This window comes from Chiloscyllium punctatum, chromosome X (assembly GCF_047496795.1).
Source record: "Chiloscyllium punctatum isolate Juve2018m chromosome X, sChiPun1.3, whole genome shotgun sequence".
Lineage (NCBI taxonomy): Eukaryota > Metazoa > Chordata > Chondrichthyes > Orectolobiformes > Hemiscylliidae > Chiloscyllium > Chiloscyllium punctatum.
Window position 1 is genome coordinate 24873589 of NC_092791.1, and position 576716 is coordinate 25450304.

The 576716-nt window shown below is 42.9% G+C and overlaps 4 protein-coding genes across 25 annotated transcripts; all 4 read right to left on the reverse strand.

The window, feature by feature from the left end:
- Nucleotides 1-2019: 2019 nt before the first annotated feature.
- On the reverse strand, nucleotides 2020-63186 carry LOC140471327 (5'-AMP-activated protein kinase subunit gamma-1). 2 transcript variants are annotated; one of them, XM_072567332.1, is made up of 13 exons: nucleotides 63010-63186; nucleotides 36804-36852; nucleotides 29350-29456; nucleotides 22014-22095; nucleotides 19822-19880; nucleotides 18960-19005; nucleotides 16159-16213; nucleotides 14237-14363; nucleotides 9649-9814; nucleotides 8979-9016; nucleotides 8745-8891; nucleotides 6897-6990; nucleotides 2020-5965 (listed from the first exon to the last, which is right to left on the reverse strand). In XM_072567332.1, exons 1-13 carry the CDS (start codon nucleotides 63055-63057, stop codon nucleotides 5940-5942), a joined length of 1044 nt encoding a protein of 347 aa, XP_072423433.1. In that variant the 5' UTR covers nucleotides 63058-63186; the 3' UTR covers nucleotides 2020-5939. The 2 variants fall into 2 exon arrangements, with proteins under 2 accessions (XP_072423433.1, XP_072423434.1); XM_072567333.1 differs by lacking the exon at nucleotides 36804-36852 and having other exon boundaries at nucleotides 63010-63183.
- Nucleotides 63187-76887: 13701 nt separating this feature from the next.
- On the reverse strand, nucleotides 76888-324354 carry kmt2d (lysine (K)-specific methyltransferase 2D). Of its 19 annotated transcripts, none has more exons than XM_072566979.1 (58): nucleotides 324157-324354; nucleotides 318340-318403; nucleotides 260170-260258; nucleotides 251408-251543; nucleotides 249891-250141; nucleotides 246633-246742; nucleotides 245234-245396; nucleotides 235196-235367; nucleotides 234664-234778; nucleotides 232854-233041; nucleotides 231972-232123; nucleotides 229680-229784; nucleotides 226290-227416; nucleotides 221846-221959; nucleotides 220479-220586; nucleotides 217528-217632; nucleotides 216604-216785; nucleotides 214166-214330; nucleotides 213462-213571; nucleotides 213039-213089; nucleotides 212725-212937; nucleotides 210914-211057; nucleotides 210578-210697; nucleotides 208775-208908; nucleotides 199594-199765; nucleotides 197840-197938; nucleotides 189767-189814; nucleotides 186000-186137; nucleotides 182187-182375; nucleotides 179044-179155; nucleotides 172713-172963; nucleotides 172437-172510; nucleotides 165141-165191; nucleotides 162606-164540; nucleotides 161171-161350; nucleotides 160257-160414; nucleotides 151381-153761; nucleotides 139609-139732; nucleotides 139271-139358; nucleotides 135030-135093; nucleotides 132334-132566; nucleotides 125727-131732; nucleotides 124171-124323; nucleotides 118680-118844; nucleotides 117177-117315; nucleotides 114167-114248; nucleotides 113400-113578; nucleotides 106274-106416; nucleotides 105183-105324; nucleotides 103360-103493; nucleotides 101377-102472; nucleotides 97282-97418; nucleotides 94151-94281; nucleotides 93447-93615; nucleotides 91818-91934; nucleotides 82541-82614; nucleotides 81811-81919; nucleotides 76888-79766 (listed from the first exon to the last, which is right to left on the reverse strand). In XM_072566979.1, the coding sequence occupies exons 2-58, from the start codon at nucleotides 318375-318377 to the stop codon at nucleotides 79674-79676; spliced, it is 19458 nt and encodes a 6485-aa protein (XP_072423080.1). In that variant the 5' UTR covers nucleotides 318378-318403; nucleotides 324157-324354; the 3' UTR covers nucleotides 76888-79673. The 19 variants fall into 19 exon arrangements, with proteins under 19 accessions (XP_072423080.1, XP_072423079.1, XP_072423070.1 ...); XM_072566978.1 differs by having other exon boundaries at nucleotides 113400-113575; nucleotides 135030-135096; XM_072566969.1 differs by having other exon boundaries at nucleotides 117177-117318; nucleotides 135030-135096; nucleotides 151372-153761.
- A 13834-nt stretch (nucleotides 324355-338188) lies between these two features.
- On the reverse strand, nucleotides 338189-369140 carry LOC140471238 (GTP-binding protein Rheb-like). Of its 3 annotated transcripts, XR_011956930.1 has the most exons (10): nucleotides 368882-369140; nucleotides 366721-366792; nucleotides 365346-365413; nucleotides 359282-359364; nucleotides 356319-356375; nucleotides 351033-351095; nucleotides 349220-349267; nucleotides 343847-343928; nucleotides 340668-341530; nucleotides 338189-339303 (listed from the first exon to the last, which is right to left on the reverse strand). XR_011956930.1 is itself a non-coding variant. In XM_072567193.1 (9 exons), the coding sequence occupies exons 1-9, from the start codon at nucleotides 368931-368933 to the stop codon at nucleotides 341444-341446; spliced, it is 612 nt and encodes a 203-aa protein (XP_072423294.1). In that variant the 5' UTR covers nucleotides 368934-369140; the 3' UTR covers nucleotides 339484-341443. The 3 variants fall into 3 exon arrangements, 2 of the variants coding, with proteins under 2 accessions (XP_072423294.1, XP_072423295.1); XM_072567193.1 differs by lacking the exon at nucleotides 338189-339303 and having other exon boundaries at nucleotides 339484-341530; XM_072567194.1 differs by lacking the exons at nucleotides 338189-339303; nucleotides 349220-349267; nucleotides 351033-351095 and having other exon boundaries at nucleotides 339484-341530.
- Nucleotides 369141-401323: 32183 nt separating this feature from the next.
- Nucleotides 401324-503855, reverse strand: LOC140471237 (sonic hedgehog protein-like). The gene is made up of 3 exons (XM_072567192.1): nucleotides 503432-503855; nucleotides 427583-427844; nucleotides 401324-402382 (listed from the first exon to the last, which is right to left on the reverse strand). The coding sequence occupies exons 1-3, from the start codon at nucleotides 503729-503731 to the stop codon at nucleotides 401712-401714; spliced, it is 1233 nt and encodes a 410-aa protein (XP_072423293.1). The 5' UTR covers nucleotides 503732-503855; the 3' UTR covers nucleotides 401324-401711.
- Between the last annotated feature and the right edge of the window lie 72861 nt (nucleotides 503856-576716).

The window sequence follows — 576716 nt, forward strand, 5'->3', positions numbered from 1 at the left end:
TGGGTGGGGGGTTTATTTGATTGAAGTTTAAAAAGTCCTGAATGATCTTGACAAGCTGGATTTGGAAAGGATTTTCCCTCTCGGGAAAATTAGGAGCCACCCTATTGGGACAGAGATCAGGGAATTTGAAAATTTCTGAGGGTTGAGACACTTTGGAACTCCGCTTTGGAAAATGCTGCAAGGGTCATTGAATATTTTTAAGATGGCGGTTGATTCTACTGCCTAACAAGAATTTAAGGTTTTGGGGATTGGTGGGACAGTGAAATCTGGAACACAAACAGTAGCCAATGTTACTCAATGGCAGACCAGACTTGAAGGGCCAAATAAGACCATAAGACATCGGAGCAGAAATCAGGCCATTCAGCCCACTGAGTCTGCTCTGCCATTCAATCATGGCTGATAAGTTTCTCAACCCCATTCTCCTGCCTTCTCCCTGTAACCCTGGATTCCCATGGCAATCAAGAAACTATCTAGCTCTGTCTTAAATATACCCTCAATGACCTGGCCTCTACAGCCTTCTGTGGCAATGAATTCCATATACTGTATTCACCACTCTGGCTGAAGAGGTTTCTCCTTATCTCTGTTCTAAAAGACATCTACTCTGTCCAGGCCATTCAGTATTCTGTATGTTTCAATTAGCTACCTCCTCATCCTTCTAAACTCCATACAGTATAAACCCAGAGTCCTCAAACCTTCCTCATTTGTTAAACTTCTCATTCCTGGGACCATTCACATGAGCCTCCTGTGAGCATGCTTCAGGGCCAGTACTTCATTCCTGAAACATGGGGCCCTAAAACTGCACACAATACTCCAAATGGCCTACTTCTGGCTCCTAGTTAATATATTATGTAAAAAGCACATTTAATATACCTCAAGATGCTTCACAGAAGGAGCTATTAAGTCAGATAATTAAAGTTTAGTCAAAGTAGGTTTTAAGAAGGGTCTTAAAGGAAGAAAGTGAGGTAGAAGCAGAGAGGCGTAGGGACAGTATCTCAGAGCTTGAGGCCTAGGCAATCAAAGGAATGATCCCAATCAGGGATGTTCAAGAGGCCAGAATGGGAGGATTGCAGAGATCTTGGAGAACTGAAGGGCTGGAAGACAGTAGCGATGGGAAGGGCAAAGCTGTGGAAGGATTTGAAGAACCGCTTACCTTGGAGCCAATGTCAGCCAACAAGCACTGCGGCAGTGGGTAAATAAGATTTGCTGTGAGATTAGGATAGGGGCTGCAGAGCATTAAATTATGTCAAGCTTACAGAAGCTAGAATGTGGAAGGGTCAGCCCAGAGTGCATTGGAATTTAAACAAGACAAGACATCTGGTATGAAAACTGTGTCGACAGTACTTCACTGAGAGCACAAAAATACTCCGGCTGTACCATGACCTATGTTTATTTGCTGTTTCATGGTATTAGATTGCATTCCATTTTTAATAAAAAGATATTGATGATGCTGGGAATAAAAAAAAAGCGCTGGAAAAAACTGAGATCTGGCAGCATCTGTGGAGGGAGAGGGGGAAGCGAAGTTAACATTGAGTCCAGTATAACACTCCTTCGGAGTGCAAGAGTCATATTGGATTCAAACATTAACCCAGTTTCTCTCTCCATAGATACTGCCAGATCTGAGGAGTTCCTACAGCACAGTGTGTTAGTTGGAGGTGGAATTGTCAAACCCAAGTGCAGAAACAAAAACAAGGAAGATACTTAGCACAACGTTCAGTGCAGTTTAACAGTTCAACCCAATGCAGCACTTGAAACAACATTACACATTCATAATACAACCCCCCCCCCTCCCAACTACCACCACACACACCACTCAAGAATCAGTCACATTTATGGCATTCAGAAATAAACAAAATAAAAGATGCTTCAATTTCCTCCAAACTTCAGATAGCAGTCTTAAGAGTGATATTGTTTTAATTAACTTGCATTGGTATCTCTATCATAACAAAGACATCAAGCAAAATGAACCACATCATGAACTGAAGGGAATGTGGGTAAGTTAAAATCCTGAAAATAAGTGACCCATGTTTTGAAGCATTTTATTTTAGTTTTGATGATACTACAATCAATACTTCTTTCAGTGAGATTTCAAATTTTTACAAGGAAATGCAAAAAGAGTGCAAAGACTATTCTACTAGAGAAGTGTGTGGACTATGATCGGGGTAAATACCATTTAGACTCCATGAAGAAATAACCACAGCACTTTTAAGTTCACATTGATTCCATTGCAATTATCTTTTTTAAAATGCAACTCAGTTGTATTACATTAATGAACAAACCACATTCAGCAAAATATGAAACCATTTAACAAAACACAGAATGGTTTAAAAACAGAATTCAGATAATCTACAAAGCAATGCATGAGTGGCACAGGATTGGCAAGTTTATTTCAGGAAACAGATGTTGCAAGGATGGGAGGGAGTTTCCTTTGCATATTAAGAAAAAGATTTTCCTCCCCCTTCCAATACTCAAAACATGTTAAATGGACTCTTCTGCTCAACTTTGGTACTCTCTTGCTGTCCCTTCCGACTCCACACTGAATGGAACTTGAAAACATTTACAATTATTCATCAATAGCATCACTGTTGGTTTAGACCCAAAGACTGATGAGCTTGTTCATCTTGCCCAACAGGTCAGCTGGAGGCCCGTGCAAGAATCGCTGTGGCAACAGGAAGCAGCAGCAACACAAGGCCAGAAGAGAGGGAGGAAATGAAGAGGAACAAATTACAAAAAGAGGACAGAAATTCTTTTAACCTAGAAATGTCGATTTTTGCCACTAATTTCCCATTTTATTTCTGATCTGCAATTACCATCAGGAGTTCAAACGTTTTGGTATCTAAGGAATAAGATGTCCTACAACAGGAACAGATCAGCATGGAAACTTAGCAAATCCTCAATGGCTGGCATGGGCCTCTATCTAGGTTATGTTATAACTAATACGTCAAAAGTACTTAAGTATTCGTAAAGCACTTTGAGATCTCCTGTGGTCAGAAAAGGCCTTCCTTCTTTAGTGACATCATCACAATGACATAACAGTTAAATACGGCATGAAATGCTGCCAGCTTAAGTCGTGTCCCAATGATTACATGTAATCAGTCATTTGTAAACCCAACACTGATTATTTTCATGATTGTTTGCAGAACTGCTGCTGGTGATTGTCCACCCCAGTGGGTTTCAGCAATCGTGAACAACTTCCTTTGGAGAAGCCTTGCTGTGTAGACTTTCCAGAATTAAGCAGTCAAAACTGGAATATCTGCATGGGGTGTCGTTGAAAAAGACTATATTCTTTCCAAAGATACATTTCTCTTGTGCCACAAATGGGCCATATTATAAACTTTAAAATTTATGAATCAAACAGTCAAGCTTTGTTAAAATCCAGCAGGATGCTATACACTTTGGATAGGAAAGGGGAAAAATTCACCCTGAATTTTTCTTTTAAAATTTGTACATGGGATGTGGCTGTCACTAGCTACAGCATTTACTGCCAGTCCCAGATTATTCTGGAGAAAGTGGTAGTGAGCTGTCTTCTTGAACCTTCACAGTGCTTGGGGGTGAAGAGACATCCAGAGCGCTGTCCAGGCAGGGACAAGAATGGCTTTGGCTGTGAAAAGCCCACCACACTAGCTCGCACATGAAGAACAGTCACTTGGGTAAAGGCAGCGAGCACCACACTCTAGAAAGAGGCGACATCTTCAGGAGTTGGGAGTAGAAAGCAGGGAAATAATTGGGAAGAAATAATAATCATGTGGTTGCCTTGACAAGATCTGAGAGGCTTGGGGCTTTTTGAAGTCTAAAGGTTACACCAAAAGCTGGTTTTACAAAATTTGTTCTACTTCACTTTTGATACTTACAGTATAATCGCCTCAACAAAGTAGATTCAAAATTCATGCTGTACGTTTACAGTAATTTATTGCTGTGTAAGGACAATATAACCGTGTCAGGAAAATGACTGGAATCAACATTACTCAACCTACATTTGTACCTTCAGCATAGAAAATACCCATAATTTTTTCCTATTAATTACAATCAACTTATAATTGTGAAGTTAACTTTGTACAATTAACCTCATGACAAGATTGTGTCTCATTCCAGCAGAGTGCTTGGTGGAGTGAATCCATATTGCTTAATGTTTTTTTTGGGGGGGTGGGGGCGGGGGCGGTGTAGTGGTGGTGCATGGTGGTGTTTGACGGTAATAGAAAACGACACATCATGCATCAAGTATGTACAGCTGTAAGAATTAGGTTCCCTTGCACCTTCAGCACAGACTAATCTGGTATTTAGCTGATTCACAACTGCAGCTATGATGATATCAGATTTCAGTCTAATCAATTTGGGCTTCTGCCTTTGTCTTACATCAGAATTCCTGACTCTCTCCGCTTAGGCATTGTCTTACCAAAATACATGACTAAAAGAAACTCAAGTACCCAACTACATTGGAACATCTGCATTGCCATTTCGGAATGTCCAAAATTCCAGCCACAACCACCAACTTGCAAACTACCACCTAATCAAAAGAGAAAAAAATCAGCACAGAATACTACCATACACACTGCACACAACTGGATCAAAGCTACATCTCATAAGTGGTGTAGTGTGAGGCTTACACATGTGTGCACTCTGGGTCCAACTATAATTCAAGGTAATAAAAGAAACCATTTTCCCAACTGATGTTCCAATGATCAGCAACACTTCCAACCCGGTGCAACAATATTCCAGGAGTCTGACATCAAAAATCAATAAATCAATCTTCATTCAGATTTGGTTTTGTTTGTAGAAATGAAAAATAAACCAGTTTCTGACACTCAAATCCACAAGCAATAAAATGATATGGAAAAAATCTGTGACAAAAATGACTCCAGCCCAGAATTAAAGCATGTATAATCACCATTTTCCAAGGAATGAAGAAATACAATTTATTTGTTTAAGTATCATGACAACCAATTTGATATTTGCTTTTGTCTTCAGACTTTTGAGGTGTTAGGCTGAACATTCTTCCCAGTGGTTGTAGCTTTGAAAAGCCAAACTCCATTTGGTCTATTAGGTCCACTTCAGAACAGGACCATCTGAAATTAAAAACTGCCTTAAATAGCAAGGGATTTTAAGACGTGATATCACTGCAGAAACTTTCAATGGAATTCCACTGTTTGAAGGAATACTTGAAATTGAAATGCAGTCTCTTAACTGGATTTGAAGGGAGGGGCTCCAGGAAGGAGAGGCACAGATCCTTAAAATTGTTTTAGCCAGAAGTGCAAAAATAATCTAACCGTGCAAATCAAACCGTTAAGATAACCACTTGCAATCTTTTGGTGTGAATGCAAAGGATAAAAGAATACATCAAAAACAGGTTTTTTTTAAAATTAGGTACTGAACTTGTCCAACACCTCAGTCAAAAAGACAATTACACAGTATTTCTGTAACCTGTTTTTCGGTAATTATGTCTGTATTGCTCAGAATTTTAAACACATTTGAGTAAAAGCAGTGAATAACAGGAGTAGTGTCACTGTATCAAGCTGTTCTGGTTACATAAATTGGATAATATCGAGCATAGAACAGATAATCAAACTTAAATCAAAGTACAAAAAAAAATCATGCTCAGAAAATGAAATAATCAGTCCTATTAATAGACTTCTCATAGCTATCCACCTGAGGTAGGATGGGATAATAAGAACGAAAGATTCAGTTCCTTTGACCTGACCTGCAGTATCATTTTAGTGGGCACAGAAGTCAATGGCTTTATGCAGAAAGGTGCAGAAACATTTCAAATTTCAATCAAAATGGCAATACTGAGCAGTAGCCAGGGTCCTTCTCTGTTTTATGAAACAGCACTGCGCTGGTGAAAAACCATTGTGCCACCATGGGTGCATATCCTTGGACAAAAGATTTCCAGGCCGGTGAGGTCTCAATGTGGGGTCGATCTTACAGGCAGATTTTATGTACATCTTTCACTGTCCAAGCTTGGAAGAATTACCTGAGGAGAAAATTAGGAAAACACTTCATGTTTTGTCATTTTGGAGTATCTTATTGGTTAAACACTCAGCATATTAAGAGCCACTAAGTCTTAATTAAAACTTTACCAAAGTGAGGCAGTGAAACGAAGTACCAATGTTATGTAGGGCAGGTACATTGGTTCACATTCCAAGAAAGAACACGAGGAAGTGTTTCAATAGCCAGCTAATCACAGCAATGGAATAAAATCTCAGTGGATGAAGATGAGACAGACCTTTCTTTTGTACAAGTCCGTTAATGTAACTTAAGACAGCAATAACTATTTAGACATCAACGTTATACCATGGCAGCAAAGACTTCAATATCAATATGCTCCTCGATAAAATTCAATAAAACAATAATTTATCACACCAGAATGTGACCCATCTGGAGATTTCTTTGTGAACCCTTCCTTTCTTCTAACACCATGAATTACCACTGCCACCACAGTTATGTTGCGCTCGCTCTCTCTCACGCACACACAAAACAAGATCAGGGCTTAACAATTATCTCATTAAATTCAAAATAATATGAACCAAAATGAATGTGCCTTTTGACGACTCTTACAAAAGTGAAACCCTGATCCACCTCTTGATTTATCTTGTGCCACGCAGTGAGAAAGACATTCAGTTTATCTTAAACCCAATGCAAACGATGTTTCTTCTGAAAGAAATTACCCAAGGCAATTAATACCTGGGTGAGCAGGGTTTGCCATACTCCTCAATAAGAGGAATGAGGGGAGCATTTGGAGTGGTTTCAGTATGGGTTAGTCGGTCTCTAACAGGGTGGAATACACACTCTATATGATCGAGCAGAGGTTGATATTACATGATATGTTCAAAGGAATAGAGATCGAGAGCCACAATTGCATCTTTACTTGCTTTTAACAACTGGATTGTAGAGTATATACTTGCCTCCTCCAGTCAGCACCAGTGCCTGTAGAATATCAGAGAGTGAGACAATCCCCTTTACCACATCATGATCATCAACTACCACTAACCGATGAACCTACAAATAGGAAAGGACCTGATCAGTAACAAGTAGCTATTACGAAGAATCTATGAAATGGTTAATTTCATGACAAATTAATGCTTTTTAGCATTAGTTTACTAGTTCTTTTCATTCAACTAAAAACAAAAGCTGGTTTCACACATCTTGGCAGTTTAATTTCTATTCCCTCCCTCCATCAAGATAGTGACGCATTGCAGTGCTCTGAAGGAGGCATATTCATGCCTCCACAGTGCAGAAGATACTGGGCAGATATTAGATTTTCAAGGAGAAAAACAACAGATTGGAACTGGGAGGAACAAACATGGCTAAGCTTGAGAGCTGCCAAGTTGCTTTGTTATTTTTTTCAGTTCATCTGTATTGTAAAGGATGCGTTTCCTGGCTAGTTGTAATATCCCATGGATACTTCCGTATAAGGCAGTATCACAAATTTTCAAAGATAAAGAAATTGCTGTCATGCTGGGGCCTTGAAATGAGATTTTACCACTTGCTGCTCAATGAATTGAAAGATACCCATGCACAAGTTTTAACTACAGTTATTAATGAGGTATTCCTTCTGCTATGCTGCTGGAATGTCTGTTCTGTTAAAGTCTCCAACAAAATCAACAATGTTCTCTATTGGTATGTCAAACCCTAAGAAATTCAAAAATTTAACCTGAAATTTCATGGAAAGGAAAATGAAATAAATAGAAATCAAAAAAATCTCACTTCAATCACAACAGAATTTGGAAAAGAGACTGTAATGTCTATTCCAAATACTAAGGTGGAGGGAGTATTCGATTTTTAATCAGCAGCGTTTTAAACAGTAATGTATTTTCTACCTCTGGTGCTGTCTTGTGTAGGGATCCCTTTTGTCACAAAAGTTATTAATGGAATCCAGAGGATGGGTTGCTCCTGTGCTCAGGTGTATGGGAGGGTAAAATGAGATTGAGACACCAGCTAAACAGTTTCAGTTTCTCACTGACCCAAATTAAAATTGGGGAAGTTTGATTTCCTATGAATCCACTAAAAATTGCTGAATACACAAGGAAATGCAATCACGGAAGCCAACTACTTTGTGCACTAGGCACTTCCTTTCAGAGAAGGGAAAAAAAACCAACTGCAAAACACAACAGCTTGCATTTACATAGCACCTTTAAGAGGAGAAAACATCTCAATGTACTTCACAGGAATGTCAAAATTTGATAAGAAGCCACCCAAGGAGATACAAGGGCCAAAAGACTAAAAGCCTGGTGAAGTGTGTGACATTTTAAGGTGTGTGTTAAAGGCAGGTAACACGACAAAAATACACAGTAAAACCAAACAACTGCAAAAAACATGCAGGCAACAGAGCTGTTCAGGAAGTGGTGTGCACTATTTAAAATTCTCTGCACCACTTAAGGGGATATTGCAATGGTTCAGTGCTTGGCAGTGAATCAAACCTGGCTAAGTTGCCAGTTTGCACTGTGGGAGGTGGGAGTGACCAACTTTGCTCTCAGTGCTTCCAGATTTTGGGGGGGGGGGGGGGGGGTGCGCGGTGGTGGATGGTGGAGTGAGAAATAAGCCAGGGTTTCCACTCCAATCCACTGTCGAGAGTCACACAGGAAGAGTAATGAAGTGTCCAGCAGTTGCAGGACTATATTAGCATTTTCTGGGGAGGAGGCAAGTGGGTGAATGAAAAAGACAATTTAGAACAGTTCTGACATGCCACCGATCCATAATTTTAAGCAATAACTGGTCTATTAGTTGTCCTTTTAAACCTCCTTTTCCTGTACCTCTGCCTCCACAAGCCGATTGATAATCGTTTCAAGGGTTTCATGCTTGTAACACTTCAATACTCCTTCAAAGTACTGAGAGCGGTGCAGTAGTGCTTTTGTTACAGTAATATCCAGGTTGTTGTAGGTCTTCTCTGCAGCAAGATTCTAAAGTACAAACATTTAATTAGAGAATGGTTTCAGAGCAATAAGAAAAATTATTTGAGTAGATATATGCTGCTACAAGATACTTACAATGACATCAAACTTAGAGTAGATATCTCCGACTCGCCCTACATAGGGAAAGACAGGAACACAGTTAACATAACACAGGAAGTACTTCTCAGGTCAGAACAACACTGGAAATAGAATATTTAGGAGCAATTAAATTGAATAGAGCAAATAATTTATCTGGTCTTCTCTACTCACTGGCACAATAGCAAGCAAGTGAATTTCTCTGAATTCGGACTGTCTTCACTATTTAATTCAAGCGGTGTAATGTAGATTTTCCATAATGACCAAGTAAAGCTACTGTTCATGTGACTTATTCATTTAGGCTAGATTTGTTTAAACCAGAAGAGAAAGATAAACTTGACTGAATTGCAGTCAAATGGATTGGAACTATCCAGTCTATTTTCAGCTTTTGGCTAATAATCCATACTGCTGCAGATTTTACTATCCTGACCAGCCAACCTCAACAGAGTGATGTTTAACCTGTGTAAATCAAGTATTTATAAAGAAAAGTTAAAATTGCATTGAAACCAAATTTCACTACATTAGTAAAAACTGCTTGGTTATTATTGAGAAATTGTGGTATTGATCAACAGTTACAGCTAACCTTTGATGTGATCTGCTTTACTTGTGTGAACTAGCGGCACAACCAAATGTGCTGAGATGGCCAATAAACATAAGAGTTTAATTTTACCAGATTCATCCACAACAGGCAACGCAGATACTCTTTTTTCCACAAAGATTCCCAAAGCCACATAAATGGGAGTATTTTTGTTCACCACTGCAATGTTCTTGTATGTTCCAATGTTCAACTCTTCCAGCGTTTCAGACATAAAATCTGGTTTGGGCATCTCTGAGATCTACGATAATAGGTTAAGAAACACAGCAAACATTTATACAACATCAAAGAATCAAATCAAATGGATTTAGGTCAACTGATGAAAAGGATAAAATTGCAAATGATTTTGAATTAGGTTTTTAAAATGTACTTTTCTAAAGTAACACAATAAAACTTATGTGTCTTTCTAATCCTCAATCTGGAATAAGTCTCTTTCTTCCTCCCCTCTGCCCACCAAACAGCAAAGAACTTCTTAAATCTACCACTGTGGCTCAGTAGCAGGCTTTTTAGTCACAAGATTCTGGTTTTCAGCCCCAACCCAGGGCTTGAACACCAAAATCAAGTCCAGTACAGTATGTGTTGACATCACCTTAAGTTGCTCAGTGCACATTACCCTGCCAGTACTGCAGTGACAATATTTTGTCCAGTTCATTGATAGCTGCTGTGCTGACTTGGTTGTCACCATTAACTGATTCACAAAGGGTGCATGCAAACAATCTTGCTGGGCTGTAAGGACATAGCCTGGTATTTATTTAGCCATGATTTTTATTGCCTCATCATACTCCGCCCTTCACTTGAAACCTATCAGATTATCTCTCTTCTAGCCTGATGAGTGTTATTTGGTCCCAATGTATGCTCGGAATAAATCTAATCTTTATCCTGTTTATATCACATTTCAGCAATATGACTACTAGCTTTTGGCAACAATCATGGTCTATGAAGAGTAGAGGTAAATATTTTCATTTACTTCTAGATATTTATCAAAAATTATTCTTGGATTAAATATTCCCTATGCTGCTCCTAAACCAGGTCTATATCCAGAGTGTGTTTCACCAATTTCTGCTTCAAATGTGTTAATATTTCTTTTGGTTATGATTTTCAAGATCATTTTAGAAAGATAACAAAGTTTACTGCTCTAAAATGATTACCATTGCTTTAAGGTTCTTAGATATTTTAACAAATAATGAATATGTCAAGTCACTTGGAATATATCTTTCGGTACCTAATTGACCACAAATTTCCAAAGGTTCTCAAATGCTCTGCTGTTTTTCTTTTCATCTGTGCCTGGATATTTTCTTGCATTCAGTTTAAAAGTGCACTTTACCTCAGGTATCAGTTTAAAAGTGCACTATACCTCAGGTATCTTAAAGGTTTAGCTCATTGTTTGCTTCTATCTTTAAAAGGTCTTCCTTGGTTTGGATCATTGCACAATTCATTTCTATATTCTGTCCATCTTTTTGCTGCTCCATTCCTTTCAAACAATATTTTCATCACCTTTGTTCTCCAATGACCCACAACTGTTATTCTTATAGCCTGTTAAAGATTTTAACTGTAGTGTAAAACTCTCATTTTAGGATTTCTTTCTGACTTTAATGTTTTGTCACACATCGCATTATATCATTTCAATTTAGTCTGCCAACATGTATTCTTGACAGTTTCAACATTGAGAAGAAACTCTGGTGTCTTTCTTTTCTTTCTCCTTCCAATCTTTGCTAGTATCTCAACTGTTATCCATTGCTTGTCTCTTATTTTTCTGTTGGTAACATTTCCTTTGCAGCATGTTGTATACTCATTCATACTTCCCATTTGCTTTCTATGTCTTGTTCTGGGAATTCTGTTTGTTCAATCCACAATCCTGAAATATTCGCTCTTCGTTTTAACTTGAAGGGCAAACACCTCTGACATTGTCAACCTTCAAGATGTTAAAATCTAGATGGTTGTACATCATTTTCATTTTTGGTGTTGTAAGTTTTGCTACAAGGAGACAGTGATCTGAATTAATATCTGTATCAAATACATACAAATGTTCTTTATACTGCTTCTAAAATGTTGTTTCACAGACACATAATCTGTTTCATTTCTAACATTCAGAGAATCAGATAAACATCCAGGATAAAAATTGGAGACAAGAACAAACTTGTGATATACTGATCACATAGCACTATTTGCAGAACCAGGAGAGGCCCTACAAAATATCATATGTCAGGTAAAATTTAGAAGCTTGGAATCTTTTTTATTTTTGTCTGTTTGGTGTTCATACTTAACGGGAGTTAGAAGGAATACATGGGAAGAAAGTAGATGAGAGATTGAGGCGAATGGTATCACACTGGAACAAGTAGATACCCTTTATCCTAACTGGACAAACCGAACAGAACTGGCACACGCGATACAGAAAGTTAGGACAAGAAGAGATATGATGTAAAACTCAAGCTTGAAACAAGGAAGAAAAAACTTAAGATGCTACATTCAATCCACTTTGCCATTGACCATAGAAACCTGACAATAAAATTAGATCTATGGAAGACAGTAGAAATCTATGAAATGTGGATGTTAAGACGTGCTAAAAATTCTATGTACAAACAATAAGTTAAAAGAGGAGGTATTTGAAATCACAAGAGGAAAATAACTCTTAAAAAATGACATCCTGAAAACAAAATGTTAGTATTTTGGTTGTTGATCAGAGCTGAAAAGCTACAGAGATCTCTTCCAAAGGGGAAAGTGAAGGGGAACAGAAAGACGGGCTGACTTAAACACAGTAGGACGAAGATGTCACAGAGCAGTTGCAGACGAGCTACAATTGATAAGTGAGGATGGTGCAAGACAGACAAGTGCGAAATCACAGCAGGAGTGGACACGTGCGGCAACTGATAGAGTCTGAATAATGGAAGAAAATAAGTTAATAGATGGATTGATGTCCTCTTCCCATCACTCAAGCCCACCTCCTGGCTGATATACCCATGGAAAAGTCAGTGGTCTAGACCATTTTTGCTGAAGATAAAATGGAGCGGGGTGGGGGGGGGGGGGGGGGGCAAGGTAGACATGGATATAGATTGTGGCTAGTGGAGCATCACTCATTGGTGGTACTCACGTTTTCCCACCTGTCTCAGCAGCAAGTTAAGATCAGCAATATCAGAATTTTATTCCATACCAAAGTCATACAGGATGAAAACAGGTCCTTGGGTTAGAGTCCACGCCGATCACGTTCCCAAACTAAACCAATCCCACTTGCCTGCATTTGGCTCATAACCTTCCAATACTTTCCTATTCATGTACTTATCCAAAATGTTTTACATGTTATAGGTCTGAGCAATGAAAGCAAGCATGTTAAACACCTTAACTATCCTATCTACCTGTGACACAAATTTCAACAAATTACATATCTGAACCCAAGCCAATCTCATTTAAACCAAATTGTGAAATATGGGTAATCTCTCACTATTTAAACTCAACTACACAAGCACCAACTTCCAGAAGCAGACTATATCCCATATGAACTGAATACCACAGCCTCATGTATAACATGAATGGAACTGTGGGGTACAGGACTTATAAATGTTGTCAGTGGGCATTTACATCAGTGATTACTAAGGCTGCTGAAATGTCCACTTAATATCAAATTGCAGCGTACAGGTTCAAATTCATTTACATGAGAGATAGCGATACAGAAGGTCCATGGCAAGTGAAGTGGTACAACCCTTCAGCTGTTGCAAAATCAAGGAGCTCTAAATTCACCAAGTATATCACAGAACATTGCACAAACGTTAACCATTTTTGTCACCTCACATGAGATAGGCAGTATAAAGCATGGGAATCGACATTTCAGGCATAAGCCATTCATCTGAAAGTGCTTATGCTCGAAATATCAATTCTCCTGCTCCTCGGAAGCTGCCTGACCTGCTGTGCTTTTCCATCACCACACTCTCAACTCTAATCTCCAGCACCTGCAGTCCTCATTTTCTCCAGTATAAAGCATAGAACTGAAGATCAGAGGAACATCTGTCCTGTGACCCTAAAGATATATTTCCCAATGAGTTAAAACAGATTTCTAACAGCAACAAAGGCAGTAGTTAGATGAGAAGAATGCAATTATTTGACCCCAACCTCCAGAGAAGCTATTCAGAATATCTGATGTGAACTTGCACAGTTGCAAAAATTGCATGCTACTTTACTTCCCCAGCAACAAGACAAAATACTTTATCCCAACCACAGCTAACTGACCTTACTACTGGGCTGTTTTATCTAAAGCTAGAGGGAAATAATACAGCACAAATGTTTCTGAATACAACTTGGGAGCCTGGCTTTCATTACAGTATGAGTTCTCTTGATAGCTCATCGCTTCAAGGTTAGAAGAGATTTTGCTCAGTGATGTAAACTTACCTTAAATAACGAGAGAACACAAATGCAATGACACAATTTCAACTGTGTTGTTTAATTCCTTAGGTGACAAAATCAGATCTCTGACGCAACATGGCCATATCAGAATAACCTCAGTGAAAAATGGTTCAAATTTCAAAGTTACTTCGGCTCTAAGTTAAAAACTGCCACCAAAAAAAGATGACACCCAAAACTTTTAACGTGTGACTTCTGACATTTTACAAGTCAGCATGTGCGCGCTTGTGGAGGTGACTGAATTCACCTCACGTTACTAGTCTGAGATACTTACAAAGAGTTTGAGAAACTTTAGGATGCGCTTGTGTGTGAGAATGTAGAGTGTGTTCCCTGTCAACGGATCGACAACTGGAAGACGGTGAATTTTGTTCTTGATTAGTGATGAAACTGCATCGTACAAGCTGCAATAATGGAAAAGATTGAGAAGTTGACATGTTAGCATCACATGACACAAGGATTCATTTAAGTTCAGAATGGTCATTGCAATTTTTAAAAAATGCACAAATGAAAATCAAACAAAAGGATTTCTCAACAAGGATAAATAACATTGTAATCAAATAGAATTAGGATAGGAGTCCCAGGCCTATGACACAGTGACAGTTAAAGATCAGCGATATAGTTCCATGTCAGAGTGAAGAGAGACTTGGAGGGAACTTGCAGGTGGTTTCACTCCCATGCATCTACTGCACTTGTCCTTGAAGGTGGTAGTGGTCGCAGGTTTGGACGATGCTGTCTGAGGAGCATTAGCAATTTGCTGCAGTGAGTCATTTGGTGATATGCACTGCTGCCACTGTGCGTCAACAATGGAGAGGCTGAATATTTAAGATGGCAAATGGTGTGCCACACATCCATACTATCAGACATTTTCTTCAATATATAGAAATGAAAATACAACCTAAAGCCAAAATACCTTACACAGATCCAGTCCAATTAAATTTTGATAGATAAACTCAAATACAAATCTTAAAAGAGCTTTCATGTTTCAAGTTACCTTACACTCTGCTTTGAATTGTTTTTTCTTCCACATATTCCTAAAACACAACCGAGACACCAAGATCCCTCCCATCCTGCATTCTTTGTCTCCCTCCCCACTCCATTCAATCCCCGGCCTCCCTGCTTGCTTTAACCCCTTTCATCCCCTCCATTTCCCATCCCACCATATCCTTAACATTCCCTTGCGACCCAATCCCTCTCCCTCTTCATACTCCCCCAATCTCTCTCCATCTTCACACTCCCCTACCCCACACCCACCCATCCCCATCCCCTGTTCTGGCTGCTCTCCCAACCTTTCCTCACCCCTTTCCCCACTCCAGCCTCCCTCCCCAACTCCCTCTCTACCCCATTCCACTCTGCCCCAGCTCCCCTCAACCCCAGACCCTCCATCCTTACCCCTCCCCCCTCCCTAACCCTCCCCCCCCTCCCCACCCCATCACCCCATCCTACCCCATCCCACCCCGCCCCCGCCCAACCTCCCTAACCCACCCCCGGCCTCCTTCCTGACCCCACCCCACCCCATCCCCTGCCTCTCTCCCGACTCCATCCCCACTCCCTCCCATCTCAGGCCTGCCTCCCCAATCCCTTCCATCCCACATCCCCAGCCAGACTGTGTCGTCAGCTGGCTCTGTCCCAACCCCATCACCGCCCAACACTTCCCCGTGGCTCTGCCCTCCGGCTTCTGCCCTCTCGCCACACCATTCTCCTCCCTCCTGCGCCCTGGTTTCCCTTGCCGACTCGGCTTCCCTCCCTGCTCCATTCCCTTCCTGCGTCAAGGCCCTAGTCTCCCTCTTCGCAGCCTCCATATTCTCCCACATCCTTTTCTGCCTGCGTCTATTTCTAGTACCCTGATGTCCTTCTCTCCCCCCACTAGGCCCACCCATCATACGCCTGCCTCTTTCGTCAGCTCTCATGGTTGTTTGGAACCTGAAAATTTCATGCAAAACTTCAATCCCCAAACCCCAAAAGTATTTGTCTTATCCAACAAAATGTTCTGCTGGCAACTGGATGAACAAAACTGCCAACTGAACTCTTACAAGAGGTCATAAAGGACCTCTTACATAAGAGTCCTTTCACAATTCAGAACCTTTTGACCAAATAACTGCAGGTTCTACAGAAAGATGACCAAATAATCAGGTGGAATGCATGTTGTCAAGCCAGATTAAAGCACACTGCCACACAAGATTAGCACATTTTAGTTACCTGGCATTTGGGGAGATGCTCACCAAGGGTTTAAATGAATCCTGCAAGTAAACCTCTGATGAGACAAAGAGGAAAAAAGTAAAAGTCAATGAGTGGCAATACTAAATAGATGTCATAAGAAACCACAATAAACAAAAAGGATCTTTTATAATCAGATAGCTAGATCATTTAGAGCATTACAGGACAATGGCAAGACTACACCTGGAACACTGTGTACAGTTCTGGCCTCCTTAAGGAAACAGTGCAGAGAAAGTTCATTTAGCTGATTTCTGGATGAAGGGTTTATCTTATGAGGAAACTTTGAGCAGATTGGGCCTATACTCAGTGGAGTTTAGAAGAATGAGAGGTGATATTATTGAAAAAGAAGACCCTGTGAGGGCTTCACAAGGTGGATGCTAAGAGGATGTCTTTTGAGGGGACATAGTTTAAAAGTAAGGGGAGAAATTTCTTCTCTCAGAGGACTCTTAGTCTGGAATTCTTCTCCAGAAAGCAGTGGAGACTGGCTCATTGAATGTATTCAAGGCTGAATGATTTCTGATTGGCAAGCATGTCAAGAGTTATGGGAAGAGGCAGCAGACAGGAAAGTAGAGTTGAGATCACAATCAGATCAACCATGATATTATTGAATAACAGAGCAGGTTCAAGGGCTGAATGGTTGCCTCTTGCTGCTGACTTGAATGTTGTTACTGCCACAATAATAAAATCCTTGCATATCCCCAGACAAAGAAACCAGAATTCAAGTACAACCTATAAGGCATTCTCTTCCATTATCACTACTTGAGCTCTAAATAAATCAAAAGCAAAACACTAAATGCTGGAAATTGGAATGATCAACAGCAAATGCTAGAAACGTGCAGAAGACAGGCTGCACCTGGAGCAAGGAACAGTGTCAATGCTGCTACTTGAAATGTCATTGGTCTGAATTGTCAACTCTTTCTCTTAAAATAAGCCAATTGTAAAGGAGTTTAACTTACATTTCTAAAATCAAAGAGCAAAAATGTTAAATCACAAATTACTTAGCACCAGAGCCTGACTGAGATCAGTTCACTCAGCACTGATTAGGGCTGCAATCTTAGACCTCACCAGTTTATAAAGTACCTTTAACCACTGAGTGAGCATTGACCCACCTCCCTCCCCATCACACAAGCTCCTTACATATTTCCAGGTTAATCTTGTTTAGTACAGAGTTCAATACAACCAGGAGCTGCCAGCAATCCAAACTAATATATTGTTTAAAAAGGCACTTATCATACTATATTCAAGGAAATAGTGATTCTGCTTGTGGTGCTGAGGGGTGGGAGGAGAAGAGCATTCCAGGCATGTTTACAATGCCTTTTTCTTTGCACAACTGAAACATGATTGAGGAAAAAAAGACTGGAAATGGCTATTTGAAAGCAAATTAATGGCAAAGCAGTGAAGAAGCATTCAAAGAGGGTGACAGTGATGGCAAGAAAGAAAACATGACACAAACACAATGGCCCGAATGGTCTGCTTTAGTTGTGTAACTTTTTAAGGACTCTGTCGTGGGGAAAATCACCAGCCTTGGATTCAGAGTCGGGGTTCAATGACAGAGTTTATTGTACAAGGAAATACTGGAGCTCCGGGGGGAGAGAAAGACACCAACAGCACAGTGGTCAGCTGTGAGTCTTCTCTCTACCCGGAGCACATGTCAAGAAACTTTTATCCCTCTTGTGATACAATAGGTCAGTGATGAGATTATTGTCTTTGTAACATGATTTGTTTATGGTAAACATTACAGAATCGTTAATAGTTTCAGTGCAGTCATCGTCAGTTTCAGCATAGACATTGTCAGTTTCAATGTCTGCGCGGAAGTCCATTGCTCTAGTAATGGACGCTAATCGCTCTTCCTGAGAAGGACGACTACTGCAGCCCTGGCTACTAGTACTCTGCATTGAGTCTGTATCAGACTGTTAGCATTTCTATCAAAGGTGTTGGCTCGACCCAGACACTTCGGCGGGCAGTGTACGTTACTCATGTGTATTCTCTCCCCCACCCGCCTTAAACTAATCAACTAAGTTGTGACTGCATTGTGTTTGCATTCTGCTGGCCCCAGGCATTGTCTGTGTTTGCTCTGCTGTCTCTCTCCATACTGTGGTCCAGTGGCCATCTTGTGTATCAAGTGGCCAACGTATGGCTCAGCGGCCATCTTGTGTGTCTGCGTGCCTAGTGTCACCCTGCCCCTTGCCATCTCCCACTTCAACTCCAATTGCAGATGATGGCTGATAAATGCAAGGGACACTTCAAGAACAGCACTGGCATTTGTTTTCAAAAAAGGAAAAGTCGATTCTGATTAACTTTTTACATACTGAAGTTTTCCAAGATGTGTGCGCACATTAACAACAGTGTAACCTGTTTAATTTTTCAGCACTTTGATTCTTTAAAGTGCACCCTTCTCTTTATTCCTTAAAAATATACCCTTCAATGTGCCTTGACAATGACAGGATCCGCAAACTATGAAGCAATGGAACTATCCAAGTAGAAGGCAACCACCAGCAGACAACAAAAGCTCCTTCAGCTGGCTTACCGCTTAACAAGCATAACCTACTTTCTGGTGAAGTCCAAGATCCCTTTGGCAAAATAAATTAATCAAACTGACTTCAAGGTCCAACAACAGATCTTCACAACTTCATACCAGTCTCTTCCTTTTCTGCAATGCACAGATAGTAGGACTCAACTTTCCACTCTGCTCTACGACATCCTTATTATAACCCATTGCCTTGCCCGTCACAACTTTAAAATTCTGCGGGTCAACACTCACTCTCTCTGTTATCTTACTTTACCTCGCCACGTTTCTATTTTGTGTTCCTCCAGTTCATAAATCTGAACCTGTGTGGGCAAGGGAAAAAAAAGAATTTGAAATTAGCCACAATCCCCAGAAGCAGATTGGTAAGCTGCTGCTATCCCACCAGCCACTTCTGTGCACTCTCCCCCACATCTTAATGCACCTGAAACAATGGGAACCTTCACACAAAGTACTTCTATAATTGAATAGCAGATTCATTGGAACTAACTAAAAACATGCATTTTTGTAGCACCTTCTGTGACGTGCATTGCAAGCTCCCACAAACAGCAATGTGACGTTGACTAGATCAGGGTTTCACCGATGCTGGCTGAGGGCTAAATGTTGACCAAGACACTGGGGAGAACTCCCCCCGATCTTCTTCAAAATACTGCCATGGGATCTTTTACATTCCCCAGAAAGGGTTAAATGCAGGTCGGTCTCCCCTTTGTCTTCAGTATTGAAGGAAAAACCATGGGACCAAGGAAATTCAAAGTAGGATGCCTGTAAGATACCTTATCTTAGCAAAACCAGTAGAAGGGCAGCTACAATTAGGGATAAGGGGTGGGACCATAGCTGGGACCATGTGGTGAAGGTATCAATGGGTGGGAACTGCTTATAGAAGTGCACCACAGCACAAGAACTGTTCAAGGCAGGTGAAATGAAAACTTGGGGATGTGCAGCTGAAAATAGATCTCCACTGAGTTGGAGGTAAGGCAGGCTATGACTCTCGTTTAGCATCAGCTTACCACAAAACAAATGCGCACTTCAATCACGAAAAATCCTTCTTAATACCAGAGTATTTAAGATTAACTGCAGTCCCAGCTTACTTACACACACACACACACACACACCAAACGTACCAGCGGCGACTTGTAGTATCGGTGTAAAATGTTAATGAAATCTGTGATCGTGAGCATGCCTGCAATAGAAGAGCAGTCAAAAAGAAAATATTATTTCTTTCCAATACATATTATTATTAACTTTAATTTGCAAGCCCTACATTAAAAAGGGACTTGTTAAACAATGAAAGCAATGTCTTGCCCAGCACTGTGGATGAACAGAAATGAACAACCATCAGTTTGTTTCAATGGCATTTTACAACTGATTTACAGATAAATAAAATTGCAATCCAGGTAACTCTAACTGTTCAGAGCCTAGTGGCACATCATTGTGTAGTATAGTGACCCCACTTCTTGTACTTCAGTCCTATGAGCAAGCCATCTCATAAAGAGCAACAGCCCTGCTGCTTTAATTCAACATATTTGGGCTCTTCCTGAGTGCTGTATGTAATGGGAAAGTACAAATTCCTACATTGCCAGCAAAAGTCACCTGAAAAGTGTGACATTACAAAACCCTGGCAAATCAAACCGGTTTCTAATGTCTGAATAACAGTAATCTGTGGCAGCACTATTTACTTTCTAATGACCAAAAAGCAGCAGCTATCTCAACCCCTCTTTAATCATTGTACGTGTGTTGGCAATTAGCAGCACTTTGCTTCACACAGGCACAGCTGAAAGCTTGGATTTACAACAATGAAAAAGGCACTGAAATCATAACTGCCCTCTTGTATTGCTGCGAAAACAGAACAGATCTTTCTCTCATTCAGACAGTAAGAAAGGTGGCACTGAAAACCCGTCTTCGCAATCCACTCACCTGAGGGAACAAGGAGGACCATCACCTCACTCCACAGGAGAGCAAGCAAATAATGTTATGGCTTTTGTGCAATTTAAACATCCCACATATAGTTTGAATCAAAGAATTCACTTACCAGCTTCGGAGCTGGAAATCAGGAGGTCAGTTAACTCAGTATAGACGATTGCAGCTGAAATCCAAGACATTCCTGACCTACTTGCTGAATCATTTTGGAAGCAAAACTACAAAGGCTTAGCATAGCACACCCCCTGTTTATGAAACTGACATTTGGTGAGTCATATCCTAGCAAAGCACAAGCCAGAAATGGTGCAGCAGCTCAAACACAATCCTCACTGCCAACCGTGCCAATAGCAAGCCATTGACATCATCTGGCAAGGTAAAACGGAGTAGGAAAATCATCACTATGATATTTGAATCCAGGAATGCAATGAATAAACTATTGATTTTAAACTTATGAGTCACTGCTCATCAGTCTCTAGGACAAATTCCCTGTTTAACTAAAAACTCCTAGTTTTGCACAATTTAATTGACTTATCTCAACAATTTAATCACTTTCTAACCACATGCTCAAGGCATAGCCTTTCAAAAATAATTAGTTTTGCTCCGAGATCCTACATAGTGTGTCACTATTTAATCTTCACATTTAGCCTCAATTGTTTATCAGTACAGGTGGTTTACAAAGAACGTCATGTAGACAGAAACTGGCCATTCAGCACAACCAGTCCATACTATCTGTGTACATTACTACATTTTAAAGGGGACAATGTTTTTCTTTAACAGGAATAAATCAGTAGTTCTGCAGTTACTGCATACGTTTTGCCACAGAATCCAGACAGAAGAAAAAAAATGTGTACAATCATAACAACGACACAGAAGGTATCCATGTTCAAAACTACAGAATGGCATTCAGCATTATTGGGTGACAAGACAATTTGCTAGCCACTTCTGACCTTTGAAGGGAGCTTTGGGTGTGTATGGTGACTACCAACTCATGGAAGGGCTTTTACAAAAGGGGCTGTAGATGGAGTTCCATGATAAGTACATACATCATTCACTTGTGATAGCTATTTCACAGATGCTTCACCTCCATTCTTCTCATGAGGAGCGTAATGCTTTCTGGAACCAAAGAGTAGCATATCTTGCAGCTGACACTTAACAGACATATGCCAGCTTGCCCAGATCATTTGCCAACTTGCCCAGATCATTTGCCAACAGGCATCAAAGTCTGTAGTGATTGAGAGGTTTGTCAATTTTGAACCAGCAACACAATTACTACAAAATTCACTATTTGTAATAGATGGTTGCTATAATTTGGGTAGTTTCTTCTTAATTATTTCCACAGAAAAGCCTCCTTAAAATTAATTGGGAAAGAATGCTCTGCAGGATCAATAGAACTTACCCACAAAGCTTTGTGTTTTGCTATCCCAGAGTGGGGCAGCACGGACACCATTTGAAACCAGAGCAAAGAAAGCCTTCTTCACCTGCATGAGAAGAGAAAGAAAGTAAGGACTGAAATTTTTGATAGCTCTGAAGATTACAATTCTGGGGTGTCGCACAGGCACCAAGAACTCAATCCTTTCGAAAAGAACCCAGTGTTTAAATCTAGCCTAGATTATTTCACCCTATAGACCTGTGGGCAAATGTAGTTTGATAGGGAATGGCTCTGCCTTACTGGTTCAAAATAAGCAAATGAATAACCTGTTTAGTCATTTAATAAATACTATAAATACCCATTTTGGATACGAGAACCAGAAAATAATCCTGGGAACTGTTCAGGCAGAACCACTGCAGTGTACACACAGATGCAATTCCTACGGAGTCATTTTGTGCTCAGTTTCCTTTAACAATTGCTTTCATTCAAGACAATCTTAAGCGTTCCTACTTGAAGAAGTTGAAATGCCACATTAATGAAGTGCAAAATGATGCTCGAACATTGGATGTTGAGGTTCGAACATGCTGTTAGTGCACAGAGAGCTCTCATCTGCCCCAAAGCCAAAGCCTAATTAGAAGAGTATAAAGAAAGTAGGAGTATACTCAAGTGGGAAATCAGGAGGGCAAAACAGGGACATGAGATAGCTTTGGCAAATAGAATTAAGGAGAATCCAAAGGGTTTTTACAAATATATTAAGGATAAAAGGGTAACGAGGGACAGAATAGGGCCCCTCAAAGATCAGCAAGGCGGCCTTTGTGTGGAGCCACAGAAAATGGGAGAGATACTAAATGAATATTTTGCATCAGTATTTACTGTGGAAAAGGATATAGAAGATATAGACTGTAGGGAAATAGATGGTAACATCTTGCAAAATGTCCAGATTACAGAGGATGAAGTGCTGGATGGCTTGAAACGGTTAAAAGTAGATAAATCCCCAGGACCTGATCAGGTGTACCCAAGAACTCTGTGGGAAGCTAGAGAAGTGATTGCTGGGCCTCTTGCTGAGATATTTGTATCATCGATAGTCACAGGTGAGGTGCTGGAAGACTGAAGGTTGGTAAACGTGGTGCCACTGTTTAAGAAAGGCGGGAAAGACAAGCCAGGGAACTATAGACCAGTGAGCCTCACCTCGGTGGTGGGCAAGTTGTTGGAGGGAATCCTGAGGGACAGGATGTACATGTATTTGGAAAGGCAAGGACTGATTAGGGATAGTCAACATGGTTTTGGGCGTGGGAAATCGTGTCTCACAAACTTGATTGAGTTTTTTGAAGTAGTAACAAAAAGGATTGATGAGGGCAGAGCAGTAGATGTGATCTATATGGACTTCAGTAAGGTGTTTGACAAGGTTCCCCATGGGAGACTGATTAGCAAGGTTAGATCTCATGGAATACAGGGAGAACTAGCCATTTGGATACAGAACTGGCTCAAAGATAGAAGACAGAGGGTGGTGGTGGAGGGTTGTTTTTTCGACTGGAGGCCTGTGACCAGTGGAGTGCTAAAAGGATCGGTGCTGGGCCCTCTACTTTTTGTCATTTACATAAATGATTTGGATGCGAGCATAAGAGGTACAGTTAGTGAGTTTGCAGATGATACCAAAATTGGAGGTGTAGTGGACAGCGAAGAGGGTTACTTCAGATTACAACAGGATTTGGACCAAATGGGCCAATGGGCTGAGAAGTGGCAAATGGAGTTTAATTCAGATAAATGCAAGGTGCTGCATTTTGGGAAAGCAAATCTTAGCAGGACTTATACACTTAATAGTAAGGTCCTTGGGAGTGTTGCTGAACAAAGAGACCTTGGAGTGCAGGTTCATAGCTCCTCGAAAGTGGAATCGCAGGTAGATAGGATAGTGAAGAAGGCGTTTGGTATGCTTTCCTTTATTGGTCAGAGTATTGAGTACAGGAGTTGGGAGGTCATGTTGCGGTTGTGCAGGACATTGGTTAGACCACTTTTGGAATATTGCGTGCAATTCTGGTCTCCTTCCTATTGGAAAGATGTTGTGAAACTTGAAAAGGTTCACAAAAGATCTACAAGGATGTTGCCAGGGTTGGAGGGTCTGAGCTACAGGGAGAGGTTGAACAGGCTGGGGCTGTTTTCCCTGGAGCATCGGAGGCTGAGGGGTGACCTTATAGAGGTTTACAAAATTATGAGGGGAATGGATAGGATAAATAGACAAAGTCTTTTCCTTGGGGTCGGGGAGTCCAGAACTAGAAGGCATAGGTTTAGGGTTAGAGGGGAAAGATATAAAAGAGACCTAAGGGGCAACATTTTCACGCAGAGGGTGGTACTTGCATGGAATGAGGTGCCAGAGGATGTTGAGGAGGCTGGTACAATTGCAACATTTAAGAGGCATTTGGATGGATATACAAATAGGAAGGGTTTGGAGGGATATGGGCCGGGTGCTGGCAGGTGGAACTAGATTGGGTTGGGATGTCTGGTCGGCATGGATGGGTCTGACCGAAGGGTCTGTTTCAATGCTGTACATCTCTATGACTCTAAGGCTTAACATGAGCATCAAATTCAGTAAGTTGGCAAATTTCCAATTCTAGAGTCAAACTTCTTCATTTCTGGGGCAAATTCTACACTTCACATTTTGACTTAGTGTGCCATACAAAGGTGAACGCTCCAATTTAAACTAGGAGAGAACTGAAAGTTGAAAAGAGACCCCCATCATAACTGAACTGCCTACCAACACCTTTTTGGGGCTCATACTTGAAACATCCCCATATTTTTCCCACATTAATCATCATGAATAGGAAGCTCCACACAATGCAGAAATGAGCCATCTTCTGAAACGCACATCTGATGGACAATTATACATAAGCTTGAGAGATTCAGGGTGTGAGATTTATAGAAATTATTTTAGAGTTTAGATTTTGAAATCATGGTATATGAAATTTGTTATATGTGTATGAAAAGATTTAATAATTAGCTTGTCAGTCTTCCTGGAGCACTGATTTTAAACCACTTTGTGTCAAAGAGCAGGTAACTGAGGCCTTCTGGATTGATAATACATTTTGCACTGAGAGGTTTACAATCAGAGATAGTAAAGGCATCAGCTTCCTTTTGAACTAGGAGAATCAAGACTTGATTTCCGCTTTGGGAAAACCCAGCTTGGAAAGCTTTCAGTTTTCTGTTCACAGAAGGACTGCTGGGGTGAGATTCCAAAACAGTTCCGGCTGGAGAAAGGAATTAGTGGAGAAAAGTTCAGAAATAGGTTACCTCAATGTCAGGGTTTCAGTTTGAAAATTCCAGTTCAGAAACGTTTCATTAGAAACCAGAGTGGAACCTGAAGGCTGGGGCTTTTTTCCCTGGAGTGTCAGAGGCTGAAGGGTGGCCTTATAGAGGTTTATAAAATTATGAGGGGTACAGATAGGGTGAATAGACACAGTCTTTTTCCCAGGGTAGGGGAGTCTAAAACTTAGAGGGCATAGGTTTAAGGTGAGAGAGGACAGATTTAAAAGGACGCAAGCAGTACCTTTTTCACACAGAGGGTGGTGTGCGTATGGAATGAACTGCTTGAGGAAGTGGTGGAGGCTGGTACAATTACAGCGTTTAAAAGGCATCTGGATGGGGACATGAATAGGAAGGGTTGAGAGAGACATGGGCCAAATGCTGGCAAATGGGACTAGATTAATTTAGGATATCTGGTCAGCATGGATGAGTTGGACCGAAAGGTCTGTTTCTGTGCTGTACCTCTCTATGACTCTACAGTTTAAGCATGATTGCATTAAAATCAAATCGGTAGCATTGCATGCATATACTTCAATGAAGGACAACCACATTAAATTTACAAAGAAAAACTATCAAGCCAGTCTGGAGTCTGGGATCAGAATCATCCATTAATAGCGTCAGCTGGGATCATAACATCAGACGTTTACATCCTAGGAGTAAAACTTTCAAGAGAGAGACTGCAATACATTTCTTGTTTTAAAATGTGACTTTGGGCTTTCTTGGCAGTCCTTGGAGGTTCTGTGTTTGATACCTCAAACCAACGGGATAAGCTGAAATCACCTGCAAGTATGCAACTCAACACAACATGTTCAGGAGGATAGGGATTTCTTTAATCAAAAAAGAAAACCAGGTAAGGCTTTTCCTCCTGATTTAGTCAGATGACTACAGCAGAGAAAAAGGCTTTTTGGTACATTCAGTCTGCGCTGGTCAAAAACAGCCTAACTATTCCAATCCCGTTTTCTAACACCAACTCATAGCCTTGTATGTGTTGGCATTTTAAAAGTACACATCTAAATATTGATCCCAGGATTAATGTGGATTTTACCAGTTTCCCCATTTCCACTCCCTCACCTTACTCCAATTCCAACCTTCCAACTCTGCAACGCCCTCTTGAACAGTCCTACCAGTCCATCTTCCTTCCTACCTTTCTGCTCCACCGTCCTCTCCGACCTATCACTCACCCCCACCTTCATCTACCTATTGCATTCCAGCCACCTTCCCCCCAACCCCAACCCCCTCCCATTTATCTCTCAGCCTCCCTGGCCCACAAGCCTCATTCCCGATGAAGGGCTTATATGCCCGAAACATAGATTCTCCTGCTCCTCAGATGCTGCCTGACCGGTTGTGCTTTTCCAGTACCATATTCTTCGACTCTGATCTCCAGCATTTGCAGTCCTCACTTTCGCCTACCCCCTGCAGTGCTATCACATCCCTCCCATAGTGTGGATTCCAGAACTGTACACAATAGTCCAGTGTAGCATAACCAAAACATTTTATACAACTCCAGCAGCATCTTCCTATTCTTAAACTCTGTGCCTTGATGAACAAAGGCAAGTGTCCCATATGCCTTAAGCACTTTATCAACCTGTCTGGCTACCTTACGGAACCAGCTGACATGCACTAGGTCCCTCTGAGCTTCAGTGCTTCCCCGGGTCCTACTGTTCATGTATTTCCTTACCTTGTCTGTCCTGCCCAAGTGACCTCACAATGATCCAGATTGAATTTTATTTGCCACTGATCAGTCCATCTGACTAGCTTGTCAATATCCTCTTGTAATCTATGGCTATCCTCATCACTATTTTCCACCTCACTAACTTTTGCTATAATTTGTAAGCTTACTGACCAACCCTCTTATGTTCAAGTAGGAATCATTTATATAAACCAAAAACTGCAATGGCCATAACACTGATCCCTGTGTGACACCGCTGGACACAGACTTCCAATCACAAAAACATCCTCAAAATCACCGTCTGCTTCCTGTCCCTCAGCCAATTCTGGATCTAATTAGCCAAATTTCTTTATTGCACTCTCCTTATTTCTTTCTTAAATGCATCCCACTATTCTGACACAGATTTACCTAAATGTATCTGCTCCTAGTCCACTCTGACCAAACCATACCCCAATTTTATTAAAATTGGTCTTGCCCACTTTAAGCAGTTTGAATTCAGGCCCATCCTGGTCATTTTCCATAATCTTGAATCTGCAAAATGATCCCTCATTGATACTTCCACCATTTGCCCAACTTCTATCCATCAACCTTTGCTCAAAGTATTATTGTATAGATGTTAGGCAAAAACAGAAGTATTGAACTGGCCTGTGATCTCTCCTCTTCTCCCCTCTCCCCACTAAATGTGGGGCATAATATAAATGACAAATGACCACAAAGGACAATGTACAGGAGGCCAGCAAGAGTCACTGGCTTCTGAAGTGCAGTACTATTCATAAAGAAACTATGAATGCCACATTATTAAAATGATTATTTAAAGAGTTGGTATGACCTATTATGATGATGAATAGTTAATCCATTTGGATGAAATCTAACCATTGGCTCCACATTGACATTCCAACAATGTCAACTAGTTAAAAAGCAATTTTGCAGCAACACTGTAATCCATGGCTCTCAGGGTAGGCAGTCAGTTAGGCAATCAAGCATTTTTTTTGACAAATATTAACAGTGAACATTTATGCCTACACAAGACTACCAGGCTAATTATTACTTCCCCACTCCAGTTGAATCCAATTTTATTTGCCATAAAGATAAAATGAAAATGTTTCACTGAAGAATTTAATATTCATAAAGGAGAAAATGAAGGTATGGATGAAAGGCCTATCATGTGAAAATTGCCTTTAATAATTAAAATTTTCCCGTCACTTCGAACGTCATCAAATGCGAATTCAGCTCTTTCAGAACTTTTACTGAACCATTTACTCAGCTAAATCGAGAAACCAATTTCTATAGCTTTGTCTACCTCAAATCTGATTTGGAGAGATGCTTCTAACTAAAGGAGATAAACTGATCCTCCTAGCTATTTACCTATCTGTGGTACAAGCTAGTCATGCACCAAATGTATTCAGTTGCTTTGACATTTTTTAAGGCACATTTTGAGCTTTAAACAATAACTGATGAGTGTTATATCTTGTTCCAGCTTCATTCAGTAGACAGCACTCCCAACTTTCAGTCACAGATTCAAGTCGCACTCAAGAATTTGAGTGCATAACTTTGGACTCTAAGCATCCAGTCTGCAACCATAGCACAAGCAGTTCCCAAATTCTGGCAATCCAGCCAAGATCTAATCACATCAGCAACTTAATGCATATGAATAGAAATCAAGGTATTGGTTTAACTTTTACATGCACTCCAGAAGCACCATGTTATGTCTCTAACAAAAGCTTGATACCTTTAATTTAAGCTGATGCTTCAGTGCAGTGCTGAGACAGCACTTGCTAGGGTGCCATTGTCCACTCAACCTGCCTGACTGGTTGAAGTGGGTTTCAGGATCCAATGAAAGAGCAGGGAATTTTCCTGCCATCCTGTTCAACACTATCAAAAATAACGTAACTAATCGTTCATTTCCTGCAGTAAGTGGTATCTCTTTCTAGGCATAAGTGGTTTACCTACCTCAAAGTAATTAATTCCAGGCAAACTAACAAAAACACTGACGTAATTCCTAGAGGCCTGGCATTCAAACTGGAACTCCATCAACAAACACATGGAATTGGACCCCATTTACCACCCTCTCAGAAAACGAACTGGAAGTGATATCACCCACCACAACGGACCAAGACACACAAATAGAAAGTGGGACAGTGCATGAGTGCTTCAATGGAGGCTCACTGATGCTACCTAGCATGGTGACGAAACATCTGAGAACAAACCTTCCAGCTCAGCGAGCAAACTTACAACCTGCAGGCAAAGTATTTGGAAACAATGGGAATGTGATGAGAAAGATATCCTTAAGGCATTGCATATAATCTATCATCATTTTGAGTTTAGGATTAACATATGTACACATGCTCTATGGAGTTGGAATAGCCTCAATAGTAGCAGAATTCCACATCCCTACATTACCTGCAGGGAAGTATCAAATACCACAAGTTTGGAACTGGTGGGAACAAGATCATAGCATCTGTGCGACTTCATAAAGCGAGTGTAGACCTCATTGTTGGAGTCGTTCACTGCAATTAAAGAAAGAGTGTTAGTAATTCCAGCTCCTTCAGGTGACATTATTTCAGTCAAATATGTAGAACTGGCTGGAATCTCAACCAGGAAAATTTTCAGGAATCATGGCATAAACAGTTATAATAGACAAAATCTCCTGCAACAAATTACATTTAAAAAACACTTTTTAAAAAGTATCACAACTTCACTTTTCCCCACTTTGACTCGGAATATTTTTGGAGTATCTGCCTTTATGCAACGGATTCTTTGGCTCAGAGAGTGAAAAGATTAGCTGCTTCTAGATTTCTGCCAATGGGCTTGGACGACTGATTACCACATATGGACAATGGGAGACAGCAGACTTGGACTTGCTTGTAATTTAACACCTAGCCTTCTCAGTAGAACCAGAAATTCCTTTCTCTAAAAGAAAGTGTTAAAAGTAAATACTGTACCTGTTTTTTTAAGAAAAAACTAGCCATCACCATCTCTATTTACACTAAGGCTATTGTATAGAATGGGTCAGAAAGTATGAAGAAAGGCTATTTGGATTCACAACTTGCAGTGACACCATGATAGCACAGAAAATATATCTTAAGGCAGTGAAACAAGTCAATAACTGTGGTCACAGAAGCAAGTTGAATGAATTAGTATGGATCTTCCTTTCATTTGATTGCTAGAATTTTGACTTTGTTCAGCGTGCAGCTGAGAAGAAATAATTACTGAGGTTTAAAAAGTGAGTACAATTTGACATATGAACCAGAAAAATTCTGGCATTACACTAGGAGCTTGACTTTGGTTGTGGGTCTTTGAAATTCTGTCCCAGAGGAGGTAGGCTCATTGAATAGTTTTAAGGTTGAAGTAGATTGATTCTTGATTACTAAGAAAATCAAAGGTTATTGGAGGTAGATAGGCATAAAAATTTGAGGCCACAATCTCACCAGCTGTGATCTTATTGAATGGTGGAGCAGGCTAGAGGGCCGAATGGCATATTCATGCTCCTAACATATGTTTGTATAGATATTAGCAGGTAGAAGGTGGTTTGGCTATAAAATAGAAGTGCTGACTCACAGAATGGTCTTCACCCAAAAATGTACATTGGGTGGCTATTACAACACAGTTTACTGTAAATAAAACTTTCATTTTCAAAAGTTTACCATTTTCTTCATTTAAATTATTAAACAGTTTCTGTTACAGATTTTATGCCGTGTGTAGCTAATTTTAAAATGGGAACTTCATAGTATTAATTGTTAAGTTAATTTTTACAGCTACAAGTGTGTCTTCAGCATTTTCCATTATCTCTGGTTCCTTTCAGCAAGTTCCAAGTCTGATGATAGAATCGCCAAGTGAGGGAAGTCATTTGGCCCATCCAGCTATACTTTCCATAGAAACTTCCACAGCATCTAACTACCTTTTGAATGACTCCTGTTTTTTCCTCCGGTATTTTCACTTCAATAAGTGCTTCCTGACCTCAGTCCTGAACTTGTTTCCTTAAAACGCATTCTTTTTTCCGTAGAATTCCTACATTGTGGAAACAGGCTATTTGGCCCAAAACGTCTACACCGACCCTCCGAACAGTATCGGACTCAGACCCATTTCCCTAACCTATTACTGTCATTTCCTCTAACCTACACAGCCCTGAACATTATGGGCAATTCGCCCTAACCTGCACATCTTTGGACTATGGGAAGACATAAGGAGAATGCGCAAACTCTACACAGTCACCCAAGGCTGGAATCGAGCCCCGGCCCCTGGTGCTGTGAGGCAGCAGTGCTAACCACTGAGCCACCATGCTGCCTTTGTATTTCTTCTTGTATCCCAGTCAGCGTAATTTTAAATAATACATACACCTTTATTCCTCTCATTATCCTCCTTTCAATGAGAAACCCAGGATTTTCTATGCTCAGACAGTAATTCAGTTCTCCAACATCAGTAATGTCCCCGTTCCCAATGCTTCCCAGGTTTGTCTCTTGGTGAAATGAGCTTGAAGACTGCAGCCTAATCACTCACTGTAACAAAGTGCCGCAGGCAATGCCAGATCTGTATTTGACTGATTTGCCAATTTAGCTCAGTTTTATATGTTCATTACTGCTTTGCAATGACTGAACATGGCCGGCATCCAGATCTCTCTCAGCCTCTTCCCTCAGCAAGGTGAACTGTTTTTATAACATCTCTCACTCTCAGCATATCTTGTATTTATTGGAACTGAATTTTTTATGCCCGCTTGCAAGTTTTGTCTAGAACTTTAAGGAGTTCTTTGGTTGCCTGATTGGTCATTACCATTCCACCTAATTTCACTTGTCTATTGATCGAATTAACTTCTGTTGAGTTTCTAAATTCAAGGCATTTTCGCAAGCTTTGGTGTGTCTCTCATCATGACTCGGAATTTTCCGTATTTGAATAGCATTTGGCAATATAAAACAAAGTTAAAAAGGGCTCTGTTTTGTGAACACAGTGAAGTGTTTACTGCAATGACCAGCTGACTACACTCCATACATACTTAAAGAAGACAGGCCCCTGGAAGATACATTCCACAAAGCGGTCACCTTGCTGACAGAAGCAGTGATCTGAGGTGACTGCTTGCTGACTGGAGAATTCAGAACAAGAAAACACAGCAGTGTGGGATGGTCCAAGAGCTGTACAGTTTGTTTTAACATAAAAAAGCTGAGGACAAGTACAGGCTAGAGGGAGCGATAATCATTTGTATCACCACACCACAGTGAAGCAAGAGATTATCGGTAGGGAAAGGAATGCCACCATCCATGAAAACCATTGGAGTCAGGTGTCCCAGGATGAGGAATATAGTCTGTCTCTTTTCCACCTCTGACCAGCAGTCCTGAATGCAGTGTAGGATCAACACGACCCAGACAGGGACAACATACAGGTCAAGGAACTTTTTTAAAAGGGAGGAAAATAACCAGAAGCTGCAGCTCACAAATCTAATGACAAGAAAGAACAAGAAAGTCCTGCAAAACAATGTGAGGAGTTACAATATTTTCCAAGCTACGTGTTAACTTTGAGGGCTCTCAGCTTGACGCAGGTGGATAACTTTGGCTTTTGTCAGAAGGTTGTGGGTCAAGCAAATACTCCCATAGCAGGTCTGACAGACTATTACATTGGCAGAGGTGATACCTTTTGAATAAGACATTGAACAGAGGTCCTACCTACCCAGTTAGGTGAATATAAACTATCCCAGGACCTATTTAAGAGAGCTTTTGTAGCACCCTGATCAATATTGCTCCCTCCACCAACACACATAACAGACAGTAAACTGATCAGACACTTCATTTGCTGCTTGCGAAAATTGCTGTGCATAAAATTTGCATGCATTGGCGCACGTGATTGCATTTTAAACGCAATTAATTAATTGCGAGGCACTTCCAAGCAACTGGAGAATATTACAAGGTGTTAAAATAAACCTGCGACCTCTCTTTCAGGGCTGTTCTTACTGTAATGTGCTGGGCCAGTAAAACCAAACAGATTTAGATGTGCAGCCCAGAGAAAAGTGGAGAATTGACAGTTTTAGATTCCCTTGACAGATTGTTAATGAGGTAGGACTTGCCATTCTGATACTAATGTTCTTACAAAGAGAACATACAGGTTAGTGGACAAGAACTTAAATGGCAAGGAAGGACAAAGAAACTAGGCCAAATAAGAACATTTTAAAAATCAATTAAATAAAGGAGGAATGCTGTGAAAGATGCTCTTATCTGATTACGGTTTATATGTTTTTGTGGTTCTGTTCACCGAGCTGGGAATTTGTGTTGCAGACATTTCGTCCCCTGTCTAGGTAACATCGTCTGCAACACAAATTCCCAGCTCGGCGAACATAACCACAACAACGAGCACCCGAGCTACAAATCTTCTCTCAAACTTTGAACACCTACGGGTTTATATGTGTATAAACATTAAAAACATACAAAATAAAAAGTATTGGAACCTGAAGCTGTTGTGGCAATTGGGAGTTTTAATGTAGTAATATCTTCGAAGTATGGTTAATGCTCAATGGTGCGAAGGTGGAGGAGCTCTCAGACATCAGACTCATCGACATGTATTCAGCATTCGGAAAGTATAGGGTGCAAACAGAACAAGGATATTTCTCAGGATTGGTTATAAACTGCTGGGTCAAAATAAACAGGAGAGAATGCTGAGAGAAAAGGTAAGGGTGGGGAAAAAAAAAGTTACTCCGGTGAGGGATTTTAACCAACTAAGCTGATTAAACTAATATTGCAAACTAGTACTCAACTTGTACAATTCCATGGCAATGAAAGATTATTTTGTTACTTATATGATTGCTCGAGAGGGGCTTAAGAGGGTACAATAAATTCTCATGAACAGGTCAGGAATGAAATCTACAATGGGCTGTCAGTCAGTCATTATAAAAGACATAGGAATGGGCCCACTGGATATGAAATCAACTAACCTCAGTTACGTTTAAGGCAGGCAATGGGACAAGCTCAGGCAACAATAGAGCTGCAGTCCAGCATCAACAACAAGTAACATAATAGAACTGATTGGGAGCAAACCTTAACATCGCTTCGGTTTTAAGAAGGGGCTGATCTAATATGTCCAACTGTTAAGGGAGTGACATTCCAACTGAAAATTTAAAAGTCCTGCGATCTAGTATCGGTGTGATCAGGAAACAAGTCCCAGAGCCTAGGTGCTCCCATACTCCCAGGCAGCTCAATGCAATTTGCGCTGATTATTTGCTTCCAGTTTTCCCATTTGAATTTTGAGATTACTGAGGCTTAGAAAGTACTGTCTTTAGTGCTCCTACCTTATGAACAGATCACTTGTAAACCAGAAAAATGTTAGTGTGAAGCATATGGAAATTAATGGGAATATGGACATAGACTTTACTTGCCACCCAAGGCTTCTTGGCATACATTCATGTAGCCAATAAAATCAAGAAGCATCAGCACCCTATACAGTATACCAACACTTCCAGAAATTCCAAGAGAAAAACTGCTTCACAAACACAAGGTAGTAGATGTCTAAACAAGCAGCACAAGGTCGGGCTGTGGAAATGTACTGAGAGATGCATCACAGGGATTGGTGCTGGAACTTTTTGTTTCTGATCTGCAAAAGTGACTAGAATTCAGGAACACAGATGATACCAATTCAAGGGTGGGAGATTTGAGTCTGACAAAAGAGCCAAGGAGATCCAGAGACAATATGAGCTTGTGTGCAGAACTGTTAAAAAAGAAATTCGATACAGATACAAGTGCAAGATGATGCGCAGCAGATGGAAAACATGCCATAAAAATCATTGTGAACTAGACAGAAAAGAGACCAAAAGTCAATGGGGAATGATAGAAGTCTTAGTGCAGACTGCAACCAGTCAAAACTAATGAACAAAAAGCAAGCACAAAGCACAGTGGCAAATCAAAAGCCTTGGTAAGGGATAACATCATCAGTGAGCCTCCGGATGAAGTGCTGGTGGCAATGGCCCACTCTCTATTTGTGTGTTTAGATTTCCTTGGGTTGGTGATGTCATTTCCTGTTCTTTTTGTCAGGGGGTCGTAAATGGGATCCAAGTCAACAAACACATTGACTTCGATCCCATTTACCACCTTCTGAGAAAAAGAATAGGAAATGATATCACCATAGAAAATGACATTACCAACCCAAGGAAATCTAAACACACAAATAGAAAGCGGGCCATACCACCAGTGCTTCATCTGGAGGCTCACTGACGTTACACAGTATGGTGACGAAACGTCTAAAAATGAACCTTCCAGCTCAGCAAGCAAACCTATCCAGGAAGGATATTATTAAACTGGAGAAGGTTCAGAAAAGATTTACCAGGATGTTGCTGGAAATGTAGGATTTCAATTATAAGAATAGGCTAGGACTTTCCTCACTTGAGCAGAGGAGGTCGAGGGGTTGACCTTGTAGAGGTTTATAAAATCTTGAGAGGTGTAGATAAGGTCAATCGCAAAGGTCTTTTCTTTAAAGGGCGGGGGGGGGGGGGGAGGAATTCAAAACTAGGGGGCAAATTTTAAGGTCAGAGGAGAAAAATTTTAAAAAGGACATGACTGGCAACTTTTTTTTTCTTTAGTGGTTAGTGTGTGGAAGGGACTGGCAGGGGAAATTGTAGATGCAGGTTCAATTACAACATTTAAAAGGCATTTGGATAGGTACACGAATAGGAAAGGTTTAGAGGGATATGGGCCAAATGCAAACAGGTGGGACTAGTTTAGTTTGGGAAACCTGGCTGGCACAGACTGGTTGGACCAAAGGGTCTGTTTGAACACTGCAAAACATGAAAAGATTGAAAAGACTAAGTCCAGAAAATGCAAATTCAAAAACTAGATGGCCATATAAATGTCCTTTGAATGACTAATTGCCTGATCAAAAGCACAGTCCCTCAGTGGTCAGGCTTCAAAATACTATTGTCAGGATTTGGAATATGTATGGCAATTGTGGTCTTAAAAAGATAAATTAAAGGTTCAAACCACCGAGAACCCTGTGCTCTCCAATTTGTTAACAGTTTATGTAACAATTCAATTCACAGATGTTAAAGAATTGAACATTGGCAATTATTTAACACGAATTGATGAAGTTATATAAATGACAAGTATAATATGACATACAGGGGAGTTTCTCTCACATGCTAAATAACAGCCATGCTTCATTGCAGGGTTAAGCAGCTAATCACAATACATTTTACAGTTCCATGATTATTTGAATGAAACAACATTGGTTTGGCTGTGAATAAACCTGCCCCAGTGGTATGGCCACATCATGGTTATGGACATTGCACAAAACCTAAACATGGATATTCGAGAGATAGGAAAATTCCTGGGATGTAAAAGCAGGATTTCTGTCCAACCCATTTACAAAGATTGGATTCTTGGGTTTGAAAGAAGACTGTACAACATTCCTAATACCTTGAGCACTATTTCACGTCAAACTATGACTTCAGGGCAAGATGTCAAAGGTACTAACCAATAAGTACAGAAATGTTAGGAAAGCACCCCCCTCACAAAGAGGGATTGGTACCTGGCTCTGGGTAGGGTAACAAAGATAAAAATTCTGGAGTCATTCAAGGAACAGTTAGCTGCTGCGGATCAACTAAATAGCCTCCCTCATCTGTGATCTCGTCCAGAAACACTGGAGGTCCCAGCACCAATCCTGGGGGCACTCTACTCAGTCCATCATTCCAACTGCCTTAACTGCCCACTGTCTTCCCCCTCAGCTAACTTAACATCCAAGTTTTACTGTGCTACTCAAACTAGTACTGAAAATAACTTGAGTACTTCCTTTATTAAAATCACAAATCTACTGAACAGTGCCCAAAGGGTGGTGTTGCTGATATGGGGTGCAAGGAAACCTTAGAATAAAATGGCTTTAAATTAATATACCATCTCCAGTAGGATTCAATTTCTCCGAGTCTTCAAAGACAGCAATAGCCTGTGGGTAAAGGAAAGACAAATAATGAAACTATATGAATAGCTGAAACACCAAGCTCTCAGAAATCTGAATACTTCAAAAAGGGTGACATTATCCTGGAGTTGTGACAACTCTCTACTGGGATAACCAAGGGTTTATGAATATTTACTCAAACTCCCATTTGGGCACAAATACCTCTTTATCAATTCCAAGCTGAGAGACAAACTCCACCTGCAAACTGGTACAAGGATGCAGTGCACTGAGCTCACCACATAAATCTAACCAGTTTGGCAGAGAATGTTTTTAGCCAAGGCGAGCAACTTCAGTCTCAACCAAATTGACTTGCACAGGCAGGGTAATAACAAGCAACAGAGCGCAAAGCGTTCTGTGTCACATCCTCAAATTGTTGCCAAGTACGTGAAACACAGACTTGAAGCACATCCCAGAAACGCCAATATCTGGCCATTGATATTAACAGAGATTGAAAGATGGGTAAAAAAAAAATGCGGAACAGGAAAAGGAAAGAGTACTCAAGTAACAACATAACAAGGATAACCAGTGCCCCAGAGCTGGACTTTCACTTGAGGGAGCCAAAACACTAGTACCAAGACAAAAACAAAATAACTTTGACGCATAGATTGCTCATTAAACATGACTTGTCGCAGGAAAGTTAGTCACGCAACAACACAACAGTTTCTAGGAAATGGATCAGTAATACATTCTCACAAACATGGTCAGCTGAGCCATGCATAACAATGGCAATGCTTCAACAGATGCATAGCAACACCAGATTTGCCACTGGATTTACCGATGTTACTTTTGTACTGATCTTCATCAGCAGGTGACCAGGTGAAAAGCAACATAGATGGATTTGGTGAGATTGGCAGCCTGGGAATGTCATCTTGCACTGTGCTTCATGCCCATTATTTGCAAATGTAGCAACATGATTTTCATGAACTTTCGTGTGCTAGTATACCTCATTGACATTGCTTATGGAATGCATTTTACCCAAGTGGAGAGGACACTCAGTTGAGTACATACCTCTGCCATGCTGTTAACTGACTGATGCTCAGTAATTACAAAGCTGAAAAGATCTTGTTATTAAAAGTATCCACCTCATTGAGGCAACTTCACGCTAACCCACATCCAACAATTGCTCTGAAAACTCTGCTCATATTTTGATAGCTGGGAAGGACTGGAATGTACTTCATAATGTCAGGCATCCAATGGGAGTTCCACATCTTGATTACAGAAGAGAGAAACAAAATAAAAACAGAAACATACAACAACTCAGATTGCCGTCAAAATTGAAAATCGTCTGAGTGTGGCTGGTTGGTACCAAATCACGGAAAAGCCCTGATCCAATCCACAAAATAAGTGGTCAACGGTATTTTTACGCACAAGATCATTTTTTTAAAAAATTGATGTGCAACCCAGGATCTACTCTGGAGAAAATATAGAGTAAACAGTTTACTTTTAGTGATATACAAATCTAAAACCAAGTACAATATCTATAATTATTTACTGCTCGCAAAAAGAACAACTTTCAATAGTAGAAGTCCACCAAAACCTTAAATACAACAGAAAGTGAACTTGATTTGATGGCCTTTGACCGCGAAGGGGAGTGAGCCACATTGCTGCAGAATTAATCCCACCTTGGCTGAAAGTGATTTATAGTGATGACTCAGGAATTAAACACTCAGGAAAAGGAGAAAGCATCACACTTCAGGAGTGGGTTAGAACATTGGAGTCATACTTAAATCATACTTAAGTCATAAAAACTATATAATTGGACTTTACAGGTTCAAGTGCAGTCACAGGGAAAAATCTCCAATCTATTAATAACTAGCTACGAATTGTACTGCTGGATAGTGTATTAGGGCTGCACTGTAAACCGTAGATTTGCATTTATAGTGTCTTATTAACTCACATTCTGGGAATCTGGCATTCATAAGACATCCCCCACTGTTAGTGCTGTTAAATCTGGATTCTATATGGTGTCACAATATTCTGACCCACAAAAACTGGTTCTACAAATTTGCAATTGCTCGACAATTAACACACTTCATTGCTTCCAACTGGGGAACTGGCTGCAGGAATCTGAATTGAAAAATACGAGATAAAAATAGCTAAGATTTCCAAACAGTTGACTCATTTAAAATGGTAGATTAACAGTCATCACAAGGTCACAGCTTGACGTACTACCCTCTGAGCACCCAGCCTACATTCTCAACATTCCCTTCTACAGATTATACAAATTGGAATCACCCAACTCGTCCTGACTTGGTTTCAAGAGTTTAATCATCCTGAAAGGCCTTTCTAATTGAATTCAGAAACCATGTCGATGCTCAGAGAAAGGAGTGTTGGCTCAAGAAAAAAAAATTTAGTCACTTGGAACCACACCCAACGTTTCGAAGAAGGTGCCAAGCTTTGATTGCCAGGCTGTACTGAGTCAGACAATTTCAGTTAGGGCAGGAGAAATTCAATTGGGTTCAAGGCCCTTGCCCAGTGCCAGCCAAGCTTCCCAGCTGGTGATTGCTACTCAGGTGCTGCCAGCTGCTAAGTGTGTGAATACGACTATCCAGCAAGAACAGATGTGGACTCGGACATGACTCCCCCCACAGTTGAATAGACCAAGCCTACCAATTCTCTCTCAGGCTGCGGGTACATCTCTTGGTCTTGTCTTCTTATTTGAAAAAGATATAATTGCATGAAGAGCAGTTCAGAGAAGATTCATTTGACTCATTCCTGGGATCTTATGAAGATAAATCTTCACTGCAGAGGATTCAAGGAACATCCCCGAAGCAGTGACAAATCAGGAAATGGGAGGGAGGGAGCAAGACCGGAAAATCACAACCACTAGGAAGTGATTCAAGGATTTGGCAAGAAGTGACAAGTGAGATAGTTGGTGCGCTTATTTTCATTTTCCAAAACACTCTGATTTGGGGAAACCTACCAATAGGTTGGGAGATAACAAATGTACCTGATTTATTCAAAAAGGGAGACAGCAGCAGTGAACCACAGGCTAGTTAGCTCAAAATCTATCATAGGGAAAATATCAGAAGCAATTATGAGAGAGGTTAAAGCAGGACACTTGGCTAAGTTTAAGGTCATCAGGCTGACATCAAAGTGGTTTGATGAAAGGGAAATCGTGCTTAACCAATCTACTGGAGTTCTTCTAGGAGGTAGCAAATGTTGTGGGTAAAAGAGAACTGGTGAGTGTGGTCGGTGCAACATCGAGGGCCGAATGGCCTGTACTGCACTGTAACGTTCTATGCTCTATACTGTACTTAGATTTCCAGAAGACATTTCAGAAGGTGCCACAAAGTTTATTACAGAAAATAGAAGAGTAAGAGGTAACTTGAATGAAACATGCTATATTTTTATGAGCCTTGACAGGTTAGATGAGGAGAGAATAGTTCCTCTTATGACAGAATCTAGAACTAAGGGTCACTGTTTAACAATTATGAGTTGCAAACTTAAAACAGATGGGGTGAATTTTTCTCTGTCAGGGTTCAGAGTCTTTGGAACTCTCTTCCTAAAAGGGAAGCAGTCTTTGAATATTTAAAAGGCAGCAGTGGATAGATTCTTGCTAAGCAAGGGGTTGAAATGTTTTCAGGGTAAGTGGGAATGTGGATTTGAGGTTGCAATCAGATCAACCTTGATATTATTGAATGGTAAAGCAGACTTCACTAGATTAGATTAGATTAGATTCCCTACAGTGTGGAAACAGGCCATTCGGTCCAACAAGTCCACACCGACCCTCCAAAGAGTAACCCACCCAGACCAATTCCCCATATTTACCCCTGACTAATGCACCTAACACTATGGGCAATTTAGCATGACCAATTCACCTAACTTGCACATCTTTGGATTGTGGGAGGAAACTGGAGCACCCAGAGGAAATCCACGCAGACATGGGGAGAATGTGCAAACTCCACACACAGTCGCTCGAGGCCTGAATTGAACCCGGCTCCCTGGCGTTGTGAGGCAGCAGTGTGAACCATTGAGCCACCATGCTGCTCCAAAGCAGCTGAGTGGTTGAAGTCTGCTCCTAATATGCATGTTTGCAAGAAGGGTTGATCAGGTTGGGTTTAGAAGAATGAGAGGAAAAATATACAAGATCCTGAGTGGACTTGAAAAGGGTGGATACGTGGAATCAGTTTCCTCTTGTGCAAGAGACTACAGTGAGGTGACATAGGCTGAGAATAAGAGGTCTGTCTCCCTTTTCAGGCTGAGATGAGAAGAAATGTTTTCTCTCAGAATGTCATTAGTCAGTTGAATTCCCGTCCCTTGAAATTAGTGGAGGCAGGATTCTTGAATATATTAAAAACCAAGTTAGATTGATTTTTGAGAACCCCAAGGTTTAAGGCTGTGGGGCAGACAGGAAAGTGCAATTGAGACCACAGCCAAATCAGCCATGATCTTGTCAAATGATAGGGCAGGCTCGGAGGGCTTATTCCAGTTTCTAGGTCATATGCTCCTTGTGCTAGACAGAAGGAAAAATTTGGTTTTGTTTGGGGGGGTGGTGGAAAGCAGGCAAGGGAGCAGGCTCGGAAAATAAAAAACGTATAAAGCATTACATTTGTCTCCACCACTTTTAGGGTTCAAGTTGGTCTTGAAGTTGTTTAACCAGAATACACAATGGCCAACAAAACAAAGTATGTGAGCAAGGTATTTTATAATTAAAACACAAAATGATATTGTGGCTACTTTTTGTCATGGTCAATGAATACACATGTAGTCTCACAACTAAGATAACCACACTATAATGGAGATTCAAATGACCCATTGAGATGGGCTGAAGGCTGGATTTTGCTTGAAATCAGCACAATTGTTCAAGCTGATAAGTACCTAACAAATTGCCCAAAATAGTCAGGCTGCTGGACAGTTTAAAAGCTTGGGCTCTTGTGGAGCAGTGGCTGTGTCCCTACCTTTGGGATAGAGGTTTTAGGTTCAAGTCCCATCTGAGTTATAACACACATCGGAATAGGTTGATTAAAAATACTTTTTAAGTGCTGCTTTTGTAACTGGTTCTTATCACAGTGAACGGTTAGTCTCATTAGTCCTTGATAAGAGTGGACAGTCTAAATGCTGGTAACTACACAACAAGAAACAGAAGGATATTCTCATCCACTGCTGCATTCTTCCTAACAAACAGAAATGGGCACTTCGACCTTAGCAGGAAGTATGCACAGCAGCAGCAGCTGCTGGTGATGCTGGCAAGAAATTGGAGTTCATGGGAAAATGTAACTTAAGTCATAAAACATCCGCAATGTGAACATTCACAAAAAATAGAAATATTCAAATGTTTTTGCAGTCCCTATAGATCAGTCTGGGAAAAGGCTAAGTGAACAAAGTCCAATACAAATCAAACCTTTGTGCACAGCATCTGTCTGTCCTCTTTCATTCACTGAGAATATGGTCAATATAGAACGGAGAGGATGGATCTTCCTTTTATTTCTGGGCACTATTGATTATTCTAGTTTCAAGGTTGGTTCGAAAAGACAGGACCTTGGTTTCCAATTCAAGCCAGATGGATGGAAGAGCCTGAATGGTCTTTAGCTAAACGAATGTGAGCTGTGCCAAACCAGTATCCAACAGCAACAAATCCACAGCACAACACTAGCATAATGTATTGCTATCACTCTCATTCAATACATCCATATGGCTGGTTTGGCATAGTAAGACAGTCAGTCCAAGGATGATGCGTGGTTGACGTAGTATTGCCCAAGATCTAACCTCGCGCTATACCAGACTTGGAAGCACTGCAATTTGGACAGTGAACAAATAGAAACTATCCCATTCTCAAAAATGTAATCCCCAAGGTGAGTTATGACCAATATTCACTAAATGTGTGAAAAAAAGCAGGTGGCAGCAAGCCACTTGAATCAAGGCAGAACTAAAACACTTAATAGGAAGGTCCTCGGCATTGTTGCTGAACAAAGAGATCTTGGAGTGCAGGTTCATAGTTGTTTGAGAGTGGAGTCCAAGGTAGATAGGATAGTGGAGACGGTGTTTGGTACACTTGCCTTTGTTGGTCAATGCATCGAGTACAGGAGTTGGGAGGTCATGTTACGGCTGTACAGCACGTTGGTTAGGCCACTTTTGGAATACTGTGCACAATTTTGGTCTCCCTGCTATAAGAATGTTGGGCAACTTGAAAGGGCTCAGAAAAGATTTACAAGGACGTTGCCAAGGTTGGAGAGTTTAAGCTATCGGGAGAGGTTCAATAGGCTGGGGCTGTTTTCCCTCGAGTGTAGCAGGCCGAGGGGTGACCTAAAAGAGGTTTATAAAATCATGAAGGGCATGAATAGGGTAAATAGACAAGCTCTTTTCCGGGGGGGGGGGGGGAGGTCCAAAACTAGAGGGAATAGGTTTAGGGTGAGAGGGAAAAGATTTAAAAGGGACCAAAGGGGCAACTTCTTCACACAGTGTGTGTTTGGAATGAGCTGCCAGAGGAAGTGGAGGAGGCCGGTACAATTACATCATTTCAAAAGGCATCTGGATGGATATATGAATAGGAAGGGTTTAAGAGGGATCTGGGCCAAGTGCTGGCAGGTTGGGCTAGATTGGGTTGGGATATCTGGTAGGTACGGACAAGTTGGACTGAAGAGTCTATTTCCGTGCTGTACCGCTCTATGACTGCACAGATTCACACAGACAATGTGTACTCAGAGAAACTGAACTGCCCATTACCATAAAAGATTTTAATAGCTTCAGCTATCCAAAACTATCCACTGAAGGGTCCTGCTCTCCTAACATGAATGGCACTGAGCAAAGTCAAAAACTGCACAATCATACCCATAAAGTTACACAATTCATAAGTTTATTAACAGTAAAAATGGATTTAATTTGCTTGATAACTTTTGCTACAACACATGGCAGAATGTCAAGTCAAACCATGGTCAAAATATTTTGATTTGAAAGTTACAGGGAGTCCAATAAAATTCAACTTGTGTCCATGCAGTATGCTCCATTTGCAGATGTCTCAAGAAAATTATAATACTCCTAACATTTACAATCTACCTTCCACATCAGGTATAAACCCCAAGGGCGAAACTAAAGGATACACAGAAGCAGTTCATGGATGATTTTTGTTCCTTTAGTTAAGGGGTGACTGGCTTGTCTCATACCCTTCCCACAGCAAATGTAACCAAGATTGGGAATTTCATAAGTAACAGGGAATGAAACCTCATATTTGAAATGCTTGCATATCGACGAATTTCACATTTAGGAATGTTTGAAACAGGCTCTATTGCCTGCGGCTATGTTGAATGGCCCACTGGGTGGTTACCACCCATAAAGATTGCTGCATTTGACTCTGTTTAATTGAACCATCTTGTTTGATATTGACATGACTGGAAAAGTATGATGCTACTAACACAGCAAAATTTCTGGGCTGACAGCTTGGGTATTACATCTCACTGGTCTCACTCATTTACAGGACAAATAAAAGCATCTGACAATCAGCTCACAGGAATAATGCATGGCTCCTGCGAGTATCTGCAACAGCCTCAAATATTAGTTGCTTCCCGCAGTGCTGCTCATGAGAAATCCAAGCCTACACTGTTTTACAACTGGAGGAATGCATAATACGTCAAGTATAGGAATGCATAATACGTCAAGTATAATGGATCTCCTGTGGTTCTGCTCCCAGGCTAAACAATTAGGAAAATACCACATCTCTGTCTGCCTCTGATCATATCCCTCTTTGCCTCTTGCACGTTATCTTGCTCGCTCCTTTTTGCTCCAAGGGCAAGGAGTCAAACTTCTGCCAGCTACAGGAATCATGTCGCTTGTGCATCTCTGGGATTGGAGCAGGAGCTGTTGGAGTGTGGATGGGAGAGCTGGGGACTGAGTGGGAAGAGAGCAGGAAGCACTGGGAGACACAGGCTCTGGCTGCATTAATAATATTGTTACTGTGCACCCCACTTTCCACTGGGCTGGTTCTATTACTGCTGCTGCATTCGGTTTTATCATGCATTGATTTTACTTCCATTTGCATTGCAGCCTGACAAAGGTAAGCCCAGGACCTTGGGTGACCAGTGTTGGGCCTGGAAGCCAGACAACTAGTGCATGGCTCAAAAACAGAAGGTTACAAGGTTACCACAATGGCCAGAAGGCAGGAGGTTTGCAGGGGATGCTAATTAACTTGGAAACTGGGGCATGATATTTTTACTTTTGGTACAGAGATTAATTTAGCAGCACAGTTGTTTCTCAGCAAGTACACGCGCGATTCCCAGCAAAGCCCATTCTCGCTTCAATCCAGAACTCTCCACAGATAAAGGTCCCCTCAATACAGGACTCATGTCGGTAGGCTAAACTGAACACATTCATTTGGGTAATGGATGTCACTGGCTGGGCCAGCATTTATTCTCATCCCTGGATGCCCTTGAGAAGGTGGTAGTGAGATGCCTTCCTGAACTGCTGCAGCCAATTTAGTGTAGGTAGACTCAAGATGCTGTTAGGGAGGGAGACTTAGGAGTTTGACCCAGTGACAGGGAAGAAACAGTGACATATACAGTCATAGAAATGTGCAGCACAGAAGCAGAACCTTCACTCCAACTTGTCCATGTTGACCAGATATCCTAGCCTAATCAAGTCCCATTTACCAGCACTTAGTCCACTTAGTGGGCAGCACGGTGGCACAGTGGTTAGCATTGCTGCCTCACAGCGCCAGAGACCTGGGTTCAATTCCCGACTCAGGCGACTGACTGTGTGGAGTTTACATGTTCTCCCCGTGTCTGCGTGGGTTTCCTCCAGATGCTCCGGTTTCCTCCCACAGTCCAAAGATGTGCAGGTCAGGTGAGTTGGCCATGCTAAATTGCCCGTAGTGTTAGGTGAAGGGGTAAATGTAGGGGAATGGGTGGGTTGCACTTCGGCGGGTCGGTATGAAGGGCCTGTTTCCACACTGTATCTAATCTAATCTAATCTAATCCCTCTGAATCTTTCCTATTCATATACCCATCCAGATGTCTTTTAAATGTTATAATTGTATCAGCCTCCACCACTTCCTCTGGCAGCTCATTCCATACACGCACCACCCCCTGCATGAAAAAGTTGCCCCTTAGGTCCCTTTTAAATCTTTCCCCTCTCACCCTAACCTTTGCCCTCTAGTTCTGGACTCCCCCACCCCAGGGAAGAGACTTTGTCTGTTTAACCTATCCATGCCCCTCATGATTTTATAACTCTATAAGGTCACCCCTCAGCCTCTGACAGTCCAGGGGAAACAGCCTCAGCCTATTCAGCCTCTCCCTATAGCTCAAATCCTCCAACCCTGGCAACATCCTTGCAAATCTTTTCTGAATCCTTTCAAATTTCATAACATCATTCCTATAGGAAGGAGACTAGAACTGAACACAATATTCCAAAAGTGGCCTCACTAATATATCCAAGACTGGATTGTGCGAGACTTCAAGTGGAACTTGCAGCTGGGGGGAATCAGCTACCTTGGTCCTTCTAAACATGGTAGCAGTCATTGGTTCAGATGCCACTATCTAAGAAATCCTGGTGAATTTCTGACAGTTCATTTTTCCAGAACAAAGCCTCACTTTTGACAGACTGTGTGCGAGACACACAGACAGACAGAGACAGAGATAGTGAGTCAACACAGAGGATAGTTGTTATAGGGCTAAGGTACAACCAAGATATTTGGTTGAGAGTTTTATTTTGTGGTTATTATTTGTTAATGCAATAGTCAGTAGTTCCAAACACAGCATGAGAATCATATACAATATTGTTTAAATAATTTGATTGTTTGGTTTTATGGCACTATGTAAATAGTACTTATTGCTGGCAGCAGAGAAGATCAGTGGTACAATTCAGTGATTTGTAGCTATTTTTGAGTAAAGTGGTTACATTTGCAACTTAGCTGTTGAATAAAGCTGTTTTTGACTGGCACTCTTAACTAACAATAGACTGAGATCTTCGAGGTGCAGATTTGCTGACACACGAGAAAGTTTTTTTAATTTCATGAATAAGAGAAGCTGCATTTACAGCATCTGATCTTGTGAACTGTTTCCTTGTTGCTCAGAAAAGTAAATTTAATAAAGTTTTGCACAAGTTTTGGTATTCTAAGAAAAAAGAAATGCTGGCGTGCTGCACTCTATTCTGGCATTGTTTTTAGAGCTAAGTAGACAGCATTACAAAAATAAAATGCTTTAAACACCCTTTGCAAGTAACTTTCACCATAATGCAAGTGGTTTAGTTTTTTTGAATGCTTGTGTGTAGTCACTCAATAGATCATAAACTACAGTTAGGCTACAGTTTTCATATTTTACAATCTAGGATTCTTCCTGCAGAGCTGAAAACCCTCCCTCTATCTCAAGTTCTGCATTTTTCTTAAAATATCAGGCCTGCCCTTTGCATCTCAGCAGTTCTTGACAAGACCGATCGTGACCCATTCAAGTGAACTCATGATGCAATGTTAGGTGGGTCAGGGTTAGTGCTGAGGAGGATGCAAAGAGGCTGCAGTGTTACAGGCAGGTCGGGTGAGTGGACAAGAACATGGCAGACTGCACGTGATGTGGCAGTGTGATGCTACACATTTTGATCGACTTTCTCAAAAATCTGGATGCCAGGAGTGGGACATATGTGCATTCAAAGGGACCTGGATGTTTCCACGAATGAATTGCACAAAGTAAACATGCAAGGATAGCTAAATGTTAGGAAGGCAAATGGTCTATTAGGTTTTGTACCAAAGGGATTGGAAGATAAGAAATCTTATTGTAATTAAGCAGGCATTGGTGAGGTGACACTAGAAGTGGGATTACTGTGTACAGTGCTACCCAAGAAAGAATTTACTTGCCCTTGAAAGAGTGCAAGATTCACTAAACTGGTTCCTGGGATGAAGGGATTGTCCTATGATAGGAGGTTGAGACAACCAGGCATATATTGTCTGGAGTTTAGAAGAACGAGAGCGAATCTCAAATATATAAAATTTATGACGTGTGGGAGGGTCGATGCTGACAGCTCCTTTCTCCTGGCTGGCGAGGAGCCGGGCCATTTAGGACTTGACGAGGAGAAACCTCTTCATTCAGAAGGTTTGTGAATCTTTGGAATTCACTAGCCCAGAGGGTTGTGAATGCTCAGTTGTTGAGTATGTTCAAGACAGCAACTGGCAGATATTTGGATACTTCAGGAATTAAAGGATATGGGGATAATGCAGAGGTTGGAGTAGACTAGCTGTAATCTAATTGATAGGGAAGCACAAAGATTAGATTCCTTAGTGTGGAAACAGGCCCTTTGACCCAACAAGTCCACACCGACCCTTCAAAGAGCAACCCACCCAGACCCATTCCCCTACATTTACCCCTGACTAATGCACCCAACACTAAGGGCAATTTAGCATGGCCAATTCACCTGACCTGCACATCTTTGGACTGTGGGAGGAAGCCGGAGCACCCAGAGGAAACCCACGCAGACACGGGGAGAAAGTGCAAACTCCACACAGACAGTTGCCCGAGGTCCCTGGCACTGTGAGGCAGCAGTGCTAACCACCGAGCCACCCCAAGAAAGGTCAGATTGCTTAATCCTGCTTCTACTCAGGAAAAACTGCCTTTTAGAGGAGTTCATCTCAAGTTTAAAAGATGTGGGGAAATGCATTGAATATGGACATCTTGGATGAGGTATGGCAGTCTAAGTGCTGAGCAGATCTAATGATATTCGAGAGGGTTAACTGAAGACTGAAACGACAGCACATCAAGCTGCCTGCATTACTGGTTAGCTAAAATAATGAGGACCACTGGGGAAGATGCAGTCAGGTCAGCTCCATATCCACATTCAGCCCTGCTGCCCTTTGAACTGGCAATACTAAAAGATAAGAAATAATACTGTGGCAAGGAATCCACTCAATTCAAGTGTGCTCTGTTGTATCTGAATCCATCTGTGTAAATTCCCATTGATTCCTGTGGGAAGCATCTCATTGTTCAGTTTGAGATGAACACTGCTGCCAGACACTGCCTTGATGCACTGTCTGGGAACAAGAGCGAACAAGAGGGGTCACCTATTCTGAAAGGCAACGTGAACCAGGTTCACAGAAGGGAAGGTCAACAAGACACACATGATTACACATTACACACATGATTCATGGAACAGACTGTCTCGAGATGCAGGGGATCTGACATTTCAAAGCCCTTTCAATCATACCTCAGCTGAAATTAGAGAAAAAGATTCAGTTTCTGTTGCGTTTGCAGGTTCCCCAGGCCTTTAGGGTGAGAGGGGAAAGATATAAAAGAAACCTCAGGGGTAACTTTTTCACACAGAGGGTGGTACGTGTATGGAATGAGCTGCCAGAGGAAGTGGTGGAGGCAAGTACAATTGCAACATTTAAGAGGCATTTGGATGGGTATATGAATAGGAAAGGTTTGGAGGGACATGGGCTGGGTGCTGGCAGGTGGGACTAGATAGGGTTAGGATATCTGGTTGGCATGGACGGGTTGGACCGAAGGGTCTGTTTCCGTGCTGTTCACCTCTATGACTCCAAGAAGCCAAACAAGATCAAAATATTTGTGACTATAGCTCGAAATGTCAAACATCAAACAAAATGGAAGCTAAAGCGCAGGCTATAAGGAAATTAACTTCTTTTGTTCAGTTTCAGAAGATTCACTGAACCTTCCGAGAGGGTTTTTGTTTAATAAAAAGTGTTGCAACAGCCCCGACAGAGTCATTGCAAAGGAGATGGGTGCAGCTTTATTCCTTGAAGACAATTACTGCTTTGACAGATCTAGTGTTATTTATTGAGGAGTGGCCAGGAGTGAGAGGAAGCCTTTTTGAATTGAAATACAGTCTCATGATACAAGAGAGAGACAGTGGTCACTTTTGCTTACAGATAACACAGGTCTCTCTCACAGTCAAAGCAGCAACTGTAGGCTCCTCTGCCAATGATGAATCCGATACAAAAGGGCAGACAGCAATTCCTGTTCTTTCTGTTGGAGGTACTTTACAATGCAACAAGATCCAAATATTAACAAATTCTCCTTATCATCTGTATACTTGCAATGACATCAATGCACAATGCCTTTGGATATAACACAGACTCATGCAAGCTCTGACCAAAGCAACACTTCTCTGTAAACATGATCAAGATCTGAAGAAAGCTAGAATAAGCTAGAAAGCTCCTGCAACAATGCAGCTCAGAGAATGTTTAAAGTAATTCCCTAAACACAGCATTAGATCAAATAATGTGGGTGTAGAATTTGCTTTAAATGCTGGTAATAAGTGGCACAGAGTTCAGCTGTGCAATACCAACATGCCAAACTGCATGGAATAGGGCAAGGCCAATATAAAGAATGCAACTGCTAAGATTTCTTTGAGAAAGATAAGACAGAGGCTCAAAGTGCAAGATGATTGCGTGATATCAGTATTACCAAAGGAAAGTAAATCATTCACGGCACATTGTAATACTTTCAATTTATAGTGGTATAGGGCAGCGCAGGACTTTAGTGCATTAATGTATAAACAGTTCTTCAGAATCCCATGGGACTGAATAGAATATGAAATTGGATCTTTAGAATCTCTTTTTAGATTCATTTTAGTTAGCAGCATTGAGACATGCAAATGCACTACAATGAGTTCAATAATCAAAAGACCATGCTGGGTTACTACTGTCATGAAATCCCTTGAACATTCGAGACATGTATAAAAACAGTTTAGTCACAGCTCTATTTCCTCTAATTAGTGGGGTCATTGTTAAACTGGAGAGCTCAGCTCAGTGAAGGGATATTCAAGGACCTTCTTTTGAAGTACTTAAAATTACAATCGCTTCAAGCAGCAGTTTATAGGAATCAGAAGAAAAGGAGAAACATTCCAACTTTTATATCGAAACTACATTTTTGTCATGCCTTATACATCTCTCAAATAGCTAAAAGATCATTTGCAATCATTTCTAATTTTCAGTCACTGCAATGTAGACAAATATGCCAGCTGACATATGCTTCGAAGAGTGCCACAGATGGCAAATGAAGTATGACCAACTCAAAAAAAAAAGATGATGTTGGATTTACACAGCAGCTCAGGCAGCATGTGTGGTGAGAGGACAGTGAGAGTGAGTTAGTGTTGCAATAGAACAGTTCGAATGACTGGAACACAAGTGGAGAAAGACTTTGATTACGACAACCTTGAAATGAGGTGAACAAGAGGGTATTTCTACAAGTCTAGAATCATCATAAAAAGGGGCCTCACATGCTGCTACACCATTCAATGGCTGATCTTGTATATAAACTGGACTTTTCCTACATTCCTCGATTCCCTTGCTGCCCAAGAACCTATTGATTCCAGTCTTCAATATACCCAGTGACTCAGTCCCCACAGTTTCCTCAGTGAGAGAGAGCTCGAAAGATTCACCAGCCTCAGAGTGAAGACGTTTGTCACGTCAATACAAAACAGATGATACCTTATCCTGAGAACATGTCCCCACGTTCTAGATTCTTCTCCTGGGGGAAACGTCTTCCCGTATTTACCCTTTTGAGGCCTCAGAACTTTCTGTGGCTTGAAAGGGCAAAGCTGAGCACTGATTCAAGGCAAGACAACAGGTACAAACTGGGACAAACACACTCCTGTAAAACAGAGTACCACAGAACTGACAACAATTTCCAGATGAGATCAAAGGATTCATTCAATGACAAAAAGTTGGTTGTGTGCTGAGTAATACTCAAGGTACTTGACACATTTGAAGACCAGTAGTGGTATCACTGCCAACCCACCAGATTCACACAACTCAGTTTAGAGGATATGAGCCAAATGAGACAAGATTAATTTTGGATATCTGGTCAGCATGGAGTGAGACTGAAGGGTCTGTTTCCATGCTGTATAGCTTTATGACTTTGTCGAAATCCTGATGAAGGGTTTACATCCAAAACATCAACTCTCCTACTCCTCAGATGCTGCCTGACCTGCTGTGCTTTTCCAGCGCCACACTTTTAGACTGACTCTCCAGCATCTGCAGTCCTCATGTTGTCTTAGCTCTATAACTTTGTTCTCTAGGAAAGCCCAGGTAAAAAGCAAGACATGACTACCAACAGCTCTTCAGGTGTTAACTGGCTGCTCAAGATCCAGGCATAAGCAGCTGGCAGAGCTGGCACAGATCTGAGTATCAAATACAACTCTAAGTAGCAGCTCAGTGCCAGTCACAGCTGGATCACACAAGATCATAAACTGCAATGACAAACAGATACATACTGAAAAGAACGACATGATGTAACCTGCAGCTGTTTAAGCCACACAATAACTGTTCGAGATCTGAACAACACAGACAAGAACGTTTCTTCCCAGCATGAATAATTAAATGGAAGTGAAGTAGTTGTAAGTTGCACATCACTAGGTGCAATTCATATGACTCATTTAAACATTGTATTCATTTTAATACAAGTACCATAAAGTTATTTTAGTTTGAACAGTTAATGCTTACAACAGAATATCGAACTGACCTACCAATAGAACATAACATACCAGAACACAGAATAGTCATCTGAACAGCAACACAATGTGAGCTTGAAGCACAGAAGCTAATGTAACTGATTTAGTTCTTTAAAATAAAAATGTATTTCCTGCAGTACTAGTTAACCAGATTTCTCCAGAGTAAGTAGTAATATCTGGATGACTCCTGGTGCTATGAGTGAATGAGGGTAGGAATAGGTAGAGCAGATGAATGCATGGCTGAGGAGCTGGTGTATGGGCGAAGGATTCACATTTTTGGATCATTGGAATCTCTTTTAGGATAGAGGTTACCTGTACAAGAAAGATGGATTGCACCTAAATTGGAAGGGGACTAACATACTGGCAGGGAGATTTGCTAGAGCTCCTCGGGAGGATTTAAACTAACAAGGTGGGGGGGACCCAGGGAGATAGTGAGGAAAGAGATCAATCTGAGACTGGTACAGTTGTGAAAAGAAGCAAGTCAAACAGTCAGGGCAGGCAGGGACAAAGCAGAGAACAAGGTAGCACTGATAAATTAAACTGCATTTATTTCAATGCAAGGGGCCTAACAGGGAAGGCAGATGAACTCAGGGCATGGTTAGGAACATGGAACTGGGATATCACAGCAATTACAGAAACATGGCTCAGGGATAGACAGGACTGGCAGCTTAATGTTCCAGGATACAAATGCTACAGGAAGGATAGAAAGGGAGGCAAGAGAGGAGGGGGGAGTGGTGTTTTTGATAAGGGATAGCATTACAGCTGTACTGAGGGAGGATATTCCCGGAAATACATCCAGGGAAATTATTTGGGTGGAACTGAGAAATCAGAAAGGGATGATCACCTTATTGGGATTGTATTATAGACCCCCTAATAGTCAGAGGGAAATTGAGAAATAAATTTGTATGGAGATCTCAGCTATTTGTAAGAATAATAGGGTGGTTATGGTCGGGAATTTTAAGTTTCCAAACAGACTGAGACTGCAACAGTGTTAAGGGTTTAGATGGAGAGGAATTTGTTGAGTGCGTACAAGACAATTTTCTGATTCAGTATGTGGATATACCTACTGGAGAAGGTGCAAAATTTGACCTACTCTTGGGAAATAAGACAAGGCAGGTGACTGAGGCGTCAGTGGGGGAGCACTTGGGGGTCAGCGACCATAATTCTGTTAGTTTTAAAACAGTGATGGAAAAAGATAGACCAGATCTAAAAGTTGAAGTTCTAAACTGGAGGAAGGTCAATTTCGACTGTATTAGGCAAGAACTTTCAAAAGCTGATTGGGGGCAGATGTTTTCAGGTAAAGGGACAGCTGAAAAATGGGAAGTCTTCAGAAATGAGATAACAAGAGTCCAGAGACAGTATGTTCCTGTCAGGGTGAAAGGAAAGGCTGGTAGGTATAGAGAATGCCGGATAATGATAAGAAGAAGAAGGAAGCATATGTCAGGTGTAGACAGGATAGATCGAGTGAATCCTTAGAAGAGTATAAAGGAAGTAAGAGTATACTTAAAAGGGAAATCAAGAGGGCAAAAAGGGGACATGAGATAGCTTTGCCAAATAGAGTTAAGGAGAATCCAAAAGGTTTTTACAAATACATTAAAGGACAAAAGGGTAACTAGAGAGAGAATAGGGCCCCTCAAAGATCAGCAAGACAGCCTTTGTGTGGAGCTGCAGGAAATGGGGGAGATACTAAATGAATATTTTACATCAGTATTTAGTGTGGAAAAGGATATGGAAGATATAGACTTTAGGGACAACTTGAATAATTTCCATATTACAGAGGAGGCTGGTGGATGTCTTGAAACCGGGAAAGGTGGATAAATCCCCAGGACCTGATCAGGTGTACCCGAGAACTCTGTGGGAAGCTAGAGAAGTGATTGCTGGGCCTCTTGCTGAGATTGAGTCACAGGTGAGGTGCCGGAAGACTGGGGGTAGGCTAACGTGGTGCTACTGTTTAAGAAGAGTGGTAAGGACAAGCCAGGGAACTATGGACCAGTGAGTCTGACATCAGTGGTGGGCAAGTTGTTGGAGGGAATCCTGAGGGACAGGACGGACATGTATTTGGAAAGGCAAGGACTGATTAGGGATAGTCAACATGGCTTTGTGCCTGGGAAATCATGTCTCACAAACTTGATTGAGTTTTTTGAAGTAACAAAGAGGACTGATGAGGGCAGAGCAGAAGATGTGATCTCTATGGACTTCAGTCAGGCGTTCGACAAGATTCCCCATGGGAGACTGATTAACAAGATTAGATCTCATGGAATACAGGGAAAACTAGTCATTTGGATACAGAACTGGCTCAAAGGTAGAAGACAGAGGGTGGTGGTGAAGGGTTGTTTTTCAGACTGGAGGCCTGTGACCAGTGGAGTGCCACAACGATCGGTGCTGGGCCCTCTAACTTTCGTTATTTACATAAATGATTTGGATGCGAGCATAAGAGGTACAATTAGTAAGTTTGCAGATGACACCAAAATTGGAGGTGCAATAGACAGCGAAGAAGGTTACCTCGGATTGCTACGGGATCTTCACCAGATGGGCCAATGGGCTGAGGAGTGGCAAATGGAGTTTAATTCAGATAAATGCGAGGTGCTGCATTTTGGGAAGGCAAATCTTAGCAGGACTTATACACTTAATGGTAAGGTCCTAGGGAGTGTTGCTGAACAAAGACTTTGGAGTGCAGGTTCATAGCTCCTTGAAAGTGGAGTCGCAGGTAGATAGGATAGTGAAGGCGGCGTTTGGTATGCTTTCCTTTATTGGTCAGAGTATTGAGTACAGGAGTTGGGAGGTCATGTTGCGGCTGTACAGGACATTGGTTAGGCCACTTTTGGAATATTGCTTGCAAATCTGGTCTCCTTCCCGTTGGAAGGATGTTGTGAAACTTGAAAGGGTTCAGAAAAGATTTACAAGGACGTTGCCAGGGTTGGAGGATCTGAGCTACAGGGAGAGGTTGAACAGGCTGGGGCTGTTTTCTCTGGAGTGTTGGAGGCTGAGGGGTGACCTTATAGAGCTTTATAAAATCTAGAGAGGCATGGATAGGGTAAACAGACAAGGTCTTTTCCATAGGGTGGGGAGTCCAGAACTAGAAGGCATAGGTTTAGGGTGAGAGGGGAAAGATATAAAAGAGACCTAAGGGGGCAACTTTTCCACGCAGAGGGTGATAAGTGTATGGAATGAGCTGCCAGAGGAAGTGGTGGAGGCTGGTACAATTGCAACATTTAAAAGGCATTTGGATGGGTATATGAATAGGAAGGGTTTGGAGGGATATGCTGACAGGTGGTACTAGATTAGGTGGAGATATCCGGTTGGCACGGAAGGGTCTATTTCCGTGCTGGATTAGTGGTGCTGGAAGAGCACAGCAGTTCAGGCAGCATCCAACGAGCAGCGAAATCGACGTTTCGGGCAAAAGCCCTTCTTCATTCCTGATGAAGGGCTTTTGCCCGAAACGTCGATTTCACTGCTCGTTGGATGCTGCCTGAACTGCTGTGCTCTTCCAGCACCACTAATCCAGTATTTGGTTTTCAGCATCTGCAGTCTTTGTTTTTACCTCTATTTCCGTGCTATACATCTCTATGACTCTAAGTATCACTGCTTCAAAGATGAAAGCTCATCAGGACTGACACAGTACAAAGCTACTGTTAATGAGAACTGCAGTTTCAGACAGGAAATTACAAAGCAATTATTGTGATATGCACAGATGGGGAAATATGTAGCAGCATATTAGACACTATCAGCATTGATTGAAAGTATGGATGTTCACAATCAGGGACGAAAATTACTAGCTGTCTGCCTGTTTCTCAAGTCATGGACTTTGGCTCAGGAATTCTGTAATAGTATTTATGTATATTCCATGGATTTGTGGGCTGACTACTCTGTGTTATTTGATGAGATTACTTACAGTGTGGAAACAGGCCCTTCGGCCCAACAAGTCCACACCGACCCGCCAAAGCACAACCCACCCAAACCCATTCCCCTACATTTACCCCTTACCTAACACTATGGGCAATTTAGCATGGCCAATTCACCTAACCTGCACATCTTTGGACTGTGGGAGGAAACCGAAGCACCCGGAGGAAACCCACGCAGACAAGGGGAGGATTGTAATAATCCTAATTGTAGGATTATTGTAGGATAGTACTTGGCATTTTCAACAGAAATGGCACTTTTATTTTAAAAATTGAGCAACCAATGTCTTTAGAAAACAGCGATGCATGTGGGGTCCCTGCTGTTGTGCCGATAACTGTGGCAGAATAAGATTTGGCAGAATGGCTTTAAAGGTCACACTCATATGCAATAGCCCCACTGGAGCCCTCCAGAGAGGGTTAATCATTGTGTACACACTAACAATCCAGTGATGAAAATCCAGAGTTTTAACAAGACTGATCATCTAAAAAAGGACAAAAGCTGGCAAAATTAATAGCAAATAGTGAGCTGTATTGAAAACTGGCAGAGACCAAACAGTGCTGATGAATAAAGAGGAAAAAAAATTTGCATTTTTAATTGCACTTTGCATGGGTGCCCAATTAAGTGCTTTTTGACATGTTGTGAGCTCCCACAAATAGCAAAGTAATTAGGATTGGCTCACTGGTTTTCCATGATGTTGACTGAGGAATGAATATTGGCCTGAACTCTCCAGTTCTTCTTTGAAATAGTGGGATCTCTCCCATCTCTCAGTTCACTGCTCCCTTCAAAAAGACAACGCTGCCAACACTACAGCACTCCCTCAGTACTGCCACTCCAGTGTCAACTTGGACTTTTCTGCACAAGCCCTGGTGTGGGACTTGAGATTCAGAAATGAGTCAGCCACAGCTGACAAGAGTCTCCGTTGATGTTGGGAGAAGTTGCTGGAGTTGACAAGGATTTGGTCTGGGCGAGCTGCTACAAAGAACATTTATAAACAAAACTGGAGAGGATACTTGGATCGTGTATCATGAAATCTGGAAATGACCGCAAGCTCTGCTGGCCAGCTGGCAGCATTAGGGGAAATTGATACTGTTCAAGATGGAATTTAGTATGATAAAAATGCACACCAGAACCAAAAATATGACACCCGTGATAAATGGTTGCCCATTTATAAACATGGAAAATGACTGCCCATTATCAACCTTCACAAAGCACTGACTGTATGCAACTGTTGTCATATTGCTGAGCATGCGCTGTGGATGCATCAGAAGAGTTTCTGAACATTAGTTAGAATAGACTAGTTTAACCCTGTACAACCCACTAAATCAAAGAAAACAAATCAAAAATACTGCAGATGCAGAAATTAGAAGGAAAAAAAAATATTAACACCAATCAGGCAGGAATCACCTGCAGAGGAGAGGAAGAAACTTAAGGTTAATGTTTCAGATCTATGACCTTTCCATTTGCATTATCTTTAGCTTTTCTGTCATTCAACTGTATGGAGTAGTAGGCATTACCTGCAAAAGTTCAGGGCTCTCAGATGTATTTCGTGCATTCAGGGTCCCACTTGAACTGCATGCTCTGCCTAAACACTATTGTTGCCCAGCACTGGCACAAACAGAGACCAAAGCTGCCAAGGTGGCTGCATGGACAAGGTGGCTTTAACACTGTACACTGGTTACAATACAATTGCACTTTGGTGCTCTGATGCATCATCAAGCAGTTTCCCTGAATAGCTGACTCCTCGTCCATCTGTACTCATGAGAGATGTGAGGATAAGGCACCTTGAATCAGTACTCCATGTGAGGCTTTCAGTAAGTAGCCTCAATCTTCCCTGCTCAATGGCAACATAGGAATCAAACACAAGGGCAGCCTCCACACTCTCAATGCTGAAATGTTCAAGTAGTACTGCATTTGAGGTTTTCCTTTTTTGGATAAGGTAGAGTAGGTGAAGACAGAACTTCCACCTCTCCTTGCAAGTTTTACCCATAATTACTCACCTTTCTGGAGATTAAATAAGTTCTGGAAAACGCAAATGAAGTGTGTGGGGTAAATGAAATGGGTGTAAACAATTTATATTCATATTTTTTAGTATCAAACAACAGGGAAAAGATCAGAATAACCACTGCAGTTCCTAAATTGTGATTACTGGCAGTAACAACTTTAGACATGGAGACAAATGCAGTCACGTACTTCTTCACTTTTGCAACAAGACATCTTCTCCAAATAAACCAATGCTTATTGCAACACATTCTATCCTAATAAAGTCAATAACACAAGAGCAACAGTAGGCCATTCAGCCCATCCAGTCTGTTCTGTCATTCAATGAGATCATGGCTGATCTGACAATACTCACCTTCATTTTTCCCCATAACCCTTGATTCCTTCCTGATTAACATTCAGCCATGAATATTCCTGATAACCCAGCCTTGACAGCCCTCTGGGGTGGAGAATTCTATAGACTCTCACTCCTCAAAAGAAATTCCTCCTCATCTCTGCTTTAAATATTCTGAGATTATGCCCTCTGGTCCAAGACTCGCACAACTTTTCCGCATCTCCCCTATCAAATCCTTTTCGGGTCTTGTATGTTTCAATACGGCCACCTCTCATTCTTCAATATTCCACCAGGCACAAGCCCAATCTACTCAATCTCTCCTCATAAGACAGTGCTTCCATAGATGGTATCAACCTAGAGATCTTTCTCTGGACTGCCTCCAATTACAGCATATATTTCCTTAGATAAAGGGTCCAAACCCCTTCACACTATTCCAGCTGCGGCCTGAGTAGTGCATTGTATAGATTTAGCAAAATGTCCAGTCAAGACAAGTTTGGTACAAGCCCTTCATGGTTTCACACATTAACTGCAGAGGAACCTCGGTTATCCGAATGACACAGGCAGGGAGTATTTTGTTCGGATAATCGAATGTTTGGATAACAGAGTTTAGGATCAGGATCTTGCGATCTTGCTGGATAATCGAATGCCAGATAATTAAGGTTCCTCTGTATTTGTTGTAGAACCATGTGCAGTGAAATTAGGGGGTGGCTCTCATCACAATTAAAACACAGCATTGTACCCCAGCCCGGACGGAATTTCACATTGGCCCCAAAGTCCCGTACTTCCCCCGGGATCCTGTGCCCCACAACCTGAGCCGCCTCCGGAATTTTAGTTTTGTCCCTTTTAAAGGGCATAAAACGACGGGCCCTGTATCGGCTGCTGCTGCACACCATCCACCTCTTCTCCCTCATCCACCACCCGGACACACCTTGGCGTGCCCATTTGCCACCGGTCATTGGGGATCCCCAGTGGAGGGCTCTCTACGTGGGAGTCCTCCCCTCTTTCTCTCGGGGATCTGGGGTGGAGGGTGCGGCACGCAGTGATCCCCCTCAACCTTAGATTGCGGTGGTTCACAGACTCCCAGCCCAACTGCTTGTTCTGTGGAGTCCGTGGACCATATATATATTGGGTGCGGCCATTTGCACTTCCTTTTTGATTTTCTTAAAAACATTCTTCTCTGTTTTTGGTTGCACTTCAGTCCCACGCTCCTGATCTTTGGGCACCCGGTACGGAGGAGGGAGGGCAGGTCTGAAGACCTCCTCGTGGGTCTCCTCCTGGGCATGGCCAAACTGGCCATCAACAGGTCCCGGCAGCGGGCCATGGAGGGAGTCGTTAGGGCCGACTGCCTGCCCTTCTTCCGCAGTTACGTTAGAGCCCGGGTGTCCTTGGAGAAGGAGCACGCGGTGTCCATCAACACCCTGGAGTTGTTCATGGAGAGGTGGGCGCCGCAGGGAGTGGAGTGCATTATTTCCCTCTCCAACTCTATTTTGATTTGATCCCTGCCCTCCCCTTCACTGTTTGATCACACAGTACTGCCCTTTGATGTGAAGGGCAGTGCTTGTCACTGGCCACTTGGGTGTTTCTTTCCTTCCTGGTGGTGGAAATTGAATAAAGATTTGTGCACATTGTGTTTTTCACTGTGTCTCACACCTGCACACACACACACAACATGGGTGGGGTTGGGGGGGGGGGTGGAATAAGCACTACTGCAGTTAGGCGGTAGTGTGGGGGTTAAAGAAAAATTTTTTTAAAAAGATACAACACTCTCTTCAACCAATCCTTAGAAGTGCGTCATCCCCTACAATGCCCTTCACAGCTGACAAAAATATTCACACATCATTAGCTACTGATGACTGTATCAAAACAGCCACAAGTAACACTGAAAAACAGTCAGATTCAGAATCGCTACCCTGTTGCAGCAGAAACAATGTTCCACAAATATCAAATGCTGTGAGATGTTCTCATAAACATTAGCTTCTCATGAGTAACTAACAAATGGGCTCAAGTTGAGGGATTCTTTGGAACTGGTACAACTTGTCAACCAAATGAATTGAAGGTACTCAGACTTTTGTGCTGTTGCTACATTTGCATGAACTTTTTAAAAAAAAATACTGTCAGACGGATTAATTTTCATTAGGAAGTGATTGAATTATTCAGTACTACTCAAAGTTTCATTGCAGCCAGCTTCATGTGCCCATGTGTCATGTGAAAGGGGTAAACCAATATTTTTATCGCTGTCATAAAATCTTTCCAACCAGGAAATCTGTCCCATTTTATGCTATAAAACTAATGCAAGTTAATATTTACAATTCTGAACTTTATTCTTTACACTCAATTTTCAATGACAGAAGATGCACCATTTATGGCATATCATCACTAAATAAAATCCATAAGTCTCTTCAGAAGTGTGGTCAGTAACAAATCCAAATAGTGAATTTGGCAGAAACTTGTTTACATGAAGAGTGGTCAATAAATGAAACCATAAGGTGATTTTTTTAAGGTAATAGCAATGAATGACACAGGGCTAGATTAACTCAAGGTAGAAAGGAATAGAACATTATACTTATAGGTTCAGACAAAGTAGACTGGGAAGAGGCCACAAATCCATCCATTAAGCCAGTGGGCCTCAGATCAGTTCCAGTTTAAAATGTTTGGTGAAGGTGCTGAACAAATTGAAAAGTGCTTTGAAAATTTCAAGTATATCAGAAGCACAGAAGATTTCAAGATGACATTTCAGTAAAACATGTCTGGGTTGCTATATCTAATGCTAATGTTGATGTTGATCTTGCTTTGCGCACCTCCTGTACCATGCAACCTGTATGCCTTGCTCTGTCTGAGCACCCTTTCATCTCTATACCCTTACTTGCTATGATCTGCCTGTACTACTTACGACTTTTCACTGCACCTAGGTACATGTGACTACAATAAATCAAATCAAAAATCTGCATACGCTGGACGTACTAAGATCTTGTGGCACATCTTTTGGCTCTAGGCCAAAAGATCTGGGTTCAACTCGCATCTGCCCTGGGAGTGTGTCATAACATGTCTGAGCAGGTTGATTAAAATAACTAAACTAAATGCATGAGATGTGAGACACACAGATCTGGTAGGACCGTATTAAGATAAATTTCTAGTTGGTTGTGATTTCCAACATAATACCTCATGCTGGTCTCAAATCTCATTTCAACAAGAAATGCCAGGATTAAACAAGGATGGCAGTCACAAACTGGAATGATAACCTATTATGTTCAAAAGAACCTCTCATTACAAGAAAATGGAAGTCAGCAACTGCAACACAAGGTAATTAAAGAAGGCTTGCAACAGTGAGGCACAAAAATGCAAGATTAAGAAACAATTTTGTAAATAAAAAAATGTTGACGGCCTCTGCCAGCAGGTTGGATTTGAAGTTCATAGTCTTCCCAGAGCCATCATATTCCAGTCAATACAGTAACAACTCTCAAAGTTCAGCACTGGAGAGATATTGAACAAATCTCTCTGCCTGCAATCTTTCATGTGGTTGCTGGAAAGATACACACAACCTGGATATTGACAGAGCCTATTAATGCTTTCTGTTTATATCCATGGCCTCTGGAGAATTACTCCAGTCCCCAAGGTAATCAACAATTTGCTTTTGGTAAAGAATAATTTGTTCAGCATTGGGGGAAAATTTTAAAAATTCCATAGTCAAGATATTGGTTACATCAAGGCTACATTGTGGCAAAGAAAGCAGTGCACAATGCCAACTTTGTAGTAGACTCAGTTTGTTGTAACTACCTTTGAATACTTTATATCAATTGCTTAGAATTTAGACGGAACATGAAAACAGCAATTAATCATATATGTTCAACAAACAAACATGTTATACAAATATAATAGGTAAGGATAACAGTCATGTTTCAGGAACCAGAAAAAAAATGCTTCACTCTCTCGGAGGTCTTTCTCAAATCTAACCGGGGACTATATGCCGTCCCACTTTGTAACAGTTGCTCCAAATAAGCAGGAACTGGGAGGCGGGTAGTTTTGCTGGGTGGCGAGGAGCAAGCCCTGAAAGGTTACCCCAACAATTCCGTCCCTTCCACAATGTCTTCTCTTACAGACTCAATTGGATACAGTACATATAAACGCAAATGGGAGGCTTTTGCAACGCTTTCCTTTTACCCTTGCACTCCCCATTCCCAAATAAAAACTAAATACACTACCATATTCAACCTTCCTTTTTTTGACATGACGTTTTTCAGTAGATCGACCATTTATGGCTCTCGACACCAATCTGGATAACCTACCTTCCGACTGAGATACCCCCTCTACCCAGTTCTTATTAAACCCAAAAACAAAATTAGTCTCAAAGAGTAGAACTGGAGCAGGAAGAATTAAATAACCCAATATTATCAATGATTTTGGATGCAGGTGGATGATTCAGATCGGATTCATCTCATAAACTTGAGCAGTTCAAAGCATTGATGCTGCGGAAGTAGGTGGCGCCCACTACCCAGCTCTTCACCGGGGGGTTCAGCCGCTTTCTCACTTACCGAATCCATTGCTCCACTGATCGTTGTCCCCTCCTCTTCGGTTTTCATTCACTCTGTTTCTACCCACACCGGACTTTCACCTCCGATTCTCCGTCCCCATCCACACAGCACCGCTTCCGTTCCGCGCCTGCTCACCAACAAGTCGAGACCAGCAAGATGGGCCGCCTTTGCTGCTCGGCACCATCGCAGCTGTGCGCACCGACCCGCTGGCGCCCCCTGCAGGCTCCAGCAGGCACGTCGAGAGACAACGCAGGGAAACAAGCAGGCTGGAACCTGGGGTGGATGGGGGAGGGGGAGATGTTATAGAGTCATAGAGATGTACAGCATGGAAACAGACCCTTTGGTCCAACCTGTCCATGCCGACCAGATATCGCAACTCAATCTAGTCCCAGCACCCGGCCCATATCCCTCCAAACCCTTCCTAGTCATATACCCATCCAAATGCCTTTTAAATGTTGCAATTGTACCAGCCTCCATCACTTCCTCTGGCAGCTCATTCTATACCCGTCCCACCTTCTGCGTGAAAAAGTTGCGCCTTCGGTCTCTTTTATATCTTTCCCCTCTTGCCCTAAACCTATGCCCTCTAGTTCTGGACTCCCTGACTCCAGGGAAAAGACTTTGTCTGTTTATCCTGTACATTCCCCTCATAATTTTGTAAACCTCCATGAGGTCACCCCTCAGCATCCGACGCTCCAGGGAAAACAGCCCCAGCCTGTTCAGGCTCTCCCCATAGCTCAAATCCTCCAACTCTGGCAACATCCTTGTAAATCTTTTCTGAACCCTTTCAAGTTTCACAACATCTTTCCGATAGGAAGGAGACCAGAATTGCACGCAATATTCCAACAGTGGCCTAACCAACGTCCTGTACAGCCGCAACGTGACCTCCCAACTCCTGTACTCAATACTCTGACCAATAAAAGAAAGCATACCAAACACCTTCTTCACTATCCTATCTACCTGCGACTCCACTTTCAAGGAGCTATGAACCTGCACTCCAAGGTCTCTTTGCTCAGCAACGCTCCCTAGGATCTTACCACTAAGTGTATAAGTCCTGTTAAGATTTGCTTTCCCAAAATGCAGCACCTCGCATTTATCTGAATTAAACTCCATCTGCCACTTCTCGGCCCATTGGCCCATCTGGTCAAGATCCTGTTGTAATCTGAGGTAACCTTCTTCGTTATCCAATCCACCTCCAATTTTGGAGTCATCTGCAAACTTACTAACTGTACCTCTTTATGCTCATATCCAAATCGCTTATGTAAATGACAAAAAGTTATGAACGGTGTGATAGTAGAATATGATCTTGGGCAAAGGAATGTGATGGAGGTTGGGGGGATGTCATTTGGGGCAGGTGAGTACCATGGTGGGGGGAGGGGTGGATGTGATATTGGGTTGAGGGGAATGTCATAGGGGGTAACCTGATGGGCGGGTAGGGGGAAATGTTATGGGTGAGGAAACATTATGGAGGAGTGGGGGGATTTTGGGTGCTGTGATGGGGTGATGTGATCTGGGGGGTGGTGAAGAGGGAGGGAGGGTATGAACATTGGGGGATGAACAGGGAAGGGGGTTCTGGGAGGATGAAGAGCAAGGGAGGATGAAGAAAGGGGGAGGGAGGGAAGGGAGATGAAGAGGTGGATAGAGGGAGGGGTATAAAAAGAAGGGGACATGTGAAGAGGGAAGGGGATGAATGCAGGATTGGGACAGATGAAGAGGGAGGGATGGGAGCAAGGATTGGGGGAGTGGATGGTGGCGTGAGTTGGGGAATTGGGAGGGAGTGGTGAAGTTGGTGGGCAGGGGTATGATGATTGTTGGTAAGGGGATATTGGGGTGGGGAAGAGGGTGACATCACTATGGTGGAAGGAACACAGAGTTATATGCTCCCCAAATTCCAGGGAGTTTAGAAAGACTGAAGGCTTGAAGATATTCGTGTTCTTTGCAAAACAAAGGCCCATGTGAATGAATAAATTCTTGTTTGTTGCACTGGCTAATGAAAATTCTGCTGGGAGCAGGCTGCAGGTTTGCTTACCAGTTATGTTGGACACATAGTTCCACTATAACGCGTGTTTCGTTAACACGAATACACTATAATGCGATCGACGGGAGCACTATTTCTATACCGCGAACCTTTAAATGTGTGTTGGCTGTAATGTGATTACATCACCAACACTTTAAGCACTGTTTCTAAAGCTCGATTTTTCTTTAACAATGGGTTGCCCAAGAATGGAACCATGTCATAGGAGAACTATCTAGAGGGATCCTTAAATCCAAAGTTTAGAGCTTTACTTAGATAAAGCAAAATGTTTAGAATGGGTGATTTTCATTTTCACAAATTTGGAGAAGAATAGCCCGAGTCATAAACAGGATTCTCCCAATATATTCAAGACAGATTTCTGGAACCAAATGTTGTTGAAGAACGAAAAAGGCCTTTCTAGATTTAATGCTAATATGCCAAAATTAGTTATGATCTGACAGGAAATGAACATCTCACAAACAATAAACATGACATGATTGATTGTGATGCTAAAGTTGAGTGGCAGAAGGAGAATCTCAAACCAGGTTTTAAACTCCAGCAAATTTACTGTTAAAAGAATAAATACAAACTGACACAATAAATTATGCTAATTTGTTAACAAGTATATTTATGGAAGGTATTTAAAGTAGCAGTGCAAGACAAGACAATGCTTATCTCTAAAAAGCAAAAGCTCCCACTTGTGGAATTAGGTAATGAGTTCACAAATCAGACAGGATACAGTCAAAAATTAACGGGCCTTCCATGAATGAAATGTAAAAAGCTGGCAGACTGTGAAAACAATCTTAAAAATTATACAGTGAAAGTGTTAATTGCAAAGCAAAATGCCAGCTAAACAAAATACTGCAAAATGTTTCCGTATTGCTGATAAAACGATATTTTGTCAAAATTATCATCTTGCACTCATCAAGACAATTTGCAAAAAAAAACTAAGTTAAACAGAATTTATACTGAATGAGAACAGTGTGTTGATTAGTTGGCAAGTGGACTCTGATTAGTAGAGATGTTGCCATGGAGAATACATATTACTGATGGCTGACAAGTAAGTGCCAAGTTTTGTTTACATTTTAAACCAGGCTGGTTGACCCTGATTGGTCAGGGCTTTGTCTTCAGAAACAATGGCTGTCATCTATTTTCTTGAGTTGAAATGCCAATAAATCAGCGCTTTCCTCACATACCACATAAATGTTATTTTCCTTTTACTTAGATATTTCTTGTGAATTGTCCTATGAGTATAACACAAAAAGCTTCAATAAAATTCTGCACCAATGAAAGAATGTAGAATATTTCATGGAAAAACATTTGGATCTTTCAAGAGAGACTGCAAAGCAATAATTTAATCTAAAGATTGAAATGAGTTAAACACCTAGATGCTTCACTAGTTTGTAACATCTATAAACATCAAGATTCAATTACTGCCTTGTAGATTATCAGATCTGTGTCACCAACTGCAGTTTGGAGAATACAGTATATGCTTAATATAAAATAATTCTCACCTTTAAAGATGCAATGCACCATGAATATAGTTCCTCTCTTTAGGCATTAACCACAGGAAAAATGTATGTTCTTATGTATGTGAAACGGATTTTGAAGTAATGGTATGTGGGTTTTGTTTAATGATTAATTTATCAGTATTACTAGAGATATAGTTTTTGTTTAAAAATTAATAAAAGTATGTATTCCTGGAGCGTTAGTAGAAATTTGTTTGCATTTGGGAGAGTTGAATGAGCAGAGTGAACACTGAAACACATTAACAACAAAATTAGAAATTGCTGGAAAAACTCAGGAGGCCTGGTAGCATCTGTGGAGAGAAAGCACAGTTAACGGTTCAGGTCCAGTGACACTTCTTCAGAACTCCAGATGTTGCCAGACGTGTTAAATTGTTGCAGCAATTTCTGACTTTGTTTCTGATTTCCAGCATCCACAATTCTTTGGTTTTATAGACTCGCATTAGCCTGCTTTCATTAAGATGGATCAGACATTTTGGGTTTTTTTGCTTAGGGGAATACTCATAACTTAGAAACCTTTTGTTTTCAGTTCGTAGAAGTCCTGATTGAAGCAAGGTATGTAAACAGTTTCTCCTGAAGTAAATAATTCAGAATAGTTAGGAAATAGTATAAAGGTTTTAGTTTGAAATTTCCAGACAAGAAGTGTTTGGGTAGAACCCTGAAGGGTTTTTTGAAGCTGAGAAAATCTAAACTGAATTGTGTGAATTACTGAGGAGGATCTATCAGACTCTCAAGAGCAGGAATTTAAAGTACCAGCTATGTCAAACCTATAGATGTGATAGTGAAGGGAATTTTCTGTGGTGGGGGTAGATGGAAATTGTATTTTTACTGCATTTCAATTTTTTTTTTCAAATTGCTTTATACATAAATACCCTTGTTTATTCCATTTTACCTCATTTCCTTCTGCATAATAAACCTTTTCTTTACCGATAAAACCAGATTTGCAATGTTATGTGCTTGTTTCAATGAAAGACCATTTCATCAAATGAATCAAAATATGATCTATCAAGCCAGAATTCAATCCAGGATTTGACTTATCCAGCCCAGATCATAACTAGATTTAGTAAGAGAGCTGGTTAAATGGTAATAAGTTTAGGCATAAATTGCAGTTTTAATTTATCATTGGCTTCATGATAAAATCTTGTGTTTTTATGTCGTGCCTTTCTCATCCTCTGATTGTTCCAAAGTACAGTCAGTACTTTGCTATAAGCAACTGACAAACACTTGGCACAAGAAGTTTAGCTTTACATTTTAGCAAGCTATCTTATGCAAAAATAACATTCAGTCTTAAACAGTTAAAGCAATCTCAATCAGGTGAAGGAGTTGCCTCTCGCTGAGTTGTGGTTGTTGTCTTATGGCTCAGGAGGTTATGAACATGGTACATGCTGGGTCTTTTCTTCAGTCACAATGATACATGCTGGATGTTGTGCCCTGTTGCCACACACATTTAGGTAAATAAAAAGTCAAGTTCCAAGCTCCTCAGAGGGGCTCAGACCTCAGATTGTAAAAAAAAAATTCAAATGGGGACATACAGCAAAGTATAATAATTCTCACGTAATTTGCTTATGTTGTAAACCTTATTTCCAAGGCAAAGTAACCCAGCTTGAGAGAGTTTAAGATGGTGCAAATGTTATTTTTAAAGAGACTTCATGAGTTCACAGTTTGTTGATAACTTTTATTGAATACAGATTATGGTTTAGTTACTTTCATGCATTATTAGTAGTTTTCTTTTGAAAGGTTACCTGCGTACTTTTCCTGCATTCAATTATGTTATTGTGACACCAACAGCAAGACAAGATTTCTAACATCTGCATTTAAATATACAGATGATGACCTGTGGTGCAACTTACAGTAAATCAGATGATGTGTTATTTTATAAGGAAAGCATATTGAGTACATATATCAACATACCCAACATTGTTTTATCACTGCTACCAGAAAAATGAGTACTTTAGAAACTAGGCCAAAGCTTCAGTTTGAATTCTGTTTGACTCTTCCCAGTTTGTTTTTCTGGTGTTTTATGGGGCTTGCCTTTCAAGATTATTTATACATCAGGGAATTATGCAAGTTGGTGAATTAAGTTTACTTTCTTGTCCCTTGTTTGGTCATCATAACCCCACAATCTTAGTGTGCAACTCACGTCACTGACACAAATGAAGACATCTGTGGCGTAAAGCCACCCTTATTTTCGTAACTCTAAGCTGACAGAGAAGTAATGAAACTGGAATTTGTGTTCCGTTAATGATATTGGAACTCATTTCTAATAGTTTATTTGAGAATTTTACTACTGCCGCATCTTATTTGTGGTATATTTTCTCCCTGTTCAGTTCCAATTAGTTGCAGCTTCCTGGTTATGAAACGTAAACAAGATATGATGCTCATCAGATGGAAAAGTGTGTCAGATGTATTTTTCTTTATATTACCAATGATAGCATTACTCAAAAGCTGCAGTTTTAAAATCATTTACAAATATAATCTCTATTTTGAAACTAGTGGTGTGTCTCTCAGTTACATTTCTTGCAGTTGATTTACCAACTGGTAAATTTGAAACTGTCAGCTGCAAGAAATTTGGATGCATGATAGCACGTCCAGCATACATTTCCTACTTACATAATATCACTTAACACAAATAAGTCAAAATCATTGAATTCCCTTCGTAACAACTCTGTGGGAGTACCTACACCACCTTTGATCCAGAGTATTTGCAAATGTTTCAAGGTTTGTGGAATCTGCCATTTTCAAACATTATTAAAACAATTGCTTAAGAGCTTGAATCAACTGTAAAGGGATCAATTAAAATTTTATTGGGTAAGAAGAAAATTGGCTTAAGATCTGGTGACATGTAAGCCTTGTTGGTCGTGCTTCTAAGTCAAGAACAACCATGTGACTAGCAGACACAAAGGGAAGCTACAAAGAGACATCGGAGAGGGAAGGCAATCAGTGCACAAATGCAGGCAGAGAAGATCGACAAATATGCTGCTGAATAAAATTCAAGAGCTGGAGGGAGAAGGTGATCAGCCCACTGATACAGTCACAGAGAAAGTCGGCATAGAAAGAGGAACATACCAAATTATTGCAAGAAGCAAACCTATCTCAGAAAGAAGTCAGTTTTTTTTCTCTGTTGAGCAGTTCTTTGAAATATTGAGACCTGGCTAAAAAGGTCTTGAACCTGTCAAGTCATGTGAATACCTTGGAGATGCCAGAGCTGGGTGTTCCCAGAAATGAGGTAACTGGGAACCAAAGTGTTATTGTTTGGTCAGTTGGAAAGGACAATTGAAAACTGATGGAGAGAGGGCTCATAAGAGTCTGCTTTCTTTATCACACTCATTCTTGTTGACTAAAGTTGACAAGATGGCCACCTGGGACTTTTTTAAGCTGACACAAGATGGCCGAAAGGGGTTGGCAGATATCACAGCCAGGTTTGTGGTCCCCATATAGAGATACTGGATAAGATTCTTCGTAGGAATAAACATTAGGGAAGTTAACCAGGTTTCTGTAAACAGACAGTTCTAAACATAAGCATTTTAACAAGGAACATTTTTGAAAGATCTTATTAAGCCACAATCCCACATTTGTTATTTAGTAAAAAGTAGAAGGAAAAATCTTGACTGTACAATATTCTGAACTTATTTGGTAATTGTAAAGTTAGAAATGCAACAACAAATTAGTGTGAAAAGATTAGTTGCATTCCTTGACCAAATGTTTGTCGACAGTAAAACGACCCAGTACATTAGTAGTGAAGATAAAGCAATAAATGGTGTAAACAGACAACCACTAAGAGAGCATAAGAGGTTGTAAAACATGGAGAGATAAACAATTGCAGGTTCTTACATCCAAAGATGAAGGGAAGATTGACAGATTACAAAATACAGCGCAAAGCTGTGCTTATGTGCCCTAGTTATTTGTGGAATCTAAACAAATTTCATTGACTGACTTGGTAAAGTTGTAAAGTGATTGAATTTCACCTCATCAGTGGAATTTGAATAGATGTTTTCTAAGGAAAGAAAATTATTATTAGAAAATGTTTACAGTAGAAACAATAAAAGATTCAAGAAATAAACTGGTTTAAAATTCATTTACAGCATGTAAATAGCAGGAGTCGTAAACTGCAGCTGTAAGTTCAGACAACTGTTTGACCTCAGGCTGAAGAAAGAGAGGGGCTGTCCCAATCTGTGTGTCACAGAGTTGTAGTAACTTTATATTAGAGTTGATTTTAAAGACTGTATAACAATTGGTAGAAATTAATATCCTTCCTAATCCTCCATACTAAAGTTAGTAGAGAATTTGGCAGATTTCTATGTGATAAACAAGTATTTAGGTTACTGACAAATAATAGTGCAGCTAGCAAAAGTTTGGAAAGGAGTATAACTGTCAGAAGCATTTCAAGATCCCAAAGACAGATGATGGTGGTATCTGGTAGACATCATGGGATTATGGGAGGACCTAGAGCTGTTCATTATTGATCATGTGTTTACTGGATTAGATGTATAGTTTCGGGGGATATAGCTAACAATGACATCAATGTTGCATGTAATTATTGTAATGCAAAAGGTATAAAATGTTGTATTCAGCTGGGGAAAGTTAAAGTGTCATTGACCTCTTCTCTGATCTGAGCTGTGATTAAGAGGACAGCTGAGCCCCACATGAAAGCCAGATTCAGAGCAGGCTCTACCTTCTCCTTCACGCAGTAGTATAACTCTGAATAAAGATTGCTTGTATTGCTGAGCACAGAACTCAAGACTCCTCTTTGATATTGCACCCTACAACTATACTTGAGAAAGCTGTTGTTGGGTATAAATCTTGACTCACTAAAAGTAAAGAACAGCATATTGTGGAACTGTATACCTACAATGTTCTAGTTTTGTCTGACAGGTGCTGCAAACACTTGACAAGACATATCATTTTGCATTCACTATTCAAATAGGAATTTTCCTTTCTATTTGAAGTATCATTGTTGATTTGTAATGTCTTCGTTCTGTTTAGTTAAAAGTAAAATCTACAAAAAATGGAATGTTGTTGGCAATTTCTTGATTGGCGGGGTGATGTCATTCAGTAAATTTGGTTGACATATGATCCATGAGGATTGTAACAGGCTACAGTGGTTCAAGAACACATCTCACCAGAGCCTGCTCAAGTGCATAGAGATGGACAGTAAATGCTGGCCTTGCCTGTAACACACATTTCTAGAACAAAAAAAAGGAGCTAAGGTGAAGCAGCATACCTTGAAGGGCACAAAATCTAACCGCTATTCACAAAATACTTGATGAGAGGTAATTGTGCCTGAAAATGCAATCAAATATTTTTTAAATGAGGTTGGGCAAATTCAGTCAGAAGCCAAGAAAATGTCAAACCATTTTTATTACAAAAATGTGAAAACACTGTGTAAGCAGTTTGGTAAATCAAATGGTAAGTTTACCGGCACAGTCATGATGGGCCAAAGGCATGCCTCCTGTTCTGTAAAAACTCTTGACTCTAAAATGTACGATAAAGCTAGTGATAGGGAGTGGGCATCTAGCAACTTTGCCAAAGCACAAAATCTCTAAATGTCACCTTGACAGTAACATTCCCTCTCCGAACCCAAAACATAAAAATGTAGGATAATAGGATGTAGGTTTGCTCGCTGAGCTGGAAAGTTCATTTCCAGACATTTTGTCACCTTACTAGGTAACATCTTCACTGGGCCTCCAGGCGAAGCACTGTTGATAATTCCTGCTTTCTATTTATATGTAGGGTAACACTTTATTGTAGCCTTGAAGGATTGTTATACTAGTTTGCTGCTTAAGTGTACATACATGACTCTAAGGCTGGATACGGAATTCCACCTGTGGGAAGTCTGTTAAGAATTTGTAAAAAGTGTGATCACTTTAATGTGTGCCTAGAATGTTATCCTGTACATTCCAAATAATTATTTTCAAAACAGTTTTTGATACATTAAAACACCGTCTGGGTTTAGTGAACACTGTAGGTACACAAAAGACCTTAGCAACAGCTACATTTGTGTACAAAAGGCTTTGTAGTAAGCTAATGTGTGCTAACTTGCATATTCCTACAAATCCTTATTCTCAGACTCTATATTCTTTACTGTGAATTTTAGTTCTTCATTTATCACGGTGGCACAGTGGTTAGCACTGCTGCCTCACAGCACCAGAGACCCGGGTTCAATTCCCGCCTCAGGCGACTGACTGTGTGGAGTTTGCACGTTCTCCCCGTGTCTGCGTGGGTTTCCTCCGGGTGCTCCGGTTTCCTCCCACAGTCCAAAGATGTGCAGGTCAGGTGAATTGGCCATGCTAAATTGCCCGTAGTGTTAGGGTAGATGTAGGGGTATGGGTGGATTACGCTTCGGCGGGGCGGTGTGGACTTGTTGGGCCGAAGGGCCTGTTTCCACACTGTAAGTAATCTAATCTAATCTAATCTATTTTGATTCCTCCCTCAAAGGAAAAGATTCAAAGGTTTATATTGCATTTACATTTGTAGCCATTTGCTGTCTGTCTTAATTAGTAGCAAGTCCCATTCCCCTCCTACTGACTGACATTGGGTCCCAGTCAAGCAACATTGTGACATTTGATTTCTCAAGCCGTGTTTCTCAGTGCTTATGTGGTCTTGACCCTCCCTCTGAATGCTCTCCAGCTCCACAACCCTTCAAGACATCAACACCCCTAAATTCTGGCATATTCTGCATTGCAATTTATAATCAATCCACCTCTGGTCCCATGCCTTCGGTTATCTTGGCCCCAATTTCCCTTCCTCCTAATCAATGGTAAACCTAGCCCTCCTGCAAAATCCTTCTTAACAACATCTGGGGCTTGTATCCAAACTGTCAGAGATTTCCCCATAGTCATATTCACAGAATTATACCTTACAGCCGATGTCTCAGATACCATCACTACCTCAAGGTATAGCCTGCTTCAACAACAACAGATCGAAGAGAGATGGTAGCACTGTGGTGTATAGGGAGTAGGGAGTACGTCCTGGGAACCCTCAACATCAACTCTCGAGCCCAAGAAGTCTCATGGCATCAGGCCCAACACTGGGAAAGAAATATCCTTCTGAGAACCACATTCCTTTACCCAACACTGGCTCATGAATCAGTACTACTCCAGGTTGAACACCACTTGGAAGGAGCATTGAGGGTAGCAAAAATACAGAATTAAGTTCCACCATCCAGAGTACAATGTACATCACCAAGAATGGCTCAGTAGTACCATCATTGACCAAGTCCTAAAGGATACGGCTGCTAGACGGAGTCTGCAGCAAGTGGTGTCAGAACCAGAGAGAAAAACCTACTTGACCTCATCCTCACCAATCTACCGGTTGCAGGCACATCTGCCGATGACAGTATGGGCATACAGACCACATGACCATCATGGAGATGAGGTCCCATCTTCACACAGAGGATACACTCCGTAGTGTTTTGCCACTATCACTATGCTAAATGCACAGACATTGATCAGATCTAGCAAGTCAAAACTGGGCATTCATGAGATGCTGTGGGCCATCAATAGAATTGTAGCTAACTGCCATCTGCAACCTCATACCCTGGGATATACCAGGGGAAATCAACACTGGTTCAAAGAACAGAGTAGGAGGGCACTCAGTTAAGTAGCTTAAGTAATTCGAAAGGACAATAGAGCTTCATTGTCATTAGAGAGACTATTTGTGATTTAACCTGAGGGTCACCACAGCAATGAAGCAGTGAGGTTGAGGCGTAAAGTCCTTTATGGAAACCTCAGCCAGCGCAGGAATTGAACCCACACTGTTGGCAGCATCTCAAACCAGCTGTCCAGCTAACTGAGGTAACCAATCATCCTATTTTCAAGATTAGCACCAGGCATATTAATCTGGTGAGACAACACAGGGTCATTTGCATATCAAAGAATGCAAATGGTCCCACAACCAATAGATTAGATCTAAGCTCAGCAGTCCTGCCACATTCAGTCACCGAGTTTGACAGAATACTTCACAAATATCTGCATCCTCAAAACGATACTAAGAAACAGTTGGAAGCACCTGCATATGGGAATGGCTACGGACCCTGACAACATTCTGACAATAGTACTGAAGACTTGTGTTCCAGAACTGGCCATGTCCCTAGCCAATTTGTTTCAGTACAGTTACAACATTGACATCTATCCAACAACATGGAAAATTACCTGGGTATGACCTGTATACAAAAAGCAGGACAAATTCAATCCCTCCAAATTACTGCCCCAGTCTACTCCTTAATCATCAGTGAAATGATGGAAGGGGTATTTGACAATGTTATTAAGTGGCACTTGCTCTGTAACACAATGTTTTTTTTTAAGAAACTGTACAGGAGGCCATTCAACCCATACTGTCTGCACTGGCTCCCAAAAGAGTTCTCCAGCCAGTCCCACTCTCCAGCTCTATCTTCATAGGCCTCTAAATTCATCCCTTTCAAATATATATCCAGCTCTTTTGAAACCTCTGATGAAATCTGCCTCCACCGCTGCCAGGCAGCACACTCCAATCCTAACAACTCTGGGTAAAGTTCCTTTTCACCGCACTCCTTGCTGGCCATTCTGAAATTGTGACCCCCAAGTTACTGACAAAGCAACTAGTAGAAACAGAATATCCTTTTCTTTACCATATTAAAATTATTCATAATTTTGAGCACCTCAATAAGGTCACCTCTTAATCTTCTCTGCTCCAAGGATAATAAGCACTGAAAATGTGTTGCTGGAAAAGCGCAGCAGGTCAGGCAGCATCCAAGGAACAGGAGAATCGACGTTTCGGGCATCAGCCCTTCTTTGGGCTGATGCCCGAAACGTCGATTCTCCTGTTCCTTGGATGCTGCCTGACCTGCTGCGCTTTTCCAGCAACATATTTTCAGCTCTGATCTCCAGCATCTGCAGTCCTCACTTTCTCCTCCAAGGATAATAAGCCTGATTTCTCTCATCTTTCATTGTATCTAAAATACCTCTTTCTTGGTATCTGTTGGAGCCTGTAAATATTGTGAGATTAATGTTACTCAGATTAGGTTCCACCAAGGCTACTCATTTCCTGACCTCATTACAGCCTTAGGCCAAACATGGGCAAAAGAGCTGAACTCCAGAGGTGAGTGGCAATTATAGGAAGGTGGGGGGGGGGGGGGGGGGGTGGAAAAGAGTCTCAGATACAGTCACATAGCTAGGTTAACTCCAGGAAAGGTAAGGGAGGTAGGCACCAAGTGCAGGAGTCTTTTGTGGATATACCCATTTCAAACAGGTATGCTATTTTGGAAAATGTAGGGGGTGATGGATTCTCAGGGGAAACGTAGCACGAACAGCCAAGTTTCTGGAATTGAGACTGGCTCTAATGCGAGTGGTACGTCGACTTCCAAGAGATCAATTGTGTTAGGGGATTCTGTAGTCCGAGGTACAGACAGACGTTTCTGTGGCCAGTAGCAAAAAAGCAGAATGGTGCGTTGATTCCCTGGTGCCAGGATCAAGGATGTCTCAGAGAGGGTGCAGAATGTTCTCATGAGACCTAAGGGGCAACTCTTTCACACAGAGGGTGGTATGGGTATGGAATGAGCTGCCAGAGGAAGCGGTGGAGGCCGGCACAATTGCAACATTTAAGAGGCATTTGGATGGGTATATGAATAGGAAGGGTTTGGAGGGATATGGGCTGGGTGCTGGCAGGTGGGTCTAGATTGGGTTGGGATATTAGGTCGGTATGGATGGGTTGGACCGAAGGGTCTGTTTCCATGCTGCACATCTCTATGACTCTGAGTGAGAATGACCCTTGACATCAGGACCACATTTGACTGAGTACGGCATCAAGGAGCCCTGGCAAGATTGGAATCAATTGAAATCAGGAGGGAAAACTCTCCATTAGTTGGGGTTATAATTGTAGAAAGGAAGATGGTTGTTAGAGGTCAGTCATCTCTGTTCCAGGACATCTCTGCAGGGTCGCATTCTGGGCCCAACCATCTTCAGCTGCTTCATCAATGACTTTCCCTCCATCACAAGGTCAGAAGTGGAGATGTTCACTGATGACTGCACCATGTCCAGTATCATTCACAACTCCTCAGGTAGGTGAAGCAGCTCAAGTCCACATGCAGCAAGTCCATTTGTAATAACTGGAGGCTAATCAATGAGGTTTTTAAAATACATAAGTTTTGCATTACCTCCTTACTTTTGCGTCCAAAGCTCTTATGTCAGAAGCCATGAATCCTGCAAGTCTCTTCTAAAACCTTGCCATACTTTGAAGATTTAGCTAAAGCCCCAAAATCCCTGCTGCTGACTATGATAAAACTTGATTATATTCATCCTCCTAAAATGTATTCAAGGGTTGGTTTTTCTACTTTTAACCACAAATCAATAAACAGAGTCCAAAATGTGATTTTATTTCAAACAGTTTTAATGCAGTAAATTCACCTCTGTAGGAACAGATGTCCTTATTTATCATACAGTAATGCAAAGATGCTACATTTGTATTTAAAAAAGGTTTGTACAATCTAGCCAACATGATCATAAACGGTCTCTACATGTACCAGGGATGTACAGAATAAGCTTATTCCTGCAGGAGATTTAATACATAGAGCATCTTGGCTCTTTGACATAAATTATATACAATTCAACTTATGTTCAGTACAAAAAAAAACATGCCACATACAATAAAAAAGGATAATTTTAATTCATTACCAGTGACAACATTTGCTGTACAGAATGCACACAACACAAACAAAAAAACTTTCATATTCTGGAACTTTATCATTAAAAAATACTCAAGAAATCTCTGCTTCTGTTTTTGCCCCAATTGCAAGGATAAAATGCACCACAAAATACCTAGCTCAGAGTGTAAACAGTATGAACAAGGCTTTACTGCAAATAGGACATCTTCATTTGTTAACTGAGCAACTTCCAACAATACATTACGTGACTGCAACCTCCCTAACTGTGTCAGTCAGGGAAGTGGGATCCCACAATGCATCAGGGCTCTGTGGACATCTTCAGTTAACATGAAAAAAAGTCCCATTTTTAAATTAGAATCTTCCATTAAAAGATGCCCCTGCTCCTGTCATTTTAAGAGAGGGCTGAAATCAGCTTTAATTATAAAAACAGTAAAACACTGTAAGCTTAAATTTATCTAACATGATCTACATTACCTAGAATCTTCTCATTGCATGCTAATATCTTCCCTGCTTCAATCCAACCAGCAGCTATTTTATATTACCAATACCAACCGTTCATTTGTACGAATGAGAATCTGATCCAGTGGTTTCTGCTTTGGAGATTTCTACAAGTCTTATATTTACATTTTTACAGTTGCAGTGTGGAGAAGATGCAGTGGGGGCAGCAGCTTTCATGAATCACGCCAATAAAAAAAATCTCCCCCATCCAGACCTATCCTACTGTTCCGAATAAAATTCACACTTTCATATATATATTACAGGAACAAAACTACAGTAAAATGACTTGTGGAATCAAGTAGGTGAGAAATCCTTCAGTGCAAGTCTCCTCTGCAAGAGATTTCAGAGAGAGTCCGTTTGTGCGTTGAACCAAATGCCCTAGCCACTCGCCTGTCGATACTGACTGAATAGGATCAAGGTGGCCCCAGACCAAAGTCTTCAAGTACCACCCTCTTTTTCACTGTGTTTTATGCTGTTGATCAGCAACTGAAGACTTACAGTTTAACTTATAGGTCCTGATCGTCCAAATTAGATAGCTATTTATGACTGGCATGTTGTTACTTCCATTTTTGAAACAATATAAATTATATTGGATAAAAATGTCACCAATCATGGAAATGTGTTGTCAGGTCGACAGCTTAAAAGGGATCCTCCAGATTCCAGTTGGGAGCTGGTCAATTTAAACTCAGTTACAACCAGATCTCATCACCAACAGTATGAGAATTGTCTGTGCCAGCCCCAGAGTCTCTTTTTATTATGTTCTTTCCAATAAACTCCCAACACAGAACCATTCAACTGGTCCTAGTGAGCTCTTAATGTGGATTGTCTTTCAAAAATATCTTTCGCATATTACTTTTGAGTCATAATATGTAAAAGATCTACATTTCCCAGATAGTCACTCAAGTTTTACACAAGGTGACCAGCATGGATGGAGGTTTTACTCTTCTCAGTTTCTACCAAGCTAATGATGATTTCCTTTCTTCTATATTTTAGTTAATTATGGAATTAACCTCCCTTGAAATAAACTACAATCTGATGATAGTAATAAACACACAAAATGAGTCTATTGTTTGAAAAGTTAACATTATTGATTCTGGTGAAGCAATCAAAAACCTTCCAAACAAGAAATCCCACACCGGTTCTCCAGCATACAATTAGGGCAAATAGCATGGGAAATCCAAATCTTCGAATGCATTCAAATTTATCACACCCAATGGACACCATCTCTTTAAAACTCTAGTGTTTTTAGGAGTGCTACTTTTTAAAATCACTGCCTTGGTTTCAAATCACTCGCCTTCTATTAAAAATAAACATGCGTTGATTTTACTTATACCAGCAATGTTCAAATAGTCTTGTATTTTTCAAAATAAAAAATCTTGTCAGAGAAACCCCCATTTCCTTTCTCCTGGAGACGTACCACACCTGTCGAAAATCAGAGACCCAGCAGAGTTAAAAAAAAGCTGGTGACTCTTCCTTCCTTTGATTGGACTTAATTAGAATAGAAATTAAATCAGTCCTTCAGGTTGAGGCCCTTCAGAAAAGGTCTGCACAATGAGAGGATCTCATTATCTGTCTGTCTCTCTCTCTTGTGGGGACTACAGACAAAAAAAATCATAGATTACATTCAGAACCAACCCACAGGCCTGGCAGGAAATGCAGTCATTGGCTGTAGATCTTAATATCTCTGTGCACCTGCTCAGTCCATTTGTTTCAGTATCTTATTGTTCACTAAATGTTGTTAAAAGGCTGTGCACATCTGAGTAACAATATCACTACACTCTCTCTCAACTACAGATATTTTTCAACATGAAATTTGGTAAATAATTCTTTGTAAACTAGTGAGTTTTTCCCATCTTCATAGTTTTGCTGCTGAGACACTCCATGTCGCAATATCTGTCAGTATGATTTCTCTGAGTGTACCAGATACAAAGTCCAGAATTCTGAACGATTTGAAATTGTAAATTCTGACTCAGCTAAAATTGCTTTAAATGTTTTAATTCATCCACTTTCTGCAGTTGAGTGCTCCACAGTGACATGGAATCTTGTGCTGATCATCTTCAAAATCAAACTTATAGTCATAAGTCAGCTAAAGGAAGGGGGAAAAAGAAAACGTTAGGACAGAAATTGTTTAGTGAACAGTCAGCATCGAGTTATCGGATATATTTTTGAACCACCATAAACATGGCCAGATAAATGAATTTTCCATAACCTTAACACAGCGGAAAACATACCTTTGGAATTTTAGACAAAACAGGCAACTGTCGATCTTACTCATACTTACATCATTCCACACTGAAGTCTATTAGCTGAAATACAGATCATGCCCATTGGGTGTCAAAATAATTGCCTTTTCCTGAGGGCTCTGAGATATTCTTGATTGTTGCTACTTAAAAATTTTCAGAGATGCCTTCATTCTCATGAACTCCTTTACTGGATTATGCAGTCACAGTGGCATTAGTGTGTATTTGTAATAAATATTTTGGGAGTTTTCTACTTCAGAATAAGATGATAGTACAAATTCCAAGGACCGTACAAAAGAATCATTATTAAAGCTTTTAAATTGGAATCTATAAATAAAGACATTCCAGATAGTTTAGGTTAAATAAGTCTTCCATATTTCATTTCCAAAATTTCAGGACAGCCAGTGATCTTTCACAGAAATATTGCCAATAATCAGAAGATCCCTTGGTTTGGGGTCAGCAATATTTTTCTTGAATTACTTGATGCTTACTGAAGGTTTGTTCAGTTCATACCCGTGATGGTTCAATACTTTTTTGAAGCGGTGTGCAGTACCAGTATTTGAGACTTTCAAACATGACCAAACATCCTGTCTAGTGCTGTAAAACTATCTTCTAAAGCAAATTTGAATTCTTATTTATCCAAGTTACATTCGAGCTTGGCATTCTTTAAAACACAGAGACATGCAAGACTTGGTTCTTTATATGTAGATCTAGATATCATTTTAAAAAAAAACTTTACAGATCCTTTATCGGGGCAATATAGCTACCAGTTGGAATCAGCCTCCTTCCCCATTGGCTAACACTCAGGCTATACAAACTATTTTAAAATCAAAGCTTCTACAAGATACCTAATCAATGCATCACATTTCAGTGTGACAATTCAAATGTAATTATTTGATCTTATGTTTATTGAAGAGTAACACTAAACTAGGGTTTTAAACAGGTGGTGAGGATTACGGCACAAAATAAACCACAGAAAAGTTTCAGCACAGTAATCGGCTCACTGTGTCTGTGCTGGCTGGATGAACTAACTGCTCATTCCAATCCCACTTACTAGCACCTAGTCTGTAAACTTGGCAGGTTATGGTGCTTCGGGTGCGCATGCAGGTTCCTTTTAAATGAGTCTCGAGTTTTTGCCTCAACCACTGTGAATACAAATTGGCTGTGTTTGGCTGTGAATACCAAACACTCGCCAGCCTTCTGACAGAAAATGTTTTCATTTCCTCTCTAACCTTTCTACCAATCACCCTAAATCTTTGGGAAGTGACCTCTCTGCGAATAGCAGCTTCTACTTCCTTTGAACACCTTTGGGTTTCTTGGTCTCTCACCTCCTCCTTCCTCCACCTCGCGATTTGGGGATTTCAGAGATTATCTTCCTCACCACCCCGTATATTTTGAGCAGTGATGTCTATGCTATTTTCTACTTCGAAGGAATGGGATACTTAACACCATGCAATCACACATTAAGTTAATTGAATAATTATTTTTAATTGTTATGTGGATACCTTTTTGGCACAAGAACAGTAGCAGAGTACTGGCAGTGATCAGAAATTACCCAGAAGCCCAGATTAGAAATTCTTTCAATAAAATATTATTGGAACTCAGATAGTTCTGCTTTGACATCTTTATGCAGAGTTGAGCACATTGTTGGGACAAGGAATCTAACAATGCAAGCACTAAACAGATTTTCTGAAAGTGATAATATACATCTGATTCTCCATTATGGAAAATTTGGTGTTGGGCTTCCAGCAAATAGAAGAGAATGAAGAAATATATCAGTTAATATTTGGATTTTCTGCAACTCAGATTAGCATTGGGGCATGACACTGCATTCCTTGTATTCATTTTCAGCCAAATATTAAATAACTTACTTTTCAGTTTTCTACTCACCTCCTCTCCTTTTGGAATTCGCCTGCTTGAGATAATAATTATTTTGTCCTCCTTGTCAAAGGTCACAACCTCTGCGACACAGTTGGGGGCACAAGAATGATTGATATATCTGCACAGGAGAAAACAATTACGTGTTTTCTTTGTTAGAAAAACAGCAAGTTAACAGTATAAATATATAATCAAAAGAGCACAACATACTTTATAATGCAGTCAAGTTTGGGATTTCACAATACAACAAATTGTAAAATTACAAAATCAGGAATCCAACAATGTCACTGTGAGTAAGGTGCAACCATGTGCAGATAGGCCCAGGTATAATAAATTCAATATTACTATTGCAATAATTATCAGAACATATAATGCGTAGGAGTTGATTCCCAAATGCACTCAATTTATGTAACACCTTGCTGAAGGTAAAGGGAAAACATGAAGTGATAGCCCAATGTCACTACAGTTTAAAATCATGCCATCACCATTCTAGTGAGACTGCTGATAGCCTGGAAGTAGGTTACCCCCAACTCTGTTCATTTGGATTCAAAGACTGTGCAAGATTGCAAAGAAAGGGTCTACAGACTGGCAAAGGGAGATAAATGTCACACTCTGAGAAGATACAGAAAATTTAGAAACCTTATTCACCAGTCAATTCCTGGGATCATGACTATATAAAATTACTTCAACTCAATTCAAAATCATCATTGCCAATGCTATCACAACAGAAATTGTCACTTACCTGGCTGGACCTCCAGTTAAAGTAGCATCAATCACATGCTCATTATTGATTCGAAACATATAAACACCTCGATTCTGAAAGAAGTCACAAACACATTTATTTTTCGATCCTGTACTTCTCTTGCCACATAGTCCTTTCATAGAAATAAAGAGTACCAAAAGTTTCAGTACTGATGAAACTCCATTTTTCAATTAAAAGCTTAATGTCCTCACCTCGTCTGGTCTACATGAGACCCCAGACCCATTGCAATGTGGTTTAGTTTTAATTGCCCTCTAAAATAGTTAGCAAGCCACTCAAGTCAGGGACAGTTTAGGATGGGGAACAAATGCTGGCCTTGCCAGCAACATCCAACTCCTATACTAGAATTTAAGAAGTCTTTTGCAGTGGCAACTGGCATATATTATTTATTATCATATTTGAATATTGTTAGGCAAGAGAAAATGTTATAGTTTAAGGAGTTACTCGAAATAGTTTTTTTCTGTTTAATGTCTCAGACCACTCCATTGACTTAGATCTCAAGGCAAAGTCAATCATAAGAACATAAACCTAAGAGCAGGAGGCCATCTGGCTCTTCATGGCAGCTCCTCCATTCATGATGATCATGGCTGATCTTTTCATGGACTCAGATACATTTATCCACCCCCTCATCATAACTCTTAATTCCTTTACTGTTCAAAATATTAGCTTTAAAAGTATTTATTGAGGAAGCTTCAACTACTTCACTGGGCAGAAGATTCCACAGGTTCACATAACTCAAGGTGAAGAAATTCCTCCTCAATTTGGTCCGAAATCTGCTCCCCTAATCTTGAGGCTGTGCCCCTTGTCCTAGTTTCATCCACCAGTGAAAACATCCTCTGTACTTTTATCTTATTTATTCCCTTTATAATTTTGTGTATCTGTAAGATCTCACCTCATTCTTCTAAATTCCAATAGAGTCATAGAGATGTACAGCACGGAAACAAACTCTTGGGTCCAACTCGTCCATGCCGACCAGATATCCCAACCCAATCTAGTCCCACCTGCCAGCACCCGGCCCATATCCCTCCAAACCCTTCCTATTCAGATACCCATCCAAATGCCTCTTAAATGTTGCAATTATACCAGCCTCCACCACATCCTCTGGCAGCTCATTCCATACACGTACCACCCTCTGCGTGAAAATGTTGCCCCTCTCACCCTAGACGTATGCCCTCTAGTTCTGGACTCCCCCACCCCAGGAAAGAGACTTTGTCTATTTATCCTATCCATGCCTCTCATGATTTTATAAAACTCTAAGATCACCCCTCAACCTCCGACACTCCAGAAAAACAGCCCCAGCCTATCCAACCTCTCCCGATAGCACAAATCCTGGCAATATCCTTGTAAATCCTTTCAAGTTTCACAACATCTTTCCGACAGGAAGGAGACCAGAATTGCACTCAATATTCCAACAGTGGCCTACCCAATGTCCTACACAGCCGCAACATGACCTCCCAACTCCCTGCACTCAATACTGTGACCAACAAAGGAAAGCATACCAAATGCCTTCTTCACTATCCTATCTACCTGCGACTCCACTTTCAAGGAGCTATGAACCTGCACTCCAAGGTCTCTTCGTTCAGCAACACTCCATAAGACCTTACCATTAAGTGCACAAGTCCTGCTAAGATTTGCTTTCCCAAAACGCAGCACCACATATTTATCCAAATTAAACTCCACCTGCCACTCCTCAGGCCATTGGCCCATCTGATCAAGATCCCGCTGTACTCTGAGGTAACCTTCTTTGCTGTCCACTACACCTCCAAATTTGGTGTCATCTGCAAACTTAGTAGTTATACCTCTGAAGCTCACATCCAAATCATTTCTATAAATGACGAAAAGTAGTGGACCCAGCACCGATCCTTGTGGCACTCCACTGGTCACAGGCCTCCAGCCTGAAAAACAACCCTCCACCGCCACCCTCTGTCTTCTACCTTTGAGCCAGTTCTGTATCCAAATGGCTAGTTCTCCCTGTATTCCATGTGCTCTAACCTTACGAACCAGTCTCCCATGGGGAACCTTGTTGAATGCCTTTCTGAAGTCCATATAGATCACATCTACCGCTCTGCCCTCATCAATCCTCTTTGTTACTTATTCAAAAAAACTCAATCAAGTTTGTGAGACATGATTTCCCATGCACAAAGCCATGTTGGTTATCCCTAATCAAGTCCTTGCCTGTCCTAACATATGTGCATCCTGTCTCTCAGGATTCCCTCCAACAACCTGCCCACCACCAATGTCAGGCTCACTCGTCTATAGTACCCTGGCTTGTCCTTACCACCTTCCTTAAACAGTGGCACATTAGCCAACCTCCAGTCTTCCGGCACCTCACCTGTGACTATCGATGATACAAATATCTCAGCAAGAGGTCCAGCAATCACTTCTCTAGCTTCCCACAGAGTCCTAGAGTACACCTGATCTATTCCTCAACGTTCTAGATCTTCCATGTCCTTTTCCACAGTAAACACTGATGCAAAAAAAAATCTCCTGTGGCTCCACACAAAGACCGCCTTTTTGCCCTCCTGATTTCCCTCTTAAGTATACTCCTATTGCCTTTATACTCTAAGGATTCGCTTGATCTATCCTGTCTATACCTGACATACGCTTCTTTCTTTGTCGTAATCAAATCCTCAATTTCTTCAGCCATCCAGCATTCCCTACACCTACCAGCCTTTCCTTTCACCCTGACAGGAACATACTATGTCTGGACTCTCGTTATCTCATTTCTGAAGGCTTCCCATTTTCCAGCCGTCCCTTTACCTGCGAACATTTGTCCCCAATCAGCTTTTGAAAGTTCTTGCCTAATACCGCCAAAATTGGCCTTCCTCCAATTTAGAACTTCAACTTTTAGATCTGGTCTATCCTTTTCCATCACTATTTTAAAACTAATAGAATTACGGTCACTGGCCACAAAGTGTTATCCTACTGACACCTCAGTCACCTCCCTGCCTTCTTTCCCAAGATTTGGAGATGCCGGTGTTGGACCGGGGTGTACAAAGTTAAAAATCACACAACACCAGGTTATAGTCCAACAGGTTTAATTGGAAGTACACTAGCTTTCAGAGTGTCACCCCTTCATCAGGTGATAGTGGACGGCTCAATCCTAACAGAATTTATAGCAAAAATTTACAGGTGTGATGTAGCTGAAATTATACATTGAAAAATTGATTGTCTGTTAAGTCTTTCATCTGTTTGAATACCATGATAGTTTCACTTCTTTCATGTGAAAGTCACAAAACCTTTTTTAAAGAAGGTTGCATTCTCAGGTTAGCTGTTAACAATGGTGATAGCTAGACAATATGTTGAAGGTGTTAGCCCCGTGTTTTCTGTCTATGCCATGATGCTTAGATTGATTCTAATCTAAAAAGTAAGATAACTGAGTTCTACATGAATTCATGCAGTTTTTGAACAAAGTACAAATTCACCCCACAAAATGTGCGTGTGCATGTGGGTCTTTGCCTGTCTGGGTTGGGGGTTGTGTGTGTGAGAAAGTGTGTGCGTGTAGTGAGTCTTACGTCTGAGGGGGTGCATGTGGGAGTGTGTGTGTCTGTAAGAGTGTATGTGGGAGTCTGTGTGTCCGTGTGTGTGTATAGTGCAACGGTGGTCACCTGTAATGTGACATGAACCCAAGGTCCCAGTTGAGGCCCTCCCTATGGTTACCGAACTTGGCTATTGGCCGGAACTTGGCTATCGGCCTCTGCTCGGCCACTTCTGGCTGCTGCCTGACCCGAAGTCCGCCTTGGAGGATGGTCACTTGAAGGTCGAATGTCCTGGACCACTGAAGTGTTCCCCAACTGGGAGGCAACACTCCTGTCTATTGATTGTTGTGCGGTGCCCATTCATCCGTTGTCGTAGCCTTTGCTCGGTTTCCCCAATGTACCATGCCTCTGGGAATCCTTGCCTGCAACGTATAAGATAGACAATGTTGGCTGAGTCACATGAGTACCTGCCATGTACAAGGTGGGAGGTGTCCCCACGCGTAATGGTGGTATCTATGTCCACACTCTGACATGTCTTGCAGCGCCTATCGTGACAGGGTTGTATGGAGTTGTCCGGAGAGCAAGCTGCCCAGCTCTCAGGACAACTCCATACAACCCTGTCACGATAGGCGCTGCAAGACATGTCAGAGTGTGGACATAGATACCACCATTACGCGTGGGGACACCTCCCACCTTGTACATGGCAGGTACTCATGCGACTCAGCCAACATTGTCTATCTTATACGTTGCAGGCAAGGATGCCCTGAGGCATGGTACATTGGGGAAACCGAGCAAAGGCTACGACAACGGATGAATGGGCACCGCACAACAATCATCAGACAGGAGTGTTCCCTTCCAGTTGGGGAACACTTCAGTGGTCCAGGACATTCGACCTCGGACCATCGGGTGACCATCCCCCAAGGCAGACTTCGGGACAGGCAGCAGCCAGAAGTGGCCGAGCAGAGGCCGATAGCCAAGTTCCGGCCAATAGCCAAGTTCGGTAACCATAGGGAGGGCCTCAACTGGGACCTTGGGTTCATGACACATGACAGGTGATCACCATTGCACTATACACACACACACACACACCCCCTCACAGACTTAAGACACTCTACACACATACACACGCACACACTCACAACCCGCAACCCAGACAGACACACAGACAAAGACCCACATGCACACATATTTTGTGGGGTGAATTTGTACTTGCAGGGTTACATTGTACTTTGCTCAAAAACTGCATACATTCATGTAGAACTCAGTTATCTCACTTTTTAGATTAGAATCAATCTAAACATCATGGCAGAGACAGAGAACACAGGGGGGCTAACACCTTCAACATATTCTCTAGCTATCACCATTGTTAACAGCTAACCTGAGAATGCAACTTTTTAAAAAAAGGTTTTGTGACTTACACATGAAAGAAGAAGTGAAACTATCACTGTATTCAAACAGATGAAAGACTTAACAGACAATCAATTTTTCAATGTATAATTTCAGTTACATCACACTAAATTTTTGCTATAAATTCTGTGTGTTAGGATTGAGCCCTCCACTATCACCTGAAGGAGTGACCCTCCGAAAACTAGTGTGCTTCCAATTAAACCTGTTGGACTATAACCTGGTGTTGTGTGATTTTAAACTTTTTTCCCCAAGAGTAGGTCAAGTTTTGCACCTTCTCTAGTAGGTACATCTGCATACTGAATCAGAAAATTTTCTTGCACACATTTAACAAATTCCTCTCCATCTAAACCCTTAACACTATAGCAGTCCCAGTCTATGTATAGAAAATTAAATCCCTTTCAATAACCACCCTATTATTCTTACAGGCAACTGAAATCTGACAAATTTGTTTCTCAATTTCCCTCTGACGATTAGAGGGTCTATAATGCAATCCCAATAAGGTGATCATCCCTTTTTTATTTCTCAGTTCCACCCAAATAACATCCCTGGATGTATTTCTGGAATATCTTCCCTTAGTACAGCTGTAATGTTATCCCTTATCAAAAACACCACTCCCCCTCCTCGCTTGCCTCCCTTTCTGTCCTTCCTGTAGCATTTGTATCCTGGAACATTAAGCTGCCAGTCCTGTCCATCTTCTCAATCTCTCTTCATAAGCCAACCCCTTCAACTCTGGAATCAACCTAGGGAACCTCCTCTGCACTCCCTCTCGTGCCAGTACATCCTTTCTCAAGTCAGGAGACCAAAACTGCACATAGTACTGTGTGGCCTCACCAGCACCCTATACAGCTGCAACATAATCTCCCTGCTTTTAAACTCAATTTTGGTAGCAATGAAGGACAAAATTCCATTTGCTGCCTTAATTATATGTTGCATATACAGACTAACCTTCTGTGATTCATGAACAAGAACATACAGGTCCCTCTGCACAGCAGCGTGCTTCAATTTTTAATATTCAACTAATCGTCCTTTTTACTGGTATTCCTACCAAAATGGATGACTTCACATTTATTACATTGTATTTCATCTGCCAGACCTTTGCTCACTCACTTAAACTGTGTCCTTCTACAAAGTTCCACAATCCTCTGCACACTTTGCTCTACCACTCATCTTAGTGTCGTCCGCAAACTTGCCCCCAACTCCAAATCATCTACGTAAATTGTGAATAATTGCGGTCCCAAGACTGATCCCTGAGGCACACCACTAGTCACTGATTGCCAACCAGGAAAGCATTCATTTATCCCCAGACTTTGCTTCCTGTTAGTCAACCAATCCTCTATCCATGCTAACACATTACCCATAATGCCCCGCATCTTTATCTTATGCAGCAGCCTTTTGTGTGGCACCTTGTTGAATGCCTTTTGAAAATCTAGATACACATCTGCTGGGTCCCCGTTATCCACCATGCTCATATTAATAGTTCTTGTATGTTAAGATCTCAAACCAGGCTATAAATTAGCGAACAACAAAGGGAAGTGAATAGATATAATGACACACTGTAGATTTACAGGGCACATTTATTCTAGTATGTTCAAGTAGCAGTCACATTTGCTTTGCTAAATTGCAATGAAAGCTGAATTGAACCAGTCCCTGATGGACATTAACCATTATGTACTGTCCAGAGTGTCTCTAGATTAAATATACGGTGACATTCAACAACATGGTTTTGTGTATTAACATTGAAAAACACTTTCAGAAAGATGAATGTGACCAATACAACAAAAATGTTAATGTGCGCCCTGAGCTCAAAGAACACCTTATCAAACATCCATGTGAATAAAATCCACAAGACTCTTATATGTAATTTAAGGGATGCTGCAAATCATACAAAAAAGCAATAAGCTGAAATTTCCTTTTGTTGTTTTGCTTTCAGCTCTATATACAGAAACCAACATTTAATTTTCACCAAACTCAACAATATTCCTACTGCCAGGCCTCAAGCGGGGTAGTGCTCTGATAATCAAGCCTCACTATCCCTGGAGTCATCACAAAAGTTAAAGATTTCATCAAATTACGCAAAATTCTCCAGTTTACCTGTCTGATGACCCAGATTAACAGGGTCCTGTACTTAACAAAACCACTACTATTTGCCATAAATAAATTCTGACTTTGAATTGTCAATGGATAACTCTTCCAGTTAAAACTCTAATCCCTTTCTAAAACTCCCTTACACACATCAAACAAAAAGACTTTGGTATTTTGAGTGCTAGAAAAAAAAAACTGGCAAAGCAGATCTAAGGCTCTGAGATGATCTTAGTATTTGCCAGGATTTTTGGTTCTTTGATCTCTCTTCTCCATGTTCTTTCCACATTTTTTCCACATTTTTGCAGGAGACACAGGTGATTGGTACATTAACTGCAAAGTCTCTTAGTTTCTGGTTACAGGCTGCTTCATATATCAATTGGTAGAAGGAAATCAAACTGTGTTTCCTTCAGATATTTTATTGCAGACAAAAACCCATGTCCTTTGGAGGTCCAAAGGCTTCTGCCAGATTCATTTACAGCCAAACATTGTTGAGAACCCAGGAGTCAGATAGTTGTCGTCAGGCCACTCCACAAACAGCAATTTATTGCCAACTGAATCTCACTTTGTACACACCTGTTGGTGCTAGTCCATTGACAAAAAGTCTTGCCCACTGCTTCAAGAGTGTAAAGACGACTGACAATGAGATTCAATAACTTGGTTTTAAAAAAATGCAGCAATTTGTTTTATAATCGTTGGTTTTAAAACAATTGTTTTCCCATTTCAGTCTACATTCACATATACAGAAAAAGAAAAGGTGTAGTCTTTTCACCATACAGCATAGGATCACAGAACACCAACAATTTTTTTTAAAATTGAGGTTATAGCATATTTTTGCCTTCACACCAAGGAACTTGAGACGATGCACACTTAAGCCCTGAATTAAAGGGTAGTTTTGCAATCTTGTTTATTTTTACTTCACCCGCCCCCCACATGTAATGCTTCATACCCGTTTTTCTTTTATAGTCTTTCCCCTCCTTTTTGGTTTTCATTATTGCATACATGCACAATTTAAGCATCAGAGTAGATTTATGTTTTAAAACAAATACTGTGAGCAGAGAGAAAATGCTGGAAATACATGTCAGTCAGCCCCTTTGTGTAAAGGTCAATATTCCAGTGCAAGACCAGAGTCTTGAAGGAATGCCTTGCACATTAACCTGTGTATCCTTTAGACAAGCTGATTGATGTTTACTTTCAATAATTCTAATTACTATAGTATCTTATTCACTTTATTTTCTAGGTTCTCAGAGCTTTTTATCAGTTCAAATCTAAATCAGATTAGACACCAGGAAATGGAACTGACACTCAGGATTATCTGTAGGGTAATCCAAGACAGATCAGAATGACCACAATTATGGCAATGAGGCAACCATTCAGTGTACATCTGGGTGATATGCAAGCTTGAACAAGTTTGATCATACAGCGCACAACCTAACATGTAGAGATTATATGACACTGATTTAACTTAGCACCTGTACTAACTGATGCTTATATCACACATCATACACCAGCATACAGTTTAAGCACTAGTTCAGCACTTATTATTACATCTAAAGGACAAGACGTCATCATTCTGTCATAACATTGGGGTAGCTGTCTGACTTAGAGACCTGACTTTGATTAATTCAAGTTAGTAACATACCACTTAGTAAAAGCATAGAATCCAACAACATAGGAGTCTGTCAATGAACCCATCTGCTTGTGAGATCTCTGAAGGGGTAATTTCACTTATGCTCATTTGGTTACCGACACAAATTTAAATGCCTAACTTCCAAATATTTATGCATTTCCATTTTGAAAGTAATGGACAGAAACAAAACAATGTTACCATTCACAAAATCTTGTTGAAATTTTCCTGTACCAAATCTACTTCTCACTAAGAATAGTCAACCTGTTTCCAAGGTTGTTCTGAAATTGGTTGCTGACTGTGACGGAAAACAAAGTCAAAGATGATGACCACGTTTCCCCAGTCGGCAGGTATCCAAGTTCTACATGGAACTTGCCATAGGAATATGGCTGAAATTGAGAATTCAGTATCCAAGAGGATTGCAGTCATAAACCCATGATTTGGCAACGAAATATGCAAATTGGGTAGCCACTTGAATTTTGTGGGGCATTAGGAACTCATGGTATTGAATTTCAATCCAAAATTTAAATCTTGGATAATTGCAAAACAAGACTAGCACCTGAAGATTGCAATGACTCAAAAATCAAAGGCATTAATTTCACTGATATTCACGTTCATTAAGGTTGTAATATGTAATATTGTGCACAGTGACATGGTTAATCCATACCTGAGTCTCGTACAATTTCTCTCTGCGGTTTGCAACCTCATTGCGAATGATTGTCCCTATGTATTCAATTACCATTGTGTGCTTCTCAAGGTCTTTGGCTGCATACAGACCCAGACCCTATGGAGCAGAAAAATAACCAAAGGTAGAAGAAACATTGAAATTAATTCTAAAACAGCCCTTAGAATTCAACAACTCCTGTCCAGGTTCCATTACTCATGACAGAGTATCATAGGGTTTAACCTGTGGATACACCATAATTTTTCAGTGAGGAGATCTCAAGTCCCAGGATATCCAAGCAGATAGATGTTATGCTGGCACATCTCAAAAATATTAAAATATTCAGTGTAGCACATCCCTCATTCAAGTGTAATTTAAGCTCCATGTACTTGTGCCATGGGTCATCAAGTGAACAAGCTAAATAGATGTGATCATTCTCAAATTTCATTCTAGATATCAAGTCATACATTTCTTTTACTACATGAAAACTTTACACACGTAGCAGTCCATAGTCAGTTTTGTTTGGTTGACAGAAACAGCTGACAATTTAGACTAGTTTCAGATAGAGTCTCATCTTTTTATTGCAATCAAGATCTCTCTCTCTTTGAAAATAACTTGAGCTCAAATGGCTCTACATTAAACTGGTTCTAGCCAATTTATGACAGCCATTTTATCTACCTTTTTTTTTAAATGTGACAGAGCTACCCCACAGGTTGAGGATTGCTATCCTTGCCGTTTGAAGGAAACCATGTCTGATTTTAAATTGACACTCATGTCCAGAGGTAACAGAAGCTGAAGAATTATAAAATTACTGATGGCAAAGGCCACAGGACAATATTTCATCTTCAATCTAGCCAAATCAACCAGCAAGGAATAATGCCCCAGAAGTTTCTCTATGCCAGGATCATCCTTGAAAACATTCTCTTTCGCCAATTGCTTTGGATATTTACATTGACAAACGTGGGTATCATGCAAAAAATTGTGTACAAGAATTGAGATTAGATATATTTGGCAATTTTTCTGCAGACCAAAGAATCGTTTTGCTGACTTTGGACAGGGTTTAAGACTCTGAAATTAAAAGTGGGTCAAAAAAATGCAGGTATCATGGATATTGGCTGCAGAGAATAATTAATAACAGTTAATACACATCCTGAAGCCAGGAGGCCACTTCAAATAGAAATAAAATGGCCAAGATAGAAGCATGAATGAGCCAAGATCAAAATACCAAAAACAAGGTGCACTACTGGTTGAGAAGGTGACAGAGAACTTTCAACCTATGACTAGAACTAATTAAAGCCACTCTAAGCTACAAAGCACTACTATCTTAGAGACAAAACAGAAAAATTCCAAAGGAAGTGCTTTCCCTGTAGATTTCAATATAACACAAGCATCGGCACAAGCAGAAAAGCTGAGAATGTGATGAATGAATGAAATCTATTAATAAGTGAGGTTATTAGAAAACGGAATATCTTGAAATGACGTTCCTAGCAAATTGAATTTCAGTCTTCCCTTCACCTACCAATGCTAAGCTGGAGGATGGCAAATAAATTTAAAAAAAGCAACTAATTTGATTTCAGAGTACAAAATCTGTTATAATTAGTGACATTTCACATTTTGCTGATAGTGACTCACCTGTATTCGAGATCGAGCCAGGTAAACATTATTTTTCCACTCTGTTTTCAGTCGGCGGTACTGAGAAGATTTGGAGTGAACAAACTGCTTGCTGTAGGGAGTGTTAATTTCTCCAGTTACTGTACTCTGAAATGCTTTTGATGTGCTGGTGCTGTTCAAGGTGTGCGGCCTGTTAAGTACGTCGGAGAAAAAGATTAATATCTGTACTCAGATCAAAATTGAAAAGGCTCCCCAGAACCAAGCCCGTTATGATTGTCATTACTTGATCTAAAGACTTAAAATATGCTTGAGGTATTAGTGCTTTCTATCTAGACCTTTATATAGGCTGGCAAAAAATGATAAAGCTACAGTTGAATGATAAAGTTATATTGCATCACTTAGTGTTTCAAGTTAGGCTTTTTTTTGACCTCTTAGCTCTTTGCAGTAAATCTACAAGTTTAAAATATTCAGTCTTGGCTTTCTGAACTTGCCAGCTACCATGGAATATTTCTCCAAAGCAGTTTTCTATCTGTCGATCAGTGTTCCTCAGCAGGAATCAAAATATCACATTTTACATAAAAGGCACGATATTATATTCAAATATAAAAGGCAGTTAAATTCATAGTTTAAATCTTGTGACAGAGATCACTTGATAATAAAATGCCTTTAAAAAAATTTATAAGGTTAAAGTTATCACAAGTCACTTTCATTTTTCCTGTACCCACCGTTTGTAGTGAGTCATAATTTTCGGCTCAGATCGGGCACAGCCTGTTGGATTGACAGCTAGCGGGAGTTCCATAAGCGGGTGCCGACCATACCTGAATATATAGTTCTGACAACTCTCCACACCTGGCAACTGGAGAGAAATCAGAATTAATTCACAAAACAAATTTCTAAAATGTATTTTAACTAAAAAGGTGATTAAAAATAGTGGGAGATGATGGCTTAGTGGTGTTATCGCTTAATTAAAAGATCCAGATATTGTTCTGGGAATCCAGGTTCAAATCCTGCCATGCCAGATGATGGAATTTGAATTTAGTAATAAAAAAAGTCTAACTATGACCATGAATTCATTGTTGATTGCCAGAAAAACCCATCTGGTTCACTCATGTCCTTTAGGGAAGGAAACGGCCATCCTCACTTGGTCTGGCCTACATGTGACTCCAGACCCACAGCAATGTGGTTGACTCTTAACTGCTCTCTGAAAAATTAGAATGGGCAGTAAATGCCAGAGACACCCTCACCCTGTGAATGAGTGAAGAAACCCCCACCATAAAATAATTGGGAAAATGCCTTTCTTCCCCCGAACTTGCAGACAGCAAATTTCAAAATTTATTTATAATTCTTGCGCCACAGCTGTCACCATGCTACCCATTGCCTAGCTGACTGATCGTGGATGAGCCAAAGTTTCTTGCAACTCACTATGGGCTAAATGAATACTTCCTGCTCAGCCTTCGAGCAGATAATTCACGCCATAGTCTTCAATCCCACACCTATCTCAGAACGCCCACTCGAGCTCAATTCAATAGGTCACAACTTTGAAGCCTGGTTCATCCAGAGTGTGCAGGAATAGATCAGCCGTTAGGAACATCACTGTACAACTCAGAGAAAGCCACCCAGAGTACAGCACTATAGGCTCAATGGCTAGTGACAGCAAATGAAAATCTGAATCCTCATTCCATTGCTTTGTTGACACCAATTGCCCATTTTAGGACTATTCCCAAATTACACATCATTTTCACCAAGCAGTGGACAACTTTTGCATCATCTATTACCTTTCATCTATACAACAAATCCCATCAGTTCTGCACATCCCTTTACTTGTCTCAATAATCCAGAGCAGCTACTGAGCTCTTGACAATTTCATGCCTATCCACAATTTATTTTGCTGTGCTTTTGACACATTTGTATCTATTTATGAAACTTAAACCTATTATGTAGCACCTTGTTGTTCATGCAAATAGTTTAGATACACCGTGAGGTCTCAGCTCACTAACCAACAGGCTAATTTCTGGCCCCCTCTACTTTTCACTCCCATTTCAGCAAATCATACTCTTACAAAATTTACCTTGCCATCACTCCAAACTCTGTTCTTGAGCAACCGAGTCTAACCATCTTGAGACTAAATCAGAACACTTGAAACCTTGGCATTATATCTGATCCAATGTGTTTCCTGACCAAATATTTGCAGCATCACTGAGACTGCTCGCTCCCACAACAACTTTGCCCTTACCTCTGCTCATCTGTGGCTCCTCTTGTCTTAACTCAAACCTTTCACCAATCATACTGGTGCTTCCTGACGAATACCAGCTCCCAGTGCAGCAATAACATAATTTCAAAATTCCCACACCCCCACATCTCTCTGAGTCCTCAAATTCCACAACCCCCCAAAAATACCTCTTTGACCAAGCTTTTGGTCATTTATCTCCTTGTGGCTCAATGCCATATCATGTTTTACAATGCTCACATGAGAGGAGTTGGATGATGGTACAGGTGCGATGTATATAAGCGTATTACTGATGGTATGTTGAGATTAATCACTAAGTTTGGAAAATAAATCAACCTTTATTTTATAAATCTTCAAGCGAAGATGATTGTAAACACAGTTTGCCCCACTCGGTCACCTGACCATATTAACGAGTTTTGAGAAGATTTGTAGCTCAGGTTGAAGTTTCGGATGTAGGTTTGCTCGCTGAGCTGGAAGGTTCATTTCCAGACGTTTCGTTACCCTACTAGGTAACATCTTCAGTGGGCCTCAGGCGAAGCAATGCTGAAAATTCCTGCTTTCTAATTTATACATTTGGGTTGGTGATGTCATTTCCTGTGGTGAAGTCAGTTCCTGTTCCTTTTCTCAGGGGGTGGTAGATGGGGTCTAACTCAATGTCTTTGTTGTGTGTGTTCCGGTTGGAATGCCATGCTTCTAGGAATTCCCGTGCGTGTCTTTGTTTGGCTTGTCCTAGGATGGATGTGTTGTCCCAGTTGAAGTGGTGTCCTTCCTCATCTGTATCTAAGGATATTAGTGAGAGACGTTGATGTCATTTTGTGGCTAGTTGGTGTTCATGTATCCTGGTGGCTAGTTTTCTGCCTGTTTGTCCAATGTAGTGTTTGTCACTGCCAGACTACTCAGACCCCTTGGCATCATGGTAGCCCACAAACCCACCAACACACTAAAACAGCAGCTAATGAACTTGAAAGATCCTATACAGATGAGCAAAACTAACGTCATTTACAAAATACCATGCAAGGACTGTAACAAACACTACATTGGACAAAGAGGCAGAAAACTAGCCACCAGGATACATGAACACCAACTAGCCACAAAAAGACATCAACCTCTCTCACTAGTATCCTTAGATACAGATGAGGAAGGACACCACTTTGACTGGGACAACACATCCATCCTAGGACAAGCCAAACAAAGACACGCATGGGAATTCCTAGAAGCATGGCATTTCAACCGGAACACACTTAACAAAGACATTGAGTTAGACCCCATTTACCACCTCCTGAAAAAAGGAACAGGAAGTGACTTCACCACAGGAAATGACATCACTAATCCAAAGAAACCCAAACGTATAAATAGAAAGCAGCAATTTTCAGCATTGCTTCGCCTGAGGCCCAATGAAGATGTTACCTAGTAGGATAACGAAACGTCTGGAAATGAACCTTCCAGCTCAGCGAGCAAACCTACATGATGGGGGGTAGCCGCACAGCCATTCATCAAAATATTTCTGAATTTAAATCTTACATCAAGTTACAGGTTGGACATGGCTTAAGTATGTACATTTTAAAACCTGTAATCTATTAATTTCATTTTTTTTGCAAGTATTTCTCTCCTTGGAGCCTTTCTTCTTACCGACTCTGCAATCCTTAGAACAGCATGAATAGTGAGTCCAAACATGTCCTCTCCTTTAATGTAATCAGGAAAAAGTCGTAACATTTCCGCTTCTTTCCGCAGTTGCACAATTGGTTCAAGAATTCGGTTCCAAACACCTGAGAAATATAGGGAATAAATGGAAAACATAGCTTGGATGCTTGTATGGCGGGGGTCTGCAGAAATATTAGAATTACAAAACACCAAACATAGCGTGCTTATGTATCTCCTCAACCATTCCCTGCCAAAACAAGGTCAAGCTATTTACTCCTACTGTGTGGTGAACACACCAACTCTTGATGTGTAGAAATAGCAACCAACTAGTTCCTAAGTCTCTGCTAAGGTTGCTCTTAAGTGAGTCATTTGGAGGTATATGAGCATAACAAGTTCCAGGGAAGCACACAATGTGCCATTGTCCAGAGATCAGTAACACAATGGACTGAAAGATTGTGGGATAAACTTTCGCTGTACTGACAAAGTGTCATCTACATAAAGCATCACTAACTTGTCTACAAAGTCATAAGCACAAGCTCCAAGGCCACAACTTGGACAAATCAATTTGTCTTGACAGAGTGAGTTTGTTTTTAAATGTTCTGCGAGACTATTGAAGACTCACAAGGAGGAAATATAAAATCACTGGTTAAGTCTGAGCGTAACAATACTATGGTTTTAAGGTGTATTTTGCATTTTTTTTTAAAAATGAAGAAAGGTTGAGACAGAGGTACCGAGCAGCCTACTCAAGCCAATAAACAGCTCGAGAGGCCTTGGTGTTTTTAAAAAACATTAGAATAATAGAAGCAACCTAAATGGGTAGTGTCAAGCTACCGCAGAACCAGGATTTTTAGTTTAGGCTTTCTGCTGTTGCTAGGGTCTTGAAGCTGGATGTGGAAGCTCGTATTCCTCTCTGTTACAGCTAAAAGCTGGGGTTCTCTTCAATCTGTTTTACTAAATTTGCCTTTACGAAGGGTGTGTTTATGGGACGTTACTATAAAGGAACAGTTAATTAGTAGGCGTCAATATATCTATTATTTTGTTAAGAATTTCAGAAGAGTTACAGTTAAGCCAATTCTTTTATTTTTATTTTGTCTGTATTTTAACTGTTGTGCAAAAATAAAGTGTCTTGCATAACGTCAAATAGTTTGATCAACTGAATTGCATCTGGAATGGAATGCCTTACACTTTTCTTTGAAATAAGAAAAAAGTAAGGTCTACATTATCTTAATATATTTCGGAGGGGGTTTAGTCTGGTCTATAACACCAGAGATCATCTTTATGCTTTGAATAATGTTTAACTACACAGTTAGGTTTCTGACATCCAAGGGAAACCTCTGAAACATATTATCATTAAGAACTCAGCACGATAAAAAAGCTCTGCCTATCCCTTTGGATAAGTGCTTAGCTTTGGAATTCCATTGAAAGAGAGGTTACAAGCAGTAAATAATGAAGACCTAACATTTTGCCAAACCTTGGATAATGGGATAAGTAACCTCAAACACATTTGACCAAATTAAGATATAGTTTGCCAAAGCTCAAGATAGCTTTGGTGACTTGTCAAGAGCAAAAAATCCATTTAAGTTTTGCTTCAATAGTAATTAGTCAGCAAGACTTCAGTTTAAGACAAAAGCAAATCATAAATGACAATTTAGACTTTCTGTATAAACTGTCAACGATATGAGGAACAGGACTAATAGTGTAGTCTAAAATAAAACTGTATTGTGAAGCATAGAGATGTATGAAGAGATCATCTGACTATTCAGGGTAATGACTGAAACTACTAGTTTAATTTCCATAAACAACTAAAGAGGAAGAATAATATTTCCAAATTACCAGAACAATAATTAGCTCGCAACATTAAAATCATAGAACAGCACGAGAGGCAGCCATTCAGTTAGAGTCATAGAAATGGACAGTATAGAAACAGACCCTTCAGTTCAACTTGTCCATGTCGAGCAGATATTCTAGATTAACGTCGTCCCATTTGCCAGCACTTCCCCCATATACCTCTAAACCCTTCCTATTCACAAACCCATCCAGATGCCTTTTAAATGTTGTAATTGTACCAACCTCCACCACTGCCTCTGGCAGCTCATTCCATACATGCACCACCCTCTGTGTGAAGTTGCCCCTTAGGTCCCTTTTAAACCCTCTCACCGCCCCCCCCCCCTTAAACCTACGCCCTCTAGTTTTTGACTTCCCCAGTGCTCTGGGGAAAAGACCTTGTCAATTTACTCTATCCATGCCCTTCATGAATTTCTCACATCCAAATAATTTATATAAATGTCAAAAAGCACTAGACTCAGCATCGATCCTTTGGTACACCACTGGTCAATAGTCTTCAGTGTGAAAAGCAACCATCATCACCCTGTCTTCTACCTTCGAACCAGTTCTATATCTAAATGGCAAGTTCTCCCTGTATTCCATGTAATCTAACCTTGCTGACCAGTCTACCATGAGGAACCTTAATGAACGTCTTACTGAAGTCCATATAGTGTGGAGGTGCCAGTCTTGGACTGGGGTAGACAAAGTTAAAAATTTTTTAAACGAAGTCCATATAGATCACGTCTACTGCTCTGCCCTCCTCTTTGTTACTTCTGCAAAAAATTCAATCAAGTTAGTGAGACACAACTTTCCATGCACAAAGCCATGCTGACTATCCTTAATCAGTCCTTGCCTTTCCAAATACACGTAAATCCTTTCCCTCATGATTCTCCCCAACAACTCAGATGTCAGGTTCACCGGTTTATAGTTCCCTGGCTTTTCCTTACCACCTTCCTTAAATAGTGGCACCATGGTAGCCAACCTCCAAGTCTTACAGCACCTCACCTGTGACTACTGATGATACAAATATCTCAGCAAGGGACCCAGCAATCATTTCCCTAGCGTTCCACAAAGTTCCAAGGTATACCTGATCAGATTCCAGGTATTTATCCACTTTTATGCATTTTAAGCTGTCCAGCACCACCTCCTCTGTAATATGGACATTTTTCAAGATGTCTATCTATTTCCCCACATTCTGTATTTTCAATGTCCTTCTCCACAGTTAACCCTGATGCAAAATACCCATGTAGGATCTTCCCCATCTCTTGTGATTCCATATATAGGTGGACTTGCTGATCTTCGAGGGGCTCTATTCTCTCCCGAGTTACTCTTTTGTCCTTAATGTACGAACCAAATCCCTTTAGATTCTCCTTTACCTAGTTTGCTAAGGCTATCTAGTGTCCCTTTTTGCCCTCCTGATTTCCCTCAAGTATACTCCTATTGCCTTTATACTCTGAGGATTTGCTCAACGTGTGCTGTCTATAATCTGACATATGCTTACTTCTTTTTCTTGACCAAACCCTCAATTTCTTGAGTCATCCAGCCTTGCCCTTCACCCGAACAGGAACACACTGTCCCTGGACTCTCTTTATCTCATTTTTAAAGGCTTCCCATTTTTCAGCTGTCCCTTTACCTGCAAACATCTGTCCCCAATCAACTTTTGAAAGTTCTTGCCTAATATCGTCAAAAATCGAGCTTCCTCCAATTTACAACTTTAACTTTTAGATCTGATCTATCCTGTTCCATCACTACTCTAAAACTAGTAGAATTATGGTCGCTGGTCCCAAAGTACTCCCCCACTGACACCTCAGTCACCTGCTCTGCCTTATTTCCCAAGAGTAGGTCAAGTTTTGCACCTTCTCTAGTAGGTACATCCACATACTGAATCAGAAATGTTTCTTGTACACACTTAAGTTCCTCTCCGTCCAAGCCTTTAACACAATGGCAGTCCTAGTCTGTTTGGAAAATTAAAATCCCCCACCATAACCACCCTATTATTCTGACAGTTAATTGAGATCTCCTCAAGTTTAGTTTCTCAATTTCCTACTGACTACTGGGACGGCAGTGGTGGTGGTTGGGGTGGGAGCGGTGGGGTGTCCATAGTACTTAGTCTACATAAAGTTCAATATTATATTAGAAGTACAAAGCAACAGCATTACCTATGTGAAATTTACACAGAATTACAAAGTGTTGAAAATAATTATAATTCTATTGTCCAGTGAAAAAAAACTTACCCTGACAAGCACAAACTGCTCTTACCTTGTGGGGTCCAATCAGTAACAATCAGATCCTCATGCCCTTGCTCAATAACCTGGATGCCAAACTCCGGTTTCCCATTTGTATCATTGATGGTGCAGTGGTAGCAGCAACGCTTGTTAGTGTATCGCATGCTCCAATAAATCCGTGTTGCTTCATATCCAATGGGATAAAGAGCTGTCACACTGTGGAATTCCTGCATCTGATGGGGCAGCAACTGACCAATGGTATGGAAAATCAGTCCACCAACCCTAAACATGTGACTGCGCTTGCCACGCTGTACAATGCTAGCGATCTGCTTCACTTCATCTCGCTGAATGTAGACACGGCGGTAAACAGCAAAACATCTAATTTCCTGCTCATTCGCTCCCTTCAGTTTATGTTGACTGCAAAGCATTGTCTTGTCCTTAAAAAACATACAACGGGCACGAATAGCACAAGCAAAATGATAGGTGTTTGGGCATCGCACCCGATGACAACCAGTAGTGGCTCCAGTCTTCTGACAAAAAGCACACTTCGTGGTGAGTCCTCGGTGAAAAGCCACTTCCACATTTATCAGTGCCCCTGCCTGAGTCTCATAGACTTCAGAGGACCACAATGCACAGTTTAGGTGGACCCACAAATCCAAATCAAGGTTCAAGAGTCTTGCAGGCCCATCTGTCATTCCATCACCTTCTTCATGACAGAAGCAGCATCTCCTAGTGTCCTTGGGCAGGGGGTCTGGTTTTAATGATGTTCCCAGTTTCTGAATAAGTTCTTCAATTTCATGCTGAAACACATGCTTAAACTTCCCCTTGTGAAATAAGACTTTAAACTCCAAACGTTTCCAACGGATTCCCCTCCACCTCTTCATTTGTGGCGGAGGTTCCTCAAACTGCTTTTCATCCAGTGGAAGAGAATGTTTGATTTTTGGTGACTCGACTGGTGGATCAGGTTTATTTGACTCTGCTGGAGTCCCAGGTGACGATACACTGGGGGACGAGAGTGGAGAGCTCTCTGGTTGTAATATGGGAAGCTGGTGAACATCTAGGACAGACATATTGTTACTATAATGATGCACTACAATTCTTTCCTTTATTGGACAGTCCGAGGAAACTTCCTGAAAAGATAAAGAAAAAATGGCCATTATAATATATGGACTCAAAAGCATTACTTATCAATAAATTCTTCCAAATGATTGTCAAAACAATAATCAAGTCCTCTACAAAAAAAAACTTTGCAAATTGCATCATCTAAAACTCCATCACTCTCACCTTACTGCACATCCAAAACACTATCCCAATCAATCTTGTATGGACCAGCTTCCAATTCCTAGTGCACTGCTTTCAAATTCTTGATCTTGCCTGCAATGCCTGGTCTTTCCATTTCCCTGCCACCATCTTCACCTGTGTGTTTCAGCATGCACCCTCAGTTCTTCCAACTCTGGCCTAATTTCCCTACCTGATCCCCTCTGCTCTTTCCTTGGTAACACAGCATTGAGCCTATACTTCAATACTCTCCTTAATCCTTTCTGTGTTGCTGTTCTCCTTCCGACAGAAGGATCTGTAAAACCCACCTGTTGCTTATGACTCCTATTGCCACTCACATGATTTGGTACTCCAGGTCTTTTCCATTTCAGAGGATAATTCTGGATTTAGAACAATAAATTGACCCAAAGTCAAGCTGTTATAACCTATCGTAGCTATCTAAGCTCACGAAGAATTAAAGATAAGTAAAACCATAAAGCCCATTAATGGTTGTTCTATTGATCAGATATTATGTACCAGACTCCCTACTAGCCTCCTAATGTCAACTCTTGGGGGAAGACTAAAAAAAAAATTAACCACTGTTCCCAATTTTAAGAAAACTGGGAAATTCTTTATTGTTTCTCTAATGAGGACAAGCAAGCTCCAAGAGATGATGGATATCAATGATGCATCACTAGACTTACTTAATTTCCCTTTCCCCAAAGTAACGGGAGCACCATGACCAAGAATACATACATACCGGCGTGACAGTTGCAAGCTCTTTTCCTGATGCTTTAACAGTAGAGCCTGGTAATGAGACATCATACTGTTTGAACCAATTATGTTTTTCCAGCACTAGTTTCTCCAGATCCATTGGTTCTTCTTTGGAACCCACTACAAGAAATCCAGAAAGTAGTAATGACCAACTAACATCCCAAACTGGTTGAAAATGTTGGCAAGTCTTTTTTTTCAAAAAGTTCTATCCTCGACCCCACAAAAAGACAGCAATTGGGACACTGTACTACACAACACTAACAGCCAATGTTCCTTCTAATTATTCTTTGTCTGTGTGGCATACAGCATTAGATTGCTGCAGAGTGAGGCATGCAGATATCTGGTCAGCATGGACTGGTTGGATCAAAGGGTCTGTTTCCATGCTGTACATCTCTATGACTCTATGTATCTTAAAGGGAATGGTGGCCCTATGGAATAATTGTTGGACTGCATATTCTTGTGGCTCTTTCTTTTGTTTGGGGGGGGGGGGGGGGGGAGCTGCTGTTGTTGCTGCTATGTCATGTGGCCTTGCACCAGCTCTCATTCATGTACGAGCTTTATTTTGAAAGAAGGGTCACAGGAACAAAAATGTTAACTCTGCTTTCTCTCCACAGATGCTGCCAGACGTGTTTTTCCAGCAATTTGTGATTTTGTTTTTGATTTCCAGCAGAGTTCTTCTGTTTAAATGTTGAAATTCAGTTAAGAATTAAAATTACAATCACAGCTTTGGGCAAGCATGTTCTTCCTCATTTATCTCATTTCCACCTTGAAAGAATTTGCGAAAAGCACAGTTGAGGGCACTCACTTACTTGGGTCAGCAGATTAGCCAATGTTTTGAAAAAAATATGTATTAGTTTGTAGACTTGACGATACAAATATCAGTAAAAGGAATCAGTTGCACACTGGCACACAATATAGTCACCACACATATGGAATTAACAACTTTCACAAGGATATAATCCCTGAAAGAGAACAAATTTAATAGGTGACATGGACAAATGGGGATTGAGCAAGCATGTGGGTTTCAGGCTACTGTTTACATGGAGGATAACAGCAACAAAGACTAGCTGGGCTTAAAGGTCTGTTTCAGTGCTGCAACTTCTATTTTTTTTAAAATGCTGAATTCTGAAATAAATATTTGTTTCACCATCTTTTTGGATGTGGAAAGCTTGGGAAAATATTCTCCACAATTTTCTTTTGAGGGCACTGAGGTCAAATGCATAATCGGTAAGATTTGTATGCTGCCTGCGAAGATGCAAATAGCATTTTTTCATGAATTTGTGAGAGAATACTTGCAGACGGACAAAGTGCTACAAGATGGCAATTTCATTTGAATCCCGAGGCATAATAAGATCCAATCTTAGTGAAAATATAGAATGGAAAGGGCAAATTTGTATATATTAGCACTTCAACTTACAAGGTGCTGGTGCAAAATCAGGGAAAAACCTAATAAGAACATTGATCATGTCCTTGGACCATTACTTTTGACTTATAGGCAAGTTAGATCTCATACCGTCCAAAGACAGTATCTCAATCTGAAATAAAAGCTCAAAACCTGAAGTCAAAACAAAAAATGTTGATGTAAGGCCATTGACTTAAACATTAACTTTGTTTCTCTCTTCACGGATGCTGCCTCACCTGAGTATTGCTAGCACTTCATTTTTATCTCATTCTTAAAAGGTTGAGTGCTGTATTCAAGATAGTCTGTAAGGAACACCATTCTGAAAGGGCACATCAACCTATTTTAAACCGATTCCTGGTGACTGGTATAGATGACTTCCTCCAAGAAAGGCACAACCTTTCACTTACCTTGATCAGGAGCATCCAAGATGGGTTTTTTCCCATCAGGTAAAAAAGAATGTGGACTGTCAGAAACAGATGTAACCTCATAAGAACTTGGGATTTTCATCTGAAGCAACTGAGCAAAAGTTGTCATCATTCTGTTTATGTCCTATATAAAAAAAAACACAGTAGAAATGCATTGTTATTGAAAACAAGCTCATTAGTTTTTGTACTGATCAGGATTGTTTAAGGATAGTCAGCATGACTTTGTGTGTGGGAAATCATGTTGCACAAATTTGGAGTGTTTTGAAGAGGTGACCAAGACAACAGATGGAGGCAGAGCGGGAGACATTGTCTACATGCAATTTCGCAAGGCCTTCGACAAAGTTGTGCATGGTAGACTGGTTAGTAAGGTTAGGTCACATGGGATTTAAGGAGAGCTTGCCAACTGGATACAAAACTGGCTTGGTGGTATGAGACAGAGGTGGTAGGAGAGAGTTTGTTTTAGATTAGATTAGATTACTTACAGCGTGGAAACAGGCCCTTCGGCCCAACAAGTCCACACCGCCCCGCCGAAGCACAACCCACCCATACCCCTACATCTACCCCTTACCTAACACTACGGGCAATTTAGCACGGCCAATTCACCTGACTTGCACATCTTTGGACTGTGGGAGGAAACCGGAGCACCCGGAGGAAACCCACGCAGACACGGGGAAAATGTGCAAACTCCACACAGAGAGTCGCCTGAGGCAGGAATTGAACCCAGGTCTCTGGCACTGTGAGGCAGCAGTGCTAACCACTGTGCCACCGTGCCGCCCCAGTTGTTCAGACTGAAGGCCTGTGACCAGCGATGTGCTGCATCCACTGTTGGTCATCACTTCTATAAATAATTTGGATGAGAATATTGGAGGCATGGTCAGCAAATTTGCAGATGACACTAAAATTGATTGCACATTGGACAGTGAAGGAGGTTATCTCAGAGTACAACGGATCTTGATCACCTGGGCCAGTGGGCCGAAGAATGGAAGATGGGAGTTTCATTGAGATAAATGAGAGGTGTTATATTTTGGAAAGACAAACCAGGGCAGGACTTTCACAGTATATGATATAGCTACCTTGGCAGCTGCTCCTGAGACATCCAGTGTGACTGCAACTTGGTTTCCTTTACCACTCTTCCATGGCTCAGGCAAAGACACACCCTTCTCAGTATTTTCCACAAGTGGCTCTATATTTACAAATGGCTTTGCATCCGGAAATACTAAGGAAAAAAACAATGAATAAAAAGTGCAAATTAGAAATTCAAACTAACTCAAGAGTGTACGGATCAAATAACATGGCTTGTTTTGTTAATTTGTAAAAGATTACTCCATTCACAAGGTTATATTTATTTATTTGAACAGAGATGCACTCCACGTCTTCAAAAAAATTCATTCATGGAATGAGCATTACGAGCTGGGCCAGCATTTATTACCCATCCCTTGTTACCCTCAAGTGGATGGTGGCAAGCTGCTTTCTTAAACTGCAACAGTCCATTTGCTTTAGGTAGCTGCATAATGCCACGAAGGAGGGAGTAACAGGATCTGGGAAATGCTATACATTTCCAAGTCAGGATGGTGAATGGCTTGGAGGGCAACTTGATAGCGTTCCCATATATTGGCTGCCCTTGACCTAGATGTGAGTGGCTGTGGGTTTAGAAGCTGCTGTCTAAGGAGACTTTGTGAATTCTTATAGTGCATCTTATAGAGTGAATACACTGCTGCTACTGTGCGTGCATGGGTGGTGGAGAGAATGAATACTTGCAGACAAGGTGGCAATCAAGTGGGATGCTTTATCAAGCTTCCTGAATGTTATTGGAGTGGCACTCATCCAGGCAAGTGGGGTGAATTCCACCACATTCCTGACTTGTACCTTGTAGATGGCAGGCATGCTTTGGGGAATCAGAAAGCAAAGCACTCGCTTCAAAATTCTCAGCCTCTGACCTGCTCTTATAGTCATAGTATTTATATAGATAGACCAGTTCAGTTTCTGGTCAATGTTGACCCCCCAGGATTTTGATTGTGGGGGTTTCAGTGATGGTATTGCCATCGAGTATCAAGATGCAATGGTGAGATTCTCTTGTTGGAGACTGGCAACCCATGCACTTGTGTGGCGCAAATACTACTTGGCAGTCCAAACCTGGATATTGTTCAGGTCTTGCTGCATTTGGGCATGGACTGCTTCAGTACATGAGAAGTCACAAATGGTGAACATTGTCTACTCATCAGCAAACATTCCCACTTCTGACCTTATGATGGAAGGAACATCATTGATGAAGCAGTTGAGGATGACTGGTCTGAGCACACTTCCCTGAGGAACATCAGAGATGTCCTGCAGCTGAGATGACTGACCTCCAACAGCCACAACTATGTTCCTCTGTGCTGTCATGATTCCAACCAGCAAAATAATTTTCCACCCAATTCCCACTGATTCTAGTTTTGATAGGGGCCCTTGATGACACATGTAAACAAATGCTAATTTGATGTCAAGGAAAGTACTCTCACCACCTCTGGAGGTCAGCTCTTTCGTACATGTTTGAACCAAGGCTGTAATCAGGTCAAAAGCAGAGTAGTCCTTGCAGAACCCAAACCAAGCCATTGGCAGGTTATTGTTAAATGCTGCTTGATAATACTGTTGATGACCCCTTTCATCAATTTACTGACTACCGAGAGTAGATAGATTGGGCAACACCTGGCCACACTGGATTTGTCTACTTTTGAACAGGGCATAACTGGGCAATTTTCCACTTTACCTGCTAGGTGCCAATGTTGTCGCTATGCTGGTAACAGCTTGGTTAAGGGCTAGGGCGCAGAAGGCTTGGGAGAACACATCTTCAGTATCATTGCCAGAATGCTGTCAGGGCCCACAGCCTTTGCAGAACTCTGACACCAGCTGCTTCTTAATTTCATGTGGAGTGAATCAAGTTGGCAAAAAATTGTGATAAACACTTCAGCCTCATCTTTTACTGATGTGCTGGACTTCCCAATCATGGAAGATGGGGATGTTTGTAGTGTGTACTCTTCCGGTGATTTGTTTAATTCTGCACCATCAGCCATTGTTGAATTTGGCAGGACTGCAGAACACCAATGTTATCCATTGGTTGTGGAATAAAAACGCAATAAAACTGGAGCAGCAGCAGGCCACTTGGCTCTTTAAGCCTGTTCTGTCATTCATGATGATCATGGTTGATCATCCATTCTGTACCCTGTTCCTGCTTTCACCCCATCTCCTTTAGCCCAAAAAATGATATCTAGCTCTTGAACACTTTCAATAACTTGACCTCAGCCACTTTCTGTAACAGAATTCCACAAGCTCACCACTCTCTGGGTGAGGACATTTCTCCTCAACTCAATCCTAAATAGCCTACTCATTATTCTTGGACCGTGCCCCCAGTTTTGGAGTTCCCAGTCAAAGGGAACATCCTTCCTGCATTTACCCTGTCTAGTCTCATTAGACTTTTATAGCTTTCAATGAGATCCCCTCTCATTCTTCTAAATTCCAGTCCTAACTGATCCAGTCTCTCTTCAACCATCAGTCATATTACCCCAGGAATCAGTCTGGTAAATCGTCATTCACTCCCTCCATAGCCAGATTGCCTATCTTCTTCCTAAGGAGACCAAAACTGCACACAATATGATAGGCGTGGTCTCAGCAAGGCCCTGCACAATTGCAGCAAGACACCCCTACTCCTGTACATGAATCTGTTCGCTATGAAGGCCAACATACACTTGCCCTCTTCACCACCTGTTGTACTTACATGTTTACCTTCAGCGACTGGTGTACAAGGATATTCAGGTCTTGATGCACCTCCCCCTTTCCCAATCTGTCACCATTTGGATAATAACCTGCCTTCCTAATTTTGCGACCAAAGTGGATAACCTCATATTTATCCACATTATATGTTATCTACTTTGCATTTACCCACTCAACTTGTCCAATTCACACTGAAGCATCTCTGCATCCTCCTCACAGCTCACCCTCCCACTCAACTTTGTGTCATCTGCAAAAATGCAGACACTACATTTAGTTCCCTCATCTAAATCATTAATATATTTTGTGAATAGCTAGGGTCCAAGTATTGATCCTTGTGGTACTTACTACTCACTGCCTGCCACTTGGAAAAAGACACATTTATTTCTATTCGGTTTGCTGTCTGCTGCTAGTTCTCTATCCATGTCAGTATACTACTCCCACTCCCATGTGCTTATATTTTACATGCTAATCTCGGATGTGGGACATCATTGAAAGTGTTCTGAAATTCCAAGTAAACCACATCCACTGGCTCCCCCTGATCAACTCTAGACACATTTTTGAAAAATTCCAGAAGGTGTGTCAAGCATGATTTCCCTTTTGTAAATCCATGCTGACTGTCTAATCCTGTCACTGTTTTCCAAGTGCTCTACTATTAAATCTTTTACAATGAATTCCAGCATTTTCCCCACTACTGATGTCAGGTTAACCGGTCTACAATTCCTTATTTTCTTTCTACCTCCTTTTTAAAATAGTGGGTTTAAACTAGCTACCCTCCATTCCATAGGTTCCAGAGTTCCACAGAACTTCCACATCCTGTCTATCACTTGCCGCTAATGCTATTGGCACAAATTGCAGTCTTGTTTTGTAGCTTTACCAGGTTGAGACCTCATTTTCAGGTACCCCTGGTGCCCTTCCTGGCATGCCCTTCGGCATTCTTCATTATCATAAGTGCAAGACCAAACTTAAGATGTGTTGATCGGACATTGTTACGTTGCTCAGATGTGACCTACAAGACATTCTTTTCCTACACAGTAGAGGTACTTTTGCTGGGCAACAACAACATTTTTATCTCAGACCAAGGAACAAGACTAATTATGGTAATCCCCGAAAGGGGGCCTAGCTTGGTGATGACTTGTGTGAAGGAAGGCCAGAGCTCAAGAAAAATCCACCACACAGTGGTCATTATATCATTGCTATAGTATAATTTAAATTCAAATTAAATTGTGAGAATCGGGATGGGTTTGGTCATTCAGGCGTCAACTTCAATAGGTATTTAAAATGTAGCCTATAATTCAGTTCTGGTCATTCAACAACTCTTCTGACTGCTATGAGGATGATCATAAGAATAGTAGTGGAACCCTTGCTGATTTTTTTCCATTGTTTTTAGTGTTTTTTTTCATTTTTGGTTTGGAGCTGTGAACTGGGAACTGTGAGCTAAACATGACTTTTAAGACACTGGGTAACAGCTTCTATGGAAAAGGAAAACAATCAAATTGGCTTTTATTCATTCATGAGGCAAGGCCTGGAAGTTAATTGCAGGCTGGTTCCTAACCAAAAGGTTCTGGAGATGCTTCGTCACTGGGGAAGAACATTATATTTAAACAGATAGCAGAAGTCGGCTATTCACAAGATCAGTAGCTGGGAAATGCTTCCAGCATGTCTGGAAAAGACTTCATGCTCAAGTAGATAGCAAATGTTGAATGCTAACTGGGACCTCATGGAAGAGACGGTCAGTCTGTCAGGGAGTGGTCAGAGTTTGAATTGAGCTTTGGACTGTTTTCTGTGGAAAAAAGGAATCTGTTGGTGCTACAGCATGAAGATTTGAAAGCTCCCTGTCTAACCTCTCATGAGCAGCTCTTGGAAGCTCAGTAGAAAACTAATTATTACCGCCTTTATCTGAGTGAACTGAAAAGATGATCCTGATTGACAGCTTCAGAAATTCAACCAAGAAACCATCATCTATGCCCATGGAACAACACGTCGTGAAACCCACTTAAATAATCTGGCCAGTTTTGTTATTTTCTTCTATTTATCTCTTAACTGTGTTTGTCTGTTTGTCCTGTGTCAGAATGTGACTGAAAAGTAAGGCTGTTGGGTTTAAAGCACAGATCTATTAGATTATTTTTCTTCCTACTAAAGTTACTGTATTACTAATAAATTGTTCAGTACTGTGTTTAAACTACAGAACTGGTGGCTAGAATTGATTACTTCAGAGTCTGGGATTAGTTATTTAAAAGTCTGGTTAGGAACCATGGAGTCAATTTTGAGGGTCTTTGAAGGTTTTATTTTTACTGTATTGAGAATACAGAGGTGGAAAGGCTGATTTGATTTGGCTGTCTGTCTGTGTCGTAATAGTAGTACATGCAATAAATTCCAAGAGAAGGACAAAGGTTCAAACAGAGTGCAAATAAATTTAACACTAAATTTAGACCACAAAGAAAAACGTGACCTTCAAACAAGTAGGATTAGACTCTCAACTTTGTTGCAGAAAAACCTGAAACATAAAAATGGTCGTGATAAAGAGTTAAGATGAAAAAATGCTGTAGAAATTTATTTTGCACTAGGGTGCTCCCAATGACCAACTCTCCCTTTGTGGAACATGAAAGTCCAACCAATTTAACTGGTCATCTCCTTGATCCTACCACTTTTCTTTATCGCAATTACATACAAGTTCATCCCTGACAACGTGCCCATATCCTTCAACAGTCACATATCGCAGTTCCTCATTCCAAACCCACCTAATCCTCAAAGTTTGTGAGAAGATTTGTAGCTCAGGTGCTCGTTGTTGTGGTTCTGTTCGCCGAGCTGGGAATTTGTGTTGCAGACGTTTTGTTCCCCGTCTGTGAAGCGCTTCACAGGAGGCTCCCAAGCACTGAGGATGTCACCTAGACAGGGGACGACACGTCTGCAACACAAATTCCCAGCTCGGCGAACACAACCACAACCACCTAATCCTTGTATGAGTGACAAACATCATGACCCTCTGCTTGGCTGCCTCTACCACACCTCTCCCAATGTATACTCCTCCAAGTTAACAATTCCATTTCCTTTGCTCTTCACACACATCCTTCTTTAAATTTCTCTCTTCCCCCAAAGCCTCTCCAGTGCCATCTTTTCTACGAGAGCCATCTCCTGCTTTTTTGACCTTATCCTCCTGAAACTGCTGACCACCCAAGTGCCATTCTGGCACGTGCATCGTCAACCTGAAACTGTACTTGGCCAGTCAAATAAGAACTGTGACTACAAAAGCAGGTCAGAGGCTAGGAATCCTGCAGCATGCAACACACCTCTTGTCTCCCCAAATCCCATCCACCATGTACAAGGCACAAATCAGGAGAATGATGGAATACCCACCGCTTGCCTGGATGAGTGAAGCTTCAACAATACAAGCAGCTGCTTGACTAGCACCACATCCACAAACATTCGCTCCCTCAACCACCAGCACTACAAGATGCAGTGCAGAAATTCACAAGGCACCTGAGACAGTACCTTCCAAACCCATGACCAGTACCATCAAGAAGGACGAGGGCTGTAGACATATGGGAATACAACATCTGAAAGCTCTTCTCCAAGCCACACACTTTTCTGAGTTGGAAATATATCCCAGTTCCTTCACTGTTGCTAGGCACAATGCTGGAACTCCTTTCCTATTAGCATCGTGGGTGTCCCTACAGCAAATCGACTACAGTGGTTCAAAGCAGCAGCTCATCATTTATCACTGAAATTCCAGATGGGCTACAAATGTTGGCCCAGACAGCAAAGTCAACATTTCATGGAATAAATAAGAGCTTCAAAAAGTCCACCTTAGACTTCTGTCTTTTGACACTACTAGCCCATCACCACTATCCTTGTCACTTCATGTGCCCCATCTTTCTCTGATCATATTTGACAACTGTCTGCTCCTGCCACAACACAGATGCCTCAGGTCAAAAATCACTATGTCCATGGTGCATTATCGCTCAGCTCTTGCAAATGTCTGCAACCTCTGACACAATTAACTACACCACCCTGCATCCAGCACATCTGGTCCACCTGTCCAGCTGAGTGGACTGCCCTTGCATGGTTCACTCTCTCTCTCTCCAGTCGAAGCCACGGACTCTCATGAAATGGCTTTTCATTGCAATCTTGCGCTAATACATCCAAGCTTTCCATCTTTGGCCCTCTCATCTCTCATCTCCATGTTGCCCCTTATTAACACTAACCAAACATATGTACACTGACAGCAAACTTTGTCTCTTTACCACCTCTCTTGAATCCGCCATCATTTGTACATCACCAGCCTTGCTTGTTTAAACATTTAGTCTGGATGACATGCAACTTCCTTGAATTAAACATTATAAAGAGCAAAATTGGAATCTAAACCCCTCTGATTACAATCCATCACTTTCACCAAGCACTGCTTTACACGAGTGAGCCTTTCTTGAATGGTAATTATTAATTCCTTGCACTAACCTGGAATACAAGCTCCTGGAATTATGGGAATCACAGGAGAAAGGGCACGGTCCATTGACTCTTCCTTAATTTCAGTCAGCAAGGGAAACCTGGATGTTTCTTGCCCAAACACACTTTCCGGTGAGGATGCCAGCACAATGCTGTCCGGTGTGTGTCGGTCCTCTTCTATCTCTGCTCTACTGTTGAGAAAGAAATTACAACTTAATTTTTTTTTGGGAGGATTTAAAACTGCTGTAATATTCTGGGTTGTAAGCAGCAATGTTATAATGCGATTTCTTTTTAAACTAGATCCTGTCTCTGAACTTATTTTTCAATTTCAGTCCATCTTCACATTCATTAAAGATCAGTGTGTTCTGGCTGTTTCACAGTGAACTTTAAAGTTTAACAATCTAACTTGTTTTGATTCAAATTTGAAAACAAAACAAAAATAGAAGATTTAAAAGCTGTTTTCATTTTTAAATAAGCAATCTCTACTCAGGTAAAAACAATGGAAACTGAAAACTTACAAAAGCAGCATTTTCCAACTGTCACCTTATTGTTGATATTTACTCAAAAATAATTTAGGGGTCTATTACGGGTAATAAAAGTGAAATGCCTTTATTAGGACCATACTGACAGTTATGTCTTCCACCTTCTATTGTGTTGAAATAGTGTAATTTTTATGTGCCAGGCAGTAAAATGTCACACTTGAGAAGAAGTCCCCCAAACGCAGGGCAGGGTTTTCAGGAAAATAGTTGAAAGAACAAGTGAAAGTTGTGAATAAAAACCTTAGCTCCTCATTTTGGTTGTGCGGTGGTGTGGGCAAGGAAGCCAACATATCCATATTCTTCAATTCTGTTGTTAGTAGATCTGTGATGAAGTACAGCAAAAACAGCATTACCTTGCATTGTACTATAAAGCAAGTACATGACATTTAACTGTTTCTCAAGTTAAATCAGTGATCCATATATTATGTCACTTGCAGGTTAGAAATTAAATTTAACATGACAATATGATACATTCCATTAAATGTCAACTTTAAAATGTAGCCGAAAAAAAAACCAGTTATTAATTCAATTATGGTCATTTAACAATATTTCTGACTGATACTAGGATGGTCATTAGAACCTTACTTAAAAAAAATCATTTTATTCTGCAATTAAGCACAATCCTGTCCAAAGAGATTTCAGTTTCATTGCAACTGGACTCAAACGGTACATTTACCATGTATTACATTCCCATTTTAAATATTAACCTTTTTGAAGTAGAATTTCAGTCAGGGCAATTTCTAATAGAAAATATTACATATTAATAAACCAAACCAGTGTTTGGAAAAAGTAACTCTGCACTCTAGTTTCACAGCTTAAAAGACAAAATACTAGGGGAGCATTCCTTGCATGTCATTAAGTTCTCAAAACAGACAATCTCCCACTGAAAGAACTCCATTAATCCACCATAGCCAATTCAGGCAAGGTGACACAATCTATTGATTAAATCTTCTGGATGCTTTTCTGTTTACCATAGTCCAAAGATGTGCAGGCTAAGGTGGATTGGCCATGCTAAGTTGCCCATAGCATCCAGGGATATACAGGTTAGCCGTGGGGTGGGGAGGTCGGGGTGAGAGAGAGAGAGAGAGAGAGAGAGAGTGAGAGAGTGAGAGAGTGAGAGAGTGAGAGAGTGAGAGAGTGAGAGAGTGAGTGTGTGTGTGTGTGCACGCGTGCGCCTGTGTGGGAGTGCATGTATGTATGCGGGGGGGTGGGGGGGTGCATGGATCTGGATGGGATGCTCTTCAGGTGGTCTGTGTGGACTCAATTGGCTGAATGGCCTCTTTTCACGTTGTTGGGATTCTACACAAAAGAAAAAGTAACTTGCTCCTGTTTGTACAATGACAGGCTTTTCAGGAGCCAAGACTCTTACAATTATTAAATTTCTTCATCTTTGATTATAGGTCAACCGGAACTTGGAAACAAGAACTACTGCAGGGTGCTCAGCAGTAGTTACCTGTCTCAAGCATAACTATGTTGTTTGCAACAATGGCTGATTAGTTTTTCAAATTTGAGATTTCTGCAGGGATGGTAATGATCTGACCAGGGTGCCACCACTGCTTTTGGCCAGACTTTCAGAGGCATTGCCTCACGTGTGCACTGCAGTAACTGTCATATGCACTTGACATTGTGATCTAATCATTTACCTGCTGCAGCAATTAGAATGCAAATAGGAAATCCTCGATTCAAATGTACAAAATTAGAAGAGAGCCACTGGAGAGATTAACTCTTGTTATTTCAGGTTTGAGCCAGTACAGAATGCAACTGGCACCTCATTTTGATTCAGGCTGATTTTGTGCAAATGGTTGAACATGCACCTGTAACATCTCATGGTGGAATATCCAAACTACCTTTCCTTCATTAAAGTTTTGCATATTAGCACTAAGACCTAAGAACAGAAGAATTAGGAGCAGGAGTAGGCCATTCAGCCAATATTTCAAAAATCTCCCAAGTCTCTAAATACTTTCAGTGATCTAGCCCGTATAACTCTCTGGGAGAAAATTCCAGACATTCAGTAGTTTCAAGAAATTCCTTCATATCTCAGTTTTGTATCTCTCTCCACATTCTGTAACTACATCCTCTAGTTTGAGATTCCCCAACTACTGGGAACATCTTCTCAACGTCTACTCTGTCAAGCCCCTTCAGAATCTTATGTTTCAATAAGATCTCTGCTAATACTTCTAAGCTCCAATAACTAAAGACATAAGTTGTTTAGCCGTTCTTCGTAAGTCAAACCCTTCATCCTTTCTCAAATATGGGGACTTGCATTTCATTAAAGGGAAGAGCTCTAACTACTTCTTCAAAATTAGATTTACAATATTTTAAACAAAATAAGCTGCAAGTTTTATTTTTTTGAAAAATGAGTACAATTCTCGGGCTTTTTAATCCCAGAATTCTGCTGTCACATCTCCTCGAGGTTATACCTGCTGGTATTTCACTGTAACAAAAGACTCTGATAATTTTAGATCAGTGGCAGTATAGCACATCTTAAAGGGGAGAATGGGTATGGACCATTCAGCCTATCAAGAATTTTTATAATATTAGATCATGGCTGATTTGCATCTTGAGTTACCTACCTTGGTTCCATACTCATTAATACTCTCAACTAACAAAACTTTATCTGTCTTGAAATTTTCCATTGACAGAGCCTCCCAGCATCCTTTTTTCCCCCATGGAGCTCTCTACTTCCACTACCTTTCATGTGCAAAACTGTTTCCTGATATCCAAATTAGAGCTAGGCTCATCACAGAAAGAGGATGCACTTTGTATAGCTCCACCAGATTAAATGGTAAATGTCCAACAATTTTATCAACTGCTTTGACCATTTTCAGCATCTCAATTTGATTACTTTGTAATCTTCTCTGCTAAAGATAATACAAGTTGAACCTATGAAACCTCTTTTCATGAATTTTACACTTTGAGCCCTGGTATTATTCGGATGGATCTGTTCTGCACCCTGCTGACTGAGATGCAGTACTCTAAATGGAACTATTTTTTTCAGCTGCAGTCTAAGCAGAATTCTACTGAACTGTTGCATCATCACTTGTTAAAGGGCAAGTAATTGATAATTGTTCATAGCTGGGATGCAAATGTTTTAAAACTAATTGTGTTCCTTTCCAATAATTGTATGCATTCAGGATACACACTTACAAGTTTCAATCAGGTTAGGCATTGACCTAAATCCAAGAATTCCAGATTGCATCAAGTCATATATATTGTACCAAACAATTAAAACTCCAACAAATTCTTTTACCTTTTTGACCTTCAAGTTCTTTCTGCCCTTCTGTCAGCTCCTCAGAAGAGGCCAATCCATTCACAAGTTTCTGCTGGACAGAGGGAGGAGGGGTAGGAGGCAATGAGGAAGGCGGGGTCGGTGGATTACTCAGATTGTTCTGCTAAAGAATGGTAGAAAATTAATCCATTGAATTGAGTATTAAGGGAAAAAACCTACATAAAGTAATTAACTCAATCGCAGGTATAATTTTTTAAATTGACAGATATAAAGCAGCAAATCTCTGCAAAATTCTCTTTGGCATGGTGGCTCAGTGGTTAGCACTGCTGCCTCACTGCACCAGGGATCTGGGATTGATTACAGCTTTGGGCAACTGTGTGAAATTTGCACATTCTCCCAGTGTCTGCTCCGGTTTCCTCCCACAGCCCAAAGATGTGCAGGTGAGGTGGACTGGCCATGCTACATTGCCCATAGTGTTCAGGGATGTGTAGGGGTTAGGTGCATTAATCGGGGGTAAATGTAAATAATAGGGTAGGGGAATGGGTCTGGGTGGGTTCTGTTCGGAGGGTCAGTGTGGACTTCTTGGGCTGAAAGGCCTGTTTCCACACTGTAGGGATTCTAGAATACAAGAATGTACAGAACAACAAAATGATTACGTTGTGACCACCTGGTCTGAAAAAACTGCATTTCTTTCAAATACCCACCAACTTGCATTTTCATTTGTCCAGATATTAACAAATTAGTAGCATACAAAGGGATTAAACAGAGAATTATGCTCATTCTTTTGGTTTACTGGTTTTGTCAGATTCTCACATATATGATTGTTTTGCTTAATTTTGGAAGACAGCAAATTGTACCATACTAGGCAGAAAGAATGTTTACACTTGTGGGAAATAACAGAACTAGAGGCCATTACACAAGAAAGCCCCCAAGAAAACTAATTTGGGAAATTAAAAAAAACTTATTTACCCCAAGAGTAACAATAGTATGGAATCTGCTCCCACAGGGGCATGGTTGAAAAGAATGGTATAGTTACATTTAAAGGGAAACTAGACCAGCAGAAGATAGAAAAAGGACTAGATGGTTATGATTATTGAGTAAGAGCATAAACAACAAAGGACTGGTTGGGCTGAATGGTAGGTTTCTGTGCTTTTAACCTTTGTAATCCTATATAATATTAAGTAAATAGCTCTTCCCCTTTCTCAACATCCAATGAAGATTTCTAGCTCATCACTCTTTGAAGCATCATAGACAACCAAAATTTAATACCAAGATCTTAAAGTTACTTCCTGGAAAGTGAACAGAACCAAATATTTGAACAAATCTCAAGACATTTGTTTGTGAATTCACTGGCTTTCCTTCGAGACAATCCAGTTAAAATCTAACATTTTAAATCTGAATAAATAAGAACATGATTTTCTGTGTATAAATCTCATTGTTAATTCCTTATAATACCATGACATAACTGAAAGGCAAGACCATGTAGAACCCAGACACATGCTTCACACTTTAGTTACATTTTACCTTGTAGAGAAGCTGAGAGTAGTAATCTGGTGCATTGTCTAGCACAGCATTCCCAAATGACCCTTTCAGCTGATTTTTGCTGTTGAATGGACTGCTCCCAAATGGAGGAAAGAGACCAAAGTTCACTTCAATGGTAGGTTCCACCAAAGGAAGAAGGGAGAGTTGCTAAAACAAAAAAAAGACAATAAAACAATGGTCACTTCACAGAAATACATACACAATTTTCCAGGCTAAGGTCTCAGGATAAAGGATGTTCCTTTTAGGGACTAAGAGGCAAGGTTTAACCCAAGTCATTCTCACTGTCGAACAAAAAAAAAATGTATTTATTGGTTAATTCATTTATGAATTTTGGAATTGGAAAAAAAAATCAATTTTGCTTTCAATTTTCATCCTTCTTTCACCATTATCTGGTCATAGAGACATACAGCACAGAAACAGAACCTCTGGTCCAAGCAATCCATGCCAACCATAATTCCAGACTAAACTCACCCCATTTGCTGCCACTTGGTCCATATCCCTACAAACCTTTCCTATTCATGTACTTATCCAAATGTCTTTTAAACATTGTAACTATACCTGCATCCATTACTTCCTTTGGAAGTTCATTCCACACACGAACCACCCTCTGTGTAAAAAACGTTGCTCATGCCCTTTTAAAATCTTTCTCCTCTCATCTTAAAAATATGCCCCCTACTCTTGAAATCCTCCACCCTAGGGAAAGGATACTTGCCATTCACCTTACTTATACCTCTAATGATTTTAAAAAGCTCTTCAAAATCAGCCCTCAACAGTTTCCGTTCCAATGAAAAAAGTCCCAGTCTATCCCTATATCTTGAACCTTCCATTCCCAGCAACATCCTGGTAAAATCCTTCTAAACCCTCTCCAGCTTGTTCATGCCCTTCCCATAACAGGGCGACAAGAACTGGACACAGTATTGCAGAAGATATCCTGTACACCCTCAACATGATGTCCCAATTCCTATACTCAAAAGGGCAGAGCAATGAAGGCAAGCGTGCTAAATGCCTTTTTAGCTACTGTCTACATGTGACGCACTATCCAGTACCCCACCATTAATTGTATAAGTCTTGCAATTGTCTGTTTTACCAAATGCAATACCTCTCATTTATCCAAATTAAACTCCATTTGCCATTCCACTGACCCAAACGATCACGATCTCTTTGTAATCTTAACCTTCTTCACCGTCCACCGTACCAATTGGTGTCACCCACAAACTTACTAACCATGCCTTCTATATACTCATCTAAATCATTTATATAAATGACAACATTGCAAGAACTTTTTTCTGATGAAATGTTGAGACTGTTTTTTTGCCTTCCACTGATTGTGTTTGACATCCTGATTATTATCAGCTCTCAACATTGAACTGTTTTCATCTGAATTTCTTGTTCCTCTCTGATTCTTCCCATCCTTAATTTTTCTGTCCCCATTCCTGGAGATACACTGTCCAGCAATATCCATTACAAACCTATAGTTATCTTCATGACACTACTTCACAACCTCCTCCCTGCAGGCTTCCATTCCATTTTCCCAGTCTCTGTTGCATCTTTTGCAATGACAACTCCTTCCACCGGGGTGCTTTGGACATGTCCTTTATCCTCAAATAGAGTGGCACGGTGGCTCAGTGGTTAGCACTGCTGCCTCACAGCGCCAGGGAATCAGGTTCGATTCTAGCCTCAGTTGACTGTCTGTGTGGAGTTTGCACAATCTCCCAGTGTCTGCATGGGTTTCCTCCAGGTGCTCCATTGTCCTCCCACAGTTCAAACATGTGCAGGTTAGGTGAACTGGCCATGCTAAATTGCCCATAGTGTAGGTTATTAATCAGGGGTAAATATAGGGAAGGGGAATGGGTTTGGGTAGGTTACTCTTTGGAGGGTCGGTGTGGACTTGTTGGGACAAAGGGCCTGTTTCCAAACTGTAGGGATTCTAATTCTAATATGGGAACGTGCCTCCCCAACCTGCAACCAAGGTTGGCAGGACCCTGAGCCATGTCCAACCTATTTTGTGCATTTCTGTCCTCATACCTTGCCATCCTTCCCAGACAATTGGGTTCCCCTTGTCCTCACTTTGCACCCCATCACTATCCATCAGTTCTGCCCCTTTCGCAGAATATCACCAAATGAACCATCCTCTCCACTGTCAAAATCCACAGGGACTGCTCCCTCCGTGACACCCTGGTCTATTCCTTCATCACTTGGAACACTTCTTTATCTCCTCATGGGACCTTCCCATGCAATTGTAGGTGTAACATTTGCCCTTTCACACTCTCGCTATTCAAGATCCCAAACACACCTTATAGGTGAAGCAATGGTTTCCTTGTACTACTTTAAATTTAGTCTACTGTATTCACTACTCTCAACGCACTGTTAAACTGGTGAGAGCAAATGTAGACTGAGTGACTGCTTTGTTTGTAGGAAACACCCGAACATTACAGTTGCATACCATTATAATTAACCATCTTGCCCTCAAGCTTACATTTCCACTCCGGGCCTGCTGCAGTGTTTCACTGAAACTCAATACAAAATAGAGGACCATCACCTCATTTTCAGCTTAGACACGAGACAGCTTCTAGGATTCAAAATGGAGTTTAACAACTTACTAACTCAAAGCTTATGCTTTGTTGACTTTGCTCTCAGCAAAGAGGACCCATTTTCTCATTTCCTTACCCATCATTTCCCACTTATTTTATATCTCTATTTCTGTTTTCCCAGCTTAATACTGCCCTCATTTTCTCCTCTGGGTACCCTTACCTCCACTCACTTTTCCTTCCCCCTCTGTCAACACCATAAATACCACCATTGCCCAGCCCCTTTCAGTTCTGAAGTTATATCAGACTTGAAAGTTAACACTATTGCTCTCTCCACAAATGCTACCCAACCCAAGTTTCTTCAACATGCTTTATTTTTATTATACATTTATAGTGCCTTTAATATAGTCAAAAAGCCACAAGATCCATTGCAACAGTGTTCCAAATAAAATTTGTAGTATTATGGAATCAATCTCTCTTATTTTCTAGCATTAATGATCCTATACAAAATGACTAATGCAACTCTCAATCCTGTTAATAATGGGCATGAACACACATCCATAATTAGCACACTCCTCAGTCCAACTCGTCCATGCTAACCAGATATCCTAAATTAATCTAGTCCCATTTGCTAGCATCTGGCCTATATCCCTCTAAACCCCTCCTCTTCACGTATCCACCCAGGTGCCTTTTAAATGTTGCAATTGTACTAGCCTCCACCACTACCTCTGGCAGCTCATTCCAAACACGCACCTCCCTCTGCATGAAAAGCTGCCTCTTTGGACCATTTTAAGTCTTTCCCCTCTCACCCTAAACCTATGCCCTCTAGTTCTGGATTTCCCCCACCCTGGGGGAAAGACCTCGACTATTTACCCTATCCATGCCCCTCATGACTTTATAAAACTCTCTAAGGTCACCCTTCAGCCCCCAACGCTCCAGAGAAATAGTCCCAGCCTAATTAGTCATTCCCTACACTTCTTATTTGGTAATCATTCATAGAAACATATACAGGTAAGGCTGCAGAATTTTTTTTGTTAACAAACAAAAAAGTTGGAGTTCTGCCAGAGCCACTCAGCTCCTGGCCTCATTATAGTTTTGATCCAAACATCAACAAAAGAATTGAATTCCAGAAGGGAGGAGAGAGCGACTGTTCTTGACATTGAGGCTACATTCAACAACATATGACATCAAGGAGTCCCAACAATTTCAATGAGAATCATGGGAAAATGCTGCTGTTTGGAGCAATACCCAGCATGAAAGATAGTTGTGATCGTTGGATGTCAGTCATCTCTGCAGAAGTTCCTCAGGTAGATTTTTAAAAAATTAACCTGGTCAGATGTGTTATTTATACCCAGAGTTCCTCAGGATAGTGTCCTTGACGTAACCATCTTCAGCTGCTTCATTACTAACCTTCCCTCCATTCTAAGGTCAGAGGTAGGGATGTTCACTGATGATTGCACAATGTCAGCACCATTTGAGACTTCAGATTCTTAAGCAGTCCATGTCACATGCAGCAAGACCAGTATAATATCCAGGTTTGGGCTGACAAGTGGCAAATGATATTCAAGTCACACAAGTGCCAGGCAATGATCACCTCCAACAAGAGACAATTTAACCTTCACCCCTTGACATTTAATAGAATCACCATCGCAGAAAACTGCATTATCAAAATTCTGAGGATTGTTATGGACTAGAAACCGAACTATATAAGCCATATGAATACTGTGGCTACAAGAATAAATCAAAGACCAGAAATACTACAGTGAATAACTCACCTCCTGACTCCCTAATGTCTGCACCCTATCGACAAGACATAAGCCAGAAATGTGACAGACTACTCTGCACTTGCCTGGATGTGTGCAGCTTCAACAGTACTCAAGAGGCTTGATACCATCCAAGACAAAGTTGCTATTTGATTGACATCACATCCATTAACATTCACTCTCTCCACCACTGATGCATAGAGGCAACAGTGTGTATTATCTACAGAGTCACTGGACAAGGCTCCTTCCAAAGACCGATACCATCTAGAAGGACAAGGGGAGTAGATACATGATAACACGACCATTTGCAAGTTGCTCTCTAAGCCACTCACCGCCCTGTCTTTGCAATATATTGATACTCCTGGGTCATCCTGAAGCTCCCTCCCCAAAAGTAAGATGATGTACCTACACCAAATGATCGCAGGGGTTGAAGAGGTCAGCTTACCACCATCTTCTCATGGGCAACACATGTTGGCCCAGCCAGTGATGCACACATTCCATGAATGAATTTTAATAAAATGAAAACAAAGGCTCATTTATTCCCAACACCATAATATTTCAGTGACCCAAATCTGAAGAAATTACCCTCCTACAATTTTTTTAAGTTTGATCCAACTTCTTCTCTCTAGTTTTGTCCTATGAACTAGGAAGTCTTACATGAATGAAAGTGCAAGTTTAGACTCTCGGTCTTTTAAAGATCTGCCAATTTCTAACCAAACACTCTTGGGTCTGGAAGTTTCAAAAGCTAAACCTTGATATTAGGTTTTTCTGAACTGTCTTTTACGCTTTTCTAGGTGAGAAACTATATTTACTTCTGACTCTAGTCAGGTCTGCTCCAAAACTGCCATAAAAGCATTCAATTTCTGGGAATTCTGAGCTAAAATCAGTACTCGATTATTCCAAACCAAAAGCAAGTTAATGCCTTCAATATTTACACTCCCTGTTGATATCATGGGATTTATTTCAACATTTCATTAACACTTTAGGTGATTTGCAGTCGCCTGCTCTCTGACAGAAGAATCAAGTCATTTTTCTGGAAAGGACCTGTTGCCCTTGTTCCCCCTTTCATCACATTTCACGCAAATATCAGAAAATATCCTGAATGCGATTCTACAATATAATCTCAGTTCTAAGTTTCTAATTTCTGTCGCGATTTATTCAAAACAAAATGCACACTGGTACCTGTTGTAACTGCTTCATTAGGGCATCAGTAGTTTTTATTCCTTCATCCTTTTTATTCTTCTTTCGAGAGTTGGTGCCTCTATCAGTTGATTTTTGTGTCCGTTTTGTTTTTGGGCCCAAGTTTTTCTTGCTAATTTCCTGAAATTCCTTTATCTTGTTAAAAAAAAGATGAAATTCAAAGGGTTTGGCACATGTAATTTACCAGCATGGTCCCTTTAGTATTTTTGTTTGCTTGGCTATGCGCATGTGATATATGTGCATGAGGAACTTTAGATTGCTGTGCATCCTGGAGGAACATTGATCAACACAATGTGGTCACAATCGGAGCTTTATTGTTCCTAGCAAACCACAAAGAGCCTATAAACATTGATGTGACCATTCTATTGGGCTAACATTTCTTACAAAACCACAGGAATCCTGGGAGGCATAATCTCATTTAGAAGTTAAACTGAATTGAAGTTTGGAGAGAAGAAAAATCACCTGCAGAATGCATATGGCTTTAATTAAAAATAATAAGACATTTACAGCTCGTTACACAAGTCCTATGGATTCCACTCCTCCCAGGTAATGAACACTGAAGGCTCAACCAGATAGGCACTTTCTTCTGTCTGACTTCCCCACATCCAAGTATTAGCATAGCAGGTCAGCATACTAAATAAAATGCCACAAATGCCTTTGTGACCACTTCAGACCCCCTCTATTGACTGCTACGTACAGGCTTGCACACTTTTGCTCTAAGTAAAACAGATTCCAATTGTTACAAGAATCGTCCTCCACTAAATGTGGACTTCTTACATATCTGGTTTGAAATGTTAAATTTCCACCCAAGCTGGTCATCCCACATTTGGGAAGGCGATGGCCTAGTGGTATTATTGCTGGACTATTAATCCAGAGACCCAGGTCATGTTCTGGGGACTCGGGTTTGAATCCTGCCATGGCAGATGTTGGAATTTGAATTCAACAAAAAAAATCTGGAATTAAGGGTCTAATGATGACCATAAATCCATTGTCAATTGTTGGAAAAACCCCATCTGATTCACTAATATCCTTTAGGGAAGGAAACTGCCATCCTTACCTGGTCTGGCCTACATTTGATTCAAGACCCACAGCAATGTGCTTGACTCTTAAATGCCCGCTGAGCAATTAGGGATGGGCAATAAATGCTGTCCTAGCCAACGATGCTCTCATCCCATGAATGAATAAAAAAAATTGTTTCTACCATCTCCTGCTTATAATTCCATAAGATGTACGAACACAAAATTTTTCAAATAACTGTACGAAATACTTAAGAATATGAAAATATCACATTAATCTGCATTTAAGTATTTTTCTTGTGTCCCAATAGTATAATTGGTTCTAAAGTCAGCAAAAACTCTGGGTTTGTAATTACATTTAAAATAGAAGTCAGGAAGCAGGATTGGACTAGCATAATTCCATTAAGCAATTAAACTTAAAGCAAGCGTTTGCCTATGGATATTATTATACAACTCATGTAAAGTCTGATCTTTTCTACACAAAGACTGAGATAACGCTGTAAACCATGTCTTTTAACTAACCTCTGAATTTGTAGTTGCACCTTGTAGTTTTCGATCAATCATCACAGCTTTGCTTTCAATGTGACTTTTCACAGTCAAGTGTGTTCCATCTCCAGAGCGCTGTGCAACAAGCTGCAAGTTCTTAGTGCGTAACAATTTCTGAAGCAGCAGCTGTCCAGCCTCAGACCTTGGAGCAAGAAAAGAATGATCCCCTGCATTCAAAGCACTGATACAGTCGGTATTTGACTCTCGCTTCACAGTTCCTTCTGGAAATCCACAGCGAACTGCATCAATGCTTTCCTGTTTCACTGTGTGACCTTTACCCCCTGTGTTGGTGTTCTTAGCAACACATTCCTGTAATTTAGAACAATTGTCTTGCTTTCCTGTGACTTTCTGTACATATTCCTCTTGCCCATTGGTTTGATTCAATAGCGATGATTCTGATCTTAGTCCAGCACATTCCTCTTTTGCTGCATGGCTTTGGGGCGATATTGGGAAGTCAAATGTACAAGTGGTCTTCAAGTCACTTTGTTCATGGATCTCAACATTAATACTGGTTTGCACCTCAGTACCTGAGCTTGCTTTTCCAATAATCCCATGTGGTTTTACTGCTGACGTAGCAGAGTTTGAATCAGGTACCTTTTGAGGCATAATTGCTACTGGATCTGTCACGCAAACACTACTTTCTTCAGACTCATTGTCTTTAAGCAATTCTGGTTGCAGCTGTATTACTGTTTCCAAAGTTTCACCTTGTGGAGGTACATCTCCCAAATTAGTTTGATTTAATTCTGGACGTGACATTTGCGAATGATTGGAATGAGCTTGGCCAGACACTAATTCACTTCCTGATCCCACATTCTGCCTTGCGCGCTTGCTTTGAAGTAGGTGAGCCATCTCTTGTGGCTTCCCGCCATGTTCTGCTTTAACCTGCTGAACATAGACCATGCCTGGACGAAAATGGCCTAAACCAATCTGCTGACCAGTTATATGAACTGAACGCAGACCTGCATGCTGTTGCTGAAATGACTGTGATGTTACGATGTTTTGTACCCCATGTCTTGGATCTCCCAAAGTTCCATGCTGCTGAGATGTTGTGACTCGCACCAATCCTTGCAAACTGAGACCATTGTTTTGTTGTAGACCTGCTACAGTTTGTTGTTGCACACGTCTCATTAATTGACCATGCTGACTCACAAGTCGCGGCTGCCCTGCAACACCTTGCTGCGTTGGTTGCTGCACTGATGTCACTGCTCGTGTTTGCAAATTCTGATATATCATACCCTGAGTGTGCACAAGTCCTGCTGCATTCTTGGATAGCTGTTGCTGCCTCACCATATTCTGAGTTGATGGCTGGTTACGGTCCTGCCCCATTATGCACTGGGAAGGCAGCAAAGGCTCTTGTTCCATTACAATTTTGCCTTGCTGTTGCCCTTGCCTCACTGTGCTTGTGGTTTGTTGTTCCTGCTCTTTCTCCTGCCCCATCATACCGGAAGCCTGGAGGGATTGCTGCCCGCCAACTGTAACTAAGCTCTGCATGCGCTGTCCCTGTCCCATAGTACTTGGTGACTGCCTCTGTCCTATCAGATTCTGCAATTGTTGCTGTCCCTGACCCTGCACCAAAATATTCTGTGGACATGGCTGTTGCTGTCCCTGCTCTTGACCTATTAAGCTCTGTGGCAACTGCCCTTGCCCTATCAGGCTTTGTGGTTGCCCCTGCCGAATTCCAGCCTGAGGCTGAAGTTGCCACTGCCCCATCAGGCCCTGCAGCAGTTGTTGCTGCTGTCCTTGTCTCATCCCAATCAAACCTCGAGGCTGTTGCTTTACCGGCCCCATCTGACCCTCAGGCTGAGATTGCTGTCCAATCCCCACTGTGCCCCGAAGCTGGGGATGTCCCATCCCCATTGTGCCCTGAGGCTGAGGCTGCTGCTGAACAATGCCTGTCATGCCTGGAGGCTGGCGTTGTTGACCCACTATGCCCTGGGATGACTGCTGTTGCTGTCCCATTCCTATCGCACCCTGAGGCTGGGCCTGTTGCTGTCCCATCCCCACCGTGCCCGGAGGCTGGGTTTGTTGCTGCCCCATTCCCACCGTGCCCTGAGACTGGACCTGTTGCTGTCCCATTCCTATTGTACCCTGAGGCTGTGTCTGCTGCTGTTCCATCCCCACTGTGCCTTGAAGCTGAGGCTGTTGCTGCCCCATTCCCAGTGCATCCTGGGATAAGTGCTGCTGCTGCCCCACCCCCAACGTACCCGGAGGCTGTCCCAGCCCCACTGTATTCTGGGACGATTGTTGTTGGTGTCCCATTCCAAGTGTGACCTGAGATTGGGCTTGTTGCTGCTCTAACCCCACTGCACCCTGATAATGGGCTTGTTGCTGTCCCAGTCCCACCGTGCTCAGAGGCTGGGCCTGCTGCTGCCCCAATCCCAGTGTGCCCTGATGATGAGCTTGTTGCTGTCCCATTCCAAGTGTGCCCTGAGACTGGGCCTGTTGCTGTCCCATCCCCACAGTGCCCAGAGGCTGGGCCTGCACCTGCTCCATCCCCACTGTGCCCTGAGACTGGGCCTGTTGCTGTCCCATCCCCACAGTACCCTGAAGCTGGGTCTGCACCTGCTCCATCCCCAGTGTTCCCAGAGGCTGGGCCTGGTGCTGTCCCATCCCCAATGTGCCACGAGGCTGGGGCTGTTGACGTCCCATTCCCACTGCGGCCTGCAACTGCATCTGTTGCTGTTCCATCCCCACTGTACTGGGGGGCTGGGCCTGTTGCTGTCCCATTTCCACTGCACCCTGAGGCTGGGGCTGTTGCTGCCCCATTCCCACCCCGCCCTGAGGCTGGGCCTGCTGCTGTCCCATGCCCACCCCGCCCTGAGGCTGGGCCTGCTGCTGTCCCATCCCCACCCCGCCCTGAGGCTGGGCCTGCTGCTGTCCCATCCCCACCCCGCCCTGAGGCTGGGTCTGCTGCTGTCCCATCCCCACCCCGCCCTGAGGCTGGGCCTGCTGCTGTCCCATTCCCACTGCGCCCTGAGGCTGGGCCTGCTGCTGTCCCATGCCCACCCCGCCCTGAGGCTGGGCCTGCTGCTGTCCCATCCCCACCCCGCCCTGAGGCTGGGCCTGCTGCTGTCCCGTCCCCACCCCGCCCTGAGGCTGGGCTTGTTGCTGTCCTGTCCCCACCATGCTCTGAGACTGAGCCTGTTGCTGTCCCATCCCCACTGCGCCGTGAGGCTGACACTGTTGCTGTCCCATCCCCACTGCGCTGAGAGGCCGGGTCTGTTGCTGTCCCATCCCCAATGTGACCGGAGGCCGGGCCTGTTGCTGTCCCATGCCCACCGCGCCCTGAGGCTGGGCCTGTTGCTGTCCCATCCCCACCGCACCCTGAGGCTGGGCCTGTTGCTGTCCCATCCCCACCGCGCCCTGAGGCTGGGCCTGTTGCTGTCCCATCCCCACCGCGCCCTGAGGCTGGGCCTGTTGCTGTCCCATCCCCACAGCGCCCTGAGGCTGGGCCTGTTGCTGTCCCATCCCCACAGCGCCCTGAGGCTGGGCCTGTTGCTGTCCCATCCCCACAGCGCCCTGAGGCTGGGCCTGTTGCTGTCCCATCCCCACCGTGCCCTGAGGCTGGGCCTGTTGCTGTCCCATGCCCATCCCGCCCTGAGGCTGGGCCTGTTGCTGTCCCAGGCCCATCCCGCCCGGAGGCTGGGCCTGTTGCTGTCCCAGGCCCATCCCGCCCTGAGGCTGGGCCTGTTGTTGTCCCATGTCCAGCCCGCCCTGAGGCTGGGCCTGTTGTTGTCCCATCCCCGCCCCGCCCTGAGGCTGGGCCTGTTGCTGTCCCATCCCCACTGCACCCTGAGGTTGGGCTTGCTGCTGCCCTATTCCAGAGGCCTGAGGCTGGGCCTGTTGCTGACCCATACTAGAGGAGAGGGGCTGGGCCTGTTGCTGCCCCATTCCCACCGAGATCTGAGGCTGGGTCTGTTGCTGCCCCATTCCCACTGAGGGCTGAGGCTGGGCATGTTGCTGCACCATTCCCACTGAGGCCTGAGGCTGGGCTTGTTGCTGTCCCATTCCCACCGCGCCCTGAGGCTGGGCCTGTTGCTGCCCCATTCTCACCACACCCTGAGGATGGGCCTGTTGCTGTCCCATGCCCACTGAGCCCTGAGGCTGGGCTTGTTGCTGCCCCATGCCCACCCCACCCTGAGGCTGGGCGTGTTGCTGTCCCACCACCATTGCAGCCTGATGGTGGGGCTGCTGCTTTCCCATCCCCATTGTGACCTGAGGCTGCGTTTGCTGCTGTCCCAGCCCCACTGTAATCTGGGGTGACTGCTGTTGCTGTCCCATCCCCACTGTCCCTTGGGACGACTGTTGTTGTGGCATTCCTTGCCCTAGTGGACCCTGAGGAGGCTGCTGACCCATTGAGTTCTGCTGTCCAACTCCTTGCTCCACCATGCCTTGGGGCTGGGATAGTGGCTGTGACTGCTGCCCTATCCTTCCCTGGGTTTGAAGAGGTTGCTGCTGCTGCTCCATCCCCATTGTTCCCTGCGGCTGGAGTGAAGGCTGTGGTTGTTGTCCGATTCCCAAAACAGCATGGGGCTGATTTTCCTGTCCCTGTCCAATTGTGCTCTGGGGCTGATGCTGCTGTCCCTGTCCCATTGTTCCTGGAGGCTGCTGTCCTTGCTCCACTGAGACCTGGGGGGGATGCTGCTGCCTCATGCCCTGCCCTATCATGCCTGGCAATTGGTGCCTGATGACTTGCAGAGGAGTCTGCTGTCCCATTATGCTTTGTGTTGCAAGATGCTGACCCAAAACATCCGGAGATTGCTGCCTCATTATACCCTGCATTCGAGCTTGATGCCCCATTGTGCTTTGCTGTTGGAAGGATGTGGAAAGTCTCAGGATATTGTTTGGTCTGATAACACTTTGTGGATGGAGTTGTCCTGATACAGCCTGAAGGTGATGCTGCTGTAGTGGTATTGTTCCCAATTGCTGATTCTGGGATACAGCTCCTTGTTGATGCCCTATGAGCCCTTGCTGTTGCAAAGGAGCATTGGATGTCTGCTGCTGTAAAACCAGATTCTGTTGCTGCTGCTGAGAAGTGAGCACTTGTTGTTGAACTGCAAGACCTTGCTGATGCGTCAACTGTTGAGCCATAAGACCTTGCTGGGGCCGTTGAGGTTTTGGATGACTTGCAAGACCCTGTTGGTGGGATTGCTGATGCACAAGGAGGCCTTGCTGTTGACTCAGCAACCTCAAATGCTGCTGTTGAGGTGCCAGACTCTGTTGGTGCTGTGTTGCTGACTGTTGCTGTGTTTGACCAATGTTATTGTGCTGTTGTGGTAGCTGCTGCCCTGCAAGAACTTGCTGCTGCTGAGCAGGTTGATGTTGTGACTGGACAACAATCCCTTGCTGTTGGCCAATGAAGGCTTGCTGCTGTTGACCCATGATACCCTGCTGTGATGGTTTGTTACCCACAATACTTTGTTGCGTTGTTGGCTGAAGCTGCCCAATGATACCTTGCTGCTGTAACTTCCCCATGATGCTTTGCTGCTGAGATGGCCCAACAAGTCCTTGCTGTTGAATAAGTTGCATTCTTTGTTGCAGTTGAAGCTGTCTCTCCTGCAGGAGTCTGCTTTCATTTGTAAGCGTTTGAGCAGCAGAATTTCCAGAAAAATAACTGGTCGAAGGAGCAGAAGATACAGTTCCTGAGGAAGGGGGATATTCTGGTTGCTGGCTCACAGCTGAAGTTAAGAATGCTGGGCCCTGCTGCAGTGGTACTGTAGCCCCAATTTGTGGCACTCTTAGATTTCCTGTGTGCCCTATTAGTGTACTTGGTTGTTGAGCTATTGCTGGAGATCCAAGGATTGCGCCTCCTTGCTGGGCTAATGCTGCTGATAACATGGGTGTTGAAAGTTTGGGCATTACTCTCGGATTCTGGGATGAGGTTGTTGGCATCATCCCCGAAGGAGATAAAGAGCATTTCTGTTGCTGTTTATTCCGATATTCTGTCATCAGATTTGTATGCTCCTTTTGTTGTTTACGGACCTGAAACAAAATATGAAACTTCGAACTAAAAATCATGAAACTTAATTAGCCAGCACAATTTCATAACAAGCCATGTGAACAGAACACAACATTGACACGACTCATTCTAAACCAAGTTTAGTCAATTTGTCTCGTCAGAAAGGCAGTTTTAGAAACAGGGACTTTCTTTTTGTGCAGCCAAAACTGTTTTAGCAGTCCAATAAGTTGGAAAAATAAGTTTTTAATATATTCAGAAGTGCAACCAAGAGGTATGCAGAATTCATCAGTAAAGGTTAAACTGAAAGTAAAAAGGAAACCCAGACAACATTCCTTCAGAAAGCTGGAGGTTGATTCATTTCTTGGAAAGAATATTTTTGAAACACCTCAAAGAGGCAAGTTCCTGGCTTCCAAACATACATGCAAACAAATGCATAGAGCTGTATTATTAGACACAACAGGGATAATTGGATGGCTAAGTCCAGAATCCTATTTGTAATATATTACCATGTTTGTGGCACTGCTGCCCAAGATTATTTTAAAAATCAAGGTGAGAAGTGGTTTCATTAGTCAAAACCCAACAAGCTTCGGTTTCGAAATTCAAGATTTATTCTATAATTCCTACCTGATCAAGTTGTTTCTGGATTTTACTTTGTTGCTCTGTCACCCGTTTAAGTTTTTCTGCATCTGCTTCGGGGAACTCACGCCCTGCCTTCTTAGCAGTTCGTTGCTTGGCACATAATGCTTTCCTGGACTTCCTATGGACACCAATTTGTTCTTCTAAAAACTTCAGCTGCATTTGAAGCAGCTGCTGTGTATGGAGCAGCCATTCTTCATATTGACGGTGCTCTGCCTCATCTACAATACAAGAACCAAACACGAACTGGCAAATAATTCAATTGATTTATCCAAGAGACTAAAATTATCTAGAGTGCAATTTTATGACAACGTCTTGAAAGTAATTCTACAAGACAGAGGTTTAGTTCTTTACACATTTACAAAAGTTGAAAATTTGTTCATAGCCTTTTAAAAAAAAGTAAACCAGAAGTCACAGTGGAGGCTGAAACACGCAAACATCTACTTGGCTGCTTAATTTAAGAGTGTCAAAATTCTGTTAAAATGTAAATTACTTTTAATGTGCTATGCATCAACATATAAATGAGATTGACATGAAAAATGGAACAACATTTCTGCAATTTTTTTCCTCTTTGTACTTAAAAATAAATGGTCCTTTTGTAATTTTGTGAATAAATCCTACAACCAGGATGTCAAACACATGGTCTCGATAAAACTCGCACCTCTTGAGCATTTAACCATGTAAATTAATCATTTTTCTAATGCAGCTTCCCTTTGGATATGGACATTACTGGTTGGGCCAGCCTGTATTGCCCAGCCCGGATTGCTCTTGAATTAAGTGGCTTACGTGTGCCTGGAATCGCATGTCAGCCAGACCAAATAAGGGTGGCAGATTTCCTTCCTTAAAGGACGTTAGTGAACCAGAAGGCTATTTATAACAAACAGCAATTTTTACATGCTGGTATTAGACTTTTACTTGATTGAAATTTCATCAGACTCTTGATGATAGCAGAGTGGAGGGATTAATCCCATAATTTTGGACTGAATACGAACCCAGAAAAGCAAGGCAGTTTGCCTACTCACTGTGCCACCTAGTAGAATTAAAATTTATTAAAGCACACTACTGCACATTTAATCCAGATGAAAATGGAGTGGGAATTTTCTTGGCTATTTACATAGATTTAACTTTCACAGTCTAAGTGTTATTACCACAATCTAAAGAAAATGTAATCAGTTTGCATGTAGACAGCCCAAAAGGAAAATCAAACTAAGATTACATTTATCCCAGCACAAAATAACTCACTGAACAAAAGACAGCAATGGTGAGAAGTCATAGCCAATTTGGCAAACAAATTTCAGCTTTGTCTGAAAATTTGCTGCATTTGCCGAGTAAGCATACCATAAAATCGAACAAACTCCCATGCTGAAATGATTAGTAATCTTTGGGCAATGACCAAAGACCTATGCCATGAAATCAACAGCAAACACTTGCCAATGAATTACCAATTAGCTCAACTGATAGTCTGCAGAACTTCTCAACTTGGGGTTACTACTGAACACACCTATGAATAAAAGCTCTAAAAAGATTTAACTTCATTGACTTTTATATAAGGACAGTTCGCAACTTATATAGATGCTGGGAAGAAACCTTCAGCAAAGAGAGTGTTTTTTTCTCTAGTATGACAGATTTCGTCACAATACAATTTAAAAAAGTAACATCACTTAAAGTCCTTGATTCCAGTCTCAATGCTGCAAAGATGGCTCAAACTGACATTTGGACTTTAGTCTAAAAAAAAGCAATCCAGTGTGATTAATCCAACCACGTCGATGACAAGCATTAGTTTTGATCTGGCTATCAGTTAAAAATCTACAACTATTGAAGAAACACATTTGTGTTCAAATGGCATTCAGTAAAATAAGGTTGACAGAAGGGGTTTAGAACCCTTACGAGTTAAGTCAAAAGGGTTCAGCTTCCACAATTGCAACAATTACAAGAATTGCTGTGTAGGTGTAACATATATTTAAAAGAATAATAATTTAGTACAGAGAAGTTCAGAAAAACTTACCAAAGTAGTATGTTTTTGAAACTAGCCAAAGTTAATGCACAGGTTTTTAACAAATGAAACTTAAACTTGTGGAAAAAGTTAGAAGAATGTGCAATAGTTATAACAGGCTTAAAGCAATAAACAAAGTAGAAAAACTGCAACTGAGTCAAAAATATATGGTGTATTATAGAATAACAGAATCCCTACAGTGTGGAAAAAAAGCCATTCGGCCCAACAAGTCCACAATGAGCCTGAGGAGTAACCCACCTGGACCCATTCCCCTACCCTACTACTCTTAAATTTCCCATGTCTAATGCATCCAACCTACATATCCCCAAACACTATGGGCAATTTAGCATGGCCAATTCACCTAACCTGCACACCTTTAGACTGTGACAGGAAACCAGAGCACTCCGAGGAAGCCTATGCAGACATGGGGAGGACGTGCAAACTCCACACACAGTCGCCTGAGGCTGAAATCGAACCCGGGTCCCTGATACAGTGAGGCAGCAATGTTAACCGCTGAGGATCAGGTCCTCAAATATGGGGCTCCAACGCTTCTTGCAAAGCTATCAGTTTCCAAATGAAAATGCTTATTCATACAGTATTGCATTGACATTAAATCCAGATTTTAAAAGTCTGAACAACAAAACCTGCAATTATCACAGTCAGTTCACAAATAAAGAAGCTGAAGACTCACTGATAAACCCTTGGACAAAGGTTGGTGGATTTGGCCGAGCCTGCATTTGGTCACTATTAGCCTCCTGCTGGCAAATGGAAAACATTACAATCACAAATGAATTCAGACTGATGTGAAAAGTTCACAAGCAAGCATAAAGAGTCATAGAGATGTACAGCACGGAAACAGACCCTTTGGTCCAACTTGTCCATGACGACCAGATATCCCAAACGAATCTATTCCCATTTGCCAGCACCCAGCCCATATCCCTCCAAACCCTTCCTATTCATATACCCACCCGAATACCTTTTAAATGTTGCAATTGTACCAGCCTCCACCACTTCCTCTGGCAGCTCATTCCATACACGCACCACCCTCTGCGCGAAAAAGTTGCCTCTTGGGTCCCTTTTAAATTTTTCCTTTCTCACCCTAAACCTATGCTCTCTAGTTTTGGAATCCCCTACTCTGGGGAAAAGACCTTGTCCATTTATCCTATCCATGCCCCTCATGATTTTGTAAACCTCTATAAGGTCACCCCCTCAGCCTCCGACGCTCCAGGGAAAACAGCCCCAGCCTATTCAACCCCTCCCTATGGCTCAAATCCCCCAACCCTGGCAACATCCTTGTAAATCATTTCTGAACCCTTTCACGTTTCACAACATCTTTCCGATGGGAAGGAGACCAGAATTGCATGCAATATTCCAACAGTGGCCTAACCAATGTCCTGTACAGCCGCAACATGACCTCCCAACTCCTGTACTCAATACTCTGACCAATAAAGCATACCAAACGCCTTCTTCACTATCCTATCTACCCGCGACTATGAACCTGTACTCCAAGGTCTCTTCGTTCAGCAACACTCCCTAGGACCTTACCATTAAGTGTACAAGTCCTGCTAAGATTTGCTTTCCCAAAATGCAGCACCTCTCATTTATCTGAATTTAAAATCCACCTGCCACTTCTCAGCCCATTGGCCCATCTTGTCAAGATCTCATTGTAATCTGAGGAAACCTTCTTCGCTGTCCACTACACCTCCAATTTTGGCGTCATCTGCAAAGTTACTAGCTACACCTCTTATGCTCACAACCAAATCATTTATAAAAATGACAAATAGTGGTGGACCCAGCACCGATCCTTGTGGCACTCCACTGGTCGTAGGCCTCCAATCTGAAAAACAATTCTCCACTGTATCCACATGGCTAGTTCTCCCTACATTCCATGAGATCAAACCTTGCTAACCAGTCTCCCATGAGGAACCTTGTCGAATGCCTTACTGAAGTCCATACAGATCACATCTACCGCTCTGTCCTCATCAATCCTCTTTGTTACTTCTTCAAAAAACTCAAATTCGTGACACATGATTTCCCACGCACAAAGCCATGTTGACTATCCCTAATCAGTCCTTGCCTTTCCAAATACACATACATCCTGTCACTCCGGATTCCCTCCAACAACTTGCCCAGGCTCACTGGTCTATAGTTCCCTGGCTTGTCCTCACCACCTTTCTTAAATATTGGCACCACGTTAGTCAACCTCCAGTCTTCCGGTACATCACCTTGTGACTATCGATGATACAAATATCTCAGCAAGAGGCCCAGCAATCTCTTCCCTAGCTTCCCACAGAGCTCTAGGATACACCTGATCAGGTCCTGGGGATTTATCCACTTTGATGCGTTTCAAGACATTCAGCACTTCTTCCTCTGTAATATGGACATTTTTCAAGATGTCATCATCTATTTCCCTACAGTCTATATCTGCCATATCCTTTTCCACAGTAAATACTGATACAAAATACTTGTTTAGCATCTCCACGGAAAGGCCACCGTGCTGATCTTTGACGGGCCCTATTCTCTCCCTAGTTACCCTTTGTCCTTAATGTATTTGTAAAAAACCCTTTGGATTCTCCTTAACTCTACTTGCCAAAGCTATCTCATGTCCCCTTTTTCCCTTCCTGATTTCCCTCTTAAGTATACTCCTACTACCTTTATACTCTAAGGATTCATTTGATCTATCCTGTCTATACCTGATGTATGCTTCTTTCTTTTTCTTAACCAAACCCTAAATTTCCTCAGTCATCCAGCATTCTCTAAATCTATCACCCTTTCCTTTCATCCTGTCAGGATGATACTGTCTCTGCACTCACGTTATCTCATTGCTGAAGGCTTCACATTTTCCAGCCGTCCCTTTACCTGCGAACATCTACCCCCAATCAATCAGTCTTTGGAAGTTCTTGCCTAATACCGTCAAAATTGCCCTTTCTCCAATTTAGAACTTCAACTTTTAGATCTGTTCTATCCTTTTCCATCACGATTTTAAAACTAATAGAATTATGGTCGCTGGCCCCAAAGTGCTCCCCCAACTGACACCTCAGTCACCCGCCCTGCCTTATTTCTCAAGAGTAGGTCAAGTTTTGCACTTTCTCTAGTAGGTACATCCACAAACTGAATCAGCAAATTTTCTTGTTACGCAGAAATAAAATCAATAAAACCTTGCTGTAGTATATCAAGGATTTGCTCTATGCAGTTCTTTCATTCTCTTTGCTTAGCACTACCTTCACCTTCCTTCCCTTTCTCTCTGTGACTGACTATACTGATTTTAAAAAAATGTTATGCTGCTTTTTGACTGTTCTATCAATAATGTCTTGTCAAAGTCCTGAATTTGTTTTAAATTGACATATTCGACATCCATTAAAACCACGTTTTTCCCTTTTAAATAGAAAAAGGGTCAGGGGACGTTGGAATATGCGAAGTAACACTTGAAGATTGGACTGGGGATGAAGAGACGTTGTGGGAGAGGTACTGCATGACGGGTTGTTGAGAGAGAATGCAGAGGAGAGGGGCAGGCAAGGGGGTAGACAGACATGCACTGCAGTATGAAGGAATATAGATACTGAGAATGGATAATGAAAGGGAACAGGTGAACTGTGGTCTAATAGCAAGCATAACAATGAATGAGCCTTCAAAGAAATAAGGACTTAAAGGTCAAGAGAATGAAGTCTTGGAATCGATGTGATTCTGAATGGAAGTGTGAGTGTCCTGGAGCATGAGACAATTCAAGGAATGACAATGGTGATTGCAGTCAAAAAGGGAGAGTCTGAAGAATGGGAAAGTTCAGGAAGGGAGATGACACACACACAACAGACTAAAAGGCCTCCTTCTGTGAAGCCACTATGAAGCTGGGTGAGGAAAACAGTGGACAATGGAGTAGGTAGTTTAGGAGAGCAAGCAAAGACCTGAATTGGGAAACAGAACCAGTCCAGTAGGCTGGCATGGGGAGGTCTGGAGGTATGTACGCTGGAACAGAACTGGTTGTGGGAGCACTTACTGAGGAAACGGAAAGTTGGAGCACCGATGCAGAAAAATGGATGTTGAAAATTGACCAGGGCCACTTGGTAAACTACACACACACACACACACACTAAACCAGATCTTGGCAAGGCAAGACATTTTAATTCAGTCAGGGCATTAACCATTCCAAGCAGCCCACAAAGAATACAGTTGTGTAGGTTGGAAAAATGCTTTTCAATGATGACAGAAGTTCAGGAGGGGAGACAATACCATTAAGAACTCTTGCATATCCTACAAGAAGCTGCTGCTGCTGGAAACACTCCACTAGCTGAATGAATCCCCTGGAAGCTCTGCAGCAAAATATTTTTCAGTCTGATGTATCATTCCAGTCTTCCATTCCCCAAACCACAGCTTGCCTCTCTCCCACCCTTTTGTCAGTCTGTGCAGTCTTTTGCCCTCTAAACCTGCCTCTTTTCTCACCTGCTACTGTTGCTCTCGCTTGTACCATTGCCCACCTCTTCCAAACCCCGTGCTTTATTTTCTTCCCTTTGTTCACCTTCATCCTGAATTGTCACTGTCAAAGGTCCTTCCTCAACAATGTTTTATCATGAGCTGTTAGTTGTGGCTCTTCAAACTGCATGTGGCATATAGTTAGAAAATATATGAAAGAGAAACAGCAGCTTAAACATCTGTTGTTGGAAGAACTTGAGTAATTTGAAGATGTTTTGTGAACTGATGACAGATGGGTTGGGGCAGGCTGAACTGCTATACTCTGGGTGGGATGGAACTGCCAATGAAAGGAATGGTCTCGGTCAGTAGAACTTACCAAAAGCATAAGAATAAGACCCTCAAGCCCTTCTAAACAGTTCCAAGGCTCAGAGGTCAGTGCTGCTCCAGAAATAACATTCCAGAATACTTATTCTTTGTAAACACGTGAGCTATCACCTTACTTCAGTTTTAAAGAGTTTAAAGTACCTGACTGTTTCCAGTTGTCAATTTTGTCTGTGTCTCGTTTGTTCCTGGAGCCCCAGCCAACCTCTGTGCCAACAATGAAACCTGCTGCCTAAAAATTCATTTTAAAAAAACATTAATCATGAACATCTATCAAGCAACTTTTCATTTGCTATAATTGTAAATTTTAAAATTAAAAATGCAAAATGTTTTCAAGTTTAAACCTGATTTTCACCAACTCAACTCCCATTTTGGGTCGTGGATATTTTCATTTGTCCTTATTACTTCTACCAAAGGTTTTTTTTGACAAATACAAATCATTCTGCATGAAATCAATAAAAACAAATGACAGTAAAATCTACCTATTCATGCCTGGTGCTACAGTGATGTTTCCTTGTGCCATGACTTTTTTAATTCCCTTCAAAGCCACCATTTTTGCCTTGGCAATAGGGTCCATGATATCATCAGCTGCAAATTTATCCAAATCTACAAAGAAAAAGAATCTGGTAAAACTGTTCAAAATGCTGCATTTTAGAACTCTTGATTACAAAACTGAGCATTTTAAATGAGAAACAACCCTTAAAAACAGGTACAAAATTGTAGATGTTGTGTTGTGAAACTTGGTGTTTTGCACAATTTGCAGAATCTCAAAAGGAATACCTACCACAAGAGGAGAGGGCTGGGGATGGAGGGGAGAATCAAAGTACCGTGAAAGTATAATATTGTTGAACTCTGGCCTGGAGTTTCAACTTACTCAGGTGAAAAGCAGATTTGAAATTGGTATATTTGTTTTTTTATGGTTGAAAAGCCTTTTAAGATAATAGACCCTTTTAAAAAAAGGCTCAACAACAGAATTCTCACTCTGGATATTAATTCTGACAGAAATCAACCAATTTTAGTAGTCAAAATAGTTTTACATGCAAAATGAGTCCTTTAAAAAGGAAACCAGCCAAAGCACAGAGGCAGAGAGGGGAAAATAGTGGTCAAGATCAAGACATATTACCTCCCTGGTCAGTTCACCATTAAAAAATGTTCATCCTTCACATCTCATAGGAGCATAGCTTACCTCGATAAGTTCTGAGGAAATGACATTCTGAACAATCATGTGAAAATGCTGTTATAATATTGTAGATAGGTGATGCTGCAGGCTACCTCTTAATTCCATAAAACACGAAGGCTTGCACAACTTCAATTAATTTAAACATGAAGCCAAATTTTTAAAAAACTGTAACTTCCCTCCCATCACCAAATATAATTTTGCCTGAGGGCTTGGAACTCAATTCACATGAGGATATGTAAAAAAATAAAGGCGGCCCGATCAGACGAACAATCCATCTTCCTCATTGCACTCATCCACTCTCCAAATGTTACCACAGTGCAAGTGATTTAGGATAAGGGTAGCCCCTGCAAAAGGGCCAGAATACCAGCTGGGATATAGCATCAATCTGTCAAAAGGTGCTGCCACGCCAGGGAGTTGAACATTGAATATCACTGGACCTTAAATGTTATCTGCTTTCTTCCCACAGATGCTGCCAGACCAGCTGAGTGTCCCCAGTAATTTGTTTTTGCTACAAATAATAGCCTTGCACGTGCATAATTTGAAAATTGAGAAATAAACAGAAAGCAACTATAAACCGGAGAAAATGGCATTTAACCAGCCCAATGATGTTCTTTCTGGCAAAATAACTTGTATTTACACTGTGCTTTGTCAAGTCTCTCAAACCTCCCAAACATTTTCAAGTAAAATAAACTAAGAATGTCTATGAGAAATGACAGAACTATTTTGCACCAATCAACACAAATAAATTGTTATTCTGCTTTAAGTGGTGCTGATTAAGGGAGGAATGCTGCTAAGGTATCAGAGGATTCCTTACTCTTTGTAGGACCTTTTGACGTTCATCTCAACCACCAGATGTTCCCTTAATGGACTGTAGGTTGGCTAGTGTCTGTCAAAATAGTCTAAGTTGTATGAGATCTACTTTGCGTTTGTAAGCAGATGTATGATTGGAGACGATATTTCGCTCTGACTCACAGCAACAAATAAAACTATTAGACAAAAGTGGAAAGCGATTGCAGAAGAAATACCATCCTGCCTTAATGTAAAATCATATTACAACTGATCCAAAATTAGCCTTGCAGTTCACCAATTAAACTGACAAGATCACGAGTGCTGCTTTTCATGTAAGAAACTTAAAATCAAGCCAGTAAACTTATACTGCACTCTCTCATCTTGCTTCTTTATACTCTTCATACGGGAAGCCTAAATCTGTGCGCGGGGGCAAGGGCGTGTCGGTCGTGGGGGTTGAGGGCGCGCGCGAGCGACGGCGAGACACAATGAGGGGCGAGGTCGGGAGGGTGACAGCGAGCCCGCGCCGGGGGGGGGCGGGGGAGTGGGGAGAAGAGAAAGAGAGAGAGAGCACGTGCGCGAGTGAAGGAGCAACACGAGCATGTTTTTTTGAATGCCACGAAACCACAAACTGTCTTTATCCTTAGATGTATTCATAGAATACTATAAAAAGTATTGTGGATGCTGGGGATGGGAAATAAGAATTGTCCTGGAAAAACTAAACTAGCCTGGTAGCATTTGCGGAAAGAACATCCAGCCTGAAATGTTAACTGTTTCTCTACAGATGCTCCCAGACTTGAGCTTTTTCAACATTTTTTATTTTTATTTCTGTCAAGGCTAAGTTGCCTTTTAGAAATTTATGCTGACTGGCCCAAGTTAACTCTTTCTCCCCCACCCCCCATGTGCTTAGTAAAATCATGTGATAAAATTGACTTTTGGACGAAATGCTAACGGAATCAGAAGCGTCCCTTGTTTTCTTACCACCAATCTGAAGCATTCGTCTCTACAGACACTCTGACCTGATATTTCCAGTATTTCTTTTTATTTCAAATGTACAGCACCTGCAGCATTCTACATTCATGTTCTTAGTGTGTGCTTTTCCAAATACTCACTTCAAAAAATCCTCACTGGTAATCCAGGTTTTTTTCCCTTCCACTTGATCACGGATAAATTTACATATTCATCATATTATAATTTGCTATTTTCCAGTCAAGAATATCTTTCCTTGGTTTTTCTTACATTGAGTAATATTGCAGTTATTGTTTTCTAAACATAGGAGAAAGTGAGAACTGCAGATGCTGGAGATCAGAGTCCAAAAGTGCAGTACTGGAAAAGCACAGCTGGTCAAACAGCATCTAAGGAGCAGGACAGCCATTTCGGGCATAAGCCCTTCATCAGAAATTTACCACATTTTCTAAACCCTGCCTACACTTAAACTAACTTGATCTATTTCATGACCTAAAACCAGGACAAACTGGAGTCATATCACGTATGGAAAAATTAATTCTTTGAATCTGCAATTTTACCTCCTTTCCATCTCTTAAATTCTTTTACTCAAATCCTGCTGTTTCAACCAGTCTCTTTTTTTAAAAGCTCTTCTACTTTCTCTTCAGCTTAGGTTTGATTTCCCTTGCAAACACAGATTGCTCCCAAGCTTTTCCTTTAAAGTTTACACCAACCACAGTTCGAGCTAATCACAAAATATTGGTCTAGGCCTCTAATGGTCTGCCAGAACAGATCACTTCACTCTTACAATTTGAACACGCCCCCTCCTGCAAAATGCCTTCCACCAATATACTTTTTTTTTCTTTCTTTCTTCTCCCCACACTACCGCCTAACAGCAGTAGTGCTTATCCACCAATATACTCTGCCCTCATCTATCTTTTCCAAAAGAGACTAGCTCATAACACCGTTAGCAATTCTGATATTGCTTACAAGTTAGAAGCTATCCTGGAATAGCACCCATGCTGTCAACTTTTGCTATTATACATATTCCAGTATATCTTCTACGAACAACTCAAAAATCATGACTGTAATGTGTACTGCAGTTACTATAATTAATGGAAATGTCATCAAATGGGATGTGCCAGTCTGTGGAGCAATTAATCAAAGTCATAAATTTTGCTGTTGAGACAGGGCAGATTACCACCTCTCTGTGGCCCACATTTTGTCTCAATCAGGTGCAGTGGACATAAAAATGCTGTGTGTCTTATCTCAAGAGATTGTGGACAGCTACAAAGTTAGATTTAGTCCAACGGGCATAGCTGTATGTCCTCCTAATCGAATTCGATCCATGTCGATAAATTTGCTTTCATGGCCAAATCTGTTATGATCCTACAAAATGGGCCCCAAGAGCTAGTAGATGCCTCGGTCCCCACTTTCCAAGATTCCCTAGATTCAAGGAAGGTTCCATTAGATGAAAAACTTAGCAATTTAACTCCTTTATTCACAAAGGGAGACAGAAAGCAAAAACTATAGGCCTATTATCTTAACATCTAGCACAGGGAAAATGTGAGAAAGCATAATTAAAGATGTTATAGCAGGACACTTGGACAAGTTTGAGGTAATCAGATATAGTCAATATAGTTTTGTGAAACGGAAATCATGTTGAACCAAATTATTGCAGTTGTTGAGAAAGTACCAAATGCTGTGGAAATAGGGGAAATTGGTTAATGTATTATACTTGGATTTCTCAAAAGCATGTCAAAGATTATTGTAGAAAAAAAGGCTCTTGGTGTAGGGGTTACCATGTCGGCATGAAGAGAAGATTGGCAAGCTAACAGAAGATATTCAGTGAGTAATTTTCTGGTTGGTAAGGTGCAACAAATCATATGGTACAGGGATCAGTGTGGGGGCCTCAACTCCTTACAACTTACATAAATGATGGATGAAGAGGTGGAAGGCATGGTTGCTAAATTTGCTGATGACAAAGATAAGTAGAAAAGCACAAGACTACAAAGGGATGCAGCTAAGTGAGTGGGAAAAGATCTAGCAAATACAGTACCATAAAGGAAAATGGGAAAACGTCCATTTTGGCAGGAAGAATAAAAAGAAGCATATTATCTAAATGGTGAGATTTCAGAATTCTGTGAACGCACAGGGTCCTGGGTTTCCAAGTGCATGAATTTCAAATGGTCAGCCTGCAGGTACAAGTAATTATGAAAGCTATCAGCATGTTATAATTTGCAGTGAGGGGAATTGAATACCAAAATATGGACATTATGTTTTGGATGTAGGTTTGCTCACTGAGCTGGAAGGTTCATTTTCTGACGTGTCATCACCATACTAGGTAACGCTTCGGTGAGCCTTTCACACTTTTGGGCCAGTTTTAGTGTATTGTGCCCATAGGTGTTTGCGAGTTTTGAGATGATTTGTAGCTCAGGTTGAAGTTCTAGATGTAGGTTTGCTCGCTGAGCTGCAAGGTTCGTTTTCAGATGTTTCACCACCATACTAGGTAACATCGTCAGTGAGCCTTCAGGCTCAGGAAACATAATGGACATTAGGTTTCAGTTAAACAGGGTGGTGAGACAATATTGGTCACCTGGTGTAAGAAAGAATGCAATGCATTGGAAGCAGGTCAGAGACTGTTTACTAGACTAATAGCTGGAAGAGGCAGGTTGTTTTAGGAGGAAAAGTTTGACAGACTAGACTTGTAGCTGGAGTTTAGGAGAATACAATGTATCTTGACTGAAGCATACAAGATCATGAGGAGTTTTGACAGGGTGATTATGAAAAGGATGGTTCCTTTTGTGGGAAGACCTAGAACTGAGGGGAGGGGAGAGGGGGGGAAAGGAGCAGTAAGCACTGCTTTAAATTAAGGGGTCATCAGTTTAGGATAGTTGAGAACTACTTCTTCCCTCAGAAATTTGAGTACCTTTGGTAGAGGTGGGTGGATTCTTGATAAATAAGGGAATGAAAGATTAATGAGGACAGGCAAGTATGTGAAGCAATCTGATCACCCATTGATTTGCAGAACAGGTTTGAGGGGCTGAATGGCTTGTTCTTGCTCCTCCTTCAGATATACTCCATAAGAATACAGCCAAGAAGAATTCATGGTAAGGTTGACATGAGATCCAGAGGAAAGCTTCCAATGCTGGGTCAAGTTGCCTGGAGCTAGTACACACCATCATTAGACAACTTAGTGAATACCACTGTTTTTATGATGGTCTGGCCCAAAGTATCCAAATGATGTCATCTTCCATGTCTTAAAATCAATATTTCTAGTTGCCAGTAGATCAAGAGTCTGCCTTCTTATGGCAACTCATTGAATGGCTTATTTAAATAGTTAAACTAGTAATGCTGCATGGTCCAATTCCCTAGTATACTGCCTCCAGAATATGCCATATACACCGTCAAACCAACCTTTGCCAAGAATTTGTATGTGTCTCAAAGAAAAAAAAAAGTGAAAATAGTGGAATCATAGAACATGTCATACAAATATAGGAGCGCCAATACAGAATATCTTTATTTTATATAAATTAAGTGTTTTGCCCATTATTGCAAATATACCGCTGATGCCAATGATCTCTGGACTGATAAATGAAAGACCCTTATCGCCATTTTTGATTAGGTTTTCCAATTTTAACATGTTGTTCTGAGTAATGAGAAATATTGTTTTTTTTAATAGGAGTAATTTCTGCAGATTTGACACATTATCCTCCCTATTTTACTGGCGTACCCAGCACTCTGTTTGCATAGTCTGCAAAACAATTTAGAGTAAACAGACAGCAAAAGATTGCATTTCTATTAATACTGCATGGTCAACGAGAGGAATGCAACAGCAGTAGTAGTATACTCAAGGGAAATCAGGAGTGAAAAAAGGGCACAGGAGATAGCTTTGGCAAATAGGGTTAAGAAAAATCCAAAGTGATTCCACAAATACATTAGGGACAAAAGAGTGACTAGGGAGAGAATAGGGCTCCTTAAAGATCAAAAGGGCAGCCTGTGTATGGAACTGCAGATGGGTGAGATACTAAATAAGTATTTCACATCAATATTTACTGTGGAGAAGGATATAAAAGCTAGAGAACTTGGAGAAATAAATAGTGATGTCATGAAAATCCTCCATATTAGAAGTGGTGGTAGTGATACTGAATGTCTTAAAATACGAAGGTGGATAAATCCCCAGGACCTGATCAGTTGTACCAGAGAACTCCGAGAAGCTAGGGAAGTGATTGCTGGGCTCTTTGCTGAGATATTTGGACCATCTCCACCCGCAGGTGAGGTGCCGGAAGACTGGGGATTGGCTGACGTGTGCTATTATAAAAGAAAAGTCAGGGAACTATAGACTGGTGAATCTGACAGCATTGGTGGACAAGTTGTCGGAGGAGATTCTGAGAAACAGGATTCACATGCATTTGGAAAGGAAAGGCCTGATTAGGATAGTCAGTATGGCTGTGCGCGCGCAAAGTAGGGTCTCACTAACTTGAGTTTTTTTAAAGTGACAAAGACTGAAGAAATTAGAGCAGTGGACGTTGCCTACATAGGCTTCAGCAAGGCGAACAACAAGGTTCCACATGGTTAGCAGGGTTAGATCACATGGAAATCAGGGAGACCTAGCCATCTGGATGCAAAATTGGCTTGAAGGTAAGAGACAGAGGATGACTGGAAGCCGGTGACCAGTGATGTGCCACAAGGATCAGTGCTGGGTCCACTGCTTTTTCTAATTTATGTACATGATTTGGATGTCAAGATAGAAGTATGGCTAGTAAGCTTGGAGATGACACCAAAATTGGAGGTGTAGTGGACAGCAAAGAAAGTTACGTCAGAGAACAATGGGACCTTCATTAGATGGGCCATTGGGCCGTGGAGTGACAGGTGGAGTTTAATTTAGATAAATGTGAGATGCATTTTGGAAAGGCAAATCAGGGCAGAAAGTATACACTTAAATGGTAAGGCCCTAGGGAGTGTTACTGAACAAGAGACCTTGGGGTACAGGTTCATAGTTCCTTGAAAGTGGTGTCACAGGTAGATAGAGTAGTGAAGGCAACATTTGGTATACTTCCCTTTATTCATCAGGATATTGAGTTTAGGAGTTGGAACTTCACTTGTGGCTGTACAGAACATTGGTTAGGCCACGTTTGGAGTATATTATGCGAATCTAGTCTCCCTCCTGAAGGATGTTGTGAAACTTGAAAGGGTTCAGAAAAGATTTACAAGGATGTTGACAGGAGTGGAGAGCTTGAGCTACAGGGAGAGATTGAATAGGCTAGGGCTGTTTTCCCTGGAGTGTCAGAAGCTGAGGGGGTGACCTTATAGAGATTTATAAAATCATGACAGGCATGGATAGGGGAAATAGACAAGGTATTTTTCCCAGGATAGGAGAGTCCAAAACCTAGAGGACATTGGTGTAAGGTGACACAAAGATTTAAAAGGACCTGAAGGGCAACATTTTCACACAGAGGATGATGTGTGTCAAGAATAAGTTGCCAGAGGAAGTGGTAGAGGCGGTTACAATTACAACATTTAAAAGGCATCTGGATGGGTACATGAATAGGAAGGGTTTAGAGGTCATATGGGCCAAATGCTGGCAAATGAGACAAGATTAATTTAGGATATCTGGTTGCATGGACAAGTTGGACCGAAGGGTCGGTTTCTGTGCTGCACAACTCAATCCAAACAGCTTGTACCCACATTGACAACAGTCAAGTCTTAGGAATTTCCAAATCTAAGCAGGAACATATTTGGACCTCAGTCAGTCAAAATCTTTCAACCTACCAGCAGAGCATACTGGTAAGGTCCTTGCTGCATGTCAATGTAGAATCCTCCAAGCCATTAGGTGGGTAGTTTGCAAAGATATTGAGAGCAAAGCATAGCCTCCCACGACAGGTCAATTCTCCAATTCCCATTAATAAACCAAACTGGCTGGGTGATCACTCATAATAGTCTGGAACACTCTAGACCCGCATGTCACAGGTAATAAATTATGAAGTCTACCGAAGTGGATCAACTGGATTCTAATCTTCCTTTTGCAGTTAGCTAACTTGAAGGCAATTCAACTCGAGCAATACCATTTATCATGATACCCCTTTCAATGTTTGCTCCGTGCACTAGCACACTGCAAACTGAAAGCCTTCATGTATGTCATACATAAATAAGACATCCTTTGAAGTGTGCATGATTGCACAAAACAATGGAAAAGAGAACTCGCACTTATCTATATAGTGACTACAAAGGTCTACAATTACAAATGCTATTTTGCAGAGATAATAATTTGAGGGATGGCAATAGCCTCAGTTTTATTACTAGCCTAATAATTCAGAGGCCCAGGTTCTGGAGGATTTAGGAATTTGAAATTTTAAAATCCTGAAATTAAACGTCTAGTGATGACCATGAAACCATTGTTGATTGATGGAAAAACTCATCTGGCTCATTAATGTCTTTTAAGTGGTCACCCTTGCCTGGCCCCCACGTGACTCCAGGCTAACAGAAATGTGGGTGACTCGTAACTGCCTGCTGAAGTTACCAAGCAAAGCACACAGTTGCAGAGCCCACAACAGAGTTTAAAAAGAATGAAACTGGACAGTCATGACAACGCAGTAGACATGGAGGCACAGTGGTATCGAGTTAGGAGGGAGGTGCTCTGAGTCCTAAACATGGATCCTGGGCCCCATGAAGTCTCATGGTATCAGGTCAAACATAGGCATGGAGATCTCCTGGTAATTACCACACAGCACACAAGCCAAGGGAAAAGTTCTTCAATGGTTGGAGTTATAACTGGCACACAAGAAGATGGCCATAGTTCTTGTAGATCAGTCACCTCAGCTCCAGGGCATTGCTGGAGTTCCTCAGGATAGTGTCTGAGGCTCAACCTTCTTCAACTGCTTCAATGACCTTCCTTCCTTCTTAAGGTCAGGACTGGGGATGCTAGCTCATGACTGTACAATCTTCAGAACCATACAGGTCTCCTCAGGTACTGAAACAGTCCTGCAAATGAAGCAAAACTTGGACAATATCCAGGTATGGGTTGGTAAGTGGCGTCATGACTGCTGGAGCCTGCCCACCATCTGAAAGGCACAAGTCAGTAGAGTGATGGAATTCTCCCCACTTGTTGAGACAAGTGCAGTTCCAACACGCAAGCATCCAGTTAATTTGCGCCACATTCAACAAGGTTCACTCTCTCCACCACCGACACTCAACAGAAACATTGTACCTAAAGATGAACTGCAAAAATTCAAAACAGCTCCTTAGACAGCACCTTCCAAACCCACACAACAACAAAAAAAAAACGAACTGCGGATACCAAAAATCAGAAACAAATTCTGAAGGGTCATTGGACCTGAAAAATTAACTGATTTCTCTGCACAAATGCTGCCAGATCTGCTAAGTTTTTTCCAGTAATTTCTGATTTTGTTTTCCTTTCAAAACCATGACCATTAAGTGTCACAACAGGGCAGCAAATACATGGGAAAACCACCCCCTGCAAGTTACCATCCAAAATGCTCACCATCCTGATTTGGAAATATATCACCATTTCTTCAGTGCTGCTGGGTCAAAATCCTGGAACTCCCTCCCTAAGAGCACTGTGGGTGTACTGACACCAAATGATTTGCAGTGGCTCAAGAAAGTTGCTCATTACCACTGTCTCAAGGGTAATAAATGCTGGCCCAGACAGAATCAACCACATCCCACGAGTGAACAAAATAAAGATTTTAAAGCCTGTTGTAGGTATTGGTACAGGCATACACTCACAATGACTTCAGAGGGGACAAGAATGTCTGCATGTGGGAGAGAATACACATGATCAACAGAGAGAGATTGGATTGATCACTGTTCAGATTTCAGAGATATAAAAAACAGGGAGCATGACTTCAGCTCTGTGCTCATATCCCTGCCTCTGAGTAGGGTGCAAGATTCACACACAACTCTAACCAGTTCCAGTTCCTGAATTCCGAGTATGCATGCAGCAGGATAGTCTCGGCTAGTAGGTGCAGGGAGTCCACAGTCATTAGTTGCAGGAACCCATAACACCCATTATACAGGACTAACCACTCTATCAACTAACATAAAAATTGTTAGAGTCATGGGAGCAACATTACAGCTGATTGGACAACTTTTACAATCAACATGTAAATACTTTCCTTCTATGAAAACAAACTAAACATCATACCTTTTCTTTCTTCTGAATGCTCCACTTGAAAGGGAAAAGCACTAGTTTAACTCGTTTTGTGTTTTATCTCTCAGTATAAATCTTCATGAAAAGCGATACAAAAATCTGGATGCAACTGATTAATGGAATGTACATTGCTATTTTGTCAAACCTACACCTGAACAAAGGATAACTCAAAACTTTTGTTGACAGGATATCATGCAAACACCAAAGATTTCCTGGAAAATGTTGCATTAGTACAGTATCAGAGATCCTGGAGTCCACATGTTGCAAGAGATCACATGCAGCATCACCTAGCCACAATATCTTGACATTTTTCACATGAAGACAGTGTATGCTTTCCTTTGAATATAACAAACAGGCAACGTTCCTACAGTTAGTCGAGGATGAGGAATGGAAAGAATTATGGTGACTGAACAAAATGAACTATGACTGAACTGTGATGGGTCCAGAATACAAGGAAACAAGAATCGAACCAGTTGACCATCAGCAGTTAGCCTTAGTTAAATCGAGAAGGACACAGATTTATTTACAATGTTAAATGTTGCATTGCATATTATCTAATAATTACAGTTTCCCTTTTTTATTTCGACAGCGTGATGGTAATTGTAACAACGCAGCCATTTGTTCATGGCAACTTTCTCAAATTCTTATTGAATTACATAATTTTCATCACTAAAAACAAATGAAGCTTGACTAAACAGTAGTGCAAAGCAGAAATTCAGTTTGAATAAATTAAATATCAGAAATTGCAATGGTGGAAAGATAAAATGAACTTTAATAATGAACACAAGACCACCACCCTAATGGAACACAATTGAAAATAATGGGAAAAAACAAAGTGACTTGCACTTATGTAGTGCATAATCACTTCTCTCAAAAGTCTCAAAGCACTTCACACATTATGAATTACTTTGAAGCACAGTGACAGTAAATGCAACAGTCATTTTGCGCATACCAAGATTCCATAAACAACAAGATCTATGACTTGGTATATCTTGTTTTTTTTTGGTGCTGCGTGCAGCAGGAACAATGGCCAAGATACATAGAAAACCTATTACTACCCACATGAACTACACAAAGCAGCATCCAGACAATTATATTACTAATTTAGTGCACCAGCCAATTCCAGACAACCAAAAAGAAATTATTTGCAAGCTTGCTCATTACCTACTGTACCTGTATCTGGGAAGAAAGCATTGGCTAATTGTTGCTGCTGTTGCATCACAACTTGCTGCGTCTGCTGCATGATGCCCAACTGCGAAACAGCCAACTGCTGAGTTGACAGCAATTGTGGTGAGGTCATATGCTGATTCTGTTGCGTAGCCACCAACTGCTGTGGTGGGTGCTGTCCTGTTGCCACATGCTGCTGCTGCTGCGACATGACGACATGTGGTGAGGTTCCAAGCCGCTGCTGTGACGCTGTCAACTGTTGCTGCTGGGAAGATGGAAGAGATCTTGGAATCCCCAAGTGATGATGCTGTATCACTCCCAGGATATGTTGTTGTGGTAGGTTTAAATTTTGTGATGGCCCCTCAAGGTGCTGAGATTGCTGTGTTGTTGAAAGGTGTTGAGAAAGTCCTGAATGACTCTGTTGATGTGAAACCTCAAGTTGTTGCAGAACTTGGAGAGCCTTTGGTGTTGAGTGTTGCTGCTGTTGTTGCGGTGGTATACACTGTGATCCTCCCAATTGTTGCTGCTGCAATTCCATTTTCTCTTGCTCAAGTAAGTCATGGAGGAGTAGTGGAAGCTCACTTGCTTCCAGGGAACTCTCTACCTTAACAAGGTCATCCACAGATCGACGTTTTGGTTCCATACTGGACACATGATGGCACATCTCGTCTAGTCCAAGCTTATCCATTGTTGGTCTAGACTGGGCAGCTAGTGGTATCTTTGACACTATCTGAGCCGAAGATGTACAAGGTTTACTTTCTAAATCCAAGTTAGAATGACCATTGCTGGAAATGTGTGTAGTCCCATGACCACTTGAAGCAACTGTACCACTTTGAGCAGTAGTTTGTGTTCCACTGGTAGTACATTCAGTGCTATGACATTGCGCTACACTTACGTTAACACTAAGGCCAGTTCCAATACTGAGTAGCACTGATGCTGCCCCTTTCTCACCATTTCCCTTTGATTGACTTTCTGATTTTATCAAAACTGTCTGTGTATCAGATGTATTTGCTACAAATTGGCAGGTTGAATTTTTGGAGATATTCTCCTCAACCTTCAGTACTAGATCAAGAGTAGGTTTGGGAGGATCGTCACTAGATGGGGCCCTATTAACTGGATCACTGCACTGATTGCTACTGCTTGTCTCTGAAGTGACATTATTCACTGATCCACACATAACCCTATCGGATGTAGACAGTGTATCTGCAACAACATCGGATTTAGGCAATGTTTTTTCACGCTCATCTCCCTTTGCCGTTTTTTCCAAATCAGATTTGTTAACTTTATTGAGTGTACCTTTAATTGCAGGGTTTACAGTATCTTGATGAGCTAGAATATCCTGACCTTCCTCTGCCTTTTCATTTGCAGATTCTACTAAACGTAACTGCTCTGTAAAAATGTCCTTTTTGTCACCTGTGTCTAGCTCAGGGTCAGTATAGGCCAGTAGATCAAACTCTTCACACTTCAAGAGATCATCGAGATGGGGGTCATTGGTTTCTAGGTTATCAAGGTTACCAAGCTCATCATCTGTCTTACTGTCTGGGTCAAGACTCAGATTGGCAAGGTCATCTTCTTCATCTAGCTCTTTAGGCGAGTCAAGTTCTTCATCTAAGGCTTTTTCTACTGAATCATCACAAGGGATTTTCCGAGGATCTAAATCTGCATGCTCTGTAACTACACTGGACATCGATGGGACAGAGTTAAGTGGAAAGGATACAGAGCTGTCTTTCAAACTGTCTGAGCAGCAACTAGGAGAGGATGATGTCGATGAAGTAGTTTGAAACACCTGTTGTGATTGAACTTGTGCAGTAGATTCTAAAGGCTCTTTTGTTTGGATATGCTGTTGGGCATTTGATACTTCCACTGATTGAGGAGATGGCGGCAACTGAGCAGAGATATTCTGCTGGGGTAAGAGTGCAATCCCAACTGGTGACTGCGACAAAGGTGCACCTGGACCCCTTGACATGACCTTGCATCCTTGCATTTGGTGAACATACTGATTGATTTCTTGATTTGGTAGTGGAAGACGCTGTCTTGGCTGGGGAGTACGCGGTGTCAATTGGGCAGCAATGGGTAAGCGTTGGGAATTGTGTCTCAGTTCTATGTACTGAGGGCTCACAGGAATTGGTGAAGCCACAATTTGTTGCTGTGCATTTTGAAAAGTGATCTGAGTGGCAAGTCGAGGGTTAAGTCCAGTTGTGTTGTTCATTTGCATGGTCATTGCAGGCCTGCTAACATGCAAAGCCTCAGGTTGCTGGAAACGAGTCTGTCCAGGAAGTCTTTGTGCTAACTGCTGCTGCCACTGTTGTTGTTGAGCAGCTGGTAAGCTTCTTGGGTGAAATCCTTGCGGGTTACCAACTCCTGATTGTCTAGAAAAAAATATGCAACTGTGGATATAAATAATGGAAAGCAGCAATCTTTAGTCAGAGTTCCCTTTAAAATGGGAATACTTTTAAGACATTATTAATGAACAGATCCTAGCAATAACATCTCACTCAACTTGTTTAAAAGAATTAGTGACTAACAACTTCAGGGAACATGAAAAAAAACTCATCCAACCTCAACATCTTTAGAAAGTGCAAGTGTCCTTAGCAATACAGAAAGTTTATTGCAGTCACCAGTTGGGATTGCACTCTTACCCCATATTTCCTTCCTGCAAATCTTCAGTTCCATTTTACCTTGACTGGATTCCTTATTGGCACATTGAGATTATTCCAATTTCCCTATGATTTAATATTAAGGATATAATTCCCTGCAATCTAATATTATCATTCCAAAGACCTTCACTCTGATCTCCAAATGATTGAAAAAAAATCCAACAATGCAAATTATCAACAGAACAAGGCATTTAGACTATATCCCATCCTCACGAAAAGATCATCAACCTGAAATATGAACCCAACTCTGAACTGTGGACATTTCACTGTTGGGCATTTCCAGTATTTGCATGCTTTCACTTTGCCTGCCTTATTTTCCTCCATCTCTCAAGTCGACAGATTGTGCTTGATCAGATTTTCCACCTGAAGAACTCGACTGACATTCAGCACCCATCCTCCTTTGTTACAGAGTTTGTAAAGTCATACAGCAAGGAAACAGCCCAACTCATCCATGCTGACCAGGTTTCCTAAACTAAACTAATCTCATTTGGCTCATATCCCTCTCAACCTTTTCCATCCATGCACCTGTCCAAATGTCTTTTAAATGTTGTAATTGTACCAGCCTTTCTCACTTCCTCCGGCAGCTCATTGCTGTGAGAAAAACATCCCCCTCAGGTCCCTTTTCAATCTTACTCCTCTCCCCCCAAAACTTGTGCCCTCTACTTTTGGATTACCCCACCCTGAAGAAAAAAACCCTGGCTACTCACCTTATCTACACCCATGATTTGATATACCTCTATAAAAGGTCACACCTCAGCCTCTTATGTTCCAGGGAAAAAGGTCCCAGCTTATCCAGTCTCTCCTTTATAACTCAAACCTTCTAGTCAGTGTAATATCCTCGTAAATTCTTTTTGCATGCTTTCCAGTTTGATAACATCCTTCCTATAGCAGGGTGACGAGAACTGTATGCAGTACTCCAAATGTGGCCTTATCAATGTCGTGCACAGCCGTAACAATGTCCCAACTCCAATACACAATGCCCTAACCGATGAAGGTGAGCGTGTCAAATGTCTTCTTTGTCACCCTGTCTACTTGTGACACCACTTTCAAAGAGCTATATAACTGCACCCCTAGGTCTCTCTGTTTGACAACACTCCCCAAGACCCTATCATTAACTCTGCAAGTCCTGCCCTGGTTTCTTATCAAGATGCAACACCTCACATTTATCGGAAGTAAAATCCAGCTGCCATTCCTCAGCCCATTGGCCGAGTTGATCAAGGACCCGTTGTACTGTTAGATAACTTTCTTCACTATACTAATTTTGATGTCATCTGCAAACTTATTAATCATGCCTCTAATATTCTCATCAAAATCAATTATATAAATGACAAACAACAGCGGATCCAATACTGTTCCTTGCAGCACACTGCTTGTCACAGGCCTCCAATCTGAAAAATAACCCTCTACTACTATCCTCTCCATCTCTCCTACCATCAAGTCAATTTTGTATCCAACTGGAGAGCTCTCCCTCGATTCCCATGTGATCTAACCTTACTAACTAGTCTACCATGTGGAACCTTGTTGAAGGTCTTCCTAAAGTCGTTGTAGATAACGTCTATCACTCTGCCTTCACCTATCTTCTTGGTTACCTATTCAAAGATCAGTCAAATTTGTGGAACATGATTCCCACTTTTGCTTCATCATAATCTACACCCATGATTTGATGAACATTCAGCATTCACCAGCAATCACCAGTTGGGATTGCACTCTTACCCCCCCGCCCCCCCCTACCATCCAAGGAGCCCTGCTTTGGTTCCTTTACCCTTGTCGGAATGAACTAGCTTGCATTTGAAGCATCTGTTCCTTAAAGATTACCCATTGACAGGAAAAAATTATGAAGCAATCTCCAGCTCCATTTTACCCTAACCGGCTTTCTTTTCATCACATTGAAATAACCCTTTTCTAACTTAGAACTATTTGAATTGTTTCTTGCTCTTTTTCATTCCAAATTGAAAAGTCAAAATCTCAACCAAATGCAACCCCACAGACCTTTAATCCATTTCATTTCCCAGCACTAGGTCCAGCAATGCCTTCTTTCTAAGCTGAAGAACCCGAGGCACTACGGAGGTAGTGCCTCCCTCCCGCCCTCCTCCTCTAACCTAATAATAAGATCCGTTGTGGTAAGGAGGTAAGTGCCGAATTTTGCTTGTTGTATTCTTTAGACCCAGTTTTTTTTAAATAAAGGTTAGCTTTAGAGGGATGGCAGTGAAGGCAGTGCAATGTTCCTCCTGCAACATGTATGAGGTGAGGGATGCCATGGACATCCCTGCTGATTACACTTGCAGGAAGTGCACCCATCTCCAGCTCCTCCAAGACCGTGTTAGGGAACTGGAGCTGGAGTTGGATGAACTTCGGATCATTCGGGAGGCAGAGGGGGTCATAGATCGGAGCTATAGGGAAGTAGTAACTCCAAAGATGGCAGATAGATGGGTGACAGTGAGGGGGACTGGGAGGAAGCAGCCAGTGCAGGGACCCCCTGTGGTCGTTCCCCTCAAGAACAAGTATACCGTTTTGGATACTTGTGGGGGGGACGACTTACCAGGGGTAAGTAACGGGGCTCAGGCCTCTGGCACGGAGCCTGTCCCCGCTACTCAGAAGGGAAGGGTGGAGAAGAGCAGAGCAATAATAATTGGGGACTCGATAGTTCGGGGCACAGATAGGCGGTTTTGTGGGAACGAGAGAGACTCACGTTTGGTATGTTGCCTCCCAGGTGCAAGGGTACGTGATGTCTCTGATCGTGTTTTCCGGGTCCTTAAGGGGGAGGGGGAGCAGCCTGAAGTCGTGGTCCATATTGGCACCAATGACATAGGTAGGAAGAGGGGTGAGGATGTTAGACAGGCTTTTAGGGAGCTAGGTTGGAAGCTCAGAGTTAGAACGAACAGAGTTGTTGTCTCTGGTTTGTTACCCGTGCCACGTGATAGAGAGTCGAGGAATAGGGAGAGAGAAGAGTTAAATGCGTGGCTACAGGGATGGTGCAGGAGGGAGGGATTTCGGTATTTGGATAACTGGGGTTCTTTCTGGGGAAGGTGGGACCTCTATAGACAGGATGGTCTGCACCTGAACCTGAGGGGCACCAGTATCCTTGGGGGGAGGTTTGCTAGTGCTCTTGGGGGGGGTTTAAACTAACTCTGCAGGGGCATGGGAACCCAGACTGTAACTTTAGGGTGCAGGACCTGGAGTGTAGGGAGGGTAGGAATATGGTATCAATCTTAAAGGATCGTGCCTGTAAACAGAAGAGTGGCTTGAAGTGTGTATACTTTAATGCCAGAAGTATACGAAATAAGGTAGGTGAACTCGCAGCGTGGGTTGGTACCTGGGACTTCGATGTTGTGGCTATTACGGAGACATGGCTAGATCAGGGACAGGATTGGCTGTTGCAGGTTCCAGGGTTTAAATGTTTTAGTAGGGTCAGAGGTGGGGGTAAAAGAGGGGGGGGTGTGGCTTTGCTTGTCAAAGATAGTATTACAGCGGTGGAAAGGAAGATGGATGAAGATTTGCCATCTGAGGTAGTTTGGGTTGAGGTTAGGAATAGGAGAGGTGAGGTCACCCTGTTAGGAGTCTTTTACAGGCCTCCTAATAGTCCTAGAATCGTTGAAGAAAGGATTGCGAAGATGATTCAGGAGAAGAGTGACAGTAATAGGGTGATTGTTATGGGAGACTTTAACTTTCCTGATATTGATTGGGAAAGCTATAGCTCAAGTTCGTTAGATGGGTCAGTGTTTGTGCAATGTGTGCAGGAGAGTTTCCTGACACAATATGTAGATAAGCCAACAAGAGGTGAGGCCATACTGGATTTGGTTCTGGGTAACGAACCAGGCCAGGTATTAGAACTAGAGGTAGGTGAGCACTTTGGGGACAGTGACCACAATTTGGTGATTTTTACTCTCGTGATGGAGAGGGATAAGTGTGTACTACAGGGCAAGAGTTATAGCTGGGGGCAGGGAAATTATGATGCGTTGAGGCATGACTTAGGATGTGTGGATTGGAAAAGTAGATTCCAAGGCAAGAGCGTAATTGATATGTGGAACTTGTTCAAGGAGCAACTATTGAGTGTCCTTGATAAGTACGTACCTATCAGGCAGGGAGGAAAGGGTCGTGTGAAGGAGCCGTGGTTTAATAAGGAGTTGGAATCCCTTGTTAAATGGAAGAGGGCGGCCTTTGTAAAGATGAGGCGTGAAGGTTCAATAGGGGCGATTGAGAGTTATAAGGTAGCCCGGAAGGACCTGAAGTGAGAGCTAAGAGCAGCAAGGAGGGGACATGAAAGGTCCTTAGTTGGTAGGATTAGGGAAAACCCTAAGGCTTTCTATAGGTATGTTAGGAATAAAAGAATGACTAGGGAAGGAATAGGTCCAATCAAGGATAGTAATGGGAAGTTGCGTGTGGAGGCTGAAGAGATTGGGGAGGCGCTGAATGAATACTTTTCGTCAGTATTCACTCAGGAACAGGACATTGTTGTCGATATGAATACTGAGGCACGAATAAGTAGAATGGATGGCTTTGAGATATGTAGAGAAGAGGTGTTGGAAATTCTGGCAAGGGTGAAAATAGATAAGTCCCCTGGGCCTGATTGCATTTATCCTAGGATTCTCTGGGAAGCAAGGGAGGAGATTGCAGAGCCATTGGCCTTGATTTTTGTGACCTCTTTGTCTACAGGAGTAGTGCCAGAGGACTGGAGGCTAGCAAACGTGGTTCCCTTGTTCAAGAAGGGGAGTAGGGATAATCCTAGTAACTATAGGCCAGTGAGTCTCACTTCTGTTGTGGGCAAAGTCTTAGAGAGAATTATAAGGGATAGGATTTATGCACATCTGGATAAGAATGATGTGATCAAGGATAGTCAGCATGGTTTTGTGAAGGGCAGGTCGTGCCTCACAAACCTTATTGAATTCTTTGAGAAGGTGACGAAGGAGGTAGATGAGGGGAAAGCGGTAGATGTAGTATATATGGATTTTAGTAAGGCGTTTGATAAGGTCCCCCATGGTAGGCTACTGCAGAAAATACAGAGATATGGCATTGAGGGTGAGTTGGAGGTTTGGATTAGGAATTGGCTCTCTGGAAGAAGACAGAGGGTAGTAGTTGATGGCAAAGATTCATCTTGGAGTGCCGTCACTAGTGGTGTTCCGCAAGGATCTGTTTTGGGACCATTGCTGTTTGTCATTTTTATAAATGACCTGGAGGAAGGGTTAGAAGGTTGGGTGAGCAAGTTTGCGGATGATACGAAAGTCGGAGGAGTTGTAGACAGTGAGGAAGGATATGGCAGGTTACAGCGGGATATAGAGAAGCTGCAGAGCTGGGCAGAAAGGTGGCAAATGGAGTTCAATGTAGCTAAGTGTGAAGTGATTCACTTTGGTAAGAGTAATAAAAAGATGGATTACTGGGCTAATGGTAGACTACTTGGTAGTGTGGAAGAGCAGAGGGATCTTGGTGTCCATGTACACAGATCTCTGAAAGTTGCCACCCAGGTAAATAGTGCAGTGAAGAAGGCATATGGCGTACTGGCTTTTATTGGTAGAGGAATTGAGTTCCGGAGTCCTGAGGTCATGCTGCAGTTGTATAAGACTCTGGTGCGGCCGCTTCTGGAATATTGTGTGCAGTTTTGGTCGCCATACTATAGGAAGGATGTGGAGGCACTGGAACGGGTGCAGAGGAGGTTTACCAGGATGTTGCCTGGTATGGTAGGAAGATCCTATGAGGAAAGGCTGAGGCACTTGGGGTTGTTTTCTTTGGAGAAAAGAAGGTTTAGGGGTGATTTGATAGAGGTGTACAAGATGATTAGGGGGTTAGATAGGGTTGACAGTGAGAACCTTTTTCCGCGTATGGAGTCAGCTATTACAAGGGGGCATAGCTTTAAATTAAGGGGGGGTAGATATAGGACTGATGTTAGGGGTAGGTTCTTCACTCAGCGAGTCGTAAGATCATGGAATGCCCTGCCAGTAGCAGTAGTGGACTCTCCCTCTTTATGGGTATTTAAGCGGGCATTGGATAGGTATATGGAGGATAGTGGGTTAGTGTAGGTTAGGTGGGCTTTGATCGGCGCAACATCGAGGGCCGAAGGGCCTGTACTGCGCTGTATTGTTCTATGTTCTATGTTCTATGGGCCAATAACATGGCGACAAAGAGTTTTTAAACTTTAAGCTAGCTCCTTATGCTTTAACAGACTGCTCTACCAAGTTAACTAGCACATACGACTATTTAAATACAAATAGATATTAGTTAGATTGCAAGTACCTGGAAGTGTTTACTTCACCAGTAGGGGTACTGCTTGGCTGTGGAGGCCTACACAGATTCTCATCCTGAGGAAACAATCGCTGTTTATCTATGACCACCGGATTTATTAGTCTTCCATTTCCTGAGCCAGGGATTAGCCCTCTCAGGCCAGACCGATCCTACAATAAGCAAAAATCAAGATTTATATTTCTTTAAAAAATCAACTTGTGTACTACAAAAGTAAATTAAAGCAGTTTAAGTTGCCAGATCCTTTACAGTAAAAAGCTCTTACAGCTATCCAGAAATGTTAGATTATGACCTCGCTTATATTTTCCCTCAACTATCACTACCAAAATAGAATAACGAGCAAGTTGCCTCATTGTTACTTGGAGGACCATAAGATCCACATAATGACTGTCTCAATTGTTCCTGAGTACTTCAGGAGCGATGAACTTTGAAGTCCTGCGAGTTTGCTCTTTTGAAACATGATGTTTCGGAGTTGTGATACGATGGTTGATAAATCCAAGATCAACTGCAAATGCTGTGCTGTCTCAATAACTGCAATATGACAGAATATCAAACTTCAAACTCCACCTTAGTACATCTGAGATCTGGAAATGATTTGACTAACTATAGCCAAGTGGTCAGGTTTAGGACAGAGGTGGCTTCAGAAGGATCTGCAATGAATATTCACATATGTGGAAGATTTTACCTTCTAAAATGAAGCAGCGGAATACACATTGGAGGGGAATGGGAGAAACATTAGTTTTTTCAAGCTCCTACACATGAAAAACCTAAGCATAACTGTTCAACTAAGTACAATTCATGTTACCAATTAATTCTCAAAGTGAAATCACAGCCCAGATATTAATTGATGAAAAGGAGACAGTACAGGAAGTTGTTTAAAATACCAGACAACCAATATCAGTAGGTACCTGGGAGAGGGGGTATGGAGGTGGTGCTCTTGTCTGTAGCTCATGGGGCTGGCTTGAACTTTCTTGCGACCAACTAGTTGTAGTAGTGCCTCCCCCACATGCAGCAGCCTGTTCTTTCTCCTGTCGCAAGTTATTCCGTTGTATTTGCTGACGGATCAAAAGCTGACGCAATCTCTGCCGCTGAAAAGACAAAGATGCTTAAAGGAATTGCATTTCAACAAAAGTTGTCATTTTTTCCATTAAATAGAGACCTAAACTGCAGCAATTATAGCAATTGTTTATAGTCCAGAGATGATGGAAGTTAAATTCTAAGCTGTCCAGTAATACTATCTTTCAAAGCAACTGGCAAGTTTAGTCAATGCTTAAAAAACAGATCACTTGGATCACCTCAACCCACAACAGGCTGCACAAAGGTATATTAAGAACTCCCCAAACAAGGATCCAGCATCAGTTAACTGAAAAGATATTCAAATGGGGGGAGGAAAAAACTTTTCTTTTATATACCGGATTTTGAGATCTCAGGATATCCCCCACGGCCATTCAGAAATAAATCTTTTGAAGTCTAGTCGCTACTATAAGGTAGGAAACTTGGCAGTTAATTCATGCAGAGCAAGGTCTCACCAATTTAAAAAAAAGGTCTAATCATGACAGATGATCTGCTTTAGTGAAAGGAACATAGGAAATAGGTGCAGAAATAGGCTACTCAGTCCTCCAATGAGATCATGGCTGATCATCTTCCTCAATGCCTTTGCCCCATACTATTCCCATTTCCTTCTACATCTTCAATATCCAGAAATAAACAGAAGTATGTTTGAATATACTCAATTACTGAACCTCCACAGCACACTGTAGTAAAGAATTCTAAAGTAGAAAACTTCAGATTTTTCCATATATTCCATCTGCCAAATTTTTGTCCACTCAGTAAGCCTGTTTAAATCTTCTTGGAGGCCTTGTTGCATTCTCAACTCAAGTTCCACCTAGTTTTGTGGCACCAGCGAACTTGCAAATCCTATGTTTGGCCCTCACATTCAAACAATTGACATAATTGCTGGGGGACAAAGCAGCAGAGATTGAGGGGTAACTGCTGATTAAAATACTGGGGAAATGTGTCTGTTCTTCAAAATAGTGCCACAAGATCTTTTATATCCAGACAGGGAAACCAGGGCCTTGGTTTAAAATTCATAATCAACATATAACTCAGGTAGTGCAACAATTTTGTCTGGGGTATAACGTGAACATACAACCTTCTGAAATGAAACAGGACAGAATCACAGCCATTTAGCCACAACTGACACGAATAACGTTTCATTATCTTCTTGCTTCCCAGTGACCCGTGATTGCAACAGTTAACTATAACCAAGTGTGATAATTCTAACTTAAAATAACAGTTGGCAAGTATATGTAATCAGTTTCATGGAATACTACAGATTCTAACCTGTCTCTGTTTCTCCAGCTCTGTCTGACTGAGATTGCCAGCTTGTGCTCCCCTGTTAAATGGAAGCTCATGCAAATCTCTGCTGGGAGATGCCGGGGGATGCACCGGTGTGGAACTCTCACTGCTTCTCTCTGATGGAGATGAATCAGTCACTGAACGGCTGCTTGAAGTTTGGTACGAACAATCTTGCTGCAAAGGTAGTGTATCCTGCTTGATCAAGGATGGCCGTAAAGGCATATTGGTGAAAGTTTCATCTCTTGTGATAGATGCTGAATCTGGAAGTCCTGACTGATTACTGGCATTGAGCTGAGGACAATGAGCATCATTTGTATTGAGCTGGCTGCCCATCAGGTGACTTTGTGGAAAATTATTTGCTCGTGGCATCTGAGATATTGACTGCTGAGAATGGGTTTCTTTCACCAGATCGCCTGGTGAAGTAGTGAATGGAAATGGACTTTGTGGCTGAGCACTGGTAAACGTCTTGGAACATGCATCAAAAGAGTGAGGTCTTGGCGATTGAGGCTGCATTACATAAGCTGTTTTTAAGCTGTCAGTGTGCTGAGAAAACATTGCTGAATGCGGAATTGTACCAGGTGGTTGCCCGTGAGGCACCGGTGAGGATTTAAATCCTGTGTCAACCATTTGGGGTCTCTGTGGCTTGTGAAGCTGAGCATAAGGATCTCTTGAAGGTGGCCTAGAATAAGGATCTGGTGATTGGAATCTAGAAGCAATGGGAGACTGAGAAAATGTCTCATTGGAATGTGGCCTGGGTGTCAATGGTGAACTGCACTGAGACTGTGGACTCATGGGGACCCTGGAAAGAGAATCAGAAGTGAGAGATTTAGGAGGTAGCGGAGAGCAGCTTTCACTAGAAGATGGCCGTGGTGTCAAAGGAGGTTGATGATATGGATCAGAAAATGGTGTAGAAGGAGACTGCCTGTACAAATCTGTCTGAGTTTGTGGTGAGACACCCTGAGACTGAGGGTGTAGTTCCTGAGAACGCGGAGTAGGTACTATGGGCGTTTGGTCCATATACGATGATCTGGGAGTTAAAGGTGCTTTGAAGATATCTCTGTCCCTCCCATCAGAGAGTGACCGTACATTCATACTTGGATCCAACATTGCAGCTCTGTAAAGTGCCAAGGAATTTGCACTCAAATCTTGCCTCATGACTCCTGTATACTGTTCATTTCTGGTGTGTTGTGCTCCAACTTCTGAATCTGAGAGTCGCCTTAACTGTTCCCCAGTTGATGATGGTAATGTTAAAGTTTCAGTTGGTTTCGCGTAACAATCTGTTGCCTGCGATGAACGAAACCCTGGACTTCCTAAAGGCTGATCAACTGTGTGGCTATCATGCGACTCACTGAGCACTCTAGATCGAAGGTAAGAGTCAGGAGTTAAAGGGAGCTGATGGTGTGACGTGCCTGCTGTTGTAGAATGCAGCTCCGAAGGACCAACAATCTGTGGTCGACCTGGAACAACAGGACGAGGTACACCCGATTGGTGATGGGAGCTGTTCCATGCTGGTGCTTGACTTGGATTACTGGAAGACTGAACGTTTGGTTCCTGAGGGTATGGTGTGAGTGAATGCCCAAAAGGATCCTGGGCTACAATTCCAGTTGGAGACTGCATGTGCAGTTTTGGAAACAAATCACTGTTGGAGTCTGTAGACGATGGGCTTGCTGACTGCAATTTCACAAATTCATTGGCCGAGGTAGTAAATGATTTGTTACCGTATAAAGAAGAATTCTGGCGTAAACCTTCAATCCTTAGTTCTGCTGGCGAACTGGAATTCCCCCCAACTAACGTTGCAGAAGTGAGACTGCTCACTGCAGTATTCTGAGTCAAGGTTTGCAGATGACGGGGTGGTTTACGATCCTGTTTTACATCAGGTCTCTCAATTTTGGGCTGCCTGTTACCTTGCATATCAACTTGCTGTGAAAACAAAAAGAAAAATTCCTTATATGTTGGGTTAATTTATTCAGAGAGGTGCAGGAGAAGGGAGAGGACGGATCAGGACAAGTCAACTTGACTCTTGAATGCAAATGAAGATGTCACAGTGAATAATGAGAAAGATGCAAGAGTATATAAACACAAGCTAAAAGTATGTAATTTCACTATAATTGCGAAAATCAATAGGTAATCACAGTTACATGATGTTGACAGTTGGAAAAAGAACTAATGAATTGTTGTCCTCTAAATGGCAAAAACAGAGCAAACATACACAGAAGCAATCTTTTGAACCCTGATGAAAAAGTTTAAAAATGAAGGATGAATTCACCTTTCAACAAAGGTCACCCTTGAGCACAAAGGACTGTCAAGGTGCTTCAAAGTAATTCAGAGAGTGTGAAGCACTTCAAACAAGTTTCAACTTAAGGCAATAATATAAATACATATATTAATACTGTATAAGGGACAATATACATACTGCCTTTAATAACACTTGAAAATCACAAGACACAATTTCAAACACCCTCTAATTAAACTAATCAATTAATTTAGGCACGCTCCAGGTAAAGACCCAAGCTAAATTACCTTCTGTGCTTTGTTGATGCGCTGAGCTGCCCTGTTGTCTTTGGCCTTTTGCTGAAAAGCAAGAAAGAAGTTAGATATAAAACAGCATGTTGAAGATCAAAACAATTTGTCATCCAAAGAAATCTGTATGGAACAGGTGACCTGCAGATGATTTCAGCCACAGGGTCCTCTGAGCTGATCTGTGGAATGAACAAGCCATTATCAATTCATCTCAAAGACAAAATGGATCCATAACACAATTTCGAAGCTAGCACAAGTCATGATGCATAACATCCAAAAATTGCAGACACCATATCAAGCCTCCTTCAGCTTTCACCAATGGTGCGCAGCAACTAATCTTTTCAACCATATCTTTTGCAAGAGCTGTGAATTTTATACAATGTTATTAGAGCGTTGTTTTAATAGAGTGGTTTATATTTCTGAGCAAACACATCAATGCATCAGTAAGAATGGCATCTGCTCAAGGAAGAAAGTAGCGAAGTGATTTAAAAAAAAAACGTACATTATCAGAAGTTAGAAACAAGACATGCAGCAGGTATAGAATATAGAACATAGAACATAAAACAGTACAGCACAGTACAGGTCCTTCGGCCCTCAATGTTGTGCCAGCCTTTTAGCCTACTCTAAGATCAGACTAACCTACATACCCTACATTTTACTATCATCCATATGCCTATCCAAGAGTCGCTTAAATATCCCTAATGTCTCCGACTCTGCGACCACCGCTGGCAGTGCATTCCATGCACCCACCACTCAGGGTAAAGAACCTACCTCTGACATCTCCCCTAAACCTTCTTCCAATAACCTTAAAATTGTGTCCCCTCGTGACAGACATTTCCGCCCTGGGAAAATGTCTCTGGCTATCCACTATTTATGTCTCTCAACATCTTGGACAACTCCATCAAGTCACCTCTCATTCTTCTTCACTCCAATGAGAAAAGCCCGAGCTCCCTCAACTTTACTTCACAAGATGTGCCCTCCAGTCCAGGCAGCATCCTGGTACATCTCCTCTGCACCCCCTCTAAAGCTTCCACATCTTTCCTATATTGAGGCGACCAGAACTGAACACAATATTCCAAGTGTTGTCTAACCAGGGCTCTACGGAGCTGCAGCATAACCTTGTGGGTTTTAAACTCAATCCCCCTGCTAACGGAAGCCAATACACCATACGCCTTCTTAACAACCCTATCAACTTGGATGGCAACTTTGAGGGATCTATGGAGATGGACCCCAAGATCCCTCTGTTCCTTCACAGTGCCAAGAATCTTGCCTTTAACCCCGTATTCTGCATTCAATTTCGACCTTCCAAACTGAATCACTTCACACTTTTCCAGGTTAAACTCCATCTGCCACTTCTCAGCCCAGCTCTGCATCCTGTCAATGTCCTGTTGCAACCTACAACAGCCTTCCACGTTATCGACAATTCCACCAACTTTCATGTCATGGGCAAACATACAAATCCACCCTCCCACTTACTCATCCAAGTCATTTATAAATCAAATCACAGAGAGCAGAGGTCCCAAAACGATCCCTGCGAAACACCACAGGTCACTGAGCTCCAGGCAGAATACTTTCCATCGACCATCACCCTCTGTCTTCTATGGGCCAATTCTGCAAACAGACAGCCAGATTTCCCTTTATCCCATGCCTCCTTACTTTCTGAACGAACCTACCATGTGGAACCTTATCAAACACCTTGCTAAAATCCATGTATACCACGTCCACTGCTCTACCTTCAACAATGCACTTTGTCATTCTCAAAGAATTCAATAAGGCATGACCTATGCCTCACAAAGCCATGCTGACAATCTCTAATGAAACAATGGTTTTCCAAGTAATCAGAAATACTGTCTCTCCAATACTTTGCCGACCACAGACGTAAGCATGATTGGTCTGTAATTCCCAGCATTATCCTTCATCCCTTTCTTGAACAAGGGAATAACATTTGCCATCCTCCAATCATCTGGAACTACTCCAGATGGTGGCATCATGGTCACATTACTGAACTTATACAGAGTCTTCAAATCACCTTACTCCCTTCCCCATCTTTGTAACTTCCTCCAGGTATACAACCTCTCTAGAATATAGGATTTCATCAATTCTACTCTTGCACACGCTCACGTTCCTTTGCCCATAAAATAGACAAGCATTCAGTTGCCAAGATTGCAATTCTGTCCCTAAATTCTCCATTGCCTTGCCTCCTTAAACTGTTTTTGGGTAATTTGTTTTAACTGTCCCCATCTTTGGAAGGTTGTCAACCTCTGTACTTGGTGAAGGTCTTAGTTTGATCCTTCTGCACCCCACTTCAAATGAATTTTGAGGCACATGACATTGGACTCTTCTGTCGCCTTCGGCTGCCAGCCCATTTCTTTGGGTAAAACTCATTTTATGCCCCTTCAACAACCTCCAACATACACACTTCACTTAACCAACTGTCGAAATGCCAGATTTCTCTGCACTCCCTTTACTACTGAACCTATCTACTTCTGACTGACTGCATTCTGTGCTCTCAGATCCAACAGCTTGGTAATCAAGCCTGCTGACAAGGATGGTGCTGTTGTTGCCTGGCATCCTGACCTCTACATTGCTGAGGCTGAGCAGCAGCTCTCTGACACCGCCTCCTCTCCCTCCCTGGACCAGGACTTTACCATTGAGGATCAAGCTACTGCATCCACAACAATCACTACTCCCATTTCATCAGGGGATCTCTCCCACTCATCCTCCTACCACTTTCACCATGCTCACAGTCCCCCAACCCCACATAGCCCACTTCTACCTCCTTCCCAAAACCCACAAACAGGTCTGCCTAGGCAGACCTTCTGTTTCTGCCTGTTCCTGCCCCACAGAATGTATCCTTTTCTACCTTGATTATTTTCTCCCCTTGTCTAGTCACTTCCCACTTACACCCATGATGCTTCACATTAGTTTCAGAATTTCCAATTTACCGGCTCCAGCAGCCTTCTCTTCACCACGGATGTGCAATCCCTTTACATGTCCATCCCCCCTTAAGATGGTGTCAGAACTCTCTGCTTCTTCATGGACAAAAGGCCTGAACTATCCTCATCTCGGACCACACTATGCCTGGACAAGCTCAACCTCACTTTGAACAACTCCTTTAACTCCAGTCACATCCTTCAGATCAAGGTGTGGCAATGGACATTTCTTGTTCCAGTCCTACGCTGGCTCTCACCCACAACTATTTCTCTGGTACACCAATGACATCATTCGTGCTGCTTCCCTCTCTCGTCTGGAATTGGATATATTATTCAATTGCGCTTCCAATTTCCAACCTGCTCTCACCTTCATCTGGCCCATCTGACTCCTCCCTTCCCTTACTTGACATGTTTCCATTTATGGGGATAATGGCCACTGATATCCACTACAAACCCACTGACTTCTACAGTTACTTAGACTATACATCCTCTCACCCCGCTTCCTGAAAAGCCTATTTCATTCTCCCAGGTTCTCAGTCTCATCTGTTCCAATGATACCAACTTCTCCAAGGGGGCCTCTAAAATTACCACCTTTCTTCCACAACTGAGGATTCCCCACCACCATAGTCAACTGTGCCCTCAGCCATGTCCCATCTATCTTGGGCACTTTGGCCGTCAAACCCTCTCTTCCTTCCCACAGCACCAATAGAGTCCCCCTGCCCTCATGTGCTAGCCCATCAGCATCCACCATGCAAACGTTAACTCTGCTTTCTCTCCAGATGTTGCCAGGCCCACAGTTTCTCTAATTATGTCTAAACATGTGCCGATTAAGTGGAGTGGCCATGCTAAATTGTCCATAGTGTGCAGGTTACGTGGATTAGCCATAAGAAATGCAAGGTTACAGGGGTGGGTGGGGTGCTCTTTGGAGGATTAGCGTGCACTCAAAAGGCTGAATGGCCTGCTTCCACTGCGTAGGGATTCTATTCGATTTGTTTTTGTTTCTTTCCAACACCTACAGTTCTTTGGTTTATTTGTTTAATGTCAGCCTTCTCTGTCTGATTAAGTTTCTGTGAAATGCCTTGGGATATTTAACTACTGCCACGAATGGAGTAAAAACCAAATTTGTTAATACATATCTATGTTTACTGAATGCCTGTTTTCAAAACCATCAACAACTAACAAACATGGCTGCTACATGTGACTGAACCTGGCAATAACCTTCCAGAACTCTCCCCGAAGTCAGTGTCATCCAAATAATCAAGATGCAGCTACCTCCTGATGAGACTGGAATGGTCACTATTGTATTTCTGTAGCATATTAAAACAATTGCCTCCAAGAGCATCTCTTGAATCACAAATCACATCCATCTTACAAGATGTGTTAATGGCTTTCCACTTAGTTGGTTGTCAGTGATCAACTCCTGGGGTTATCTGCAATGTAAGCATTTGTCTCAAGGGTAAGTGCTGTTCCTCCTGCAAGAGTCTCGGTCACATCAGTCCCACTGTATTGAGCCCAACTGCCTTCTTTAGTTTAAGACTTTGAAATGGAAGACAGTTTAAGGATCAGCATTGTTCTGTACACCATGTACAGAATATCAACATTGCTAACTCTGGCTACAAGAGAAAAGCATCTTGCCTGTAGAAAGCATCCAACAACCTGAATTTGCACTGTATTAGTAAATTTTCTTTCATCAAAGTAGCTAAGTAGAAGTTACATTCTGGCAAACGCTAAGGAGGACTTTGCAAGAGATTTTTAAAAAGAAGAGACTGCCGACAACTTCTCAAACGCTGACCAGCTAATCAACCAACCCCACAAACAAATTCCGGACTACTAATACCAATTTTGGATTCCCTCTGTTAAAACAAGGACATTGTTAAGCCCCGATTTCTCTTGTTTTTTTTGTATTTTAGTTATTATTAATTGAACAATCTCATTTATGTTTTCTGATTTTATACTCTGTATAGGTTGCTTTCTGTGCTTGTGTTTCAAAGCATCCAAGCCCATGTGAAATAAATCCTATATCAGCTTTTTCCCAACTTGGTGGCATGTCATGTTCCTTGCAAAGTTATTGCCCACAACAGAGTGAATGGTGGAAACACGCTCAAAAAAGGGGAAGAAATTGAGACACAATCTGACAATACGGTAAAAACAATGACTGCAGATGCTGAAAATCAAATACTGGATTAGTGGTGCTGGAAGAGCACAGCAGTTCAGGCAGCATCCAACGAGCAGCGAAATCGATGTTTCGGGCAAAAGCCCTTCATCAGGAATAAAGGCAGTGAGCCTGAAGCGTGGAGAGATAAGCTAGAGGAGGGTGGGGGTGGGGAGAGTGTAGCATAGAGGACAATGGGTGAGTGGGGGAGGAGATGAAGGTGATAGGTCAAGGAGGAGAGGGTGGTGTGGATAGGTGGAAAAGAAGATAGGCGGGTCGGACAAGTCAAGGAGACAGTAACTGAGCTGGAAGTTTGAAACTAGGATGAGGTGGGGGAAGGGGAAATGAGGAAGCTGTTGAAGTCCACATTGATGCCCTGGGGTTGAAGTGTTCCGAGGCGGAAAATGAGGCGTTCTTCCTCCAGGTGTCTGGTGGTGAGGGAGCGGCGGTGAAGGAGGCCCAGGACCTCCATGTCCTCGGCAGAGTGGGAGGGGGAGTTGAAATGTTGGGCCACGGGGCGGTTTGGTTGATTGGTGCGGGTGTCTCGGAGATGTTCCCTAAAGCGCTCTGCTAGGAGGCGCCCAGTCTCCCCAATGTAGAGGAGACCACATCGGGAGCAACGGATACAATAAATGATATTGGTGGATGTGCAGGTGACATTTTGATGGATGTGGAAGGCTCCTTTAGGGCCTTGGATAGAGGTGAGGGAGGAGGTGTGGGCACAGGTTTTACAGTTCCTGCGGTGGCAGGGGAAAGTGCCAGAATGGGAGGGTGGGTCGTAGGGGGGTGTGGACCTGACCAGGTAGTCACGGAGGGAACGGTCTTTGCGGAAGGCGGAAAGGGGTGGGGAGGGAAATATATCCCTGGTGGTGGGGTCTTTTTGGAGGTGGTGGAAATGTCGGTGGATGATTTGGTTGATGCGAAGGTTTGTAGGGTGGAAGGTGAGCACCAACTTCCAGCTCAGTTACTGTCTCCTTAACTTGTCCGACCTGCCTATCTTCTTTTCCACCTATCCACTCCACCCTCTCCTCCTTGACCTATCACCTTCATCTCCTCCCCCACTCACCCATTGTCCTCTATGCTACACTCTCCCCACCCCCACCCTCCTCTAGCTTATCTCTCCACGCTTCAGGCTCACTGCCTTTATTCCTGATGAAGGGCTTTTGCCCGAAACGTTGATTTCGCTGCTCGTTGGATGCTGCCTGAACTGCTGTGCTCTTCCAGCACCACTAATCCACAATCTGACAATAGACAGGCGATGAGGATAGGAGAGAATTCTTTTTTAAAATTCGCAATCGGCCTGTGACAATAAAAAGGTGCTACATAAATGCGAATTGTTGTTGTAAAACAATTTGCTTGCATCGAGTACAAACGTTAAAAACAGACTAGCTGGATGGAACTGCCTTCATCTGTGGTGTAATTTCTAAGTCGCCAAACTTCTAAGTCACTTTTTAAAGTTTGCTTTTTTTATTAAAAAGAGTCTGAAAATTTCAACTCGCTTGCCCCATGGTCAAATTTACATGACTTTATAATTGCTAGATCTTAAGTTATTTGTATTAAACGATTCTACGGTCACATTCTTCTCAAAATCAACTTTTTGTTTCGGCAAATATTGTTTCAAGAGGTTCATATGCATTTGTGCTGACCTTAAGAGCAAATTAGTTTATTTCTGTGACTTTAAATACAAGATAACTGTCATACTTCAGAATGCAATATTTCACAAATCTTTAGTAGTAACTTATTAGAAACCGGTCTCTACAGTAGAAGCATCACCAAATACAAGCATTCATCTGGATCCAGCACATTCATTATTGGTGGCAAATTTACAGCACTTGTGGCTTTAGACTGGCTAAACTCCTAATGGGTGAAAGATAACGTTCTTGCATTATGCACTATAAATGGAAGAGATTCAGGAATTAAACTCTGTATCACTGTGGATTTGTTTCTGATCAAAACACATGTTAGGATGTATGTAAAAACCACAAGGTCCCACACCCATTCTACGTACTCTAATTAGCTTGGTATTTTTGACCAAAATTCTTAGTTAACTGTAAAATATCCCATCACTGCCTAGCTCAATTACAGTGGAGAGTAAAATGCACGTAAAATTTAACACTAGTCCCCTGCTGATCGAGTTCAGTTTAAATTCCACGAATCTTTACTTTGACATCTCACGTGACAACAATTTATCAAAGGGAAGTAAGCACTTACCAGAAATGGTGCTTTGTCAGTTGCCGGTACCTTTCTCCAAATCTTAGTGATCTGCTTACAACGACTTGCCCAGTCTGGTTTTTGTAGGGGGGGTGGTGGTGGAGAAACAAAAAAAAAACAAATAAAGGAAACTTCTAATAGCCACTTGAGATTACCACCAACTATTGCAGGATTAAAAACAACTTATTTTCATAATCCATAAAATGGTCTATACTATGTAGCATGCTTTTATTCATGAAGTAGCCCTTAAATTGGAATTTATGTCAAACATCATACCTGGGTAATCATGTTTCAGGTTTGGGAAGTTGATATTTGCGTAGAGAACAGGTGATATGGTTGATAATTCCCCCAAAGCCTCATCTTTTTCCCATCTAAGTATACTTCGCTGGTTGTAGGACAGCCCATCTCCTTCTCCCTCAGTAGGAGTGGTTGGGGTAGTTGGAGTGGTCGGGGTAGCTGGGGTGGCAGGGGTTGTCCACGGGCTCTGTTGCTCCCCACTGTCTGGGCTGAAAGGTATACTCCTTTCCCTGTAAATCAATCAAAAATATCTAACACAAACATAACTCATTTTCATTGTTTAGTATTTTGCAAATTGCCCTAAATGCATCTTACAGCTTGCTGAAAAAGAATAAGTCAGATATGTAACTTGTAACGACTTAGAAATGACAGTTACTGAAAAACTAGATGATGAGAAAACATTTCATCCAGGATTCAGTACTTGCCATTAACTAGTAAACAGTCATTGCTGTAGCTCTACATTGCCAATTGGTGAAACAATCGTTAGATGGGGTTATCTTGTGTTTCTAGCAACGTACGTTCTTGGGTCAGTTACATTTCTCATTATGCTAATCAGGACGATCGCCTAGTGGCGCAATACACCCTGCAAAGACAAAACATCTACAGTGAACTGACCGAGTAGATACTATCCTCCTAGAGTTGGGAGAGTGGTCCAGGAAATGGCTGATGGAATTTAACGTGAGCAAGTGCGAGGTCTTGCACTTTGGCAAAAAGAATAAAAGCATGGACTACTTTCTAAATGGTGAGAAAATTAATAAAGCCAAAGCACAAAGGGATCTGGGAGTGCTAGTCGAGGATTCTCTAAAGGTAAACATGCAGGTTGAGTCTGTGATTAAGAAAGCGAATGCAATGTTGTCTCTTATCTCAAGAGGGTTGGAATATAAAAGCAGAGATGTACTACTAAGACTTTATAAAGCTCTGGTTAGGCCCCATTTGGAGTACTGTGTCCAGTTTTGGTCCCCACACCTCAGGAAGGACATACTGGCACTGGAACGTGTCCAGCGGAGATTCACACGGATGATCCCTGGAATGACAGGTCTAGCATATGAGGAACGGCTGAGGATACTGGGATTGTATTCGTTGGACTTCAGAAGATTAAGGGGAGACTTAATAGAGACGTACAAAATAATACATGGCTTGGAAAAGGTGGATGCTAGGAAATTGTTTCCGTTAGACGAGGAGACTAGGACCCGTGGACACAGCCTTAGAATTAGAGGGGGTCATTTCAGAACAGAAATGCGGAGACATTTCTTCAGCCAGAGAGTGGTGGGCCTGTGGAATTCATTGCCACGGAGTGCAGTGGAAGCCGGGACGCTAAATGTCTTCAAGGCCGAGATTGATAGATTCTTGTTGTCTAGAGGAATTAAGGGCTACGGGGAGAATGCTGGTAAGTGGAGCTGAAATGCGCATCAGCCATGATTGAATGGCAGAGTGGACTCGATGGGCCGAATGGCCTTACTTTCACTCCGATGTCTTATAGAGGAAGGGGTTGAGATGAACAGTCTGTTTGGAGCCAACATGGTTCCAAGATAACATATTGGAGAAGGAAAATCAATCCAATGCTTGGCAATAGATTCTAATCCAAGGTAGTACTGTTGACTAACCAAGCATGCATTGCAATTTTTGGAGCCTAGAATGGGAGATTGGTTATCTGCATTTTTCCAGTCTGCTCAAAAAACAATCTTTAAAAGCTAGTGCTGTTAGGTAAAACAATAAACAGCAGGAAGTGATCAGTATGCACCATTTTGAATGGTTAATTTCCAGCAGTAGGCCTGCACACACTTGGTGGTGGTACTGCTGCCTCAGCTCTTGAAAATCAGCAATTAAATTATATTAAGACACAGTTAAAGGGCTTATTAAATATTTATAGAGACAGACTGCTGGGACACTGGGGTAGTAGGCAGAAGCAGACATATGTAACATTGCATCCTGCAAAACAAAAAAAGTAGTTATTAAAATGAATCTCATTTCATTGCTCAACTGGTTTTGGTCAACATAATATTTCTCTCATTATGGAGGAAGGTACACTTTGCATCGGGCAAACAAATTCAGCCTGAGAGATTTCTTGATAGCTTGGTTTGGAGACTCCAAAATAGCAGTGTACTTTTACACTTACATGACAGACAGAAGACTGAAAAAAAGTTCAGCAACAAGTTTATTCTTTCCATTAATTTACCAAGAGCTTGCAGGAACTCTTTCTATCACCACATTTCTAAGACTCACATCTTAGGTTGTTTAAAAAAAAACTCGCTGCTCAGATAGTAGATACACAAGTTTGAATTTTATTAAATCCCATAAATTCTGAAGAGGTCCCATCAGATTAGGAGTCATATTTTCTGTTTCCCCAGAATACAGGAACAGAAACAGGCCATTTAGCTCTTTGAACTTTCCACTATTCAAAGAGATCAAGGGCTTATGCCTGAAACATCAATTCTCCTGCTCCTTGGATGCCGCCTAACCTGCTGCGCTTTTCCAGCACCACACTCTCAACTTTACTCTCCAGCATCTGCAGTCCTCACTTTCTCCAATGTCTGATCTGTAGCCTAACTCCATATTCCTGCCTTTGGCCCATATCCCTTAATACTTTGTTTAATAAAAAAATTATCTGGGATTTAAAAGCAATTACTGATTCAGCAACCACTGCAGTTTGCGGAATAGAGGTGCAATCCTTTATCAACCTGTGTGTAGAAGTGCTTCCAACATCTCTCCTGAATGGTAATTCTCAGACTATGCCCCCGGTTCAAGAATCCCCTGCCAGTGAAAATAGTTTATCTTTGTCTATCCTATCTATTCCTGTTAATATTTTGAAGACCTCAATCAGATCACCCTTTAAACTTCTAAATTCTAGAAAAAAACAGGCTTAATTTGTATAACCTGCCCTCATAACTTAACCCCTGAAGTCTATTCATGAGAGGGAGACAGAAAGCAGGAAATCATAAGCTGTCATGGGCAAATGCTGGAAACCACTATTAAAGAGGTTATAATAGAATATTCAGAAAACCTTTATGCATAGTCAACATGATTTTGTGAAAAGGAACTAAAGTTTCAAAAATTTATTAGAGCTCTTTGAGGAAGGAGGGAAATCAATGGAAAAATTGTAGATTTCTACACAAAATAACAGCTTGCGGATCAATGAGGTCATCTATCAGCACAGAGTGAGACATGATTGGCAAGTAGGAAGCAGATGGTGTGCATAAAAGGGTCATTTGCAGGCTGGCAGGGCATGGTTGCTGCAAGAATCAGTTCTGGGGCCTCAATTATTTACCAATTACATAAATAACTTGGAAGGGCCTTGTGACAGTGGCATTGTCGCTACCTTCGAGTCAGATGGCCTGGGTTCAAGTCCCACCTGCTCCAGAGATATCATAACATTTCTGAACAGGTTGAATAAAAATATCAATAAATGATTTGGATGAAGGGATTGAAAGAATGGTTGCTAAATCTGCTGAGTGTCTAAAGCTGACTGCCATTATGGTTGAGGAACAGAAATAACAAGTCGCCAAGAAGGGTGCTCAGAAAGCAACAAAGAGGCTGACAATGAACAGCAGCAAGAAGAGGAGAAAGTCCAGGAAAGAAAGTTACAAGTATAGGCGGGAAAATAAGTTGTGAACAGGGCACAAACCTGTAAAGAAATATAGAGAAAATGTAAGGGAGCAAAAAAATTGCTGCGGGAAAATTAGAGTCTGCCCTCTTTGGAACAGCATAGAAAGCAGAATATTATTTCAAGATCGAGATTGCAGAAAACTGCAGGAGAGATTTGGGTACCCTGGGACAAGAATCACAAAGATGATACGCAGGTACAGCAAGTGGACTGCTGCAATTTATTGCAGGTATAACAGAATATAAAAGCAAGGAAATCAGAACAAAGTACTGCAGATGCTGGATACCTGAAACGAAAACTAAGTGCTGGAGAAATTCAGGTCTGGCAGCATCTGAGAAGACAAATTCTTCACAGGTTATCTTAAGGGTATAAAGATGGCATGTTTTTCATTTTGCTTTATTTTTGATTGTGGACTGAATTGGCAAAAGGACTGTTTTACAACGAAGGACTGAGGAAGGAATTATTGTACTTTTAAAAAACAAGTTACTGAACTCATTATAAGCCATGCTTACTCTGCTGCTTTGCAAGCAGTGCGGGAAAGTGCAAATAGATGGCACAGCATCGGAGTGTGTACAAATTGCGATCAATCCACAACAAGTAGCTGATTGATTTGTACAACTGTAACCAGTTGTACATGCCGAATGTCATTAACAAGTGGGTCCTTGGTAGCTGAACAGCTTGTGGGTGTGAATGATACAGTAAGACGACATCAGACCTAGATAAGGGAGGTGTTATGCTCATCGCTCTAACAAAATACCTGAAATTTTAAAAAAAACAATATTTTTCTCATAAAAGTTGTTGCTTTTAACAAAGCAGTCAGAGAGCTTTTATAATTTGTGAACCAGTCACTCTGACTCTTGAAAAGTGAAATAACCAACAGGAAAAACTCAGAACTGAAAGACTTGGGGAAACAATATAAACCCCTCTATTAAGTCTCAAGAGCTGATGCCATTGAAGAGTTGCCCCAGTTTTGTTTTTACCCCTTCTGCACATAACATGATTTATTTAAACAGTGTGTCTAAAAGGGGTTAAGAGGTTCAATGAATAATCATATGTTGACAGTCATTGCTGTTTATCTGTGGTTAGAGTCTATTTATTTGTAATAAGTAATAGTTCTTGTAAAGTACAGAAACTGGGTTTTCTGTTAACCTCAGAGATGTATATTATGGACTTTGTCTACTTTGATACTTTTTAAAAAAGACTTTTGTGAAGACTCCAAGAATAGCAGGATCTGATTTCCAACAGGAGAAAAGGCCAAAAGATATAGGAGTAGTATTAGGTCATTCAGCCCATCGAATCTGCTCTGCCATTTGATCATGGTTGATGTGTGTCTTAAATACACAAAATGACTTGGCCTCCACAGCCTTCTGCATCAATGAGTTCCAGATCCCCCACCCTCGAGTTGAAGAAATTCCTCCTCACCTCAGTTCTAAAGAGTTGACCTTATGCCCACTTCCACGCTATCCAGGTCTCTCAGTATTATGTAAATGTCAATAACATCAACCCCTCAAGTCATTCTAAACTCCAGAGTACAGACCCAGAATCCTCTAATGCTCCTCACATGACAAGACCTTCATCCTCAGGATCATTTTTGTAAATCTCCTCCGGACCCCCCTCCAAGACCGGCACATCCTTCCTTAGATACTGGGCCAAACATTGCTCACAATATTCCATTCATGGTCCAGAGTCTTATGTAGCCCCAACAGTACATCCCTCTCTCTATTCTAGCCCTCTTGAAATGAACGCTAACATTGCATTTACCTTCCTAACTGATAACTGAACCTACATGTTAACCTTAAGAGAATTCTGCATTAGGACACCCAAGATTCTTTGTGCTTCAGATTTTCAAGGCCTTTCCCAGTTTAGAAAATAGTCTCTGCCTCAACTCTTCCTACCAAAGTGCATAACCTGACATGTCCCCACACTGTATTCCAATGGCAACTTCTTTGCTGAACCTGAGCCTGTCGACGTCCTTCTGCAGTCTCTTCGCCTCCTCAACACTACCCACCCCATCACCTATTTTTGCGCCATCTACAAACTTAGCAACAACACCCTCACAGTTCCTACAGCCATATAGTTAATGCATAATTTGTAAAGTTGTGGACTGGCTGGGCCTGTATCCATTGGAATTTAGAAGAATGAGGGGTATCTTAAAGTTGCAAGATCCTGAGGAGACTTGACAGGGTGAATGCAGAAAGGATGCGCTCTTGGCTCTGGCTTTCATGCCATGATTGGCAGAGCAGGTTAGAGGGACTGAATGGCCTACTCCTATTCCTAATTCACACACAATTCCTAATTCATACAGAATCCCTACAGTGTGGAAGTACGCCATTCAGCCCACTGAAAAGCAGCCCACTCAGACATATCTTCCTGTAACCCTGCATTTCTCATAGCAACTCGACCTAACCTGCACACCTTTAGATTGTGGGAGGAAGCTGGAGTGTCCGGAGGAAACCCACCCAGCCATGGGGAGAACATGCAAACGCCACATAGACAAGTCACCCAAGGATGGAATTGAACCCAGGTCCTCTGGCATGGAGGCAGCAGTGTGAGCCACAGCCACTGTGCCACCCTAAATATGTTCAAATATTAGGACTAAATACTGTGTGGTTGAGAGGAAGGGAAAACATTTTTTACAAGATAGACCATTTGTTAACTTCAACCTTTCAACAATAACCTGAACCCAAACAAAGATTACAAAATGTTTACCTGTTTTCTAGAAACGGTGACTGACATACATTGGGAAATGACTCCCCGGTTGCACCTGATGTCTGCGCCAGAGAACCACCGATAGTAAGTTGCCCAACTGCCATCGTCCCTCCTATAGAATGAAAGGAAAGCAAACAAATCAAAACACTTTTTTTGCTTCCAAGGTCCACAACTCACGTCAGGAAATACGAATCAAATGCCTTGATTAGAATGCAGTTTACATGACCACTGTTCAGATTTTACTTTCATTCCCTCGCCTATCATGAACAATGAAGCGGCAGGTTTTGGTTACTACGACAAGCTATAACAACAGTTCACACTCACTTTTAACCTATTTGGCTTGAATCCCAAGATTGCCAATTTGTTCCAGAATTCTAGTACCTGCAGGATTCAGATCATCCCTCAACTTCAGCATCACGAAAAGGAAATAACTCACTTTTTTCTTAAGCACATTATAAAATTGGTTCCCTCACCCTCAGTAACATCCTGATGAATTACGAGATCTTTTGTAAGGTCAGCATATTCATACTAAATTGAGTCACCCAACACAGAATACAATATTCTACCTAAGGTCTCAGTAGAGCTTCAAGTAACCACACCAATAGTTCATTAGTGCTTAAAATATAAAAGCAAGGATGGAGTCCAGTATCTCAACAGTCTTTCGAATCACTTTTTTTTGCATAAGCTATTTTTTGTGTATCATGGACTCAAAAATACCTTATGCCGGTCCCCATTTAAGTCTTACTCCCATATGCCATTAAGGCTTTTGCATACTTGAACAGTATCTAGTAATAACATTTTGGTAGTGCACTCAGTGAGGATTTTGGGCATAAAAAGTCACCGTAGTCCTACAGGACCAATCTCTCATTTGAGGTGTACGACTGGTGATGATCTTTGAGAAACATTCATGCCGTTCTATTTACCTGATGTACTAAAGTATGATATAACTGGTTAGCACTTAAAACGATACATGTACCAAGATACAGTGAAAAGTGACAATAATAAATCAAATTAAAGAGGTGGGGGTTTGTGTCTTGGAATATTAAGTAAATGGGGGATGAGATGTCCAAGAGCAACGAGTAAGGGGACTTGGTGGCTAAAACAGAGGCAAAAATATAATCCACAGTCCAGGAAGAGACCCTAGAAACAATAGTAGATAAAAGGCATTGAACAGAAGGGCAGGTTTCTCAGTGGTGATGCTCTTCAATTGCTGTGGAAAACATCAATTAGGAACAGACAAGTGTGCAAGATTAGAGGAAGCATGAAGGGATTGCCACCATTCTTCTTGGGAGGGCTAAATGTGGAGGAAACTATTTTTGTTTGATTTTGAGTTTCCATTCTGCTGGTCTACACTTGAGAATAGCCAAAACCTATTTAATTCTGTACTTTGTCTGCGATGGACATCAGCGCAAAAGAGTAAGAGACTCTCTTGTACCATTCAAACGGAGATGACTGGCATCGATAAATGCAAAGCAATCCCTTTTGTCCCCAAAATGCTTCTCCTGTGTAGTTCATTTTCCCCCTCTCATAAATGTTTCCTTAAATCACTACAACAGTTCTCCAACTCTCCTGCTTCACATCCTGTTAGATGAGGAAGCATTCATGCAAACTATACAAGTGGTATTGGGAGTCCAACAACAACTTATGTTGGAAGTGCTCCATAAGTAAATAAGAAACCCCAAAACACTGCAATAGAGCATTGTAAACATCACACCAAGCCACATAGGAAGACATTACATCAGATGATCAAATGTTTGGTAGGTTTTCAGGAGGGCCTTAAAGCAGAAGCTCTCAATGCTGGCAAAACCAAGGAACTCATTACTGCTGATGCTCAGCAGGATGTTACTCATGCCCCCCCTACACATTAACAGCACAGAGGTGGAATGAGTGGAGTGTGTCAAGCTCCTGGGAGTGGTCATCAGCAACAAGCTTTCTTGGATTCTTCATGTGGACGCACTGGTTACAAAGGCCCAACAATGTCTCCTCTTCCTCAGGCAGCTGAGGAAATTTGGCATGACGGCGAATACCCTTGCCAATTTTTATAGGTTGCCCATCGAGAGCATTCTGTCTGGATGTATCTCTACCTGCTATGGCAACTGTATCATTCAAGATTGGAGACGGTTACAGAGAGTGGTGAACTCGGCCTGGGCAATCTCAAAGGCCAACCTCCCATCTGTAGAATCCGCCTACCAGGTCTGCTGTCAAGGAAAGGCCGCCAGCATTCTCAAAGATCCATCCCACCCTGGTAATGCTTTTCTACATGCGACAATAATAAATCGGGGAGAAGGTACAGAGGCCTGGACACACGCACCAATCGGTTTCAAAACAGTTTCTACCCTACTGTTGTTAGAATACTGAATGGACTCTCAAACTCTTAGCATTCGCCTGTACCTGTGTTTTGGTTTTTGCCACGGTCTACATATTATTTACTTATCTATGCTACTTAACTATGTGATCTGCCTATATTGCTTACGAGACAAAGCTTTTCACTGTGCCTCGGTACACATGACAATAAATTCAATTCAATTCAGTTCAGTTCAAAGACAGAGACACAAAGAGAAAATTCAGAGCTCAGAGCCGAAGCAACCACAAGTATAGCCACCAATGCTGGAGCAACTAAAATTGGGGATATTCAAGGATTAGTTGAGCAGTGATCTGAAGGCTGTGGAGAAGATGACAGAGTTGGGGCTGGAGGTAATGCCGCAGAGAAGTGAAGGAACATGGATGGAAATTTTAAAATAAAGGCTTTTTTTCAAACTGCAATCTAGTGTAAGGTAGCAGCACAGGAACGTAAGGGGATATAATGTGGCCTAAAATATGGGCATCAGTTTTGGATCAAGGCAGGCAAAGTGGTATTCAGTGGAACCTTGCAACTCAACTCAGTCAGCCCAAACTCCCCCCTCCCTGGTCCAGCCCACCTGAAATCATCGACATGTACCTATCACATCATCCAAACCAGGGGTCAGACGAAAGAATTGCAGATGTGGGCTCTGCCACAATTTACATTAATGGTAGATAACTGGAAGAAGCCAAGACATTTTATGAAAGGAACAAAGGACAGGAAAGCCCAACCCAATAATTTAAGCATTCTTGTTGAACAGTCTGATAAACTGTTGAACTGTAAAATGTACATATTCTCTTACCAGGAAGGAGACCCCGCTGGCATACTGAAGGTCTGATAAGCTCTCCCAAGCCATGGGAAGTGAGTAGATGGCTTTCGGAGGCAGTTCGGATACCACCCAATGTTGATTCTGAAAGTGGAGGATTTCCCTGTGATCCCAAAACATCAGTGAAGAGCTGTTGTACATCTTTACTCTCCATTTGTGCTAGTTCTAAAAGAAGAACAAACTTGTTATTGCTAAAACAATAAAACTAATTTTCAACATCGGCACACCACAAGTTTATTGAGACACAGAGGAATGGGGTAAGCCACTTGGGCGGCACAGTGGTTAGCACTGCTGCCTCACAGCGCCAGAGACCCGGGTTCAATTCCTGCCTCAGGCAACTGTCTGTGTGGAGCTTGCACATTCTCCCAGTGTCTGCGTGGGTTTCCCCCGGGTGCTCCGGTTTCCTCCCACAGTCCAAAAATGTGTAGGTTAGGTGAATTGGCCATGCTAAATTGCCCATAGTGTTAGGTGAAGGAGTAAATTTAGGGGAATGGGTCTGGGTGGGTTGCTCTTCGGAGGGTCGGTGTGGACTTGTCGGGCTCAAGGGCCTGTTTTCACACCAAGTAATCTTAAAAAAAAATCCTCAAGCCAGTTCCATCAATCAATGAACACGACTGGTCTGAGAACGAACTCCATAAACCCACCTTTTCCCCATGCCCCTTAATACAACTGGTCCAGCATCAATTGCCATTTGTAAAAGAGATAAGCATGTGTAGAGGTGCTTCCTAAATAAATTCTCGAAAGGTCTGGTTCTCACTCTTAGACTATGCGTTCTAGTCCAACAATCCCAACCCGAAGTTTTTGAAATCTTGGACCAAATCACTGCTTAAATCTTCTAAATTCCAGGGAGAGGAACATTGGATTGTGTAATAGCTCCTGGTAATTTGACCTCCGAGCCCAACTAGCAGTCAGATTATCCATATTGCACGCTCCCAGAGGCTCTTCCTAACAAATCTTATCTTAACTGTATTTTAATTGTGGACATGTCGGTGGACATGAACCAGTTATTACCTTGAAGTTCTTATACAGGAAGCCCCTGTTTTCCATTGTTCTTCTTTAACACTAAATTAATGGGTCCTGTATTCTCATTTAGGGACGACTCAAAGTTTTTGTAATGTTGTTTCTTACCAGTCTGAGTGCAGGGCCATGACACCTGATTGCCTCCATTTAAAAGTGGTTTCCACTGCTTCTGACAGTTCTTTCCCTCATGCTGACCATCTGACCATGCTCCTTCTCTAGTTGCCTACCTTCTGACTTCTGCCACACTGGCTATCCCATTGAACCTCCTGCTCCCGAGATCTCCGAAACCTTTAGTGTGAATGAGTGCTCTAGAGATGAGCAGTAGCAGCTGCTTTGATATGCAGGAGGCATGCTCTTTTTACTGGGTTTGTCTAATTTTGCTTAGAATTCTCCTGGTAACATATCCTACAGGACAATCAACTCAACAGATCGAGAACACTCAAGACATTGGGCTGGAGTTGATTGATTAAAAAGGCTCACACTAAGGGTTCAGGATACACACACACACACACACACACACACACACACAACTAGAACAGTCAGGGAACAGGAGCCAGGAGAGTCAGCAGCAAGATGGGAGGGGCTCAACCAGACGGTAGATAGGGGAAGGGCTGGCAGCAGAGTGAGAGATCAAGATATGTGGCAAGCGGGTGGTTTTGGAAATTGAAAATGACCACATTTCACTTACATTTTTAAGCTTACTTCATTTTAAAAATTGATGCATTTACTAATACAGAAATTAGGTCACGTGAAGTACTTCAACAAAAAAGTTTCAACAGTTTCATGCTTTTTTTCTGATGAGAAAAGTCCTACAGAAACCAACTACAACACTTACATTTAATTTTCATGAGAAAGTGATAAAGTGCAACAACTTGACACGCAACGTTTTCAGGAACACAATCACATGGGCATACACGATCTACATTCAGTTGATTAGGAAACACAAAGCTGTGAAACCCTCTCAAATGATGGGGAAGACCACTTCAGAATATCGCAAACAGTGTTAGCAGCCTTGAGAGAGTTGACTTGCCAAAAAAAATTACAATGCCAAGTAAAGTAACAATAGAAATATGACTTTCACCAAAAGAAAAGCATCCAAAGCCCTTTACAGAGGTGCCATCAAACATGCACTCCACACTGAGAAGGAAGTACAAACAAAGACAACGAGGTGGCTTTAAGCAAGGCCTTAAAAATGGACTAAGGGAAGTAGGAAGACAGAGGAGTTTAAGGAAGAAATTGCAGAGCAAAGGATCTAGGTGGCTGAAGGCACAGCCATGTTTACAAAGCCAGAGAGGGGGGAGGCCGTGATAGGTTTAAACACAAGGTTAAGAGAACAGAGGCAGAGGCATTGTTGAACAAGGAAACACTGGAAATTAACAAACAAATAGCACAGAATAAAATTTGGGCAGAGGTGCACATGAACTAAAGTTCACAAAGTACTGAGAAGAGGAATGGTAGGACAGAATCATAATAATTGAATATACAGTACAAAGATATGGATGAGGGCTTCAGTAGCAGGTGGGCTGAGACGGAGAGAGAGGTGACGTCATGCAGATGGAAGTAGGCAGTCTTTTTGTGATGGGAGTGTGTGTGGGTTGGTACTTAAATTGGGGTTGATTCTGGAGCCAAGGCTAAAAACAAACAGTTATGTTGAGGCAAAAACAGTTGTTGGAGAAGGGGATGGAATTTGCAGTAGGAGGACAAGACAAAAAAACTTCAGACTTCCAAATATTTAACACACAAGGATGAGGGGGATATGGAATGAGAATACATCACAGTCACAGGATGTTACTTACACTTTGGTTAGAGCCCTTTTAGTGCTTTTATGAGACAAATGATTTGGAAAGATTCAAGCATGTGCAAAAGACAGATTGGGAAGTAATAACACTTTCAAAACTTCAAGGGGAAGAGGTAGATTAGAGCTGAAACAGTAGTTTTCTGAGAGAGGGTTCAGAAGCAGGTTTGTTTTTGACAGCAATAGCTTTGAAGGAGAGGGTGTACACAGTAACTAGAGGAAAGGAAACCATCTGTCTCACAGCTTGGGAACCAGCAAAAGAAGTTGAGTGAGTAGTAACTTAAGTAGAAATAATTGAGGTGCAGGTGGTGGATCTCACAGGCTGTGCATGCATGGGTCTGTGTGCCCACTCGTGCAGAGAGGACACAGGAAAAGACAGACAGACGAATTAAATATGTAGGTTCCTGGCTGAATGGATAGACACAATATTGAGATCAGAATCCATGAGCTTCTTGCACTTGAAGGAATAAAGTAACTTCAGAAGACAGTTGGAAATAAAGCAAATAAGCTGCGTATGTGCACGTGGATTGTTCACTCTTTAGTATGATCCTGGACTAATGAGAGGCTTTGGCTGATCGTGTTTGATATCACCCAGCCATATCTAATGATAGATAGTCAAACATGGTCAAATCAGTATTGGAGATAAGGGAACAATGTCGAAGGACTGACCCAGAGAAAACCACTTTGCAGCAACATGACTAGGGAGAAAGGGAAATCACCAGCTTTGAAGTGCAACTTTAGATGACTTAGGGAAGATTTTACATCACCGAGTACCCAAAAAAGCTCCTCTTTGTGATCTCCACAACACACAACTATATCCCAACGTTATCCAGACATACACTAAAAAGCAAACTGCAGTTGAGACACTACCCTAAAATTCTACACCACTTTTGAATTGCAGCTCTACCAAGCCCCAAAAACAACTATCACTATTTACCCTCCATGATCTTTTTACACAACACTTTTCGACCTACCTTCTGTTACAATCTTGTCAAGATCTGAGCTGAGGGCACCCTCCACTGGAACATCATTGAAAGGCTGATTTCGCTTTGAGCTCTCATTTGGATGATTGGCTGAAAGCTCATCCGTAACGGATGAGATGTCAATCCCAGCTTAAAGAAAGGAGCACTGTGATAAGTTACTGAACAAATTTTTTTTTCAGCAGTTGCGAAGTTGTGAAAAATGGAGCTGAATTCAACACAAAACAGCAAGGAAATGGAAAAAATTTTGCAGATTCCCTGCTCAAACTTTAGGTCTACATGACCAACTTCCTTTCCTTCTCAAAGAAAAGGCAGAAAACAATTTTATAGAAATATCTATTGGCAGGAAATTAATAAAATAACAAATACAAACTCAAAGCAGTCCAACATGACTGGTAGTGAGAACATTCACAACCAAGTAATACCAAGATACACGAGTAGTGGCAGATTTCCATCCTCAACCCACTGATCAAATTCAACCAAAGATTGGAGCTTTACTCCTACTCAAATGCAAAGTGGAGCACAACACAATAGTGAGGCATCTTTTATTTATTGTTGAACAAAACATAGACCATGCCCAAATCACATTGCAATAAGCATTGCTTCTGGTTAGATACACTGATATTTGATGGCTTAGTTGCTTCTGAATTTTATTGTCAGCCCACAAGAAAAAAACTCAAGCTTCTTAAGTTATTGTCATTTGTGATTCTAAAAGGTCAATCTAAGGAGAGTGAGCTAAAGCTTCTGTCAATGGCTTAGTTGGTAAAAGCAGTGGGTAACCACTTTGCAGATCAGAGGTCCTAAACATTATTCCTGGTCTGATAGTGTTATAATTGATGTCAGTGTCTGGAGGCACTGACAATCAGTAGAATTTACTGCTAATGCCAACAAAACCATGCTCCCAAATCAATGAAGGTCACTTGGATTAAATATTGGAAAACACTTCAAACACTGACTTCAGGAGAAAAAAAACACTAAAATTAGTTGAGGATTCTATTTAAAATTATGGTCTTAATTTTAGTGAGCTTTCAACACTAAAGCAAAATCATTGGAAATGTATATTTCAAGGAGTCGTCTCATTTCAATAATGATCTGTCCATTTTCTAAATGGTGATAAATCAAAGCTAAACATTTTCAATTCTCCTGGAAGGAACAAATTAAATTTAAGGAATATTTGGGCACTGAAAGAGAACATTTTACCAAATTCTAACACTCTCAAAGGAAAAGAACATAGGAACAGGAGTACACTATTCAGCCCCTCAAACCTGCTGTCATTCAAATCAGATCATGGTTGATCTGTGGCCTAACTCCATATGTCTGCAATGGGCCCATATCTCTCAAAAATCTTAGATTTAAATTTAACTTTAACAATTGAATTGGATTATCTTGCACATGCCAGTGACAGGGAGAAATTATAAAGGAGGGAGAATGTATTTGGTGTAACATCTATAACAAGAGAGACCACCAGAGAGCATTAAGAGCTACTAGTACTCCAACCAGATCAGTGAAAATGCATCCACAAAAAGCTAACAAATGGTGCATATCAGGAAGTTGAGCTTGACCACACTGGCAATGTGGCATGTCAACATTCTGACTTAATCTAAAGTGTCTGCAGTCTACCAACAGTTTCACACAGCCCTGCTTGCCTCTGGAACTTGTGTTTGGTGTGCAAGTCATAATATACTTTCTGAAGCAGGAATTCAATATCTCTGAATAAGCTCAGCACAAATCTTGTCAACTTTCAGATGAAGTAATAAATCAGAGTCAATTTTGTGGGCAAAGCTGCCTTGTGGTTACAACAGAAAAAATAGTACATGGAGGGGTGCATCATTAGTCGCAATATAGGTAAAATCAAATTTATTATAATGAAAGATACAGGCACTATACAAGTAGATTTGGACACAACCTGCCCACACAAGTGAAAGGAATTTTTTTCTCAAGGCAAGCAGCAAAGATAAGCATAAACTGCAAGCAAATAATCAGCTTAACTTTGGTTTTCCTCCACTTCCTTCCCTACATAACGCTTGAGCTTCGTACATCCTCTTCAAGCTTGGAGCGCAGAGAATTATAGCTACACGATTCCACATTGGCTGGCTGGGGTTGCATTCTGCGATATACCTTACGCGTGAGTTATCTCCAATTGAATTTAGCAGACCCAAGACATAGGGCTGTTCTAAACCTGCTAGACTGCAAAACAAATAATATCTCATGATATTAATTTTTTTAAAAATTTGTGTTCGAAACTCTCCTCAGGATTAGAATTATAAGTACATCATGATGTCCAATTCTTTATGCATATACGTAACTGTCAGTGTTCAACAGTTCATCCCACTATGACTACCCAGTTGTTTTGTATAGGCTGGGAAACCTTTGTATGAACTATTCAAGATTTTACAGGTTCCTCTGATGGGCAATAATTTGTAAAGCAAACCTCCACTTGCACTGAACCACGACGAAGATTTAAATAGAAAATATGCACTGTGCCACCATAGTGTGGAATACATGTATCAGGCAACAGTCAACACAAGTTCTATTAAAGGTCTGCAGTAATCAAAATTAGTAGAGCTCCAGATTTACTTTTACAATCGTGATGACATCTCATGGCTCAATACTGCAGGAGACACAACAAAATAAACAGATCATTAGCTGAATGTCAACTATTTCAATTAACAGGAACCAATTCAGTTCCTTGTACATGGCTTGGCTGAACTATGACTGCATCAAGTCTCCAAATACATTAACATACTTAATTCTGTACCAGTAATACTAAACACGATTGTAAAGCCTTTTAAAAAAAAGGCTCAGTGAAATTTCACCCTCCTCTGTTAATGGAAAATTACAGCTGCTGAGATAGCTACCTGGGTGCTGACAACCGTACAGTAACTCATTCCACGTAGCCATTTGCCACACTGAAGTTCTGCAGGGTATTTGACATTGTAGATTATAGCCAAGCCCAATGCTGACCTCATTCAAAATCTGCAAGCGCATACTTGACACTGGGGGTGGGAAGCTGGGGGCAATGGATGGTGATTAGGAGTGAGAATAATGTGACATCATATTGTAACAAAGCGAGGGTCAACTTAGTCTATGCAGGCCAGAAATCAAATTTGGGACCCTTTTCAGCTGTTAAGGCTCAGGCATGTACTGTATGGTTGACTTATCAATTTGGATATCGAGAGCTCCTATAAATTCTATTTAAAACAGACTGGAAATCTTTGAACAAATTGTCAAATCAGTTGTCAAATAAACGTGGCAGTGCAAACAAAATTCATCTTTTGCAAATCTTGGCTTATTACCATAGGTGGAATTTGAACCAAGAATCAGTGACATGACTTACGCATGCTTAGATTACCAATAGTCATTCGAAAAACTCCCACGCCTCAACATATTTTATTCAAGTTATCATACCTTTACAACAATACAAATATTTGATTAGGTATAAAATATGATGCAGGACAATCCAAGATCACAATTGTTACTTCTGAGATAGTTTGTGAATGCAAACTGATTTTCACATGCATTTTACAGATAAAGTTTCAAAAGAATTGAAAGGCAGGAAAGCAGAAAAATCTTGATTGGCTTTTACGTTCACAATTGCTAAAACAAATTTTAGCACTTGTCCAGCAACCCACTGAATAGACTGGTGATATCATGTGAAGATCCTCTATGAAAACGCAAGCAGACATACAAGCACCCAGGTACAAACTACTGATGTTAACATGTGAACACGCAAAGAGTGGCGAGAGGGTCTGACTGCTTACCAAAGGGAGAGAGGGAGCTGTCTGCGTGGAAAGGACTGAGATCGAAACCTAAAAACCCAAAAGTACAATAAAAACAAAAAGGGAAAAAATTGAACAGTGGCAAGCAAAAGCCATTTAAGCCTTTCCAACCTAAAAAGTCCACAACCATCTCTACAGCATAATAACACAGCCCAATCACTGTGCATGGCTCAAAGCAAATAAGAATCGTATCAAAATTCAAAGTGACCTGTAATATTTCAGGGTCTCTACAGCTACCAGGTTAGCCAGAAAGCCTGGATTCTAAAAATTAGTTGAGTGGTCAGTGCAGTGGACTGACTAAATAGTGTGTGGACCAAAACCACAGAAAAATCTGTAAAGGACACATTAAATGGACTATGTAAATAGTTCCTAACCAAATAATCAGTTAAGAATGCAAAAGCCCTGCATTTCACAAACAAAGAAAGGTAGCCTAGCTTTTACAATCAAAAAGACAGCAAGGTAGCTTGATAACTTGAAACAATTCTGGAAAAATTCACGCAAGGAAAGAAGGTCAAAACAAATGTAAAACATTTGTGTGTAAAGAAGTGAAAGAGATACACAACAGACTGAAGTAAATATTGACTAGAATACTGTTTCTAAACAAACCGAAGTTCAAGCATGAACAGAAAGTGAAAATAGGTAGATGCAATTAATATTACCTTCTTCCACTGTATAATATTATTGTTTCAACCTACTGACCTCAAACTATTACTGAGGTAGTACATATTCCAACCAATTACTCAAATTCAATTCTTAAGCAGTGTCATTTTGGACTTTAAACATTAGCACTTTCTCTCTCGACAGATGGTGCCAGGCCTGCTGAGTTTCTCCAGCATTCTGATTGTTTTGGATTTCCAGCACCTGAGTATTTTGCTTTCACTCAAATTCAATTGGTGTGTTAAATTTTTAACTCAGCTCGCCATCAGGGTTGTGCCATTATGGAAGGAACAGGGACTTTGATAGTTGGAAAAGTGCACAAGTTTGTGGTGAAACTTAAGTTAAATAACATTAAAAAGGGAGGGAAAAAACATGGCCATTATCTTTTGCAATGTCCCAAATATGGGTGCGCCGACACAACGAGGAAGCAGGCTTGCAACTATCAAATTAAATATCTGTTATTCTCCAACAGTCACCTCTAGTTAGATTACTGCATGAAACTGTAGTTTCATATCTTTTAAGTTTCAAGCCATATTTCATGAAATTTGGGGGGAAAAAAACTAGGTAACTCTAATTTTTTTCCTCAATCACAATTTCTGTATTTCTAAATACACTAATTCAGCATTTCTCAGAAAATGTGAATTAGCAGAGACATACATATGATATAGTATTCCAGTGACTTAAACAACTTAAAGCAGTGCATAGGAGATCACCTCCTAATCTAGAGCACAGTTGTGATGGCTAACTGCTAAGGCGGAGCTGTTGTTAATATAGCTTATCCACAGGATTGCCCTCAAATACTGTGAGGAATTGGGCAAAACAGGCAAATAGGTAAATTCTTGGAAGTCAATTATAGAATAGTTACAGTTGCTTCTAAATTACTGTTCCAGGGCAGGAACTCCCAAAATGATGTGACTGGCTTGCTCTCCTGGTTTTAAAAGAATTGTATTTTATAAAACAAGAACACAGTATTTTGCAGGATAGGAATGGCCTAGATGGTATTATATTTCATTAATTCCTCTGAATCTTCTTCATTTATTGCTTTTACTTGATTGGTTCATCCAACCTTAGAGGGGGTTGGGTTACAAAGAAAAACTTGGTATTAAAAAAATGTCCTCAACATTCCTGATTCTATTTTGCTGTTTATCTAGTCAGTCACTAATTCTGACAATGACATTGGTACTAAGTACCACAAAGCCAACACACTTTAGGAATCTGCGCAAGGCAAAACATTAGAGACCGATCAAGAATTTTATTAAAAGGGCAGACAAATCAGCGTAAGCACACCAGAAGCAGAGAAGAGATAAGACAGAAATCAGCACATGTGGATTGGAGGCGGGCAAGCACACAATTAACAAGACAATAGGCAGCAGGGAGAAGCTTCTTTCCACTGTACCCACCCCATAAAAATACATCTATTGTGGCTTTGCTCACAAGACTAGTCACAAATGCATCAAGGGCAGAATGTAACTCAAAACCAGACTAAAAACACAGGTAACAAACTGACTTTAGGCCTCACATAAAACAGTGGTGTACTTCCAATAGAGCTCACAATTGCCAATGTAAATATATTTTTAAAATCACTTCTCACATTTGCTACCCTGTATATGTTTACTGGTTGAGTGAAAAAGTTGGCAACCTAAAAGGGGTTACAGTAATTTCCACTAATCTCTTTTTAATACAAAAAACATAGCAGCTGAAGAAATCATTTGTAGCATATTTATGACATGCTGGAATGTAAATTCCAATCCCGTTGTGAGACCGAGATTTTTATAAAAGAATGTAACACGGGGCAGCCCTCTCGCCCAACTTGCTAAATCTCTATGCAAGCCACAGTTATTTAGTCAAACTCCTGCTCTTTTCCCATAGCTCTCCAAATCTTCTCAAGTATATACCCACTTTTCCATTGTAAGTACGATTATATCTGCTTCCACCATTCCTTCAAGCAGGGCATTTCAGCTCACAATGAGCTGCAGAAAAAAAAATCCTCCCTTCTCCCTGGCTCTTTAATGTAAACTGTACCTCAGCTAATCATTTACAAGAGCTGAATCATGAGGAGAATTTGACAATTTGCTAGCATACACCCCCTTCTTATGTTGCTCACGTTGAGTCTGAGGATACGCTGTTTTATCTCTAGCAATGCACAATACAGTATAAGAATCAATAATCGACATTAATTGAATACATCAAATTGTGTCTTTATTGTAAAGTACTGTCAATGTTATCTTGCGTCTACAAATCCACAATTGAAAGCTATTTTCACATGTTGCAATGAAGCAAAATTGAGCAATCAATTTAACTTAGTTGAAAAATGAATGCAAATTGAAAGGTTTTTAGCTTATAAAAAAATACAATTCCAATTAAAATATTTTCACGATTTCAATTGGAGAATCTCTTTATATATGTAACATTTAAATTTCTGAAAAATGTCAGTGCATATTGAAGAAATGTTGTTAATTTTGGTGTGCATCTGAGCAAACATGCCCAAATGAAAGAAAGAGAAAGCCAGTGAAAATAGGAGCATGGGAAGTGTAATCAATAGAAAAGAGCACTAGAGTGCACTAGAGAGATATAGTTTTCATAATAGGGGTCTGACAGTTGGTGGGTAAAGATATATATACACAGAGAAGTGGCCACTTTTACGAGGAGTATCAACAGTGGATGAGGGCATGAAGCAGCAAGTTGGGGTAAGTGTTTCAGTAGAAGATCGTTTTTCACAGAGATGCTGTAGTTTCTCATGAACACACCAAATTGTACAACTCCCTTCTCCCAGTTCATCCCACCAATCAAAAATCCTTTACCCATCTGCAGCATCATCCATTATAACTTTTTATGCATCAGCTTCTCTCCTTCACCCTTCTGCACATCTCTCAGCACAGCTAGCAAGGGATGATGGAGGTAGTGGGGAGGGGAACAATGGTTGGAGTGGTAGCAGTTGAGTAAACTGATGAGAGACATCTCAAAACTAACTATACAAAAACACCACCTAACAGAAACTAAAAGTGAAGACCTAATGAGAGGCAAGCGAAGCAAATCAGTGTAATTACAACATTGAAAGCAAGCCAAATGGATAAACTAAATGACATTTTTTTGTGTTCAAGGCAACTGATGGTACTTACGCAGAACAGAGTAATTGTCATTTCAGACGCCCAATGTCAGCATCATGCACTCCCATGAAAATAGCATAGGCATAAGCAGAACTAAATTTCCTTCGTACTACTCCATATGTGCCTCAACTTCACAAGACTGCACCAGTTGGGCACTCTACTGCCCGTCACCCTCCACACTAACCATCTATAAGATTGCCTACGTGACACTGCCAGTAAGTGCTAAATTCAGTGTGGCTTACTACGGCGGACGGATTTGTACAGGAACAATAATTTTATATTCAGGTTGTTAAGCCAGACAATTGCATCAGTAGAAGAGGATGCTGCTAAGTTGCCTCCTTCATATTTATGAGTCACGCACTCGCTCAGTCATTTCTGTTGCCTGGGTCTATTTTACATGACCAGTTGCAGGTCAGGGAGCTTTTAATTTTTCATTTGTGAAAGTATCTATATCTGTTGTGCCTTGAGAGACTGTGGTTGTAGGGTTGCCCATGAGATTCCTGGAAAAGTCAAAGTGAAGGAATCTTCTACATCAAGTCATTCATAATTATTTGTAACTTTTTGTGAATCAGGCCCACCAGGAACAGGATTGAAACTACAGAAACTTCTTTTTTGCTCAGCAGAAATTTCACTCAAATTATACGGCTGAAACTCTAGAGCCACCTGCAGGGTTTCTGTATGTACAGTTCCTGCAGGGGTACATCCCACTTACCCAAGTTCAGAAAGCTGGGCACAGGCTGGCAGAGCCAACCTCCAAGTGTGCACAAGGGTACTGCAAGAGTATAACTGCATATAATAGTGTAGCTCACTACAGAACATCACTTAATATTCCACTGTTTCTTCAGTTGGATGCTACAACGTTTTATAAAAGCAGCGTCCTGTGACGCAAGTCACAATGTATTACTCAAAGGTTAAGATGCTTTCCTTCAAGGCCAAAAGGTCTAAATATTGTCAAGTAAACACTTCTTGGCTTAAACTTTAAATTGTTCTTTAGGCTGTCGGTTACATGATTTGTAAGGTTCATTAGCTCTCCATTAACTAAGCTATTTTTAACTGCTGGAGAAACTTGTACATAAAGACTTGCATTTGGTTTATTTGTACTTCTATTTGAAAAACAGGACACAATTTGTAGTTTTGACAGTGATGTGGAGGTGCTGGTGTTGGACTGGGGTGGACAAGGTCAGAAGTCACAGGACACCAGGCTATAGACCAACAGGCTTATTTGAAATCAGCTTTCAGAGTGACAACAGACAATAGGTGCAGGAGTAGGCCATTCTGCCCTTCGAGTCTGCACCACCATTCATTATGATCATGGCTGATCATCCTCAATCAGTATCCTGTTCCTGCCTTATCTCCATAACCCTTGATTCCACTATCCTTGAGAGCTCTATCCAACTGTTTCTTAAACGAATCCAGAGACTGGGCCTCCATTGCCTTCTGGGGCAGAGCATTCCACACAGCCACCACTCTCTGGGTGAAGAAGTTTCTCCTCATCTGTCCTAAATGGCCTACCCCTTATTTTTAAGCTGTGTCCTCTGGTTCGGGACTCACCCATCAGTGGAAACATGTTTCCTGCCTCCAGAGTGTCCAATCCTTTAATAATCTTATACGTCTCAATCAGATACCCTCTCAGACTTCTAAACTCAAGGGTGTACAAGCCCAGTCGCTCCAGTCTTTCTACATAAGATAGTCCCGCCATTCCAGGAATTGACCTAGTGAACCTAAGCTGCACTCCCTCGATAGCCAGAATGTCTTTCCTCAAATTTGGAGACCAGAACTGCACACAATATTCCAGGTACGGTCTCACCAGGGCCCTGTACAGCTGCAGAAAAAATCTCTTTGCTTCTATACTCAATCCCTCTTGTTATGAAGGCCAGCATGCTCTTAGCTTCCTTCACTCCTGCTGTACCTGCATGCTTGCCTTCATTGACTGGTGTACAAGAACACCCAGATCTCTTTGTACTTGCCCTTCACCTAACTTGACTCCATTAGGTAGTAATCTGCCTTCTTATTCTTGCCACCAAAGTGGATAACCACACATTTATCCACATTAAACTGCATCTGCCATGCATCTGACCACTCACCTAACCTGTCCAGCTCACCCTGTAATCTCCTAACATCCTCCTCACATTTCACCCTGCCACCCAGCTTTGTATCATCAGCAAATTTGATAATGTTACTATTAATACCATCTTCTATATCATTAATATATATTGTAAAAAGCTGCAGTCCCAGCACTGATCCCTGCGGTATCCCACTGGTCACCGCCTGCCATTCCGAAAGGAGAGTGCTGCTCCTTTTATCAGGTGAAGTGAAGAGAAGCACACAGACACAGAATTTAATCGGCAGAGAGATTGAAAGATCATACAAATAGCGTGAGTGGAGTGTCGACAGATTAAATAATAAGTGTCTGCGGGTGATCAAGTGTCAATAGCAAGTGAAGGGATGACTATGATCCGATTAATTGAAGCACAGATAATTACAAAAAAAAATTAAAATATAGATGGTGTTGGAGACAAATCAAATGGCTGAAATATGATGATCGGTCTAAGAGTCGCATGCTGAAGGTCAAATCAAAATAACAAGTAACCCAAAACTGTACAAACTAATTAAGGTTGAGAGATCATAACAATTTATCAACGTGGTATCATCAAAACAGGACAATAAGGAAGATTTTACAATACAGAACAGTATGGTGGGGTTACATGGAGTGCAACATGAACCCAAGAACACAGTTGAGGCCATCTTCATGGGTACAGAACTTCGTTTCCAGCAAACTACCCAGCCTTCAGGACAGCATCGACCACAATTCTGCCACGGCAATCTTTGCAAGACATGCAGATCATGGACATAGACACTCATCACCTATGGGAACACCACCCATACGTACAGTGGAGATGTTCATGTGACTCGGCCAATGCTGTCAACTACAGGCCAGGATGCCCTGAGGCATGGTTTATTGACAAGACCATGCAGGCGTTACTACAATGGATAAATGGGCACTGCACAACAATCGCTCGTCAAGAATGCTCCCTCCCAGTCGGGGAACACCTCAGCAGTCGAGGGTATTCGGCCTCCTATCTTCGGGTAAGTACCCTCCAAGGCAGCCTTAGAGACACACAACAATGCAGAATTGCCGAGCAGAAACTGATAGCCAAGTTCCGTACCCATGAAGATGGCCTCAACCGTGATCTTGGGTCCATGTCACACTACATGTAACCAGACCATACTGCTCTATTGTAAAATCTTTCTTACTGCCCTATTTTGACGATACCACATTGATAAATTATCATGATCTCTCTACCTTAATTAGTTTGTAGTTTTGGATTACCTGCTACTTTGGTTCGACCTTCGCCATGTGACTCTTATACCTATCATCTTATACCTATCATCTTATTCCAGCCATTTGATTTGTCTCCAGCACCATCCTATTTTTAATTTTTTGTAATTATCTCTGCTTCAATTAATCGGATCATAGATCATCCCTTCACTTGCTATTCAGCTGCTGACACTTTACTCTCACATCTGACACTTTTGATCACCCGCAGAGACTTTTTATTCAGCCTGTTGACACTCCACTCACTCATTTATATGATCTTTCGCTCTCTGCCTATAAATTCTGTGTCCGTGTGCTTCTCTTCACTTCACTTCATCTGACAAAGGAGCAGTACTCTGAAAGCTTGGAATTTCAAATAAATCCGTTGGACTATAACTTGGTGTCATGTGACTTCTGACCTAGTTTTGACAGTAGCAGTGTGAACAAAAGGAAATAGGTATTCTGTATACTATTTTTAATTACATTAAAACTTAACTGCCCTTTTAGATTTTTCTGTGCTCCATGCGCTGCCTAAACACAAGACAGCTGCCTTGTTTAAATTCTTTCATTGACCAACCATGACAAACATATGAACCTAGACCTTTAGTAATAAACGTTTATTACTAAATAAAAATTTAGAAACATGGTTGCACTACCATCGCTTTTCCCATATCAGCACACACACCATACTCTGGCTGGATACCTTGCCCCACTATTCTACAGAACACTAATAGCTTAACAGCACATTGGACTTTGAAATCAAAAGTAGTTACCTTTGAATTTGGAATTTAAATCAATAGAATAAGTGCACTAAGCGCAAGCTATGAATCTTGAACTGCTGTTAGATTATAAATAGTTATTGGATTTATTTCAGGGTTCTACAAAAACCAAGGGGTGAAGTTTGGTGTTGTAACAGTGCATTTCCGAAAGTAATAGAATTTACAACAGGCACATTTCCACCTGCTCCCTACTCACCCATTCCATCTGGTTGTGTTTCTTCAGTTTTAGGTGGTTCATCAGGGATTGGATCTCCATTATGTTCTGGGATGGCTTGGATTGTCTTTGCATCAGGAGCTGCCAGAATTAATGGAAAACAGTTATTGATGAAGGAAAATTACATTATGGTAGCAGTCAACAGAGAAGTAAATCTTTCACTGGTTTATTTTGCTTTAATCTACTGATTGTATGGACTTTCTGAATGATGCCACTGAAGAAGAAACTGACCAATCAGTATTATTTTTCTGAACGGAAGTGATTGATGTAAATTAGAAACATTAGTGGTCTCAATGTTGGATTATTGACTGCTCCAATGGTCAAACTCAATATTCTAACTCCTCTCTAAGTCAGTTAGTTACTTTACCACCTTAAAGTTTTACTCAGGGTCCTTATTGTCTTGAGCTAGTTTAGGAACTTTATTCTGCCAGTTACTGGTACTCGGCTAATGGATCGATCAGACCTGAGATTACTTCATCACCCTTTTTTTGTAAATAGGTACAAAATTAACTCAGGCCCAATTTAGCAAAATCTTCCTTTTCATTCATGGATCCTTCATAACAATAGGAAGTACCTCTCAAATTTAATCTCCGATCATACATTAGAGCCTCAGGTGTATGCCATTTGCCTCGAGAGATTTTCTAGTGATGCCAAAATAATTTACAGCTTTTTTTTATTCCTGTGATGTGGATTGCACCAAATCATCTACATTTATTGCTTGCCTATGCATACCTGCACTGAACTGCTGGGCTTTTTTCCTTGGATTGCTACAGTACTCCTGAAATGGTATGAGGTTGTGAATGCAAGAACAGTTTTCTTGTTCTTAGTCTTCACAGTGGTAGAGACTACAACAGTGAGGAGAATTGCTGCAGTGCATCCTGAGCCAGTGTACTGAAGACAACTGGGCCAAGGATAATTCCCTGAGGAATGCAAGCAATAAAGTGCCCCAGACTGTAATGACCGATTTTCATCAACCATAATCTTTCTGTATGCAAGAGGTTACTGGTCAATTTTCATTTTCCTGTTTTTATGCTGGTTCAAACAGACTACCCATATGACACTCCTAGCAGTCTTTCACTTGTATTCATTTTGAAGACTGGATGCAATGTCTCCACATGTACTCAAGAATATAGCTATTGTATGTTCTTAGACTGGAAGAATCAAAGTACTTTTCACATGCATTTCCCTAATTTGGCATTCTCTGGTCCAACACCTAACAGCATACATGCCACAATAGATTCGCCAAAAAAGACAGAAGTTGTAAACCTGGTTCAAAAAGACAGACAAGAAGAATGGTCACCAACATTTTACAATTGCCTGTACAGGTGTTACAACCCCACAACTGGATAACCCACTAAAGATCATTAGAATTTGGCACAAGGGAAGTGTTTTTGTACAATACCAGTAGAGTGGCAGAAATTTTAAAAGAAATGGTTTAAAAATTCATATGCTGACACCAACATTTTACCTTTTAAGACCTGGCAAACACTCATGTCTGGTAGGGCCTGGTACCAAGGCTGAGGAGGATTCAGGAGGTACGATCCTGTACTACATTCCATTCTTCCAAAAGGTAGACCCAGAACAAATGTAACGCGAGCAAAATAAAGGTCCAGATTTATGGGTTTTCACTACACTGTTCAGATTTCATCTTTACAATGTGTGCCAGGACCCAAAATTGATAGATACACATAAAAATAAAAATAAAAATATGCCAATACTATTATGAAGTCCCTCACCCTTTCCATGGGCTCCATCAGACTTTTCCTCAATTAAATCCTTCTGCTGAGGTGCTGAGTCCGCTTGAGTCGTGGCTTGTGGAAACTCAGTGCTTTCACTGTCAGAGAAACCCTCTGAACTGAGGCAAACCTTCCGACTGCTGTCCAGCAGTGATTTTCCAAAGAACGCTTCCTGTCAGATATGGAAGGTTAAGAAAAAAAATCTCTGCTAACCTACAAATAACACGGAAAGTATAAATTTGAAGTTTGCACATTTATAAAATTACATTTAATTAAGTCAAACATCAGAATCTTCATTGCTTAAAATGAAAGTGGGACATACCACACTAAATACAAATTACCTACCTCAGGTGCCATCATCCGCATTTTTTGAAGATAGTTCAAAATCCACATACAAATATGTCCACGCTGAACTGAACCACGTTTTTTTTATAAAAAAAGTTTGGCACCACACAAGGCCATGAGAGTAACATGACCTTTCCCCATTCCGCTGCACATAAGGCCTCATTCTGGGAGCATATCTCAGTTCATTCAAAAGAAGGTTGCAGCAAATTAGAGAGTTGATAATCAAAATATTAAATGCAAGACTTAAAATGTAATTCCAAGTTTCACTCTTATAAGATGGAGGTTTGATTATGAAGGCTGAACCACAATAGGATAAAAAGATACACCAAGCTAAAGGGAAGTCAATGAAACATACTTCCTCATTGTTCAAACTCCACAAACAGAAGAGTAAATGTTGCATTGTAAACAAGAGATGACAAAGACTGAAAATTGATACAAGCTGAAAACACAGTAGTACCATAGCACGCATTTCTTTAAGCAGTCTGATCAAGCAGTCATAAAAGCATATGCACTGCTTCCTCATTAATTTTATAACATCACTGAGACATGTTCACAGTTTTACAAAATGAATTTTTGGGGGGGGGGGGGGGGGGGGGGGGGGGTGTGTGTGTGTGTGTACGCGCATGTGCACATGCAGGGAAAAGCCTAGAAGAGAAAGTGTTTCAGTTACGTGAGTAGGATTATATTAGTTGCACTATGGTGAAGTGCAGAGTGTTATACTAACAAGAATTACAGATCAGCATGTATGTTCAGACTCTGGGTGCTCAGAGTACAGAATGGAACTTGGACCCAATTAGTGGGCAATACAATAGCACATACCTCTATGTTAAAACGAGTTTTAAATGGACTGTTTCTCACCCCCTCCATATTGCTTTTATTTCCTTTCTTTCAAACAACAGGTATTCAGGATCCTGATATTCACACTTTTGTTTCTTCACTTGTGCCATTATCACTCCCTTTAATGTAGCCACATGAAACTTTGTATCATTTAATTTACCCTGCCCTCCACTCTAACATAGCCTGTTCTTCTTCCCACTCTTTCACTTGCTCAAAACCTATTCCAAACTTTTACTAATTCAAATGGAAAGTCAGAGACCTGAATTATTAACATTGTTTTTCTTTATACAGGTACTGCCTGATCTGCTGAGTATTTCCAGTATTTTGTTTATATTACTTGTTGCTTTAATAGGTTTATTAAATGCTTGCTATGGAATAAAAAAGGTGAAATGATGTGTGGTATTTGACTTTACACCTGTTAGAAGTGAGACTGTAAATCATGCAAAGCCTCCCTTTTCAAGTAAGGTAATTAAAATTTCCAAAAAGCCCAATGCATACTAAAGCACACAAGAATTCCACAAGCCGCATTATTCACCATAACTTCCAACTACCCATTGCAGATCCTGAGAAGATTATTATTTTTAGGTTAAATTTCAGAATTGGTCTTACGACTTCTCAAGTTGCATGGCAAAAGAAAAAAAATGGATCTACAACTTTAACATGGAGACCATTGCTGGTGACAGGGAGGATAGGGGCTGTGAAGGCTCCCCTGCTGCAAGAGTTAATCCCTCCAAGTCCAGCCATATCAGGTTGTGCTTGAACAAGTATCACTTTGCTGGTACTTCTTGATTGCTATCTGTTGTCACTACAGGTAACTTCCTGTCTAAAAATGTAACCTTTACCCAAACAGTAACATACTAGAGTTCCAATTCATATTCTTTTGTAGGGCATTAATGATAGGTAACAGCAGTTTAACTGTTTTACACTGGTTACTGACCTAACAAGAAAGCATGAGGAATTATGGAGTAGCTGTCAGATATATTTGTGTAACTTGCTTGTAGAAACATTTTATCTTTTGGTTGTTGAGTAGTCCTCAGTCTGAAAAATCCTAAGGCATAAAGATGTTTTTCTCATCTATCCAAATTAATGCAATTTGTTTTTGGAATACTAATGAATACCCTCCAGTGAAAAGTTGTTGCCCCATTTAATTATCAATTTCTGCTTCCCAATGTCAAATCAGTTTCAATCTGCTAGCTTTCATCGTTAAACTCCACTTTCCTTAAAAAAAATACATCACGTACAACAGAAAATCCAATCAACTTCACACAGGCAAAAGTTGTGCAAGCAATTTGCTGGCTGAAAATGGGAAGAACTCACATTGTTGCGATCTCACCCAGGACATGACTAAACCCTGGTCAACATATGGTGGACCTACTACAATATTTAGTCAAGGTATTGTGACAGAAAGAGCAAATTCCCCGACTGCTAGAAACAATATTGTTTATTTTGAAGAAAGATGCCACTTCATTTCTTGCACACACTGACCTTTGACCTTTCATCCATTGACCTTTTTTCCATGAAACTATTGCCACAATAACTACAGGATTCGATAAGCCATTTTACATATGCTGCAGCGATCACCAAAATGCCACTGTTTTTGTCAACCACAAGGATTTCTGGTTGATGCTGCTGCCTGGCCTGAACATACGAGCACAAATTTATAAAACATTTTAATCATCACAGTAACAGTGCTGACTGTGTGTGTATTAAAAATCAACGGACCATTGTGTTTTGCACTAAATATCGGGTGTCAGCCCTGCAATAGGTTGATCTTTGGTTAGATTAACTGCAGCAATTGCCTATTCCACATCAAGACATAATGCACTATATATATTGACCTGTAACACTGCTCAACTAATCAATCATTCTGCTATGTGTTGCTGGAAAAGCGCAGCAGGTCAGACAACATCCAAGGAGCAGGAGAATCGACGATTCGGGTATAAGCCCCTCTTCAGGAATGAGGAAGGTGTGCCAAGCAGGCTAAGATAAAAGGTAGGGAGAAGGGACTTGGGGGAGGGGCATTGGGAATGCAATAGGTAGAAGGAGGTTAAGGTGAGGGTGATAGGCCAAAGAAGGGGTGGGGGCGGAGAGGTCGGGAAGAAGATTGCAGGTCAAGAAGGCGGTGCTGAGTCCGAGGGTTGGGACTGAGATAAAGTTGGGGGGGGGGGGGGGGGGGGGGGGGAGAAAGAGAGGGGAAATGAGGAAGCTGGAGAAATCTGCATTCATCCCTTGTGGTTGGAGGGTTCCTAGGCGGAAGATGAGGCGCTCTTCCTCCAGACGTCGGGTTGCCATGGTCTGGCGATGGAGGCGGCCAAGGACCTGCATGTCCTTGGCTGAGTGGGAGGGGGAGTGAAAGTGTTCAGCCATGGGGCGGTTGGGTTGGTTGGTGCAGGTGTCCCAGAGGTGTTCCCTGAAATGTTCCGCAAGTAGGCGGCCTGTCTCCCCAATGACCACGAGAACGAAAGCATTCGGAATCCAACTCTGGGCTGATCAACTCTACTCAAATCTGGAATTACTGTGACTCCCCCAGCCAATCAACACAATATTGTACAGAGTATTTTTTATAACATCTTGTTCAACTTCACGACTGTAGTACCACAGGTAATCTATCACAGGAGCAGAGTATAGAAAACTGTGGGAGATGTGGGAGAATTTCTTTTTAAAAAGCAGTGCATAACTCGGGAACGTTTGTTAACACGAATTAAAAGTGCTTTCAACTTCTTCTGTAGACAGAATTGATCTGGAGGTCTGTACAAGGAACACCTGGGCACACCCCTGAAATTGTGCCTAATGCCCTGCCTGCCTGGCCAAGAAATGGAACTAAAGGATTGCTCATGGAAATTTCATTTTATGAATTGCCTCCTACCCTGAAGGTATTACTGGTTTGTTCTGGTACAGTTCCACAAATACCAATTTCCTCTATCTTACACAAGGTGACATTCTTCACACTTCGCCAAAATGGTAAATGCTCCCATGCTCAATGCCAACGAAAAACAGAAGAGAACCTCAGCTTATCAAAACAGTGCATCCAGGACCTGCACTGACAAGAGGCGAATTGCTTCTCTATAAACACATGGTAATGAGGCCAAATACAGTACAAAAAAATGCCAAGACCTAGATTCTACTCAACATAAACCAGGGATCAAACCTGGAACCTCCCTGAACTGCATTATTCAGCTCATCAGTGTATCACTAGGGGAAGGTGGTTTAAGAATATTTTTGAAGCGATAGCTCTACTATTGAAAGCTGAACATTGATGCAAAATATTGTTGGTTAATAGTAGCATTGCTAGTTCCAGCAGAAAATTAAACATTAACTCTAATTTGGAGCCTAAAACAAACAAATGCTGCTAGAGAAACTCAGCAGGTCTGCCAGCATCTGTGGAGGGAGAAACACAGTTAACGTTGAGTCCAGTGACTCTTCTGAAGGTTTGTGTGAACAATTTGTATGTTTGATTACCTGACTTGGAGCTGTGCTGAGAAAAGCTGAAACTCAAGGGCTCTTTCTGACGTTTCATGGAAAACTATATGGACTAAAAAGAATTTCCTTCCAGTGAAATGCACTCTCCCAATTAGGTTTGCTGTTGAATAGACATTAAAGGCAATTTTGAGCGTGTGTGGAAAAGGAAGGGTCAAAAGGGAGTGTATGTAGAAACAGCACATGCAAGAGGGAAAAAGAACAGGGCTAAATTTAGAGGATGAATCAAATATCAATCCAGTGTTAGAGACCCTGACTGACAAAATACATCAAACATTATGGAGCATGTTTCAGAATGAAAGGCAAATGCTGATTTGACTACTTTTCCAGTGAATTTCAAAATTTAAGGCTTCACATTAAGAAAAGGTTGAGAGAAAAGTCATAAAATTTGTACCAGTGCATTTTCCCACAATAAGCATGCAATAAAACTGCACAGAGCCTTTCCAAAAACAAAAAGTCACAACCAGAACATGCAGTAGCACACAAAAGAACTTTTAACTTAAAAAAAAATTCAAGCTAATATTTGAGTTATAAATGTGCTACAACCAGCTGCGATACAAACTGAGAAACACTTCCAGAATAAAGCTTGCACATTGCATCACCTCTTCCAAACATCATTTCCACTCCAGGATATAGTCATACCAATATTCAAAAGTATTCTGTCCCAGTGGTTTTTGGTTGGGGTGAAAACCTGGATGAGGTTGAACTCATGAAAAATTGATGTGCCCTGTTCCCGTATAACAGAACCATCGTTAAGTTCACTTCATGGCATCATTGCCCAAAACCCAAGAGAAAACAGAAACATTGCTTCTATTTAGAGATCTTTCCTTAATTTTCATCAATTATCCAATGATTGACCAAATGGTACAGAGTATTTTACACTAAAGTAACAAGCTTCATCATTCTAGTTTGAGATGAAGCATCCAGAGATGAAGTCATCATTCTCTAACCTACCTTGTTACTCGGTCCCACCCATTTTTGCCCTCATTGTTGCTGCTTCTTCATTCATAAAAATAACTTCATTTGCATCCCTCCAAATCAAGCTGTCTGCAGAGTTTCATACTAACCTCTACAGCCAATTTAAAAATTTAAAGCAAAATGGTGTGCTAAACCCAACAGATTAGCGTAACTGCCATCCTCCTTCCCAATAAATACTGAATTCAACCATGAACAGAAATACATAGATAGAAGTTGGAGATGTCTTTTCATATTTTTAGTTGCAAAGGGTAAAAAAAATTAAAGAAGAAATGGTGCTTTTGAATTACAGTTTACTAGCAACTTTAGCCAATTAATTATCTGACCCATTGTCGAAAAAGAGGGATGAGAGTGGAATCCAACTTCATTATAACCTGATCAAATTAACACACCGTCAATTGTAATCTAATGGCTAAATTTATGTCTGCTGCAACATGAAGTCAAGTTTATGTTAATTCAAGAGATTTGACCAATTTGAAACCAAAAACAACTTAGCAAGATCATATGATCAATTGATCTGACAAAATAAATAAATTTCACTCAAACTTCATATGCATAACTAAGTACAATCCAGTATATAAACAAATGGCCAAACACATTGGACCAAAAAGTCTGTTTCCACGCTGTATGACTCTAAAAATGAAAATTTTCCTGAAGACCGCAAAATTTCAATATGAATTTGTACTGTAACACACAAGTACACGATTAAAATGTTGTAATAAATGGAGCACTAATTAAAACTCTCAATGTTGAGTAAACATCAAATACTTCTCAACTGTCCAATAAGCCACAACAAATTTTTTTCAATGCTGTCTGCAGGATCTTGCATCACAGAAAAGAGCAACTGCATTTGGCAACACAATAGCAATAACATTTTAGTTATTCATTACGTATGAAGTGCTTTGAGACATTTGATACACATGATAACATAACTATGCAGATGCACATAAAATGAAGGTACTTTAAATTCAGGGAATGAGAAAGCAAGCTTTGAAAATTACACAGGCTACAATCAGTTATGATATTAGACAAGAATGAATGCAGTTCTGTAAATGCTGGGTTTTATCCAATTGGGACAAAGGTAACCATTGTGATAAATCATTTGCTGGTGCAATTAACACATTCCTAATGCTAGTGACAAATAGACGGAGTTGACAGAACTGCAGAGTCTGGCATGGTCATAGCAATATCCTTTTGCTGAAACAGAGTACATTCCATGGATCCTGTAGGGACTATAGCAAGGAACATAGCTTTACCAGTACTATAGTTAAGCATGGTATCCAAACGCTGCCATTTCAAGAGCACTCGCCAACACACACACAAAACCACCATCGTCTGACTCAAAAAAGGTGGTATAAAACTCGCACCGATTTCTAAATGTTAATAGCTTAACTTTGTCATTTTATTCCAAGAGCACAAAGTAATCCCCACTCACTTCAGAAACTGTAAGGTTTAAAATAATATTTAGACAAAAAGCAGAGTCTGAATGCAATGCGATGCAACTCAATTTTCTTTGGTACTACATGCCTGACCTTATTTTTGCAGGGTCTCTTTATTTCTGCATGTGACTGGTTAAACAACACTTGTAACCAGACTGGCAATTGCCCTTTTGCTGCAATGTGACTAGCAATCTCCTCCTCCTTGGTACTTTGCAACCTGGCAAACAGACGCTTCTGCTGCTTTGCGACCTGGCAAGAGGCCCCTTCCATTGCTTTGCGACTGGGCAAAGAGGCCCCTTCCATTGCTTTGCGAACCAGCAAACCCCCCCGCCCCCCATCTGCTGCCTTGCAGACCGGCACATGCTCTCTGCAGCCATCTTGCAAACCAGCAAACGCAACTTCCTGCTGCTTTGCGAACTGGTAAACGCTACTTCCTGCCGCTTTGCAAATCAGCAACCGCAGTCTCTGACTGCTTTGCAACCCAGAAAATGCCACCGCCTGCCGCTTTGCGAACTGGAAATGCCACTTCCCATCACTTTGCCAACCGGAAAATGCCCCCTTCTGCTGCTTTGCAACCCAGCATACATCACTTCTGCTGTATTGTAACTGGCCAAGGCCGCTTTTGTGACAGTTAGATTTTTGGCTGCTGTATGAGTGGCTAGAATTGTTGAAGGAGAAAGGCCTTAATATGAAGTGCAATTAGCTATTTTCTACTTTCAGTACTTAGCAGTAAGGAAGAAAGTGTAGACAAGCTTAAATGAAGAAAACTGACTGAAATTCACAAAACTTGACAGCTCATTAATCACATAACATTACAAATGTTGAAGCTAAATTGAACCAAAATTGAAGCAAACTTGGCCCCTCAAATATATCAAAAGATACAGGAGTAAAAGTCGAAAACAGAAATTAACGTGTTAACCAAGTATTCGGTTTTTTACATGGACCACAGTAACACTACTGTTTCAGTAAAGGATTTGGAAAAACTGACTGGACAAGAAACAATTGCAGGCTCCTTTGCATCAATCAGAAAGCAGTCACCTTCTTGGGTGACCATAACTCATCATGAACACACAATGCAAACACATTTGCTTCCAGCCTTAGTATTACCCAACAAAGTAAAAGGGTCAAAGTAAAATCAAAATCATACATATTATACTAAGATGCTCCAAACCAGCCTTCAAATAACGTCCAGATCTATTACTCAATACTGGTGATCAATTGTTTCCACTATTTAAACATATAATAAAATTAATTGTTGAGTGCTCATTTCAGCATCATTTTTACTACATCTGAGAGAACATTGCAGTACTTGAAATAACGACTGCTCCCTCAATTTTAAGTATTCCAAAACACAAGAATAATCTGCAGCAATGGGAACATACTCTACCATTTGAGTATTTTAAAACCAATTCTTGCAAATCACCCAATTTGAACTTATACAGCAAGCTGCATTTAAATAAATGTCACTTTTAAAAACTGCAATGCAATGCAATACTATAAAATGGGAGAACAGACCACTCAAACAGCATGTCCTGAATCAAAACTGCAGTATTATGATAAAGCATTGATCAAAGGTTGGGTGCATTGGCACAGAGATGAAGAATTGGGCTTGCACACCTCCACTTGAAGTTGTCTAAGATTATAGCTAGACTCCATGGATGAGACACACCAAAACATCCCTATTGCTCTGGAGCTTTGGAAAAACAATATCAACAGTTTGTGGTGAAGTAGCAACATGATATTTTGAAATGATTTTAAAAATGCTATTTTAAACACTGAGCAATTAAAACATTCAGCCCGAGGTTTGCATCCTATATGTTTTCACCCAAACACCTGAAAATCAATGATTATGATCCAGAAAACAAAAGAACATTGAACAGTATTTTCTGCTCAATAAAATCAGAAAACTTGGCTTTCTTTCGATGATAAAATACTAATGTGACACTCAATGGACTGAGGAACCAAACACATTAACAACTTCTGTAGAAATAAATTAAGCAACAAACTTGGCATTCAAGCAAGACAATAGTTAACCCTTGTCAGTAAAAAAGAAAGATTTGTTATCAGAATTGCACTACCAACACATGAGCAAAGCAGAATGCCAGTACCTGTAGATATGCTGGAAAAGAATCCTCCAACTTGCTTTTCTTTCGACGTTGCCGTTTCTTTGCCTTTTCGCATACATCAGCACCTATTACAGGCGTATCAGCAGCACCTTCGGCTGAAAGGTCCATCTGAGTACCTACAAGAATAAAAAAAAGTTGAAATTCTACAAGTGACTGTATGAATTGAAAACAAATGTGTTATTGTTATGAACATGCTTTCACTTTAATATTTTGAAGATATGCCCACAAGATTGCAGATGTTAGTTCATTGTTGAAGCACTGGGGTGGGAAGGTGTGAAGAGTGGGGAAACAAGAGAAAAGAGAGTTGGTGGGTTGGGGAGGGGAGAGGATGAGAGGGGGGGGGGGGGGGCAGGGAGGAAGAGGAGTGGGGGCAAAGAAGAGAGGCCGGGGGGGGGGGGGGGGGGGGGGGAATATGTTAACATTGCAAACCAGCGATGGAAAACAATGCAAGTGTATTCATAATGATCATTCCCATTTTAAGCTGCATGACTGTGCACATACGCAGGTCTGCGATTGACCTGCCAACTTCCCACCCTGCATGTTGCTGCTGGACATGGCCCAGGGCAGACTTTTAATGACTTTATTAGTTGCAGTGGAAACCTATTCAATTGGCAGCACTTTCATTCAAGTGAGAGGTTCAAGGGCTTGGGCAGATTAATCTGAGCTGACACTTCAGTGCAGTACTGGAGGAATGGATAATATAGTCTCCAGATAAAGACTCAAAGTATTTCTTTTTGTGAATAATCCATGACCCTACAGAAAAAGATCAAAAGGATGGCCTCATGGATTTTATTTGCAGAAGCTCGGGCAAAGTTCTAAGACAGGACAACAGTGCTATGACACAGAAATATTCCACAACCTTGGCACTGAATACAACCAAGAATGAAGCTTCAACATTCTCTTCTTCAGAAAGAATGTTTTCTTCCATGTTTCCAAAATTACTCACATGCAGATTTACCTGGGACAGGTCTGTTCTTAACCACACGGTAAACAGTGCACATATTTATTTTAGATTGCTCCTGGTCATTTTACCACAGCTGACCTCAACTTTGGAACACTATGATCACTGTTTCCTTAATGTTTCCTCATTGACACTTGATTCATATCATTCGCCAGAATCAAATCCAGCTGTGCCTCCTTTTACTTTGGCCCATGAATATACTGGACAAGAAAATTCTCCTGAATGTATTTCACAAGATTTGGATGAAACATTTACTTCAGAATAAAGTCTGTTTAAATAAAAGTGATCAATTCTCATCAGAGATTATGGGTCATGGAAGGGTACAGCAGTTAGCAGACGAAAGGAACTTAAATAATTTTTGAATTATGACATTTTAAGTTTTCTCTCCAATGTCATGAATTTGCAAGTCAAATGGAGGATGGGGCCCTTAGAGCAATAGGAATGTCAGGGGAAACAGAGCAAACAAAGGCTGGGAGACATAAAAGTTAGGAACGGGGAAAAAAAAAGCCAATTTGGAGCAGAGAAGAGGCAGAAGTGTTTCTGTCAGATCAGGAAAAATGAATGGTAGTGTCAGTTTAGAAGAACTAATAGTAAATCGTATATTTAACATTGTAGGTTTACACCAGTCTTGGAAACTGCACACTGACAAAATACACAAAGTTAACTTTTGAAATCAACATGATTTAATAAGAACTCGTATTTTAGAAAGAGAGCCAAGTACTTTTGGAGACAGATTGTTCACTTGGAGAAATGTTTCTACATTCTTGGTTGTTCATAATTTTACAAGCAACTTAGAACTTTATGGCAAATAAATGCAAATTCACCTTCTTCTTTGGTGCCTTCAGTGTTTGGACATTCAGTGGACACTCCAGGCTGTGGTCCAGAGGTTTTACTCAAATTTTTTGTCCGGGATTGCCTCTGACGGACCATAAATCCACCAATTCCTGTAAAACATGAGAAACACAGTGTGTTTTGTAAGTTGAAGAAAAAAAAAGGTTTAATGGAAGATAGACTGGACCATCCAGAGTAATTAATCAAACTTTCAACAGTAGAAGTTAAATGCCATAAACCAAAAATACAGTACAATCTTTTCAACCCAAACATACAAAAATGTGTTATTTTTTGACAAAGATCTTTCAGCAACTTGTTAAATTCCCTACCAGGTCTGTATGGCTTCCTCTTCCTCTTCTTCCCTTCCTCAGTTTCTTCACTTGTTTTTACAGGATCATTCACTGGGCACACCTCTCGCTCCTGGCTGACAGGTGCATCAAATTTTACATCACACTCCCCTGGTTCCATGGCAACTTTAAAACAATCATAACCCAATTACAGATGATTATATTCAGTCCAATTCAAAAGCCATTGAACCTACAACAAAAAACAGCACTGAAATACTTTTTAAGTGTTCTTTCTTCCTCCGTGTTTCCACGGAAAACATATTCAATTTAAAGATTTAACATAAAGGCAAAGTTATCAATATCAAAAAACATTTGAAATCTTATGTCCATGCGTATTTCATGGGCATCAAAGTGTCACCTTTTCATCACAAATTGGCACCCGCATATTTATAATGGAAAATACATTTATAACGATATCATTACAAAATGCAGTCACTGAATGTGCCATTTTTCCTTCAGTAATGCAATTTAATATTAAAAGCAACTATTTAACGAAAGCAAATTTAAAAATTAGATATTTCTCAATAGCCTAATTAAATTTGTTCATTGCATTTACTTTTGCTATGTTTTTACTTGAAGTGTCAGTTTCTTGCAAAAGCTTAGGCAATAGAGTTAATGTTCTTGGCCACAAGTACGATATTATCAGCTGAACTTAGATTGCGTGGCGTAACAACATGCAACAGATCAGATTTAATTGGGCCCATTAGTACTGTTAAGCTATACTATGCAACAATTATCTTCTAACTAGTCATTTGGTAATACAGAACCTGATTATGGTTATATAAAAAGAGAACACGCTATTACTTATTTTCTCCATTGCACACACCAGAACAGACACAAGAATGCCACATTTCAAACAGGAGCATGAGAAAAGGATGCTGATGGAGTGGCAAGCTGACTCGTTTGGTTGAGGCATTGTTCTTCATAATATATGGAAGGAGACTGGTGGATAGTATCAAACAGCACATGCCCTTCACTGCTCAGAACAGATAGACCACTGACTGTATTCAACCAGCCAGTGTTTGAAAAGTCAATGTAATGTCTAACAATAGTTGAGATCCCCATTGGATTATTCAACAAATACTGTCCATTATATTAGCACCAATTTAAGATCAGTCAGGCTTGCTAGAAACTACACACTCATATACAGGGATCAGTCCCCATACAGGCAAAGAAACATGTTCAGACATTGTGCCTTTTTCATTTTAAACATAAGACTGGGAGACAGTAGTTCCCTCAATCATTCTCCATGTTAGTGCCTTGACCAGTCAGATTCAACTCACCAGCCAAACACACTTTTTCCTCATGCACAATAAAATTTTTGTCCTCTTTGAAATTAGTGCTGGTGTCTGTTCTGATAAGTGCAAGATGGAAAAGTTTCAACAGCATTGGTTTTTTTAAGCAATTCTTGAAACAGTTTCCAACAGCTGCTGCTCAAAATAAAATTCAAAACTTTTGGAAAAGGACAAATGTCAAAAAAGGTAAGAAAATTTAGTTTCTCAAAAGAAAAATGGTACAGAGAAGGTTAGTTGTAACCTTCGCACCAAGTTCCATAAATGGTAGGGCAAAATAGAACATCTCTCATGTAATGTTACTTCACATTCCAAAAGAAAAGTTGCTTAGAAAGATGAACTGCACAGCATTAAAGTACAGTATGATTTAATCTTCCAGATTTTTAAAATAAGGTGTATATAATTTTACTGCGGTACAACTTGATCAACATAAAATTAGATTTCAATAAGACGGAAAAGCAGCATGCCTTTCTTTATGGCTTTACAACCTCTATTCCTCACCTTTTTCCTCCTCCCCTTCACCTTCTTCTTTCTTTATTTCTATAGATGAGCCATCTACACTAACCATCATTGGCTCACTGCATGGTGTCGGAGGTTTGTTCTTTAGTTTGGGCTTTGGTCCTTTTTTGTGCGGCGGAGAAAGTATAAGACTTCGGAACTGTGACATGCCCGACTCTGTCAGCCATACGCCGTCGTGATTATAAAACCGTGGCTCTACATACGAATAAATCAAATCTAAAATAAATTTAGCATACTCCAAAAACAAAAAAGGGGGAGAATATAATAATATCAAATCAGTTTTTCAAAGAACTCACCTGGATCCTTGACTTTGATGATAGGTGCAATGACGGGGGATTCACTTCGAACTACAAATAAGAATTGTAAATCTTTATTTCAAGTACCAGAAATGACTAAATTTTAAGACACATTAATGTATGCAGTCCTGACACATTAGATAATCGATTAATTTGGAGACTTAGCTGTTCAAAAGGCAAGAACATTGTCACTATAATGTTCTATACACTGAATATTACAAACTCTAATGCAGGTCTCAAAGAAAGAAGCCTGACTATCTTGCTGAGGTTCAAAAGAGTGGCAGTTACAAGTATAAATAAAATTAAGGTACAAATTAATAAAATGGCATCTCACTACTTATAAAGTACAATTACTGTTATTTCTAAATTAACTAGAATATTATTGCTACATTCCTTAATGTATGATTGTGGGCTATCACTCACCAATTGGACGAACAACAAAGGGCTCACATGCAGTACAATCAAAGCCCTCATCTGCTGCTTGTTCCACTTCATCTTCTGTGAAGAGATTTTCACAGATGGCGTGGACCCACCTGCAAGAATCAACATCTAATTTTATTCATGAAAACATCACTCAGACAACAGATGCACAAGTTTATTACTTAATCAGTGTAAGTACTAACAGGTTTAAAGAATCTGAAGTCCAAATAAATTCTGTGCTCTGAGTTCAGTAATACAGACAAGTATTGGGAATAGCTTTGATCAGAAGTCCCAAGTAGACTTTCACACCAACAATAACATGCATTGTTGTTACCACCAGCACTCGATCAGGGGCCTTTTACACAAGTGGACTGAAAGGATGATAATCATTTGTCACTGCATTACATGGAAATTTTTATTACAAGCACAACAGTCAGTTACCATAATAAAGATATGACACAGAAAACTTAAGCTCTGAATGCTTTAGCGTGTGCATCTAAATTAGCAATGTGAGCACAATTCAACGAAAACTACAAATATTTGTTTTTTTCGTGTAAAAAAATGGATCAAAGCCATTACTTTCATGCAAAATACATTTCACAGGATTCAACAGAAAACAAGTTAGGGACTTGAAAGAATGAAATTATTTAGTTGAGAACATCACAAAACACTTTGTAAAACCACTGATAGACATTTCTCTACCCTACCGATCACAGTGGTGACACTGTATGAGAAGATCTTCTTCTTCATAGTCTTCATTGCAGCTAGGACAAGTAACAAGGCTGCCACAAGGTGCACAGTGAGTGTAGTTATTCTGCCACTCACAGTGAAAACCAGGTGTTGTGGCACCACACTGTGTACAGCAAACACACCTGAAAGACAAGTTTGGCTTTATGTTATTGCAGCATACAGAAAGTTTTATAGATACTTCATTTATGATATCAAATTCACTAAGACTCCTCTGACAGCATCTTCAAACCCCTGATCACTACCATCTAGAAAAACAGCAGCAGCAGATGCATGGGCAAACAACCACTGCAAGTTCCCCTCCAAGCCACTCATCATACTGACTTGGAAACACACTGTTCCTTTAGTGTTACAGGCTCAAACCCCTGGAGCTCCCTCCCTAATAATATTGAGAGTCTATCTACACTGAATGGACTGCAGGTTCCAGGCAGCAGCTTGCCATCACACAGCCAACGACACCTCCATCTGACGGATGAACAAAATTTAGAAATTAAAAAAAAAGAAACACTTTTTTTCTCTCATTGTCATAACATAAAATAGAAGGGTTTTTTTTTCTCTCCCACGCCCCCAGTTGGATAAAAATCCTCTATACATCACAGGATTGACTTTAAACAAGATAACCCTTAACTTACTTGCAAAGTGATACAATTGAAGAATAATACAGTATAGGAACACATTCAGTCCACTGAGCCTGTGCCAGCTCTTTTAAAATACAATCCAGTTATGTCCACTCTACTGCTCTTCCTCCATTCACCTGCATGTTTTCTTTCTTCTCATCTTTTCACCAATACCCCTCTGAAGGCCATTATTGAATGTGTATCACCACCCAGACAGTTCAACCCAAATCCACTTGATTTGTAAAAGTTTTTCCTAATGTTGCCTCTGGTTCTTTTGCCAATTGTCTTAAAGCTGTGCAACAGATGGAACAACAGTGGAAACAGGCGCTCTTTATTAACTCTCAGAATCCTTTGATTTTAAGCCTCTAATAAGTCTTCCCTTGTCTTAAAATGAACGCAGAAAATAGAGAAATTCAGAAGATCTGGCATCATTTGTGCAGAGAAACAGATTTAATGTTTCGAGTCTGGTATAGCCATAAGCCATACGAGACTCTCAATGTTAATTCTGTTTCTCTCTCCACAGATGCTGCCAAAAATCTGCGTTTGTTTCAGATTTGAAGCATCTGCAGTCTTTTGCTTTCCTTTAGCCTTGTCTGCTCTAAGGACAGCAACACCAGCTGATCCAGTCTTTATCTAACTATAATGCCTCATCACTGTAACCACTCTCATAGGTCTTTGCTGTACTCTGTCCAAAGCCTTTATATCTGTTCTAAAAAGTATGGTGTTCAAAATCAAATACAACATTCCAGCTGGGGCCACATCATTTTAGCTTAAAATAGGCCCAGCAGAACTTTAGCTTTTATCTTTTATGCTTCTATTTATGAAATCTATAATCCCACATGGTGTTTTGTTAGCCTGTCCTTATCACAAACACGTACAAGCATCCCCAAGTCACCCTCGGCTTGCACCCCCTTTAAAAATTAGCATGAATTCTCTCTCCACGTTCTTTTCAAAGTGCACCACCTCATAATTTCAAGCATTTTCTGAAGAAAACTGCTTTAGAAACAATTGGAAGAACTGCAACCTTTTTTTATAAAATACCTGAAACATGGATAGAACACACTGTTTCAGATCTAAATCCTTCCAACAATATGCATGCTCTTCATTACAATGTTTTCAATTGGCCCTTCAAGCCATTTTTAGCCAATCCAGCCAATTTAACAGAAGTTAGTCCTACTTATAAAATGTCTCACAAGAGCAAGGAGGTGGTAAAATGATAAAGGCTTAAAAAGAGAAGATATTAAAAAGTGAATATTACTTTTTAATAAGTTAAAAAGACTAGCAATGAAATGAAAAGGAAAGCAAACTGTGAATGTAAAAATTGAATAGTTCCTCCAATGATTCAAAAACATTCACCAAGAAAGCAAACCAAGTCACAGACAAGATGATACTCGGTTACATCCAACTGTCAAATGCTGAGTTAGTCAACAAAACAACAAGGGTGAAAAAAACAATGACAAACACTCTGATCTTTTGGTCAGTACATGGATGGGGGAATAACACAAATATTGCTCAACTAACCATATCGGAAGGTACATGTTCATACATCAAGTTTGAGGACTAACTAATTGGATGGCAAGCTGCCTGACTGCACAAAAACTCAAAAAGACTGCACAAAAATGGACAATAACTTGATATCACTAAAACCTTAGTGAACAAAGGCACCTTGGTTCTGGGGGAAGAGGAAAAAGATCATTGCTAAAAGCAAGAAAAAAAAACAAATAAAAACAAAATTTCCCAATCCTAGTGTCAGGTCATACACAATTGAATTTTGCACTCACCACTTGCATTTCCACCCACCCTTTGGAACAGTTTGCAATGGTGGATCCAGGCAATACGTGTGGTAACTTATATCACAGTCATCGCATAACAATAAACGAGCAGGATCAGAAGCTTTTCCACATGCTTCACATACGATACATTCCAAGCAACGCCACCCTTTGCTCAACATAACTTTTGTAATCTGCAAGACAAAGAACATATTCAAAAACCTAAAAATTTGATAATATTCCAGTAAGAGTTCAGATTTAGATCTAAGTTGTTATATTACTTTGAGGAGGCATGACTGAGGATTTAAAATTTAGATAGATGCAGAGGTACTGCTCCTTTTAGCCACTGGGGGAAGATTTACCGGACAACAATATTAGCAGTAAAACTGTACATTCTGCATAGAATTCTTATGGTTGCATGACAGAGGAAATCCGCTTGCTTTTATAAGTGAACGTACATACAGAACCCTACTTTGTGTTACTGTACTCGAGTTGTTGGATGCGGAAATAAGGACAAAATTCCCTCACTTTGGATAAATTCAATCAAATCAGTTTTATATAAGTAATATAAAGTAAACATGCACCGCACAGTACGATCCAAAAAAGCTCTTGGACAAAAAAAGGCACAGCTTGCTTCACAGTATGCTCATATGTTCTGCAGCTGCTGAAAGTTTATTTTTGCCTTTATTGCCTGTTTATGTTAGGACTTTAACAAAGCACTCTGGCCATGTAGGCAAATGGGTGCTCTTTCACAGACATTTGCCAATGTTGCTCCACTGGTCTGTTACAAGTCAACAGGAAGTACTTAGTTCCAACCTCTGACTTGCTGTTGACTCTCCTTTCTTTCCTATTGTGCAAAGTCAGCATTTATTCATCATTGTTTAACACTAGGATCTTTATAAATTTAACTCTCATCTCCCTTTTGTATCTCCATACCTTACTATTGACACAGTATGGGTGATAGCACTGCCCACACTGTGAACAGGCCAAAAGCTGTCCCTCTACCCCTCGTCCAAAACTCCCACACACCACACACATATCCTGAAAGATAAAAAGAAAGTCATTCTTGAATATCATCTGTTAACACGTACACTAATTTATAATTTTGTAAATACACTTTTTGAATCAAGATGCCCCATTTGTACTTGATGAAAAATATTTTCAAAGAGCAATGTTCCCAAACTATTTGCATTGGATTCACAAACAGGCAGCCCTGGGCCAACAGGTTCCAATCTGTTTGTAAGTCGATTTGTTCTGACATGGGTACACAACACAGGTCAATATAAAGGAGCCAATCGTAAGTACAGGAAATGTATTTTAATAAGCTGAGTTGCAGACCAGCTTAAAGACCCCGCACTGCCCGGTTCTACCTCCTTCCCAAGATCCACAAGCCTGACCACCCTGGCCGACCCATTGTCTCAGCATGCTCCTGCCCCACTGAACTCATCTCTACCTACCTCGACACGGTCCTATCCCCCCTAGTCCAGGAACTCCCCGCATACGTTCGAGGCACCACCCACGCCCCCCACCTCCTCCAAGACTTCCATTTCCCTGGCCCCCAACGCCTCATCTTCACCATGGATATCCAATCCCTCTACACCTCCATCCGCCATGACCAGGGCCTCCAAGCCCTCAGTTTTTTCCTCTCTAGATGTCCCCAACAGTACCCTTCCACCGACACACTCATTCATTTGGCCGAACTGGTCCTCACCCTGAACAATTTCTCCTTTGAATCCTTCCACTTCCTCCAGACCAAAGGGGTAGCCATGGGCACACGTATGGGCTCCAGCTATGCCTGTCTCTTTGTTGGCTACGTAGAGCAGTTAATCTTCCGTAATTACACCGGCACCACTCCCCACCTCTTCCTCCGCTACATTGATGACTGCATTGGCGCCACCTCGTGCTCCCGCGAGGAGGTTGAGCAATTCATCAACTTCACCAACACATTCCACCCTGACCTTAAATTTACCTGGACCATCTCTGACACCTCCCTCCCCTTTTTGGACCTCTCCACCTCCATTAATGACGACCAACTTGACACTGACATTTTTTACAAACCCACCGACTCCCACAGCTACCTGGATTACAACTCTTCCCACCCTACCTCTTGCAAAAATGCCATCCCGTATTCCCAATTCCTCCGCCTCCACCGGATCTGCTCCCAGGAGGACCAGTTCCACCACAGAACACACCAGATGACCTCCTTCTTTAGAGACCGCAATTTCCCTTCCCATGTGGTTAAAGATGCCCTCCAATGCATCTCGTCTGCATCCCGCACCTCCGCCCTCAGACCCCACCCCTCCAACCGTAACAAGAACAGAACGCCCCCGGTGCTCACCTTCCACCCTACCAACCTTCGCATCAACCAAATCATCCACCGATGTTTCCGCCACCTCCAAACAGACCCCACTACCAGGGATATATTTCCCTCCCCACCCCTTTCTGCCTTCCGCAAAGACCGTTCCCTCCGCGACTACCTGGTCAGGTCCATGCCCCCAAACAACCCACCCTCCAATCCTGGCACTTTCCCCTGCCACCGCAGGAACTGTAAAACCTGCGCCCACACCTCCTCCCTCACCTCTATCCAAGGCCCTAAAGGAGCCTTCCACATCCAAAGTTTTACTTGCACATCCACTAATATCATTTATTGTATCCGTTGCTCCCGATGCGGTCTCCTCTACATTGGGGAGACTGGGCGCCTCCTAGCAGAGCGCTTTAGGGAACATCTCCGGGACACCCGCACCAATCAACCACACCGCCCTGTGGCCCAACATTTCAACTCCCCCTCCCACTCTGCCGAGGACATGGAGGTCCTGGGCCTCCTTCACCGCCGCTCCCTCACCACCAGACGCCTGGAGGAAGAACGCCTCATCTTCCGCCTCAGAACACTTCAACCCCAGAGCATCAATGTGGACTTCAACAGTTTCCTCATTTCCCCTCCTCCCCACCTCACCCTAGTTCCAAACTTCCAGCTCAGTAACTGTCCCCATAACTTGTCCGGACTTGTCCTACCTGCCTATCTTCTTTTCCATCTATCCACTCCACACTCTCCTCCTTGACCTATCACTTTCATCCCCTCCCCCACTCACCCATTGTACTCTATGCTACTTTCTCCCCGCCCCCACCCTCCTCTAGCTTATCTCTCCATGCTTCAGGCTCACTGCCTTTATTCCTGATGAAGGGCTTTTGCCCAAAACGTCGATTTCGAAGCTACTTGGATGCTGCCTGAACTGCTGTGCTCTTCCAGCACCACTAATCCAGAATCTGCAGTCATTGTTTTTACCACCTTAAAAACCAACTGCTCACCCTTCATCAAATTAATCAAGGTACTCAGGACAAGTTGCTGCGTCAACTTCTTCAGTGCTCTAAATGGTCAAGTCAAATGCCACATGCCACCAATTATTTAACTAGACCTTTCAGAGGATCCTAGCTACAAGCACCTGGGTCACACATTTAATCTGCATTGGAATTACACTACCATTGGGAACTGAAAACATTGTAGCCTTCAGGAGCACCCACTACTACCACAATACTAGTTAGCCCATTATTCAAAATTTAGAGTTGAATATCGAAGAACCCCAGGAAAAATCAATCAACCACACAACCGGAAGCCTTACTTTGCCAAAACTAACCTATCAGCTATATGGACAATAAATCAGATACCAAACATCCAGCTGACAATTTGCCCTGTTGAATGAAGAAACCGAAGTCTGTGAAAACTTATCAGCTGCATTTTAGATGTTCATTCAAAACTAAAGTCCAACTTCCAAGTAAATTATTGTGCATAACTTCAAGAGTGTACAAATGCCAATAACCAAGACAGGGGTCTACTGTATCTATTAAATGGTTATGAACTGATTGAATCATTAGGGATTAAGATAGCCTACCTGTAGGAGAATAAATTTGTCTTCAGTGGAGAAGAGAACCACTGTGTTGTGCATTGTATCATCATCGTCATCGTCCTCTTTACTTGGAGATGTATCCACTCCTGCAGACTGAGACAAGATCTAGATAGTTCAGCACTAGAAAATCAGTAGGAACAGACATTCAAGTCAGTTTCCTTGCAATTGATTCTATTTAAATGCCTGGACTTTTTTTTCAGGCAGTGATGACTTAGAAAAAAACATTCTTTAAATTTGACCATAAAAATGCCCACTGTTTTATCTTGAAATATCAGGTCCAGTGGCCTGTGAACATCAATGATGCACCTGCAAATGTGATGCTATTGCAATGAAAGTGATGCATGCACATGCTGGCTCAGTTTTCAGCATGAAAAGTAATTAAATATAGTGTGTTTCATTTGGAGAGGACCTGGTTCATTTTTGGGTACTACAATGGGGATTGCATTTGTTACATTGCAGCAAACCTGAGCTTTTCGTTTCAAATTTGAAATGGAGAAAGCAAAACAGTGCATTGGTACAGTTACAATACCATTAAACCTTTGAAACATGGCTTCAGAGACACAAAGTATTGATTAGTGAGAGAAGGATCACAACTATTCCCTTATGCATAAGCAACAATTTTTATTGCTGTAAAGTCACTGCAGCAGGCAAGTGGTTAAAGCCAAATCAACCTATGCCCTATTCGGTCGAAGAGTCTACTGCTGGGTCTCAAAATTGGTGCCTGAGAACTATAAAAAGTAATTCTAGATTAGCATTTTACTCTATTGTTACTTTTTAAAATAAAAACTTTAGTTTGTATTAAACTTAAGACATCAAAAAGAACTTGATCCAATTTTTAAATCTAAGATGATTTCATTTTTAAATGCTGTATATAAAACTTGAGAAACAAAAATAATCAAATTAAACAATACAAATTGGCTATAATGAAGGTTAAATATGCACAGAGAGATTTTGATAGTGAGTGAACATGTTTGATTAAATTATTATCCACCTTTTACCATTCTGAATTCTGTTCACTTCATAGAACCTGAAGGATGGGCTTCTGCTACCATTCATTAAATGCACAGAAGAGAAGATTGACTGGATCTCAGATTTTCCCAGTATGCAAACAGAGAAGTGCTTCACTCTTACTAATGACATCCCCATAATGGCCCAAATAGGTTTTGAAAAACAAGATCACTACATTGGCAAAGTGTGGTCACAAACTTTGCATTATGTAAAATTGTGCCACAAATGTGTACTTCATGCTTTTGGTCCAATGCAATCATAAATAAATCTGCAATGGATTAATTAGGTTGCAACTATTCCCCAAAATAATCCAACTTCTGATACCCAAACCATTTAATTCTTACCCCTAGAGACTCCAAGATTCCAGACACAGACTTCAAACGTGATCGCCCTCGTCCTCGCCCAACATGCCCACCACCACGGGGTCGTTTTTTGCCCGGAAAACTGTTGCAACGACCCTGAAGCAAAATAATGAATGTTTTAAATTCCACATTTTAAAAAAAAATTACCTTTAGCTGCAAAATTAGGAATACATGTGACAGTGTCATGTAAACTCAAAGGGGAGGGATAAAAAGGAATCATCGGGCAAGTCCCAACACAACCATCACCCTCACAATATCTTAAACCACATAAGCCACCAGCCTCCACTCCCTCCAACCTCACATCCAGAACTACTATAACTGACAACAGCAGCAACTGCTCTTCACTCAATATTGCTTTGCTCAAGTCAAAGCATGATAATTGTTGCAAAGACCCTTTTTTTAAAAAATTGTGTGTATTTTTGGTTATGGACTGAAATAGGAAAAGGACTGCTTTAAAAACCAAGCAAGGGTTAATGCACTTTTCAAAAGCAAGTTACTGGCCATTGGTTGAAAGTGCTGTTTATACTACGGTCTGTGCAAGCAGAACTGCAGGTTTACTACAGATTAGCTGGAGCCAGGGGTGTGTATGAAGGAAAATGCAGCTAGGAACAAGGAGCGGATTGGTCTGTGGATGGTGACAAGCTGTCAATGACAAAGATTATTTTGGCTGCCAACAATTACATGATTTGTTCCCAGGTAGATGAACAGAAGCTAATTGGACAGCTAATCTAGTCTCATTTGCTAGAATTTAGCCCACATCACTTTAAGTCCTTCCTATTTATAGTTTTTTCCTCTCTTCCCATTCCTCAATTCTGAATCAAAACAAAAACATATTTCTCACATCCCAGCCCATGACAAATACTTCTATTCGATAAGTATGAGGTCGAGTGTAGATAGATGATACCACCTCCCCCTATGAGACTATTAATTCAAAGGCCCAGGTCCAGGAACCCAGGTTCAAATCCTGATTCGGTAGATGGCGGAATTTGAATTTAATAAAAAGAACATCTGGAATGATGACCACTTAACTGTCAGGAAAGCCCATCTGGTCCACTTAGGGAACAAACCTGCCATCCTTACCTAGTTTGGTTTATATGTGGTTAACTGTTTGCTGCCCTCTGGACTATAGACACTGGCTTAGTCAGTGACATCACATCTCGTGAATTTATAAAGAAAATTAATTTACTCTTTAAAACCAGGAGATTCTAAGAAACTGCTGGGTTTGAGGAGTTGGCAATCAGGTGGCAGCTGCAGTTCAATGCAAAAGACATATAAAGTGGTACACTTGGCAGAGAAAGAACAAATAAGAAGCTTAAACAAGGAGGCTGTGACCTTCTCAAACATAGCAATGTTGCATCCATGACATCAGAATGATCTAAAATGTTCTATAGGCAATGCAGCGCTTTATAAAATATTCAGTGCTGTAATGTAGGAAATACTGCAGCTACTGTGCATAGAAAGTCTCAGAGACAGCAATGACAGATGACTGGATAAAAATAAAGACCTGCAGATGCTGCAAATCAGAGACAAAAACAGAAGTCTGGCAGCATCTGTGAAGAGAAGCCAGAGCCAATACCCGGGGTCTGGTGACCCCTCTCCAGAACCTCCTCAGTCCTGAGGAAGGGTCACCAGACCCAAAACATCAACTCTGACCTCCCCTCACAGACGCCGCTTAACTTGCTGAGCCCCTCCAGCAACTTCTGTCCTTGTTGTAGAGTAGATTACCAAATAATTAGTTTTTCATTGTTAGCCAAAGAATGGGAGAACTTCCCTGCGCTTCTTTGATTAGTGCAGTGGGATCCTTCCATACACCTAGACATGGATGCGAATAAACATGGGAGCAAAAATAGGAAACCAGATTATCTGAACGGTGATAGATTGAGAAAGCTGGAGGTGCAACAAGAGCTGATTGGCTGGTGCACCAAGGCAATCAAAGCAAGCATGCAGGTGCAGCAGGCAGCAAACAGTATATTGGTTTTCATGGCGAAATAATTTGGATACAAGAACAAGGATGCCTTGCTGCAATTGTACAGAGCTGTGGTGAGACCTTAATGGAATGCTGTATGCAGTTTTGGTCTCCTGATTTCATGAAATAGGGGTTTACAGAATGATTTCTGGAATGGTAGGACTGATGTATGAAAGGAGGGCATACAAGAGGGCAAGACAATTCAATGATTTCAAGGAGGAATTAGATACAGTTCTTTGGACCAAAGGTATTAAAAGGTAAGTGGAGAAAGAGGAGGAACAGGGTACTGAACTGGATGATCATGCCAAATGTAGATTACAACAAGGACAGAATGGCCTACTCCTGCTCCTATTCCCTATATGATAGTGCAGAGTAAAGATGAGAAACAGGTAGAACTGCTCTACTTAAAATCTAGTAGGTTAAGCAGTAAGGCAGACCCACTAAACTGAGTCAAAAATTAGAGTACATTAAAAGTATTAAAATGGATGGTAAGGAGTTTCTATAAATATTTAGAAAAAAAAGTTAACAAAGTGAGCCTGACGAATTGACAATGGAAAATAAGAAACTGTCAGAATGAACCAAACAACACAGAAGCATTGATAAATTTGGAAATGAAAGGGAGGGACAGACAGAAAATCACAAATCAGAGACTGACAAGCACCTATGTCATGATGGATTCTATCATATGGTCTTGAAAGATGTAACTAGTGAGATGCATCAGTTTTAAATTTCCAAAGTTCTGGAATGGAGGACAGCAAATGTAACTCCTTTATTCAAAAAGAAAGACAGAACTATAGGCCTGTTGACTTAACACCTGCCATAGGGCAAATATCAAATGCTATTAAGAAAGTAGTTGTACCAGGACACTAAGATGAATTCAGGCGAATCAGGCCAAGTCAATATGGTTTTGTGAAAAGGAAGTCATTTTTGACCGATCTATTGGAGTTCTTTGAATTTGTGCTGTGGATTAAGGGTGACCAAAGACGACATTTGATAAACTGCCTTAAAAGGTTACTGCTCGTGGCATGCAGGTAACATATCAGCATGGATTGAAGATTGACTAAGCAGAGAATTGACGAGCTGTGATGAGTGGAAGGTATGACTGCCAAAATTGCTGATGACGCAAAGATAGATAAGAAAATAAGTTGCAAAGGCAACGTGAGGAGGTTACAGAAAAAATTAAAATGAGACAGTAAACATCTGCAAATACAGCATAAATATGGGAAATCTTTTTACTCTGAAGGTTGTCTCTCTTTGGCACTCTGTTTCCACAACCTTTTCAGGAAGGGGGTCCTTGATTTTCTTTTTAAAAAAGGCAGAAGTGGATAGATTCTAGTTAAACAAGGAAGTGAAAGATGATAAGGGACAGGTGGGAATACAGATTTGAAGTTAAAAATCAGATCAATCACGAGCCATGTGAATGCCAAGTCAAGCTCAAGGGTCTGAATAGCCTACTCTTGTTACTGGTTTGTGTGTACAAGAGGAAGTGAATAATTAAACAGAGAGAGAAGCTCTGTAAAATACTTCAGGATGACAGGCAGGTTAGCAGAATGTATGACAGGCTGTCCAAGAGGTAGTTGATCAAGCGGAAAAAAGAAATACGAAACCTGGACATTCAAATATATGATTTGCTGAAGGTTCAAAATATAAATAGTTATTAAAAAGTTGGTTTTTAAAGAAAATCAGTGGAAATACAAATACACCTAAAAACAAGGATGAATTTCACAATATGCTGGTTAGGCCACAGTTTGCAAGTCATGTCTACACTCGAGAAAGTGTACAGCAAAACTACGCCAGAGATGGGAAACTATGAGCATGAGTAAAAGCCATAGTATTTGCACTATATCAGAAACGATAAAGAAATTTAGTTCAGACATTTGGAAAATTCCCAAAAGGTTTGATGGAGACCATGGTGATTCATGTGAGGGTAATTTAAATCAACACAAAGTGATTGAGACTTGACACCTTAAAATTGGTCAAGGGAAATGAAATAAGTTATTTGAAGCAGAGGGGGACAACAGGCCAATAGGATTAGCTTTGGATTGTAAGAACAAAGAGACAATATGCTGAATAGCTTTCCTTCGGTACCATAAACTTCGTGCTTTTGCATAGCCATTTGTCCGATTCCCAGTCTATGCTGTTAACTGATCCACAACAAGCTTCAAAAGCTTATGGTATGGAAGGAAGGAGGAAAAAGTGTGCATATGTCTGTGCACTCTTGCACAGAACCTTCAAAATATCCATTCAAAGTTGTTTCATTAAGTGGACAATTTTCTATTTCAATCACAGCTAAAATTCAAAAACCAGGGATGTTGATATGCAGTGGTAGTTTCCTCAAGAGTGAGCCAAGCAGCCTGGGTTCAAGTCCTACCTGGATAGAGGTGTGTAATAACATTGCTGTCCAGGTTGATTATAAAAGACATATTTTTGAAATAAAAAAGCCCTTTCTTTCTGGTTTACCTGCTTGACTCGAGGGCGACCTGGTGAAAAGCGCCTCTTCATTATAGCAGGCTTGCCAGATTCACTCTTCATCATTCCAGAGTCAGCTGGGAGGGAATCTTCAGTTTCTGTTAACCGGAGGTCTGAATTGGACTTTTCAGCTTCTTCTTCCACCCTTGGAGAAACATCATCTGCTACGGTCATGCAAACATCCAGAGTAGCCAGACTGGGATCACGGTCCAAAGTAACTGGATAATCTGGTTCTAAGCAGGTGCTGTTCGAGTCAGTTTGACTTTGATTCGATATTTCCTCAACTATCTCGGATTTAATGAACATGTTACTGACAGGGTCTGTGCTCCCAGTATCCTGCACCTCCATTTGAGCATCTTGCTCAGTCTTTAGCTTATTTACTGCAGGTACAACCTCCATAGGGGTCACAATATCATTAACTTCCATTTCAACAGGATTATCCCTGGTCTCCATTCCATCCGAGACTATATCAGAAACTTCACCCCTCTCCACGAAGCTACAGCTTGAATCAGCAGGAATGTCACAGAGCTCAGTTTTGTCTGTTTGGATTTGGTTAGTCTCCTGCTTGATCGAAACAGAGGTGGCAGAGTCTAATTGTGCTTCGGCAGAGTTACTAGCAGAGTCCATCAGGTCAGGGCGTGAGACAAGGCGGTGGGGTTTCAATTCTTCTGGGATGGAACCAGTGGGACTGACACCCATCTCTGCAGGAAGAACTGGCTCTACCTGGTCTAACAGAGAAACCGAGCTCTCCATTTTTACTTCCTTCTCCTGTATAAAATCTTCCAACTGGTCTGCTGGATCCAAACTGAAATGTTCTGGCAATTCTTTTCCTGCAGACAAAGGCTCCACTGAAGTGATTACTCCACTTTTAATACTCTCAGAATGTGGAGCAGCTACTCCAGTTTCAGAAGTCTGACAAAGCTCTCTATTTGGAGAAGAATGGAATCCTTCATCAGGTTTCTCACGTTCAAACTCTTTCACTGTAGTTAAGTCTTCAACCCCACCTTCCTCTGAAGAAACAAGAGATTGAGATTCCACCTGCTCCTTCATGCCAACATCAGACGTTTGTTGTCTTTGAATTGCTGTTTCCACACTACTACTAGTAGTTTCAATGGAACCTGTCAAAACAAAAATGTTTAAAAATTACCACTCCACCATTAGCCCTCTATCATCTACCCACAACACCAATTTTGTTAATATTTTATTTTTCCCCCAGATATTTAGGAAAATTAGCTATAGTAAATTTCCAAAACAAATATCGAACTAAGATTGAGAAGTAAAGGTGACAAAACAATTATTGAAATCATGCCGAACGTACTGTAAAATAATTACTTTTCAAGCTTAATGAATAAATAACCGACTCCAGGGGTTAGATTACAAAACGTGCAAGGTGGCCGAGTGCACAAAAAACATTTCACAGTATTCAAAGATTTCACTTGTAAAGCACCCTTCTGCCATTTCAGTGAAGGCAGAGTTGTGAATTTAAGACAATTTTTGGTCTCCATTCATGGTTTTTAAAAGCCAAAAATCTTTTGCCTGACTCACCCACATCAGTTTCAGAGGCAAAGAACTGTGGGTTCATGCTCCACTCTAAGATTTGCACTCGCAACCTAAACTGGCCTCAATTGTACACTTTTACATGCATTATTAGATACAGTGCTTTCGATAAAAGTTTAAACTGAGACCCCTCTTGCGTCTCAGATGAATATTAAAGATCAGAAGGTAATATTAAGAAGATGGGGATATGCTCTTGATGCCCTGGTCAACATTCCTCCTTTAAATCAATCCAATTAGCAAACATAGGTCATTGCAGTCACCTTCTTTCTTTTTATAGGGCATTGCTAGTGCAGAATAGCTGCTACAATCCATTCAGCTACATTACAGTAACTCCAGAGAGCACTTTGTTGTGAAGCATTGAGGCAACTAGAGGATTTCCTGAAACAAAAACAGTGTGTGCTGGAGCAACACAGCCAATCTGTTGAGAAAAAAAGTTTCAAGCCTAGTGGCCCTTCTTCAGAATTCAAAGGATCTCCTACAGCATGACTAGAAAGTAGTCAGTGGCCCAAAGTCAAAACGGGAACACTGACAGGCACCGAGATATTAACACTGCAAAGCACTGAGCTTGGTGAATAGTGGGCCTGCCAACAGAGCGTATTCCCAAGAGAGGAAGCAGTGAGAGTCCAAACTGTGGAGGTTGTAACTTTAAAATATACCTACAAATGCCACACAACAGCAGAGATGGCACTGTGGTAGAACTGCACCACCCAAAAATTTAACTGTGACAGATAAGGCACAACATATATTCTGTAAATCCTTTCAGTTACATGGAAAGGAAACACAAATGTGGATACTTACATTGAGTGCATTGTTTTCAGTGCAGCGCACACAGCATTTTAATATTCCCACCCCACTTCCCTCAACAACCTAATTTAGATCAGGTGACTTAAAAACTGCACGGTTCAACTGTTAAGTGCCTATTTTTATTCATTCACCTTACTGTGACTTCGACATGATCTTTTGTGAAGAGAGATTAAAAGTACACTTGCCAACTATGTACTCTGTGCTAGGTTTCCATTTACCAACCTGCCTATCCTTTATCAGTCTGCGCATATTTCATAAAGTCTTTAATATTCTCTATTACGTTACCAATTAATTTTTTTTTTCAATTTTTCCCTCAAAACATCTCTCCTTTTCTTTTCTGCTTGATGCTCTATTGTACTATGAGCCTAGTGTTAATCATAAGCTTGCCTCATCTGTACATTTCTATTGCATTTTCTTTGGTCACCCAGATAGCATTCATTCTTCTTGGGAGCAGAAAGGTCACATCCAGTTGACTCTGATTAAATTTATAGATGCTAATACTACACAAAAATAAAGTTACATATTTTGTTGACTTAGCCGATTATAATTTCTTTCCAACCCAATTTTATCTGGATTAGTCTTCCCTCCCACCTGATCATCTGAAAGAGTTAAATTTCCCTGGGCTGTGGTTTCCACGGTGCTGGTGATCCACAGACAGCCAGAACAGCAAATATCAGCACGCTTTCAACAGTGGTATGGACATGACAAGCAAGTTTGTAATTCTCTCCAAGTCATGTTTCATTTTGTTCTTTCATTGTCTCTGGGTCAATATCATTTTCTTACCCAACACTGTAAAAGTGCAAATCACCATCAAGATTGCAGCAGTTTATAACAAAAGGTCGAATGGATGTTTTGAGCAGCAAAATGTTTGGACTATTTATTTTTCCTCATGGAAATAAATCTGTACAGATGATGTTGCTATTTATCAGAAAAATGAGACATCAAAAATTCAGAGTACAGCAGATCCAAGACAAGTTTCAAAATTGACAAACAGCCCCAGTTTAAAAGCAAGTTTCTCACCCTCCTGTTTCTGAAATGGGTTTCCAGCGACACTCTCATTCAATTGTTTTTCTGGTTCAACATTCTTCCTCTGCTTTTCAGACCATTCAGTTTCTTTTACTTTCTCTACACAACAAAAAGCAACATTTTCAGGCTGCTTAAGTAGTTTTTTTTTGAAATCTTGAAAATTAATCAACAATGAGCTCTATTTAGACAATGGTGCATTAAAGCATGAATGTGCATGCGATAATTATTTACAGATACAAGTTCAATCCTTACATTATGGATTTCCTGATCAGTGACATTACTGAAGAATCTATGGCCAAAATCACCTTATGGCCTCTGATGTGTGACTCACATTTACTAACTTTGAATGACCCAAAAAGCTATCTAACATCCAGTCTTCTGAGTGATGCATAGAAAAGAGATGGAGAAATTCTTCCATCACAAAAATGAACCAACCTTCCAAAGACTCCAGTACATATTTAAATAATTCATTGTCTCCCATGCAATAGCAAATTTGAAGTGATCATGAGAAATAACTAGATAGGAGTACAAAAAGATCAAAACAAAGCTTTATTTTGTTGCTTAATAATTGTGTTTTGGAGCTCGACCTGTCGGCAGGTCAAGTGGGATGCAAAGTCACAAATAACCCACAGAATTACTTTTGCAAACCTGCAAAGGGCTATAAGAAAAGGAGCAGACCAAATAACCAGGGTTAGTAACTGCAATCATGACAAACTCTTACTGTGCCAGAGTTCAGAGTACTAAGTGCCCCACATGATAGGAAATATTTTCACATAAAATTATGAAAAATGTTTGTTTCCTAGATGGAGAGTCAAAAATGTTACTCCAAGTTACAACACAGGAGGATACAGCACACCATACTCAAGACTTATACATTAGCTTACTGAAATAAAAGTGAAATTAAAAAGGAAAGAAAGGCGTGCATAACATTTTCACTATGAAATTTTCTTCAAGCGTGGTGGTGGTGGGAGGGTTGTTTTTCAGACTGGAGGCCTGTGACAGCTTTTTGCCATTTATATAAATGATTTGGATGCAAATATAGGAGGAATGGTTAATAAGTTTGCAGATGACTCCAAAAGTGGTGGCGTAGTTGACAGTGAGTGTGCAACTGGACCTTGATTAGATGTGCCGAGGGGCAAGCGGAGTTGAATTTAGGTAAATAGGTGTTACAGTTTGGTACGGCAAATCAGGGCAGGACTTGTACACTTTATGGTAGGGCCCTGGGGAGTGTTGCTGAACAGAGTCATCTAGAGTTGCAGGCTTATAGTTCCTTAAAGGTGAACTCACAGACAGAATAGTGAAGGCAGCGTTTGGTACACTTGCCTTTATTGGTCAGTGCATGGAGTATAGGAGTTGGGAGGACATGTTGCAGCTGCACAGGACATTGGTTAGGCTACTTTTAGAATACTGCGTTCAATTCTGATTTCCCTGCTGTAGGAAAGATGTTGTGAAACTTGAAAGGGTTCAGCAAAGATCTACAAGGATGTTGCCAGTGTTGGAGGTTTTGAGCTACAGGGAGAAGCTGAATAGGCCGTTTTCCTGGAGTCTCAGAGGCTGATGGGTGACCTTATACAGTCACTTCTTCTTTAACATGATGGTTGCATTCTTATAGAAAGATTACACTTTAGAAACAGTGCTTAAAGTGTTAGCACTGTAATCATGTTATAGCTAACACGTTCTAAGAGTTTACTCTGTAGAAACAACTTCCCCAATTCATCAATCATGTTACAGTGAATTTGCATTGACGAAATGCGCATCATAACAGAACGACCTGCGGAGGTTTATAAAATTATGAGGGGCAAGGATAGGGTGAATAACCAAGATCTTTTTCTCAGGGTAGGGGAGTCCACAACTAGATGGCATAATTTTCAAGAGAGAGAGGGGGAAAAAGATATAAAAGGGACTTAAGGGGCAAGTTTTTCATGCAGACTGTGGCGCGTGTATAGAATGATCTACCAGAGGAATGGTGGAGGTTTGTTCAATTTCCACATTTAAAAGGCATCTAGATGGATACATGAATGGAAAGGGATTTCGAGGGATATCGACCCAAATGCTAGCAAATGGGACTAGATTAACTTAGGATGTCTGGTTGGCATGAATGAGTTGACCAACGGGTCTGTTTCCATGCTGTACAGCTCTATGACTCCGTAACTGAACTGACATTACAGTGTATCAAAATTCCAATAATCAAATTAAATGTGCAGAGAAAACATAGCAATTTAAATTACAAAAACATTTTTACTGGTCTAAGTTAGGGCTAAATCAAATAAATCTATTCAGACATACCTGATTCCACTGACCCAAGCTTCAGTCGCCTCTCAACAGCATGCTCAGAAAGTGAAAGGCCTGAGTTTTGTGATGGGTTTTTACACATTGTACACGTGTACTGTTGCCCTGATAAAAGAGGAGATGAAGGGCCACAGTCTGCATGGATCCACCTGAGAATAAACAATGCAAGAAGCAAATGAGATGTTACTGTTTATAAACCTTAAAATTGACAAGACGAAGTAGACATGTACAAGAAATATAGTAAATTGTAATGCATTATTTCCTTCAAACACCTGAAATTCTTAGTAACATAATATGGAATGAAATCTGGCTCTTCCCTGAAGGAAATGAAGCATGAAGCAGAGGTGGTCACACAAGACTGATTGTACTGGAAAAGGTGAGGGGGTAAGGTTGCCTATTGTTAATCAGCTGGTGTGCATGCTGAGCAGCACAATAAAATTCTAAGTGGAAAATGTTTAAATAGGATAAGTTCATTTACTAAAAGCCTTTGGGAAGCAAGAAAGGGTGTAAAAGGGTGGTAGAATTAGATGAAGTGGAGTGGAAGGAGCCTAATCTATAGCTTACATATTGGCATAGACCAATTGGGTTAAATGACCAGTTTCCTTGCTGTGTAAGTTACTCAAGAGTTCACTGTCTATACGCTTGAAAAGCATTAAATTTCACCCACACTAGTTTAGGTTCTCCATGCATTGTTAGAAACAACTTATATGGAGACAACTGAAGGGGCACTAATATTAGTCTTCTAATACAATTTGGCTCCAATCAACTTCTGTATACATACTGCAATGCGATTTCCTAGATACAATTGATCATGATGACTGCTGCTAACAGAAACACCTTTTCTTGGCCTGACAAATAACAAGTGCATAAATCACTTACCTTTGGCAGATCTGGCAGTTTAGCGTGGCATCTGTTTGTTCATTTGTTTTACCACATAGTGTGCACGCTGCAGTATCCCTGTTCCTTTGCCAGTAACATTTCTCACACACTGAATAGTTGTGATGCCACTGTGAATTTGGATGCCTCCCTGCAGACCTTGAACCACAATCACTGCACACCCGGCAGTTCTGCACAAAGAAGTTAGAAGAGAAGCTACCATAAAAAGCACATTAGAGATGTCAAATTGGGTCTTTTGATTCAATTGACTCAACATCTGATAGTGCAGCTTCATGATTATTAGAAAATGAAGGATAAAAAGGAGCATTTTCATGAAGTTGCACCGAACATTAAGCCTAGTATGGGACTCTCAGCTGTTGCACGATTGTGCCTCGAACGTTAGACCAAAAAGGAAACCACAAATCATCTCAACCAGAGTTGATCTCCTCTTCCCTCCACATCCCATTATGCACATATGGCAGCAAGTCACTACGCACACATTCTTATCTTAGAAAGCAGAGAACTGAATTCTTAAACAGAGAAGATATAAAATAATCATTTTTCTTTTCCGTTCTTTCCCTTAGAGCTTCCCACACTACCTCTCATTTGTTAACAAAGACTCAAAAAAAGCGGGCTGTTACCCAAACAGAAGCTTTTTCCTTTCCTCACTTAGAACATTTCACAAGGCATGAGCAATTAAAGAAAATGTCATAATCCTTATGACTGATTACAGAAGATGGCAACAAAACTCAAATGCATATAGGAATAAACTAGCCTGTACTGGGTCAGGTTAACCAACAAAGGTACCAACAGGCAGTTAAGGAGGGAGGAAATTTATAACAGTGTTGTGCAACATTCAAAAACAGAAGGAAAGCTAAGCCCTAGTAGAGTAATCCAACTTTCTGCTCATTCAATCCTTACAAATAAAAGGACTATCGAAAAAGTAGAAAAAATTATATGAATAACCCAGGTGAATGCAGAGATCCACTTGGAGATCAGCAGAAACAAAACATTAATCATCTAGGAGTTGCCAGATGGCAGCAAATGTTTTATACAAGAGGAAAGAGTCAATACGGTTGGTCTTCTCTTCTCCCACCATCTAAATATGGACAGTGACATTTCTGTTGATGATCGGCAAGAACATCTTAAAAATATAGAAAAAGTGATCAAAGAAATGGATATCAACCATCTTACTATAATAAATTCAGTGACAAATTTTAACCATCAGTTGAGAAAGCAACTAGACACATTCCAGACTTCTTGATAGTTAAAAAGCAAGTGAATCTACTATAGTAAGGTCTGCAAACTCTCAAAACAACTCAGTGGAATTCAGGAAAAAAACTATATGCAAGACTTTCAAGTACCATTCCTGGGGAGTCAGCAGTGTAATTGTAATGGTCTAGTAATCCAGAATCCTAGGCTAACATTATGGGGACTTGGGATTGAATCCCAACATGGCAGACAGTGAAACTTGATTTCAATAAAAATCTGGGATAAAAAGCTAGTCTAATGGTGACCACTGTTGATTAGTGTAAAACCTCCATCAGTTCATTCACTCATCACTTTCGGGAAGGAAATCTGCCATTCTTACAAAAAGGTAGTTGCTTTTTAACTGCCCTCGAGCTAATTAGGGATGGGCAATAAATCCTGACACGAGTCAGCGATACCCACACCCCATTAACAAATAACCAGAAAAACATTAAAACTGGTGTTCCAAACATAAGAGACTAAAGCCATCATGTACTTCTGCCTGACACTGAACGACATCAATAGAACATACAAGCATACATACATAAAGACACAAAGCACCCACCTTGCATTTCCAGCTATCAGTAGGCAGTGATTCCATTGCTGGTTTTAAACAAAATGTGTGATAGCCCTTGTCACATGCATCACACACAAGCATCATTGTGTCGGCACCAGGCTGTCTGCATAGAATTTAATAGACGATATTACAATTTAGTAAGATAATCCAACACACTGGAAGACAAGGACATTTGGGCCACTGTACCAGCTCTTCCAATGAGCAATCCAGTTAACCCCATTCCCTGTTCTTTCCCTTTATGCCTGCAATTTCTTTTGCGTCTTCAAATATTTGTTCAATTCCCGTTCTGCCTACATTCCGTGAACGTATCAAGACAAAAGTTAGCAAACCAATACAAATTACAACACAAAGGTACCACAAAATATTTAGAAAGAGAATATGCACCACCTGGACTCATACTTTCATTTTCCTATAACTATTAAAATTCTAACAGGAAAACAGGTTACACAGATTTCACATTCCTTCACTCTCTCCTTGACAATAATGCAAATTTCATGCAGTGTCTAAATGAGATACAAACCTGCAAGTCTGGCATACTTTGCACTCAGGGCACTGCCAACCAGCACGTTTAACTGGTGTTACGGCAATTTCCAGACATGCACCATGATAATGCAATCCACAGCTGGTACAGAAGAGAAGGTCCAGGAGATCCCCTGGAGCATCACATACGCCACAATTTGCCTCATCCTTTGCTAAAATGGAATTTTAAAAAAAAGTGCTATATTAAAACTTATGCAATAACTATTTACTTCACTTCATTGATGAAATTCAAATCAGAGACTGAAAATTTATAAAGGTGAATGATTTTTTAAAAACACATTTGATTTAGTCATCTTTTTAACAGGTAAACCAAAGTATCCCAGCATCACTTTGCAGGGAGGTCTTTCTGGTTGCTATGGAAGAAAATAGAAGATGTCAAGAACAGGCACTAAAACCTGGGTTAAGTGCAGAGCTAGGACTTCATATCAGAAAAGCTGAGTTCCATTAATCACTACTCCAGTCATAAATAGTTGACTGAATGAGACTCAACTTATACATTTTAACATACATATTACATAATCAAAATCATCAGCCCAATTTAAAATTAGTTTTTAAATTAAAAGCAAAATTTAAAAGCAAAACAACTTATATGGAAGTTAGAACAATTAGCACAAGTACTCAACTAAACAGTTACATCTAAACACCAACGTCCTTGTCGATTTTGTGCACTTGTTTCACCTCAGGGCATCAGAATACTACTACAAAAGCATTCCATTCGCATTGACTCAAATTGGAATTTGAGGTTAGCTTTTATCACTAGTTCACTAGCCCAACTTGCACCACAAAAAAATAATTGCCTGTTACAATAAGTGAGCTACGCCAGGTTGTAGTTAAAATATCTTAAAAGACAATTAGTCTCAGATTTATCGGAGTGCAACTGGCAATGCAGTTATATGTGGCAAAACAGGAACACCCAACCCTTGCACAAAAGTGCAGTGCTTGAAACAGCCCTCTTCCTACCCTCGTACCCTCGCATTGGTTTAACCATCACTTCATCCTCTAGCCCTTTGTGAATTAAATACTGACCATTCTTCACTTCCCATGCACTGGGAATGAAAAATGAATACATAATAATGCAATGGTGACAATCAAATACTACTGAGCCAATGAGCAGTGTTTAGGGTCATTTTGAGAGATAAATATAGTAGAGTTTCATTAACAGCATACAGTGGCTTAACTACATTGACAATAAAATTATCCTATTCTGGATTGGAGGAATTGACTATTTCTCAAGTTGCATTCTAACCAGTTGCTCTTTTCAACAAAGTTGAAGTGTACAGTTAGGGATAAAAGAAATATTTAACTTCTGAACAAGTCAAGATGGGCAGCACTGAATAAGATGATCTGAAGGCAAGAGATGGAAATCAGAGATTTTGGAGAAGAAATTGAAAACACATCGAAACACTGCATATTAGAAATGGACACCGTACAAAGAGCCAGACCTTTGCAAAGATCTGTACCCCAGATTTGGAATGTCCGCAGAAGCATTGTGTTGTTGCGGTCACTGCAGATACAGTGGCCAAGCCTCACCTTCTCAGTGTCAGACTCACTCTGCAATCACTCCAACAAGATGTTGTCCAAGTGTTTGATTTTAAGACTTAGAAAACTTCTAACTTGTTTTTTTCCGGAAATCCATAATAGTGAGCGGAGGGCATTTTTTTCTTATTTATATTGCAATTGGTCTCTTGATTGACCTTTAATATTAAGGATCAGTATTAAGTTCACAGAGCAGTAAGACTGTGCTAATGCAACGTTTTTAAGCAAGTTGTGTTGTGTTCGTTTTTAGGTAATTTCTGGGTCTGTAGACTATTAAAAGGGTAGAAATAACTTTTTGTAGGGTGAGAAGCTCGTCCTGTCAGATGCGGGAGATCAAAGAGAATTTGAATGTTTCTGGAAACTATGTCTGCAGGAAGTGTTTGGTTGCGAATCCGAGCAGATCACATGGATTGGTTAGAACAGCAGTCAGAGGCAATCAGGTGTTTACAAGAGCAAGGGGATGTGAGATGAATGGCAGTTTAGGAAGATGGAGACACTGCAAATACTGTCAGGTAGATGGCTAACTGCTCAGAATGGTAAGAGAGAAGACCAAGTTGCATAGGCATTTCTTGGAGCAATCCCCATCTCAAACAGGTATGCCATTTCAGATATTGGGGTGGAGGGTGCTAGCCTCTCAAAAGTGCATAGCACTGACAGCCAGGTTTTTGCTACCGTCACTGGATCTACTGTAATGAGGGGTACAGCAGATTTCAAGCAAATCAATTAGAATAGTGGACTCTCTATAGTCTGGGGCAGAGACAGATGTTGCTGCCACCATCAGGCTGGTGTGTTGCTTCCTTGGTGCCAGGGGATGTCTCAGAGAGGGTGCAGAATGTTCAGGAGTGTGCCCAGTGGTGGTCACTGTGGACATTGGCGCCAATGACATAAGTGGGGAAAGGGATGAGATTCTACAGACAGAATGGAGAAAACTAGGCAGGAAGTTAAAATGTAGGTCCTCAAGGGTAGTAATATCTTGACTACTATCACTAGTGCCACGTGCTTGCAAGAGTAGAATTAGGAGGATAGAGCACAAATGCATGGCTGAGGAGCTGCTCCAGGAGACAAGGATTCACATTTTTGAACAACTGGGATCTCCTTAGGGAGAAATGGCCTGTATAAGAGGAATGGGTTTGGGTTCAAAGCAATAGCGAGAAAAGAGAAAAGGCTGAGGTTGGTACAGTAGATGAGGGAAGCTGGACAAACAGACAACGCAAACAAGAACTTGGCAGAAAATAAGGTAAGAGTGATCAAATTAAACTCCATTTACTTCAAGGCCTGACAGATAAGGCAGATGAACTTAGGGCATGTTTTGGAACACGGGACAGGGATATAACACCTATTATAGAAATGTGGCTTAGGGATGGACAGGACTGGCAGCTTAATGTTCCTGGGTATAGATGCTATAGGAAGGATAGAAAGGACGAGTGGCATTTTCAGTTAGAGATAACATTACCGCTGTACTTAGAGGATATTCCTGCAAGGCCTGCGAACAGCAGTGTGCAACAAGGATTGGTGCTGGGTCCACTGCTTTTCATTATTTATATAAATAATTTGGATGCGAACATAGGAGGTATGGTTAGTAAGTTTGCAGATGACACCAAAATTGGAGGTTTCGTGGACAGTGAAAAAGGTTACCTCAGAGTGCAATGGGATCTAGATCAGATGGACCAATGGGCTGAGTAGCAGCAGATGGAATTTGATTTAGATAAATGTGAGGTGCTGCATTGTGGAAAGGCAATTCAGTGCAGGATTTCTACACTTAATGGTAAGGCCCCAGGGAGTGTTGGCAAACAAAGAAACCTTGGATTGGAGTGCAGGTTCATTGTTCTTTGAAAGTAGTGTTGCAAGTAGATAGGATAGCGAAGGTGGCATTTGGTGTGCCAACTTTTATTGCTCAGTGCATTTGAGCGCATGAGTCGGGAGGTCATGTTGCAACTGTATAGTTCATTGTTTCAGTCACTTTTGGAATACTGCCTGCAACTCTGGTTTCCCTGCTATAGGAAGGATGCTATGAAACTGAAAGAGTTCAGAAAAGATATACAAGGATATTGCCAGGGTTAGAGGGTTTGAGCTGTAGGGAGAGTCTGAATAGGCTGGGGTTATTTTCCCTGGAGCATCGGAGGTTGAGCGGTGACCTTATAGAGATTTATAAAATCATTAGGAGCATGGATCGCATACGCAGACAAGGTCATTTCCCTCGGGTGGGGGGTCCAAAACTAGAGGGTATAGGTTTCAGGTGAGAGGGGAAAGGATTGATAAGGGACTGGAGGGGCAACTTTTCACACAGACAGTGGTGCGTGTATGGAATGAACTGCCAGAGAAAGTGGTGGAGGCTGGTACAATTACAGCATTTAAAAAGGCATCCGGACGGGTATCTGAACAGGAAGGGTTTCGAGAGATATGGGCCAAATGCTGGCAAATGGGACTAGATTAGCTTAAGATATCTAGTTGGCATGGGCGAGTTGGACTGAAGGGTCTGTTTCCGTGCTGTACATCTCTATGACTCTACATAAAATTAAATGGAGGAGGATAGACGAAAAGTGAAAAGGGATGGTCACCTTGTTGGGATTGTGCTACATCTGAACAATGGGCCGAGGGGTGATAGATGGACTTTTAATTTACATAAATATAAGGTGTTGGAAAGCAAACCAGGGCACGATTTTTACAAACAAAAAGACCAAGGGGTGCAGGTACATGGTTCCTTGAAAGTGGAGTTGCAAATCGACAGGGTGGTTAAGATGGCATTTGGTAGCTTGCCTTCAATGGTCAGAACATTGAGTATAGGAGTTGGGACATCATGTTGTATCTGTACAGGTCATTGGTGAGGCTATCTTTAGAACACTGCATAAAATTCTGGTCTTCCTTCAATAGGAAGGATGTTGTTAAACTTGAGACGGTGCACAAAAGATTGACAAGGACGTTGCCAGGACTGGGAGCTACAGGGAGAGGCTGAATCGGTTGAGTTTTTTTTCTTGTGGAGCGTTGGAGGCTGAGGGGTGACCTGATAGAGGTTTGTAAAATCATGAGGAGTATGAATAGGGTGAATAAATATGGTCTTTTTCTTAGGGTGGGTGAGTCCAAAACGAGAGGGCATAGGCTTAAGGTGAGTGGGGAAATATTTAAAAAGGATCTGAATGGTACTTTTTTTACGTGTATGGAACAAGATGCTAGAGGTGCAGGAGGTGGCGGGTACAACTACAACATTTAAAAAGGCATCTGGACAGGTATATGAATAGGAAGGATTTAGAGGGATATGGGCCAAATGCCAGCAAATGGGACTAGATTGGGATATTGGGTTGGCACAGACGAGTTGGACCGAAGAGTCTATTTTCTGTGCTGTATGACCATGACTCTTTTTGCAGACCACAATCTTTCACATACAAATTCTCTTTTAGCAAGTACTCAGTTGCTTATGAAGAGTTCTCATAGGTTTGTAGATATACCTCATTCATTAACTCACATGAGGCATTTAAGAAGAAACTGACCAGGAGACATGGCCTCAAGGTTACAGGAAACAGGTTTAGAACTGAACGGAGAAGGAACTTCCTCACCCAGAGGGTTGTTTAGCCTATGGAATTCCTTGCCCAGGGAAGTAGTTGACGCTACTTCAGTAATCACTTTTAAAGCTAAGGTAGATACTTATTTGAAAAATAAAGGAATTAAGGGATATGGTGGAAACGCGGATAAGTAGAGTTGAGTCCACAAGAAGATTAGCCATGATCTTCAGTTGCGGAGCAGGCTCGAAGGGCCGGATGGCCTACTCCTGCTCCTAGTTCTTATGTTCTTCAAGGGAAGCTAAATAAGCATGGAGAGAGAATGGATGGTTATATTAATACTTAAAAGAAGAAAGGTGGGAGGAGACTCAAGTGAAACATAAATTACTTGCTGGGCTACATGGCCTGCATCTGTGTTGTACATTCTAAGTAGTTCAGTATGACGTTCAGCTGGGTAATGGTGCAAGAGTTAAGTATTGACTGCCATTGATTTTAAACACACCCTGCATTAGTCCAACCCAAAAGACACCTCAGGGAGTTAAGTTTATGTCCGAGGAACCTTGGATGACAAGAGAAGTGAAATATCTCGTCAAGATGAAGGAAGCTTACGGTTGAGGAAGCAAGGAACAGACAGTGCTCTGGAGGGTTACAAGGTAGCCAGGAAGGAACTAACGAATGGACTTAGGAATAGCTAGTAGGAGACACAAAAACACCTTGACAGGCAGGATTAATGAAACCCCAAGGCATTCTACACTTGAGGAACAAGAGGAGGGAACTTGTGCAGGAGTCAGAGGAGGTCCTTAATGAATATTTTGCTTCAGTATTCACTACCTTGACGTTTGTGAGGTCAGTGTGAAACAGGCTGATATGCTCGGACTGGTTGATGTTGAGGAGGAGGATGTGCTGGAAATTTTGAAAAACAAAGATAGATAAGTCATCTGGGCCAAACGGGATATAGCCAAGGTTTCTACGGGAAGAGATGCTACACCTTTGACGCTGATCGTGTGTCTTCACTGCCCACTGGAGTTATACCAGATGATTGAGGGTAACAACTGTTTTTTTTGTTCAAGAAAGGGAATAGGGATAACCCTGGGAATTATAGACCAGTCTTATGTCAATGGTGGGCAAATTATTGGAGAGGATTGAGAAACATAATTTATGATTATTTGGAAAAGCATAGCTTGATTAGAAATAGTCAGCATGGCTTTGAGAGGGGCAGGTCATGTCTCACAAACCTTATTGAATTCTTTGAGGATGTGACAAAACACGCTGATGAAGGTACAGCAGTAGATGTGGTTTACATGGATTTTAGCAAAGTGTTTGATAAGGTTCCACATGGTAGGCTCATTCAGAAAGTAAGGAGGCATGGATACAGGGAAAGCTTGCTGTCAGGATGCAGAACTGGCTGGTCTATAAAACACAGGGTAGTGGTGGATGGAAAGTTTTCAGCCTGGAGCTCCGTGACCAGTGTTGTGCCACAGGGATCGATTCTGGGACCTTGGCTGTGATTTTAATTAATGACTTGGATGAGGAAGTGGAAGGGTGGATTAGTAAATTTGCCCCTGACACAAAAGTTGGAGGAGTGTTGGATAATGTGGAGGGCTGTTGGAGCTTGCAACGGGACATTGACAGAATGCAAAGCTGGGCTGAGAATTGGCAGATGGAGTTCAACCTGGTTTTCATTAGTAGGGGGATTGAATTTAAAAGCTGTGAGGTTATGCTGCAACTCTATAAAGCCCTGGTTCGACCACTCTTGGAATATTGGGTTCAGTTCTGGTCGCCTCATTATAGAAAGGATGTGGAAGCTTTAGAGAGGGTGCAGAGGAGATTTACCAGGATGCTGCCTGGACCAGAAGGTATGCCTCATGAAGAAAAGTTGAAGTCGACAGGGATTTTCACATTGGAGTGAAGAAGGATGAGAGGTGACTCGTAGAGGTATACAAGATGAGGAGAGGCACAGATAGAGTGAATAACCAGAGACATTTTCCCAGGGCAGAAATGGCTATCACAAGGGAGCTTAATTTTAAGGTGACTGGAGGAAAGTTTCAGGGAGATGTCAGAGATAGGTTCTTTACACAGAGTGTGGTGGTTACATGGAATGCACTGCTAGCAGTGGTAGTAGTCAGAATCATTAGGGACATTTAAGCGACACTTGGATGATAGTAAAATGAAGGATATTTACGATAATTTGATCTTAGAGCAAGATAAAAGTTTGGCACAACGTTGAGGGCCAAAGGGCCTGTGCTGTACTGTTCAAATGCAACAGGACCTGGAGAATGTCCAGATTTCGTCTGACAAGTAGCAAGAACATTAGTTTCACACAAGTGCCAGGCAATGACCATCTCCAACGAGAGAATCCAACCATTGCCTCTTGACATTTGATGGCATTACTATCTCCAAATCCCCCACTATCAACATCATCGGGGTTATCAAGGACTAGAAATTTAATTGGACTAGTCATAGAAGAATGGGGCTGCAAGAGTGGGTCAGGGAAAAGGAGGCCTGCAGCAAGTGTCCTCCTGACTTCCCAAAGCCTGTCCAATATCTACAAAGCACAAGTCAAGCATGTGATGGAATACTCCCCACTTGCCTGAATGAGAGCAGCTCCAACAAGAAGTTTGACACTTTGCAGAACAAAGCAGCCTGCTTGATTGGCACCACATCCACAAACATTCACTCCCTCCACTACTGATGATCAGTAGCAGGATTGTGTACCATGTACAAGATGCACTGTACAAATTCTCAAAGGCTCTTTGGACAGCACTTCTGAAACCCACAATGACTACAATCTCGAATGACATGGAGATGCCGGTGTTGGACAAAATTAAAAATCACACAAACCAGATTATGACCCAACAGGTTTATTTGGAACTCCAAATAAACCTGTGAGGACTATAACCTGGTGTTGTATGATTTTTAACATATTGTAGAATGACAAGGGCAGCAAATAGATAAGAACAACAGCACCTGGAAGTTCTCCTCTAAGCCACTGACCATCCTGAATTGGAATTATATTGCAGTTCTTTTAAATGTTCCTAGGTCAAGAGCCTGGAGCTTCCTCTCTAATGGCAATGTCAATTTAACTACACCAAAAGGACTGCATCAGTTCAAGAAGGCAGCTCACCACCACTCAGTCCAGGGAAATTAGGGATGGGCAATAAATGTTGGTCCACAGCCCATTAACAAAAAAAATCGTGTTCAACTAAATGTGTCATTTTTTAAATTTCAATTTTTAATTCTTCAGATTTAATTTCTGGCAAAGCTCACTTTGTTAACTTGTTCCTTTTCTAAATATTAATACAAAATCTTAGTGCTTTCTGTCTAATTGTCCCTCATTAATTTTTTTGGTCATTCTATATCTTTTTTTTATATACTGTCCAATCTTCTGCTTTGCCAGCTGTCTTTGCACAATTGTGGGTTTTTTCCCCTTTTTGTTTGATACCAACATTAACATTTCTAGTTAACCAGGGATGGTGGATCTGTTATTTGGAATTCTAATTACTCTTTGGAATGCATCTAATCAGTACATTCGGAAATATCCCATAAAGATCTGCCACTGCATCTCTATTGACCGATCATTCACTCTAGTTTGCCAATTCACTTTTGCTAGCTTCGCTTTTGTGCCCTCATAATTTCCCTTTTTTTTGTGAATAGTCTTGGATCCACTCCTCTCTCCCTTACAAAAAGGGAAAATTTTTTGGTTTATTACCTCAGGATGCCTTCACAATAAGGAGATTAACCAATCAATTCTATCTCATTGTACAATATCAGGTTTCGATTAGCCTGCTAAATGGGGCCTCCATAACATGCTGCTCTACCCAAAAAAAATTCAATGGTTACTTTTGCCTATCTGAAATTTCCAGTCTTTATGCAGATTAGAATCTCCCAAGATTATTGCCATGCCTCTCCACAAGCTCGCATTCTTTCTTCCTTTATACTCCAACCTACCATGTGGTTATTGTTGGGGGGCCCATACACAACTCTCAAGTGACTTCTTGCCTGTATTGTTTCTCATTCCAAGCCAAATTGTTTCCACATCATGGTTTCCTGAACTTAGGTAATCTCTCCATTGCTAATACCATCACTAAACAAAAAGCATTCCCTCCCTCCCTCCCTCCCCCCCCCTCAAACACACACATCACCACCAAACATTTTCCTAGTTTCTGGTATTCCTCAAATGTCCTATACCCTTAAAGATTCAGGTCTCAATACATGGCATTATGAAGCCATGTCTCTGTAAGGGCTTCCAAATTATATTTATCAACCACCCCTTTTTCAAATTTCACATTGTTTCAGTTACTTCCCACAATTGATCTTGACTGCCAGTGCAGAAAAGTGCAAGGGACAGACAAGCATTAAAATGTCGTCAAGAGTATAAACCCATTTTAATGTTATAAAATATTTAGACCTACAAAACCAAAACTGGTTACAGGATAAAATCAATTTTGTATCCATCTTTTTTTAAAACAAATGTTCTTACCTCCTCCAACTACCAACCCCCCCAATCTTCAAAGAAATGTCTCCAGCTGTTGAAATATGGTTCCATCTCTGCTATCCATTTTTCAGATATGCCCAATCACCAAGAAAGCTTCAAGGGGAAAAAAGATAACCTAGCTAAACCCAACTCTCTCATCCAGCACCTGTATGCATGCACTCACTAATTGGAGTCAACGAGCAGCAATCAGCGAAACTTGGTCGACTTTCACCTTCCCTCACCCAAGATTACTTAGACCAATTACAGTTCCTTGTCAGTATTTTCTTCAAGACCAGGCAAATAGTGCCAGCAATTAAACCTGGGACCTTTTGTCCACCTTTGTACACAAACAGATCCAGAATTTACCCACAGATATTGAAGAACCAGAGATCCCCAGATTACATTTTCAAAAAACACTCCCTTATACTGTTTTTGCCTTACACCAGATTTAAGAATTTGCACCTATCAAGAATGATACATTTAACACAAGTTTATTTAAAGCATGTAACAGTACCTATTTCCACTGCTTTATCAATGTGCTCTGAACACAGAAGGGTCAATGATTTCATTGACTGAAAGGATCCAGATGCTGCTGCGCAGGGAAAGTGGTACGATCTTAAACATCCCTCCATCTGGCACTGGATGGTAGCTCCCAACCGTTTACAATACTCACATTTCTGTGAAATAAATATAAATAATCTTATAAATTACCTTTAACTTAACGATTTGCAAATCAAAAATCAGACAAACGTTCAGACCAAAGAACTATGTAAAGATTGGAGGACTGCATAACTACAGATTGCAAGGAGAAAAACAACAACTCTATAGGTTGCTGGAAAAATGCAATTACGACACATTTAATATCCCATCATGCCAGCTTGCTGTAGTTTCATCATTCTCTCATAGGATGTGGGCATCGTTCGCAAGGCCAATATGTGTTATCCACCCATAAGTGCCTGGGAACTAAAGTGTTTGCTGTGTCATTTTGAAGGGTAGTTAACAGTCACCATGTTACTATGGATCTGGAGTTCATGTACATCAGATGCGGTTCTAATGGAAATGAGTAAACCAGATGGATTTTCAGGAATCTAGCTTTTAATTCCAGATTTCGCAATCAAATTTAAATTCCACACCTGTCATGGTGGGATTCGAACGGTCTCCCCAGGTGCTAGCTTGAGCTTGTGGATTATGACCATGTCACCACTTTCCCCACATCAGTCACACCATGAATCAATTGCACAGTCAAGCAATGAAGGAAGTATAATCTACATTTTGGAAATGTGGTTAAAGTAAGTCGAGTCCTTCCTCAATCTCTGGGTGCCATTACAGTAAAGAGGCAGTTGAAGTGGTAGCTTCAATCAGTTTACTCATCCACAAGAGTAAACTGCTCTCAAAATGAATATTTAGAAGCAGCATGAAAGAAAAGCAAAATCGTTTGCGGCTCTGTATTTGTATCTTGTGGAATAAGAGATACACTCAAAATTATTCCAACTGCCTTCGGGCCTTCCATGATAATCTGGGAAGGTGGACGTTGACTGAATTGGAATTTAACACTGCTCTGCTTTCTTGGAGACTCCAGCAAAAAAAAAGTATAGACTTGTAGCTTTTAAGACACAGGAACAACCTCATTGCCACAAATATTAAAACATGACAGTATGAGAGTTGGTCCTTCCAGAAAATACCACTACAATGGTCAGCACTAAAACGGCATTAAAATAGCAAAAACAAATTTGTGCTCCAATACTCTAAGCTGTAACACTCAACATTAGTCAGTGTCCCTTAAGTTACCAGTTGGGAATGTGGTCCTTAAAAATTCAGTAAACTTTTAAAGGACAATTAATGTTTTGTCAATCAATGTTCTCCAAGATTCTAAAAGTTCAAAGAACCCAAAGTGATAAAATTTTGCCTCTTACCTGTGAGATACCTGAGATTACAGCTTTGTCCACATTGACCAGTTTTTGTCCCTCACCCTGTTCAACACCATTCGACCAGGCTGCACACCAATGATGAGCCCAGAAATGCCCTGTGGAGAAAAATATTAAGGATCAGAAACAAAAACTGTTCATGTAACAGCATGGTTTAAATTTCACACTTTTAGTGATTGCAATAATTGTGATGATTATGCTATGTCTGTTGTCTGCTCATGCACACTCAAGCACAAAAATCTAAATTCAGCAGTCATTAATTCCCCACTCCCCCATAGGGAAGTTGAAACCATCTAAATTGATCTCATCAAAAAAAAGCATTGAAAATAAGTACACATTACTGAATAAGATGTAAATGGATATTTAAACCATGTTGAATAGTAATTATGAACCTGGTACAAAGTTTCTGGATTTGAACTAACTTTATATTAATGGAATGCCAAAATTCTCCATGGATAGCAAAAAGTAATGGGTTTCCTAGAAAACTTTTTTAAAAAAGTGTTTGTAATATTTGAGTTTCCACTTTATTCCTACGTGCATGTCCCAATCTATTCAACTTTTCATAAAATGAATAAAAAGTCAAGGATAAACACTGCATTTTACTTTCTGGCTTGTTATGAAGACTCTGTGATTGGCTACTTGACCGACTTGATGACATCACAATAAAAGGTCCCCTTAATTTGATTCTGGCATCAGGTTTATGACCGTGAAGGTACAATTTACCACACAGAAAATCAATTTTTGTGGGCTGCTTTCTTCATGGTAATTTATTTCTAACAATGGAATTCATTTCAGTTGCTTTAAGACTAAAGTATTTATTTGTTGATCTAGTTTTAAATTAACATTTACATAAGAGAGAATAGAAAAGCTTTTTTTTTCACTCCAATGGAGGATCTGACAATACCTAGTACTGGTTAGAGAAATAAATCAAATGTCAACCATCTCAGATCACCAGTGAATTATTTTAGATGATTGCAGTGTTCAGGCTGGACTGAGTAACATTGAAAGTAGTAGTTTCATTCGGTACAGCAAATTAACCTCTCAACAACTAAACAGAATTCTGTTCAAAATGTATCATCAGTGTTTTTTGGGAGCACTAATGAATTCTGTAAAAGACACGGATGACAGCAAAATGATGTTGGAGCCAAGATCATCGATGTTAGATTTTTTTTTCTGCATTTTACATGTCAGGGTCAGATACACATCTGATTAGGCAATTAACAGGTTTGATGCAGGGGCAATGGTCATGATACAACAATGTACCTCAATCCAAATTTCACCAAGGAAGATTCTTCTACTGGCATGACATTTAATTTTTGCCATAGTGTTCTGAATAATGAATCATTTTTCTTGAAGACTTGCATTTGAGCCACATAGAACTCATTCAACTGGGACTCTATGGAAAGAAGACCTTTCTTGTCTGAGCTAATTTGAAACCCACGTCCTGGGCATAAAAGGCAGCGTGATGGTTTTGCATACTATTTCCAAAGATACATTCATGAGTGGGCACAATTTGCAGATATATTTTTACCATGGTTTTGTCCCAACACAATCTGTCTGATTACTGTAATGTTTTAGCATCAAAAAGCCAACTGAACCAGAATTCCTAGCATTAATCAAAAGTAACACCAAAGAACTCAACTATATACAAAAATAAATAGGGCTGAAATACGTTTGCAATGTCATTACAAGTTTTGGCAGCTGCACAGCACCTATCCTCCACGTAAAAAGAGGAAAAAATTCCCTTGCATTTAGCGCCTGATCTCAAAACATCTCATAGCGTTTCAATTAGAATTCATTACTTTGAAGTGCAGCAAAATTATGTCAGAAATGCATCAGTTATTTTGCGCACAGTAAGTTCTTCAAAATAGCAACGGGTCTACCGGCCGGTTAATTATATCTTTTGGTGCTGGCTGAGGGAAGAATGCTAGCCAAACATCAGGAGGAATTGATTGCTTGTCAAATAGTGCCACGTAACCTTCAAAAGTTACCTGAACCATTGGAAGTGGTAGACAAAGTCTCCAGATCATATCTCAACTAAATGTCGACGGAACACTCCCTCAGCAATGTGCTACAGCTTCACTCAGGATTATCAACTCAAGTGCTAGAATGAGCTTTGAAACAACAGTGCTGATTCAGGAATAAGTGAATTTTACCAACTGAGCCAAGCTGACAAATCACTGCATACAGCGAAGTAGTTTTCTGTTGAATCATTGCATACCAGAAAGTAAATAATATGATGCCCAAGTGGGTCAAATATAATACAACGGTATGGTGCAGAGCCAGAGACTAATGAAGTTGGAGACTTTTTAATCTAGTGTACAGGAAGTTACACAAATGTAACCAAAGATAAAGAAGATATAACAAAGATTGGGGGGGGGGGGAGGGAGGGAGAGGGAGAGGGAGAGGGAGAGGACTAGATACTCAACTTGGGGTCTTTGCTGGGGGAGGAAGAGAGGAAGAGAGGAAGAGGGGAGGAGGGGAGGAAGCTGGTAGTGGAGGCAGCGGCTGGAATCATCCAGAAATTGTGGTCCTGATCACCAGATAACCAAATGAAAAATGCACCTGCAGATGCAAAATAATGACAGGACCTTGGTCAGCTACTAGCGCAACTCAGACCCTTGTCACAAACTAATTCAAGTTCACAGAGTAACTCAAGTGTTAGTTCAATGCTGCAGCTCAACGTAACTTTATTTAAGCACAGAATTTGAGAAAACGACAATACTGGTGCAGTAGAAAGCAGTTTGAGGTCCTAGAGAGCATCTCTTTTATCTGCAGTTTATTTTCTTCAGCTTCTTGTTGAGTTAACAAAAATTTGTTTCATTTCAATACACTGGCATGAAGCTTCTTTTTTAAAAACACAAAACTTAATTCTGCACAAGAACATGATTATGATTTGTAAAAGACTCCATAGGCATATACAATTCTTGAGACTGAAGTTAAGGCAGCAGTAAAAGGGTACCATATACTCGCATTGTCATTACTGCTGAATTATTTTGGACTACTTGGAGATTCCATCATTTAAATTATTAAAAGATAAAAGATTTAACAGGACTAAAAAAACTAAAACGTTAAGGAATCCAAACTGTAAACTTTTCAACAAATTTATTGAGAGAAGAATTATGAGGAACAATTTTATAAAAATAGTTCTATAACAATACAAGAAACAATAATATTGAAATCAAGTTTTATAATTGTTTTGGGAAATTTTGGACTCTAAACAATAAAGAAAACAGTTTTTTTCACCTGTTGACTCAAAGAGAGCCATTGTTGTTGTACTTCTTTCAAAGCCAACTTGTACAAGCTCATCGGAGAGCCCCTCCATCCCTGAAACACTCGTGTGCCTTGATGTTGGACTGGCTTCCTTTGTAGTTCTGTTTGCCCCTCCATTTCCAAATTCATCCGACACAACCGATGGATCAAATTGCTTCAGCTCTCTTTGCCCATGTAGGCTCTGCTCTCCACAATTACAGAATACGCACAGCCTTTCCTCCAAGCTATATAGAAAGATGGTTTAACATTTAATTAATTCAAAACATTAGCAACAATCAATAAATTTCAAAAAAGAACAGGCACTCGAAGGAAACAAACTTGTAAGGCTGCGGCAGGGAATGGAACTGAGAAGATTGCTCAATGGATAGCCAGCAGCGACATGATGGGCAAAACAGCTTGACTTTGTGCACTATAGTTATGATTCAATTACCTTCATAACTGATCTTTTAATCACGCTACCAACAGCTGTTATCTTTATTATTTTCACTGCTTACATTAGCCAAGTTGTACTCATCTTTAAAATACAACTGCTCAGAGTAATAGAGTGTATTGGCCACAAGTTCAGAAAACTTTTGATTCCTTTTCAACCATTGCTCCATAAGTCAAATTATTTGCCACTCAAACAAAATCAGAAGTATGCAGCAAAATCTGCATCATGAAAAAGTAATGCTGGTTACAAATCTAAACTAAAACAATTACTTCACTCGATGCAGGTGCATTTTTAGTGTATTGTTCAGTTCATTGCAAATCTCTATCTTAGTAGAATTCAGAATGTGCTCATTTTTCCACTATACACAGTGTAAGGATTAAACACCTTGAAATTATGAAATTTACATTTTATTCTCACTGCCAGAGTTTATTGCTACTATCTATTTCCTTTCTACCTCTACTATTCACAGATGCTGGCTCCGGTTTCCTCCAAGCTTACCTTTTCATCACAAACTCAAATCTTCTTTATAAATTAAGGGAAACTGGTAAATATTGGAATTTAAACTTGCTACAACACACCAGTGGGACTCAAATTCATGCCAAGTTTTAGATTTCATCTGTGCTCGAGGGCAGAGTACTAACAGAGCCAAAAGCTTTCTCAATACCTTGTTTTTTGGGTGGCAGAAGGGAATGATAAAACAGAAGTGAGCCAACTCACTAAAAACAATACAAAACTACCAAGACACACAAACAGGACAACCTGAAACGTACCAAAGGTTGAGTCAAAGAACACATATTGCAATAAAAGTATAACAAAAGTACTTTGCCTACAAAATGTATTAAAAGCAGATTCAGAGATCTCGAAGAAAGGCAAGGACAAACTTTCATAACGCTACAGAATATCCTTCACCCTGTCCCAAATAAAATGATGAAATACTGCCACTTATCATAAATTAGTCCCTACTGAATAAGGCAAATATGAATTGTGGATTTTCCCCCCTCAAAAACTTGGAACAATACCCTCAGATTCCAAGACATCTCTTGCATATTTCCCCTCTTACCTGCACTGCTCCTCGTGCTGCTCTTTCAAAACATGCTCTGACGTTTCTTCTCGTTTTGTGCAACCACGAGATGCAGACGGATCAGCTTCTTCATCTTCTGCTAAAGAACTATTTTCAGCAGAGTCAATGTTCATAGCTGTAACAGAAAATGAAATTGTGCTGTTAACCCTGAATGCATTATAAATTATTTTAAACACTCTTTCAGAGATATTTATTGCACAAGTCATTATCTACCTTTTCGTTACCTTTGGACTTACAACTTTAGGACACACTGTCAGTGAATGTATCGTCCAAGAGAGTGCAGTTGCCATCAACACCAGGAATGTACATACTGGAATCACTTATTTATTTTAATATCAATAGCAAACTTTACCAAATTAACAAGTAGTTTAGAATAAGAAGTCTAAGTTTCTGCTAAGAAACAAAGTCTAAAAATCCATACCAAGTCAAATTGAGAACAAAAATGCAGGAATGGGATTTACTGAACTCAATTCAAACAGCATATCTAAGCAGTTACTCATGTTCTACACTCAAAATTAACTGTAATCTGCTAACCAAACAACTCAAATGAGTAAAATCGCAAGCAAGATATAATAGCTGTCGAAAACAAAAGCACCATTCATTATTGAGGAAGTGCTTGAGAACATAACACAGCACAAGCCCTTCAGTCCTCGATGTTGTACTGACCTTTTATCCTATTCTAAGATCAGACTAACCTACATACCTTTCATTGTATTGTCTTCCTTATGCCTATTCAAGAGTTCCTTAAACTTCCTTAATGTATCTGACTCTACCACCACTGCTGGCAGTGCATTCCACGTACCCACCACTCTGTGTAAAAAACCTACCTCTGACATCTCCCCTAAACCTTCCTCCAATCACCTTAAAATTATGCTCCCTCTTGATAGACATTTCTGTGATGGGAAAATGTCTCTGGCTATCCACTCTATCTATGCCTCTCAACATCTTGTGCACCTCTATCAAGTCACCTCTCATCCTTCTTCACTCCCATGAGAAGAGCCCTAACTCCCTCAACTTTTCTTCATAAGACAATTCCTCCAGTCCAGGCAGCATCCCTGGTAAATCTCCTCTGCATCCTCTCTAAAGTTTCCACCTCCTCCCTATCATGAGGCAACCAGAACTAAACACAATATTCCAAGTGTGGTCTAACCAGGGCTCAATAGACCTGCAGCATAACCTTGCAGCTCTTAAACTCTATCAACTTGGGTGGGAAGTTTGAGGGATCTACAGACATGGACCTCAAGATCCCTCTGTTTCTCCACACTGCCAAATTCTGTCTTTAACTCTGTATTCTGCATTCAAATTTGACCTTCCAAAGTGAATCACTTCACACTTTACCAGGTTGAACTCCATACAGTTGCCCATGTTTATTCACTTTGGTTATGTCTCACAGTCAGTGTACCTTTAAGAGACATGCTCACCATCTCATTGCCGTAGCAGAGAAACTGACTGGTGGGTATAAAGGTCTCTGAGGCAATCTTACTTGGGATCATTTGAAACATGACATGTTATTAAAAGCGCATTGCTCTTTGTAACCAAATAGCTCAATATCAGACCAGATACTTGTCGCTTTCAATGCAATGTTTGTGCATATTATTGAGCTCTAACAAATGTCGTTTTGATTCTTAAAAAGTAACTTAATAAAATTTCAGTTTCTGGTCCAAGTTACACAATGTTCTCAACTGCAGCAGTGCAGATGTTCCATATGACCTCAAAACTCTGGGTCAAAATAAAAATTGGTGGGGGGGGGGGGCGAGAAAGAGGAGGAGGAGGAGAAAATCAGCCAAGGTTCTCACTTATAATAACTACTTAGTATGCGTATGTGCTGGACTGCATATGTATAGATACTACATGAGTACATGACTCGTTAAGTAGCTTATCAATGTTCACTGACTCAGTTCAAACAAGGAGAATGGCCACTTAAGGAACGTATGAATACAAGGGGCCATCAGCTTCTATTGAATCTCGTCTAAAAGTCACTTCTTAGGTGAGGGTTGAAAACAAATCTGCATGATATCAAATTGGCACAGAAAAATGTTAGGATGTTGAAGCATCTATTAGAAGCTAATTTGGAGCCCAACCTTCGAGATCATGCTGAGCCTATCAATGCTTTGGTTAGGCCACGTTTAGAGTACTGTATACAATTCTGGTCACAGCAACACAAATGGCCAATCAGTACAGGAATGAATAACTAGGAAAAGATGACATCTCTTGGAAATGTATGAGATAGTAAACTCAAATGAAGGCAATCCTACTGAACTCAATGATGGAGTGCAGCATATCAAAAAGTGGTGGCAGGTGTTGGGTGAAGGAGAGAGTGCACCATGATCTTAATCATAAAGATGTGACTTTGATTGGGGCTTAGAGGGCAGAAACCCAACCAGAAAACCAAACTGGAAATTTAGTCCTGGTTGGAGGTGAAGAAAGGAACACCAGCAACGTGACAATAGTAGCAAAGATAGAGAAGTCAAGGATGGAACCTTTTCAGAGTGGGGTGATAATGACAGTTTTGACACTCATTGAGAAAGAACTATTCACAAGGTCAGTTAGCATGAAACCCAGGAATGAAAACTGAGGAGTTACCACTTTGTGTCTCATGGATAAAATACATTTAGGGAAATGACAGAAACTGGAGGAAACTGAAAATTCAGAAATAGGGTGAGAGAAGGTTTGACTTGATGAGCAAAGAGTAGGACGGGAAGTAGAGGCAGATGAATGGCGAGAGTCCATCTTAAATGAATGAGATACTCAAACTTATGGCTAGCAAAAATGGACAGGACAGGAGTTCAAGAAGCAGTTAGTAATGCAGAATGATTCTGGAATAAATGAGTTTTTAATAAACAGCAAGACCGGGGGGGGTGCTTGGTGTGGTCCAGCAAGATGCAGTGTTGAGCTGCAGATACGTTTTGAGTTTGCACTGCTGACAGCATACGACAGATGCCACACAGGGTGAGGATGGAGACAGGACGACAGTAAGTGGTGAGGAAGAATACCAAACGTAGTCAAAACAGTCTCCTCCAAGATCAAGAATGTGAGATTTGAGGCTAAGAGGTCAAGTGAGGGCTATGCATACAATTAAGGAGAGTTCACAGGAAGACAAGGCAGCAGTGAAATCACAGAAGAGAGGTTGAATAGATATAGACAGAGCAGAGGGAGGATATTTTTGATGCATCCCTATCTTTTTAGGGCACAAACACATTCGCCATGAGATTTTGTAGCAAGGTGGTCTGTGAACAGTACTGTTATTACCATCAACTTAAAAGGTACACAAAGCAGTTAGCTCAAATTTTGACCATGGAGCACAGTAGAGAAGAAAAAGCAGAGGACTCAAACAGCACAGGCTTGAAATGATTTGACACCAAAAGCTATACCCAAATTTTCTCTGTTCCTAATGATTGCATACATTCATCCTGAAATGCAACACTAAGAAGGGCCTTCCAAATTAGACAGTTCAAATGGCAGGATACAATACCTAATTTTTAGTGTGTTAAATGGGCCATATGAAATTCCAACTGGAGTCATATATCACGATCTGGACAAACCAAAATTTGCTAGTACTTACTCGGGAGCCCTTAGAGAGCAAAAGCAAGAGCTTTCCTAAGCAGCAGTGAGTATAGAGACACAGATGAGGGTGGTTGAGAAGTTTAAAAAAAAGCAAGTTATTTAGACAAGGCAGGCAAGAGCAAGTCAGAGAACACAGTAACTTTGAAGAATTAAACTGCATTTATTTCAATGCAAGGGGTCTCAAATGCAAGGCAGACAAGCTTAGGGCATGGTTGGGAACATGAGACCGGGACATCACAGCTACTACGGAGACATGGCTCAGAGATGGACAGGACCAGCAGCGTGATGTTCCGAGGTTTAGATGCCATAGAAAGGATAGAAAAGGAGGCAAGGCACGAAGGGGAGTGGTGCTTTTGCTTAGGGGAAACATCACTGCTGTACTTACAAGGATATTTGTGAGGGATCATCCAGTGAAGCTATATGGGTGGAACTCTGAAATAAGGAGGGGATGATCACCTTCATGGGATTGTACAATAGCCCTCCCCACCCCCCAACAATCAGCAGAAAACTGAGGAGCAAATATGTGGAGAGATCTCAGATATTTGCATGTGTAATAGGGTGATAGTAGCAGGGTATTTTACTTTTCCAAACATAAGACTTGGACTACCATAGTGTTAAGGGCTTGGATGGGGATAAATTTGTTACATGTTGAAGAAATTTTTAATCAATATGTAGATGTACCTACCAGAGCAAGAGCAAAACCTAACCTTCCCTTGGGAAATAAGGCAGGACAGAAAGTGGAAGAGCACTTTAGGACTAGTGATCATAAGTCGATTAGTTTTAAAAGTTAAAGTTCTAAATTGGAGGAAGGGCAATTTTGATAGTATAAGATAGGAACTTTCAAAAATCGACTGGGGGAAGACTGATCGCAGGGATGACTGGCAAGTCAGAGACTTTGAAATGTGGGATAACAAGTTCAGAGACAGTATGTTCCCATTAGTGAAGATTAAGGATGGTAGGAGTAGGGAACAATGGATGAATAAAGATAGTGAGGCTCTCGTCAAAAATAAGGAGGAGGCACGTATCAGGTGTAGCCAACTGGGATCAAGTGGAATCTTGAAGGGTATAAAAGGGGGGTAAGGGCAATCCTAATAGGAAAATTAGGAGGGCAAAAAGGGGAAATGAGATAGCCTTGGCAGATAAGATTAAGGATAATGCAAATAGATTCCACAAGTACATTAAGAGCAAAAGAGCAACTAGGTAGAAAATAGGGCTGCTTAAAGATTAAAGTGATTGTGGAACCACAGGAAATGGAAGATACTAAACGAATATTTCATGTCAGTATTTACTGCAGAGACAGACATGGAGGCTAGGGAATTCAGGGAAATAAATACTGATGTCTTGAAAACAGTCCACATTACAGAAGAGGTTGTGCTGGAGGTCTTAAAACACAAAGGTGGATAAATCTCCAGGACCCGATCAGGCATATGCCAGGATGTTGTAGGAGGCAAGGGAAGAAATTGCTGGGCCACTAACAAAGATATTTGTATTACCTACAGCCACAGGTGAGGTGCCGGGAAGGATGGCTGATGTTGGGCTTCCAGGACAAGCCTAGGAACAATAGAACGGTGAGTCTGATATCTGTGGTGGGTAAGTTGTTGGACAGGATTTTGAGAGATAATATTTATATGCCCTTGGAGAGGCAAGGACTGATTAGTGATAGTCAATATGGCTTGGTGCGTGAGGAATCACTAACTTGACTGAGCTTTTTTTCAGGGCATGACCAAGAAAGTAGATGACGACAAAGTGGTAGTCGTTGTCAACGTGGACTTTAGTAAAGCCTTCAACACAGTTCCGCGTGATAGACTGGTTAGTAAAGTTAGATCACATGGGATTCAAGGAGAGCTTGACAAGTCGATACAAAATTGGCTTGATGGAAGGAGACAGGGGATGGTGAAGGATGGGACTGGAGGCCTGTGACCTGCAGTGTTCCGCAGGGATTTGCACTGGGTTCACTGTTGTTGTCATTTATATAAACGATTTGGAAGAGAATATAGGAGACATGGTTAATAAGTTTGCGGATGACACCAAAATGGGTGGTATAATCGACAGTGAAGGTGGTTATCTAAGATTACAAAGGGATTTTGATTAATTGGGCCAATGGGCTGAAGAGTAGCAGATGAAGTTTAATTTGGATAAATGCAAGATGTTGCATTTTGGTAAAACGAACAAGGGCAGGATTTACACAGTTAATGGTAGGGCCCTGGGTAGTATAGTCTAACAGAGACACCTAGGGGTTCAGGTACATAGTTCATTGAAAGTTGCGCCACAGGTAGACAGGTTAAAGTGGTGTTTGGCGCACAAGTCTTCATTGCTCACACCAAGGCCTATAAGACGTGGGACATCATGCTACAGCTGTACAGGATGTTAGTGAGGCCTCTTCTGGAGTACTGTGTACAGTTCTCGTCGCCCTGCTATAGGAAGGTTATTATTAAATTGGACAGGATGCAGAAAAGATTTACCAGGATGTTACTGGGACTGGAGGGTTTGTGTTCTAGGGAGAGGCTGGACAGGGTGGGACCTTTTTCTCCCCTGGAATGTAGGAGGTTGAGGGGTGACCTTATAGAGGGCTATAAAATCATGAGGGGCATAGATAAAGGTGAAAAGCAGAAAGTCTTTTTCCTAGGTTAGGACAGTTCAAAACTAGAGGGCATATTTTTACAGTGACAGGAGAACGATTTAAAAGGGTCCTGAGGGGCAACTCTTTCACACAGAGGGTGGTTCATATGTAAAATGAGCTGCCAGAGGAAGTGGCAGAGGAGAGTACAATTGCAATATTTTAAAGCCATTTGGACAGATACATGAATAGGAAAGGTTTAGAGCGATAATGGCCAAAACACAGGTAAACAGGACTAGTTTACGTTAGGAAACTTGGTCGGCATGGACGAGTTGGACTGAAGGGTCTGCTTCCATACTTTATGACTCCGACTCTATGACAGTAGGCACAGGAGATAAATCAACGAAACAGCCAGCTCTTCAAGAGTCAGTGATAAAAAAAATGGGCTGACTGGTCCCCTTTGGTGCTACAATGGCTTTCGGAGTCTACACTAGCATTTGTGCTTTATTTGAAAACACTTTAGCGAATAGGTTTAGCAATTAAAACTTTGCGAACACTAACACAGCGATATTGAGCCACCTTCTGAAGAGAACAATCGTGTGCGAGCATTGATAAAATGAATAACAGAAGCAAGCTTAAAAATGATTTATCCTTGTGTTTCCTGAGATAGCTTAACAAGTGAAAACATCTTCTTGAATACAAAGGTTCACCTACAGTTGAAAGCAGACAGAAATCATAAGTACATTGGGTGAATTAAAGTCTCAGTGTTCTGTTCGTTGATTGAAGTTGAACAATGTGAGTAATTGGTTTAGATACTATGTTCTAATTTTATAAGTGGCAATGTAAGATAGGACTTAGATGCACAGTTACTGTTCAGCCCTCCAAGCCTGCTCTGGCACCGATTACGATTGTGGCTGATCGGACTGTGGTCTTAGCTCCACTTTCTTGTTTGCACCCCATAATCCTGGATGCCCCTGTCTATTACAAATCTGTTTAACTGAGCCTTGAGTATAAGGCAAATGAGAGCCAGAGATACACTGTTCCAAGTCAAGTGGGAGAAGCAAGCTGAACAGAATGGAAGGACAGGGAATGCAACACGATGAGGGGCATTTGAGATCACGTGTGAACAAATAGCAAAACAGTTGGTGATGATTGTGGAAAAGAGAGATCAGTCCAGAGAGTATGAATGCCAGAATATCACTCAGCTCTGTTGAAAGCTCAACCAAGAAAACCAGACAAAAATGGTGAACTGAGTTCGTGGTCTGAAGTTCCTCATTCTTAAATTGAGTCCCCTAATTCCAAAGTGGAAACATCCTCTCAGAAGCCAACCTGTCAAGTCCCCTCAGGATCTTACATGTTTCAGTTTGATAATCTCATTGTTCTAAACTGCAATGGGTACATGCCCAACTGTTCAACCTTTCTTAAGTCCTCTATGCCAGGAATGAGTCAATTGAACCTTCTCTGAACTGCGAACACAATCATATCCTTTTTGAAAAGGAGAACAAAACAGTACACAGTACTCCAGACGTGGTCTCACGGAGGCCTTGTACAGTTGCAGTCAAAATTTCCCTACTTTTATATTCCACTCTCCTTATAATAAACAGCATCCTATTTGCCTTCCTAATGCATCACAGGAAGGTTTACAAAACAAAGAACTCAGAATCCTAAAGGTAACAGCTTGCAATTACTACAAATTACAGCTTAGTATGTATTTATTAAAATGTTCAGCATTTGCCACGATAGATTACTGTGCAGTACAACTTTCACACTACAAAAGCATCCATGTGATTGTATTTCAACAGGAGGAGCCCAAAATGAGAGTTTCAATCTTTCCAGTGCTTAGCTTAAGGTAAAACTGACTTTCTAAAAAGCTGCAGAGAACACAGATCCTGTAGATAAAATGTCACTTCAAAAGAAGGATTTCCTGAACCTAGATCTGCTTAGCTGTTGATCAGTTGAATATAGGCTGGCAGAGAAATGTCTTTGAAGCTGTTCATTAGCAGTTCTATGCAGGTCAGCAAACAATTTTGAAGTACAGAAATGACTGACCACAATATAGTGATGAGATGTTTTAATGGCTAATTTCGGTGCACGTTCAAAAGGATACAAAATTCACACGTGACCCAGACTTTCCTCCAGTCAGGAGCCATTCTAATTGGACAGGATAGAAAAGCCACTCAAAGTCATACAAAACAAAGTGAACCACATTTTGTGATATTAACTTTATGTTACACATTAGTGTGAAAGGCCTTTGGATATTCAAAAAGAGGCTGAAAGACAATTATTTTGGGCAAGTAAAATCACACAATTATGTTTTTTTTTTGCAAGCACACATGGGGAAGGTCCCAAAAGCAAGGGGAGCATGAAATAGATTTAAAGGGAGGGAATATGGGAGAATACACAACTGAATGCCGGAGCATTAAAACAAAAAGGAAAGTGAGAGGTAGTAGTGAAAAAGGCAGAGTAATCAGCGCACATTCGAATGCTATCAGATAAACTGCAACACAGTATTTCAATACTGATGCTGCTAAGTGGTCAGGTTTTGACTGACAAACAAAGCACACCAGGGCTCGTACAGAATGAGCACACACAAACACCGAACACCAACAGTAAACCAGACCTGTGGCATTTGTGCAATTATCTTCATTACTTGATTCCATTCCATCCATGCTGCACTTTTTCCAGAATCCACACCCCTTACTGAAGCACCTGAAAAATAAATTAGGAGACAGTGTTTTTGCATAGAAACAGAAGGCGCATGCTTAAAAAAAACAAAGATACAATGCTGGCATTGTGCTTTGAACTGGGGTGGAGTGGAGGGGATGAACCACACTGTGCTTCCCTCACAAATGAACATGTCCAGGGCTTCATACCCTTGATGTACAATTCTCATACCAACCTTTACCAATCAAATGTACTTCACATTGAGCAATGTTTATCAAAGATCCCTGGAAATAGCCAAATACCAGGATCTAATAACTATTCTACCAATAAAACAAATTCTTTTTATTTTAGCTTTCAATACATTACACAACAGGATTAGGTAGTTCAGCCTTCAAGCCTGTCATGGTTGATCCATAACTTAACTCCACCAACCAGTCCTGGGTAGCTACTTACAAGTTAGGAGGAAGAGATTGTATTACTATACAGTTAATGTCAAGAGTCGCTACAAGTTTCATAAATCCGCTGTGAGAATTAAAAGTAAAAGAAAAGGTAATGGATTCAAATTGGAGAAGCCCACTAATACTACATTACATGCTAATATTACAAATATTGCTAACACAAGTCAGCAAGATGCTTTGTTTCTCACCTTGTCAGTTCAAGAAGGGAACTTGCCCAAACTAGGTGGAGGGTTTGCAAATTATATATTTTTAAAAGGAGGAAAATCAACCCATTCCATCATTTAACTAGATCGTAGCTTATCAGTGGCAACTAACAAGGAAACATAGAAAATAGGTGGAGTAGGCCATTCAACCCTGCACCACCATTCAATATCATGGCTGATCATGCAATATCAGTACCCCACTCCTACTTTCTCTCCAAACCCTTGATCCCTTTAGCCGCAAGGGCCACATCCAGCTCGGTCTTGGATACATCTAACCAACTAGCCCCAAGAGCTTACTATAGAAGAGAATGCCACAGGTTTACAATGGAGTGAAAAAATTCTTCCTCATCGCGGTCCTCTTACCCTTATTCTCAGACTGTGACCCCTAGTTCTGGACTTCCCCAACACTGAGAACATTCTTCCTGCATGTAGTCTGTCCAGTCCCACCAGGATTTTATGTTTCTATGAGATCTGCCCTTATTCTTCCAAATTCAAGCGAGTACAGGCCCAGTCGATCCAGGTTATCTTCATATGTCAGTCCTGCCATCCTGGGAATCAGTCTGGTAAACCTTCACTGGACTCCATCAACAAGAAGATTAGGCGGCCAAAACTGCACACAATACTCAAGGAGTGGCCTCACCAAGGCCCTGTGTAATTGTGGCTAGACATCCCTACTCCTATACTCAAATCCTCTTGCAATGAAGGCCAGCATGCCATTAGCTTTCCTCACCACCTGCTCCAGCTGCATACCAACCTTCACAACTGTTCCACTATGACACCCAGGTCTCGTTGCACCTCACCATTCAAATAATAATCTGCCTTCCTGTGTTTGCCAAAAAGGATAAATGTGGGCGGCACGGTGGCACAGTGGTCAGCACTGCTGTCTCAGTGCCAGAGACCCGGGTTCAATTCCCAACTCAGGCGGCTGACTGTGTGGAGTTTGCACATTCTCCCAGTGTCTGCGTGGGTTTCCTCCGGGTGCTCCGGTTTCCTCCCAGTCCAAAAATGTGCAGGTCAGGTGAATTGGCTACGCTAAATTGCCCGTGGTGTTAGGTGCAGGGGTAAATGCAGGGGAATGGGTCTGAGTGGATGCGTTTCGGCGGGTTGGTGTGGACTTGTTGGGCCGAAGGGCCTGTTTCCACACTGTAAGTAATCTAATCTAAAATCTAATCACACTAATCCACATTATATTGCATTTACCAAATATTTGCCCACTCCGCCAGCCTGTTCAATTCAGCCTGCAGCCTCTTAGCATCCTCCTCACAGTAGACACTGCCACTCAGCTTAGCGTCTTCTACAAATCGAGATATTACATTCAATTCCTTTGGCCAAATCATTAATGCATATTGTGAACAGCTCGAGTCCCCACACCAAACCCGGCGGTACCCTAGTTGTCACTGTTTACCACTGTGAAAAGGACCCATTTATTCCAACTCTCTGTTTCCTATTTGGCAAACAGTTCTCTATCCACATAAATACATGACCTTCAAAACCATGAGCTTTAAGTTTGCTTACTAATCTCATGTGGGATCTCGTCAAAAGCCTTTCAAAAGTCCAGATACACAACATCCACTGATTCACCCTTGACAACTCTACGAGTCACATCCTCAAAGAATGAGATTTGTCAAGTATGATTTCCTTTTAGTGAATCCATGCTGACAGAGTAATTCTGTCACCGCTTTCTAAATACTCAGTTATTACATCCTTAATAATTGACTCTATCAAACTCCCTGCTCTCTGCCAGCAGGAGGATCACCATCCAAATCCTTTCAGGCGCCTTCTCCCAGCCCGAGGGGATCCATCTTGAAAGTCACCTTGGCTTCCAACTAAACCATGGAATTATGGGTGTGCTTTTTGCAGCTCAGCAACTCCCACAGAATTTCCAGGAACAGCAACATCTCTACATGCCCTTCATCAATCTGACCGAGGCTTTTGACTCAATCAGGATGCGCTATGGAATGCCCTGTCAAAGGCCAGATTTCCAGTGAAATTCATCAACATTCTCAGTCTCCAACACAAGATGTTGACAATAGTCCTTCCCAGCAGTAAAAATGACAGAATCCTTGAGGTCAAGATAGAGGTCAGGCAGGAATCCGTCGTCACTCCCACCCTTTTCTCCATCTTCATTACCACTATTCTCCATCCTGTCATCACTTCCCAGCAGTGTGGACATTTTTCCATCCATAGACACTTTCGACCTCAAGCACTTGCAACCAAGAAAATTACACGAACCTCATTTGCTGAACTTTAGCATGTGGATGACAAGGTCAACTGTGCTCTCTCGGAAGAGAGTCTTCAAGCCCCACTTAATGCCAACACAGGAGCATATCAAAGAAACGGCCATGGCCTCAACCTCAACATGACCCATCCCAACTTAAAACCCATTAAGATCAATAAAAAAATCCTCCCAAATGCAGAACATTTCCCTTACCAGCTACATCTCAAATTAAGGCTGACATCAATGCAGAGATTCAACATTGCACCCAACCTGTGAGCATCACCTTCAGACACCCCAAGGGTTAGGGTCTTTGATAACTGTGACAACTGTTCTGAGACGAAAATCCTTGTGTATAAATCCTTCCAACTCTTGTATATATCTCTGAAACGAGAACCTAATGCCATCTCAAGACCCTTGAGAAGTACCAATGTTGCTTACGAGGATTCTCCACATGAACTGGGACAATATTAGAGAGATGGTGGCGCTGGATGCCTTAAAATGCATACAAGGTGAATAAATCCCCAGGCCCTGATCAGGTGTACCCTAGAACTCTGTGGGAAGTTAGGAAAGGGCATGTGAGGTGCTGGAAGACTGGAGTTTAGCTAACATGGTTCCACTATTTAAGAAAAAGGTGGTAAGGAAAAGCTAGGGAACCACACATCAGTGAGCCTGACATTGTTGGTGGGCAGGTTGTTAGAGAGAAGCCTGAAGACTTACATGTATTTGGAAAGGCAAGGACTGATTAAGGATAGTCAACATAGCTTTGTGCGTGGGAAATCATGTCTCTCAAACTCGATTGTATTTTTTGAAGAAGTAACAAAGAGGATTGATGAGGGCAGAGCAGTGGATGTGATCTACATGGACTTCAGTAAGACATGGTTCCCAATGGGAGACTGGCTTGCAAGGTTAAATCTCATGGAATACAAGGAGAACTAGCGTTTTGGATACAGAACTGGCTAGAAAGTAGAAGTCAGAGGGTGGTGGTGGTGGAGGGTTGCCTTTCAGACTAGAAGCCCGTGAACAGTGGTGTCCCACAAGGATCGGTGCTGGGCCCACTGTTTTTCATCATTTATGTAAATGATTGGATGTGAACATAGGAGGTATAGTAAGTTTGCAGATGACACCAAAATTGGAGCTGTAATGGACAGTGAATGTTATCTTAGAGTACAATGGGATTTGATCAGATGGGCCAATGGGCTGAGGACTGGCAGATGAAGTTTAATTTAGATAAATGAGAGGTGCTGCGTTATGGAAAGGCAAATCACAGGACTTATACACTTAATGGTAAGGTCCTGGGGAGTGTTGCTGAACAAAGACCTTGGAGTACAGGTTCATAGCTCCTTGAAAGTAGAGTCACAGATCGATAGGATTGTGAAGGCAGTGTTTAGTATGCTTGCCTTTATTGGTCAGAGTATAGAGTATAGGAGTTGGGAGATCATGCTGTGACTGTACGGGACATTGATTAGACCAGTTTTGGAATATTGTGCACAATTCTGGTCTCCCTCCTATAGGACAGATGTTGAGAAACTTTAAAAGGGTTCAGAAATGATTTACAAGGATGTTGCCATGGTTGGAGGATTTGAGCTATAGGGGAGACTGAATAGGCGGGTGCTGTTTTGCCTGGAGTGTCGGAGGCTGAGGGGTTACCTTATAGAAGTTTATAAAATCATGGATAGGGTAAATAGACAAGGTATTTTCCCTGGGGTGGGGAAGTCCAGAACTAGAGGGCATAGGTTTAGGGCGAGAGTAGAAAAACTTAAAAGGACCTAAGGGACAACATTTTCACGCAGAGGGTGGTGTATGTACAGAACGAGCTGCCAGAGGAAGTGGTGGAGGCTAGTACGATTACAACATTTAAAAGGCACCTGGATGGGTACATGAATAAGAAGGATTTATAGGAATATGGGTCAAGTGCTGGCAAATGGGACTAGATTAGGTTAGGATATCTGGTCAGCATGGATGAGTTGGACCAAAGGATCTGTTTGTGTGTTTTACAGAAGCAGCTAATAGAACCAGCATCAAAACCACAGTCATCCGAGACCAATTGCACTGGGATGGCCATGTGCTTAGGATGCCCAAGTTTGAACGACAAAAGCAAATCTTTTGCGCTCGACTCAAGGAAGGGTCTTGAACGAGAGGACAATAAAGGAAGCATTTCAAAATCACGAGGAAGGCTTCTCTCTCAAGAAATGCAAGGCATCAATGCATGGTGGAAACTCCCATACGAAGGGACACAATTCTTTGGAGAACTCCACTAGGCAAGAGAAAGTACAAAAAAAAACGGAACCAGAGAAAGGAATGCCAATGATCTTAAAGCCATGGACCATTCCCACCTCCCAGAAATACTGCCAAATGTGATACAACTGACCTGTATTTTAACTCCATGGTTCGACATCCTTTAATACCTTTACCTAACAAAATTATCAGTTTTGCAATATTCGAATAATCAAACCTCAATCTTTTTTGGGCAGAGAGGTCCAAAGTTCCACTTACCTTGTGTGTGAAATAGCACTTACTGAACAGATTAGCTCTGATTTTAAAGGCTCTTCCATCCACCCTACAAACCCATTCCTGACACTCCTAACTAGAGGAAATTGTTATGTACATTATCGAATGCTTTCATCACCCTTAACACCTCAAATCAAATCACATTTAACCTCCTACATACAAATGAATGCATGACAAAGTATGCGCAACTAAGTCCTCACGCATGTCAATAAGATTGCCAAAATTCCACGTGCTTGCACTTGTGGGTGCGGAACCTCAACACTTTATTCCATATAAAGTCCCTCAACACTTCCCAAGCAGATCACAATTCAATTTTCCTGCCAATCTTCCATAGAGTCATAGTCATAGAAATGTACAGCATGGAAACAGATCCTTTGGTCCAACCTGCCAGCACCCGACCCATATCCCTCCAAACCCTTCCTATTCATATCGCCATCCAGATGTCTTTTAAAATGTTGTAAATTGTACGAGCCTCCACCACTTCATCTGACAGCCATACACGTACCACTCTCTTTGTGAAAAGGTTGCCCCTTAGGTCTCTTTTATATCTTAGGGGCAACACAGTGGCTCACTGGCCAGCACTTCTGCCTCACAGCCCCAAGGACCCGGGTTCAAGTCCCACCTCGGGCGACTGTCTGTGTGGAGTTTGAACACTTATGGGTCCGCATGGGTTTCCTCCAGGTGCTCCAGCCTCCTCCCACAATCCAAAGATGTGCAGGTCAGGTGAATTGGCCATGCTAAATTGCCCATAGTGTCAGATATGTTAGTCAGGGGTAAACCTAGGTTAAATACAACATCTTCCATAGTATTAAGCAGAAAATAGACCACTATGCAACCATAGAGTGCTAATTCAACATTCGTATTTGGAGATGTTCAAACATCCCGAAATGATTCAAAAGTAAAGGAAATGGCAAATAACCAGATTTGATGTCTTAACGTGGTCGTAGTTTTTGACCAAAATTTCACATTATGCAACTGTAACAAGACAATAAAGGGGATTTGCTTAGTTTCATCTATCCTTAAAAAAAATTCTCAAATATTTATATTCACCTGTGTGACGTACAAGAGTTCAGGAATAATGTAATACTTTGTAAAGCTGTGTGTTTATTAACCTAATCACCAACACACCCCTCACCATATTCAAATTTCATGCCAAATGAGACACTGTTCTCACACAATCTAATTTTTCGGGTGGTATGTTGTTTATGGAGTGAGCCAATCTGGAAACTGAATGTAGCTTTGTGGCAGCAAAGTAGATGGAAACCAAAGCCATGCAACAAGAGCCAAACCAAAGCACCTTTCAAAAATACATTCAGTTACCCGGTCATTATTGTGGGATTATTTTCTGAACTTCAGGTGCCGAAGGCTTCACACTACAGTACAGGATGAGGGAGTGACACCAAAGTTTTAGCAGGGCAGTAAGGATACTACAAAAGGATCGGAACAAACATCTCAAACAGAAGGCATATTTACTCAAGTACAACATTACAGCAATTAACGGAGGGGCTAGAAGTGACCTTAAATTGGTAAACTCAACACCTGGTCAATGCAGGGTGCAAATAATTCAATAAATAGAATACTACATTATGTTGCCACATCAACGCACACCTAAGGCTGTCATGCTGGAACGCTACAGCACTCTGGTCATGTCATCTATCAATTGCTGCAGTTAGTTCCGATCATAAAGACAAAAGGGAAACATTCAAGTCCGGACAGTGGTAGAGAACAGTCACAAGGCTGATCCCAAGCATTAGAATTGTATTAAAACTGATGCATTCAATGGAATAAAAAAGAAAGTTCTCTTTTCAAAATTAAATGTAGGATAAGGGGAGAGAAGTACAAACTAGCAAAAGTCAATTGAGCGTGGTTAGGAAGAATCTCACATAATCAAATAACTGGAAGAGTCTTCCAAGTAGGGCAGCGAAGCACAAATTCAGATCAGTTAGATGGCATGATGATAGCAGACTGTAGACTTTTCAGGTAGAATAAGTTAGAAATGTCAAGTAATTTAGTGAATCTACACTTTCTAATGCTCTGCATCACAACATTTTGGGATACTTATGTTGACTTCAGAAAGCTCAGAGTTGGTTGATATAACTGACCAATCAACTGGTACAATCATTGCCGGTTTTTAAAACTGGCCTTTCATAAATCTTAACCATTGCGTAAAAAGGCTCAGATTAATTTTTTTATTTAGGTTAATTTTATTTGAGCAAGTGCACTTGATTCTAAACAGGAGAAATTAACAGATATAATGAGTTATTTTTTCTGTTAATACTATAAAACTTACTCAATTAAAATCAGAGAAAAAACAATCCTAATTGTCAGATTACATTATCTTGGAAAACTCGAATCATTAATTCATTCAGTCCTGCTGGCTGGTCCATTGTTTCACTTGCACCAAACTACAGTTAATTTTGCACAACGCAAAAAATTCCTCCAGCAGACTGCTAGCGTATATAAACCTTTTCAACATCAGGGAAGTTGCAGAATCATTTTCAACTCTGGACATGATTACAACTTCTGGGCAAATACAACTTGGAAACATTTCTGCACAATATACGGTGTCCTGCTTGTGCAAATGGCAGATAGCATTGCTTAGTTCTTACACAGAATCCCAACAGTGTAGAAACAGGCCATTTGGCCCAAGTCCTCACCGCCCCTCCAAATTGTATCCCACCCAGACCTATTCCTCTACCCTATTACTCTACATTTCCCCTGACTAATGCACCAAGCCTGCACATCCATGGACACTATGGGCGATTTAGCATGGCCAATTCAGCTAACCTGCACATCTTTGAACTGTAGGAGGAAACTGGAGCACCCAGAGGAAACCTGCAGACATAGGGAGAACGTGCAAACTCCACACAGACAGTCACCCAAGGCTGGGATCAAACCTGTGTCCCTGGCACTGTGAGGCATCAATGCTAACAACTGAGCCACTGTGCCGCCCGGAGCTTCTTCAAGGTTTATAGATTTTTTTTTTAAAAAGGTGTAACTGATAGGCAACGCACAAGAAACAAAAATTTATGTTAAAATTGTTTTAATTGATGAAAGAGGGCAAAATATGAAAAATAAAGACGACTTTGCATTGATCCAAATTTTGATGGATACATATTAGTCAGGAAAACAGAAATCAAGATAACAGAACTAAAACTACATATCAAAAACAGAATAGCCTAAATAATTTAGTTATTAAATTTGCATGCAGGGAGATTATTTCCTCTGTTCATTATTTGCAGGAAAACTTTAAATTTGTTTTATGCTCACATTTCAAATGTAGCTACAAGTAAGCAGAAAAATTTCTCCCAATACATGCAGTTTACAGTGAAGCCCTGGACTGCAGTAAAATTAAAAGTGACATCAACTGCTGGTCATGAAATTGGTAAACAGTTTGAAAATGATCTTCTACTGAAGATGATACAAAATATCTTAAGGAAATGCACTGTCTCAGTCTAAAGTAATAAAACCTTCTTCTGCTAATTCATACCAGTTGCAACTCAAAACAAGTATTAGGATAACAGACATAAAAAAGCTTCTCAAAGTTCCCTGCATTTTCAGCTCCATTCTGAATCAATGTACATACTTGAAAAAGATGCGATGTGTGCACTAATGGTACAGGAGGTTTGGACAAGTATTTCACCTTTAGGATTTCAGTTCAAATGTAGTCGAGAATGATTGGACCAAAGTCCATTTCTCTCCTGGCTGCAAGAGACCTACATTAAATGAATTTCAGCAGAATTACACGAGGCAAATGTCTGCACAAAGTTTTTGATGATCCAACACCAACTTGCAAACTCACTTAAAGATCACAAGGGCAGCTGGAAGTTAATGTAAACATTACACCAGCATAGTTAGGATTGTTTGGAGGTCGGCATGAAACTGCTTAATCCAAACACAAATTCACAAAAGGCAAAAGCAACAGTTAATATAACTACAATGACATCTCGCCATTTTATGAACATAAAAATAAACTGTTATGCATTGGAACATTTTGCAAGGACTTCAGAAAAGGGCACAAAGCTTTTTTAAAATCCTATTCACACGTTAAATTAGGGAATAAATTTGATAACCTTTCACTGAAACTGATGCATTATAAAGTATGCACACACAAGCATAAATATAGAAAACTGTTTTCTCCAACCAAAAACATTAACTTTACCTAGAGGAAGTCATTTAAGAAGAACGCATCTGATGCAAAAATAAACTGTAAATCCTGATAATTTAACAAATAAATGAATATCATGGGCAGTAACAGAGGAAAGATAGGACTAAGCTCCCAAACACTATCTTTGTTTGTAATGTACATATTTTTCAACCTGGCAGTCAACTATACTACGCATTCAAACAAGGCAAGTTTAGTCTGCAATAAGTAAATCCAGCACAAATATGCCAGCTCCACTGAAGTGGCCTTTTGCATTATACAGAGCCGATATTAAAGCACTTCAAGCAACCAAGTGAACTCCTACTGCTTCATCATTAATTCACCAAAGGATTAGAATTTGCACAAATACATTAATAAATAAAGATTTCAACTCCCAAATCTATAACATTTCAGAAACATTCTCACCAGAGGGGCAAAATAAAAGTTCATACTCCCTATTTATAGCTTTTGCAATTATGAGTTACTATAAAAGTCAAACATTAAAAAACCAAAAAAGTGACCATGGTCTTTGCACCTCTTGAATCAAAGTGCTAATAAGTAGCACACACCATATATTTTAACCAGATAGCCTATTGTTATCTAACATACAGTCCTGTATAGCAGTGGAATTGGAAAAGAAACACAAGTTAGTTTATATTTGCAGGAATATGCTCTATCCTCATAATGGTGCGCGCTCCAATTTAAGAAGGGAAACATATGATTCCTATGCATTTGTGGTTGTCAAGTTTGATATCTTATTGCACTAATTCCCATTATTTTGCAATGTTACATTTTAATCATACCATAAGCAGACAGCAAAAGCACAGCCAAAATTAATACCAAATTTACTCAAATGATATTTTAAAAATTAAATCCACATTTAATAAAGTCTGCTAACTGCGATATAAAATCTGAGTTTGTGCAAATTCATGCAATTATCAGCAATTCATAGACTTCGTCACACAGCACGGAAATAAACTCTTCGGTCCAAACAGTCCTTACTGACTATAATCCCAAACAAAACTAGGCCCACCTGCCTGTGCTTGGCCCATATCCCTCCAAATATGTACTTTGCCAAATATATTTTAAACGTTGTAACTGTACCCACATCCACCACTTCCTCTGGAAGTCCATTCCACACACAAACTATGTTAAAAACAGTTGCCTCATGTCTTTTTTTATATCTTTCTCCTCTCACCTGAAGATATGTCCCCTCGGGATTTCCTGCCATTCACCTTATCTATACCCCTCATGATTTTATAAACCTCTATAAAAGGTCACCTCTCAAACTCCTATGTTCCAGTGAAAAAAAAATGTCCCAGCCTATTGTGATAAAACAAACCGTCCATTCCATCTTTGGAAATCTTTTCTGAACCCTTTTCAGCTTAATACTATCCTTCCGATAACATAACAACCAGAACTGGGCACAGTACTTCAGCTTCAGAACAGGATGAAATATATTTACATTCAAGTGAAAGCGTCACGCAACATCGGCACACGTTGTTAGAAGTAAATCCAAACACCACCGCAGGATAATTATTTTCAATGAAATCCAAAGGCCACTTTTCTCATCAAGAGAAAAAGCAGAATTCCCTTTGAACGCGGAACTACTTTCATATACAACACAAATCTTATTTCGACACTTGAGAAAATACTGGACGTAAAAATTCACACTGCGGTATTTCCAATCCAGCTAAAATTCCAATTTGCACCAAAGTCAATTTTAAATCAGACAATGATGTGAAGCCATCGAAAATAAAATTCCGTTTACCGACGAGAAAAAAAAGCAGTTCACGTCAGCGAACATTGCACAGCGTGCAACATTGTACCGTCCCCATACAAAACTCCTCGCTCTCGCACACGACACGGCTTTTGCCGCCACAAAAATAAGCCCACTATTTAAACGACTCTCACAATACAATTCTGCAGTTCCGAGCAAAATCCATCACACGAAACTACCCTTGAAGGTACAAGTAAAACAGTAATCATTTCTAAAGCACAATCAGTTCAAATTGCAATTACTAAAACAAAAAGGTCACACAAAAGTAGCTGCCCCGACCTTATTTGGTTTCGTGAAGACCAAGATGAAATAATTAAAACGCTTGAGCGACTCAGGACTTCCTTGCTTTTTGGGAAGCAAATTCTCAGATTTTGCAACATGAAAATTTAACTCGATTAACTGAATGACAATGTTCTGAGCTAAATTCTCTACACAATGTTTTTAAAAACAATTTATATTGCTTTGCGTCTAGCAAACTGCAGATATGTCGAGTTATAATTAAAACCAAAAGGAGGAAAATACCTTATTACATGCCCTATACTTCCCACACCTCGCAAATCCAGACAGAAATTCCCCACTGCATGGCTGATCCCATTCCTTGTACAAATCGCTTTATGACCGACATTGGCCTCGGGCAGCAGGCTCCTGCTTGGGCCCCGGCCACTCCTCACTATCTCCGGGTTCGGCCTCTCTGCTTCCTGTTACAAAGTAGTCACAAACATTCAACAAATTTCAAATGGGGAGTGGGCGGTAAAGAAACTGCCGAGCCGACCAAAACAGACAAGAAAATAAGAAACTGAGAAAAGCAAAAGTGAAGAGAACCAAAAACATCCACCGGAGCGACGGAAACGTCATCACTTCCGTTCCGGTGAGAAACAGTAACCCCCAAACACCAGTTCCAGTTTAAGCAAGGATTCCAACAAAAAATGTTTTTGATTTTTAAAAAACACAAAAGGTGCGGACGTCTTTGTGATCGTAAACTTCATCGCTTAATTTCACAACAGACCTCGCAGAAACATGTCGCGACAAATTAATGAATTAAAAAGGTCGAGTTCCGACAAGAAATCCCATCCATTCCAGACTAGAATTGGAGGGGTCCTTGGGCACATGCCGAAATTATTTAAACATACCAAGCCACCCGTTCGACGAAGATCTCAATGAAACTTTTAAAAAAAACATTATGCTGAAGCCTATAATGCACAAAAAGTGTAAATAAAATAAAAGTAGAACACATGTCGATGGACTAAAACGCGAGGGACACAAAAGCATCTCGTACCAGCGAAACAAAAGGACCGATTAGAAACGGTAGCTCAAGTCTCAGAGGAAACTGTAGTTCCCATTTCCAAAAGCTATTTTATATTCATATTTAAAACCGAAAGAAAATCTCGATTGTAGGCAGAAAATGCCTATCACAAATAATTGTTATTATATTAATGTCGATTTAAACCATTACTGTACTTTACGATTTTTTCTATATCCAATTATGAAGTCATACCAGACGCGAAATGTTAACAAGTTTCCCTCTCCACAGTTACTGCCAGACCTGCTGAGCTTCCCCAGCATGTTCTGTTTGTTTCCATTTTCCTATCTCCTATCTGCGTTGCAAGTCAGAGTACCTATAAGCAGCAAGTAGAAACGCAGTGTCCACATCAATTTGTTTCACTTGTGTTCAAATATATAGTATCCTTGGTACATCTTACCAGCAAGTAACTTGAAAGCATGAAATTCCTACAATATTTGATAAGATTTACTACTGCACAGAATCGTCGACATAGAACCAAATAATCTACATCCTCCAATCAAGCCAAATTTCTCAGCTAAACCAGTCCCTGTTTCTACCTTAGCTCGGCTGCTTTTGTTATCTTCAGACGCAACCATTCCAACGATTTCTTGGCTTACTTCCATCCATTCCCCCACCCCACCCACCTCCTCTTCCTCCTCCAAGATCAGGCCATGATTTTAAAAGTCTCAATTTCACGTCTGAATACCTTTATGGTCTAAATTTTGTAACTTCCATCAGCCTTTCAATTCTGTATTCCTTCAACTCCTGTGCAAACCCCTACCTTCCTTCATCCCATTACTGGGGGCCATGCCTTCAGCCAAATGAGCCAGAAGTTGTGCAATTGTCTCCTTAAACCTTAGCCCTTCTGCTACACACGTGTACTCTCCCTTCTTCAAGGCCCACTTTAAAGTCTAACTCTTGGACCAAAGTTCTGATCACCCATCCTGACATTTTGTTCTTTAACTCTATCATATTTTGTCTGATTACATTCCTGGGAAGGCCTTCAAGACATTTTACCAAGTTATAAAATTCAAATAAATTAAATCAGTCACACGATTTATCCGCACTTTCCAGATGTCACCACATAAAATGAATCTAAGATTGTTATATACTTCGGAACACAATAACAAGCGAATAAACTTAAAGTGAATTTGCATTTCATCATATTTTTATTATAAAATCTCATGAACACATATCGTGCTTTCAAATTACTACACTTCAAAAATCAAGCCTTAACCCAGAACTGCTATTTACTGCAGTATTAAATGCTATTCAGTTTGACCACCCAGCTGCTTCCTCTTCCTCAGCACTGTGGGTTTTTATTGGGACATTTATCCAACTGCCACATAAAAACCCTCACTACGCTTAAATCATTCTACTTTAGATCTGCCTTTTAGTTTGGTGTCTCAAAAACTGATTTATTAAAGCTATTTGAATAAGTAACTTGTGCTGTGGATAAGGGGGACCCACGAGAGGTATTGTGCTTTGATTTCCAGAAGGCATTTGGTAAGGTTGTCAAAGGTTATCAGAAAACAAAAACTCAGTGTAGGAATTAACATATTTGCTTGGGAAGAAGATTGGCTAGCCCACAGGAAGCAAAGAATAGGAATAAATGGGACTTTTTCAGGTTAGCAGGAAGTCATGAGCAATGTGCCACGAGGGTCAGGACTAGGGCCTCAACTCTTCCCAATTTATGTAAATGATCTGGATGAAGACACAAAAATACACTAGCTAAATTTGCCAATCACACAAAAACAGATAGGAAAGTGAGTTGTGAAGAGGACATAAGGAGCCTACAAAGGAATCTTGATACATTGAGTCGGTGAAGATCTGGAAAATAGGTTACAATGCAGGAAATTGGGATATTATCCATTTTGGCAGAAAGAATAAAAATTAAGCATATTATTTAAACAGTGAGAGGTTGAAGAGCCCTAAAATGCAAAAAGAATCTGGGTGTCCTAAATCACATAAGATTAATGTGTAGGTGCAGCAAGTTATCAGGAAAGCCAATAGGATGTTACGTTTTACTGCAAGGAGAACTGAATGCAAGGCGAGAGAGGTTATGCTTCAGTTATATAAAGCATCAGTGAGATCGCATCTGGACTTAGGGAAGGATGTTAATGCGTTGGAAGCAGTTCAGAGATAATTTACTGGACCAATATCTGAAACAAGTGGATTATCTTCTGAGAAAAGTCTAACCAAGCTTGGCCTGTGTCCTCTGGCGTTTAGAAGAGTCATAGAGATGTACAGCACAGAAATCCCTTGGTCCAACTCACCCATGCTGACCAGATATCCTAAATTAATCTAGTCCCATTTGCCAGCACTTTGCTCATATCCCTCTAAACCTTTTCAATTCGTGTATCCATCTAGATGCCTTTTAAATGTTGTAATTGTACCAGCCTCCACTACTTCCTCTGGCAACTCATTCCATACACGCATCACCCTCTGCGTGAAAAAGTTGCCCTTTAGGACATTGTTAAATTTTTCCCTTTTCAACAAACACATCGACCTGGACCCAATATACCGGCCACTACAGCGGACAGCTCGAACTGACAACCGGAAGCGGCAGAGACAGGCCACTATAAATGCCGGAGGAAACAGCACAGAAGCGCTTCACAGGAGGCTCCCAAGCACTGAGGATGTCACCTAGACAGGGGACGAAACATTTGCAAGACAAATTCCCAGCTCGGCGTACAGAACCACAACAACGAGCACCCGAGCTACAAATCTTCTCCCAAACTTTTCCCTTTTCACCTTAAACCTATGCCCTCCAATTCTGGATTCCCCCAACCCATGGAAAAGATCTTGTCTATTTAAAGTCAAAGGTGATTTCAGTTAAACATATAAAATCCTGAGGGAACTTGAATGGGTGGATGTCGAAAGAATATTTCCTTTTGTGGGAGAATTTAGAAGGGGTCATACTTTAAAAATATGAGGTTGCCCATTTACGACAGATAAGATTTTTTTTCCCCCCTCTGAGGGTTGAATGTCTTTGGAATTCCATCCCTCAAAAAGATAGTGGATGCAGAATCTTTCAATATTTTGAAAGGCAGAGGTAAATAGATTCTTGGTTACCAAAAAAGTGAAAGATTTCTGGGGGTATGCAGGATTGTCAAGAGTTGAGGTTAAAATCAGATCAGTCATGATCTTTTTGAATGACTAGCAATCTCAAAAGGTCAAATGGCCTACTTTTGCTCCTTGTTTGTATACATTGGAGGCCAAACCTTGATTATCTATCAATCAAACTACAGCTTGAAACTAGCACATTCTCGTACCAAAGGTTGGAGATGGAGGGACGAAGGAAGGCGGACAAAGAGAGGGAGAGAGACTGGAGGAGTTCCAAACTATTACTCTCCACTCTGCATAACTTGACTTCTGGCTGTAATGTTTTTGGCATGCATTTTGTTTAAACTTTTTAAAGCTAAAAAATATCTATGTCCATATTTGTCATGGGACAGAAGTGTAAAATCGTCACTGTAATTGCCCAATCTAGGCAATAGGTTCCCACAAACCAATTTTTTTAATTTTAAAAACTATTTCTTTTGCCATTTCTCCTCTCAGTAATTCAATTGTAAACTATTTACTTTTTGGTCTTTGTCGGACCTGACTGATCAAAAATTACTGAACTGCTCGTGAACCATTTTGGGATGTCCTACATACTTAAAAAACAAACTCTTTCTTCCTTTTCAGCTGCATGACAATGGAACAAAGAGGGATTGAACAGGTAGTTTAAAGGGGTCAGGATCAGGCAGCAGTGGAATGTGAGGGGGTGATAGGAATTGAAAGGTGGTAGGAAGGTGAAGGAATAGCAGATGCATTGTGTTGGGACCAAGGGGAATTGGTGGAAGAGAAATTATGGAAAAGTTCCAGTGCTTCGGGAATGGGAAGAGGAAACCACTGGCAATTTTTAATCCCCTTAATAAATGCGACTCATTTCCCTGCCAGTCAAACCAAATGATGAAAACAGAAATAGAAGAAACTCAAAAGGAAAGCAAAATTAAATTATGGAACAGAAAATATTTTTTAAAAGCAACACTAAGAGACCAGATGCATGCCAAATCTGACCATATTCTTTAACTAATGATGTACAACCCCACAAATTATTTTACTTCAAGCATTCAAATCTGTCCAGTCAGCTCCAAGCAATTCCTGTGGTATTTACTATATTAACTGGATTCACACCTTGCCATACCACCCACAATACCTGTAGATGGCACTCTAATACTTAGAGGCCCTTTGCAAAATCTGAAGTAATTTTTCATGTCACATGACTATCACTGTCCATTTGAAGTCTTTTCCTGAAAGATTTTCTAGTATCTGCAAAGCTTAGTAGCAATAGCATAATCCTTCCAACATTGATGAGGTCCGAATGTGCAGAAATAGACCTTCCCACCTTGTGATGCTTATTGTTCTGCAATTCAAGTAATGTTAATCACAGTCTTCACATTTAATGTCTCTATCCAACAGATTGCTGAAGATTGCCTCTCCGTCCCCAAATCCATTAGTGTATATATTTGTTAAAAGTATCACTTCAGGCCTGCATTGTTGGTCACAGTTCATTTGCCACTTTGCAAATTTTAGAGAACGTACCAAAAAAAAATTGAGAGATGCAGGAATGACCAAACAAAAATTGGCTAAATCAGAGAAAAAGGGCAAAAGGAACCAAATTAAATCACTCAAAATACTTCTAAAAATATTTTGCTATCATCTCATCTTACTAAATTATGCATGTAATGCCAGAAACAAAAATTTACATATATAATGTAAATGTTATTATGTTAACATTTGTGTTACCTACCTGCCTTTGGGTTGAAATATTTTCCAGCAAAACCCTGTCTCTCAAGCAGAAACCCAAACTAGATTCCGGGGCTTACACAAGCAGTCACTCTAGCAGTTGAAATGAAGGGAATTAACAAAGCACAACTGAAAATATATCAGTATAGTTCTCTGCAAGCCGCTTATACATATTTCTCAAGATGCGCTTCCATATTGCCTCTTTCTAAGAATGATGACCACCAGTACAATTTGGAGTGGGGAGGCAGATAACACATTGGTTCTTTAATAAAATTAACAGCAAAACTGACAATTCACAGATCATACTAAACATTATTTCTTAAAGCCCTGCCACTAACCAGTAATGAAAATGGTATGAGGAATAACAGCCAATAAACTAAATGAAGGTAACTTAAACTTCTGCATCAGCATCATCTTTATAAGCAATTAGTTACATTTTAATGGCTGTTTACAGCTGCAACAATTGCAGGTTACATACTTGCACAAATAAAGCTGTACGTGAGAACAAAAATCACTGTTTTATATTTGTCAAAAATACTTTCTAGTATCCAAAAACACTACTTGAGTACCATCATTTACAAAAGGTTTTTCAAATCTGAAGCAGCATCTGACTTATTGTAATCAAAGCAACTGGAGATCGGCTAGTAATTAATTACAATTCCTCACTTCATCACCTACAGACATTATTCTGATAACATCTGAATATCAGATGAAAGATATACTACACGTTTTAAAAACAGGAACAATGTTTTCAGTAAGCTGATTGGGGTCACATTTCATGTACCACATACTCTATATTTATCAAGTCTAATTCCATCTCTTTTACTATATTTCACTTCTCTATCCCTACAACTAAAACCCTTATCCACACTTATTACCTCCAGAATTTATTACTCCAACGCTATTATTATTCGTCTTCCATCATCCTCTCACCAGCATGGGCAAAACACAACCATACCAATTCTGCTTTGTATTAAACTCCATTCAGCCATCACCACTGACAATGGTTCTCTATTCCGCCAAAGTAATAAGGTTAACATTCTTTTCCTTACGTCCATCCACACTTTTAGAACTTCCTCCTACACTTAGATTCTCCATCTCCAATGCATTCATCTCTCCTCAGTCCATGTGAGACTGCGTATAGGGTATAAGCAGCAGGGAAAGTGTTCTGAGTTTTGTGAAACAAGACGTTCAGCTGAGCATGACTCAGATCAGATAAGAACTTAGAGTTAACAATAGAGTGCTTGAGGCATGGGCAATGGATTAACAAGGTGGAAAAGCATTCATTATGTAGAGCCAGTTAACAATATTGGAAGCATTCAGGAGGGGGGGGAGGAGGAGGGGGGGAGGGAGGAGGGGGGGGAGGGAGGAGGGGGGGGGGAGGGGGGAGGGGGGAGGGGGGAGGGAGGAGGAGGGGGGGGGGGAGGGAAAAGGGGGGGGAGGGAGGGGGGGGAGACAGGATGACAATATTGGCACAGTCGGAAAGAGCCAAACAAATAGTTATGATCAGACTGTGTCAGCGGCTGTCTGGAACATCAGTGTCTTGAGGCGGACGGGCCCATGAGGTATGATTTTAAACCTTGGTCCCTCTCTATATTCCTGTGTGCCGGAGACTGTCCCCTTGCTCGATCGCTCTCTACTCTATGGATTTCTCGAACAGTTATTAATTCACGAGAGAGAGAGAGAGAGAGAGAGAGAGACAGCTTCGCAAGCACGCTAGCAGGAAGAGGTTCAAGTCCTCTGCGCTTGGGGGTAGGGGGACGTGATTGAGGTTTGAGTCCTCTGCAGGGAACTGGGGTTACAGTCTACTGGTTGAGTTACTTTAAGGTTCAAGTCCTCCACACTGTGCTGAGGTTCCAGGTTTCTGTGTTTAAGTGAACTTCGAGCTCTCTGTATTGAATTGGGGTTCAAGCTTTCTGTGTTTCATAAAGATCATAAGACATAGGAGTGGAAGTAAGGCCATTCAATCATGGCTGATGGGCATTTCAGCGCCACTCACCGAGTGTCCCTTAATTCCTTGCAAGATTAAGAATTTATCAATCACTGCCTTGAAAACATTTAATGTCCCCAACCTCCACTGTGCTCTGTGGCAATGAATTCAATGGGCCCACCACTCTCTGGCTGAAGAAATGTCTCCTCATTTCTGTTTTAAATTGACCCCCTCTAACTCTAAAGCTGTACCCACAGGTCCTAGTATCAACGCCTGACGGAAACAAATTCCCAGTGTCCACCCTTTCTAAGCCATGCATTTACCTTGTAAGTTTCTATTAGATCTCTCCTTTGAAACTCTAATGAATACAATCCCAGAATCCTCAACTATTCATCGTATGTTAGGCCTACTAGTCCAGAGATCATCCATGTGGCCCCTTGCTGGACACGCTCCAGTGCCAACATATCCTTACTGACGTGTGAAGCCCAAAACTGGATACAGTATTCTAAACGGGGCATAACCAGAGCTTTATAAAGTCTCAGTAGTACATCGAAGCTTTTACATTCCAACCCTCGAGATAAATGTCATTACATTTGCTTTCTTAACCACAGACCCGACCTGCAAGTCAACCTTTAGACAATCCTGGACTAGCACTCGCAGATCCCTTTGTACTTTGGCTTTATGAATTTTCTCACCATTTAGAAAGTAGCCAATGCCTGAATTGTTTTACCCAAAGTGCAAGACCTCGCATTTGCTCACGTTGAATTTCATCAGCCATTTAATGAACCACTCTCTTAAGCTGTCTACATCTTTCTGCACCCTCCCCACCTCCTCAGGACGACCTGCCTGTCAGCCTAATTTTGTATCATCAGCAAACTTCGCCAGAATGCCCCCAATCCCATCATCCACATCATTCATAGATGAAAGTGAACAGCTGCAGCCCCAACATTGAACCCTGCGGGACACCACTTGTTACTAACTGCCATTCTGAAAAATACCCTTTAATCTCAACTCTGTGCCTTCTGTCAGACAGTAAATCCTCAATCCATGCCAGTAGCTCACCTAGAACGCCTTACTCAGCAGCCTCCCATGAGGCACCTTATCAAAGGCCTTTTGGAAGTCTAGGTAGGTAACATCCACTGGGTGTCCCTAGTTTAACCTACTTGTTACCTCTTCAAAGTTTAATTGGGGTTTGAGCTTTCTGTGTTTAATTGGGGTTTGGGTTCTCTGTGTTTAAGTGGGGTTCAAACAAAGTGAGAAAGACCCCTCGTGGTGAAATGTGAGTCTTTGTTCAGGTTGGGGGAAGGGAGAAGAGTGTGGCTTGGATTGCGGCACCATGTGGTCCGCTGCAAGGGCTTTCTCTTTTTATAATTTCAGTGAGAAGATGCAAAAAAAAAATCAAGAAAGCTGAAACTAAGGTTACACTAATACTTGGGGTGAAAAATGAAAGTTTCAATGTAAATTGTGCCATGCTGAGTGTGTTTGATGTTTAAAAATTTTGGTTTAGAGTCACAGAGATGTACAGCATGGAAACAGACCCTTCCTTCCAACCTGTCCATGCTGACCAGATATCACAACCCAATCTAGTCCCACCTGCCAGCATACGGCCCATATCCCTCCAAACCCTTCCTATTCATACACCCATCCAAATGCCTCTTAAATGTTGCAATTGTACCAGCCTCCACCACATCCACTGGCAGCTCATTCCATACACGTACCACCCTCTGCGTGAAAAGTTGCCCCTTAGGTCTCTTTTATGTCTTTCCCCTCTCACCCTAAACCTATGCCCTATAGTTTGGATTCCCCGACCCCAGGGAAAAGACTTTGTCTATTTATCCTATCCTTGCCCCTCATAATTTTGTAAACCTCAATCAGGTCACCCCTCAGCCTCCAATGCTCCAGGGAAAACAGCCCCAGCCTGTTCAGCCTCTCCCTGCAGCTCAGATCCTCCAACCCTGGCAACATCCTTGTAAATCTTTTCTGAACCCTTTCAAGTTTCACAACATCTTTCCAATAGGAAGGAGACCAGAATTGCACGCAATATTCCAACAGTGGCCTAACCAATGTCCTGTACAGCCGCAACATGACCTCCCAACTCCTGTACTCAATACTCTGACCAATAAAGGAAAGCATACGAAACGCCTTCTTCACTATCCTATCTACCTGCGACTCCACTTTCAAGGAACTATGAACCTGCACTCCAAGGTCTCTTTGTTCAGCAACACTCCCTAGGACCTTACCATTAAGTGTATAAGTCCTGCGAAGATTTGCTTTCCCAAAATTCAGCACCTCTCATTTATCTCAATTAAATTCCATCTGCCACTCCTCAACCCATTGCCCCATCTGGTCCAAACCCTGTTGTAATCTGAGGTAACTCTCTTCGCTATCCACTCCACCTCCAATTTTGGTGTCATCCGCAAACTTACTAACAGTACCTCTTATGCTCGCATCCAAGTCATTTACATAAATGACAAAAAGTAGAGGGCCCAGCACCGATCCTTGTGGCACACCAGAGGCCACAGGCTTCCAGTCTGAAAAACAACCCTCCACCACCACTCTCTGTCGTCTACCTTTGAGCCAGTTCTGTATCCAAATGGCTAGTTCTCCCTGTATTCCATGACAGCTAACCTTGCTAATCAGTCTCCCATGGGGAACCTTGTCGAACACCTTACTGAAGTCCATATAGATCACATCTACTGCTCTGCCCTCATCAATCTTCCAAAAACTCAATCAAGTTTGTGAAACATGATTTCCCATGCACAAAGCCATGTTGACTATCCCGAATCAGTCCTTGCCTTTCCAAATACATGTACACCCTGTCTATCAGGATTCCCTCCAACCACCGAGGTCAGACTCACCGGTCTATAGTTCCCTGGCTTGTCTTTACCGACCTTCTTAAACAGTGGCACCGCTTTTGCCAACCTCCAGTCTTCCGACACCTCACCTGTGACTATCGAAGATACAAATATCTCAGCAAGAGGCCCAGCAATCACTTCTCTAGCTTCCCACAGAGTTCTCAGGTACACCTGATCAGGTCCTGGGGATTTATCCACTTTTAACCGTTTCAAAACATCCAGCACTTCCTCCTCGGTAATCTGGACATTTTGCAAGAGTAAATTACTTTTCCACAGTAAATACTGATGCAAAATATTCGTTTAGTATCTCCCCCATTTCCTGTGGCTCCATACAAAGGCTGCCTTGCTAATCTTTGAGGTGCCCTATTCTCTCCCTAGTTACCCTTTTGTCCTTAATATATTTGTAAAAACATTTTGGATTCTCCTTAACTCTATTTGCCAAAGCTATCTCATGTCCCCATTTTGCCCTCCTGAATTCCCTCTTAAATACGCTCCTACTTTCTTTATACTCTTCGAAGGATTCACTCGATCTATCCTGTCTATACCTGACATATGCTTCCTTTTTTTTCTTAACCAAACCCTCAATTTCTTTAGACATCCAGCATTCCCTATACCTCCCAGCCTTCCCTTTCACCCTGACAGGAATATACTTTCTCTGGATTCTTGTTATCTCATTTTTGAAGGCTTCCCATTTTCCAGCCGTCATTTTACCTGCAAACATCTGCCTCCAATCAGCTTTCGAAAGTTCTTGCCTCATACCATCAAAATTGGCCTTTCACCAATTTAGAACTTCAACTTTTAGATCTGGTCTATCCTTTTCCATAACTAATAGAATTATGGTCGCTGGCCCCAAAGTGCTCCCCCACTGACACCTCAGTCACCTGCCCTGCCTCATTTCCCAAGAGTAGGTCAAGTTTTGCACCTTCTCTAGTAGGTACATCCACATACTGAATCAGAAAATTGTCTTGTACACACGTAAGAAATTCCTCTCCATCTAAACCTTTAACACTATGGCAGTCCCAGTCGATTTTTGGAAAGTTAAAATCCCCTACCATAACTACCCTATTATTCTTACAGATAGATGAAATCTCCTTACAAGTTTGTTTCTCAATTTCCCTCTGACTATTGGGGGGTCTATAATACAATCCCAATAAGGTGATCATCCCCTTCTTATTTCTCAGTTCCACCCAAATAACTTCCCTGGATGTATTTCCAGGAATACCTTCCCTCAGTACTGCTGTAATGCTATCCCTTATCAAAAATGCCACTCCCCTCCTCTCTTGCCTCCCTTTTTATCCTTCCTGTAGCATTTGTATCCTGGAACATTAAGCTGCCAGTCCTGCCCATCCCTGAGCCATGTTTCCGTAATTGCTATGATATCCCAGTCCCATGTTCCTCACCATGCCCTGAGTTCATCTGCCTTCCCTGTTAGGCCCCTTGCATTAAAATAATGTCAAAATTCTGGTTCAGAAAATCCTTTCAAGTAACTGCTTTACATTGTTTGAATCAGGATCTCAATTCAACACATTTTGTTGGCTATGTAATGGGGTAGATTTTGTTTTTACATTGAAATTATACATCATTATGTCCTTTTTAAAATTATCAAACATGCAACCAATTGATTGATGTCTCAGAGAGGGTGCAGAATGTTCTCGAGGGGGAAAGGGGCCAGCAGGAGGTCATTGTACACATTGGAACCAATGAAATAGGAAGGGAAAAGGTTGAGATTCTGAAAGGAGATTAGAGAGAGTTAGGAAGGAACTTAAAAAGGAGGTCCTCGAGAGTAGTAATATCTGGATTACACCCGGTGCTACAAGCTAGTAAGGGCAGGAATAGGAGGATAGAGTAGATGAATGCCTGGCTGAGGAGCTGGTGTATCATTGGAAGCTGTTTTGGAGTAGAAGTGACCTGTATAAGAAGGACAAATTGCACCTAAATTGGAAGGGGCCAAATATACTGGCAGATGAACACAAGGCATGGTTAGGAGCATGGGACTGGGATATCATTGCAATTACTAAAATGTGGCTCAGAGATGGACAGGACTGGCAATTTAATGTTCCAAGATACAAATGCTACAGGAAGGATAGAAAGGGAGGCAAGAGAGGAGGGGAGAGTGGTGCTTTTGATAAGGGATAGCATTACAGCTGTGCTGAGGGAGGATATTCCCAGAAATACATCCAGGAAAGTTATTTGGATGGAACGGAGAAAAGAGAAAGGGATGATCACCTTTTTGGGATGGTATTATAGACCCCCTAATAGTCAGAGGGAAATTGAGAAACAAATTTGTAAGGAGATCTCAGCTATCTGCAAGAGTACTAGGGTGGTTATGGTAGGGGATTTTAACTTTCCAAACATCGACTGGGACTGCTATAATGTGAAGGGTTTAGATGGAGAGGAATTTGTTAAGTGCGTACAAGAAAATTTTCTGATTCCGCATGTGGATGCACCTACTAGAGAAGGTGTAAAACCTGACCTACTCTTGGGAAATAAGGCACAGTAGGTGACTGAAATGTCAGTGGGGGAGCACTTTGCGGCCAGTGACGATAATTCTACTAATTTTAAAATACTGATGGAAAAGGATAGACCAGATTAGATTAAATTAGATTCCCTAAAGTGTGGAAACAGATCCTTCAGCCCAACCAGTCCACACCGACCCTCTGAAGCGTAATCCACCCAGACGCATTTCCCTCTGACTAATGCACCTAACACTATGGGCAATTTAGCATGGCCAATTCACCTGACCTGCACATCTTTGGACTGTGGGAGGAAACCGGAGCACCCGGAGGAAACCCACGCAAACACAGGGAGAACGTGCAAACTCCACAAAGACAGTCGCCCAAGGCAGGAATCGAACCTGGGTCCGTAAGGCTCGCACAATTGCAACATTTAAAAGGCATTTGGATGGCTATATGAATAGGAAGGGTTTGGAGAGATATGGGCTGGATGCTGGCAGGTGGGACTACATTGGGTTGGGATATCTGGTCAGCATGGACAAGTTGGACCAAGTGGTCTGTTTCCGTGCTGTACATCTCTGACTCTATGAGTGCCCTGAGCCCCTGATTTGTTTGAAATTCTACAATGCCTGTTTACAAAAACAGTTGGGACAATGGTCATGCTTTAGCCAGATGAGAGTATTGTATTAAAATATCTTTGACTCTGTGTCTTTAATGCAGAGTGTTCACAAAAAGAAGATTGCATTTTGAGTTTGATATTTTAAGATTAAGATTTTAGAGAATATCAGAAGTTGAGGCTGAGCTGTTTAAATTCTGTCAATTATTGTAGAAGACTTCATTGGCCCCTTTCAGATTGCAAATTCAAAGACTGTTGATCTCTACCAAAGTTGTCATTAATTCAGATTGTTTTATTTGAGAAGTTTCATTTGGAGAACATATTTTAAAATATTCAGCATTTGTTTCCCATGAATATTTGAGATTTAAATCGGAACTGAAACTGCCTCTTCAGTTGATAAAGCACAGGAAACATTTTGTAGTTTTCTTGCTGTTCCAGACTTTTGAAATACTTTTCCTGATAGCTTTCACATTAGCCAAGTATCAGTTTATTAAAGGAAAATTACTTTTAAATAACCTGAATGGAGGCACCTGAGAGTTTGATTTTAGGACCATTGATTGTTGTTTATAATTGACTGAATTGTTGAGGCAGTACAATTTAGAACTTTATGGATTGTTTAAAACTTTGATAATGTCATAAATAGTGAACAGAGCAACAGACTTCAAGAATTCAAAGAATGTTGAAATAGACAGACACAATTTAGTGTAGTTAAATGTGTGACAGACTCCACACTGATATACACCTTGGCAAGGAAGGAATGAGAGAGAAAACGCAAAGATACTTTCAGCAGCTAACATCTTCTCTAGAGTTTCTCAATTCACAGGTAAAGTATGCCTTCGGACCACCGCCCACCCTCCACAGCCTGATCCAACGGATTTAATCAGCTCCATCGTCATAAGCACACAAAGTGAAGAAGTGGTCGGTATGCCTTTTGTCAGTGGCTTTCCCACAGACATTAAACCACTTGAGCTTTACCTTGTCTTTCGATCATTTAAAGGATATGATGGTTCACTGATCAAGCTAACATCACAACAGCCAGTTGGCTTTGTTACATTTAACAGCAGAGTTGAAGCAGAAGCAGCAAAGAATGCTACATTCACCTAGCCTGTAATTGCAGCTGCAGCACTACACACTTAGATGTGCTGGTATCCTAAATCTGAAGCATCTCCGGAAGGATGACAGTTTCGTCAGTTTTGTTAAGTATTTAACTGCCATTATCCGAGCATTCAGATTTCTCCATGGAGCGATGCACAAGAAAACAGACTGAATTTTGTTTTCAGAATGACTTCACTAAAGGAGATTTTGGAGAACTGGCTCGTTTTCACTCGACTTGGAGGGGATGGAGTGGTCACTAAGGACTGTGGATGTAAGAACCTTACTGGTGAATTTGTTTTCTCCCAGGTGGGAGGATTCTTCAAATTCTATTTACTAGAACGGACAAGTAATTTTTGTTGTTGTAATCATTGTATGCTGTGTGTCAATAACTTGCCTAAATATTGGGTGCCAGAGTCTTATGAAAGCTAGTAATGTCATTGGTTATCATGAAATGATAAAAGGAGGGAATGAGAATGTGTATTGCATATGAGCAGGTAGGGAAAGAGTCAAGTTCTGAGTTTTGTGAAATAAGAGGTTCGGCTGAGCATGACTCAGATCAGACAAGAACTTACAGTTAACAATGGAGTGTTGGAGGCAAGGGTAATAGATTAACAAGGTGAAAAGCATTCATTATGTGAAGCCAGTTAACAGGGTTAAGAACATTCATTGTGTAACAGCAGATGGCTTAATCTTTACTGTTGATGCTCGCTGATTGTAACGGTGATCCAATTATCATGTACATTGTTTTATCTGGATGCTTCTTCCTGTAAAATGACTGTATAGCTCATTGAGAAATTGCTGTTCTGGTGAAGACCATGAACTCATGTCTCTGTACACATGGGCGATCATTCTCTGTCCCTCCAGGGGCCAGAATAAAGATGGAGGAGGTAAAACTACATTGTGTCTGAGCATTTTGCTGCGACTGACAGGGGAAAACAATGGAACGAGCCAAGTTTTCAGTTATCACTGTCCTACTCTCATAGTCCTTCAGCAAATCCCTCCGCCTGCTTTTTTCTTGAGACAAGCTATATAAGCACATTTAAAGTAATTCATAGTTTGCAAATGTTTAACTTGGAAGTTTCCATCTCATGTCTATCTACACAGTCACCCCCAAAAACCTGATCTCTTCCTAACTCGTCACCATTTTGTTGCATCATGTTTCAATTATCCCAACTCATCTGTCATTACCACACAAATTACCTCATTTCCGGTCACTGCTTCAGACTCAAGTCCCTCCTTGGACACTCACGATTTCACTTTGAGCTTACCCAGCCATCCTTAATAGCACCTACTGGAAGTTTCTCAGAACAGGATTCTCAACTATTGCACCCAACAATCTGACACACATCCTACTCAAGTCACTGCCAGAATTAGATTCCTTCAACCCAGCTTCCCATTAAACCACTGTCACTCCCTCTGCCAAAGGTTACCTCCATGCATTGAGAACAAAGAACACAGAACAGTTCAGGGTCTTTGGTCCTTGATGTCGTGCCGGCCTTTTATCCTACTCTAAGACCAAACTAACCTACATATCCTTCATTGTACTTCTTCTGTGTGCCTATCCAAGCATCACTTAAAATGTCCCTAATGTATCGGACTCTACTAACACTGCTGGCAGTGCATTCCGTGCACCCACCACTCTGTGTAAAGAACCCACCTCTGACATTTCCCCTAAACCTTCTTCCAATCACCTTAAAAATGTGCCCCCTCATGACACTGTTCACTCCAATGAGCCCCAGCTCCCTCAACCTTACTTCACAAGACATGCCCTCCAGTCCAGACAGCATCCTGATAAACCTCCTCTGCATCCTCTCTAAAGCTTCCCCATCTTTCCTACAATGAGGCGATCAGAACGGAACACAATATTCCAAGTGTGGTCTAACCAGGGCTCTATAGAGAGGTGCAGCATAACCTTGCAGCTTTTGCACTTACTCCCCGACTAATGAAAGCCAACACACCATACGCCTTCTTAACAATCCTATCAACTTGGATGGCAACTTTGAGGGATCTATGGAGATGGACCCCAAGATCCCTCTGTTCCTCCCCACTGACAAGAATCCTGCCTTTAACCCTGTATTCTGCATTCAAATTTGACCTTCCAAAGTGAATCACTTCACACTTTTCCAGGCTGAACTCCATCTGCCACTTATCAGCCCAGTTTTGTATCCTGTCAATGTCTCACTGTTAGCTACAACAGTCTTCCACACTATCCACAACCCCACCAACCTTTGTGTCATCGGCAAACTCAATAACCCACCCTTCCACTTCCTCATCCAAGTCATGTATGAAAATCACAAAGAACAGAGTCCCAGAACCGATCCCGGAGGAACACCACTGGTCACCGAGCACCAGGCTAAATACTTTCCATCTACCACCACACTCTGTCTTCTTTGGGCCAGCCAATTCTGTCTCCAGACAGCCAGATTTCCCTCTATCCCTCTTGCATTATTCTGCAGTATGCCCTTTCCATTCACAAAATAGCTTGAAAGACTCTATTCAGGAGATCAGCTAGACCAAAAACTGAGTGCACTGGTGATAACTGGTTTCAATACACACTGAATTGCTCCAACTCCCAGCACATTCTATAATGATCCCCAAGGTGACAGTGACATGGACTCGATGAGATCTAGAGATTTATCCCCTGAGTCCTCAGCATTGAGCATCTCAATGGCTATCAGCCCTCATGACTTTTTCAAAACTACCCTCAAATCCTTCACTAGTTGTCTGCTACTCAAGACTACTCTTCTGGTATTCCACAACTTACAATGCATCAACTGTTACCTTATACTGCTGCCTTGTCTGCACTTTTGACTTAGTCAATCCCAACAGGTCTCTCAGCCTCCTATTCCCACTGTTCCACAGTAAAACACTTATCTATGTGATTCCAATCCTAAAACACAGGCTCTAATGCAATAGCCCAATCCAATAATGTTCTCCCTGTTGGTGGCATAACACTTCTGATACTGTTTACTGTATGCTCCCTTCTCTACCTCAATTTCAGTGGAAAACTGCATTCCAACCCATTTCTGCATACTGGAACTTTCTTCCCAATTTGGTTTTATTCCTCTCTCCCCTCCAGCTTCAAAATTTTCCCAAAAAAAAACCTTGTTGACCAGCTCACAACACTCTCTTTCCTACTTCTACGTGAGCCTAAGAACTCCATTTTGAAACCCCGAGACATGCTCTGCATTAGTAACATCTCATCAATCCTGTTTGTTCTCCAATCTTCCTTTTCACAATGTTATTCGGCATGTTTTATGTTAACAGAAGTCAAAATATGCACGATTTTACTGTTGCAGAATTTATTGATATGTGTTTGCACAGTGCATCTTCAAATGACTTTTATCTGTTCAAACCTCCTGACTTCTCAGAACAGTCAGCCTCCAGCTGACATGAGAGAAATAGAGTTGAGAAGATGGCAACGCTTCCTGTTTCTTTAAATTAACAGCTTTTCTCATCTCGTACCATTCATTGAACCCACTCATTCCAAACACTGCAACTCAGAAAGGAGGGACTTGGTGGTGGAGAGAGAGAAAAACCATATAGAAGGTACAGTTTTTCTTTATTCAGAACAAAAGTAATATGCTTTTCAATGGTCAACGCTGAAAAAAAGACCTGCATTATATAGTTCCTTATCTCCAAGCTTTTCCAAACAAGGATTTCAGACAATGAATTAATTTGAAATATACTGACATGTGTCAGCGATGTGACAATTATTTTGCATTCAGTAACAATGAGATGAACCAGATAAGTTTTTGGTTGAGGAAGGAACATTGCTATATTGAAATGGGAATATGCATTCTTGGCTCAACATTTAACTGAAAATGGATGCTTTCGATATTATAATCTCGACTGACATTTGAGTGCATGTTGAAGTTCTACAACCTATATTTACATATAGAGAGTATCTGAATATTTTGATCAGGGAGACTAGACGGACAAATACACATTAAAAATGTGGTCAAAGTGATGTGTTGCAAGAAGTCACAACAGCAACTTGCATTTGTGCTGTGCATTTAACTTAGTTAAATGTTTTACAGGCTTTACAGAAACAGCATCATATATAATTTAACACAATTTTGCATCAGTATTTACTGTGGAAAAGGATATGGAAGATATAGACTGTAGGGAAATAGATGGTGACATCTTGCAAAATGTCCAGATTACAGAGGAGCAAGTGCTGGATGTCTTGAAACGGTTAAAAGTGGATAAATCCCCAGGACCTGATCAGGTGTACCCCAGAACTCTGTGGGAAGCTAGAGAAGTGATTGCTGGGCCTCTTGCTGAGATATTTGTATCATCGATAGTCACAGGTGAGGTGCCGGAAGACTGGAGGTTGGCTAACATGGTGCCACTGTTTAAGGAGGATGGTAAGGACAAGCCAGGGAACTACAGACCGGTGAGCCTGACATCGGTGGTGGGCAAGTTGTTGGAGGGAATCCTGAGGGATAGGATGTACATGTATTTGGAAAGGCAAGGACCGATTAGGAATAGTCAACATGGCTTTATGTGCGGGAAATCATGTCTCACAAACATGATTGAGTTTTTTGAAGAAGTAACAAAGAGGATTGATGAGGGCAGAGCAGTAGATGTGATCTATATGGACTTCAGAAAGGCATTCAACAAGGCTCCCCATGGGAGACTGACGAGCAAGGTTAGATCACACGGAATACAGGGAGAACTCGCCATTTGGATACAGATCTGGCTCAAACATCAGTTGAGGCATGGATTCTGATGATCGACCAGAAGTATCAATGAACAAGCTATAATTTAAAATCAGAAGAAACAAGTGCAGACAAGAAGCTAAGACTAGATAAAGAAAGGGATGAAACAGTGTAAAGATTTGAAAATGTGGGGTAATATCTTAAAATATTGCAGAAGGACAGAGATGACAAGGACACTGTTGGAAGATGACACCGATTGAAGAATTCTGGTTTTGCAGAAGTTTACACAGAGCAGAACAGGGGTGCCAATTAAGAGAATAACACAGGAATCAATCCTCAATGTACAAAAGATGTACATGAGGATTTCAGCAGCAGAGAAGCTAATAACTTGTGTCTTAGAGGTGATGAATAGGCTTTGGGGAGTCAGGAAGTGAGTTACTCTCCACAGGACTCCCTCCCTCTGACCTGCTCTTGTAGCTGTAGTATTTGTATGGCTCGTCCAATTCAATTTCAGATCAATGGTAATCCCCAAGGTGTCACTGGAGGGAGGGACGGATTCAGTGGCAGTAATGTCAAGGATCAATGGTTAGATTCTCTCTTGTTGGAGATGTTCAGTGCTGGCACTTGTGTGACACAACTGCTGTGCACAACAGAGTTCTACATTTCTTTACTGTCACTCTACTGTCTGCATTCAAAGAATTATCCTTTGCCATTTCCACTACCTCCAGCAGGATGTCACCACCAAATGCATCTTCCCCTCCCATTCACTGTTAGCATTCTGCAGGGATTGTTCCCTCCTTTACACCCTGGTGCATAACTCCATCACACCTAATGATTCCTCACTCCTCCATGGTATTTTCCCATGCAATTGCAGAAGGTGTAACACATGCCCATTCACTTCCACCCACCTCACTGTCCAATGCCCCAAAACAGACTTCCAAATCACTTTGTACTTCTTTCAATCTAGTTTATGACATTCACTACTCACAATGCAGTCTCCTTTACGTTGGCAAGGCCAAACACAGACTGGGTGGCTGCTTTGCAGAACACCTCTGCTTTGTACTTAGGAATGACCCTGACCTCCCAGTTGCTTGTCATTTCAGTAAATCACCTTTCTCTCATTAACATTTCTGTCCTGGGCCTGCTCCAACGTTCCAATGAAGCACAACAAAAGCTTCAGGAACACCACCTCATTTTCCATTTAGGCACTTGACAGCCTCAATATTGAATTCAATAACTTCAGAAACTGAACACATTATATTGGTTCTCCATTTTTCTTATATTTTCTTCCATTCCCCTACCTATATAATGTTTGCTTTGCACTAAGTAGAAAGGATCAATTCTCTCTTTCAAATCTCAATTTACACCCTTTTTACATTTTTTAAAACAATTTTCCACTATTGACAGCCTTCTGCACTGGGCCTCTATACTATCTATCCTATTGCTCTTCCTCTATCAAAAAGTATTTTAAAAAAACTATTTTTCAACAACTTCCAGTTTTAAATTAGAGCCTTATCAAACTCAAACTTTATTTCTCTTCACAGATGCTGCCAGACCTACTGAGTTTCTCTAATATTCTCTGTGACTGTGACAACTGATATTTGCTACTTAATCAGCCAAAGCCCAAATATTGTCCAGGGCTTGCTCCATTTGGACATGGCCTACTTCAGTATCCGAATAGCTGTAGATGCTGCTTAATCACTGTGCAATTGTGAATCAATATCGACACCTCTGAAGATGGTTGGGTCCAGGATATTCCTCGGAGAAACCCCCGCAGTGATGCTCTGTGGTTGAGATGATTGACCTTCAACAACCACAACCATCTTCCAATGTACAAGGTACAACTCCAACCAGCAAAAAGTGTTTCCCCTTAATTCCCATACACTCCAGTTTTGCTAGGGCTCCTTGATACCACACACAGGCAAATGCTGCCTGATGTCACTTCCCTCTGGTCCATATTTGGACCAAGGCTGAAACAAGGTCAGGAGCTGAGTGAGCCTGGAAGAATCCAAGCTAAGCATAACTCAGCAGGTTATTATTAAATAAGTGCCACTTAATAGCACTGTGTACAACACCGTCCATAACTTTGTTGATGATCAAGAATAGACTGGATTGGATTTGTCCTGGTTTCTGCTAGCAGGACATTACTGAGCAATTTTCCACTGCTGGGTAGATGCCAGTGTAGTGACGGTCCTAGCCTCTATCCTTAATCTCCTTGTTTACCTATCCTTTTCATATCCCTCTCTCTCTGGACTCCATCTGCACTTATCCACTTATCTCTCTCTCCTCCTCCTCCTCCTCCTCCTCCTCTCCCCCGCCCCCCCCAAACCACTGAGTTTCATCAGCGATTTCTGCTCTTGTTTCAGATCTCTAGTATCTGTAGTTCTCCATTTTATTTAAGTACCAAAGCAGATGAAGATACATTGAATTGAGATGCTGCACTCCCTCAATAGCAAGGTTTTTGCAGAGCCTCTTCCTCCAAATGAGTTAATTATCTACACCTGCTACACATTCATTATGCAATGTGGCAGGACTGCAGAGCCTTGGTCTGATCCATTAGTTGTGGGGTCACTTCGCCCTGTCTATCACATGCTGCTTTTTTTGCTTGGCACACAAGTAGCCTTGTATTGTAGCTTCACCAGGTTGACAGTTCATCTTTAGGTATACCGAGTTCTGTATCTGACATACCGTCCTGAACTCTTCATTGAACCAGCATCAATCCCCAGGTGTGTCGGTCAGGGAGAAGTGTGGGGTATGTAGGGTTATAAGGTTATATCTGGGTTTTTTTTCCAGATCTTAGTTGAATACTATACTGCTGCTCCTGATGGTCCATAATGTCTCAAGGATGTCCAGTCACGAATGGCTAGCTCTGTTTGAAATCTCTCTCATTCACCAAAGTAGCAGGCGACATCAACATTTACAGCACAAGAGGCAGTAATTCAGCACATGTCTGTGCTAGTCAAAAAAATATCCCATTACATACACTCCTCTCATTTCACAGCTTTTGACCTATAGCACTGGAGGCTACGGCAACACAAGTGAATGCCTAAATTCTGCTTAAAATGTTATGAGCGTTTCTGACTCAAACACCCTTTCAGGCAGTGAGTTCCAGACGCCCACATTCATTCAGTGAAAAAAAATCTCAACTCTCCTTTTCGTCATCTATATCTCACCTTAAATCAATATCCCCTGGTTATTAACCCCTCTACTGATAGAAAAAGTGACTTCCTTTCCACCTTCTGGTCCACAATCTTATACACCTCAATCAGGTCCCCTCTCAGTCCTTCACTACTCCAAAATCTCAGTGTACCCAAAAACTTTCTTCATAGCTCAGACTCTCTCTGCAACCTCTCTAGTGCAGTCACAGAAATACTCCTCTAATTTCACCCTCTGCTTTCTGCCGATCAGCCAATTTTGGATCAGTGGGCTCTTACTTTCTTAACCCGTCTACCACAGGTTATCAAACGGCTTGCTAAAGTTCACACAGACCACATAGAACACATTACTCTTATCAACACTCCTGGTAACCTCAAAAGATTAGTCAAAAATGACCTCTCTTCACAAATTTGTGTTGACTATTACTGATTAATCTTCAAGCGCTGATTTATTCTATTCCTCAGAATTCTAATAACTTGCCCACCAGTGAGATTAGATGGCCTGACCTGTAATTTCCTGGTCTATTCCTTCCTCCATTTTAAAATAATAGGACAATGTTAGCAGTCTGGTACATGCCAGAGAAGATTTGAAAATGACTGCTAGGGCCCCCGATATCTCCTCCTTTGCCTCCCTCAACAGCCTAGGATATATCTCATCCGAGCCCATGGATTTATTCTTTTTTAAAGGTGGCTAAACCTACTATTACCTTCGCATAAAGGGTATCCTCAATGTGAAGGAAGCACTTTGTCTCCGCAAGAATGTGCAGTGGCCACTCCTACCAATTGTGTCATGGATGGACACATCAGCTACAGGTAGACTAGTGAGGACAAGCTAAATACAGTTTCCTTGTTGGTCCACTCCACTTACCATAAGCCCAATCTCTCAACTATGCTCTTTGGAAGCATCAGCTTGGTTAGTGGTGGCACCAAGCCACTCTCAGTAATAAACAATGAAGTCCCCTAGCCAGAGTTAATCACTCAAGGGTGATGTTAGGAAGCACTACTTCACAGAAAGGTCAGTGGAAAGGTGGAATTTTCTTCCCCCCAAAAAATGGTTAAGGTTAGATCAATTGAATTATCTCCAAAGTCAAATTGATAAGGCTTTAGACGAGGGTACTGAAAGGATACTTTGAATTGTTGCAAATGATTTGCAACTCCTCCGGGTGCTCCGGTTTCCTCCCACAGTCCAGAAGATTTGCAGGTTAGGTGAATTGGTCATGCTAAATTGCCCATAGTCAGGGGTGAATATGGGGAATGGGTCTGGGTGGGTTACTCTTCGGAGGGTCGGTGTGGACTTGCTGGGCCAAAAGGGCCTGTTTCCATACTGTAGGGAATCTAATCTAATCTAAACGCCTCTCAATACTACTGATCAACTCGATGGCATTACAGAAGTAGAAACAGTTCAGATGCAATCAGCCATGATTCAATTGGAGAAATCGGTTTGAAGATCTGAATGGCCTAATCCTACTTCTATGTTAATTTAAATTGTAGATTGCATATTTTCAATTAAAAACACTTCCTGTGCTGTTTTACTGAGAATTTTAAAATCAAATTAGATCAAATATTTTTAAGCAATTGGACATTACAGAAACAGTTTACATTACTAATATATTCAAAAGCTCATGCAGCAGATCTTTGCAATTCTCAGGATAGTTTTCACCAACTGATACATCACTCTCCCACCCAACACACTGCTTGCATAATACCTTAGCAAAATAAGGACAGGAGGTACAAAACCTTAAGTAGTATGTTGTTAAAAATCTTTTGTAACTCGAGGGAAAAAGAGAGACACATGGTTGAATAGAAATCTTTTCTGAAACACAGGGCAGAATTTGTCAAATGAGGATGTTTCCAGTCCTGCATCCAAACAGTCAGTGGCAAATACATCCCTGTGGATACTGGCTGCCCTGCATCTCCAGCAGGATATTAACTGACAAAAGGCAAGACCTCCACACCTATCTAGAAGGAAGTCCCATGTTTGAGAGCCACTGACCAATCTGATGGCAACAATGATCGCTGCTTGAATCTGGGCGAGTGGGCCAGACTGAAGGCAAGTTCACACGCTACTCATAGGACTGGATTTAAAAGGCAGGTGAGAGAGGGCCAAAGGGTGAGATGACCTTGGAGAGAGTGTGGGGTGCCTCCGATGGACAACCTTCTGCGAACTGGCCTCTTAAGAGCCTCAGTAGGCCCAATGCCTAAACCGACCCCCTCCAAAACAGGAGACATGTAAAAGGGCAGGCAGATAGGTAACAGGCAAGCTATGAGCTGCATTCTATGAGCCTGCCTCCCCACCCCCCACCCCTCCCACCCCCTCATCGCCTTCAGACCCAGCAAACAGTTACATTTCACTCAAGGTTCAATCTCTCAGCAATAGTTTTCACCATTTAATAAAGTCAAATGAACTGTGTGGCAGAGTTGGTTGCATGTTATTCTTTTCACCTCAAAAATGTGGGCTTGAATCTACCTCTGAATGTTAACTGCAGGTTTTAACAGTCCTATCTAAAATAATGAGACAATGTTACTTGCAGATTCTACTAAGGGGAATGGAAATTTCAAACTAACATTGTAGAAGCAGATTTTTCTAAGCTTGAGTCAAGGAAGTTTAATTCAGTATTTATCCATCCAATATATGAACTCAGATTGCCTGACACTGAGCATCCAAAATAGAAAGTGCTCAAGAACATGACTCACTTCCCATAACAAGATTATTGAAATACAGTCCACAGAATCCTGAAAGACTCACCAACTTTAAATCAATTATCTAACAAAAGACACCAGGAAGTTCCAAGATTCAATACCCAGTCTGTGTTAAACCAGCTGATTTCTGGCTTCAGTGTCTGTCTCAGGCACAGACAAAGGAACATAGTACACCTATTTGTCATCAGTGACCCTGATAGAAGTATGCATTTGTGAACATTAGTGAGGGCAAGATCACACTCATCTCTGATTGTGTCAACATGCCAACACTCACCTTCACAGTTCATGCATTTTGGAAAGTGCCATGGTTCATGATGAACGATCAAATTAAATTCTGCTTTTATTAAGTGTGACTCAGAGATTTTTACTAATGCTTTGGAGATCATATTCCAAGACTCTGTCTGTTGACCATTGGAGTAATGACTTGGTGTGACTGGAAGGATCAAATTCCCATTTTTATTACTTGGGATTAAAGCATGTTCTGGGATTTTTACCAGTTTGTTGGGATTGGATTCGGCTATTCCATCCATCTTTCTGGGAACCGACATCTTTGGAACCATTGCCTTCAGGAGAGGAGAGGAGAAAGTTAGAAAATTAGGAAAATAACAGTCCTTCAGGCCTCAGCCAAGGTTGCTATTTATTAAACCCAGGAGAGAGTAAGATTGGGATTCACCATAATTCCCTTCACAAATGAACAATATTGATTACCTATGCTTACACATGAAGGATGCGCATTTGAGGGACATGCCAGAGGCAGCTGCTGTGCTCCAGCATGAGTAAGCAGCTTGCTGGGAAGAACAAAACAGTGTCAGGCAATGTACAGCAATTTCGCACCAAGCTGAACAACTGAAAGGTGTCTCAGAGTACAGCACCAAGGTCCCAGGTTCAATTCCAACCTCAGGTGACTGTGTGGAGTTTGCACATTCTCCCAGTGTCTGCGTGGGTTTCCTCCGGGTGCTCCGGTTTCCTCCCACAGTCCAAAGATGTGCAGTTCAGGTGAATTGGACATGCTAAATTGCCCATAGTGTTAGCTACATTAGTCAGAGGGAAATGGGTCTGGGTGGGTTACTCTTCGGAGGGTCGGTGTGGACTGATTGGGCCAAAGGGCCTGTTTCCACACTGTAGAGAATCTAATCTAAACATTGCAGTTCTATCTCGACACAAAACTATGGAACAGTCACACAACCAAAAACGAAGCCTTCATCTAAACAATTCACATTCACTCTCACTATAAAAATTTCAGTCACATATGACATTCTGTTGTAAGTTATTTGCTTTTTCAAGACTTACTTCCATCAACTTTCAAATCACTGAACAGCAGAAAGACAAAATTTCAAAATCTATTGCAATTTCAGAAAATGCAAGTTTTATAGGTCATCGCAGCCTTTCCGAATAGCAATATGACAAAATTATCACACCTTGTCTTTAGGAGTGATAAAATGGTCAAATCTATTCTGGTCAGTGTACACTGTTGTGAAGATGCTTTGTATTTAATAAAACCCGAAAGAACTGTGGATGCTGTAAATCCTGGTCAGACTACATTTGGAGCATTGTGTACAGTTTTGGGCCCCACATCTCAGGAAGGCTGTGCAAGCCCTGCACTGTGTTCACAGGAGGTTCACAAGAATGGTCCCAGGAATAAAAAGCTTAACATAGGAGGAACGTTTGAGGACTCTGGGTTTATACTCAATGGAGTTTGGAAGAATGAGGGGGGGGATCTAATTGAAACTTACACAATACTTAAGGTCTGGACAGAGTGGACGTTGGGAATATGTTTCCATTGGTAGGACAGACGAGGACCTGAGAGCATAGCCTTAGACCTTTTAGAATGGAAATAAGGAGAAACTTCTTCAGCCAGAGAATCTATTGAATTCACTGCCACAGAAGGCCATAAGGCATAGGAGCAGAAATTAGGCATTCAGCCAGAGCCTATTGCGCCATTCAATTGCGGCTGACATGTTTCTCAACCTCATTCTCCCGCCTTGATTCCCCTTTATAGTCAAGAACCTATCTATCGCCGTCTTAAATATACTCAATGACCTGGCCTCCACAGCCTTCTGTGGCAGTGAATTCCATAGATTCAAGGCTGTGGATGCCCAGTCATTGAGTATATTTAAGACGGAGATAGATAGGTTCTTGATTACAAAAGGTGAATCAAGGGTTACAGGGAGAAGGCGTGAGATTGGGGTTGAGAAACATATCAGCTGCAATTGAATGGCAGACACTCTATGGGCTGAATGGCCAAATTTCTGATCCTATATGTCTTATGGCTTTATAAAATCGAGGATAAAAATAGAAATTGCTGGAAAAACTCAGCAGGTCTGGCAGTACCTACAGAGAGAAGTCAGAAACTCTTTGTATTTAACATTGTTGATTAAACTGAAGTTTGGAAAAAATTGGGGTATTTTCACTAAAAGGGGTCACTGAACATTCACGATGGGCATTGGAGATTTTTTTTTAAACAAAAAACTTTCCGTAAATCAAATGACAAGTGATAACTGCTTGTTTTGTTGTAGACTCATGTTAACGGCTTGATGAAGTTCTTGTTTTCGTGGGTTGAATTGGCGAGAAGCCTGCTAAGAACAAGCCAAATTAGAGGAAAGCTTACTATAAGCAAGCTGATTTCTCATATTTCAGAAAACCCTTTTCATCAGCTCAGGGTGAAATTTATTTGTTCTTTTGAAAAAAAATAACTGAAAGAACATCTCAAAATTCGATTTCCTGATCAAGCTCTGCGTTTGCAAAACTTCAGAGAGAATGGTGTGTGATTAGTGACTTGACCACACTTGCCAGAACATCCAAGCAATAGACTCCAAAATATTGTATGCTTTATCTTTTTGCTTTTAAGGATAACCCATCGACCAAAGTGGTTTGTTTTCAGAAAGCCATTCTCTGCAGAGCTGAGTGCATGTGTGTATATATTTTGGTGATATTTAGAGGGATAAGCACTTTGAGATGAAGATTAACAGATCAGCCATGATCTCACAATCGCCGAACAGACTTGTTGAGCTGCGTGGCCTACTTCTGCTTTGACATGTTATGGTCTTCTCATTAACCTAATGTTGCATCCTTATTCAATAAGTGTTGTTTTAGTAATAAGCCCATTAGTTGTGTTTCAGAAACCTAGTTCATCTTTTGTTTAAAACCTGATAGAGACAAAATATTTAATTGACCATCTTTGTAACTAGAAAAAGTATTTTAATTTATATTCCAAATTGTGGAGTAGTGAGACTAGAGCAACTGCGCATTCCTCTAACCTCCATCATAATACACCCATGTAGCAAGCAATACTGTTCATTACACCAATGCACCAAGGAAGCTCAGAGACAGGTGCAAATATAGTTAAAATCCTTTTTCCCTTTTAGGTAGTTTCCCTGCTGTACATCCTTAGGACTTTAAAAATGTGTTTGATGCTATCATATTGCACTTGGTTATCAATGAGGCAGCAGTATTAAGGAAAGCCTTTCAAAATCTCTACATCCGCTGTATCAACAGGACAAAATTCAGCAATAATTCAAGGACAAATAACATTGACTCTGTATTTCAAACAGCAGATTTCCAGGATTCAGGATCAGTCAAGAAAGTGTTCAGGGCAGGGTTATGTATGTATGCATATACACAGAGTACAGAGTACAGTGAACAAAACTGGGGAACTGGAAGCAAAAATTACTCTGGGGAAAAATGACATAGCAGTATCGACAGATCAATGCCTCAAGCCAGAACAGGACTGGTTACTTAACATCCCAGGTTAGAAGGCTTTTAGTGGAAATATGACAGATAAAAGGGGAGGAGGTGTAGCAGTCTTGGTCAAAGATAATATCATTGCCCTTGAACGCGAAACAGTTATTGAATTAGAATCTATATGGTTGGAGGTGAGAAACAGGAAGGGAGCAGTGACCTTGGTGGATATTTATTATAGACCTCCAAATAGTGAGGAGGATGTGGCATAGAGCATTCGTAAGCAGATTATAGAAATCTGCAGGACAATTAGGGTTGTCATAGTTGGTGATTTCAAATTCTCTAGGGTAAACTGGGAAAAAGGTAAAGTATAGGGGCAGGGAAGGGGAGAAATTCCTGAACTATGTGCAGGAGAACGTTTTGGAACAGTATGTTTCCAGTGCTACCAGGGAGGGGGCTGTGCTGGATCTGGCTCTGGGAAATGAGGCAGGCCAAGTGGAGAATGTCAGAATGGGGGAGCACTTGGGAAATAGTCTTCATAACATAATAAGGTTCAATATCAAGTTGGGAAAGGGTAAAAACCAATCAATGATTCAGATCCCAGACTGGAAGAAGGCAGATTTTAAGGGTCGAAAAATTGAACTGGAGCAAATTGATTAGAAATGCACTTAGTGGATAAAATAGTGGATTAAAAAAATGGGAAAATTTCAAAAGGGAGATTAATAAAGTGCAAGCTAGGTACATACCCATGAGAAATAATTATGGGGCATCCAAAACTAAAGTATCCTAAGGATACTGATGATGAAACAAAATAAGGAAGAAAAGGGAGGCATATGGTGCATACCAGAATAATAATAGCAATTGAAATCAGGAAGAGTATCTCAAATGCAGGAAAGAGGCTAAGGTTGGAAAAAGGAAGACTAAGAGGAAGCATGAGGAAAGGATGGCAGGTTGTGCTAAAACAAGTAGTAAAATGTTCTTCAAAAACTTATTTTACTGTTAATATCTGGAGAATTGTAAATGTGGCACTGTTTAAGAAAGAGACAAAGGATAACCCAGACCTATCAGCTTGACATCAACAGGAGGGAAAAAATGATGGCAGCCATAATACAGGATAAAGGTAAATACACACAGAGAAAAATAAGTTACAAAGTCAACGTGGCTGTATTCCTGATGAAGGGCTTTTGCCCGAAACATCGATTTTACTGCTCCTCGGATGCTGCCTGAACTGCTGTGCTCTTCCAGCACCACTAATCCAGAATCTGATTTCCAGCATCTGCAGTCATTGTTTTTACCTATGGCTTTGTCAAGAGTAAATCACGTCTGACAAATTTGAGTTCTTTGACGAGGTGACACAGGCAGTGGATGAGGGTAGTGTTGTGGATATTGTATATTTGGATCTTCAGAAAACACTTGGTAAGGTGCCACATGGCAGGTTGGTTAGCAAATTAGAAATTTGGAGATGGGTGTTCAGGGCAGAATCTCTAAATTTGAAGAGGATACTAAGCTAGGGAGAATGAGATAATGCATTTTGATAGAAGAAACACAGAAAAAATTACAGGCTCAATGGTATAGCCTTGAGAGGGGTACAGCAGAACAGGGACCTTGGGGTTCACGTGCATGATTCTCTGAAGGTGTTGAGGCAAAATGCAACAGTTGTTAAGATGGCTTATAGGATCCTTGGGTTTCTAAATAGAGGCACAAAATATAAAAGCAAGGAAGTGATGCTATACCTCTACAAATCATTGATCAGACCACACTTAGAGTATTGTGGTCAGTTCTGAGCACCTTATTTCAGGAAGGATGTTAAAGCTTGGAGAGAGTTCAAAAGGAGATTTACTAGATTGATACTAGGAATGAAGGATTTTAAATACAAGGAAAGACTAGAGAGATTGGGCTTAATCTTCTCTGTTCCAAGGAAAGTAAGAGGTGACCTTATTGAGGTGTTCAAAATTATGAATAATTTTGACAGGAGAAGGATATTCTATTTTCACAAGTTTAATGTCACTAATTAAGGGGTCACAATTTCAAGACTGTCAGCAAGAGAGCTCGGAGTGAGGGGAGGAGAAACTTCTTTAGGATTTGGAACACGCTGCCTGATTGAGTGGTAGAGGCAGATTCTATAGGAGGTTTAAAGAGAGAGATGGATATACAGCAATCTTTGTTTTAACCAAAGCCTAATGAACCAGCACTCTTGATAAACCAGCAAAAATTATATACCTGAAATACTGGAAGTTAAATGTATTATCACGATCTTGGAGTAGTCAGTTGAGGGTGTAAGAAGGCTCTCCACCAGTAAGTTAATATTTACAACATAAATCACTTAAAGTTTAACTGTGATTGTATACACCCCCACCACATTACATTTCTATTACTTAATTTGGTTTCACATTGAATTAGGTGGACATTGTGATCAACTGGAATATTTGATCAACCAGTACACTCCTGAACCCAGAGATGCTGGTTAATAAAAAGCTTGTTGTATATTTGAAAGAGATGAAGTTAGGTGGCTTTGGAGATGGGGCTGGAGAGTGCGACGAGCTGGGTTGTTTTTTCTGGAGCCAGTACAGACACAATGGGTCAAATGGCCTCCTTCTGTATTGTAAAGTTCTATGATTCTGTGGTTTATTTTCTCAACTACCATATAGTTCTATTACCAGCACATATTCCAGTTTATGAAGTTAGTGCGCATAGTTTCACCCTCTTCATCTTTTCTTCATTTAAAATTGGTTATTTATCTATGTTACCTTTCATGTGATAACATGAAAAATGGTCACTCAGTTGAGATGTCATAGGTTGGAGGAGAAAAAGCTCCTTCTCAGGGCCCCTAGGAATGCACAATAAATGTGGCCCTGTGAGGGACGCCCATTTTTCATGCCAATGGTTTTTTTAATGTTGAAAAGGTAATTAAAAAAACATAAATAGTACTTAAGAAAAAGAAGCAGACTTCTTTGTTTTGCATTGAACACGAGATAAGCAATGCTGACTAAATCAGGTCATACCCATTATCACAAACTATTGAAGCTATGGACTACAAAGCTCGATGAAATTCATCCTCGGGTGTCAAAAGAAGTAACTAGAAAGATGTTGGGTGTATGGATTCTAATTTTTCAAAATTCCCTCGATTTGGGATGGTTTCATTAGAATTGAAAATAACAAATGTAATTCCTGTACTCAAAAAGGGAGGATGGGAAAGCTGGAGACTGCAGACTCGTCAGCCTAACACCTGTTGTATGGAAAATGTTAGAAGCTTTTAAGAGATTTTATAGCAGCACAGTTAGAAATAAAAGTAATCAGGTAATGAAAGGGTAATCATGTTTCATCAATTTTTGGAGTTCTTTGAGAAAGTAATGTGTTGTGGATAAAGGTGAACCTGTGAATGTACTGTACTTAGGTTTCCAGAAGGCATTGATAAAAGTATTACATCAAAAGGCTACTGCAGAAAATAGAAGTGCAGAAGATAGCAAGTGGGCATGGACAGAACATTATCTAGCTAACAGAAAACAGACAGTAGGTACAAATGAATCTTTTTCTAGTTGGCAAGATGGCATGCCACAGGGATCAGTGCTGGGGACTCAACCTTTTTTTCAGAATTTTTGCAGATAACTTGGGTGAAAGTATGGTTGCTAAATTTGCTGATGACACAAAGTTGCGACAAGGAACAAGGAGATATAGATTGCCTACTCACGTAACCGAAGATCTGGCAAGTTGACTATACTTGTGGGAAAATGTTAAATTGTCCATTTTAGCAGGAAAAAAAATGCATATTATCTGAATAATGAGGGACAGAGGAATCTGGGTGACAAGAATTGCAAAAGACTACTATGCAGGTACAGCAAGTAATTAGATTAGATTACTTACAGTGTGGAAACAGGCCCTTCGGCCCAACAAGTCCACACCAACCCGCCGAAGCGTATACCACCCAGACCCATACTCCTACATTTACCCCTTCACCTAACACTACAGGCAATTTAGCATGGCCAATTCACCTAACCTGCACATTTTTGGATTGTGGGAGGAAACCGGAGCACCCGGAGGAAACCCACGCAGACACAGGGAGAATGTGCAAACTCCACACAGAGAGTCGCCTGAGGCAGGAATTGAACCTGGGTCTCTGGCGCTGTGAGGCAGCAGTGCTAACCACTGTGCCACCGTGCCGCCCACCATTAGGAAAGGTAACAGAATGCTTTTGTTTAATGCAAAGAGAATCGAATACAAAAGTAGGAAAGTTATGTTTCAATTATACAGAGCACTGACAAGACCACATCTGAAGTACTGTGCACAATATTGGTCAACATATTTAAGGAAAGATGTAAAAACATCAGGAGCTGTTCAGTGAAGGTTTATTACATTAATGCCTGAATGAGTGGGTTGTGTTGTGACGAATGGTTGAACAGGCAAGGTTTGAGAACAGTAAGAGGTAACTTGGTTGACTCATTCAAGGTCTTGATATCTACCTTGTCAAGATCCCTCAAGAGGATGGTTCTTCTTGTGGGAGAATCTAGAACTAGGGGTCACCCATTTAAGACAAAGATGAAGCAAAATATTTTTCTCAAAGGGTCACTTCTTCAAAAAGGTGGTAGAAGAAGAGTCTTTGACTATCTTTACGTTAAGGCAGATAGATTCTTAGTAAGCAAACTACTCCCACTCCTAACTTGTAAGTTTGTATAGGAAAGGTACAAAATCAACGGAAATGATATTATAGGATAATTAGGATTATAGCATTATAATTACAAAAGAAAGAATTCAGAAGTTAATTTCATCCCACCCCAAGACTCATCTTTACAATAATACCTTTAATATCTCATTCCCACTCAATTTCTACCCTTCTGTTTGCTCTGCTAACTTGGAAAATAGTTTGCACTTGACAGGCAAAGGCCAATAGTAAATAATTCATACGGAATAAACACATGGGCAGCACACGCAGAAAACAGTCAGTACTTATAAACTAGCAGCATTAGTGGCACTGGGCTAGTAATTCAGAGGTCCAGACTAATGCTGGGAGAGGACAGTGGGGGTTCAAATTCCACCATTAACTTAAATTAATAAAACCTAGATCGGTAAATAGAGTAGTCAATTATTGTTGATAATTGTACAAGCTCAACTGTTTCACAAATGTCTTTTAGGTAAGGAAATCTGACATCCTTAATCAGTCTGACCTATATGAGACTCCAGGCCCACAGCACTGGCCTTGATGACCACAGCCACCACCCTCTAAAATGACCTGGTAAACCACTAAGTTCAAGGGCAATTAAGTACAGCCTGCCAAACACTGGCCTTGCCAGCAACATCCACATGCCTTGAGAAATAAACAAGAGAGGTGGGTGCATCCAACAAACTGCCAGAGGAAGTGGTGGAGGCTGGTACAATTACAACATTTAAAAGGCATCTGGATGGGTATGTGAATAGGAAGGGTTTAGAGGGATATGGCCAAATGCTGGCAAATGGGACTAGATTAATTTAGGTTATCTGGTTGGCATGGAAGAGTTGGACTGAAGGGTCTGTTTCCGTGCTGTACATCTCTATGACTCTAGTTCCTTCAAGTTAAAAAGGCCACACACAGCTCATTATGTTCGAGGAAACGGATTATGGAATGGAAATGGTAGACCAGGTTCACTGATTGACTGCAGATTAATATTAAATCAATTTATTCTCCTGTGATGCATGAACTATCCTCAGTGCCCCCAGCTGAAGATTAGTAAACTGACCAAACACAATAATTACTTTCACAATAATTTAACTTGCTTATCTCTTCAGTGAGTAAGTGAGAGTCATACAAAACAGGAAGATTCCAAACCGCAGTCAGTGTTCAACGACCGAGATTAAACAGGATAGTAGAAACCTAAAGGAAAAGCACAATCCCAACAAACTATACCCCAGCAAGTCAAACTTTCAAGAGAACAAAAAAAAACTTAGAGGCAAAAAGGCTTATGTAACATTCACAAATAATATCTTTAGTAATGCACAGTAAGCACCATCTCATGCTTTTCTCCAAATTAAGCCCATAGGCATTAAAAAGTTGTGGCAATTCCCCTATTTACTTCTGTACTGGCTTGCAGACTGGTTGAGTGGTTAACAGTTGAATATATATCTCATGTATCCCTATCTAAGGGATGAAGCATAAATACACCAATAGATACTTTATTTTGAAAATCTGCAATAGCGAGGAGACTGGGTTCTTGTTTGATAGTCAGTTTTTATTGAGATCTGGCTCTTGATTAAACTTTAACAATATAAACCATAGGTACGAAGTTAGCCTGGAGCAGTCTTTTTAGTGCAATAAGACTGCTATTTTCTGGGTCTGTAGATTGTTAAGGTGCAAAGATGGCCTTTAGTAGAATGATGTGCTCTTCCTCTCAAATGTGGGAGTTCACGAAGAATTTCAATGTTACGAATGATGATGTCTGCAGGAAGTGTATTTGTTTGCAAATCCTATTGTAACACATGTATCAATTGAAGCAGCAGATAGAGGCAATAAGGAATTTACAGGAGCCAGGAGGTGTGATGGATGGCAATTGAAGGAAGAGGAAAAAAAACACAGACGGTCAGGTTGATGGATTATTTCTAGGAAAGGTAGGTGAAGGTGGCAGGTAGTGCAGGAGTCTCTGTGGCTATTCCCATCTCAAACAAGTATGCTGTTGTGGAAAATGTAGGCAACGATGGACTCTCAGGGGAATGTAGCACCAACAGCCACGTTTCTGGTACCGAGACTGGTTCTAATGTAACAAGGGGTACGTCAACTTCCAAGTGATCGATTGTGATAGGGGGCTGTCTAGTCAGAGGCACGGACAGACGTTTCTGCAGCTGACAGCAAGATATCAGAATGGTGTGTTGCCTCCCTGATGCCAGGATCAAGGATACCTCAGAAAGGGTGCAGAATATTCTCAAAGGTGAGAGGGAACAGCAGGAGGTCATTGTACACATTGGAACTAAGGAAATAGGAAGAGAAAAAACAAGATTCTGAGGAGAGAATATAAGGAGTTAGGCAGGAATTTTAAAAAGGAAGCCCTCGAGGGCAGTAACATCTGAATTACTCCCCAGTGCCACGAGCTAGTGAGGGTAGGAATAGGAGGATAGAGCAGGTGAATGCATGGCTGAGGAAATGATTCTGGGGAAGAGGATTCACAATTTCAGATCATTGGAATCTCTTCTGGGATAGAAGTGATCTGTATTAGGACAGATTGCACCCGATTTGGAAGGGGACTAACATACGAGTGGGTGGATTTGCTAGAGCTGCTCACGAGTGAGAATGCGTATAAGCAGATAGTGAAAGAGTTAAGTTCTGAGTTTTGTGAAACAAGAGATTCAGCTGAGCACAACTCAGCTCAGATAAGAACTTACATTTAACAATGGGGTGCTGGAGGCAAGGTGGAAAAGCATTCATTATGTAGAGCCATTTAACAATATTGGAAGTAATCAAAAAGTAAAGTCAGTTTAACAAGGTGAAAAGTATTAATTATTTGAAGTCAGTTAAGGTTAAGAACATTCATTCTGTAACATCAGATTGCTTAATCTTTGCTGTTGACACTTGCTGATTGCAACAGTCACCCAATCAAAATAGATGTTGCCTTAACTGGATGCTCCTCCCTGTAAAATGACTATATAATTCATTAAGAAACTGCTATTCCAGAGAAGACCATAAACTCATGTCCCTGTGCATATGGGCGATCATTCTCTCTCCCTCCAGGGCCTGGAATAAAGATGAAGGTGGTAAAACTATACAGTGTCTCTGAACGTTTTGCTTCGACTGAGGGGGGAGTGCGATGACAATATAGGCGTAGGCCTGGAACATAGGTGACTCGAGACAGACAGGCCCACAAGGTAAGATTTGAAACCCTGGTCCATCTCGATATTCCTGTGTGCCGGAGACTGTCCTCTCGTTTGATTGGTCTCTATTTTATGGATTCCTTAAACAGTGATTAGTTCAGTCAAGAGACACAGTTTCACAAGCACGCTAGCAGGCAGAGGTTTGAGTTTTCTGTGCTGTGTTGTGCTGTGCTAAACCCCTGGGGTGGGTTTAGTTGGGGTTTGAGATTACTGGGTGGGTTGATTTGAGGTTCAAATCCTCTACACTGTGCTGAGGTTTGAGTTTTCTGCATTTAAGTGAGCTATGAGCTCTGTGTTTGAGGTTCGAGCTCTATGTTTAAGCAAGGTTCAAGTTTTCTGTGTTTAATTGGGGTTCAGGTTCTCTGTGTTTAAGCGGGATTTGAGTTCTCTATGTTTAAGTGGGGTGCAAGCCCCCGTGAGGAGTAAAGTGAGAAAGGGGCTAAAGTCCCCTCGTGGTGAATTTCGAGGCTCTTCAAGTCTTTGTTTGGGGTGGGGGGAGGTAGAGGTAAGAGCGCAGCTTAGACTGTGGTGCTATGTGGTCCGCTCTCTTTTCAGAAGTGTAACTTCAGTGCAAGGATGCAAAATACAAACGAGAAACACTGAAATTAAGGTTGTACTAATACTTGGGTTGAAAAAGGAAAGTTTCAATGTAAATTGTGCCATGCTGAGAGTTGTTTGATGTTTAAAAATTTTGGTTTGTTAAAATACTGATTCAGAAAATCATTTCAAGTAACTGTTTTGCCTTGTTTGAATCAGGATCTCAATTCAGTGTGTTTTGTGGGCTACGCAATATGGCAGATTTTGTTTTTACAGTGAAGTTGTACATCATTATGTCTTTTTTTAAATTATCAAACTTGTAACCTGAAAACAAATTCATTGAGTGCCTTCAGTCCGCTTTGTTTGAAATTCTATAATGCCTGTTTCAAAACACATTTGGGTCTGTAGTCATGCTTTAGCCAGATCTTTGCTGCTGTGCTTTTAATGCTCAGTGTTCACAAAAAGAAGTGTGTTTTTAGCTTGTTGTTTTGTTAAGATTTTAGAGAATATCAGAAGTTGAGGCTGAGCTGTTTAAATTCTGTCAATTATTGTAGAAGACTTCATTGGCCCCTTTCAGATTGCAAATTCAAAGACTGTTGATCTCTACCAAAGTTGTCATTAATTCAGATTGTTTTATTTGAGAAGTTTCATTTGGAGAACATATTTTAAAATATTCAGCATTTGTTTCCCATGAATATTTGAGATTTAAATCGGAACTGAAACTGCCTCTTCAGTTGATAAAGCACAGGAAACATTTTGTAGTTTTCTTGCTGTTCCAGACTTTTGAAATACTTTTCCTGATAGCTTTCACATTAGCCAAGTATCAGTTTATTAAAGGAAAATTACTTTTAAATAACCTGAATGGAGGCACCTGAGAGTTTGATTTTAGGACCATTGATTGTTGTTTATAATTGACTGAATTGTTGAGGCAGTACAATTTAGAACTTTATGGATTGTTTAAAACTTTGATAATGTCATAAATAGTGAACAGAGCAACAGACTTCAAGAATTCAAAGAATGTTGAAATAGACAGACACAATTTAGTGTAGTTAAATGTGTGACAGACTCCACACTGATATACACCTTGGCAAGGAAGGAATGAGAGAGAAAACGCAAAGATACTTTCAGCAGCTAACATCTTCTCTAGAGTTTCTCAATTCACAGGTAAAGTATGCCTTCGGACCACCGCCCACCCTCCACAGCCTGATCCAACGGATTTAATCAGCTCCATCGTCATAAGCACACAAAGTGAAGAAGTGGTCGGTATGCCTTTTGTCAGTGGCTTTCCCACAGACATTAAACCACTTGAGCTTTACCTTGTCTTTCGATCATTTAAAGGATATGATGGTTCACTGATCAAGCTAACATCACAACAGCCAGTTGGCTTTGTTACATTTAACAGCAGAGTTGAAGCAGAAGCAGCAAAGAATGCTACATTCACCTAGCCTGTAATTGCAGCTGCAGCACTACACACTTAGATGTGCTGGTATCCTAAATCTGAAGCATCTCCGGAAGGATGACAGTTTCGTCAGTTTTGTTAAGTATTTAACTGCCATTATCCGAGCATTCAGATTTCTCCATGGAGCGATGCACAAGAAAACAGACTGAATTTTGTTTTCAGAATGACTTCACTAAAGGAGATTTTGGAGAACTGGCTCGTTTTCACTCGACTTGGAGGGGATGGAGTGGTCACTAAGGACTGTGGATGTAAGAACCTTACTGGTGAATTTGTTTTCTCCCAGGTGGGAGGATTCTTCAAATTCTATTTACTAGAACGGACAAGTAATTTTTGTTGTTGTAATCATTGTATGCTGTGTGTCAATAACTTGCCTAAATATTGGGTGCCAGAGTCTTATGAAAGCTAGTAATGGATTAGTGGTGCTGGAAGAGCACAGCAGTTCAGGCAGCATCCAACGAGCAGCGAAATCGACGTTTTGAGCAAAAGCCCTTCATCAGGAATGCCATTAGTTATCATGAAATGATAAAAGGAGGAAATGAGAATTTGTATCGGGTAGCAGCAGGCAGAGAAAGAGTTAAGTTCTGAGTTTTGTGAAACAAGAGATTCAGCTGAGCACAACTCAGATCAGACAAGAACTTACAGTTAACAATGGGGTGCTGGAGGCAAGGATAATGGGTTAACAAGGTGGAAAAGCATTCATTATGTAGAGCCATTTAACAATATTGGAAGTAATCAAAAAGTAAAGTCAGTTTAACAAGGTGAAAAGTATTAATTATTTGAAGCCAGTTAAGGTTAAGAACATTCATTCTGTAACACCAGATTGCTTAACCTTCGTTGTTGACACTTGCTGATTGTAACGGTCACCCAATCAATATGTATGCTGCCTTATCTGGATGCTCCTCCCTGTAAAATGACTGTATAATCCATTAAGAAACTGATATTCCAGAGAAGATCACGAACTCATGTCCCTGTGCACATGGGCGATCGTTCTCACTCCCTCCGGGGCCCAGAATAAAGATGAAGGAGATAAAACTACACTGTGTCTCGGAGCGTTTTGTTTGAATGAGGGGGGAATGGGACAAGAGGATTTGTTTGGGGGTGGGGGAAACAGCGAGGTATGAGATCTGTCTGAGACTGGTACAATTGAGAAAAGAAATGAGTCAAACAGTCAGGGCAGGCAGGAACAAAGCAGACAACAAAGGTAAGACTGATAATTTAAACTGCATTTATTTCGATGCAAGAGGCCTACTAGGTAAGGCAAGTAAACACAGGGCATGATTGGGAACTTGTGACTGGGATATCATAACGATTACAGAGACATGGCTCAGGGATAGACACAACTGGCTGCTTAATGTTCCAGGGTATCAATGCTGTCGAAAGGGGGGGGCAAGAGAGGGGGGAGAGTGACGTTTTTGATTAGGGATAACATTATAGCTGTATTCAGGGAGGACATTCCTGGGAATATGTCCAGGGAAGTTATTTGGGTGGAACTGAGAAACAGGAAAGGGCTGATCACCTTATTGGGACTGTACTATAGACGCGCCACCCCAAACAGGTCAATGGGAAATTGAGAAACAAATTTGTAAGGCGATCTCAGTTACCTGTAAAAATAATAGACTGGTTATGGGAGAGGAATTTAACTTTCTAACATAGACTAGGACTGCCACAGTGTTGAGGGCTTGGATGCAGAGGAATTTGTTAGAGTATAAAGGCAGTAGGCGTATACTTAAGAGGGAAATCAGGATGGCAAAACAGGGACATGAGATAGCTTTGGAAAAGAGAATTAAGGAGAATTTAAAGGGGTTATACAAATATATTAAGGACAAAAGGGTAACCAGGGAGAGAATAGGGCCCCTTAAAGATCAGCAAGGCGGCCTTTATGTGGAGCCGCAGGAAATGGGGGAAGATACTAAATGAATATTTTGCATCAGTATTTACTGTGGAAAAGGATATGGAAGATATAGACTGTCGGGAAATAGATGGTGACATCTTGAAAAATGTCCAGATTACAGAGGAGCAAGTGCTGGATGTCTTGAAACAATTAAAAGTGGATAAATTCCCAGGACCTGATCAGGTGTACCTGAGAACTCTGTAGGAAGCTAGAGAAGTGATTGCTGGGCCTCGTGCTGAGGTGCCGGAAGACTGGAGGTTGGCAAACATGGTGCCACTGTTTAAGAAGGGTGGTAAAGACAAGCCAGGGAACTATAGACCAGTGAGCCTGACCTCAGTGGTGGGCAAGTTGTTGGAGGGAATCCTGAGGGACAGGATGCACATGTATTTGGAAAGGCAACGACTAATTCGGGATAGTCAACATGGCTTTGACGTGGAAAATCATGTCTCACAAACTTGATTGAGTTTTCTGATGAAGTAACAAAGAGGATTGATGATCACTGGTAGATGTGATCTATATGGACTTCAGTAAGGCGTTCGACAAGGTTTCCAATGGAGACTGATTAGCAAGGTTAGATCCCCTGGAATACAGGGAGAACTAGCCATTTTGATACAGAACTGGCTCAAAGGTAGAAGACAGAGGGTGGTGGAGGAGGGTTGTTTTTCACACTGGAGGCCTGCGAATAGTGGAGTGCCACAGGGATCGGTGCTGGGTCCGCTACTTTTTGTTATTTACATAAATGATTTGGATGCGAGCATAAGATGTACAGTTAGTAAGTTTGCAGATGACACCAAAGTTGAAGGTGTAGTGGACAGCGAAGAGGGTTACCTCAGATTACAACAGGATCTGGACCAAATGGGCCAATAGGCTAAGAAGTGTCAGATGGAGTTTAATTCAGATAAATATGAGGTGCTGCATTTTGGGAAAGCAAATCTTAGCAGGACTTATACACTTAAATGGTAAGGTCCTTGGGAGTGTTGCTGAACAAAGAGACCTTGGAGTGCAGGTTCACAGATTCTTGAAAGTGGGTAGATAGGATAGTTAAGGCGGCATTTGGTATGCTTTCCTTTATTGGTCAGAGTATTGAGTACAGGAGTTGGGTGTCATGTTGCGGCTGTACAGGACATTGGTTAGGCCACTGTTGGAATATTGCACGCAATTCTGGTCTCCTTCCTATCGGAGAGATGTTGTGAAACTTGAAAGGGTTCAGAAAAGATTTACAAGGATGTTGCCAGGGTTGGAGGATTTGAGCTATAGGGAGAGGTTGAACAGGCTGGGCCTGTTTTCCCTGGAGCGCGGAGGCTGAGGGGTGACCTTATAGAGGGACATGGATAGGGTAAATCGGCAAAGTCTTTTCCCTAGGGTTGGGGAGTCCATAGGTTTAGGGTGAGAGGGGAAAGATATTAAAAAAAAAGGCCTAAGGGGCAACGTTTTCACGCAGAAGGTGGTACGTGTATGGAATGAGCTGCCAGAGGAAGTGGTGGAGGCTGGTACAATTGCAACATACCCATCCAAATGCCTCTAAAATATGAATAGGAAGGGTTTGGAGGGATATGGGCCGGGTGCTGGCAGGTGGGACTAGATTGGGTTGAGATATCTGGTCGGCACGGACAGGTTGGACCGAAGAGTCTGTTTCCGTGCTGTACATCTCTATGACTGGAGAAATTGAGATTTTGGTCAAGGGAAAAAAAGGAAGCATACGCCAGGTTTAGACAGTAGAGATAGAGTGAATCCCTATAAGCCTATAAAGGCAGGAGGAGTACACTGAAAAAGGAAATCAGGAATGCAAGAAGGGGTCATGAGATAGCTTTGACATATAGAGTTAGAGTTAAGGAGAGTCCAAAGGGATTTTATAAATACATTAAAAAACAAAAAGGGGTAAATAGGAAGAGAATAGAGCCTCTTAAGGTCCTGGGGAGCGTTTTGGAGTACAAGTTCATAGATCCTTGAAAGTGGAGTCGCAGGTAGACACGATAGCAAAAGGTGGTGTTTGGTATGCTTGCCTTTATAGGTCAGTGCACTGAGCATAGGAGTTGGCAGGTCACGTTGCTGCCGTACAGGAAATTGGTTAGGTAACTTTTGAAATACTGCGTGCAATTCTGGTCTCCCTGCTATAGCAAGGATGTTGTGAAACTTGAAAGGGTTCAGAAAAGATTTACAAGGATGTTGCCAGGGTTGGAAAGTTTGAGCTATAGAGAGAGGCTGAACAGGCTGGGGCTATTTTCCATGGAGCATCAGAGGCTTAGGGGTGACCCTGTAGAGGTTTACAAAATCATGAGGGGCATGAGGAGAGTAAATAGATAAGGACTGTTCCCCAGGTTGGAGAGTCCAAAACTGAAGGCGAGCGGGGAAAGGGATTTTAAAAGGGACCCGAGGGGCAACTTTCTCATGCAGAGGGTTATGCATATATGGAATGAGCTGCCAGAAGAAAGAACATAAGAACATAAAACTAGGAGCAGGAGTAGGCCATCTAGCAGTTCAAGCCTGCTCCACCATTCATTAAGATCATGGCTGATCTTTTCGTGGTCTCGGGTGCACTTACTCATCCTCTCACTACAACCCTTAATTCCTTCACTGTTCAAAAAGTTATCTATCTGAGCCTTGAAAGCCTTTCCTGAGGAAGCCGCAACCACTTCACAATTCCCACAGGGAATTGTTTAGATTCACAACCTCTCTGGGTGAAGAAGTTCCTTCTCAATTCAGTCCTAAATCTGCTCCTCCTAACTTTCAGGCTATGCCCTCTTGTCCTAGTTTCACCCGTGGAAACATTCTCTCTACTTCAATCTACTCCCTTCATAATTTTACATGCTTCTAAAAGATCTTCCCCTCAGGTTTTCTAAAGTCTAATGAATACAATCCAAGTCTACTCGGTCTCTCCTCATAACCTAAGCCCCTCAACTCTGGAATCAACCTAGGAAACCTCCTCTGCACCCCCTCTTGTGCCAGTACATCCTTTCTCAAGTAAGGAGACCAAACCTGCACGCAGTAGTCCATGTGTGGCCTCACCAGCATCCTATACAGCTGCAACGTAACCTCCCTCCTTTTAAACTCAATCCCTTTAGCAATGAAGTACAAAATTCCATTTGCCTTCTTAATTACCTGTTGCACCTGCAGACTAACCTTCTGTGATTCATGCACAAGAACCCCAGGTCCCTCTGCACAGCAGCGTGCTGAAATTTCTTACCATTCAAGTAATAGTCCTTTTTACTATTATTTCTACCAAAATGGATAACTTCACATTTATTAGCATTGTACTTGTTCTGCCAGACCTTTGCCCACTCACTTAAACTATGACCATTGGCAAAGTTTCACAGTCCTTTGCACACCTTGCTCTACCACTCATCCTAATTTCATCTGCAAATTTTGACACACTACATGTGGTCCCCAACTCCAAATCATCTATGTAAATTGTAAATAATTGCAGTCGCAACAGTAATCCCTGGGGCACACCACTACTCACTGACTACCAACCAGAAAAGCACATATTTATCCCCACTCTTTGCTTCCTGTTAATTAACCAATCCTCTATCCATGCTAATACATAACTCATAACGCCTTGCATCTTTATCTTATGCATCAGCCTTTTGCGTGGCACCTTGTTGAATGGTTTTTGGAAATCTAGATACACCACATCTACTGGGTTCCTGTTGTCCACTGTGCTCGTAATGTCTTCATAGAATTCCAGTAGATTAGTTAAACATGACCTGTCCTTCATGAACCCATGCTGCATCTGCTTAACTGGATAATTTCTATCGTTATGCCTTGCTGTTTCTTCCTTGATAATAGATTCAAACATTTTCCCCACTACAGAATTTAAGCTAACCAGTCTATAATTCCCCATCTTTTGTCCACCTCCTTTTTTAAACAGTGGTGTCACATTTGCTGTTTTCCAATTTGCTCAAACTGCACCAGAGTCCACTGAATTTTGGAAAGTTACTACAAGTGAATTTGCTATTTCGCCCGACATCTCTTTTAGAACCCTGGGATCCATTCCATCAGGGCCAGGAAACTTATCTACCCTAAGCTTCATTAGCTCTGCCAACACAACCACTTTCATGATAACTCCAACATTTAAAAGACATCTGGATGGGTATATGAATAGGAAGGGTTTCAGAGTGACATGGGCCAAATGTTGGCAAATGTGACTAGATTTACTTAGGATATCTGGTCAGCATGGACAAGTTGGACCAAAGGGTCTTTCTCCACGCTGTACAGCTCTACGATTCTATCTTCTGGCAGATCCATACTGCCTCTGACAAATAATACAACCTTTCTTGCCAGTGTTAACAGTTCATAAAAAATAAAATCATGATCTGTCTGCGCTCATTGAATGTTGGTTAGTCACCCTCATTATCAGCAGATGCAGATCAGATTGGTTTATTTATATACGATTCACTATAATCAAGAGACCAGACTAGACACTTAGGTGTCATTTACCAAACTGGTTACATTTGGAGAAATCTCACCATGACATGAAACCAATCTATTTATTTTGGGGAGACTGATGACCATAATACAATATAACTAACCATGTACTGAATTCATTAACTACCCTTTGTGGCAGCTTCACAAATCAGGAGGAAGAATGGACAAGCCAATGTTTTCCAAATGCTCACAATAGTTTTGTTAACTGACTGCTGAATCAGCTCTAAATTTAAATAGGTACTGTGAACATTCACACATACACCTGCTTACTACGTACAATCTTTTCCTCAGTCTTTTAAAAGGGGAAAATGAACATAAAAAGTTTTATTCACTACCTTCAAATTTTCTCTCATCACCCAAATGCAGATTCTCATTGGGATATAGCCTTCCTGAATTTGATCCATGGACAAACTAATGTTTGATTCTCCTCAAATACCATTTCCTCCCTTCTATCATTAACTCCACTTTAGAAATCCATTCTTCACCCACCTCTCCTTGCAAATTACTGTTCCATCGCTAAATACCTGTTCCTTTCCGAAGTCCTTCAATTTGTTGCCACCATCCAAATCAGCGTCCATCCTTCCACAACACCATATCTCCACTCAATAGCACTGAAATGGCCTTAATCAGTCACAAATGATGAATGATGACTTATATTGGCTTCTAAACCCCAACGCCCCAAATTCAAAATGCTCATCCTCATGTTTAATTCTGTTTATGGCCTCACTACTCCTAACTTTTAATTTCTAAAGATGTTAAGGCTCAATGGATTAGCCACGGTATATGTGGGTTTGTGGGAATAGGGTGGGGGCTTGGTTGGGGTGGGATGCTCTTCAGAAGGTCAACACAGAGTCAATGGGTCAAATGGCTTCCTTCCGTACTGTAGAGATTCTATGATTCCTCTTGCCCTACAACCCTTGTAAAACTCTGCATTCCTCTAGCTCTGACTGCTGTACATCCCCCATCTTTTGCCCCCATCATCGTATGCATGGCTCCCAGTCAGCCCTCACACATCATTTGCATTGGCTCAGTGTAAAATTTTAAATTGGATTATACTTCTGCAAAGCACCTCAGAGGGTTTTAAAAGATGTTATACGAAAGCAATTTTGTGTTTTGTTGAACAGTGACTGCTGATAGGCTATTCAACTATTCATCACAAACAAACCCAACCTTGCCATTATTAGATATTTGCCAATGCAAATCTAGTGCTTTTCCATTTGAGAATCAACCACAACTAATTAGTCCTCCCTAATAGTTCACAGCCCTATTTAATACCTCAGATTGCTTGCCCAACTGAGACCCACTACATTGGCACTGACCAGAAAATGAACTCTAGATCTTGTCAGTACAGATTAGAACCACATTAGGTAGTAAAAGCAGTGCCTAAAGTACATTCATCATAAAATGCTTCTTCCCAGCTATAGATTAAAACCAGAAAATATTTATTAGCTTACTGGTGTTCTTTTACTGCATTTTCCCACATTGTAGGCATCCATCTTTTTAATCTTCCCCTTCCACCTGGAATCACAATATCGCTTAAAAAGGTTAATAGAATCTGTAATTAAGAACAGACTGACTGACAGTACTTCAGCATACGTAAATTGATCAGAGAGAGCAAGCATAGAGTTAAGGACAAGTTGTATCAAACTAACAGTTTAACTTCTTTGAGCAGGTTACTTGTGAGATAAATAAGGGAGTGTTACAGACGTTATTTATAAGAACCTCCAGAAGGCATCTGATGAAATTCCATTCAAGGGACTGTTAACAAAAAAAGTGAAAGGACATGGAATCCAAGGCAAACGATGGGAATAATGGATATAGATGCTTCAATTTACAGGGTGAGAAAAAAAAAGTGATATCTCCCAGGGAACTACACCAGGGTTTCATCTTTTCATTATATTTATCAATTTGTTGACAATACCAATTTAGGTGGCAGAGTAAGTATTTTAGTAGAAAACCAAAAATTGCAAACAAATTGAGTTCAATAACAGCTCCTACAACAGCACAGACATTTGCTTAAATGTTTGATTAGAAAGTTGATGTGGTATTACATTATGCTGAAATTATTCATCTCTGAATTAGAACATCCTCGCCTTAAGTTCAATGCTGTCAGAACATAATTTTTTTTAAAAACGTGGCAATCAAGTTGCACTCTAGAAAAATGTTAGCTGTGCCCCTGTCACTTCAGTACTAAAATGTGAAGTCAACCTGCCGTATCACACTCATTTCTTCCCATTGGCCTATAGCCACCTCTGTAGATGGGTTACAATGACCTTGTATTCAACTGGACTATTTCTTGTAAAAACAAAATTTTACTTTTTGACAGTCAGCTCCCACTTATTTTTATAAAGCAGGGCATTATTGAAATTGTGCCTCACATGAAATTGGCACCAAACCAACACATTAACATCACACAAAAAAACATCTCTGTAATATATTGCCTGTTAATGGTCTGTGCCATAAAGAGATAAAGGAAGTCCCAAATTCAATTGAAGTTTTACACTGTTACTTGTTCTCAGCAAGGTGATGGCAGCTGTCAAACAATTGTGTCAATATCACTGTGATAAAAAGGAAGAAAATTCAACAAAAGCTCCCACTCCTAAATTATGCTCAGCTGTCTCTCAGAAACCATGTGTTTGAATATGACTTAGCTCAAACATCTCCTGTAATCTAGTAGCCTACTAACATCCACAAAAAAATGGTCATCCAGTCAAAATACAAGCGCCCATGTAATATTTCCCAGTTTGCAGACAACACAGAACTGGGTGGGAGGATGAACTGTAAGGAAGATGCAGAGATGCTTCAGTATGATTTGCACAAGTTCAGTGAGTGGGCAAATGCATGGCACATGAAGTGTAATATGCAGAGTTCTGAGGGTTGTCAGGCTGGAATAGGTAACAGAAAACAAAATAGGAAAAGGCCATAAAGGATAACATCACAAGGATAAGGTTTGGAAGCATTTGACCACCTGGAATCACTCTACCCTGTATACCTAGTTATGCACTGCCTGTAGCAACCGAGCTAAAAGGAATGGGTCAAGATTATTTTCATTCTATTGTCCGCTATCATCGATGATAGCCTCAGGCTGATCACTTTAACGGAAGTTCCAAATTGCAAGCCTTTGACAATAATATTTTAAAAACATTAACATTTTAAAATTGCAATCTACGTGTATCTGTAGCAATTAACCAATGAAAGGCTCCCACGAGTGAGCTTGTAGTTAGGTGAACCATATAAATCAAGAACATTCCATGTTTAAAACCTAGTTTCTGATTAACTCCGTTAAGCACATAACTACAAATTGGCCTCAGCACATGTAGCATGGAGAAAAGAGAAAAATAAATCACATTCTTGATTGAGATAGCAAAATAGTAATGATTACATGAAATCTGTGTGTGGGGACAATGGACAAGGACAAAATCTTGTTCAATTATGGTGTTTTTTGACATAGACTAGTCCACCAATAATAACATTACGAATAAAAAGTTCCTTGGCTTACACAGCAGAGGGTCATCAGCACTCATAGCTCAGCACAAAAGCAATAACTTAAGTAATAAAGAGATGGGAAGAAAAAGGAGTAGAAAAAAACTTGAAATAAATTTTGAAAGCAGTGAAAGCTAGAATCCAGCAATTTCATTTTTTTTGTTTAATGGTTACTTAATGGTTAGGTCCAGTGGAGTATTGCTGAACAAAGAATGCAGGTTCATAGTTCCTTGAAAGTGAAGTCCCAGGTAGACAGATTAGTGAAGATGGTGTTTGGTACACTTGCCTGTATTGGTCAGTGCACTGGGAGATCATGTTGCAGCTGTGTAAGACATTGGGGTTAGGCCACTTTTGGAATGCTGAATTCCAGTTCTGGTCTTCCTTGTAAATACATTTCTGAACCCTTTCAAGTTTCACAAAGATTTACAAAGATGTTACCAGAGTTGGAGGGCTTGAGCTATTAGGAGAGGCTGAATAGGTTGGGGCTATTTACCCCTGAGCAGAGGCCAAGGAGTGACCCTTTAGAGATTTATAAAATCATGAAAGGCATGCATAGTGTGAACAGACAAGGACTTTTTTTTCCCCAGGGTGGGTGAGTCCAAAACTAGATGGCATAGGTTTAAGGTGAGAGGGGAAAGATTTAAAAGGGACCCAAGGGCTACTTTGTCACGCAGAAGGTGGTGTGTGTACGAAATGAACTGCTACAGGAAGTGGTACAATTACAACATTTAAAAAGGCATCGGGATGGGTATATGAATAGGAAGGATATGGGCCAGGACGCTGGCAAATGGGGCTCAATTAATTTAGGATATCTGGTCAGCATGGACAATTTGGAACAAAGGGTCTGTTTCCATGCTGTTCGTCTCTACGACTCTCAGACAATGGGATAAGTGCAACAAGCATCGCAGCGCTAAGTAATCTAGAATAGAAAGGGTCCTAGGTTCCCTCATCTATGATTTCAGTTTTCATCCATGATTACACTAGAAGCACTCCAAAGGGCCACTGAATATCAGATAAGAATAGTATTCAGCTCAGCCATAATCAAATAGTCTGCAGTACTTGGATGCACATAAAGACAAGTCATTTAGGCAAGGTAACACAAGGGCTGTTGTTACTGACAAAACTATATTCTAGTATAAATTTATATATTCTAGAAAGGAGAGAACTTTCTCTGGACAGGGAAGGGGAGGGCATGACTCAAGATGCTCCTCAGGTAACATTTAAAAAAAAGAGAAAGCACACACTTACAATATGTAAAATGTTTATGATGTTAAAAAATAAGTCTTTATCTCAGGGTTCTTAACACATTGACATTTGTCCCACCAGATTAATGAGATGCTTTTAACATTGGAGATATATGCACCAGCTCCCTTATCCAGAAAAAAATTATCCGCCCCCAAATATATGGGTCCATGATTCTACATTTGAGAATAGAAAGTCCACTGTATGAATGCAAATGCAGGGAGCCAGCAAAATGACATCTACTCTCTCAAGATCTGCAACCACAAGTGCTGATATAAAAGCACCTAAATAATATTGTGAATTACTAGAGTACAATTCAAAGTTAACAAAGCCCAAAAGTACACCTCAAAGTTGTTTATGAACAATAGCATAACTTCTGTTAATCAGGGTGACAGCTTCTAATTTCATACCATTCATTATCCACACACAATTAAATGCTATTGAAAATACATTTTGTATTTTTCTTAGCGTTATGCAGCAGGCAGCAAGCTGCACTTGCACAGTGCTGGTAACACCAGGAGAAATTCAATTTAAAGTTAGAATACTTTCTGTCATATATCATATTTCAAGATAGGGGAGAGGGAGTCAGAAACCAATAGCAATTTTAAGCTATTGAATGGAGTTAATAGATAACACATTTCTATACCTTAAACCTACAACAGGGTTCTTCACATCATACTTTTGGTGTTGATTTTCTTGCAAGTCCATTTGTCACAGCATATTCAATTAAACTACTTTATCTGAGAGTGATTTAAACAATAGGTTAGTGGTATTAGTATATGTACTTTTTTTCAAAATGTTGGACTTCAATAAAATAAGAAATTCTCATAAATGCAAATGCTTTCATATTATTAGCTCTCCAGTCTCATAAGCTTGATATTTCTAAATTTAAAAATGGTCTTGACCATTAATTTCTTAAAAGCAGTTAGGTATGTGTCTACAATCCAGAATCTAATAAAAGTAAAATCTCACAGGGATTCACTTTGTTTTAAGACTGTTAAATGAAGTGATTTTCTATACAATCCCCCGGTTTATGTAGGTCAGGGAATGGGGCTGTGTATGTTTTAATTAAATTGAGCCCGTTAGTGATTTAATAAACCTAGCTCTTTTATTCAAATACAGTTCCTAGTTTTGGACGAAAATAGATGTACTGAGCCTCTGGGCTTACTCGATTGTGATTCTGGAATCGTGTGAAATGAAATCTTCTGAAATAAACAGTTTAAAACGACATTTTTCATGATTATCCGAAAGGCTTCAATTACAGTGCTCAAGCGAACCTTTTGTTCGCCTCCAGTTGTGAACCACGTAGCGCCTCTAAGACCAGGGCCAAGAAGACACACCCCCACCCCCACTTCCGACTTGCAAACAAAATACTCAACTACAAACTTTCAGGACTTTCACAAATCACAACCTTTCAACCGATTTACCAGTTATTTTTCTTTCTCCGCCAACGTAAGGTCGCCCAAAGCAGATCAAATCTTCGCAATAAACCCGCGGTATGGCAAGGAATTATTTACATTAGATACGAGGCAAACATACTCAGAATGCAAGTGCCATAGTAATCCACTTTTCAAAATCTGATCGTGCTGCGCAAAAAATTGGGACTTTTCAAAAAAAAATCAAATATTTTAAAGAGTTTAAGCTTTTCGGCCGGATTTAATTCAAATGCTATTAAATACACTTGTCAAAACCTAGTCTCATCATCCAGATATTTTACCAAAGCGATAATGTTAATAGTTTAGTTTTTTTAAAACTGACTCATATTAATGTCAAGGCATCATAGTCTATTAACTATTGTTTTATACATTAACTTGCCCATGAAGATTCTAAAACATGGTTGAAGACGTATCAAATACAGCAAAGAGAGTGGGAATAAAAGTCCCTTAACTTGCGGAAGAATGACCCAAATATTCACCCACATTTTTGGTATCGCGATGCGACAACTGGATTTTTAATTTTTTAAAAACAACCGTCCCATTGAAGCCAACCGCAAAGCATGCAAAAGGGCGGGGGCAAATAATATTGAGATATCTACTCAGACAGGATTTAAACGATAAAGCTCGGCGTTTTCTAATCTAAAGAACAAACAAGGTGTGTTTAAGTCTAATAATTTCCCCCTTTATGTCCCAGTCCACCATGATTTGCACAAGGAACTCAATCCCCCGAGCGCACACTCACCTCTAAAAGGAACTAATATTTCAAGAGCTGAATCGCACCCCAAAAACGGTCGAGTATGTTTTCCATCATGTCTGCTAAAACAGCTAACTCCTAGAGATGGGTTTATAAATTTTAAATTAACGGATTATCTGATAGCCCCTGACAACAGGCCAGCTCCCAACCGGTTCCGAGCCGGAAGACAAAATGATTTATTTGCACACATCTTACATACACTAGAGTTTTTACTCCGTCCAATATTTTTCTGTGCTTTTATTTAAACCTCGATAACACTAATAACTTAAACTTTTTGATTCACTTCCTTCTTTGCACCTTTTTAAAGAAACAATTTAAAATAAAGCTTCTATGCAGTTAACTGTAAATTCACTCACTTTCATTCCATCGTCGCTTGCTCCACTTTATAATTTGGTGAGTTTATTGGGAATCGTCGTGATTTTTTTCTCTGAGGAGTGGGGGCTTAATTTCTAAAGTAATTTTATTATTTTTTTAAAAATCTATAAAATCCCTGTCGGGAAACAGAAATACTTGAAGCGAACGGCCATCTTGGAAACCCTGAGAAAGGAAAATAATCCCTCGCACACGACTGCCTTCTTCTTCCGGGGTTTGATTCGAAGTTGCAAATGTTGAGCACCTTTGGCTATTCTGTTCATATTCTATTTTTGAACATTAATTTGAGATTTTAAAAATAAATAAATATCGGCTTGGCGGAGAGATATTGTTTTTGGGCGGAGAGCAGGCTGCGATTCGCAGCAGCGTTTGAACGTGTAGTAATCCGCAGAGTTTAAAATTTCCCGTTTCAGTCGGAACATGGGTTTAGAGATAGAAAATCTGGAGTTTGGGTTTACTTGTAATGGTTCATGTTACTTACTAAAGAAAGACAGGAGCAAAAAGCATTTTTGGTGAAAGATATTGTTAAAACATGACTCCTCCCCCAAGTGTGGAATGTGCTGGACGATTCCATGTTTTGCTATCAGACTGTAATCTGATGTTTGCTTGCAGCTACATTTTATCAGAGCCATCAACAAAGGAGGGCGGGGCGGGGAAGAGATGGCAGGAATTGCATTTGTAGTTATAAAAAGGCGTACATACAGAGTATCAAACTATTATAAACTGTCCTCCTGCACCTGTCCCTTTCGCATTTTCTCCTTTGCTAATCTCTTGAAGTTGGTGTCTCGGTGGTACTTAAAACGGTTCCACAAGTACCTACCGTTTTCCTGCACTTTGGCCAGAGTGTTAATCTTGTTTGATATAATTTTACGACACGCAAGGAAGCAGTTTGGTAAATTAGGCCAGTACTAACCCTCTTAAAGAACGCAGTAGTCCTTTTTTCCCGTACCCTTAAAACAAAAGTAGGCATACATTGTAAGAAAAAACTATCAATCCCATTTCACTACCACTACTATTCGTTCAAAATCACGCACCAACAGATTTATTTGGGAGTACAAGCTTTCAGAGTGCTGCTCCTTCATCAGGTCGCTACCTAACAAAGGAGCAATACCCCAAAAGCTTGTACTTCTAAATAAACCTATTGGATTGATCTCGCATCCTTGCCCTCTGAGAAGGGTACTGCTTGTCACTGGCCACCCTGGTGGTTCTGTTCTTCCTGGTGGTGGAAATTGAATAAAGATTTGTACACCTGTTGACTTTCACTGTGTCTCACACTTGCACACACACCATGGGTGCTGGGGAAAATAGAAGCATTACTGCAGTTAGGCAGTAGTGTGGAAGTAAAAAAATATAAACCTATTGGACTAGAAACCTGGTGTTATATGATGATTTTTAACTTTGTCCATCCCAATCCAACACTGGCACCTCCACATCTTCACTACTATTTGTGATATATACAGTATTCCATCTTCTAAGGATCTGCACCATAAAATGGTTATTTTGCTTTGTCCCCACAATATTAAAATAACATCCTTTATAAATGCATTAACTAGGAGAATTAAATATTGTTTAGTTACTAAAATCTTGAATTGTGAAGACCATAAGCAGCACTCTTCATATTCTTCTCGTGAAGGCCTTGCACATCTGTTTATGGATTTTGCCTTTCCATGACTTTGACATCTGACCTGAAGCATAGTCCCTGAAGCTGGATAAGTTGATATAACTGTCCACACCATTTCCAACAGCATCACAATATACTGGTTGTAAACAAAAACCCTAACTATAAATTTTCCTGTTTCTGAAGCTTGAAAAAAAAAGGTATCAACATTCAAATGTAATTCAGTGCTTCACAATACTTTCCAGACAGTCAAATGACCATTAAATGCAGAAAACCATTATTCTATTTAAGAGCTTCCAACTCACACTGCATCAATTAAGAATATCTGTCTGATATGATTACAGTAAGCATATGCTCTCCATAAAAGTGAGGTGACTAATAGCCTAGAACCTTTTCTAACTCTCCTCCTGGAGTGATCTAGTGTAGCTCAATTTCACTGCTTTCCTGGATTTGGGAAACCAAAGTGCCCAGGCACCAGCAAATTACTATTTTTTTGTTTAATTAGGCCCACCATACCAGTCTATCTAAAGCATTCACTTCCTTGGCTGTTTGGAGGAAGAATTGTAATACAGTGATAATTCTGTACCTCTCATTTCCACCAACTTTGCCCTGGAACCAAATCCCATCTAGGAGAACGAGAGAACTAAAAAGTAGACAGCAGATGAGAAGCTCAAACTGCACTACGCACCATAAAAACATTGAATGTAATGCTACCTTCCTAACCACAGGCTGAATACACTTTCTACCTCATTGATTGGTTCTACCAGTTGAAAGAGTAGAATTTTCAGTTACCACCCACTTTTTGCAAACCCACTGATGTAAGCACCAAATCTTGGTTACACATGTACCTATTTTCACACATGGCTCCCAGAAAATACCTATCCAAGTCACAGAACCTCTTCAAGATGTAGACAAAATCAGGATGGTGGAAGAACTGATAAAAGGTAAATCATGATCTCAATTTCAATTTGTAGTGCCACAGACCAGGCTTACTGTTAAGATGCTCAAGTCTCAAATGATAACCAAATTTAAGAGGTGTGCCCACTATGTGGCAGACCTCCTCACTCCAAGATATTCTGCAATAGATTGGTATAAGCTGGAGCTTTCTCTCTGTGCAACCGTTTGTCCTTTTGGCCACAACCCATCTCTCACAGCTCAGTTCTGGATCTTGCACACGAACTAGAGAAAGACCTTCTGTTACATGTGGAATAGTTCCGATCCACCAAGGCGGACTGTTTGGACAAATACCTTAAACAGTGTTTTATATTATAACAAAACTAGCATGCTGGTAAAATAAAGTGCCACTTCTAAAATTATTTTATATATTTGCTACACCAAGCTATGGCAGGAAAACTGGGATTAAAAAATGGTCTTCCCAACCGCCAGCCTTTCGAAATCAGTCAACCACCCAGGCGCACTGACGCAGCTCTCAACTCCATTTAAAGTAGCTTCATGAACTAAAAGCTTGAATTGAAGGAAGAATTCCAAATTGCTCTTCATTTCTTCAGGATGCAATACTGTATTCAGGATGAGTGTATGCCAACCCATAGTATATTTACATAGATGTATCAGTGAACTACAGAGCTATTTCTTCAAATCCACAAATGAGAAATCATTTATTTGTATTCAAATAAAAATATAGTGGATATCAATTCTCTTTAAAAATTGTTAATATTGTATTCCATCTTCCATTTTCCTTTTTGACTCCAATTTGACTTAAAGCAGTATTTTTCCAATAAAACAAATGGGTGGGCAGAATGACACACTTTCACTTCATTCTACAAATTCCAAATCAATTTCTAAAACTTCTATTTAAATAATGAAGAGCCCGTAATTGCCTTAAATTTAGTATTATACTAAAACCAATAAAGCAGCTGTTTTGGTGAAATATTCTCTTGGTATTATCACAGCAATACTAAAAGTTTTCCATTGTATGAGATTTCAGTGACACACACACACACTTGTAGCATCTTAGTTTCTACAAACATCGAGTCAAACTTCAGAAAAAGGGACTGGAATTTAAAAAATGGCAGAAACAGAACAGGAGAGAAATACAATATGCAGTCAAATTATGGCTATTTATTACCAATAGTTCATGACAGATCAACAGCTTTAGAATCAATTTCAGGGGACCTACATTAAAATGATGAGCAATGATAAGTACATGTTAACAATGCCAAACAAAACTAGGTTAAAAAAAAAAATCACAACAGGTTATAGTCCAACAGGTTTATTTGGAAGTACTAGCTTTTGGAGCATTGTTCCTTCATCAGGCGGTTGTGGAGAAGAAGGTTGTAAGACATGGAAATATTCGCAAAATTTGCTAATATTTCCATGTCTTACAATCTTATTCTCCACGACCACCTGATGAAGGAGCAGCGCTCCGAAAGCTAGTGCTTCCAAATAAACCTGTTCGACTATAACCTGGTGTTGTGTGATTTTTAACCTTGTACACCCCAGTCCAACACTGGCATCTCTAAATCAAAACTAGAACAGATTCAACTTTACCTGGGTTTCAAAAGTAGCTGTCATGACAATTCAAAGCATAATTCAAGAGGTACGGCTGTTTAAAATATGTTTGCATTTGGATTTTATGACCAGCCTTGTATTTTTGTACCGACACTAACCCTTTAAATTCTGTTTTAATAAAGACAGCATTTAAGTTGGTAAAAATTCTTTTATGTTGCCCTCTAATGGACACACCACAATCTCCACTAGGAAGTGCAAATAGAGAATTGCACTCAGGACAATCCAGCAACAATATGAAACACTAAGTCTCTTGTGGTATGATGATTACCTTGGGTTCAAAAGGTCTGGGTACAAGTCCTACATGCTCCAGAGGTGTCATAAACATGTCTGAACAGATTGATTTAAATAGTTATAACTACTTAGTTTGAGCCAATTTTATTAGAGGTCTGTACAGAGTCATAGAGATGTACAGCACGGAAACAGACCCTTCAGTCTAACTCATCCATGCCGACCAGATATCCTAAAATCAATCTAGTCTCATTTCCCAGCATTTGGCCCATATCCCTCTAAACCCCTTTCTACTCATGTACCCGTTCAGATGAGTGTGTGTGGTGCCAGAAAAGCACAGCAGGTCAGGCAGTATCCAAAGGAGCAGGAGAATTGACATTCCGGGCATAAGCCCTTCATCAGGAAGGCTTATGCCAGAAATGTAAATTCTTCTGCTCCTCAGATGCTGCCTAACCTGCTGTGCTTTTGCAGCACCACACTCTTGACCATGATCTCCAGCATCTGCAGTCCTCACCTTTCTCCTAACCCATTCAGATGCCTTTTAAATGTTGTAATTGTACCAGCCTCCACCACTTCCTCTGGCAGCTCATTCCATACATGCACCACCCTCTGTGTGAAAAAGTTGCCCTTTCGGTCCCTTTTAAAATCTTTCCCCTCTCACCCTAAACCTATGCCCTGTAGTTCTGGACTCCCTCACCCCAGGGTAAATACCATATCTATTTACCCTATCCATGACCCTCATGATTTTATAAGGTCACCCCTCAGCCGCAGACGCTCCAGGGAAAACAGCCCCAGCCTATTCAGCCTCTCCCTATAGCTCAAGCCCTCCAACCCTGGCAACATCCTTGTACATCTTTTACACAAAAATGATTTTTAACTTCAAAATTCACATCTTTTATTACTATATTTCATCTCCTGCCCATTTTCTAAAAAAACACTTCTACATACATTTCATCTTTCCAACACACTGCACTAAGTACGGCTTTTATTCCAAGAACCGCTTAGAGTCAGAGATGTACAGCATGGAAACAGACCCTTCAGTCCAACTTGTCCATGCCAACCAGGTATCCCAACACAATCTAGTACCACCTGCCAGCACCCGACCCAACATCCTTGTAAATCTTTTCTGAACCCTTTCAAGTTTCAGAACATCTTTCCAATAGAAAGGAGACCAGAATTGCACGCAATATTCCAACAGTGGCCTAACCAATGTCCTGTACAGCCACAACATGACCTCCCAACTCCTGTACTCAATACTTTGACCGATTAAAGGAAAGCATACCAAATGCCTTCTTCGCTATCCTATCTACCTGTTACTCCATTTTCAAGGAGCTGTGAACTTGCACTCCAAGGTTTCTTTGTTCAGCAACACTCTAGGACCTTACCACACTTTCACAACATTGCTGGGATTTTTCCCATGCCCAGTCCAGGATCCAAACCTAAATTCTTTGGTGAAAAGAGAGTATCCATTCCATATTAGGAAAACAAACATTGTACCTAATCAGCATTTCCATTTGGCTTTCTCCCCCTTTGACCACAATGGCCATTTTATTTCGGTCTTATTGTCACCACCCACCCTGATCTTCTGATATCATTTGCTTCAGATTAGGATATGTTTCCACATGGGAGCCTGGGTAGTGCAGTTAGTAGAGCAACAGACTTGTGCTTCCAGCAGCCCTCAAACAGCTTATCTTACTGACTGAAGGCAGTCACTCTTCACTGCAAAGCATCATAATCTTCAGATGTCATCAACACATCTGTAAGTTCCAGCAGGTGTCACTTGATAGCAATCTGGGGCAAAAACACAAGGTGATTATTTTTCCTCCCTGGTCTCAATATGCCTGCACTCATCAAAAATACTGTTCACATACTTTGGACAAGATTTGCCAACAACAGAGATCAGAGACAAAAAAAAACTGGAGATGCTGTAATCCAAAGTAGACAAGCAAGAGGCTGGAAGAACACAGCAAGCCAGGCAGCATCAGGAGGTGGAGAAGTCGACGTTTCAACATGGAATATGGGACCTTCCTGGTCTGGATATTGTAGAACATGCCAAGGTAATGATGACTACCCAATTGAGGAAGAAAAAAAACAATCACTATTTCTCTTTAATGTTGAATGTATCGGGTTTAAATCTGAAATCTAAAACTAGTCACAGTTGTGGTGAAGCCAACCTATTCCAACTTCAAGTTAAGAATCAACCTTCTGGAAATTCAACTTCAGGAAACCTCACAGCCTAATAAGAACACTTCCCTTTCCAAAAACCTCACCGAAGGCATTGAAACCACCCAAAAACAAACTATAAGCCTGCCTTGCAGGAGACTGGAGCTCTTAAACCAGAGACTGAGTTAACCATAACTGTATTACCTTTACCTGTAAACCAACCTTTCTGTTTGAGAGTGTGCATGTGAGAACACATGTGTTAAACTTGGGGCAAGTGTGTGAGAATTTATTTTGAATATGCTCAAAAGTTTGCTGTTAAAATTATTTAATTGGGATACATCAAGGGGATGAAAAGACACACCTGTTAGAAAATGTCAGAGATTACAGGCAATAAAGAGGACACAAATTCTAAGACACAAGTAAAATATTTTTAAAACTGAATTATACAGTTGAGCAATATTTCAAATACCATTTCAAATTGCTAACAATGACCCACTACCAATTTAGTTAAATTAGTGTGGTATAACATATAAAGGAACTGTCAACCATCTTACATGGTTCATTCAGTGTCAGACACAAAGAAAGGCCCTGTTTTTGTTGGGGTTGTGTGGATTTTTTTAAAAAGCAATAACAGAAACAAAGAGAAGAGGAGGGCAAATATATCCAAAGTTTTGCTTTCGACAGTTATGTAGCAATCCCTGCTGAAAGCATACATATGAAAGTGAGAGCACTGTACAATTCAGCTGTGATGCACAGTATCCAGATGCCAGGGCAGAATACTTCATTGACACTAACCACAAAACATTAGTGTCAGCTGACCATTTAACCACAATACTGGATGATTCTCATATTGGTAAAAATGTGTTCAGAATGTGTTTGGACCTTTGTTATCCATATGCCTGTGTGCTTTGGGCAAAATATGTAGTAACATCAAAAAATTAAAGTGCTAAAATCAAAAATATAAGACACTAGCAGGCTGGGGAACAGACAGGTGTAATTCAAAAAGTGAAAAATGGCAAATATATTGCAGAGAAAATATCAAATCTTTGAATAAGACGAGAATGGAAATATAACCCAAATGGCAAAATTATCAAATAAAAGGGAAAGAACCTGCATTTATATAGAGCATTTCACTATCCAAGGATGGGCCAAGGTGCTTTACAATGAATGAGATATATTAAAATGTAGTTACATTTGTAATTCATTTTCCCTTATTCTTTTATGGGATGTGGACATCTCTGGCAAGGCAGCATTTGTTGCCTATCCCTAATTGCCCTTGATCAGAGTGGCTCGCTAAACAATTTCAGAGGGCTATTAAGAGTCATCCACACTGCTGAGTGTCTGGGAGTTTCATGTAGACCAGACAAGATAAGGCTGGCAAATAGCACCAAGGCCTAATAAACAGCAAGGATATAAATTATTAGATAATCTGTTTTTAGTTGCATCCGCTGATGAATGATCATAGGCTTGGACACAATGAGAACCTGAGCAGTGTGATCCAATCTTTTACATTAACTAAACCTGTTTAACAATTTAGTTGAAACATCATCTCTTTTGAAAGACATTATCTCAGGCAATTTGCAATCCTTCAATACTGGAAAATTAGCCTAGGTGGCATTCTCTAATCTCAGAAGTGAGTTTGAACCCATGGCAATTTGACTCAGACCAACTGAATCAAGGCCAAAGAAGGTGATGGTATGAGGGAGCAGGGAAGGTAAGAAGGCTTCTATAAATTCAGGTGCACAGATCGTGCAAAACTAGGACAAATGATTAGGAGCAGAGAACATCGCATATCTTCAAAAGACCACCAACTACTCGGCACAAACCAATACTATACACCCAAATTCAACACTCCCTAGCACTGAACATTAGTCAAATGGTTTGCTGATACCACATTAAGATTCCCGAAAGGTAGTTCCCTCACCAACAGCAAACATAATTCAACCGTAAAGTGGATAGTAAAGAAAAAGAGAAAAACAATATTTACTAACACACACAATACGTATGTATGATTTGGAGATGCCGGTATTGGACTGGGTTGTACAAAGTTAAAAATCACAACAGCAGGTTATAGTCCAACAGGTTTAATTGGAAGCACTAGCTTTCAGAGCGCTGCTCCTTTATCCCACAACCACCTCTGAAGGAGCAGCGTTCTGAAAGCTAGTGCTTCCAATTAAACCTGTTGGACTATAACCTGGTGTTATGTGATTTTTAACTAAATATTTACATAGTGTTCCAATGCCACCAAGCCTAGAAACTTCCACATTTCACTGCACTACAACATCTCTTAACATAGAATACCAAAGAAGTATGGCAGTCTCAGTGCCACATTTAACCCAAGTTGCCAAATTGAAAACATTTAAAAAGCTACCATGCAACATTCTCCACCCTACCCCAGCTTTTCTCCCTTCCTGAAGGCATATACGCAATTTGGAGTTCTACGGACATCATTCAACAATTCACCGAAATAGCCATAATTCATGGATCCTCAAATAAGAGTGTAGAAACATATTCAACAATGGGCATCACAACTGCACGCTACATTTGACAAATTCTTTTTATACATACCAAAGTAGTTTCCTTATAGACACCACCTCTGAGATCCACTAACTCAGAACAGGGATTGTGCCTTCATGAAATGTATGCATTATATCACATCCACACAAATCTCAAGTTTCAAAACAAAACGTTTTTCTGTGCTTCCATCAAATCCATTTGGCTAAACATTTAAATCCATTATAGAATAATTTTATGCCTTATACACCAGGAAGATAGATGAGGAACAGGTAAATAATTGGAATATTAAAGAAAGTAGCTACAAAGACAGCGAATGCACTGGCAGCAATCTTCCAAGCATCCTTACATTCTGGATGAGTCAGAGAGGATTGGGAAACTGCCAATGTGACATTTTTATTCAAAAAGGGAAGAAGACAAAAAGAAACAAACAATGAGAGGCAAGCTAGCTTAACATCGGTCATTGGGAAAATGCTAGAATCTGTTAGAAAGGAATAAATGCTCTGCTATTACAAAATACATAATACAATCAAGAAGGGGGAGTATGGTTTCATGAACGTAAAGTCATGCCTGACAAATTTATTAGAATTCTTTAGGGAGGTAAAAAAGCAGATTAGGTTTAAAAAGGGAACCAACAGATGTACTCTATTTAGATTTTCAAAACATGTTTAATAAAAAAAGGTACTACAGGTTAGGTTACTTAATAAGACAAGAACATATGGCGAGTGGTGCTGGAAAAGCACAGATCAGGCAGCATCTGGAATGATGGAGGGTTTTTGCCCGAAACATCGATTTTCCTGCTCTCGGATGCTGCCTGACCTGCTGTGCTTTTCCAGAACCACTCTAATCTTGACTCTGATCTCCAGCATCTGTAGTACCCACTTCCACCAAGAGCATATGGTGCCTAAGCTAATATATTAGCAGAGAGAGAGGACTGGCTAATTAATAGGAGAATGTTTTGGTATAGAGGGGACCTTTTCAGAACGGCAATCTGTAATCTAGGTTTCCTCCAAATTTTCCTGCTGCTGCTTAGATCTCCAGTCCGTGTATGGCAGCAGCTTCCAAAAGTCCAAATCACTGTGTCTGCACACTGATTGGTGCACAGATCCTCCAAGCAAGTGCACAGCCATGCAGTTTAGAGATTCCATTGCCTATAATTTGTGGGGTGTTGGGACCACAATTATTTACAACATATTAATGGCATGGATGAGGAAATACATGTACTGTAGCCAGGTTTATAGATGACAAAAATAGGTGGGAAAGCAGAGGGTGAGGATGACAGGGTCTACAGAGGGATATAGACAGTTTACATGATTGGGCAATAACTTGGTAGATGGAATCTAATCTAGGAAAACGTGAGGTTATGCACTTCGGGAGAATGAATAGAGGAGCTGAATATTATCAAAATGGAGAAAGACTGCAGAAAGCTACGGGACAGAAGAATTTGGCACTCCTCATGCATTAGTCACAAAAAAGAAGCACCCAAATTCAGTGAATAATAGGAAAGACAAATGGAAAGTTGGTGTTTATTTCAAAAGGAGAAGACTGTGGATGCTGGAGAGTCAGATTCAAAAAGTGTGGTGCTGGAAAACCACAGCAGGTCAGGCAGCATCCGAGGAGCAGGACAGTCAATGTTTCAGCATAAGCCCTTCATCAGGGATGTGGAGGGCTCTGGTCCACCTGCACCAAACAACCCCACTGCCCTGTGGCCGACCACTTCAACTCCCCCTCACATTCCCCCAAGGACATGCAAGTCCTGAGCCTCCTCCACCGCCAAATCAAAGCCACCTGTCAACTAGAGGAAGAATGCCTCATCTTCCACCTTGGGGACGCTACAACCACATGGCACTCAACCATAACTTTACCAGTTTCCAGATCTCTCTTCCTCCCACCTCATCCCAGATCCAAACCGGCACCGCCCTCTTGAATTGTCTGTCTTCCTTCCCACCTATCCACTTCACCCTCCCCACTGATCTATCACAATTACCTCCCACCTGTAGAGAAAGTGGAAACCCAATTAAAACAGAGATGCAGATGAATTTCTTCTCTCAGAGGAGTGAATCTGAGGAATTCTTTACCACAGATTGTCTGTCGAGGATGGGTCATTTTTGTATTCACTGTGGATGATGCATGTATTGAAATCAGGGAGGAGGACTGTGACATACTTGAACAAAATTACAACAGAGAGGAGGTATAGGTAAAAACAATGACTGCAGATGCTGGAAACCAGATTCTGGATTAGTGGTGCTGGAAGAGCACAGCAGTTCAGGCAGCATCTGAGGAGCAGTAAAATCAATGTTTCGGACAAAAGCCCTTCATCAGCAGGTAGGAGGTATTAGTAGGCTTAAAATATTTTTAAATCCCTGAGATGTATCCCAGGCTGCTATGGGAGGTAAGGGATGGAATTGCAGGGGTCCTGATGATGTTCATTTCCAAAAATGGTCTCTGGCCACAGGAGATGTGCCAGAGGACTGAAGGACAACTAATGTAGTACCATTATTCAAGAAGAGTAGTAAGGATAAACCAGAGGACTACAAGTCAGTAAGTCTAATATCAGTGGTAGGGAAACATTTGGAAAAACTCCAAAAGACAGAATTGGGGTGGTGTGGTAAATCATGAGAAGGAAGCCTTAAACTACAGGACAATATAGACAGGCTAATTAGATGGAGAGAACAATAGGTGTACTGTACCTTTGAGAGTTAAAAACCAACAGAACTACCTGATACAGCACCAAGTGTTCTGAATAAAGTAACAATGTAACATTTGGTCGAACAGCTGGATTAGCCGAGTTGCCTGGAGATGACAAAACAAATTAAAATTCAGCCAGTTTAAATTATACCCCAAAATACCAATCTCCAATCAAGTTTGAATTTAGTATATTGACAATATTAAAACCCAAATGAAACAATCCGATGTTTTGGGCTATAAGACCGGGAAAAATTGAACAGTTGAGGGAGAACTGCCAAGCCACCAGCATGTACAGACAGCCTGAAAAATATCTTTAAAGGTACCTTTAATCGATCAGTGAGCTGTGAAACAGAAATCCCCAAGAAGACGACAGAGGAAGATATAAAGAGATGATTCGGGACAGCTGGCTGGTTTTGAAATTTTGTTAAGTCTTAATCAGGGGTTTTATCGGACTCGTATTATAGAAGGAAAAGTGAAAGATAGGTTAGAGGATGGAGTTGTAAATAGTGGTTAGTTAAATTATTCTCTGTTTACTTTAAGAAATAAAGTTGTTACTTTAACTAGTTCTTGGCCTCTTGAATTTTCACAGACTACTGCACGGGATAAATCTTTTGTGTTAGATGTTTAAATTAAGCAGGGGGTTTACCTTGTGATGTAACACAGGTAGGTGGTGATGCATTTTGGGAGGACTAAAAAGGCAAGGGAGTAAGCAATGGATGGTAGGATCCTGGGAAGAACAGAGAATCAGAGGGACCTTGGTGTTCAGGTCCATAGATCCTTGAAAACATAAGGACAGGTGATTAAGATGTTAAGACAGGATTTGTGATACTTCCCTTTATTAGTTAAGGCACTGAAGAAGACTTTTTCCCGCCTAAAGGATGGTGGGTATCTGAAACTCATTGTCTGGGAAGGGTGGTAGAGGTAGGAACCATAAAAATTTTTGAGAAGTATTTTAATGAACACTTGAAATGCACAACATTCAAGGCTATGCATCAAGTTCTAGGAAATGGAATGAGAGTAAATAGGTACTTGATGACTGCCATGGACAAAATAGGCCAAAAGGGCCTCTTTATGTACTATAAAATTGCATGACTCTCAAATGCTACAAAAAGTGTATTCAAGGCTGAGATAGACAGATTTGTAATCAGTCAGGGAGTCAAGGATTATGGGGGAAAAAGGCAGGAAGGTGAAGTTGAGTACTATCAGATCAGCCATGATTGCATCGAACGGAAGAGCAGACTCAATAGGCCAAATGTCAAGATTAGAGTGGTGCTGGAAAAGCACAGCAGGTCAGGCAGCAGATGGGAAAAAGTCTTCTTCAGTGCCTTAACTAATAAAGGGAAGTATCACAAAACCTATCTTAACGCAGATGTCGTTACTTCTCTCTCATTTTTTCATTACCCACAAGTTCTTGTTCCTCTTTCCTACTCAATCAAAGCAAAAGCCATGGGGAGAACCCAAAAAATTAGTTTGGAGAACTATTTTATTCGTTATATACTGAAATTATGGCAGTATTTGGGTGGGTACGTTTACATAGTCCACTAGGACCATGGAAGTACTTTAGATGCAGTCCTAAAATGCTTAACATTGGATAGTTCACTTATCCATACATTAATTATTTTCAAAAAAATACTCTGGAGGCAAAAGCAAAGTGAAATAAGGGCAAATTGCAGCTACATTATTCAGATTTTTTCTCAAAACCTTGAGATTTAGGAATTTTGCTTTCAGATTAGAAAACTGCAAACATTATCCCATTATTTTAGTGGGCAAAAGAGAGGCAATTACAGACCTGTCAGTTTATCAAATTCTGGAGAAAACCTACCAGAATCTGACAGACTGTTCAACAGTTACAAAACTAAAAATGTTTTATCATAGTTTCTCTCTCTCCACAGCTAAGTGGTTTTTTTGGCTTTAATTTAGGTAGAGCAGTGGAGAACTAAATTAGTAAACCCACACACAAGAATCTATAAAATGGCCACATGCACATTATAAACTCCTATTACATCTCCACATAAATCAGAATTTTGTGCAACCTAAATCAGAGACTACACAGATGGAAGGGTTAGAAGACTGTAAGGAACATTCAACACAAAATAAGCTAACTGCAACAATCAATAGTTCTTTTCACAATGCATTTTAACCACACCAAGCATGTCTTGGGAGCAGTCTGTGAACTGTGAATTTGTAGAATCCATTTAACTTTTCCCTTTCAGATTGTGTCCTAATTTAAAAACAACAAGTAGTAAAGCTGGTCTTCAACAAGATAAAGGCTAGTTTATTATGCTGAAAAAGTTACAAAGTAAAAAGAGTTATTGTTTAAAATACAAAAGCTTAAAAGTAGGTATGGATAAAAGATACTTAAAGGTGAAAGAACCATGTAGACTGTTAACATTGCACCCCTGTTACGTGCTTGAAAATTCTCTTTGAGGTGAAAGGTTGAGAACTTGAAGTCAGAGTGAAGGTTATTTTAGTTTGCTTTTACAGCACCAAAGGTTATGGCCATCAGTACCTTGGTTTAATACAACAGTTCTTTAGCTGGGTTGCCTTTTTCTGTCTCTATATTGAGAATCACTCTCTCTTTCTTTCAATGGCGTGCCTCAGAACTATTTGAGAGTTCTGCTCATAATATCTTGCAACCCATCTTATACAGATCAAAAGCTTCAGGTCACCACCGACGTTAACCTTGATAGATCATGATTCCACAAAGCAAAGCCAATTATGTTGGAATTTCCAGTGGTGTCCTTCCAGTCTCTTGTTTTCTCATGAGTTTTGAATTCTCTCATCTTTTGAAGCACCCATTATGTTGTCCAAGGGTTAAATCAATTTGAAATGTCTCTCTTAGTGGTTGATACTGAAATCACGTCAGTCTGCCTGTCTTCTTGGGTGTGATGCCAGTCATGGGACTTCTGGAAGCCACTCTGTAAAAACTTGACACCACAACCCTGCAGTAAGATTAGCTTTCTTTCCAAAATATTTATTAGAATTATTCAGTTGTGGCAATATCAAACCCTAAATCAAGCATTTGTCATCTAAAACTAACTTGTTTGAAGGGACAAAGTCATTCACTTCCTTCTTCCATTCTTGTTACTACAGTTATATAGAATTATTACAATTTCCAAAGTTCAAAGCAGACTTGGTTTAAAATAATATTTTGTATGCTACCCAGGTTAATATACAACATGCTGTGGATTCAAATTTGTAAGCCTTTATCAAATTAATATCTAGTATCAAAAAGTCATCCACAGATATTTCCACATACCTTTTTCAAAATAAAAAAGGAACAAAAGCCTGTGCACACCTTACCTGCCAACACCCTCGGGGAAGGGAAGTGGAACTAGAATTGAAGAAACACTTCTCACACTTGCTGCTGAGAAAAGTCCATCCATGGAAGCTTTATGGTAGAAAAAGTACTCATTACAGTGTAATGTACATATTATGTGGTTGCTTCAGCATAAAAATGGTCAGTCTAAACAACTTTGTTGGTAAAATTTGATATTCTAAGCTCTTAGAACTGAGGCTACTTCAAACAATTTCCTTGTTTTAAATGTTGTTCAAGAAAATTTACATGATAGAAGATTCCACAATATTTTAATAAATCAAAACAAGCAAATTCTACAAAATAGTTCCACATAATACTTCACAGACTGCTTTTTTTTTTAAACTGAAAATTTCACAAAAACAGTCAATCCAACAGGTAATCCAACACAAAAGCAAATGATCTAGACAAGAAATATGCTGACTACAAAAGAAGTGCAGTTAAGTGATAAACTATTCATTCAATCAGCCAACATTTCAGGATCCAAATGACATCTATGGAGGGCACAAGGCAAGAGGTCAGATTAAGCAAAAGCAAACAATTCAAAGGCACAGCATCAACAGCAATGTGAACAAGTACATCCATATAAATTTGGCCCCCATTTAAGAAAACAATATTTTACTCTTATGAATTTAATTTCACTAGACAAGTCATCGAACAGATGAGCTTCACCAGAATACCAATACAGTCTCAATAGTCAGAAGGGCACAAGAAGAAAATGCAATTCACCCACTGAAGCTCAATGTTATATAATTTCTGAGAGTTAACAGCACAACATTAAGTTGCTTCTGACCAAACAGAAACAACAGGGAGGTGAAACCCCTTTACAAACAAAAATGGAATTTCTGGTTTACTTAAATTTATTGGAAAATTTTTATTCCACAAAATAATTGCATAAATTAAACAACAGGGAGGTCACCTAACAGATAAATTATTGGAGAGAAATCTCTCCAGTTGTACTGATAAAGCCTGGCTGCTCTGTGACACTCACTCAGTTACTACATAACAGACACAAAATATGCCATCACGTGCAATGATTCAACCAAGTGCTTAATAAAGAAATATCAAAAACAAGACCAAACAATTTCTTCAAAAATTATAAGTAAATCTTAAATACAAATATAAAAAAAACTTCATTAGTCAGAAATTACAATTGCTCCTGCACACTATGATTGGATCATGGTCATTAGTCTTGCATCTTGTGTGCCAGAGTTTACCATTTAAATAAGTAACTCAGCTTTATTCAAGTTAACAAAAAACAAACTTCTAAACTTTACATTTGATCTAAATATACACCAAAATGTTTTGCAATAACCTATCTTTCCTTTGCAAATAAAATTCACATTGCAGCATAATTCAGCTTAAAGCAGGTTACTATCTATCTCGAAGAGCAGCATTTTCTTGGTATTACCTTTGTTTAAACTCAGTCAAAAGCTTACTTTAGTAGGAAGGATGGGAAAAGTGGCTTCAAGTCAAGGGCTTCTTACCAAAGATCAGTCAGCGGAAAAAGACCCATTTCAAAAAGAGGCTTCAGCATTATTCTAAATCAAAAAGTAAAAATATATAATTGGAGGTGTTATAATTGGCAGTTTTAGTAACAAACACATTACAAAATGTACTTTGTTTTGTTTTGGCTAGTTCAGTTGAATAGCTGGATTTATAAATAATTTTAGTAAGTGTATACAAGGATTTAAGCAGTCCAACACTTAGCTATTACAATCTAAATTTTACCCGATCACAAAATTTGTGATAGTATAGGCAGCACAAAATGCAAACATTAAAAAGTCCGTCAGAAAAACGAATTCACCTCATAAGAGACTGCAACCATTGTATTCCAGTAGAGTGGCAATCCTTAATAAAGCTAAAAAGACTACAAAAGAGTGACACCCCCCATCAGGAACCGTATGTTGCAGATTGTAGTCAATTGATGAATACATTCCTGAATAAAACTGCTTTATAATGACTTCTACAGTGCAAAATTAGTAGGTCTCCTTCCTTTCTTCTCCTCTTTAGTAAAAACTAAAAAAAAAGGCACAAATAACCAATATAGGACTAATGTACCAGTAAGTTGATTAGTGCAAAACAGTTGTAGTGGACCTCTGTGCTAGCAATTTGACTACAGGGTAATCACTCGCCAAACAGTTAGACTTGAAAACAAATTCATAGGTGCCTCTCTTCTTTGCTCTCCAGAAAAATGTCATTTCCACAAACCACTCTACATCATATCACATTTCCTGTCTCGTGTACATCCATCGGCTTTTTCAATTTCTTGGATTATCATTTTGAAGATTTGTACTGTAGTCTGAAAGAGAAGTAATTCAATAATATTCAATACTTTGAGGCATACTCTCAAAGCTAAGTATTTGAGTACTATAACATACAGATGAAGAACAGAGGACAATGAAAGACTGGCCCCCACCATTTCATTTAAAAGTTAGTCCATAACTCTCAGTAATGTGCTACTGGTCCACATCCAAAGCCTAAGTTTTGAACTGCACATGATCAGTGCAGGTCATAGTGCAGGAACAGTTATGGGTTTCGGCCATTTCACACCTATAAACAGTGATGCTGCAAAACTACCAAAATCTAACACCAATTCTCATTTTGGTGCAAGAAATTTAACATTTGCCCTCAATATCAGCAATCACAGTTACAAACAGCCAACTGCTAAGTTCACCTTTTTTAAATGCAGTCTTTCTTCAGCTCCCTTCAGGAAGTTCTATACTCAAGAGAAGTCCTATAAATGATGTAAAAGCAGAAATTGCCAGAGAAACTCAGCAGATCTGGATGCATCTGTGGAGAGAAAGCAGATTCCATGTTTTGGGTCCAGTGACCCTTCTTCAGAACTGTTATTAGCTTGGAAAAGGTGGTATGGGGACAGAGCCCACAGAGAGCAAGAGAAAGACAGTTAGGGAGACAAATGGATGAACAATGGTGAGCTGGGGATAAAGTAAAGCTGACAATGGGGACTATAGTAGGTGAAAATGGATTAGCTGTGCTGAAAGCACAGCATATCATAACAGGCCCAGAGTGGGTAAATAACAAAGGAAGTTGTTGAGGCTCTAAACTTATTGAACTTATATTGAGTCCTGAAGGCTGCAGGGTCCCCAAGTGGAAAATGAAATACTGTTCTTACAGCTTGTGCTAGGCCTCACTGGAGCACTGCAGTAGACCAAAGAGAGAAATGTTGGCCAGGGAACATGATCATGTATTAAAGTGGCAGGCAACCAGAACTCAGGGTCATTTTTGTGGACAGAACGTAAGTGTTCCACAAAGTGGTCACCCAGTCTGTGTCTGGTATCCACAAAGTAGAGGAGAATACATTCTTGCTCTCTCTCTCTCTCTCTCCCGATGTCCTTTACCCAACCCCCACACCCCAGTCATGACATAGCTTGTTTTCAGCACTGCCAACACACTTTCAACTATAATCCCCATTATCAACTTTTCTTTCTCACTGGCTTACCATCATCCATCCCTTTGTCTGCCTAACTGTCTCTCTCTGGGCTCAGTGTCCACTATTCACTTACTTTCTCTCCCCACAAACCACACACCCCCCACCCCACAAGTGCTGTCAGACCTGCTAAGTTTCTCCAGCAATGTCTGGTTTCATTTCAGATTTCCAGCACCCGCAGTTCTTAGTTTCATTTTATCCTATAAACAACACATCAACATGGGTAAACAAAATACATTGTTTAATTTTTTTTGGAAAAGGGATGGTACAGGGAGAGGCATATTACATCTAAAATCGTAGAGTACCTCCAGTCTGGCAGCAGGCCTTTTGGCCCGTCAGATCAACACCAACCACCAAAGAGCATCCCATTCAGACCTACTCCACCTACCTTATCCCTGTAACCCTGCATTTCCCATGGCTAATCCACTTAGCCTGCATGTCCCTGGACATTATGAGCAATTTAGCATGGCCAATCCACCCTAACCTGCACATCTTTGGACTGAGAGGGGAAACTGGAGCACTTAGAGGAAACCCATGCAAACACTGGGAGAATGTCTGTGTGGAGTTTGCACAGTCACCCAAGAGTGGAATCGAACCCGGATCCCTGGTGCTGTAAGGTGGCAGTGCTAACTACTGAGCTACCGTGCCACCCTCCTCCGCCCCCCACCCCCCCCCCCCACCCGACCATCTGCATTTCTGCATCCACGTTGCAGAAGTTTTACTATGTGTAATGCACCACACTCCAGTTTCCCCACTGCATTTGAATTTTGTCTGCAATGTTGCACTAACACCACTAGCTTTGTACAACATATTTGGCAGCAGTGACACTTGGATTAGCAGTCATTTAAAAAATTAAGCCACACCACTAATATCATCCTGGTGCAACAAATTTAGACAGCCAAATTACAGCTTTAACTAATATTGGTTTAAGTTAGGATTCTAGAACTTAGCTTTTCTTGTGAGTCTACCCTGTCCCAGGGTAGCAGATAAATGCAAATATGGGGAACAGTTTACAGACCATAATCTGGAATCTGAGAATCCAAAATAAAACAACTCTTGCATAAAATGAGTTTTAGAATTAAACACTGTAACTAATCTGGTACTATATTGCTTCCTTTGGGAATGAGAACATGTAGGTTATCAATTTTTTTCTACCTAGTCACTTACATCATTCTGTTTTGCTGAGGATTCCAAGAAAGCAGCCCCCCAGGAATCTGCAAGCTTCTTCCCTTCTTCGGTCTGCACCACCCTATGGAAACAGGAGTACAGACCAACATGGATCTATACAATTTTATTTCAAAATAGACTTCATTTAAAGTTTTGCCCTAAAAGCACATCCAGTTTATGTGAAGAAAATAAAAGGCACAGATTTGAATGTCAGTTGCAAGTATTTACTTCCCCACCCCCAAAATATCAACCCTCTTTTCCCAAAGACTGAGTTCAACAAGTTCAATCAATATAACTAATTATTCACACATGGACTCAGATGAATGTTAGGAAACTGTGCTGGAGCAAAGGAAAAGAACACACACAGGCAAGTCACCTTGAGCCTGTGCATGCACACTGATCAGCAAGGTTTGCTTCGTAGCTATGAGGAACCTGGGTTGTTTCTGCCTTTCCCTAATCATAGAAAGATAAAATGTCAGCCATACATACTCCAACCCCTGCTAACTCAATGCAGACCAAACAATAAAACCAGAGAAGTTCCCAGTCTAAATGGCTAAGAGCATCATTACATGATTACATATTGCTCTTATAGAGTTACAGTTGTAGGCAACCATAAAAAGTGACCATCTGCAGCCAATTATTTGAGGTCCAGTGTGTTCATGTTTGCTTACAAAATTCAGTCCCCATGTTGTTTGTGTCCATTCCAACATGGTCTTCTTTAAAGATGCACATTATGTTGTCCTTGTTGCTATTCAGTGATGCAGCTTACATCAAATTAGCACAATACTGAACAGATTTGGGTGAGAAACCAACAACTCACCAGAACAAAAGACCCCATACCCATCATGTGCAAGACAAATGTAATTTACAAGAAAACAATACAAAGACTGCACAAAATACAGGGCAAACAGGCAGACAACTAACAATCCACATCCACGCACACTAATGAACCACTAAATGCCACGACTAGCTGTCCCAGTAGCCATACACACAGATGACAGGGGCCACAAATTCGACTGGGACAACACAATGATCATAGGACAAACAAAACAGAGGACAGCCAGAGAATTTCTAGAGACATAGCACTCATCCATGGACTCCATCAGCAAACACACTGACTTAGACCCAATATACCGGCCACTACAACGAACAATTGGAAACAGCAGGAACGGAACCAAATAAATCCCAGAAGAGACAGTGCTGCAGCACCTCACAGGAGGTTCCAAAGCACTGAGGATGTCACCCAGACAGGGGACGAAGTGTCTGCAAATCAACTTCCTAGCTCGGTAAACATACCCACAACCACGGCAACTGGCACCCGGGCTACAAATCTTTCTGCAAACCTTGAAAACCAACAAACTACATCCAGCTATCAGAATTGTAGCTAGAGGGCATCAATAACCTGCTCAATGAGGGCCATAATTGACGCGTGGACCTGATCATAGAATAGTTCAAGAGATAGTATGGATTATTAGGAGAAATCATGAGCGAAGTGTGCAAGAAATAGCCCTTGTCTCAAGTTGTTAGTCTCTCATTTGCTGAGCAGAATCAGTTGTGGAAAAAGATCAGGATAAGATACAAGCATTAGAGCAGTTCATGAAATATAGGAGCAGTATTAGGCCATTCGGCTCATTGAGTCTGCTCCTCCATTCGATCATGGCTGAAATGCTCCTCACCCTCATTTTCCTGCCTTCTCTCCACATTCCTTCAACCAATCAAAAAAATTTGTCAAACTCCTCCTTAAATTTACTCACTGTCCCAGCATCCACCACACTTTGAGGTAGTGAATGCCACAGATTCACAACCCTTTGGGAGAAGTAGTTTCTCTTTAACTCGGTTTTAAATTTACTCCCCCCTTATCCTGAGGCTATGACCTCTCATCCTAGAATGCCCCACAAGAGGAAGCACCACTCCATGTCTGTTGTATCCACACCTTTTATCATCTTGAAGACCTCATTTTGATCTCCCATCATTCTTCTAAATTCCAGAGATTATAAACTGTTCAATCCCTCTTCATACAACAAACCCTTCATCTCTGGGATCAATCTAGTGAACCTCCTCAGAACTGCCTCCAATGCCTCTATATCTTGCCTCATATGAAGGGGACCAAAACTGTGCACAATACTCCAGGTGTGGTCTCATCATTACCTTGTATAGTTGCAACAATACTTCCTTACCTTTACATTCTGTTCCTTTAGCTATAAAAGCCAACATTCTATTCGCTTTCTTTGTGATCTGCTGTACCTGCATGCTAGTCTTCTGTGATTCATGAACTAGTACACCTCAATCCCTCTGCACCGGAGCACCCCGCAGTCTCTCCCCATTAAGATAATAGTTCGCCTTCCCACGTTATTGACCCAAGTGCATGACCTTGCACTTAGTAGTTACGAGGAATGTGAGCATAGACCAGGATGACAGGTTGTTTGTGATCATATGTATCAATCACACGTTAATGGAATGGAAGCCTTCATAATTCCCAAAAGCTGGAGTTTGCATGGAACAGCCCACATGTCAACACGAGTGCAGTTCTGGACTTGGGGAAATCTTATATTTTATGCAAATCCCAGAACTCCATTCTGCTATTTCTGAAAGTCAAGTGAAGCAAGGGAAAGTGTTGCTCCAAGGCATCAATCACCTGCCAAATAGTAGCTTCAGTTCGCCTGATGTTACAGATATTCCCTCTGGTAGTCATCTGAGACAAAGACATTCAGGGCGGCAGAGACCTTGATTGCAGTAAGTAATGTTGCACCTCTGTGGCAGTTGGTTGCAGGTTACACAACCTCTTTAGAGAATTGAAGTCTTCATATGGACTGCTCCTCAGAGAGCTGCAGGTATGTTGTTCAGGGATTATAAACTCAGTTGGGAGGTTAAAGTTCCCTGCAAGCAGGTGTCCATTAATTCTGCTCTCCATTCACCGACAGTTCCTTACTTCTTACATCAAAGTGAAATTCCCAGAAGGAATCCCTCATGAAGTGCAAAGCTACAAAATGTCTGAAGAGTTCAGAGAACTCTAAAGTGACTTCAAGGCACTTCGAAATTGTGCAAGAAGAAAGCAGAACTGTCAAACTCAAATAAAACGTCAGCAAACATTTTTTCCCCCAGAATGTAACTGTTTTAAAGTTATTCTGATACCAGCAGTTTCTGTTCAGGCATTTTACCTTAACTTCTAGCCCCCCCACTTTGTTCTGTGTTATTATGTTAAATTCCTACTTTTACCAATGCATAAATATAACCTTCAGAGCTCAGTAATTTTATTTCATGTCCCCCCCCCCCCCATCTTAACCTTCTTTGTTGTAATGAAAGGAGCCCCCATTTCTTGGTAGCAGGTTTCAGGAGCAATAGGTTTAAAGAATGGACAGTGAATCTCATTTGCATACTCCATAGTCTTCACAACTTTTCTGAAATAAGGCATCCAAAATGGCTCATAATCTTTTAACCTGTACTCTTCATTAGAGCATTCACCTGAAACGTGAACTATGCTCCATTGACGTTACAAGACCTGCTGAATATTTGCAGCATTTTCTCTACACTACTTTTTAAACATCTGCAATATTTGTCTTTTGAATCCATTAACTATGCTTTCCATGTTCCATTCTTTAACAACTTCCTATTAATGCTGTCACAATCCCTTTACTACTGTGTACCTTAATTTTAGGATGTTTTCTAGAAGTCATCCTAACACCATTTCAAACTACATACCAGTCTGAAATCTTGAAGATGACATACCAGACTCCAAACATTAACTCAGTTTCTCTCTCCACAGATGCTGCCAAACTTAGAGTTTCTCCAGCATTCTCAGTGTTTGTTTCGTATTTTCAGTATCTGCAGCAATTTGCTTTTATACATAACTTAATTCCTTTCATAATACAGACTAATTTCTTTAAACAAACTTATCACAAATGATTGGCCTACAACAATTCCACATTGGTTAATTATGGATAAGCAATGTCTTTTTAGACTACCACAAATTTCATCCTGTAGGGACTCTACCAAGCTTGTCCATCAACACAGTTAGGTTGAAAAGATCTAGTTACCTGGTTTATCTCTTCGTGGCAGCGACATTACACTGGCAAACTTTCAGTCCAATCGCAAAGTTTGCATATCCAAGGACATTTAAAAGATTGTAGTCAGAGCCTCTATTATTTCTACTCTGGACTTGCCTCTATTTCAGAATCCATAGCTTCAGTTCTGATGCTTATTTTGATTTGGAGATTCAGCAAATTTTCTTATGAAAAGGTGTTACTATCCTGTCATATTTGATTGTTCTATCTCATCACATAGCCGACGTGTTTTTTTTAAAAAATTCACACTTTATTCAAAGAAAATGAGGTAGAATATTCATTATACATCTGTTACCTTATCCACCGTGAGATTTATTTTTACAATGGTTTCAATTAATTCCCAGGCTCTGGGCATTATGACAAGATATTAATAATTGGATTATAGCATTTTTAATCCATCCTTACTTATCTTCAACTTGGTGACAAGTTGTCACCTCATACTGCTGCAGTCCAGATGAAGGTATCCCCACAATGATCTTAAGTAGGGACCACTTGGAGCCAGCAATAATGAAGGAACAGCGATTGAATTCAAAGTCAGGATGATTTATGGCATGGAGGGAACCTGCAGGCAGTGGTGTTCCAATGGATCTGCTCAGCTCGTTCCTTGATATGGTAGAGGTCACGGGTTTGGAAAGTGCTAGCAAAGGTGGCATGACAGGTTGCTGCAATGCATCTTGTAGATGGTACACACTGCAACCAGTATGTGCCAGTGGTGGAGGGAGTGGGGAGACAATCAAGATCTTTATCGTGGTTGATGTTGAGCTTCAAAAGTTGTTGCAGACAAGGGGAAAGTATTCCATGACTTGTAGATGGAGGGGAGATTTGGGAGAATCTGCAGGCAAGACATTCCATGCATAATATGCAGTTTCCAACCTGCTGTCTCATTATAAACCAGTTAACTAGTTGATCCAGTTTACTAAATGGGTGACACAATATGTGGGTAATGTCCTCATCCCTCTTGCTTCAAATTCCTTTACTACTTTCCCTCAATGTCTTCCATACCACCTTATCAATCAATTGTTTTCTTTAAAACTTTTCTCTCTTCTAACATCATATCACACTATTCTCCAAATTTCTTTTCGATTTTTGAGATATTTCCCTACGTCCCTCATTTCATTCCCTAGAACTAGATCAATTACAGCCTTGTTTTAAATTGTTGGATTAAAAAGGTGAATTCTAAACATATTGTAGGAACTTATTCTCTTTTTTTCCCCCCCCCTCACATTACTATGGCTCAAGAGATAATTAAACTCATATTTGTCTGGCCTTATTTTATGTGAAGCCTTGCTGCTGAGCAAAGAAAACTACATACCTTTGTTTAGAAAGATCCCTCTTATTTGCAACCAGCACTGTTGGTATTCTAAAGGATGAGGAGAAATCAACAAATAGTAATTGTGTCTACAGTATGAAAAGACAAATCAAGCACCAGATCAGGCATTTGTTTCATGACCAGTGCACCCAAGTTTGTGGTAAGCAATTATGGGTTATCTTCAGACTTTCCACATTATCCTTTGATAAAACTAGATAGTCGAAGTTTCTCAGTGCCAGCAAGTGAATACTGCGTGCAATTGTGGTCTCCTTGCTTTAGGAAGGACGTTATGAAACTTGAAAGGGTTCGGAAAAGACTTACAAGGATGTTGCCAGGGTCGGATGGTTTGAGCTATAGGGAGAGACTGAATAAGCTGGGACTATTTTCCCTGGAGCGTTGGAAGCTGAGAGGTGACCTTCTAGAAATCTATAAAATCATGGACAGGGTGAATAGACAAGGCCTTTTTCACAGGGTGAGGGAGTACAAAACTAGGAGGTCTTGGGTTAAAAGGTGAGAGGGCAAGACTTAAAAAGGGATCTAAGGTGCAACTTTTTCCAAGCAGAGGGTGGTGCATGTATTGGATGAGCTGCCAGAGGAAGTGGTGGAGGCTGGTACTACTCAAAGTACTACTCCAACTACATTTAAAAGGCACCTGGATGGGTACATGAATAGAAAGGGTTCAGAGGGATATGAGCCAAATGCTGGCAAATGGGACTAGATCAATTTAGCATATCTGGCCAGCATGGACTAGTTGGACTGAAGGGTCGGTTTCTGTACTGTACAACTCTTGACTAATTTTCTTTAACAGGATGCTTATACTTCAATAAATGTCAAATTGCAATTAACTATAAACTTATTGTAGAATTTGATGCACTTACTATTACTTCCATTTCAAGACTAAATCACGTAGCAGCTAAGCACTTCAACAACACTTGAAAGCATTCTCAGCTATAATACCACTCAATTCTGTATTAATATCAAAGGACCTAGTGAAGAATGGTTCAGTAATATTGGCCAAGGCTCCTAGTATTATGAAAGCCATCCCATTTAAATTACAAACAGATTCCAGAATGCAAAATCAACTGCATTAGCACACTTTTACATGAGGTTGTTCTGAAATATGACTGATTCTTGTCACTGTATCATCAACAGCAGGCACAGGTATAATATTGATCAGAAAACAAAGCACAACACAGAATATCCATCACTAATATATGATGGTTACTAGAGAGGATGTTGGCCTTTTGCCTGCAAAACACTGGAGTTTCTGGTCGTAGCAGCAGTCTCATTTACCAATTTAAGTTGTTAAACTGAAAAGGTAAAGTACCTCTGTTACAGCCACCGAGAAATTTAAGGACTCAATATTTCCTAGTACTCACATTTTTGATTGCAGCTCACGACCCAGGTCAAAAATAATCCCAAAAAGTAAAATAAAGAACAGACTGCATCAATATAATTGCCAAAAGATCTGCTTTGTATAAATAGTTCATTCAATATCCAATATTGGAGAGTTGAGGCTTTTGACTTCAGGTCATAATGACAATTTATTAACTTTAGGTTGACAATGTTCCATTTCCCCTTCACCAGCCCCAAGTTTTAAAGTTCAATAGAAGCTACTAATCCGATTTACATTTGAGAGATAATTGAATGTGAAACAAAGATGGTCTATAAATATTTTCAATTATAGATTTTCCAATTTGATTTTACATTTGCTCTATGGTTTGCATGAAGTATCTCAACTACTTCCATGCAAGGAATGTATTATTAAACAAATGCAAGAAAAGTATCTACTGACATGCATGTCCTTACGACTCACCTGCACATCTGGCAAAAACAGGGAGGTTCAAGAGGTGGAGCATAATGTGGAGATGATGGCCGGCTGAGGGTTAAATAAATATAATCATGAACAGGTAATTTTTACTCATACTAGGAAGACTGTTTACTGCTGTGTCACTCCTTCCAGGTATGATATTGACTGTCATTTATATATTTGCTATTAATACCATTTATTGTACATTTGAGATTTTGGTTTTGAATTAGCAACATGTGGTTTTCTCTGTATTTGAATAATTAACTTGCAAATGTTTCTAGATCTATGGTGTTTTCCTTCAAAACTATCTGAGGCCTAGCTTTAGAATGAATAGGTTTTTGTCTACATTGGCAGGATTTTAGGACCAAGCAAGATAAACAAACTCCAGTTTAGAAGGTTGGGAGAGTTTTTTTATTAAAGCTTAAGGGAAATACCTATAGCTTAGAGAACTATTTTTTTTTAAAAAAAGAAGTTTTACTTTGAGTTTTGAGTAGTCCTGTGAGGTCCTTGGACGAAGATGGCTGTGTAGACCTGTGCTCCTGAGAAGGGAAGGATATAATAAAACTAGATTACCTTGAAGTCAAGAGTTAGTGTTAGTCCCAGATTAGAAGTGTGGAGTTTTAAGTCTAAAGATGTTACTTAATGTTTTGGCTCAGGTGTATAATAGCTTCATCCTGGCGTTATCTGTAATTCTAGTCTACAAAACAAAACATGATCCATCAAGCCGGATTTCATTCCAGGATCTGACTTATCCAGCAATACCATCAGCTTGGATCATTGCAGTGGACAATAGTTTTAGCTTGGGCTGCAAGTAAGCTAATATACCTGCTGAAAACAGACATCTGGCAAGTTGTTACTAAATCACTGCTACTCTCGCAGGAGAGAAGACAAACTGTTGAATCTGTTCCCATTTTGTATAAACTGCATTCATAGCACACGTTTGTCAGCACTGACTGTTTAAAAAAAAGTGGCATGTGTTTTTCATGCTCTCCTTTAATAAAAAACAGATTTAAAGAACAGTCAAATCCATTCTACACCTATTCTCTCATGTTCAACTGTTTACTAAGCTATTTAAAAATCATCACGTCTTTGTGCCAGAATAACTGGCCTTTTTGGGACTCAAAAATCCATTGTGGCCATATTTAAATCTAGAGGTTTCCAACTATGGTCACACTTTATAAAGAATTGCATTTTCCCCCTCTTTCACTTATTTTGTCAAAGTTTGAGGAATGCCATGATTAACCCTTTAAAGGAGCACAACATTTTATACTACATTTTGCTATTTAAAAGGATGAAAAGCATTTTAGGATCACTGAATTCAAGAGCGACTCTACAACTCAGGATTAATTTGTTGCCAGATCTGACTCTAAGTGCTATCCATTACACAAAAACAAAAAAAGAGGTTCAGCAAGCTTGTTAGTTGTAGGAGAACCACAATCAAGCCAGATTCAATGTGCAATGCTTTTTCTAACAGAGATTATTAGGTAATCAAGAGAAATGAGAGAATGGCTACTTTCCCCTCCATTGTCAAAATAAACCATATTATTGCCCAAACTGAAACTAGGTATCTGCTACTCTGTATGATTCAATCACACAGCATTGTCACCAACTGATCCATTACACATTCCCACCCCATCCAATTGCTGACAAAGTAACCATTTCTGGTCCCAGTAGACAACAACTTGGTTTCTAACTCCTTCTACTTCGGCACTATCTTCCATTCAAAACTGTCATCATCATCCTTTTTTCATAAAACGTCCACCCTGGATCCATCAATTCCCTTCAACTGTCACCCAGTTTCTGACTTCCCTTCCTTATGCAAGATACTTCAATGGATCATCGCCTTCCAGCTTCTCTCACTTCTCCCAGAATTTTCTGTCAAATTCCCTTTTTTTTCTGATTTCCACTCTGCCCAGAATACCAATACTACTCTGGTCAAGCTTGCCAACAATAGCCTCTGTGACCCTCATGCCTCCTCTCCTCATTCTCTCAAACATTCAACACGGTCAATCATGCCACCTTCCTCCATGGCTCAGTCAGTGGATTTCCACAGGTGGATCCACTCCTGCATATCACAGTGCGACCAGCACATCTTCAGGTATGGCTTCTTCCAGATCTCTTGCATAATTTTAAACACCTCCCAAAATGTCACTACAAACACAATCCTCCTCCCTGGTTATTTTCAATTAAGATGAAATAAACTTCATGCAGCCTGGTTTACTGTTTAACCTAGAGCTAAATTCAAATCCCAAATTTATTCACTGCACATTATGCTTACCCTCCTCCACTCCACCTCTATCCTGCCTCCACTTACAGCAGAAGTGGTGCTGAAGGTCTTAAAATGCATAAAGATACGCAAATCCCCAGGAATTAATCAGGTATTTCCCAGAACTTTGTGGGAAGCTTGGAAAGAGATTACTAGACCCCTTGCCGAAATAGTTAGATCATTGAAAACAAATGGTGAGATACCAGAAGACTGGAAGTTAGCTGATGTGGTGCTATTATTTAAGAAAGGCTGTAAAGAAAAGCCAGGGAACTATAGACCAGTGAGTCTGACGTCAGTGGTAGGTAAGGTTTTGGAGAGGATTCCAGGGATGGGATTTATATGCATTTGGAAAGGCAAGGACTGATTAGCAATAGTCAATATGGCTTTGTGCATGGGAAATTGTGTCTCACTGGAGTACATGGAGTCCTTACACTGTGGAAGCAGGCCATTCAGCCTATCAAGTCCACACCAACCCCCCACTTCCCCCTCCTCTGCCCTCTGGGGGCAGCGGGGTGGGGGGGGGGGAAAGAGAGAGCCAGCTAATTGGATACAAAATTGGCTTGAAGATAGGAGACAGGGGATGGAGATAGATGATTGCTTTTCGGACTGGAGGCCTGTGACCAGCGGTGTATCACAAGGATCGGTGTTGAGTCTGCTGCTTTTCATCATTTATATAAATGTTTACGATGAGAATATTGGAGGCAAGGTTAGTAAGTTTGCAGATAACACCAAAATAGGTGGTGTAGCAGACAGTGAGGAAGGTTACCTCACAGTACCATAGGACCTTGATCAGATGGGCCAATGGGCTGAGGAGTGCAGATGGAGTTTAATTTAGATAAATGTAAAGTGTTGCATTTTGGCAGGGCAAACCAGGGCAGGACTTATATACTTAATGGCAGGACCCCAGGGAGTGTTGGCGAACAAAAAGACCTAGGAGTGCAGGTGCATAGTTCCTCGAATGCGGAGTCATAGGTACACAGGTTGTGAAGGTGGCATTGGGCATACTTGCCTTAATTGGTCAGAACATTGAGTATAGGAGTTGGTATGTTGTGTTCCTGCTGTACAGGACATTGGAGAGGCCACTTTTAGAATACTGCACATAATTCTGGTCGCCCTTCTATAGGGGGGATGTTCTTAAACTTGAGAGGGTGCAGAAAAGAGTTACAAGGATGTTGCTGGGACTGGAGGGGTTGAGTTATCAGGAGAAGCTGAACAGGCTCAGACTTTTCACCTGGAGCAGAGGCTAAGGGCTGACCTTAGAGATTTACAAGATCATGGTGGGCATGGACAGGGTAAATAGACAAGGTACTTTTCTTGAAGTAAAGGAATCCAAAACTATAGAGGGCATAGATTTAAAGGTGAGAGATGAAAGGTTTACAAAGGACTGGAGGGGTAACTTTTCCACGCCAAGGTTGGTCGTGTACGGGACTAGCTGCCAGAGGAAGTGGAGGATGTGGGTACAATCAAAACATTTATAAAGACATCTGGATGGGTATATAAATAGGAAGGGTTTGTAGGGATATGGGCTAAATGCTGGCAAATGGGACTAGCTCAGATTGGGATAGGTGTTCAGCGTGGACAATTTGGATTAAAGGGTTTGTTTCTTTGCTGTATGACTGTGACACTGAGAACCACATCTGTGCTATTGTCAGTGTTATTTCTTGGTTGGGAGCATTTTAAAGCTAAACCGTAAGCACAGGACAGACCTGCTTTTTAGTACATATTATACAGGCCTGATTGTGATAGGTTAGATTTAGAATTAAAACATCAAATAAACCACTAAACATTTGAATTGAAACTTACTACACAGGGAGTTTAATTATCTTTTATGGCTTCAATAGTATGTTGATAAACATACAAGAACTCTGTAAAATTCCAGCTCTTAACTACTGTGATCAGCTGGGAGAAGCCACACTATCAATGATCTGGGATAAAGAAGGTGCACAACATCTTTATGATAGCTGTCCTGTCAAGTTGCAGTGACTGATTAACATTCCCTTCACAGGAGGAAATCTTTGTGTAAACATGAAGGATTTAGTTATTCATTTTACAGCGCTAATTAGTCCTGAAAGAACAATATTTAATAGTGGGAAAAGAACATAATACAGAATTGTTTGCTGCAAAAACAAACTTACAAAGATCAACATTTGTGGAAAGAATGTAACATTTGATAAGGAAAGATTCAGAATTTCATTTAGATAGAAGGTGCTTATCAACTAATTAATTTAGCCCAATTTTTTTTGTTCCTTTGGTAAAATGTACTTGCAAAGACATCTGGAGGCATATGGGACGTGGTTCAAGGCCCTAAATAGAAATTAACTTTGTTGAGAACTGTACAACGTACCCCCAAGACAAAAAAGCCAAAAATCATATACAAGATAGAAGATCTTCTGTTTGACACATTTTATACAATACATAGGCAAAGTATACCAAGTGATAAACCTGTTTGAATGTTTTTGAAATAGTACTAAAGGATTGACAGGAATCGTATTGGATCTTATAGTCTATGGATATTATATTTTCATGGGTTTCCATAAAGGCATTCAATAAAGTCCCTCTTAAGAGATTGTAAGCAGAAGTTGTAACTCAAAATCGAAGGTAAATTTGAGTTGTTGTTTAGGAAACTGGCTGAGCAGTAAGAGACAAAGAGCACATCCAATGGGCAGGGTGGATCTAGTGGTGTCCACACGGATGCGTCAATGCCTCAAGCATTCACCATTAGTGACTCAGATGATGGAACAGAAAGTGTAATGAATATAAAGACTTGAAGCCAAAGTGCACTTACTCTGCATCTGACTCTAGAATGTCCAGACTCACTGCAGAACATATTGCGCTGGGCACAGTCAGGTTTATGCAGTCTGTTTTGAGAAGAGTCACTAGACTCAAAACATTAACTATTTTTCTCTTCACAGATGCTGCCAGACATGCTAAATTTCTCCAGCACTTTCTGTTTTTGTTTCACATTTATTCAAGATCACTCAAATCAGATAGAAAAATAAAATGTGACAGAAACCAGCAATACTCACTGGATTTTTCCCACCATATCGAGCAGTTTACTGTGAATCACCTTAATCACTTCAAAGCTGCAACAAAAATACCAAAAAAGACAGATCAGCCACCAAAACAGTTAGATTTGAATGCAGCAGCTGAGATCAATTACTAATCAGTGCATAAAATCCTTCCCATTCCTGCTCTCCCTACCCACCACCCCCTCACCTTTGATGGTTTGCATTACTCATAATGGGCTTTGCTTGTAAATACTTAACTGGCTACATGGGTGTTTTTACTGGTGGTGGTGATTAATTTAAGCAAAACACTCAGTGATTTTGGTGGCGAGAAGGTCGCTCAGTTGTGTGTGTTAAAAAGTTTGAGAATTATACAAAATGACAAGTCGACTAGAAAACATTAAGGGAGGGAGATTAGAATTTAAAATGTAGATACATATTCTAAAATAATAGGTACTGTCCAACATTTTTGTTCTCCCACTTGTGGTTCACACCCATCCTCAACTTTCTGTTTACCTTTCTGAAAGCAAATTCACATTAGGGTATAAATTGTAAATATGAGGGAGTGAATTTAACAGCTTATCAGAAAACTATTGCATGATGAAGGTCGTCATAGCTAACCTTTTCTGTCCACATCTGCATATTTAAGCACAACTGTAGCTGCTAATCCAGCTGAAATCAAATCATTATGGTCCAAGAATTGTGCTCTTCCACTCATTCAATTCCCGACTTTACAAATGGCAGAGCTGGAAATATGCCAGACCATGATGAGGTTTCAGATAGTATTTGAATACATTCTGCTGATGATGATTCACACAGTGCCTGATGGATATCACCTTGTAGGTCATACACACTGCTGCCATTGCACATCAGAAGAGAGTGATTATTGCAGGTGGTGGCCGGTGCATCAATGTTACTGACTGCTTAGTTCTGGATGGTGTGGACCTTCTTGAATACTGTTGTAGCTGGACTCATCCAGACAAGTAAGAAGTATTCCATCACAATTTTCACTTGTGTATGTGCACACACATCTCAACAACTTGGTGATAATACATTTACTTCTGTCATCCAAGGTTGCAGATAATGCAAAAATAAGTGGGAACGCAAGTATGGTGGATGAAACAAAGAGGGATAGAGACAGATTGAATGACAGTGGGCAAAAATGTGACAATTGGAATATCATGTGGGAAAAAGGGAGGTTATGCAATTTGTCAGGAAGTATAAAATAGCTGAATATTATTTAAAAAGGGAGAGACTGCAGAAAGCTACAGAACACAAGGATCTCAGAGTCCCTGTGAATGAATCACAAGTTCTATCACAATCCAAGTTTAGCCTTCATTTCAAAGGGAATGGATGATAAATATAGAGAGATTTTGCTAAATAATACAAGGCAGTAGTCAGGCAAACATCTGGAATACTGTCCGCTTTTCGAAGGAAAGATACACTGAAATTGGAGGCAGTCAAAAGAAGGTTCATCAGATTGACTGCAGCGGGGGGGGGGGATTTTTGTATGAGGGAGAGATTCAGTAGATTGGAATCATACTGGTTGGAGGTTAGAAGAATGAGAGAAGACTTTATTGAAATATACAAAGATTCTTAGGAGGCTTGACAGGGTAGACACAGAGGTTGTTTCCCCTTGTGGGTGGGCATAAACTCGTTTGCTAGGAGTTGCCCATTTAAGACAGAGATGAGGAGGAAACAATGCACTTCAATATCACAGAGGGCTTTTGAGGCTGGGTTGTTGAGTTCATTCCACAGCTGCAATAGACAGATTTTCCAATCAGTAAGGGAATCAAGGTTTGTGGGCATAAGGCAGAACAGTGGATTTGAGGATTATTAGATCAACCATGATCTCATTGATGGCTGAGCAGACTTGATAGGCTGAATGGTCTACTTTTGCTTTGACATCTTATAGAGTCATAGAGGTGTACAGCACAGAAAAAGACCCTTCGGTCCAACTTGTCCATGCCGACCAGATATCCTAACCTAACCTAGTCCCATTTGCCAGCACTTGGCCCATATCCCTCTAAACCCTTCCTATACATATACCCATCTAGATGCCTTTTAAATGTTGCAGTTGTACCAGCTTTCACCACTTCCTCTGGCAGTTCATTCCATACACATACCACCCTATTTGTGAAAAAGTTTCCCCTTAGGTCTCTTTTATATCTTGCCCCTCTCACCTGAAACCTATACCCTCTAGTTTTGGGCTCTTCCACCCCAGGGAAAAGACTGTCTATTTATCCTATCCATGTCCCTCATGATTTTAAAAACCTCCATAAAGGTCACCCATCAGCCTCTCACTCCAGGCAAAACAGCCCCAGACTATTTAGCCTCTCCCTATAGGTCAAACCCTCCAACCCTGGCAACATCCTTGTAAATCTTTTCTGAACCCTTTCAAGTTTCACAACATCCTTCTGATCAGAAGGAGACCAGAATTGCATGCAATATTCCAACAGTGGCTTAACCAATGTCCTGTACAGCCACAAAATGACCTCCCAACTCCTATACTCAATGCTCTGACCAATCAAGGAAAATATACCAAATGCCTTCTTCACTATCCTATCTACCTGCAGCTCTACTTTCAAGGAACTATGAACCTGCACTCCAAGGTCTCCCCAGGACCTTACACAACAAGCAGTTGTACCCCAAAGGCATCCATCTATTTCATAAAGCAGCCCAATATTGTTAAGCCATGTATTCTTCAAAACTAAGGGTCAAAATCAAACTGAATGGATTTACAGCAGAATAGAGAGTTTATTTTCCACTTAACTTATGCTGTATATGCCCATATAAACTGAAATTAGCCTTGTAAGTACTAACTTCCATCAAAACCAAGATTTATTTGGTTGCTCAAGTCAACTTAAATCTACGATTAATCTTGATATACAGTGTTAGTTCATGGTAGTTGCCAGACGTATCAGGTTTGTTTTAAAAAAAACTACTTCCATTTAACTATGGGTTGTTTAACATGGATTACTCACCTTTTCATTGATGTTACAGAGTAAACCAAAACATAGCCGTGAACATCCACGGTGTGGGACCGGCTGAACATAGAGTATTCATCCTAAAAGCAGAAACAGGAGAAAATGCTAAAGAAGGAAATAAACTTAGGTCTATCAAGTTGGTGACTGTAGCTAAAATCATTTTTTAAAAAAAAGGCTGCACAAGTACTGAAACTTTGAAAACAAGTAAGCCTTCTCAAAATGGTGGGCAAATTCCTACAACATACACAAAAAAAAACCCTCCGTCACATTCCATTTTCCAAACCTGACACTGGTTAACATGGATTTCACGGTGTCCAGCTTAATGAAGTATTGCATTGACAGAGTACTTAACTCAGGAATTTGGTGGCAAGGGCATAAGTGCTTTTCCGATCTTTTACAAAACAGTATTTCAAGTGAGTGAGCAGGTAACAGCAATGCCTGAAGAGTAGTTTAAAAAGTAAAGGCATGGAACAGAATTTCAGTCCCAGTGAGTGCATGTCTTGTGCCATTTGGGTAATACTAATGCTTCTCGTGGCTTAGACCACCACATGTGCAGGCAGTGTCACCATTTAGATTGTTGCTCCATAGGGTTCAGTACTTGGTTCTTTGCTTTCTGTGGTATATATTTGGACTTTAATGGTTAAGAGGTTCACAGATGATACAAAAACTGACAGTGTGGTTGGGTTCAACTCACACTGGAGTGCTGGGAGCTGAGCTTCTCAAGGAACTAAGCAGAGGAAGGAAAGAGGTATTAGGTTGCTTTTTTCTAAACAAAGCAGCTGAGTGAAGAATAGGATTGGCGAGTATTTCTTATCTTTAAAGTAAAAGTAAGGTCTTTAGTTTGGGTTTAGGTTTCCGGACTTTTCCCCTCCTCTCTATTTGTACTTAATATTGCTATTTTTAAACAAGTCTGATACTGGTGTGTAAAAAAATTATAACAAAGCACAATGAGGAGGGATACTGGAATAATTAATTAATAAGTTAAATACAATAGTGATGGTGGGCCATGTGATGAGTTGTTGCAACAGCATGTGGGAGTTGCCATACACCAAGGTGATCCAGAGTGAACATTTCTATAGCAGTGTTCGCAGCTCGAGCAACTTGGCATCAGTTGATGAGCTGGAGTCCAATCTACAAATAATACATTACATTAGCAAAGATTTAAGCTACCTGGACACTTTTCTCTTGGAGGTAGTGATACCCCTCAGATTAAATGATTCAAATTTAGTCTACGATCAGGAACAGAAGGGCATGCCTATAGGTGAAGCAGTTATGGTGTATCCAAGAGGAAGCTTTTGATGAATGTCAGCCCCCGCAATTGTTCAACAGTTAAGAGCCTTTTGCAAGGTGTGTGGAAAAGTACAGGAACTGCAGGGAGGATGAGTGAACTCCACAGCATCATGGTACAGGGAGACATTCAAATGGAAAGTGAAGCAATAGGAACGTGTAGTATTGGTAGGGACAATATAATTAGGGAGATATATGCTGGTCTCTGCAGCCATAAGCACGACTCCCAACGGCTGTGTCCTTTGTGCAGTGCCAGCGTTAAGTACATTTCCTCAGGACTGGAGAGGAACTTCGAGTGGGAAGGGAGGGGTCCAGTTGTTGATGCCCACTTTAGTGCCAATGACATAGATAGGAGGATCTGCTGAAATATTTTGAACTTTTAGGAGTTAACTTAAGAAGCAGAACCTCCAAAGTAACAATGTCAGAATTATTACCCAAGCCACAGACGAACTGACAAAAGGTAAATAAAGTCTACGGATTAAAAGCATGGCTCAAAGATTTGTGTGAGAGGAACAGTTTTCAATGCGTGGGGCACTGACACCAGGACAGAGATAGAAAGGAGCTATTTGGGTGGGATGGGCTTCACATGAACGGTGATGGGACCAATATCCTGGCAAATTGAATAACTGGATTACAGAGAGGTCTTTAAACGATTTAGAGGGGGTAGAACTACAAAGGGGATAGGTAGGCTTACAAAGCAAAAAGGAGGTGGTAGCATTGCAGGCCAATTATTTTGGCAACGATACACACAAAGAGTGCACAAACCTTAAATAATTACAGCATTTTTATTTTCTTTATATTATACTGATATTTGTTACTGATTGTAGTTTTTCAACAAATTTTATGTTTGTAAAGTTAAAAACATCTGCTAATAAATATATTTACAAAAGAAATTACAGCAGAAAATTAAGGTCAAAAGAAGAGGAAATGATAAAAACGCAAAATTAATAATTCTTTACTCAATTGCATATGATATTCAGAACAAAATAAATGAAGCAAAAGCACAATTATAAGACATACGAGCAAAAATAGGCCATTCAGTCCATCTCTTTTGTTCCACCATTCAATGAGATCTTGGCAGATCTGATCATCCTCAACTCTACTTTCCTACCTTTTCTCCATAACCCTGATTCTCTTCCTGAGTTAAAAATCTGTCTACATCCACCTTGAAAATGTTTAATGGCCCAGCTTTGACTGTCCTCTGCGGTAAAGAAATTCCCAGATTCCCTACTCTCCGAAGAAATTCCTCCTCATCTCGATCATAAATGTGAAACCCCTTATTCTGAGATGATGCTCTCTGATCCTAAACTGTCCTACAAGGGAAAACAACCTTTCCATGTCACATCCTTGAAAAATTGTGTATATTTCAATAAGGTCTCCTCTCATTCTTCCCTATTCCAATAAGTACAAGCCCAATCTATGTAACCTCTCCTCATAAGACAGTTCCTCCATACTTGCTATCAGCCTAATGGTTCAATGTCAGTATATCTTTCCTTAGATAAAGGGCCTAAACCTGTTCATAGCATTCCAGCTGTGGCCTGACAAGTGTCTTGTATAGTTTTAGCAAAACCTCCCTACTTTATGTTTCATTCTCTTTGAATGAAAGGCTAACATTCCATTTGCCTTAAACAATCAAAAACAGAAATTGCTGGAGAAAGCCAGCTGGTCTGGCAGAATCTGTGGAAAGAAAACAGCGTTAACGTTTCAAGTACTATGACCCTTCTTCAGAGCTAGAACTAATTTCTGTTTTTGTTTGTTTCAGATCTCCAGTATGTGCAGTTCTTGGTTTTATTCCATTTGCCTTCCCCATTCCCCATCAAACTTGGATGCTAGCTTTTTGTGATTCTTGGGCAAGGATTCCAAAATTCCGGTGTTCTTTAGATTTCTGCAGTCTTTCTCTATTTAAATAATATTCAGCCACTCTAATCTTCCTGCCAAAGTGCATAACTTCATATTTTCCCACATTATATCCCATCCGCCAAGTTTTTACCTGGTCGCTTAACCGGCCTACGTCCGGACTTGGTATCATCTTCATCACTTGCCTTCCAACCTATTTTCGTGTCACGTGCAGACCTGGCTATCGCACGTTCACTTTCCTCATCCAAGCTATTGAGATATATAATGTAAATATATGTGGTTCCAGCAGCAATCCCTGTGCCACACAACTGGTTACATGTTGCCATCTTGAAAATGCCCCTCTTCTCCTAACCCTTTCTTCTTTTGGTTAGGCAATCCTCAAATCCACACTGATGTATTACCCCCAATACCACAGGCATTTATCTTAGTAAGTAACATAATGTGTGGCACCATAGCAAACACCTTCTGCAAGTCCAAATACATTAGATCCATTGGTTCCACTTCATCCATATTAATACAGGATGGAATAAGTACGAAGGCAAGAAATGATCTTGAACCTGAAGATGTAAAATCCATATGGGTGGAGATAAGAAATACAAAAGCGGAAGACGACACTGGTGGGAGTAGTCCATAGACCCTGGCCTGCACACCCCCAACAGTAACTATACTGCAAGACACAGAATAAGTCAGATGATGAGGGTATTTGAAAAAAAACAGTACATTAAATCACTGATGACTTTAATTTTCATGTAGTGTGGGAAAATCAAATTGGTAGAGTTAGCCATGAGGAAAAATTCAGAGTATATTAGGGACAATTTTCTAGCACATAATGTTGTGGATCCAACTAAGCATCAGGCTAGTTTGGGTCTGGTAATGTGTAATGAAGCAGGTTTAACAAATTATCTCAGAGTAAAATATAGTCTAGGAAACAGTGACCATGACATGGTAGAATTGAGCATTCAGTTGGAAATCAAGAAACTGGAGTTGGAAACAACTGTGCTAAATTTAAATAACAGAATGAGGGCAAAGTTGGCTGGACTGGACTGGAAAGGAGTTTAGCAGATAAGATTGTTGATGAACAATGGCAGACATTTATGAAACAATTCATGACACACAGCAAAAATAATGAGAAAGTAGGATTCTTTAATGAGAATAAACTGACCACAGTTACTAAGGAGGTCAAGAATAAAATCAATTGAAAGAATAAAATAAAACTATGTGGTCAAGATTAGTGTTAAGCCAGAGAATCGAGAACGGTAAAAGCCAACAAAAGATTACCCCAAAATTGGAGAGAATAAACTAAGAAGACAAACTAACAATTAATTTAAAAAACAGAAAGTACAAGATTCTTAAAATATATGAAAAGAAAGAAAGAAGCCAAAATGAACATAGGTCCCTTAGAGAATGAAGCTGGAGAATTACAATAGGAAACAAGAAAATGGAAGAGGTGTACCAATCTTCATAATAGAGAGCACTAATAGCATTTGAAAAGTAGTAAATCCAAGGATGAAAAATGTGAAGGAAATAAATAAAATAGCTATCACTAGAGAAAAATTACCAGGGAAACTAATGGAGCTAAAAGCCCCATGGAGTTAGGTCCTCTGGGCCTGATGGGTTGTATCCTAGGTTATTAAAGGAAATAGCCAAAAAGACAGTGGATGTATTGGAAGTAATCTTCAAATATCTTAATATTCTTGAAAGGTCCCAGCAGATTGGAAAAATGCTACCGTAATACCCTTCTTCAATTTGGGGTCAAAGAAAAGAAAAAGGTAACCACAGGCCAGTTAGCTTAACACTTGACATTGGGAAAATATTAGAGTTCATTAAAAAGGATAAAATGCTCTGCCATTACAAAGTACATAATATGGTCAGAGTCACCATGACTTCATGAAGAGGAAATTATGCCTGTCAAATTTATTAGAATTTTTGAGGCAGTAACAAGCATGATAGATAGTGGGGAAGCAGTAAAGGCAGTTTGCCAAGTGCTGGCAAATGGGACAAGGTTAGTTTAGGATATCTGGTCGGCATAGTCAAGTTGGACTGAAGGTCTGTTTCCATGCTGTACATCTCTATGACTCTATGATTCTAGCCAAGGCATTGAGGATAAGAGCTGGGAGATTATGCTGGAGCTGTATAAAACACTGATTAAAAGTAAAGTCGCCATCGTCCCACTAGACCGTAGGGCTGCTCTCTCACTAGAGAGAGGCAACTGCAGGTGGTTTAACCTGAGGATCACCATGCCTCAGGCAAGGGGAAGAGGTTGAGGAGGCGAGTCCTCAGCCAGTGCAGGAATTGAACCCTTCCTGTTTGCATCACTCTGCATCACAAACCAGCCAACTCAGCTAACCAAACTCTGTAATAAGAGCACAGTTGGATTGTATAGCATGCCATTCTGGTCACCATATTGTAGCAAGAATATGACTGCACTTGAAACAGGACAGAGAAGATTTAAAAATATGTTGTGTGAATTGGAAAATAAGGAAGCATTCAATAAGCTAGAGGGTTTTCTTTGGAACAGAGGAAGTTTAAGGGAGATTTAATTGAAATTTATAACACTGTGAGGGGTCCTGATTGAGTCTATAAGAAGGACCTTTTCCCCTTTAATTGAGAAGTCCATAACCTGGGGTCATGGATTTAGGGGGAAGAGAGGTCTGAGATTTGAGGGGAGCTTTCTCACTCACAAGGTGTTGCAAATTCAGACCTCTGCCTCAAAAAGGGTGCTAGAGTCAGAATCCTAATCACATTTTTCAAAGAGAGCTTGGATATACACTTAAGGTGCCATAACCTATAAAAGCAATAGACCAAGTGCTAGAATAATACTTGTTGGCCAGTGTAGACATTATGGGCTCCTTTCGTGCTGTAAAATTCAAAGAGTGAAAACCATCCCTCTCGAAGATCATACGCATGTAGCTCTCACCTGCCCAGCAGTATCCACCAGTTGCAGATAGAAGTCCTGGCCATCAAAATTTATGGTTTTATTAAAAGCTGCAAAACAATTTTTAAAAATCTTATGAATCGGAGAAAACATGCATTTTTAAAAATAAGATTGTTTACATTCTATCATTATTAGCTGCACTTTGTTCTGTCAATAAACCTGCAAGCAAGATATAGTCTTTCAGCACTGCTGAGTCAAACACCAGTCATACTGACAACAGTAAAAACAGAGCAGTATTTTAGTCTCTGGAGTAAGATAAACAGGTATCAAACGGACATGGAAAAGGGGCCTGAAACCTGACGAGCAAATGTAGCTGGTCAATTTTAAAATTGCAGTGCTCAGGCCAAAATTAGATTGGGACATTGAGATATTTTACCAGGTCAATGTATCTTTCTCAAAGTGAATTACAAAAGCATTCATTGGGTAGCACTCTCCCGGAATCAAGCGATTGCAAATTCAAGACCCACTTCAAAAACCCTTCGTGCATAATCCAGGCTTACACTCCAGTACAACAATGACGGAGTGCTGCGCTGTTGAAAGTGAAGTTTCTCAGATGAGATGTCAACTATCAGTTTCTTTTTCAGGGCGATGGAAAAGATCCCATAGCACAGGGAACCTCCAATATCCTGGCCAATATTCATCCCTCAGGAAAACAAGTTATTTGGCCATCACAAACCTATCTGCAAAATGGCTGCCACTATTCCTATAACTACATTTCAAGAGAACGTCATTGGTTTTAAGCACTTGGTTGTTGTGCAGTTGTGAAAGGGTGTTAAATAACTGTAAATTCTTACTTGTAGTGACATATAAGATGATGCTAATAAGTCAACTCAGGAACGTTTGATTACTTCTGTATTCTCTTGCTTAAAAAGTGTACCTATTTCTTAAAATACACAACTGTTCAATCCCACAAACATCTTACAGGTCAAAGGTTGCAGAGTTGCTACTGAGACAGATATACTCTCTGTGAACACTGGTCAAGGACAGGATCTAGCTTGGTGTTGATGTCTCCAAAGTTAAGTAGCCTACCATTACAGAGTTCCAAAGTAAAGAAATTAGATTCAAAACATTAACTCCTTTTCTCTCTTCACAGATACTGTCAGATGTGCTCAGTTTCTCCAGCATATTCTGTTTTTATTTCAGTCTGCCAATACTCATTGTCTCAACCTATGCATGAATGAGGATCACAAAGACAATATACCAGACCGAGACCATAAGCCCTGCTGCGCCCCAGCACATCAAAATCTTCGGGATGGGGGAAACTTAATCACAGTGTTACTTCCAAATTCGTTCAGTCACCTCGAGATGCCCTCAATGTTCAGAGATATTTGTACCACCCAATGAAGACCATACTTACTATTCTCAATTGTAGGGTCATAGCATTCGATGAATTGTCCTTCCACAAATTGGATTGTTAGCGATGACTTTCCTACAAGGAGTTTACAAAGTAATTTATTTTAGAATGAGAAAAACATTTTAGCATTTACTGAAAAGATAGCATGAAATCACAACTGTACTTACATTGTTTTTTGTTTTAAAAAAGGTGTTTTTTTCTGCTAGAATATGGAATTCAGAATACCATAACAATTTCAGTTCAAATCTAAATACAAATAAAAATGCCATTCCAAGCAAATGGTGTTTAAAGTTTCCTATTACATCACATTTAATGGCGCAAAATTTTGAATCCCCAAGATTTAAATAAAGTTTGAGAAACTACAGTGGATTACTTTCATAAATTCTGATTTTAATGGGTCACAGGAGTTATTTGTTTTAATTGCTAGGTTAGCTAGTGCATTATACCACAGATTTCCAGAACTGGAATACACAGAACTTAAAAACCTTGTGGATCATCAGAATTCTTTATTTTTGTTAACATACTTAAACAGGAACAGCATTTGCAGAGGGCCCCCAAACAGAAAAGATTGAAAACTATTAACTAAATAGAACTAAAAGAAAGGCCCCTATTTCAACTCCCTTCCTGGTTTAACAGTGTTATTTACACCTGAAGTTCCCTTGCTGATCAAGCCAGAATGTTAATGGCTTACTTGTGTTAAAAAGTGAGCACCAGCTTGACTAAGTAGGTTGCACTTGGTTAGAAGCTTATGGATTCATGCCTTTTTCCAATTTAGGCAAATCTTCTGGACTGACGCTCCAGTGCAGTACGTCATAAGTACTTCAATATTCACACCAACCTTTAGATGAGATGTTAAAAGCCTCTGACTCTTCCACTGCTTCAAATTGATGTTACATATGTTATTGGAAGGAAAAGCAGAACTCTACATTGGAAATTCATCACATTGTTGTCTGTGGGATCTTGGTGTGCAAATTGACTGCAGCACTTGCCTCCATAGCACTCCAGTGTAAAAAAGTGTAAGGGGCGCTTTCCCCCTTCTTCAATGGCTACGGGAGAATCAGTTCAATAACAGCAAGCAACACAAAACCGGTTTAAAATGCATTTCTATGACAAAAATTAAACAAAGTGCTGGAGCAACTCAGCAGGTCAGGCAGCATTTATGGAGAGAGAAAAACAGTTAACGTTTCAAGTCTAGTGAGCTTTCGTCAGGCTACCCGAAACGTTAATTGTGTTTCTCTCTGCACAGATGCTGTCAGACTTGCTGACTTTGTCCCGCACTTTGTGTTCGGTTCAGATTTCCAGCATCCACAGATGTTCGTGTTTTGAAAATGACTGCAACTTGGAGATATGCAGGTGAGATATAACAGTAGCCCGGGAAACATGATTTGCGTACCTTCATCCACACCTGTAACCGGGAAACATAGACAAGAAAGGACACGTTCTGAGACATTAGTGAACCTGCAACCCATTCTAAAAGATGAAAGACTTAACAGCAATCTACGTTTGTTTACTAATCTTTTGCTATAAATTCTGTGTCTTGTGGCCCTACTCCACAACTACCTGATGAATCAGCGACGCTCCGAAAGCTAATGCTTCCGAATAAATCTGTTGGGACTATAACCTGGTGTTGTGTGAGTTTTAACTTTGCACACTCCAGTCTAACACCAGTTCCTCCACATCACGTTCTGAGACAGTATCGAATCATTTTAAAAATGCAATGGGACTGGAAATACCCAACAAACTACTATTTAACTTTTTATTCTGGTAATTTAAAAAAAACATTTTGGGGAGAGGGGGGCGGAAGAGAAGAACTATGGTCAAGAACGGGGAGGAGGAGGAGCTGAAGGGAAACGTGGAGAGAGATGAATCAAATCGGTGGTGAATGCTGGTCTACAGAATGTTCTGACAAGGAAAAAATATTTTACACAACATTCACAGCAACCAATGGATTCAATTACATTGTGAAGTACCCACAGAAACTGATGCACGAAGTACACTAACAAAAGCTCTTGTTTCTGGTTGACAGTAATTGACTACATTTAGAATAAAACATAACCTTCGGAATGAACTGGAGGAATTTTACAACCGCGCGCCGTTTCCAAGGGGAAAGCGGAGTCCGCTCGAGATTTCTCCCCTTCAAAATAGAGAAATAAAAAAGACTCACCGACTGATCTATACCCCAATACTGCAATCTTCCGAAACTTTAAAGGGGCCATTTGTTTACAATTAGTTAGATTTATATATTTTTTTGAATTACCCGGGCTTGGTTCGGTCACGTGACCGGACCGCTTTTTTTTTCTCCCCCACCCCTTGGTTTAGCGTGCGAGAGCGCTGGAACTTCTGAGGTGATTTTTATCAGGTTCCCTCTTTCTCCCCCGCCCCCCTTTTTCATTCACAGCGAGCTCATTTTTTTAAATATACAAAAATAATCTCCCCACAACAAATCTCTGCACATTTTACGGCATCGTCGTAAAGTACCTGTCCACACTGCCACCTCCTGGGAAGATCTGAGAGAGCAAGTATTTTACCTCGAACGTGTGAATATTTTTATTTAAAATCGCTTTACGATGTCCCAAAAGTATTTTATTTAAATCTAATTCCAGTTGATATGCAGATAATTTAAGTATTAGGTAATAGGCTTGCTTTTGGTGGAGGAGGCAGGCTTATCAGTGTAAAACCTGCCGAAGAAGAGGAGTACAACTTAATGCGTTTTGAAACCAGGTTTGAAAAGTATTTAATGAAACAAAGAACTGAGGATCGGTGAAGAAGGGTCACTGAACCCGAAACGTTAACTCTGTTTCTCTCTCCACAGATGCTGCCAGACCTGCTGAGTTTCTCCAGCTATTTCAGTGTTTGATAAATCTTGAGCGAGATCCTTGGATACTTTCTTACACGCACGTCGTTTCAACATATTAAGCCTCTATTCGGTCAACTAAATCTTGATATTTTAATCAACCTGTTCAGACATATCGTAGAATCCCTACAGTATGAAAGCCGGCCATTTGGCCCATCTACATCTCCTCATCCTAAACTTCTTAAATCCCTCTCTCAAGTCAGCCCCTCATTTTTGTGTATGGGATGATTACGTCTGACCACGTTTTGGAAAGTATAGAAACTATCAATCATACAAAATCCTTTTCTTACAACTGCAAATCCTGTCATCTCATAAGTGATAACCCTGCTTCAGTTTGGCAGAACCTCTGAGTTCGCCAGTTCTGGTGAATGTCAAATACCTCCTAATACTAATTGAAAAAAGACCAGTCACAATATCTCCAATGTTCTGACAAAAATTTATCCCTCAATCAATATCGGGCAAGACAAAGATTGCTTGCTGTATTTCTGATTGCTGCATTTTCTACATTAAAAGGAGGCTTATTTTCAGAAACTGTTTCATTTGCTGTAATTAAAGCAAAACATTGTGAATGCTGGGAATCTGAATCAAACACAAAATGCTGGAGAAACTCAGCAGGTCTGACAGCATCTGTGGAAAGAGAAAGATGGAGTTAATATTTCGAGTCCAGTATGACTTCTTCAGAAAGTGTTTCATTTGCTTTTATAGTATTTTGAGACGTCTGGAGGTTGTGAAAGCAGCTATATAAATGCAAGTGTTTTTATAAGTTAGAGTCAATGTATATTTATTCAGGATGAGAGTCTGGGAATATCTAATCTGATTATCTTTCATGTGGAAAAGTGTTTACGAATGAGTTGTGCTGAACAACATTGAGAAGTATATTAGTAACCAAACACAAGTCCCAACAACAATAATGAGATCTAAAGTACACACCATTCAGACTTTGAACTATAATCACCATTACTTTACTGTCTCTGGAACTCCTCTATGAATAGTACAGCACTGGTTGAATAAGCCAACCCATCACTATCTTCACTAGGACAACTAGGGATGGGCAACAACCTTGCCAGCGACATTCACATCTCATGAAAAATTAAAAATTAGTAGTGACACAATGAAGTTTACCTGGTCAGAACAGAAAGCACTAGGTATGATTATGAGACACACTCACTTTTGGAGTCATTATAAAACTCAGGTTGAGAGATCCTCTTTCTTTATTCTTCAACAACAGCTAAATCATAAACTATAATCAATGTTTTGATGGGAACCCATTTTTCTTTGGTACAGGGTTGCTGGATAGTGATCAGGAGCAGGAGGGCTGCACAATTTTCTTATCACTAGCTCATGGTGCTCAGGCTAACTGTTACCACCTCCCTGTCATTCTGGCTCATATCAACTAATTCAGAACAAATTGGAGATTGAACTCAAGCATTTTCAGTCTACACAGCTCATCTACTCAGTTAATAAACTTGTTAAACCAATGAGAAACACTTTCACTCTTATCGTCACATTTTACTTTCATTCTCTTCCTTTGCTCTTCATCCCATTTTATTTTCCTCCTCTGCTGTATTGTGTTTGCAATATAGGGAGGATTGTTCTTCTGGAGGGCATTGTGGTTGGATCATTCAAGCCCTGAGTCCATTGCCGTTGCTTTGAGATTGGCAGTGGTTTGGTGAAAATCTGAACAGAGCACACTGCCAGAACCCAGTTAGATAAGTGTCTTTACCATACAATAACATGTGGAGAGTACTGCTACCAGTTGACCATTTGTCACATTGAGATGACCCTATATCTGTGTTTTCTTCTCTCCATCAATGCCATGGAGAATATGAAAGTATAACTGAAGGATTCACAATTTTGGCATAATCTTAAAGGTACTCAAAAATTGTATTCATCGCATCCACTATTTCTAATTTTTTTTAAGGAGCAGGCAGAAAGGTGGAATTGGGGCCAAAATTAGATCAGCCATAATTTTGATGAATGGTGGAGCATGCTCAATGGGCCAAATGGTCTATTTCTGCTCCTATTTCTTCTGTCTTAAGACCTCCTGACCTGAACCTGCATTTCAGCAGCACTTATTGAATTGGTGAATCTTGATTTTCTCCATCAGTATTTCCACTCATTTTACTCTTGTTTTTCCATTAATTATGAACCAAGTTTTACCTCCTCCTTACAATTCCCGTCTACCCTATTTATTTCAATGTCTAATGTATCGGAGGTGCATAACAAGATGACTGCAGTTCAAAAATACTTCATTGTCTGTAAAATAGTTTGGGATATCTTGAGATCACAAAGAGTGATTCCTGGGATGGCAGGTTTGTTGTACGCGGAAAGAGTTTTCTCTCTTATATGAGATGTGGGTGTTGCTGGGTTGCTCACTCTTAGTTGCTCTTGAACTGATTGGCTCTGTAGGCTATTTCAAAGGGAAGTTAAGAGTCAACCACATTTCTATGAATCTAGAGTTACATGTAGGCCAGATCAGTTAAGAAAGGCAGATCTCCTTCACTAAAGGGCATTAGTTGACAAGATGGGTTTGATGCCAATGGCTTTATGGTTGTCATTAGACTAGCTTTTAATTCCAGATTTCTTCATTATTGAATTCAATTTCACAATCTGACATGGTAGGATTCAAACCTATGTCCCCAGAATATTAGCCTGGAGGTTTGAATTACTGGTCTAGTAACATTATCACTATGTCACCGTAACCAAAGATTGGGTTGACTAGGCTTGTATTCACTGGACTTGAAAAGAATGAGAGGTGATCTCATTGAAACAGATAAAATTCTCACAGGGCTTGATAGACTGGAATCAGAGATGATATTCACTTGGCTGGCAAGTCCATAACAATGGGCCACAGTTTCAGCATACAGGGTAGACCATTTAGGACTCAGATAAAGAGAAATAATTCAGAGTCTATGTTCCCTGTAATATTTTCTTCCCCTGCACAGACCTCCAATGTCCATCCATGGCAGCGGCTTCCAGAACTGGAAGCCATTAGCAGGATGAATCTCCAATTGGCTGCACAGCTGCACAACTTAAAGGGAGCATTGCTCAGAGGTGATGATCCTGTGGAATTCTCTACCACAGAAGGTGGTGAAGGCCAAATCATTGAATTTACTTCTGAAAAACAAGATAGATTTCTAGACACTAAGGCAACGAAGGGCATGGGGAGGGATCAGGCGCATGGCTTTGGTCAGCCATGATCATACTGATTGGTGAAGATTTGATAGGCTCAATGGCTTACTCTTGCTTCTTTATTTCTATATTAATACCATTCTTAATGCAATGTCCCAAATAATCAACTAGGTTTTGCCTAGTTCCTACTTAAATTTAATGAATAAAGGAAAATATATACACAGGACTTCTCAACTTGCTGTCAATAAAATCTGTTGATTGAAACTTTTGTTGCGCTGAAGTCACCATTCTTAGTGACTTCAAAGTTCATCGTAGCAATGGCTCCATGTCATCTCTTCCGAAGAGCCTGCACCAAATCCAAATAGGAGACAGGCTAGAAAGTTAGGAGAAGGCGAGGTAAATCAGTCTTCTATCCATTGACTCCATCTATACTTCCCACTGCCTCAGGATAGCAATCAACATAATCAAATATCCTTCCCACCCCAGTTATACTCTCTTCCATCCTCTTCTATCATGCAGAAGATAGAAAAGTCTGAATACACAGAACAAATAGATTCAAGAACAGCTTCTTCCCCATTGTTATCAGACTTTTGAACAGACCTCTAAAATGTTAATTCTGATCTCTGTCTGCACCTTATCTGTAGGTATAACACTGTATTCTGCACTCTGTTCTGCTACCTGATGCGTTTTGTGTGGTACTGTATGCTTGTATAGCATGCAAAATGACACTTTTCACTGTATCTCGGTACATGTAACAACAATAAGTAAATCGATCAATCAAGTTGTATGCCAGCAGCCCATAATATTAGTTTTTAACTTTTTTAGACAGCTTACATGAAAATCTGTATCTTCTGCTTAACGTTCACTTTTACTGACACCCAATGCTACAATTAAAAACAAGGCAGTGTGGATAACTGGTAAAGATTTAACCAAGATTTGAACCATTGGCAAAGTATCAAAAGTGGGATTATGATAGTATAGTGATTACCCAAGCTGGTTAAGTTATCTCATTTTCATGCAAACTGCAACCTCCATTTTCCTTCCTAAAAATTTCCTTGTCCTGTAAATAGCTTTCCCTCATCTGCATCTCCCAGTGAGGCAATATTTCCAAATTGGAGGGATTCTACGGATGGCAGCTGCACAATACTCCTACTTTGTTCAGCACTCCAAGTAAGTGACTTAACCTGGAACAATCTGGCAATATTGGAAAGCCAGATTTAGGTGGATCATACAAGCTGATGTTAAATCCCTGTTTGCAGCTGAAGCTATGGGGTTAAATCACCTTTGTTTCAGAAATGAATATCATCAGCCCTTGGTCTTCAATGGATTTTGATTTTAACTGTAGCAGGAAGGCAATGAAGTAGAGACCAGTGTTACATGCCATGGTACTCTTCAGTGCTAAATTCCTGATATTCCTATTGGTAATCTAAAAAATTCTTTACTTTTGATCTGTCTCATTCTTTGCAATCACAAATTTCATTCCTTATATTTTTTGATAACTCTTCTATCCAGTGAGCTCTGCTGGAAAGTGTAGGTATTAAATGAGAATGCTATCAAGATCAGTTATGAATTACCTATTTCTCATTACTCATCCAGTATGTTACCACAGGAGTTCTTCCAGGCAACAACCTGGGCACAACCATCTTCAGCTACTTTATTGATGATCTTTCTTCCATTATGATGTCAGAAGTTTTGCTTTCTTTATTCATTCAGGGGATGTGGGCATCACTGGCTTTACCAGCATTTATTACCTATCTCTAATTGCCCTGGAGAAGATGGTATTGAGCTACCTTCTTGAACCACTGTAGTCTCACAATGCTTTAGGAAGGGAATTCCAGGATGTTGACCCTGCCACAGTGAAGGAACAGCAGTATCGTCAGGTAAGTGAGTCGCTTGGAGTGGAACATGCAGGTGGTGGTGTTCTCACATGTTTGCTACTCTTGTCTTTCTAGATCGTGGTAGGTGTGCTTGTTCGCAGATGATCACACAATGTTCAGTACCACTCACAATTTCTCAGATAATGAAGCAATCTGTGTAAATGTGCAGTAAGACCTGCACAACATTCCCTGCCATCAATATCTTGGAGGTTGCCATTGATTAGAAACTTCACTGGACCAAACAGATAAATGCCAGGAGTACCACAGGAGGTCAAATGCAGGATAATCTTTGGTTAGTAACACACTTCCTGTCTCTCCAAAGCCTGTCCACCATCTACAAGGGACAAGTCAGGACTATGATGGAATGCTCTGCACTTGTCTGGATGAATGCAGCTCCAACAACGCTCAAGACAACCCAGGACAAAGCAGCCTGCTTGATTAGCATCCATCCACAAGCATCCACTCCCTTTGCCACCAGCGCTCAGTAGCAGGAGTGTGTACTCTCTACAAGATATACTGCAAAAATTCACCAAAGCTCCTTCGCCACACTTTCCAAACCCACAACCACTACCATCTAGAAGGGCAAGGGCAGTAGATACATCATTCTGTTATTTTAATGGTGTCAGTGAATTGAACTCCATCACAATTTCATCCCCTTAAACCAGTTCCTCCAATAATGTGCTCAACATAAAGACCATCACGACAAGCATATTTTCATATTGTCCAAAAACAGAAAATACTTCATGGGAAATTAAGATTAAGTGGCAAGTTGCAATCATTTTCCAAGCATTTGGGGGAGAGGTCTCATTTCATAATGCCAGTGAAGTATTGGGAAAAAAAATCTGTTATACAATTTATAAATGATTCATTATTTCAATGAAATTGAACAATTTTACCATGAAAATCCTTCTCAAAACTTGAAAGTACCAACTTTAGTAATATCTCAATCAAAAATGATTGGTGAGGTTGAGGTCAGGACAAGGTCTCTGTTCCTAATGCTGCTTTTATATTACTGTAGTATACCCCGAGGGTCCCACTGCTGTGGAATCTGCCCTGTTTACACTACAGGGCAAATTCCAGAACAACAGGCAAACAATTGTTAGAGTCATAGCTCTCAACTTTATTTACTGCTTTACCAGCCTTCCTGGCAGCTGGATGATATCCACACTGGTGGGAACCAGGAGAAGAAGAGGCAGCATTTGTATCACTGTAAAATCCTCTGTTTCTTATCTAATATAAGAACGGATTACCAGAGAACGATCGTGTGCAGGAAGCCTCGTGCAGGGCTGCTGAAGCCAAATGTCACACTGCAAATCATCATGGTAGCTTGTCACTCTAAATCCACAGACCCTGCAGAGGGCTGTTTATACTGATCCCTATATCTTCCCTATTGTCAGATTTGATCACACTCATAGCAGGAGTTCATGACATAAATGCACCTCACTCAGCCCTACATTGAGAGCAGAAGTTGCACATTAAACTAAAGACTTTCATTTACTTACCGCCTTTCATAACCTCATGATATGCCAATATCTTGGAAGTGTAGTTGATGTTGTAATGCAGGAAGTGCAGTTGAAAATTTGCACACTGCAAGCACTCACAAACAGCAATGAGATAATGAATGAATAACCTGTTTAAATTATATTGGTTAAAGGATCAATATTCACCAGGACGCTGGTAAGAATTTACTCCCTTTTTTCAAAATATTATCCTGATTTTTTTATATACACCTGATGTGGGCCTCAGTTTAATGTCTCAGTGCAGTCCTTCACTGGAGTGTCAACCTAAAATTTTGTGCTCAGGTCTCTCTAATGGGATTTGAGTCTGCAACTTTCTAACTCAGAGACAAAACAGCTACCAATTGAATTACCGCTATTTGTGCTCTATGACTGTGTGCTGTTCAGGCTTGCCGAGTCCAGCATTCTCCATGGACAAGCTCAGGCATGAGCATAATAAAATGGCAGCCCTACTGCCAGCATTACTATCTGCTGGTAGCAGCAATTGGTGGTCTGTGTCTCTGGAAGCCACCTCATTGCTATTACAGCAATGCACCTACAAGACAGCTAATGAGCTACTTGTCAAAGGAAGTAATCAGAGATGAGTCTAATTCTGTCTCTATATGCTGCCTACAAGCATGCTGTTTCTAGCAGGCATCAATAGATACTGATCAAGCTTAGAAAACTGGGCTGATTTGTTGCATCATTAACCCCAAGATCACAGAGACCAAGATGGACATTGTAGAGCCAGTCTGGCTGGAATCCACTAATCTGCATCAAACAGTTAGAATCTAAAATTCTGTGTGGTTTGTGTGGCATATAGTTGTACCAATCAATACTACTGTTCACAGTGTTATCTAAAGCTGCTAAAATTACAATTTCATCTGCCAATATGTCCTCTCAAATGATCAGAGCGTTCTAGGTTTCCAATCTGTTTTGCAAGGTTAATCACCATTATGGCTGTAACACATAACAATTATAATATGCTTACGAAGAAGGTAGAGGAGAAGAAAGGTTACAGAGAAGTACAGAGAGGAAAATTAAAAGATGAAAATCAAGAGTATAATTCAAAAGTAGAAAAAACAAATAAAATATTTTGAAATATATCTAAAATTACATCATTATAAAGTTCAGAAGTAGTGTAGAATAAAGTGATCTTTGAAAATCATATTTGATGACTCAATTGACAACCACACTGGCCAGTCTGTACTGAGCCATATGGAACAGGAAAGCTGCCAGGTTTAATCACTGGGCTTCATTGAGCCATCTGATTTCAGTTACAGCAAGGGGACTAACCTTTACAGTCTCTTAGTTAAATTCCTGACAAACTGGTTCCTAGAATTAAATAAAACAGAGAACCCACCTGAGTTTCTCCAGCAATTTCATTTTTTGTCCTGGAATTAAATGGTCGTCAATTTGTGTGGTAGTTCAAATTCCAACCAAAAGAGGGAAGCGTCTGCATGTAACTGCTCCAATGCTGCATTTGTGAGGTATATGTGAGAGAGAGAGAGCGATCAGCAGAGAGGCATTTATTATCATGTAGATGTTTCACTGAAGGCAGTACACAAACCACTGCCAATTTGGCTTACATCTGAATCCAGAACTATTTCAACATTTAGTAGAGAAAGGCTAGTGAGCATTATGTGGTGACAAAAGTGGGTACTATCACGTTTCTACCAGTTTCTGATATGTTAGATTATTGCTTCCTTTCCAAATAATTGAGAATCACATTAAACCCTCCCTTTATTGGATATGACAAGTTTTAAAAAGTAACACATTCATTATGTGTGTTGAATGTCCTGTGTTACAACGTAGGAATAGCAAGCCAGACCAAGTCAGACTCCCTATCAGATTCACAACACAGTGAAATTAAAACATTTGATGACCTTCAAAATTGCTCAATTGTTCCTAACCAGGCTTTACAAATAACCAATCTTGGACACAAGCTTATAGCTTTAACTGAAATTAACAATTCATTATTAATCATGTAACTTTAGCAAAACACAGGTGAATTTCAAGGCAATCAAATTAATATCTCCGATCTGAACCCAATTTTCTTTGATCACCAACCCTAACTCATATACTGACAGACAGACAGACACAGTTAAGGGTTTTTTTTAAATAAAAGAATCATAAGTTACCAGTTCAATAACTGTTTCAACAAATACTGGCCTTCATAAAATCTGATGATTTATATTGCAGGCATGTAGGGATTGTATCTTGCTTGAATTCCAAAGTCAATGGTAAATGCAGACAGCTTCTGCAGACTTTGGAGATCTTTCCTTTATTATTTTCTTTACTCAGCACTTTCGACATGTCAATAACTAGAGACAGCAAAACCAAAAAACCCAGTCCAGCAGCTTCCAATGCAATACTGCCCCCTGTCCTAAACCCCAGTCAAAACCAGTTCACCCTTTGGTTTTTCTTCCTTTTTCAATACTCTTTGTGGATGGCTGGCCAGCACCGGTCCTACCTTGATTGATCAATTCAACATCCAACCAGCTGCCAGTGTCTGAACATACCAACGTCTTGGTGCTGATTCAACTTTAGTGTTCTTAGAGCAATACTTAAACCTGCATTATCTTTTGAGACCAACTCCCAACAGTAAATATCAGTCTTTTTAACTCAAAGTTCAAATTCGCAACTGCAACTCACAGTTCCAAGCCAAAAATGTGAAAGATAAAAGAAAAACAGTAATGGTCTTAACACCTGCATGGGGCAATGACGATTAATGGAACTGTTTTAAAAAACAGCATGCAAATTTGGTTCACAGAATTTCAAAAACGTAAAGGCAATTTTTGTATTGTTTCCCCTCACTTAAACTAATAAGACCAAAATAAAATAATCGATGGTCACCAATTGTCATCCATCCCAATTTTGCGTGAATCTCCATTCTGATGACTGGAGCACCCAAGGAAAACATATAAATCAGAGTTCAAATGAGGCTGTTTGCATTCCTGTTCATTATCCATGGGCAGTACAACTCAGGAGGTGGTCATTTGTTTTTAAAGTGATCAGCAGCCAACTTATCACCTTAAATAATCCCTCACTCCACACCTGGTGCACAGTTACAGTAGTGTGTACAATTTAAAAGATGTACTGCGGTGAATCACCAAGGCTTCTTCAATAACATGTTCCCCAAACCTTCGATCTCTACAACTTCGAAGGACAGGGACAGAAGAGCATTACCACCTAAAAGTTCTTCTCTAAGCCACTCACCATTCTGACTTGGAAATATATTGCCCATTTCTTCCTCATCACTGAAACATAATGCTGGAACTCCCTCCATCACTGACTGCAGCAGTTCAAGGAAAATCACCACCACCTTCTCAAGGGAAATTCAAAATATGCAACAAATATTATCCTCAGCAAGCTTTTTATGCACATCCCGAGAATTAGTTTCAAACACAACTTATCTGCAGTTAAGGAACGTTGGGTAGAAGCCAGGGAGACTTCTTTTTGATAGTTGCTTGAGGACTTTAAATCTTAAAGGCTTTTTTTTAATGCATTCATAACCATTGATCAACTAAAGGTTGGTTATAAGGTCCAAGGTACGTTGGAGAGTGGAAATGCCTTATAAGAGAATGCTACACATGTTGGAGAAGAACTGCATCATATTCTCAGACTTTGTGCTCAAAGGACTTAAGCAAACTTTCAAATAGCAAATCTTCACCTGGGCCTCATGTGTATTATATTCATGGCTGGTCTTTGGGGGTTTACATTGCTTTCCTGTTCAGTAGAGCTGGGAGAGGACCCTGCAACCACTATCTGCTCATGAGTGCTTTGTGTTTCATTAGGTGCAAACTCCTCAAACTCATCACCTGTCCCACGTAGGAAGGGAATCTCTGCACTTAATTTGCTGATGATGTGCATAGCCCGAGAATCATTTTGCAATCATTGATGACCTTATGATGGAGGGAAGATCGTTGATGAAGCAACTGAAGATGGTTGGGCCTAAGACACTCCCTCGTGGAACTCTTGCAGAGATGTCCTGGAGCTGAGATGACTGACCTCTAACAATCACACCGTCTTCCTATGTGCCAGATACGACTTCAACCAGCGGAGAGTTTGCTCTGTGATACCCATTGATTCCAGTTTTGATTGGACTCCTTGATGCCACACTCAGTCAAATGTGGCATCAATGCCAAGGGTTGTCACTCTCACCTCACCTCTGGAATTCAGCATTTTTGTCCATGTTTGAACCAAGGCTGTGATAATATTGGGGCTGAGTGGCACTAGCAGAAGCTAAACTGGGCATTGCTGAGCAGGTGCTGCATGATAGCACTGTTGATGACACTTTCCATCACTTTATTGATGATGACTGATGAGGCGTTAATTAGCCGGATTGCTTTAGTCCTACTTTTGGTGTACAGGACATACCTGAGCAATTTTCCACATTGTTGGGTAGATGCTAGTGTTGTAACTGTACTGGAAGAGCTTGGCTAGGGGAGTCGCAAGTTCTGGAGCACAAGTCTTCAGCACGTTTGTTGGAATGTTGGCAGGGTCCATAGCCTTTGTGGTTTTCAGTGCCTCCAACTGTTTCTCAATTTCAGATGAAGTGAATCAAATTGGCTGAAGATCCTGGGGATCACTGGAGGTGGCCAGGCTGGATCATCCACTCGGCACTTCTGGCTGAAGATTGCTGCAAATACTTCAGCCTTATTTTTTGCGCTGATCTGTCAGCACCTCCATCATGGAGGGCAGGAATGTATATGGAGCCTCCTACTCCAGTAAGTTGTTTAATTGTCCACCACCATTCATGACTGGATGCAGTAGGACTGCAGAGCTTAGATCTGATCCATTAGTTGTGATCAATGTGTATGCAGATAGATGGTGTGCGGCAAGGAATTTTGAATTCAGAAGTTCATGATGAGGAAATTTCAACAGAGCAGGATCCAGGAGCGCTGGGTGGCGCACTTTGTTAGCTTGGGAAAGAAAGCAAATTCGATGCTGCTATAGAATAGCCAGTCGGTTCAAACTTGCCCTGCAGCAGCTTTTTTTTATTCATTCATAGGATGTGGCCTTTGTTGGCTGGCCAGCATTTATTGCCCATCTGTAATTGCCCTGGAGAAGGTGGCAGTGAACTGTTTTTTTGAACCACTATAGTCTATTTGTTGTGGTTATACCCACAATGGGAGAGAGTATGCCAGGATTTTGACCTAGCAACACTGAAGGTACAATGATATACAGGTGCACAATCTTTTATCTGAAATCCTTGGGGCCAGTTGTTTTTAGGAATTTGGAATATTTTGGATTTTGGAATAAATGACATTTTCACAGTGAAATTTTTAAAAATTACTGAATAGCAGACCCATATGTGACTAGTAGAGCGCTGAGATACAATTGACATATGCCAGTGCTGGGCCACGCCACCACGTCACATCTGAGTGGGTTGGGTCACCTGTTCGCACGCCAAACAACGTTGTTATACATGAAAAAAATCTTCAGATTTCGGAGCTTTTTGGATTTCAGAATTTCAGGTAAAGGATTGTGTACCTGTATTTTCAAGTCAGGATGGTGAGTGGCTTGGAGGGGAACTCACAGAAGCTGCCCTTGTCCTAAGAGATGATGGAATTTGAGAGTTTGAAAGGCACCTTAGTAAATTTCTGCTGTGCGTCTTGTAGGTGATAGACATTGCTGCGAAGATGGTAGAAAGAGTGGATGCTTGTGGATATGGTACCAGTCAAATGCTCTACTTTGTCCTGGATGGTGTCTAGTTTCTTGATTGTTGTTGAAACTGCATTCATGCAGGCAAGTGGGGAGTATTCCGTCACACTCCTTACTTGTGCCTTAAAGAAGGTGAACAGGCTTTTAGGAGTTAGGCGGTGAGTTACTTGCTGCAGGATTCCTAGCCTCTGACCTGGTCTTGCAGCAACAGTGTTTATGCGACTAGTCCACTTCAGTCTCTAGTAAATAGAAACCCCCAGGATATTGGTAGTAAGTAATTCAGCAATGGTAATATTGAATATCAAGAGACATTGGGTGGATTCTCTCTTGTTGGAGATGGTGATTGCCTGGCCCTTGTGTGCTGTGAATGTTATTTGTCATTTTTCAGTCCAAGCCTGAATATTGTCCAGGTCTTGCTGCATGAGCTATGGACTGCTTCAGTATCAGGAGTCGCAAATGGTGCTGAATATTGTGCAATCATCAGCAAACATCCCCACTTCTGGCCTTGTAATGGAGGGATCCAAACTGCAGAGAGTTTTTCACCTGATTCCCATTGATTGGAATTTTGCTCAGGCTCTTTAATACCAAATTCAGTCAAATGCTGCCTTGATGTCAAAGGAAGTCAGTGTTGCCTCCACTTAATTCATGTTTGAACCAAGGCTGTAATTGAGTCAGAAGTAGAGTGGCCTTGACAGAACCTAAACTGGGAATCGGTGAGCAGATTGTTGTTAAGCAAGTTGCTAAGCACTGTTGATGACCCCTTTCTTCAATTTACTGATGATCAAGAACAGACTGATGGGGCAGTAATTGGTTAGGTTGGATTTGCCCTACTTTTTGTGTGCATGGGAAACCTAGAGCAACTTTCCACATTGTTGGGTGGATCCCAGTGTTGTAGCTATACAGGAATGACTTGGTTAGTTCTGGAGCACAAGTTTTTCATACTATAGCCAAATGTTGCCAGGGCTCAAAGTCTTCATAGTATCTAGTGCCTTCAGCTGTTTCTTGATATTATGTGTAGGAAATCAAATTGGCTGCAGACTGGAATCTGTGATGTGGGGACCTCTGGAAAAGGATGAATGTTACGTGACAATTCTGACTGAAAATTATTGCAAATTCCTCAGTCTTGTCTTTTGTGCTGGGCTCTCCCCTCATTGAGGAGGGTGATATTTGTGGCGTTTAATTGACCACCACTGTCCATGACTGGATATGGCGGGACTGCAGATACTTTTTGTATTCCCAAATTTGACAGAGCATATATCAAATAAATCATCTTCTATTCAGTGTCAATGTTGAGTCTGAGCCCAAACCTCAGAAGAGCATACCCTTCAATAACCTTATTGTGGTTTAGTTTAGGGCAAGTCTGTGGATCTTTACTGACCAGTAGTTAGACATTTAACTTTTTGCTTCTACATTGTTGGTGCATGCTTAGAGGTGTAAAACTGTGTGCATCTCTAGCCTATGTCCTTCCAGTTCATTTATCTTCGAAGTGTACAAGACTATCCAAATTCTTTTTATGGAGAATTTTGTAGTCAGAAGGTAGAAATTACTCTTATCCCATTAATGTTCAAGTCCAGGTCCCAGAGGTGAAAGGACAGTGCTTTATCCAATGCAACCACTCATTCCCTCAAAACGGATTGTTTATAAAGGGGTTCCTAAAGAGCCTATTCCAGAGACCACTGGTTTCAGGATACATATTCAAAATGTGTCAAACAAGGGCAAAGAGTTCAAAAAGAGCAGCAAATTTGCAAAATAATCGAAATAGCCTAAGGGTTGTCAGATTAGCTTGGGAAAGAAGGCAAATTCGATGTTGCTGTCAGTGTTCTCACACATGAAATAGTGTGTACTTGAGGTTAATTAAAGAACCTGCATACACATATCGAATATCAGTCAGAATATGTAAAAATAAAGTGTTTGGCGCATGATAATATTGCAGGCCATTTGCACCGTGTAAAAGATAAAGCATTCCAAGATGGAGGATGGGAAATTTTTCTGGCTGTAACAGTTGCTCCTTTTTTGAGTTATTTTAGCTGTTGGAGGTGATTTTCTCGAATTCTAGGAGCAGCAATGACTGTTTTATTTGCTGTTGCATTGTTTTGAAACTTTGGAGAAAAAAAAGTAAAAACAACAGCACTTTTAAAAGGGAAAAGAACAGACAAAGGAAGCACATGGTGAGGTCAGTGCAGGAGAGAGAGAGAGAGAGAAAAAGAAACGCACATTGCTAACTGACAGAGTGAGCAGTTACTTTCTTTACTGTTGAATTCATGTATCGTTGGATATTGGAGTGCATCTGGGAAAATTAAAAAACAGTGAACTTCACAACTGATCTCGAGGAACCTGTCTGGGAGCAGTCACAGCACAGAAACAGATAAGTGGATTTTAAGCACAGCCTTAAAATAAGTCTGCAGTAGTGAGTAGAGTGGGTTCTTTCTTGATTATATGTTTTATTGAGCTATGTCTCTTGATCAAACTTAAACTATAAGCCATAAGTACTAGTTTAACCTGGAGCAGTGTTGTGTAGAGGAATAAGACAGTGCTATTTTCTGGATCCGTAGATTGAAAGAAGCAAAAATGGCCTTTAGTAGATTGATATGCTCTTCTTGTCGGATATGAGAGTTTAGGGAGAGTTTACGGGTTACTGAGGATTATATCTGCAATAAATGCCGTTGGTTGCGAATCCTATAAGATTGAATGGATCAGTTGGAGATGCAGTTAGAGGGAATGAGGAATTTACAAAAGCAAGGGGATGTGATGGATGGCAGTTATAAGGAAGGGGGAAAAGTCTCAGATACAGTCACATAGATGGGTTAACTCCAGGGAAGGTAAGAGAGGTAGGCAGGTAGTGCAGGAGTCTTCTGTGGCTATCCCCATTTCAAACAAGTATGCTGTTTTGGAAAATGTAGAGGGTGATGAATTCTCAGGGGAATGTAGCACAAATAGCCAAGTTTCTGGTATTGAGACTGGCTGTAATGTAATGAGAGGTACGTCGGGTTCCAAGCGATTGATTGTGTTAGGGGACTCTCTAGTCCGACGTACAGACAGACGTTTCTACGGCCAGCAGCGAAAAATCAGAATGGTGTGTTGTTTCCCTGGTGCCAGGATCAAGGACGTCTCAGAGAGGGTGCAGAATGTTCTCAAGGAGGCGAGGGGAGAGGGGCCAGCAAGAGGTCATTGTACACATTGGAACCAATGACATAGGAAAGGAAAAGGTTGAGATTCTGAAGGGAGATTACAGAGAGTTAGGCAGGAATTTATAAAGGAGGTCCTTGAGAGTAGTAATATCTAGATTACTCCCAGTGCTACGAGCTAGTGAGGGCAGGAATAGAAGGATAGAGCAGATGAATGCCTGGCTGAGAAGTTGGTGTATGGGAGAAGGATTCACATTTTTGGATCATTGGAAGCTGTTTTGGGGTAGAGGTTACCTGTAAAAGGAGGACGGATTGCACCTAAACTGTTCGGGAGGATTTAAACTAGTAAGGTGGCGGGAGGGGGAACCCAAGGAGATAATGAGGAAAGATTTCAATCTGAGACTGATACAGTTGAGAACAAAGGCGAGTCAAACAAACAGTCAGGGTAGGCAGAGACAAAGCAGAGAACAGGGTAGGACAGATAAATTAAACTACATTTACTTCAATGCAAGAGGCCTAACAGGGAAGGCAGATGAACTCAGGGCATGGTTAGGAACATGGAACTGGGATATCATAGCAGTTACAGAAACGCGGCTCAGGGATGGACTGGCAGCTTAATGTTCCAGGATACAAATGCTACAGGAAGGATAGAAAGGGAGGCAAGAGAGAAGGGGGAGTGGCGTTTTTGATAAGGGATAGCATTACAGCTGTACTTAGGGAGGATATTCCCGGAATTACATCAAGGGAAATTATTTGGGTGGAACTAAGAAATAAGAAAGGGATGATCACCTTATTGGAATTGTATTTTAGACCCCCTAGTAGTCAGAGGGAAATTGAGAAATAAATTTGTAAGGAGATCTCAGTTAACTGTAAGAATAATAGGGTGGTTATGGTAGGGGATTTTAACTTTCCAAACCTAGATTGGGGCTGCCATAGTGTTAAGGGTTTAGATGGAGAGGAATTTGTTAAGTGCGTACAAGAAAATTTTCTGATTCAATATGTGGATGTACCTACTAGAGAAGGTGCAAAACTTGACCTACTCTTGGGAAATAAGGCAGGACAGGTGACTGAAGTGTCAGTGCGGGAGCAATTTGGGGCCAGCGACCATAATTCTATTAGTTTTAAAATAGTGGTGGAAAAGGATAGACAGGATCTAAAAGTTGAAGTTCTAAATTGGAGAAAGGCCAATTTTGACGGTATTAGGCAAGAAGTTTCAAAAGCTGATTGGGTGCAGATGTTCGCAGGTAAAGGAACGGCTGGAAAATGGAAAGTCTTCAGAAATGAGATAACAAGAATCCAGAGAAAATATATTCCTGTCAGGGTGTAGGGAATGCTGGATGACTAAAGAAATTGAGGGTTTGGTTAAGAAAAAGAAGGAAGCATATGTCAGGTATAGACAGGATAGATCGAGTGAATCCTTAGAAGAGTATGAAAGCAGTGGGAGTATAGTTAAGAGAGAAATCAGGAGGGTAAAAAGGAGACATAAGATAGCTTTGGCAAGTAGAGTTAAGGAGAATCCAAAGGGTTTTTACAAATACATTAAGGACAAAAGGGTAACTATGGAGAGAATAGGGCCCCTCAAAGATCGACAAGGCGGCCTTTGTGTGGAGCCGCAGGAGATGGAGCAGATACTAAACGAGTATTTTGCATCAGTATTTACTGTGGAAAAGAACATGGAAGATATAGAATGTAGGGAAATAGATAGTGACATCTTGCAAAATGTCCAGATTACAGAGGAGCAACTGCTGGATGTCTTGAAACGCATAAAAGCGGATAAATCCCCAGGACCTGATCAGGTGTACCCTAGAACTCTGTGGGAAGCTAGGGTAATGATTACTGGGCCTCTTACTGAGATATTTGTAACATCAATAGTTACAGGTGAGGTGCCGGAAGACTGAAGGTTGGCAAACGTGGTGCCACTGTTTAAGAAAGGTGGTAAGGACAAGCCAGGGAACTATAGACCATTGAGCTTGACGTCAGTGATGGGCAGGTTGTTGGAGGGAATCCTGAGGGACAGGATGTACTTGTATTTGGAAAGGCAAGGATTGATTAGGGATAGTCAACATGGCTTTATGCGTGGGAAAGCATGTCTCACAATCTTGTTTGAGTTTTTTGAAGAAGTAACAAAGAGGATTGATGAGGGCAGAGCGGTAGATGTGATCTATATGGACTTAAGTAAGGCATTCGACAAGGTTTCCCACGGGAAACTGGTGAGCAAGGTTAGATCTTGTGGAATACAGGGAGAACTCGCCATTTGGATACAGAACTGGCTCAAAGGTAGAAGACAGAGGGTGGTGGTGGAGGGCTGTTTTTCAGACTGGAGGCCTGTGACCAGTGGAGTGCCACAAGGATCGGTGCTGGGTCTACTACTTTTCATCATTTATATAAATGATTTGGATGTGAGCATAAGAGGTATAGTTAGTAAGTTTGCTGATGACACCAAAATTGGAGGTGTAGTGGACAGCGAAGAAGATTACCTTGGATTAAAATGGAAACTTGATCAGATGGGCCAGTAGGCTGAGAAGTGGCAGATGGATTTTAATTTAGATAAATGTGAGGTGTCGTATTTTGGGAAAGCAAATCTTAGCAGGACTTATACACTTAATGGTAAGGTCTTATGGACTGTTGCTGAACAAAGAGGCCTTGGAGTCCAGGTTCATGGCTCCATGAAAGTGGAGTCGCAGGAAGATAGGTTAGTGAAGAAGGCGTTTGATATGCTTTCCTTTATTGGTCAGAGTACTGAGTACAGGAGTTGGGAGGTCATGTTGCTGCTGTACAGGACATTGGTTAGGCCGCTATTGGAATATTGCATGCAATTCTGGTCTCCTTCCTATTGGAAAGATGTTGTGAAACTTGACAGGGTTCAGAAAAGATTTACAAAGATGTTGCCAGGGTTGGAGAATTTGAGCTATAGGGAGAGGCTGAATATGCCGGGCCTGTTTTCCCTGGAGCGTTGGAGGCTGAGGGGTGACCTTATAGAGGTTTATAAAATCATGAGGGACATGGATAGGATAAATAGACAAAGTCTTGTCCCTGGGGTGGGGGAGTCCAGAACTAGAGGGAATAGGTTTAGGGTGAGAGGAAAAAGACATAAACGAGATCTAAGGGGCAATGTTTTCACACAGAGGATGGTCCGTGTGTGGAATGGGCTGCCAGAGGAAGTGGTGGACGTTGGTACAATTGCAACATTTAAAAGGCATCTGGATGGGTATGTGAATAGGAAGGGTTTGGAGGGATACAGTCCAGGTACTGGCAGGTGGGACTAGATTGGGTTGGGATATCTGGTCAGCCTGGACGAGTTGGACCAAAAGGTCTGTTTCCATGCTGTGCATCTCTATGACTCTATGATTCAGGAGAAAAACCTTAAAAAAAGATCTAAAACTGGTTGTTTTCCCCATTCCCAGCATAGGGACACTAAAACTGATCATAACATCCCTCCTGTTCCATTAGCTGACAACAACTGAATGGGGAATTGAATGTAACATCTTCTAAATTTTTATGGCTCAGTGTTGTACTGGAAAGTACAGCTGGACATGAGACAGTAAAACTAGTTGAGGATTTATCTTTGAATGGGCACCTTAGAGGAATATTTGTAATTCAAAGAGATTGATTTTCATAACAACTGGAAAGACAATTGAGTTTATCAGACTAGATGAAATAACTCCACAGAGGCCAGTATCCCATCATCAAGTTCCTCTTTATCTACCTTTGGAGAATCCTTGACACTGATCTAGCTCCCTCAGAGCGAACAGAGCATCTGACCCTTCTGCTTATTAATTTTTCTTTCTTCTATTAACCCCCACACTACCGCCTAACTGCGGTAGTGCTTATTTTTTCCCCAGCACCCATGGTGTGTGTGTGCAGGTGTGAGACAGTGAGAGACACAAGGTGTACGAATCTTTATTCAATTTCCACCACCAGGAAGATAGGAAAACACCCGAGTGGCCAGTGACAAGCACTGCCCTTCACAAAAGGGCAATGCTTTGTGATCAAACAGTGAAGGGGAGGGCAGGGATTAAATCAAAATAGAGTTGGAGGGACACTCCTGCTTATATTTTTTTTATTAGACAAATTACAAAAACAGTTTACAACAAACAGATACATTTACAGCTGCATACAAGAGACAGCAATTTTACGAGGGAGAGAAGCAGCAAAGCCAGGCCCCAAACCCCACTGTTCAAAAAGTTTACAGGGAGGTGAGGGCAAACCTCAAATTCCAGTTTCACATAAAAATATAAAGAGACCTCAACAATGACATTTGTACATAAGACAATCCAGTTACATAAAAGAGTGCAAACAATACAGACCCAGCAAGCCTCCGTCCCTCCCACCTTCCGGCCACTCTAAGGCAGCTCGCCCCTACCCACCTTCCGGTTCTCGGTCCACCCCATGCCCCTTCCAGTTCTTGGTCTGCCCTGACACACCTATCGACCACCTCTAGGACAGCCCCAGTACCCGCCCGGGGTGACAGCAGTCAGGACGGCCTACCCACCTTCTGGCTTCACTAACCATCCTCAGCACCTTTCGACCACCTCTGGGGCAGCCCGCCCCGGTAACTGCCTGGGGTGACAGTACTGAGGACGGCTACCTGCCTTCTGGCTACCCTCCTGCTTATTTTTTTTTCTTTTTTTTTCCCATCACCAACTCACTCTTTATTTGCACTTGACACTGCTCTGGCTCCCTCAGAGCTAGCTCTCAGAGGGAGGGACACTCTTGTTTTTTTTTCCCTAGCACCCATGTTGTGTGTGTGCGCGCAGGTGTGAGACACAAGGTGCACGAATCTTTATTCAGTATCCACCACCAGGAAGATAGGAAAACACCCAAGTGGCCAGTGACAAGCACTGCCCTTCACATCAAAGGGCAAACAAGGTGATCAAAACAGTGAAGGGGAGAGCAACCATCCTGCTTTTTTTTTTATTTTGTGAAACTTCCCAAAACAAAATGGCATGATGCCAGAAATTCAAGGACAACTGCTCTGAGTGAATTTCTTCAGGAGCGTGCTTTTATTTTCCTGTTTTTTTTTCCTCTTCCACCACCAGGAAGATAGGAAAACACCCGAGTGGTCAGTGACAAGTAGTGCCCTTCACATCAAAGGGAACCCTCCTCTTTATTTTTTTTCTATTTTTTTAAAGCACCCATGGTGTGTGTGTGTGCAGGTGTGAGACACAGTGAAAGACACAAGGTGCATGAATCTTTATTCAATTGCCACCACCAGGAAGATAGGAAAACACCCGAGTGGCCAGTGACAAGCAGTGCCCTTCACATCAAAGGGCAATACTTTGTGATCAAAACAGTGAAGAGTAGGGACTAAATCAAAATAGAATTGGAGGGGGAAATAATGCACTCCACTCCCTGCGGCGCCCACCTCTCCCTGAGCAACTCCAGGGTGTTGGTGGACACCACGTGCTCCTTCTCCAAGGATACCCGGGCTCCAACGTAACTGCGGAAGAGGGGCAGGCAGTCAGCCCTAATGACCCCCTGCCTGGACCTGTTGCTGGCCAGTTTGGCCAGGCCCAGGAGCAGACCCACGAGAAGGTCTTCAGACCTTCCCTCCCTCCTCCGTACCGGGTGCCCGAAGATCAAGAGCGTGCAACCAAAAGCAGAGGAGGAGGTTTTTGAGAAAAATCAAAAAAAGGGAGTGCAGACGCCCACACCCAATATACACATGGTCCACGGACTCCACAGCGCCACAGAACAAGCAGTTGGGCTGGGAGTCCGTGAACCACCGCAATCTGCGGTTGCAGGGGACCGCTGCGTGCAGCACCCTCCACCACAGATCCCCGAGAGAAAGGGGGAGGACTCCCGCGTAGAGAGCCCTCCACTGGGGATCCCCACCGCCTGGTGGCAAATGGGCACGCCAAGGCGTGTCCAGACGGTGGATGAGGGAGAAGAGGTGGACGGTGTGCAGCAGCAGTCTATATAAGGCCCTCCTTTTTACCCCCTGGAAGGGAACAAAATTAAAATTCCGGAGGCGGCTCAGGTTGTGGGGCACAGGCTCCCGCGGGAAGTACGGGACCTTAGGGCCAATGTGAAATTCCGTCCGGGCTGGGGTGAGTGCGGACAGGATCCCACCGCACACCTGAGCGTCCTTCAACTGGTGCACTAGGTCGGGTCTGAGCACCGCCGTTTTAAGGCGTCGGATGGCAGTGGCCACGTACCGGACGTCTACCGCTGCCCTGCTCGCTATGTCCTGCGGCAGCGTCCAGCCCAGGCCCCCAGCACCCAGCACGTCCCCGACCCTGGTCGCCCTCGCCGCCACGGCCCTCCCCTCTGACAGCCACTTTGAACCCGCGAGTACCGAGGTGCGGATTCCTGAGCAACGGCTCCCTGACGACAGCCGCTACTCCAGCCGGAGGGTAGGCGCGACGCGATTCAACCATGTTCCAGACAGTGACCAGGTCCTGGTAAAAGACAGGCAGTGTCTTGAGTGCGACTTCCAAACCGTCACGGTTGACGAACAAGAGCTGCGTGTCGTAGTTGAGGTTACGCACCTGGCAGAAAAAATACATCACCAGGGCGCACCACCTAGGAGGAGGCTCGACGTAAAGGTATCGCTGCAAGGTCTGAAGGCGGAACGTCGCGACCTGGGTGCAGATGCACACCAGCGATTGACCGCCCTCCTCAATAGGGAGACTCCGAACCTGCGCAGCGACCCAGTGCATCTTTTTGTCCCAGAAGAAGTCGACCAACATTCTCTGGATGTCAGCGACAAAGCCAGGAGGAGGGACCAAAGTGACCAGCCGGTACCACAGCATGGCGGCCACCAGCTGGTTTATGACCAGCACTCGACTCCTGTAAGATAGCACTTGGAGCAGTCCTGTCCAGCGGCCTAGGCGAGCCGAGACTTTGGCCTCCAGCTCCTGCCAGTTGGCCGGCCAGGATTCCTCAGCCGGGCTGAGGTAGACCCCCAGGTAGAGGAGATGGGTGGTCCTCCAGCTGAACCCCCGTAACTCCTCCAGCAGAGAGTCCACCTGCCATGGACCGACCAGTAGTTCGGAACATTTGGCCCGGTTGATCCTGGCGGAAGACGCTGCTGAGTACATGGCCTGGCACTTGCGCATCCTCCCCTGGTCAGTGAAAGTGAGGAGCACGTCGTCGGCGTAGGCAGAGAGGACCACCCCCATGCCCACGCCGCGCAGAACCAGCCCCGACAACCTCCTCCGCAAGAGGCGCAGGAAAGGCTCCACGCACAGGGAATACAGCTGGCCGGACAGGGGGCAGCCTTGACGCACTCCTCTCCCGAAGTGAAGGGGCGCCATCAGGGACCAGTTAACTTTAACCAGACACTCTGTGGCGGCATACAAAAGTCGGATCCGGGCGACGAACCGCGTCCTGAACCCGAATGCCTGCAGAGTCCCGAGCAGGTACTCGTGATCGACCCTGTCGAACGCCTTCTCCTGGTCGAGAGACAGGAAGGAACTCGGCAGACCAGCCCGTCGACAGAAATGGATCAGGTCCCGGACCAGGTGGACGTTGTCGTGTATCCTCCGGCCCGGGACCGTGTAGGACTGGTCTGGGTGAATCATGTGGGCCAGCATGGAGGCCAGGCGAGAAGACAACACCCTGGCGAAGATTTTGTAGTCCGTGCTGAGGAGGGAGACCGGACGCCAGTTCTTCAAAGAACGAAGGTCCCCCTTCTTTGGCAGCAGGACGATGACCGCCCTACGCCAAGAAAGGGGCAGCTGTCCGGCATTTAGACACACCCCAGGACCTGTGCGTAGTCGCTCCCCAGGACGTCCCAGAACGCCCTGAAGAACTCCACAGTCAGCCCGTCCAGCCCCAGGGACTATCTGCACTGTGACTCCCTGCTGCCGTTAATGTTGAGGCTGGCTATAGTTGTCTCCATGTCAGAAGCGTTGTGCAACCACCACCAGTACAGTTAAAAACCGATATATACATTTACTGGGAGGACAGGGGAGGGGCACAGAAGTCCCTCGCCCTCACCAGGAGTGCCCCCAGGAAGTTCCTGACTTGCTTTCGCTCATTCACGTCGAGCCCAGACACCTGGTGAGCAGCGTGGGCCGACCAGTAAACTCCCCCCCCCCCCCCCACTCTCTTCCCCCCCCACTCTCTTCCCCCCCCACTCTCTTCCCCCCCACTCTCTTTCCCCCCCACTCTCTTTCCCCCCCACTCTCTTTCCCCCCCACTCTCTTCCCCCCCTCTCTTCTTCCCCCCCCCCTCTCTTCTTTCTCCCCCCCCCACCCTTCCCCATAGATGGCTGAGTGGGAGTGAGATATTAGTATTAACTTTGGGTGATATCATAGCTTTACAAACTTTCCCATAGTGAGGACATGGTTGTTAGCTGAAACAGGTAGTGGCAGATTATTGCCTTGAGCAGCTTACCTCTCTTTTTGTCTCTCTCCGTGTTCTTTTTCAATGGGTGGATTTCAACACCATTTTCGATGATGAATTCCCATTTTGGTTGCATTTAGACATCTACTTCCTGTGTGTTCATGTTAATCAAGGAGACCTTCATGAAGGCTTTGAGATTGTCTTTGAATAGCTTTCTTTGGTCCCTGTGTGAGTGAGTCTCGTGGCATAGCTCTAAGTAGAGCACATATTTGGACTGTCATAAATTGTGTATCCAGATGATTAGATTAGATTACTTACAGTGTGGAAACAGGCCCTTCGGCCCAACAAGTCCACACCGCCCCGCCGAAGCGTAACCCACCCATACCCCTACATCTACATTTACCCCTTACCTAACAGTACGGGCAATTTAGCATGGCCAATTCACCCAATGCGTCAGTTGTTTGATATGGTCCTTTGAGGGTGGCACAGTGGTTAGCACTGCTGCCTCACAGCGCCAGAGACCCAGGTTCAATTCCCGCCTCAGGCGACTGACTGTGTGGAGTTCGCACGTTCTCCCCGTGTCTGCGTGGGTTTCCTCCGGGTGCTCCGGTTTCCTCCCACAGTCCAAAGATGTGCAGGTTAGGTGAATTGGCCATGCTAAATTGCCCGTAGTGTTAGGTAGGGGTAGATGTAGGGGTATGGGTGAGTTGCGCTTCGGCGGGGCGGTGTGGACTTGTTGGGCCGAAGGGCCTGTTTCCACACTGTAAGTAATCTAATCTAATGTAAGTAATCTAATGACAGGTCCCTTCCATCAACTGATGTGAGATTAGCATGGTGTCTCTACTCAGCACGTCTGTGACTTGAAATGTGCTTATATTTGTTCTATTGTCCTCCCACTTGATTCACAAGATTAGACAACATTAATGATGCTATTCTAGGGCCTGGATGTGGTGTTTGTAAGTTGTCTAAGCTTCAACACCATAGAGAAGCGGGGAGGAGTTTTTAAGGGGTGGAGGAGGAGGGGAGAACCCTTGCCCAATTGAGTTTTGAGTTTAGTGTTTGATCGTGTATCACAACTGTTAAAAACCAGAGTCTGTAATTTAGCACAAACTGAGCTAGCATATTGATGAAGACGTATATCACCAAATACAATGTTGGCTTTTTGGAATAAATAACTTCAAGATATGGAAATGAGGGACATTTTCCAACACTTCACCACAAATTGCAATTCAGCATATTGGATATATACATTCAGTGTGAGTTGGTAGAAAACTTTGATTTAAGGCAAGTCTCATATTCTTATAGATTCAGTGAATGCGTCAGTTGTTTGATATGGTCCTTCTTCAGAACGAGCACTAATTTATGCATCATCAGCATACTGTAGGTTAATTGCAGCAGTGTTCATTATCTGGGGTGTGGCCATCAGTCAGTTGAGACTGAAGGTTTACCATCAGTGCGCTAAGTTTTTACCACACTTGGGGAGACCCTATCAGTAAGTTACACTGCTGGTGGAAAGATTGAGAATAATGTTGATGAAAAGATTCATCACTTTTTGACCTCTGTTTGTTTTGACAGGGAAGGAGCCTATAGTGGAGTCATTGTATGGTGCTGTTATTTACATACTATCATTTCAGAGAAGGATGATGTTTGTGAACTTAGTTGGGCATCCATATTGTAATAGCACCTTTCAGAGGGTGGGTTGATTGAGTAGGTCAAAAGCTTTTGTCAAATTGAAGAAAGCCATGTATGAAATGGGATGTCTGCTCTCTGCACTTTTCCTGAAGGTAGTCTGCTTGGTAAATCATGTCAATTGTCTCTTTGTTGGGTCAGGAGTCACACTGGGACTCTGGAGGAAACTCTGGGTGGCAATAAGAAATAACCTAGCTTGAATTTTCCCCAATAGTTGAGAGCAATGACTTACTTAAGCAGTCGCTCCAGTTTGATCTGTCTCCTTTTGTGAAGATTGTGATCATCATGGCATCTCTAGTTGGAATTTTTACATCCTGTCAAAGCTTCACAAATATGGCACGTATCAGAGAGATCAGTACGCCTCTTACATGTGCCAGTACTTGGGCAGGGATATCATCAGGATCAGAAGCTTTGCTATTTTTCATCTTGTTGGCAACAGTTATCACATCATTGAGCATCAGATCATTGCCTGGCTCATTTCCAGGTGTTTGTTGTCGAAGGTGCTCCAGCAAGTGTATGTCCACTGTAGACTTCTGACTGAGTGATTTGACAAAGTGTTCTTTCCAGTAGTTGCTGATACTGTTTTTAAGGATAGTTTTGTCATCCTTAAATCTTACTGATGTTGAGGATTCATGGATCTCTTCAGTTGTATTGGATCAGCGAGAAATTGAATTTCCTCAGCCTCCTTTATCCACCATTTGTTCTTCAAATCACAGGTATTTGAATTTCAATTTTGGCTATTTGGTGGACAAGCTTCTTTTCTGTGGAGCTTTGATTGAGTTGTCTGTTTACAATCAAGTTATTTATGTATGTCTCCCATCAAATCAGTATTGATGTCTTCTAATGTTGTGTATTTCTTGGATTTCTTGTATGAACGATGATGGATTTCAATGATTATCAGTCATCTTGGTTGTTGCTTAATGATACCATAATCTATTCTTGTAGTTTCCAATTGACTTGTTCTGTTGACTTTTGATAACCATGGGGAAAATAATTTATTTTAAAAGATGAGAAAGACAATATTGTACTGACTAATTAACCTATTACTAGACATTTCAACATTCAAGTATAAAAATAAACTAGCCGTATATGGGAGGATATGATGGTTTATTTGAAGGCTGAAAGGAATGGTGCTCTTTTTCGACATCAATTGGAGAACTTGTAACCAGGATGGAAGGAATGGGGCTGATAATTTAACTGTGATAAAACTCAAGTGTTTGTGACTGAGACATACACTGGAAGGCAACACTTATACTTAGGAAGTTGAGGAAAGTGCGTATAGATTATTTGACAGCACTCTTTGATAGGATTAGATGTAAATATAGTCCTTCCAATTGTCACTGTTCTTTTAAATTTGTGCAATGATCTAATGTAAACCTAAGGTATTTAAATACATGCAAGAAATTTGTGTTTTGCATATTTGGATTTATCTAAATTTGCTTGGTTTATAGTTCAGGTATCAGCTCTGCTGGTTCTGAGAAATTTATCAGATTTTACAATAGAAATTTCAAGTTGCTGATAAAATAGACTGGGTGGTCTGAATCCAATTTTGTACTGCTTACAAATGAGAAGGATCTAAAATCAGTGCACTCCAACCAGGCCAGTGTGTTGCCAAGTTCACAAAAGGTCTTTCACAAAAGTGTCTGTAAGTCAGATCAGATTGTTCTAGTGTAGAAGTACTTGTTGGCAAAAAATTAATACCTCAGATTTTCTGAGGTCAGGACTAAAGGCAGATCCCAAACCCTTGGTTGTGTGTGGCCACCTGCCTATGTAATCTGATTGGCGGCAACAAATTAAAAGCCTGCCTCCAGGAACAGCAGCCAATCAGGGAGGTGGGCAGGACATTCAACAAGCTGGGGCCAATGGGAAGGCCAGCAGAATTCTTCAGTCGGTAGTCCCTCGAGGAGAAGTTGAGCATTCTGTGGCAAGCAGAGCATGATGGAGGTACCATCTGAAGATGCAAGAAATTTTAAAAATCATTTGTGGCTAAACAACTGCCATTATGGAAGGGGATGCCCTCCATAGGGTGGCTGTATCCACAATTATAGCATGATGACAGAGCGGCTCTGGGGAAAAGGGATGGTGATAGGTAAAGGAAGTTTTGCCACCTCCCTGGCCTGCCACTGGGAGGCCAATTCCAGAGACCTGCTGGACTTTTTCTGCAGAATGGGACTCAGCCAACACTGATCGTTCCCACTGGCAACCCTCATCTGGACCCAAGAATGCATAATGAGGTGTGGTTGAAAGCGCAGACATTAATTATTCTGTTGGAACAGCTGCACCCCAGTTTGATTAACAGCTGTTTCTGTTAGAGATGTCTTGCCAATTGCATAATGTTTATTTGTACAAGATAAAGTCATACCAAGTGCAGTATTTTCTGCTATTAATACTTTAATGGTCTGGATTATTTAAACTTTTATCGGGCTTTGGTAAAAGTAGTTTTTAAAAGACAGTTATGACTGAATTACTGTTTGTTTTAAAAACACCTTTCCACACATCCCATTCTTACCATGGGGTTCATTAGTTCTGTACCAGGTATAAACTGGGTGAATGGGCATGGAAATACCAGAGTCATAGAGATGTCCAGCATGGAAACAGACCCTTTGGTCCAACCCGTCTATGCTGACCAGATATCCCAACCCAATCTCGTCCCACCTGCCAGCACCCGGCCCATATCCCTCCAAACTCTTCCCATTCATATATACCCATCCAAATGCCTTTCAAATGTTGCAATTGTACCAGCCTCCACCACTTCCTCTGGCAGCTCATTCCATACATGTACCATCCTCTGCGTGAAAAGGTTGCCCCATGAAGAGTATGAAAGGCTGTTGTGGGTGGGTAGAGAAACCACAGATTGGCATGGTCAGTTTGAGGGGCATGAGTTTTATTTTACTCATTCATGAGATGTGGGCATTGCTGACTGGATCAGCATTTATTGCCCATCCTTAGTGTGCAATAAATGTTTGTTCAGCAGTGATGCCCACATCCTATGAATTAACACAAAAAAGCTCAGGGAATAGGTAGTGGGATAGGGAGGAGGTAGGGGATAGAAGGTTTAGATATAAATAGAGGGAAATCCTGGCTAATTTTGTTCTGCTTCACTAACCCTGAAGACATCAGGATGTTGGTTCAGCCACTTTTGGAATATTGCATGCAGTTCTGATCTTCTTCCTATCGGAAGGATGTTGTGAAACTTGAAAAGGTTCAGAAAAGATTTAAAAGGATGATGCCAGGGTTGGAGGATTTGAGCTATAGGGAGAGGTTGAATAGGCTGGAGCTGTTTTTCCTGGAGTGTTGGAGGCTGATGGGTGACCTTATGGAGGTTTATAAAATCATGAGGGACATGGATAGGATAAATAGACAAAGTCTTTTCCCTGGGGTCGGGGAGTCCAGAACTAGAGGGAATAGGTTTAGGGTGAGAGGAAAAAGACATAAAAGAGATCTAAGGGGCAATGTTTTCACACAGAGGATGGTCCGTGTGTGGAATGGGCTGCCAGAGGAAGTGGTGGAGGCTGGTACAATTGCAACATTTAAAAGGCATCTGGATGGGTATATGAATAGGAAGGGTTTGGAGGGATATAGTCCAGGTGCTGGCGGGTGGGACTAGATTGGGTTAGGACATCTGGTCGGCATGGACATGTTGGACCAAAGGGTCTGTTTCCACGCTGTACATCTCTATAACTCTATGACATCAAGATGAACTGCAGAAGCTGAGGCTAAGGCTTACTGTGGGAGACAATTCTGCATTGTAGCTAGAGTATCCTACAACTATCCAGGCAGTACTTGGTCAATTGTCTAATTCCTCACAATGACCTTCCTTACCTTGGCAAGAATGACTAAAGTTTTGCTGAGAAGTCAGATAGAATAACCACTTTATTCACCATAGGATGTGAAGCAGATGGCCTTGATTTGCAGTTATCACAAAGTGTGAAAATGCTTCTACTGTCCGAATGAAAAGTGAGCTAATTGATTGTGAAGCAAGAGGGTCGCAACAGAAAATAATGTGGCCAGAATTATTTTTAATTCTCAATGCTGAATTATGACAAAGTAATTGCATCCCTTGTTGTGCTCTTTAAATTGTAATTGTTGTAGTAATGTTTGGAACATAGTGGAATAGAGCTTTAAGGACCTAGCCTTGAACACTGCAACTAAGTCCACTGATCTCCAGCAGGGTGGCAGAAAGAACAGTACAGTGGATCACAGGATATTTATACTAAGCAGAATGTCAAACCAAGTTGGAACCAAAACAAATTAATTAAATTAAGGTACAGATCAGCAATATTAATTAAATGGCAGAACAGACTCAAGGAATTTTTTTAAAAATAACGTAATCATGGGACGTTGGCGTCATTGGCTGGGTCACCCTCCCCAGTTACCCAGAGATGGTAGTGGTGAGCTGCCTTCTTGAACTGTCGCAATCCATGTAAACCTACAATATCATTAGGAAGTGAATTCTAGGATTTTGACCCTGAACAACACTGAACAAATGGGGATACACTTCCAAGTCAGGATGGTTAGTGGTTTGAAGGAGAATTTGCAGGTGGCAGTGTTCTCATGAATCTGCAGCCCTTCTAGTTGGAAGTGGTCATGGATTTGGAAAGTGCTGCCTGAGGAACTTCAGCAAATTCCTGTAATTGTGTCTGCTCCTGACCATCGGTGCTGGAAGGAATGGATGCTTATGGACGGAATGTCAGTCAAGTAGGAGGTTTTGTCCTGGATGGGCTCAAGCTTCATGGATTTTGTTGGAGCTGGACTTATCCTGGCAAGTGGAAAGTATTCCATCACACTCCCTTCATTGTCTAGGCTCACTATGAATAGTAGTTAAGCTATTTAAGGGTGAGAAACAATCTTGGAAACATTACCCCAAAATGTACACATAGCTTCAGAAGAAAAGAGAGGAAATGGAAAATACAAGAAATCACAGACCAAGATCTTGACCTCACAGCCCAGATATATTCTATTAATCATCTACGTGTTCCTCTACTGAATTTATTTGATCATTAGACAAAAGTGTTTTGTAGAATTTCTTCCCAACTCTTCCAGGTAAGCAAACAAATTCCACAATCTCACTATCCTTACATAGTGCTACCATTGTCCCAGTAGTGCAAGTTGATCCTTGTTTTGATCCATCTAAAATGGTAATAGAGTTAAACTTAAAGAACAGTGAGAAATGGAATACGTAATGGTGCATCAACTGTGGTCTTCGTCTTGTATGCACAATAAAATGTAATGGGGAGGCACAAAGGGCCTCTTTGGAGATGAGGCAACGTACAAATAAAGACAGCAGTATGCAAACAAACCCATTGGAAAGATACAAGGATTCCAACAAAAGGAAATGTGAAGTTTGGGTTACTTATTGACTGGAGTGATTGCATTTTATTGATAAGTGGTAAGTTTGTAGCTGGCAGCATTGGGAGTGGCGGGCTGCTCTCTGCACAGAAACAGTATGCTGTTTGCCAGCAGCAAGTAGTTGGTTAATGTTTTCCAAGAAAATCAGTGCCCTATCTAAACAGCACAGTCAAGGTGCAGGTGTGTGCCAGGAGGTCAGTCTGATTCCACAGGTGTAAAAATGCAGTAAAGCACGTACAAACTCATTTAAAAGCATCAGCAAACAGCTATAAACCTTAGGGGGGGGGGGGGGGAGAGAGAGAGAGAGAGAGAGAGAGAGAGAGAAGCACAATGTAAGAGAGGGATGTGGGGAAACAGTGAAATAAAAAGACACAATATTGAAAGATTTGTTCCATAATTACAGCTATTAAATAAAAACAAAGCGCACTTATTTCAGCATGAGTCTTTGTAAAAGCACCCAACTCCTTATGTTGATTTTTAACTAACTGCAATATAAATAGGTTCTGATCAGGCTGATAAAGTCAGATTTTTCTGCTCCACTCCTGCCTTGAGGTTTACAACACCACATGCATAAGATAATCTAAAGTATGTATGGACCAGTTCACAGCTAGGTTATAGTGCAATCTGCAGGTTAATTGAAGTTGATTCAGATTAAAACAATTGAATATTAAATTCCTTACATAACACACGAGAGATTTATGGAACAAAAGCTCAATACAAGTGAGATAGGTTAAAAAGTGACTACACCTGTCATTTTTCTGCATTTGTTTAAAGATGATGACATGGAGCTACAGAGGAAATTATGCAGAATATGAATCGAAAAACAAATATATAACATGGGTGAACAGATCCAAAGAAAATTAAACATGGAAACAAGTGAGTAAAAAAGGGAGAGCACAAGGATAGCCAGACAGACAGACAGATCAAATATTATAAAAGACACACAAAACGGAAAGCGGCAAGGAGACAGAAGTGAGAGCAATGCCACTTGACCCAACTCATGTTAAAGTGGCTGGAGAGATACAAATTTCAAAGGGATCAGACAGACATTAGTTCCATAAAAACAAAGAAAATTAAATTAACAAAACATTATTACATACTTTCATCATTACTATTAGAAATACTGCAACATAATTCTATTAATATTGACTTTATCCCAAAAAATTATATTACAATTCAGAAATATAAAAATAAACTTTATAATAATTCCCCAAACTGACTTGTTTTTGACCATGATTACGTTAACCACGCAACATATTTAAAGTATATACATTCAGTGGGACAATTAAAAGTTATATATGTGACGTAGAAAAATATATTCTGAATGTATATTTACTGACACACAAAATAAATTCTATCCCTGGGAGTGGAGTTCCCTTGTACAGAATTAGAAGTCCACAATGCTGCTTAAAGCTGAAGACCATGCAGGTGCTTATGCAGATCGACCTGGTGCATCTCAGATACACAGAGGTTGCATCTTCATCAGGCAATGTTGGCCTGCTCCTGCAACTCTTCATAAAGAGTGAAACATTTCCCTGTCTAGAACCTTTTCACCTAAGCTGTAGAGAAACCTGGAGTACCAATGGATGCCACTCTCCTGTGTGGCATTGTCATACTGAGGATGGAGAACTGGTAACAAAGAAGTCAATGAGTGAAAGAGTCTGAGAGGTGCAAATGCCAGGTGTGCCCAGTGGTGCTTCTCTATCATTGCATAACAAGATGCCAATACATTATTCACTAACAATGTGCCATGAGATGTCAGTGGTGCATAGGCACCAGTGTCCTCTTCCACATAGATAGCTTTAATCCTAGATGAACGCAACTGGCCTGAGCCAATCTCTCTCACAAGGACGAACTGACCCGTACGTACTCGACTAGCAAATGTTGGTCTAAAGTTCTCCATTTCGTCAGTGTTATTATCAGAAACAAAGATGAGGTGTGCTGCTGTGAGTTCCAGCCGCTGTCTGGGGTCTTCAGTCTCCAGCACAGTAAAAGAGATTCTCAGTTCTTCTTCTTTGTCAAGAAAGAGAAGGACTTGACTGGGGACCACCTGGCCAACTGCATTCACTGTTAAGACCCAGTCCCCAGGATTCAGCTCTGACACAGCTCGGGTTTGTCCATTTTCCAGTGTTACCATGGCTTTAGAAGGGAAACAGCCACCTGTTTTAGTGGCCAATGAATTATCTGAAAGATAAAACGAATAGGGATTAAACATCCTGAACTAACTTACCAAATAGAGTTCTCCAGCTCTGTGACAATGAAATTAAAATAATTAAAAGAATCTTTAAATGAAATGGGATACATTGGCTCAGTACCCTAGGGCTCTGCAGTGGGGAAAGTAATTATCTAGAGTTCCCCATTCCTGATTGTTTTTCAGTGGCCCTTTTGAAAAGTGCTTATGTGTGGATATGGTGAGGCTATGCTGCCCATCAAGGTCAAATAACTGGAGAAACACTCACTGGATTGGACTTGTACATCAAGACCACCTACTTAAGAGATGTACTTAAGGGTTACCAAGATGAGGTGGTACCTTCAGCAAAGAAAAGGGATAGAAAATGACAAAATAAAGAAATATACTTAACGAAAAGAAGGTTACCTAAATAAATAAACCTAATGAAAAGAAGAGATAGTATCCTCATGTTACCAAAACCATAGAACTGAAAACATGATTTCTCACTCAGCATGGTCATAACATTCCACCAGCAGCACAATACATGTTAGAGCTGTGAATATCTTCATCACAAACTGAAGAAGCCCATTGAATACTCCTGAGAGATGAAATCAATTTGTGGGAAACGGGTTATTCACTGAACAGGAACCGACTTGACTAGGTCACGATGGATTTGGTCATTAATGTCAAAATTGGACACAGGAGGGTCTTTTCCTGCTGTTTTGTCATTGATTTATTGAGAACTTAGAGGTGGCAATCAACCTTCTGCCTTTAAGGCTGCATTGCACTTAGGAAGTACAGTTAAAATCCATCAACTGGAATGTGCTGGAGGGGGAAAAAAGCAAAATCCTATTTATCCAATCATTTGCATCTGAAGGAACATTTTCATCAGGAATCTTGGCAGCAGCATGAAGGGACACTGCAATTCAAATATTTTGATATGGACTTGTTAAAAGGTGATAATATGCCCTTGGAGGGAAAAGATCTCATTCAAGAGGTAGGATTAATATCAATAGCCTGTAATTTCCTTTTTAGAAAATATGGTTTTCTGCAGTTTTGTCTTATGATATCAATGGTCAGACAAGAGAAAAATCGGCATCTAAAAAAATTTAAAGACAAAAAAAACTTTCTCACGAATTTTCACCTGCTCTCCTTGTGGTTCCAGAACTGGCAAGTATGCAGCAACTCACCCAAAGAGCCAATTTCCCTACCGACAGTTCAGAGGGGAAACGCTGTGTTACAATTAGCTAAGAGCAACAGAGGAATAATTGACCTGGTCAATACCACACTTGACGTACCTATGGAACCATACAAACAGGAAGCAGTTTTTACATTGATGTTGGGGTGATTGATTTGCGGGGGCAGGGAGTGTAATACTATAGGCTAGACCCCAAGACTTTGAAGGAGTTGAATTAGTATACATAGATCAACTTAGAAAACTGCAGGAACACCTGCATGAATTTCCCCCTGCATGCATCATTATTATTCACTGCTTGAAATGGTTAGGGTCAATATCTCCTCTGAAGCAGTTTCAGCAACAATCTCAGTAGCATTTGAAAACTAAAAATTGTAAAAATAAACACCACAGCACTGAAAGTAAAACAGCTAAATGTATATTTTTTACAACTTGAGAGAGTCAGTGTGGTTGTCATACAGTAGTGACAATGTCAAGATTGCACAAGTTAATGATTGTAAATTATGTGGATTATAAAGTTTTGAGATCCTGGGCAAAACTTATTGGCAAATAATTTTGTAATTGCCTGAAGCTAAAAGTGAGTGAAAAAAAACCCTTCTTTAACTAAGCTGAGAAACTGCAAAAACAGCCCAATTTACAAATTAATAATAATGCTGCAGTTAGATGAGCCACTGCACAGTGCGGTACATAATTGGAAGGCTGGGGATAGGATTAGCTAGCTTCTATGTATGAATAGGCTTAGATTATATTTTACCTTCCTACCCCATCCAGTCCCACATGTTTGGTGTTAAAATGATCCTGGTCTGTCCAGCATCCCCAGCTGACCCATGGAACCAGGAGAAGCCAGGCTTGATGCACAGTGAATCCATGAAGCTCAGGCAAGGCAGCGGTAGGAGTGATTTAATTCCCCTCTGTCAGGGTTCCTGCTCCCAATTGCAAACCAGTAATAATGCTTTAAATATGTGTGCATGGACAGCAGGTGAGGACAGGATTGGGCTCAGCTTTGGTGTTTTCCAGGTTGAATGAGCTTTCATATGACTATTAATGGCTAATGCCAGATATTATAGGACCAGAAGGCTGCTCTTTTATTAGAGAGAGATGACTGGTGGTGAGTTTAACCTGAGGGTCACCATGCCTCAGGCAAAGGGAGAGGTTTAGAAGGAAAGTCCTTCATGGTCACCTTAATTGGTGTAGGAATTGAACCCAGGCTATTGGTATCACTCTGCATTGCAAACATGTTGCCCAGCTAACTGAGTTAAGCAACCAACTCCCTTCCTATCCCCTCCCTCAGTATAATCATTCAACTGTACTTACCATCATAATTATGCAAAAACATGTGGAGAACATGTATTTTTATTACAGGCATATAAAAATGCAATTCCCAATGAAAACCACACAGTCCAAGTAATAAATCATCATCACAAGACATTAAAACATAAACAGTTACAGTGATTCTAAAGTACTGTAGAACTGAAATCAAAACAAAGTGCTGAAGAAACTCAGCAACATCTATGGAGAAAGTAACACAGCTGAATTTTACGAGAAATTGACTAAGTGGAGGGTTTCTTTCTGTGAGCCCTAGTGAGTTTTCTTATGCTATCTTCCCAAACTCACTGCATTACCTGTGTACCACATCCCTATGCCACTCTACCCCCATTGTATTCTCCCACTCGACACAGGCCGCTGCTGGGACCTCCTTGGATTTCTGCCATCTGCACCACCTTTAAAACCAAGCTGGACACTGGGTCAGGCACTCTGCAGCTGCCCTTCATAGTTCCTGTCAGTTGCCTCAGAGGGTATTTGTCACTCTACTTTACTGACAGGGACCTGGAGGTCCTGGTGGATTGGGAGGCAGGGGAGGAAATGTACAGTCATTGCCCATGGAGTGTGCCCTGTGATGTTGGTGACTGACAAGGTCCAGATGAACAAGCAGTGCTTTGGAGTCACAAGGTTACTGATCTGACTTTCATGTTGGGAATTGTCTCTATCTACTTTTTATCCTGAAGGTGGGAGAATGAGGTCAGGTGATGGCACTGTGAGATGTTAATATATGCTTACCCATGTAAATCAGCCTCTCACCGCTCACTAATGAGAATCTCATCTCACTGTTCAACACTCCTTTGGAAAATGCGACTTTTAGCTCTTGCATTGGGAATTTCCTTGCTACCCGAATCTTGCAAATTTTCTCATCACACCCACATTGTTCAGTGGCTGGGAAAATTCAGCCCAGAATTAGTATTTCACGTCCAATATCTCTTTGGAGCTATACTCAAAATGTCGACTCTATTTCTCTCTCTATGCATGTTGCCAGACCTGCTGAGTTTCTCCAGCGCTTTCTGTTTTTATTCAAATATTTGCTTCAAACAATAACTATGATCTTGCCTCGTGACTTAAAGTACCAATTAAAATAACTGTTGCTAACCTTAAAAAATGGTGAATTGTTTATGACAGTTTCTGAAATTAAAACGTACTTGACTTAATGTACAGTACCAAGTTTTATCATTAGATTATGACAGAACTATTGAAAATATTCAAATTGTGAAATAACGAGGGGTGGATGGACTACCCAATGTGTTACCAAACCATTCAGACCAAGTTCACTCTGGCTCTGATGTACTGAATTTGTAGATATAAGCTTAGGCAGCAACTAAGGCACAATAATTGCCCCAAATGTGTTGCTGGAAAAGCGCAGCAGGTCAGGCAGCATCCAAGGAACAGGAGAATCGACGTTTCGGGCATAAGCCCTTCTTCAGGAATCCTGAAGAAAGGCTTATGCCCGAAACGTCGATTCTCCTGTTCCTTGGATGCTGCCTGACCTGCTGCGCTTTTCCAGCAACACAATTTCAGCTCTGATCTCCAGCATCTGCAGTCCTCACTTTCTCCACAATAATTGCCCCACCCCACCCACCCTCTCCAGCATGGCTTAATGAGAAAGGAGTAAAACAACAGAGTTCCCAAATCACTATCCTGTTAGTCTTGCTGAAACAACTGTATTCGTGAGAATTCGCCTCTTTTGGAAGGAACCAGAGCTTGCAGTTGTCTGTTCTTTCCCCAGCAAAATTCTCTGTCCCGAGAAGCATCTTTATCTGTCCTTTATAACAAAGATCCTAGTACTAATTTCTTAAACAAGTCCATCTTCTGTCAAAAGAACTACAATCATGTCAAAAGTTTGTAGATAACAACATGAAAAGCTTTGTTACAAAAAGGAATGCCAACAGAAATGTTCACCCTCTTACCCCTAAAATATTATTTATAAAATATAAACAATGCCTGGAAACGTGTAATACTATTAAATTTTTGACAACTGTATGAACTGCTTGAGGTTCACTCTTGTGGGTCAGGATGTCAGCTTTGTAACCTTCTGAGCTATTATTTATGTCCTATATAACTTCTCCTATCTTTTGCTGATAAACAATATTGTTTCAGATCAGACCTGATACATTCCTAGAACAGATCCTTTGTGCAAATCTGTCCTTATCTCCAATCTTTCTAAGTTACCCAACCCCAGAGCATCATAAGAACTTTGGTCCCTATATATTATCTTCAAAGCTGGTTTTTGGATTGCTGCCAATTGACTGGATGACCCAGATGTTAGGCTAAAACGTGAAACCTGGCAAGCTCATGCCACACAAAGTCTGATCAGCCTTCTGTAAAAGAATAAATCATCAGAACTAAGAGCGGTTCTTTTAAGGTACTCAAAATAATACAATCTCTTCCAACCCTTTCCTTATATGTATGATCTACGAGGATATTCAATTTCAGGTCATTGATACTGCAATATCAAATATTAATAGCAGGGCAGGTTGTACTCGGTCAGCAACTACTGCATTGAAACAAAAACTGAGGTTGCCAATTGTTGATTCTCACTTGAAAAATGTAGTGACATCCTAAACTCCCAGTGCAATTTGACATGACAATGCCAATGACAAGGGACAAAGCAGAATATGTCCACCCCGAGAACACACATAGGGAAGCAATTTCAATACTAATCTTATTTTTGTTTAACTCTCTAGGTTTGTGCCATTGTTTGACCTTCACAGACATAAATGTCTTGCAATTGCTGCTGGATATTGATTGTTGAATATAGAAATTTCCCACAATCAACAAAAAGGTAAGAACTTGGTAAATGTGGACCAATGAAATTACAAATCCTTTTAATCATTCCACAAACATTATGGTCAGCTGCTCTTGCATTATTTTACCATAGAAACCTACAGAGAATAGAAATTACACAGCTCTCATTTCCAATCATGTTGATTTGAATAAAGTACTTCGTTTTGCAGTTAGTATTCAACCATTTGCTTTTCTTCCAATTCCTTGCTGTTCTCCTCCGTCCTCGCCTGAGGCCCACACCTTTGCTGGACAGCTGCATTAATGTTTGCAGCCTTTCAGTACCTCATCCATGCTTTTCTTCATGTGAGCCTGAAGTTGTAGGTGCTGTGATGGACAGTGCAAACATGTTAATCTGTCCTTAACTTGTAGCTGCGCACACATACTTGCTAGCTTGGGGTTCCCTATTGCTGTCCTTAGGCTTTGAGCCCAAATGTTATGTTGCCATCACTACTATTGCTAACTGAGGATAAACTACAAATTAAAGCTGGGACCAGCTTGATGTGTACTATTTAGTATTAATTAACTAGTTGCCCACTGAGCCCTCAGAGTAATTGCAAATATTCAGGTATTTGGATGGAGGGTCACCATCATTTAATGACTAACACAAACATTGACCACTCAATTGCTGAACAAATATGAAACTGTCAACTTTAGTTGTACCTGCTTGCTGGTGCAGTACTGGTACCCACGTTTTGTGGCTTTTAAGCGTGTTAAATGGAAAATAACAATAACCAGCAATTGTATCACCTCAATGATCAAATATAAGTATAGTAATCTATTAAAAACACTGGAAACATTTGTATTCAATAACTGGACTTAGCCTTCACTGAATTTATTGCCCATCTCTAATTGCCACGGAGAAGATTATAATGAGAAGGTTATTTTGAATGAGTGCATTCTATGTTGCTGGGTATAGATGGCAGACAGTCTTTGGGAAGTCAGAAAGAGAGGTACTCACTCAGAATTCCCAGTCTCTGACCTGCTGTTGTCACCATAATATTTACAGTGCTGGACCAGTTGAGTTTTTTGTCAGTGGTAACTCCAGGACTTTGAAAGTGGGAAATACAGCAGTGGTGATGCCACTGAATGTCAAAGGGAGACGGTTCAATTCTCTCCTTGGAAATGGTCATTGCCTGACACTTGCAGCACATCAGCCCAGGCCTGAATATTGTCCAAGTCTTGCTGCATTTGAACATGGGCTGCTTCAGTATCTGACGAGTTGTGACTGGTGCTGAACATTGTGCAGTAAACATCCCCACTTCTGACCCAAGATGGAGAGAAGGCCATTGATGAAGCAGCTGAAGATGGTTGAGTCTAGGACACCACCTTATGGACCTTTAGAAGAGATGTTCTGTGGCTAAAATTATTGACCTTCAACAACCATGACCATCTTCCTATTTGCTAGGTATGACTTCCACCAGCAGAGAACCCTAACTAAGCATCAGTGAGCAGGCTATTCTTTTGTAAATGCTGCTTGAAAGCACTGTTAACGTCAACTTCCATCACTTTGCTGATGCTTGAGAGTAGACTAATGGTTGTTAATTGACTAGGTTGGATTTGTCCTGCTTTGTGCATATAGGACTTAAATGGGCATCAAGTGCTGTAGATGTATTGAAACAGCTTGGCGAGGGGTGTGGCTAATTCTGCAACACAAATCTTTAATACTATTGTCAGGGTCCATTGTTTTGCAGTGCCCAGTGTCTACAGCTATTTCTTGCTATTACATAGAGTGAATCAATTTGGCTGAAGGCTGGTATCTGTGATGCTGGGGCACTCGAGGAGGCCAAGATAGATCATCCATTTGGCTCTTCTGGCTGAAGATTGCTGTGAATGCTTCACCCACACCTTTTGCACTGGGCTCCCCCTAATTGAGGCTGGGAATATTTGTCGTCTCCTGTTAAGTTGTTCAATCATTTCCCATTATTCAAAATAGCACAGTACTAAGCCAGTTTATATCAACACTGAACTTTGGAAAACTACCTCTGGAATGTTAAGCAATTCAGTATCATTCGTGGCGATTGTGGAATTTTTATACTTTGATTTTTATGTTTCTATTAGGCGTTCAAAGATACAATTCTAGATTTTGCTATTCCAAACATGAGATGTGTGGAGAGCCATGTTGCATAATGTAGCATTAGGTACTGGTGTGAACAAGGTGACATTAGTAACATGACAAACTTGAGGTGGAAAGTTCAGCAAGTGGATTGAATTGTGACTTTTCGGAGACTGCATCAATCGCAGTCGACTAACAGACCTAGTGGCAAGACTTAGTGGCCAGTTATTTTTTGAAAAAAGCACCAGCACAAGATCGGCAATACAACGACTGAGGATTTAATCAATAGCATCTTTAAGTAATGTTTGTGAACTGCTTGTGGCTAACAATGGCACCATTTCTGGCAGCTCCTGTGCAAGACAGGTTAAAGCCCATGTTCACAGAATCATTATGGTGCAGAAGGAAGCCATCTGCACTGGCTGACTGCGTGAGTATTATGACTTTCCGCCTTTTTGCCTCAAACCTGCATATTATTTTTATTTAAATAATCATCTAATATCCTCTTGAATGCTGCAATCAAATCTGCTTCCACCACACTTCTGGACAGTGCAGTCCAAACCCTCACCACCAGATGGAAGAAAAAGTTTTTTTTCTTTCACAATGCATTTGCTTCCTTTCAAAATTACTTTAAATCTATGCTGTCTCATTCTTGATCCTTGTACCAGCGGGGACAGTTTCTTCCTTTCTGTCCAGATCCCTCACAATTTTCAAAACTTCTATCAAGTCTCCTTTTAGCCTTCTGCTCTCCAAAGACAATAATCCTAGTTTCTCCAATCCATCTTTAGAACTGAAATGTCACATCCCTGGAACGGTTATATGAATCTGCTCTGCACTCTCTAACACATTCACATCCTTCCTGAAGTGTGGCACCCAGAACTGTACACAGTAATCCAGCTGAAGTCTATTCAATGTCCTAAACAAGTTCAGCACAATCTATTTAGTTGTTGTATGCTATGCCCCTAATAATAAAACCGGAATACTGTGAGTTTTCTTAACTGCTCTCTCTACTTATCCTGCCACCTTTAATGACACCGTGTTTGACTACCCTTGCCTTAAATAACTAAATAACTTAAAAAACTAGGGGTTCAGCAGCTTACACTAATCACTTCCCCAAACATAAGTCAGCTGGGTTGGGGGGGGAGGTCACATGGAAATGGCAAGTTATTGTAAACTATTTACAGAGAAATATCCTCTCAACTGGGGCATAGTTATTGGCAGAGAGTCAGGAGTGGTTAAACATAAGAGTGGGCACAGCATAAAATACAATTTTAAAATTTACTGAATAAATAATACAAACTGCTCAAGATTCACTTTCATGGTCATAATGTTGTTTAAGCTGTCCAATTAGATTACAACCTTGTAATCACTCCCTGTAGACCGTTATTATATTACAGCACATGTCTGAAAGGAAGATTAGACTTCAGACAAAATAGAACTGGAACATCTGGCAAAGACTGAATATTAAACACTTTTGCTTTTTACAGAGGAACAGTGTGGGCAAAACATTGGTGTCAAGCAGGAGTTTAAAGAAAGGAGTTACAGTCGTCACCTAAGGATGTGGTCAAACAAACAGGTTTTTGAAGGTGCAGAGTGCCTCAGCAAGATGTAAAAGCTTATGAAAAGAATGCCACACTCTTCTCACTGATGTCAGTAAACTGAGCACAAATCATGATCAAGCCGATAACCTCTCTAGTTCGTACTAACATTTACTGTACTACCAGCAGATTCATCAACAAAGGTTGGGAGAACCCAAGGACGTGAAGATTGAAATGTGGGATGAGACATCAGTTAGAAGACAACAAGGGCCCTTCAGTTTAATCTGATATTTATCAACTATCATTTTTGTTATAGTCTCCCTTGCTAGCCTACATTTGGTTGCTTGATGATGGTCCTTTCATTATATCACTTTTGGTTATTTCATTTTTTAAAATTTAATCCAGTTTTGGCAAGAGAACAAGCAGATATACACCAAAGAGCGATGGTAGGTTACTACACAGGTTCCTCAAATGCCTCATTCTTTTTTGTAGTGACTGGATATGCAAAGTTCTGATCTCTAGGCTGGACTAGTCTCTATTTAGTTTTGAGGGTGGAGGAGGAGAACCACCGCTGTTTCTACTTTCAGGTGCTAGAGGCGAGATGAAGGAGGGTTTCGACTGTGATTCTCAAATAGCCTGCCAACATCTACACATGAATAATGACTACTTGGGTCAGGTAGTGGTGGGTTTAATGTAAACATTTTTAGGAGAGAAGAAAATTGGCAGAGGAAATGAAAAAGCTGTATTGCACATTTGCAATCCTGAAGCTGAGAGAGGTGTAAAATCAGTCAGCACTGCACAGGGCTTGTGCAATTTAGCATGTCTAAGTGAACCAGTCATGTCTCTACAATCTGAACCATTTAATAACCCCAGTGGGCTCCAGCAGGAGGCTAATTAAACATTGACAGTATTTATCTGCTGACTGCTGGCCAAAGCCTCAGGAAGGTAATAATATACAAAGGACTAAAACCTTCAGCAACCTTTGCAATGAATCCTATTTTATTCCCATAGGATTTTGCACCTGTCCTAACAACCAACATGCTCAACATTAAAACATTCTCTGGGATACGGGGATAAATAAAATATGTTCAAAGCAAATAGAGCACGGCTGACAGAAATATTTGTTAAGAACAGTGAAGAAACTTTGTCTTTGTGGAGCAACAGTATTATAGATCTTAAAATGTAAAATCATTTTTCTTCAGACTTCATTAACACACCAACAAAATCAGTACTGCAGCAGGGATCCTGCTGGCGCTAACAGAAGGGACTGGTTGATATCCATTTCATATAGATAGGTGCACATATTAAAATGAATCACCAACTGGCCTAGTGAACTAGGCTGGCATGCCTGAGCTCTCAATGTGATCTCTGCACCCTAACAAGCTCTTGAATTTGGGTTTCCTCCAAGTGCTCAGGTTTCCTCCCACAGTCCAAAGATGTGCAGGTCAGGTGGATTGGCCATGCTAAATTGTCCATAGTGTTAGGTGCATTAGTCAGAGGGAGATGGATCTGCGTGGGTTGCTCTTCGGAGGGCCGGTATGGACTTGTTGGGCCAAAGGGCCTGTTTCCACACTGTAGGGAATCTTATCTCATCTAATTTCAGTTCAATACCAGCCCTCCCACCAACACTATTAATGTAAAGTCAGAGGTTTATATACCGTCTTACACGTTCTCAACATGTCTTAAAGTGCTTCACGACTAAGGAACTATTTTTGAGCCCACAGCATTCCAATTCAGAGGGATGAGTGCTTCCACCTTGTTGAGCTGACTCTTAGTACGGGACAAGAAAATCATGTTATTCCTGAGACTAAACTAGAAAATCTCAAACTTGTGTGTAAGCTTGCTATTTAGGCTTATGCAGACTTTTTGACAATGGTGAACACTACAATCAAGCAGGATGCTTTACTCAACCAATTTTCAGACTTCATCTATCCAGTGCCTCTTGTTGGAAAGTGAATCAATTGTAGAAATGCTGGCTATGCCAATCTCTAACCTGCCAAGGGACACATGGCAATTGAAACACCCTGCCACTATTCCACTGGAGATCAGGGGCTGGACTTCCTCACCAGTGATAGGAAACAGGGGTCAGAACTCTGCTGGGTAGAATACCTGCCCAATTGGAAATCACTATTTGGGATTTTCAAGAGGAAATGCCCCTTTAATTGGCTTGGGCAATGTCTTTTTAAGGGCAGCCAGCAGGCTTTTGAAACTATAGGGTCTATCAATATTTTCCAGCTTGGGAGGAGCAGCTGACTACAATAGGTAGTTACTAACAGAGAGTGCTTTAACATGGAGGCATCCTCTCGCCAACATTTTTTTAGAAGTTTAAATAACAGAAACAGAAGCCAGGGCACCAGTGTGGGAATGGGTGGAGAAGTAGAGAGTACTTTTAGACCTGCGTAGTGCGCTAGCCCAAGGCAAATAAAATAATTTTTTCACCCTCTCCACTGTCAGTTCAGGAACCTGGAAGCCAACAGGATACCCCAGTCAACCTCCCTTAAGTGTACTTAATAAGGCTCTTTAATGAACTGAATTTGCTACCCACTATTGTGGGAACAGGTAAACCTATTAGCTCAGAACCGCCTTTGCCAAATTATCTGCAACCAAGAAATTAGCATACCACCTTATACTGGTAATTTTGGCTCTATCCACCTCTATTCTCCCTATCCCTCTCTACAGGGCCTGAAAATTCAGAGGAGGAATCAAAATGAGGATGTTTCAAAATACATTGTACAATACCACAGCAGTACCGCTGTTTTAACCTTCCACAAGTGCAAAAAGAACAAATTGAAGATACACACAAAACCAAAAATGGCTATTTAAAGTCTTAACATCTCTCTGTCTCAAGAGAAAAATAATCATGAAAGTTCCCTTTCCAGGTGAAAAGGATTGTGGTTTTCTATTGAGTTTAGAGGTAACATAAAATAAGATTAAGTGAGGCTCCAGGGGTAGAAATTCCTCTGCTTTGATTAATAATGGTTAAAAGTCGCATAGAAATTCAAATGAACACAGGAACCAGTTCATTAAAGTTGGAACATGGGATTTCTGCCTACGAACTTCCACAAATATACTGTGAAACCTTTGAAGGAAGACAGAAACTTCAGGTTGAGCAAATGCAAAATGCGTGGTTGGGGAAATTTGACAATGAGGCTGCTTCTAAAAAGTGTGGCAATGTAAGATTATTAGCATCAGTGTCTGTTTTAGGTTACACTGTTATGAAAGCAAAATACCGTGCATGCTGAAAATTTGAAATAAAAACAGGAAGGCTATAAATTATCAAGTTCTGACAGTACCTGTGGAGAGAGATACAGAGTTCATTGTGGATTTGAATTTTCCAATTAGGATGTGGGTTCCCACCCGAGGCTGGAATATGGCCAAGAGATATGGAAGCAGCTTCCTGGAAATCTAGTGTTCCATCCAGCTGTGAAGCCTGCCTGCCCACCTCCCAGTATAGCCATTGGGCTATCCAGTAGAGGGTTCTGCACCTCCATGATATGGCCTGGTGGCTATGGCCTTTGATTTTAAAAAAATGTAAAAGTTTTTCAGAGCCTCCATCTTAAGGTGCTGTTTGTATCTCCTATATGTTGGGAGACTGCCAAATGCATCAAGATTGCCTTTCTGTTACTTCTGGGATAGGGTTGAAAAGAGGGGAAACCTTTCTTTTTGGATGCTCCATGGCCATTGGAGACTGTGCCTACAGATCCCACACCACTGCTGTAGAGTTTTTCACCGTTCCCAACAATCACCAAGATCTGCCTGCCTCTCTGTCCCTGCAGACAGTGTAGAGATTGCATCAGTGACACTGCAGAACTCCAGTTGAGCCAGCAGCTTGGAGAGACAGGCCACCATCTTTAATTTGGATGGCAATCCCAGCATTAGCTTCTTGTTTGGCAGTCACCAGAAAAATCCACTTTGCTGTCCCACCACTGACCCACGTGAATGATCTTGGGACGCATATTTGGTCCTAGCAGTGAAACCGATGATGTGCTGATAAAATTCTTGTTGTCATTCTGTTTTTCTCTCCACAGATACTGCCAGACCAATTTCAGTATCTCCAGTATTCTCTATTCTTATTTTAGGCTATGCTATGTTGACATCACACATTTTCCAACAAATACTCTGACCCAAAAATAACCTGCTTCAAAGAGAGACAGTGACAACACCTAGGCTTGTTCTACGCCAACAGAAGCCGGAAAAGCAAATGACAATCTTTCAGTTTTAATTTTGATGTGTTATTGTACTATTTTGGTTGTAATCAGCTAGGATGCTACTGCTTCTAAAATTAGAAATGGGAGGAGGAGGATGGAATTGGCAATTTACACCTTCCTTGCTTGGAAGATTAATGAATGAAATGTCAACTTTCCCCTCAAGAAGGACACTTGACTAAAATATCCTCTTGGAGACAGGATGTAGTCATGTGAGGAGTCTCACTGAATGACCAAGTTATGGATAGACAGTCATCACACAAAGACAAACAGATTGGTTATTTGCCAGAGTCAGAGTTTGAACAAAAGTAACAAGGGATGTCAAGTAAGCTTTTATTAGTTACAACAGTACTGCTGAGTTGCACATTCTAGGATCTATTATCAGCATTTCTCCCTTACTCTGTAACACCAATTAATGAATAGGACAATACACTAATTCTAAAATAAAACAAAGAACTGCGGATGTTGGAGACCTGAAACAAAAACAGAAACTGTTGGAGAAACTCAGCAGGTCTGGCAGAATATTTGGGAAGAAAGTAGAGTTTTGAGTCCAGTGATTCTTCCTCAGATGGTTGTGCTGACCTGCTGAGTTTCTCCAACAATTTCTGTTTTTCTTGCTAATTGTAAAGTCAGGACTTATTTCCTGCGAGGAATGAAACACTACCATGTTTGTGCCCAACTGGTCATGTTAACAATTCATTGATACATTTATTTGCAATTTAGAATATGCAATTTTGATCTTACTAAAATGACTCAGTGCAGCAAGATGAAATAAATGAAAATATATAGATTTAATTTTCTTATTTGAACTCAGACCACACAACCTCCATTCCTTAATTAATTTTCAACACCTTGGGAAGATTTTTAACTTGCCTTCTGTACATAGAACTGACATTGTGGATCAGCTAGTAATTATGAAAAATGTCAAACTGATTTCAATGGAAATGATAAAAAGATAATTTCTATGATGGGTGGCTGAATGTCACCTAGACACTTGGGTGGCAAGTTGAAAATCCACTCCTTTATAAATTCCAAATTCCATTCCCCATTATACTTTCGTAAAGAAACAAGTGCTGTATTCAGACATAGAGGAGAGGATGATCTTTTGTGATTTTATTAGCTACTACGGTGCTTAAAAATGAATAAAGAACTGAAGGGTATCGATTGCGGCTCCCAAGCCACTGTCAATGTACCACCTGCCAAGAGTTATTATAGAGTAGCTAAGGTGAATTTGCATCGGATTTCCCCTCCCCTGCAGTGAGACCCACAACCTCCAATTGTTAATTCAACATGTGAGAAATTACATGCTTGAACAATACATGCTACTTCATCAGATTGTACACCTGTGTCCTTTCTAAATGAGACCAAACACGGAGAATTATGATAAACTTCACTAACATTTGCATTTTCTTTGATTTTCTTTTAAACATACAGCTAATGCTGATAGTATTAGAGAATGCTGATAGTATTAGAGAAAATTAGCTGAACTGAATCTAGTAGCACAGTGGAGATGAATGAGCAGACATTACTGAATCTCCGAGTTAAGGATTTTTTGTGTATTCATGCTAATTCCAAACCATAACAATGGTTTGCTGAGAACTGGCTTGGAGAATTACTAAGAATAGAGTGTTATATAGAAAAAGAACATATTCCAAAGAGAATTTTCTGTAAATATTTCAGTTTTAAAATGATTTTGTGGATGGCAGGACTTTTATTTTGCAGTGCTTTGAAGCATTCATTGCCATAACCTAGTTAGCAGCTTCAGTTCACTAGAACTGATATGTTTTACAGCCAGAAAGAAGACAGACTGACTAATGTTTGAATCTAGTCAATATTGACAAGAGAACTAGGGAAAGGCACATCAGTCAGGGATTTAAAATGTGAACACCTTCATCCAGAAGGCAATATGGAATGTATATCAATTATGCAAATATTTGAAAATTATATTAATTAGGTCAATTTGAGAGGAGACACTGTCCAGGTAAAAAGATTAATTTTATCAAACTTGGAGGCTAATGGGAATAATTTAATAGTGAATGTTACTTAAATTTTGCAGAAAGATTGAATTGATTCAAAGTATAAATGCCCATTGCATAGGTGCACTGTATAAAACTGTTCAATGCAGACATTTCATTCATGATATAGGGAAGAACTACCTCATAGCTATGTGAATAACTGCACCATGGAACTAAGATTTTCTCATGTGCACTTCCCCATAACTATGTTTAACCAACCAAAGCCTTATTGACAGAGATGCCATCCAATAAAAGGCCGCATGGCCAAGGTACCACAGGACTACTAACACCTGTGGCTTTCTTCCACAAGATGATTTATCTTCTTTGGAATAGAAAAATAAGCAAAGGAGGGAGAAAACTCAATGTATTGTATTTTACAATTGGAAAACATGCTGGGTGATTTAGGGTAAATTACTTGTGCCTCTGTTGGAATCCAGTGCCGTTGTTGGTTTATTTCTTGTACCAGTCTACATGCATCTTCTTTTGTATGTAGGTTTGCTCACTGTACTGAAAGGTTCATTTCCAGACGTTTCGTTACCTTACTAGGTAACATCTTCAGTGGGCCTCACGCGAAGCAATGCTGAAAATTCATGCTTTCTATTTATATGTTTAGGTTTCTTTGGGTTGGTGATGTCATTTCCAATGGTGATGTTATTTCCTGTGGTGAAGTCATTTCCTGTTCCTTTTCTCAGGGGGTGGTAGATGGGGTCCACTTCACATGAGGTCCATTGAAAATGTTACCTAGTAAGGTAACAAAATGTCTGGAAATGAACCTTTCAGCTCAGCTAGCAAACCTACATCCAAAACCTCAACCTGAGCTACAAATCTTCTCAAAACTCGCTAAGATTTTCTTTTGTGATTTTCACAAAGTAAAATTTCTCATTCCATTTATTTTTAAGTATGGCAGTTGGCAGGCAATGAGAATGGACTGCCCACTTCAATTTGATTTCCATTTACTTTAAAAACGTATTCATACAGATGTTCATGAGAAACTAAAATGTATAAATTAGGTCTACCACAGTTTGAGTAGATGTTCTTATTTTGTTGGTGTAAGAATCCATAAACAAATTCCAATTGATACTCCTCTCTTATTAGCACTGATTAGCTATGAATGGATTCAAAAATTGAGCTATAATAACAACATATGTCAATTTAAAAGTTCAGCTGATAGCTTTTAGAATTGAGTAGAGTTCAGGAAGATTTTTGTTTCAGTAACCTGGTTGAGGAACCAAAGCCAAGGCATCAGACACCAAGAATTAAAAGAAACAGGAGAAGAGGCAAACTAAATCAATGAATAGCAATTATATGTCAAGTTTTGGTTTGAAAATTGTGGATTCTGGGGGTCAGAGAGAAGAATGAGGAGCTCCACTAGAAATACAGTCAGTTCTGCTATAACACGTTTCTTCAACATGAATTGGCTATACTGTTATTGAAGAATTCAGACCATTATTTGTAGAAGGTGAACTTTCCTGACCTGTATTAGTTATAACGCAATTCCAGTCCCATTGGTTTAAATGGTGCTGCTATTATGTGATTTTCTTATAACGTGGGATCACATGGGAACAGAACTCTTGGTCCCTCTGGGTGTGGAAAACAGGGGTTAGGATTGTTCTCCTGAGAGGAACAGCTCCTCCCTAAGTTTAGTAGTGTGTTAACCCCATCCCTCCACTAAATTAGCCCAGAGAGAGGCTTACTGTCCACTAAGGGCAGTGGTCAGTTCCTAAAGGGGGAACTGGCAGCTCATTCCATACACACACCACCCTCTCCATGAAAAAGTTACTCATCAGGTCCTTTTTAAATCTTTACCCCTCTCAACTTAAACCTATGCCCTAGTTTTGGACTCCCCTACCCTTGGCTCTTCATCCTATCCTTGCCCTGCATGATATTATAAACTTCTATAAGATCACCCCTTAGCCTCCAATGCTGCACGGAAAAAAGCCCCAGCCTGTTAAGCATCTCCCTTTTACTCAAACTTTACAGTCCCAGCGACATTCTTGTAAATCTTTTCTGCTCCCTTTCAGGTTTAACAACATTGTTCCTATGGCAGGGAGTCCAGAATTACACACAGTATTTCCAAAAGTGGTCTCACCAATGGCCTGTACAACCCCAACATGGCGTCCCAACTTTAGGTCAAGTTAGAAATATTATAATGGCTCTTTATAAGTATTGCATTAAAAAGCTGCCCCCAAAATAAACATTCTTAGCAAATTAGTTATCCATTTATCAAGATATAAGTGCATCAGATATGCAAGTAGACTGCAATTTTAACTGCCTACAATTCCTTCTGACTGAATCTGTACAGAAACACCTGGCTTGTTTTGAAAGCAGCATGCCACCTTAATCACATTCTAGATCGCTAACAATTTAAAACGTGAATTATCAGTAAAGTTCAGGAGTGACAGTCTTACTATGGTAACTACTTTTCCTTTTAAAGTTGGTTCAACAAATAGTTGGTTTCAACCCTCTCCTTCATAAGGTTCAGTGACCCTAACAGATCAGGAGGTTTTCCTAGTTATTGTCCCTGAAATGTGACAAAGAACTTGATATCAACCGGAAGACAGGAAATCACTACCCACAAGGATGGTGGAAGCAGAGAAGATCAACAATTTCAAAGGACATTGGACAGAGATGAAAAATGTAAACTTGCAAATATAGAGCAGGAAAATGAGACTAACTAACAATTACCTCAAAGGGCTAATCAACTTTATTTTGTGGTGTGAAGGTCTCAATGACAATGAGCTTCTGTGTCTCTGTATTTAGTCTGATAGTTCAGGGGGTTTAAACAACCAAGGCCAATGTTTATTATTAGATTCCAGCAAGGGATTGTTGGGTAACAAGTGTTTGCAGATATTGGGCGAAGAAAGAACTGACTTTGTGATTGCATCATTAATTGGATAGTCTACCCATTTAGATGCACTTATACTGCTGTACCTGGCACAGAATTTTCTCAGTTGATGAAGAATAAGCTCGTGGTGTCACACCAGAACATCAAGCTGACTGGTGTAAAGCAATCTGTCCGAGTAGTCCTTCTAAAATATTGTAATCTTGAAAAGGCAGCTACTCGACGGTGCTACCTGGGAGTTCAGGTAGGAAACCACATTCTCATACATCCAGTGCTCGGTGCTAACCGTAATTTGATTCTAGACTGTCTGTGCTGGTAGGGGCAGGTAGACTGTGTCGATGTCTAGGTCAGGAGAGGATGATGATAATGTACTCCCACAGTTTATGATTAACTGTGTTGCTGACTAGCTAAATTGGGGGTATTTCTGGTATCTGCTGTCCACACTGCTCAGCTGTGTAACAAGTAACTAATGACCATCCTTCTTTGTGAGGCAAGGGGTCGTGAGCAGAGTCTCAAGAAGTTTGAGGGGTGTGTGGGGAGTGGGATGTTACTTGGCTTCAAAACAATGATTCTGAATGTCTAGTAACAGATGTAACATTGACCCTCTGTGACAGACGTGGTCAGCTGAAAACTGAACCAGGCAAATCTAGAGTGCTGTTGATAAGGGGCATGCTAATCAAGCTCACCGCTGGAATCTGGAGAGCTCAAGACCTGAGAATAAAGTCAGAGTATCTTTAGAGTCGAAAAGTGTGGCACTGGAAAAGCACAGCAAGACAGGCAGCATCCAAAGAACAGGAGAAAGGGGGCTGAGAGATAAATCGGGGTGGAGGGGGAGGGATGTGCTGTGGGTGAGGTACCCGGGAAGGCGATAGGTAGATGCAGGTGGGGAGTGATGGTGATAGGTCGGAGCAGAGGGTGGAGTGGATAAGTGGAAAGGAAGATGGACACCTTTCACTCTGACCTATCACCATCACCTACTTGCATCCACCTATTGCCTTCAAAGCTACCCCCCTCCCCCCGCCCCCCAAACAGTCCAACCCACCCTCCTATTTATCTCTCAGCCACCCCCTACCGGAATCGTCAATTCTGCTCCTTGGATGCTGTCTGACCTGCTGTGCTTCTCCAACACCACACTTTTCGACTCCAATTTGCAACATCTGCAGTCCTCACTTTCTCCTGAGTATCTTTAGAGTTTACCTTGGAGAATCTGATAAGTGAATGCTCTAGCTGGTAGTGTAGTCCCTCCTGGATAAGCAGGAGGAAGTTATCAGTACTTGGTAATAGAGAACTACAAACCTTCAGCTATTCAATTCGAGCACTTACTTGGTGTTCGCCCTCCAAAACCTTGGTTTTGTCAGCCAGAATGTAGGCTCTGGTGTTATACAAGTGGACAGCATCTCCATGGAGAGGAGGTGTGCAAACTATGATGAAAACAAGCAGGTGAAAATCTTCTTTTGTTTACTTTGGAAGCTCAAACTTGAAATCTGGCAGTATGTGCCAGATATGCAATTGATCCAGAAGCAAAACCCAAGTGGTGGTTTCATGGATGAAGTACCACTCATTGGAAAACCAACTCAGACAAACCAGAAGGTCACAGGTTGGGCTTGCAATGTGTTAAGTTAGTTGGCATTTATATTTGGGCTACACTCACTGAATAACCTGTGAATACTTACTAATCCTGATCTGCATGAAGAAATGGCCTTTTGGGTTTATACTAAAGAACTCTGGCTTCACCAATGGAGATGGAGAGAAAAGCTTTTGAAAGCATCTCTTAATGGTAATGTCCCATATCTATGCTGTGGAACGATAATGTGAAAGCTAATGCCTGCCAGAAAATACTTGCCTTAGCTATACTGTTAGCAGAGACAGAACAACATTCAAGTGGTTCCCAAAAGAGAGAGGGAGGGTCAACAGAATTCTCATGTGCTTCGTTGAGGCCAGGAAGTTAGAGGAGTATTAGCATATGGATGGAAAAACGTTATCCACTCCCCTATAAGTCACAATATTTCCTATTCTTTATAACGTCATAAGGGACACACAATAGCTCCAACCTTCTCAGTCCTGGGTGGGCCGTATGCAGTCTCCGACATCAGCTGCCTTATCAGCTGGATTCAAACCAACACATTATTTAAATGCTTTTTAAAATTTCTGATCATTTGCAGTCTGTCCAGATGCAGCTGCACTGATTTTGAAACACCTTGTATTTGCCTAAAAAAAAATTTTAAATTAGCTGCTTAACTGGGTTGAACCCCAGAATTCTGTGCTTTTAATGCTTGCATATGCTTAATGAAAACAGCAACAGATCTGCCAAAGAAAGCATCCAGGAATTGTCTTGCTATACAGAAGGGAAAGTTACAAATGTTCCTCCTTGTACATTTTCCTGAATTAGTGCGCAAATTCTCTCTTTCTCCCATCAACAAACATCTGAGAGGTTCTTATTTCAATAAGGGAAGCATTAGCTGTGGGAACAAGAGGGCTGTCTTAAACTTCCCACACATTGCACAAACTGCTAATTTAAGAATTTAGACGTTAGAGTACACAGTTCTTGTTGAGGACTTCCATCGTGTTAGATTGACAAAAATACATCTTTTTATATTTAATTTATTTTCCCTCAGTGTTTTTTTTTAACTGAGGTATTTTCTTTTTTTCTCTCTCCCCACTTCCCTCTATGCTAATTCTTTAGCAGAAAGACAATCTGGTCTGATCTCGGTCACCAATGTACAAAAGCACAAGTCCCATTTAATTTCCACCATTCCTTGTCTCTGCAGGAAGTGTTTCATCCTGTTTCATCCACCCCGTAGTCTACCATATCAACTGAATACCTGGAGTAGTGTGAAGAATTGAATCTTTATTCAAATGGAGGTGAGCTAAATCCAGTTGTCTCACTCATTTTAGGACAGGGGCAGGAGGGAAAAAGAAAAAAAAATAAAGAAGACAGAATTCTTACCGGTCTATGCTCTTTCTTCTCTGCATTGTCAATGGTTTGGCAGCAGGCATTCTAATCTGCCATCTCAGCTAAGGACAGGATTCAGCCAGTTTGCTGAACATGAGAAAATAGCTTTGAAAAATGCTGTGACAGCTCTGGGCAGAAATTTCCAATAATTATTTTGTTGAAAGTACAGCTGTCTTTGCTGGTGTTATTTTCCACTGCTCTTGAGTTTATCTGTGCTGACACTATCTTGGCGAGTGGCTGCTCAAACGGGTGTCAACATAACCACTCTGATGCCTGTTGTGAGATGATGCATTGCATTGGACTGAGGGAAGCGCATAACCTTTGGATCTCCATAGACAAATGAGATCCTGGCTTCTACTCTTCTAGACTGCTGTGCTTTAATGTACTTCACTTTGAAGTTACTAGAAGCAAAGTGAAATATCAGCACAGATCAGGACAGTTTGACTGGTGTTAGAATTAAACATTTGGGTCAGGTTGAGATTAGAAGACTTTCTCAATCCCTACACTTCACACACAACCCCATTCCATTTCTTCAGTGGAAGATTGGCAGAATTTATGGAAAGTTCTTGAAAATGAAAACAACCATTTAATTTTTCCTAGTTTTAGTGAAGTTAAAGTAGGAGCCTATGAGAATCTCTGAAAATCCTACCCACTTGTTAGTAAAGCCCAACAATGTTCTGTAGTCTTAACCTTGGGTATCAGATTGTTTGGTTTTGGCTAATTATTATCTTGATAATGTAATTCAATGCCAGTGTTGAATTATGGACAGTTATGTGCCTAACCACTGCACAGTCGGAATGTCCAACCCTTTAGAGCCAGCACAAAGAGACGACATTCATCTGATTGCGTCTTGTGTTCTGTTGGTTCTCCCATCCTAAAGAATCTGCAGTGTCCCCTCTCAATTGCTTTCCACGAGCATGAAGCTCAAAAGTAATGCTGCGCTGACTCCTTTATGAAAGTTTTATAGAGATTCACTATTATGTCTTTATTTTTGGACTCTACACTTCTTTACATAAAATCCAGTATTCTGTTTGCTTTTATGAATGGCCTTTTCCACTTGGTGCATGGCTTGTCCATTTAATGCCATGTTTATCTGAAACTGAACTCCAAAGTCTCTCTGCTCTTGACATCAACAACTTTCATTCAGATAGCAGCTTGAACTGTAGATGCTCACTCAATAGTGATGTGAAAGTGAGAGATCCCAACATTTGATATGAATGAAATGGAATTCTTTTCTTTTACTACATCCAATTCCCCATCCATATCTCAATAAAAAAATACATTCAAGACTACAAAATTCACTAAGCTGTCTGTATTCATGTCTTTCCTTCATGAGCTAGTTCACAACTTACTATCCTTTGGGAGTAAGTTCTCTGATGACATTCCTTCATATTCTGCTGTTTCCAATAAACTGATCTCCAAAAACAGCCAATAGTCTTGAACTCAAAGGCCCGGTAACGGCTGCCATCAAGCACCTCATCCATTTGATAATTCTTAATATGAAAATGGAATCTCAAAGCAGAATCCTTTCTGGTCTTTCAACATCCAAAGCCACACACGATTTTTTCAGCAGAGAGTACAAGACAATGCGTAAGAATAGAAGGGGGAATGTAGTGCTGGAAAAATACAGCAGGTCAGGCAGCATCCAAGGAGCAGGAGAATCGACATTTCAGGCATAAGCCCCTCATCAGGCCTGATGCCCGAAATGCCGATTCTCCTCCTCCTCGGATGCTGCCTGACCTGTTGTGTTTTGTCAGCAGCACATTCTCAACTCTGATCTGCAGTCCTCACTTTCTCCTCCATAAGAATAGAAGCCCCAGTTCCTCTTCTCTTTCCTCCACTCCCCCTACCACTGCTGCCTTACAAGCAGTTGACCAGGGTTTGATTCTCAACCATTGCAAATGTGGGTTTTAAATCAGCCGTCATAAGTTTCAAACTCAAACTGAATATGATCATTTATACTAAGATTTTATGGGCTCTTGCAGTGCAATGGTAGTGGTCGTACCTTTTATCCAGAAGGCCCACCTGCTCCAGAGGTGTATCATCACATACCCGTATACGTTGACTAAAAATATCCACAGATCAAACCATGATTTTGTAAATGGCACTGCGGTGCAGTAGATACTGTGTTGGATTTGTGGTCAGAGGAGGTTGAAGGGATTTAAAGTCTCACCAGAGTCCAGCTTTATACTATATTCCTGGGAGTACTGGATTAGTTTAGGAGTTGATTAGCTCAGTTGGTTGGATGGCTGATTTGCGGTGCAGAGTGGGGGCAACAGCTTGGGTTCAGTTGATGTTCTGAAGATCATGAAGGTCCTGCCCTCTCAACCTTGCCTGGAATGTGATGGCCTCCAGTTAAACCCACCACTCGTTGTCTGTCTCTAATAAGAGAGCAGTTCTGTGGTCCACTAGGACTCTGGCAACTTTACGTTTAGGGATCTTGTGGTAGTGTTCCTACTTCTGAGCCAGGAGGCCCAGGTTTAAGTCCCACCTGCTTTATAGAGTATAATAAGATTGCTGAACAGGTTTATTAGAAAATAGCTAATCCAGGGCTCTGAAACAAATTGTAATGTTCGATCACTACTCCAAATGACCTTTCAAGGAAATTGAACTCGGACGCTTACAGGCTGAATGGCCTGGCTACTAATCAGGTAAACTCAGTAGCCCAGTGGCTGACGGCTCTGACTACAAGGGTTTTTATTCTGAAGAAATCACCTCCTCAGATTCCAGTCAGCTTAACTGCCAGCACCATATACCATTCACTAATGAGATATCAAGGTTCTCAGAGCAAACATGCCTCAAAAGTGCATTTGTAAGCATGGCAAAGTTAATCTCTGAATATCTGGATATTGTGGTTGTACCCTGCTGCAGCAAGGATAAAATACAAACAAAATATTTTAAGGGAATATGCTTTGATTTATAAAATATACAGAATGCCTGTCAATAAAATACAAAAAGATTGAGGCAACAAAAAAAAAGAAATTAAGAAAAATGATCTCCAAGGAAGCTGATAAGAAAGGGAAAAATAAAATTAGGAATTAATTTTTAATTATGTCAGCACTCAGTTACTGGTGCGTCGTGAACATTTTGGGGATGTCAAAAAAGTTAGATGAAACTCAGTTACACTACATACTAGGCATAAGAGTAACTAAGATGAACATTTCCCCAGTTATGTGCATTTTTCCCCTTATTCCAGTCATCCTGAACAAAGTTGTCCATCTAAAAGAATGGAAAAAAAGCATACATTTAATTGGATCTTTCATGTCTTTATAACATTCTAAAGTGCTTCACAGCTAATGTAGTAGTTTGAAAGTGTCATATCTATTGTTATGCAGGAAGTGTAGCAGCCAATTTGCATACAGCAGATCCCACAAACAACAAAATACACAATCAGAAGATTGACTTTACTGATGTTAGTTTTGGGATAAATGTTGACATTGGGAAAGAACTCACCTGCTGTTCTTCCAAACATTGAGAGGGGATCTTTTAGGTCTAATCAATGGCAGATCACCACTTACTTTAACATCTCATCCAAAAGATGGCACATCAGACAGTGCAGCTCTCCCTCAGTACTGAGGTCTCAGCTTTGAATATATACTAACACTTCTCAAAGTGGAACTTGAAGCCATAACTACACTTTCCAAAATGAGAGTGTTCACAAGAGGCTCCACAAAAAAAGGTTGCTGATTGTAGCGAACAGAAGCATTTATATATTCTTGATTAATTCAGAACAACTGAAATTTCATTAACTGCAGTTAGGTTGCCAAAAGTACAAAAAGAAATTCTGTAATCCACCTTAGTTCATTTCTTTTTATGGTCTTGTATCACACAATTCCCCCACTGGAGTAGGGCAAACTGCTTTTCATAACAGTTCAGGGTGAATTGTTTACCATTCTTGCATCCTTCATAATGGGAGGATACAGCACTTTGCTCCACCAGCTGTTCAGAATGGAAGAACGCCACGTGATGAGTTTTAGGAGCAAATCCATGTTACTTCATTCTAGAGGTTGACATGTTCCATCACTGATGCAGTAGAAGGCCGATAACGTAGGCTCAAGTTTGCCTATTTTCTTCTCCTGTAATGGGACCAGCAGCTCTGGTACCATACCCATTCTCCATGTGCGAATAGGACATCTTGTCAAACTATTTGACCATGTAACCACTAAGCAATGAGCTTAATTGTTCTTCAATAAGATTTTGGCAATTAATGTGGATTTGGTTCTGCAAACATGTATTAAAAAAAAACTCTGAAGTATTCCACATCTTAATCCTTTTGAAGCCCAGATGAAGCTCTGACTCTTACCTGATTTCACTGAACAATGAATGTGGGCTTTTGACTCATAATAAACCCAGTCAAATCCAGCCTCAACTGCCAAACGGGCCAGCATGCCATACTTGGTGCGATCCCTGTCGGAAGTGGTGATATCTACTGCTCGGCCCTCATAATGCAAGGATTCCTTTGAATGATGTCCATCTTCATCCCAGCCCTCTGTTACCCGGAGCTTCACGCCTGGCCACTGGTTCATCACAGAGATTGCAAGTGAATTCACTTTATCCTTACAGCGCTGAAATTTAATAGAAATAAATATATTTGTTATTATTGGCATGGTATTCCAAAACAAAGGTGATAATGTCTGGGGCTAGTCTATCTCAGACAGATGAGTTATTTCTAAACTTGCAGTACCCAAACACAGAAATGCCAACTGGTCTGTAATTGAGATGTCACTTTGAAACTCATGGTCTGCAACTGTTTTCCTAGTTTAGCAAGCACTATCCACACCATCACTCCACCCCTACCTCAAACTTTTACCTGCATTTTTGTTACCCCTGGATGTGACCACCCTAATGCTTCCGATTTTCACTCTTGTTGAATTTGAGGCCATTCAAAACTCTCCATTCGGTATCTTAACTCTCACCAAGTTCCAGTCATCCATTAATTCCTGCTTGCTCACCGACTGTAGCTCCCAGTTACACAAGCCTTGATTTTAAAATGGAGCCTTTTGTCAAATCATGCCACAGCTTGCCCCCTCCCTATCTTTCATCATCTCCAGCCTCCAATGGTACCATTATACCTCAGACAAGTAATGGAGAAACATTTTGCCATCAGGTGGACTGAGTTAGCTGCGTGATGATTCTTAGTAAAAGTATTAAGGAATTGTCCCATTCTATTCTTTCTGCAAAATAGACCATTGAAACAATTAACATCGTCACAAACATCACACAGTCTGAAAATGAAGAGATGGGGAGGAGAGAGAAACGGGAAGTGCTCAGTGTGAAGTTATAGTTTAGCTTTCAGTCAGAATTTTGATTACAAGATTCAATTTCTGCTATTTTTTGGAATATGTCCAGCTATGATCGCAGAATTCCACCTTCCGTCACTGATTATCACAGCAGGAAGCCCATAAATATTGACATGGGCCAACAATCGTTCGAGGGATTTTTTTTTCCCTAATTTAAAACAGTACGCAAGTACCTGGTAAAACAGGAACGCATTGGTAATCAAAACACTGTACCATGCTTGCGTTGATCCCTTGAATTTCTTATCCTCAGTTGGTGTTTATTGTGTAGGGAAGGATGCAAACAGGTATTAGGTGCATATTTACATTAGGTAAATTGGAGAGTGAGTCACATTATTATCATTTCCAACAGACAAATGAAGATGACAACTGCTTAAATTTTACTAAAACAGTATTGCTTCCCTCAATGTGGATGAGGTTTATGCCTCTCTCAGTTTTCTCCCCTCAAGATGCCAACTCATATCACTAATGCCTTACTCAGAGTCAAAAAGGATGACTGAATCTGAGAAAACTATGCAACTGAAAACCAGGGAGGGGTTTACCAAATCCAGTTGTGTATCTGTCCAATATTCACTCATGCCTGCAAAAGCCACTGTGCAATGACCAGGAAGAATTTGTTTCTACTGCACTTCTCAACCAGGAGGTAGAGGTGGTTAAGTTTTGTACATTAATTGCTCCCGCAGCAGAGGTTAGCTAACAAAGCATAGACTGGATATTGAAGGTGCTTCTTCCCGTCCAAAGGGAAATCAAGACTTTTTTTGGTAGAGACTGTAGAAACGCAAGACTGTAGAAACCCAACAAGTTTTCATTCCAATATTACACCACATATAGAATCATACATTTCAAGAATGAACAAAGTTTCATCTTCTTTACAGTGTGATAACAGGCCATTTGGCCCATCAAGTCTGCAACGACCCTCTGAAGAGCATCCCACCCAGACCCAGCCCCTACCCTATCCCTCTAACCCCACATTCACCTAAGCTAATCTACTTAGCCTGTACATCCCTAAACACTATGATAAAATTATTATGGCCAATCCGCCTAACCAGCTCATCTTTGGTCTGTGGCAGGAAACCTGCATAGACACACGGAGAATATGCAAACTCTACACAGACACAGTCACCCAAGGCTGGAATCAAACTTGGAATCTGGAGCTGTGAGGTATCAGTGCTCACTACTGAGCCACTGCCAACCAAAGACATTGAAATTTCTTTCTGCTCATTCATACTTGTCAAGTTCAATTCTGATCTCCCTGCTATAGGAAAGATGTTGTTAAACTTGAAAAGGTTCAGAAAAGATTTACAATAATATTGTCTGGGTTGGAGGGTTTGAGCTATAGGGAGAGGCTGAATAAGCTGGGGCTATTTTCCTTGGAGCATCAGACGTTGAGGGGTGACCTTACACAGGTTTATAAAATCACAAGGGGCATGGATAGAGCAAATAGACAAGATCTTTTCCCTGGGGTAGGGGAGTCCAGAACTAGAGGGCATAGGTTTAGGGTGAGAGGGGAGAGATATAAAATGAACCTAAGGGGCAACTTTTTCACGGAGGGTGGTGCATGTATGGAATGAGCTGCCAGAGGAGTTGGACCAAAAAAGGTCTGCTTCCATGCTGTACAGCTCCATGGCTCTATAAGTGGAAAAAACCTGATAGAAACTTTAATACATAAGGAAGTGAGGGTTTGCATTTAGACAGCACCTTATCACACCTCAAACCACTCACAGTAATTCCAAAATGCCATTGTAATAGCAAATGCAGCAGCCAATTTGCGCATAACAAGATTTCATAAACATCAATTAAATAGACAATTAGTCTGCTTTTGACTGAAAAAAAAAAGTCCTGGCCTGGACACAAGGAAAATTGCTCCTTTTAAAGTATTTGACATTCACATAAACAGGTAGGCAATGTTTTTTTTAAAATTTAATCCAAGGAATGGTTCCTCAGACAATCCGGCATCTCCTCATCGCTATCCCAGATTTATGTGAAATACTCAAGTGGTGAACAATCCTCTAATTTAAGGCTGTTGCTGCCAATTAAGCCAAGCTGGAAAAAGGCAACTACCCAAGATTGAATTCAGGCCTGAACTAGCAAGTAAAACTTCCACAAGTCCAATGCACACATCAGTCTAGAAATAAAATATTAAAACTCATATTCCTGAAGTATTTTATTTCAAAGCCAAGTTTCATTAACAGTTATCCCTGTCCAAATGAGGATTGTACTCTACTTGATCTCCGTGTCAATTGGATAATACACTGGGTGCATTACTGTGTTATATTATAATTATAATCCATCATCAGATTTCATACACCAATTGAGTTTCTAGTGAATACTCTTTGTTGAGCTTGTTATATTTTATAACAAGCCCACCCAATGTCACAATTCTTCGGTTGGAAGCACATAAACTAGTCACGATGAAACGGAACTTAATATGGAAACCAGTCACACCCACACGCAGGTGTGCAAGTTTGAAAAGGTACAACCCAGAACTGCAAATTCATGGGGTTAAAATGGCAGCACGCCAGCCAAGCCTGACATTGCTAGTTCAAAATAATCTGAATTTTGGAAAAAAAATGCTAGGACGAAACCTCAAGGGCTATGCATACTCTGAGTTCCAGAATAAAGAAAATGAATCCCCTTGCTTGTATCCTGCAAGCATGCAGTACACAGATAAAAGAGATAGAACAGATACGCAGCTGACCTATCATACAAAAGATTTTCAATATATAATTAACTATAAATTCACAATTCCGTTTAGTCATTCTCCCAAACTGAAGGTGGTGGTATGGAGGCCTAGATCTGAGCAAAGTCTTCATCCATTATTCTAGACAAAGTATCATCAGGTTATTTGACTTGGTTTTGTGCCAAATCCAAATCTCTCCTTGCCCAATACTCACTTGGATACATATCCCAGCAGGAACCAGGATTTATTTCTGGCACCATAACATACTCCCTGGCCCACGGTTGTAGAGATTAATTGTAGTTGCCCTGAAAGCTGTTTGATTGACTCCATACAGTCCAGTCATGAGACATGGGACTTTCCTGGTATGTAGATTCAATACCACAATGAGCAGTGGATTTACCAACAGGCAAAAGTTCATTATCTCCCCATAGTTCCACAGGCACCTCCCAGTTCCTCCGGCTCAGGTGGATGTTGTTCATATGAGCTTGGACAGGGAGTGTCAACAGACTTTGACCTTAGGGGGCATTAGAACAGAATCTGACTCACTCAGGGAAAAACATTGCTGTGCTTGCTAACTTTAGCACTAAGTTTTAAATGTTTTTAATCAACCCGGTTCCTCCCTGCTTGAAAAATAGTTTTTAAAAAAAAATTATTGAAAGACAGGGAGGAATAAGGGTCATTTTTGATTGGCAAAGACTATAAAAAGTTATGAATTTGGACATCATTCTACAGCTGCAGGGTGAAATTGAAAAGTGATATTTACTTCACGTCAGACATGGTTTCAGAGAACTTAATAAAGAACATCAAATGGAAATATCAACACAGCAGTGGCAGAATTGAGCAGTGCAGTTTCCTGCCTGAGAACGTAAGTGTGTCAGCCAGAACACAAGAAAGGGTGCAGACGAGATGTACAACTCAGCAGTGATTCTTTTTCATCAAGTGGAGCACATAAATGGTCATCTACCCAGTCTTGGTCAAGCTCATTGACCAAAGAGGACCACCTAGTCTGTGAAAACATGAAGGAAGAATGCACCGCCACTGGTAATTTCATAAGACACCTCCTACATCACAAGCCCTGTCACCTACTTTGGCTCTTCACAGCTTTTGTTTTATTTTGCGCATAGTAAAATAATGAGTCTGCAACACACTGAACGTAAAAACATTTTATTCAAGTGGTATAGTACCGATGTATTTGCCACATGTGTCACATTCCCTGTGGGTTGTCAGTGAGCCATATGCCATTCAGAGAATATTATTGGTGAGTGGCTGTGTACCCATCTAGTGAGCCGAGAGGGTTTCAGAAAGTTCATGACTTGTAACTGTTACTAACTCTGCATCAGTGCCAAGTCACCATAGTCACTGTCAGAGGTAGCACCAATCGTTACACAATAGCACACAACTGCCACTGACATGAGCTCCAACCAGTTGTTCTTGTGCTACTCCACAAATATCACTGGTACTGCTTCTCATGATGCCTACTGATCTGTAGGAGTATAGCACACTGAGCATCTATGAACTTCGTAGAACCTATGTAGAATAAAGCCTCTGGAGCAAGAATAGGCGTATTCATAATTGGATGTCAACTCTGCAGGCACCACTGCCACTGCCATTAACCATGTCAAATTGCAGTCTATAAATGTGCTCCATGATGTCACTTACATGGGATACACAAGTATTTAGCTGTTCCATACAACCCAAACCACCTTTCACTGGTATGTGTAAGGAGGCAGATTAGTCCACATTGCAGTGTTGTACTGTTTGACATGAGGTCCACAACTGGTCTGCATTTCATGCAACCCCATAGGGGCACAAAATATGCTGAAGCTGCACCCTAACAGGTGGCTTCCCATATCCATATATCTACTCTTCACCAGTGCTTTTTTTCTTGCTGACCAGTAGAATTTGTCTACCTCTCCCATTGGTAGGTACATTTGTGCTGATATCCAGTTTAACTGGGAGTGATGACAGTGCTTATGCTTGTAGTGTTCTTCTGGTGCAGTTGATAATCCATACGCTCTGTGGACAGAGCTAATTGCACATTAGGAGTACTTCAGCACACATCCAGTTGTGTCCTATTTTGCCATTGCATGCACTATTATGCGCTTGTGCAGAATTAGTGCTAATGGACATGTTGATGTAACACACCGTGCAATCATAGAATATATGAGTAATATAGTACATACCAGCAGTTCTGCGCTCCCCTCCAATCTCCACTGTCCCAACTCTCCCTCCCGAATAAATCAACCATAGCTTCCTCATATGGAGTGAGTTCCTGAATGTCTGGGAGGGGGTCCATCACTTGTTCCATTTCATGCCCTTCGGGGAAATGCCAGTTTTGCCTTTAAAACAAAAGAGGGGATTGAGTCAGGATACTTTGGCCTGTGGAGGTTCTTCCTGCAATACATTCTCTCCCCTTTCCCCAACATGGCATGTTTAATGCAATTTACATAATACTACAATTTTGGTTCAGAAGCATTATTTGCTGCATCTTGCTAACATTCATCTGAGCCTGTACAGTTTGCTTTTAACTTTAACTACACTCTCCTTCAGTTCCATATATGTTCATATGTTCATTCCATATATCCATATATGCACTGCTTTTACAGTAATATTGAATCCTTACCTTTGTACTTTTCTTTTAAACGGGCATCTTCTTCTAGACCTTCAGCTAGGTCTTCAGTTGTTGAGAGAGCATTCACTTTGGCAGTGATAATATTGCGAACACTTGGCGCCTTCTTTGCATGTTTAGGAGCTGGCCTCTCCCATCAGTACAGAATTGCAACTTTCCATGAATGAGTTTACCAGCACTTGTGGAGACTCGTTGTTAAATTGATTTTGTCCCTGTTGGCGTCAGACATTTAATGAAAAATTGCGCACTGCAAAGCTATGTATTCATTGCTGCTAATGGAACGGCACTTTCAGAAATTGCATATGAAAACTGCACATTTCCACAATTACTTGAAAGCAAAGTCTAGTTTGTTATAAAAAGAAATATCAAGCACAATATCGGATTAGATTAGATTACTTACAGTGTAGAAACAGGCCCTTTGGCCCAACAAGTCCAACACCGACCCTCAGAAGAGCAACCCACCCAGCCCCATTCCCCTATATTTAACCCCTTCACCTAACACTACAGGCAATTTAGCATGGCCAATTCACCTAACCTGCACATTTTTGGACTGTGGGAGGAAACCAGAGCACCCAGACACAGGAAGAATGTGCAAACTCCACACAGATAGTTGCCAGAGGTAGGAATTGAAGCCGGGTCTCCAGCGCTATGAGGCAGCAGTGCTAACCACTGTGCTACCATGTGTACTTTCTATGAGAACAAAGAGAAGTTGGAACATCTGATGATAACCACCTTGAGCCGGAGGCATTATAGTAAGTTGAAGATTTCCGAATACTTCAACTAACTCAAGCCAGGAGCTTTCCTATACTTCAGTTGGACACAGGAGAGTGCACTGAACTGGGCCAATGGTGTGTTTTTTTTAAGGATTATTCCTCTCCCTCTCCCTCCTTTGTCAGGTATTTCCACACCACATATCAATTTTCCAATCAACAGGACAGACAAAATGCTTTTGTCTTTCTCTAGTGCTATTCTCCAGAATGAGTCCTGAATCTTAAACAAGTGCAGTCCTAGGCGACTTCACCCTTTTAAAGGCACAATCATCCACCCTTCCAAATTATTTGAGAGCATTTTTACATTGCCTGAGCGCCTCTATTGTTCCTTATCACTGCATACAGGGGATTTAAGATTAAAACATTACAGACTTAAGCTTTGCAGTTAATTAACCTCAATTATCTGTCCAGTGTGCTCAATTATTCTCAACTAGTTACAAAAGTGTTATTAATTTCTGATAGTTTGAAATAAGTTTTTTTTCACCCTTCACTTTCAGCTTTGGAATTATTTTTCCTTTGTGCAACAGCATACAGTTTCAATAAAGTGCATCCTTAACTAAGATTAATTAAAATTACAAATGAAAAGTTTTAATTTTATTTCTTTTTGATCACAAAGTTAGCTGTGTCTAAAACATTTGTATTAATTTGTTTGTTTCATAAGATTCAATACAAACTTGTTGCTGAGCTGGCAATGCATTTAAAGTCATTATTCAGAGAGTGAGGAATGACAATCACGGAAAATTATTTTGAGGGTTATTGGATTATAGACTGGTTGCAGGAGGGACCCCTGTACCATTAAAAAACCATGTTTGAAGAGAGATGATGCAAGGCTGGGGAAAATGGTGGGGCAGTGAAATTAGTTCAATTATTTGAGAAAGGGATGGCACAGGCATGGTGGGTTGAATGGCTTCCTTCTGTATTGTAAATCTCCATCATTTGGTATGGTCCAGAAAAGCTTCCAACATTCTGTTCCCTTTCATGATTTCCTCCCATTCACCTTCGCTTAGGAGGAATCATCCATGCTGGGGAATGGTTCCATGGTACCTAGTCCCTTTCCAGTACCTTCCTTAAGTTGCCATTTTGTATGTTTAATCTTAAACCCTGGTTGAATATGGAACTATGGTTCACATTACAAATTAGTTTAATCCTGTCCTTACAGGGAGGCATTTTTGGGAGTATTGGCAATCAGGAGTTGACTGATTTCCTGCTCCAACCCTTTCAAAGTTCAGGAACTGTTTCCCAGAGTTGTTATATTCTCTGTTTTCTTCTCACTTTCTGAAGGCACTGACTCTCATTGGAATACTGTTCTCAGGCTACTGGCCATTCAATCAGAAACAGGAGTCATTGAGCCTTCCAGAGACAGAGAGCTACCTGGCTGACCTTGTTACAATCACTACATCCCTCCCCCTGTAAGTCCAGGGATGTAGGCCTGTGTTCTTTGTCTTATATCCTCTCCTGGGGTGTTTTTGTACCAGGTCCAGCTCATCCAATTCAGCCTTGGATATGGGCAGTGTGTACTAGACCATAGTCCACCTCTTGTGCTCAGAGCATCTCGGAAGAAATTCATCCTCTTCTTCAAGTAGTAAAGGCATCGAGGCTGCAATATCTGCCGTATCCATCTCAGACTCCAAGATTTCTTTGAGCTAGACAGAGAGGGAGAACTCATGGGTTCTGACAGCCTTTCCAGTTGTTCTGAGGAGCCAGATATGTTTTGCTCCTGCCACGTTTGCAATTTTGAAAGTTTCATGCGGTCCATGTGCTTTTTCTGGATAGCCTCATCTACCTGAACTTTGTGTCATGGGACCTGACCTCGCATCGACCACACCTCTTCTCCATGCTGGGCTATTTCCATGGTCTTGACACCAAACTTTGTTCCCTGAAGTAAACTGTCTCTCTTACGTAGAGGAGTCTTGTGTCCAGCATTGACATTCCTGATGCCATTTCACCCTCCCCCCAATTTTGTTTGGGACAATCACTCTTGCTCCTCAATAAAAATGTAATCCTCAAGGGTGATCTGGTCTCACCAGGTCCAGAAAGGTTCCAATTCTGGATGTGATGGCCCTTTGGTTTCCTCCATTACCACCAGCTGTTTTAGTTTTGCCAGGACCAGATCTTTTTGTGTTCATAGTCTGATATTGTCAGTGATGACTGAAAGGGTGTCTAGAAAGTTTAAAACCAGCATGAACTCTTGCACTGGCAGTGACACCAGTGAAATATCTGCCAATGGGAGGCACCTCAAGGCATCCACATTTGCGACTTGGCCTCCCTAGTGGTGTTCAAACTTGTAATTGTAGGCACAGAGAATGAGATTCCACTGCTGGATTCAACCTGAAGCTATGGGCAGTATGGCCCTGTCCTCTGAGTAGCTCTGGCAGGAGTTTGTGGACTGTTACAAAATTATATTTATAAGGGCATTGGTGGAACTTTCACACCAAAGATGACCGTCAAACCTTACTTCTCCAGCTGGGCATATTTATGCTCTATATGAGCCAAAGTCCAGGAACCATAAGCTATTGGGCATGCTGCTCCATTGAGCCATCTGTAAACCAACACTACCCCAATACCGTACATGGAAGCATTGCATATCAGAACCAGACTTTGACTAGGATCATAGCATGCCAATATCTTAGACAACTTCCTGAAAGACTATGTATTATCTAAAAGACCATTTCAAAGGCTGCCCCTTTTTCAATAGTAGATGTAAGGTTGCCCAGATAGAGGTCAGGTTAAATATAATGAACATTCTATAATAATTCACCAATCCAAGGAAAGATTGGAGTTGCGGTACAGCCGTGGGAGCCAGGGCACCTTTGATCACCCTCACTTTATCTTCCAATGGGTGTAACCCAGTCTTGTTGACTCTGTAGACCAAGTTGGTATTTTGGGCTGCTTGGAATACACATTTTTCCCATCTAAGTTATATGCCTGCCTTGGAGAAACATTGATGTCTAAGTTCTAAGTGCTGTTTAGAGGTTTTTCCCTGTTATTAACACATCCAGATAAAATGACAACCTGAGCCAGAGGTAGACCTTGAAAAATGTTCTTATGGTCCACTGAAAGATGGAGGAGGCTGATGATGCCCCAAATGGCAGTCTCATGTTGTTACAAGCCTTATGGGCATTAATTTGGCATACTTAGAGAATCCTCACCTAACCACAATTGCAGGTACACATTGTTCATGTCCAGCTTCATGAAGGACCCCCCCCCCAAACCCCACACCAGCTTTGTATACAAATCCTGATCTAGCTACAAGAAGCAGTTTGTTTAAAATCTCCAAAGGCAAACTGATCTGTCAGGCTTCACCATCAGTACAACTGGTGCTGCCCATTCCACAAACTAGATTGGTTTGATGATTTCTTCACTTTCCAGCCTCCTGATTTCTGCCTTTACTTTTGCATGCAAGGGAAACAGCACTGGATCGGTCTTGCAGAATCGTGGAATTGCTTCCTGGTCAACATGCAAGGTGGCCTTGTCTTCTTTGGTAATCTGTTGACACTTCTGAAAAACTTAGGTATTTAATTAGGACTTCACTCTGACAACCATGTTTAAATCATAAAATGTTGAGCCAATCAAGGTAAATCATCCTGAACCATTTTCACACCATCAAGCTTAAGCCTGAGCCTTTTACTCTGTGTATGTATCAAAGCTGCTTCTCATATCAGACCAGAACCAAAGTTGTATCCTTAATCTGTAAGGGTTCCCTGGTATAGGTTCTTAGTCTAGCTGAGGCCTCATGCAAACTTAAGGCTTGGAGTCCAGAGTGAATTTTATTAAAGATAGTTCTGCAATCACTGATACAGCCACACCAGGTATCAACCTCCATTAGAACTGGGTGACCATTTAACCAGATGTTTATTTTGATTGGTTCCGATTTGGATGTTGTTCAGTAACTTAACTCTTCCAAACCAGATATAGGTGGACTTTCCAGGGTGCACACTCTCCTGGACACTGGCCTATGAGTTCTCTTACTCCATTTAGGTCTAGTGGGTCTAGAGTCTTGATCAGATGGGCCAATGGGCCGAGAAATGGCAGATGGAGTTTAATTTAGATAAGTGCTGCATTTTAGAAAGGTATATCAGAGCAGGACTTATACACTTAATGGTAAGGTCCTGGGGAGTGTTATTGAAATGTTAGGCTCCTAGTAACAAAAAAGCTGCTGGTCCACAAGCTGTCAGGAGAATTACTCATTGCTTCTCACAATTTAGAGATGCCAGTGCTTCTCATCTACCCCAATGTCATTTGCCCAAAAACAACACTTCCACATACTAGGCCCAGTCTTCGACAGCAGGATCAAACAAGTTAGGCTTCCCAAATAAACAGCATAATGTCAGAAATGTTTACCTCAACTCAAAGGTGACTGTTGCGAGCAAATTTCTTTAGGAGCATATTTTTCCCTCATCACCACTGGAAAGGTTCCAGAGGCTGTTATCCTGTCACCAAGTCCCCCTTTATTTACACGTGGAGTACTTGACACTGATCCAGCTTTTTCAGACCTCCAGCTTTGAGTGAACAGAACCTCAGACACTTTTTTTTTAAAAAGCCTTTTATCAACCAGTACAAATTACAAACAGTTAACATTAACAGCAATTTACAAGGGAAAGGGGCAACAAAGCCAGACCCCCAAACCCCACTATACAAATCAGTTCACAGGGAACGGAGGACAAACCTCAAACCCCACCTTACAATCAATCAAGGAAACAGTCAATGCAATCACAAACAGTCTGAAACCAAACAGTACATGTCACAGACACCCCTGGCAACTCAGCAAACCACCTGTTTCTCACCCCCCACCTTCCAGCCACTCAAAGGCAGCCTGCCCCTAGGCCCCTTCTGGCTCTGTCCACCCTGACACACCTTCCAGCCACCTCTAGGACAGCCCATCCTGTTTCCCCACATTCCAAGACAACAGCAATCAGGACAGCCTACCCACCTTCCAACTTCCCTAACTGACCTCTCGCACTCTCCAGCCACCTCTAAGACAGCCCAGCCTAGTACCTGCCTGGGATGACAGTGCTAAGGACGACCTACCCACTGTCCAGCTCTGTCTGCTGCTACATACCATCTGGCTCTTGCCCACCCAATGCACCATTTGGCCTGTGGACTGCCCAGACACACCTTCTGGCCACTTCTAGGACAGCCCATCCCCCACCCTGGGATGATGGTGCACAGGACAGCCCACAAGCCTTCCAGATCTCAGCCTGTTCTGATGCACCTTCTGGCTCAACTGCTGACATCTTTCAGCCACGTCCAGGACAGCCCAACCAGATTACCCCTTCTCAGGATGACAGCACTCAATGGCCTACCCACCTTCCAGCTCTCGGGGCAACCAGCATCAGAGCAGCCTACCCACCCTCTGCCCCTTGGGGTGACAGCTTTTGGGATGACCTATGAGCCTCCCAACTCACAGCAAGGCCTGCCAGACCCAGGGATGGACAAGGCAGTGCAGGTGATAATCCCAACAAGCAAAAAGACAGTCAATTACCAACAAACCAAGTCCTTTCTGGTAGAGAGTCCATTACCATAAACAGTTCTCTTCAGAATGTAGAGTCCATTCCCAGGAATGGAGTCCCCTCCAGTGGAGAGAATGCATTGTTAGGGATAGAGTCCACAAGCAAAGGCAGAACCCACTCCAGCATGCAGAGTCCACTCCTGAAGGCAGCAAATACACACCCCACAGCACACAGATGTTCAGTTTCCATAGAGGCCTGGTTTATCCAGAGAGAACCAGGCCAACTCACAGGAACACAGTACATTGTGAAGGTGCAGTTAACTCAGGGGTTCAGTCCACTCCTGAACCCCAGGTCACTGTGAATGCTCACCTTCCAGCACACAGTTTTTACACAGAGACCTAGTCCACTGACAAAGGGCCAGGCCTACCCACAGGAACAGCTCATCTGGAAAGGTACATTTTGTACCAGGGGCTCAAACCAAAAAAAGTGAAAACACATACAAAGAAAGAAAGCTAGAGTGCAAGGGCTAAGCCCTGCCAAAAAAAAAATCAGCATTGTCCTTTTCTTAAAGTAAAAGAAAAAGCATAACACAGGCTGTCAGCCAGTGAACCAACAGTTCTCTAATGAGAACTGAGTTAGACCTGAAACACATTGACTGTAGATCAGGCAGTTTAGAAATCCATCCTGAATAAAAAAGGTTTAGGATCAGGTTCTCCAAAAAAAAACAAAAACAGCAGTAACACACTGACTGTGGCCCAGCCAGAGTTAGTCCCCTAAACTGTGGAGATTCAAATCTCCTGTTTTTTTTTAATTTTATTAAATTACAATAACAGTTTACAAAAAACTGTTACAGCTGTACACAAGAGACAGCAATTTTACAAGGGAGAGGAGCAGCAAAGCTATGCCCCAAACCCTACCATTCAACCATTTTACAGTGATGAGGACAAACCTCAAATCCCAGTTCCACATAGAACAAGAGTGACAGTATTGTCTAATGTACAAATGTCTATTTCATACAAAAGTGCAGACAATACAGATCCAGCAAGCCCCCACCCCTCCCACCTTCCAACCACAAAGGCAGCCTGCCCCTACCCACCTTCCAGCTCTCAGTCCACCCTATACCCCTTCCAGTTTTCAGTGCACCCTAACACTTTTTGACCACCTCTAGGACAGCCCACCCCAGTACCCACCCAGGGTGACAGCAGCCAGGACAGCCTACCCACCTTCTGGCTTCACTAGCCACCCTCAGCACCTTTCCACCACCTCTGGGGCAGCTCACCCCTGTACCTGCCCAGGGTGACAGTACGAGGACGGCTACCCCCTTCTGGCTCTCAGGCTGCCCCTACATACCATTGGGCTCTCACCCACCCCAATGCACCATCCAGCCAGTGGGCTATCCTGGCAAACCTTTTAACCACCCCTAGGGCAGCCCATCCCTTCCCTGGGACACCAGCATGCAGGGTAGCCCACAAGCTTTCTGGATCTCAGCCCACCCCTACACACCTTCTGGCTCTCAGCTGCTCTGAGCTTTCGACCACCTCCAGGACAGCCCATCCCAATTACCCCTTCTCGGGACAACAGCACTCAGAACGGCCTACCCACCATCTGGCTCTCAGGGTAACTGGCATCAGGATGGCCTACCCACCCTACAGCTTTCAGGACAGCCTACCAACCTTCAGGTTCACAGGATGGCCTACCCACCCTCCGGATCTTGGGGTGACAGCTTTCAGGACGACCCATGAGCCTCCCAGCTCATAGTAAGGCCTACCAGACCCAGGGACACACAAGACAGTACGGGTGATAGACCTAACAAACAACACAATACACAGTTAATTACCAAAAAAACACAGAGTCCTTTCTGGTACAGAGTCCAAATCTATAGAGTCTTCAAAATAGAGTCCATTTCCAGAAACAGAGTCCACTCCAGTATCCAATGTGCATCATTTGAATGAGAGTCCACTCCAAACTGCAGAGTCCATTGCTAAAAACAGAGTCCGCAACCAAGGGCAGAGTCCACTCCTGAAGGCAGCAAATGCACACCCCACAGCACACAGGTGTTCGGTCTCCATGGAGTCCTGGCCCAGCCTTGGAAAACCAGCCCCACTCACAGGAACATCGTACAGGTGCAGTTAACTCACAAGGGTTTGGTCCACTCCTGAAGGAAAGGTCTTCTCCCAAACTCCAGGATACAACAACTGCTCACCTCCCAACACACACGTGTTCAATCTTCAGAGGCCCAGTCCCAGGGCTAGGCCTCCCCACAGGAACAGCTCCTCTGGTAAAATGTATGTCTTCCACAAGGGCTCAGTCCAAACACCAGTAAAAAGTGAAGACACATACAAAAAAAACAAGAAAACTAGAGTGCAAGGGCTAAGCTCTACCACAAAATTAACATTATCCTTTTCTCAAAAAGTAAAGAGAAAAAGACTAATACACAGGCTGTAACCAGCCAGTGAAACAACAGTCCCCTAATGAGAACTGAGCTACACCTGAAACATATTATGTGCATCAGGAGTTTAACAATAAGTCCTCACTAAAGGAACGCCAGTTAACAAACTGGCTAAACAATTCAGCCAGTTCAGAAATCAGGTTTCCACCCCAGGAAAAAAGGAGCAGAAACCGATTGCAACAGTAACATACTGACTGTAGTACCAGCCAGCACAGAGTCAGTCCCCCAAACTGTAGGGATTCTAAATCTCCTGTTTATTTTTTTTTCTTTTTTTCTTTTTTTTTGGAAGATAGGAAAACACCAAGTGGCCAGATACATCTGTTTTTTTTATTTATTCTGCCAGTGACAAGCAGATCTCCTGTTTTTTTTATATTTTCTCCCCACACTACCGCCTAACTGCGGTAGTGCTTATTTTTTTCCCCAGCACCCATGAAATCTCCTGTTTATCTTTTTTGTGCAGAGGGCATAAATGGAAAAGTGGCCAGCAAACAGGAAACAGAGTGCAGTTCATAAATAGATCGTTTTCAGATTGGTAAAATGGGATAAGTGGTATGATACTTGGATTAGTGCTGGGAGCTCAACAGTTTGCAATTTATTTTTTTTCATCAAAGGGCGGGGCCAAAGTATTTTTTTTTATTTTTTTTATTTTAAATCTCCTGTTTATATCGATGAGCCAGGGCTCCCTGATTGGACCAGATTAACAGTCCCAATCAGGAAACTGAGATTCTATGAGGTCGACTTGGCTGACCTTGTTACAATCACTAGAGAAGTAAAAACGAAAAGTGCAGGAAATCCATAGGAGGTTTGTAGCATCCAAGAAACAAAGATGAAATGTTTCATTTTGTTACATCTCTTCCAAGTATCTAAAGTATTCGACTTGCAATGAACTGATTGAAGAGCAGTGATTGACGTTATTGCAAAGCTGTGTTACGCACAGAAAGATTCCACAAAAAAGTTGTGTGGTGTCAATTGAAGGAAGATGTAGTCAGGACAATCCCCCTCTTCTTTTCCAAATAATGCCATATAGCAGATTTTATGTCTTCCCCAGGAAGCAGATAAGAGTCTTGGTTTCACATCTTGTCCAAAAGATGGCATTTTCAACAATGCAGCACTCTCTCAGTACTGCACTGAAAACTCAGACTAGATTATCTGGAATGGGGATTTAAATCCACGACCTTCTGACTCAAAAGCAAGTGCAAACAACAGAGCCAAGACACTCTGTTTGCAACTGAAAGAAAGCAATAAGTTGATATTTCAGGTTGGACCTGACAACTGTCTTTCTTAAAGTGTGTGGTGAGGTATAAACTGCTTAAAATAATGTTTGAGATCAGTCTGCAAACAGACGAATCATATCTTATCAATTACCAAATTGATCGTTGAGAATAAATAAAGCAGCCCTTCAAATAAAGAATTCTTAGGCCACCAAAACATTAATTAAACTGATTGTGCATCTTTAGAATAGCTTTAATCAAACAATTCAAGAGACTAAAATTCATCAACCATTTTATACAGTTTTGAGTGTTGTGTACCCGTTTTTAACTTGACGGCAAGTCTTTTTTTTATTTAAAAAAGATATATCTATTTAAACTTCTGTGGCCTGCATTAACCACTAGAGAGTAGAGGGAGAATACATAACAATTAGTGTTAAACTGCTTTCCTGTTAACCTCTGTAAATCAATTAGGATATCAAATCTGGGATACAGACAAGGTCAAGATATTCTGTTTGATTAGCTTTGTGAGCAGAAACTAATGTTACTGCTTCCTGATACCATAAGCAGCCTGTAGTTACTCAACCTGACGAGAAAACAGAAGCTGTTTGCCTCCAGGTATCCATAATAACCCATGGTCAGTGAACCTTACTGTCTACCTTAAACTTTAGATCCACTGGGATTACAAGGTCTGCATGAAGCTTTTTCTGTTCCTTGTAATCCACAACACCTCCAGAGACTGAGACTAGCCAATGTGATGGGTTTGAGTGTTTTGGTCTGGGGCATAAACATCTGACTGTAGTTGCAGCAGAATCAAAGACCCCTCCCACCCCAGTTACATTCTCTTCCACCCTTTTCCACCGGGCAGAAGATACATAGGTTTGACAACATGTACCATCACATTTAAGAACAGCTTCTTCCCCACTGTAATCAGACTTATGAACCGACCTCTCATATGTTGATCTTTGTCTGCACCTTCTCTGGAGCTTTCACACTATATTCTGCATTCTGTTCTATTACCCTGATATATTTAGGTAAAGTAAAATTTGTCAGGTTAGCATGCAAAATAATACTTTTCACTGTATCTCAGTATATCTGACAATAATAAATCAAATGAAAATGCATTTTTAAACATTTTGATATGAATGTTTTAAGAGATGTGAGGTAAAATACTAAATGGATTGGAAAAGGTTAATGGAATAAAAAAGGTTAATTTCAAGTTAAATCACAACTGCAGGGTGCGAGGTGCTAGGTACCAACTGATTAAAGGGGAGCTCAGGATGAAATTTAGGATGTATGCCACAAAAATGAGTGAGAAGGACCTGGAAATGATTTCTGAGTAGTTAAGTTGACACAACAAACTACCTTGTTCAAGTTAGACATTGAAATAGGAGAATTGTAAGATTAAATGAAAGGATGAGGCTAATGGCACCATACTTCTTCACAAAAGTTTCAATAATCTTTAATAAAATTAAATGATCAATACTTTGCATATAGACCAGATATGATTACAACAGTCAGTAAACCAAACTAATTTAAGACACTTGAAACTTTAATTTTTAAAGATCAAAATAGACACTTTGAGTTATTTAATGTTTCAGGAAAGAGATTTTAAAAATCTCATTCTTGCAGAGCTTTTTTTAATATATCAATCTTTGAACTATTAACTTTTTTAGATTACTTACAGTGTGGAAACAGGCCCTTCGGCCCAACAAGTCCACACCGACCCGCAGAAGCGCAACCCACCCAGACCCATTGCCCTACATTTACCCCTTTACCTAACACTACGGGCAATTTAGCATGGCCAATTCACCTAATCTACACATTTTGGACTGTGGGAGGAAACCGACGCAGACACAGGGAGAACGTGCAAACTCCACACAGTCAGTCGCCCGAGGCGGGAATTGAACCCAGGTCTCTGGTGCTGTGAGGCAGCAGTGCTAACCACTGTGCCACCGTGCCGCCTAAACTATTTGAAGTTAAATTAGATTTTTCAAACTGAACAAAATTCATGCTTATTTATAATCAAATTCAACCATCAACGCTTTCAAAATATTCAATTAGCAAACTCGAAGTTCAACAATATTCAGAGAAGGGTTCATGCCCGAAACGTCGATTCTCCTGCTCCTTGGATGCTGCCTGACCTGCTGCGCTTTTCCAGCAACACATTTTCAGCTCTAAACGTCTTCGCTGTCTACTACACCTCCAATTTTGGTGTCATCAGCAAATTTACTAACTATACCTCTTATGCTCACATCCAAATCATTTATATAAATGATGAAAAGTAGTGGACCCAGCACCGATCCTTATAGCACCCCACTGGTCACAGGCCTCCAGTCTGAAAAACAACCCTCGACCACCACCCTCTGTCTTCTACCTTCGAGCCAGTTCTGTATCCAAATGGCTAGTTCTCCCTGCATTCCATGAGATCTAACCTTGCTAACCAGTCTCCCATGGGGAACCTTGTCGAACACCTTACTGAAGTCCATATAGATCACATCCACTGCTCTACCCTCATCAATCCTCTTTGTTACTTCTTCAAAAAACTCAATCAAGTTTGTGAGACATGATTTCACACGCACAAAACCATGCCAACTATCCCTAGTCAGTCCTTGCCTTTCCAAAAACATGTACATCCTGTCCCTCAGGATTCCCTCCAACAACTTGCCCACCCCTGACATCAGGCGCACTGGTCTGTAGTTGCCTGGTTTGTCCTTTCCTCCTTTCTAAAACAGTGGTACCATGTTAGCCAACCTCCAGTCTTCCAGCATCTCACCTGTGACTATCGACGATACAAATATCTCACCAAGGGGCCCAGCAATCACTTCTCCAGCTTCCCACAGAGTGCTAGGGTGCACCTGATCAGGTCCTGGGGATTTATCCACTTTTATGCGTTACAAGACATCCAGCACTTCCTCCTCTGTAATATGGACATTTTTCAAGATGTCACCATCTATTTCCCTACATTCTATATCTTCCATGTCCTTTTCCACAGTAAACACTGATGTAAAATACTCGTTTAATATTTCACCCGTCTGCTGTGGCTCCACATAAAGGCTGCCTTGCTGATCTTTGAGGGGCCCTATTCTCTCCCTAGTTACCCTTTTGTCCTTAATGTATTTGTAAAAACCCTTTGAATTCTCCTTAACCCTATTTGCCAAAGCTATCTCATGTCCCTTTTTGCCCTCCTGATTTCCCTCTTAAGTATACTCTTACTGCCTTTATACTCTTCTAAGGATTCACTCGATCTATCCTGTCTATACCTTACATATGCTTCCTTCTTTTCCTTAACCAAACCCTCAATATCTCTAGTCATCCAGCATTCCCTACACCTACCAGCCTTTCCTTTCAACCTAACAGGAACACACTGTGTCTGGATTCTTGTTTTCTCATTTCTGAAGGCTTCCCATTTTCCAGCCGTTCCTTTACCTGCGAACACATGCCCCCAATCAACTTTTGAAAGTTTTTGCCTAATACCGTCAAAATTAGCCTTCCACCAATTTAGAACTTCAACTTTTAGATCTGGTCTATCTTTTTCCATCACTGATAGAATTACGATCCCTGTCCCCAAATTGTTCCCCCACTGACACCTCAGTCACCTGCCCTGCCTTATTTCCCAAGAGTAGGTCAAGTTTTGCACCTTCTCTAGTAGGTATATCCACATACTGAATCAGAAAATTGTCTTGTACGCACTTAACAAATTCCTCTCCATCTAAACCTTTAACACTATGGCAGTCCCAGTCTACATTTGGTCAGTTAAAATCCCCTACCATAACCACCCTATTATTATTTCGGATAACTGAAATCTCCTTACAAATTTGTTTCTCAATTTCCCTCTGACTATTAGGGGGTCTATAATGCAATCCCAATAAGGTGATCATCCCTTTCTTATTTCTCAGTTCCACCCAACTAACTTCCCTGGATGTATTCCAAGGAATATCCTCCCTTAGTACAGCTGTAACACTATCTCTTACCAAAAACGCTAACTGCCCTCCTTTCTTGCCTCCTTTTCTATCCTTCCTGTAGCATTTGTATCCTGGAACATTAAGTTGCCAGTCCTGTCCATCCATCCCTGAGCCGTGTTTCTGTAATTGCTATGATATCCCAGTCCCATGTTCCTAACCATGCCCTGAGTTCATCTGCCTTCCCTGTTCAGCCTCTTGCATTGAAATAAATGCAGTTTATTAAATCAGTCCTACCTTGTTCTCTGCTTTGTTCCTTCCTGCCCTGACTGTTTCACTTGCTCCCTTTCCCAACTGTACCAGTCTCCGATTGATCTCTTTCCTCACTATCTCCCTCGCTCTCACCACACCCTCCCCCCCCCACCTTAGTGGTTTAGTTCCTCCCGAGCAACTCAAGCAAATCTCCCTGCCAGTATATCAGTCCCCTTTCAATTCAGGTGTAATCCGTCCTTCTTGTACAGGTCATTTCTACCCCAGAAGACATTCCAATGATCCAAAAATGTGAATCCTTCTCCCATGCACCAGCTCCTCAGGCACATATTCATCTGCTCTATCCTCCTATTCCTACCCTCACTAGCTCGAAGCACCGAGAGCAATCCAGATATTACTACCCTCGAGGACCACCTTTTAAAATTCCTGCCTAACTTTCTATGTTCTCCCTTCATAGTCTCATCCTTTCCCTTCCTATGTCATTGGTTCCAATGTGTCCAATGACCTCCTACTGGTCCCTCTCCCCTTTGAGAACTTTCTGCACCCTCTCTGAGACATTTTTGATCCTGGCACCAGGGAGGCAACACACCATTCTGTTTTTTGCTGCTGGCTACAGAAACATCTGACTCAAGACTCCCATAACACAATCGATCGCTTGGAACCTGACGTACCTCTCATTACATTGGAGCCTTGATACCAGAAACTTGGCTACATTCCCCTGAGAATCCATCACCCCCTACACTTTCCAAAACAGCATACTTGTTTGAAATGGGGATAGCCACTAAAGACTCCTGCACTACCTGCCTATCTCTCTTACCTTTCCTGGAGTTAACTCATCTATGTGACTGTATCTGTAGCTTTTCCCCCTTCCTATAACTGCCATCCATCACACCCCCTTGCTCTTGTAAATTCCTCATTGCCTCTAACTGTTGCTCCAACCAATTCATGCAATCTGATAGGATTCACAACCAATGGCATTTATGTTCAATTCCAAAATCTCTCAAGATTTTCATATTTTCTTACATAGCAAGACTTCAGTTTCAAATCTTGAGGAACCTTGGACATGTGCTAGATTGATTAAAACCTGTGATTTAATCCAGCCCATACTAGAAAAACAACACCCTGAGGATAGCATTCACGGTGAATTTTCAGGATGTGTTTTAGTGAATGCATGAAAGAACCTATTCCTTCCCTCCTTTGCACTCACCATACCATGAATGTTTAATAAAGTGTTAGTGGAGGCAGGGAGGAGGAACATCAAGGGGTAATCTCATTAAAACCTCCAGAATATTCAGAGGCCTGGATAGAGGGGTTGTGGAGAAGATGTTTCCACTGGTAGGAGAGAGTAGAACTCAATGCCACCACCTCAGAGTGAAGGGACGAACCTTTAGAACTAAGATGAAGAGGAATTTCTTCAGCCAGAGGGTAGTGAATCTGTGGAACTCGTTGCCAAAGAGGGCTGTGGAGGCCAAGTCATTGAGTGTATTTAAGACAGAGATAGATAGGTTCTTGATTAGTAAAGGGATCAAGGGTTACAGGGAGAAAGCAGAAGAATGGGGTTGAGAAATATATCAGACATGATGAAATTACAGAGTAGACACGATGGGTCAAATGGCCTAATTCTGCTCCTATATCTTATGGTCTTAGATATTTGTGCACAGTGTCAAATGCCACTGTAAGTGTGAATAGAAGCACCAAATTGCGGTTTTAGTCACGCCTCGTCATTTTTCCTGGTTATTTGCACACCACATCTACAATGCTTGTTTTGTGGATTCCACTTGACTTTGCACTTAATGATCTGGGAGTTAATTAGATCCATTTTACATTCAATAATCAGCATTCTTGTTATAAAGCAAAATTTGATGTTCAAGGCAGGGACTAAACTGTCTTCAGTATCTCTGTATTCGATGGCTGTATTAATCATTTAAAATTGACTTATTTCTCAAACTTCTTTTCTTCCTCTTTTTGTCTTCATGAGTGTTTTCTCTCCTACCCTTGCCTCTTTGGCATTGTCCATTTCTGTGGGTCCCAGTTATCTCTTCGCACCTTTTCCAAAAATAGAAAGATCTGCTTTGACATAAAGCCTTAGCATATCTCTCAGCAATACACAAGACTCTTACACATGGCACAATTACAGAAATAGCAAATGAGCCAATTAGCCAGCCAATCTGTTTTTGGTGGTGTTGGTTGAAAAAGGAATGTTGGCTGGGACATCAAGAGAACTTTAAGCTTTAAAAAGGGCCACAAGATCTTTAACTTTCACCTGAGCTCCTGCAGGATATAAACAGAGCAAGCCTTCAGTTAGAGTTTGAGTCTATAATCTTCTGACTCAGACCAACTAAGTCAATTCAAATTTGCTTTCTGTTATGTCTCAAATTGGACTGTGTGACAGTAGCCGATTTAACTACATGACTGCAGTTAGGACATAACATGCAAGAAGTTGACCTCTTGCACTGCAGTTTAAAAGAGAGTGTGGATAAGATGGAGAATGGAATGGAAATATAAATGTAAGAAAGTGCATAAAATAACTTACCTGAACTTCCTGTGTTGTAATTTTGATCCATATTGTGCTATCACGCTAATCTGTTTACACTGGGGAAAAATTCTAAAATTAAGATTGTAAAAGCAATACATGCCATTTATTCTGCAGTAAAAAAAACCTGAGAAATGGGCTTCTCCACTTATTCCAATGCAGCTGCCAGGACAAATTTTCCTTATTATGCATGACATGCATTGACATTTTCTAACATCCTACGCAAGTGTGATAATTATATTACCGATTATTATTCTAACAGCACATTTTTTGTGTGTTTTTGTGAGAAGTTCTGGATTCCTGTCTGGGTGTATTTAACCCACTGCTATTCCATTGACTTCTAGAATTAATAATGGAACTTACTGTACCAGCAAATTGCAGACAAGCAAGATGATCAGGAGAATAAGGCTGCATCTCAATTAGGTTGTTGTCCTCAATTCCCCAGTAAAGTTCATGATTATTCATTCGCAAAGTATCAGCTGCTGTTTGAGCAACTGCTTTGTCTGTAGCTTTTTAAAATGGTTGCCCACATTCTAACACTAGTAGGAACTTCACTTTGCTATATGCTGTATGATTAGTTGATACCTGTACAAAACTACAGGTTACAATATCCTCATTTAAATGTCCTGAATTAATGGTTAATATATGCACATTAATTCAATTGGAATACTGTATATTCAAATCCTGTAGTGCAATAATATTAAGATGATAGACAAGCAGGAATGTGTCAGATTTAGAGGTGTCACCAACATACAAGAGAAAAGTATGACTGGTTAATGAATATTATCTTAACCTGAAGATCTGTTGCAGCCTCAAGAAATATTTCAGCATATAATTTCCCCTTCCTGATACTTTCCTCCCAAGAATGTTGACACTATAACAAAACACTGTGAAATGAAATGCATTGTGATTAGCAGAAGATGGAGTACGGATAATAGAAGGGGGTGGGCTGACAATGGAAGATGGGATGTGTTGTTGGAAGTGGAGAGGTGAAGGTAAATTAGGCAGGGGAGATAGGACTGGGTTATAGAAGGTGGGGCAGAGGCAAGGAAAGATGAAGGAATTTTATTTGTGAATGAATGTATCACTGGCACTGCTAAAATAATTAGATCATTAGGTATCCCTTGATGGATCAGCAGGTAAATGTCACCAATTTGTGGTACTGATATATTCAGAATGTGAAGGTTCCATGCCCATTAGCTGGACTCTGCCTTATTTATTGTGCCTCACTTTGGAATAACAATAAAATCAGTCAAGGTTGTTGTCCTTAATCACTGTTTGATAAGCTCTGACGGGGTGTCCAAATATGTGGATGTCAAGCAAGGACAGAATCAAGGTTAAGTTGTCCGCAAGCACTCGCTTTCAACCCTGACATACAAAAAGTGGCAACTTGAACAAAATGCACAGGACAAATTGGCCTTCCTCCAATTTAGAACTTCAACTTTTAGATCCTGTCTATCCTTTTCCATCACTTTTTTTAAAGCTAAGAATTACAGTCACTGTCCCCAAAGTGTTCCCCCACTGACACCTCAGTCACCTGCCCTGCCTTATTTCCCAAGAGTAGGTCAAGTTTTGCACCTACTCTAGTAGGAACATCTAAATACTGAATCAGAAAATTTTCTTGTACACGCTTAACAAATTCCTCTCCATCTAAATCCTTAACACTATGGTTTTCCCAGTCTATGTCTGGTAAGTTAAAATCCTCTACCATAACCAGCCTATTATTTTTACAAATAACTGAGATATTCTGACAAATTTGTTTCTGAATTTCCCACTGACTATTGAAGGGGTGTGTAGTACAATCCCAATAAGGTGATCATCCCTTTCTTATATTTCACTTTCACCCAAATAACTTCCCCGGATGTATTCCCAGGAATATCCTCCCTGAGTACAGCCATAATGTCGTCCCAAATCAAAAACGCCACTCCCCCTCCTCTCTTGCCCCCTGAGCCATGTCTCTGTAATTGCTATGATATCCCCGTCCCATGTTCTCAACCATGCCCTGAGTTCATCTGCCTTACCTGTTAGGCTTCTTGCATTGAAATAAACAAATTTTAATTTATCAGTTCTATCAAATTGTCTGCATTGTTCCTGCCTGCCCTGACTGTTTAACTTGCTCCCTTCCCCAACTGCACCAGTCTTGGGCTGATATCTTTCCTCACTGTCTCCCTGGGCTCCCCCTACCTTGTTAGTTTAAATCCTCCCAAGCAGCTCTAGCAAATCTTCCTGCCAGTATATTAGTCCCCTTCCAATTCAGGTGCAATCCATCCTTATACAGATCATTTCTATCCAAGAAGAGATTCCAATGATCCAAAAATGTGAATCCTTCTGCCCTGAATCAGTACCTCAGCCACACATTCATTCATTCCGACCCTCACGAGCTTATGGCACTGTGTGTAATCCAGATATTATTACTCTTGAGGACCTTTTTTAACTTCCTGCCTAACTCCCTATATTCTCTCCTCAGAATCACATCCTTTTCTCTTCCTATATTGTTAGTTCAAATGTGTACAACAACCTCCTGCTTTGAGAATCTCCCCTTTGAAAATGTTCTGCACCATAACTGAGATATCCTTGATCCTGGCACCAAGGAGGCACCATTCTGGTATCTCATTGTCAACTGCAGAAACGTCTGTCTGTACCTCTGACTAGAGAGTCCCCTTTCACAATCGATTTCTTGGAAACTGACATACCCCTCATTACGTTAGAGCTGTTAGTGGCACATTCCCCTGACAGAACATCACGTTTTCCAAAACAGCGTACAGCCGGTTCTGATATAACACTCTAGTTCTGTTCTCATGCGATCTCGCGTTATAAGAAAATCTCACAATAGCCGCACCATTTTAAACTAATGGGGCTGGAATCACCTTATAGTCAGTACAGGTAAGGAAAGTTCGTGTTCTACAAATAATGGTCTAAATTTTGCAACTGTGTTAAAACCAATTCGTGTTGAATAAACACCCGTTATAGCAGAACCATCTGTACTTGTTTGAGACAGGGATAGCTACAGGAGACTCCTGAACTACCTGCCTCCCTCTCCTGCCTTTCCTGCAATTAACCCATCTACCTGACTGAATCTGCGGTTTTTCACCCTTCCTACAACTGCCGTCCATCAAACCCCCCCAGCTCCTGTAAATTCTGCATTGCCTCTAACTGCCATTCCAATCGATCTATCTGATAGGATTTGCAACCAAACACACTTCCTGCAGACATAATCATCAGTAACATGAAAACTCTCCCTAATCTCTCACATGTGACAGGAAGAGCACACCACTCTACTAAAGGCCATCTTTGCATCTCAACAATCTACAAACCCAGAAAATAGCACAGTCCTCCTGCTCCAGGCTAACTTAGTACCTATGTTTTATATTTTTAAAATTGAATCAAGAGACAGACCTCAATAAAACATATAATCAAATAAAACCTACTGTACTCACTATTGTAGCTTTACAAAATGAACAGTAAGGATACACTTTAAAAAGCCACTTAGCTACTCTCCCGCTGTGAGCTCTCCCACACAGGTTTCTCTAAGGTCAGCTGTGAATTTCACTGTTTGTTAATTTTCCTTAGACAAACTCCGATGTCCAGAGATACTTGAATTGTAACAGCAGAGGCAGTAGCTGTGCATTCACTGCTGGGTTGGAAAGCAATGTAGGTTTCTTTCCCCATTTGATTCACTTCCTATGTGATTACTGCCTTTGTCTGGCTTCCTCCTTTTTAAAAGTGTTGTTGTTTTGTTTTTTTCCAAAGTTCCAAAACAATGCAACAGCTTATAAAACAGTAATAACTGCTCCTAGAATTTGAGGAAATCAACTCAATCACTGAGAATACGTCAAAAAAAGGAGCAGTCTTACAGCCACAATTTTTTCCCATCCTCTATTTGGATTGCCCAGAATCCTTATGACATCTCATTATGACATCACCTGACCTAATTGATATTCCCATTCTCCCACCCTCAGGATAGAAAGTAGACAGAGACAATTCTTGACACGAAAGCCAGAGCAATAACCTGGTGACTCCAAATCACTGCTTGCTCTTCCTTGACTGCTTGGTCAAGGCTCCATGGCCAATGATTGCATGCCCTCTCCCTCCCCCCATCCACCAGGACCTCCAGGTCCCTATCAGCAAAGAGGGGTGACAATTACCTTCTGCCCAATGTGTCTGGGACAATTGACAGGAACTGTGAAGGGCAGTTGCAGAGTGCCAGCACCTGACCCAATACACTGCTGGGTTTTAAAGGTGGTGCAGATGGCAGAAATCCAGGGAGATCCCAGCAGTGGTCAGTACTTCTTCCTGTGACAAGCGGGAGAATACAATGAGAGGGGCACCGTAGGGTGTGGTACACAGGTAGTGAGGTACATGTATGAGAAGGTGGTGTGCAAAGACATGGAGAAACCCTCCATGAAACTCCCCAAAATTGGCACTGAGCTGATTTCTGGTAAAATTCAGTCCTTGATAACTGAAAAAGAAAAGGCAAGTACAAAATGAGCCAAATTTAACAAGTCACCATGCCCATATACGTAATTAATATATATGTATGAGGACGGGATAGAAGCAGCTCTGATCACAATCTTCCAATCTTCCTTGGATTTGAGGGTGATCCGGAGGACTTGAAAATGGTGAATGCTACACTCCTGACCTAAAAATGGAGAAAGGGATAAACCTACAGGCCAATTAGCTGAATATTAATGTTTGGGAAACAGCTAGAGCTTACTGTCATGACAAAAATTAATCCTTAGTTGGAAAAGCATAAGTTAATAAGGGACTGGCAGTGCAGAGTTTTAAAAGGCAAATCAGGGATTGGATACGGAGGCTTCCCAGCGTGATACCAGAGTTGAGGGAGCTCAGCTATATAGAGCGATTGGAGAAGCTGGGATTGCTCTCCTTAGCATAGAGAAGTTTAAAGAGAGATTTGAAAGGCATGTTTAAAATAATTAGGGGTTTGGATAGTTTATTCCTGAGACCATCAATTTAAAATAATTGACAGAAGACTGAGAAGGAAAGAGGGATCAATCACAGAAAATTGTTCAAATCTAGAACACATTCCCTGAAAGTGTGATGAAATCAAGGTCCAAACTATTTCTCAAAAGACAACCGAACAAGTACTTGAGGAGACTAATTTGCAGAGGTTTTCTTTTTCAGTTCCCCCATCATAAGGGATTTTCCGGGGATCTAATTCTGCATGCTTTGTCACTGAATAACTGAGGTGTGAGCTAAATTGGGCATCTCTTTCAAAAAGCAGGCATGTGCACGATAGGCCAAAAGAGATTTTATATTTCCATTATTTTGTCATAATCAGTATTGCTACAAATGATAAAATGGTATTTATTTATTAGTTTCAAAGGTCACACAGTACTCTGAAGATTAATAAAACTGTAGTAGATCATTTTACGTGATAGAAATCAGACATTGTTCTTTGATGTGAAAAACAATCCCAGTCATAGTATTTCACACTTTGTTTTATGTTTGACATTTTTTTCTCACTTTGATGTTCAAAGGTAGGTCTGCTGGTAATTTTCACTGGCAATGACTGTTACCTGGACCAGGAGGTAGGAGATTCCAGGTTCTGCTGGTAATTTTCACTGGCAGTGAAACCTTTGCTGAGTGAAAACTAGGCAGGGGCAGGAAAAATTAATGTGATTGATTTTATCCATTATGCAGCATCACAGTCAAACCAGCTGTTGAATATGACTAACAGGTAGGACTTTATTTTTGTTTCAGTTAGCTGTAAAAGTATATTAAATATTGTGATATACCAGGATTTTTGGGTGGGGGGGGAACGTTGATACTTGCTAACTGGCAGTGGTTAATACGTTATACATTATAACATCTACAATCATTTAGTACTTGACAGTCAGATCATCACTTCTGAAGAAAGTGAGTTATCATCTGACTTCTCAGCAGGAGCCAAGTTTCCCCAGTATCCTCCATATTCTTTTTGCTGTCACAACAGAACCTTCCCCACTTCACTTATGTGCAGGTAATGGCTCAGTTGATGCACTGTTGCCTCCAAATGAAAAGTTCCAGGTTCAGGTTCAAGTCCAAATCCAGGGCCAGCATCCACATTTCAGTCGCCTCCATTTTCTTCCATAGATTTTTACTTATTTGTCTGAATTTCTGAGTCAGACAGGAAAGTGGATAGAATGTAGCATCTTTTTTTCCTTTTGTCAAACTCTTTGCCTTCACAAATTTACTTCTGACTATGTCTACCTTTCTGCTAGCACCTGCATCACACCTGCCACCTTCTGTTATCATTTGTCCTAAATATACAAACTTATTTCCTTGTTCCAGTGTGATGTTGCCCACTTAAATCCCCCAGCTACTTTATTCTAATGTTTTCCTTTTAACTGTCATTGTTTTTGTTTTACATTTTGTGTCAAAAGGTATACAGTTCGCTGAAATTAAACTACTGTCCATCCAAAGGTTAGACAGGTAAGAATCTTAGCTGGGACAGGGACATGGCAAATCTTGACTTGAAAAGGAAAAGATTGTAGGACAATGAAGAAAGACAATATAAGAAGAACTAAATGGATAGTTTTATTAAAGAGCGGGCATAGATACAATGGGCTGAACAGCCTCTTATTCTGTGTTGTTGTGTGATTAGGTATCTACATGTAAAACACTTTCAAATTACATATTTTCATCCATGGCTCTCCAATCATGCACAATTATTCCCAAATTTCACATCAATGTAAGATTATCATTTTGCACTTCATATACAACATATACCAGAAGTGATCTATAAATGTTATCGTTTGAATGCATCTTTCAAGTTTTTCCACTATTTGCAAAGAGGGGGTAGGTTAAAGGTGCTTTGATACTACAACTTGATCATCAGAAGAATGCAGTTTGGCTTCACACTGATACTGTTATAGAGTAAGTTCAGCCTGAATCCAGAGTTGGGGCCAACCAGACACTAGAGCGAAACAGAATAAAATTCCCTGGATTAAGGTATCTCACTCTGTTTCGCTTTAAAATCAGTTTGGCCTTTACATTGCACAAATTCAGAAATGATGCAAAGCTTAAAGCATTTTGTAGCAGTGCTGAACTTGCAATGTAAATACAGAGTTAAAGCTCCCTGAGTGGATTCACAACTTTGTCCCAGGCCAAAGCAAAAACATCTGTAACAGGCAGAGCCATCACAGGTACTTTACTGTCACATACATGTAGTCCCATTAATAATAACAAAACTGATTCAGACAATGCTAATGAGGCCCAAAGGACCAATCTGTTAAACTGGTACATAACAGGTACAGTCTTGCAAAAAACGCAAGTTTGTTCTTAGCATCCATGAAATATGCTTTTTTGTTTGCTTGCAAGTCGTTATTTGTTCTCATATTCTTTAGCTCACAGAAGGATGCATAACATTACATGATACAATGTCAAATTTTTACTGCCATGGTTCTTTTTTTGAAAGATAACGTTGTGTGTCAGCTGAAGCCAGCTATGGATGTGGTGGCAAAATATGACGAGTATTGTTATTGGAAGGCCCAGGTCTGTTGAAATCAATATTGGGAACAAAGAACAAAATCCCACTCATCAGCTTTTCAATTTCCATTGGATTTTAATGTTAGCAAAGAGCAGACTATCCCATTAGCCTTCCACTAACAGTAAAGGATTTAGAGCATCTTAAAAAACTTCAGTAGACTGCCCTGGAACCTCTGAAACTTTATTTTGTACCAGTTATAGTTCTACCCCTCAAGTCTACTTAAAATCTGAATCACACACCACGGTTTCCATTGTGAAGCTGAAGCCTCTCCACATTAATCCAAATTGGACAACATGACTGTATAATATATAAAATACAAGTTAGCTACATTGCAAACAGTTTAAAGTCATTGCCGTCATGAAATCTTTACATGGAACTTGGAACAAGGTGTAGAGATATAATGGGGGACGTCTCTGAAATGGTTCTATGTGCTCCAGGCCCTTTCACAAATGAACAAGATTACCTGAAGGTTACTCCACAGGAGTTTGGCTCAATCAACAGCAGCATTTTATGCTAAAGCAAATTGTTACAATTGAGGGCCTGTGCCTAATATTTGCCCTTTCCTTAGGTAATACAGGAAAGCATTGTGAGGGAATCAGAGCAGCCTGTATGTACACTTTTTATATAAATAACCGACTAATTTATTTTGCAAGGAAAATAGTGGCAGCAAAGGTTGTGATCTTTCTATTATTTAATAATGCCATTGGAGTTTTATCATCCACCTGACATGGCAAGCAGAACTTGGTTTAATGTCTCATCTGTAAGATGAACCTCCAATCATGGAGCATTGAAATGTCTGCCAAGGGAATTTACTTCTGACTCAAAAGCGTACGTGCCAACAACTGAGCCAAACTGTAAACTTAGCCCAGGTCCTTTGAGCCAAGTCTATATGGCTGGTGCTATGGGCAGGCAGTACTTTTACTCACTAAGTTAATCTTGATGCTTGAGAAATGTTACAAGTCTACCCCTACAGAAAATACAAACACAATAATAAATCTACTTACACTTTAGTTATATTTTACCCAACCAGCAAGGAACTCAATGATCACAGACTAAGCTGATGTCTAAAATCTGACCTATACAGACCAGGCTCAATCTATGCTGCATTAACTATTCTTAGCCCAAACTAAGCTTTGGCAATTGCTTACTGCACCCTGGGTGAAAATAAGAAAAAAAATTAGCTGACACCTGATCCTAATTGCCACATAGTTGCCTGACTGGCAGTGAATGAATGAATTATTGTCATGTGTATTTTACAGTGAATAATACAATAAAATACAATGAAAAGCTTCAACTGTCGCCATGATCCAGAGCCATTTGGGATAGCTTAAGAATTTAAAAAAAGATATTGCTGAAAGAGAGTCCACCTTCATTCCACAGCCTCCGCTATGAGTCCTGAGCTGGATCACCAACAACACCTGCTCTGCCACCCCTCCTCCATCGCCTCGCCACTGCCTGCACTGGACCCACCAACAATGAGTCGCCACTCTACAGGCACCATCTTTTTGCTTCTGGGCCCACCTCGCCAACATTGCCTCTGCCGATGTAGCAGCTAGCAATACTGATGCTGGGTTCTGTGCTGGTCCCACACTCACCCCTCCACTGATAAAAGGTAAGGAGAAAAGAAAATGAAGAAAAAGCAGACAGAAAGAGGAGCAGACAAGCCTGGGCTCAGGAGCCCAAACTCTGCCTCCTCCTCCACTGCCATCTTACCAGAAGTTAACAAATAGTGTGCATAGATGTGGAATGGTGTATTTAGCAAGGCCCTTGTGGTGTAATGTTAGTATCTATCTCTAGACCAGAAGGCCCAGTTCAAATCCCACCTACTCTAGAGATAAGCCACAACATGTCTGAAAACATTAATTGAAAAATATCTACATGGACACTTCCCAACTAGGATTGTGTCAAAACAGTAATTTCTGTCTTTAAGTTTCTCTAATTTCATGTAGCTAGGGCTTAAAATAGAGGTTGTTTATTTCACAAATGGAAAATGGGGAATCAGGGATACTCTATCAGTATGAACGTTTGTAGCTGATGGCTAAGGCCAGAATACTTATAATATTAATGAGTACAGTAAGCAAATGTGATTGCTCGTTATTGTCAGGCGTTGACACAAGCAAGTTATGATGATGAGGAATATGGCAGTTGAAAACCATTATGTTATTGTCTGACAAGATGTGAAACTGTTAACATTATGTTTACTTGGCCATTTTAAAAGAAATAGCTTTGCATCAAAGGTTCCAAGGAGTAAATGACCAGACTTGGCTGTTCGTCTTGTACTCTGCCAAAGATGTTTCAGATTTCATAGATTATGTGACCTTCCAGGATCAATTTATAACAGCTCATTCTGAAAAATATACTTAAAAATTCTGAATTCAATGCCAAGGAACCTGAAAAGTTCCATTCCATTCCAAAAAATATAAAATGATAACTTTCTAAAAAGCATTAACCCATAATGCATTGGTTTTACTTGTCTTTCATATTTGTGTTATTTAGCATTTTATGTATGATTTTGCTTCCCTGTAATTTTGTATTTGCATGTAAATTCAGGCCAGTAATTTAACCTGTGTAAAGTAGTTGCAAAGGTATGATGTGTTCCATAATTGGAATTGGAATGAGACTTAGTGAGCATCCTATGTCTTGTTTAATTATCAATTAGAGGTTAATCATCTGAGCTACACTGATCCAAGTATGAGGTATGAGAGTATAAGGATGTAGCTTCAATTTATAGTATATCTCCATCTGTTCACAGAAATGGTTGTCAGGCTATTTACATGAGCAAATGTGTTAGGAAAAAGCCTGAACTGAAATAGTGTCATTCACAGTCAGATAGCCTGCTACCACTCACTGTCAGAAGTCACACATAAATTGTGGTAGCAGAAGGTGCCTGCTGCCGTCTGCGGAACTGTACCACGGTGAGAGAGTTGTTTTCAGGAATGCAGGGGTGAGAATTGAAGAGGGAGAGAAAGGGATCTCATGGAACTTTTACTTTAACTAAAACTACATAAGCTCAAGGCTAGGATAATTGCTGGGAAATAGATTGCCTGTTCACCCTTATCCCTGCAGTCAGGACATGCTCCAGGAAGGCTGGGACCAGTCAGCAAAAGAAGAAAAAAATCTATATCTCTACAGTGCCTTTCATGATCCAAACATTCCAAAGCCCTTTACAATCAATTAAATACTTCTTGAAATGTACTTTTGTAATGTAAATGTGGTAGCCAATTTGCACACAGCAAGATCCAACAAGCATTGATGAAATAAATTACTAGATAGCCTGTTTATATTCCATAGATTGCAGGACCATGGTGAGAACTCCCCAATACCTCTTTGAATGTTCATGCAACGTCCACCTAATAGAAGAGACACGAGCTGAGACATTCCATTTTGCAGCCTAAATGTGGGGACAGGGGTGTTCAGTGGCAATTGAGCCCCCACCCTCACCAATGAGAAAGCTCACCAGGATGCACTCCAATCAACTTGTCAAGAGATGACTGGTAACCACAGAATTCAATGTGATATATCTTGCCTCACCAGAAGCTGCCAGTCAATCAGAAATTGGGTCATAGAGATTGTCACCAGAGGCCTAGTCATCAGGGGATCCAATGGCAAGAAGGTAAGTTTTTTCCTTATGGGCTTCATATGGTGGGTGTCATGAGATAAGAGGGCTGGGGTGGAGGTCAGAGTCCAGCGCAGAGGGGTGGCTTTCAGTGGCCGCCCCCATCCCTGCCCTTGATTAGCCCCAAATTAAAGCAAATGGAGTCCCATCCTAATCCAGCAGCAGGTTATCCTGGTTTTACAGTCAAGAAACTGAGCACTTTTCTCACCTGCTGGGAAGACAGGTAACTGGGCCAGTAGCAAATTGAAGCTCTTAAGTAGCTACTATTAACCTGTTAAGGGCTTTAATTGCTGCCCAATGAACCTTCTTGCCAGTATTTTAATTCTTGAGGTGGCAAGAGTATCTCTGCCTAATTATTTGCCATTCTCACCACCTCCAAGGAGGGCAAAATTGCACCCAATGCCTCATTAAGATGACACCCACCAAAAGAGAGCTGTATGAAGTATTAGTCTAAATTATGTGCTCAAGTGTCTGGCATGAGACTTCAACACACTTCAACCTACTGACTCAGAGCAAGAACACTATCATTTAGCCAAGATAGACCATTCTATATGGCCTATATTAGCACATTAGATATTATATCTGTTTTATTTATGCTGGCAAATGGGACTAGATTAGGTTAGGGTATCTGGTCGGCATGGACGAGTTGGACCGAAGGGTCTGTTTCTGTGCTGTACTTCTCTATGATTCTAAATAACTTTCAGATTTTGTTTTTTTGCTAAATCAAACCTATGGTCAGTAGAAAGGCTAATTATTCTCACATTCTTCCAAACCAATTTTGAAACTTTCTTCTTCATTCATACTGCTTCAGCTCAAAAGTGGCCAATGAGCCTTAAATAACATCTCTTTGCCATGAAATTATTTTGGTTTTTTTGGACATCCAGTTATAGACCCAAAGCATTGCTCTGATCATCACAGATTTATGTTATCAACTGGGATTTAAAGTCATTCGTGGATATGACAAATTCACCGAAATTGCTGATTCTACAGTCCCATTCCTACACTCCTGACAATTTTCCAAAATGACCATAATGATGTGAGGTGATCTTATAGAAAAGAAAACACAATTTCTACACAATTTCATAATATGTAGTGCATTCTTGAAAGGTATTCCCTTATTCATATAAGGCTTCGTTATATTGAAAAAGGTTGAAAGACTTCAAACAATGAATTATTAACAAAGATAAAGCAAAGAATCACCAGAGGATAAAACAAAAATCAAATAAACTGCAGGGAGAAAGGTACAACCATAGATGTGGTAGAAGGAAGAAAAAATCATGAGAGAATCGAAGGAAAGACATAAAAGAAACCACAAGGGAAAATAAAAACAGTCGTAGAAACAATATCCTCACAGAAATATGTCACAGAAAGAGCAGAGTGAGATAGAATTATATGAAGGGCACTCACAAAGTAGAGGGAGAAAGGTTCACAGGTATAGAAGAGAGTAAAAGCAAAGAAACACAGGCATAGCCAAGAGAAAGAATCACAGAGGAGAACAGGCAGAAAAAAAATCACAATCAAACATTACAAATCTCACAAAAGAAAACAGAGATATCAGGAAAAGAATCAGAAATGTGATAGCATTTTTTTTAAAAGCAAAGGATTGGCAGAAAGAAGGCATGGTAGGGCGAATCACAGAGCTGAGACAACAGTGGGAAGAATCTTAAATGGCAGCACATGCAAGTGATGGAAACAGGCAGATTGAATGATTGAGCAAATAAACAATACTGAAATTTCAGAGAGAGGGCAGTAACAACTGTACACAGAAGTTGCAAGAAATCAAAGAGGCATAGAAGCAAAGAGCAAAGGTAGATGACAGTACACAGTGAATCAAATAGACAGAGAGATGGAATGACAGCAAACTAACATACACATTTTACTTTATAACTTTGGATTAAACCCTTCCTTGTTTTCCAATTGATGATTGTAAGAACAAGGAAACTTTAATTATTTTCCAATTTTCTTGAGGAGAGAAATTCCGCCCTGTATTATTTTTGATGAATTGGTGGAGTCTGAGTGATTTCCTGTGTTTGTAATTTTTAAGAAAATAATTGACCTGTTTAAATGAAGTTGAATAATTACTTCATTGAAATAATGAGCACAGAAATGCAAACTTTGCTGTCTTCACACCTGTTTACACAGAACAAGATGGAGTAAAAGCTGATGAGAAACATACAGGAGAAAAGCTGCATGGAGCCTTGGAAGTGCCTCATCAGAATATCATAGCACTGCATGACAAGTTGGTAGATGCACTTCTTTCATGTGTTGCTGAGCTAGAGAAGATTCAATTCCTTGTTGTGCCAATCTCAGCTGGAACAGCACTTAGGACAATACAGTTGCATAACTGCACCTCATGTTGTCCTACTGAACAATGTAGAGCAGGAAACTTGCACACTTGGTCACTGATGAGTCATCTGATCTCAACTGAACAGTGCTTAGAGCTCGACTATGCGCACTCCTGATCCACTGTCCAATGACCCCTTCTGGAACATAGAAATGTGTGGACATTTGATGAGGGCAGAACTGAGCTCATCTGTGGATGCACATTTCAGTTGAATAGCCTGTCAGCAGTCAACTGTCCAGACTCAGATGCAAAGGATGACTATTTGGCTGAAGTTAAAGAGTGTAATTTGTTGCCTGTAAAACAGTATGCCATTATAAATCGGAAGGAAGATAAGATTTCAACAATAAATAATCCAAACTTGCTAGCACCCTTTTGACATAAATAGAATACCATACATTTGTCTATGAAGCAAATCCAGTCATTAATAATAAAGTCAGGCCCCAACTGGAATAGTTTTTCTATCTCATGGACAAACAGTGGCATCCTCTTTAGTTCAGTGGCTGAATTAGCACAAATTGACCCTTTGCTTTTCTGGAGAACATTTTGTGCATGTATCTCTATAGAAATACTGCTTCGAACTGATGTAACATGCACAGTGTGTGAACTAACTGTTAATAGTTGGCTTACAATGCCTAGTGTGGTTCTATTGCAAGTATCGGGATGTGCTGAATGGAGCCGGGAATCCACACAACACAGAGCAGAGCCATGAATTTCAGGCATTCATTTCAGTTGTACAAAGCACAAAAAAACAATGCAGCTTATTTTCCTGCTTTCATAAGTTCCAATTCTTTCACATTCATTAAAAAATCTCTCTGCTTATTAACAAGAGTAATCCAAGGTTATAGATTGATTCTTTTTAAAAGGTTTCCAATTTGCTCCATGTCTCTTTTGAATGCTAAGGTATAGTTCTATAGGTGCCAGAATAATAGTACATCACAAGTGGTTATTCTTCATCACAAACAAACACAGAGAACACTGGAGAAACCCAGTGAGTCTGGAAGCATCTGTGGAAAGAGAAACAGGGTTAATGTTTTGACTCCTGTATGGCTCTTATTTGGAACTCAGTTCTGAAGAAGGGTCGTACTGGAGTCAAAACATTCATTCTGCTTCTCTCCCCACAGATGCTGACTATCTCATTTGTGTACAATGACATGTAGAGTTCAATGTAGAGGAGCATGAAGTCATCCCGTTTGGATTTCATAGAATCCTTAGAGTGACAGCAGGCCATTTGTCCTATTGAGTCCATACCAACCCACCTAAAAGTATCCCAGCCCCCTATCCTACATTTCCCATGGCTAACCCACCTGGACACTATGAGTAATTTAGCACGGCCAATCTACCTAACATACACATCTTTGGACTGTGTGAGGAAACCAGAGTACCCAGTGGAAACCCACACAGACATGGGGGGAACATGCAGACTCCACACAGGCAGCCACCTGAGGGTGGAATTGAACCTGGGGTCTCTGGTGCTGTGAGGCAGCAGTACTAACCACTATGCCACCCTACAGCATTTGAATTAGACAAACATGAATGTCATCAACAATCAGGAGCCATGGAGAACTGTACAATTTTCCATACTGAACCTCAGAAAAGATATCTTGGCCTTGAAGGTACAGTGCAGATTCACAGAATAATACTGGGCTTACAAAGTATAATTTGCATAAATTTAGATTGTATTTCATTAATTTAGTGGTTATTATGACCTAATCAAGGTGTTTAAAATTATAAAAAGATTCAGTGAAATTATTTCATCTAGGGAAACTCCAGAATAAAGGGATACAAAATTGAAGCTGTGCTGTTTTGGAGCAAACGCAGGAAACAGGAATTCTCAGCCCTAACAGATTGTGGATTCTGAGAAAATTGACATTTTTAAGACTGAGATCACTAGAATTTTGTTAGGTCATGTATACAGAGCAAAGTGGATTTGAGCTATCATCCATGATCCAACTGAATGACAGAATAAGCTCATAGGGCCGAATGGTGTACTTCTGAACTTATGCAACTCTACAAAGATTTCCATGTATGCCATCATAGTAGCTAAATGTTTTTTAATATGTGGTAGCAGCCACCAACAATGACAGCTGTTATTCTCACTGATGCTGCAGCTTCACACAGCCATTTCCACTATTGTTCCCTCGAGTTGGCATAGAGGTGGTGTTAGGTTGCTATTTTCAGATTTGGAAATCAACAGGTTGCTTAGCACCAACTAGGGTAGGGATTCTGAACAGCTTTTGGGCCATTTCCAGTTCCAATCAGATGTTATCTTGAGGGAATTAGGACAATAATAAGCAAGAGACTTCTTTTTAATCATGTCACTTCAACTGAAGCAATATTTGTAACATGTGATTGGAACTGTAGTATGACTCTAAGTGAGAGGAGCACTGCAAAGTACAGGCGTAATATACCCTACAAATGTAGAGGTCTTGTGACACACTGGGAAGTGTCCCTGCTCCTGAACCAGAAGCTCTGGGTTCAGTCCCATTCTAGGATTTAATGGTCAAGGTGCATTCATAATGCAGCCAAATAGGTCTAAGATAAAATTACAAATCCATTCCAATACTCTTCAATGGCAGGTGATAAGAATGATTGAGATTCTTGATCAGTCATGTAATGGAAAGAAGGTTGGAACTTCTACCTTCCCTCTCCATAGCTCCAGACGTGACTGTAAAAGTGCATGTTGTCATAGCAACTCAGACTTCCTGAGTGATCTGTAATGCACTATCTTCATATTTTCTCTTATCGCACTTTGTGGTATATGAGGCAGACAAAACATATGCTTACATCTATTTCCATTGCTAGATCTTCCCAAAAAAGATTTTTCCACATCAAGCATGGCTGAGCAGAGACTCTCTGACTCCTATCACCAGCAATAGGTGAATTGGAAGGATTTACAAATTGATAGCTAATGTTTTTGGTTGCATTAAGAACACACCTTATATTAATTCTAAGTGGGACTGAAAGGCAGAGCTCTTGACTCAGACAGGGACACTGTCCATTGTGCCATGACACACCATACCCTACAAATATTATAATTGTTATAAAATCGTAATCTGAAATGTCCAAGCAACCACTTCAACCGAGAGAGTTACATTTTTGTAACCTCATCTCTCCAAAAGATTTCATGCTTATAGGGGGTATGCTTCCACATGCACTTAGCCTTCCCACATCTCACTGTGTTGCTGTTTTAATGTATGAAATATGACAGTGCACACCTCAGAGAGATTAAGAGATGAGCATCTTAAACTTGTAATATGTATCATTCTGTTTGTGCAGTTTAAAAAATTCTATATTCAATGCCTAATAGCAATACCCAGTTTATATCCTTGATAGCGCAATAACATGAGGATTGACAACTAGAGGCTTGTGACATGGATAAAAACCTATCACTGATTGTAATCTGCTGTGATTATGATGCTTTACCTGAACACTCAGTTTTAAATACAGGATAAATAGATAGCCAGGAGCGAGTGGATTGCAAGGTTGTAATCTAATTGAATGGTTCAGATTGCATCAGAAATCATTGGAAAAAAACTCAAGTGGTTTATGAACAACAGCTGACCCTTCCAAAATTAGATTAAAGCCTTCTAATTGGTCCTGTCCATTGCTTGTTATTGATAATACGTGTGGTGATGGCTGTATTTTTAATTAGGTTTTCATTATTCAGAACGTTCCAGCCTTGGTCCTGGACCTGACACTGTGTGAGGTGAAACTTGGCAACAGTTTCTCTTTCCATTTCTGTGTTCTTGAATAAAAAAAACTTTTGATTTGTGACAGCATTGAAGGGAGCTTTGATTATGTTGCAGTAGTTTTTTTTTGGATTACTGAAGAATTATCTACCATTTTCATTTGGTCTGCTGTGGTAAATGACAGCTGAGAAAACGTCAGTTCAATGACACTTGCATTGAGCACTCTCAATGGCTCAGTATTTAAATGCACCACCTTGTGAAACTGCCCAATGTGAGATGAGGGAAATTGCAGGTTGAAACCTTAATCTGTGCTGTTCATGGTTTTTGGGGACATCATGGTTGGCCTTAGTATGGCAGGCTAATGTGCAAGAAAAGAGAACATGGGTTTCTTCTGCGAAACACTATCTGATAAAACCTCATGAAAGGTGGGCATTAATTGAAAGAAAGCACGTGCTTTTGATTGTGCTGTCAACACCTCTCCAGCACTAGTTATCAAAGTTGACACCTGAAGAATCGGCAAGGTTGTGGAGGGAGAGTCAATGTCTTCAGGAGAGGAGGACAGAAGTATGGAAGTGGAAGGAATTTTGCAAAATGCATTAACCACAACGGGCACTTTCATTTTACACCTTTCCCTTCTATCATTGTGGTTTTACACATGGATCAGTAGAGGGAGATAGTTGGAGCCTCTCGTTCTGTCCATGATTGTTGCAGGAAAGAATGAGAAATACAAACATTATCATTGCGTTATGGACCATTGGTTACTTTGAAAAAACAGGAGGTTCAGCAACCCCACCTCTGGCTCACGAGTGCAAATGCAGCCCAGAACAATGGGCTTAAAAACCTATGTGTGGAGTTGTCTCACCCAGTCTTTTCATGAGCCTAAGTCCATGACACAAAACTGTTAATAATTTGTACTCGTGCTTAAACTAGCCAATTCCATGTGAGAGGTAACAAATAATTCCTCTTAATTTGTACTGCCTAGATTATGCTCGCTTCAGGTAACAGCTGTTCTAGTTTCCTCCAAAACTCAAGACAGCCACACACACAGCCATATATGCATTGAGTCGTATGTTACAGCAGATTCAGCAATCAGCTGAACTTTGAAAGAAATTAGAGTGTCTAGGGCAAGAGGTGGGTGTAACCGAGCAACACATCGAATCTGTTTACTACACAATGGATTCTGGGGTGCAGACATAAACTGCACAATGGTAATTCGCTGCTGGGCAACCCTCATTGGGTGGGTCTTGGTTAAATTAGAGAGAGGTTCAGCCACTATATTATAAAGAACAAAATTGTTGAATTTGTATAACACCTTGTCATACAAAAATACCTCAAAGTGTTTCATATACAATGAATTGCTTTGAAATGCAATGACTGCTCCTACAGAAAGAAACACAAAAGCCATAATTCATATAGCAAGTTCCAATAAACAGCAGTGAAATGAATGAACAATCAAGTTGTTTCAAGTGGTGCTCAAGTAGGGAGGCCAGAATACAGTTCACTATCCACTTTTGATAAACCATGGGATCTTTAGTGTGCACTGAACCAGCAAGTAGAGATCTTGTTTAGCATCTTGTCCAAAGGACAGTAGCTCCAGTAGTGTAATATGTAATACAGCCTATGTTATATGCTGAAGTGGGGCGTGACCCCACAGTCTTTGGACTCAGGCAAGGGCTCTGCCAACTAATATGTGTACCACATTAATTCAATGGAAGGCAAAGGTTGCGGCATAATAAAGGCCAGTAGAATGGCAGGATAGGAAATTAAAGTACTACCTTGCATTGTGAGGCATTGCTCTTTTGATACTGGAAACGTTAACAAAAAACACTTCAGATGAAAAAAAAGTTCAACAAGAAAGTGCCATATGTGGCTTACTAAGGAAATTCAGGTGATTTTGGCTTAAAAATAGAGGCTTATTATGTTGCAAAGAGTACTGGTAAATCTGAAGGCTGGGAGTGTTTTAGAAACCGATAGTGGAGCACCAAAACATTAATAAAAAGGAAAAAGCAAACGAGTAAATTCAGCAAGAATATAAAAACAGATTGTAAGAACATGTTCTTTTTTCCTTCATGGGATATGAGTGTCACTGGCTAGGCCAGCATTTGTCCAACTTTTCCAAGTCTATAAATACAAAGAGAGTAGCTAAAGTTGGCCCTTTTAAAAAGAGAAAGGAGAAATTATCATGGGGAATGAGGAAATAGGAGAGACATTGAACAACTATTTTGTGTCTGTCTTCACAGCAGAAGATACAAATTAAATACCAGAATTGGAGGGCAATTGGGTCAATGATGGCCGAGTGATATTATTGCTAGACTATTAATTCAGAGACTTAGGTAATGTTGTGGGGGCCGGGGTTTGAAGCCTGCCATAGCGGATGGTGGAATTTGAATTAATTTAATCTGGAAATAAGATGACCATGAGTCCATCACTGATTGTCAGGAAAAGAAAGTTTGGTTCAGTAATGTCCTTTAGGGAAGTAAATATTCGGTCCTTACTTGGTCTGCCCAAATGAAACTCTAGACCAACAGCAATGCGGTTGACTCTTAACTGCTTTCTGAACAATTAGGGATGGACAATAAATGTTAGTATAACTAGTGATGTCCACATAGAATCATAGAGTTATACAACACGGAAACAGACCCTTCAGTCAAACTCGTCTGCCAACCAGATATCCTAAACTGATGTAGTCCCATTTGGCATCATTTGGCCCATATCCCTCTAAACCCTTCTATTCATATACCCATCCAGATGCCTTTTAAATGTTGTAATTGTACCAGTCTTCACTACATCCTCTGGAAGCTCGTTCCATACATGCATCATCCTCTGCGTGAAAAGGTTTCACCTCAGGCCCTTTGTAAATCTTTCCCCTCTCACCTTAAACCTATGTCCTCTAGTTTTGGACTCCACTATCCTGGTAAAAAAGATCTTGGCTATTCACCCTATCCACACCCCTCATGATTTTATAAACCTCTATAAGATCACCCATCAGCCTCCGACACTCCAGGGAAAACAGCCCCACCCTATTCAGCCTCTCCCTACAGCTCAAACCCTTCAAGCCTGGCAACATCCTTGTAAATCTTTCCTGAACCCTTTCAAGTTTAATAACACTCCACAACAGGGAGACCAGAATTGAACTCAGTATTCTACAAGTGGCCTCACCAATGTACTGTAAAGCCACATCCAAGCTCCTATCCTCAAAGCACTGACCAATGAAGGCAAGCATGCCAAATGACTTCTTCCCCATCCTATCTAGCTGCGACTCCACTTTCAAGGAACTATGCACTTGCAGTCCTACGTCTCTTTATTTGGCAACACTCCCCAGGACCCTACCATGAACTAACTGTATAAGCCTTGCCCTGGTTTGCCTTACCAAAATGCAACACCCCACATTATCTAAATTAAATTCCATCTGCCAGTCCTTGGCCCATTGGCCCAACTGATCATGGTCCCATTGTACTCTGAGATAGCCTTCTTCACTGTCCATTACACCATCAATTTTGGTGTAATTGGCAAACTTACTATCTCCTATATTCACATGGAAATTATTTATATAAATGACAAAAACCAGTGGACCCAGCACCAATCACTGCAAAACATGGCTGGTCATAGGCCTCCAGTCCAAAAAACAACCCTCCACCACCACTCTCTGTCTCCTTCCTTCAACCCGATTTAATCTCCAATTGGCTAGCTCCCCTTGGATTACATGTGATCTAACCTTGCTAACCAGTCTCCCATATGGAACCTTGTTGAACGCCTTGCTGAAATCCATATATACAAGGTCTATCATTCTGTCTTCATCCATCTTCTTTGTCACCTCTTCAAAAAATTCAATTAAGTTAGTGAGATACGATTTCCCATGCACACAGCCATGTTGAATGTCCCTAATCAGATCTTGCCTTTCCAAATGCATGTAAATCCTATCCCTCAGAATCCCCTCCAACAACTTACCCACAACTGACATCAGGTTCACCGGTCTATAGTTCCTTGGCTTTTCCTTACCACCACATTAGCCATCCTCCACTCTTCCGACACCTCACCCGTGGCTGTCGATGATACAAATAGCTTAGCAAAAGGCCCAGCAATCACTTCTCTAACTTCCCATAAAGTTCTGGGGATTTATCTACCTTTATGTGTTTTAAGACATTCAGCACCTCCTCTTTTGTAATATGGACACTTTTCAAGACATCACTATTTATTTCCCTAGCTTCCACGTCTTTCTTCACAGTAAATACTGACAACATTCATTTAGCATCTTACCTGTCTCTTGTGGTTCCACACATAGACAGCCTCATTGATCTTTAAGGGGCCCTGTTCTCTCCCTTGTTACCCTTTTGTCCTTCATGTATTTGTAAAAAACATTTGGATTCTCCTTAACCCTATTTGCCAAAGCTATTTCATATCCCCTTTTTGCCCTCTTGATTTCCCTCTTAAGTATACTCCTACTGCCCTTATATTGCTCAAGGGATTCACTTGATTCCAGCTGTCTATACCTGACATATACTTCCTTCTTTTTCTTGACCAGAGCCTCAGATTTTCTCATCATCCAGCACTCCCTCTACCTACCAGCCTTGCCCTTCAAACTAACAGGAATATACTGTCCCTGAACTCTCATTAGCTCGTTTCTGAAGGCCTTCCTCTTTCCAACTACCCCTTTACCTGCGAATGGCCTCCCCAATCAACTTTTGAAAGTTCCTGCCTAATACCGTCAAAATTTGCCTTCCTCCAATTTAGAACTTTAACTTCTAGATCAGGTCTATCCTTGTCCATAACTATTTTAAAACTAACAGAATTATGATCAGTTGCCCCAAAGTGCTCCCCCACTGACACCTCAGTCACTTGCCCTGCCTTATTTCTCAAGAGAAGGTCAGGTTTTGCTCCTTCTAAGTTAGGTACATCCACATACTGAATCGGAAATTTTTTTTGTACACATTTAACAAATTCCTCTCCATCCAAACCCTTAATACTATGGCAGTCCCAGTCTATGTTTGGAAAGTTAAAATCCCCTGTCATTACAACTCTATTATTCTTACAGATAACGGAAATCTCAGTACGTATTTGCTTCTCAATTTCTCACTGACTACTGGGGGACCTATATTACATTTTCAACAAAGTGATCATCCCTTTCTTATTTCTCAGTCCCACCCATATAATTTCACCGGATGTTCTCCCATGAATATCCTCTCCAAGTACAGCCATAATGTTATCACTAATCAAAAATCCCATTGATAAAAAATAACCTTGGTGCTAAAACAAGTGAGGAATATCAAAAGCAAAAAAAGCAATGCAGAAACTTAAGGTACTAAAATCTGACAAATCCCCAAGGACCTGCTGGCCTACATTTTCAGATTCTAAAGGCAATTGTTGCAGAGATATTGGAAGCACTGACCTTGGTTCTCCAAATTACCCCAGATTCTGGAACAGTCCCAGCAGATTGAAAGTTAGCAAATGTAATGTCATTACTTAGGAAAGGAGGGAGAGAGAAAATGGAACTACAGACCTATTAATAAAAGCAAAATGCTGCAATTGCTGGACATCTGGAATAATACAGATACAAAGAACAAAGAAAATTTACAGCCCAGGAATAAGCCCTTCAGCCCTCCAAGCCTGAGACAATCCAAATTTACTGTCTAAACCTGTCACCCACTTCCTAAGCATCTGTATCCTTCTGCTTCCCACCTACTCATGTACCTGTCCAGATGTATCTTAAATGAATGTACCGTGCCTGCATCTGCCACCTCTTCTGGCAACGGGTTAGAAACGCCCGCCACCCTCTGTGTAAAGTACTTGCTGCGTGTATCCCCCTCAAACTTTCCACCTCTCACCTTGAAAGCATGACCTCTCGTTACTGAATCCTTCACCCTGGGAAAAAGCTTGTCTCTATCCACCCTATCTATACCCTTCAATCCCCCCTCAATCTCCTTTTTTCTAATGAAAACAAACCTGACCTACTCAACCTCTCTTCATAGCTAGCACCTTTCATACCAGGCAACATCCTCATAAACCTTCTCTGCACTCTCTCCAAAATGTCCACATCCTTTTGGTAATGTGGCGACCAAAACTGTACAAAGTATTCTAAATGCGGTCGAACCAATGTTTTGTATAATTTTAACATGACTTGCCAGCTCTTATTCTCAATACCCCATCCATTGAAGGTAAGCATACTATATGCCTTCTTGACACTCTATCCAACTGTGCAGCAACCTTCAGGGTACAATGGACCTGCACTCCCAGATCTCTCTGCCCATCAACTTTGCCCAAGGCTCTTCCATTCATTGTATAATTCACTCTAGATCTGTTAGCATTACATCAATTGGCAGGAAAATGCTGGATTCTACTATTAAGGAAGTCTTAATAATGCACTTAGAAAATCATAGAATTATTATAACATGTCAATATGGTGTTCCAAAAGGTACATCATGTTCAACAAGTTCCTCGGAGTTTTTTGACCCGACTAGTAGTAGGGTCAGTTAGTTTGGTTGGCTGGACAGTTTGCATGTGGTTCAGATTAATGCCAATAGGGAAATATAGAGTAATAGGGTAGGGGAATGGGTCTGGGTGAGATACTCTTCAGAGGGTCAGTGTGGACTTGTTGGGCCATATGGTCTGTTTCCACACTGTAGGGATTCTATAAATAGCACAGGGTTTGCTCCCTATTCCAGCAGAGGCAGACTTAGGGACTGCCTCCATCCCCTGGCTATGGTACAAAAAAAACCATACCACTTATGTGTAACCTTGCTTTGATGACTAATCGTTATTAACCTGCCTTCCGCTTTTGGGCGGCACGGTGGCACAGTGGTTAGCACTGCTGCCTCACAGCGCCAGAGACCCGGGTTCAATTCCCGCCTCAGGCGACTCTCTGTGTGGAGTTTGCACATTCTCCCCGTGTCTGCGTGGGTTTCCTCCGCGTGCTCCGGTTTCCTCCCACAGTCCAAAGATGTGCAGGTCAGGTGAATTGGCCGTGCTAAATTGCCCGTAGTGTTAGGTAAGGGGTAGATGTAGGGGTATGGGTGGGTTGCGCTTCGGCGGGGCGGTGTGGACTTGTTGGGCCGAAGGGCCTGTTTCCACACTGTAAGTAATCTAATCTAATCTAAAACTAATAGGATAGATAAAGAGAAACCTGTAGGTATAGTACACCTGGATTTTCAAAAGGCATTTGATAAGGTATTACACAACAGGCTAATAGACAAAACAACCTCACGTGTTGAGAGTATTACATTAGTATGAATAAAATATTGTTTAATGAACAGAAAGTAAAGTATAGGGATAAGAAGGCACTTTCAAGTTGACAGGCTGTAATTAGTGGAGTGCTGTAAAGATTAGTGTTGGGACCTCAACAGTTTACTATAATTGTATTAATGTCAGAGCAAGCTCAATAGGCTGTAAGGTTAGAAGTCAATAACTTTGTAATTATCAATGGCATAAAGGATTATAGGGATAGCATGTAAAAGGCATGGAGTATTCAGTCAGCCATGAATTTATGAAATGGCAGAGCAGGCTTGATGGGCTGAATGACCTACCCCTGTTCCTGAGTTCCTAAGGTTTACTCCAGCTACTATCTAGTGTTCTTTTAAAAGAGTCAGGTCTGATTGATGGGACAGCAAAAAGGGAGCTTTACCCTTATCTACCTTGTATAAATTTGAACATGCTTGATGCTGACACCATGCACAAAGTGACAAGATACCCCATTTCTGGAACTGATATCAGTGGACAGATAACCAGCACTCATGGATCTTCAAGAGGTGTGTCATGTGACACTGCTGAGTCTTCAGCCAGGTTCTGAGCTTGTTAGGACTGGTTTGAGCCTATGCAGAGTACTCAGCTACAGGATAAAAGCTCCCTGTTTGGGTTGTAGGCAATGACGAGTTTGTGTTCTTCAGTTCAGACTGGAGCCTGGTAACTGTCCCATACTAATACTTTAACCTAGAAAAATAACTCAAGGTGCTTCGGAAAGGCATAAGGGAAAATATTAGTCCTTCTTCAATCCTGTTTTCACACAAGCAGAGATCATGAATCAGATTTTTTTGAAGTTGTCTGATGGCCTGCTTCGTGTGTATTTCTCAGTCATTTGACAATCCAGTCTTGTTTAAAGATGGACCATTTTCTAAGATGTATTTCCTGACACACAGTACATTGTTGCTCCCAACCAGTCAGTATGAACTTATTTGTACAAGACACATGATTGAACCCAAGATCATTATTATAGTAGCCAAATAGTGAAAAAACATACACTATACCTCTACTAAATTTTCTAGTCAACTGGCTCAGCTGGCTAAGACCATACTAACCAGAAAGGTCCCAAGTTTGATCCCCCAATCTGTTCTACAGGAAGCCCAGACATGCACTTTCAGAAGGGTAATAGTCAGGAATGCTGACAGCCACAAGATCTGTTCCCGAGCTACTGACTTCATCCCTCTCCTTGGCAAATGTCTTAAGAGTGAATGAATGATTTATTGTTACGTGTATACAGTCATATAGTTACAGAGATGTACAGCACGGAAACAGACCCTTCAGTCCAACTCGTCCATACTGACCAGATATCTTAACCTAATCTAGTCCCATTTGCCAGCACATGGCCCATATCCCTCCAAACCCTTCCTATTCATATACCCATCCAAATGCTTTTTAAATGCTGCAATTGTACCAGCCTCCACCACTTCCTCTGGCAGCTCATTCCATACACGCACCACCCTCTGCGTGAAAATGTTGCCCCTTAGGTCTCTTTTATATCTTTCCCCTCTCACCCAAAACCTATGCCCTCAAGTTCTGGACTCTCCCACCCCAGGGAAAAGATGTCTATTTATCCTATCCATGCCCCTCATGATCTTATAAACCTCTATAAGGTCAGCCCTCAGCCTCCGATGCTCCAGGAAAACAGCCCCAGCCTATTCAGCCTCTCCCTATACCTCAAATCCTCCAACCCTGGCATCCTTGTAATTTTTTTCTGAACCCTTTCAAGTTTCACATCATCCTTTTGATAGGAAGGAGACCAGAATTGCACGCAATATTCCAAAAGTCCTGTACAGCCGCAACATGACCTCCCAACTCCTACACTTAATGCTCTGACCAATAAAGGAAAGCATACCAAACGGTCTCCCATGGGGAACCTTGTCTCTTAAAGATCCAATGAAAACTGTTTTGTCACCACAGCCCAGCACCATTTTGAGTTATAATAAGGATAAAAAGAAATTACTTAATTAAGAGTTCATCTTCTGTTCAAACTAGTGTCTCAACCATGGTTTCAGGGCTTCTGCAAGGTCTCCGGAAGGTGTTTCGGCCCTCAAGGAGTACTGCTCAGGGAACAGCAATGATGACACCAAAGCCCCAGGCGACCCTGGCTGCCACCTCACTGACACCGCCAAGAGTCCAGGCTCCAGGCAAAACTGTTGTCACTGCTCACAACCGCGATGGCCCTGAATAAAAACCGAAAGAACTGCGGATGCTGTAAATCAGAAACAAAAACAGAAGTTGCTGGAAAAGCACAGCAGGTCTGACAGCATCTGTGAAAAATAATCAAAGTTAACATTTCTGGTCCGGTGACCCTTTCTCAGAACTGAGGAAGGGTCACCGGACCTGAAACATTAACTTTGATTTTTTTTTTGCACAGATGCTGTCAGACCAGCTGAGCTTTTCCAGCAACTTCTGTTTTTGTCTCAATGGCCCCAAGATGTGCTTCGAACTACATATCTGCTCCATTAAAAAGACTACACACCTCCCATTTTCTCTTTGCCACAGCAATCCCAAACTAATCCTGCTGCTTCATTCCCTCCCCGCGGCCCTGTTTTTTTTCTGTTTCAAATGTTTACCAATTTTCTCTTAAAAGACACAATGGTCTGTGCCTCAACCACTCCCTGTGGTATTTCATGCTCCAATAACCTTCTGTGCAAATACATTTCTAAGTTCTTTCTTATTTTGAAATGATAATCCTTTTTACATTTCAAAAACTGTGGAAAAAGAATTCTTGCCACAGGTAAAGACTAATTTTCAGAACCTGAATTTTGCACTAGAAACAAAGGTCTCATCTTGCATAAATCAACTTCCCTCATTCCTCCATTCTTGATGTCTCTCAAATTATTTTTACGTGTTGTCTGTTCCTTCCTCCTTTCCTTTCCCTCATGCACACATGCTTCTTTCTCACTCTTATTTCTCATTATGTCAGCCTCTCAGTAATCCTGTCAGTTTCTCCCCCTTTACTGTGTCTAATTCCCTCCTCGTGTGCCGGGGCTGTTGGTTTTTGTATTTAAGTCAATGATTAACTCTGAATCTGGCAGATCGTGTTGCTCATTAGCTGTCTCCTTTCACACTAATTTAATGCTTATTAAACCCAGGCCACCAGCACAGAGAAGCATTCCAACAAGAACAGTATCCCACTTCCCTGCCCCTGTGTTATTTAGCCTCACAGCTGTTTATACATTTTCTACAGATTATTGTGTTCGGTTTTATACCTTTGTCATAAAAGCTGAACTTTGGTAATAAAGAAACACAATGAGACTTTCCCAAAGTACCAGCAAATGACTTGGCTCACAACAGAAACGAGAATGCTGAATTTCTGAATCTTTTCCCAATATGTACAAAAACAGCACCAGTCATCATTTCCCACAAAGACCCTTTTCAAACTTTTACAAAAGCAAACTTGTGTGAATCAGAAGTGCAGTAACGCCAGGGACGTGAGTGGAGTTTGATATGGGTGGTTTTTGACCAGCTCTGGCTGATTTTACAGGGAGCAAACATTAGGCAATAATTGCTGATGCGATATCTTTACTTTGCATAAGAAAGAAAACCATCTTCCCTTGAAAAAAAATGATAATGTATATTATCAAAAGCCAACTAAAACATAAAGCTAATTGATGCTTAGATCATGCGTCAGCAGTCTGTGTTACAAATGTTTGATATACAGTGGTGGCATGAATTGGTTATTAACCTTAGCTCTCTTTTCTAACTCACACAAAGTCTCGTTTTCATCCATCACCCCTATGCTCGCTGACCTACCAGGTCAGTTCCCATTTTGGGAATGTCTCAATTTTATAATTATTGTCCTGATTTTCAGAACTCACCCTGACTTCACCTTTTCCTGTTTCTGTAACCCCCTCCAAACCTAAAATCATCTTACATATCTAGCTATGGACTACTGCACATCCCCAATTTTAATACTTTTACCACCAGTTGCCTGGGCCCAAATTTCTGGAATTCCTTCTCTGCTTCAAACTACCCTCTCCCCCTTACACTGATTACAGTACAACCTACCTCTCTGATCAAGCTTTTGTTTATCTGCCCTAAAATCTCCTTAAGTGGCTCAGTGCTAAATTTAGTCTTATTATATCGCTGTGAAGCACCTTAAGACACTTTACCCTGTTAACAGAACTATATAAATGCAAGTTATTGATGGTCATTTTGCAATCAGACTGTCATGTCACAGGATACTTCTGTGCATTTTCTTAAAATTATAATTGTTCTCTTATAACATTACATTGTTATGCATCTTTGAAAGAAAGGTATATTCTGGTGCTACAAAATATTATGACTTGACATTCCAATAATACCTTTAATATAGCAAAGTGCACACCAGAACAAATTGACTGAAGCATACAGCCTCTTTAAACACACAATATTTGAATTTATAGTTTTTCACTCACCGTCTTATTCCCCTGACATTCTCTGCAGTTCAAGTACTTGCAGTTGACATCTGCAACATCCCAGACTGAAATGAGAAACTCACCTTGCAAGTAGTCCAGGAGTTTTCCTGCAATAGATGCTGAGTCCATCCCCCTAAAGGAGGATGCAAGACTCAGAGGATTCAATTGGAGGTGAATCACATCTTCCGTAGGGAAAATATCTGGGCCAACTTGGATTAGCTGGACATGGGTCTGGCAGAGGCTGAGGCACAAGTCACATGGTTACCCTCTCAACGAAACAGTAGTCGGAGGGAACAGGTGCAAATCTCTTCCAAAATGGGGGGGGGGGGGGGGGGGGGAAGGAGGAGGAGGAGGAAACCAGGAAATAAATAAAACTGAAAACTTTTGGTCTCAAACTTTTGGTCTCTATCATGTGCCTGCTAGTTTTCCACACTGTTAGTCTAATAATACGCCTTTGTGAAGATGATGGCAAATGCTTGTTATTGCCCTGTGCTTTTGTCTCAGTATCTTAAACAGGAAGTCTTTAGAAAACTGCTGGATTACAACAGATTCCTTCAAAGTTACATTTGGAATGATTTCAAAGTATTTGAAGGAGAAGTTAAACTGGGGGTTTTAGAATGGTTTATGTGGGATTTGAATTAACCGATAAGAGAAGTCTTGGTTAGATGACACTCTGAAGCATTACTGAAACCTCCCTTTGAGAGATGCTGAAATTGGGTTTCCCTTAAATTAAGGACCTTTTTATGGACCAATATCTAAATGAAGGTCGTGACTGCATTCGAACTTTGGTCAGTAATTCAACATTTTTGATTGTTTGTATTTTCTAACCCCTTTAAAACATTTTATTGATGATTTGCAAAACATATGTGAATGGACATATGTGTATAACAAGAAATAAAAATAACAAACTCAGCAATGACTCTTCTCATGACACAAACTCAGGAAATTACAGACACCACAGAACTGGCTTGACCATATACCTACAAACCTCTGAAATTTATAGTCTTGGTTACCTCTTGATAATCGGGGTCTGCTATAACTATAATAAACAATTGTTTTCCTTTAAAAAAATTATATAACTTTCATTGCAGCAATCAGGCAATTGACGGTCCAATTTGTGAATTCTCAGGTTGAGTAGGTTTTGCTGCATTGTAAATGGTTATTAGGCAAGAGACACTGAAGCTTTAAAAGGCACGTGATGTTATTTTTTGGTATGCAAATAAGAAATCCGTGTTTTTGATTAGAATTACAGTACAGAAACAGGCTTTTCTCCTGAACTGATCTATACCAGGGATTTTGCTCCACACAGCCTCCACCCACCTCATCCACCTAACCCTATCAGCATATTTCCTTCTCCTTCATCAAATTATCTAACTGTCCTTTTAGTTACTGATTTACGTGTATAGAAAATTTATATTTTATATCCAAAATATGGGGTTGGTAAAATGAAAGCTTCCTTTTTTTGCTTGTGCTCCTCTGACAAAATCTTGATGGCTACCCAGCATAAAATGGCCAAACTAGATGTACAGGTCACTATGTGGTTTTCACTTGACCTGCTTGACTGGTACAGCACCGACAAAGGAATATATTTCTAGCCATTCAGTCAACTGAGTCCCCCGCTATCAACAGGGTGACCATTGATCAGAAACCAAACTGGACTATCTATATAAATGCTGTGGCTACAAGAGCAGCTCAGAGATTAGGAATTCTGCAGCATGTAACTCACCTCCTGACTTCCCACAGCCTATCCACCATCTACAAGTCAGGAATGTGATGGAATACTCCCCAGTTGCCTGGATGGGTGCAACTTGAAAAGCTTAGCACCATCCAGGACAAAGCAGCCCACTTGACTGGCACCACATATACTACCTCCAACACTCACTCCCTTCACCACCAACGCTCAGTAGTAGCAGCGTGTACTACCTACAAGATGCACTGCAGAAATTCACCAAGGCAACTTAGACAGCACCTTTCAAACCCATGACCACTTCCATCTAGAAAGACAGGAGCAGCAGATGTACAAAAACGCCACCACCTGCATGTTCCACCCCAAGCCACTCACCATCCTGAATTGGAAATATTTTGCCATTATTTCACTGTCACTGGATCAAAATGCTTGAACTCCCTCCCTAACAGCATCTCTATACCACATGGGATGCAGAGGTTGAGAAGGCAGCTCGCCACCGTCTTCTCAAGAGCAGTAAGGGATAGCCAATAAATGCTGACCCAGCCAGCAAAGCCCACATGCCATGAGTTTTTTTTCAAAAAAAAACAAATTTGTAGTTAAGATATTTTGTTCATCATGATTGACTGTCTTGGGATGTGGGCATTCACTTTTGTGCATCATCTGCATCCTCATTTTATTCCAGTTCCGAGCTCACTTCTGTTACAACTCCTCAGGTCAACTCTGCTTTCACCTTTGAGCTCAGCCTCTACAATAATTCCCAAGAAAGCTCCTATGGACAGCCATCATAGTACTGTCCAATGAAAACCCACATGCAGGAGTGAAGGAAATTATAGTTGACAGATCAGCTGTATCATTTGTGCATGCAATCAGTGATTGCATCTAATTGATAACTCAAGGATGGCTAGTTCACCAGTGAACCTACAGCTGAGAAGTCACTCATTCTTAAACAGAGAGGACAGCTGTAAATTTGGACAGGGGGTGGGATAATGAAAAGGCAAATAGTTAAGTTAAAAAACAGATGACTAAAAGGAATCAATGAATGAGTGATACACAGAGATAAAGCAGCCACCAAGCTTACGGGTGATAGAGAGTGTTTCCACTGACAGTTGTCATATGAGTTCTGTTGAAAACTGTCATAGAGTTTGAATACAGAATGGGTGGGTTTGAATCTGGAGCCTTTGGCATACTCAACATCAGAGCTACTCATGTGATGGCACATCTCCAGGTTAGATGGGACTTGAACCAGACCTTCCAGCCTAGAGATAGGGACACTACCACTGCACCACAAAACCCAGTACAACTGTGGACTCAGAGCTATTTATGAGCACAAAACTTGTTGTGGAGTTGAAGTCACGTGCTGTACTGCAGGTATGTGGGATGGCGCACAGTTTGGAATGACAGTTGTTTCTTTCCACAGTAAAATCATCTTGTCTCACCTGATACAGTTCATTCTGCTGTAACATGTGCTTCATTAACGCGAATTTGCTGTAACGTGAACTTTTAAACGTGTGTTGGCTGTAACGGGATTACATTGCCAACACTTTAAGTGTTGTTTCTAAAGCGTGATTTTTCTGTAATGTGGGGTTGCACAATCATGCAACCATTGCATTATAGAAGAACTACCTGCAGTCTAAAAGAAAAGCCCATTAGTATTGCAAATTGAGGAAATCATACAAATTGCAGATATTTCCTTATCAACCTGTTGAGAGATTTAGAGGGGCAGCACGGTGGCTCAGTGGTTAGCATTGCTGCCTCACAGCATCAGGGACCTGGTTCAAATCCAATCTCGGGCAACTGTCTGTATGGAGTTTGCACATTCTCCCTGTGTCTGCATGTGTTTCCTCCAGGTGCTCCGATTTGCTCCCATGGTCCAAAGATGTACAGGTTAGGTGAATTGGCCATGCTAAATTTCCCATAGTGTTCAGGGATGTGTAGGTTAGGTACATTAATCAGGGGTAAATGTAGATTAATAGAGTAGGGCAATGGGTCTGGATAGGTTACTCTTCGGAGGGTCGGTGTGGACTTATTGGGCTGAATGGCCTGTTTCCACACTGTAGGGATTCTATGAAAAACTGTAGGGATTCTATTCTATGCAATATTATTACACATTTCTGGAGAAGGATGGAATTTGAACCCTGGCCTCCTGGCTCAGAAGTAGAACACTGCTAGCACCACAAGAGCCCTTCATACAATTGGCATTGAATTTCCCCTCAAGAAGGCTGTTGAAGATATTAATGTGCCCCTAACACGATTAATTTTTTTTTCCTATTTAGCCGCGGGCTAATGATGAATTTTTCATTTAAGTATTTTCCTCAGTTGTTAAAGCAAATTGTTAATGGTCTTAATATTGTGAGGAAAATACAGAATACAGATGTCATCACTTACGTCACGATAAAACTGGCGAGCATTGGTTCATGATGTTTTCAGAGAAATCGAATTGGCAGTTGTCTTGCAGCAACCATAAAAAAAAGGGATTGCTATGGAAACTGTCAATACTGTTCCAGATGGTTCTACATATTGCTAGAATACCCCAAAGAACAAGTGAGATATCAAACCCCATTTAAATGTGTATTTGTTGTCAACCCATTCATCTATAATCTTTACAAGGACAGAATAAGTGAGATAGTTAATAATTCAAGGTTTTTTAATACATATATTTTCATTCCTTGTTTTGCACTATCATCAAGCTGAATCTCTACCTGCATTTTACGACTGTATACCATACATCAATGTAATTTTTTTTAATCTGAATATACTTGAACAAAGTGAGTAATCACATGATGGCCCAAAGGACTTCTATACCTAATTTTATTTCCTTAGTGATCTGTCCCTTCTAATTCCTAGAGATTGAAAAACCTCTCTTTTCCAACCAGCAAATTATTTTCATGCTTTATCAATGCAATGTTGAACATATTTCATGCAGGAGAATTTTTCTGTATTAATTTGCTGCAGCTTGTTTGATTGTAAAATATAGGATGTTGACCATTTATGTGGCAAGTAGGTCAAGGATCAGGGAGAGGACACCACACATTTGTGATTAAAAATGATTTTCTTTCTGATATGTCTAGTTCAACTCTTCACTGCTGTAACAAGCTGAGGCATTACAATTTATAACTGAATAAAGAAATAACAGTTGCAGTTAGTTCTTTACAGTCAAGTCATGTACAGTCACCATCTTCCAAGTCTGATAAAAGTCACATTTTGATTGTGTTTAGGCAGGTACTAGAAGGGCATTTTTGTGAGTGTGTGATTCTCAGTTGTGAAGCCAGTAAGCATCTTTCTGCTAGCTATCCATTCAGCAGAAAGCATTACCAGCAAAAACCTGTAAATGTTCAGCTGGAAGAGGTCGCAAATAAATCTTCATTTTAACATGTATAAAGTTTCCTTAAACGGTAGCTTTTATAAACTGCTACTATTAAACATATGTTTATCCCCTTCCTTAGTAGAGATTTGGATAACAGCAGAATTGAAAAAAAAACAAACTAATCAGTCCTGTCCCACCCTAATAATTGCTATGAATATTCCTCACCTATTTCTTACTGGGCTGCTCTGAGTAGCCTGGGCTTACTTTTACAGATTACCATTATATTATTTTCCTATCAGGAACTGCGGTCCAGGAGAGGAATTGCCGTTTTTATATCACCACAGTTTACATGATTGTGTGGTACATTTAGTTAGGAAGATGTAATGATCTTACCTTTGATTCTTAGCTAGGCAAAAACATGGAATATGTTTCTCTCAAGATGTAAGTCATTGCAAAAAGATGAAGAGCATAAACTAGTGAGGAAAGTTGGTGTTATTGCTACATTATGTCGTTTAGTACATTCCATCAGTGACACACTGCAAAAATACTTTAGTAGCTCCAGGGCAGTTTTAGAAATTCAGTGCTCATGAAAAGTGCTACTGAAATGCAAGTCTTTTTTTCTTCTTTGAAAATTTTCTTCTAGTTATTCATATCAGTTAATTCTTTCTATGCATATAATGCTAAGTTGTAAGTAACCAAAACAGAGAGGAAAATAATTAAAGACTCAATGATTGTTTGCTACTGTCTGCTAGATTAAAAAGATTGGTGCTGATGTTCCCAGCTAGTCAGAACTGTCCAGCTAAAGTGGAACAGACTATCAGGAGGTTAGCTGTTGTAAGCAGGATGTACCTAAAAATGTCACTGTTATTTTCAATCTGAGCCCCATTTTCATACATGGCCCTTTATGTCAATTATAACCCACACTGTCATTTCTGACCTACACCAACAAATGCAGCCATTGCTTCTAATATCAGATCAAACTGAACTGAAGATGAGCTTGCAACATAGGCAATAGTGTACAATATTTTTTTCGCTGGCCAGTTCTACACTCTCCAAATCATAAGCAGTGATAAAGTAAACTTCTGAGGACAGCATAAATCATCTACAAGATAAATTGCACAAAGCAATTTTTTCTTTAATAAATTGTCATTAAACAGTACTGTGTGCATCTGAATTGTGCCTTTGGCATTCATTCTTTTCAGGCAAGCTTTTACTTTGGGTAAGAACAGCATAAAACTGAGTTCTGTGCTGAATATGGCTTTGCCAAATGGAGAGTTTGACTTGAACTTGTAAGGACCAATTTTGCAAATAAAAGTCAATTATCAGAATACTGGATTCGTACCGTTGACCCTCAAAAGTTCAAAACGCTCTCTTTTCCTTTGGGCATTATTCACATAACGCATAGTTAGGTGCAGTTATTCTGATGGTAAGGAAGCACATTTACCACGCTAAGCTCTGGATTTTCAGGCATACTTGGCTTCCTTGATAGTGAATAGCTGGGTAATATGTGGGCATTGTGAATTATGGAAAAAGTTTCAGAAAAACAATGTCAGGTTTTAGGAAATTCAGCACCTACCAACGACCTCAGGGTCATATGAATCTGTGTGAGACATAGTTGTTTTGATATCTTTATCATAGGTTTGCTCCTCTGCCTTTGTATGCATACTGAAGCAGAATGTGTCTCATGACTTACAATACCAGAAAGACAGATCAGCATTATCCCACACAGTTATCTTGCACAACTATGGATAATAGTTCTCGCTGGTGCCACATCAGTGACTCCAACATGTAGTCATGTACTGGTTTAAATGGGTAGAAACAATTATGCCACAGAGATAGACTTCACCAAACATGGTTATTAAATATATCTATTGTGTGGAGGTTTACTGATTCTGCACTTATTGTGAGAAGCCGTGGTCAAAGGCAGTATCACTGCCAGTGCTGTTTTACTGCTCATAAAATTGTGGATAGGTTAATTTATTGGGCTCTTTAAAATGCAGTTGTTTGTGATAGGATTTTCTTTCTCCTTGCATTGAACACTGTAGGTGAAATAAATATATAGGGCTGGATAAGGACAGAAGTAAACTACCTGCAATTCATACAGGGCTGGAGAAGGACTGAGGTAGACTATTCCCCATTGATACAGGGCTGGATAAGGACAGAGGTAAATTATCTGCAATTAATACAAGTGAGATGAAGTTCCAAAAAACTTTGGATCAAGTTTGAACTGGTAAATATCAAGTAGTGAGCACATAACGGAAATATTTTTAATGTTGATTATTCAGCTGTTGGAATTCCCTCAAAGACAGCTGCCTACTGAAAGTTCCAGATTGATCTAAAACTTTGGAAGATGGCTGGAACAGGCATATTTCATGCAATCTTTTGGTATATCTTAATTCACTTAAGTAGACTGGAGTTACATCACACTGATACAGGTGAACACAAAAGAAGTGCAGCAGCAGATTATGTTCATCCAAGATGTAACTATAGTAGGCTGAAAAAAAATCCAATACATTAATCCTTAGTTTTTTAGTTTCAGTTTACCAGTTTACACATCAGTGCAAATACTATGTCTATATAGTGCTATCTTTTATTATATCTGATTATTTTTTATTATATCTGATTAACTATAAAGTTATAGTTTGTAATAAACCTTTGTATTTTTTGTATTTAGCCACCAATAGCATGGCTTTTTCCTGGTCTTGCAACAATTGGGTACTATATCTTTCCAGATTGCACATGGGAAAAAGGTACTGAATTCATGAAACTGTTTTGTTTTTGTGAACATGAGTAAAAGTCTTGGAGGAGCCCAACTTGTAACAATCAGTGGTAAAGTGTGACAAGTGTTACCTGCAGATGAAACAAGGTGTTCAAAGATAAAACTGGAAGTTAATTATCAAAAGAAAATAACATTTATTATTAGAGCTGAGAAAAATGTGAACACAGAGTTAGAATTGGCTCATCTGACTATAGAGGATAAAGAATAAGGATCAGGTGTACCAATTAAAAATTACTTAAGTGAAGGCTGCAAAAGAACAGCATAAGCACAAGGAGACTGAGCGTCAACAAGGAAAGGAAAAGAGCATCAATACCAATACTGGGAGGCTTTGTGCAAGCAAGAGGCAGAAAAAAATAGAAGCAGGACTGACATTAAGCTAGCAAAGAAAGGCTTATCGCCTTTTAAGAGTCTAGTTGATCCAGCATAACATTTTACTAAGTCTAATCTTACTCTATACTGTCCATTGTTAAATAAGCCTCTGTTGGAATGCAGGAACACTAAGCTCGCTCGCCTGAGGACTTCACATAGTAGCAGCTACTGAGGTGAGCCTTCACCCTGTACTTGCTGGTCCATCTTCTGCCCTTTTCTCACACTCTTCTAAACCAGTCCCTCACTCACTGAAAATCCCAAAACTTTGGACAAACAATTAACTTGTAAGGTTGAGAGTTGTAACAATGCCTGCTATGCTGTACATTGCTGCTCTTGTTTCCATTAAGCACTGCCTCAGAAACCACTGCAGAGAGATTAGAGAGACCCACTATTGTATGTGAGGAGAGCAGAAAGTATATGTGTGGTTACATAAATACATTTTTCCAAAATCACCCTTGAATGCACTAAGTTGCAAGATCAGTGCTATCTTCTACCGAGCACACACACACACAGACTTTAAAGGAACAGTAAGTATAAATAAGTCACAACCGCACAGAGACAGATTAAGTGAATGCAAGGAGTACAGACAATTCATCCCAATGTTAGCAAGTGTGAGATCATGAACTTTGACTTCAGAAAGATGAATTGGATTGATTTATAAAAGGTGAGAACCTAGAACGATTGATGGACAAATCAGTTAAAGCAAACAGACTGACGTGAACATATAAATTAAAACCAGGAGTAGGCTATTCAGCCCCTCAAGCCTGCTCTACCATTCAATAAGATCAGGGCTGTTCTGATTAATCTATATTCCCGTCTCCCCTGGTAACCTTTCATCACCACCACACCCCTCCCCCCCCCCCCCAACCCCTTGCGAATTGAGAATCTATATGCTGCTATCCTAAAAATATTCAAAGGCTCTGCTTCCCCCACTTTTTGAGGAAGGGAATTCCAAAGACTCATGCCTTTCTTTGAGAAAAAAATCTCTTCACCTCTGCCTTAAGTGACCTTTTATTTTTCAGCAGTGACCTCTGGTTCTAGATGCTTACATGTTATTCTACAGTCAACAGAAATTGCATACCTTCGTATCTTCTCTGAGATCATGGTGAGTCTCTCTAATCTCTCTGTAGTGGTTTCTGAGGCAGTGCTTAGCAATCCACAACTTGCTTTTTAATCAGCTGATGAAGGGAGATCCAAATCACAGGCAAGAAAAACTTTGGTTTTGCAGATAACCGTTCATGGTAAATTCTGATTACTTCAAGGCACAAGTTTATTTCCAAACAGTTCACAAGAAATTAAACAGCCTATGAATTGCTCAAGAAGAACTAGTGGACTTGTGCGCCATTTTGCTGGCCTCTGTCAGGCAAAATTATTGAGGGTGAGGTATGAATCCAACTGCAGGGGAGTACCATTTTGAGAAACAGATGCAATTCACAAACAAAAAAAGGTGAATGTGACTCCTTTTGTAATAGATGAAAATATAGGAAAACCGCATTGACTGGGAATGTGAAATGGAACATTGAGACTGCAAATGTTGTAGCCCTATCACTGACCAACATTTTCTTCAAACCCAGCTCCTTAGGATCACAAAATATGTCTAGTACTCTATTGTGTTCTAACTAAATGAATGAAGACTCCTTAACAAAGTGAAAGAGAATAGGTGGGATGCATGCTGGATGTTAAAACAAAAGTAGAAGAAGAAATAATATTTTAATCCTGGCTTTCATTCCACTTTAAATGCACTTTGATCTAAAGGTAATGCTGTTGCTAGCAGACATGTGCTTCTGCCACTGTTCAGTGTACTCCTAAATACAATGTAGTCAGTCTTTGATGTACCAACTGCACTGCAGAGTCAGATTAGTGCACTACAGTCACTAGCACTTCAAAATCAATTGTTTGAAACACTTCAAGATCCTTCATATAACAAAGCATTTAATGAAGTTCAAGAAGTGGTCATTATTATTGGCTGACCTCTCTTGGTACTGCAAATGCCTGCAATCTAGTGCCTAGCTGTGAAATTAAACTACTAAAATACAGGCCCTGGCCCTCTAAGGCCATTACACACATATTCCCTTACCGTTGGTCCTTGGTTCCTTCATTTTTTCCATTTGTTCCTCTAGTAACAAGAGTGTCCTATACTCTCAAAGTGAAAACACAGGACAGTGGTGGGCTCAGCGGTCATTGATTAGCCTGCTGATACCCATTGTTAAGGCTGATATATCAAAAATGGTGACCTACGCAGGGCAATGGAGGATGATGGACCCTGGCTTTCAGGTACGGCCAGACGTATATCCAGCGGAAGCAAATTCATGTTAAAAGAAAATCTAGTCCAATTCTGCATTACCAAAGGCTTAGTCATTGACTGATTTATCACCTAATTTTAAAGTTTTCTGAAATACCAAACCATTTGCTTCATAACGTAAAGAGTTCTTTTATCGTAATGAATGCAAATGCCACAAATAAAAATGTGACACTGATAAAAAGCTTTGCATGTATTAGATGAAAAGCCACATCCACACCATATGCTGCATGCCTATCTTCATACTGTTCAATGTAAGTCTTTACTCTTGAACAAAGATGGGCATTTAAGTTGGAAGATTTGTACTGATTTTAATGTCTATTTTGCTACATTTCACATATCATCCACAAGATCTCACACATTGGATGTTGCCTTCAATCGATAAACTTCCTGGAAAATTAGTAAAAGTGATGCTTATTGATGACCTCAAAAGGTAGCTCTGGCTCTAACCTGTCATAAAATTCTACTTCATTTTACTTTCTGTAAAAACAGATTGCATTTGCAAACTAACAATTATGCGTAGATGTTCGCAGGTAAAGGGACAGCTAGAAAATGGGAAGCCTTCAAAACTGAGATAACGAGAGTCCAGAGACAGTATATTCCTGTTAGGGTGAAAGGAAAGGCTGGTAGGTATAGGGAATGCTGGATGACTAAAGAAATTGAGGTTTTGGTGAAGAAAACGAAGGACAGGTATAGACAGGAGAGATTGAGTGAATCCTTAGAAGAGTATAAAGGCAGTAGGAGTATACTTAAGAAGGCAATCAGGAGGGCAAAAAGGGAACATGAGATAGCTTTGGCAAATAGGGTTCAGGAGAATCCAAAGGGTTTTTAGAAATACATTAAAGACAAAAGGGTAACTAGGGAGAGAATAGGGTCCCACAAAGATCAACATGGCAGCCTATGTTTGGAGCCACAGGAGATGGGGGAGATACTAAACGAGTATTTTGCATCAGTTTTTACTGTGGAGAAGGACATGGAAGATATAGACTGTAGGGAAATAGATGGTGACATCTTGAAAAATGTCTGTACTACAGAGGAGGAAGTGCTGGATGTCTTGAAACGCATAAAAGTGGATAAATTCCCAGGACCTAATCAGGTGTACCCTAGATCTCTGTGGGAAGCTAGAGAAGTGATTGCTGGGCCTCTTGCTGAGATATTTGTCTCATCGAGGGTCACAGGTGAGGTGTCGGAAGACTGGAGGTTGGCTAATGTGGTGCCACTGTTCAAGAAAGGTGGTAAGGACAAGCCAGGGAACTATAGACCGGTGAGCCTGACATCGATGGTGGGAAGTTGTTGAAGGGAATCCTGAGAGACAGGATGTACATGTATTTTAAAGGCAAGGAATAATTAGGGATAGTCAGCATGGCTTTGTTTGTGGGAAATCATGTCTCACGAACTTGATTGAGTTTTTTGAATAAGTAACAAAGAGGATTGTTGAGGGCAGAGCAGTAGATGTGATTTATATGGACTTCAGTAAGGCTTTCGACAAGGTTCCCCATGGGAGACTGGTTAGCAAGGTTAGATCTCATGGAATACAAGGAGAACTAACCATTTGGATACAGAACCAGCTCGAAGGTAGAAGACAGAGGGTGATGGTAGAGGGTTGCTTTTCAGATTGGAGGCCTGTGACCAGTGGGGTGCCACAAAGTTCGGTGCTGGGTGGAACACTTTTCATCATTTATATAAATGATTTGGATGTGAACAGAGGAGGTATAGTTAGTAAGTTTGCAGATGACACCAAAATTGGAGATGTAGTGGACAGCAAAGAAGGTTACCTCAGATTACAACAGGATCTTAATCAGATGGGCCAATGGCCTGAGGAGTGGCAGATGGAGTTTAATTCAGATAAATGTGAGGTGCTGCGTTTTCAGAAAGCAAATCAGAGCAGGACTTATACACTTAATGGTAAAGTCCTGGGGGGTGTTGCTGAACAAAGAGACCTTGGAGTGCAGGTTCATAGCTCCTTGAAAGTAGAGTCGCAGGTAGATAGGATAGTGTGTAAGGTGTTTGATATGCTTTCCTTTATTGGTCATAGTATTGAGTACAGGAGTTGAGAGGTCATGTTGCGGCTGTACAGAACATTGGTTTGGCCACTGTTGGAATATTACGTGCAATTCTGGTCTCCTTGCTATCGGAAGGATGTTGTGAAACTTGAAAGGGTTCAGAAAAAATTTACAAGGATGTTGCCAGGGTTGGAGCATTTGAGGTACAGGGAGAGGCTGAACAGGCTGGGGCTGTTTTCCCTGGAGCATCGGAGGCTGAGGGGTGACCTTCTAGAGGTTTATAAAATCATGAGGGGCATGGATAGGATAAATAGACAAAACCTTTTCCTTGTGTTGGGGGAGTGCAGAACTAGAGGACATAGGTTTAGGGTGAGAGGGGAAAAATATAAAAGGGACATAAGGGGCAATTTTTTCACACAGAGGCAGGTACATGTATGGAATGAGCTACCAGAGGAAGTGGTGGTGGCTGGTACAATTACAGCATTTAAAAGGCGTCTGGATGGGGACATGAATAGGAAGGGTCTAGAGGGATATGGGCCAAGTGCTGGCAAATGGGACTAGATTAGGTTAAAATATCTGGATGAGTTGGACCGAAGGGTCTGCTTCTGTGCTGTACATCTCTATGACTCTATGACTGACCTCCCTGAATCTTTTACATTCTGTGCAATGAAATAACTGCAATGTTCAATGGAAAAAAAGATTTGTATCAGTTGCTACCATTAGAGACACTAAACTGAATTATCTTATCTCACCATTTGCAAGTAGAAAATAATTTAGCTTTAAAGAACAAATGTTTGCAACATGGTATTTTAAATTAAGGTTTCATCATTTTAAATGTTTTCTATGTGCATTGCACTACAATGAAATCACATCTGTAGAGCCAGGAATTGTCTCCTTTTTAAGACTTGTCCTTCAAAGGCCTACAGGGAGAGCAGTGCTAAATCAGGCTATCAAGCAGGGAAAGCAATGCACAAGGGACATTTGAATATTGCTCTCCCAAAATCAGATTCACAATGTATAAGTGCTTAAGATTTTTTCAATTATCATTCTTATAGACTACGACCTTGAAATTACTCTGTACAAATACTAGCACACAAAGGCTTAACACATTCAAATACAATTCCTTTGTTCAGTATTATAGCAGAGAGGTTGACCCATTTAAAATCACTGTCACCAGAATAGTAGACAAAGGAATTTCATGTATACATGCTAGGTACTGATAGGCTCAAACCATGGAGATCATAAAATTAAGAGAGGATTAGGATGAATTACAGACAGATTTGAGTTATTTTCAAATATTTTTTTCCTCCTCAAGAAGTTTTATTGTATTTAATGACACCCCTTAGCAACCCAGCTATGAGGGGGATTTCATTGTGTGGGAAATAGTCAGTGTGAATCTGCATCCTATCACTTGACAGTGCAGCACATTAATCCATCAATCTCTTGTATCAATAGAATCGCAAGTCACCCAACAGGGCAATATCACAGAGTAATTGTGCTGTAGAGTTGCATTGGCTGCAATAAGTATTTGAGTTCATTCGTAGGGCTATTAAATTCAACTTTCTTAAATGATTCAAGTTAGTGAATATCCTGTTACACCTCTCAACAACGAGTTAGATATACAAAGTTTGAAATCTAGAAAAGAATAGCCTAATACCCTTCAGTAAGTGTAATCTGAGCAAAGAAGAAGATAATAGGAGGGACAAGCCTAAGCAAGCTCAGCATTTTTACGGAGGGTCTTTAAATGAGTAGAGGAGGCAGAGGGGTTGATGGAATTTCAGAGCATGGGGTCTGAATAGCTATAGGTACTGCCAACAATGGTGGAGCAAAAAGAAGAGATAAATGCTCATCAAGCCAGAGGTGAAAGAAGAATAAAATTGAGGGTGATGGTTTTCGGAATCAGCCGGGGTGTTTGCTGGCTAACTTATGACTCGAGTAGATTACAGAGGTAGGGAGGGGTGAGGCCATGAAGAAATTTAAGCATGAAGATGAGGATTTTAAATTGGATGTGTTAGAAGACCAACATAAGTCAGCAAGGCCTTAATGTGGGTCAGGTTTGGCTATAGGCAGCAGAATGTTAGAGAGTTGAGGTTCATTGAGATGTCTTGTAGTAGGTTCCACATTCGCTTTTCCTTTGTATTTGTAAAGACTACAAGGGATATAATTAGAATTTGCTTAGAATTATCTGCTTTAAGGCTTCCTTGATGCTTCCAGTGATGGAATCAATATCTTACCTGGAAGAGGCCATACAGACCCGAAAAATCCCAAGACTGCTCTCCAAGTAGTGCCATGTTAATAGATCTAAGTAAGTATGGCAGTTGGATTGTGACAGTTGACCTCAGCAAGTTGTGGCAAGTGAGATGCCATATTCTTTGGGAACTGAGCTGACCAATCATTTGTCATATTCACCATCTGGTCAGATTACCTGATATTTCTGGGAATATGGGCAGGGGTATGTGCCAATTGGGGGAATGTATAGCTATGGTAAAACAAAATGGGCACTTGGAAGTGGCATTCCCTCATTGTGGGCACAAAGCTGGCTGTCAAGTTCAACATGCATTGTGTTTCTGTTGCAGGTCTGGCCCATATCCAGCTTCTACACAGCAGAGGTCACCAGGACCATCTTCTGTTTGATCTGCAGATTAAAGATGGACCATGTTCACAGGGACATATTGTACAAACTGTTAGATAATGGGAGAAGAACATACCCAATGCTGTCCTGATACTGATGGCCATCTTTGTGTGTAGCTACCTCGGCCCTTGACACATTAACACCAAGTGTTACTATATGTGGAGCTTATCCCTGCCCCCGGTGTTGTAAACGATGGGTCTGATGACTTGCCATGCAACATTCCGTTCAGTTCGACATGTCAAACCACCTGTCCCTTGTGGAACAGTTTATGCAGGAAACTACCTTTAACCACAAGTTCATCGGGCAGTGGTCTGCATGTAGCATCCTTAAAGTCCAATGGGAAAAAGAGATGGTGGATTCTCTCAGACAGTTCCCTGAGCAGACTGTCAAAGTCATTGGGCAAAATCCTCGTTGCCAGAACTTTCAAACAAGAACCAAATATAACTTGTTTGGTGGTGAGTTACTGGCAAACTCATCATGCTCACCAAGAGTCTCAGTACCACCTTACATTGCTCTCAAGGTGGCTGGACTGTGGAGACAGTTACCTACTTCCCTTTGGAATGTGCCTTTGCAGAGAATGTCTAGAGGGAGATGCACTGATTTTTGTTGAGGGGCTTTCTGAGCAGCTCAGCTCTACAGACTGCTCCTATGACACACATGAAAATAAACATCAACTGCTGCTGGAGTGCCATCAACTTACCAAAAATCTGGTCTCTTTGAAACTTGCTGGTCTTCCAGCGCAGACAGCTATCCACAGCTGACTGGCATGTTCAAAAAGTCCACATCTACTTGCAGAGGGACATGCTAAAGCTTGGGGTAGATACTGCAAAGGCTTAATTGGGCAAGGCCATTGTGTAAGCTCTCCGGCTATAATGCATTGCAAGGCCGTAATGCATTGCATAATGTTTGAAATTAAATATAATAGTAAATATAACCTGTGAGTGTAGTGAGATGCACCAGAGTGCCATATGCTATATTGCAAGAAATAAATCTGTATTACACTTAATGTAATGTCACATTTTAACAATTATTTCTAAAACTGTTTTGAAGTATACGTTTTGGAAAGAGTGTGTGGCCATTGAAAAGAGTATAAACAGACTCAGCCACACCATGCACAATTCAAGTAATATCTCGACACTCACAGTCTCAGCTTTTTGCCACTTGAGCAAGGTACAGAGGGCAGTCAACACCAATGAAATTGCCCTCAGCAAAGGTCAGTGTCTTAGTGACAAGGAGGGAAATAATTAGAGGAGAAAAAAACGTAAGAGACATCAAACACTTGACCGGCAAATCAAAACAAAATTAAAAGGCCCCACTGTAAATATATTTTGATGGCAAATGTGTTTTAGAATTTGTGATTGATCTGTACTACTTTTTCCATACAAAGATCAAATGAATGTGCCTGAAAGCTTGATTCAGTTCAGCAATAAGGAGTCTTCTCATTTAACAGAATGTGGAAATATGTACTGCATGAATATACTCTATTCCTGACATCAACATAAAGTTTTCTGGTAAAGTGATCAAATATAGTGATAAACAGCCAACTGGAAATGCATGTTTTACAGTAAGTAATGAAGAAAAATACAACCGCAGCAGAGTCCTCTGGTAACACTCTGATCTGTCCCGTGTGTGAAGCTGGATGTTGATGCTGTGAATGGCTTCCTGCTATGAAATGAAAGCTTGAGCTCTCTACCTGCTGTTTCAGCAGAATTATAGATATTGCCCAGGGCATTATAAAGAATTTGTTAGCAACTACAGTGTTGCAAAATTTACTTTTTAACTTCTTGGATAGTCCTGCCCTGTACTACATGTGTGTAACACAAAACCTTTACAGTTTGAATAAATCCCATTTTCTATTTTTACAGTAGATTACATTAAGCTCAAATCTCCTCAACCAAATTGACATCATTCCCATTTCTGTTCCAAAGTTTAAATCACTTTGTAATATATTTAACTCGTGAAAGTGTGGTTTGACTTATCAAATAAGTTAATAGCTTTAGAAATAATTATTACTCATCCCTATTTGATAGTAGCAGTAATAGTAGCACAGTACATTATGTGGTGGATGATTGTTAAAGTTGCTTTACAAGAGACTGGATGGATGGCACAATAGCTGAGAAAAAGGAAAGAAATTTTACAATTTACCGTTTGCAGTCACAAAGCTGTTTTTTATGCTCAACTTCTCGATATGCACAAATGCTGCGCAAAGCTCTGAATTGATAGTGTTAGATGATAACATTTATCCACAAATTCACATCCAGCCCAAACTGGAAGAGAGGCATATTTCTTCTGTTTACCCCTGAGAGCCCAAAGTGGAAGAGGTTTGGACAGTCTCAGTACAGTACCTGGGGATGAGGTAACAACATAAAATTGCCCAAAATTTGCCATCTCCCTCACAGAAAAAAACATATATGGCAATGGTTAGAAAGCAAAATGATACAGTGGAAATTTAAGGAGGTCTTCTTCAAGTTTGGGCATTGCTCTTTCCAGTCACACCTTTGTCATCTGGCCTCACCTCCTCTTCCCCACACCCCCCAACACCCCCCCCCCCCCCACCAACTGAATGCAAGTTGTTTTATCATCGTTTATTATTTTCCAACTTGTGTTTGTTACAGGTAAAAGATGTGTGTTTTTAATCTTTTATCGAACTTTCTCAGAATATAAATCAAATCTGAACAGTCTGTTCAAATCTTTACTAAAGCATTGTTTTGTATATCGAAAGCCATAGTCAGTTGGTCTTCTAATCATTGCATGATTTACATTTGATTAATGATAACATGTTTTGCTTTCACAATAGAACCCGTTTGAAAAGCAAAAGAAGAAAGAAGCAAATAAAAGGTAAGAAGAAAATGTCCATTCTGTCATCCCATAGAAGTGAATAAAACTGTTCACAATTAATCTTTTCAACAATTACCTTATATACTTAAATATTCCAATGAATGGTATTCTAATGTCAGTTGCAATTGAATACAAGTTAAAATAGTAACTGTCTTGCATTTCTTAGATGAATCGATATATTTTGACAAACAGCGCAACAGGTCTCAATTAAAATAGATTTGATTTATTTAAACTTATTTCAAATAAGACTTTAACCCAGAGAGAAGTTTTGCACAATTTCCAACCTTTTAAAACATGTTTTTGAGAAAGAAATGGTCTTGTGAGGAATCACATCAAATATGCAGCACCCATTTAACCTAACTAGGCTGTGTGGTGTTTACACTCTCTACGAATCCCATTCCATCCAATTCATCTTGGTATAAATATACAAACACATGAGTTGAGAGAAGGAGTAGGTCATTCAGCCCCTCAAGCCTGCTTTGTTGGCTGATCCAATTGTAACCTCAAATCCACATTCTCACCAGCCCACCTTTCAACACCTTGCATAATAAGAACCTAATCTTTCAACATATTTTTCTATTCCCTTTTCTCTCAAGCACTCATCTAGTTTTCTTTTCAGAGAACCTAAGCTATTTCCTTCAACTACATCCTATGGTATTAAATCCCACATTCTAATCATGACAAGCAATTCAAAAGATGGGCGGCACGGTAGCTCAGTGGTTAGCACTGCTGCCTCACAGCACCAGGGTCCCAGGTTTGATTCCAGCCTCGGGCAACTGTCTGCGTGGAGTTTGCACATTCTGTGTGGGTTTTCTCCGGGTGCAGTCCAAAGATGTGCAAGTCAGGTGAATTGGCCATGCTAAGTTGCCCATAGTGTTAGGTGCATTAATCAGAGGGAAATGGGTCTGGGTGGGTTACTTTTTGGAGGGTCGGTGTGGACTTGTTGGGCCAAAGGGCCTGTTTCCACACTGTAGGGAATCTAATCTACTTTGAGAGTTCTCAATAAATGGATCATTGATCATTCTAACAACTTGCGCTTATCTAGTGCCTAGAAGTGAAGAGGTGGGAGTGCGGGTGAAGGGGGGGGGGGTGGTTTAGGCATGAAATTTCAGATTGTATGGGCGAGGCAGTAAATGTGTCTGAAGGTGTTACATCACTTTGGTATAATCGGAATGAAATTTGTTTTGGTTGATAGTCATTTTCTCTGTTACCTTAAATTGAGCAGAATCTAAAATGGATTGTAGGTGTGCCAGGACAAATTTCATTTCTAAGTGTCAGACGGCCTTTCTTTGGGCTACTATATTGCACTCTGGGAATTGGGCTGCCGACTTTAGTTGTATCTTTACTTTCCCAATAAAAGTAGGAATTGGAGTCTATAATACAGAAAATTAGACAGTGTATCTAAGAAACACAACAGTTTATGCTAATAGGGATATTTTCCTTATTTTTGTGGCTTCTACCTTTGCCTGATTATCATGAAAACCATATTATTCTGAATATTTGTCATGCTTTTGCGCAAGTGGCCAGAAACAAAACAAAACCAAAAAGAAATTAATTAAACTTTTTCTCCTCTTACAAAGCTTTAGCCCTTTGAAAATAGCCTGATTTACAAAATTTTATATTTGCTCCCCGAACCTAAGAGTGTGTGGAGTCATATGAAACATGCACATTAGACATTATGGATCCTATGATAATAGTACTAAAGCAGATTTAAAAATTAAAGAATTGTCCAATTTTATTTAAAAACAAAAGTATATTGGATCGCATTTTGTCACCTGTTTTGAGTTGAAAGTTTGCAAGGTACTGGTATTTGCGGCCTGAAAAAGAGAGGGAAGATCAGTGCAAAGGAAGAAAATCACTGCTATATTTATACTTCTGCATCCCCTCAACACTCTGTTGTGTTGATACTTTCATAACAGCTTCTTGCAGTTACAGTTAATGTGCAAAGGCCTTTTTTTAAAAAAAGACTTCTTTTCTATTGCCTCCTTTATTGCTCTCTAGGGGCCTGCTCATGTCAGATCATTTTTCTAGTCGACAGGCTACAGTAACCCCAACTTGTTGACCACTTTTGCTTTCCCTGGTTAGCAAGTGGAACAATGGCAATTGTGAAAAACTGACATTTAAACTATTCCCCCGACGTTTAAATAGTGCATAATTCTGAAATTATGCAAATTGCTTTCAACAAAGAAATCAGTACTAGGAAACTGAAAACAGCAAAGGAGCAGGTTTATGACAATAAATGACACAGGTTAAGTGAGTGATAAAGTTACGCAATACATTTCCTGAAAATCAGGTCCTGATTGTGGAACTCATCTTGGGGGTTTCAGTGGGAAGTCTCACCCATCATTAACCCTTCAAAACAGTAAAGTTAAAACAACATCCTTTCTGGGAGGATCATATCTGTTTCTGTTGCCCTTTTTACATTGAACAAAGGTTTTCCATACATCAAATGAATTTTGAGGTGGTTGCAATTCCATAACTTCCTAATAGTTCCATTTAATTTGCAGCAGTGACAGATGTATCATATTCTTCTTGCTTAAGTAAGTTACATGTATTTTGGCAAAAAGGACAGAAATGTAGTAACCATGTGAGTTATGCAATATGTTTAGAAAACCATACCACATAGAAAGAGGCCACTTGGCCCATTGTGCCTATCCTGGCTCTTTCAAACAGCTGTCCAGTTTTTCCCATTGCATTGCTTTTACTCCCAAAGCCCTGCCGATTTTTCCTTCTCAACAATATCCTCATTTCCCTTTTGAAAGTTAGAGGTGAATCTCTTCCCCTGTCCTTTCAGGCAATCATGTTCAAGATCATCACCAATTGCTATGCAAAAGAGAATTTTTACCCTCTGGTTCTTTTATCAATTACTTTCAATCTGTGTCCTTCTGGATAACGCCCCTCCTGACACTGGAAACAGTTTCTCTTCATTTGCCAAAGTGATCATTTTGAATATTCAAAAGCCTTCATCAATTTGAACAAACAATGGAAGTTGTGGTACTTAACTATATAGACACAAGCCAGTTCCAGATTAGATTTTGCATGATCAAGTCTAGGACATCAACCAAGAGAGACAGTACAGTTAGTATTTGCATCCCTGACTGTTGCCTGGTAACACCTGCCCAGGGATGCCTGTGCATCATTTTGGATGGGACCAGAATCAAGCCCACATCAAAAATCCTGCTAACCCTTAATATCAGATCTCAGTCAGGAAGTACTAGAGGGTTACTCAGGCTCGCTGAACTGCAGCTCTGTATGTTACTGCTTTTAGAATCAATGGAGAGAAAGAGAGAAAATTTAGGGAAATGAGAAGAAAAAAAAGAGTAATTTTAGAGAAAAAGAGTGAACGTGCTTCCTGACAATATTATGTGAATTTGCATTTTGCCATTTTATGATGGTCATTTTTATATTCAAAGGAAATGATTATGTTGCATTGTCATTGACTCAGATAGCTACAAACACTTACTTCATGGGGAGAAGCAAGTGCCTATCAAGGCTAAAATTGGATTAAGATTATTGTTCATGCAATAAAAAAACATATTTGCAGTGGAAAGTCATTATATCAGGGATGATCCTAAAAGGAATAATTTCATTGACATTTTAATTTGAAAAACTATCCGTTAGCCTCAAGTTCAAAGATGAGAGAAAGAAAAGTATTTTTGTTGTATTCATTCATGGGATCGAAGTGTTTGTTGCTGGGATTGGCCATCCCTGATTGTCTCTGAGAATGTGGTGGCGAGCTGCCTTCATGAACTGCTGCAGTCCATAAATATGCCATGGATCACAGTTTTGAGTTGATTCTGCAAATTCAACCCTGTTGCAGAGGTGGAGTGATTGATTTTATAAACAGTGTGGAGATAACTAATCAAACTGGAGGCCACATTGAAATGTCCACCACTTAGTTCAAGAGAGATGTTTACACTGGGCTGCGGAAATGGCAGGTGAGAGTCTCATGTTGATGTTTTCTGGAAAGCAAATAAAAATCAGCACCTTCTAGATGAGTCACTTACTGCCCCAATTGGAAAGGCTGAGTTGGGAGGGAGAGCCATCCTGATTAACAACAGTGGTTTGTCAGGTTGGGTCAGCAGCATCTGAAATGCAGCTGCTGTTAGTGGAATAACATTTATAAGCTTCCTTTGACGGTGTGCAAATAAAGGGCGTTTATTTATTTCCCTTCCTATTTTCTCCCCTTACCCTTTACGAAGCCAACAACAATGTTCTTCGAAAGTTCACTCTTCCCCTTCATGCCTAAAGTGGAGGGTCAGAGCTGATCCTTCATGGAACCATCACAACTTGGCCAGCAGTGTCATCTGCATTGGCCTCCTGTGTGTAGTTCTAATGGACGGGTCCATGCTGCTAGTCCTCCTCACAACCCCACCCTTCCTGACCCTGAAAATGCAGGGCCAAATGTGCACTCTTTGGAAAATCCACAGGAACCCCAGAGTTTTCGCAATCTCCAAAGATTTATTGTTACCCAGTGAAGCCTTTGCTCAACTGAACACTAGGGAAAAACAATGGCAACGATTGAAACCTCCATTCGAATCCGGTTTGACCAATTGGAAGAAGGAAAACAAATCCAGGTGGCACTGTGAATGGGCCCAGGACATTCGCCAGTAATGCTTCCGAATATTTAATACTTACAAATCCGTACAATCGAATAAGCCAGCTCGTGCTGAAAGCAGTCAAGGCTGAGTGTGTAAAACGACCTCGATTACTAAATTCAAAAGCATTTCAAATTATGCTCGCCCGAAATTAGAAGTTACCGTGATTATTTTTTCCAAGAGTCTGATATTGCAACAATTGTAGATATCAGACAGGGAATGGTATTTTGAAGAAGGACCATGCTTCCTGTTCTAAGATGCGGTTTTTTTTCATTCAGGGACTCTCTCTCTTAGCTCCCTCTATGCCATGGCCCTTCTCCAAGTCCCTAGGGCTGCTGTCTTTCTCCTTTGCCATTCTACCCATCTTAAGATGACAGGATGCGGGAAAACAGAGCAGATAAAGGTCAGTAGAAACCAGCGTGCAGTTAAAACTCCTGCACAGCACATACACAATCAGAATTATACACTCGCGTTCACAATTGCACTAACAATCACACATTCGCACGTTCAGTCTCCACTCATCGTCACTCCAGTCAATCGAGACACATACTCAGCCACATTCGTTCAGTCACGCTCTCAATCTACACACACACAATAGATGAGATCTGAGGCATATCCCCTCACTAACTGGCTGAGAGAGAGATTGAGAGACAGAGCAAGAAGGCTCGGAGCGAGAGATAGAACATGCTGATCACTCCAGGGGCCCGGAGGGGGCCTCATCCCGGTCCCCGTCTCCATAGCAACGGGATGCAGGACTGCTGCTGCCGACCCCATCTCCAGAAGGTCGGGATGCAGGCTGTCATCACTCTGGGATCGAGTGCCCAACACCTCGCAGGCAGCTCACCTCAGGGCTAGTGAGAGGAGGGAGAGAGGGAGGGGGAGCAGTAGCTCCATCCCACATTAAACTCTGCAGCACGTCGGTGTTGTCCCGAAGCTCCGTCGCAGCCTGTCGGTTCCCTGAAGCTCGGCTCCGTGGTCATTGTGCAGAGCTAGAAGCCAACAAACGGCGGTGGAGCTCTGCTTCAATAATGCATCAGCAACACTCGCCCTCCGGCTCCAATCGGAACAGCGCAGGCTCTCTGCTTTATGTTTTGACATCCGTTGCACCAGCTAAAGTGCTGTTGGAGGGTACGGAGAGGTGGGGTGGGGGGGGGGTTACAGGAATGTGAAGTCTCCCACCTAACTTGGGGCGGGGGGGGGGGGAGGGGGGGAAGGGAAGGGGATGTGAGAGATTCCCGGCTGAGCTGCAAAATGTTGTTCTGGGGTGGAGGGGCAGCTCCCGAAATGATGGAATAATTCATTCAATGAAATGCCAAGTGAAGGCGCTGGAAATGGCCCGTGAAGAGCAAATATTCTCGAAGGCAAGGGAGAGCAAGGTTCTTCAAAACAGAATTCCACCCCCCCCCCCCCCCCCACCCCGCCTCATTAAATCCTCTCCAAGCGAGATATGCCAAATGCAATGGGAGAGGGGATGGGAGAGAGGCAATAAGGAATTAAACACACGATGGAACCTTTCTGAATCCAGAAAGCAAGAATGAGGCGAGGGAACCCCAGCTTCCTCATCAGCTCAACCCGCAAGGATTTTTGTTGTTGTTGTCAATGGGAATAATAAAGGCGGGGGCTGGGAAAGTGGGGGGTAATCTCTGCTCACATTCCAGCCCAGGCTGAAGAGCAGAATCGTTCTTACCTGGGTCATGAGGCGGTCAGCTCCGGTGTCCTCTTCGTCTTTGAAGATGATGTCAGGGTTGTAGTTGGGAGTCAGCTCCTTGAATTTCTCGGAGGTGCGGCTGATCTTGCCCTCCGACCTGCCGCTCGCCCCCAGGGTCTTCTCGGCCACATTGGGGATGAATTGCTTGTAGAGCAGGGGGGCGAGCTTACGGGACGGTCTCCTCCTGCCGTAACCCCGGCCGGGGCCACAGCTCTGCACCGGGACCAGGAGGCAGCAGCACAGCAGCCCGAAGCGAGCTAATTCGGAGCCGGGCTGCATCTCCCCGCCTCTCTCCGGCTGCGGATTGCTTGGAAATCGGCTGCTCCCGGAGGACTGGCGCGCACTGGCGGAGATAGAGACGCTGTCCTCACTGGCACAGCCATGGAACACAAATAAAAGAGCGACGCGCCACCAAGAGAGGCAGTCCCTCGTCAGGCAAGCGCGTTCCCGCCTGGTCACCACCTTGTGTGAGACACACATACACACACACACACACAGAGAACAAGCCAAGCTTCACCCCACTCCCCCACCCCCCACCACCCCACTCCTCAAACCCCGCCTGCCTTACTGACAACCCTCACCCCAGCTACAACCAAACACCAGAGCAGTTCCCAAAGTATCGTCTCCCCTTCATTTCAACCACATTGGCCCGTTCCCTCTCCCCTGGAGCCCTCAGTGAACACAGGTTACACAAGGAAAGGTCACTCGACCCGCAACGTTAACTCTGATTTCTCTCCACACAGATGCTGCCAGACTTGCTGAGGTATTCCAGCAATTTTTTTTTTGTTTCTGTTACAGGTTGGACAAGGCTAGATTCCCCACCCCCTCAAAAGCAGCTGCTGATGTTTGGCTTGGTTAGCTAGGGAGGGAGGGAAGGGGGAGCTGGGCGAAACTTCACGGGCATTGGCAATTTCCTTCAGTCCGAATTGGACACCATGCCACGTTGGCGCAGGTAAGTCGCCCTCGGATTTCCTGGCAGGAAGTTAGCGAAACCTTCCCACAGCCGCACCTCAGCTGCCACGGCTCTCCAAGTTTCTGTGAGTGCATTTGTATATCTACTGAAACCTCTCCAACTGCCACAGCGGGGCGGCTTCACGCGAGGCGGTCGCATTGCAACAGGGAGCAGTCACTGCCCTGGGCCGCATTCCCTGTCCCCGTCCACACAGGCCAGGCTGCGACATCAGCCAGTATAGACCAGGAGAGGTCTATTGCCGGTCCGCTGACAGAAAGCGAGAGCTAGTTTCTTCCTACAAAAAAAAACGAAATTGCTGGAAAAGCTCAGTAGGTCTGGCTGCAACTGTGCAGAGAAAGTAGAGTTAACGTGATTCATCTCCAGGGATGCTGCCAGACCCTCTGAGCTTTGCCCGCAACTTCTGTTTTGTTTCTGATTTACAGCATCCGCAGCTCTTTCGGTGGTTTCCATGTGTTGCAAGTTAGTGATACGCTGTATATGGGGCGGCTCAGTGGTTAGCACTGCTGCTTCACAGCGCCAGGGACCTGGGTTCGATCCCAGCCTCGGGTGACATTCTCCCTGTGTCTGCGTGGGTTTTCCTCCCACAGTCCAGAGGTTATGGTGAATTGGCCGTTCTAAGTTGACCATAGTGTTAGGTGCCCTAGTTAGGGACAAATCCACGATTTAGAGTCAGAGTCAGAGATGCACATCATGGAAACAGACCCTTCGGTCCAACTCATCCATGCCGACCAGATATCCCAACCCAATCTAGTCCCACCTGTCAGCACCCGGCCCATAACCTTCGAAACCCTTCCTATTTATGTACCCATCCAATGTAAGGGAATCGGTCTGGGTGGGTTACCCCTCTTTGGAGGGTCGGTGTGGACTTGTGGGTCCGAATGGACTGTGGGAATCTAACTTAATGAGGCCTCAGTGCGTGACATAAAGCCGAGCACTAACACCATAGAGGGTCCAAATAGTCCATTGGCGTGTCGACACGGGCTTTCCTGCAACCTTTGCACAGTCATGTGGCGAGGTGTATGGAGAGAAAAGTCAATGTATTGTGGTGGGCGGGGGTTTCATAGGGACGTGACTTTCTTCAACAATATATTCAAGAAGTCACTTTCATGTGGCCTTTAATTTTTAAACGGAACATTACCCAGGCTGATGATGCCCACCCGCCAGCCCCCGCGGTGCCCACCGGTCTGGAAAGGCAGTGGGCACCGCGTGCTCAGCCGAGCGCGGAAGAGGCCCAGGCAAGTCAAGGGAGACCGAGCCCCTCTGCCTGGCCACTTTGGCCAGGCCCAGCACCGAGGCTGAGGTGGCTTCAATCGGCCCTCTGCATCTCTGATCAGCCAAAAGGGGCAGGAAAAGGCATGTGGGGCCACCAGCGGGCTCGTTTGCGATGCCCACTGCAGTCGAACAGCCCTCAAGCTTCCTACGTGAATAATTGCCACCTGGACGAGAAGCCGAAGGGCGGGAGTCAGTAACCACAGATCCCACGGAGAAGGAGCTGTCTCAAACAGCAGGTGAGGAGCGATTCAGCTCCAAAGAGAGTGACCCTTTACACCTCTGCTGTCCAGAATATCTGGGAGAGAGTAACAGTCGACCCTTCACCTTCTATTGTAATATCATGGAAAATGTTGGGAACTTTATTAAATTGGATCAAAACTCTCGCCACCTCTTCCATTCAATGGTTCTTTAATAGCTCCTGAAGCAGACAAAGCCTGACCCTGATTTACGTACAGCGAAAAGGGTTGACCTTAATACAACCGAATAGAATTGGGGCGGTAGGTCCAATACAGAAACATTTCTGTTGTGTTAACAGTGAACACAATCCCGGTGGCTGATATCGGATAATCAGGTAGGCGAACCGCCCGAGAAACAGCAGCGAATACAATGGATAGAGAAAACACTGAAAGAAAGTTACTGCCTTTGTAATGGTCATGAATAGCCGGCTCACATTTTGCAGGCAAAACGATAAATGACAAGTCAGTCACTGACAGGTGAGAAAATGTATCAGAGTGTGAAAGAAAACCCGTGAAACAGAAGCTCACAAAACGAGAACCAAAACAAAACCTGAAAAGAAGTAAACATTATTTAAAAAAAACACATACATAGGGCAGCTTTACAACATTTAATTTGCAAATTTGAGGGATAGTTCGGAAATGAAAGGGCCTGGTCCATTAATTTGGGAGGCGGGGGGAATTTTCTTTTCTTTTCAACCCAGATTAAACGCTGAGGAAATGTAAATAGGTCACTGCCTTCAAACCAGATCGATTCCGGTCACTCCTTTATTGATTCATTTTGGTCAAAACAGATTCTTTACTGGGGGCGGGGAGAACCGCGGGGCTAAAATGGTGGCAGCGGCTGGAGTTGGGAATGGCAAGAAATAAAGGAGGCAACATTGACCCAATTCAAAGGCTCTTGTGGTGCAGTGTCCCTACCTCTGAGCGAGAAGGTCAGCATTCAGGTGCTAACTGCTCCAGAGGTGTGTCGCGACTTATTTGACCCAATTTAAACTACAGTAGATCCGTTCAAGCCTCCCTGCTGTGGGGCAGCTCACCGGACCTCGCTCAGTTTGAGGGAGGCCAATCTGTTCGAACTCACTTCCCTCTCGCCAGATTTATGGTTTCGTGTCCTGTACCAAGGAAGGACCGTAAGATGAAAGAGCAGAAATACGACATTCAGCCCACCCAGTCCTCTCTGTTATTCAATGTGATCACGGCTGATCTGATCACCCTCAACTCGACTTTCCTACCTTTGATTCCCTTACTGATTAAAAATCTGTATCTCAGCGCTGAATATACTAAGTAACCCTGCGTGGGTTTCCTCCGGGTGCTTCGGTTTCCTCCCACAGTCCAAAGATGTGCAGGTCAGGTGAATTGGCCATGCTAAATTACCCATTGCATTAGTCAGAGGGAAGTGGGTCTGGGTGGGTGACTCTTCGGAGGGTCGGTGTGGACTTGTTGGGCCGAAGGGCCTGTTTCCACACTGTAGGGAATCGAATCTAATCTAATCAACCCAATCTTGACAGCTCTCTGTGGTAAAGAATTTCACAGGTTCACTATCCACTGAGCAAAGAAAATTCTCCTCATCTCTGTCATAAATGTAAATTATGCTGAGATTATCCCCTCTGGTCCTGAACTCTACCACAAGGGGAAACAACCTTTCCCTATCAAGTCCTTCGAAAGATCTTATGATTCAATGAGATTGGCTCATTCTTCTAAATTCCACAAAGTACAGGCATAAGCTAGTCAAGCTTTTCTCATAAGGAAAGGTTTTGTTCATACATCAAAAGAGATGTAACCAGCTGTGGTTTCAGGAGTAGGGTTCATAGAGAGAAATCAGTACAAATGGCTCATCTCTTTTATAGATTGTCACCCACTGGGAGAATCAGCAGCACTCCACTTCACCTCAAAGCCACATTTCACCTGAAATTGCTCATCGGTTTATTCCATCAGGCCATCACAGTTGGAGATATTTAGACATTCCTGAAAAATTCACTTCCACCCCAAAGATGTCATGAGGAGCCAATTTCACATCTCTCAGCCAGTCAGCAGGCTCAGTTAGTAGCCCTTTCCTTTGGAGTCAAAAGCTGGTGAAGCCAAGTCCTATTGCAGATATTGGAGCACAAAACGTCAGGCTGTCATCCACTGCAGAGCTGAGGGAGTGCTGAATTATCAGAGATGGCCTCTTTTGGATGAGACATTAAACTGAGGCCCTGACTGCCCTAATTTTGAATATCACTGGAAAGGGAGATGCCATTCTGAAGCTTTTCATCTTGCACTCATCTGAACAAATGCTAGAATTCTAAATTTGAAACAGTTTTGAAGAGCAGGGAATTTCCCCCATTGTCCTGGCCAATTTTTATCCTTCAATCAATCTCACCAATAAATTTATCACTTAGCTGTTTGTGGAAGCTTGTTGTGTGACATGACATCACAACAGTGACTAAGTACTTGGCTGCGGAGCACCTTGGAATGTCCCACAGTCAAAAAAGTTAATGTAGGCTGAATTTTATATTTTTTGCCTAACTGTCAGTTTATTCAGGCCCAGAGACTTTTCTCACTGTATGTTACCAAACACATCTCATTAATTACAGCACCCCCCTATCTGATTCTAGCCCCATTCTATCACTTGCCAGACCCAGAACAAATCCTCAATGTGATGATATCCTGAATGGATCAGCATCCTTGGCTCCAGCACCATCTTTAAAAGGACATGACACACTGGAGAGGTCCTGTCAATCCAGAATGGCCCTGCACAATTTTTAGATTAGATTACTTACAGTGTGGAAACAAGCCCTTCGGCCCAACAAGTCCACACCGACCCTCCGAAGCGCACCTACCCAGACCCATTCCCCTACACCTAATACTACGGGCAATTTAGCTTGACCAATCCACCCTAACCTGCACATTTTTGGACTGTGGGAGGAAACCGGAGCACCCGGAGGAAACCCACGCAGACACAGGGAGAATATGCAAAGTCCACACAGTCAGTCGTCTAAGGCGGGAATTGAACCTGGGTCTCGAGCGCTGTGAGAGTGGAATGCGAACCACTGTGCCACCGTGCCGCCCATGATTCTAAACACTTAACCGAGACATTTACACTGACGAGGAATGATCAGATTCACACTTTGTGGACAGCAACCCTGGGGGCCGTGCTGGATGGGGTGATACAGACTCGGGACGTCCTCTTTGCCGGCCCAACAGAGAAGGCCATGGCACAAGGCCATGCCAATCTGGTCGGAGGTTACCACCCGGTTCAGTGCAGTCTCAGCGTCTGGAGGAATTCCCAGTGCTGTAGGAAGAAGGTCAGTGACCTTCCCCAAGGCAGCAGCACAGTGAGCCTGGTATCATTGGCTGAGAGACAGGGCAGCAGCACAGTGAGCCTGGTATCTCTAACTGAGGGACAAGGCAGCAGCGCAGTGAGCCTGGTATCTCTGACTGAGGGACACGGCAGCAGCACAGTGAGCCTGGTATCTCTGACTGAGGGACAAGGCAGCAGCACAGTGAGCCTGGTATCTCTGACTGAGGGACAAGGCAGCAGCACAGTGAGCCTGGTATCTCTGACTGAGGGACAAGGCAGCAGCACAGTGAGCCTGGTATCTCTGACTGAGGGTCAGGGCAACAGCACAGTGAGCCTGGTATCTCTGACTGAGGGACAGGGCAGCAGCACAGTGAGCCTGGTATCTCTGACTGAGGGACAGGGCAGCAGCACAGTGAGCCTGGTATCTCTGACTGAGGGACAGGGCAGCAGCACAGTGAGCCTGGTATCTCTGACCGAGGGATAGGGCAGCAGCACAGTCAGCCTGGTTTTTTTGACTGAAGGACAAGGCAGCAGCACAGTGAGTCTGGTATCTCTGGCTGAGGGACAAGACAGGAGAACATTGAGCCTGGTATCTCTGGCTGAGGGACAAGGCAGCAGCACAGTGAGCCTGGTATCTCGGACTGAGGGACAGGGCAGCAGCACAGTGAGCCTGGTATCTCTGACTGAGGGACAAGACAGGAGAACATTGAGCCTGGTATCTCTGGCTGAGGGACAAGGCAGTAGCACAGTGAGCCTGGTATCTCTGACTGAGGGACAAGACAGGAGAACATTGAGCCTGGTATCTCTGACTGAGGGACAAGTCAGCATCACAGTGAGCCTGGTATCTCTGACTGAGGGACAAGGCAGCAGCACAGTGAGCCGGGTATCTCTGGCTGAGGGACAAGGCAGCAGCACAGTGAGCATGGTGTCTCTGACTATGGGATAGGACAGCAGCACAGTGAGCCTGGTATCTCTGACTGAGGGACAAGGCAGCAGAACAGTGAGCCTGGTATCTCTGACTGAGGGACAAGGCTGCAGCACAGTAAGCCTGGTATCTCTGACTGACGGACAATGCAGCAGCACAGTGAGCCTGGTATCTCTGACTGAGGGACAAGGCAGCAGCACAGTGAGCCTCGTATCTCTGACTGAGGGACAAGGCAGGAGCACAGTGAGCCTGGTATCTCTGCCTGAGGGACAAGGCAGCAGCACAGTGAGCCCAGTATCTCTGACTGAGGGACAGGGAAGCCGCACAGTGAGCCTGGTATCTCTGACTGAGGGACAAGGCAGCAGCACAGTGATCCTGGTATCTCTGGCTGAGGGAAAGGGCAGCAACACAGTGAGCCTGGTATCTCTGACTGAGGGACAGGGCAGCAGCACAGTGAGCCTGGTGTCTCTGACTCAGGGACAGTGCAGCAGCACAGTGAGCCTGGTATCTCTGACTGAGGGACACGGCAGCAGCACAGTGAGCCTGGTATCTCTGGCTGAGGGATAAGGCAGCAGCACAGTGAGCCTGGTATCTCTGAATGTGGGACAAGGCAGCAGCACAGTGAGCCTGGTATCTCTGACTGAGGGACAAGGCAGCAGAACAGAGAGCCTGGTATCTCTGACTGAGGGACAAGGCAGCAGCACAGTAAGCCTGGTATCTCTGACTGACGGACAATGCAGCAGCACAGTGAGCCTGGTATGTCTGACTGAGGGACAAGGCAGCAGCACAGTGAGCCTCGTATCTCTGACTGAGGGACAAGGCAGGAGCACAGTGAGCCTGGTATCTCTGCCTGAGGGACAAGGCAGCAGCACAGTGAGCCCAGTATCTCTGACTGAGGGACAGGGAAGCCGCACAGTGAGCCTGGTATCTCTGACTGAGGGACAAGGCAGCAGCACAGTGATCCTGGTATCTCTGGCTGAGGGAAAGGGCAGCAACACAGTGAGCCTGGTATCTCTGACTGAGGGACAAGGCAGGAGCACAGTGAGCCTGGTATCTCTGCCTGAGGGACAAGGCAGCAGCACAGTGAGCCTGGTATCTCTGACTGAGGGACAGGGAAGCCGCACAGTGAGCCTGGTATCTCTGACTGAGGGACAAGGCAGCAGCACAGTGATCCTGGTATCTCTGGCTGAGGGAAAGGGCAGCAACACAGTGAGCCTGGTGTCTCTGACTGTGGGACAGGGCAGCAGCACAGTGAGCCTGGTATCTGACTGAGGGACAAGGCAGCAGCACTGTGAGCCTGGTGTCTCTGACTCAGGGACAGGGCAGCAGCACAGTGAGCCTGGTGTCTCTGGCTGAGGGACAAGGCAGCAGCACAGTGAATCTGGTATCTCTGACTAAGGGACAAGAGAGCAGCACAGTAAGCCTGGTATCTCTGACTGAGGGACAAGGCAGCAGCACAGTGAGCCTGGTATCACTGACTGAGGGACAAGGCAGCAGCACAGTGAGCCTGGTATCACTGACTGAGGGACAGGGCAGCAGCACAGTGAGCCTGGTATCTCTGACTGAGGGAGAAGGCAGCAGCACAGTGAGCCTGGTATCTCTGACTGAGGGACAGGGCAGCAGCACAGTGAGCCTGGTATCACTGACTGAGGGACAAGGCAGCAGCACAGTGAGCCTGGTATCACTGACTGAGGGACAGGGCAGCAGCACAGTGAGCCTGGTATCTCTGACTGAGGGACAAGGCAGCAGCACATTGAGCCTGGTATCTCTGACTGAGGGACAAGGCTGCAGCACAGTAAGCCTGGTATCTCTGACTGACGGACAATGCAGCAGCACAGTGAGCCTGGTATCTCTGACTGAGGGACAAGGCAGCAGCACAGTGAGCCTCGTATCTCTGACTGAGGGACAAGGCAGGAGCACAGTGAGCCTGGTATCTCTGCCTGAGGGACAAGGCAGCAGCACAGTGAGCCCAGTATCTCTGACTGAGGGACAGGGAAGCCGCACAGTGAGCCTGGTATCTCTGACTGAGGGACAAGGCAGCAGCACAGTGATCCTGGTATCTCTGGCTGAGGGAAAGGGCAGCAACACAGTGAGCCTGGTATCTCTGACTGAGGGACAAGGCAGCGGCAGAGGGAGCCTGGTATCTCTGACTGAGGGACAGGGCAGCAGCACAGTGAGTCTGGTATCTCTGACTGAGGGACAGGACAGCAGCACAGTGAGCCTGGTATCTCTGACTGAGGGACAAGGCAGCAGCACAGTGAGCCTGGTATCTCTGACTGAGGGACAAGGCAGTAGCACCGTGAGCCCCGTGCCTCTGACTGAGGGATAGGGCAGCAGCACAGTGAGCCTGGTATCTCTGACTGAGGGACAAGGCAGCAGCACAGTGAGCCTGGTATCTCTGACTGAGGGACAAGGCAGCAGCACAGTGAGTCTGGTATCTCTGACTGAGGGACAGGGCAGCAGCACAGTGAGCCTGGTATCTGACTGAGGGACAAGGCAGCAGCACTGTGATCCTGGTGTCTCTGACTCAGGGACAGGGCAGCAGCACAGTGAGCCTGGTGTCTCTGGCTGAGGGACAAGGCAGCAGCACAGTGAGTCTGGTATCTGTGACTAAGGGACAAGAGAGCAGCACAGTGAGCCTGGTATCTCTGACTGAGGGACAAGGCAGCAGCACAGTGAGTCTGGTATCTCTGACTAAGGGACAAGAGAGCAGCACAGTGAGCCTGGTATCTCTGACTGAGGGACAAGGCAGCAGCACAGTGAGCCTGGTATCTCTGACTGAGGGACAAGGCAGCAGCACAGTGAGCCTGGTATCTCTGACTGAGGGACAAGGCAGCAGCACAGGGAGCCTGGTATCACTGACTGAGGGACAGGGCAGCAGCACAGTGAGTCTGGTATCTCTGACTGAGGGACAGGACAGCAGCACAGTGAGCCTGGTATCTCTGACTGAGGGACAAGGCAGCAGCACAGTGAGCCTGGTATCTCTGACTGAGGGACAAGGCAGCAGCACCGTGAGCCCCGTGCATCTGACTGAGGGACAGGGCAGCAGCACAGTGAGCCTGGTATCTCTGACTGAGGGACAGTGCAGCAGCACAGTGAGCCTGGTATCTGACTGAGGGACAAGGCAGCAGCACTGTGATCCTGGTGTCTCTGACTAAGGGACAAGAGAGCAGCACTGTGAGCCTGGTGTCTCTGACTCAGGGACAGGGCAGCAGCACAGTGAGCCTGGTGTCTCTGGCTGAGGGACAAGGCAGCAGCACAGTGAGCCTGGTATCTCTGACTGAGGGACAGGGCAGCAGCACAGTGAGCCTGGTATCTCTGACTGAGGGACAGGGCAGCAGCACAGTGAGCCTGGTATCTCTGACTGAGGGACAGGGCAGCAGCACAGTGAGCCTGGTATCTGACTGAGGGACAAGGCAGCAGCACTGTGAGCCTGGTGTCTCTGACTCAGGGACAGGGCAGCAGCACAGTGAGCCTGGTATCTCTGACTGAGGGACAAGGCAGCAGCACAGTGAGCCTCGTATCTCTGACTGAGGGACAAGGCAGGAGCACAGTGAGCCTCGTATCTCTGACTGAGGGACAGGGCAGGAGCACAGTCAGCCCGGTATCTCTGCCTGAGGGACAAGGCAGCAGCACAGTGAGATTGGTGTCTCTGACTGAGTGACAGGGCAGCAGCACAGTGAGCCTGGTATCTCTGACTGAGGGACAGGGCAGGAGCACAGTCAGCCCGGTATCTCTGCCTGAGGGACAGGACAGCAGCACAGTGAGCCTGATATTTTGACAGAGGGACAAGGCAGCAGCACAGTGATCCTGGTATCTCTGGCTGAGGGAAAGGGCAGCAACACAGTGAGCCTGGTATCTCTGACCGAGGGACAGGGCAGCAGCACAGTCAGCCTGGTTTTTCTGACTGAAGGACAAGGCTGCAGCACAGTGAGTCTGGTATCTCTGGCTGAGGGACAAGACACGAGAACATTGAGCCTGGGATCTCTGGCTGAGGGACAAGGCAGCAGCACAGTGAGCCTGGTATCTCGGACTGAGGGACAGGGCAGCAGCACAGTGAGCCTGGTATCTCTGGCTGAGGGATAAGGCAGCAGCACTGTGAGCCTGGTGTCTCTGACTCAGGTACAGGGCAGCAGCACAGTGAGCCTGGTGTCTCTGGCTGAGGGACAAGGCAGCAGCACAGTGAGTCTGGTATCTCTGACTAAGGGACAAGAGAGCAGCACAGTGAGCCTGGTATCTCTGAATGAGGGACAGGGCAGCAGCACAGTGAGCCTGGTATCACTGACTGAGGGACAAGGCAGCAGCACAGTGTGCCTGGTATCTCTGACTGAGCGACACGGCAGCAGCACAGTGAGCCTGGTATCTCTGGCTGAGGGATAAGGCAGCAGCACAGTGAGCCTGGTATCTCTGAATGTGGGACAAGGCAGCAGCACAGTGAGCCTGGTATCTCTGACTGAGGGACAAGGCAGCAGCACAGTGAGTCTGGTATCTCTGACTAAGGGACAAGAGAGCAGCACAGTGAGCCTGGTATCTCTGACTGAGGGACAAGGCAGCAGCACAGTGAGCCTGGTATCTCTGACTGAGGGACAAGGCAGCAGCACAGTGAGCCTGGTATCTCTGACTGAGGGACAAGGCAGCAGCACAGGGAGCCTGGTATCACTGACTGAGGGACAGGGCAGCAGCACAGTGAGTCTGGTATCTCTGACTGAGGGACAGGACAGCAGCACAGTGAGCCTGGTATCTCTGACTGAGGGACAAGGCAGCAGCACAGTGAGCCTGGTATCTCTGACTGAGGGACAAGGCAGCAGCACCGTGAGCCCCGTGCATCTGACTGAGGGACAGGGCAGCAGCACAGTGAGCCTGGTATCACTGACTGAGGGACACGGCAGCAGCACAGTGAGCCTGGTATCTGACTGAGGGACAAGGCAGCAGCACTGTGATCCTGGTGTCTCTGACTAAGGGACAAGAGAGCAGCACTGTGAGCCTGGTGTCTCTGACTCAGGGACAGGGCAGCAGCACAGTGAGCCTGGTGTCTCTGGCTGAGGGACAAGGCAGCAGCACAGTGAGCCTGGTATCTCTGACTGAGGGACAGGGCAGCAGCACAGTGAGCCTGGTATCTCTGACTGAGGGACAGGGCAGCAGCACAGTGAGCCTGGTATCTCTGACTGAGGGACAGGGCAGCAGCACAGTGAGCCTGGTATCTGACTGAGGGACAAGGCAGCAGCACTGTGAGCCTGGTGTCTCTGACTCAGGGACAGGGCAGCAGCACAGTGAGCCTGGTATCTCTGACTGAGGGACAAGGCAGCAGCACAGTGAGCCTCGTATCTCTGACTGAGGGACAAGGCAGGAGCACAGTGAGCCTCGTATCTCTGACTGAGGGACAGGGCAGGAGCACAGTCAGCCCGGTATCTCTGCCTGAGGGACAAGGCAGCAGCACAGTGAGATTGGTGTCTCTGACTGAGTGACAGGGCAGCAGCACAGTGAGCCTGGTATCTCTGACTGAGGGACAGGGCAGGAGCACAGTCAGCCCGGTATCTCTGCCTGAGGGACAGGACAGCAGCACAGTGAGCCTGATATTTTGACAGAGGGACAAGGCAGCAGCACAGTGATCCTGGTATCTCTGGCTGAGGGAAAGGGCAGCAACACAGTGAGCCTGGTATCTCTGACCGAGGGACAGGGCAGCAGCACAGTCAGCCTGGTTTTTTTGACTGAAGGACAAGGCAGCAGCACAGTGAGTCTGGTATCTCTGGCTGAGGGACAAGACAGGAGAACATTGAGCCTGGGATCTCTGGCTGAGGGACAAGGCAGCAGCACAGTGAGCCTGGTATCTCGGACTGAGGGACAGGGCAGCAGCACAGTGAGCCTGGTATCTCTGGCTGAGGGATAAGGCAGCAGCACTGTGAGCCTGGTGTCTCTGACTCAGGAACAGGGCAGCAGCACAGTGAGCCTGGTGTCTCTGGCTGAGGGACAAGGCAGCAGCACAGTGAGTCTGGTATCTCTGACTAAGGGACAAGAGAGCAGCACAGTGAGCCTGGTATCTCTGAATGAGGGACAGGGCAGCAGCACAGTGAGCCTGGTATCACTGACTGAGGGACAAGGCAGCAGCACAGTGTGCCTGGTATCTCTGACTGAGCGACACGGCAGCAGCACAGTGAGCCTGGTATCTCTGGCTGAGGGATAAGGCAGCAGCACAGTGAGCCTGGTATCTCTGAATGTGGGACAAGGCAGCAGCACAGTGAGCCTGGTATCTCTGACTGAGGGACAAGGCAGCAGAACAGTGAGCCTGGTATCTCTGACTGAGGGACAAGGCAGCAGCACAGTAAGCCTGGTATCTCTGACTGACGGACAATGCAGCAGCACAGTGAGCCTGGTATCTCTGACTGAGGAACAAGGCAGCAGCACAGTGATCCTCGTATCTCTGACTGAGGGACAAGGCAGGAGCACAGTGAGCCTGGTATCTCTGACTGAGGGACAGGGAAGCCGCACAGTGAGCCTGGTATCTCTGACTGAGGGACAAGGCAGCAGCACAGTGATCCTGGTATCTCTGGCTGAGGGAAAGGGCAGCAACACAGTCAGCCTGGTATCTCTGACTGTGGGATAGGGCAGCAGCACAGTAAGCCTGGTATCTCTGACTGAGGGACAGGGCAGCAGCACTATGAGCCTCGTGTCTCTGACTCAGGGACAGGGCAGCAGCACAGTGAGCCTGGTGTCTCTGGCTGAGGGACAAGGCAGCAGCACAGTGAATCTGGTATCTCTGACTGAGGGACAGGGCAGCAGCACAGTGAGCCTGGTATCACTGACTGAGGGACAAGGCAGAAGCACAGTGAGCCTGGTATCACTGACTGAGGGACAGGGCAGCAGCACAGTGAGCCTGGTATCTCTGACTGAGGGACAAGGCAGCAGCACATTGAGCCTGGTATCTCTGACTGAGGGACAAGGCAGCAGCACAATTAGCCTGGTATCTCTGACTGAGGGACAAGGCAGCAGCACAGTGAGCCTGGTATCACTGACTGAGGGAGAAGGCAGCAGCACAGTGAGCCTGGTATCTCTGACTGAGGGACAAGGCAGCGGCACAGGGAGCCTGGTATCACAGACTGAGGGACAGGGCAGCAGCACAGTGAGTCTGGTATCTCTGACTGACGGACAGGACAGCAGCACAGTGAGCCTGGTATCACTGACTGAGGGACAGGGCAGCAGCACAGTGAGCCTGGTATCTCTGACTGAGGGACAAGGCAGCAGCACAGTGAGCCTGGTATCTCTGACTGAGGGACAAGGCAGCAGCACCGTGAGCCCCGTGCCTCTGACTGAGGGACAGGGCAGCAGCACAGTGAGCCTGGTGTCTCTGACTGAGGGACAAGGCAGCAGCACAGTGAGTCTGGTATCTCTGACTGAGGGACAGGGCAGCAGCACAGTGAGCCTGGTATCTGACTGAGGGACAAGGCAGCAGCACTGTGATCCAGGTGTCTCTGACTCAGGGACAGGGCAGCAGCACAGTGAGCCTGGTGTCTCTGGCTGAGGGACAAGGCAGCAGCACAGTGAGTCTGGTATCTCTGACTAAGGGACAAGAGAGCAGCACAGTAAGCCTGGTATCTCTGACTGAGGGACAGGGGAGCAGCACTGTGATCCTGGTGTCTCTGACTCAGGGACTGGGCAGCAGCACAGTGAGCCTGGTATCTCTGACTGAGGGACAAGGCAGCAGCACCGTGAGCCCCGTGCCTCTGACTGAGGGACAGGGCAGCAGCACAGTGAGCCTGGTATCACTGACTGAGGGACAAGGCAGCAGCATAGTGAGTCTGGCATCTCTGACTGAGGGACAGGGCAGCAGCACAGTGAGCCTGGTATCTGACTGAGGGACAAGGCAGCAGCACTGTGATCCTGGTGTCTCTGACTCAGGGACTGGGCAGCAGCACAGTGAGCCTGGTATCTCTGGCTGAGGGACAAGGCAGCAGCACAGTGAGTCTGGTATCTCTGACTAAGGGACAAGAGAGCAGCACAGTGAGCCTGGTATCTCTGACTGAGGGACAAGGCAGCAGCACAGTGAGCCTGGTATCTCTGACTGAGGGACAAGGCAGCAGCACAGTGAGTCTGGTATCTCTGACTGAGGGACAAGGCAGCAGCACAGTGAGCCTGGTATCTCTGACTGAGGGACAAGGCAGCAGCACAGGGAGCCTGGTATCACTGACTGAGGGACAGGGCAGCAGCACAGTGAGTCTGGTATCTCTGACTGAGGGACAGGACAGCAGCACAGTGAGCCAGGTATCTCTGACTGAGGGACAAGGCAGCAGCACAGTTTGCCTGGTATCTCTGACTGAGGGACAAGGCAGCAGCACCGTGAGCCCCGTGCCTCTGACTGAGGGACAGGGCAGCAGCACAGTGAGCCTGGTATCTGACTGAGGGACAAGGCAGCAGCACTGTGATCCTGGTGTCTCTGACTCAGGGACAGGGCAGCAGCACAGTGAGCCTGGTGTCTCTGGCTGAGGGACAAGGCAGCAGCACAGTGAGTCTGGTATCTCTGACTAAGGGACAAGAGAGCAGCACAGTGAGCCTGGTATCTCTGACTGAGGGACAAGGCAGCAGCACAGTGAGCCTGGTATCTCTGACTGAGGGACAAGGCAGCAGCACAGTGAGCCTGGTATCTCTGACTGAGGGACAAGGCAGCAGCACAGTGAGCCTGGTATCTCTGACTTAGGGACAGGGCAGCAGCACAGTGAGCCTGGTATCTGACTGAGGGACAAGGCAGCAGCACTGTGAGCCTGGTGTCTCTGACTCAGGGACAGGGCAGCAGCACAGTGAGCCTGGTGTCTCTGGCTGAGGGACAAGGCAGCAGCACAGTGAGCCTGGTATCTCTGACTGAGGGACAGGGCAGCAGCACAGTAAGCCTGGTATCTCTGACTGAGGGACAAGGCAGCAGCACAGTGAGCCTCGTATCTCTGACTGAGGGACAAGGCAGGAGCACAGTGATCCTGGTATCTCTGGCTGAGGGAAAGGGCAGCAACACAGTGAGCCTGGTATCTCTGACCGAGGGACAGGGCAGCAGCACAGTCAGCCTGGTTTTTTTCGACTGAAGGACAAGGCAGCAGCACAGTGAGTCTGGTATCTCTGGCTGAGGGACAAGACAGGAGAACATTGAGCCTGGTATCTCTGGCTGAGGGACAAGGCAGCAGCACTGTGAGCCTGGTGTCTCTGACTCAGGGACAGGGCAGCAGCACAGTGAGCCTGGTGTCTCTGGCTGAGGGACAAGGCAGCAGCACAGTGAGTCTGGTATCTCTGACTAAGGGACAAGAGAGCAGCACAGTGAGCCTGGTATCTCTGAATGAGGGACAGGGCAGCAGCACAGTGAGCCTGGTATCTCTGACTGAGGGACAGGGCAGCAGCACAGTGAGCCCGGTATCTCTGCCTGTGGGACAAGGCAGCAGCACAGTGAGCCTGATATTTTGACAGAGGGACAAGGCAGCAGCACAGTGATTCCGGTATCTCTGAATGAGGGACAGGGCAGCAGCACAGTGATCCTGGTATCTCTGGCTGAGGGAAAGGGCAGCAACACAGTGAGCCGGTATCTCTGACTGTGGGACAGGGCAGCAGCACATTGAGCCTGGTATCTGACTGAGGGACAAGGCAGCAGCACCGTGAGCCTGGTGTCTCTGACTCAGGGACAGGTCAGCAGCACATTGAGCCTGGTGTCTCTGGCTGAGGGACACGGCAGCAGCACAGTGAGTCTGGTATCCCTGACTGAGGAACATGGCAGCAGCACAGTGAGCCTGGTATCTCTGACAGAGGGACAAGGCAGCAGCACAGTGAGTCTGGTATCTCTGACTGAGGGACAGGACAGCAGCACAGTGAGCCTGGTATCTCTGACTGAGGGACAGGACAGCAGCACAGTGAGCCTGGTATCTCTGACTGAGGGACAGGGCAGCAGCACAGTGAGCCTGGTATCTCTGACTGAGGGACAGGACAGCAGCACAGTGAGTCTGTTATCTGACTGAGGGTCAAGGCAGCAGCACAGTGAGTCTGCTATCTCTGACTGAGGGACAGGGCAGCAGCACAGTGAGCCTGGTATCTGACTGAGGGACAAGGCAGCAGCACTGTGAGTCTGGTATCTCTGACTAAGGGACAAGAGAGCAGCACAGTGAGCCTGGTATCTCTGACTGAGGGACAAGGCAGCAGCACAGTGAGCCTGGTATCTCTGACTGAGGGACAAGGCAGCAGCACAGTGAGTCTGGTATCTCTGACTGAGGGACAAGGCAGCAGCACAGTGAGCCTGGTATCTCTGACTGAGGGACAAGGCAGCAGCACAGGGAGCCTGGTATCACTGACTGAGGGACAGGGCAGCAGCACAGTGAGTCTGGTATCTCTGACTGAGGGACAGGACAGCAGCACAGTGAGCCAGGTATCTCTGACTGAGGGATAAGGCAGCAGCACAGTTTGCCTGGTATCTCTGACTGAGGGACAAGGCAGCAGCACCGTGAGCCCCGTGCCTCTGACTGAGGGACAGGGCAGCAGCACAGTGAGCCTGGTATCACTGACTGAGGGACAAGGCAGCAGCATAGTGAGTCTGCCATCTCTGACTGAGGGACAGGGCAGCAGCACAGTGAGCCTGGTATCTGACTGAGGGACAAGGCAGCAGCACTGTGATCCTGGTGTCTCTGACTGAGGGACAGGGCAGCAGCACAGTGAGCCTGGTATCTCTGGCTGAGGGACAAGGCAGCAGCACAGTGAGTCTGGTATCTCTGACTAAGGGACAAGAGAGCAGCACAGTGAGCCTGGTATCTCTGACTGAGGGACAAGGCAGCAGCACAGTGAGCCTGGTATCTCTGACTGAGGGACAAGGCAGCAGCACAGTGAGTCTGGTATCTCTGACTGAGGGACAAGGCAGCAGCACAGTGAGCCTGGTATCTCTGACTGAGGGACAAGGCAGCAGCACAGGGAGCCTGGTGTCACTGACTGAGGGACAGGGCAGCAGCACAGTGAGTCTGGTATCTCTGACTGAGGGACAGGACAGCAGCACAGTGAGCCAGGTATCTCTGACTGAGGGACAAGGCAGCAGCACAGTTTGCCTGGTATCTCTGACTGAGGGACAAGGCAGCAGCACCGTAAGCCCCGTGCCTCTGACTGAGGGACAGGGCAGCAGCACAGTGAGCCTGGTATCTGACTGAGGGACAAGGCAGCAGCACTGTGATCCTGGTGTCTCTGACTCAGGGACAGGGCAGCAGCACAGTGAGCCTGGTATCTCTGACTGAGGGACAAGGCAGCAGCACAGTGAGCCTGGTATCTCTGACTGAGGGACATGGCAGCAGCACAGTGAGCCTGGTATCTCTGACTGAGGGACAAGGCAGCAGCACAGTGATCCTGGTATCTCTGACTTAGGGACAGGGCAGCAGCACAGTGAGCCTGGTATCTGACTGAGGGACAAGGCAGCAGCACTGTGAGCCTGGTGTCTCTGACTCAGGGACAGGGCAGCAGCACAGTGAGCCTGGTGTCTCTGGCTGAGGGACAAGGCAGCAGCACAGTGAGCCTGGTATCTCTGACTGAGGGACAGGGCAGCAGCACAGTAAGCCTGGTATCTCTGACTGAGGGACAAGGCAGCAGCACAGTGAGCCTCGTATCTCTGACTGAGGGACAAGGCAGGAGCACAGTGATCCTGGTATCTCTGGCTGAGGGAAAGGGCAGCAACACAGTGAGCCTGGTATCTCTGACCGAGGGACAGGGCAGCAGCACAGTCAGCCTGGTTTTTTTCGACTGAAGGACAAGGCAGCAGCACATTGAGTCTGGTATCTCTGGCTGAGGGACAAGACAGGAGAACATTGAGCCTGGTATCTCTGGCTGAGGGACAAGGCAGCAGCACTGTGAGCCTGGTGTCTCTGACTCAGGGACAGGGCAGCAGCACAGTGAGCCTGGTGTCTCTGGCTGAGGGACAAGGCAGCAGCACAGTGAGTCTGGTATCTCTGACTAAGGGACAAGAGAGCAGCACAGTGAGCCTGGTATCTCTGAATGAGGGACAGGGCAGCAGCACAGTGAGCCTGGTATCTCTGACTGAGGGACAGGGCAGCAGCACAGTGAGCCCGGTATCTCTGCCTGTGGGACAAGGCAGCAGCACAGTGAGCCTGATATTTTGACAGAGGGACAAGGCAGCAGCACAGTGATTCCGGTATCTCTGAATGAGGGACAGGGCAGCAGCACAGTGATCCTGGTATCTCTGGCTGAGGGAAAGGGCAGCAACACAGTGAGCCGGTATCTCTGACTGTGGGACAGGGCAGCAGCACATTGAGCCTGGTATCTGACTGAGGGACAAGGCAGCAGCACCGTGAGCCTGGTGTCTCTGACTCAGGGACAGGTCAGCAGCACATTGAGACTGGTGTCTCTGGCTGAGGGACACGGCAGCAGCACAGTGAGTCTGGTATCCCTGACTGAGGAACATGGCAGCAGCACAGTGAGCCTGGTATCTCTGACAGAGGGACAAGGCAGCAGCACAGTGAGTCTGGTATCTCTGACTGAGGGACAGGACAGCAGCACAGTGAGCCTGGTATCTCTGACTGAGGGACAAGGCAGCAGCACAGTGAGCCTGGTATCTTTGACTGAGGGACAGGGCAGCAGCACAGTGAGCCTGGTATCTCTGACTGAGGGACAGGACAGCAGCACAGTGAGTCTGTTATCTGACTGAGGGTCAAGGCAGCAGCACAGTGAGTCTGCTATCTCTGACTGAGGGACAGGGCAGCAGCACAGTGAGCCTGGTATCTGACTGAGGGACAAGGCAGCAGCACTGTGATCCTGGTGTCTCTGACTCAGGGACAGGGCAGCAGCACAGTGAGCCTGGTGTCTCTGGCTGAGGGACAAGGCAGCAGCACAGTGAGTCTGGTATCTCTGACTAAGGGACAAGAGAGCAGCACAGTGAGCCTGGTATCTCTGACTGAGGGAAAAGGCAGCAGCACAGTGAGCCTGGTGTCTCTGGCTGAGGGACAAGGCAGCAGCACAGTGAGTCTGGTATCTCTGACTAAGGGACAAGAGAGCAGCACAGTGAGCCTGGTATCTCTGACTGAGGGACAAGGCAGCAGCACAGTGAGTCTGGTATCTCTGACTAAGGGACAAGAGAGCAGCACAGTGAGCCTGGTATCTCTGACTGAGGGACAAGGCAGCAGCACAGTGAGCCTGGTATCTCTGACTGAGGGACAAGGCAGCAGCACAGTGAGCCTGGTATCTCTGACTGAGGGACAAGGCAGCAGCACAGTGAGCCTGGTATCTCTGACTGAGGGACAGGGCAGCAGCACAGTGAGCCTGGTATCTGACTGAGGGACAAGGCAGCAGCACTGTGAGCCTGGTGTCTCTGACTCAGGGACAGGGCAGCAGCACAGTGAGCCTGGTGTCTCTGGCTGAGGGACAAGGCAGCAGCACAGTGAGCCTGGTATCTCTGACTGAGGGACAGGGCAGCAGCACAGTAAGCCTGGTATCTCTGACTGAGGGACAAGGCAGCAGCACAGTGAGCCTCGTATCTCTGACTGAGGGACAAGGCAGGAGCACAGTGAGCCTCGTATCTCTGACTGAGGGACAGGGCAGGAGCACAGTGAGCCTGGTATCTCTGACTGAGTGACAGTGCAGCAGCACAGTGAGCCTGGTATCTCTGACTGAGGGACAGGGCAGGAGCACAGTCAGCCCGGTATCTCTGCCTGAGGGACAGGACAGCAGCACAGTGAGCCTGATATTTTGACAGAGGGACAATGCAGCAGCACAGTGATCCTGGTATCTCTGGCTGAGGGAAAGGGCAGCAACACAGTGAGCCTGGTATCTCTGACCGAGGGACAGGGCAGCAGCACAGTCAGCCTGGTTTTTTTCGACTGAAGGACAAGGCAGCAGCACAGTGAGTCTGGTATCTCTGGCTGAGGGACAAGACAGGAGAACATTGAGCCTGGTATCTCTGGCTGAGGGACAAGGCAGCAGCACTGTGAGCCTGGTGTCTCTGACTCAGGGACAGGGCAGCAGCACAGTGAGCCTGGTGTCTCTGGCTGAGGGACAAGGCAGCAGCACAGTGAGTCTGGTATCTCTGACTAAGGGACAAGAGAGCAGCACAGTTAGCCTGGTATCTCTGAATGAGGGACAGGGCAGCAGCACAGTGAGCCTGGTATCTCTGACTGAGGGACAGGGCAGCAGCACAGTGAGCCCGGTATCTCTGCCTGGGGGACAAGGCAGCAGCACAGTGAGCCTGATATTTTGACAGAGGGACAAGGCAGCAGCACAGTGATTCCGGTATCTCTGAATGAGGGACAGGGCAGCAGCACAGTGATCCTGGTATCTCTGGCTGAGGGAAAGGGCAGCAACACAGTGAGCCTGGTATCTCTGACTGTGGGACAGGGCAGCAGCACATTGAGCCTGGTATCTGACTGAGGGACAAGGCAGCAGCACCGTGAGCCTGGTGTCTCTGACTCAGGGACAGGGCAGCAGCACATTGAGCCTGGTATCTGACTGAGGGACAAGGCAGCAGCACAGTGAGTCTGGTATCCCTGACTGAGGAACATGGCAGCAGCACAGTGAGCCTGGTATCTCTGACTGAGGGACAGGACAGCAGCACAGTGAGTCTGTTATCTGACTGAGGGTCAAGGCAGCAGCACAGTGAGTCTGCTATCTCTGACTGAGGGACAGGGCAGCAGCACAGTGAGCCTGGTATCTGACTGAGGGACAAGGCAGCAGCACTGTGATCCTGGTGTCTCTGACTCAGGGACAGGGCAGCAGCACAGTGAGCCTGGTGTCTCTGGCTGAGGGACAAGGCAGCAGCACAGTGAGTCTGGTATCTCTGACTAAGGGACAAGAGAGCAGCACAGTGAGCCTGGTATCTCTGACTGAGGGACAAGGCAGCAGCACAGTGAGCCTGGTGTCTCTGGCTGAGGGACAAGGCAGCAGCACAGTGAGTCTGGTATCTCTGACTAAGGGACAAGAGAGCAGCACAGTGAGCCTGGTATCTCTGACTGAGGGACAAGGCAGCAGCACAGTGAGCCTGGTATCTCTGACTGAGGGACAAGGCAGCAGCACAGTGAGCCTGGTATCTCTGACTGAGGGACAAGGCAGCAGCACAGTGAGCCTGGTGTCTCTGACTGAGGGACAGGGCAGCAGCACAGTGAGTCTGGTATCTCTGACTGAGGGACAGGACAGCAGCACAGTGAGCCTGGTATCTCTGACTGAGGGACAAGGCAGCAGCACAGTGAGCCTGGTATCTCTGACTGAGGGACAAGGCAGCAGCACCGTGAGCCCCGTGCCTCTGACTGAGGGACAGGGCAGCAGCACAGTGAGCCTGGTATCTCTGACTGAGGGACAAGGCAGCAGCACAGTGAGTCTGGTATCTCTGACTGAGGGACAGGGCAGCAGCACAGTGAGCCTGGTATCTGACTGAGGGACAAGGCAGCAGCACTGTGATCCTGGTGTCTCTGACTCAGGGACAGGGCAGCAGCACAGTGAGCCTGGTGTCTCTGGCTGAGGGACAAGGCAGCAGCACAGTGAGTCTGGTATCTCTGACTAAGGGACAAGAGAGCAGCACAGTGAGCCTGGTATCTCTGACTGAGGGACAAGGCAGCAGCACAGTGAGCCTGGTATCTCTGACTGAGGGACAAGGCAGCAGCACAGTGAGTCTGGTATCTCTGACTAAGGGACAAGGCAGCAGCACTGTGAGCCTGGTGTCTCTGACTCAGGGACAGGGCAGCAGCACAGTGAGCCTGGTGTCTCTGGCTGAGGGACAAGGCAGCAGCACAGTGAGCCTGGTATCTCTGACTGAGGGACAGGGCAGCAGCACAGTAAGCCTGGTATCTCTGACTGAGGGACAAGGCAGCAGCACAGTGAGCCTCGTATCTCTGACTGAGGGACAAGGCAGGAGCACAGTGAGCCTCGTATCTCTGACTGAGGTTCAGGGCAGGAGCACAGTCAGCCCGGTATCTCTGCCTGAGGGACAAGGCAGCAGCACAGTGAGCCTGGTGTCTCTGACTGAGTGACAGGGCAGCAGCACAGTGAGCCTGGTATCTCTGACTGAGGGACAGGGCAGGAGCACAGTCAGCCCGGTATCTCTGCCAGAGGGACAGGACAGCAGCACAGTGAGCCTGATATTTTGACAGAGGGACAAGGCAGCAGCACAGTGATCCTGGTATCTCTGGCTGAGGGAAAGGGCAGCAACACAGTGAGCCTGGTATCTCTGACCGAGGGACAGGGCAGCAGCACAGTCAGCCTGGTTTTTTTGACTGAAGGACAAGGCAGCAGCACAGTGAGTCTGGTATCTCTGGCTGAGGGACAAGACAGGAGAACATTGAGCCTGGTATCTCTGGCTGAGGGGCAAGGCAGCAGCACAGTGAGCCTGGTATCTCGGACTGAGGGACAGGGCAGCAGCACAGTGAGCCTGGTATCTCTGGCTGAGGGATAAGGCAGCAGCACTGTGAGCCTGGTGTCTCTGACTCAGGGACAGGGCAGCAGCACAGTGAGCCTCGTATAACTGACTGAGGGACAAGGCAGCAGCACAGTGAGCCTGGTATCACTGACTGAGGGACAAGGCAGCAGCACAGTGTGCCTGGTATCTCTGACTGAGGGACAGGGCAGCAGCACAGTGAGCCTGGTATCTTTGTGTGAGGGACAAGGCAGCAGCACAGTGAGCCTGGTATTTCTGACTGAGGGACAAGGCAGGAGCACAGTGAGCCTCGTATCTCTGACTGAGGGACAGGGCATGAGCACAGTGAGCCCGGTATCTCTGCCTGAGGGACAAGGCAGCAGCACAGTGAGCCTGATATTTTGACAGAGGGACAAGGCAGCAGCACAGTGATCCCGGTATCTCTGAATGAGGGACAGGGCAGCAGCACAGTGATCCTGGTATCTCTGGCTGAGGGAAAGGGCAGCAACACAGTGAGCCTGGTATCTCTGACTGTGGGACAGGGCAGCAGCACATTGAGCCTGGTATCTGACTGAGGGACAAGGCAGCAGCACCGTGAGTCTGGTGTCTCTGACTCAGGGACAGGGCAGCAGCACATTGAGCCTGGTGTCTCTGGCTGATGGACAGGGCAGCAGCACAGTGAGTCTGGTATCCCTGACTGAGGAACATGGCAGCAGCACAGTGAGCCTGGTATCTCTGATAGAGGGACAAGGCAGCAGCACAGTGAGCCTGGTATCTCTGACTGAGGGACAAGGCAGCAGCACAGTGAGCCTGGTATCACTGACTGAGGGACAGGGCAGCAGCACAGTGAGTCTGGTATCTCTGACTGAGGGACAGGACAGCAGCACTGTGAGCCTGGTATCTCTGACTGAGGGACAAGGCAGCAGCACCGTGAGCCTGGTATCTCTGACTGAGGGACAGGACAACAGCACAGTGAGCCTGGTATCTCTGACTGAGGGACAAGGCAGCAGCACAGTGATCCTGGTATCTCTGGCTGAGGGAAAGGGCAGCAACACAGTGAGCCTGGTATCTCTGACCGAGGGACAGGGCAGCAGCACAGTCAGCCTGGTTTTTTTGACTGAAGGACAAGGCAGCAGCACAGTGAGTCTGGTATCTCTGACTAAGGGACAAGAGAGCAGCACAGTGAGCCTGGTATCTCGGACTGAGGGACAGGGCAGCAGCAGAGTGAGCCTGGTATCTCTGGCTGAGGGATGAGGCAGCAGCACTGTGAGCCTGGTGTCTCTGACTCAGGGACAGGGCAGCAGCACAGTGAGCCTGGTGTCTCTGGCTGAGGGACAAGGCAGCAGCACAGTGAGTCTGGTATCTCTGACTAAGGGACAAGAGAGCAGCACAGTGAGCCTGGTATCTCTGAATGAGGGACAGGGCAGCAGCACAGTGAGCCTGGTATAACTGACTGAGGGACAAGGCAGCAGCACAGTGAGCCTGGTATCACTGACTGAGGGACAAGGCAGCAGCACAGTGTGCCTGGTATCTCTGACTGAGGGACAGGGCAGCAGCACAGTAAGCCTGGTATCTCTGACTGAGGGACAAGGCAGCAGCACAGTGAGCCTCGTATCTCTGACTGAGGGACAAGGCAGGAGCACAGTGAGCCTCGTATCTCTGACTGACGGACAGGGCAGCAGCACAGTGAGCCTGATATTTTGACAGAGGGACAAGGCAGCAGCACAGTGATCCCGGTATCTCTGAATGAGGGACAGGGCAGCAGCACAGTGATCCTGGTATCTCTGGCTGAGGGAAAGGGCAGCAACACAGTGAGCCTGGTATCTCTGACTGTGGGACAGGGCAGCAGCACATTGAGCCTGGTATCTGACTGAGGGACAAGGCAGCAGCACCGTGAGTCTGGTGTCTCTGACTCAGGGACAGGGCAGCAGCACATTGAGCCTGGTGTCTCTGGCTGAGGGACACGGCAGCAGCACAGTGAGTCTGGTATCCCTGACTGAGGAACATGGCAGCAGCACAGTGAGCCTGGTATCTCTGACAGGGGGACAAGGCAGCAGCACAGTGAGCCTGGTATCTCTGACTGAGGGACAAGGCAGCAGCACAGTGAGCCTGGTATCACTGACTGAGGGACAGGGCAGCAGCACAGTGAGTCTGGTATCTCTGACTGAGGGACAGGACAGCCGCACAGTGAGCCTGGTATCTCTGACTGAGGGACAAGGCAGCAGCACAGTGAGCCTGGTATCTCTGACTGAGGGACAGGACAGCAGCACAGTGAGTCTGGTATCTCTGACTGAGGGACAGGTCAGCCGCACAGTGAGCCTGGTATCTCTGACTGAGGGACAAGGCAGCAGCACAGTGAGCCTGGTATCTCTGACTGAGGGACAAGGCAGCAGCACAGTGAATCTGGTATCTCTGACTAAGGGACAAGAGAGCAGCACAGTAAGCCTGGTATCTCTGACTGAGGGACAGGGCAGCAGCACAGTGAGCCTGGCATCACTGACTGAGGGACAGGGCAGCAGCACAGTGAGCCTGGTATCTCTGACTGAGGGAGAAGGCAGCAGCACAGTGAGCCTGGTATCTCTGACTGAGGGACAGGGCAGTAGCACAGTGAGCCTGGTATCACTGACTGAGGGACAGGGCAGCAGCACAGTGAGCCTGGTATCACTGACTGAGGGACAGGGCAGCAGCACAGTGAGCCTGGTATCTCTGACTGAGGGACAAGGCAGCAGCACATTGAGCCTGGTATCTCTGACTGAGGGACAAGGCAGCAGCACAGTGAGCCTGGTATCTCTGACTGAGGGACAAGGCAGCAGCACAGTGAGCCTGGTATCACTGACTGAGGGAGAAGGCAGCAGCACAGTGAGCCTGGTATCTCTGACTGAGGGACAAGGCAGCGGCACAGGGAGCCTGGTATCACAGACTGAGGGACAGGGCAGCAGCACAGTGAGTCTGGTATCTCTGACTGACGGACAGGACAGCAGGACAGTGAGCCTGGCATCACTGACTGAGGGACAGGGCAGCAGCACAGTGAGCCTGGTATCTCTGACTGAGGGACAAGGCAGCAGCACAGTGAGGCTGGTATCTCTGACTGAGGGACAAGGCATCAGCACCGTGAGCCCCGTTCCTCTGACTGAGGGACAGGGCAGCAGCACAGTGAGCCTGGTATCTCTGACTGAGGGACAAGGCAGCAGCACAGTGAGTCTGGTATCTCTGACTGAGGAACAGGGCAGCAGCACAGTGAGCCTGGTATCTGACTGAGGGACAAGGCAGCAGCACTGTGATCCTGGTGTCTCTGACTCAGGGACAGGGCAGCAGCACAGTGAGCCTGGTGTCTCTGGCTGAGGGACAAGGCAGCAGCACAGTGAGTCTGGTATCTCTGACTAAGGGACAAGAGAGCAGCACAGTATGCCTGGTATCTCTGACTGAGGGACAGGGCAGCAGCACAGTGAGCCTGGTATCACTGACTGAGCGACAGGGCAGCAGCACAGTGAGCCTGGTATCTCTGACTGAGGGAGAAGGCAGCAGCACCCTGAGCCTGGTATCTCTGACTGAGGGACAGGGCAGCAGCACAGTGAGCCTGGTATCACTGACTGAGGGACAAGGCAGCAGCACAGTGAGCCTGGTATCACTGACTGAGGGACAGGGCAGCAGCACAGTGAGCCTGGTATCTCTGACTGAGGGACAAGGCAGCAGCACATTGAGCCTGGTATCTCTGACTGAGGGACAAGGCAGCAGCACAGTGAGCCTGGTATCACTGACTGAGGGAGAAGGCAGCAGCACAGTGAGCCTGGTATCTCTGACTGAGGGACAAGGCAGCGGCACAGGGAGCCTGGTATCACTGACTGAGGGACAGGTCAGCAGCACAGTGAGCCTGGTATCTCTGACTGAGGGACAAGGCAGCAGCACAGTGAGCCTGGTATCTCTGACTGAGGGACAAGGCAGCAGCACCGTGAGCCCCGTGCCTCTGACTGAGGGACAGGGCAGCAGCACAGTGAGCCTGGTATCTCTGACTGAGGGGCAAGGCAGCAGCACAGTGAGCCTGGTATCTCGGACTGAGGGACAGGGCAGCAGCACAGTGAGCCTGGTATCTCTGGCTGAGGGATAAGGCAGCAGCACTGTGAGCCTGGTGTCTCTGACTCAGGGACAGGGCAGCAGCACAGTGAGCCTGGTGTCTCTGACTGAGGGACAAGGCAGCAGCACAGTGAGTCTGGTATCTCTGACTAAGGGACAAGAGAGCAGCACAGTGAGCCTGGTATCTCTGAATGAGGGACAGGGCAGCAGCACAGTGAGCCTCGTATAACTGACTGAGGGACAAGGCAGCAGCACAGTGAGCCTGGTATCACTGACTGAGGGACAAGGCAGCAGCACAGTGTGCCTGGTATCTCTGACTGAGGGACAGGGCAGCAGCACAGTGAGCCTGGTATCTTTGTGTGAGGGACAAGGCAGCAGCACAGTGAGCCTGGTATTTCTGACTGAGGGACAAGGCAGGAGCACAGTGAGCCTCGTATCTCTGACTGAGGGACAGGGCATGAGCACAGTGAGCCCGGTATCTCTGCCTGAGGGACAAGGCAGCAGCACAGTGAGCCTGATATTTTGACAGAGGGACAAGGCAGCAGCACAGTGATCCCGGTATCTCTGAATGAGGGACAGGGCAGCAGCACAGTGATCCTGGTATCTCTGGCTGAGGGAAAGGGCAGCAACACAGTGAGCCTGGTATCTCTGACTGTGGGACAGGGCAGCAGCACATTGAGCCTGGTATCTGACTGAGGGACAAGGCAGCAGCACCGTGAGTCTGGTGTCTCTGACTCAGGGACAGGGCAGCCGCACATTGAGCCTGGTGTCTCTGGCTGAGGGACACGGCAGCAGCACAGTGAGTCTGGTATCCCTGACTGAGGAACATGGCAGCAGCACAGTGAGCCTGGTATCTCTGACAGAGGGACAAGGCAGCAGCACAGTGAGCCTGGTATCTCTGACTGAGGGACAAGGCAGCAGCACAGTGAGCCTGGTATCACTGACTAAGGGACAGGGCAGCAGCACAGTGAGTCTGGTATCTCTGACTGAGGGACAGGACAGCAGCACTGTGAGCCTGGTATCTCTGACTGAGGGACAAGGCAGCAGCACCGTGAGCCTGGTATCTCTGACTGAGGGACAGGACAACAGCACAGTGAGCCTGGTATCTCTGACTGAGGGACAAGGCAGCAGCACAGTGATCCTGGTATCTCTGGCTGAGGGAAAGGGCAGCAACACAGTGAGCCTGGTATCTCTGACCGAGGGACAGGGCTGCAGCACAGTCAGCCTGGTTTTTTTGACTGAAGGACAAGGCAGCAGCACAGTGAGTCTGGTATCTCTGGCTGAGGGACAAGACAGGAGAACATTGAGCCTGGTATCTCGGACTGAGGGACAGGGCAGCAGCACAGTGAGCCTGGTATCTCTGGCTGAGGGATGAGGCAGCAGCACTGTGAGCCTGGTGTCTCTGACTCAGGGACAGGGCAGCAGCACAGTGAGCCTGGTGTCTCTGGCTGAGGGACAAGGCAGCAGCACAGTGAGTCTGGTATCTCTGACTAAGGGACAAGAGAGCAGCACAGTGAGCCTGGTATCTCTGAATGAGGGACAGGGCAGCAGCACAGTGAGCCTGGTATAACTGACTGAGGGACAAGGCAGCAGCACAGTGAGCCTGGTATCACTGACTGAGGGACAAGGCAGCAGCACAGTGTGCCTGGTATCTCTGACTGAGGGACAGGGCAGCAGCACAGTAAGCCTGGTATCTCTGACTGAGGGACAAGGCAGCAGCACAGTGAGCCTCGTATCTCTGACTGAGGGACAAGGCAGGAGCACAGTGAGCCTCGTATCTCTGACTGACGGACAGGGCAGCAGCACAGTGAGCCTGATATTTTGACAGAGGGACAAGGCAGCAGCACAGTGATCCCGGTATCTCTGAATGAGGGACAGGGCAGCAGCACAGTGATCCTGGTATCTCTGGGTGAGGGAAAGGGCAGCAACACAGTGAGCCTGGTATCTCTGACTGTGGGACAGGGCAGCAGCACATTGAGCCTGGTATCTGACTGAGGGACAAGGCAGCAGCACCGTGAGTCTGGTGTCTCTGACTCAGGGACAGGGCAGCAGCACATTGAGCCTGGTGTCTCTGGCTGAGGGACACGGCAGCAGCACAGTGAGTCTGGTATCCCTGACTGAGGAACATGGCAGCAGCACAGTGAGCCTGGTATCTCTGACAGGGGGACAAGGCAGCAGCACAGTGAGCCTGGTATCTCTGACTGAGGGACAGGGCAGCAGCACAGTGAGTCTGGTATCTCTGACTGAGGGACAGGACAGCCGCACAGTGAGCCTGGTATCTCTGACTGAGGGACAAGGCAGCAGCACAGTGAGCCTGGTATCTCTGACTGAGGGACAGGACAGCAGCACAGTGAGTCTGGTATCTCTGACTGAGGGACAGGTCAGCCGCACAGTGAGCCTGGTATCTCTGACTGAGGGACAAGGCAGCAGCACAGTGAGCCTGGTATCTCTGACTGAGGGACAAGGCAGCAGCACAGTGAATCTGGTATCTCTGACTAAGGGACAAGAGAGCAGCACAGTAAGCCTGGTATCTCTGACTGAGGGACAGGGCAGCAGCACAGTGAGCCTGGCATCAATGACTGAGGGACAGGGCAGCAGCACAGTGAGCCTGGTATCTCTGACTGAGGGAGAAGGCAGCAGCACAGTGAGCCTGGTATCTCTGACTGAGGGACAGGGCAGCAGCACAGTGAGCCTGGTATCACTGACTGAGGGACAAGGCAGCAGCACAGTGAGCCTGGTATCACTGACTGAGGGACAGGGCAGCAGCACAGTGAGCCTGGTATCTCTGACTGAGGGACAAGGCAGCAGCACATTGAGCCTGGTATCTCTGACTGAGGGACAAGGCAGCAGCACAGTGAGCCTGGTATCTCTGACTGAGGGACAAGGCAGCAGCACAGTGAGCCTGGTATCACTGACTGAGGGAGAAGGCAGCAGCACAGTGAGCCTGGTATCTCTGACTGAGGGACAAGGCAGCGGCACAGGGAGCCTGGTATCACAGACTGAGGGACAGGGCAGCAGCACAGTGAGTCTGGTATCTCTGACTGACGGACAGGACAGCAGCACAGTGAGCCTGGCATCACTGACTGAGGGACAGGGCAGCAGCACAGTGAGCCTGGTATCTCTGACTTAGGGACAAGGCAGCAGCACAGTGAGCCTGGTATCTCTGACTGAGGGACAAGGCAGCAGCACCGTGAGCCCCGTGCCTCTGACTGAGGGACAGGGCAGCAGCACAGTGAGCCTGGTATCTCTGACTGAGGGACAAGGCAGCAGCACAGTGAGTCTGGTATCTCTGACTGAGGGACAGGGCAGCAGCACAGTGAGCCTGGTATCTGACTGAGGGACAAGGCAGCAGCACTGTGATCCTGGTGTCTCTGACTCAGGGACAGGGCAGCAGCACAGTGAGCCTGGTGTCTCTGGCTGAGGGACAAGGCAGCAGCACAGTGAGTCTGGTATCTCTGACTAAGGGACAAGAGAGCAGCACAGTAAGCCTGGTATCTCTGACTGAGGGACAGGGCAGCAGCACAGTGAGCCTGGTATCACTGACTGAGCGACAGGGCAGCAGCACATTGAGCCTGGTATCTCTGATTGAGGGAGAAGGCAGCAGCACAGTGAGCCTGGTATCTCTGACTGAGGGACAGGGCAGCAGCACAGTGAGCCTGGTATCACTGACTGAGGGACAAGGCAGCAGCACAGTGAGCCTGGTATCACTGACTGAGGGACAGGGCAGCAGCACAGTGAGCCTGGTATCTCTGACTGAGGGACAAGGCAGCAGCACATTGAGCCTGGTATCTCTGACTGAGGGACAAGGCAGCAGCACAGTGTGCCTGGTATCTCTGACTCAGGGAGAAGGCAGCAGCACAGTGAGCCTGGTATCTCTGACTGAGGGACAAGGCAGCGGCACAGGGAGCCTGGTATCACTGACTGAGGGACAGGGCAGCAGCACAGTGAGTCTGGTATCTCTGATTGAGGGACAGGACAGCAGCACAGTGAGCCTGGTATCACTGACTGAGGGACAGGTCAGCAGCACAGTGAGCCTGGTATCTCTGACTGAGGGACAAGGCAGCAGCACAGTGAGCCTGGTATCTCTGACTGAGGGACAAGGCAGCAGCACCGTGAGCCCCGTGCCTCTGACTGAGGGACAGGGCAGCAGCACAGTGAGCCTGGTATCTCTGACTGAGGGACAAGGCAGCAGCATAGTGAGTCTGGTATCTCTGACTGAGGGACAGGGCAGCAGCACAGTGAGCCTGGTATCTGACTGAGGGACAAGGCAGCAGCACTGTGATCCTGGTGTCTCTGACTCAGGGACAGGGCAGCAGCACAGTGAGCCTGGTATCTCTGGCTGAGGGACAAGGCAGCAGCACAGTGAGTCTGGTATCTCTGACTAAGGGACAAGAGAGCAGCACAGTGAGCCTGGTATCTCTGACTGAGGGACAAGGCAGCAGCACAGTGAGCCTGGTATCTCTGACTGAGGGACAAGGCAGCAGCACTGTGAGCCTGGTGTCTCTCACTCAGGGACAGGGCAGCAGCACAGTGAGCCTGGTGTCTCTGGCTGAGGGACAAGGCAGCAGCACAGTGAGCCTGGTATCTCTGACTGAGGGACAGGGCAGCAGCACAGTAAGCCTGGTATCTCTGACTGAGGGACAAGGCAGCAGCACAGTGAGCCTCGTATCTCTGACTGAGGGACAAGGCAGGAGCACAGTGAGCCTCGTATCTCTGACTGAGGGACAGGGCAGGAGCACAGTGAGCCTGGTATCTCTGACTGAGGGACAGGGCAGCAGCACAGTGAGCCTGGTATCTGACTGAGGGACAAGGCAGCAGCACTGTGAGCCTGGTGTCTCTGACTCAGGGACAGGGCAGCAGCACAGTGAGCCTGGTGTCTCTGGCTGAGGGACAAGGCAGCAGCACAGTGAGCCTGGTATCTCTGACTGAGGGACAGGGCAGCAGCACAGTAAGCCTGGTATCTCTGACTGAGGGACAAGGCAGCAGCACAGTGAGCCTCGTATCTCTGACTGAGGGACAAGGCAGGAGCACAGTGAGCCTCGTATCTCTGACTGAGGGACAGGGCAGGAGCACAGTCAGCCCGGTATCTCTGCCTGAGGGACAAGGCAGCAGCACAGTGAGCCTGGTGTCTCTGACTGAGTGACAGTGCAGCAGCACAGTGAGCCTGGTATCTCTGACTGAGGGACAGGGCAGGAGCACAGTCAGCCCGGTATCTCTGCCTGAGGGACAGGACAGCAGCACAGTGAGCCTGATATTTTGACAGAGGGACAAGGCAGCAGCACAGTGATCCTGGTATCTCTGGCTGAGGGAAAGGGCAGCAACACAGTGAGCCTGGTATCTCTGACCGAGGGACAGGGCAGCAGCACAGTCAGCCTGGTTTTTTTCGAATGAAGGACAAGGCAGCAGCACAGTGAGTCTGGTATCTCTGGCTGAGGGACAAGACAGGAGAACATTGAGCCTGGTATCTCTGGCTGAGGGACAAGGCAGCAGCACTGTGAGCCTGGTGTCTCTGACTCAGGGACAGGGCAGCAGCACAGTGAGCCTGGTGTCTCTGGCTGAGGGACAAGGCAGCAGCACAGTGAGTCTGGTATCTCTGACTAAGGGACAAGAGAGCAGCACAGTGAGCCTGGTATCTCTGAATGAGGGACAGGGCAGCAGCACAGTGAGCCTGGTATCTCTGACTGAGGGACAGGGCAGCAGCACAGTGAGCCTGGTATAACTGACTGAGGGACAAGGCAGCAGCACAGTGAGCCTGGTATCACTGACTGAGGGACAAGGCAGCAGCACAGTGTGCCTGGTATCTCTGACTGAGGGACAGGGCAGCAGCACAGTAAGCCTGGTATCTCTGACTGAGGGACAAGGCAGGAGCACAGTGAGCCTCGTATCTCTGCCTGGGGGACAAGGCAGCACCACAGTGAGCCTGATATTTTGACAGAGGGACAAGGCAGCAGCACAGTGATTCCGGTATCTCTGAATGAGGGACAGGGCAGCAGCACAGTGATCCTGGTATCTCTGGCTGAGGGAAAGGGCAGCAACACAGTGAGCCTGGTATCTCTGACTGTGGGATAGGGCAGCAGCACATTGAGCCTGGTATCTGACTGAGGGACAAGGCAGCAGCACCGTGAGCCTGGTATCTCTGACAGAGGGACAAGGCAGCAGCACAGTGAGTCTGGTATCTCTGACTGAGGGACAGGACAGCAGCACAGTGAGCTTGGTATCTCTGACTGAGGGACAAGGCAGCAGCACAGTGAGCCTGGTATGTCTGACTGAGGGACAGGGCAGCAGCACAGTGAGCCTGGTATCTCTGACTGAGGGACAGGACAGCAGCACAGTGAGTCTGTTATCTGACTGAGGGTCAAGGCAGCAGCACAGTGAGTCTGGTATCTCTGACTGAGGAACAGGGCAGCAGCACAGTGAGCCTGGTATCTGACTGAGGGACAAGGCAGCAGCACTGTGATCCTGGTGTCTCTGACTCAGGGACAGGGCAGCAGCACAGTGAGCCTGGTGTCTCTGGCTGAGGGACAAGGCAGCAGCACAGTGAGTCTGGTATCTCTGACTAAGGGACAAGAGAGCAGCACAGTGAGCTTGGTATCTCTGACTGAGGGACAAGGCAGCAGCACAGTGAGTCTGGTATCTCTGACTAAGGGACAAGAGAGCAGCACAGTGAGCCTGGTATCTCTGACTGAGGGACAAGGCAGCAGCACAGTGAGCCTGGTATCTCTGACTGAGGGACAAGGCAGCAGCACAGGGAGCCTGGTATCACTGACTGAGGGACAGGGCAGCAGCACAGTGAGTCTGGTATCTCTGACTGAGGGACAGGACAGCAGCACAGTGAGCCTGGTATCTCTGACTGAGGGACAAGGCAGCAGCACAGTGAGCCTGGTATCTCTGACTGAGGGACAAGGCAGCAGCACCGTGAGCCCCGTGCCTCTGACTGAGGGACAGGGCAGCCGCACAGTGAGCCTGGTATCTCTGACTGAGGGACAAGGCAGCAGCACAGTGAGTCTGGTATCTCTGACTGAGGGACAGGGCAGCAGCACAGTGAGCCTGGTATCTGACTGAGGGACAAGGCAGCAGCACTGTGATCCTGGTGTCTCTGACTCAGGGACAGGGCAGCAGCACAGTGAGCCTGGTGTCTCTGGCTGAGGGACAAGGCAGCAGCACAGTGAGTCTGGTATCTCTGACTGAGGGACAAGGCAGCAGCACAGTGAGCCTGCTATCTCTGACTGAGGGACAGGGCAGCAGCACAGTAAGCCTGGTATCTCTGACTGAGGGACAGGGCAGCAGCACAGTAAGCCTGGTATCTCTGACTGAGGGACAAGGCAGGAGCACAGTGAGCCTCGTATCTCTGCCTGGGGGACAAGGCAGCACCACAGTGAGCCTGATATTTTGACAGAGGGACAAGGCAGCAGCACAGTGATTCCGGTATCTCTGAATGAGGGACAGGGCAGCAGCACAGTGATCCTGGTATCTCTGGCTGAGGGAAAGGGCAGCAACACAGTGAGCCTGGTATCTCTGACTGTGGGATAGGGCAGCAGCACATTGAGCCTGGTATCTGACTGAGGGACAAGGCAGCAGCACCGTGAGCCTGGTATCTCTGACAGAGGGACAAGGCAGCAGCACAGTGAGTCTGGTATCTCTGACTGAGGGACAGGACAGCAGCACAGTGAGCTTGGTATCTCTGACTGAGGGACAAGGCAGCAGCACAGTGAGCCTGGTATGTCTGACTGAGGGACAGGGCAGCAGCACAGTGAGCCTGGTATCTCTGACTGAGGGACAGGACAGCAGCACAGTGAGTCTGTTATCTGACTGAGGGTCAAGGCAGCAGCACAGTGAGTCTGGTATCTCTGACTGAGGGACAGGGCAGCAGCACAGTGAGCCTGGTATCTGACTGAGGGACAAGGCAGCAGCACTGTGATCCTGGTGTCTCTGACTCAGGGACAGGGCAGCAGCACAGTGAGCCTGGTGTCTCTGGCTGAGGGACAAGGCAGCAGCACAGTGAGTCTGGTATCTCTGACTAAGGGACAAGAGAGCAGCACAGTGAGCTTGGTATCTCTGACTGAGGGACAAGGCAGCAGCACAGTGAGTCTGGTATCTCTGACTAAGGGACAAGAGAGCAGCACAATGAGCCTGGTATCTCTGACTGAGGGACAAGGCAGCAGCACAGTGAGCCTGGTATCTCTGACTGAGGGACAAGGCAGCAGCACAGGGAGCCTGGTATCACTGACTGAGGGACAGGGCAGCAGCACAGTGAGTCTGGTATCTCTGACTGAGGGACAGGACAGCAGCACAGTGAGCCTGGTATCTCTGACTGAGGGACAAGGCAGCAGCACAGTGAGCCTGGTATCTCTGACTGAGGGACAAGGCAGCAGCACCGTGAGCCCCGTGCCTCTGACTGAGGGACAGGGCAGCCGCACAGTGAGCCTGGTATCTCTGACTGAGGGACAAGGCAGCAGCACAGTGAGTCTGGTATCTCTGACTGAGGGACAGGGCAGCAGCACAGTGAGCCTGGTATCTGACTGAGGGACAAGGCAGCAGCACTGTGATCCTGGTGTCTCTGACTCAGGGACAGGGCAGCAGCACAGTGAGCCTGGTGTCTCTGGCTGAGGGACAAGGCAGCAGCACAGTGAGTCTGGTATCTCTGACTAAGGGACAAGAGAGCAGCACAGTGAGCCTGGTATCTCTGACTGAGGGACAAGGCAGCAGCACAGTGAGCCTGGTATCTCTGACTAAGGGACAAGAGAGCAGCACAGTGAGCCTGGTATCTCTGAATGAGGGACAGGGCAGCAGCACAGTGAGCCTGGTATCTCTGACTGAGGGACAGGGCAGCAGCACAGTGAGCCTGGTATAACTGACTGAGGGACAAGGCAGCAGCACAGTGAGCCTGGTATCACTGACTGAGGGACAAGGCAGCAGCACAGTGTGCCTGGTATCTCTGACTGAGGGACAGGGCAGCAGCACAGTAAGCCTGGTATCTCTGACTGAGGGACAAGGCAGGAGCACAGTGAGCCTGATATTTTGACAGAGGGACAAGGCAGCAGCACAGTGATTCCGGTATCTCTGAATGAGGGACAGGGCAGCAGCACAGTGATCCTGGTATCTCTGGCTGAGGGAAAGGGCAGCAACACAGTGAGCCTGGTATCTCTGACTGTGGGATAGGGCAGCAGCACATTGAGCCTGGTATCTGACTGAGGGACAAGGCAGCAGCACCGTGAGCCTGGTATCTCTGACAGAGGGACAAGGCAGCAGCACAGTGAGTCTGGTATCTCTGACTGAGGGACAGGACAGCAGCACAGTGAGCTTGGTATCTCTGACTGAGGGACAAGGCAGCAGCACAGTGAGCCTGGTATGTCTGACTGAGGGACAGGGCAGCAGCACAGTGAGCCTGGTATCTCTGACTGAGGGACAGGACAGCAGCACAGTGAGTCTGTTATCTGACTGAGGGTCAAGGCAGCAGCACAGTGAGTCTGGTATCTCTGACTGAGGGACAGGGCAGCAGCACAGTGAGCCTGGTATCTGACTGAGGGACAAGGCAGCAGCACTGTGATCCTGGTGTCTCTGACTCAGGGACAGGGCAGCAGCACAGTGAGCCTGGTGTCTCTGGCTGAGGGACAAGGCAGCAGCACAGTGAGTCTGGTATCTCTGACTAAGGGACAAGAGAGCAGCACAGTGAGCTTGGTATCTCTGACTGAGGGACAAGGCAGCAGCACAGTGAGTCTGGTATCTCTGACTAAGGGACAAGAGAGCAGCACAGTGAGCCTGGTATCTCTGACTGAGGGACAAGGCAGCAGCACAGTGAGCCTGGTATCTCTGACTGAGGGACAAGGCAGCAGCACAGGGAGCCTGGTATCACTGACTGAGGGACAGGGCAGCAGCACAGTGAGTCTGGTATCTCTGACTGAGGGACAGGACAGCAGCACAGTGAGCCTGGTATCTCTGACTGAGGGACAAGGCAGCAGCACAGTGAGCCTGGTATCTCTGACTGAGGGACAAGGCAGCAGCACCGTGAGCCCCGTGCCTCTGACTGAGGGACAGGGCAGCCGCACAGTGAGCCTGGTATCTCTGACTGAGGGACAAGGCAGCAGCACAGTGAGTCTGGTATCTCTGACTGAGGGACAGGGCAGCAGCACAGTGAGCCTGGTATCTGACTGAGGGACAAGGCAGCAGCACTGTGATCCTGGTGTCTCTGACTCAGGGACAGGGCAGCAGCACAGTGAGCCTGGTGTCTCTGGCTGAGGGACAAGGCAGCAGCACAGTGAGTCTGGTATCTCTGACTAAGGGACAAGAGAGCAGCACAGTGAGCCTGGTATCTCTGACTGAGGGACAAGGCAGCAGCACAGTGAGCCTGGTATCTCTGACTAAGGGACAAGAGAGCAGCACAGTGAGCCTGGTATCTCTGAATGAGGGACAGGGCAGCAGCACAGTGAGCCTGGTATCTCTGACTGAGGGACAGGGCAGCAGCACAGTGAGCCTGGTATAACTGACTGAGGGACAAGGCAGCAGCACAGTGAGCCTGGTATCACTGACTGAGGGACAAGGCAGCAGCACAGTGTGCCTGGTATCTCTGACTGAGGGACAGGGCAGCAGCACAGTAAGCCTGGTATCTCTGACTGAGGGACAAGGCAGGAGCACAGTGAGCCTCGTATCTCTGCCTGGGGGACAAGGCAGCACCACAGTGAGCCTGATATTTTGACAGAGGGACAAGGCAGCAGCACAGTGATTCCGGTATCTCTGAATGAGGGACAGGGCAGCAGCACAGTGATCCTGGTATCTCTGGCTGAGGGAAAGGGCAGCAACACAGTGAGCCTGGTATCTCTGACTGTGGGATAGGGCAGCAGCACATTGAGCCTGGTATCTGACTGAGGGACAAGGCAGCAGCACCGTGAGCCTGGTATCTCTGACAGAGGGACAAGGCAGCAGCACAGTGAGTCTGGTATCTCTGACTGAGGGACAGGACAGCAGCACAGTGAGCTTGGTATCTCTGACTGAGGGACAAGGCAGCAGCACAGTGAGCCTGGTATGTCTGACTGAGGGACAGGGCAGCAGCACAGTGAGCCTGGTATCTCTGACTGAGGGACAGGACAGCAGCACAGTGAGTCTGTTATCTGACTGAGGGTCAAGGCAGCAGCACAGTGAGTCTGGTATCTCTGACTGAGGGACAGGGCAGCAGCACAGTGAGCCTGGTATCTGACTGAGGGACAAGGCAGCAGCACTGTGATCCTGGTGTCTCTGACTCAGGGACAGGGCAGCAGCACAGTGAGCCTGGTGTCTCTGGCTGAGGGACAAGGCAGCAGCACAGTGAGTCTGGTATCTCTGACTAAGGGACAAGAGAGCAGCACAGTGAGCTTGGTATCTCTGACTGAGGGACAAGGCAGCAGCACAGTGAGTCTGGTATCTCTGACTAAGGGACAAGAGAGCAGCACAGTGAGCCTGGTATCTCTGACTGAGGGACAAGGCAGCAGCACAGTGAGCCTGGTATCTCTGACTGAGGGACAAGGCAGCAGCACAGGGAGCCTGGTATCACTGACTGAGGGACAGGGCAGCAGCACAGTGAGTCTGGTATCTCTGACTGAGGGACAGGACAGCAGCACAGTGAGCCTGGTATCTCTGACTGAGGGACAAGGCAGCAGCACAGTGAGCCTGGTATCTCTGACTGAGGGACAAGGCAGCAGCACCGTGAGCCCCGTGCCTCTGACTGAGGGACAGGGCAGCCGCACAGTGAGCCTGGTATCTCTGACTGAGGGACAAGGCAGCAGCACAGTGAGTCTGGTATCTCTGACTGAGGGACAGGGCAGCAGCACAGTGAGCCTGGTATCTGACTGAGGGACAAGGCAGCAGCACTGTCATCCTGGTGTCTCTGACTCAGGGACAGGGCAGCAGCACAGTGAGCCTGGTGTCTCTGGCTGAGGGACAAGGCAGCAGCACAGTGAGTCTGGTATCTCTGACTAAGGGACAAGAGAGCAGCACAGTGAGCCTGGTATCTCTGACTGAGGGACAAGGCAGCAGCACAGTGAGCCTGGTATCTCTGACTGAGGGACAAGGCAGCAGCACAGTGAGCCTGGTATCTCTGACTGAGGGAGAAGGCAGCAGCACAGTGAGCCTGGTATCTCTGACTGAGGGACAGGGCAACAGCACAGTGAGCCTGGTATCTGACTGAGGGACAAGGCAGCAGCACTGTGAGCCTGGTGTCTCTGACTCAGGGACAGGGCAGCAGCACAGTGAGCCTGGTGTCTCTGGCTGAGGGACAAGGCAGCAGCACAGTGAGCCTGGTATCTCTGACTGAGGGACAGGGCAGCAGCACAGTGAGCCTGGTATCTCTGACTGAGGGACAAGGCAGCAGCACAGTGAGCCTCGTATCTCTGACTGAGGGACAAGGCAGGAGCACAGTGAGCCTCGTATCTCTGACTGAGGGACAGGGCAGGAGCACAGTCAGCCCGGTATCTCTGCCTGAGGAACAAGGCAGCAGCACAGTGAGCCTGGTGTCTCTGACTGAGTGACAGGGCAGCAGCACAGTGAGCCTGGTATCTCTGACTGAGGGACAGGGCAGGAGCACAGTCAGCCCGGTATCTCTGCCTGAGGGACAGGACAGCAGCACAGTGAGCCTGATATTTTGACAGAGGGACAAGGCAGCAGCACAGTGATCCTAGTATCTCTGTCTGAGGGAAAGGGCAGCAACACAGTGAGCCTGGTATCTCTGACCGAGGGACAGGGCAGCAGCACAGTCAGCCTGGTTTTTTTGACTGAAGGACAAGGCAGCAGCACAGTGAGTCTGGTATCTCTGGCTGAGGGACAAGACAGGAGAACATTGAGCCTGGTATCTCTGGCTGAGGGGCAAGGCAGCAGCACAGTGAGCCTGGTATCTCGGACTGAGGGACAGGGCAGCAGCACAGTGAGCCTGGCATCTCTGGCTGAGGGATAAGGCAGCAGCACTGTGAGCCTGGTGTCTCTGACTCAGGGACAGGGCAGCAGCACAGTGAGCCTGGTGTCTCTGGCTGAGGGACAAGGCAGCAGCACAGTGAGTCTGGTATCTCTGACTAAGGGACAAGAGAGCAGCACAGTGAGCCTGGTATCTCTGAATGAGGGACAGGGCAGCAGCACAGTGAGCCTCGTATAACTGACTGAGGGACAAGGCAGCAGCACAGTGAGCCTGGTATCACTGACTGAGGGACAAGGCAGCAGCACAGTGTGCCTGGTATCTCTGACTGAGGGACAGGGCAGCAGCACAGTAAGCCTGGTATCTCTGACTGAGGGACAAGGCAGCAGCACAGTGAGCCTGGTATTTCTGACTGAGGGACAAGGCAGGAGCACAGTGAGCCTCGTATCTCTGACTGACGGACAGGGCAGCAGCACAGTGAGCCTGATATTTTGACAGAGGGACAAGGCAGCAGCACAGTGATCCCGGTATCTCTGAATGAGGGACAGCGCAGCAGCACAGTGATCCTGGTATCTCTGGCTGAGGGAAAGGGCAGCAACACAGTGAGCCTGGTATCTCTGACTGTGGGACAGGGCAGCAGCACATTGAGCCTGGTATCTGACTGAGGGACAAGGCAGCAGCACCGTGAGTCTGGTGTCTCTGACTCAGGGACAGGGCAGCAGCACATTGAGCCTGGTGTCTCTGGCTGAGGGACACGGCAGCAGCACAGTGAGTCTGGTATCCCTGACTGAGGAACATGGCAGCAGCACAGTGAGCCTGGTATCTCTGACAGAGGGACAAGGCAGCAGCACAGTGAGCCTGGTATCTCTGACTGAGGGACAAGGCAGCAGCACAGTGAGCCTGGTATCACTGACTGAGGGACAGGGCAGCAGCACAGTGAGTCTGGTATCTCTGACTGAGGGACAGGACAGCAGCACTGTGAGCCTGGTCTCTCTGACTGAGGGACAAGGCAGCAGCACCGTGAGCCTGGTATCTCTGACTGAGGGACAGGACAACAGCACAGTGAGCCTGGTATCTCTGACTGAGGGACAAGGCAGCAGCACAGTGATCCTGGTATCTCTGGCTGAGGGAAAGGGCAGCAACACAGTGAGCCTGGTATCTCTGACCGAGGGACAGGGCAGCAGCACAATCAGCCTGGTTTTTTTGACTGAAGGACAAGGCAGCAGCACAGTGAGTCTGGTATCTCTGGCTGAGGGACAAGACAGGAGAACATTGAGCCTGGTATCTCTGGCTGAGGGACAAGGCAGCAGCACAGTGAGCCTGGTATGTCGGACTGAGGGACAGGGCAGCAGCACAGTGAGCCTGGTATCTCTGGCTGAGGGATGAGGCAGCAGCACTGTGAGCCTGGTGTCTCTGACTCAGGGACAGGGCAGCAGCACAGTGAGCCTGGTGTCTCTGGCTGAGGGACAAGGCAGCAGCACAGTGAGTCTGGTATCTCTGACTAAGGGACAAGAGAGCAGCACAGTGAGCCTGGTATCACTGACTGAGGGACAAGGCAGCAGCACAGTGTGCCTGGTATCTCTGACTGAGGGACAGGACAGCAGCACAGTAAGCCTGGTATCTCTGACTGAGGGACAAGGCAGCAGCACAGTGAGCCTCGTATCTCTGACTGAGGGACAAGGCAGGAGCACAGTGAGCCTCGTATCTCTGACTGACGGACAGGGCAGCAGCACAGTGAGCCTGATATTTTGACAGAGGGACAAGGCAGCAGCACAGTGATCCCGGTATCTCTGAATGAGGGACAGGGCAGCAGCACAGTGATCCTGGTATCTCTGGCTGAGGGAAAGGGCAGCAACACAGTGAGCCTGGTATCTCTGACTGTGGGACAGGGCAGCAGCACATTGAGCCTGGTATCTGACTGAGGGACAAGGCAGCAGCACCGTGAGTCTGGTGTCTCTGACTCAGGGACAGGGCAGCAGCACATTGAGCCTGGTGTCTCTGGCTGAGGGACACGGCAGCAGCACAGTGAGTCTGGTATCCCTGACTGAGGAACATGGCAGCAGCACAGTGAGTCTGGTATCTCTGACTGAGGGACAGGTCAGCCGCACAGTGAGCCTGGTATCTCTGACTGAGGGACAAGGCAGCAGCACAGTGAGCCTGGTATCTCTGACAGAGGGACAAGGCAGCAGCACAGTGAGCCTGGTATCTCTGACTGAGGGACAGGACAGCAGCACAGTGAGTCTGGTATCTCTGACTGAGGGACAGGTCAGCCGCACAGTGAGCCTGGTATCTCTGACTGAGGGACAAGGCAGCAGCACAGTGAGCCTGGTATCTCTGACTGAGGGACAAGGCAGCAGCACAGTGAGCCTGGTATCTCTGACTGAGGGACAGGATAGCAGCACTGTGAGCCTGGTATCTCTGACTGAGGGACAAGGCAGCAGCACCGTGAGCCTGGTATCTCTGACTGAGGGTCAGGACAACAGCACAGTGAGCCTGGTATCTCTGACTGAGGGACAAGGCAGCAGCACAGTGAGCCTGGCATCTCTGACTGAGGGACAGGGCAGCAGCACAGTGAGCCTGGTGTCTCTGACTGAGGGACAAGGCAGCAGCACAGTGAGCCTGGTATCTCTGACTGAGGGACAGGATAGCAGCACTGTGAGCCTGGTATCTCTGACTGAGGGACAAGGCAGCAGCACCGTGAGCCTGGTATCTCTGACTGAGGGTCAGGACAACAGCACAGTGAGCCTGGTATCTCTGACTGAGGGACAAGGCAGCAGCACAGTGAGCCTGGCATCTCTGACTGAGGGACAGGGCAGCAGCACAGTGAGCCTGGTGTCTCTGACTGAGGGACAAGGCAGCAGCACAGTGAGCCTGGTATCTGACTGAGGGACAAGGCAGCAGCACTGTGAGCCTGGTGTCTCTGACTCAGGGACAGGGCAGCAGCACAGTGAGCCTGGTGTCTCTGGCTGAGGGACAACGCAGCAGCACAGTGAGTCTGGTATCTCTGACTAAGGGACAAGAGAGCAGCACAGTGAGCCTGGTATCTCTGACTGAGGGACAAGGCAGCAGCACCGTGAGCCCCGTGCCTCTGACTGAGGGACAGGGCAGCAGCACAGTGAGCCTGGTATCTCTGACTGAGGGACAAGGCAGCAGCACAGTGAGTCTGGTATCTCTGACTGAGGGACAGGGCAGCAGCACAGTGAGCCTGGTATCTCCGACTGAGGGACAAGGAAGGAGCACAGTGAGCCTGGTATCTCTGACTGAGGGACAGGGCAGCAGCACAGTGAGTCTGGTATCTCTGACTGAGCGACAATGCAGCAGCACAGTGAGCCTGGTATCTGACTGAGGGACAAGGAAGCAGCACAGTGAGTCTGGTATCTCTGACTGAGGGACAGGGCAGCAGCACAGTGAGCCTGGTATCTCTGACTGAGGGACAGTGCAGCAACACAGTGAGCCTGGTATCTCTGTGTGAGGGACAAGGCAGCAGCACAGTGAGCCTGGTATCTCTGACTGAGGGACAAGGCAGGAGCACAGTGAGCCTGGTATCTCTGAATGAGGGACAGGGCAGCAGCACAGTGAGCCTGGAATCTCTGACTAAGGGACAAGACAGCAGCACATTGTGCCTGGTGTCTCTGATTGAGCGACAGGGCGGCAGCACAGTGAGCCTGGTATCTCTGAATGAGGGACAAGGCAGCAGCACAGTGAGCCTGGTATTTCTGGCTGAGGGAAAGGGCAGCAACACAGTGAGCCTGGTATCTCTGACTGAGGGACAGGGCAGCAGCACAGTGTGCCTAGTATCTCTGACTCAGGGACAGGGCAGCAGCACAGTGAGCCTGGTATCTCTGACTGAAGAACAAGGCAGCAGCACAGTGAGCCTGGTATCTCTGACTGAGGGACAGGGCAGCAGCACAGTAAGCCAGGTATCTCTGACTCAGGGGCAGGGCAGCAGCACAGTGAGCCTGGTATCTCTGGCTGAGGGATAGGGCATCAACACAGTGAGCCTGGTATCTCTGACTGTGGGACACGGCAGCAGCACTGTGAGCCTGGTATCACTGACTGAGGGACAGGGCAGCAGCACAGTGAGCCTGGTATCTCTGACTGAGGGACAGTGCAGCAGCACAGTGAGCCTGGTATCTCTGACTGAGGGACAAGGCAGCAGCACAGTGAGTCTGGTATCTCTGACTGAGGGACAGGGCAGCAGCACAGTGAGCCTGGTATCTGACTGAGGGACAAGGCAGCAGCACTGTGATCCTGGTGTCTCTGACTCAGGGACAGGGCAGCAGCACAGTGAGCCTGGTGTCTCTGGCTGAGGGACAAGGCAGCAGCACAGTGAGTCTGGTATCTCTGACTAAGGGACAAGAGAGCAGCACAGTGAGCCTGGTATCTCTGACTGAGGGACAAGGCAGCAGCACAGTGAGCCTGGTATCTCTGACTGAGGGACAAGGCAGCAGCACAGTGATCCTGGTATCTCTGTCTGAGGGAAAGGGCAGCAACACAGTGAGCCTGGTATCTCTGACCGAGGGACAGGGCAGCAGCACAGTCAGCCTGGTTTTTTTGACTGAAGGACAAGGCAGCAGCACAGTGAGTCTGGTATCTCTGGCTGAGGGACAAGAGAGCAGCACAGTGAGCCTGGTATCTCTGACTGAGGGACAAGGCAGCAGCACAGTGAGCCTGGTATCTCTGACTGAGGGACAAGGCAGCAGCACAGTGAGTCTGGTATCTCTGACTGAGGGACAGGGCAGCAGCACAGTGAGCCTGGTATCTGACTGAGGGACAAGGCAGCAGCACTGTGATCCTGGTGTCTCTGACTCAGGGACAGGGCAGCAGCACAGTGAGCCTGGTGTCTCTGGCTGAGGGACAAGGCAGCAGCACAGTGAGTCTGGTATCTCTGACTAGGGGACAAGAGAGCAGCACAGTGAGCCTGGTATCTCTGACTGAGGGACAAGGCAGCAGCACAGTGAGCCTGGTATCTCTGACTGAGGGACAAGGCAGCAGCACAGTGATCCTGGTATCTCTGTCTGAGGGAAAGGGCAGCAACACAGTGAGCCTGGTATCTCTGACCGAGTGACAGGGCAGCAGCACAGTCAGCCTGGTGTTTTTGACTGAAGGACAAGGCAGCAGCACAGTGAGTCTGGTATCTCTGGCTGAGGGACAAGACAGGAGAACATTGAGCCTGGTATCTCTGGCTGAGGGGCAAGGCAGCAGCACAGTGAGCCTGGTATCTCGGACTGAGGGACAGGGCAGCAGCACAGTGAGCCTGGTATAACTGACTGAGGGACAAGGCAGCAGCACAGTGAGCCTGGTATCACTGACTGAGGGACAAGGCAGCAGCACAGTGTGCCTGGTATCTCTGACTGAGGGACAGGGCAGCAGCACAGTAAGCCTGGTATCTCTGACTGAGGGACAAGGCAGCAGCACAGTGAGCCTGGTATTTCTGACTGAGGGACAAGGCAGGAGCACAGTGAGCCTCGTATCTCTGACTGAGGGACAGGGCATGAGCACAGTGAGCCCGGTATCTCTGCCTGAGGGACAAGGCAGCAGCACAGTGAGCCTGATATTTTGACAGAGAGACAAGGCAGCAGCACAGTGATCCCGGTATCTCTGAATGAGGGACAGGGCAGCAGCACAGTGATCCTGGTATCTCTGGCTGAGGGAAAGGGCAGCAACACAGTGAGCCTGGTATCTCTGACTGTGGGACAGGGCAGCAGCACATTGAGCCTGGTATCTGACTGAGGGACAAGGCAGCAGCACTGTGAGTCTGGTGTCTCTGACTCAGGGACAGGGCAGCAGCACATTGAGCCTGGTGTCTCTGGCTGAGGGACACGGCAGCAGCACAGTGAGTCTGGTATCTCTGACTGAGGGACAAGGCAGCAGCACAGTGAGCCTGGTATCTCTGACTGAGGGACAGGGCAGCAGCACAGTGAGCCTGGTATCTGACTGAGGGACAAGGCAGCAGCACTGTGAGCCTCGTATCTCTGACTGAGGGACAAGGCAGGAGCACAGTCAGCCCGGTATCTCTGACTGAGGGACAAGTCAGCAGCAGAGTGACCCTGGTATCTCTCGCTGAAGGACAGGACAGCAGCACAGTTAGCCTGGTATCACTGACTGAGGGACAGGGCAGCAGCACAGTGAGTCTGGTATCTCTGACTGAGGGACAGGACAGCAGCACAGTGAGCCTGGTATCTCTGACTGAGGAACAGGGCAGCAGCACAGTGAGCCTGGTATCTCTGACTGAGGGACAGGGCAGCAGCACAGTGAGCCTGGTATCTCTGACTGAGGGACAGGGCAGCAGCACAATGAGCCTGGTATCTCTGACTGAGGGACAGGGCAGCAGCACAGTGAGCCTGGTATCACCGACTGAGGGACAATGCAGCAGCACAGCGAGACTCGTATATCTGACTGAGGGACAAGGAAGGAGCACAGTGAGCCTGGTATCTCTGACTGAGGGACAGGGCAGCAGCACAGTGAGCCTGGTATCTCTGACTGAGGGACAGGGCAGCAGCACAATGAGCCTGGTATCTCTGACTGAGGGACAGGGCAGCAGCACAGTGAGCCTGGTATCACCGACTGAGGGACAATGCAGCAGCACATCGAGACTCGTATATCTGACTGAGGGACAAGGAAGGAGCACAGTGAGCCTGGTACCTCTGACTGAGGGACAAGGCAGCAGCACAGTGAGCCGGGTATCTCTGACGAAGGGACAAGACAGCAGCACATTGAGCCTGCTATCTCTGACTGAGGGACACGGCAGCAGCACAGTGAGCCTGGAATCTCTGTGTGAGGGACAATGCAGCAGCACAGTGAGCCTGGTATCTCTGACTGAGGGACAAGGCAGGAGCACAGTGAGCCTGGTATCTCTGACTGAGGGACAGGGCAGGAGCACCGTCAGCCCGGTATCTCTGACTAAGGGACAGGGCAGAAGTACAGTCAGCACGGTATCTCTGTCTGAGGAACAAGGCAGGAGCACATTGAGCCTGCAATCTCTGGCTGAGGGATAAGGCAGCAGCACAGTGAGCCTGGTATCTCTGACTGAGGGACAGGACAGCAGCACAGTGAGCCTGCTATCTCTGACTGAGGGACAAGGCAGCAGCACAGTGAGCCTGGTACCTCTGACTGAGGGACAAGGCAGCAGCACAGTGAGCCTGGTATCTCTGGCTGAGGGATAAGGCAGCAGCACAGTGAGCCTGGTATCTCGGACTGAGGGACAGGGCAGCAGCACAGTGAGCCTGCTATCTCTGACTGAGGGACACGGCAGCAGCACAGTGAGCCTGGTACCTCTGACTGAGGGACAAGGCAGCAGCACAGTGAGCCTGGTATCTCTGGCTGAGGGAAACGGCAGCAGCACAGTGAGCCTGGTATATCTGACAGAGGGATAAGGCAGCAGCACAGTGAACGTCATATCCCAGGCTAATGCACAGGGCAGCAGCAGAGAGAGCCCGGTATCTCTGGCTGAGGGACAGGGCAGCAGCACAGTGAGCCTGGTATCTCTGACTGAGGGACAGGGCAGCAGCACAGTGAGCCTGCTATCTCTGACTGTGGGACAGGGCAGCAGCACAGTGAGCCTGCCATCTCTGACTGTGGGACAGGGCAGCAGCACAGTGAGCCTGGTATCTCTGACTGAGGGACAAGGCAGAAGCACAGTGAGCCTGCTATCTCTGACTGAGGGACAGGGCAGCAGCACAGTGAGCCTGGTATCTCTGAATGAGGGACAAGGCAGCAGCACAGTGAGCCTGGTATCTCTGACTGAGGGACAGGGCAGCAGCACAGTGAGACTGGTAACTCTGAATGAGGGACAGGGCAGCAGCACAGTGAGCCTGGAATCTCTGACTAAGGGACAAGACAGCAGCACATTGAGCCTGGTGTCTCTGATTGAGCGACAGGGCGGCAGCACAGTGAGCCTGGTATCTCTGAATGAGGGACAAGGCAGCAGCACAGTGAGCCTGGTATCTCTGGCTGAGGGAAAGGGCAGCAACACAGTGAGCCTGGTATCTCTGACTGAGGGACAGGGCAGCAGCACAGTGAGCCTGGTATCTCTGACTGAGGGACATGGCAGCAGCACAGGAAGCCAGGTATCTCTGACTCAGGGGCAGGGCAGCAGCACAGTGAGCCTCGTATCTCTGACAGATGGATAGGGCATCAACACAGTGAGTCTGGTATCTCTGACTGTGGGACACGGCAGCAGCACAGTGAGCCTGGTATCTCTGACTGAGGGACAGTGCAGCAGCACAGTGAGCCTAATATCTCTGACTGAGGGACAGGGAAGCAGCACAGTGAGCCTGGTGTCTCTGGCTGAAGGACAGGGCAGGAGTACAGTCAGCCGGGTATCTCTGTCTGAGGGACAAGGCAGCAGCACAATGAGCCTGGTGTCTCTGACTGATGGACAAGGCAGCAGCACAGTGAGCCTCGTATCTCTGACTGAGGGACAAGGCAGGAGCACAGTGAGCCTAATATCTCTGACTGAGGGACAGGACAGCAGCACAGTGAGCCTGGTATCTCTGACTGAGGGACATGGCAGCACCACAGTGAGCCTCGTATCTCTGACTGAGGGACAAGGCAGCAGCACAGTGAGCCTGGTATCACTGACTGAGGGACAGGGCAACAGCACAGTGAGCCTGGGATCTCTGACTGAGGGACAGTGCAGCAGCACAGTGAGCCTGGTATCTCTGGCTGAGGGATAAGGCAGCAACACAGTGAGCCTGGTGTCTCTGACTGCTGGACAAGGCAGCAGCACAGTGAGCCTGGTATCTGACTGAGGGACAAGGCAGCAGCACTGTGAGCCTGGTGTCTCTGACTCAGGGACAGGGCAGCAGCACAGTGAGCCTGGTGTCTCTGGCTGAGGGACAAGGCAGCAGCACAGTGAGCCTGGTATCTCTGACTGAGGGACAAGGCAGCAGCACCGTGAGCCCCGTGCCTCTGACTGAGGGACAGGGCAGCAGCACAGTGAGCCTGGTATCTCTGACTGAGGGACAAGGCAGCAGCACAGTGAGTCTGGTATCTCTGACTGAGGGACAGGGCAGCAGCACAGTGAGCCTGGTATCTCCGACTGAGGGACAAGGAAGGAGCACAGTGAGCCTGGTATCTCTGACTGAGGGACAGGGCAGCAGCACAGTGAGTCTGGTATCTCTGACTGAGCGACAATGCAGCAGCACAGTGAGCCTGGTATCTGACTGAGGGACAAGGAAGCAGCACAGTGAGTCTGGTATCTCTGACTGAGGGACAGGGCAGCAGCACAGTGAGCCTGGTATCTCTGACTGTGGGACAGTGCAGCAACACAGTGAGCCTGGTATCTCTGTGTGAGGGACAAGGCAGCAGCACAGTGAGCCTGGTATCTCTGACTGAGGGACAAGGCAGGAGCACAGTGAGCCTGGTATCTCTGAATGAGGAACAAGGCAGCAGCACAGTGAGCCTGGTATCTCTGACAGATGGATAGGGCATCAACACAGTGAGTCTGGTATCTCTGACTGTGGGACACGGCAGCAGCACAGTGAGCCTGGTATCACTGACTGAGGGACAGGGCAACAGCACAGTGAGCCTGGGATCTCTGACTGAGGGACAGTGCAGCAGCACAGTGAGCCTGGTATCTCTGGCTGAGGGATAAGGCAGCAACACAGTGAGCCTGGTGTCTCTGACTGCTGGACAAGGCAGCAGCACAGTGAGCCTGGTATCTGACTGAGGGACAAGGCAGCAGCACTGTGAGCCTGGTGTCTCTGACTCAGGGACAGGGCAGCAGCACAGTGAGCCTGGTGTCTCTGGCTGAGGGACAAGGCAGCAGCACAGTGAGCCTGGTATCTCTGACTGAGGGACAAGGCAGCAGCACCGTGAGCCCCGTGCCTCTGACTGAGGGACAGGGCAGCAGCACAGTGAGCCTGGTATCTCTGACTGAGGGACAAGGCAGCAGCACAGTGAGTCTGGTATCTCTGACTGAGGGACAGGGCAGCAGCACAGTGAGCCTGGTATCTCCGACTGAGGGACAAGGAAGGAGCACAGTGAGCCTGGTATCTCTGACTGAGGGACAGGGCAGCAGCACAGTGAGTCTGGTATCTCTGACTGAGCGACAATGCAGCAGCACAGTGAGCCTGGTATCTGACTGAGGGACAAGGAAGCAGCACAGTGAGTCTGGTATCTCTGACTGAGGGACAGGGCAGCAGCACAGTGAGCCTGGTATCTCTGACTGAGGGACAGTGCAGCAACACAGTGAGCCTGGTATCTCTGTGTGAGGGACAAGGCAGCAGCACAGTGAGCCTGGTATCTCTGACTGAGGGACAAGGCAGGAGCACAGTGAGCCTGGTATCTCTGAATGAGGGACAGGGCAGCAGCACAGTGAGCCTGGAATCTCTGACTAAGGGACAAGACAGCAGCACATTGTGCCTGGTGTCTCTGATTGAGCGACAGGGCGGCAGCACAGTGAGCCTGGTATCTCTGAATGAGGGACAAGGCAGCAGCACAGTGAGCCTGGTATCTCTGGCTGAGGGAAAGGGCAGCAACACAGTGAGCCTGGTATCTCTGACTGAGGGACAGGGCAGCAGCACAGTGTGCCTGGTATCTCTGACTCAGGGACAGGGCAGCAGCACAGTGAGCCTGGTATCTCTGACTGAAGAACAAGGCAGCAGCACAGTGAGCCTGGTATCTCTGACTGAGGGACAGGGCAGCAGCACAGTAAGCCAGGTATCTCTGACTCAGGGGCAGGGCAGCAGCACAGTGAGCCTGGTATCTCTGGCTGAGGGATAGGGCATCAACACAGTGAGCCTGGTATCTCTGACTGTGGGACACGGCAGCAGCACTGTGAGCCTGGTATCACTGACTGAGGGACAGGGCAGCAGCACAGTGAGCCTGGTATCTCTGACTGAGGGACAGTGCAGCAGCACAGTGAGCCTGGTATCTCTGACTGAGGGACAAGGCAGCAGCACAGTGAGTCTGGTATCTCTGACTGAGGGACAGGGCAGCAGCACAGTGAGCCTGGTATCTGACTGAGGGACAAGGCAGCAGCACTGTGATCCTGGTGTCTGTGACTCAGGGACAGGGCAGCAGCACAGTGAGCCTGGTGTCTCTGGCTGAGGGACAAGGCAGCAGCACAGTGAGTCTGGTATCTCTGGCTGAGGGACAAGGCAGCAGCACAGTGAGCCTGGTATCTCTGACTGAGGGACAGGGCAGCAGCACAGTAAGCCTGGTATCTCTGACTGAGGGACAAGGCAGCAGCACAGTGAGCCTCGTATCTCTGACTGAGGGACAGGGCAGCAGCACAGTGAGCCTGGTATCTGACTGAGGGACAAGGCAGCAGCACTGTGAGCCTGGTGTCTCTGACTCAGGGACAGGGCAGCAGCACAGTGAGCCTGGTGTCTCTGGCTGAGGGACAAGGCAGCAGCACAGTGAGTCTGGTATCTCTGACTAAGGGACAAGAGAGCAGCACAGTGAGCCTGGTATCTCTGACTGAGGGACAAGGCAGCAGCACCGTGAGCCCCGTGCCTCTGACTGAGGGACAGGGCAGCAGCACCGTGAGCCCCGTGCCTCTGACTGAGGGACAGGGCAGCAGCACAGTGAGCCTGGTATCTCTGACTGAGGGACAAGGCAGCAGCACAGTGAGTCTGGTATCTCTGACTGAGGGACAGGGCAGCAGCACAGTGAGCCTGGTATCTCCGACTGAGGGACAAGGAAGGAGCACAGTGAGCCTGGTATCTCTGACTGAGGGACAGGGCAGCAGCACAGTGAGTCTGGTATCTCTGACTGAGCGACAATGCAGCAGCACAGTGAGCCTGGTATCTGACTGAGGGACAAGGAAGCAGCACAGTGAGTCTGGTATCTCTGACTGAGGGACAGGGCAGCAGCACAGTGAGCCTGGTATCTCTGACTGAGGGACAGTGCAGCAACACAGTGAGCCTGGTATCTCTGTGTGAGGGACAAGGCAGCAGCACAGTGAGCCTGGTATCTCTGACTGAGGGACAAGGCAGGAGCACAGTGAGCCTGGTATCTCTGAATGAGGGACAGGGCAGCAGCACAGTGAGCCTGGAATCTCTGACTAAGGGACAAGACAGCAGCACATTGTGCCTGGTGTCTCTGATTGAGCGACAGGGCGGCAGCACAGTGAGCCTGGTATCTCTGAATGAGGGACAAGGCAGCAGCACAGTGAGCCTGGTATCTCTGGCTGAGGGAAAGGGCAGCAACACAGTGAGCCTGGTATCTCTGACTGAGGGACAGGGCAGCAGCACAGTGTGCCTGGTATCTCTGACTCAGGGACAGGGCAGCAGCACAGTGAGCCTGGTATCTCTGACTGAAGAACAAGGCAGCAGCACAGTGAGCCTGGTATCTCTGACTGAGGGACAGGGCAGCAGCACAGTAAGCCAGGTATCTCTGACTCAGGGGCAAGGCAGCAGCACAGTGAGCCTGGTATCTCTGGCTGAGGGATAGGGCATCAACACAGTGAGCCTGGTATCTCTGACTGTGGGACACGGCAGCAGCACTGTGAGCCTGGTATCACTGACTGAGGGACAGGGCAGCAGCACAGTGAGCCTGGTATCTCTGACTGAGGGACAGTGCAGCAGCACAGTGAGCCTGGTATCTCTGACTGAGGGACAAGGCAGCAGCACAGTGAGTCTGGTATCTCTGACTGAGGGACAGGGCAGCAGCACAGTGAGCCTGGTATCTGACTGAGGGACAAGGCAGCAGCACTGTGATCCTGGTGTCTCTGACTCAGGGACAGGGCAGCAGCACAGTGAGCCTGGTGTCTCTGGCTGAGGGAGAAGGCAGCAGCACAGTGAGTCTGGTATCTCTGACTAAGGGACAAGAGAGCAGCACAGTGAGCCTGGTATCTCTGACTGAGGGACAAGGCAGCAGCACAGTGAGCCTGGTATCTCTGACTGAGGGACAAGGCAGCAGCACAGTGAGCCTGGTATCTCTGACTGAAGGACAGGGCAGCAGCACAGTGAGCCTGGTATCTGACTGAGGGACAAGGCAGCAGCACTGTGAGCCTGGTGTCTCTGACTCAGGGACAGGGCAGCAGCACAGTGAGCCTGGTGTCTCTGGCTGAGGGACAAGGCAGCAGCACAGTGAGCCTGGTATCTCTGACTGAGGGACAGGGCAGCAGCACAGTAAGCCTGGTATCTCTGACTGAGGGACAAGGCAGCAGCACAGTGAGCCTCGTATCTCTGACTGAGGGACAAGGCAGGAGCACAGTGAGCCTCGTATCTCTGACTGAGGGACAGGGCAGGAGCACAGTCAGCCCGGTATCTCTGCCTGAGGGACAAGGCAGCAGCACAGTGAGCCTGGTGTCTCTGAATGAGGAACAAGGCAGCAGCACAGTGAGCCTGGTATCTCTGACAGATGGATAGGGCATCAACACAGTGAGTCTGGTATCTCTGACTGTGGGACACGGCAGCAGCACAGTGAGCCTGGTATCACTGACTGAGGGACAGGGCAACAGCACAGTGAGCCTGGGATCTCTGACTGAGGGACAGTGCAGCAGCACAGTGAGCCTGGTATCTCTGGCTGAGGGATAAGGCAGCAACACAGTGAGCCTGGTGTCTCTGACTGCTGGACAAGGCAGCAGCACAGTGAGCCTGGTATCTGACTGAGGGACAAGGCAGCAGCACTGTGAGCCTGGTGTCTCTGACTCAGGGACAGGGCAGCAGCACAGTGAGCCTGGTGTCTCTGGCTGAGGGACAAGGCAGCAGCACAGTGAGCCTGGTATCTCTGACTGAGGGACAAGGCAGCAGCACCGTGAGCCCCGTGCCTCTGACTGAGGGACAGGGCAGCAGCACAGTGAGCCTGGTATCTCTGACTGAGGGACAAGGCAGCAGCACAGTGAGTCTGGTATCTCTGACTGAGGGACAGGGCAGCAGCACAGTGAGCCTGGTATCTCCGACTGAGGGACAAGGAAGGAGCACAGTGAGCCTGGTATCTCTGACTGAGGGACAGGGCAGCAGCACAGTGAGTCTGGTATCTCTGACTGAGCGACAATGCAGCAGCACAGTGAGCCTGGTATCTGACTGAGGGACAAGGAAGCAGCACAGTGAGTCTGGTATCTCTGACTGAGGGACAGGGCAGCAGCACAGTGAGCCTGGTATCTCTGACTGAGGGACAGTGCAGCAACACAGTGAGCCTGGTATCTCTGTGTGAGGGACAAGGCAGCAGCACAGTGAGCCTGGTATCTCTGACTGAGGGACAAGGCAGGAGCACAGTGAGCCTGGTATCTCTGAATGAGGGACAGGGCAGCAGCACAGTGAGCCTGGAATCTCTGACTAAGGGACAAGACAGCAGCACATTGTGCCTGGTGTCTCTGATTGAGCGACAGGGCGGCAGCACAGTGAGCCTGGTATCTCTGAATGAGGGACAAGGCAGCAGCACAGTGAGCCTGGTATCTCTGGCTGAGGGAAAGGGCAGCAACACAGTGAGCCTGGTATCTCTGACTGAGGGACAGGGCAGCAGCACAGTGTGCCTGGTATCTCTGACTCAGGGACAGGGCAGCAGCACAGTGAGCCTGGTATCTCTGACTGAAGAACAAGGCAGCAGCACAGTGAGCCTGGTATCTCTGACTGAGGGACAGGGCAGCAGCACAGTAAGCCAGGTATCTCTGACTCAGGGGCAGGGCAGCAGCACAGTGAGCCTGGTATCTCTGGCTGAGGGATAGGGCATCAACACAGTGAGCCTGGTATCTCTGACTGTGGGACACGGCAGCAGCACTGTGAGCCTGGTATCACTGACTGAGGGACAGGGCAGCAGCACAGTGAGCCTGGTATCTCTGACTGAGGGACAGTGCAGCAGCACAGTGAGCCTGGTATCTCTGACTGAGGGACAAGGCAGCAGCACAGTGAGTCTGGTATCTCTGACTGAGGGACAGGGCAGCAGCACAGTGAGCCTGGTATCTGACTGAGGGACAAGGCAGCAGCACTGTGATCCTGGTGTCTGTGACTCAGGGACAGGGCAGCAGCACAGTGAGCCTGGTGTCTCTGGCTGAGGGACAAGGCAGCAGCACAGTGAGTCTGGTATCTCTGGCTGAGGGACAAGGCAGCAGCACAGTGAGCCTGGTATCTCTGACTGAGGGACAGGGCAGCAGCACAGTAAGCCTGGTATCTCTGACTGAGGGACAAGGCAGCAGCACAGTGAGCCTCGTATCTCTGACTGAGGGACAGGGCAGCAGCACAGTGAGCCTGGTATCTGACTGAGGGACAAGGCAGCAGCACTGTGAGCCTGGTGTCTCTGACTCAGGGACAGGGCAGCAGCACAGTGAGCCTGGTGTCTCTGGCTGAGGGACAAGGCAGCAGCACAGTGAGTCTGGTATCTCTGACTAAGGGACAAGAGAGCAGCACAGTGAGCCTGGTATCTCTGACTGAGGGACAAGGCAGCAGCACCGTGAGCCCCGTGCCTCTGACTGAGGGACAGGGCAGCAGCACCGTGAGCCCCGTGCCTCTGACTGAGGGACAGGGCAGCAGCACAGTGAGCCTGGTATCTCTGACTGAGGGACAAGGCAGCAGCACAGTGAGTCTGGTATCTCTGACTGAGGGACAGGGCAGCAGCACAGTGAGCCTGGTATCTCCGACTGAGGGACAAGGAAGGAGCACAGTGAGCCTGGTATCTCTGACTGAGGGACAGGGCAGCAGCACAGTGAGTCTGGTATCTCTGACTGAGCGACAATGCAGCAGCACAGTGAGCCTGGTATCTGACTGAGGGACAAGGAAGCAGCACAGTGAGTCTGGTATCTCTGACTGAGGGACAGGGCAGCAGCACAGTGAGCCTGGTATCTCTGACTGAGGGACAGTGCAGCAACACAGTGAGCCTGGTATCTCTGTGTGAGGGACAAGGCAGCAGCACAGTGAGCCTGGTATCTCTGACTGAGGGACAAGGCAGGAGCACAGTGAGCCTGGTATCTCTGAATGAGGGACAGGGCAGCAGCACAGTGAGCCTGGAATCTCTGACTAAGGGACAAGACAGCAGCACATTGTGCCTGGTGTCTCTGATTGAGCGACAGGGCGGCAGCACAGTGAGCCTGGTATCTCTGAATGAGGGACAAGGCAGCAGCACAGTGAGCCTGGTATCTCTGGCTGAGGGAAAGGGCAGCAACACAGTGAGCCTGGTATCTCTGACTGAGGGACAGGGCAGCAGCACAGTGTGCCTGGTATCTCTGACTCAGGGACAGGGCAGCAGCACAGTGAGCCTGGTATCTCTGACTGAAGAACAAGGCAGCAGCACAGTGAGCCTGGTATCTCTGACTGAGGGACAGGGCAGCAGCACAGTAAGCCAGGTATCTCTGACTCAGGGGCAAGGCAGCAGCACAGTGAGCCTGGTATCTCTGGCTGAGGGATAGGGCATCAACACAGTGAGCCTGGTATCTCTGACTGTGGGACACGGCAGCAGCACTGTGAGCCTGGTATCACTGACTGAGGGACAGGGCAGCAGCACAGTGAGCCTGGTATCTCTGACTGAGGGACAGTGCAGCAGCACAGTGAGCCTGGTATCTCTGACTGAGGGACAAGGCAGCAGCACAGTGAGTCTGGTATCTCTGACTGAGGGACAGGGCAGCAGCACAGTGAGCCTGGTATCTGACTGAGGGACAAGGCAGCAGCACTGTGATCCTGGTGTCTCTGACTCAGGGACAGGGCAGCAGCACAGTGAGCCTGGTGTCTCTGGCTGAGGGAGAAGGCAGCAGCACAGTGAGTCTGGTATCTCTGACTAAGGGACAAGAGAGCAGCACAGTGAGCCTGGTATCTCTGACTGAGGGACAAGGCAGCAGCACAGTGAGCCTGGTATCTCTGACTGAGGGACAAGGCAGCAGCACAGTGAGCCTGGTATCTCTGACTGAAGGACAGGGCAGCAGCACAGTGAGCCTGGTATCTGACTGAGGGACAAGGCAGCAGCACTGTGAGCCTGGTGTCTCTGACTCAGGGACAGGGCAGCAGCACAGTGAGCCTGGTGTCTCTGGCTGAGGGACAAGGCAGCAGCACAGTGAGCCTGGTATCTCTGACTGAGGGACAGGGCAGCAGCACAGTAAGCCTGGTATCTCTGACTGAGGGACAAGGCAGCAGCACAGTGAGCCTCGTATCTCTGACTGAGGGACAAGGCAGGAGCACAGTGAGCCTCGTATCTCTGACTGAGGGACAGGGCAGGAGCACAGTCAGCCCGGTATCTCTGCCTGAGGGACAAGGCAGCAGCACAGTGAGCCTGGTGTCTCTGACTGAGTGACAGGGCAGCAGCACAGTGAGCCTGGTATCTCTGACTGAGGGACAGGGCAGGAGCACAGTCAGCCCGGTATCTCTGCCTGAGGGACAGGACAGCAGCACAGTGAGCCTGATATTTTGACAGAGGGACAAGGCAGCAGCACAGTGATCCTGGTATCTCTGGCTGAGGGAAAGGGCAGCAACACAGTGAGCCTGGTATCTCTGACCGAGGGACAGGGCAGCAGCACAGTCAGCCTGGTTTTTTTGACTGAAGGACAAGGCAGCAGCACAGTGAGTCTGGTATCTCTGGCTGAGGGACAAGACAGGAGAACATTGAGCCTGGTATCTCTGGCTGAGGGGCAAGGCAGCAGCACAGTGAGCCTGGTATCTCGGACTGAGGGACAGGGCAGCAGCACAGTGAGCCTGCTATCTCTGGCTGAGGGATAAGGCAGCAGCACTGTGAGCCTGGTGTCTCTGACTCAGGGACAGGGCAGCAGCACAGTGAGCCTGGTGTCTCTGGCTGAGGGACAAGGCAGCAGCACAGTGAGTCTGGTATCTCTGACTAAGGGACAAGGCAGCAGCACAGTGAGCCTCGTATCTCTGACTGAGGGACAAGGCAGGAGCACAGTGAGCCTCGTATCTCTGAATGAGGGACAGGGCAGCAGCACAGTGAGCCTGATATTTTGACAGAGGGACAAGGCAGCAGCACAGTGATCCCGGTATCTCTGAATGAGGGACAGGGCAGCAGCACAGTGATCCTGGTATCTCTGAATGAGGGAAAAGGCAGCAGCACAGTGAGCCTGGTATCTCTGGCTGAGGGAAAGGGCAGCAACACAGTGAGCCTGGTATCTCTGACTGAGGGACAGGGCAGCAGCACAGTGTGCCTGGTATCTCTGACTCAGGGACAGGGCAGCAGCACAGTGAGCCTGGTATCTCTGACTGAAGAACAAGGCCGCAGCACAGTGAGCCTGGTATCTCTGACTGAGGGACAGGGCAGCAGCACAGTGAGCCTGGTATCTCTGACTCAGGGGCAGGGCAGCAGCACAGTGAGCCTGGTATCTCTGGCTGAGGGACAAGGCAGCAGCACAGTGAGCCTGGTATCACTGACTGAGGGACACGGCAGCAGCACAGTGAGCCTGGTATCTCTGACTGAGGGACAAGGCAGCAGCACAGTGAGTCTGGTATCTCTGACTGAGGGACAGGGCAGCAGCACAGTGAGCCTGGTATCTCTGACTGAGGGACAGGACAGCAGCACTGTGAGCCTGGTATCTCTGACTGAGGGACAAGGCAGCAGCACCGTGAGCCTGGTATCTCTGACTGAGGGACAGGACAACATCACAGTGAGCCTGGTATCTCTGACTGAGGGACAAGGCAGCAGCACAGTGAGCCTGGCATCTCTGACTGAGGGACAGGGCAGCAGCACAGTGAGCCTGGTGTCTCTGACTGAGGGACAAGGCAGCAGCACAGTGAGCATGGTATCTGACTGAGGGACAAGGCAGCAGCACTGTGAGCCTGGTGTCTCTGACTCAGGGACAGGGCAGCAGCACAGTGAGCCTGGTGTCTCTGGCTGAGGGACAAGGCAGCAGCACAGTGAGTCTGGTATCTCTGACTAAGGGACAAGAGAGCAGCACAGTGAGCCTGGTATCTCTGACTGAGGGACAAGGCAGCAGCACCGTGAGCCCCGTGCCTCTGACTGAGGGACAGGGCAGCAGCACAGTGAGCCTGGTATCTCTGACTGAGGGACAAGGCAGCAGCACAGTGAGTCTGGTATCTCTGACTGAGGGACAGGGCAGCAGCACAGTGAGCCTGGTATCTCCGACTGAGGGACAATGCAGCAGCACAGATAGACTCGTATCTCTGACTGAGGGACAAGGAAGGAGCACAGTGAGCCTGGTATCTCTGACTGAGGGACAGGGCAGCAGCACAGTGAGTCTGGTATCTCTGACTGAGCGACAATGCAGCAGCACAGTGAGCCTGGTATCTGACTGAGGGACAAGGAAGCAGCACAGTGAGTCTGGTATCTCTGACTGAAGGACAGGGCAGCAGCACAGTGAGCCTGGTATCTCTGACTGAGGGACAGTGCAGCAACACAGTGAGCCTGGTATCTCTGTGTGAGGGACAAGGCAGCAGCACAGTGAGCCTGGTATCTCTGACTGAGGGACAAGGCAGGAGCACAGTGAGCCTGGTATCTCTGAATGAGGGACAGGGCAGCAGCACAGTCAGCCTGGTTTTTTTGACTGAAGGACAAGGCAGCAGCACAGTGAGTCTGGTATCTCTGGCTGAGGGACAAGACAGGAGAACATTGAGCCTGGTATCTCTGGCTGAGGGGCAAGGCAGCAGCACAGTGAGCCTGGTATCTCGGACTGAGGGACAGGGCAGCAGCACAGTGAGCCTGGTATCTCTGGCTGAGGGATAAGGCAGCAGCACTGTGAGCCTGGTGTCTCTGACTCAGGGACAGGGCAGCAGCACAGTGAGCCAGGTGTCTCTGGCTGAGGGACAAGGCAGCAGCACAGTGAGTCTGGTATCTCTGACTAAGGGACAAGGCAGCAGCACAGTGAGCCTCGTATCTCTGACTGAGGGACAAGGCAGGAGCACAGTGAGCCTCGTATCTCTGAATGAGGGACAGGGCAGCAGCACAGTGAGCCTGATATTTTGACAGAGGGACAAGGCAGCAGCACAGTGATCCCGGTATCTCTGAATGAGGGACAGGGCAGCAGCACAGTGATCCTGGTATCTCTGAATGAGGGAAAAGGCAGCAGCACAGTGAGCCTGGTATCTCTGGCTGAGGGAAAGGGCAGCAACACAGTGAGCCTGGTATCTCTGACTGAGGGACAGGGCAGCAGCACAGTGTGCCTGGTATCTCTGACTCAGGGACAGGGCAGCAGCACAGTGAGCCTGGTATCTCTGACTGAAGAACAAGGCCGCAGCACAGTGAGCCTGGTATCTCTGACTGAGGGACAGGGCAGCAGCACAGTGAGCCTGGTATCTCTGACTCAGGGGCAGGGCAGCAGCACAGTGAGCCTGGTATCTCTGGCTGAGGGACAAGGCAGCAGCACAGTGAGCCTGGTATCACTGACTGAGGGACACGGCAGCAGCACAGTGAGCCTGGTATCTCTGACTGAGGGACAAGGCAGCAGCACAGTGAGTCTGGTATCTCTGACTGAGGGACAGGGCAGCAGCACAGTGAGCCTGGTATCTCTGACTGAGGGACAGGACAGCAGCACTGTGAGCCTGGTATCTCTGACTGAGGGACAAGGCAGCAGCACCGTGAGCCTGGTATCTCTGACTGAGGGACAGGACAACATCACAGTGAGCCTGGTATCTCTGACTGAGGGACAAGGCAGCAGCACAGTGAGCCTGGCATCTCTGACTGAGGGACAGGGCAGCAGCACAGTGAGCCTGGTGTCTCTGACTGAGGGACAAGGCAGCAGCACAGTGAGCATGGTATCTGACTGAGGGACAAGGCAGCAGCACTGTGAGCCTGGTGTCTCTGACTCAGGGACAGGGCAGCAGCACAGTGAGCCTGGTGTCTCTGGCTGAGGGACAAGGCAGCAGCACAGTGAGTCTGGTATCTCTGACTAAGGGACAAGAGAGCAGCACAGTGAGCCTGGTATCTCTGACTGAGGGACAAGGCAGCAGCACCGTGAGCCCCGTGCCTCTGACTGAGGGACAGGGCAGCAGCACAGTGAGCCTGGTATCTCTGACTGAGGGACAAGGCAGCAGCACAGTGAGTCTGGTATCTCTGACTGAGGGACAGGGCAGCAGCACAGTGAGCCTGGTATCTCCGACTGAGGGACAATGCAGCAGCACAGATAGACTCGTATCTCTGACTGAGGGACAAGGAAGGAGCACAGTGAGCCTGGTATCTCTGACTGAGGGACAGGGCAGCAGCACAGTGAGTCTGGTATCTCTGACTGAGCGACAATGCAGCAGCACAGTGAGCCTGGTATCTGACTGAGGGACAAGGAAGCAGCACAGTGAGTCTGGTATCTCTGACTGAAGGACAGGGCAGCAGCACAGTGAGCCTGGTATCTCTGACTGAGGGACAGTGCAGCAACACAGTGAGCCTGGTATCTCTGTGTGAGGGACAAGGCAGCAGCACAGTGAGCCTGGTATCTCTGACTGAGGGACAAGGCAGGAGCACAGTGAGCCTGGTATCTCTGAATGAGGGACAGGGCAGCAGCACAGTCAGCCTGGTTTTTTTGACTGAAGGACAAGGCAGCAGCACAGTGAGTCTGGTATCTCTGGCTGAGGGACAAGACAGGAGAACATTGAGCCTGGTATCTCTGGCTGAGGGGCAAGGCAGCAGCACAGTGAGCCTGGTATCTCGGACTGAGGGACAGGGCAGCAGCACAGTGAGCCTGGTATCTCTGGCTGAGGGATAAGGCAGCAGCACTGTGAGCCTGGTGTCTCTGACTCAGGGACAGGGCAGCAGCACAGTGAGCCAGGTGTCTCTGGCTGAGGGACAAGGCAGCAGCACAGTGAGTCTGGTATCTCTGACTAAGGGACAAGGCAGCAGCACAGTGAGCCTCGTATCTCTGACTGAGGGACAAGGCAGGAGCACAGTGAGCCTCGTATCTCTGAATGAGGGACAGGGCAGCAGCACAGTGAGCCTGATATTTTGACAGAGGGACAAGGCAGCAGCACAGTGATCCCGGTATCTCTGAATGAGGGACAGGGCAGCAGCACAGTGATCCTGGTATCTCTGAATGAGGGAAAAGGCAGCAGCACAGTGAGCCTGGTATCTCTGGCTGAGGGAAAGGGCAGCAACACAGTGAGCCTGGTATCTCTGACTGAGGGACAGGGCAGCAGCACAGTGTGCCTGGTATCTCTGACTCAGGGACAGGGCAGCAGCACAGTGAGCCTGGTATCTCTGACTGAAGAACAAGGCCGCAGCACAGTGAGCCTGGTATCTCTGACTGAGGGACAGGGCAGCAGCACAGTGAGCCTGGTATCTCTGACTCAGGGGCAGGGCAGCAGCACAGTGAGCCTGGTATCTCTGGCTGAGGGACAAGGCAGCAGCACAGTGAGCCTGGTATCACTGACTGAGGGACACGGCAGCAGCACAGTGAGCCTGGTATCTCTGACTGAGGGACAAGGCAGCAGCACAGTGAGTCTGGTATCTCTGACTGAGGGACAGGGCAGCAGCACAGTGAGCCTGGTATCTCTGACTGAGGGACAGGACAGCAGCACTGTGAGCCTGGTATCTCTGACTGAGGGACAAGGCAGCAGCACCGTGAGCCTGGTATCTCTGACTGAGGGACAGGACAACATCACAGTGAGCCTGGTATCTCTGACTGAGGGACAAGGCAGCAGCACAGTGAGCCTGGCATCTCTGACTGAGGGACAGGGCAGCAGCACAGTGAGCCTGGTGTCTCTGACTGAGGGACAAGGCAGCAGCACAGTGAGCATGGTATCTGACTGAGGGACAAGGCAGCAGCACTGTGAGCCTGGTGTCTCTGACTCAGGGACAGGGCAGCAGCACAGTGAGCCTGGTGTCTCTGGCTGAGGGACAAGGCAGCAGCACAGTGAGTCTGGTATCTCTGACTAAGGGACAAGAGAGCAGCACAGTGAGCCTGGTATCTCTGACTGAGGGACAAGGCAGCAGCACCGTGAGCCCCGTGCCTCTGACTGAGGGACAGGGCAGCAGCACAGTGAGCCTGGTATCTCTGACTGAGGGACAAGGCAGCAGCACAGTGAGTCTGGTATCTCTGACTGAGGGACAGGGCAGCAGCACAGTGAGCCTGGTATCTCCGACTGAGGGACAATGCAGCAGCACAGATAGACTCGTATCTCTGACTGAGGGACAAGGAAGGAGCACAGTGAGCCTGGTATCTCTGACTGAGGGACAGGGCAGCAGCACAGTGAGTCTGGTATCTCTGACTGAGCGACAATGCAGCAGCACAGTGAGCCTGGTATCTGACTGAGGGACAAGGAAGCAGCACAGTGAGTCTGGTATCTCTGACTGAAGGACAGGGCAGCAGCACAGTGAGCCTGGTATCTCTGACTGAGGGACAGTGCAGCAACACAGTGAGCCTGGTATCTCTGTGTGAGGGACAAGGCAGCAGCACAGTGAGCCTGGTATCTCTGACTGAGGGACAAGGCAGGAGCACAGTGAGCCTGGTATCTCTGAATGAGGGACAGGGCAGCAGCACAGTGAGCCTGGAATCTCCGACTAAGGGACAAGACAGCAGCACATTGTGCCTGGTGTCTCTGATTGAGCGACAGGGCGGAAGCACAGTGAGCCTGGTATCTCTGAATGAGGGACAAGGCAGCAGCACAGTGAGCCTGGTATCTCTGGCTGAGGGAAAGGGCAGCAACACAGTGAGCCTGGTATCTCTGACTGAGGGACAGGGCAGCAGCACAGTGTGCCTGGTATCTCTGACTCAGGGACAGGGCAGCAGCACAGTGAGCCTGGTATCTCTGACTGAAGAACAAGGCAGCAGCACAGTGAGCCTGGTATCTCTGACTGAGGGACAGGGCAGCAGCACAGTAAGCCAGGTATCTCTGACTCAGGGGCAGGGCAGCAGCACAGTGAGCCTGGTATCTCTGGCTGAGGGATAGGGCATCAACACAGTGAGCCTGGTATCTCTGACTGAGGGACACGGCAGCAGCACTGTGAGCCTGGTATCACTGACTGAGGGACAGGGCAGCAGCACAGTGAGCCTGGTATCTCTGACTGAGGGACAGTGCAGCAGCACAGTGAGCCTGGTATCTCTGACTGAGGGACAAGGCAGCAGCACAGTGAGTCTGGTATCTCTGACTGAGGGACAGGGCAGCAGCACAGTGAGCCTGGTATCTGACTGAGGGACAAGGCAGCAGCACTGTGATCCTGGTGTCTCTGACTCAGGGACAGGGCAGCAGCACAGTGAGCCTGGTGTCTCTGGCTGAGGGACAAGGCAGCAGCATAGTGAGTCTGGTATCTCTGACTAAGGGACAAGAGAGCAGCACAGTGAGCCTGGTATCTCTGACTGAGGGACAAGGCAGCAGCACAGTGAGCCTGGTATCTCTGACTGAGGGACAAGGCAGCAGCACAGTGAGCCTGGTATCTCTGACTGAGGGACAGGGCAGCAGCACAGTGAGCCTGGTATCTGACTGAGGGACAAGGCAGCAGCACTGTGAGCCTGGTGTCTCTGACTCAGGGACAGGGCAGCAGCACAGTGAGCCTGGTGTCTCTGGCTGAGGGACAAGGCAGCAGCACAGTGAGCCTGGTATCTCTGACTGAGGGACAGGGCAGCAGCACAGTAAGCCTGGTATCTCCGACTGAGGGACAAGGCAGCAGCACAGTGAGCCTCGTATCTCTGACTGAGGGACAAGGCAGGAGCACAGTCAGCCCGGTATCTCTGACTGAGGGACAAGTCAGCAGCAGAGTGACCCTGGTATCTCTCGCTGAAGGACAGGACAGCAGCACAGTGAGCCTGGTATCACTGACTGAGGGACAGGGCAGCAGCACAGTGAGTCTGGTATCTCTGACTGAGGGACAGGACAGCAGCACAGTGAGCCTGGTATCTCTGACTGAGGAACAGGGCAGCAGCACAGTGAGCCTGGTATCTCTGACTGAGGGACAGGGCAGCAGCACAGTGAGCCTGGTATCTCTGACTGAGGGACAGGGCAGCAGCACAATGAGCCTGGTATCTCTGACTGAGGGACAGGGCAGCAGCACAGTGAGCCTGGTATCACCGACTGAGGGACAATGCAGCAGCACAGCGAGACTCGTATATCTGACTGAGGGACAAGGAAGGAGCACAGTGAGCCTGGTATCTCTGACTGAGGGACAGGGCAGCAGCACAGTGAGCCTGGTATCTCTGACTGAGGGACAGGGCAGCAGCACAATGAGCCTGGTATCTCTGACTGAGGACAGGGCAGCAGCACAGTGAGCCTGGTATCACCGACTGAGGGACAATGCAGCAGCACAGCGAGACTCGTATATCTGACTGAGGGACAAGGAAGGAGCACAGTGAGCCTGGTACCTCTGACTGAGGGACAAGGCAGCAGCACAGTGAGCCTGGTATCTCTGATTGAGGGACGAGGCAGCAGCACAGTGAGCCGGGTATCTCTGACGAAGGGACAAGACAGCAGCACATTGAGCCTGCTATCTCTGACTGAGGGACACGGCAGCAGCACAGTGAGCCTGGAATCTCTGTGTGAGGGACAATGCAGCAGCACAGTGAGCCTGGTATCTCTGACTGAGGGACAGGGCAGGAGCACCGTCAGCCCGGTATCTCTGACTAAGGGACAGGGCAGAAGTACAGTCAGCACGGTATCTCTGTCTGAGGAACAAGGCAGGAGCACATTGAGCCTGCAATCTCTGGCTGAGGGATAAGGCAGCAGCACAGTGAGCCTGGTATCTCTGACTGAGGGACAGGACAGCAGCACAGTGAGCCTGCTATCTCTGACTGAGGGACACGGCAGCAGCACAGTGAGCCTGGAATCTCTGTGTGAGGGACAATGCAGCAGCACAGTGAGCCTGGTATCTCTGACTGAGGGACAAGGCAGGAGCACAGTGAGCCTGGTATCTCTGACTGAGGGACAGGGCAGGAGCACCGTCAGCCCGGTATCTCTGACTAAGGGACAGGGCAGAAGTACAGTCAGCACGGTATCTCTGTCTGAGGAACAAGGCAGGAGCACATTGAGCCTGCAATCTCTGGCTGAGGGATAAGGCAGCAGCACAGTGAGCCTGGTATCTCTGACTGAGGGACAGGACAGCAGCACAGTGAGCCTGCTATCTCTGACTGAGGGACAAGGCAGCAGCACAGTGAGCCTGGTACCTCTGACTGAGGGACAAGGCAGCAGCACAGTGAGCCTGGTATCTCTGGCTGAGGGATAAGGCAGCAGCACAGTGAGCCTGGTATCTCGGACTGAGGGACACGGCAGCAGCACAGTGAGCCTGGTACCTCTGACTGAGGGACAAGGCAGCAGCACAGTGAGCCTGGTATCTCTGGCTGAGGGAAACGGCAGCAGCACAGTGAGCCTGGTATATCTGACAGAGGGATAAGGCAGCAGCACAGTGAGCGTCATATCCCAGGCTAATGCACAGGGCAGCAGCAGAGAGAGCCCGGTATCTCTGGCTGAGGGACAGGGCAGCAGCACAGTGAGCCTGCTATCTATGACTGTGGGACAGGGCAGCAGCACAGTGAGCCTGCTATCTCTGACTGTGGGACAGGGCAGCAGCACAGTGAGCCTGCCATCTCTGACTGTGGGACAGGGCAGCAGCACAGTGAGCCTGGTATCTGTGACTGAGGGACAGTGCAGCAACACAGTGAGCCTGGTATCTCTGTGTGAGGGACAAGGCAGCAGCACAGTGAGCCTGGTATCTCTGACTGAGGGACAAGGCAGGAGCACAGTGAGCCTGGTAACTCTGAATGAGGGAGATGGCAGCACCACAGTGAGCCTCGTATCTCTGACTGAGGGACAAGGCAGCAGCACAGTGAGCCTGTTGTCTCTGACTGAGGAACAAGGCAGCAGCACAGTGAGCCTGGTATCTCTGACAGATGGATAGGGCATCAACACAGTGAGTCTGGTATCTCTGACTGTGGGACACGGCAGCAGCACAGTGAGCCTGGTATCACTGACTGAGGGACAGGGCAGCAGCACAGTGAGCCTGGTATCTCTGACTGAGGGACAGTGCAGCAGCACAGTGAGCCTGGTATCTCTGGCTGAGGGATAAGGCAGCAACACAGTGAGCCTGGTGTCTCTGACTGCTGGACAAGGCAGCAGCACAGTGAGCCTGGTATCTCTGACTGAGGGACAGGGCAGCAGCACAATGAGCCTGGTGTCTCTGACTGATGGACAAGGCAGCAGCACAGTGAGCCTCGTATCTCTGACTGAGGGACAAGGCAGGAGCACAGTGAGCCTAATATCTCTGACTGAGGGACAGGACAGCAGCACAGTGAGCCTGGTATCTCTGACTGAGGGACATGGCAGCACCACAGTGAGCCTCGTATCTCTGACTGAGGGACAAGGCAGCAGCACAGTGAGCCTGTTGTCTCTGACTGAGGAACAAGGCAGCAGCACAGTGAGCCTGGTATCTCTGACTGAGGGATATGACAGCACCACAGTGAGCCTCGTATCTCTGACTCAGGGACAGGGCAGCAGCACAGAGGGCCTGGTGTCTCTGACTGAGGGACAAGGCAGCAGCACAGTGAGTCTGGTATCTCTGACTAAGGGACAAGAGAGCAGCACAGTGAGCCTGGTATCTCTGACTGAGGGACAGGGCAGCAGCACAGTGAGCCTGGTATCTCTGTGTGAGGGACAAGGCAGGAGAACAGTGAGCCTGGTATTTCTGACTGAGGAACAGGGCAGAAGCACAATGAGCCTGCTATCTCTGACTGTGGGACAGGGCAGCAGCACATTGAGCCTGGTATCTCTGAGTGTGGGACAGGGCAGCAGCACAGTGATCCTGGTATCTCTGACAGAGGGACAAGGCTTCAGCACAGTGAGTCTGGTATCTCTGACTGAGGGACAAAGCAGCAGCACTGTGAGCCTCGTATCTCTGACTGAGGGACAGGGCAGCAGCACAGTGAGCCTTGTTTCTCTGACTGAGGCACAAGGCAGCAGCACAGTGAGCGTGGTATCTTTGACTGAGGGACAGGGCAGGAGCACAGTCAGCCCGGTAACTCTGTCTGAGGGACGAGGCAGGAGCACATTGAGCCTGCAATCTCTGGCTGAGGGATAAGGCAGCAGCACAGTGAGCCTTGTATATCTGACAGAGGGAGAAGGCCGCAGCACAGTGAGTGTCATATCCCTGGCTAATGGACAGGGCAGCAGCAGAGAGAGGGACAGGGCAGCAACACAGTGAGCCTGGTATCTCTGTGTGAGGGACAAGGCAGCAGCACAGTGAGCCTGGTATCTCTGTGTGAGGGACAAGGCAGCAGCACAGTGAGCCTGGTAACTCTGTGTGAGGGACAAGGCAGCAGCACAGTGAGGCTGGTATCTCTGACTGAGGGACAGGCCAGCAGCACAGTGAGCCTGGTATCTCTGACTGAGGGACAGGGCAGCAGCACAGTGAGCCTGTTATCTCTGACTGAGGGACAAGGCAACAGCACAGTGAGCCTCGTATCTCTGACTGAGGGACAAGGCAGGAGCACAGTGAGCCTGGTATATCTGACAGAGGGACAGGGCAGCAGCACAGTGAGCCTGGTATCTCTGACTGAGGGACAAGGCTTCAGCACAGTGAGCCTGGTATCTCTGACAGAGGGACAGGGCAGCAGCACAGTGAGCCTGTTATCTCTGACTGAGGGACAAGGCAACAGCACAGTGAGCCTCGTATCTCTGACTGAGGGACAAGGCAGGAGCACAGTGAGCCTGGTATATCTGACAGAGGGACAGGGCAGCAGCACAGTGAGCCTGGTATCTCGGGCTGAGGGACAAGGCAGCAGCACAATGAGCCTGGTGTCTCTAACTGAGGGACAGGGCAGCAGCACAGTGAGCCTGGTATATCTGACTGAGGGACAAGGCAGCAGCACAGTGAGCCTGGTATCTGACTGAGGGACAAGGCAGCAGCACAATGAGCCTGGTGTCTCTAACTGAGGGACAGGGCAGCAGCACAGTGAGCCTGGTATATCTGACTGAGGGACAAGGCAGCAGCACAGTGAGCCTGGTATCTCTGACAGAGGGACAAGGCATCAGCACAGTGAGCCTGGTATCACTGACTGAGGGACAGGGCAGCAGCACAGTGAGTCTGGTATCTCTGACTGAGGGACAGGACAGCAGCACAGTGAGCCTGGTATCTCTGACTGAGGGACAAGGCAGCAGCACAGTGAGCCTGGTATCTCTGACTGAGGGACAGGGCAGCAGCACAGTGAGCTGGGTATCTCTGACTGAGGGACAGGGCAGCAGCACAGTGAGCCTGGCGTCTCTGACTGAGGGACAGGGCAGCAGCACAGTGAGCCTGGTATCTCTGACTGAGGGACAAGGCATCAGCACAGTGAGCCTGGTATCTCTGACTGAGGGACAAGGCAGCAGCACAGTGAGCCTGGTATCTCTGACTGAGGGACAGGGCAGCAGCACAGTGAGACTGGTATCTCTGACTGAGGGACAAGGCAGCAGCACAGTGAGCCTGGTATCTCTGACTGAGGGACAGGGCAGCAGCACAGTGAGCCTGTTATCTCTGACTGAGGGACACGGCAGCAGCACAGTGAGTCTGGTATCTCTGACTGGGGGACAAGGCAGCAGCGCAGTGAGCCTCCTATCTCTGGCTGAGGGACAATGCATCAGTACAGTGAGCCTGCTATCTCTGACTGGGGGACAAGGCAGCAGCACAGTGAACCTGGTATCTCTGACTGAGGGACAGGGCAGCAGCACAGTGAGACTGGTATCTCTGACTGAGGGACAAGGCAGCAGCACAGTGAGCCTGGTATCTCTGACAGAGGGACAAGGCATCAGCACAGTGAGCCTGGTATCACTGACTGAGGGAAAGGGCAGCAGCACAGTGAGTCTGGTATCTCTGACTGAGGGACAGGACTGCAGCACAGTGAGCCTGGTATCTCTGACTGAGGGACAAGGCAGCAGCACAGTGAGCCTGGTATCTCTGACTGAGGGACAGGGCAGCAGCACAGTGAGCTGGGTATCTCTGACTGAGGGACAGGGCAGCAGCACAGTGAGCCTGGTGTCTCTGACTGAGGGACAGGGCAGCAGCACAGTGAGCCTGGTATCTCTGACTGAGGGACAAGGCATCAGCACAGTGAGCCTGGTATCTCTGACTGAGGGACAAGGCAGCAGCACAGTGAGCCTGGTATCTCTGAATGAGGGACAGGGCAGCAGCACAGTGAGACTGGTATCTCTGACTGAGGGACAAGGCAGCAGCACAGTGAGCCTGGTATCTCTGACTGAGGGACAGGGCAGCAGCACAGTGAGCCTGTTATCTCTGACTGAGGGACACGGCAGCAGCACAGTGAGTCTGGTATCTCTGACTGAGTGACAAGGCAGCAGCACAGTGAGCCTGCTATCTCTGGCTCAGGGACAATGCATCAGTACAGTGAGCCTGCTATCTCTGACTGGGGGACAAGGCAGCAGCACAGTGAGCCTCCTATCTCTGGCTGAGGGACAATGCATCAGTACAGTGAGCCTGCTATCTCTGACTGGGGGACAAGGCAGCAGCACAGTGAACCTGGTATCTCTGACTGAGGGACAGGGCAGCAGCACAGTGAGACTGGTATCTCTGACTGAGGGACAAGGCAGCAGCACAGTGAGCCTGTTATCTCTGACTGAGGGACACGGCAGCAGCACAGTGAGTCTGGTATCTCTGACTGAGTGACAAGGCAGCAGCACAGTGAACCTGCTATCTCTGGCTCAGGGACAATGCATCAGTACAGTGAGCCTGCTATCTCTGACTGGGGGACAAGGCAGCAGCACAGTGAGCCTCCTATCTCTGGCTGAGGGACAATGCATCAGTACAGTGAGCCTGCTATCTCTGACTGGGGGACAAGGCAGCAGCACAGTGAACCTGGTATCTCTGACTGAGGGACAGGGCAGCAGCACAGTGAGACTGGTATCTCTGACTGAGGGACAAGGCAGCAGCACAGTGAGCCAGGTATCTCTCGCTGAGCGACAGGACAGCAGCACAGTGAACCTGGTATCTCTGACTCAGGGACAAGACAGCAGCACATTGAGCCTGGTATCTCTGATTGAGGAACGAGGCAGCAGCACAGTGAGCCTGGTATCACTGACTCAGTGACAAGACAGCAGCACATTGAGCCTGATATCACTGATTGAGGAACGAGGCAGCAGCACAGTGAGCCTGGTATCTCTGACTCAGGGACAAGACAGCAGCACATTGAGCCTGGTATCTCTGATTGAGCGACAGGGCAGCAGCACAGTGAGCCTGGTATCTCTGACTGAGGGACAATGCAGCAGTACAGTGAGCCTGGTATCTTTGACTGAGGGACAAGGCAGCAGCATAGTGAGCATGGTGTCTCTGACTCAGGGACAAAGCAGAAGCATAGTGAGCCTGGTATCTCTGACTGAGGGATCGGGCAGTAGCACAGTGAGCCTGGTATCTTGGGCTGAGGGACAAGGCAGCAGCACAGTGAGCCTGGTATCTTTGTGTGAGGGACAAGGCAACAGCACAGTGAGCCTGGTATCTCTCGCTGAGGGACAAGGCAGCAGCACAGTGAGCCTGCTATCTCTGGCTGAGGGACAATGCATCAGTACAGTGAGCCTGCTATCTCTGACTGATGGACAAGGCATCAGCACAGTGAGCCTGGTATCTCTGACTGAGTGTCAGGGCAGCAGCACAGTGAGCCTCGTATCTCTGACTGAGGGACAAGGCAGGAGCACAGTGAGACTAACATCTCTGACTGAGGGACAGGACAGCAGCACAGTGAGCCTGGTATCTCTGACTGAGGGACAAAGCAGCAGCACTGTGAGCCTGGTATCTCTGACAGAGGGACAAGGCATCAGCACAGTGAGCCTGGTATCACTGACTGAGGGAAAGGGCAGCAGCACAGTGAGTCTGGTATCTCTGACTGAGGGACAGGACTGCAGCACAGTGAGCCTGGTATCTCTGACTGAGGGACAAGGCAGCAGCACAGTGAGCCTGGTATCTCTGACTGAGGGACAGGGCAGCAGCACAGTGAGCTGGGTATCTCTGACTGAGGGACAGGGCAGCAGCACAGTGAGCCTGGTGTCTCTGACTGAGGGACAGGGCAGCAGCACAGTGAGCCTGGTATCTCTGACTGAGGGACAAGGCATCAGCACAGTGAGCCTGGTATCTCTGACTGAGGGACAAGGCAGCAGCACAGTGAGCCTGGTATCTCTGAATGAGGGACAGGGCAGCAGCACAGTGAGACTGGTATCTCTGACTGAGGGACAAGGCAGCAGCACAGTGAGCCTGGTATCTCTGACTGAGGGACAGGGCAGCAGCACAGTGAGCCTGTTATCTCTGACTGAGGGACACGGCAGCAGCACAGTGAGTCTGGTATCTCTGACTGAGTGACAAGGCAGCAGCACAGTGAGCCTGCTATCTCTGGCTCAGGGACAATGCATCAGTACAGTGAGCCTGCTATCTCTGACTGGGGGACAAGGCAGCAGCACAGTGAGCCTCCTATCTCTGGCTGAGGGACAATGCATCAGTACAGTGAGACTGGTATCTCTGACTGAGGGACAAGGCAGCAGCACAGTGAGCCAGGTATCTCTCGCTGAGCGACAGGACAGCAGCACAGTGAGCCTGGTATCTCTGACTCAGGGACAAGACAGCAGCACATTGAGCCTGGTATCTCTGATTGAGGAACGAGGCAGCAGCACAGTGAGCCTGGTATCACTGACTCAGTGACAAGACAGCAGCACATTGAGCCTGATATCACTGATTGAGGAACGAGGCAGCAGCACAGTGAGCCTGGTATCTCTGACTCAGGGACAAGACAGCAGCACATTGAGCCTGGTATCTCTGATTGAGCGACAGGGCAGCAGCACAGTGAGCCTGGTATCTCTGACTGAGGGACAATGCAGCAGTACAGTGAGCCTGGTATCTTTGACTGAGGGACAAGGCAGCAGCACAGTGAGCATGGTGTCTCTGACTCAGGGACAAAGCAGAAGCATAGTGAGCCTGGTATCTCTGACTGAGGGATCGGGCAGTAGCACAGTGAGCCTGGTATCTTGGGCTGAGGGACAAGGCAGCAGCACAGTGAGCCTGGTATCTTTGTGTGAGGGACAAGGCAACAGCACAGTGAGCCTGGTATCTCTCGCTGAGGGACAAGGCAGCAGCACAGTGAGCCTGCTATCTCTGGCTGAGGGACAATGTATCAGTACAGTGAGCCTGCTATCTCTGACTGATGGACAAGGCATCAGCACAGTGAGCCTGGTATCTCTGACTGAGTGTCAGGGCAGCAGCACAGTGAGCCTCGTATCTCTGACTGAGGGACAAGGCAGGAGCACAGTGAGACTAACATCTCTGACTGAGGGACAGGACAGCAGCACAGTGAGCCTGGTATCTCTGACTGAGGGACAAAGCAGCAGCACTGTGAGCCTCGTATCTCTGACTGAGGGACAGGGCAGCAGCACAGTGAGCCTTGTTTCTCTGACTGAGGCACAAGGCAGCAGCACAGTGAGCGTGGTATCTTTGACTGAGGGACAGGGCAGGAGCACAGTCAGCCCGGTAACTCTGTCTGAGGGACGAGGCAGGAGCACATTGAGCCTGCAA

What these genes read in the sequence shown, in the direction of transcription:
- LOC140471327 (XM_072567332.1), bottom strand. Translation starts at nt 63,057, where the DNA reads ATGAAAACCGAAGAGGAGGGGACAACGATCAGTGGAGCAATGGATTCG. An exon ending in GCCTGTTGTGGATGAATCTG is followed by an intron (nt 9,017 to 9,648) that starts GTAAAATTAAAC and finishes TTCCCTATGTAG; the next exon opens with GGCGAGTCGGAGATATCTAC. An exon ending in ACTGGTGCTGACTGGAGGAG is followed by an intron (nt 5,966 to 6,896) that starts GCAAGTATATAC and finishes TTTTCTCCTCAG; the next exon opens with GTAATTCTTCCAAGCTTGGA.
- LOC140471238 (XM_072567193.1), bottom strand. Translation starts at nt 368,933, where the DNA reads ATGGCCCCTTTAAAGTTTCGGAAGATTGCAGTATTGGGGTATAGATCA. An exon ending in ATTGGGGTATAGATCAGTCG is followed by an intron (nt 366,793 to 368,881) that starts GTGAGTCTTTTT and finishes AACTCCTTGTAG; the next exon opens with GAAAGTCATCGCTAACAATC. An exon ending in AGGGATCTTTCTAAACAAAG is followed by an intron (nt 343,929 to 349,219) that starts GTATGTAGTTTT and finishes CTGTTTCCATAG; the next exon opens with GGTGGTGCAGACCGAAGAAG.
- LOC140471237 (XM_072567192.1), bottom strand. Translation starts at nt 503,731, where the DNA reads ATGCAGCCCGGCTCCGAATTAGCTCGCTTCGGGCTGCTGTGCTGCTGC. An exon ending in CTGACCGCCTCATGACCCAG is followed by an intron (nt 427,845 to 503,431) that starts GTAAGAACGATT and finishes ATTAAATTTCAG; the next exon opens with CGCTGTAAGGATAAAGTGAA. An exon ending in TCATTGTTCAGTGAAATCAG is followed by an intron (nt 402,383 to 427,582) that starts GTAAGAGTCAGA and finishes TTTATCTTTCAG; the next exon opens with ATAATTCATTGGCCACTAAA.
- kmt2d (XM_072566961.1), bottom strand. Translation starts at nt 318,377, where the DNA reads ATGCCTACAATGTGGGAAAATGCAGTAAAAGAACACCA. An exon ending in GGCTCTCTTTGAGTCAACAG is followed by an intron (nt 246,743 to 249,890) that starts GTGAAAAAAACT and finishes TTTTCTCCACAG; the next exon opens with GGCATTTCTGGGCTCATCAT. An exon ending in CTGACAAAGCACCATTTCTG is followed by an intron (nt 165,192 to 172,436) that starts GTAAGTGCTTAC and finishes CTTGCTTTTCAG; the next exon opens with CAAAAGGCCAAAGACAACAG.